We start from the raw sequence: 576,716 nt of genomic DNA, 5'->3' as shown, positions 1-576,716 counted from the left end.
TGCATCCCTTGCAGTGAACTTCTGCCAGCTGCAAGCCCTCGGGGAACAGAGCACACTGTGCTTTTGGCTTGGGAGATACCTCATCGCCTGAGACAGACGTAATGAATGAAGACCCTAACAACGCCAGCAGAGATGAGCCTGAGGTAAAGCGTGTAATTCCAGCCATGTGAAAAGGTGCAAATTCTGAAATAGGAAAGCTGGTTGAAGAGGCTGAAAATAATGCCGGTGAGCACAGACGAGGACACGTACCCGCTCTGCCGTCCCGCGCACACTCGTCCTCCAGCTGGTGGGTGCTTGCGGAGCGTGATGGAGCTCAGCCAGGGACTGGATCTGCTGCTGTGCCGTGGTCCTGGGCATGCCGCCCCGGCCGGCGGGGGCACAGCCTCCAGCCCTCCTCCTCCTCTGTGCCCCTGTTCCGGTTCTGCTGTGACTCTGTGAGTTAATGTTTTTGAACTTGTCCGTGGAAATCTGTAATTTGTGGTGGGGTAGCCACAAATCTAAGTTGTGATTAATTTAAATCAAATGAAGTGCTCGGCGTACGGGAGGCCGGGAGAACTGGTTGTCCTTCAGTGTCTCTGCTTACAGCCATAGCACGCTGGAGGGCAGCAGGATGGAAACCGCAGTCCGGAGAATCCCCCTGTGTTATTAACCACCGAGGAGATGTCAGATGCGGTGTGAGACGAAATGTCTGAGACGAGATATGAGCCACAGCTGTCCTGTGGAAGGCATAGGGCAGAAGAAGAAGTACAGAAGCTAAGGACAACTGGAGGGACGGAGCAGGCGGGGTGTAACAAAGGCTCCTAAGGACCCCAGGTCCACAGTGATTAATGGGACCAGGAGTTAAAACAAAGCCTGGCTGGGAGGAAAAAACAGTTAAAGATCCAACAGAGCTGGAAAACATACAAGGCTTGGGATCAGAGCTGAGAAAGAACAAGGCAGAGATTGGCACACACCATGACAACCAGGATGAGTCAGGAGAGCGTGCCACCAGAGGAAAGATGCAGGGAGTGCTTTGTAAAGGTCTATGAGCATCTTGCAATAGAAAAAATGATGTTATGGCAGTTGTAGCATCATTAGCCAGGAGGATTTGCTGCTGTACACAGCTGCAGCTGCAGACAAACTGGAGCGTCCCTCTGGAAGGGAAGGGATCATGCATTTATTTCAACTGGAATACAGACGTGCAAGCCTGCGTGTTGGTAGGAGCAGCAATGTTGTCAGGAAAGGAAAAGCCATAGGTAGTCGAGGGTAAAGAGGGTAAAAGTCGAGGGTAGTCTCACCTCGTGGTGGTGATTCCAGCTAAAGGAGAACTTGAACTAATTCAAGGAGGAAAATAAGAAACTTTCTGTTTCGCAATAAAAATTAGCATGAGAACCAAGGGAAAAGCACCTGCTGCAAAGAAAGTCAAAACCTCGGCCAGAGGGACTCTCTTTGGGGGAGAATAATCACGGAGGAACACAGGATCAGTGGGGAAACCCTCTGCAGGGCACGGAGCTGAGCCGAGGTCCCGATGGCCCCACGCTCCTGCCTGGGGGAAACTCCTGCCCCGAGTCGGAGGCTGCAGGAGGGCTGGTGCCCGGGGCGTCAGAAGGAACACAGCCGGCTGGGCTGGGCTGTCGGTACACACCACCGCTGCCAGCAGAAAGAGCAGACCCTTCCCTCAGCCGCGTCCCGAGGAGAGCGCAGGAGCCGTGTCAGGAGGAGGCGTTCCCCGAGGCTCGCAGGCAGAGTCAAATATTGTCTATGCTGGTGCTCCGGAGCTGTATCGTGAACTGCCGGTGCCACCGCTGCGACCCAGGACGGCTATAATATCGTCATGTCTGACCTTGCTCAATGCACTCCCCTGATGCCCACGGGGGGGGCCAGGTCCACCCCCCAGGCTGAGCTGCCTTTATTCATTTTTTAAAGTGGTGCATGAGGTAGAATCAAGATTTACTTATTTTTACCCCCCACACAGGAAGGGTAGGTGGTGTGGAGCATCCCCCAGGCTCGGCTACTGCATAGTGAAGGTACCAAAAAAAAAAAAAAAAAAAAAAAAAGAGAGAGTTTTAACCTAAATACCATACTTTTGGCACAGTTCTATTAACTAGCACATGTTACTGCCTGCTTACTCTTTTAGGTGGGAGAGGGACTCCAAATTCTGGGCAGGAGCAGTCAAAATTTGGCAGATAATCAGTGATTAAGAATTATTTGTTCGGCTTTGCTAATCATGGTGGTGCAGCCTGGGATGATGCTCCACGCAGAGGTTCAGGGATGAGAACCAGAAAGGCAAAGGAGTCAGGAGCCCTTTTCGGATCTGACCTGCTCTAACTAAGGAAAACACAGAAGTTTCTAGCACAATCCGCAATTTAAAAATAAAGCAAATTAAAAAAAATGTAGATCTCGAATTGTAAATTAGCGAAATAGGGCATGCATGAATTTCAATGCCTCTGCCCTACAGCTATATTTCGGGTGTTAGATGTAGGGCAGCTCACGGTGCACGTCGCTTGCTTATGCTTTTCCTATCAGGAGGAATATCAAGCTTCGCGGGAATTGGGGATTTCCACGTGCGCGGCACATGGGGCCTGGCCCCGTGGGACCATTAGGAGAGGGCAGCCGGCGTGCCCACAGCCTCAGCCTTTCCCAGGAGAAGGCTGCACCCCGCTTGCTGGTCCTGCCGCGGGGACCACCTCCCAGAGGCCGGGGCACCTCCGCTGTCGCCCAGGGCGAGGGGGACAGCCGTCTCATCAGTTTTCGGCCAGCAGACAGCAGGGTCACCCCCCGGATGGCGGGGGGGGCGTTGCCGGGTCTCGGTCAGCCCTGCTTTGAGCAGGCAGTTGGGCTGGAGCTCTCCAGAAATCGCTGCCAACCTTAATTATTTATGAATCCGTGATTTCAGCCGTGCAGCAAGACGCTGCCTCTCAGCAGTTTTGCTTTGGCCGTGGCAGAGGGCTGGGGACGGCCAGCTCCTCTGCTCAGCAGTTTTTCCAGGTGGGCATCTCGTGCTCCGTGGGCTAGGAGATGGTCCCTGGCGCGGGCGCCGGCGGAGCTGCAGCCCGCACCCAGCGCGCAGCGGCAGCGGAGGTTTAGTGTGCCCACGTGGGCGCAAATGTGAGCTCGCAGGTGCAAAACGTCCTCGCCCCCGCAGCGGGCGTCTGTGCCGCGCAGTCCTTGTGCGCGAAACGGTTTCTCCTCCGGTGTTTGCGCCCCAGGTTGGCGCCCAGGACACGCACGGCGACCCGGGGGAACGGCTGGAGGCACGGACCCTCCTCCAGCCAGGCTGCTCGGGCCCAACAATTATAAAAGAAAGTTTAGATGCTCACAGAGATGTTAGATTAAACATTACACCTTCTGAGGCGCTCCTGTAAACTTTACAGAGAGGTCTGCCGGAGCGGGCCACGGCTAGCAGAAGGCACTGGCAATAGGCGGCTGTGCCGGGGAGCAATGGAGTGCTGGGGACGGAGCAATGCAGCTCTGCAGACCAGGGAGCGCAGAGGGTATAAAAATATCCCACTGGCATTGCTGGCGCTGAAGGATAAACTGCTCGGTGTGGTGACACCCGTGTTACAATGTCAATTGGCGGAGGGGTTTGGTGGTGAATTGTATGATGAAGAAAGTGCCATGATTCAAAAGCTGTCACCAAGAGAACCTCTGCTCTGTATGAATAGCGCACAAGTCATCCACTTTAATAGGATGCAAACAACGTTGTCATGTACCAGATGAGACAGGTCACAAGTCAAGCTGTCATATTCTAGGACAATTGAATTGATTTGTGTTTGCTATCTTGTTTTGTTTCTAAATGGTTTGCATGGAAAAATATGAGGACACGGAAGCTCCCGCACGCTGCAGCAGCGTTGGCTCTCACAGCCGCCAGCCGCAGCAGGGCTCGTCGCTCCCACTGAAACTGAGGCAGAGGCGTTGGGCCTCTTTATTGCATTTAAATTTAGCATTTAGCCAGTGCTAAAACATGATAGGAGAGAGGGGAAAAAACTGGTGCGCAAAATTAATCCACAGAAACCTGTCCCACTCTTCATTCTCTAAGAATAAATGTAATTCCTGGCTTTATTTCATGGACTGCAACATCTGGGAAGAGGAGAAGACGTGCTGCAGGTGAAGGCAGGCATTCAGTGAGCACCGAGGAGACCCCCGGTGCAAGTAAAAACATGGGTTAGGGGCTCTCGGGGACATTTCGCTGGCACGTTTCATTTTTTTCCCACGTTTTTGAGAGAAATCCCTGAAGTCCTCAGCATGAGGTCCCTGTGTGAGAATACCAGGGAGAAGTCTGAAAGCCAGAAGTGTTTTCCAAAAGCAGCTGTGCAGTTTAATGCAGCAGCAAACACCACCGCAGCCTGTAGCGCATCAGCTGCGGTTTATGTGACCCCTCGTTACTCGGTCATTGGGAAGCTGCAGCCACCAACCTTGACCGCTGAGTCACTTCTGCAGGCTTGTACTGCAAAGTCCAGGCTTCCAGCTAACTTCTGAATTTCACAGAGTCATAGAAGGGTTTGGGTTGGAAGGGACCTTAAAGATCATCTAGTTCCAACCCCCCTACCATAGGCAGGGACATCTTCCACTAGAATTTCCTGGCTTTCAAATGTTAGAAAAACTACTTTTTGCCTGATAAATGTGTAAATATCCATGGGTGATGCTATGTCTTTACAACTTTAGCCTTGTTTTAACTGCACTTTAACTATGCACCAAACTATGCAGGTATCTGCAGCCTTACCTTACACTATAGTTTCTATTTATAATCTATGTTCTGCCCTAGGTAAAGGTGTTCTGCGAAAACCTGGCAGCAGGTGATCCCACCTGAGCACCCTCTCCTCCTGCTGGAGGTGTGATGGTCGGACTGGGGCCACGGGGTCCTGGGCCCCCTCGCTCCGGGGGATGAGCCTGGGAAGGGCTCCGAGGCTGCTCTGGGAGAGAAGTAGCTGATCACTGCGCTCGTTTGCGATAGAGAGAAATCTATACACGCATGGTGACATTTTTAGGGCACGCTATTTTTGCCTTATGAGTGGGCTGGAAAAATCAGAGTGGCTTTCAAGAAATGAAAGCACCTTATTTATTCTGAGAAAATAGCTCTTACTGATTAACCTCAAGCTTTTCCACAATGTCTCTCATGACTTAAGACTTAATCCCATGAGATCTAAGGTTAAAAGGACAGGTTTAGGGGGTAAGTGTGAAGATGCTGTGGTGGAGGGCCAAAATGGGTTTTACAGCTGAAAACCTCTTGCAGCTGCTGAATGTGGCGGTGTATTATAATGCTACAAAATGGTTACCCTGAAGAATAACCACCCCAAAGCTGGAGTTCAGTAGCTGTTCATCTGCAAAGAGCAACATGACACGATAGCACGAGAAGTTATAAAAATATATTCTCCATTGGAAACTAACTGGGGATTTAGATGGACAACTGAAAATGGACAAAGGGGCAAAAAGCAGAAAATAAATTACCCCAAACTTCTTCTTATACTTCATTTGCTCCAGAGTTTGCAAAATTTCTCATGTGCATTGATTTTTTTATGCATGAAATTCCATGAAATTTATGACAATTCTGGGAAGTGAAAAATGGCACGGATCACCCATCTCTGGGGGCATATATACGGTGAGGGGAATTTAGCTCTTCCAGCCTTCTTGTGACACAGAGACATACAAACTGCCGTGTGGAGAGGCTCCCAGACTTTCTTTTTCTTTTTTCTTTTCTTTTTTTTTTTTCAGCAGGGATAATAATAACAGTGTCAAGGACACCATTCAAGTTGATGCCTGGAGAGCTATTCAGTATAGACCTATTTACGGCCATTATAAAATGCCTGTGGATAGTTCAACGACCGATTTTCAAGAGTCTTTTTCTACCTTTTGAAGGATCAGGAAAATCTATCAAACTGGAGAAATTAAGCTATTTTTCTTCAGGGGAAGAGAAACAGAGTAGGGAGCTTCTCACATTAAAATGCTGCCGTAGATTCCCAATGAATGAAAAATTGGTCTGCATAATAATGAGCTGGGAGATGGATTTTTAAACGGCTTAAACCCACTCTTCACAGCTGCCGCAGCGGCGTGGGGGATTTGGGGCGACCTGCTTGGGTTTTGCTTTATGAAGTTGAAAGATCGCCCTTCTCCGGGCGGCTGGCAGCGGATTTTTCTGCTCCCGCCGTCCGCGCGAGCAGGCAGGGAGCAGGCAGGGAGCAGGCAGGGGAGCAGGCAGCGCTGGGGGGACGCAGGCAGGCGCAGGCTGGGCTTCAAACGAGCGTCGAACATCGAGTGCGGCGCGACCGTCCTTCACATCACGCGGGGTGAAGGGCAGCTTCTGCCGCGGAGGATCCCTCTCGGCTTCGGTGGGGGTTGAGCAGTCGTCCCTGCCGGCCAGCTACCGGCGGGGTCCCTGCCTGCGGACCCGTGGCCGTGGGGAGAAGGAAATCGCCCCTCGCACGCCTGCGCACACACGTGCCTCCGTGTCACGAGGGGCAAGCTCCCTAAAGGACGGAAAGCCGCCCAGGATGGAGCACACCTTGGCATGTCCTTGCCACCACCCTGCCTTCCTTGGAGCTCTTCTCCTCGCCGCGGTTATTTCCCTCCGGCTCTTTGCTCGTGCTGCCAACCGCTAACATGCGTCGCTTGAAAATATCATATGAAGTAGTTTGCTTTAGAAAAATGTGGAGTTTGAGTAATGCGTGTTAATTACTTGCAGGATAAAAGTCGATCGATATGCTAAACAAACAACTCTCTCTCCTCTCAAATGGGCTCCCGTCACGATTTTGTTATCAAATGCTTGCCCTCCTGCCATCCCGAAGCCATAAATGGAAGTCCATTTCCTTTCCCAATGCCTTAAGTTACATTTAATTGAGTGGGAAAGACATTTATTTTTTCCCCTTAAAAGATGCCAACTCCCTCCTGCACGTAACCACAAAGAGCATCATCTCCCCGTCCTCCGCTCTCCCCAGCGCTGGCTGAGCCGCGGACCCAGCCCCAGCCTGCGTCCCCCCGGGGCTGGGGCATCTGCCCGGGAGGAGGGAGCAGCACGGGGCTTTGCTTAAACGGTCTAAGGACGCGTCCTTGCTGCCTTTATTAGACGCAGCCGCCTTGTTAGTGCTCAGCGATTCTCCGCTTTCTGTTCTGCTGCTCGTGCCCTCCTGAGCTGAGCGGGGACGGCGGGTCACCCCGGGGAGGTGGCACGTCCCTGCCGGGGGTCTGCGCAGGGGATGCTGTGACGCCGCTCCCGTGGCACCTACTGCCGCTATGGTGCTGTGGGACCCGAGTCACGGTTCCTCTTTTGCAGAAAACCTGAAATTTCACTTTGTTTTCAGGACCTGGTTTGCAAGAGCCCATTGCCATTTCTCTTTTACTTTCCAGCCTAACCCTGCATAGCAGGTTTCCTTTTTTTGTGCTTTATGAGAGGTAGCAATCGATTGTGTCTCTCTTACAAAACAACACAATGTGAATATTAATAAATAATGACATTTGGATGAAGGGGATTTGGATCTGCCACATGCTCTTTGGGTAAAATTCTTTACTTTAAACATTAGCCTTCACATGTGCCACTTCTGCATTTTATTTTCTGCTGCGGAGGATATTGCTTCCCGTTAGACTGTGTCTAGGAAACATTTTCAAGGCATTCCTGTGGGACGATAACTTGGACGGTGAATTTCCACAACTGACATTATGCTAGAAGTGCTCCAGGACCTGCAGCCTGATCTTCGTTCTCTTGCTGTGCTGCAGCGACGGCCCCGGCCGGCCGCTCGCGAACGCTGAGCCCCGGGCCCTCGGCCGGTGAGGTGCTTGGCGAGTCCTGCACCTAACGCGAAGGCAGAGAAGAGCAGCCGTGCCCAGGGCTGCGCTGCGGGGTGACGCTTCGCTGTAGGGGCTTGGGTTTACATCACCGCAAGCATCCATTTGCACCAGCGTGGGTAACGGGAACGCCGAGCCGCTCTGCCGGGGTGTATCTGGCTGTCCAAATGCCGGCAGGGCAGCGGCTGGGGTAACCGTCACCCGCTGGGGGGGTTCCCCGGGGCAGAGCACCTCCAGGGCCCGTGGGAAGAGGTGCCGGCAGGAAGGTGCTGCCCGTGTCCTGCCCCACGCTGCTGCCCAGACCGGGTGCCGGAGGGATGGGGAGCATCTCGCAGGTGGGCAGGACCGTGGGCTTCACCAGGTTTATCCAGGGCTGCGCCTACAAAGGGTGGATGGGGAAGGGGTTGAACAGGGCTGGGTCGCCCGGTGCCCTGCAGAAAGGGTTTGGGGACGAGAGCGTTCCCGCTCCCACCAGAGTGGTTTGCTGCATCCCGCACAGCGGGGTCCTCCTGCAGCACGGGGCTCCCAGGGACTGCCGTCCTCAGCCCGAGAGCTCTCGCCAAGGTCACGGAAAGGCTTTTAGCTCCTGGCGAGGTAAGGTTGTCTTTACTGTGATTTCTGTCACTGCTTGCATAGCCTCCGGATGCATTTACTCCAGGAGACGCTCAAAGCGAGGTGGCCGGGGGAAGGCTCGGCCGGGCACCCTCAGGAAGGACAAGGCATTGCAGCCGAGGAGCTGGCGGCGTTTGCTGATGCCAGGCTGGCGCTGAGCCGAAGCCGAGGTCCCAAGCCGGGTCAGAAGCCACGCTCGTGGCTGGGCACAGCTCTCAGAGTGGTACAGGGCCGCTGGGGGTTACGCAGAGGAGTAGGACAGCGTCTGCCGGGGAAGCTCTGGAGCAGAGGGGGTGTCCGGGCAAGGCACGGGCAAGGCTTTGCATTGCGGGGCACAGGTATGGCTGAGTGAAGCTGGCCCCATCCCACCGGGGCTCGGGGCGGTCAGAGCTGCCTCCCCATGTCTCACACAGCCCAGCCCCTCGGGACAGGGACGGACCTGGGGCACTGGGACATACCACCGCTGCTCTGAGGTTTCCTCCAGTTTTTCACCCTCTCCCAGCTCGTGAGCAGCTTGCCCAGGACCTCCAGCAGCGATGCAGACCTTTCTAGCTCATCTTGACCTGTAAAGAAAGGGAAAACCCTTTGCTCCTTGGAATCAGGCAATAAAATTTCACTGTCACCGGCAGTCTGCCGGGTACAACGCAGCAGCCAGGGCAGACCTCGCTCCTCCTTCACATGCAGCAATAGATACACCTGGTCCCACCCAGCCCATCTCAGGAGCAGGTTTCAAAGCCCTTTAGGGAGTTATCTCTGTCCAACAGCTGGAGAAACTGAGGCTCGGGGCAGGGCTCTGGCTTTCCTGGGGGCAAGGGGGGCTGAAAAATCCCCAGCGCCTCGCAGCCAGCCCCTCTGCAGCGAGCTCTGCCCCGCAGGAGCCACGGCTGCCCCGCGGTTCCCGGCGGGATGCTCCGGTGGGTGAGGGCTGCTGCAGGGCAGGGGCTGCACTGGGGGGGGGAGCGGTTTGGGGGGGCCCCCCAAGGCAGCGCTGCTCCGAGGAGCCTTCATCCCCCCATCCCGGTGATGGTCCCCGCGGGGCAGCAGCTGGCCGCTCCCGTGGGAAAGGCGCGCTGGCGTGCGGCTGCCCTGGGCTGCCGTCCCCTTTTCTGCCTCCCTCCCGTCGCATGACTTTGTTCTTTGTTAAAAGACACACAGTTGAGGAGATGCAGCCGCTCTTTGTGCCAGCAATTTGAATTTGACCCTTTCCAACACCAAAAATCAATACTCCCGTGGAGAAGCAGTGGGTGCTATTTTTCTAAACCCTGTTTACAGCAGTACAGTCCTTTAAGGCAGATGTTATCTGCTCCAGAGTCCGCTGCATACTTTACCAAATTTTACAAAGCATTTTCTGAGCACATAATGACAGTATTATCTTTGTCCACCTGCTGAGAATAGCAGTGGGCTTAAAATAAATATCTGCTTCCAAGACGTGCAAGTCAGAGTCCATCTTATCTGTCCAGATGGGGAAAAAAAAGCCCCTAATTTACATCCCAGAAAGCATTGGGGTGTGACAAAGGTCATCGGCTGACACTGTACCCTCAACTGGGATGAAAAATATATGAGCCAGCACCGCGTTATTTGAAGGGGAGATAACCAACGCCAACTGCTCCTGCCATCTCTGCTGCTTTTCCACCTGGCGATGCCGCCCCCGGCCCCGCACCCATGTGCCACCCGACCCAGCCTCCCACGGCATCCCCTGGCCGGCAAGGCGTAGGGGTGCGTCCCCGCAGGAGCGTCAGCTTCACTCGGGACGTGTCCCCAGGGCTGCCCCAGCCAGGGGCGACCTCGAGGCAGGGACAGCCGAAGGCAGTCCCGTGCGGCGCTGCCTGCGCCCCTCCTGCATCTGCGGGTGTTGCACGGCTGGGAGCATCCTTGGTCCTCGTTCTGAAAGCTGCTTGGTGCTTTAGCAGCGTTGCTCCGCTGAAATCCCAGACGGCTTTGGTTTCAGGGTGGCAATGCCAACAAGAGGGAGGGAGCTTCAGGAGTGCCGGTCCTGCACTTGGTTTAGCAGAAAACCACGAGTGTAAAGGGCTTGACCAAACCAGCGTTCCCCCAGCACGCAGCTCGGCTATAAGCACTCTTTTATTCTTCCACTAGATTTCTTACCACATGTCATGTTTGCACAGGTCCTTTCCCATGAGGCTCCCAGGATACCCCTACCCATCAGCGAGAGCGGAGCATTTCTGGGTACCAGGTGAGCTGTTGGCATCTGCGCCATGCTTAGTTGGCCAAAGCGTGGACAGCCCAGGGACGCATCCCTCCTCAGAGCAGTGATAACAAGGTACGTTTCAGACGGCGCATTTCCCTTTTTGGGGGGATAAGACCTCTTCAGATCTTCCCGGCACATGTGCCACCTCCCATGGAGCATGTGGGACCTTGCTCCTCCTAGCTGGGGTGCTCCCTCCATTTCCTACATTTCCAGGAAATTTTCTGGGCTTTACCAAATACCCCGTGATTAGCTAGTTAATGAGCTAATGAGGCAACTCTGGCCGGCTTCCCCCGCGTCTGAAAGCCCGGCAGCATCCTCCCTCCTCCGGAGGCAGACCCCCCTGTTCTGCTTCTCTGCGCCAGACTGAGCAAAACCGCCCCTGGTGAGTCCCCAGAGGCAGCAGCCCATTACGGCACAGCCAGGTTCCTGGAATTAGTCGTTAGATTAAGAAATGCGGCCCCGGAATTAGCAAAGGCGCGTGCGATGCTGAGGTGGGGCCACACGGCAGCGCGACGGCTCCCGCGGGACCCGGAGGAGCTGAGCGAGCCGCCGTGTGCCGGCCGGTAGAACCGGGGTCGCCAGGGCGGGTGGTGGGTGCTCGGCCCCGAGGGGCCACGGGGGGGTCCCGCTGGGGTGTCACTGCGGGAACATGTCCTGCCACCCCATTGAAAATGAAAAAAGGACAAAGAAAAATGAATAGGGAGTCAGGGGGGAATATAAAATCATTAACAAAACTCCTAATACAGTGGGAGAAATGTCAATACGAACGCTGAACTAATGGGCCAGTCTCCTCAAAAATTTTATTATCTCTGAAGTTTTAAATAATGCATTGCATTCAGATCGCTGATGTCCCTCCTGACATTAATCTTTGATCTTCCAATTCAGCACAAGGGAAGTGGTAAATCAGAGATACTGACCCTTGTCTACACACTTTGCAGGTAGTAATTGATCAAAGATTTATTTATTAGCCAAGCCATGATTGATTTATAGGAGTTTTGCTTGATCAAGTTAATTACAAACAATAAGTTACTGTCCTGGCTGCCTGGGAAGCCCAGCAGCCCCATCCTGCTGCTGCTGTTTGAGGGGCGATAACGCCGCCAAGGTGATAAGATACTGGTTTGTGTCTGGTTCACCCTGTGGTTTGGGATCAGTTACCTGTGGCAGATAAAGTAGTTATAACCATCAATATTCAACTTGATGAAGAGCCAGAGGATTTAGCAAAGTCAGAGTTAAAGTGTTACTTCCTTGGGATGGGCTAGGTCAGGACTTCATTTTCAAACAACAGAAGGAGATGGTTAAATGGTGACTTATTCAGGACACTACAAAAGGAAAAAACACCTCACTGAGGTTATTCTACTCTACAAGAAAAATTAGTCCACAGTAGCCCTCGGCTGTTGTTTTCAACATAGGAAGCTGGTTGCGAAACTTTGCTGAGCGGCAGCTGCGGGACGGCTCATGGCGATGCCGGCACGACGGGCAGCCCCGGAGGGGACAGCCGCACACGGCGGCCGCGGGCACGCACGTCCAGCCCTTCGGGGGAGAGGCAGCAGCTCTGTACACCCCACAGAACGTGGCCAGAAAGGGTCGTTAAAAGGCAGAGACAGGGCTGGCAGGGATCCCCAGGCTGCCGCGTCCAGTCCTCGTCGGCAGCAGCTTAGCATGTCCCGTATCTCCCTCCAAAAACCCTTCTAGCCTGTTGCCAGCAAGGGCAGGGTCCTGCCCCTGAGCAGCGTTAAGGTCTCCCCTCCCATCTCAGGGCCACCCAGGCTTCCCAGAAGATGTTCTGGGTCTCTTCCAAACCAGCCGTTGCTGCGTGAGCTCCGTCCTCTCCGTGCCGAGGCCAGGCACACACAGCCCAGGGCTGGCTCCCCATTCCCCCCCCACGCACAGCCGCTGGCACGGCACCGAACCACCGACGCGAACGCAGGGTCACGAGCCGTGGTGCCGCAGCCAGGGCGGTCGGCGTTGCAAAAACCGGACCTGGGGCCAGTCCTGCCCAGCCCCGACACTGTGGGGACATGGGCAAGCACCCCCCCATCCATCCTTCTCCCAGCGTTCCTTCCCAGTTTGTGTCTCTTTCTAAAAACAACACAAAAAACCCACTTTCACATCACCTTCTTGCTCTCGCCCGAGCTTCTCAGTGCAATAAATTTCCAGGAAAGTCACCACATCGGCGAAGCACCCACCCCCATCTCTAGCATTTCATCCCATAGCACAGCTGACACCCCTTACAGCAGTAACTACCAGTCCACTAAACTGGGAAAAAATCTGTGCGCGTTTGATTTTCTCCACCCTTGGGGACCCTGGCTTGCTGGGGGGGCAAGAAAGCCCCACCGGGACCGGGGCACCGTGCCGAGACCCCCCAGCAGCGGCGAGGAGGATGCGCCCACGGCCAAGGTCCTGGGCAGGCTCCCTTCCCTGGGAAAGGGAGGCAGAAAGTGAAAGCAAAGGAACCGCCTTGTTTCTGAGCCAATGCACATCTAAAAAATTAATTTGGGGCTGGGATTTTCATGATCTTGCGGGAGCTAGGCACTTAACCCAAGTGAAATGCTGGCGGCTTTGACATCTAAAAGCTCTTTTAAAGATCCTAGTCTTAATTGTTTGGATTTTTTTTCCTACCTCCCAGCTGTAGTTCAGGCTTCCAGCCTTTTCCAAACAAGTTTATGCATCCTTAATTACCGCTAAGAAAGTGACCCTGCGCGAGCCCCACCGCCGCTCTCCTCTTGGCTGACAGACAACTGCCAGCCAGGCAAGAGCTACTAATTAGTAATTGATAAATATAAGTGTGCTGTCTTCCCCGAGCAGAGTCCCGCTTGATGACAGTAATTAATTGTTCATTGATCCCCCCAGGTTGACGGCAGGTCTGCCGAGGTGCTTCTCAGCCGCCGCGGCTCGAGGGGAGTGCTGCCGCCGGGGTGGCCGGGGCAGCCAGCGGTGCCCAGCCGCGCCGTGGGAGCAGGGACACCGGCCCTGCCTGCCCTGCCTGCCCTGCCTGCCCTGCCTGCTGGGCTTGCCTGGCAGATGGCTTCAACCAGAAGAGCGTGGGCCAAGTGAGAACACCAAGGAGCAGCCGGCAGCCCGGGAGGAGGCTGGTGGAGACCCCCAACCCAGGGGCCAGCACTGCATCCCCCTGCGACAGTGATGCCCGAGGAGACTCCCACAGCTTGGCTACCCAGTTTATCGCAAAATCCAGGTGTCGTGTTAAAGCTTAAACTGAGCACTTTTTGTTTAATTCTTCGCTTTTCTTCTAGTTCTTCATTGCTGCACATTTTAAACGAATGAAAAATTAAAACCACACAAAAAATGAACAGATACATTAGAAGGGAAAAAAAAGGCGCCGGGCTTGCAGACTTTTACGCCCAGACTTTGCTTTGTACGTGTGAGCAGTCCCAGCGTATCCTTACACGTTCACAGGCTCAGGACCTGCGATGCTGTTACGTGAGCAGGAGGGAGAAAGGCGCGTATGTGAAGAGGAGCTATTCTTGTGCCTGCTGCAGTCAAGGAGCGTCTGCCTTCAGCAAGAACAAAAATGAGGCCTAAAATGCTGACCCAAAAATAGATTTGCATTTTGGCATGACCCAAACACAATTTTTCCAAGAGGAAAAACAATCAAACCACTTTAAAAAAAAACAACAAAAAAACAAACAGCTTAACTAGATCTTTAAATTACATCTCCCGAGGCAAATACTTGAATGCCAAGTGTCAATCCCAAGGTTTTTTTGATGCTCATTATCACCCTATAAACTCCCTGCAAGAGGGGATATTTCCTGCCCAGGCGGTCGGGTTTGTCATGGAAAAGCTGACCCAGCCGAGCAGGAGCAGGGCGGACAGGCCGTGCGACGTGCCCACTCCCGTTGGGAAACTGTCCCGGCGTGTGGCTTCTGGGGACATTGCCGTGCTGGGTGACGGCACGGGACGATGCCTGGTCCTTTCCAGGAGGACTTTCGCCTTCCATCCTCACCCCAGCCGCAGCACCGAGGTGCCTCAGCTCCGCTCGGGACCACCCGAAACGTACCCCGGGCCGCCCTCGAGAGCCACACGTGCACGGCTGCCACGCCTGGGTCCATCCCCTCCTGCGGCTCTCGGGGGATGTCAGTCTCTCCGGTTTTAATTAATTGTCTTTCTATTTTTTTTGCTGTTTGGGTCAGGCTCCCAAGCGCCGATCTGTTTCATAACACCCTGGGGAGCCTTTTGTTCTGAATAGGTGAAAAATTGTACCCACAAAAAGAGTTCCCCCTCCGATCAATTCCTTCTAACAACTTTATTGATTAGCTGCAGTAACATTTTTCATTTATTAATTATGAAGAAGATGTTCCAGTGATTTCTTAAAGTTAACTGTTGTGCTTTTCCCCTCCCCTCAGCCCTCCCAGCCCAGCCGGGGCAGCTGCAGAGCTGCCGGGGGCTCTGCCTGCACGGACCCCCGCACTGCAGGGACGGACACCTCTCCTGCACGCCAGTCTGCTCGGGAGGACCGCAGCTTGCTCATCTCCTCAAGGCAGCAGTGGCTTCGGGTGCTTTTCTCCACCTGGCGTAAGTTACCCAATTCCTCTTCTTTCCGAAAGCAGCCGGCAGCGGCTGTGAGCCCTGAGCGGGGCACTACTCTCTTCTTGGGTTTTTTTACTGGTTTGGAAATCCTAGCCTAGGTCAGGACGTAACAAAAAGTAGCATCAATAGACGAGCTCCATCCCAGAGTATGTGCCATTACTCGGGCATGGCGGAGAGAATGGCTGGCACCATATTATAGGTAAATTAGGACTACAAAAAGATGACATGCTTTGGCCAGTGTCACCCAGTAGGTCTGAGGCAGAGCTACAGATTGAAGCCGCTGCCCCACGTCTGGCAGCCTAATGATTTAATTACCACACTATCGCTGGTCAACCTTGGAAAACCAATTTTGCGTCCATGCTTTGAGAGTTTCCACTGGATGAACAGAGACGGAACAAAACTCTTCTTGATAAAACCAAGCAACCCGGTCGGCATGGGGGGAAAGCCAACACTCGATCCATCTGCAGCCAGCACGGATCTCCCCACGTTCACTGCAACCGCCGAGGCCGAAGCAGCTCACCATGAAGAAAGCAGGATGAGCGTGCAGTCCGCTGATTTCCAGAAGCTGCCCGCTCTTTCCCAAACAATCCCCCGTTTCCCCCCAGGACACACATCTCCATCACAGCAGGACGCTGTCAAACCACTTATTGCAGCCGGTCAGAAAAGGGCCATAGTGTTGTTTCCCCCCCACACCCCGCTGCTGTTATCACTAACCAAAAGTTTTTAGAACGCATCAAGTGTGTCCTCCTTGATGGAGGATCCCAGAGCTGACATGCAGAACGCGGCCGTGGGCTCGGCGATGTCCCCGCAGCGCTGGGACCAGGCGGTCGCTGTGGCCCAGGTCCTCTGCACACCAGACAAGCAGGATGTCTCCATCGCTCTTGTCGCTGGGAATTACCGACATCAGAGGTGACAGATCCCGGCGCCGAGGTCAGGAGTCACGTACACACAGGGAAGGGATGCTGTGGTGGTTTCAACACCCCAAATGGGTGATTCTCCACGTCCTTCGCTGCAGGTCTGTGTCAAGCAACGTGCCTGGCTCCAGCCCAGCAAGGAGCTGCTCCCACCTCCGCTCCAGCCTCGGGAACACGCCGACCCCCCCAAAACCTCAGCGTCACCGGGGCTCGAGGGTGTTCATAAACTGTGCTCACGCCGTAAATTGAGAGAAGGAGTCAATGGAGGGCAAGGAAGCCCAAGAGCAAGCTGGAAAAAGGAGTAAGGAAGGAAAAGGGAGGTCAGAAAGAGGGTAATTAAGGAAATGCAGCAAAGAGAAACTATACAAGAGAGGATTAGAAATGTACAATTGGTGTCGGTACCTGGCAACATAAATCACACGGAGTGGGAAGGAGATCGCAGAGTGCTGAAGGAAACCTAAGGGTGATAGTGGACTGATTATGAGTTTGAAATATGGCATGTTGGCAAAAAATCTGCGATGATTTATCTTCTGACACAGGCTATCCCGGGAAGGTGGCGGGCCTTTCCCATATAGCTCTTCTGAGACTGAAACTCCAGAGCTGAATTGATTTCTGAGTCTACCAGTCTGTGCTCAGCTGAAGATGGTAACAAATAACACAGAGAAGAGAAGGAAAAATTAGGAAATTTAAAAGGAGATTACGGTCACAGGAAAACAAATGCATCAAGCACATCCTCAGCACAAAGGATAGAGGACAAACAGAGATTTGGGTACCAGTTTGCCATTTACACCCCTATAAATAAACATAACCTGGGTGATTACCCAAAATTATCCTTTAACATGGTATCATGGGTATCAAAAGGTTTAATAACTCGATTTTGCTGTCCTACTCAAACCCACTAGTGATTACCCGTCCATGTGAAAATGCAAGGTAAAAATCTATACTTTTTGCAAATATCTATATCTAAAAATAAAATGGGAATACAAATCTAAGTAATAGCGATACGGAGGGGTTAGTTAGAAGATGAATTAGTTATCTGGATTAAAATATGAAAGGCTATTTGAATATGTACTATGCAGTAATTACAAATCTGAGGCACCAACATCATAAATCCACACTGTTAGCAGCTCATCGGCACGGTCTGGGAACCAAACCCGAGCGGATGGGGCCAGGGCTGCGTGGGGAGCCAGCAAGGAGGACCTGGAAAGGGCTATTAGATGCTGCAGTGACGGTGGGAGGCAAATCAGGAGCCTGAGAAAAGCTTCAGAAGGAGCTGCTGGCAAGAAGCATAAGCCAAAAATACACAGTGGCAGGAATAAAGCCGAGAGTGGGGAAAATGGAGGAGATGATCAATACCTGAAGACCAGAAACAAAAAGAGAACTGTGAACAGTTTTTATTCCTGACCTATGCAACTAAGGGCCTGAACTGAAGACCTGTTTTCTCTTAGAGAAAGTGTAAGCATAGTCAAAAAATGAAACAGATTTAAATGAGGGCGTCGACTGCAACGTCTCTCCAGTGCATCTAGCGCTCCTGAACCACTCACACTGACAGCCGGAGGGAGGTCCTGACGCAGGGGGAAGGGCGGCCCTGGGGCATCTCCGCAGGCTGGTCCAACCATGCGGACACAGTCCAGTCCAGGGAACGCGCCTCCGTCCCAAAACTGTGACCGGCTGATGGCTGCCATGGCTGCTGCTGCTGCTGCTGCTGCTGCCGCCCTGGAAGCGGGGAAGACGGCACGACCTCGCCAAGCACAGGCAAGGCCAGGGCTCCCACAGCCAGCCGTGACCATCGTGTTTGCCCAACCCTGCCCACGAGCCGCAGCACGACTCTGCCTACCGCACCGCAGAGCGTCGGGAAACGCAGCGCTGAACCCATCACATCGGATAGGTACAGGGCAACAACATACTTACTTTCATAAAATGACATTTATAGCTCAAGTTAAAGAAGCAGTGCCTAGAGATGGTAGTTGTGGCTTGCTGCTTGCTCACCACCATTAGCCTGGGGGTCCATGAGGTCCTGAGCATCACCAAAGAGAGAGAACAGGGAACAACCATTCTCCACCTCTTCTACAGTAAGAACTGGGGGCCTTAAACAAAACCAGTGGGGAGAGCTCAAACCAGGAGGAGATGCATCGTCACGCAGTATGTAATTACAGTGCAGGACTTGTTATCAGATGGTAGGGACCTCGATCAGACCCCATGCTGATGGCAAGCTCCAGATCTCCAGCCATGGGATCCCACAGCCTCTCCAGGAGACCTGCCTCGGTGCTTAACCATCCTTGCCATTAGGAAAATTCCCCACATTTCCCAAAAAATTAACCTAAATCTTCCCCGTGCTTCATTAGCAGCAATGCAGCACCTCAGTTTTCACGCTGTCCTACTGCCACGCTGACTCCATCTGGGTGACAAGGAGGTCAAGGGACCGGCTCTTTTGGCATCGCTGAGTGCCTCGTTGGCACAGTCAGGATTACAGATGGGGAGTCCCAGGGTTCACGGTCCTTTGCCTGAACCAGCCTAAGCACAGGACTCCTGCTGTAAAACAGATGGTAAGGAAAAATGGAGGAGATGATTAATAATAACACTGATAGAAAACTAGATCGAAGGGATCAGGACATAACAGAGGGGCTGAACAATAATTTGATGCCTCTGTGGTAAATGAAGAGGACAGATGCTTGTTTAAATTTGCGGATTAGATTTTGTAGACTAAAGAAGATAATAAATGAAATGATTATAGTATTAAAATGTTGGTCCTTCAGTGGACAAGCAGTTTAGAAAGACCCTTGTCATTAAGAGCCAGGGATGAAGGGATGGGTCCTTGGGAAAGGCAGGGTTGAGTTTTAGGGCACTGCCGGCCAGGCGTGATGGCAGTGCCGACATCCCCAGCCCAGCCATGCCACCCTCGTCCCCCCCTCACCGCCTGGCAGGGAGCAGTGACAAACACTAAACCCCATCACTGACAACGAGCCATGTCTGGCAGCGACAGCTCTGCTCCCTGCTGCCCACAACTGCCCGGGGGCAGCACCCAGGCACCCGCTCGCTGCCCTCCCGCCTGGGGTTTTGTACAGGGGTTTGCAGAAAAGCTGTGGCTGGCGGAGCCATGCCTGGCTTCTCTCTTCTGCCTCCTCCTGGCTCCCAAAATGCACCAGAGGACCTGCACTGCGCCCTCCATCCGAAACGGGGGGATGTGGGCCCGAGATAGACGGAGCATCTCAGCACGTGGAGGATGCTCGTGCCCTGGGCTGCTGTCAGGCAAGGCAAACAGCCATCAAATGCTGCCGCCTTTGCAGCAAGACAGATTGTGGGAATGGTTTGAGCTGAACGTGTAAGACTCTTGAGACATGGGCTGGGTTCTGCAGCTGGTTATTTAGCAACTTAGTTGAATGCTTATGCAAATAATAACATAATAAATGAGAGATGTGAGAGAGGTACTTCAGCCCAGTGAAAATTCATTCTTCAAGGGTTCCCTGGGGCATGGGAAGAGGATTCTTTTGCAGGAAAGTTTAGCACAAGGTGCATATTTTTCTTCTTTTTATCTGGCTCGTGCACTATTTGGGCTTTGGACTTTGGTAAAAGTCACGTCATTTTAGTGGGACGGTCTAGGTACATGGTTGTAAGGCAGATACAGGAGCACCTTACCGGAGTAACTGGAAGGGGGGGGAACGTGTGGAGACCCCAAGCCCAGGCTGCCCAGGCAGGATTGGGCAATGCCACACACCCGGACCCCCTACTCCCTGCAAAGCGAGCCTTCCGGGAACGGGCAGGGCACCATCGGCTCGGCTGGCTGTCCCCGGTCTTTACACTCAGAGAAATGCCCTAAAGAAGTAGGTGCTTTTGGGTTTTGGTTTTTTCCTTGCTTCTGTCACAAGCCTTGGGTGAGGAAATGGCCTGAGTGGCACCACTTGCCATCAGACTAGACCAAGGTGGGAACGCAGCCCCAGACCTTTGCAGCTCACTTTCAGGGGTCCTGGATGGTGGTGGAGGTCTGGCGAGGCTTCCGTGCCTGAGAAGGTTGGCGCTGCCCCCGAGATCCGGAGGACAACTGCTTAATCCCTCTCTTGTTCTCCTTTTTGGCTCTCTGCTCATTGTTAGTCTAATTGGTACATCGAGGTTTATGATAAAGATCAAGCCCACCGGGTAATGGCAAGCACTGTAGCTGCCTGGGGTTCATTTGCTGCAGTTCCTGTGTTTATTATTGCTAGAATTAAATAGTTTCCCATGGAGAAATGGCTAATGATGTCACTAAAATATGAGGAGGGAGGAGGCAATTACAGCTGCTCCTGACCTAGCTGTTCTCGCTCAGGCAAACAAAACAGCCTCCTTTGCTGTGTGCGATATAAATGCTGCGGCGGCGGGCTGCGCCTGGTGAGCCCGAGGAGGCAGGAGGCGGGGAGCGAAGTGCTTTACGAGGGGAGAGTCTCCTCTTTGCGCACAAATATCTAAAAACTATTAATTTCGGGCAGCAGCTAGGAAGAAATACATGAAAGGGAAATTGATTTCTATTTAAATGGTATGTTTTCATCACCTTTTTTCAGAGCATGAACATTCATCTTTGAGTACCTGTGCTAATTGATTTCAAATGCAATTCAACACAATCACTGTAGAATAATAAATCTAGGGGCAAAGAAGTAAAAGGAGGGATATCAGCGCGGCGCGGCTGGAGGACGCGGCTGGGGAGGGGGGCGAGCTGCCGTGCGGGGGGCAGCCCACGGCCCCCGCAGCCCGCGCAGAGCCGGGTCCCCATGCCGACAGCCCCCCGGGCGCAGGCAGCAGGTACGTCAGCCCGCCCTAAAGACAAAAGGTAGGCAGCCAGCCTGCAAAAGGTGGGTGCAATCCCATTAGAGGAGTAATTCAGGGATCAAGGAGGCTTACGGCTAATACGAAGGGTCCTGCTAATCCACATAAGCTCTCGGAGAGAGAGGAGATTACGAGGGAGATGATGGGGCACGGGACTAGAATCAGGAACCGGAGCACGGGCTGCGGGCTGGCGAGAGCCGAGCATCCCTGGGTACCACAGCCAACCCCGGCCACGGGGCCAGGGCCGCGGGGCGCAGGAAAAAGGAATTGCCAGGGCTGGGAAAGGGCCTGGCTTTGAGGGGAGGCGGAGGGGACTGGCAGATGACCGAGAGGGCTGAACGGCTGCCAACTCCTGGAAGCGGTCTCTCTTTTATTAAGGGTTTTGTGTGCTCCCGTATGCTCCTCGGCCGCATCGCTCCGCGTCACGCTGGGTTCCAGCATGCTGGGATGTAAAAATGCCACGATGCAAGGCGCTGCCAAATGGAGAAAGTTAAAAGAAGCCCTTTGAGCGCTCACAGCGTGAGCCGCTCCTCTCATGAGCACTGTTAGTCCTCGCAAGCACCTGAATTAAATTTATTGCCGGGGATATTGGCTACAGTGTCTCCCCGCGCAGGAGAAAAAGTAAATAAAATTTCCTTCAGGCACATTGATCTTCACCGTCAGCCATCTGATGGTTACAGAGAACATAAGAAATGAAAGAGGCGACCAGCCCGCGAGCGAGACGGTGACCGTCGGGGCAGGGGCAGCGGGCTCTGCCCCCCCGGCAGCACCCATCCCGCCCGGCCCAGCAAGAAGAAAAGCATGGAGAGAGTCGAGGAGCTGGAAAGGAAACAGTAAGCCCTGAAGATGAAAATAAGCATTACGTGCCATTAAACATTTGCGATGTGCCCCAGCGAGGGCTTCTGGCAGGTGCGCGGGGTGCCAGGCACAGCCCTGGGGAGCAGCAGCCGCCGCCGTGTAAAAGCACAGATCTCCTGCTACGGGCAGGGTCACTCACACCAACGCGTTTCAACATCGTCTAGTGCAAAGGACGCAAAGAGGAGGGTACCACAGAGGAGACTACTCTGGCGAGCAACGGCTCTGAAAAACATCTAGCTTTTAGGTGTTTATCCTCAAATAAATAATGGAACATGATACCCAAAAAGCTGCTGTGGAAAAAATGGGCTAATGGAAGCCCTGGCTAAATGTGAACACGGTGGGTGAGAAGGAGGCGAGCTGCTCCTATCTCAGCATGTGGCACTTGTAGGCAGATATTGCAGTGCTATAGCCTGTTGTGGTACTTACACCTCAAAAGGATGTTGAGAAATTGGGGAGGGAACAGAAAATAGCCATAAAAATTACTTGCAAGCCAAAAATACACTGCACAGAAACCAGCTAAAAGAGCCTGATATGTTGAGCTTGTCAAGAAAAGACTGAAAAATGCCATGATTACAGAATATGGGAACTTGCGCAGGAAAAAACGATGGAATAACAAGACATCTTTAACCTGAGGCCAGCTCCACGAGGAAAGAGGGCCCCAAATCAAAGCCATGGGGACAAACTACCCGAGGTGGTGGTAGCTTTGGTGTCTCCTGCCCTTCCCCAGCAGACCTTCTACACAGGAACAAACTATTGGGCACGACGCAGGATTAATGAGTGAAATTCAAAGACCTTTCAAGAATGAGCAATCTATGAACTTCAATACGGCATTGTAGTATAAAAGCTCAATAGCAATATTCATATTGAGTTATCTCCCGATTTATGGTGCATAAGATTGACTGGTTTGACTCTCATTTAATCTGAGTAATTTTATACATCTTTGGGAAGCAGGCGTATGTAGGAACTGCCCAAAATCAAGATTATGCTGCAAATTATCTGTTCCTTTGCCCTCTCCACCACTAGGATGGAGATGTACATTTTTGCCCACATAATAGCTGGGCCATTATGAAGCAGTATTGTATGGGCATCATCTTTTCCAAATACACTTGGCTCGTTTGTTCCCATGCATCCTTGACTGCAGTGAGGAACCACGCCAGGCAAGGCCAGTGGGCGCCCGGGGCTGTGCGGAGCCGCGGTGGCAGGAGGAGGCTGGTGCTTCCAGAAACAAGGAACTGCTGCGAGTCAGGACAAAGCTCAGGGAGCACATTTCTCCCTCTCTGTCTTCCGCTGCCTCCTTCTCTCTAGATGATGGACCTGTAACCTTGCCAGGGAGAGGGTTAGAGCTTTAAAAAAAACCCAAACCACTCTGATCACTGCTACCACAATTAAATCCAGAAACAGTTGGAACACTTATATTAATGCAGCTGCGACTGTAAGCAAAATAAAACCAGTAAAATAATGGCCAGTGAACAGTCAGAGACCATGGAAAGCCTATTGATTGCAACAGGGCCTCTTTTTTGTACAGCAGAGTGATCTCAGAAGGGCTGAGCTTCAGGTAATTTCTAACAAACAATGTATAGTGCACCGTTATTTGTGGATCCTGGAAATCAAACCAGAGCATCCGGGTCTCGCTAGTACACGCATATTTAAGAGCAGGCTCTGGTAACAAGGAGCTGGTCGCTGTCAGAGCACGTTGGTTTGGTGCACAAATTCTTTGGTTTATTTACCGTAAAAGGCAGATCGGGCGGGTGGAGGCCATGCAGAGGTAAGTAGGGACCCCCATCGGAGCTGCCGCCGTGCCAAGGGGCTGCGGGGCAGCGGGCACAGCAGGGCAGGAGCAGCGGTGTTCGTTGCACGCCAATCACCGGCACCGGCTCACCGTTCCGCCGGGGCCAATTCCACCAGCCGGCGGCTAGCGGAGACCTGACAGAGGACTTGGGAGAAGAGGAGGGGTATAAAACAGAGGGGTGTTTGATCTCAAATGCTGGAGTTTGGGGTAAAGAGGGGCCCCGGCTGTGGGTCGGTGCACAGCACAGACCTGGGAATTACCTGGGAAACAGGGGAGAGAGGAAGGGTTCATCCTGCTCCCAGCAAACCACAGCCCCACAGCAGGGCTGGCTGGGGGGCACAGCCCCACACCCGTCGGCAAAGCCCCATGCCAGCCGGCTCGGCTCCGCGCCAGCCAAATGACATGGTTCGAAACATGTTTATGGCTTCACACCGCAAGTCAGCACTGAGGAGGCCAGCACGAATTTATGGCAACAAAAAGGAGAGGCCCTAAAACACAGGGTGAAAACGCAGGTGTAACAGTGTCAGCAAAAAGAAAAAGCCCAGATCAGGAATTCACAGCATTACACGTTCCCTGTGCCAACAGAGGGGAAAGTCTCCAAAGTTTCACACAAAGATTCATAATTTGTATAGCTTACTGTGGATGCTGTGGAAAGTATACAAGAACCAAAGATGACCTCAGGATAAGTGTGTAAAACGCTTATGAACTGCCAAGCAAAAACTCCAGCATGATCTGTACACCATGAACCAGGCTCTGTGTTTTCTGCAAAATTAGTGATCAATTCCAGCAATTAGCTCCTTATTTTTTAGGACTGCATGACAGCAAGACCTAAGCTTAGGCTCCCACCATCCCTGCAGGGCTGCTGCAGGGCAGGCAGCACCGTCCCCAGGCAGGGGCGTCCCGGCGGGGCGGCTCATGGGGTCCGGCGAGCGCGGCACAACAAGAGCCGTCGCTTACGGTGCGGCCGGCGGCCGTTCCCCTACACGTGCTGTGCCGGGGAGGAGATTGCCCTGCGGCTGCGCTGGGTTGGTTCAGAGGGATGATATATCAGCGAGGATGTATTTGGGACTGTTATATACGAGCGGTTGTCTAACGGGTCTCTGTAGTTACAGCCAGTAGCAGGTGCCTTGAGAAAGGAATAAAAGCAACAAATCAACCTTGAAACAAAATTAAAACCAGCGTGCTTCGCTGCCCAGCGAGTGCGGGTGCTCGGCTGTGCTCACCCGTGGCAGTGGCGATGGGACATCGGGGTCCCGCCACCGCTGCCGCAGCCCCGGGGGACAGCAGCACCCTCCCCTAGGTCTGTATGCCAGGCTCTGCCCCATAAAACCCTCGTCAAACAGTAAATGAAATAAAGTTTTTCAGCCACAGAGGTGCGAGGCAGGGCTGTTGGGAAGGGGCAGGCTGGGCACACTGCCACTGCCATGGGACAGCCAGGAACAGCAGTTCCTAATTGCAAACCTTCCTGGGATCCGTATATCAGCATGATGAAAATAGACGTATTTATTTATACCTACTCAAGCTGCCGACGCTTCCTGCCAAAGGATTTTGTAGGCAGAATACATCTGTTTGTATCAGAAAGGCTGTCAGAAGCATCACTAATCCCCGGGCTGGAGCACAAGCACCACCAGCCAGCCCCAGCAGCCCCCGGGCATCCCGGCCGGCTGGGCAGCCCCCCGGCACTGCAAGGCAGGCTTCACACCGGCTACCTTCAGCCTCATGGGTAACAAAGAGATTTCACTGCGAGTTCAGAGGTTGTGAATTTGATAAACTGTCTCATATTTTTAAATGAAAAAATGATACTTCATCTTTCTAATGACAGAAAACTTGGAGATGGTTTACAGTAATATATGCCTTTTTTAATACATGGCTTGCAATCTCGGGCCAGCGGCTGTATGAAGAATGGAGTAGCAGGCAAAAGGTTAATAGAGCATTGGTCCTTTTTTAATTGAAAAAATGACTGAGGGACCATGTAGCAGACCGAGCAGTAATATTATTACAGGCTGTAAGTACTGTTCCAGAGACTTACTGTTCATCTGGGAGCAGAGTAATGAGCACCGGGCTGTGTCTCCTGCCTCGGCAGGAATGCGGGCTGGCTCTCAAACAGGTTCATAACCAGCTCGCCTTTGAAAATGGAGATGATTTCATAAATGTTTGTCTTCTTCTGCAAACTTTGCGTGTGGCACAGTCCTGCAGAAAGAAGTATGCTGCATCACTGGCAAAATTGATTCCTCCGAATCACGCCTTGGTAGCATCGCACCCAATCTGCATTGGCGTGAGAAGTGGCTCAGGGCCAGGCTGGGCTTTGTGTTTGTGGGGTAAGAGGATGCTACGTGGTGCCTTCCGATCTAGCATATTTGGCAACACTCTCCCGGGTGTAAACCAATATTGCTGTATTCATCTCAGGTAAACTACAGCCATTTACACCGCCTGTGGACCAGGCCCCCGTGCCCTTCCCTGGCGCTGCCCATCGTCGCTGTCGCGGGTCCACCGCAGAGCCCCAGCACCGGCAGCATCCCCACGCCACGGGTCTGCTCCCCAGCCACGCTCCGGGGGTTACGGCACACACAGACCCTCCCGCAGCTCTGCCGGGGCTCCCCGAGCAGCTCTTGACCACTCTTAAGCGTGGCCCCACCATTTTACATGCAAATTCACCCGGCGGGGTAAATAAATGTGTGCTGTATTGAGCGATGCATGGGGAGAGACCCCCGCAGTGCCCCCCCAGCCCTGCACCTCGTGGGGTTTGGCTCCGCTCCTCCGCGGCCCTGGCCAAGGGAAAGGGCTTGATTTGCACAGACAAAGTGGAATCGCTTTGCTTTTCTGCTATAAAACAATTACGAAGCTTTTATACACAGGTCTTATCAGGCTTGATGTGTCTTGTAGAGCAGGAAAAAAAATCACGGCAATTTGGCTGGCAAAGCAGCCAGCGCGCTGCAGGCCCCCACCCCGAGCCCGGTCCCGCAGGAGTGCCGGCGCGGGGCAGGAGAGGTTGTCCGCCTGTGGATGAAGCGTGGTCCTTCCCCGCAGCTCCCGGGGCAGGCGCCCAGCTCGGAGCACGGACCCATCGCCGTGCCCCGCATGCGAGGCTGCATATACAACTATAGGTGATGTGTGTGCGTATAGGTCACGCAACGCAGAACGTACCGGCGCTGAAGGAGGCGACCTTGGTGCTTAAACTGGAGGTTTCTCCTCCAGCGGTTGGGTTAGAAACCCCGGGGAAAAGCTGCACGCACCAATAGAAGAACTGAAGATAATAAATGAAGCCAATAACATGGGGAAAGCTCTCCGAAAGCCTGCAAAAATGGGCCTTGAGACTAAAACTACCCTGAAATCCTCTGGGGGAAAGATGCTCAAACAATAAATAAAAGATGAAACTTGTATAAAATATGGCAGTAAATTATAATGTAAAGAAATACTGAGCTTAATGTCCTGCTTAGGCTGCGAAGGAGAGGAGCAGGGCTGATGGTCATTAGTTCCTGAGCCCCCTGAAGCTGGGGGTGTTGCTGAAGGCATTAAAAATAGAGGAGCCAGGGATGGACAGAGGAGCGGAGGAGGTGGTAGGGGACAGGGATTACTTTCAAAATAGATGGATGCAGCAGGAAGACAGAGGGTTGGGGTCTGCAGGGGCAGCCGGGCTGGTCAGGGACCTGGGGCTGGGGTATCCCCATCCCCACAGCCCCATGGCAGGGGAGCGCAGTGGAGGAAGAGGCTGGAGAAACTAAATAGCAGTGGCGGAGGGTCTTGGTGCTGCGCAGGAGGTCGCTAATTGGGGTAGATGGCCCTCAGGACCAAGTGCAGCGGGGAGGCTTCGGAGGCTCTTGCACGGTGCTGGTGGCAGGGCGTGCGGCCGGCCGCTCAACCCCGGCGTCCCGGGGAGCATCCTGACCCCGCAGGACCATTTTCTCCAGAGGTCAGCAACAGGGATAAATGGCACGTCTGAGAGCCTGCGAGGGGAGAGAGGAAGAGGTGGACGAAGCTCTCCCAGAGAACCTGACAGACAAGGGAAAACCGCATTTCAGCCCGCAGGGATGAAGGGAAGCCCATCCCTCCCGGTCGGTTAGCTCCGGACCGGCCAGAGGAGGAGAGGGGTAACCCTTGGCGGGGGGTTTGTTCGGGAGCTGGGGTTAGTTCCCGGCTCAAACGAGAGCAGTTCCCGAAGCAGAGGCTGCGGCGGGGAGGCCCAGCGGTGCGGACAGGGCTAATTGATGAGGAATTGCCATCAGAGCGCTGTGTCATCTGGAGGAGTTGAACTCTGGGCTGGCTGGGAAGCAAGGCTGTTAAACAGGTTGTGGCGGTACTTTGGGCTGGTGAGGATTTATGCTCCGGAGGAGCAGCTCTATCCGTCATCTGTGAAAAGCCTCATTTACAGAGAGACACCGTGAGGAAAGGCAATCAGCTTGAAACCTGCTAAGCTGGGAATTTATAACTGCTCTGCAAGGGAGAGCTCGTCCCTCCGTTCAGCAGGAGCCGCAGAAGCAGCAACGGGAGGCAGCCCTGGGAGCCGCGGGGACCCTCTGGGGGTACGATCCCACCGGGGGCTGCCCTGTCCCCCAGCAGCCCACCCTCAAAGAAGCTCTAAGTCTGGAGAGAAAAATGGTGATGGACTTCCTAACCAGCCTCTGCTGGGAGACAGCCACCTGTGGAAATAGCTGGGAGCACCTCCGTTAGGAACACACCTTCCTGTCTCCAGTGGGCAAAAGGGAATTCTCACAGAAAAAAGAGGGCAAAAGTGCTTTTGGGAGGTGCCGCGTAACCCCCGGACCCGGTGATGCCACCCAGGCTGTTGCCTCTTGTGCTGGAGAAGGATTTACAGGCGTGGGTGTTTGTGGTTGGAGAAGTCTCGCTGCAGCCCAGCATGGACGCCTCCTCCTTCCCGCGGGCACGTGGACCCTCAGACCCCCCCCAGCAGGGCACGGTGCCTGCAAGGACCTCCCACGCTACTGCGAGCACCGAAGCCGGGCTTACCGCTCTCCTGGGGCGGCCACCCATGGTCTGTGCCCGCTGCCCACATCAGGGGGGACATCTGCACCCGCCGGTGGAGACCCTCTGGTTCCTGCAGTGCCGGCGCAGAGCGAGGTGTCCCACCGTGTCCCCAGCGCTCCCCAGGGAAAGCCTGTGTCCAGCAGCCACGTCTCCCGCCCGGCTCTGCTGGCCTCTGGGAGAGCAAAAATGATGGTTGGGGTTGACTGGTTATATTTAGTGGAACTGCTCCTGGCAAAGCGGTCAGGCTGGCCGGGCACGCTGCAGGGATGGCGAGTGCCCTCCTTCGCTTTCTGTAGCCCTTTTCCTTCCCGTCCCCAGCCCAGGGGCTAAACGGAGGAGAGTGATTTGGCACGGGGTTGCAATGGTCCCCCGGTCTGCTCGGTGGCACTGCCTCCCTGAACAAGTCCTTACAAAGCCCTGTCCCTGTCGCCTTGCTGCTGGGGTGACAGCCTGGCCACAGACACCGGCGCTTCGGGGGACAGCCAGGGGATTTGGAACAGTCGGCCCACCTCGCCGGACAGCCCCGTGGGGATTTCAAACTTTTTACCATTTGTGAATATTTGCTGGCAATGGATTATTAAGGTTGCACAGGCACCTGCATTACAGAGCCCACACTCATCCCGCGCTCGGGTCCTTCCGTGATGGACCTCCATATAAAACCCCTGACTGAAGGATGGATAGCTAACATCATCATTTGTGCTGCATTTTTCTCCCCCGTGGAGGATGAGCTCCAGTTACTCCCATCCATCTCATTCTTTCAAGTCATCTTCATTCTGCAATTTCCCCTCACCCCGAAAAGAGTAAAAAATCGATCCATTTCTTTCCAATTTCAGACCGGGAGAGGGAAGGAGCCCAGCGAGAGGCAGAGGATGCCTCTCCCCTCTCTTAGCACATGCCTCTCCGCGTTCCTCCCCACGCCCCCCGCGCGCTCCCCGCTCAGAGCGCGCCTGGTCGGAGTATTGATCCTTCCCCGGAAAGTGCAGCAGGCTGCGCTCGCACCCTGACCTCCAGCTCACCCTGCCAGCACCAAAAATACACAGCTTCAGATCTCTGCAAGACAAAAAAAAAAAAAGATAAATGCAGTTTCTTCACTGGAGAAGGTGAAGGCTGTCCCAGCCAGGACGGCAGCTTGCGAGCTTGCGGCTCCGTGTGCCCCGGGGCTGCACGGGATCACCCCAATGCCAGCATCCCAGGTGATGGCCAGAGCTGCTCCACCTTTTCCACCTTTCTATTATTTCTGCATTTCAGTGACATTCCTGCACCATATTTACAGGCACCTACAGGAAAAATGATTGATCCTGTGAAAACCATCTTTTCCTTTAAAAAAAAATGAAATAAATAATTTTGTTTTAAGCACATTTCTCAAGCAGTCACTCCTGTCTGCACCAGGGGGACAAAACCTGGCGGGCACTAGCACTTGAAGAGCTTCACCCCATCCCAGCCCCGCCACGTGGCACTGGCATGGCCTGGCACAGGGAAGGGGGCCAGAGCAGCAAGGCTTCCCGCTGCAGGGCTGGCGAGCAGAGCCGTCCCACGGGAGAATAGGGAAAGGGGACGGTGGAAGGCAGAGCCAAGCCCCTGGGCTGTCCCCAGCCCCTCCTGGCACAGCGGCGGTAGCCACCATGGTGGCCGTCCCAGACCTGCCCATGCTGCGACACCACAGAAAGGATTTAGCAGATGTATTAAAGCCCTTACAGGAGAAGGACAGGCCCCGGCCCCGTCTTCGATGAGTTTGTGTTAGATTTCAGGTGCTCTGCACAGTTTCACTGCAAGGTGGGACCTCTGATAATGCCGGCAGTGTGTGCTCTGGCATACCACGTGACATACGGTTTTTAGAGGGTTAACAAAATAAAAGTCAAATACGCACCAGCATAACATTCTAGAGGCAAATATCTTTGCCATAGTGTGGTTACTCTTACACTAAATTTATGCTGTAATATATCACCATTGTACCCTGTGCCATATCTGACAACGAATATGATTTTAGGTGTCATGCAGCAGGCGTTTAATTATTGGAGACATGGGCTTAATGGTATTTGTGTCACAGGAGTGAACGGTACAGATGTATCTTGACTCAAGGAGACTGAAATGCTTGCTTCAAAACTACCTCTCCTGATAATAGGTAATTTTAGAAAAATGGTTAAATGAATCAGATTCAAACAAGGTCTGTTTTTTTCATCTGATCAATAGATCCGAAAGAAACAATGCCAAATATCATGAGTTATTGTGCAGCACTGATGACTGTCAGGACAATGGGAATAGCAAAGACAAATACACACCTTTTCCTAGGTTATTACTTTAAGCCTTTTATTGTCATTATTATGGGTGATTAAAAATCCCATTAATCAGATGCTAAACAGATTAAACTCTATGAATTAATTTTCTGGAAATAACTAAGACAAACATTCTGTGCAGAGCTCATTTAATGAAATAGAAGCTGTTTATCTGCAAAATTAGGGCTTGCGCATATCTGAGCTTCAGCTGGAAAAATCCACTACCGTGTGGGCATGGCAAGCGCAGACTGGAGACGCCACCTATTTTTTACCCATTCTAAGTAAAAGAAAGATCTTGCTCTAAGTAATTTATGATTCATTACACAAAGAGCTCATTAGCTAGGGCTAGAAAATAAAATTACAGTCATTTAAGAAATAATTCCTTGATTTAGTGTTTAAGAAAAGGAGGCTGCAGGACAGAGGAAGCGTGTGCCGCCCAAGGGGGACCGCAGAGCTCTGCCCGGGGAGGGGGCTGCCGGGAGGGGGCTCGGCGCAAGGCCGGGGTGCTCGGCACAGCCGAGCCTCTTCCAGTCGTGCAGCCCTGACGAAGCTGAGCCACCTCCGTCCAGCTCTGCCCTGCGGTCACCGCATCCTCGTCCGGTGCCACGTTGCACGCCCCGTGATCGGCGGGATGGCACCGGGTCCCCTCCGCGGAGGAGCTGCGGGTCCCGCCAGCATCCCGGGGAGCATCCGCTCCGCTCGCCAGCAGCTGAGCTGGTGCCAGTCGCCGTGTGCTGGGTGAGGGATGGCACCCTCCGGGTACCCCCCTGCATTTTGGACGTGACAGCTCACGTATAAAAGCCAGCGCCGGGCATTGCCTCGGGAGGAACGGCGGCTGAGAGAGCGCCAGCCTCAGCTCCGAAGTCCTCCTAACTGTGAACCTTGCAATGACTCACCAACGCTAAAACCCTAAGTGTCTACTTTATTTTACCTTTGCACTTACCTGTGCTATAAAACTACCATAAATAATTTGTTAAGATTTGTGGATAATAGGTAATGTTTTAATTGTACAGACACATCTGTGCCGGTTGAAGTTTGGCCTGTTGTTCATGAATGTAAACAAAAATGTGGGGAACAATCACAGCAGCCGCTCAGGGGCCCAGAGAAATGCCCGTTGGCTCATCAAAGACCGGCACGGCGCCTTCGGTGCTGGCAAGTTCAAAATCCCCTCGCTCTACACCGCCCTGATGGACTCAGCGCGTTGGCCGGTTGGGGCATCACGGCTTCCTCAAAGCTGCTGCCCAACGGGACTGTCAGCAGCAGGAGGACTTGGCAGGGGAAATCTCCAAGACAAGTTATGTTTTCTTGGGAGCAATTTCATGACCATATTAGTTCATTATCATGAACCATTGCTGACACCTTTTTAACATGACTGTATATTGCATAGGTCCTCCTCATGCATGTGCTGCTGGATCCAAGCAACCTTGTACCAGGTGCTGCAGCGAGGACCAAGAAGGATGACCTTGAAGGAGCACCCTAAAATAAGATGTCTTCTTCTGGTACACCAGCAAACACAAAACTGGGGAACTCCAGGCTGGGGAAGGCCTCAGAGGTTGAGATTTACATAAAAGGCAACATGTTTTTCTCTAGGCTGAAGTCCATAAGGCAGCGGAGGAGTACAGAGTTTCATCAGATTAAATTGCTCAACGGTCTCAATCCAGTCCCTGACGCCCACCGACTGAACAGTGGTGAGATTTTAAGTCAATCTGAGGATTTTCTTGTTGGTTTATCTACATCTGCGCTCCTGTGCTAGTCACATCCTCAACCTTTTCTCTGTAAGCAGGAAGTAAATGGGAGCCAAGATTCCTGTGGAACCATTTTTACCTACTAACAATTAAACGAGAAGATGGCTCTTATCAGTTTTGCCATTAATGACAACGATACAGGAAATGAGCATTAATTGATTTTTCACCAGTATCTTTCCCTCCCACAATTATGGAGCTGCCTTTGAGTGTAAAATATTGGAGCCAATGTGATAAAAAAGTTTCGTCTATGGTTAAAAAACGCCCAGGCCAAGTGATTAAGCAGCATGACAGTGACACAGTTTGCCTTTATAGCTTAGGTATGCACATGACCCATGAAGCCCCTGCGCGATCCCACATGAAAAGATCGGCAGAGCAAGCAGCGGGCTCTGCGGTTCCCACGCCGCCCCGCAGCCCCGTGGTGCCCCATGCCCCCCGTGCTGCCCCACAGCCCGCCCGCTGCCGCAATGTCCTTCTCTGTGGGTACCAGCGTTGGTCGCTGGAGCCGGCAGGATGCGGGCGCTGCACCCGTGGCCGTGGGAGAGGGGACAGGAGCCCTCCCTGCCCCACTGCTGCAGCCCTGCGTTTGCCTCAGCCCCCCCAGGGCACCCAGCCACCCCCCCGGTGCTCGTTTGCCGCTGGTCTATGTGATGCACAAGCGTGTTTACGCTCCTGGTCCTGCCTGCCATGCAGCTGTAGTAATGTCCTCCTCCTGAAATTATCCAGCTACTCACTGCTGTTATCTCCATCCCTGGTGTGACGAACAATCCCAATCTCTAAGGCATTTCTCTGGTTCCTAAGTAATGCTTTTGTGTTAAAAAGAAAGCACTGGAGGAGCTTTTAAATGCAGTATCCAACCCTTAAAGCATCATCAGGACAAGTGGACTTTCTGTTGCATTCATTTATAGCCTTCTCTAGAAATTGCCTATTGAATCACTATTTCTTGTGCCTGTTTAAATAAATAGGCGTATTTGTTATTGCTGTTGAAAGTTCCATGTTTGGCCTTTTTAAGTCATTTGATTAGGAAGTAGAGAGAATATTTTAGCAGCAAAGAAGGCACTGACAATCAGCACTAGTAGGAATAATCTAATTTTCTTTGCAAAGAAGGGCAAGGGTCCTCCTAGGAGGTCAAAGCTCCCTTAGCACAATTAGAACTTCAATTAATGAAATGGGTTGAGCCTCCACCGGTGGAGGCGGCATATTTGTCCCTGCCCAGCAGAGATCTAGGAGGGGACACACAAGCTCCCCGTGCTGCAGGGCGGTGGGTTGTCCTGGCTGGCTCCTCCAGTAACCCCCCAAAAGCAGCTGGACCCCCCACCCTGCCGTGGCGGCCATTTACTCTAGGGATGTGTCTTTTGGGCTCTTCGTTTAATGCCAAGAGCAAAATTGGCCTCCTTCAGCGGCTTTGTGACGAGCGGCACGACTCTCGGTATGTCGTGCTGTTCAGACATGCTGTCTGCAATTAATATTGCATAACGGCCTCCTGATTCCTAAATTATGTATTCCTCCTTCTCAGCATCATGTGTTTTTTATAGGGTTAATTATTTTCCATCATTCCGCCTTTAGCAACAGTCGTCTTAATTAAGGGGGCCAAGTTCCGCTCTCATTTCTGCCTGGTGGATCCTAATGAAATCAATGGAGCCGCATGGTGTAAATGGGAGCGGGACGGTGGCCATCTATGTAAAAATAAAACGTTCCCTCTCTTGTTGATTAATGTGTAAAATTAAACCAAGGCATAATCTCCAACTTCTGCCCAAATGTCACTGAGTAAATTACTGCAAAAACCCCACTCGGAGTGCCTTTTCCACATGCAGTTCAAATCTTGCTCGTTCCCCTCCACCTGCCCGGAGCACCCAGGCGGGACCGAACCAAAGCGAGATGCTCAGACGAAACCCTGCCTCTCTGGAAACCAGCAGCAGCTCTGCCACCGTGCCGGCAGGTGCTGGATTTCGTGGCTTTGCTTTTGGGGATTAAAAACAATTGCAGAAGTTTGCAGTGAGACTCGGAGGTCACCGTCACCTCTCCTTCCTCCTCCTTGCCCCTCCAAGCTGTTGGACCCTCAACCCCTGGAGCTGGACACCCACCGGCTCCCCACTGCCGGGGCTGGGTACTGCGGTGGGGGCCACGCTGGCACCCTCCATCCCTCCTCGCCCCAACCCAGGCTGTGCTGTGGCTCCACAGGACCCAGAACCATGCTGGTGGTCCCCAGCCCAGGGCTCTGGCAGCCCTCCCAAACCCGTCTGCGGTTTGCTTTAAGGGTAGGAATCCAACAGCTGGGGGGAAACAGGTTTTAAAACAGCCGAGAGCACCCGTGCCCCCGGGCTCAGCACAACGGGTAACCTGCCGGCCTCTCCTTCCCCTGCCCTGCCGCTCACTGCCTCTTAACAGCCCTCCGCTGCTGGCAGCAAAAGGGCTTATCTCGAACTATTCCTCCCTTGCTTGCATTTCCTGACAGCCACCTATTAAACCAGACCCAGGCATCCATGCAGCGGAGGCTCCAATAAGTGGATCCACATGCAATATTCATGGATCACTTCAGAATAGTTACAGATCCATCACACTTGGCAGCAGGACGGCGCGCGCTCCTAATGCTGGGCTTAAGCACCTTTTTGAACCGGAGCCCTGAGGATGACCACACCGCTCAGCCTGGAGAGCGGCCGAGCGGGCACCGATGCCCGCCGTGGCCGGGTGGTGCCTGGGGGACACGGGCAGCCCGGAGTCTCCTCTGATGGTGCCGACGAGGCCAGAGTCCCTTCTGAGTTTGTTCCTGCAAGAGAAGGCAAAGGTCCCTGGGAGGGGACAAGGGCGACCAGGCAGTGTCATCAGCCTGGCTCACCTGTGTCCCCGTCAACACTGCATTCAGCACAAGAGCACTGGGGTGCCCCGCGCTGTCCCCGCTGGCAGCATGGCTCTTTCCCATCAAAGCCCCCTGCCCGCTCTGCAGCCCCCCACCCGCCTCCATCCCAGCCTCCGGGGAAACCCTGGAAAGCCCTTCGGAGACCTGGGGCTGTCAGGCATCTCCAGCCCGCTCCGTGAAACTGCGGCTCGTGCACCTGGCTGAAGCGACCAGACAAGTCCCCGCAGCACAGCGAAACCAAGGGAGCCCGACCGGAGCTTAATTCCCTCGCTCTGGGAAAGCTTTGTTTACCGCCTTCGGGTACGTCTGGCCAGCACCACGCTGCAGCTCCAAAACCGATCTCATCCCCCAGGATTAATTTTTACACAATCGTTCCGGAGTCTATGATAATCACTCCATAAAAAAATGAAGAGATTTGGGATTTTTTTCAATGCAAAGGATTAGGTCTAAATACAAGTAATCTGCAGGAAGCTCAGCTGCATGCACACCACTAATCGCTCCCTTACTCTTCCCAGCTTTAGCCCTTTCATTAGTATTTTCCAGAGTAGGGCTGTTTGTCCTTGGTGAGGTCAGGCCAACGCAGACAGTCAGACATGTCCCGAGGGCCACGGCCATGTGCCAGCCCACAGGGGTTTGCACGGGGGCAGAGGACGACACTGCAGCAGCAGCTCGGGCGAGCGGCAGTGCTGTGCATTGTTCAGTGCTGTGCACCGCTGTAGTGCTACGCATTGCTGCGGTGCTGCGCATCGCCGCGGTGCCATGCATCGCCGCGGTGCCGTGCATCGCTGCAGTGCAAAGCATTACTGCAGTGCTACGCATTGCTGTGGTGCCATGCATCGCCACGGTGCCGTGTATCGCTGCAGTGCAAAGCATTACTGCAGTGCTATGCATTGCTGCAGTGCCAGGCATCGCTGGGGTGCCATGCATTGCTGCGGTGCCATGCGTCGCTGCAGTAAGCGGCAGAGTGGGCCTGGGGGCACAGCTGGGCTCACTGCCTCTTGCTCTGCTCCAGAGAGGAGCCTGCGGCGTGGGACCACTCATGCTCTTCACTCTGGGATCTTTCTGGTTTGCTTTGGGAGGGAGGTGCAGTTGTCCTGGTTTCAGCCGGGATGGAGTTAACTGTCTTCCTAGTAGCTGGTACAGTGCTGTGTTTTGAGTTCAGTACGTGAAGAATGCTGATAACACTGATGTTTTCAGTTGTTGCTCAGTAGTGTTTAGACTATGGTCGGGGATTTTTCAGCTTCTCATGCCCAGCCAGGGCACCTGACCCAAACTGGCCAACGGTGTATTCCACACCATGTGACGTCCCATCTAGTTCAGGAACTGGGAAGGGGGGGGGGGGGCAGGGATTCGCCGCTCGGGGACTGGCTGGGTGTCGGTCGGCGGGTGGTGAGCAATTGCCCTGTGCATCATTTGTACAGTCCAATCCTTTTATTACTTACTGTTGTCATTTTATTAGTGTTATCATTATCATTATTAGTTTCTTCTGTTCTGTTCTATTAAACCGTTCTTATCTCAACCCAGGAGTTTTACTTCTTTTCCTGATTTTCTCCCCCATCCCACTGGATGGGGGGGGGTGAGTGAGCGGCTGCGTGGTGCTTAGTTGCTGGCTGGGGTTAAACCACGACAGCAGTAATGAGCATGGGAAACTTCTAATGCAGTGCCACAAACCAGCTGGTGGGATCTTTTTAAGACATAGTAAACTATTAAAAGAGATGACTAGCTTAAATCCTGAAGCCTTTAGTAAATTCCTGGTGTTTTAACTAGATGAAGCATGAATAATAATCTGGGAGCTGGCCATCTCCCCAGACCCGGGGCAGTTGTCTCCGTGTTCCCCTGAGTCGCCAGGAACCTCCTTCGGCTGCCACAGGCAGCCACCGGCTGGTCAAAGGCAGCCTGCCTGCCCGCACTGCCGAGCAGCTCTCCGGTGGTGTGCCCTGTTTTAAAGCCAGAGGTGGGGATGAAGAGATGGAACCCACCACTCTGGTGCAAACACCTGCACCTTTCTGTTCCCATCCCCTGCGTGTGCATGAGCATCTCCCCGTTGCAGGGCTGTCAATTCTGCCTAGCTTTCACCTGCCAGGCTTGCAAAGCGCCGCTTAACTCACCCTTGTCTTGCATTTATAGCAGCAGTGAGCGGAGGAGGTAACTACGTGCACTCCACTCCCTCCCCGTTGGAACTCCAGGATCATTCCTGGGTTTTGACATTGTTTCCCGCTGAGGCTTGGGGCTGAATCCCCACATGTTCCTGGTGGGACAGAAGCAACGTGTGGGCCAGCCCGTGCCTGGGGCTTGTGGGGATGGGCAGCGGGCTCCTGGGGCTGCCAGAAAAGTGAGGGCTCAAAGGCTGAAAGAAAATACTGTATGTAGTAATGTCAGAACAAGAGGCATGCCCTTTATGTCCAGCAAGCGTTTTTGCAAATATAATTAAAATAAATACATATCTGGGACTGATCTGACCGCAGGTATAAGGATGCAGTGCCAGATTTTTAAAACAAAATAACTTAAGCACTTAGAAAAGGACTCGAGTAGACTTTGGGTACTTATGTTCAAAATAATTGTCCCAGGAAACCCAATTCAGCAGCCACCCAGGCTGAAAGCACTTAGGCACACTCGGGCAGGCGTTCAACAAAGCATTTAGCTACCCCGGCACTGCATCAGCAGAAACCTCGGGGCCTTCGTTCAGGGGAGTGACTCAGGGAAACTGCAGGGGCTCGGTGCTGAGGCGGCCGGGGTCCCACCGGGGTATGGCCGGGGTCCCACCTGGGTCCCGCCTGGGTACCCACACACCCACGGCAGTGCTGTTCCCTGTGCGGCTCTGTTTGCAGGCTGGCTCCTGCCCCTCTTGGCTGCTGCAACTGCTTTAAGAGTTGGGGAGAGGGTGGTTTGTTAGCACGGCAGCGTGACGGGAGCCGCAGGTGGCTCGGTCCTCACCGCCTTCCCCAGGGAACGCATTTTCAGTACAAGTGGAGATGCTGCAAACCAGCAGCCTTGGCTGCTAAACGCAGCTGAGGGGGGAGAATGCTCCTGGTAATAAATTCATAGATCTTCACACCCTAGCAGGCTGAGAAGCACCTGGTTTTAAAGAGACTTTAAAACTATTTTGGGTGCAGTCAGTCAGACCAAGACCCCCTTATGCTTGGAGGCCCTAAGCGCCAGCTTCAAAGAAGGGAGGGAAACCACAAAGATAGCCCAGAAAAGGTTGATTTCAGTGGGGGCAAATCTTCAAAGCACAACTTTCCTGTAGAGTTAAAAAGACCATGTCCCTTTTCCATGAATAAGTCACAAAGTGGGAACCTTTCCTAAGTGCACAGACAACCCAACGGGTGTTTCCTCCGTCAGGCTTGGAAACGAATCGATGCTCCTGGTTTCTTTTATGTGGTGCAGCTGTGCTTCTCTTCCGCTGAAACGCCGTCTCTCCTCTGCTCCGTCTGGTTGAATCCTTGTCTCTGTTTCAAACACATTTCTTCTCTTCTTCAGTCTTTTCTAGCATCAGTAAAAATCCCATCAGATGCGTCTGATTGATGTTGGGTATTTTTTATTGGCAACAGGCTGATGGCCGGCGAGGGCCTCGGGGCTGGTCCTCCTGCCCTGCCCAGCTGCCTGGCGGTCGCAGCCAGACCCTCTCCCTCTCCCATCCCCTGCCCTCTGCACCCACCGAAGGCTCCGTGTCTCATTACAACAAGCAGCCCCGGCAGCCTCCGGGCTGTGCCGGCGGTGCCAGCCCTGCCTGCCCTGCCCGCGCCAGCCCCCGGACCCCTCTCCTCCTTTGGGCGCAGGGAGGGAAGTCGTGGCCGGGCTGTGTTTTGCTGCAGCAGATCTGATATTTTCATGACTTGAAAGAGGTCTGGAGGAATACTCCACCCAGCGCTTTCCAGGCACGCAACGGCTGCAGGGAAATCCAGCACCTCTTTGTCAGGGCCAAGCACATGGAGGGTGTCAGAGACGCTGGAAAGAGCGCTCACCCCTTACTGCGAGTCGCTCTGGGCCGGTGGTGACATCTCCTTTCAGAAATGCCCTGCCGGGTGCCGGCCAGTGGGGCAGGGTGTCCATCGAGCTCCCGGGTTTCGGGGTCTGTCCCACCGCCTACGCTGGGGCACTGCAGCAGCTGCAGGCGGAGAGGTCTTATACCGACGGCACATTCCTCCTTTGAGAGCCTCAAATCTAATCTAAACAGTAATTCCTACAGATTTCCTACTGCGTGCCGCTGTTGCATTTTCTAGCAAACACGCTCATTAGGGACGGGTATTTGTCACCAGCCAAGGACGCAGTGTAACCTGCACGCCAGGGCTTTCAGCACTATTGCAGGGGCGGTGGGAAGCCCCTAGCAGCGTGTAGGCATGGGACACGTCCTTCTCTGCTCCTTGTCTTCACCGCAGCTTGCAAAACACCCTGTGAATAGTGAAAATACTGGCTCACCAACCCACCGCCTCCTTCAAAGCTTCAGACAAAAAATAAGCCACCTAATTGAGGAGAAATGTTCCCAGGATCCGGGGCAGGGAGCTCTGTACCTGGGTCTCCCCACTCCTCTCGCCCGCAGCCTCCGGCGAGCCGAGCTTCTGTGTCAATTACAGGAAAATCAATGAAGATACTGTTCAGGACTCCTTTTCACCATTCAGCGCGGATGATATCCTTCACTTTCTAGCACTGATTCATTTACTTTCAGCCTCTCCAGGGGCTCCTGACATATTGCTATCTCTGAAGAATCTGAAGCAAGAACTGCCTTTGTTTCCACTGCAACTTGTTGGCGTGCGCAGGCTCCGGGGACGGTGCTGCCGGGGCTGGGGCTCACAACAGGGTCAAAAGGAGAGCGGCTGCGGTACACGGCAGGGATTTTTAAACACTTCTTGCCAAAGCACCTTTCCAATGTCCTCTCAGATCTCATTTGCACAGAGATTGGGCAGGATCAGGGGGCAAAATGGATCCAAAACCCAGGACTGGCGTGCCATCGACCTCCTTCCTCCAGCTCCACGCTGTTCTCGCTGAGCTGTCCCCAACAGCCGTGACACAGGAGCCCTGCTGCTCCTCCCACTGTCCTGCCATTGCCAACACATCCCTCTCCGAGCATCAAAGCCCAGCCTAGGCAGGGTTTCCCGACAGGATTCATCTGCCTCTGCTGCCAGGGGCTTTGCCTGGGCCACCAGGACGGTGCGTAGCCTTCCCGTGCTGCTCACCCACTCGTGATAAAAACCCTCTGATCCACTCACAGCTTGTGCCCGACTGCTGGGTGACACATTTAGTGTGCTCCAGGACATCGCAGGGCCAGCTGCAGAAGGGGGAAAGCCCCACTTGTCCAGCAGCCTGTTGGCAATAAATACTCTGCTCTCGCTCATTAACTTTCATGTAGGCAGTTGGGAGTTTTGTACAAAACCCGAGGGCTGGGAGTCCTTCTTCTGCCTGAGGAGTGCTAGAAAAGTGGAAAGGTATATGACACCAGGGCTGTACTGCCTTACTCTGGGGTTTATACCCAGCCCCAGGACGCGTAGTCAGAAACTACGCAAGACGATGTTAAGTATTATAGAATTGATTTCCAAAATATCTAAAGATGAAAAGTTGTGGATGGTGTATCCTGGGACGCCCGGGTGGACATGTTGAAACTGAGAACACCATGCACTGGGTAGACGACAACAGAAGCCACGTGAAGTCACGTAAAAAACCTATCTCCTATATTAAAACACTGTTATTTCCTACATTTCCTACATTCCCATCCTTTTCTCTCTCCACCAAAGCCACAGGCATCCCACAGGACTGAGATATAGACCTCCGGGCCATACTCAGCCTGAACTCCCACTGAAGGCTGAAGAACCACGCTGTGACGTAAAACCCAAGCCTGCAAGCTCCTCATGTTCCTCCTCTTCAAAGAGAGCTTCGTGCATGGAGAGCTTGTAGGATATAGCCCAGAGCAAGGATGGTGCTACAAAGACAGTATTTATTATTTATAAGGCACTTCTGTGAACTCAGGGCTCAGAGGCAGAGCTGTCTATGGGGGCGAGTTTTATAAGGAAAAAAAACATACCTTGAAGAAACACTGAAAGTACTGCAGTATGCAGAAGTCATGGTTGTAAGAGACATTCCTCAGGTTACAGAAGTCAGGCTCTCTTGGAGTTCACGTGAAATTTGCCGTGTGATTTACGGGGCAGTTTAATTACCGGTAGGGTTCTTTGAGGTGGTAGCGTGCTCTAAACACCAGGCTTTTAAAGAACAAGGGGTCTTCTGAGCCAGCAACGGGTTTTGCATTGCCCAGGTGCAGGCTGCGGCGTAGGCTCCCGCAGCGCTGCAGGTGCCATACGGTGATCTATAGTGTCACAGGGAAACGCCGTGGCCCCGCGGCCCGGTGCTGGGGAGCAGGGGGACGATGTGCACCCACCCGGACACTGGTCCCCCAGCGAAGGCAGAGGGTCCCGAGCAGCCAGGGCTCCCGGTGGCTTGCAGCCGTGCTCAGCCCCCACATGCACCCAAGGGGCTCGGGGGGTCACTGCGGCCCTGGGGCTGTCGGGGGGAGGCTGTGGCTGCCAGGCTGGGCGACCCCCGGTCTTTTGGGAGGTGACCGCAGGGCTCGCCAAGGCGGTGGGCAGGGTGCTCTGGGCACCCCAGGGTTGTCGGGGGCACTCCGGGGATGTCGGGGTGGGCACGCTTGGATGCACTGCTGGGGAGGACACGCCGGGGCGGTGGCGGAGGGCACCTGGGGCTGCCGGGGGGGGCACACTGGGGCTGTCGGGGGGGTACTGGGGCTGCTGGGGTGGCACAGGGGCTGCCCGGGGTGCACGGGGGCTGACGGGGGGCACCGGGGCTGCCGGTGCGTGCGCCGTGGCTGCCGGGGAGTGGGGGGGGACACACGCGGGGGGGGGGGGGGGGGGGGCACGGCGGCGCTGCCGGGGTTGCCGGGGCCGGGACGGCGGGGCGGCCGCTCCCGGCTGCCATTTCATCGCGCCGCCGCTCCGTCCCTCCATTTTCTCTCCGGCTGCCGGCGCTGCCGGCCCCGTCCCCGCCGCCCCCGCGCCCGCCGTCCCCCGTCCCCCCCCCTCCATGTAGCCCCGCGGCAGCCCCCCCCCCCCCGCCGCCGCCCCGCACACGCCCAGCCGCGGGGCCGCCTCCCGGCATGAGGAGCTGCAAGATGGTGCGGGTGGCCAGCGTGCTGGGGCTGGTGATGCTGAGCATCGCGCTGCTCATCCTCTCCCTCATCAGCTACGTCTCGCTCAAGAAGGACAACATCTTCGGCGCGCCCCGCGCCGCCGGCCCGGGGGGGCCACGCATGTACATGTTCCACGCGGGATTCAGGTGAGGGCGCGGCGCGGACCGGAATGGCCGGCCCGGGGGGAGGGGGGATTGGGGGGGGGGGCACGGCGCGGGTCGGGGTTGGGGGGGTGGCCGCCTTTCCCATCCCTTCCCATCCCTCCCGACCCCCCCGCTGCCTCCCGCGCTGTTCCCGGGGAGACCCCCGGCTCGGCCCCGCCGCCACGGCCCGAGCGCTCGGCGCGGCCCCTCGCCGGCAGCGGGGATGCGGCTCCCCCCCGCAACCCGCAGCCTGCCCCCCCACCCCCCGGAGGTGCCGCGGGGCCGTGCGGGGAGCGGGAGGGGGCCCCCGGGGACGGCGGTAGCGGGGCGGGCGTGGGAACCGCAATGCCCCGGGGGTGCCGAAAGGTGGGGAGCAGCCCGACTCCGCCGGGCCCGGCACGGCCCGGTGCGGGAGGCCGGCGCGGTGCGGGAGGCCGGCGCGGTGCGGGATCCCGGCCCGGTGCGGGATCCCGGCGCGGTGCGGGATCCCGGCGCGGTGCGGGAGGCCGGCGCGGTGCGGGATCCCGGCCCGGTGCGGGATCCCGGCGCGGTGCGGGAGGCCGGCGCGGTGCGGGATCCCGGCGCGGTGCGGGAGGCCGGCGCGGTGCGGGAGGCCGGCCCGGTGCGGGATCCCGGCCCGGTGCGGGATCCCGGCGCGGTGCGGGAGGCCGGCGCGGTGCGGGATCCCGGCCCGGTGCGGGATCCCGGCGCGGTGCGGGAGGCCGGCGCGGTGCGGGATCCCGGCCCGGTGCGGGATCCCGGCGCGGTGCGGGATCCCGGCGCGGCGGGGAGCGGCGCGGCGCGGCCGGCGCTGTCCGCGGTGCTGATGCCGGCCGAGGCGGGCGGCGGGTCGGGCAGGGCCGGTAACGGTCTGCGGGTCTGTGTGTGCCTGCGTGGGGTCCCTGCGGGTCTGTGTGTGCCTGCGTGGGGTCCCTGCGCTCGTTTCCAGGTCCCAGTTCGCGCTGAAGTTCCTGGACCCTTCCTTCGTCCCCATCACGAACTCCCTGACCCAGGAGCTGCAGGAGAAGCCCTCCAAGTGGGCCTTCAACCGGACCGCGTTCGCTCATCAGAGGTGAGCCTGCGGCCCCGCGGACCCTTCCCACCGGCCCTGAGGTTGTTCCCTTCCCCCCAGGATTTAAGGAAACACAATCAGGGACGGCTAAATACTCCGAGCGCTGAGTAATTTGCCGGCGGTGAGGGACAAAGGCTGTATCGGAGCATTTCCCTGGATGGTCACAGCTATCTTGGAAGAATTGATTATTTCAGAGCAGGACACGAGGCTGCAACACACATTATTTCACCAAACAGAACGTGACCCAGTTTCCCGGGGTGCAAGTGAAATTGTCATTGCTTCGAGATAAATGGCTGGGGGTTTAAAACTTGAAACAAATCGGGCTGTAACAGCCATGAAATGCCGTGTTCATGGAGGCCAAAACATGCCCAGCGAAACTTCCCAGCTAACGGCAGCTCTGAGCAAGTGCAGTGCTGCTCTGCCTTCCAGCACTGCTCCGGCCAAGGGGGCGGGCAGAGCGAGGGGTTCCGATGGGGGCCTTCCAGCCCGGATCCACCAGAGACACCCTCAGAGACACCCACCTTGCGCACCGCCTCCTGCCCACAGGTTGCACTGACTTTCCTGCTGTATGGCAATGGAAAGGGTTTCTCGGTTCCTTCAGCTTCCCCAGAGCTGCTCTGTACTTAATGGGAAGTTAAATGTGCTTTCAATTTCCTCACCGTGATGTGAACTTGGTGGTGTCTCGCCAGCCTCTTTTATTTATTGGCTTTACTGATATATATATATATACACACACCACTAAATATATACTTTATACACTTTATATGTATATTTACTTATATATATATAAAAAAAAAAATCCATAAAAGAAAATAAAAACATTTAGCCATTTAAGATAGCTACTACCATCTTGGACTGTAATTTTGTCCTGACAAATGCCTGCTGTTTTAGAGACCACCTTGTGACTCAGCTCACATATCGCACCTGAGGAGCAGGAACCCAGGCCCCTTGGCCCTGCGGCCGGCAGAGTCAGGATGGGGCTGCTGCACCCCTCGGGGCTAGCGGGCAGGGCTTGGGCTTCTCTCCTCCCTCGTGGTCACTCAGCACAGCAGGACAAGTAATCCCCTTCTAGTGCCGACAAGCGCTGCCCACTGCCCCTAAGGAGCTGTGGATCACAGAGAGGAGACAGCACGTTGCCTACCCCATCCTTTCCCTGGGACCTCCCAGGCTGGCGTGACAGTGGCCACCCCTCGGTTTTGCCTCATTCCTGGCACCACCAGCTCATCCTTCATAAGTCTATCTCTGTGCCACCCCTCTGATGATTTTAGCTGATGCCACAGGATCTGCCTTTGCACTTGACCGTTAGCCATAACCCATAATTAGGGCACCCAGTGGGACTCCATTAATGCTTAGACATTCAAGGATGCAAGCTGGAAGAAAGATTGTTTTCCATAAACATAAGCAAATAAAGTGGTATTGGTTTTCTAATTTTATGCCCTGCTAGGGAAATTCCTGAGCAGGGTTGGGTTGTTTGTTTTTTAAGTATCCCTAATAACCCTTGTAAAAATGCCAGTGTGCTTGCCCAAATAAGACATTAAGGAATTATATTTACATAAATGGAGACAGCGATTGTCACTTGTTTTTGTGATTCAATGCTTCTTAATGAGAACACAAAAAAGTACATGTATTTAAAAATTAGCTCCTGTTAATTCAATTGAATATCCTGGACCGCTTGGTTTTGCTTCACGTACCTCGTGGCAAACATGGTACCCATCGTTACCAAAGATCTGCAGCCCAGTTCCAAGAGCGAAATGCATGCGGAGAGCGCCAGCAGAAAACCCACCCACCAGGCCTGTATCGCAGCACAAGCAGAACCGTGTTGTGCAGCACCCCGCAGCGAGGTGGCGGGGGGGTGGGGGTGCTGTTAGTGGCATGCCTCAGACTTAACACAGTGAATCCAGTGTTTTAGTCCTGACACCATTCCAAGAGACACGGAGACGTCCTTAGCTGGCGTCAGTCAGGACCGCCCAGTAAAGCCAAGAGGAGCTCTAGGTGAGGAGCCAGCTCCATAATTCCTATCTGCTTATGTTAATTGAAAAGTCATTGCACCACATTGCTCAGAAAACTACTATAATAAAAAAAGAAAAATTTAAGTCTAGCTGGAAAGAAAATCTCTTCACTGCAGAAAGAGGGGAAATACAATTCCATGTTTTCTTTTCTTTTTCTGTTTTATTTCAGGCAAGAAATCCTTCAGCATGTCGACGTAATAAAAAATTTTTCTTTGACCAAGAATAGCGTTCGGATTGGACAGCTGATGCATTATGATTATTCCAGCCATAAGTATGTTTTCTCTATCAGCAATAACTTCAGATCACTGCTTCCCGACGTGTCACCGATCCTGAACAAGCATTACAACATTTGCGCCGTGGTTGGAAATAGTGGGATCCTGACTGGGAGTCAGTGTGGGCAAGAAATAGATAAATCTGATTTTGTTTTTCGTTGCAATTTTGCTCCAACTGAGGCTTTCCAAAAAGATGTCGGAAGGAAAACCAATCTTACAACCTTCAACCCCAGCATCCTGGAAAAGTATTACAACAATCTTTTGACCATTCAGGATCGCAACAACTTCTTTTTAAGTTTGAAAAAGCTTGATGGGGCCATTCTTTGGATCCCCGCTTTTTTCTTCCACACGTCAGCAACGGTCACGAGAACACTGGTTGACTTCTTTGTTGAGCATAGAGGGCAACTAAAGGTCCAGTTGGCTTGGCCAGGAAATATAATGCAGCATGTTAACAGGTGTGTATTTTTGCCTTGCATTTAACGTGTCAAAATACATGTCTCTCTCTGTACAAATACAACTCTCTGTATTTTCCTATTCGTGCCTGATCTGGTAGGCACTGTCTAGCAAGCCAGGACCCGATACCACTTGTTGTAAGAGCAAATGCAGTTTTGTTATTGCATTAGGGAGTACTGCAGTTATTTCTGTACAGATGTATACCCGGCACAGCAGAGGTGGGTTGGTTGTTTGTACCGGGGCACGGTCCATCAGTGGGCTCTGCTCCCGCCGCTGCTCCCACAGAGCCAGGAGGAGCACGGGGAGCCGAGTGAGATCCTGCATAAGCAAAGCACCGCTTATGGAAGGGCTTGCTCTTCTCAGCTAGCAAAGAGGGATGCTGACAGACAGCTGCAGGGTGGTCCAAGGAAAACTGTAGTAAATCAGAGGATAGTGTTGCTACCTCTTTAACAAATGCACGTGTGAGCAGGAGCCAGGGAATTGTACTTTTCTGGATAAGGCACTACCTCTCCTGGTTAAAAACCAAAAACATTCAGAAGGAGACCACAAGAGACTATCGGTCAGGGTGCTGCTGAGGTTGTTCTGCACTCCCGGTCATTACAGACTGACTTGAAGAGCGGTCTTTGCTTTCTCCAGGCTATCAACTGGCAGCACGGACAGTCTCCAGGTGGTAACTTTTTTTTCTTACAGCAAGCCTGTGACATTACTTGCACCCCAGACTAACACGCCTTTATTTTTTTCACAGATACTGGAAGAACAAACACTTGTCACCCAAGAGGCTGAGCACAGGTATTCTCATGTATACCCTTGCTTCTGCCATATGTGAAGAGATCCACTTGTATGGATTCTGGCCCTTTGGGTTCGACCCCAACACGAGGGAGGACCTCCCGTACCACTACTATGATAAGAAGGGAACAAAGTTCACGACCAAGTGGCAGGAGTCCCACCAGCTGCCTGCAGAGTTCCAGCTGCTCTACAGGATGCACGGTGAAGGACTGGCCAAACTCACCTTGTCGCATTGTGCCTAAGAACCTAAATCTTGAAGTGCCAAATGATTGTCTAAAAAGTGCCCAAAACCGAATTAAACATTCTTCAGATATAATTCTAAAAAAAAAAAAAAAAAACCACCCTAAAATATTTTCCATAATATGAAGATGCTTTTTAGTCACCCTCATCAAACGGTTTAAGCATATTTAGCAGTGCAGAAGCATTTATCAAATTCTGTGGATGCTGTTCATGCAGCAGCAAATTTGAAATATTTTGCATTTATAGATATGCTGCTAAGTATGTTTTAAGATATTTTCGTATTTTAGCATTCCACTAAATGCCCTAAATCTCTTAATTTTATTGTTCCTTCCCGATTAGAACTAGAAATGCTAATTTTAAAAGGTTTTGCTTCTTTTGTATATGTTGCTATCAATAGCTCAGCGTACATATATTGCCGTGGCCGATCGAGAAAGCCACTCTGAATTCCAGTTCATCATCACTTGCAAGTTCTTCAGCGTGGATCCTGATTTCCACCACTTGCATATTTTCATATTTACTGAATTTTACATTTTTTAAAGAATAATGTGAAGAAGGTCACAATATGGCTCGTACATTAGCTAGGCGTTTATATCGCTCTCAGAATACTTCAGCATTTTAATTCAATTCGGGCCAAATCCTGGTCCAAATTAGACAGGCTGAAACATGGTCATTCCCATCCGTGTGATACTATTTGATTTTAAAGTGAAACCTCCACAATAAAGAGCATTAGGCTTCTCTGGAGATGTCTTGGGTGAGAAGAGCCCCAAACCCTGGCGCAGGCACCCTTCCCCCTGCGCCCACTCTCCGCACCCTCCGACGACGGGGGGGTCCTTTGGGAGGACGATCCCCCCGAGTGGGGAGCACGGGGGCTCCCACCCGTCCCTTCGCACCCACCGAGACTGCCGGCGCTCCCCGTTTTCCCCTCTCCCTGTGTGCACGGTCCCGCCGCGGTCTGCACCCCACGGCGCTGTGGGGCACGGAGCCGGCCGGCCGCCCCGGTGAGCTCTGCCGGCTGGGAGCCCGTGTTTCCCCTCGCAGAGCTGCAAGAGCAGGCTCTCTCTGTATTTCAGTACGTCCTACCCAAAACGCTGTCCATCCCGTGGCGGCGATGGGGCGTATTGCCCAGCGATGCCGGGTCTGCGGGGAGCGGTCATAGCCCTCTTCATTAGCCCAATTGATGGCGACGGGGCAGACGGGCAAGTGGGGCTGGCTGGGCAGGGACCGACTGGCCGGGCGGTAACAGCAGCCTGGGCTCCAGGATTTTTAGAAATGGTTTTTAAAGGGAAGTGAGCACGGCAGGAGCGCAGGGAAGAGCAAATACAGTTACCAGATTTCCCCATTTACATCTCTAAATCCATGGTCAGACAGGTGAATTAGTGGCCCCATTTTCCGCTCACCAACAGCCACCCAAGGCAGCCAGAGGAAGACATAGCTTCCTCAGTACCGCTGAAAATCAGGCTGTTTGTGGAGAGGACAAACCTTAGGGTCACTTAGGGTTTGAAAATGTTGGCCATTATGTCTCAGGATAAAGGAGCCTGTAAAATAAGTGGGTTCTTAGTACAACAAGTATACTTACAAGTATTTTAACATTTTTCTACTGTTCTGTATGACACTGAAAACTGACTATACACTGAAAGAAGATGCAAAATCCAATTTAAAACCATACTTTAAAATGGCATATTTTAATTTTTCTCAGCCTCTTTACCTACAAGCAGACGTAGGAGGTGAGGAAGGAGATGTCGAGTACAGCACCAAACCTGAGCGGCCCGGAGCATCTCCCGGTGCCCGCCGCTGCCCAGCTGTGGCACCGCAGCTCCCCTGGCCCCCAAAGCTGTGTCGCCCCTCTCCCCCACGCCCCGGGTGGAGAAGGAGCTGGCGGCTTTCTTCACCATTTTCATTATCCCACATTTTCTGGCTTTTGCTTTTTCAAAGGCTGTTCAGGGCTGGGGCGCGCTGCGGGGGGGCTTGGGTCTCCCCCGTGCCACAGCATGCACAGACCCGCTCCCGCAGGGAACCGCGGCGCTTCCCTCCCCAGCTGCCAAACCTGGCTCAGCGTTCCCGGCGGCTCCGGCTCCCTGTGCTGTCGTGTCGGTCCTGCGCTCATCACCGTTCCTACAGCAGAGTACGACCTCTAGCAACTGTTATTATGAAGACATAGTTGTGCAGTGGTGGTGGTGTCTTATGCCGTATGGTGCCATACGAGTTGTTCTTGATATTATCACGTATTATTTGTGTCGTAGTCGCGCGCGAGGGTCCCGGCCGGGGAGCGGGGTTTGGCTGTGCTGGGTGCAGACCCCTGCAGAAGGGGGAAGGACCGAGTGCCCCCGACCCCCGCGGGCCCTGTCGGTGAGGGTTGCTGGATCGCATCCTCTGGACGCCTGGACCGCGTGTCCGAGCAGGTAGCGGGGACCTGTGGGGCCGGGAGCGGCCGGGCAGCACCAGTCCCGACAGAGTCCTGCGGGAACCCTTCTCTAAGTACTGGAGCACACGGATTGGTTTTGCCCAAAAACAGAAAAAGAGAAGTTGCGCAGGAAAGGAAGAGTTCTGAACCAGTTGTTAATGAAGTACAGTAACGAATCATTTCCGATATTTCCTACTGAGCTGTACAGCAGACTCACGTTCGCTAAGGCAGGCGGGTCGCTTTGCAGGTCACCGAGGTGCATGGTAAAGGTGTGCTCAGCGGCCAGGAGCCAGCTGGGCAAAGAGCCCACTGGGGGACAAGGGCCACCCCGAACCCTGAGTGACGCCTGTTGGCTTGTGGTTGGTGCCAGATATTTTAATTAAGAGGCATTTTATCAATTTCATGTAGGGAGCGATCATTTTTAATTAGCAAATTAAAGAAATGTGAACTATTATTATTCTGTTGGCATGAAAGCGGAGGCCAATGTGCCCTATACAGTTTTCAGCTGCTGGCTCCCAACGGGAAATTGCACTGGCAGATCCTGCTTGGCTGCTGCACGGCGTTTACATGACATAAATACTTTAAATTAGAGGTAGTCGCAAGTAAACATTCATTAGCCTGAACATAACGTATTTCCATCAGTGCATCTCCAGGAGGCCCTTTTTGCAATGGGGATGCTCAGCCTGGGGCGAGATGGTTCATGCACATCTCCCCCGGCGGCTCCGTGCACCTCCTCCCCTGGCGGCAGCGGGACCGCTGGCAGGGCACGGATGCTGGCGAGAGCGTGGGACGTTAGCACGTCCAGTGCAGAAACAGATGCACGTGCCATGTAACTGCATAGTGAAACCGGGATGGGAAGGTCTCCAGAGTCAAACTGGCTGCAGGTGCACTGTGAGATGCTGGGAAGCCGTATGGGATGGGCTACTTGCTCAGACCCAACCCTGTCCCCAGTGTTCCCAGAGAGGGCTGGTGGCAGAATTGGGTTTCCCTGTGCTGAAGGCGCTGCAAGGGCTTGCGTGGCTGCTGCACCTGAGCGGCAAAGCATATGTGGAGCTGGTTCAGACAGAGCTGCAGTGTCCTCCCTCTCCCCGAGAGCCCGTGCGGGAGGAGAAGGTGTCGGTTCTGGCATGCCCAAGGGCCTCGGTTGGTTGTTCCTGAGCAGTGCACATCATCTCTCCTGCTTTAGAGCACCCAGGAGAGAAGACAGAATGTAAAAATTAGATGTTGAAACCAAAAACCTAAATTGCACCGAGGTAGTTTTTTCATTTTTCATAATTTATATTTTTAAATTTGATTTCCCTTCCTAATCACGGTGAACTTGGGAAAACCGCCCACAGCTGGAATTTCTGTTCTCCCCACAACTCGCACCCCCAGCCTGTTTCCCCCAGCTGTGCTCGGGAGGTCTGCGACGCCCCGCTCACCCCCAGCCCGCAGAGCACCAGGGATGCAGCGCCGCACGTGCCCCCAGGTTGTGGAGAGGATGGTGATGGAAAGGTGTTTTAATGCACAGTACCTTAATTTGATCTTGCTTTATTTAAGCAAACAGAGTCTCAGGTTCATCCCGCTTGCAGTGAGGTCCCGTTATGACTGAAGGCAGCAGATCCCACTGGGGGGGTCTCTGGAGGGACCCCCGGCACTCTGCAGCCCCCTCTCGCCCCCACAGAGGGACGGGACCCCCCGTCGGTCCTGGGGGACATCCCTGGCAGCACAGCTGGAACTTTCCAGAGGCACAAAGAGGCACCAACTGCAGAGAAGGAAGCATGAAAACAACTGCAAATATTCGGAAATGGGAATACAGAAAAATTATTGACAGAGCGCCATATTATATCATTGATTTTTAAGCAAAACTCCCCATCGATTTTTCAGAACCACATTGAACATTTCAGAATCATTGATTTTAATGGGGAGTTCTGCCCCAAAATCAATGGCGCAATACAGCCCAAAGTAAATTGCTTCTTAGTATCAATATTTTTTGTCCAAGCTCTTGCAATATGGAAAACCGTCTCAAAATGTGCATCTTTTGTTTTCGCCTGTTTTCTTAGATGCTCTTTGAATTCTGCTTTTATAGCGAGACCAGAGGGGAAGGGCAGCTTGTGCCCACTGGTGAGACCAGCAGCGGCCCAGGGTGGGCTCTGCTTCCCCAGGCAGGGAAAGACCCTGGTGATACCTTGCAGTCAGACTGGGCTCTTTCCCAAACCCCGATTTTCAGGGGCACTGCACATCCCAGAGCGGCAAAGTGGGGTGACCCCCCCCCAGCGTTTGCACTGACAGGTCTGGGCTTGGCGTCCTTTTCTCACTGCGCTGGGCTTATGGCTCACGTAATTCTGGTTTTGTAGAAAATGAGGTCTCCCTTTGAGCTGGTGGAAGTCAGTGCTGGGTGGTGGGGAGGAGCCCTCGGCGCTGGCTGGCGTCCCTCAGCTCCGAGGTGCCCTCGGAGAAGGTCCAGGCTTGGCCGCTCGTGGTGGGCTGCTGGACTGCGGGAGGAAGGCGATAACTGGGGGGGTCTGACGGAGAGGTGAGGACTGGAGGGTGCTGAGAAGACAGCAGCTGAGGAGGAGAGGCTCTCTGGATCTGCCTCTTTCCGGCAGAAAACGCTTTTCCATTAAATAAGCAAGCGGCTCCCGACGGCGAATGCGGCTCCCTGGGGCAGGGAGATGCTGGCTGCCGCCCTCCTGCTCAGGACAGTAAATGGCACCTGCATTCCGTGTCACCTTCGCTAGATTCTTCCTTCCCTTCTGTTCGGCCCAAAATCTTCCTGCCTCTGTCTACCTAAATGAATTCCTGATGGTTCAGGGAAAATACTCACTATCGTTACTGAATGTCTAGACAAGCAAATATAGCTAACTGCAAGTATGCGTAATGCAATGTGATCAATATTTGTAAGTACAAAACATTTTCATTTACAAAATCAAGAGAAGTCCTTCTGACTAGCTCCAAGGGAAGGGTCTGGCGGGACGCAGACCCCACTCGGCCCTGGGCTGCCAGGACAGCGACCCAGGCGCTGCGGGCAGCCGGAGGCGAGCGGTGGCCGCATCCTGCTCCAGCCCCTCTGACGATGGGGTGGGTGCTGAGGACCCGCACCCACAGCAGGGACTGTCATTGGGAGCTCGGGGCAGGCGCTGTGTGGGGCTGGGTGCTGCGGTCGGGGGGGGATCGGGCCGCCGGGCAGGGGATGTGAAAAGGGGGTGTACATAGGAGTGGAAATACGTGTGTTACCTTCTCTTCTTTTATACATCTTGGGTTTGTATTTTCATTGCTTGCATCTTTTCAGTGAATGGTAGCAAGATACATTAAAACAAAGTCATTTTGGCTACCGGTTTTAATTGTGGAGTATACCAAAAAGCAAGCGTTTGTGAAATAAAACTAACTGTGAATGGAGGTTGCAAAAAACAGATCGTTTAGAAAAAAGCAGGTTTTCTGTAAATGAATGTGTCTTTATTCTAATGGCTATACAGTTCAATGCCTGATGGAGTTGTTTTCAATAAAAAAAGATAAATATTTTAAAAAAAAGAAAAAAAATGCCATAATTGTAATAAAGGATTCATTATTTAACGCCCATACTAAAAGCGTTATTTATTTTTAAATGGCTAATGTTCATAAAGGGCCAGGGCACAGTCTCAGGTGAACGGCAAAGCCGCACATGGTGTGAAATACGTTGCAAGCAAAGCTGGGGTTCAGCCTGGCTGCCTCTGTGGTGTCAGCGGGGCCGGGATCGGGCCCGCAGGCTGATGTGTTTCGTGCCAGATGTGGTGCCAGCGTGGCTTGCACAGCGCATCGTGCCTGTGAACACGTGGGCACGCTGGTGAGCAAGGCCCTGGCGCTTCTCGTGACGGAGTACCGCATCCTCGTCGTGAGCATCGTTTGTGGAGAACAACGCGATGATTCATTTGGGATCTCTCAGCAATGTGATTCTTTGGTGTGAATGTGCCTGCAACATTGACTCATGTGCCAAAACACAATATTGAATGCATTGTTTTTAAATAAAATGTTTTATTGTGCATTGAAAGCCTGTAAAACTCAGCTGTGTCTGCTTCTTCCTTCTTACTATTTCCTGAACTGCTTACTGTCAGTAATAACGACGGGGCTGCACCGGGAGGGCTTCTGCACTGTAGGCACACTCTGCCGAGCACCAGATCTTCATTTTAATCAAAAAGCTTCCCGTATTTTAAAGGATACGCTGTGGGGTTGGAAACATGCTCAAATTGCATGAAAGCATGCCACGCATACTCCACCCTAGCAAAACGCGAGCACGGCTTCACGCAGCCCGAGTTTTATTTTAGGTGCCGGACTAAGAGGAGCGGGTGGTGAGGGGCAGGTTTTGGGCCAGGCCCCCGCCGTTGGTTCCTCCCAGGACACCGGTGACAGATGCCCCGCGGTCGACACGGCATCTGCTTTGCTCAGCCCCGTGCCTGGCGTACGGATCTCCACGGAGGGCCCCGGTGCCGCCCAAGGCGCAGCCCACCGCCCGCCCGGCCGGGCTCGCTGTCTCGCTCCCCGTGCCCCCGGCCTCAGCACCGCGTCTCCGCAGCCACGACGGGGCAGGCGGAGCGGCTGCCATTATCCCCCGCCGTGCCCGGCCAACAGGCAGGGTTCCCCCCCGCCTCCTTCGGCACCATGCTGATGAGCGAAAATTACCCTTCCTGCGAACGAGCCCAAACAGCTAATGGTCTCTCCCACTGTAACTGATTTTTTTTTCCTCCTGAGTGTGTAAACACAGAGACTACTCGCAGATTCAAGCACACTTACCAGCTCGACAATGATCCAGCTGAAATAACTATCCTCAATCCTGCACATGTCCAAAGGGAGCAACGTCCCGTTTTCAGAAAAGTTCCCACATTCCGGGGCTCTGTGGGTGGGATTTCCCATAGGGAACGGAGATCCCCATCGCAGAGAGACTTCCCGCACCCCAGATTAGAAGGAAACCTGGCTCACGCCGTGCAATTAAATCTCGCTGGCTCTGAGGGGTCCCCGGGCAGCTGCCTGCAGCCGAACCCCTCCCCTGGGGTCTGCTGGTGCAGTGGGGTGGTACAGGCACCCGGGTCCCCTTCGTGCGCCCCGCTCCCGACACCCGCTTTGGGGTGAGCTGCCCAGGGAGCCCAGCCCCGTGCGCCTCCAGCCGGGTACTAGTATTAATAGAGAGTAAAGTTTGATTTATGTATTTTTCACTTCAAGCTGGTATATGGAGTCCTAGCTACCCTGTTTCCATGGCTCTTGTGCAAGCCCGAGGCGTATTTTATGCCAGTGAAAACAGATGTTAAATAACACCAAAAACACCCCATCAAAAATCTGCATGCAGGAATAATTGGCCCACAGAAACACTTGCATGGGTTAGCACTGGGTGAGCGACAGCGATCAGCACCAACAAACAGCAGTGGTGTGATTGTCTGCAAAGGACCGTGGCCCATGGTAACGTGCAGTGAGTTCCCACGCTGCAAACACACTGGCTTCATTCGCAAAGAGTGAAAAACACCGTCCCAGCCAAGCAAGCAGGCAAAAACCTGCCAGGAAGGAGCCAGTCCAGGGAACAGCAGTGCTGCCTCTGGGCATCTCCCGCTCCCTGCCTGCTCCTGACCCCCTCGCCCGGCCAACCCGCGCCAGGCTTGCGGCCGGCCGCCCTCTCTTCTGCAGACCCAGGCGGTGATCCCCGTTCCTGGCTGTGATGTTAATTATCCCCAACCACGCACCTTCATGTTCATCCATATCACATCACAGGATCGTTCCTAACTCTCATCCCGAGCTCCAGCGTGCTCGCAGCTCCTCCCAGCTGAGTGCTGCCCACTAGTTTAATAAGCACGCTCTCTACCCCACCATGCCAGCTGCTAATGAAAATATCAGAGAGTAGCTGGCAGGGACAGGCCCCCGCAGAACCCTTCCCAACACCTCCTCCCATCGTGACGGTGCAGCACAGATAACAGCCTCCGCTCCCCACTGACAGCTTTCCCTCCCCGCAGAGCAGCAGAACAACTCTCCTTGGTCACCTTCTCGCCATTACAACTCACAGAAAGTTTTACTGGTGCTTTTTAACTCCCTTGCTAGCTGGCTTTCACTTGTGCCTCAGGCTTTGTTATAGGGTTTCCACTTTTATACTCGTCCTTAGCCATCGACTACACACCGCTTGCTTGTGCTGAGGTCTTTTGGAGAGTTTTGTGACTAAGTGGCTCTCCCAACACTCGTCCTGTCGTCTCCCTGCACCCGGTCAGGGTGGGCTTGTGCCCTCGACCCCCTGTCCGGAGGTAGCTGCCAGACAAGCTGAGCAACTTCTCCTCTTCTGCTTTTCGTGGGCCCCCACCCTGCCGGTGTCTGCGTGTGGGCACGTGTGGGTGCTGTGAGCAGCGGTGAGCGTGGGTGGGGGGCACCCTGGGCAGCACCCAGCAGACAGGCAGGGATTTTGAGGGCTAAACTGTGGACTCCAGGGCCTGTGTTCTGCACATCAGCGTGTCAGCTTTTCTGTGGATCTGGCCTTAAACAAAAGGTTTTACTGGAAAACTTCATCACAAGAGTTGCCAAAGGTCTTGTTTATTGCTCCCTATATTTCATTATGCAGTGCAATAAGCTTAGTGTGATGGATCAAAATCTGCGCTTCTGTGAAATATGTGGTGTTACAAAGCATGTAAATCAGTACACAGCTTGGCTCGGGGTATTTGTTCGTTAAAGTGAATTACATTCCCAAGAACATCTTATAACCCACTTCCATTGCCTACAGTACACTAGTAAGAAGGACAGATTGCCCCACTTTAGCCTCTGAGTTTTACCTCCAGCTCCAGTGGATGCTATAGCACATCAGCCTTTGACCTTGAGGACAACACATCTCTCCTGATGCCTTCTCACCAAACCCTGCAGCAGGCGGCAGCCCCCGGTGAGCTCTCGGGCCGGGGGATGTCAGTGGAAGGGATCAGCCAGCCGGCTGGCCGGCGTGCACCGTGGCAAAGAGCAGCCAACTGCGCCGGCAGCGGGCCATGCCGAGGGTCCCTGCCAGGGACGGCTCCTGCACCCCGCCGAGGGTGCAGCCGGCTCTCCGGGTGGGCTGGAGACTGCCCCGGGCCCCGGGGGTCAGCAGCCACTCTTCTCCTGGTTTCGCCCGTGTCAGTGGGTATTATTTCTGCGGACTCTCGCCCGTTTGAGTGCAGCCTGAGCCGTGATCCTCTTGGCCTCTGTGCAGGTGGGTCTGGAGCCCGGGAGCTGCCATCCTGCTGGGTCAGAGCCGATCGATCCTTCCTGCTCTATTTCTGCCTCGTGGCCGGTTCCCGGGCCAAGAGGTGACTTGCTGCTTGCTTCAACACTGCTTGGTGTCCTTACCGGCTCCTGTGAGGAACTCTGCCATGGGTTTTGGGAAGTTCAGGTGAACTCACAGCAACAGACTCTCTCAGGCTGGCAGAGGCCGTAGCAGACCCTTGGCCAGAGGTGTGCTGCACAGCCCCGAGCACCTTGCACAGAAGCTCGGCTGCCATGCCCGTGTGCTGCAGCTGAAAGGCAGTGCTGACTGATTTAAGGACTTTTAGGTTTTAAACTGACTGATGGAAGGACTTGCACTGCTGCAGAAACTGCTGCCTTATTTTTAAGTTCTCATAGTGGTTATTTCACCACCATTAAAATGTGCTTTGCATCTCTAGTCTTTTATTACAGGCAGCTTGTGGGTATTGGATCTTTTTATACCTTTACAGAATTAAGAGGATGTCCAGTAACAGGAACATTCTCTCTGTACCTACAAATTCCTCTTTACTGCCTATTGCAGTGCCTGTGAGAGCAGTGCAGGAGTGTCCTGGCTCCCTCCTGTCCCTCTTTAAGACTTACCAAAGCCCCAGCAGCAGGGCTCTTCGGGAAACACCAGTCAGGAGGGAGCTGTGTGGGTTCTCCTTCTAACCGCTACTGAAACTTAAATAATTGCCAGTCACTATGGGATATTTTGGGGATACCAAACCCCCAAATTATGTAAAAAGTGATAAGTTAGGTGCTAACCAAAATATCTAAAAACTCTAAGTGGTTTCTGGCAACTCTTTGTAAAATCATATATACAAAAACAAGAAATCAGCTGTCACATAATCTGGTTCCCTCCCAATTAATGCAGTGTCAGCATTCCACAATACATGCTATACTACTTCATTCAATCCGATTTTAAATATAACGGCTGACCGCCAAGGTAGGAGTAATGTCGACGTAAAACTCGAGTGGACAGGGCTGACTGAGACCTCCCACCCACGCTGGCCAAAGCCCTGTTTCTCGGAGCATTTCAGCTCTCTGAGTGTGGCTGGTATTCAAACCCACCTCAGGACGTCTCCGTCTGGGACAGCTTGTTCTTGATTTGTTCTGATGCGCAAATTGCTCTGGAGAAGTTTGGCCTGCAGAGCACAAATGCAAGGCAGCTCCCAAATAACCTCTGTCACTCGTGTGCACATCAGGCACTCTTGCCACCAAAATGTCTTTAAACCCCAGACTTTCTCATGAGCTCACTGTCCCAGTGCCTCTGGGTGCATGCTTCTAGAGTAGGGCTAATAGCTTGGGCAACCAGTTATTAATCTTTGAAAAATGTTTTAGTAGCTAATGTTTAGTGCAATATAAATGAAAAAGCATTATCTGTCTACACTACTTGCATGCTTCCCATCACTAATGTCTAATATATCTAATACATTTATCCTTGAAACAACCATGGGAGAGAGGCAGGTGCCACCGTCTCCATTTGAGAGGCAGGACACTGTGCAAAGCGTGGGAGGGGAGCAGCCACGTCCTAACTGTGGGGTGCACCCGTTGATGTGAGCCCCTCCCTTGGGTTTTGTCCCCATCCCACCCACGTTGCCAGTGCCACCGCATCCCCCGCTCGCTGTGCGGGGACCGCCGGGACCCCACGCCCCCGCAAGGGCCAGCCCTGCCGGGTCTCTCCACACCAGCGTCACCATTTCCCAACGCTTCCCACAAACCAAACAAGCTGGGGCCCTCCTGCTCCCAAGATAAATATTGCAAACTGGATCCAGTTTTAATCTTTAACCACGGCCCTCTCCAGCCAACTGTGCCATCAGCCACCCTGGGACGGCCCCGCTGCCCCTCTCACAGTGGGGGCCAGGGTGTGCCGAAGCTGGGGCTGTCCATGAGAGATGTGGAGCAGAAACCCCAGAGCAAGAAACCAGCCACCCGCTGTCCCAGCCCCGGTTCCACCCAGCACCTCCTGATTTCCCATACTGTGCCACAGGGACTGTGCTCCCCGTCCCCGAAAGAGCTGCTGTTTCTGCCTGGCAAGGACGCCCGGGGACCGGGGGCACCGGGGCTGGTGGATGCTTGGGGAACCCCTAGCAAGGGCAGCCCCCCAGGTACCACTCAGGCTGGGATTTATTGCCCCATAAACCCAATTTCTGGTGTAGTGATGGAAGATGAAAAATCCCTTCCTTCATCTTCCCACTGATAAATCCAAGGAAGGCTCCCCAGAGCCTCTGCCCCTCAGTGCCAGAGCCGGAGGGTGCTGGCGGTGTCTTGCTTCCTCCAGGTAGCCTCAGAGCCATTTTTCCTGTTACCAGTTTGCAATGATAAAGCTGGATTCAGCTTTCTCAGGCCTGTTTTACCCTCTAAACTGCCCCCCGAAAAACTCTGGGAAAAAAATACCACATTGTCCAACTTGTCTTTTACTTCTAAATAACTGAAAACCTGCCTGGGAGGAGAAAAATCACAAGGAAGGTTGGTTCTGCTTCTCATGAGCAAAACTTAGTCCCTGAGCAGCAGATACACCGGGGGCCAATAGAGGTTTAAGCCCCCCTGGACCCGTGTCCAGGTGCGCTGCCGTCACTGGGAAGTTGTCACAGGGGGCTGGAGCTGGACCCTCTGCCCTCTGCAGAGAAGAATGGACTTGCGACAGCAATTTCAAAACACCAAAAGAAAACACTTGCAATATTTGTTTAAAGCAGGTGAAAATTATCTGTGCCGGCCCTGGCCAGCTTGTGCTAGCTATTTTAAGAGAAAGTTCACCCGTGCCTGTGCCACAACCAGCACCAACATGAGTGGGGCGTGCAGGGCTGTGGGCGCAGGTGAATCCCTGGACTCAGCCTTTTATGGATGGTTTGGGTCAGCCAGACAGTTCTGCAGTGCTGAAGGGCCAGGCCCTTTTCTTCACCCATCTCTGCGAGTGTGGTGCTGGAGGTGTGGGTGCTGGAGGAAACTACAGTCGAACCCCTGGTGAACAAAGCAGGAGAGGAATTAAAATTCAAATACCCAGGGAGGGCAAGAGCCAAAAAAAAGAAGGATGTCAAGCAAGGAAGCCTGGGGCGAATGCAGCCAGGCCAGGTCAACCTCCGGGTCCATCCCGTCCCACCGGCCCCTGGGCACCGCACCGCTGCCTGTTTCGGGGGAAGCCAGGGCGCTCGGCAGTGGCACGGGGAGTCCTGGCTGCAGGCAGGGAGAAGGAGGAGAGCTAACAAAGAAACCTCCCTCCTCCCTCCCCCAAGAGCGGAGGGGAAGCCTCTGGCAAAGGCAGCCATGCAGGCAGGGAACGCCGCTTCCCGCTGGGCAGCCAAAGCTCGTTAGGCTGGAAGCAGCGACTGGCCGCCCCGGCTCTCCGGCACTGCTCCTGCCAGCCATGCCCGCGCCTGCTGCCCGCAACACGGCTGACGGCAGGGGTTTGTTTCGCGTGGGTGCCAAAGGACGCCCGAGCACCCTCCATCGCGCAGGGAGAAAGGTTTAGCGGCCGCGGGGGCCGCGGGCAGCCCCATGGAGGATGCCGAAGCAGGCGGCACCCACGGAGCAGAAGGGCAGAGCTCTCCCTCGCGCTGTCCCCAGCGGGGCCTTTGCAGCCCCCACCGTGTCGCGGCCCCCTGGCCCACCGGCTGGGCAGAGCACGGGCAACCCGGCAGACGAGCAGCGCCGCGCCACGACGCACCCACCATGTTGGTTACAGCTGTGCCGTGCGCTGATGTTTATACGTTTGTGGGTTGATTACCGGGAAGACTTTGACATCAATTTGGCAAGGCACCAGAATTAGACCCTACCGTGTGTCGTACAACAAAATCATGGAACACAATAATCAGGCACAGGTTTAAAAAAGAAGGGTCAAAGTCAGGCCTTATCTCCTAAATTTTGAAAATATCATTTTGTCAGGAAAAAAATAATCAATTTCTCATCTTTCCTCTGTCAACTTAAAAAGAGCATAATGGATCGAAATGATGGGTGCAGCCCAGCCCTCCGAAGGCGCTGGCAAATGCCCCGTCCACCCGCACACCCCCTGCGCCAGCCCGCAGCCCCGCTGCGGCCAGCACACAGCAGCTCTGCTCCCTGCTGCTGGGACACTGTGCTTCTGTCACTCTGCCACAGCCGGGAACTTTGTCTCGTGCCCACCGGCACAGACCCCACTAAAGCCAAGTACCACCTCAGCTAACAAAAAGGGGGGCTAGGTGCCTGCTGAGAGAGCTGAATGCAGCTGGCTTTTCTGAAAGAAAAGGGGATCAATACACAATCAAGTAAAACAGTGCAGTTCATTTTTTGTTCAACAAAAAGTTGTATTTCATTTAAGTTATGAAACGTGTTAGAAGATCTCTGCAAACCTATGGAGCTAAGATTCAAAGTATGATTAATCTTAATTTTTAGGTAACGTTTCCCATTCTGTAAGAGGGTACTGGCAGCTCCTAGGAACGGCAGGAGAGGATGGAGTTGAGTATCTAAAAAAGCATGTCCTGCCACCAGCTCAGACTTGTGTGACACAGTTTGAGCAGGGGCTGGAGTGCCTGGTCTCCAGAGATACCTTCCTACCTCAGCTCTTCTGGGAAAGGGGAAGGGAAAAGAAAAGAAAAAGGAGGAAAGGGACCCCAGCACATCTGCAGCACCTGGCTCCCATCCAGGTCTGCCCACCCACACCCCTCTCCGCTTGCCCACCGTGGCAAGCCTCCAGAGGGCTGCACTTACCTCTTTTTTCCCCAAATCAACTGCAACTTTTGCCTTCCTTTAGGAAGGACAAAAAGATTTCACGCATAACTTGCCCTGAACAAAGGCACCTCACGCCAGGGCTTGCTTTTTCTTCTTCCTTCCTTTCTTCTTTTCCACCCCAAGCTGACAATGGCAGGGGTAGCTGGGGTGGGGGGAGCTTCATTTTATACCCACTTAGTGCTGAAAAGCAGCTTGGAAAATACCGTGAGCTCCAGAGATGCGTGGCGACGGCAGTGTGGAGAGAAATGGACCGTTAGCCTTTGGGATCCATGGTGGAAATCTGTAGGGAAACTGGGTGCTATCATATGTGATCTGTTTGTAAGGAGACTCTGAGTGCCCTGGAGAGGGGCCTGGTAATGCATCATGTCTTACCTCGGAAAAATATAAAATACAGCCATTTTTGGACTGGACTCAGTCATTTTCACTCACCAGCTGCATTTCTTTACAAGCCCCGCAGTATTTCTGCATGTCCCAAAGCAGAGGGATGCCCAGCACCTGTCCCTGCCTGTACCTGGGCTCAGGCGGGTTGGCTCGGCATGCTGCCCACACCACGCTGCCCACACCACCCTGCCCACACCGCACTGCCCACCGCACTGCCCACACCACCCTGCCCACCCTGCCCACGGCTGCCCACAGCCCCCCGCCACGCCATTCCTGTGCACCTCTGCCCCTTGGCAGAGAATTTTTCTCCCTAGTGTCCAACACTTGCTGAACTCTTGCTATCAAAAAGGTGACATTTCTCCCCATTTTCCCCCATTTGGTTACCAGAAAGACACAGTGGGGGTGGGACCTTTACAAACGCAGAGATGGTTATCGGGGCGCGAGATAAGGATGACATAAAATGCAAGGACGCGGCTGCTTGGAGCTGCCGTCGCTGCGTTACTGATTAAATGGGGGGGGCAGCGGAGGGAACCGCACGGCTGGGAGCAGCCGCATGGCCTGGCACGGCAGAGTACAGCCCAACAGTCAGGCACAGCCTGGCTCAGCATGGCACGGCATGGCAGAGGCTGGCACAGCCTGGAATGGTGCGGCACAGTCCGGCATGGCCCAGCCTGGGATGGCGAGGCACGGCCCAACACCTCTTGACGAGGGTCCCCTGCAGTGGGGCGCGCGGAGGGCACAGGGCCTGGTCGGAGCGAGGGGTCCCCGCTTGCCAGCTCCGTGCCAGGGGCTCCTGTCCCCACGGGCCCTGCTCCCACTGGGTGACCCCCACCCACCTCCTCGCCTGCCTGCACGGCTGCCTGCCCACCTCCTTGGCTGCTCACCTGCCTCTTTGTGCCTCGCCTGCCTGCCTGCTTCCATCCCTCCCCGCCTCTCCCTACGGACCCCACAGTGCCGACGCCGCGCCATGTGCCGAGGCTCCGGCCGCGCTCGAGGCCCCTCTGGGAACCCGTGGGCTGTTCCCCCACCACTGCCTCCCCTCCCAGCGCAGCACCCGTTCCCCACCTTTTCCCGGGGCTCCGCCGGGCAGGACGGCGATGGGGTCCCCCCGCGCAGCAGCATATTTCGGGGGTCTTTGGAGCCGAGAGACGGGCACAGCTCAGAGCAAAGCTGGCTGCCGGTAAGGCACGGTGGCTCTCGCGGCTCACAGCTCCGAATCGATGGCCTTGCAGTTGCACAGCAGATGGTTTTGGCAAGGGCAAACATGAAATAGTTCAAACCCTCTCGCTGCGATGACGCCGGTTTGTGCCGCTGGGCTCAGCCTCCTCGGAGCAGAGGTGTGCTGCTGCCCCTTCGAGCTGCAGAGGCGCAGGGCCGGCCTGGGGAACCGACGCTCCCTCAGAAAGAGGGAAGGCACGTACGCCTGTGTGTATGGTGGGGCGTGTGGGCATTAGTGAAAGGAATCACGCACTTGGGTGAAAGCGGACTGCCGTGGGGGCACGGACTTCTCTTGTGACCCTACCAGTTCATTTACTGCTCTACGTTCGTGATACATTCTTACCGACCCGTACTTTCTGCCATATTCAACGCAACTAATAACGCAGATCGACAGGGCGCCTTGGTGTACAACAGCAAAGGGGCAGGCAGAAGAGCGTGGCTGCCGTCAGCCCGGTCCGGCCGTGCCGAGCGGGATCCCCGGGGATCCCCGGCAGGCTGCGGGGGCTGGGTTGCCCGCGCCGCCCGGGCTGCTCCGCCGGGGGAGTGAGGAGCCAGCCAGAGCGCCGGGGGACCCGGGACCCGCTGCCGAGGGGAGGGAGCCGGGACCCGCTGCCGCCCGTGGGCCAAGCCCCGAGCTCCGCCGCGCTGCGGGGCAGCCCCCGACCCCCCCCCCCCCGCCCCGCTTCGGGACGGTCTCCCCTCGGGCGCGGCGGCCGGAGGGTCCGTCTGGCCGGGGCCCCCCGCTCGTCCTCCGGCAGCCGAGCGGGAGAAATGGGTCACGGCTCCCCGGCCCCCATCGCCGCCGCCGCCGCACAAAGGGGACATCTGCGCGGCCGGCCCGCCGCCCCGCACCGCGGGCAGGCGGGAGCGCGGGGTTGGCGAGGCGGCGGCACCGACACCGGCCCCGGCAGGATTGCCGCCTGCCGGGACTCGGTGCGGCCGCTGCCGTTCGGAGGAGCCGCTTAACGGGGCGGGCGGGACCGAGGGGACCGAGGAGGCTGAAGGCACCTGAGGGGACCGAGGAGCCTGAGGGGCGTCGCGGGGGGCTGAGGCACTGAGAGGACGCGAGGCGCCTGAGGGGGCTCGCGGGGGGCTGAGGCGCCTGAGGGCGCCTGAGGGGACCGAGGCGCCTGAGGGGGCTCGCGGGGGGCTGAGGCACTGAGAGGACGCGAGGAGCCTGGGGGTGCTGAGGCGCCTGAGGGGACCGAGGAGGCTGAGGGGCTTCGCGGGGGGCTGAGGCGCCTGCGGGCGCCTGAGAGGACCGAGGAGCTTGACGGGCGTCGCGGGGGGCTGAGGCGCCTGAGGGGACGCGAGGAGCCTGAGGCGCGGCGGGACCGGCGCTCGGGCCGGGCCGGGTCCCGGCGGGAGCCGCGGATCCCCGCCGCGGCGGTGCCCGAGGACGGCCTCGGCCGCCCTCGGCGGCCAGACACCGCCCCCCACCACCACCCCCCCGCGCGCGCGCGCGCGGTTACAAAGGGCCGCGGCATCTTTAAGGGCCCGTCCGTCCCCGGCCCGCCGCCCCGCCCCGCCCGGCGCCGCGCCGCGCCGCCATTGGCGGGCCCGCCCGGCCCCGCCCCGCGCCGGGGCCCGCGCGGCCGCGCCGCCTGTCAGTGGCGCAGGCCCGGCCCAGCGGGCGCGGCCAGGGCTGTGCGCGCAGCGCGCCCTGGACAGCTCCCGCCGCCCGCAGACGGCGGCGGCGGCGGCGAGGCGAGGACATGGCGCGGGGCCGGCGCGGGCCCGGCTGAGCGGCCGCTGCCCGCTGCCCGCGGGGCCGGCGGAGCGGGCGGCCCGGGGCCGCGGCGCGCTGCCCTGCCCCGGCGCGGCTCGCCGCCCCCATGAGTGAATGAGGAGCGGCCGCAGCGCCCGTCGATGCCTCGGCAGGGAGCCGGCTGCCTGCGCCATGAACCCCGAGATGGCGATGGAGCCGCTGGGCAGCCTGCACGGGGCGGCCGGCCATGAGCCGGAGCTGATGGGCAGCCCCAGCCCCCACCACGGCGGCCGCGGCGCCGGGCCGCTCCGGGTGCCCCCCCCGCCGCCGCCGCCGCCGCCGCCCCCGCCGCCGCCGCCGCCGCCGCCGCCGCCGCACCAGGAGCTGGCCCCCGCCGCCGCCCGGCCGGCCATGGTGTCCAGCATGGCCTCGCTGCTGGACGGCGCCGCCGAGTACCGCCCCGAGCTCTCCATCCCGCTGCACCACGCCATGAGCATGCCCTGCGAGTCCTCGCCGCCCGGCATGGGCATGAGCAGCACCTACACCACCCTGACGCCACTCCAGCCCCTGCCGCCCATCTCCACCGTCTCCGACAAGTTCCACCACCCGCACGCCCACCCGCACGCCCACCACCACCACCACCACCACCAGCGCCTCTCGGGCAACGTCAGCGGCAGCTTCGCCCTCATGCGGGACGAGCGCGGGCTGCCCGCCGTCAACAACCTCTACGGGCCCTACAAGGAGATGCCCGGCATGGGGCAGAGCCTCTCGCCGCTGGGCAACGGGCTGGGCCCCCTCCACAACGCCCAGCAGGGCCTCCACGGCTACGGGCCGCCCGGCCACGAGAAGATGCTCAGCCCCAACTTCGACGCCCACGCGGCCATGCTGGCGCGGGGGGACCAGCACCTCTCCCGGGGGCTGGGGACGCCCCCCGCCATGATGCCCCACCTGAACGGCATGCACCACCCCGCGCACCCGGGCCACCCGCCGCCCCACGGGCCCGCGCTGCCCGCCGGCCGGGAGCGGCCGCCCTCCTCCTCCTCCGGCTCGCAGGTGAGCAGCTCGGGGCAGCTGGAGGAGATCAACACCAAAGAAGTGGCACAAAGGATCACGGCGGAGCTGAAGCGCTACAGCATCCCGCAGGCCATCTTCGCCCAGCGGGTGCTGTGCCGCTCTCAGGGGACCCTCTCGGACTTGCTGCGGAACCCTAAGCCTTGGAGTAAACTCAAGTCCGGCCGGGAGACCTTCCGGAGGATGTGGAAGTGGCTGCAGGAGCCCGAGTTCCAGAGGATGTCGGCCCTGCGGCTGGCAGGTAGGTGCGGGCCGGCGCCCCGCGGGAGGCCGGCGGGGAGCGGGGGAGCCGAGCGCGACCCTCCGGGAGCCGAGCGCCGCCCCGGCCGGCTCCGCAGGGCGCTTCCCGCCGGTACCGGCCCGCCTCGGCGGCCTCCCCTTGCCGCCCTCCGCCTCGCCCGCCCTCAGCGGCCGGCCGCGGGGACAAGGGGCTCGGGGGCCGGCCTGGCCCCCGCCTCCCCCAGCGCCGCCACCTGCGCAGCCCGGCCGGGGGCCGGCGGGGCGCGGCGGGGCTCGGGGCTGGCGGAGAGACGCTCCCCGCTGCCGGCGGTCGGGGCCGGCCTGGAGGCCCCGTCCCCGTCCCCCCCGTCCCCCGCCTCTCTCCGCGGCCGCTGCCGGGCGGCGGGGCCGCTCTCCCGGGCCGGGTGCTGAAGGGCGCTCCGCGCCGCTCCGCGCTCTCGGCGAGCATCCCCTCCTGCCGCTCCGGGGCGCGGCGGGAGGGAGAGGCCGAGCGCTGGCGGGCCGGGGGCGGGGGGGGCCGGGGACCGCGGACCGCGGGGCCGGGCGGAGCGGCTGCGGGGGAGGGGGGGGGGGGTGGGCGGCAGACCCCGCGCAGCCCCCGCGGCCCGCCCGCATTGTCCCGCGGAGGGCGCGCGGGCGCCCCCTGGCGCGGGCGCGGGGCGCCGCAGCCCCCATTGTTCTGCGGGGGCCGGCCGCGGCGGCGCGGGGGGGGACACGGACACACGCACGGACACACATACACACACATACACCCCCCCCCAACCCGGTAAGGCAGGACTTCGGGCAGGGCCCTGTCACGCCTCTGTGTTCTCCCCCCCCCCCCGTGGAAATTGCGCGTCTGGTGGATATGGCCATAGGGTAAACGGGCGGGCTGTGACACGGCCAGACACGCGTGGACGGACGCGCAGACCGCAGGCGCAGCGGTGTGTGCCTGCGCCCGGCTCGGCTCCCCGCTGGGACAGCGCAGGGTCCACGGGCGCAGTTTAGACACCCGGGGACGTTTGCTCCGACGAGTCCGTCCTTCTTCCATCTCCGTTGCTTCCAGCCCGGCCGGACGAATCCTCGAGCGTTACCGGTTAGCGGAGGGCAGGTACGAAGCGGGCTTTCCCGAAGGCTGCCTCTCGCCCCGGAGCCCACTCGGAGGGGTGGCTGAGGGGAGAGTGGGGGGTCTCTGCCCGAGCCGGACCCTCCCGGCGGCTCTTCCCTGCTCTCTGCGGTGGTACCGTCTCTTTCCTGCCGCGCTGGTGCCGCGGTAGCTCCGCACATCCCACAGCCCGCAAAGTAACGGGGGCGAGAGCTCTGCGTGGCTTTGCGGGGAGTGGGGGGGCTCTCGGCCCTCCTTTTGTCTCCCGCGGAAGACAGGGGGAACAATGCCGTTTGGAGAGAGGGGGGCGAGCCCTGCGGCACCGGGCCGGCCGGGGGGGGCTGCCGGCAGACCCGCACCCCAACGGCGCCGAGATCTCTCCTTCTGCCACGGGATTCCCTCCGCCACAGCGAGCGTGTGCGGGGCTCCGGGCCGCTCCTTCTCCCTCTCCTGTTTGGAGGCGGTGGGCTGCTCTCCCCCCCCGGGCAGGGAGGTGGGCGCAGAGGGTCCCTGCGTGCGGGGCAGCTGCCGAGCTGGGGTGGGATGCGTCAGAGCGAGGGGACGAGGAGCCACGGGTGACAAACACCCCCTGGGCATCCAGTTCTTCTGTATTTTCAGCCAAATGAAGGTCCCGAGGTTTGTCTGCAACAGGAGCATCAGAGGAACAGAAAGGGTTTGGGTTTTGTTTTTTTTTTTTTTTCCGGAGCACGCGGTGATGTCGCCTTCTCAAACAAACGCGTATCTAGAGGGAAATCGATGCAGATAATGTTTAGAAGATTAAAAGAGCATTAATGCTGGCAACAGGAGCATAAACGCGTGGACCCAGTTTTCATTGATCTGGAACCTGAGCCGGCTCATTTCCAGTAATGCTGCTGGTGCTTTTCCTTCCCAGCACCGGTCCCGGGTGGGGGGTTCCCCACGGAGCTGAACATACAGGGCAGGAAATCAGAAATCGCATCTATGCACCTGCAGGGCGACATCCATGCTGTCGCCCGGCAGGTGCGTAGATGTGATTTCTGATTTCCTGCTGCACCCACGGAGTTATGCATATATAATTCTGGATCTCCACCTTCCCAGTTCCCCCTGAATGCCTTTGCATCTAGGAGTAAAGTTTGGAGAGAGCTCAGTCGCCGAGTGGGCACGGGTTCCCCATGGAGTGGGAGCCAGAGCGGGAAAGACCTTTGCAAATTACTGTTCCCTTCGGGAAATCGATTTTTTTTTTTTTTATTACCACGTGTGAATATGCAGCTTCATTGCCTCAGTGCTTCCTTCTTCCCCTTTATTCACCTGCTTAAATCCCTCTGAGCAAGGGGAATAAGCTGAAAGTATTTCAGATTTCTGAAAAACACCAGCCGTTTGCCCCGTGCTCCTGTAAATTTTTCCCAAATGGGATGAAAATCTGCTGTCCTTTGAGGGAAATCCCCCCTGTCCCCGTGGGAGCTGTAGCAGTGGGATGCGTGTATTAGTTCTTCTTATTACAGAAGATATATAATAATTTTCTATTTGCTTCTTTCTTATTCTTTCTGTGCTTATTATCTCTTCTTGAGAGAATCTGAAAGGCCCCTAAGCCGGCGGATGGTGCTCAGGCGTTTCTGCGCTGGAAGCACCGCCGGTGCTGCGCTGCTCAGAGGAGTACGGGCAGAAAGGGCTGGCTGTGGGCAGAACTGGCAGTCCGGGCAGAGGTGTGGGCAGCTCACGACGTGGAGAGGCATTTTTGGTGCGTGCTTTGGAAATCCGAGGGCAAAACATGGCTTTGGCCTCACCGTGCGAGCGTCTTGCCGCAGGGGCAGCGGCGAGCGCCCTCCCGGGGGGCACCGGGCTCCTCCCGGGGGCAGCTGGAGCAGGGACGGGGCTTTTGGGGAGCTGCCCTGCGCTTCAGACAAGCGCTTCTCCCCCAAAAGCAAAACGAAACGCGCGAAACCCCGCCGCCCCACCCCCGGGGGGCTCCGTCCGCCTCGACGGCGGCGTCACCCCCGGACCTCGTCCCCAAAACGGGCTGCCGTCCCCTCTCCTGCCCCTCTCTGCGGGGGGAGCGGGGCAGCCCCAGAGCAGCGGGGGCTCCGGGCAAGAGCCTGCCCGTCCCCCGTCCCCCGCCGGCGGGAACACCTCGGTGAAACCTTGACGGGCTGCGTCCCCGTCGGGCAGTCCCTAAATTTCTGCCGGGGTGAAAAATACTGCTGATCTGTAGGTGAGTCAGTGTACTTCTCCGGGGGGGGGGGGGTGTGAGTTCAGGGGGCAGAGTTCAGCTGCGGATCAGGTTCATCGAACGCGAAGCCGCGTCCGCCCGCGTTGCCGTCGTGTGGCCCCGCTGAAGCCGGTGACCGCCGGCGGCGGCAGCTCGGCCCGGTGCTGGTGAGCAAGACCGGCCGGCGCCTTCGCTGTTTTTCCGGGCCGATCCGCAAAACGCTGGCCCTGCTGGTTTGCATTTCCCGATCGCTGAATCCCGTTATTGATGATTATTTTGTACAGAAACGCCGTCGGAGATTCCTTCGCGCAGAAGAGGGGCGCGGGCCCCGCCGGATTCCCACCCCTTCGATGGCGGCGCGTTTCGAGGGGGGGCGGCTCTGCCAGCCCTGCTTCCCTTTGCCTGCCCTCGCCCGAGGGGCAGCGGCAGCTCCCGGGGCTCATTCTCCCCCCGCGCCTCTCCGCGGGTGTCTCTCCGCGGACCCCCGTGGGGCAGCCCCGAGGGGGCTCGGAGCACTCGGTTTCGCGGGAGCGGCGATCGAGGCTCCATCGCGGGTCCCCTCCCGTGAAAGCCCCGGCCGTGCCCGACTCTTCCTCGCCACGGCATCACCCCGCTCCCCCCCCCCGCGGCCGCCGGTCCCCGTGGGGCGGCCAGAGCGCGGTGCCCACGCAGGGACAAGCTCCGCTCCCCCCCCATCCCCGCCGCGGTTCTGCCCGCTGTGGGTGCAGCGCAGCGCGGCTGGGGGAGCGTCCGTGCGCCCGGGAGCGGGGCCGGCGCTGGCCTCCCCCCCCCCGGGGCGGGGGGGGGCTCAAAGCCCCCCTTGCCGGAGCCGCGGGAGCGGCGGCGGCACCGTCAGCACCACGGACAGCGGCGGCGGGAGCGGGGGGGGCGAGGCGCCCGGGGCTGCGGCCTCTCCCCGGTGAACCGGGGGGGCGGAGATCCGCGCCCCCCCCCGGGGCTGCGCTGGTGCGGCTGACCCCGCCGCACTCTGACACCCCCAGCGCCGGGGTGGGGCGGGGGGGGGGGTCCTCATGCGGCAGCTGCTGGCGGGGGGGGGCTGTGTGCAGGCGGACTGTTGTTGTCCGGCCGTCCTCCGCCGCTTTGTGCCGTACCTAGTGCTTCTCCCTCCGGGTTTTGAAAGTGTTTTGTTGTCGGTAGCCACAGCTAAAAATTAAGGCGTAACAACGTCTTGACCCGGTGCGTTATCTATATAGAAAAGTACTTCTTAGCGTTGAACTAAATATACAGGTACCTAAAGATTCTTTGAAAGGTGCTTAGTGGCTTGAAATATTAGTGCTCTCTGCAGATATGGATTAGTGGTTATGTTTGAACAGTCCACGCGGTAAATTGTGGTGCTGGGTGATAAATTATATTTCTCATGTACCAACTTTCTGAAATAATAACCCGCCCTATCTTTTTGTTCCACGTTATTTCTGGAGACGTTTCTGCCCTGCAAAAATTTGCATACCACTTTTGTTCGGCAGCCAGTTTTTATCAGTTTCTTGACTGGCTGATAAAGATAAATCTGACCATTTTTGCCACTGAATGCATTTCTCTCTCTTTTACCCTCTACTTTATTTAAGAAACAATTAGTCGATCAACATGTGTTACTCATTCTGAGCTTTTTCAATCTGTTCTTCACTATTTCCTCTTTAGATTTTTTTCCCCAGCATCTCATTTTTTTCCTAGTATCTCTTGGCCATCACCATTTAAACTGAAATATCCCAAACTCAAACATTCCTCTGCATCCAAAAACTGCCAGAATTTATTTGTGGTGAGGAACACATAAAGGAGAGGACAGTTTTGCCAAAAGGATTATTTTCCAGTACCGGATGCTGTTTCTTCCCTCACTCTTTACAGGGACATTTTGACTCAAACTTTGCGCTTTTTTCTGCACCGTGGCCCCGGTTGCTCATCCTTAGCACTCCTCCCTTGCAGTATTTGCAGAGTCTTGTCCTAGATGTTTCTGCCATCCACCAGTTCCAAGTGGCTTTTTCATCCCTTCCGATTACTCAGAGATGACAAGCTTCTTGCCAGTAACCCAACACATCTATTCTGCGTCTCCAAGCACTAAAAGTAGCAGACTCCTTGCATCAGAGGAGCTCCCCTGTGGCTGCCTTCAGAGTGGAAACAGGGCTCTGCAGGTGTACGGAGAATTAATCTAACAGGGAAAGCAGGGCTGAAAAGGACTAGAGACATCACTCGTCCTGACAGTCTGCCCCGTTCTTCAAGAATCTCCAGTGATGGGGATTTCTCAGGCTACCTAGGCAATCTCTTCCAGGGCTTACAGGTACAAAAAAATCCTTAATGACTAGCCTTAATCTCCCTTTTTGTCTTTTAAATCCTTTGCTTCTCATCTTATCCCCGCCAGACACAGGGAAAAAATGACTCCCTTTCTTCTGATAGCAATCTGTTTGTATTTAAGACTCCTATCTTGTCTCCTGTCTTCTCTAGAAAAAGCCCCATCGTACTTTGGAGATGCATATGCAGAGAAAGCATTATGTCCAGTGGGACAGATAATACATCTCTTTTTCCCAGGTAAAAGATTTTGTATCCAGCTCTATCAATCTTGCAGACTTTTGCATAAAAGGCTCTCTGATTTATAGAGGACTTTTGTACGCAGAAATCATACAAAATAGACTAATCTCAAATGGGTTCAGTGATAAGATCAACAAGACAACTCACTGATGGCAGATAGAAATGCAATCAAAAAAGAAATTGGAGTGTTTTGGGGTTGTTTGGGTTTTTTGAGCTATAAAATCAAACTACTCCATTGTGAAAAAAGGGGACTCAAACCACTGGTAAATGCTGCACAAAGGAATTATTAGACAAGCGATAGAGGCTGGCAGTTTCCCAAAACACAAATTGTCTCTGGGACCAAAATATCTCTAAGTAAGCAGGGAACATATTTATGAGTAGTGGTGATTTTCCAGCAGATCTCATCTTGTCATAATGGGCATTTAAGAACGGGGGCCTGCGCTGAGGCATTAAGCTTTGGCAAAGCGGCACGTAGCTGAAGAAGGTAAAGGAAGAGCATGAGGAAGTCTTCCTCGGAGAGCTTCCCACACACCTTCCTCTCCGTTTTCCTTCTCCTCTGTGCTTATCATGCCCCCTCGTTCCCATATCAGGTGAGGACACCGCTGCTTTCCTCGGCAGCCAGTGTCACAGCACGAACATCTTTCCACCAGCTATTGCTGGTAAGGACCAGTGGCACCACAGCACCATGTCAGCCCTGACCACAGCCTCCTGATGTGCAGAGGCTCACGTGGATTAGGTATAAGCTTTTTCCCCGTCCCAAAGCTTTTTCCCTCTCCTTCTGGCATCTTCAGTGCCAACTTTCTCCTCCATCATGCCCAGATCCTGCCAGGGTGCAGCGTCTTGGTGTCCTCTCGCATCCAGCCCTGACGAGGCACGGCAGAAGAGGTGTCCTGTGGGGCACGGCTGCACAGACCCGACGCCGGAGCCACGCTGGGTGTCAGCCGGCTCGTACCACGGGGGTGACAGGAGCACTACTTGACGCAACTGCTATCAGCCACATAGCCTGCTGAAGTGCCATCCCCTCTCCCATCCACCAGCTGCGTGGTAGCACGTCCGCTGCGGAGGAGGGAGACCCATGGCCCCTCTGCCTGGAAGGAGCTCACTCCCTTCCTCACCTCCGCACGCTACCTCGTTCGCACTGGGCAGGGGAAGGACACTTACCTCTCCTGCTGAAGCCACGCTTTCGTAAGCCCCTGGGAAGAAGAACATGGGAACCTGACTGCACAGCAAAGAACACCGCTCCTGCCAGGCCTGCTCTTGCTTTGTGTATTCAGCAGTCGTCATCTGAAGTGCAAGCAGAGCTCGGGGAGCCAGGAGGGCAGCGCAGGTCTGTCTTTCCCAGATAAGTCGGCAGAGCTTTGCTCCTGTCCTCTCCTGTTCTTCATAATTGCACCCTATCGGTAACAGCCATTAAAAGGAAACAATCATTTCCTGCTTTCTCCCATGAGTCAGAATTTCTGAAAACAAGCTGGTTCTGGAGGCACACGGCAAGAACTCAGTAGGTCCATACTTTCCCTTGCAGTAGGGCCCACGGGACTCAGCTTGCAACTCTGACTTGCAAGTGTAAGGTGCCAGGAGGGAGCTGCAGCATGGGAGGGTGTCAAAGCAGCATAGCTATGGGAAAGCTGCGAGGTGTAGTCAGCAGAAAAGAAGAAGGCAAGGTATTTCAAATTCTAACCCACGCTAAGATTTCAGACTCCTATTCAGTGCTTGCTCACCTACGTCAACTTTAAATTCCCAGTCCTTTCCTGGAAAAGATGCCTGAAGCCCTTCCCTTTCTCCACGGGGAGAAGGTCGCAGCTGTATCCTGGTACTTGAGGGGATGTGCTGGCGCATCACTTGTAGATGCTGCTACAACAGGCAGCGCACTCGGTGTGGGGAAGGTCTGGTTTCAGCTCTGTGCTCTGACGAGGGGAATATAAATCCTTGTTACAGAAAAGTGTTGTAATTCAGCTGGAAACTATTTTGGGATTCAAACGGGAGAATCTCCAGAACAAGAGGAGACATAAATCTCCCAGGCATTAGAAGTGAAGGACTCGCAGAGCGCAGTTTGAAGGAGCCAACATTGTGCCATGACTGGGCAGAGTACCCGAGCGGCCGCGCGGCTGCGAGAGCTGGTGGTGCCTGGAGTGGGACATCAGTGGGGTGACACTGCTCATCGCAGTCGGGCGATGGCTTTTAGATGCCGCCTCTTCTACAGTTTCTGTCAGCTCGTGCTTCTGAAAGCAGCTGGGACTCTGAACCAGCACCAGTGTATTTTGGCACCCCAGTGAGGTTGATGCAGTTATGCAGTGTGTCCATCTGTCTGTCCCTGCAGCCCCACCGCTCCCCTCCTCGCAATGTCACTGGTTCCCCGTGGGGTACCCCGGGGGTGTCATTGCACCCAGGACCAGAGGTCTCACAGGTAACTGGGCAGTTGCACCCCTTCTTGTGAAAACAGGAGACCTCTGGGGAGAAGGAAGGTGCCCCAAGTGCCTGCTCTGCAACAAGGCTACGGCATGAGCTTGCACCAGCTGGAAGGTGATCCCAGCAGCAGGGAGAGCTTACACATACCCCAGCTGTCGGAAAGGAGACCTCCCGATCAACTCCGAAACAGAAATCTGTCAGAAATCACGTCTGTTCCTTTTGCAGCTCGCAGAAAAGCTTGTTTGTAGAGAGAGAGATGGATACTGAGTGTCAGGGGACGCTCCCTGCCTCGGCCACAGAAGAGAAACTGGGGGGGCTGCCTTGCAGAAACGGCTTCAGTGCACAGTTAGAGCTTGCAGCCGCTCGGTGACAAGGAGTACATTGAAACGGTACTGCACGCTCACCGAGCCTCCACTCATTCTCGCCCTAGAGTGCAATAAATCGGCCCTATCCCATCTATTATTTATTATTCTGTATTAATGATGGAAGTATATTACAATAGTACTTAGAGGCCCTTGTCACGGATCCCACACTGAGATGGGTGTTGCAGCACTGCACTGGAGGAAGCAGCCCCTGCCCTGCAGAATTTACAGCCCAATTTCAGCCACCCAGCAGATTTACAAGAGATTTGACACAAATAGCCTGAGACCTGCTACGTGCCAGAAAGAAATATAAAAGAACCGAGTCCCCAAACCCATTCATCTTTTCTTCTGGAATAGCTGAAGGATGCAAGACCTAGAGAGAGGAAGGCGTTCCTTCCGTGACAGAATTAAGAGAGAGAAAAATCAGGTTGAGTATCGAGAAAACCCATTCCTGGCAGGAAGCAGCGAGGTTGTGCACTTCTTTCTCAGAGCGTTGTAGCAGTCCCTGTATCTCCAAACAGAAATCGCGGTGTAGGGAACATCTTGCTGTTACAGGAGGGTCGGTTTGGGCAAGCAAAAAGATCTTCTCCCGTAATGGTGGACCTTCTCTGGAAGAACAGAATTAACGCTTTGTGCTACGCTTCTCATTTGTGGGCATACTCTGTTCTTCTAGATAAATGCCATCAGAGGGCATTCGTAGGGATTACAGAGATCAGGAGGGTTTCGTGCATGTGTGCAGCAGATGGAAATGAGCAGGTGAAGGCGCACTGGCTGCACACCCTGACAATGTGATTATTTGCATCTTCATTCAAATTGTTTCTTGTTACATAATGATTTTGTACACAGTGGAGTACTTAACCTAATTTGTATTGATCTCAATTGCTTTCATTTGTGCATACTTAATTCAGAGAGGTAATCAAATTGATTTTTGAGGCCTAGTTTTTAACAGATTGTAGTAACACAGATATACAAGAGGTTGCTTTAAGTGAATCATAGCGAAAGAAAAACATTTTAAACCTTTGGAAAACGTTTTGATGGTCATTTCATTGTGTTCAGTATTACTAGCATAATTAAATTTCCTTCACATTGAGTTCTCTCCGAAATCAAATTGAGGAACATTTTTTAGTTCCATCAGACAGATAACTGGGTTTAGTTGACTTCGTACTACACCCGTATGAAACCACATACGGGAGATCAATATTCATGGCTTATCCTTACGAACGATAGAGAGAAATTACTTACTGCTGGATTAAGGAAATACTGTTCTCTACTTGGCTCCTTCTTAGCATCTGCTGTTTGTTTCATGGGTCCAAAGTCACTTTTGCCATTAGAGTAAAAACATTAGAAAACTAGTGATTATCTGAGGGTGTTAGTTAACTTGAGAAACTGCAGGGAACCAGATTTAGAGGAGACAAACACAAAGGGAGGCTTTTTTCAGGAAAAGTAGACCATGAAGTATGGCCCTGAGAAATTTCGGACTGCTAAATAGTCCTCCAGGGTTTCTGGTTAAAAGCCCCTCGCCTAATTGGTTTAAAAGTAGAGATACCTGAGGGGGGAAGTGAATTGACGTCAGATTCACGTTGGGGTTTTGTTTGTACAAGAAGCCGGGCTTGCACTGTGCTTGTGCTTCACAGGACAGAACATCACGGCAGCTGTTTCATTAATGTTTCCAGTATCCAAAGGAAACTGGTGTCGGGCTCTCGGAAGAGAAGTGGGATGGGTCTGTGGTCTCCACGGGTCCCTCTGTGCCTGTCGCTACAGTCTGTGGTCTCAAAACTTGGTTGGCAAAGCCCCTCTGCCCGTAAGCATCACTGCCCGGTGCCCCCCTACAGACCAGCCCCCTGCACCTCGGGGACGTCGCTTCCCACACTCCCCGCAGCTCCGGCCGTGGTGGCATTAGCCAGTGAAAGATCTCACATCAACGTTTTTTCCTTTGCTTGAGCAATCGTTATTTCTACGCTGGCACGCTTGCCGCAAGCATAGCACCAAGCAGACGAGCAGAGTTTGCCCCATCCGCTGCCAGCGGCACGGTCCCGATCCCTCTTCCTCAGCCGTGGGACACGGGCTCTCTCAGCCGTGGCGTGAACACGCGCCCACCCAAGCTCTGCAGAGCCTGCTTTCTGAAATACGTGCTGAGATGATTCACAGGCACGAGGCAGCCCGACCACCCGGCTCTGCAAGCAGCTCCTCTTCACCAGGGACTGCGCAGGCACCGCTCCAGCCCCCGGGACCCCCCCGTCCTGCCCATCCTCCTCCTCCTGATGCTGGTGACCCTCTGGAGCACCAGTGCAGGGAGAAGCAGAGGAGCCAAGGGAGGCCCCGGCTCACCCGGGGAGCATCCCTGCCCCGTGCCTTTGGAGGGTGGGATTTGGCAGAATACTAGCGCAGCACTGTCAGTCGCAGCGGTGAGCTCCGTATCAATCAATTTTGGCCTACATGTGGCAAAAGCAGTTTCTATAAAAAGGACTGGTCTTTCTGTGCGTGCATAAACAGCTGACAGAAACTATTGCTGCCTATAGGGGTACGCAATGCTGCTTCTGGGTTTCGTAAGGCCAGCGTTACACGCTGCAGATTGATTGCTCCGAGCTGGACACTGTTTCAGCCATTAACAATGGAGCCTGGTGGATATCCTTCAGCGAAAAAAACCCGTCCCGAGAAAATGCCAGATCGTCTGATCTGGACCGTTGCGTTTCATTGAGCTTTTCACCAGCTCTGTGGAGGACTTGCCCCAGACGGTGGGTCCCACTCCGCAGGGATCTGCCAGCTGCGGTAGCTCTCCCACCTGGGCTTGGGAGCTCCAGGGCTGGAGCACGCTGGGATCCACAGCCTGGCAGCGAGGTGCTTGGCCCCCGGGCTGGGCAGGGATGCTCTGGGCGCTGGGGACCACCACAGCTCCTGGGGGATGAGCCCTCTCCCTGCAGAAGGGCAGAGGGGACACCCCCACGGTGATGTTAGGGAATCCACTGCCTTTTGCTGGTAGTTGGCACGCATTCATCTGTAATGACAGAGTAAATTTTCCAGTGCTTCAGCCTTTATAAACAGAAGTTTTAAAGGCAATGCTTATCAACTGAAATGCTTCTAGATATTTTTCAGGATTTATAGCTACTTGTAATGCATGGGCTGGCTAGGTTCCTCTCTTCTGAGGAAGAAAATGGAAAGTAAGAGTTATTGTTGCAGAAAATAAGACAAATGAACTACTAGTAGAAATATTCAATTTAATGATACTCAGTGACAAAAATAATTGAGCTTAAATTAGAAGCGCGTGAAGTTCACAAGGAAACAAAAACGCAGACGAGCTTGCAGAAATAAAATCCAAAACCTCACCACTTTCCTGCAGAACCCTTTCAAGCCGATGGGGTTGCAGATGCTGGAACTGATGTAGTACACATCAGTCACTACAGCTCCTGGTTACACTGGGGTCGTGATTCTTCCAGAGCGGTGTGATATGATTCTTTTTTTACATGAATTGTATTGAAAGCTATTAAATGTGGGCAGTTTAGAGCAAATTTTCTTCTAGCAAGAGAGGTGTGTCCCAAGACGCGATGGAGTCCATGGCAGACGTGAGCGGAGGCCGTGTCCTTCCGTGCTGTCACCCCCTCGCAGCGAGGCGTCTGCCTGCAGGAGGGGTCGCATCCCAGCTGCATCCGACACTTGTGCCCTGGCTGCAGGGGAAGCCGGGACATGGGATGCCCTGGCTAACATTAGGTGAAATGAGCTCCAGCCTTACTGACCAGGGGAGCTGGCTTACGAGTGGAGGGGATTCGGGGAGACAGCCCCTTAGCAAGGCTCAGCGGAGGCAGAGGCGGACGATCTGGGAGCGGTGGGGTATTACCCAGTTCCCGGGGCTGCAGCTGCGCAGGGCAGCCTGGACCGATGGCTGGATTTTGGTGATGAACAGGGCACGGTACTTGGCTGGCATGTTTCCCAGCTGCCAAACCCTCGCACAGAAAGGTGGGGTTGGGGGAAACTTTCTGAGAGCTGCTGTATCTGCTAGCCAGGAGGGACGACTGCCTGTCTGCCTGCCTGCCTTTGCTCTCACTGTCTGTGGGATCTAGCAAAATATTTCAGCACATGCTTAACCTCAGGCTTGCAAACATGCTAATAAAAAATCAATGGAGTGTCTTGCATATTTAAAGTTGAACATCTGAATAGTTGTCTTCATAGAGAGGAACCTCATTAGCGCCGAGAACTGCAGAGATTCTGGGGCTCATTCCTGTCACCTCCTGGTGCCTCATCTGACTCGCCTCCCGCCTCTCCACACTTACTCTGGGTGCTTTTTTTAATTTTATTTTTTTATTTCTAAGCAATACCTAATTCTGTTTTAAAGCAACATTTTTTAAACGTTCTCTTAGTTTTAGCTGCAGGATAAACCTACGCTCACTGAAGACAGACTGTCCCTCCTTGAAGGACACAGCCCTGCAGTGCAGTGTCAGGTCTCTGCACCGCTCTTAATGCCCTTTAAATTCAGGGGGCTCCACTTCAGTCAACATTAAGTGAGGCGGTACTGAATCTGAGCTCTTTGTATATTGTTTCTATGTAAAGCGTCTTTAGTCCAGTGTAGAAGAAAAGGGAAGATTTATTTTTTTTCCACAGTTATGGCTTTCACTTCTTGCTAGTTGTCCATTTTCCTACATAGAATATGTTCAGTATTAACTGCAGTTAATAAATCAAATTGTTCTTAGAATCAAAATGGCCGCTTCCCTTCCCTCTACTATTAAAACGTTTCTCTTTCTGTAGGCCGGTTTCCTGAAAAATAACCTTATTTTATTAGAGTGCTCACTCCATTTTTGTCTTCTGATAAATGCATGTCAAGGAACAACATTTGCCTTTATGGTGCCTTTTCAAGAGCAAACTTAACAGTTCAAGGAAAGTATTTACTGAATGCATTGAAAAGCACATACCTTTGCATTATTTATTATAAGATACCAATAACTGTAAAACGCAGAGTATCTCTGGACATAAATTAGTGATGTTAGGAAACACTAGACCCTTCCTGGTGTCCCGGAACCTATTAGAAACTGCAGCAAAGATGCAGGCGCTCGTCACATCCCCAGTGTCGGGAGTACCGCCGCATGGATTGCAGACAGAAGGCAAAGCATTGAATGCAGGAATCCAGCCTAATATCTGCTTTTTCATCTCAGACAGGCAGTAAAACATTATCTGTGGAGTGTGTTAGAGGTGCAGTTCAGAGAACCCGAATTCTTCCCGCATGATGCCTTTGGGCTCACCTGGGGGTATTTCGAATGGTCCGACCCCTGCCTTCCTCCCAGAGGCAGCTCTGTGGCAGCCACTGGCATTTGGCAGCTGAGAACAGACACAAGAGAGGGATCAGAGTCAATAAAATATTCCAGTTTCCTGCAGAAATACTGTCCCATGCACAAAACTAAGCTGATCAGTGTAGTCTGTTACGCACCCAGCTGAGCCAGGCTCCCGGTGGTGCCATGCTCAGGCACAGGTAAGACAGTACGGTCCTGACCTCGGGTTAATTACAGGCATTTCCACAGCCTGAGTTTTACTTTTTGGGCCAGGTTCTCATTTCACATTCTAGACCTGCAGAATTATTTAATAGGGCTGCTTAAAAACCCATCCACTTATCAATTCACTCTACTTATTTTGTCCCAGCACATTACCTAACCATGTCAACATATGGATTTTTTTTTATCTTACTGCCCTGTGTAGACAGCCTTATCAGGCTATTTTTAAATCTGGGTATGCTACGGCAGTGGTATTGGTTTCAGCACTTGATGTTCTCTCTGTGCTAATAAATACAGACCAGCTATTAATACTGATTTTTTTTTAGGATCCATTAGCATCGCTTGGCGCAGTGATGGTCCGGCGCTGCTGCCCTGCCTGACCTGAGCTCTGGCGGGCATTTCTGGCTGGCTTCGCCCTTGGCTTTGGGGGACGCCCCGGGCAGAGGGATGGCGCTGGCCCCCGCAGGGCACCGCCGGCTCGCCCCAGGGCTCTGCGGCCGCCCTGTGCCTTGCAGCCCTTCCCACCCAGCCGCCCCGCGCTGGGGAGCGGGGAGGCTGCCCGCGCCGAGCCTCCAGCCCAGGGAAGGAGAGGGTCAGGCTTTAAGGCAACAAAGACCATCCGAGGAGGAAGGGGAGATTTATTCTCAGATGAAAGACTTTTGCTTGCAATCCCAGGTGGTTTAGACTACTTTGTCACCCTGGAAGGAGCTTCATGCTGTAAACCAAAATGCAGATAAACTCAAACATATACAGCCCGGGTTTCTAGGCAGCTCAGCTGTTCTAGTCAGCTCAGCTGGCAAATGTTGGGAAAAAAAATCAGCCCGTGTCTTTCAGCAGAGCTGCACGTTCATAGATGATTTCCGCTGGGAAGTGTTACCTCATTTCTGGACCAACTTGTGAAGAGTGTCGTGCGGGGGGAGCGCATCGTGCTGTGTCATGCCATCCCTGGTTTCAGCGATGCTTCTGAGCTTGCTTATGGAAAATGCAGTTGTTGCAATTTAAGACTCGGCTGTGAAGCAGCGACGAAGAGGATGGAGCTGCCGGCAAGTGGGGCTGCGCTGCAGCCCGTGGCCGTGCAGGGGGGGTGTGAGGTGCCCCAGGGGGGGTTGCCTGCCTGGAGCCCTCCAGCAGGCAGCTGCAGGCAGCGAGGAGAAGCCTTGGCTGGCCTTAAACCACGTGCATTGGGTGGCAGCTGCCGGGTGGCTTTGGAGCAAAGGGGCTGCCTGGATGTCCACATGGTCTGGGGATGCAGGGAGAGGTAATTGCTGATGAGGGACACTGCCTAAACAGCAGGCACTGCTACTGTTTCATCTCAGAAAGTTGCAATTTCATGTCTGTCTGTTTTTTCCATAGCTTTTCTACATTGTAGTCTGTGAGAGACCACATGGAAGTGCAACCTTATAGAGAGCTGTAGAATTTGAGACGCACTAGGTGGTCTGGTTACTTCTGCGCAAGGCTGTAAACAAATGGCCTCACAGCAGAAGTTAAGAGTTTATCTCACAACAGATGTCTGAAGTTTTGGCAGCTTTTTTCAGACAGCAGCTGTTGCAGCAGTGGATAGAAACCACAAAAAAATGGGTAAATGGTTAAAAAGTGTCCACAGAGGTCTCTTTCTGGAGAAAACAAGCACACAGAAGGTTCAGCTGGAGGGTGGCAGTTTGTGCTCTTGAACATGACTTTTCCCCAGTGGTAGTCACAGGGAGCTGCTGCCACGGGAGCTTTGAGCGGGGTTTGCTTTGGGGTGTTTAAAGTAATAAAACTCCTGTGCCAATGTTAGACCTGGCTGTTGGGGAGGTGGCACCAGGCCTCATTTTGGGGATGGAGAAGATGAATGTGGGGAGCAGAGCAGCCTGTCCTGGGTCAGAGAGAGCAAAGCTGGGAGCAGAGTTTGACCACGCGTCCTCCCCTGCCTCGGGGTTTTACCCGTCCCTCGGTGTCTGTGGGCATATCTCCAGCACCTCTCCGTCCTGCGGACATCTTCTGGGAGAGGACCCGTTGGCGCGGGTGCTGCGAGCATCCCTGCTGCACGCCCGGCTGCTGGGTGGGAGTGAGTGAGGGAAATGGGTGCAGAAGGACGTGGGGGCACCAGTTCCCAGGGAATGCCTGGCAGGAGTGGGGTGCTTTCGCTGGCAGACAGGAGGGCAGCCCAGCGTGCTGTGGATTTCAGCTGGTGCCCGGAAAAGACACCACAGCCCCACATGGACGGTGTTTTTGTGCAAATTGTGTAGGGAGTGCGGGGAGGGGACAGCGGGGCAGTTTCTGCTGTTCTGTCCCCTGTACTAACCAAGCGGGTTTGGGGGGGTCCTGCCTTCACCATTGTGCCCATGGTAGTTGTTTTAAGTATGTGTTTGGAATGGCAGATCAAAGAAAAGGCTATCTGTCCCAAAATATGAATAGATTTCTTCTAAATGCATGAAGAGCGATTTCCAGTTGTGTTTCCTCTGTCCTGTACGTTACCCAAGGGGTGGGGTTTACATTACGGAATAGTGGCCTGCACAGTTTTGTTGAAAAATAGTAATCTGCGGTTGTTATATGCTACAGCACAAGATCAGTTTCTACAAAGAATTAATCTTTGTCTTAGCTATTGAAGGGAAAAAAAGGATCTGCTTTGCATTTTCTTTCCTAGACTGACATCAGATAAGCTAAATTGTTAATTCGAATGCTGCTGTAACAGAAGAGCAACGCATTTCTCAGACGGTGGCTTTATAAAAAGCGCGGAGAATCTCAAAAGTTGGCCACTGTCCAGAAATGGCAAGTGAACTCGAGGGCCATGTCTGGGGATGGTCGGGGGGAGCGCTGCGATTGCCTCGGAGTTCAGTGCCCGAGCGCTCACCGGTCAGGTGCCCGTCCGACCTCATTTCTGAAAAGGCAAAGGTCTTTGGCGTGCGAGCGCGAACACCAGCGTAGCCCCCCGGGGATTCCTCCGTGAGCCCTCGGGTCCCGCGTGCCGGCACCGGTGCCGGCTCGGCCGGCGGCCCCGTGCCCCGGTCCGGCGGGTCCTGCAGGGGGGTGACCGCTCGCGCCCGCCGCTGCGCGTGGCCGGCGGGGTCTGCGGGCAGCCGTGCGCGTCCTGACCTTGGTTTCTCTCTGTCGCTGCCCACCCCTTCCCCAGCCTGCAAACGCAAAGAGCAAGAGCCGAACAAAGAGCGGAACAACTCCCAGAAGAAATCTCGCCTGGTTTTCACGGACCTCCAGCGCAGAACGCTTTTCGCCATCTTCAAGGAGAACAAGCGCCCTTCCAAAGAAATGCAAATCACCATCTCCCAGCAGCTGGGCCTGGAGCTCACCACCGTCAGCAACTTCTTCATGAACGCCCGGCGGCGCAGCCTGGAGAAGTGGCAGGACGACCTGAGCTCCGGGGGCTCCTCCTCGGCCCCCAGCACCTGTACCAAAGCGTGACGGGGAGCGGCCGGCACAGCGCGGCGTGCCACGGCACGGCGCGGCGGAGAGAGCGGCTTCGCGGCGGGGCCCTTCACTGGTGACTTAAAGCACAATCCTCCTGGAAACGAACCCCAGCCCAGCTGTAACAGAGGACACTTCTTACGGCTTTTAGTCAGTCTTAGCAGGCGCACGTTGAAAAATTAACCTCTTTCTCTACAATACTATGCTCAGGACAGGCGAAGCAGGTCTGAAACGTAGGGGAGTCGTTCGTGAGGCAAGTTTCTCCTGAGCCCCAAAGAGCCCCGGCCGGCGGGGGGGCCGCTGCGAGCCCGGGCAACCTGTGCGTGCCTGGCGTTTGCCGGCAGAGTGCCGGTGCTGGCCACACCGCCCTGCACCAAAGCTCGCCGCAGTGGCGCGGCCACGCGAGAACGGAGCACAAAGTCTGACACGTAGACGCTAAAGAATCCGAGAACCTGTTTTTAAAACTCAGGCATGGTTTTGTTAAGTGTTTTGGGAAAAAAGAAAAGAGATCAAATTTTAAGGTTTTGTTTGGGTTTTTTTATTTTATTTTTAGTTTGTTTAATTTAATCAGTGAGTATAGCTTGATCTTGGATCAGAAAAATTCAGTTCACTTGAGCTCAAAGTATCAAGCACAAAGCCGGTAGCTATAGAGATAGGTACGATCCTGGACTCACTACAGCGATTGTTTCAAGATGCAGCCTAACTTCCAAGGTTGGTAGGGAACACCTCTGTGACCACACGAGCCTCAAGCACAGTTTGCAGTTTGTCACAAGTTCTGTGTTTGTACCTAATGCAGATGCACACTCAGGAGGTCAGTTTAACTGCTACAGTACATGGAGCAAACACAACGTTTTGAAAGATCTAGATTTTTTTAGGTCATTAATACGTCCTTTTTAGTTACCAGGATTCTAGTTTCTCCTCGACAACGTTCTTGTTACTGAAACGTGTTTAGCGTTCAGTGTACTTTTGTTCATTTTTTCGGTATTTTATGGTACTTTCAAGCAGGAAAAAAACCAGAAACAAGCCCTCAGATGCCACTGACCGTTTTAGATGTGCCGCATATGACTTCAATATGCCATCTAGACCTATTGCATCCCCTAAGTTCCTTTTATCCGCCGGTTACCCAAGCTGGCGGGAACACAGCACACCAAAGAGACAGGATTACTGCAAGCCAAAGATGTTTATAACTTGCCATTTTCTCTTTGTCACCGCTGGTGCGGGTGGTTGTTTGGCGATGGGGAAGCCTCACAAACTCCAAGCCCTCTCTCCACCTCCGGCGGCTGCCCTGCGGCAGAGCGGGCAGGCAGCGCTGGCAGCCGACGTGAGCGGAGCCCCGTCTGCCGCCGCCGCACCGACGCCACGGCCCCGTCCACGCCTCGCAGCCCCGACCCGTGCCGCCGAAATGGCCGCGGCCGCTCGATGTGCGCGCTTACCAGTGAACGGCCCCTCCTGGAGCACCGGCCGAGTCCGCGGCAGCAAGCCAAGTGCGGTCGTGGTTCTTTAGAGACACTTGAGACTTTTTTTATGTACTACTTAATCGAAACCAAAGAAACGTTTTCTGCACCTACTTCTTCTGCAACAAACTGTTCCATTTAAAAATAAAATAAAAATAAAAAAAAACAAGGAAGCACGTCAGGAAGCAAATGAGTAACACACTGTGTTTTGACAGACATCTTGGACGTTTTAGGAAGCAGATCTCAAAGAAAGGGTTGACAAGAACGAGAACAAAGCAAAGCCAGTACGATTGCTGCTTCATTTGACAACTCAGTCATCTTAAAGTTGAAGATTGTCTTTAATTTGTGCCTATGCAGTTTTTTCAAAAGAACAAGGAACAGAGCAACCAAAACCTCAACAGCTACAATACCAAAGATGAGGATTCTCACTACTTGTGTTTCAGTTCATTATCTCCTCTTGCACGACTAAATGCGTATAGCACCATTGATCTCTGTACAGGTAATCACTTCTGTTTCTTTGCGCAACCAAAAGAGTGGGTTTATTTATGTTTTTCCTGTTTCTGCCCCACATGGGATCTCTCCAAGAGCTGCATGGACTCCAAGTGCAAGACGTTGGGATACTACGCTGGTATGTCTCCTCTCTCCAGAGCCACGTAGGAAAAACTTGTCGGTTGGGTATGACTTGTTTTGTCGGGTAGAGTTGGTCTCCTGTATGTCTAGAGCTTTGAACAGCCATCCTTCTGTATGTGAAATCGGTTGAGTAACCTACACCATTCTTTCCCTTCCCTGGGGATAAAACTTGCAATATATATATGTACCGATTTATGTCATTGTAAGTGCTGAGCACTGCCACAGCCTGGCTCACTGAGATCAAATCCCGATCTGAACCAAAATTGAGGTTTCAGCGGTTCATGTGGCAGTTCAGTAGTTCGTTTTGACATATTAGACATGTTATGTTGGTTGATCAAAGTCATGATGATCCAAATCATGACACGCAGACCTAGGTCCAAATTTATCTTCACAGCTGGAGCGCAGTGCTACCATTTTTCTCCATCTCTACCTTTAAATGAGGGCTTCTTTTTAACTACTTTGCAAAAGTTCTGCAGTTATTTTCCAATGCTTACACTTAAAATAAGAAAGAAAATCAAAAAGCCTTGTCCACTCAGGACAGGAAATGTTTCTGAAAAGTAAATTCAGGATCCTTACAGCTAAACTGACAAGCTCTGGGAATCAAAACATCCCTCAGCTTAGATTTCCAGACAGATCATGCGTGATTTGAAAATGATCCAAAGAAGCCTTGTAGTCAGACATGGAATAAAGCTGCCAAAAAATGGTTCAGGTCTGGGCTGATGTGTACAGATGCCTCCGGGTATTTGAGTGAGAAGTTCTGAGTCAGCACGCTGTAGAGCAGGGCCAGCTGAGGTGGTCTGGTCACGTTGACGTTTCACCTTCATTCCCATCCAAGGGGGTCCACGCAAATCAGCCTCTCCACGTGCGCTTTGAATGTGGCATTGCCCTCCGGGGAAACGTCTCATCCTGAAAGCATCCTCTCGCAGTCTGCAGCAGGCAGAGGCTGGCTTTTGATCACTTTTCTCACGCTCCATTCCATAGTGCCCCTGTGAGCACGGCAGGAGATGACCCACCACCCGTGAAAACCCAACTGTCGTTCCTTACCTCCCCTCCCCTTCCCGCAGTCCCAGGGCAGAGCAGCATGTCATCTCGGACACGGACCGAGCCCCAGGCATCCCCTAAGGCGTGCGCCTGGCAGCCGGTGTCCACCGCGGAGATGGGCACCTGGGACGCTTCGCGTTAGGGACGTCCACCGACCGAAGGGTTTGCCTCCCGCGTACCACCGTCCTTAGAGGCAGAGGGGAGCCTGCCCTGGGCTTCTCATGAAGTCTGTGAGCAAAGACCTGGGCTTTTTATTTCTCTTCAGAGTTCATCCCAATAGCCGTAACCAAGTAAGTCTAGATCAATTCCTGAATTATAAGAAAATGTATCTTCCATGAAGTCATTCATTTTCTCCAAATTCTGGAAGGTTTTGTTATGCAATATTATGGCTTGATTTTTTTTCTTGATCTTTCAAATGTTGATCCGCCATCTCACACCAGGAACGACATGATTTCACTGAGTAGTGCCAAGGCTGGCCTTACTGCCCGCACTGCAGCATTTGTTTAGCAAAACGCATGAGGCTTCTCTGTGCTGGGGATTGCAAATATATCAATGCCCATGTTTCCTCCATATTTGTCAAAAATCATTTTCATCTGAACATCTGGAAATACTGCTGCATTTTTTATCCCTGCATCTTTCATGGCCCTATGTTATGTCTTCCATTTCATTGTCAACTCTTGTAGGCTTTTATGTAGCAGCTATCTCAGAAGAGGAGTGTCGATAGCATATACTGTGGGTAGATATATTTGTATGTACAAGTACGAGCAGAATATATGCTATATTCTGCCCGTACTAAAAAAAAAACTCAGATATGTTACATTTATATACCATATATTTATGAATCTATAGAGCCGTGTAATGTAACTTGTTCCTTTTATTTATTCTGATACAAAAGACTAGTATGTACAGATAGTATCCCAGCATCTTCTGTACCGTGTACTTGGAGTTACTACCACAGGCACATCCAAGATGAATTCAACTTTCAAGAAACCTTGGATATTGCTTAATCATCCGTGAAGGAACAAAGAATGTGCTTGATGACTTCGGTTGAATAGCTTTATTCTGGCTCTCTCTTACCTAAAGCTGAATCCAAAGACCTGCGAAGGACTAAACCAGCAAACTACGCTCAAACCTGCATAAGGGAATAGGGATCTCCTCTTCCAAAGCAAGACACGGTAACGACATGGTATTGCAAAGAGTGTGCTAGCTTCGGACAAAACCCGATGTTTTTCTTGCTTGTCACAATACCTAAGTATTTTTAAGACATGGGGAAACTTTATACTTGGCCTCCTTTATATTTATTAAGGGGAATTTTTATTGTTTAAATTTTTTAAAAAGGCAGAGCTTAAAATGGTTTTATTTTTTTTTCCAGACACTTGTGGGTTTTAAGCCAATATATTGTCTATCAATAATGTAATTTATTTAATTTAGTCTTAGAGTAGGTCCTGAAATCTCTGTTCAGTCTAAATCCCATTGAGTTTCATTTTAGCTTTAAAATTCAATGGGAGTTTTGCCTGAATACAGGCTGCGGGATCAGGCTCCAATGTTAGTTATTTGTAACTATTTATTCATAAATTCAATCATTTATGAATTAATTTGGGATTAATCTTGCTTATTTATCCATTTTACTGTTGTAGCGCATCAGAGATGCGAAGCCTATGTTAGTAAATACACTTAAAAGTTAGTATTGCTTCATAGAGCAGCCAGGTTCTGTTACAGACAGCAGAAAAATTACGAGTTACGTAAAACAGGAGTCTAGTTTTGATTTCTTCTTTTAATTAATTTTAATTGTTTAAATATCAAAGTTTAAATTATTTAAGTTAATCCCTTCCCATCTGATTAGAAAGTGCGACGTACCTTTATTATGGCACATAAAGCCATCATAATATAACTTATTTATTTAACTTATTCATCATCATCTGAGGATGCCCTTGTATAGTTTTTATTTTTTATTTAGAATTACCTTTAAAGCACTACAGCCGATTTTCTGTAAGAACAACAGAGCGAATTTTGAGGACAAGCAATGAATATTCAACCTAAAACTGTGCATTCAGAAACGATAGGAAAAAAAAGACACTGGGATACTTTGCCTGAACTTTGTGGCTTCTTAAAACTTAAGCTGGGGGAAAAATAATACATGCCAAGCAAAAAGAGAGAAACCCTTAAACTAGCTGCTTCCAAGAATGAACTTCTGTGTGTGTAAAAAAAAAAAAGAAAAAAGAAAAAAAAAAGGAAAAAAGAAAAAAAGAAAAAAACCTTTCTATTTCTAGTGAGAACCAAAGAGGCTACCTCACTGACTTTTTCCATTTGTAATTTTAATCGTGTTGATGATACCAAAGATACCAAAGATTTCTTTCTCTGTGCGGTCTGCATTTTGCTTGTGCTCTTTTATAGTTTCAACTGTTCTCTCCTACACACTGTAATGTACAGCTGCAACCCAGACACCCAAAGAAATACTTCTTCTGGAAGCTGCCAATTCTGGTGACAACATTTTCTGTGTTTCCCTTATGCCTTCCTGCCAGCCAAAAACGTTTGGAGACGTGAAACCATTTCACGTCCATCCCCACGCCGAATTCCAGTGGATGGAGCGGTTGTGTTGACCTGGAGATGAATCCAGGCTTTGTCCATCAGCCGATTCCCTGGGGAAAGGGATCTGCATGCGGCCACCTGCAGAAGTCCTGCTTAAGTATGTATGGGTGGGCGTTTGCAGCAGCAGCAGCAATTAGCACTAGAAATTATTATTTACAAGCAGTGCCATGCTTGAACAGAATTTAACGGGCTGGTCCGCGGGCCCCCACGCTGGCGGAGCCCACTGCTGACAGCTAGGCTGAGGGGAGGGGGATTCTTCTTAATTTTGGCCACCGAGACACCGAGCAGCAAGCCCTTTGCTCGGACGAACCCCGTTCTGCCTGGCCCCCACACACGCACGGTGTCTGCTGAACCCGGCGAGCACGGCAGATACGGAGGCGGCTCCCTCCTGCTCACATTTTTCTGTTGTTGTTTGCAGTTACAGTTTTCATATGAAATTCAATTAATTATTTTTCTCAAGTTAGCAATGAAACAAAGCTACATTAAGCTCCATTAGTATCATGTTCCTAAGCGATTACTTAAAAGTTGGTTGTTTGTCTTTGGGGAATTAGTGGTGCCCTTTAGCATTTGTTTCTTTGAGCCTGTTTTATCCTGTTTATACGACTGAACCAAGTGCTCTGATGAGCCAAATCCACTCCTGGGCACTGCTTGCTGCTCCCACCACCCTGTACCTCCGCAGCTTCCCACAGGCACGTTCAGACACAAGTTCAGCTTTTCTTTCGGAGCCCCCCCTAATCCTGCCTATAGCAGAGCCTGTTCCACAGTAAAAACAAGACGACGGTGAGCACAGGCTGGTAGGTAAATTTAAAAGAGAAAAAACCCAAAAATTCAGATTGCAGGTATGCACTTTTGGCTGAGCTTAAAAGCTGGTTTATAAATCTCTGGACCTGACCCGCACGGGTACAAACGCCTCGATTTAATGACAATTAAGGCAGGCGACACTCACCCCAGCGCAGCGTCTCCTGCGTCGGTGAGGCACCGCGTCGGTGCAGAGCCCGGAGGAGCCACATCCCGGGGTGGGACGGGGCCGTCTGCTGCAGGGGCTTGAGCCTTTCCCTAGGAAATCTGCCTGAGCAATGCCTCGGGCTTCACATAGACAAATTACCAACAGCTCAACGCAAAAGCTCCGCTTTGGTTAAGTGTTGCCTTTTAATTTGTGTTTCTTTTTTGTTCTAAGTCTGTATTGGAAAAGATAGGGACTTGACAAGTGTGCTTTTTATATCTATATATATGTATTCCTTCAACAAAAAGCTATAATAATTCTCAGGATGCCTTCCGGGCGTGGAGGAGACGATCTGTCCTTGTGCTCGGCGAAACCTTCCCGCCGTGCCCCTCGCCACCCCCTGCCCGCACGGGCAGGTGGCAGGCTGGACACAGAAAATCCCCAGAGCTGGCAGGGTCCTCTGCAGCAATCGCGTTCCTTACCGGACTCATGCTTCACTTGCAAAGTGTGACATTACCACGGGACGAGTGCCTTGCTTGAACCAAAGCAACGATTTTGCCAGTCTAGACCTCTCTGTGCTTTTTTTATTCTTCCTGTGAATACCTCAGCTTCAACTGGGCCGCCGAATCGTACCTGGTGGGCTTTTTGTACTGTGGTGCTTTGCAATGCAGCCCTGCAAAGAACAAAACTCCTAATAATACCAAAGGCTCTCCCCTTCCTCCCCCTCCTCCTCCTCCTCCTGTTCTTCCTTCTCTTCTTCCTCCTCAGTCCTCCTCCTCCTCCTCCTCCTCCTCCTCCTTCTCTTTCTCCTTCTCCTTCTCCTTCTCCTTCTTCTCTCCCTCTCCCTCTCCTCCTCCTCTATTTCTTCATGGTTCCAAAGCTTTAATATAAAACTGGGCATGTTGGCAACGCAGACCGTGCAATCCCTTACCGAATTTTCTCAGATATACCTCATAGAGAATAGTTGTTTAGAGTAATGTTATTATAGCGTATGTAATAAATTATTCACTGTTTCTTTTTGGTAACTGTGATTTAAAAAAGAAAAAAGCTTTATACGTTTTAGGTTGTGCTTTTGTAATAGACGGAAAAGGTGCGCTTAAAAATGTACGTCAGTCTTTCTTCCCGTTGGGTTTTTTTTTCTTTATTACAGATTGGGGAAAAGTTGCAGAATGAGCCCAAAGTTTACAGTTTCATATTTTGCTGAAGAAACAATCTGTGTTAATTTGCTCTGTTGAAAAAAAAAAGAAAAAAAAAGATTATTTTCTACATTTGTGCTACTTGGTCTGAACAGCTAAGTGTTCTGTGTGACAGTGTAGTATTATAATTAGCAACTGCCAATCAGCGCTACCATTTTTATGCATGAGGCAAAACCTTAGCAGTGTGATGCATCGTGGTTCTTAATGGCAACTTCTTTTTTTGAATTTGAAAATAGGTCTTTTGGTTTGATGGTATTTATTTATGCATGGAGCCTGTTATCTGTTAGCAGCTGTGGCGCAGTTGTGTATACCTTTAAGCTGTGAAAACATGCACAGTTTTGCCTCATACGGTTAAGTACTGATCAGAACTGATACTCGCATCGGTTCTGATCCGTCCGTGTTCTAAACACAGGCTCAAATTGAATTCCAGTTAAATTGTTTTTTGAGGAAGAGTTTGGCCAGCTGGCGGCTTTTTCCCGGCCAATTCGACCCGTAAGCCAGTCGCGTGAAAATACACGTCTTGCTCAAAAGGGAGCCAACTGTGCGTTTTTTCCCAGGAATGGGAGTTACTTTGGCTTTATGGCAGGCCCGGGGGACCCGACCGGCCGCGGTGGCCGCGCTCGGGGGGCACCGGCTGCCTCCCTCGCCTCGCCCGCGGCTCCTGCCCGGGCCGACCGTCGCGTCGCGTGTCACGACGGGGCGGGCGCTCGGCAGGACGCAGGCGAGTCGGGGGTCGGCGGCGCTCCCCCAGCCGCCTCGCCCGTCGCGACGGAGGAGCCCGTCGCGGGGCATCGGTCCAGGCGGCGCGGCCGGTGACCCCGCTGCCGCGGTCCCACCGGGAGGGAGCAGGAGCACCGGCCCCGGCCCCGGCCGCCCCGCCACGAACCACCCTCCGCTCTGGGTTCGGGTGTCGTAAAACGTTTTATACCCGCTTTGATTTCGCCCTTGTGTCACAAACCGGTTTCACGCCCAAGACCCCCCCAGTTTTGCAGTGCCGCTCGCGGACCGGCAAATTGATTGTCTTTTATATCCGGGTCCGGCTTCAGACTCCTAACGTGACCCTGACTCGCTGATCGTGCTGGACATAAAGCCAAATCAACTACTAAATACACTTTACTCTGCGTAGAAGAGTGCCACTTGGGGAATAGGAGTACGAAAGTCGCAGTCTTCTAACGAGGCATCTGAAGTAACGTCGGTAGAGTGTTTATATTGTCTGTCATTAAGGATATATTAGAGATGTGCTTTCATTAGTGCAAAGAAACATATTTTTATTTGGCCTTATACAGTAGATTGTGATAATGAAAGCTTTGTAATATAGTCTGTTTATTTTTTTTTCTTATTTATCTGCCAAAGACAGTAATGGATACGAGAATTTTAAATAGGTTTTTTTGTAAGACAGTTAATGATTGTAATAGTGTTTAATCTTCCAGGAAGCTTTATATGTTCTTCCGCAATAAGCAGACTCGATATTCGTTTCGGCAGACTCAACTCATGCTAGCAGATCCCAACGCTACTCAGACGACACGCAGTTGTTGTAATACCTACACGCTGAGTTCACCTGCATTTTTCAGTCCAAAGGCAAGGAGGGGTATGTGAGACAATGGCAATGTTCACTACTGTGGCCAGCAGTAGATGGTCCAGCTTGCTAAAATTTGCCAAGGTACTTGTATTATGAAATTTAAGGTATATTTTATTATGTCATTTTATGTCATTTTTTAACTTTGTGGAAGGTGATATGTTGAACTGAGTGTAAGCTGAGTTTTTCAGACAAATAAAGTAGCTAAAGAGTGAATGTTATTTTATCATTAAAGGGTTTTTACTCAATGATTTGTGCCAATAGATGTCCTTTATCTTAATGACAAGTATTACATTGCTTTCAAATTTTTATTTATAGCTATTGATGTAAAACCCACACACACATATTATTTGCCAAAGTTCAATAAAGGAGGAAAACAACACTTTTGCTTCCTTGTGCGATGAAAAATTCCTGTTTTTTTCCAGGTGCCTTCCTAGTGTCTGGCTGCTCCCCGCAGCCCGGTCCCGCACCACGGGGCGGCGCGGAGCTTCGCTGCCCAGGGCCCCAGCACCGGCTCGGGCTGTTACCGCTGCCGGGGGTACAGCAGGGTAAAGCAGAGCCCAGCACAGTCAGACCGATGTAGGACCACATCCCGACAACGCTACGTTGCATGTAGGGCCCGGCCAAGTATGAGCGAAAAGTACTTGAAAAAAGACCTGGCACATTCTTCTATGAACACAGCTCGTGTAACTAGCGCCAGATGCGGATTTATAATGGAATAGGGACAAATCAGGGCAGGGAGAGAGGCAGCTTCATTATCCCGCAGATGATCTCTCAAGTGGAGCGTTTTGCAAACCTCCTGTCCCAGGGTTCCTCTCGCACAGACTTTCCAGTGCATTAACCTTTACTCCTCCTGCTTATCATGCGCGGTACGATGCATACACATTGACTTCACTGACACTGCTCAGCGGTCTTTGCAAGACCGGGACCTGGGGCTCTGGCGTGTGAGTATTTAAGGTCTTTTGTAAAGAAAAATCCTTTAATTATGCAGCCTGACTGAAAATGAAACAGAGCACTGCATTCGCATCTAGTATCGCCATAGCTTCTGGGCAGAGGGCGATGATATGGCTTTGCTCTAGAGGCTGAGAGCACGAGAAGAAAATGGGATGAGCGCTGCTGCCTGCTGAGCATCCTTCTTCCCCCCGAAAGGGTCGTGGCCCCCCAGGGGCAGAGGGTGACAGCACCAGCAGCACTTCAGAGGTGAGGTGACGGGAACGTGGCCCATCGTTCCTCTGCTCTGCCGGTACCTGGGTGCGGGACCCACACGTTCCCACCGTTCTCCCCAGGCGTTTTAATCTCAGCACTGGTTTGGGGGGTGGGGGGGCACCGGGTTTGGGTCTCACAGGTGGGACAAGCAGGTATAACTGCGTTTATAAGCAGAGCTTTGTTATTTGTGTGCAAAATCCGGCCTCAGCCTGGCCAGGACACGTCAGGTCCTGTTCGAAGAGGGTGACTCCTCCAAGGAACCACCCGTCCTTCAGCAGCTGTCACTGACATCGCTCCCAAGGGGCTCGGGCCCCTACCCAGGGCAAACCAGCCGAGGGAGGGACCGGCAAAGACACAGGTCATCAGCCTCAGCTTCTTTGTCCTTTTCAACCGGCCTCTGGTTTTCCCAAGAAAATTCCAAAAATCGGTTCAGTTGGTGGTAACTCGCTGCCTGCATTACAGTAGTGAAGATGTTTGTTAAAGGAGAAATCACTTTATATTTATGTAAATCACGGAATTACATGATGCAATGTAATTACCATAAAATTAAGTAAATTACCACACTTTCATTCCCTGAAGCAGCGCTACTGGTGGAGGCAGGAGGTTCCTCGAGCCGAAATTTCATGGCAAGGAGAACGTAGCAGGTTTGCACTCATTCATTCATTTTACTCCAGCTATGGGCAAGGTTTTCTGTTTTCTCTCCTTGAGTAATCTCATCATAAGTAGATAAAACACGAAACTAAATGAACAAGGAAAAGCACTTTCCTACGTTTACCTCCTGAAAAAAAAAAATCCCATAAAAACGTCCCTTTCCTTCCTTAACCTTTTGGCAGCAGTGGAAGACTCACTCCAGGTGCCATTCCTCTCTCTGCCCACCCCGATGCCAGCGGCAGGGTCGGCCGCCTCAGCGCAGCCCTGGGGAGGGCACGGGCGGGTGGGAGGGACGCTGCAGCCCCCCCGGGAACCACCGTGTCCCATCTCCGAGTGAGCACCGCGGGCTGTGCACGGGGGGGCTGCAGCACTGTCACCGGTAAAAAGGGCACTGTGGGGTTTATTATCTTGAATCTAACCTTAGCACCGATTTTTAACCTTGGGGTTAATAAAATCACAGAAGAATTTGTTTTCATGCTCATTCTCTTCATACCCCTCTCTCGACACTAAGCCAGATTCTGCCATTAATTAAATTTACGCTGCCTCATTTAACTTTGCTGAGCGGCTACCAGCACAAATAAAAGCAGACCTGCCTCTTCAGCATTTTGTGTCAAAGCGCCCAGAACGCTGCCGTTCAAGTCTCCTTTCCACCTTCACCCTCTGGCTGGGGTGCGCTGGGGACCCCCGAGGAGGGGGAGGGAACCGAGCCCCCCCGAGCCCCGTGCTCCCAGCAGCTCACGCGCTCCCTCCGGCCAGGCACGGGGCTGAGCATCTCTCCGAGCGCCCCGCTCCTGCCCCACGCTCCCCTCGCACAGCTACGACTGACCAGCTGCTCCGCGTTCGGGGGCAATGGAAGCGACAAGGCAGCCTCACCCCAAAACCCACTGCCCCCACGCACCGGGGAAAAGAGCCCACCCGCGCAGACTGGGCTTTGACCCAGAACAGATCCCGGTGCTCGGACTCTGCGGGGAGAGCAAGAAGGCACAAGCTGGGTCAGGCGTGTTTTCCCGAGCCCTCTCTCCATGCAGAGCTCCGGGTTCCTGCCGTGGGCAGCAAACCCCCCCGGCAGAGGGGTCTGCTCCGGGAGAAGGCAGCGGTGAAGACCACGGGAGCGAGTGCCTCCGGGATGGCTGCTGCTCCCAGGGAAGGGCCGGGAGGGTAGCTGACCACTGGAAGGGTAAAAACACTTTTAACAGAAAAAAAATAGAAGCGATGACACTGACACTAATGCAGCCCAGGGTAGGTCATTTCCATTTCACTTGCGGGATCATTCCCCTGGGAATGCATTTTCTAAGCACTTAGCAATGGGCACATCTGGAAGAAGGAAACGGGACCATTTCATTAAGCTGACGAAAAGCTGAAGGATGACCTGAGCACGTGGCAGGATTTTAGCCAGGCTGTATCTGTTCGGCTCCAGCTACAAATGCTTTAACTGCTGAAAATTCCTCAGGCAAAGGGATGCCTTCGGCTCTGCCAGTGCCCAGCTGCGCTGATGCTGAAGCCGCTGGCCTCGGTGGGCGCCGGGCTGTGCCGCGGCAGCGAGCAGTGCTGTGAACGCTGGGCATTACCCACCGACCCGTCAAACGGGGGCAGCCGATCCAACCCGGCGCCCGGCGGACTTGCCGGAGCATCCTCGGCACAGCCCGCGCAGCCGTGGCCAGGCCCCCCGCGCACACGGCCACGCGCGCTTCCAGGGGACGGAGAAGCGGCCGCGCTCAGCCGAGGAACCCCACGAGGATTCAGTGCTCCAGGTCCTCCCGTTATCCCGGTGGAAGCTCCTGGCTGCGCACAGCAGCCGCAGCAGGGCACCCGTGGCACCGGCTGCGTCCTGCGTGGCACCGGGCGACCCACGCCACCTACGTGAGGCTCTTCTTCGCCCACCTCGGTGTATTGGCTTCTGTCTGAGTCAAACGTGGGCCTGCAAAACACATCGGTATGAGCCCAAAAGGGCCTTCAACAGCCACGGCATTTCTTCGCACACCCTCTGCTGACTCTTCCCTACAACCCGAGGGCAGGCGGCCGGAGCGGTGTCCCCAGAGCAGAGCTGCTTCCATCTCCCCGCTGCAGCCTCCCATTCCCCTGCGCCGGCTGGCAGCAGCTGGCAGCCTTCCGAGACAAGAATTGCTGCTCCCTCCTTTTGCGGCTTTTCCCAGCGCCAGGCCGTGACATCCGCGCTCAGGTCCAGGGCAGACTTGGGACCCCATGGCGAGGGGATCGGCTTCCCTCTCCCTGTTGGAGCAGCTCACCCCTCTGAATTCCCCCCGACTCGCTGTTTCTTAACCCTGCCGGGGCTTGCACAGTTATTCCAGGTTAAAATGCTTTAAAAAAAAACCTCAGTTTTGTTACTGATGTTAAAAAACCACCCCACCAAAACCCAGCACTTACATAGGGGGGATGCAAGGGCACGCTGGGGCGGCCAGGCTGGCCGGTGTCCCTGCTCCCCGGCTGGGCTCCCCGGCGCGTGGTGGGGAGTCTGGGCTGCTCCCCTGAACACTCACTCCCGCTTGCAGGTAGGGCAGATCAGCCCAGCCTGAAGGAGTGGGCATCACGCTCCCCTCCTCCTCCTCCTCCTCCTCCTCTTCGGGCAAGCCGGCACGCAGCAGCACCGGGGACGGCAGTGCATCCGTCAGGCTGAACTTGACAGTAACGATCTGCCGTGTCGGACCCCGCGGTGGTCATGGCACGGGTCCCTCTTGACTGCAGATGAAGTGCTGGCAACGGGGTTTTTAACTTACCGTATTGCCATCAGTTTTGATCCAAATGCTCAGCCCCGGTTTGAAGCCTTGTAGGGAACCCCGGGGGAAAAGCCTGGAAGCCAGCAGGCAGGGAAAGGCACACCATGTTACAGAATGCCGTTGTAAGGCAACTGCCTTTCTTTTGGGGGAAGACAGCAGAAGCCTTTGCAATGCCGCTGATATGTATTTTTAGCACATGTGGCACAGAAGTGCTTAAGCAAAACAGCCAGGAGGAAAAAACACTTGTGATACATAGCATGGCAGGGCACCGCAGCGGGATTGTCAATGTTCAGGTGGAAACAACCAGCATCAATGTGCACACAGAGGAGAAAAACCTAAGATTAGTTCTGCCTACCATAAGATGTACCCATTGGAAAAATGCCTTTCAGCGTCTGCACATATAAAACGTCTGCGAGTGACTCCAGGGTCCATCTCAGAAAGGCATAATGGCAGGAAGCCATAATATATTAAAACAGTAGATTAAAACAAACAAGAACACTTTGGATCGTATTACACATCACTTTCCTCACGCCTGACAACAGAAGAAATCAAAGGCAGTAAAAGACAATCGTAGACCATAATGGCCTAATAACTCTGTGATAAAAGCGCTTGTGGGAGTTGGCTGCGAGGAGCCCAGCGCAGCCGCAGGATGCAGAGCCAGCCCTGGAACCCGCAGCGCTGCACTCAGGAGCATTACAGCTTAAGTGCTCGTTTAAGACTTCCTTGAAAATGCAACGTGCTCACTTGAGAAACGTAATTAGGCCTCGATTGCGGGTGATGTTCACACATTATGGATCATCCTTAAAAATGACAGGAAAAGAATGACCGAGGGCTCTGGGTTCTGCACGACAGCTCCCTCTCCATCATCCCGGGAGAAAACCTTGGGCCGCACGGAGGGTCCATCCCGTCCAGGGCTCCTGGGCGGCCGCGCTGGAGGGGCTGGGGCCGGTTCACGCAGCACGGGTCGCTCCGAAGGGCTTTGCTCCCTGGCGCTTTCAGGAGCGCGGACTGTGGGCGCACGGTCTCTGACTCGCCGTGCACGCAGGCAGCCAGGCGAAGCTGAAGTTTGTCCCCAGGCACCTTTGCACGTTCACAGACCTTTGAAAAAGATTTAAAGTGCCAGTGGCTGCTAAGGTACTTCTTGCACCTTCCAGTACCTCATGCACACACAATGACTTACACCAAAGCCAGAGGCCAAACCTCTAAGTCATCCCATGGCAGCTGGCTGTTTTCTCGGTCCAAAATTGAAGGAGAAAGTCCTTTCTCCAGGGTCCTTCCTGCTGTTTCTCACTCTCTAGCACTGGGACGTTTGGGCTCTGTGCTGGGGCGCTGGGCAGAAGCCGCAGCTCTCCCACAGCGCTGCCAGGTGCCGTCTGAAGGAGCACAGATGTTTTGCACTGACTTGGCTGAGAAGCTGCAATCCCCCTTTGAAGCCATTTTGGGCTGCTGGGTCCCCGATGAGCAGTAAATTATCCCCAGACTGTTCCGCTAACCAAAGGACCAACCGTCCTCGCTGTGAGAGCAGACGGTCATAGCAACTTAACTATGAAATCACAAATCCTGCAATGCTGACTTGGCTGTTCGGTTGGATTTGGGGTGGTTTGCGATGGCTGCTAACACCATTCTGGTGCCCAGCGCTACTGTACAAGCTCCCAAATCCTCCCCAGGGACCCTCTCATTCAGCTGTGCATACAGCAGTCTTCAACCCTCAGACCCAAATCTGCTTTGTCTTCTCAGCTCCACAGCACACGGTACATCCCGGAGCTGAACTGGGCTGACTGCAGCGTTGCTCTCGTGTCAGGTGGCATCATGGATTTCTGTTAGGCACTGAAGGTCTTTCCAGAGGGTACAATTCACATCACCTTCCTGCCGTCTGCTCCTGGTTCCCACCGTTGGTGCCCATTTGTCTCTGGGCAGGGGCGATGCTCGCACCACGCCGTCAGCAAAGCATCTCCCAGGCGAGACGCGGTGGATTAATGCCAACTTCATCCATCAGAGAAGATCTCCGTACCGCTAAGGAGGCTCACATCAAGATCCCCCTCAGTTTCCAATAATCTGCTGACAGACCTTTATGTTCTGCAGACAAGCAGCTTCCACCAGTTACCAGGCAGGGAGGCACCTGTGCTGGGCACACTGGGAGGGAACTACCCTGGAGCAGGGCATTTGCACAACACACTGCCTCTGTGCCAAATGTGGGGCATTTTCCTGAAGAAACATGGAATATGGAAAGCGTTCCTGTGCACAGCCGCCATGGGCATCTTTTGAAGGGACCTGAACAGAACATGGATCCTGATGAAGTCAACAGAGCTGGCCAGAGAAGATAGATAAAAGCCTGGGGACGTGCTGTCAGGCAGCACCGTCCTCCTTTTTTTCCTTTTTGTGAAAGCAGCATTTGTCTTCCATGTGAGCACCCATGTCAGAGAATGGATATACAAATACACTGACTCTAAACAATGACTGCTTGAAACTACAGAGCTTGTGGTTTATTAACTGCGATCCTGACTCCACTCTGACCATAAAGCCAAGGGAAGGAAAGAGCTCAACACCTGCAGCACCCTTTGCCATCATCCGAAACTGTGTTCCTCGTCACCCCAGGGTCTGGCTGAAGCCCACCGGCTTGGGAAGACCCCACTGGTTCAGCACACATTAACCCGGGTCTTAATTAAATTCCTGGTAGCTGCAATTAGCAAACACATTTGCAGGGGACATCAGGACATTATTTACTGCCCATTTAAGTCCCATCTGTCCCCACTGCATATGCTGAGCCCACCTTATGTAGCATGGGAGCATTTCCAGTGATTTTACAGAAACACGCTTTTTGCCATATTTTCCCGAGTTTGAGTGCTTTATGCCCATCGTAGCAGTTGCAGGTCAGACCAATGCAACGAGGCAGTGCTGCACTGCTGGGAAACAGTATGTTGTTCGGCAGGATAATGCGATATCATTAGTCTAAATCATAGGCATAGGCTCAATAATCCCAAATCTCACTTAATATCTTCAGTTTAGCTTTGTTATGGAAGCAGAGTGCTGCAGTTTAATTTAACAGGCTGTCTTCTGATCGAAGTTATGCTGGCATAATTATTCAAGTAGGTATATTGACTTCAAGTTATGTACCCCAGCCAAAATTAACAGCAGCAAACTATCTCAAACCCCAACGTAAATTCTGAACACCTTGAGCAGAATCCCGCGCTCACGTGAAGCTCTGACATTACACCGACTCAGGCAGGCTCCCCTTTGCCAGAGGTGTGTTTGCACGCTCGTGGTGCAAGTCCGGCGACGCCTGCGGTCCCCAGCCGGCTGCGGCAGCCCCGGCTGCAGCAGCCCCAGCCCCTCCTGCTCGGAGAACGATGTTTCAACCACCCCTCTGTCTCTCAGCTGCATCCATCAGCTCTGCAGTTTGAGATCTTTCAAAGCCTTTCAGGCACCGCATTAGGTGCCCCAGCACCTCGGCCTGGGAGCACTGTTTGGGGAGAGGTTGCTATTTATAATGGCTTTTTCCAGGCGCTGCAGCGTAGGTGCAGCAGTTATGCTTTCAGCTCTGCCAGAGTATTTCTGCTCTCCGCCGCTGTGTCAGGTTTTCCTCGCCACCAGGGAGTGTAAATGTGTCTTCACATGCATTTCTGAGAGACCCTGGAAACCTCGCCATAAATCAGCAGGAGGTAATGTCGCTCTTTAGTACTTTGTGGATAACGTATTTTGACATCAAGGTAATGAGACAGAGGTTTGACTTCAAACTCCGCATCCTTCGCGCTGGGTCTGCTCCTGGGAGGGATGAGCCCTCGCAGCCGTCGCCGCCAGGCATCAGCTCCGCCGTGCATTACAGAATGCAGCGGGGCGTCCCCGTCCCCATCCCCCTGACATTTGGCCCTTTCTCCTGCCCCGTGAGTGATGTGATCGCGGGCACGGTCCCCTCCTCCGAGGACAACGGCAGCGACACCTTTAGCGCTTTCTCCCCACGCTATGGCCTCGTGATCTCTTGGCCTTTGGAGTTCAGATGTCAGCGGGCAGCCGCTCCCGACGCAACCTCTGAGCCCAGGGGGATAAAAGGCCACGCATCTCAGAGGTGATCCATCTCCGGCGGTCACGTAAAGGATGCCATTCAGCCAGGCCAACGGATGCAAATTAAATAACCTTTTCCTGGCACTTACTGATGAACACAAATTTGGCAGGAAAACAAAAGGCAGATTTTAGACCCTCTGTGCTCCGTTGCAAGAGCAGAACTTGCCTGTGAGGGCTTCAGAGTTATGAATTATAAATAAATCACTTGCCCAGCGCACCACGGGTGGTATCAAAAGAAGAGTGCGTTTCACAGAGGATGAAAGACACAGCGCAGCCTATACGTGCTCTGATGACAGCCTGACCCAGCCGGGAGGTACGAATCGGTCTGAGCCTTTGACCAGCCTGTGCTGAGCAGAAAGGTGCGAGGAGCCGCTTGGCGGCCACGGTTTCAGGGTCTGCCCCCCACAAGGAAAGTGGCGAAGCAGGAAAGCAGTTGGACACATTACCTCTGCAGTTACTGACAAATATATGGGCCGTTTCCTCGGTCTCTGAAAACGCACTTGCAGCGGGCATGCTGGTTTTGTTTCTAAGGGGTTGCTGTAGGGCAGCAGGGAGTTCAGCTTACCTGCTGTTAACAGGACATGAATATTCATCCTCCAGCAACCTAAAGCCCCATCTATCCAATACGAAGTCACCTTGTTGCCAAGACAATTCCGTAACTTCCCAGGATTAGTTTAGGGAAGTGCAGCCACTGCGGGCCTGAGCTGCCTCCGCCTGCAGCATCACCCGTCGCTCGGTGACGTCCCACGGACGCCCACGCCGCCGGTCCCAGCGGGGCACCGAGGGTGTGCACGGCTGCAGAGGGACGAGCGCCTTCCCCCCGAGTCACGATTCCCCCCACAAACCTCAGCAGAAACCAGCAACAAGCTGATTTACCACAGGGCGAGAAGTTGCCGTAATCAGCTCCTCTGCTATGACAGCAGCAGAGGGACTGTCGCTCCTGCTGAATTTGGAGGAGCTTCTCTTCGCTACCGCATTTGGGAAATGAGAAGATAAAAGCCAGCAGGGAGGCGATCGCCACTAACTGACGCTTGGCACTTTTTTAGCCTACTACAACTTTCTAAAGGGAGAGTGAGCCAATGCTTCCACAACGTTAAAGAGATTCTTCTGGATTCAAATAAATGTGACATTGCTTAAGTTCTGCCATGTTTACTCAGCCAAACCAAATCTCCATTCAAATGCAAAACAGCAAAGCTACTGACTGAAATACCAGAGGAAAAAAAAAAGGAAGTAAAATCACCACTCTCCTTCACTCTTCCCATCTTTCATCCATTCAGCTCTCTCCCTTCACAATCTAGTAATGAGAGCTCACTAATGGATCAGCTTAAGTATACAACAACTCTCATCACTGTTCTAGAAAATAATCAATCAAGCACTTAATTTTTAACATAAGAAATAAGCTGCCTAGAGACTGTTAATAGATAACTGAATAAATTAACAATCACAGGTGGAATTCAAAACTACTGCAAATCTTTTATTCACCATCTTCTTGAGCCTGTTCTCACAGAAAGCAGACTGACGCTCAATTCCACACCTCCTCCAAGCATGTAGCTGGACCTCAGCATGAGGAAACCACACTGAGCACATCCGTGTGTTTTATATCCCCCTCCACATCCTGAAGCATCACTCGGCAGCGTCCCACTTAGCGAGACCGTGGCAAACAGAGCCGAAGAGACAGGGCGAGGTGTAACTCACCCCAGCCTGAACATGCTCATCTACGCGGGAACAGACTGCACCTTCAAAACAAAGGCTCAGGCTGAATTTGACCCCTTTTAGAGGAAACTACAAACAAAGGCACTGCTGTCTGAGCCAGAGGTAGGCAGGTTCCTGTGCGAAAGCCTCGCTGTGCAATTGTCACCTCCACCAAGGGACCAGTTTAACTGATACTGGGGTTTGTTAGCCCAGCTGGGAAGTCACGGAGGTGAGGGCTGCATGAAATTATCACATCCAACATTGTACTAACTGCTGAAAGGTTATCTATACAGACACTTCTGCGTGAGCAGAATAAGCAGCTTTGACTAGTGGGGCCATCCATTTTCAAAACCACACATAAATACCCAGATAAAGGCTGCTGTTCACAGAACTTCATTAGCGAGCTCTGCCCTTGCGTGCGCCCGACTTGACCCTGAAGGACTGCGAGCTGGGAGGGCTCAAGTGCCGTTATTTCCCCTGAAAACCTAAGGGATGGACCCACCATGGCTTGGCTGCTTCAGCAAGTAATTCGGCACATCGGGACCAGACCTGTGTATCTCAGTGGGTGCTGAGGCCCTGCTCCAGGTAACATTAGTCTGGTTCCTTGCACTGAGCATTTAGACAGGATTTGGCCGAGACCCCCGCGCAGTGGGAGTGTTTGGTGCACATCTGGAGTGCTTCCTTCCAGAGGCACCCAGAGTTTGAACCCCTCGTGCACAAAGTGAATCAACTCTCTGTCAGGGGGAATCATGGCTTCGCAGTTCACTACGGATCCGAATCGAAATGCTGCCCAGGACACGCCCAAATGCTTTTGCTTTCTGGTGCAGAGAAAAGGGAAGGGACAGAGTGGACATCAAATACCATCATAAAGGGCTCTTACTAAAGACACACAGCTCAGTTATTTCTTCCAAAAAATTTAATTGAAATTCCATCTTTATGGCAAATGATACACAGTAAGATTATACAATTTTTTTATGTTACATTAAATGGAAGTCCTTGTTCAATCTGAAATACATATGTTGGACTAAAAGCAAGTATTTGTACACATCTGGCATTAAAAAAAAAATGAAATTAACTTCTCTCTCTCTTGCATCTTACACTTCATACTGATTTCCAACTCCCTCGGTGTGGTAGAAAGGGAAAATAAAGCGAGCTTTTAGATATTCCTAGGAAAATCCCAGCCCCACTGAACTCAACTGTAACATCCTCTTCTCCAGGGGGAGCAGGAGTTTAGCTCACAGACACTATCCACACACCTTTCAATATTACAGCACCACTTTTGGAAGCTATCACATTTTCTAAAATGCAGCCAGTAATAAGGGAGATTTTATAAACTCCAAAAGAGAAAAACTTCACCTAAACAAAAAAAGAAAAAAGCAAAGTTGCAGGGAGTTAATTCAGGAGCACAGCCTAATCATGAGCAAATTCTTCAAAACATTCCATTTGCAAACACCTTTACTTCCCACTTCTTTCCTTAGGACACCAAGGGCTCTGTTTCTGAACTCCTCTATTTTTCCATCAATATCCCCGAGCCAGAGCTCCACAGTGCTGTGGGAGCACAGCTGTGAAGATTCCACTCCCCAGCTCTCATTCCTACTTTCAGGTGCAGTCTCAGTTGTGCAGCTGTTTGTCAGCCTGCGCTGCAAACAGCACCACCAGCATTAGCAGGAGTATGACCGAGCAGCTTGGGCATGGGGACAGCAACACCGTGCTGTCCCTGAAGCCTCGCCACTGCTCAAGTCCAGCCTGAGGACTTGGCTCTTACTGACAAAATCTTGGGATACAACGCTGCCTCAACACATCACTTAAGCTCACTTCCAACTGGTCGCTTTTTGTCAGGGCATATGTAAATGATAAACACTTGCAAATGAAATAATGTACTGAAAAAGAAGTGTAACTGATAACGAAAAAAATCAAACTGGATTATTGTCTGAGGACTAGAGTCTCCCAGATGCTGACACTTCCATATGCTCAAACCAATCCAACCAGAGCAGAAAGTGCTCAGGATCTGACGAGGCTGCGTCCTGAGTTAGTAGCACCAAATGTTTAAAATCTGCCAGAGGGGGAAACTGAATGCATAATTGTAGGATTAAGACTGCAATCTCCCAAGTGCAGCAGCTACACACCACTGGCATAGTGCTGAAGAAGAAGGCACATAAATGGATGGGATTTATCTCTCCTCACATTAGACATGTGCAACGTAGCTAACTACCTCTGAGTGAGCGCACCACGCTCCCTTCGTGGTCAGAGGCAGCAATGGAGTGAAACTCATCCAACCTGCTGTGGACATCTGCTTTAAGAGATGAATAATTTCTCAGAAATGCATATTAAAACAATCTTTTGACCATAAATAGTACCTAGGACACCAGCTCAGATGTCAACATGTAGACATGTTGATGCGGAAGCATCTAAAGTAAGGTCAAATTAATTCCATTGTTAAGAGTTAGCATAGTTAGAAATGCTCCCAAACAGAAAGCCCAGGATTAGATTTCAATGGCAGCAGAATTCCCACTTTAGTAGTCTCACTGTTATCTAGATTTCTATTAAAAATATTAAGCAGAGCTGCTAGCTAACTTGCTCAGGTAGTTTTTCAACAGGCTTTTGACACTGCTCTAAGACAAAATAATGTGTGTTAAATAGCAGAACGGAGTAATATTACATGATCTGTTCAGCAACATGAAGAACCCCACCAATACTATGAGACGAGATCCATCTGCTAAAAGCTAGAAAAATTAAGTGATTTCTACATTATGGTCTAATAGAAGCAATGGGCTTAGTAATTATCTCACTTGTGGTTAGCATACTAAAAAGTGAATTTTAAATACCTTTTATTACTGGGTACAAACATAATGCCTCATAATTAGTGCCAGCTAATATTTTCAGTACTCTCTCCAGTATGGAAATAAAAAGCCAATGTATATTTATAGTATCGCAATGTTCATAAGAAGTCAACCTTCACTTTCCAGCTTCAGTCACACTTCTAAATGCACTGGTCACAACCTGGATTTGAAGGTCAATATACCCTTCAGCTGGTAGGAAAGAGGTGTAAGTAGGAAGATTTTACAAAACAGATTGTTTTCCATTGACCCGTAAGTGTCAAGCAGAGAAATGGGAACAGAGAAAGTTCTTTGTCCAACAACAGACATAAGGCTAGTGTTCCCTTCCCAGACATATTGCAGACATTTTTATTCTTTTGACGTTGATTCAAAGCTTTTCCATGAAAATTTCATCCTTCCACACACATGTGATAGTCCTACCTACTCCACCTGACCAAGGGCAGGAATCAGCTTTGCACTCCTGTTTCCTGCCAAGGCAGCGAGCAGAGACCAAGAACAGAGCAAGAAAGGGAGAACAGAAGCCCTGGCTTCTAGTTCCCTGTCACTGAAACAGGCACAGGTATGAAGGGTCAAGGAAGACTTCTTTCTGCTAAAGCAACGAGGGACAGCAGTAACGTAGGAGGTTCTGGCACTGAAGGAATTCAAGTCTGTCTCACCATAATCACACACAGAAGCTGCAGTATGGCAGTGGAGACATCAATCAATTCTCAAGACATATTAGGCCACAGGCCCTAGTGAGGCTGTACAGTAGGATTTACATTGCTCCGTGGCAGTACTTGGCCCACTGGCTGATCCGACACAGCATCCATTCATTTCTTTAGTATCCCGTGTTTAATTCTTTCAACACAAAATAGATCAAGAGAAACCTCTGTTATACCAACAGAGGCCTATTTTCTTTTTAAACTACCCTATCTTTGAAAGATCAGAGGTTCAAACTGTTCATGCCTCATAATTACATACACAAATAAAACTGTCTGAGCAGCACGGCATCTGCTTCTCAAACATCATGATTAGCTGAATCATCCACTTACAGAAAACAACCTGTGTTGCCAAAGTACTGGCATTTCAGTGCTAATTACGTAAAGTAAACATTTATACCCATGAAGCTGACAGCTAGACTAATACACATATGGCTCAGTCCCACCAAACACAGTCACAGCTTTGCTCCTCCTTTGTCCCTCCCAGGAGGAGAGGTCCCTGTGCGAGAGGACCACTGACTGAGGTGCTGCGGTACTTCTGCCCTGAACTACTTCAAGTGTCGAGCTCAGGCATGCTTTGGGGTGACCAGCCTTTCAGAAAAGCTCCCTCTCAAGACTAACCTGGACACCGGTCCCAGTGCTGACAGTGAGGGAATACTGCCCTAAAAAGGTTTTTCACTCTACAAAACCACCGCTGCTTAGGAGTGGATTCAGCAGTCCTGATGCACCCCAAGGCCTGCCAAGACAAGCAAGAAGTTTAGCTGGGTTATGAGTGCATACTCGTGGCCCACCATCAGTGCCAGAAATCTAACAGACAAAATTCAGCTTTTGTCAAAAAGCATGCATAAGCACCCAGCTGTTAACCTGCAGGGCTGCCTGCTCTCGGGCATCTGCAATGTAAATTACTCCTGACTTATCATCTCAGTTTTAAATAACAACATCAATTAAGCTAGATCAATTGTACCCGTGGAACTCCATAGGTACCCCACAAAAACCACAGCACTGTGGCACAGTAGATAGCACAGAGCAGATCTATAAACCTTCTGGAGAGCAAGCCTGACTTCCTAAATTTATGTAGCCAAACAGGGAAAGCCCTTTTTAATAGTGATTTTAAAAAGCCATTTTGCTTAAAAGATAAACGAACATGTTTCCATACATGCTGCTGATAGCTGCTGGATTTGAAACATACAATTTGTTTCAATTGAGCATATTCTTCCACATCACCCAAGCAGGCTTATTCCTTTCATTTTATGCTCTTTAACTGCTGAGGCTTTCCTGCAGATAACGAGAGTGTTTTTTCTAGAAAATGTAAACAAATCTTGTGCGTTCTACTATCCCAGCTAAGCTTCACCAGAAGTTTCTGGCAGGAGAAAAAAAACAAACCAAAACAAAGCCTTATCTTTATGCTCTAAAAAAAAAATATACATGTTATTTAAAAAGCATTAGAAGTCACTTGATCTTCAAACCCATCTGAAAAAAATCACTCTCAGAAGAGACAATTGTTGACTATGCTGGTTATACTGTACCTTAAGCATAATCAAAACAAATAATTGTATGCTTGACTTGGAAAGCTGAAATTAATGCACTCATGACAAAACTGCATACAAATAAATCCCTGCATAGGAAATAGAAACTAATTTGTAGAAAAGTTTTTTAAGTTTTTCAGTGCATACTTATGGGCTCATGCTAAGTCCAATCAGAATCAGATGAAACGAGATCTTTTCACATCTCACAGGATAAACGCCCTTATTTCCCTGCTTTCTACAAACTCTTCTCAAACAAAGAAAACGTAAGAAAAAATAAAACAACAACAAAAAAAAAGTCAAGTTCTCCTCACTGTTACATGAGGTTAACACCACTGAGACTACCAGCCTGCAAGTATGTAACGGAGGAGAGTTTGGTCAAGCGGTTTCTTTCCTTTGCTCTGCTTCACCAGGGCAATTTTCCTGCATAATCCAGTGGTGCTCTCCTAGACACCCATCACAGCTGTTGATTAGTGAAGAAGGCTTTTGTCTCCCTGCAGACAGGATTTACACAGAGCGGACAGCAGAGAGTTAACTGCCTAGAGCAGACTTCATTCGACTGGATATGTGAACAGACCAAGTCTGCCAGAGCCTGAAAGACAGTTAATTAAAAATCAGAAGTGAGCAAACCTAGCTGCATAAAATAAAAAAATGCTTTAACATGTCACACTGACTAGTGAGATTGCCAAATTGTGTATCCATCAGACTACACTTTTTAAGCACCAGCCCCCTTTACTTCAGCAGAAAATCCTGCTTTAAAACTGCATTGGCATAATATCTTAAGAAAAATATTTCATTAAAAGACTACTACAAATGAATACAAAACTGTTTTTCTTTTTTGTCAAACCAAACTTCTGAACTTCTTTTTTTAAAAAAAAAAAAAAAACAAACAAAAAAAACCCAGAGAGAACCCACAAACTGTGGTAAAAGAAAACACTTCGTGGTATACAGATTAAGTACGGGGCTTTCCATTTTCACTCTTAAACTCAGAATACTTTAAAACTACAAGAAGACATCCATAATCTAGTGGGAAACACACAACTGCAAACTTTTACAACCATTGCAACAAAGAAGATACCTTGGAGAACAGTGGATTTCCATTAAGAGACTCTGCTCTTCTGATATTTTCAACTCCACACTGAATCAAAAATAAGGAGAGAAGTCGTTAAGTCTGCTAGATCCTTCACTAGTTAAGCCTTCAAAATCTTCTTTTCTACTTCTTTCAGAAGTTGCCCCAAAATGACAGAATTAAGTGTAATACCATATTTTTCAATACAACAAAAATAACTACGATGCAACATTTCGCTTTGCTGCCATAAATCAATGATCCTTTTTTAGTAAGGATAGTAGCGGCTTCAAAAGTTAAATCTAGAAAGATAAATTCCCACCTGTTTTGTGTTGCTAAAAATTCATTTGAGTTATGCCAGTTCAGATTAATTTTCAATTTACAGAAAAATTAAATTTGCCCCAGATCATATTGCAAAAAGCAACTACAAAGCAAATTTCAAAACAGGAAATGTAATTTTGGGGTACCACTATCCAAACAGTTATAAGAACTATAAAACATTTACCTCATTCGCTAAAACTTGGGCATACTCAATATCCAGTTCATAAAGTGTTTCAATGTGGTCACTTGTAAATGCTATTGGGACCAACAACATGTTCTTCTTTCCTCTTTGGCACAGTCCTTTAATGGTCTCATCTGTCTGTGGACCAAGCCAAGGCATTGGTCCAACCTGTAAGAAAAGGGGGAGGGAAATAAAAAAAAAAAAAAGAAAAAGAAAAAAATCCCTCATTAAATCATGCTTAGAAAGAACACCCACGTTTTCTTAAGCAGGACAACACAGACAAGATTATGTTTAAGATGGAGCCAGTTATTTGTATTTCCCTGCTTTTGATAGTACCTCTCACTTTCTCCTTTAAATTTTTTTATGAAGACATACTGTCCAGCCATTTAAATCACAAAGAAACAGAACCTGGGCTGGCCTAAATGAGACTCTCATTAAAATAAATGAAAATTTAAATAAAGATCTACTGTTTTCAGTTCACTAAAACCCTAACCACTACTGCACAGGGTTTATCTGCCTCTTAAAGTTAGCGCTCTGTGGCAAACTGTCCTTACCTCTCTACTATCCATGAAGTATTTGGTGCTGATGTACCATAATATGCAACTTTAAGAACAAGACAACAATGGCAATAGGTATAATGACCCTGAGACATAAGGTTACTTGTACTACATAATTCTGACAAAACTGATGTTCCTTGCTATTTGCAGTAGTAATAATAAGTACAAAGTAATGCAAGCAGTCTTCGTCAAGAATAATGAAGCCTGTTTGGATTAGGCTCGTATCATTATTAAGAATGCCTGTATCACAGTGATGACTTTGGAAAAATTGCTCAGAGATCCTCAAAAGGCAACACCTTAAAAATCCAGAGAGTGCTCAATTCTTCCTTCTGACAGGGAATGATAAATGCCAAACTCGATGTTCTGAGATCATAGGTTTTCTAACAGACACATCAAAAATCTATGTTAAAAAGATGCAATATACAAAAAAAGGCAAGAAACTGTGGATAAAGAGTATCTGGAAAGACTGAATTTGAGTAATAGATGGGAATTCTGTTCAAGCAGAAATACTTGCTGAAAACAGGAAAAAGGCACTGAGGTTATGATCTTCTTAAGCTGGAAGATCATAAACTCCATCACCTGAAAAGCTTTACAGTGGCAGGTGGCTTTACAGCTTCCCTGAGCACATACCTTGGACTGCCACACAAGCCTGTAAGGGTTGGAGTAGTTCAGCTTCTCCATGACTCTCTGGACAGTAGCTCCCACTTCTTGAGGATATGGATCACCACGGTTCACCACCTTCAACACAGAAACACCAGACCTTTTTCTTCCAGTGAACGTGTCTGGGCAAAGACCACCTAAATACTGGGGAAGGTGAGCATGCTGCCTGTGATGTGGCTGTGCCCAGGACGGTCTGTATCAAGTGCCTGGCTCATCCAAAACAGGAAAGAAAAACTGCATTCTTGCCCAGCAAAACCCATGATGAAGCTGCTTTACCTGAACATCTACTCCTCCTCCTTCCCATGATAAAAGATAAATTCTTCTATCATCACATGTAGATAAAGTTACATTTCAGTAACAGCACTGCATTTTTGAAAAATTATTTGAGAGCCATTTCACTGCAGTTGCTGGTTGCTGACAGAGGATCAAGTAATTTATTGCAACGCTGCAAAGATTTTACTTTCACTCCTTCAAGGGAAGTACTATTACTGCTTTCTAGAGGTGAGAAAATAACCAAATTTTCCCCCTCATTACTATCCAGGTTTGAGCTGGCACATTTGTGAGGCCGTGAAAGCAGCCATACTGAGTCTGACCTAACCCAGCGCCCCATCTTCAAGGGTGGCCAACTGCACAGATCTGAGTAAGCATGCAGGAGAGTAACCACAGCTCATGTGCCTCGCCTTCAGCCCCGCTTCAGGCTTCCACCTGCAACTCACTAACTCACCTTCCTATTTCTCTTTTATATTTGCCTGGCACTTCCACAACTGCGGCCCTACTGCATGGGTGTGAGAGCCACATACCCTTCCATTCAGCCCAACCAGTGTGACTCTGGTCTAACAATGACAGAAACGATCTGACATAACTCACAGACATGGGCAGCGAGTGAGCCGAGAAGAGGATGACAACATCTTTCCTTTTGTCGGGTGGAAACAGGTTCAATTCCTTCTGTATGTGATCGGTGAAGCACTGTTCGGAAAAAAAAAAAAAAAGCCAAGACCTGAATCAGAAACACTAAGAGGCATTATGTGATCTCACATGACCCAAGACAGGCAGCTTCGGTGTTCCAGGCTGCCTTAACTTCAAAATTCCCCTTTTGGTATGCGTCAGGCAATAATGAGAGGCAGCACATATTACATACTGTCAGGTAAACAGCATCACACAGTGCCTGGTCCCAACAAACCAATGGCCCCCGTGAACTTTTGATCATCCCAATAGTTTTAAGATACTGGTAACAATTCTCCTCTACCACCTCTGAAGAGGGGTTCCTGGGCTGCAGAGGGCACACGTGTGCAGCTGCTTGTGCAGGGGGAGAGAGAAACGGTGAATGGGCAGAGCACAACCATCCTCTCTTTAGCAGCCCCATTACACTTAGACTGACTCAGAGTAGATACGCATGGCATCACAGAAGAGCCTGCTCTGAGAAAGGTGTCCCCTAATGGGCTGTTGAAGAAAGTTTGAGATAACTGTATTCAACTGTATTCAGAGACCTCCACCTTGAGTGCAGCTGACAGGAGAGAACATGGGAGAAACGGACACCTCTGTCCGTCAACACCCAAAATGTTCTTAGTACTACACAAAAAATCAGGGAAACACCTCCGACCCTTCATTCCCACCATCGGCATTTGAACTGAGAGCCGTAACACTGCATACACACAGCTAGGCTGAGGGAGCGTACAGAGAGAAAAGCAGCTGCGATCACTGCTGGCATATGGTGCTGCAGGAGCATGAAACAATTCTGTCTGCCTGGTCTTCTCTCTTTGCTGTTTTTCACTGTAAAATACCTCAGAAATGTTAAAAAAATTCAGTCTCCATTTCAACTTTATAATCAGGGGCTGAGCCAGACCTTTCAATTACAGCCTCCCTGGACTTAAAAGAAATGCACATTGGTGAGCTTATTTAAAAACAAACAAACAAACAAACCCCACGTTGTATGTACTCTGTCTAATGGAAACCATTTTGCAGGTTCCCTGAAGATATAAAAGGTTCCTAAATTCTGCTGAGGTGTTTCATTGAAGGCAAGGAGAATACACACTGAAGGCATGGAGAGTGCATAACGTCACATCCCAGGACAGCACCACACTCAGGCAGCTTGTCAGGGGAACATCACACAGTGCAGGCAGTTCCACCTTGCCTTCCTTCAGTCATTTTTATCATCTGTTCAGCACACCACAAAAACTGCAAAACCCAAACTAGAAGAGAAGCTCCCCAACAAAGACAAAAATGCCATTTTCTCTGAAAAGGAAGGAGCAAGAAGGTTTCCCTTTATTGCTCCCGCCACAGCCAGTGCTGTACCAAGAATTACCTCTTTGCTGCCACATAAGAATCTGATGAACTGACATGATATGTACATGTGTCAACCATAGACCTGCTCCGAGCAGGAATTTGGACTAATGACCTCTAGAGGTTCCTTCCAGCCAACACTATTACAATAATATGACTATGCTTTTAAAACAAGACATGCATGATGGTCACTTTCACACATTATCATGCCAAAACATCTGGCATGAAATAACCATCCTTCTCCTGTAATTTCATACATAGTAGACATGACACATTTCATTACAGTAACTAAAATGTACCCTCAAATTGAAGCATTTCTGTTACTCTTCTCAAATATTTTTCTTTTTTTAACAAAAATATATAAACACAGCCTAAATCAGCAAATAGGTTCATCTTCTTTCAGTAGTACATTCTATAGCTAAAAATCTTGTAAGTTTTGTTAGAAGCTAAGACTTGATCAAAGTGAAGTGTTTCCTCAGAATGTTTCTGTTGTTTAATATTATACTTTGTTTTTACTGGTAGTAAATATTTCTGAAAAGGAAACTCAATAGTATTTACTTAGTTCCTTGTTGTTTTAAGGTCAGCTGGCAATGCAAAGATACCAAGTTTCTCCTACATTGACCAATCTAAGAAAACCCCAGGGAATGCCAATTTGATAACATATCAGACCTGCTCAGTTCACATCTCATTCTGACTGCTAACTTCAAAGGCTCTCATACAAATCCATACCTGAATAAGAAGGGGATGTGTGGGCCATCGGTCAATTATACTCCACTTCATCTTTGGCTTCTCCCCCTTTTTATTGTAGTAGCGATAAATAGCATTTAAACTGCTTCCTGAAATACAGAGAATTAAGAACATAAGTTCAGCCAAGGCATTAGCAACCTGTCAGATTAAAACAGTTTTGTAGCAAGGTATTATAACATTTAAAAATGCTACATATTTAAAATGCAACAGTCAGTCAGAACTGAGAGCCTCAAATGGGAACAATGGTATCAAAGTTCATACAATGTACAAGCCAGTAACAATTTGCTAAACCATTCTTTAACTAAAGAACAATTATTGTTCTATTTTCCATGAAGAAAGCTTACTCAGTCATGCTCCTGAGCCTTCAGTTTATGTTATCTCACAGTAACAATGGTAACATAAAGCTGCCCCGAGTTAAGAAGTTTCTACCCAAAACTCGGAATTCTAGTAAATACAGATGATCTTGAGCTGGCAATGAAGCTAACAGGAAGGGGCACTTTGAGGAAGACAGGACAGCTTGCACTGACACTCTGCAGGCTCCCTCAGGCTCGCAGACACGCGCCTCCATTCGCCTCTGTCCACGCTCTGCTCCTGCACAGACGCTCACCTGTGGTAGAGCAACTGTACTGGGGGTACTGGGTGAAAGCGATAGCCCTTTCAATGCCATCTTTCTCCATCTCTTCAATTGCTTCTTCTGTCAGAGGATGGACATACCGGAAGCCAATGTAGTATTTGTGAGGTGCTGCCAGCCAGAGCACAGGAAAAGGAATTGCAGGAAAAAAAAAAAAAAACAAGAACTCTGAATAACACATCATTAATAAGCACAAAGTACAGAACCAGACAGACTGGAACTGTTGAAATAAACTTGTTGATAATTTTCTGGCTACTTTTCTAAACCACTGTCATATAAACACATCTTTCTTTGGCCAAGTATTTTTTCTGGTAACTGACTTTGCTGTTATTAGAATTTAAAAGTGATTTATACTATTGTTTGCTTCTGCAGGAAGCATCACTCTTCTGCTTTTACTTAGTTAAGCAGGTTAAGAGGTGTGGTTTCCAGACTGTACAGAGCTCTGACATTTTACTGGGCAAGTTCTGATTTAAAGGATGCATTGGTAAAAAAGTGTCACTCTGAGATGCTAAATGAACACTACTATGCCCTAACCCAGATCACAATTACAGATGTGCTACAGGCTTCCTAACAGCACAGCTCAACTCGCATACTGAAATCAGAAGCCGGATGTTTTAAATACACCAATGTAATTAAAATGCCAAAACCTTAGGAAAGACAAGGCTTTCTTCATTCTGCCATACAAAAGGAAACTCATTGCTTAAGCAGTTTGCACATTTCAAGAAATTTGATTTACCTAAACTTTCGAACATAATTGGGCTGCAATTTTGTGTTGCCAGCACTGAGATATTCTGCTCTACAGGGATCAGTTTCAAACAGGAAAAGACCCTGCACCTTATAGATATTAGCTGCTTATAAGGTGTTTCAAGAAAACCAGGTAATTTTATCCCTTTCATGCTCCAGGTGCCAACAGAGAAGTCCTCAAAACAGGATGCCTTCAGTGCACGAAGGATTGATGTGCCTTTGCCAGATCAGGCCCTCAGTCGCAGCACTGCAGGGGCATTCAGGCAGAATTCCCAGGTACCAACCGTTTGCTCCACATGCCCTCCCTTCCTTGCCCTCTAACTCCTTTTTCAGCTTCAGCAAACACCTGGCTCTCCTGCCTTTCCCCCACCTACTCTCTTTTCCTTCATCATATTATGCAGATGTAACTCTATTTCACTTCTTTCCACTTCCTTGCCTCTAGTTAACCACATTAAAAAACAAAGCTAAAAACAAGACAAGGTGGAATCATTGTTTGATGCAACTTCTCTGGTCACCATCCTTGCAAGAGAAGATGCCTTCCCTCACCCTGGAAAGTCCGCTCCATTTGCACATAAACCCCCAAGGACCGGGACTGTTGTCTGGGGCAAAAGATCAGTGATACTGAATAAGGGATGCATATTCTTTCATTCTGGTTTCTGGGTGTTTTTCACAGAAATCTTCATGACTTTAAACACTTTATTTTGGAGGCAATATCATTCTCTCCAAGGACAACATTTTAGGTTTTTCCATTTTCTGCTTCTCATCTTTTGGGTGTCCGCTTCGAGGTTAGGGGAGTATGGTTTGGTTAGGGGGAGGGAGGAAAGGGAGGTTTGCTGTTTTATTTTGGTTTTTTTTAAGTAGAGGACAGAGGTTCTTAGAACAAAAGCAAAGTTTCTTCTTCAGGGTTTCCGGGTCGCTAGCTCTGAAACAACATTTAAAAGGTTTCTGAAGGAAGCAGATGTCCCATGCTTGGTCTCCACTCCATACATTTATGCAGGATTCAGAAAACAGGTTTAGTCAGCCCCAGTTCTCTGCAGGAAGCAAGACAGCTCCCAGCTGGGAGCAGCAGCAAATAATGACCCAATGTCAGGAGCCCCGAGAGCCAGTAACCTCATTAACATTTTTAAATGGCATTAAAAACAAAAGTCTGACTAACCAGAGCAAAGACAGTAGGAGTTTAAACTGGGAAAGGACATACTGGGAAAAAACATGGCCAACCTGGAAACTTCTCGCAATACTCTCACAGTATTACATTTTGTCCTGGGTCACAGGCAAAGGAGAGATTTTCATGTTCATTTTGTTGTTACAGTTATTCACAACTACTGGGAACAGAGTGACATCTCCTTCCATGAAGAGCTGCCAATTTAAAGAAACAACATGGCGCCCTCATACTGTGAGCTTGCATTCTGCTGACAAGGGAATCTCAGCTAAAATACAACTTTTAAGAAATAATAAGAACCGTTTTAATTAAAAACAGTAAAAAAGATGTGCCTTCTTAAAATATAATTACCATTGCAAGACATTAGCCTATTTGATGCCAGCACTTAAAAAAACAAACCCCAACAACAGAAATGGATTTTCCTATCACCATGTTTGTGTGATTTATTCTTACAGACTACCAAGCCTACCCAAGCCCACTCATTCAGAAAGGAAGAGCTCTTGTTCATTTTCAGACAGCTGCCTGTAACAATAAAGCTTCATTTTAAAATTATATTGTACCCAGATGACATGGGTGAGGCTGTTCATGTACTACTTTACATTAGTCCCATTGCCAAAGTGTAACATGCCAAATGTACAGTCCAAGTCAGTAAATCAGTAGATTGATTAATTTACACAGGATGGAATTTTACAGGTGGTTATTGATACTGCCTAATATGAGCTCTTCACCAACTGCAAATACACGCAACTATAAACTCCATGCCCCAAAAGTCCAGATCAAGGTAAAACAAGTATGCAAAGTATTTCTTCTTTGCCATGTGTTTCAAGTCTTATCACCACAACTTGTGAGTTACTCATTAACAGGGCTCAGCGCTCCCAAAGGGCTACCTGTGAGCACACAATATTCTGAAATGCGTAGCTCAGTCTGGAAGCACATCCAACTGTTTCAAGCTATTCTGAAGCAACACAGTACTTGGTAACGCTGCAAGTTACTTGAAATGCTTAAGGAAATGGTTAGCACTTAATTCAATTGTTAGCAATGGTTAGCATGCTCAATTTTTAAAACTGCAGCTACTGTTAGGTAAAAAATGAGGTCTCTAAATGACTTATCAGCTGTAAGAACTGCACAGAGGTGGGTGTGACTTCACAGAAAGTGGTCACCAAACAAAAGCAAGCAGGAGTGGTACACTGAGAAAAGCAGATAAACTTTTCTAAGCTTTATCTGCAGAACCTGTTGCAAGCCTGACCCTTCAGGGGCTACTGCTGCTAAAAACACTACTGCCTTGGATGCCACAGCAGGGTGCAGTTTTCACTTCAGGCTTTGACTATACTTGCAGGGACCACAGCTGGAATTAAGCTAGAGTAGCACCTGTGGAAAAAAGGATCAAACATCACCCAAATGAAGGTATCAGTGATGCGTTACATGCTGAACAAATGAAATAAATTTGGTCCTAGCCTTCCAAGAACATTACTTTTCACCTTCCAGACCCTTTTACCACTCTTCTACCTCTAGCCCTTTTCTACTGAAGCCTGAAGCAGGCACCACAAAAAACTACAAAATACCTAGGAATCAAATAATATGTATTGTCAAAAATGAAGGGGGATTCCCTGACACACCAGCACATCAGCAAAGGTCACACAAACTGAAGGGAGAAGGCGGCTTGCAACACCATGCATTGTAAAGCTGCTGAGCTGAAGAGAACTTTGAGTGCTCCTCTTTGGCGGCTTCTACTCTAGCAGTTCTTCTGTTAAAAATGTTTAGTGTTCCTATTGGAGTGGCAGTATGAGAAGTATTGTCTGTAGCCAACACATCAGTGAAGAATTCAGAGGGGAGCTTAGTGATGTTGTTAATTCCTTCTACTCACAAAGGTAGTCTGCTGCTTCAAGAACAAAAAGCATAATGCAGAGAAATATCTTATTGGAACAGAGGTGACCCCAGACAGGTCATTTCAGACAGACCAACCATCACGTTACTGTTTCTCCTGGCTTTTGTCAAAACAGTGGTGATTGACTGTCTTTTTCTGCCTGTCCCATGAGAGGCAAGACACAGAAGATGGCCATCACCCTTGAGCTGCTACTGTGGAAGTTTAATTTCTAGTGTTGCCACTCACATTTATTAACGCCATGATTTTAATGTCACATAGCAAGAAACTGTAGCATAAAAGGTACCCTAAGCAAATGACCTATCACCTTCAGTGACCAGCAGAAGAGGAACAGGCTTCTAGTTCATCATAGCTGCTAACTGAGCAACAATACAAGCTGAAGTCAAATTCAGCTAATAACCAATTTGAAAGCAGTAGCTAAACTGGTGCAAATTCCACCACGAATGCACTTAACCTGGGTGAAAAATGACTCATGTATCAATTTGGTTGGAGGTTTTAGGAGAGAGATCGAACATGGCTGAATCACAGCAAATTAACATTATGCACACAACCGCAGTTGTCTTGTGTTTGCATACCTAGCCCACTGCAACTGCACAGTAAAACTTGTTAGCTGAAGCCCTTAGTAAAAGGACATTCACAGAAGCATCTGTATCCATTTCCCATTACATTAGTGCTACCGGGTAGCTTGGCACAAGGTAATCCACACAATCCTTGCTGTGAAGAAGCAATGTTCAGAGAGATTCTGTGATCTGAGAGAGGGGAGGGAGGCTGTGTTCACCTTTCATGTTCTCTTGCCACCAGAGAAGAAATGGCAAGGACAGCGTCTACTTCCACTCAAGCCAAACCGTTAGGCCTTATCTCCTGCTCATCTCCTCGGGTGGGGCTCACTGCTGTCACTCAACCAAGCCCTGCCATGTTCATCTACAAAACCTTGTATTTTCTTCCAACCAATCTCCTCTTCAGTCCTGAAATCAGGCCTAATTAGTGTGTGTTTTCATCCATTATTAATAGTTAGATTCAGACAAAGCCTCAAAAGCTCTGGATACATCCAAGCAATAATTGCAGAGGGGCATTTCAGAGGAACGAAAGACACCTGCGACTTTGGAGAACAGTCAGACTCCTGACACCCTCCCATGCAGTCACCTATTCTTTAGGCTCAGGCTGGCAAAATAAAGGCAAATACAAAACACTTTATAGCGTTAAGTTCTGGCCTCAAAGCTGTTCTGCATCAGACAGTCCCTGCACAGCATCGTGGCCGAGCTCACGCTGAACAGGGAAGGGCACTTGCAGGAAGCAGCAGGAGCAGGGAACGCTGCACTGTCCTCTCTCTGAGCCCTAACTGCTGGCTGCTGTGAGTGTGCAGCAGCCATGAGAAGCTGGCCGTGCATTTTACAGCAGGAGACCTCACCCTCCTGTGAGACTCAATAGCACCAGCGTGCAGAACATGAACGACCAGGAAACCCTAGGTCGACAGGCGTTTCTTACTCTGTGTGTGCATGCACATGCACAGCCTAAGAGGATCATCATTCTCCCACTCTACCTCTTCATAAGAGAATTACATGAGATTATACCACCACTGCCAATGGTCACAAATCTCCACCTCATTTATGCTAGCAAGAATGCCGCTCGAACACCCTTCTCCCATGCCTGCCTTATTTTTTTCACATGAAATACATTGTTCTTTCTTATCATCTAAGGCTCAACCACTTGTCTTCAGTGTAGACTTCTTCAAGCTCAAGCAGGGCTTACGGGGCAAGGTATGACACCTTGCAGTCATACACACCAGCAGAGACTCCCATCAGCCATCTGATAATAAGATAGCTTCAGCCATCTGAAAATAAGATATTTGTCTCATAGTCATCTAGATTTCTTCCCATAATCAGGAGAGAGATAAGTGTATCTTTAGAGGGTAAGCCCGCCCTTTGATAGTGACTTTAAGATGAACTGAATCACTTCCTCTCCAAGCCCTACTCTCTCGATGAAAGATGGAGCAGAAACCACCAGCTTAGGCCAGATGCCCAACTTCCTGATGGCCGAAGTGATGTAAGATGAAACACGCCAAAAGCATCCAAGGGTGGACTTACCCTGGGCAGCTTTTCAGCTAGTTACCTTGGGCACAGATGCAGCAGCTGGACCACAGCACATACTGGATCCAGCCTGAGAAGGTGGGTAAATGTTTGGTTGTTGGCTTTTGGTGCTACACTGTGTTACTGCAGGTTGAATGCGTACTGACAGTACTCTCCAAAATCAAAGCCATTTTGCAATGCAGACCACGGCACAAAAATGTATTTGCATGTGTGGGAACCCCATGCTTTTGCATATGCTGAGGTTTTAATGAATAAGAACTTCTGCAATATCTTTGTCGTAACTTCCTAGCAGGACTGAAAACATTGTTTACACTCGCAATAGAAATCAAGAACCAAAAGCTGCTTTACAAGCATATACTTTCAACACATGAAGCAAAAGAAACTTCTAACAAGCACAGTAGAGTAAAGAAGTACCCGTGCGAGGAGACATGCTGTCCAGCAGTTTCACCATGCCTTCTCCCTGCACCGCCGTCCACTTCTTGATTGGTGATCCGCCTCCAATCCTGCTGTACTGCTCCTGGATTTTTGGTGTGCGGCGTTTGGCAATTAATGGTGCTAATTTACTAAAGCATTCAAAAGGTACACATATTAATACCATAACCCAAATCACCACCCCTTTCCCCAAATCTCTCCACTGCAGTGGGTTTTCTGTGGCAATCTCCCCAAATTATAGCAAGCCAGCACTGCACGGTTTAATGTTATATTCCATCACCCTTCCCAAACTTACTAGGTGACAGGAAACCACAACTTGCAATAAGAAGAGAATGATTTTGGCGTGCTTATTTCCAGAGAATTATAACATCGTTTCTTGCACTGACTGGTCCCAAGATGAGACAGTCTTAAGAAATGCTGATATACACAGAAGTTACATGTTCAAGCCTACAGCTAAGACAGCAACACCCAACACTGACTGTAACACAGGAGTTCAGTGTTTCTCACTTTTGAGCTGGAAGCGTCATTAGATCTCTGTCCAGGAAAAGACGAAGTAAGAAATCATGCACATCATCCAGACGTTCTGGACCTCCCATGTTTAACATCAAGATTCCTGTTTTAGGTTTCCTATGGAAGCAAGAGATATTTCAAATCCTAGTGACCTACTGCTTTTTTTTATTATTGTTACAAAACAATCAGCTTCCCCTTCTGCATTTGTTTTTTGCAAAAGCAGCATCCTATTTAGAAGCATGAGCTGCTTATGTAAAAATATGAGCTACAAGCATGAATAAGCCAGAGAACAAGTATTTACATGATCTTTACTTTTTTAAAAAAAGTAATCACTTTACAACACAGAGTTTAACTGGAAATATACTGAGAAAATTATCTTGCAGCTGAAGGCTGTAAAGAAGGTTACAAAACAGGGACCAAGGACTATCTCAGCTGAATGCCAGATGTAGATTCCAACTGAACGAAGGAGCAGCTTCCACAGAAAACAGAAGAGCTACCCACACAGGTCTTTGTCTTCAATGCTTTGGAGACACATCTCATCTCCCAAAGCAGTGAAAGCAGCAAAGAGCCATCCTACACAGAAAATAAGTGCAGGGTAGGTTTTGTTTGGGTGGTTTGGCTCCCCCCCCCCCAATGGGTTTTCTATCCAGGTGCAGGCCCAGCACACTGTTCTACGGATAAGGTCCCTCCCAGCACAGCAGAGCGGAGCAGATGGTGGTATCAGCTTTTACAGAAACGGCTGCTGATCACAGCTCCCACCCAAGGGGTGGATTTCCCCATCGAATCATTTCCCCTGCCTGAGGGAGCCCAGTGGCCAGGATCTCTTTCCTCCTGAGTGGACGGAGCTGAGGCTGCACAGGGAGCTTTGCCCTCCTCTTGTTCAAGCCAAAGTCTTACAAAGGGGCACTGAGAGGAGCCTAGGCCTGCCCTGATGCATCAGGACCTCAGTTTCCATTCCCTTCCTCCTGGAGCGCCTATCAGGAGGTTGCTAAATAAAACCCAGGAAACAGGAACCAGAACCTCAAATAATAATATCCTACTGTTTGTTCTTCTATTGCTTCTGCACTGCCTCAGGCCTTACTGTGGGCCACTGCCTCACTGCACTCTGCAGAGAACAAGGCAGGCCATCCTTGCCCCACAGAACTGTGAAAACAAGAGGCTCGGTGAATGCAGCCTGCCAGATAAAAGCAATCACACACACACAAAAAAAAACTAGATCAAGCCCCGTGACTGCCAAGTTTTACCACACAACCAGCTTTGCTATGCAAGTAAAGCAGCATACCATATCTGAGAGGGACAGAGGGCAACAAGAGCGCAACACACCCACCCAGACCTCACTGCAAACTTACCGCACTTCTGGCTGAATTTGAGGTTTTGTGCTTTCTGTCACTGCGGCTGCGGTTGCCTGACCTCTCCATCGTACCGGGACCCTCAGCTGACTGCTGCTTTTTACAACTGGAAGAAAGATAACAGCACATTGATAACCTTGCACCAGGCTGAGGGGCCTCTTCACCGGATAGGCAGTAATCCCTCAACAGCTACATAAACACACTTGGCAGTATTGTGCTGCTTGGCATTTTCTCCCTTAAGCTCCCGGTCCTGGAATCAAAGAAAGTCAGGAAATTGCAAGCTTCTGCCTTTCTTTAAACACTTTGTATACCAACACCTCTTCAGATACCAGGCAGTAACCTAAAACCAAACAAAAGCCTCACTGATCTTTAAGCTCCAGTCGTAAATCCAAAATAACTGGTGACAACACAAGAGAAACCACGCAGGGCTGACACACTAAGGAAGTAAGTATGTCAAGCTAGGTAACTCCTCATGGTAAGGTCACACCTGGGCTAACTCTAGACAAGCAAAGTATTTCTATACCACCTCTACCATGTAGGTTAGACATTTGCCAATTTAGGGTCCCCAGCAAACTTCAGCAATGTAGGTCAGTACCTGTTAGCCATGAGCACACAGTTCCTTAGTTTGACCATGTGTCATGTACACTGAGCAGCAATTTCAGAATCCATTTACCTGAGGACACGGGCAGCCTTCTTTCTCACTACCCAGCTAGGCGACTTCTATTATTCCTGGATTTCAGCATCAGCCAAAACCCAGTATATTTTACTTCCCACATGCTGGTTACAGTCTGCTTTTTCAAAAGCACGCTTTGTTTTCCCTAGGAGTTCATAGTCATTACATGATATTTTTTAGTGCAACAATAGTGTGAATTGCCCAAGATGAAAAAAATTGTTAAATTCTGCATCCCCAGCTCTCCAGCAATCGTTTGGTGTGACACTTCCCTTGTCAGACTGCAGGAGTTCAGCAGCAATTGAGCCCCAACAGCACAGACCTCCTCAACAGCCGATCCACCCGCTGAGAAGAGCATCTTATACTTCACAGGTCCCTAATAACATCCTGAACAGATGCTGAACGCCCTCAAAACCTGCTGAAATCAATGACAGTGAAAAGCATCTTGCAAATCCAGCTTCTTACTTGGGATTAAGAGCGTGTAGCTGTGGATGCCTGTGTCTGCAGTGATATAAAAGGCTGCAAACTGAAGAACTTCAATTCAAGCATTGATGATGCCTGACAGACTCTTGTCAAATATTTATATTCTTCTTCCAGTTCTTCGGTTATTACTTTTTGAAGCACTGACACTATATGTTAATTACATAGGACAATAAAAAGAGAAGTTTCAATGGCTGTATTGATCCTTCTGCGCTGTAAATAAATACTGGAAAGCATTTGTTTTACTTAAGGCAAGGTCTGGGCATATTAATATCTGCACCATAAAGCACATGACACAGAACGTGTGACGACGATGGTTCCAGCCTGATGGAACGTTGATAAAAGTGTTCTTTTATAAGTTTTAGAAATGGCATTATCATATTAGCCTCTGGAGCCAAGGCCCACACAAAACTGGTCCCTGGTGCGTGCCCGCACCTCCACTCATCTCAGGGTCAGCACACCGGTGCCTCTCGGTAGGTACGTGAGGTTACTCCGCCATTACGGTGGTAACTGGGGAATGCGTTGTATCGACAAAGGTTAAGGAGAAGAGCTCCTGCTGAAGGAGCACGCAAACCCAACTGCATGTTGTAAAACCTGCAATACACGCGTATATGTAGACGGTATCTGTAACGCACATTTGTAGCATTAGGATAGCTGTGAAACTGACTTGCCGCTGTATTTCTTATTCAAGCCTCCTCACCGCACCTGGCCTTATTTTGAAAAGGCAACCTGTGAATGGTTAAACAAGGACGATTTTTTACACAAACGCTTTCTAAAAAGGAAAGGGCCTCGTCTAAAATTAAACTCTTGGGAGGGAGAAAAAACCTAACCAAAACAAAACACCCAAACAACGAAAAACCGAGCCCGACAGCAGCAAACGACAGATTTTTCCGAGACGAAAAAATCCCAAACCTCACAGCCCTCCGCTCATTCACAGGAAAATAAATAAAAAAACCCATCATTAGCCTGTCCAGCACTTCCCACACTTGAGCCAGACTCACGGCAAGGTCTCCGCACCCCACTTACCACAGCGCGGCGACGCGACGCGACCCCCCCGCCCCCGGCCCCGGCCAGGGGCAGCCCCCCAGCGCCGCCGGAGCCCCCCGCCCCCGCTGCCCGGCCCCGCTGCCCGCCGATTCCAGCCCCGGGTCACGGCGCGGGGATGGGAGGCCGCTGCTCCGCCGGCAGCGTTACGCAAAGGCACCTCACGGGCGTTGTGTAACGCGGTCCCGCTGCCCTCACGGCCCCCGCGGCGCGGCGGGCATCCCTGGGCAGAGCCCCCTCCCCGCCCTCAGACACCCCCTCACACCCCCCCCCACACGCCCTCCCCGTTCCCGCCGGCTGCGCACGGCGCCCACAGACTCACGATAACGCGCCGCCCGTCCGGTGGCGGCGGCGGCCATTTTGGCGGCGGCCGCCTGCATTCCCTCAGACGGCCCCGTCGCCTCCGCCGCCGTCCCCCCGGCACCGCCCCCGCTTGCAGCGGGGGCGGTGCCGGGGGGACGGCGGCGGAGGCGACGGGGCCGAAGCGGGAGTCTCACGGGTTGCTCTGCCCCGGCCGTCCGCCACAGCCCCTGCGCGACCGTTACCACAGGACGGAGGGCTCAGAAATGGGAGATGGAGCACCCCACGGTGGAAACAAACAAAAGACCCCGATATCCCGTTTCTTGAGGCTAAACTCGTAACGGCATTGCTGGCCGGAGTTGTGCCCGGGTTACGTTTTGAAGGTTTTCTTTGCAAGCGTGCACGTGACATAAAATACATACTTGGGCGTCTCTTAGGTTTGCACAGTTAGGCTCTAAAGAAGCCGCAGATCCTTTAAATAAAAAATTTAAAATTGTTTTTTAAATCCAGGGGGCTGTATCGGCAGAGAACCTCATCCACTGCCTCAGATCTTGGTCAGCTCTTGCAGACAACCTAGGATCCTCGCCTACAGCCATCCTTGTCCCTCCTTCCCTGCTTCATAAAGACCCAGGTGCGATCCCAGCCTGCCTCTTCCAGGGGACATTAATCAATGGCCTCTTCCACCATCCGACTGTGGTGGTACATTTCTTTCCGCCTCTCCGGGCTGATGTACGGACTCGGGAAGGCTCGCCAGCCCTCGGCGTAAGCGTGAGGAGCCGGGCAGCGAAGCGACCCTTGGCTGTGCCAGGAACTCTTCCCCAGCTGAGACAGGGAGATCTGCTGTGCGTCTCAAGGACTCCTGCTGCCCGGCGGAGGGAGGCGGGGGACGGGAGGAGAGAGAGCCACTTCTCAGAACAACCTGCAGCCAGTTCTCTCTCCTAACGACCTGCAGACCTTGTTAGTACAGTCCTCCCCCGACAGGCTGGGAGCAGCCCCTCTCTGTGTTTGGAGTTCTTCTCCAACAGCCTGGGGATTTTCCAGCACAGCTGGCATCCCCGCAGTGTGTCGATGGCAAAAGTCCATCACCTCCCGAACCTACAAGCAGCAGTGCTACGGGAGGCCCTTGGAGCTCTCCCGGACCGCAGCGGGATGGGACCAGCATCTCCCCCTGAGCGGGACGCCTCTCGGAGCTCCCAAACTCTCCTGTTTGTTTGGGAAAATCGGAGGTCTGTCGCCGAAAGCCGACACGGCCGGGGCTGGTTCTCTCCGCTCGTTGAGGCTCAACCCTTCATCCGTTGAGAGAAATGCTGAAGCATTCAACATGAATATTTTCACTGACCTCGAGGGGAATTTTTAACAGGCATACCTCTTCTTCCTCTCTCTTTTACTCTCTTATATGTCTTCTCTTAGTGTCTTTATGCATGTGTGTGTACTAACCTGAATAGTCTATAGTAAGTTATAGCAAGTATATTGTAAGATACTTGTTAATACTTTCAAATTTATACTTAAATTACTGTCGTGATTTTTATTCAACCATGAATGGATTTTAGGCTGCTACTATACTCATAATCCCTTTAGATATAAACCGTTGCCCAAGTCTGGGACTAGGAGTCAATCCAGCCGCACCCAGGCTCCAACAAGAGTTTAGAAAGCAAGGGGGTCTTCTCTGAACCTTGTGACTCAACGGGGGGGTCTTCCTTACCTTTTCCCACTGTCCTGGTTTCAGCTAGGATAGAGCTAATTGTCTTCCTAGTAACTGGCACAGTGCTATGTTTTGGGTTCAGTATGAGAAGAATGTTGATAACACACTGATGTTTTCAGTTGTTGCTAAGTCATGTTTAGACTAAGTCAAGGATTTTTCAGCTTCTCATAACCAGCCAGCAAGAAGGCTGGAGGGGCACAACAAGTTGGGAGGGGACACAGCCAGGACAGCTGACCCAAACTGGCCACAGGGGTATTCCGTGCCATATGGCATCATGCCCAGTATATAAACTGGGGGGAGTTGGCCTGGGGGGATCGGTGCTTGGGAAATAACTGGGCGATGGTAGGCGGGTAGCGAGCAATTGCATTGTGCAGCACTTGTATATTCCAATCCTTTTATTATTATTGTCATTTTATTATTGTTATTATTATGATTATTAATTTCTTCCTTTCTATTAAACTGTTCTTATCTCAACCCATGAGTTTTAGGTTTTTTCCCCCTCTGATTCTCTTCCCCCATCCCACTGGGTGGAAAGGAGTGAGTGGCTGCGTGGTGCTTAGTTGCTGGCTGGGGTTAAACCACGACACCCACATTCCCTTTTACCCTATTGCATTTCGGTCCTTATATACATAAGTTTAGTTTGATTCTGATTTAATTTTCTTGTGTGCATTTCATCCATGTACTAAGTAATAGAGTGAACCTTGCCATCGAATTCTGTGAAGTCACGCTTTTATATAAATGTCTATTAAATAATTTTTCTATTGCTAATACAATTGGAGGGGATTCTCTAAGTGATCCGTACCTCCCTCCCTCTCATTCCGCCCCTGTGCTGTGACACCGACCCCTTATTTTGCCTCTAGTAGTTTGCTCCTCCAACGCCTGTCCCCACGGCCCGTCACCCGTGTTAGTCCCCCTCTGTGGACAGTCCTGAAGCTTTAGGGCTGGAGCTTACCCCGTCTGGAAAGGGAAGGACATGGCCCTTGTTGGTAGCGCAGGACATGGATGTGCAGTTCGAACGCAGCAATCCCACTCTGTGAGTCTGCATCAACACACAGATGCTGCGCACAGCGGTATGACAACGGCCCGAAGTTCATCCGTGCGTGTGACTGGGGGGTGTTTTCACTTGGGGTTTCATGGGAAGACATGTATGAGGGCGGTCAGCGTGTCTGGCTAAAGCCAGGGCAGCACATCCCGTGGGGCCACACCAGCTCCGAACCTGTCCTGAGCGCTTGAACCGGTCCTGAGCGCTTGGTGGAGCAGCCGGTGCCGGCAGTGGGCAGCGCTGGCTGTGCCAGCACCCGGCATCGCCTCCTGCTGCGCTGGCACACCCTCAAAACAACCACAGGAAAATTGTTACCCAGAAGATGGTACTTGCTTTAAAAAAGCTGATAAAATTACAGCGACAAAACCGGCGCAGGGGAAGCGCAGCCCCTCGCCCTCGGCGGCTGCGGTGACTCCTGCGCGGTGAGCAGGGCTCATGGTCTGAGCCGGCAGCCGGGCTGGCAGAGCTGGGGTTGCGCGCCGGTGCTTTGCCTGTGCTCCCAAGTGAAATGCGTGTTGGTCCGGCCCAGCGCACCAGGAAAAAAAAAAAAAAGCCTAAATCATTATTTACTGCAATGGGCATGTTTTTGCTCTGTAGACTGAAATCTTCTCTAAGAGATAGAACAAGGCTTTTCAAAGCTTAAATTCTGCCTCTGCCAGGGCACAGTGGGAAAGCTTTGCAACAGGGCTGCACCTCGCACGCAGGGACACGCACCGTGTTTACGGCGTGCATTATTTATGAGATTTCCTTCGCATGCTGGGAGGAACAGCGTTTCTTGGCTGGAGGCAGATATCCGCAGACCTGGATTTACGACCAGCAGCACCTCTGCATATCGTTACAGCGCAAGCTGTGATTCTCCGTCCTGGTTTGCAGATGCTAGGAATCAAAGGCGGCGGTTTGGTGGGCAGGAGGGGTCTGACAGGGAGGTACTGCTGGCTCTGCTGCTGACTTGCTCCACGCACTCTGGGGGTCTCACTGCTGGCCCTAACATCATGGTCCTTACCCCTCTTTTCCACGTTATAAATCTAGAGAGCAGCACTGCAGGACCTGCGCCTGAGGAGCAGGACAGCCGTGAAGAGCTCCAGCTCAGGTGGAACAAGGACTAAGGGCAGCACACAGAACGGACTGCTGTGGCACAGCCCCACACCGGGGCAGGGCCTGATTTCTGTGTCAGGGCTCCTGGCGTGAGTACAGACCTTGCCTGGTGTCACAGGGGGGATTTAAAAAATGAGAGAGAGATTCAGATTGCTTCAAGAATCACCTCCAATTGTATTAGTAATAAAAAATTATTTCATAGAAATTTGTATAAAAGTGTGACTTCATTGGCAAGGTTCACTCTATTACTTAGTACATGGATAAAATGCACACAGGAAAATTAAATCAGAATCAAACTAAACTGATGTATATAGGGACCGAAAACATAATAGGGTAAAAAGGAATGTGGGAAAGGGTAAGGGAGACCCTCCCATCAAGTCACAAGGTTCAGAGAAGACCCCCTTGCTTTCTAAACTCCTGTCGGAGTCTAAGTGCGGCTAGATCGACTCCTAGTCCCAGACTTGGGCAACAGTTTAAATCTAAAGGGATTATGAGCATAGTAGCAGCCTAAAATCCATTCACAGTTGAATAAAAATCACGACAGTAATTTAAGTATAAATTTGAAAGTAATCACTTATAATGTACTTGCTATAACTTAATATCTTATAATATGCTTGCTATAACTTACTAATAACTTATAATGTACTTACTATAACTTACTTATTATAGACTATTCAGGTTAGTACACACACATGCATAAAGACACTAAGAGAAGACATATAAAAGAGTAAAAGAGAGAGAAAAAGGGGTATGCCTGTTAAAAATTCCCCTCGAGGTCAGTGAAAATATTCATGTTGAATGCTTCGGCATTTCTCTCAACGGGCAAAGGGTTGAGCCTCAACGAGCGGAGAGAATCAGTCCTGGCCATGTTGGCTTTCGGCGACAGACCTCCGATTTTCCCAAACAGGAGAGTTTGGGAGCTCCGAGAGGCGTCCCGCTCAGGGGGAGATGCTGGTCCCATCCCGCTGCGGTCCGGGAGAGCTCCAAGGGCCTCCCGTAGCACCGCTGCTTGTAGGTTCGGGAGGTGATGGACTTTTGCCATCGACAAACTGCTGGGATGCCAGCTGTGCTGGAAAATCCCCAGGCTGTTGGAGAAGAACTCCAAACACAGAGAGGGGCTGCTCCCAGCCTGTCGGGGGAGGACTGTACTAACAAGGTCTGCAGGTCGTTAGGAGAGAGAACTGGCTGCAGGTTATTCTGAGAAGTGGCTCTCTCTCCTCCCGTCCCCCGCCTCCCTCCGCCGGGCAGCAGGAGTCCTTGAGACGCACAGCAGATCTCCCTGTCTCAGCTGGGGAAGAGTTCCTGGCACAGCCAAGGGTCGCTTCGCTGCCCGGCTCCTCACGCTTACGCCGAGGGCTGGCAAGCGTTCCCGAGTCTGTACATCAGCCTGGAGAGAGGCAAAGAAATGCACCAGCACAGCTGGTAACCTCCATTCCCAGTAGAAACACAGCGAAACAAAAACCAGAACAGTTATCCTGCACACGAACATTTGATTTGCATCCCATGTCTTCTCAGCAGCAGTTTCAGTCGCTCCATGGACAGCTTATGGAACCCAGGAAGGGCCAAAGGCAGACCCCGCTCTCATCGCCCAAGGCCTGGCAGCACCCTGCTCTGCTTCTCGCCCATCCAGCAAGCGGTGGCTGTTTCGGTCCCGGCTGCCCGGTGGGAAAGTGAGCAAAGAGGAGAAACCCCACGTTTATGAGGGATGCTGGGCTCTCTGGGATAGTTAGTGCCACACCACTGGCAAGGAACTTTAAAAGGTCCTTGCAAAGGGTGATGAGTTTCAACATAGATAAATATAAAATAATGCATGTAAGGAGAGGTAATCTAAACAAAGCCACACAATAGTGATCTCAAAGCTGCCAGTTACAGCGCTGAAAGGGTCTTGGAGCCAGTGCTAGCAATATGGTTTAGCAAGTACCAATCCAATTACCAATCCAACTGTGTGGAGATACTTTGAGGGAAAGTGAAGGTGAGGATGAGGAGAAATCCAAGTTCTGATTGCACATTTTCTCCTCTTTTGCAGATTTGTCTACCCTCTCTAATAAAAATAACAGCAAGTATTCTTGTATTCCAAGCAGCTGCAGTGCCTTTCTGAGAGCTATTATTAATGATCACAATTTGCAAGGGATGTAAGCTGCACAGGAATTTGTGATGGAGCCTGGAGGAAACTGCTGCTCCCTCTAGTCCCTGAGTCCTAACTGCCAGTGAGACCAACGAGCTGCTGTGCTTCCCCAGTATCTGACCAGTGTCACCCACGTGTACAAAGTACTTGCATTAGTAAGGAGGACTTAAACATCGAACTCGGATGGGAGACCTAGGAACACTGCTAGCCCAAAGAACATGAATAGCAGCAAATGTGATTAAATCAGTCCTGAATAAGAATGTACAATCACAAAGCTTTACTGCTGGAGAGCTTGGAAACTAGCTTTCTGGAGAGCTGCCAGAAACACCCAGGATCCTCATCAGTTTTAAATCACTGGAGACATAATCAAACTCAGCAAATTTTGTAAGAACACAATAAAAAAAGAAATAGGACACCATGCAAAATTGCAACTGATAGGGCATAGAAATAAAGCCAAGATACATTTATCATTTTTCAATCTCTAAAAAGTAATTTTTTTTCTTAATGATCAAAAACCTGAATTGAGCCTCGATGATAAATCAGGAACTACACCAATTCTATTTAACATAGCCAAGGTTTGTTTTGAAGCAGCATTTCAACATTACCACATTCCTGTCAGCTAGGTTTCAGTGGCTGCCTAAGAATTACTCCTTATTACTCCACTGGTAGATTTGCACAGGCTTTTGCTTAATTCAGGGATCTTTCCCACACAGGTAGTTTGCCCTGCACCACCTCTCTGCTCCACGAGCGGATTATGGAACTGCACAGCAGTCTCTGTTCGACTCGTCAGCATCTTTCATCCCAGTCACCTTTTAAGCTCCTTATCTGATCTGCCTCTTCCATGAGCTCCTCAAGTCCTCAGACCTTCCTCGAGTAGCTCCCCTGATACGGAGGCTTTTAACCTTTACAAAGCAGCTCAGCCCTGCTGGTTTTAAGGACAGAAAACCAATTGCCAACAAGTGAGGTTTTTCTAGTAGTATCTTTTCCCAACCCTTGTCCTCCCTTCCCATCACTTCAGGCACTCGAAGAAATGTTTTTTTATAAAAAGTCTTTATATGCTCATAAATTCCCAAATATTCTGAATTACAGAAGCCTCTTGAGCTCCCCTCCCTGCACCTGCGGCCCCCCCCCCCCAAACACCACTAACAACAAAAATCCTACAAAAACAAAATCCCAAGGGGCACGATTACTGTTTGGTAGCAGGTTCCAACTTTTGGACTGGGGTGACTTCCCATAGCTCGCTGCAAGTTGTCACACAAGAATAAAGTAATTGCTAGCATTTTGTTGCAGTCTAACTTGTTAATTTTTCTCCTCTTCCTCTAGCTTATGTACTTAACACATATGCAACAATCCCCCAAACCACAGAAATTTATGATTGACTATACTTTTGCAGGTATTTAAAAGAATTTTTTAATTTCTATGTTCAGACAAAGAACAACCCATCAAGAACAGAGTAGGGCAAGTGTGAGAGAGAGCCAAGGCACATTACTGTACAAGATTTTCTTCTGTTGTGGCTACAAAAAGACTGGGAAAACAGGTGAAAAGGGTGAATTCAAAGACAGGCACTAAGAAAGAAAACCATCCTTGCAATGCTAATTTCTTAACACTTTCCATTCATCCTCATGCAGCCTCTGCTTACCTCCCCCCTGCACCCTGCAGGTCACACAGCAATGCCACAGTGGTCCCCAACAAACCCCAGGACATTAAATCCAGATGTTTAAGAGCTCTGGAAATAACCTTGCTTCTTCTAACTTACCAGTTGGTGAGGCAGATGTTAACTCTGCTTATAAACCTGGCCTCACTTTGGGTAGCCACAGCTCCAAGCAGCCAGAAGTCACAGGCCTGCTCCCCCTGGAGCTGCTGCCTTGGCAACCAATTATTCGGCACCACATTTATTCTCATTTCTTCTCTCTAGGATGTTTCAAGTGGGTAGCTGAGGTGGTCTATCCAAATTATAAAAATTCATGCCTTTAAGTTAATTAATGGGGATTTAGTTTAAAAAGAAAAAAGCTAGCTCCATTTTTTTGAGTATGTGTTTACTGCACTTGAAAATTTACTTTTTCTGTGCTTTTGCCCACATAAATACTGCCTATGCCAGGACAGGCTACACTAAGCAAGTAAGCTATAAAGGTTAAGGGAAAGGAAAGGAACAGACATTACAGGTCAAGAACTGTCTTGCACACCAACTCATGTTGCCATAATTTATTGGTTGCTGATTTAGACCAGTTTATATATGTAACATGCAAGATGAAAAAAACCAGTCATTTATTACAAAAATATGGGTATCGCACAGCTCAACAATTCTATGAATGGCAAATCCAGATCAAGTCTCAGTGGAGGTAGCAAATGATGCACCTACCAATTTTTTTCTTCTCTCTAGTAAAAGGAATTACTTTATTTATGACTAAAAAGCATACAGATGACTCAACACATTAAATATTTAATTAATCCTATTTGATAACTTGATTACAGCCAGAGAATCTGCTCACAGTAGCATAAGAAAACATGGAGCCAGCTAGGCAACATGGAACTGCTCTACTATGAAAACATACTTTAGCATGACATGGGAGAGCACTGCTTGAACTACAACTCACCTTAGAGAGCACAGCAATTCAGTCAGCACACAATGCTGAAATCCAATTGTATTTCAAAGGTACCAGTTGCTTTGGGTCTTCAATGAGTCATTTCTGGTTTGAAACAGATTGCAGAATCTTAATTTGGAAGACACCACAAACATCCCAGCGTCCACGAGCTAACAGACACTGCTCTGACAACATGTCCCTTCCTACTGTAATTCTGCATAGGCTGGGTGTGCATGGACCCACTATAGCGCTTCATCCACCGGTATTGGTAAAAAGTAGCAAAGCCACCCTGAGCCTCATCATTTCTAACCAATTAATAATCTGGGGGGGGGGGAACAAACCCAAAACAACCCACGTCTTTTGCAGTGGAATTCTGTGCTCAGTACTACATACCTTGCGACTCGAACAAACAGAACTTCCATTAAAACCAGTAGGAGCTAAAAAAGTGCAGCGCTTAACATAATTATTCCCATTTTTATACTTTGTTGAGCTCTTTAGATGATGTCTCTTCATACCATACTCAGAGGACAGTATTTAGGAATTTAAAGAGCTTGAACTCTTGATTTTTCCAACAAGAAACCACAAGAGAAAACAGATTAAAATTAAAGCGAATTAAAAAAAAAACAACCCACAACATCAATGCCCAGCATATTTTCTTTTAAGTCACAAAAATTAAAAGCAGAAGTGTGTCTTGTTTTTTAAATGACAGCTTATCAGGATCTTTATTTTACGTTGACTTGAGAGCATAAATACACCTCACAATTTTTCCTCAGGCTTCTTCCAGTTAATTAGTAGTATTTTCCTTTAAAAAGGGGTTTTTTTTATTTTCCTTTTCATGCCCTAAATTAGTATTTGTATTAGCAACAGGTTGCAGTAAGTCTTGTTCTCAGAGGGGCTGTAGCACAGCAGAGTGTATTGGTTTTTTCCAAGCATCAGTTGCTCAGTTTTCTAAGGGTTTATCACAAGGATGGCTAAGGTTTGCAGCGCTGGACAAAGCGTGGATAGAGGCAGACATCTCGGATATGGTGTCTATTCAGAATCCAGGTTAGGAACCGTTCTAATCCCAAACCATATCCACCATGAGGGCACGTACCATATTTTCTCTGTGAAATTAAAATCAGAGTAGATATTAAACATTTTCTTCTTATTTATATTATAGTTGCAGTACTACCACCAGAAAAAAAACCCACCAAACCCTTCCAAGATTACTTTCTGATGAGGAAAATGGACTATACTCTTTTCAGGCAAGGTATGTGTGCTGTCCCTGAGTTTCCTGGGGCAGTGTAAGGACTAGAAGAGGAAAAATGAAGGTGAAAAAGAAAGTCTTAATGATTGGTTTTCAACCACCTCCTCTTCTCCTCCCCTTATGCTAGTTAGAGCTTTGCCATTCAAGTCTGTGAAGGCCAACCTCTCTTTATCTAACAATAAACACTGCAGAAGACTTGACAAAAAATAATCAAAATATCATGTATGACAAGCAGTGCATCTAATCTGTTTTACAAACCTGATCAGTATACCAGTAGTACGGTGTGGGATCAATGCCCTCTCTCTTATAGCCTTCAAGTAGCTCCTCACTGTCCCATATACGCATAGAGCCTCCAACAATTTCACCAACATTAGGCATCAACACATCAACCTACAACACACAGCATAAGACCAAATTATTACAATTAAGCTGCCTGCACGAGGGGAAGGAAAAACAGCCCAAACTTAAAAGCATATTTCCAGAACACATTCTGCCATGTAATTTTAATGCTCCATAACAGACCCAATTTATAGATGGAATAAACTAACTGACTAGGTTCTCTCACTTAATCTCTAATACTCTTGGTTGCACTGAACTGTAAAAAAAAAAAAACCAAACCAAACCAAACCCAACAAAACCAAAACAAAAACACAAACCCACAAACCAAACCAAAACAACCACCACCACACCACAAACCCAGCAGCATTCCTAACAACCACCACTCTTCCCAGCTGCCAGACAGGTAGTGTTTAGAGAATACAGTCTCCAAGAAGCAACAGAAGTATTGTCATTAGACTAGCACTTACCTGAGGTCAGTGAAGAGCATGCTCACTATGACCTACTGACATTTTATTAGCACTTCAGAGTTGCTTTGTTTATTTCTATAGGATCAACAAGCCATGCCAAGAGACACCCAAAACAAAACCTGGTAAGAATTCTCCAAGATTTTCCTGTGGTACTTATTCATTTTACGCTCACTCACAAGGACATTCCCCACTCTATTTAGAAGCCTGCAACACTATGTAAAATACCAACTTACAGATTCAGTAAGGCGGGAATCATCATGACAGCGTTGCATATAGAAAGACTTTATCTCTGCAGGAAATCGGCACAACAAGATTGGTTCATTAATGGTGTCTGTCATCAGTCTCTCAGGAGCTTCAGGAATATCCTAACGTTAAAGAAGGCTTTATTAATATTTAAAACCAAAACCACTCAAGTTATTGGAGTCCCACATGTATCAGGCATGAAACAAAGACAGTTTCAGACCACATGTATCCACACATTCATCCTAATATACCTGAATTTTTAAACCCAGCTTCTCTTAGAAGAAACTATATTTATATATAAAAGCATATATATCAGGGTGGAATCTGTTCAATTACAATTCAAGTCTTCCCAATGTTTCAGACAGAAAACTGAGGAAAACCTAAGCTATAATGTAGACTTTCCAAAGAACCAGTTAACACTGAAGAGCCCAATCTCATTCCTCCCCAATACCATTTTCCACAAACCTTAAGACCAAGAAGTTTAAGGGTTTCCTTGTTATGTATATGGACTATTTCTTAAAAAACGTCAACTGATCAGTTACATAGATTAGGTTATTTGTTTTTTATTCAAGTTTTCTGACTGAAATTTGATAAACTGTGAAACACCTAGCAGAAGTTTCATTTTGATCAATTCACCAGTTTTACTGTTTAAAACTGAGAAGTGAAGGATGACACCAGTTACAGCACTGTTACACTGACCAACAGGGAACATCAGTGATGATGTGATCATAACTTGTTAAAGGAACAGACTTTGTTTAGTCAAAACACTCTAGTCTATCCCTAAAAGGTTTAATTTGAACTTTTATGCAGCCAATGGTATCACACTTCCCTTAGATTCTCAGTTAAAGTCAGAAGATTAGATTTTTATTTAATAGGAGAAAACAACCACACCTGTTACTTCTTTCAATCCAAGTGTACACTGCATTCCAGCACTGACTGCTGTGGAAGCAGGGCAGAAGGAGCCAACTATAGCATGTGCAGCAAGGAAAGCACAAAGAACATAAGCCTTGCACAAGGGCAGCTCACACAGCAAATGTCAGCCTGCAACGGGGGAGAGGAGGCAAGAATCCTTATTTCCCTCTGGAACCTTAAGTTCAGTGCAACTTGAAGGCCTTTCTTTCCCTTCATCATCTCTATCATCTTTGATACAGATAGGAAAAACAGTAACAGCAAAAAACCCAACACGTCTGATTTTGAGCTGCCAAGGTTCCCTTGGAATATGCTGTGTAGACTTTGAAGTTAAACAATTATATGATCACCTCCTAAAAATCTCACTTCTCTTAAATCCTTTGATGACTATGGCTACACTGTCAAGTCCTCTTGAGCTCCTTCAAATAATTTTTTCTTACATGTTGGAGGACAGCGAGACAGGGAACAGATGGATAGATGACAACACAGATTTTGATTCCAATGTTCAAAGACATTATGTGAAAACCAAACCCACACTTGCATTCCCCATTATTACATCTCCCAGCACAGTCCAGACAAAAAACAAGACCTCACTGAAGTTTATAGCAGAACTCCCTTTCACTTAAATGCGACTAGAATTTCACTTCTTATCAATATAATTTGAAACAAAACATGACAGATTCACACAGCAATGGTAAGCCCAATAGCATCATGGTCCAAACACACTGTTTTTCAAGAGACTTAAACACCCTGAGTGCAGAGCAGTGGGATTTTGTTTGGTTTTAATTCCTGAAGAGCCTCAAAAAGACTTACTTCTCCAAACTCATAATAAGTGCCATCTTCCTTCTTCACATCATGTTCCTTTAACCACTCAATGGCTTCAGTATAGTTCATTCGTCGGAAAGGACGTTTAGGGGGCTTGAAGCCCTGCAAGTAAGGGTAGACAAAGACAGTTGGAAGAGTACCATTTGTAAAGAATACTTTTCTAGCTGATCAGCCAGTCCACCTCCAGACTTGAAGCATACACACTACTCTTTCCAGGTCATACATCAACAAATTATTACTTAATAAATAAACAAACAAAATCAAGCCCAGTACTGAAAAGCTATAACCAAACACAACCATCTTCCAAGCCCAGTGAAGCTCACAGAACAGATGCTGAAAAGTTGGCAGGAGAGAGAAGAGAGGAAGTATTTTCAAAGCTGTTTCCTTTTCTATAGGAATTAATCTCACATGTAGGCGTTTTAAACTGAGCCATTAGCAGAGGTTCCATGGGCAAGGCCACAAAAGAACATTTTTGCTTCCCTATGCACAGAACAGCTTCAGAACCCGCCTCTGTGAGGTGGGTTGTGCTTCTGCTATTTCCTGACCCCTGTCTCAGCCCAAATTTAAAACTGAACCTCCCAGTGTTTATCAGGAAAACAGGTCAAAATACCAGGGATGACTGAGTTTGTATGTGGTCTGAGAGAAAAGCTAGTGATGGAGATAAAGTTCGCAGTCTCTTAAAGCCATCTTCTTTGCAAAGGCAACAGAAGACAAAGAGTCTCTAACAAATGAAAATAGCTTTAGAGCTCCATGTTCCAGTGTGGAAAGTAAAACACCAGTTGTTTCATTGCTCCCTTGTGCTCAATCTGCAAGTACCAGCCGATCAATATTACGAGCTCTGGGATAGAGGGTTTTATTCCACTGGTACAGTACACATTGCAATAAATCCCAGCACATTGCTGGCTCCTGGAACTTGCTAGCAGGGAACTTCTTCCCCCACAGTCCCCTGCTTCTGGAAAAGTCATTACCAGCCTTGCAGCATTTTCACCCTTGCAATGTTACTTAATATTCTTCTTATTATTAATATTAGTAAGCAAGCAGAGCTCACTGCCATGCCCTGCCTTCCTCAAATGAACATGCTGATCAGGAAAGGCTAAAGATCATATTTTCTTGGCTATTCATGACTGTTCCACATAGCTGCCTACCGGGTTTAGGTCATAGAGTAAGCTTGATGCAGGTGACTTCAAGACTCTGTCTACTACATCACAAACCAAGCTCTCCAAACGGTCCAACAAATCCTCGAAACTTATAAAAGGACATTCAGCTTCAATGTGAGTATATCTGAAACACAAAGTCACACCATTACAAAACCACACACAAGCAAAAAATCTTTAGCTATGAAAAAAAATCAACCCCACAACCCAAACCCACACACTTTTGTCCCCTTTTTCCTTTCTCCCACTTCTACACTGTAAAGGAAATAAAGCCACAAAAAAAGGTGTGTGTGGGGGGAAGACAACATTATGAACTGCATTTTCGAAAAAGACAAAGCTTCCTTAAAATGTATCAGCTCTGTTTTGCCTCAATCTTCCTTCACTAAATGTCAACATATTATGACCAGCTGGACATTCACCAAGACAAGGCATTACCCTCGAATACACTTTTGCTCAGTCCTTCTGCATTATCATTATACTGTCTGCTCACTGTACATTATGTCATCCAACTGTCTGCTACTCCCCTGCTTTATAAATTCACTTATAAATAAACAGCAAAGAAGTATACTCTCTCCATACTCTGCCAGGTGTCTGCGGGTCCTGGATTGCTCAGCTCTGTACGACTGAGCAATACAGAAAACATCTCCTAACGCTGGAATACATGTCTCCAGATAGAGCTGGGATGATTGTGTTAAGTATGCCTCTTCACCAAAATAATCCAGTTTGAATAGGGTTGAGCCTCCTTCCACCTGTGTCTGGACTAAAGTTGGTGGTGTGACCTGTTAAAGAACAAGATTGTCATTACTTGAGTGAGGAATTCAGGACAAAGATGACAACACATAAGAGCAGTGATGCAAGGCACACTTTTCCAGAACACCACCTACAAAGCTTTTGATTGCACACATACAAGTACTTCAGTCTGGTATCTTTCAGCACATTAAAAACAGGTATGCAGGCTGTTTGTCAAACACGTTGTAACACCTACATGCCTCAGGAGTGTCTACACACCTTTGAGATCTATGTCTATGAAAGTGATCAAATAATAGTTTCCTAAGAAACAGCTTTTCTTTTGCCCCTTTCAGGTCAATTAGAAAGTCTACACAGTTTTTCCAGGAAAAAGATAGTCTTGAAGTCAGGACATTACAGTAGTCACTTGCTGACAAGGGAAAAACGTACTTACTTCATAATATCCATTGGCAAAGAAATGATCCCTGAAGGCCTGTACTACCATGGAGCGCACCTTGAAGATTTTGGACATATTCTCGCCTCGAATCATCATATGCCTGTTGTTAAGTTGCACATCAACCTCTGAATCCTCATTGAGTAGATTGTCAGCCCCTCCTGCTGGGGCCAGACCAATAAGCTCCCAGTAGTCACAGTTCAGCTCGTGGCCTCCTGGAGCCTGCCAATTTGAAGAGAAACAAAAATTTCAGAAGTCCATGTTTTGCCCCTTAGATGTCACCATCCGGCACCATGGCAGAGACGTTAATCCAGTTTGAACAAAAGATGCTAAAATCCCAATTGCGGTATTTTCAAACTGACTGCTTTGTAACTCAGTTATACCACACTTGGAAGTGCCATTTGTAACCCACCTTGAGTCTCTCAGACTTAATGCTAATGGGATTGAGTACTCCAGTCAGATAAGTAGAAGCATCCAGATGCATTCAGTTTAAGTATATCACAGACAGCTGGGTTTATTCAGCTGGAAGAACAGAAAGCTAAGAAGGGGGAAACTACTTACTACCTTCAAATATTTAATGGGTGGTTATAGAGAAGATGGAACCAGACTCTTTTTGGATGTGTTCAGCAAAAGGACAAATGTCTCAAGTTGCAGCAAGGGAGATTTCAATTGGCTATAAAGAAAAGAATTCTTCACAGGGTGGTGAAATGGTAGACCATAGACCAAGCCAGACTGTAGTCTCCATTCTTGGAGATGTTCAGAAACACATTTGGACAAGACCCTTGGCAACCTGACCTCACATTAGATCTTCTTCAAGAAGAGGGTGGACCAGATGACCTTCAGAGGTTCCTCCCAACCAAACCAAACCATTCTGTGGTAACTTACACTGTGTACTACTTTTGGCTGGGATGGAGTTAATTTTCTTCATAGTAATTTGTATGGTGCTACAACACAACACACTGGCAAAAAGACCCTTCTTGTATGCCTTAAGAACACTACATGCACACACAGAGCGAAAAGTCCTCTCATCTATTAGAAGAAAATGCAGACCCAAGATTGCAGTATGACATTCAAGGTATTTTGTTCTTTATACTATTTGAGCCACATTCTCCTACTGGCAGACTTCAAAAAAGTTGAAAAAACTTGCTTAGATCACAACAGAGGAAGAACTAGCTCACTATGGGTACTTTTGAGTCCGTCTGTCAGAGACATCTGAGCAATCTTTCTGCACTAGGTAGCATCTCACCACAATGTGAAAATAGCAAGTTTCATGCTGGCTAATCTCCCCTGTCCTATTTGCTGCCATACGGCAAGCAGAGGACCCCGCACCAGGGCTCAGCCCTGTCCAGCTGCCCAGGCTACAGAACGGACCTCTTCATTTCTGGTCTCACCAGCTCCCCCGTGTGGGTCACAGAAAGCTTCTGTCCCCTAAAAAGGTATTTTCATTCACAGTATTTTCAGGGTATAAATGCAGATTTTCAAAGTCTAATCAAGAGATTTTACAAATCTGGTGGTTTTGTCCGCTAAAAGCATTGCATCGTTGTGATGAGACATGAAAACATGAAGTGTTTTCAATGTCCAAAACATTATGAGCAGTAACATGCTATGAGTTACTTATGATTACCAAATTGCATAAAGTTGTTTAAAAAAAAGTGAACCCTGTTTAGCTGCATTTATTTTTAGAAGTCCCAGTAGTGTAAGCTACGAAGAAAAGGAAATCTTGCTAACTTCTGATTGGCAAACACCACAGGGAGTGGACTCACATTTAACTGAGCTTGGCTCTGTAACCTTAGGTCAATCTCTTGGGGATAGGACCTGAGTGGCAGGACAACCAGAACAATTAAGTCTATCCAAATTTCATTTGAAAAACGTGCCAGTAATGGCCAACAGCATGGCTTACAAGAAAACTGAATTATGTACAAAGTACCAAAAAAGGTTAACACTTTGACCTTATTTTACACACTACAGGCAGCCACAGCAAGGGACTACTTAGCTCAAATACTGTCTACTACATCTTGGAAACAGTTTGAACCAATGTAACACTCCAAAATATGATATTCCGCCCCCCCCCCCGCCGATATATTTCTTCTCTCTGTTATCTTACTAGAGTTAGTACACTTAACTCAAGAGACCAGACAGGAGGATATAGATTGCCAATCCACACAAAAGAACAACTTTCATTGCAAGAGTTGATGACAATTTTGAATATAAATCTAAGGGAAGAGGTAAGCTTACAGACTAGCAAGATTAAACATACTTCTGTCCTCTCAATCTCGACATTACTGCTTTGCTTTCTCCTTCAGAAAAAAAAAGTACATTACTATAAGCAGCTATCAGGAGCTCATGTCTTAAAAAGGACTACTTACAATTCAAATAGAACAAATGGTGGCCTGAGCTTGCTTGCTGTTTCTGCATCACAAGTTTTGCAACACACCTCCTAATAACTAAGACTGAAGTCTTACAATAATTTTCAGTAAATATCCTGATATAGGCCTGCATATTCTGATGAGTGCATTGAGCTGCTGTCACAGATAAAGGTTCCTAAAAGCTTCTCTCCTGCCTTCAGTCTGAATCCTTTTCATGGGCCATCATTCATGCATACCTGCTTCACACAGCTTTAGCCCTAACTCCAGATTCAAATAATTTTCCAAACAGTAACAGTGTGTAGATCTAGAATGGAATGAGAGAGGCACAAGGCATAAGCATCATCATATTCTGAGACCTAAAATCACACCTGCCCAGTCATTAATCTGAGACCACCAATATAAATAAAATTTTACAAAACAAGTTATAGTAAACTGCCTAGTTCATACATCTGCCAAGTGCTGGAGGACAAATAGAACACAGTGAAGAGCCTACAAACCCATCTCAGTAAAAGAAGACAGCAAATCCCAAATTCTTAATCTCACAAAATAAAAACTGAATAAACCTCTTGTTAGGGAAAATAAAGCTACGTCATTTATTTAGCATAATTTTCCACTGTTATATTCTAGGTAATATCTATGGGACATATCAGGAGAGTATTGGTTCAGGCAAAAGCAGAACAGTCATGTAGTTCACCTGTCACACACTGAACTGTGGCTGACAGCAGCAGCTTTGGCAAATTTATTGTTCTCTTTAAACCAAAATCCCACCAAAATCGTCTAATAATTATTTCCACCTCTGCTTCTCCTTCCATCTGGAAAACAACAAGCTGTTGAAGAGGAGAACCCAAACACACTAACTCCCATACCTGCTTGCCTTCAGGAACAAGGTTCAGCGTACCATACACTGCAACACTGCTCTCTGTAGAGAGAATTAGCCCATTGTAACACTGACACTACAAAGAGAAAAAGAGACAAAGGCACAGTTAAGGTTATTTTCTTATTTTTAGTTTTCCTACAACATCTATTGGAGTTACAGACAAGATTAACTCACAGTCACCTCTAAACACTTCTTACATTGACAAAAAAAACTGTAGTGGTAGGAGACACAATTTAACAGTAATACAACTTAATCAGTAGGTTTAGGAGAACTTCCAATCGTCTATATAAAAGAAAAAACACATGAGGTATGAACACTTATTTAATGACAGAACAGAATGAAATCACCACAGCTTACCAGTTCATCTGAAAGGACACACTGAAGAAAACCTGTGCCATCTCTCAAAACAACGAACATCAAATTTTTTCCTAGTTAGAAGAAAAAAAATCAGAGCACCTCAGCTTTATTCACCAATCCATTTGAACAGACCCACTCCCAAGACATATTAATCACTGATGTGGAGATTATTACAGAAGGACTGTGATCCCATTCTTCCATTTTAACAAAGATGCTCCAGCTAAGCACTGAAGTATTAGAGGTTATAGAAGCCTGTCATAGAGCTGTATTTTGTATAACAAGTTAAAATAAGTTTCAGTAGACATCAAGAGCAAAGCCTGCTCCAACCCCAACATGGGATTGCACCACCATGCCATGACCTCAGATGTCTCTCTGGTCCTGAGGGACTACAAGTCTGTTTGCAGAAATGCTGTATGCACAGGCCCAAGGCACACCTAACATGGATAAAGTGATGTCACCCTGGTCACCCACCTCTCCACAAAAGCATATAATTACAAAAATAATATGCTAGAAACAGTTCACGATATCCAGATCCACAACTGCTTCATCAAGTCCTTCAGTGATAACTTGAACAAATACCCGTGGAGTCAGAACAACCTCTGCCATCCACTTCCATGCCCCAACCAAAGCCACCTTGCTAATGAGAATACCAATCATTTTGATAGCAAGTACTACTCACTAAACTTATCTTAAAAGACTTTATGCTACTACGTATAACTTTAAAATTCTAATTTGCTGATTTCACTATAAGCAGATGCTAGTTAGCTCCTCAATTTGCAGGATTAGTTTAAAACACAAAACAAGTCTTTTGAAGAAATTCTGCAGGACTGACCTCCAAACTGAAAATCCCGTAAGATTTCAACTAAGAAATGTCTATATACTCATTCATCGCGCAGAATTTTCAGTGTTGTAGTGACCACTGTGATAAACCAAAGAGGACATCTAACTGATGGTTGAAAAATTTAAGAATAGATGCTGTCTGATTCATTGTAAGTGTCCGAATTTTGAAGGCTACTGCATTTGTTCCATCTCTCTGCACAGGTTCAATAACTTCTAAATGCTTGTGGTTTACCTTGCCTCCGTAATCTGTGAATCCAGCCAAAAATCTTCACTCTCTGGCCTCTGTAAGCCTCCAGAGCATCAATCTTTACCTGTAAAGCAGGGAATAAAAGCAATCAAATAGAGAAATGATTCACCATTCAGATGGTGTTTTCCACATAATTACTTAGAATACAAATGTATATGATGCCTCCCTCCCCAAAATGGCTCCTCCTAGCAGCACTTTGAAGTGAAGTTCCATCCAGGGCACAAGCACAGCTGTCAATATGAAACAGCTGTTTAGTAAAGAAGGAGTATTTTAGCCAGGACAGGCAGTACATTGGGACGGCGTTTCCAAACTTCATATTGAGTCCTTTCTATTCAGCAGGCTTACTTTGCCATGCAGAAACTAAGGACTGTAATAGTTTTTAAGGAAGCTGACTTTGCATTTGACCAAAAGGAGAAGTGAAAACACGTAATAGCTCACACTTTAAGACTAGAGGACTTGGGTACTACTGGAAATACAAGGCACATTAAATCACCAAAAGACTTGGAAAGGATGCCGCAGACACATATTCTGGTGCTCTGAATGCACTCTGGATTAATTTCTAAAGACATTCAGTGGATGAGTTCAGTTAGCAGTCAAAGAAGCAGAGGGAGACTAAAATACCTCGATCTGACATAGGCACACCTAGACACGTAGCTGAGGTACTGACACTGCTATAGTCAGAACAATTAACCCAGCAGTCACCTTCAAAATGGATCACGCCTCAGGCAATTAAGGACTGCTACAGTGTACCAGTCTAGAAGAGACTGTGATTTCAGCACAGCTGTGCCCAGCTGACCCTTTCTCAAAGAGCAGCCAGGGGAGTGCAGGGCTCCAATCAAAACCATCTTCTACACATGTATGTAGAAACCTCTTCTACACAGGGTCTATCCAAAAACCCATCACAGAGCAGCACACATAATACCTGCTTATGAAGCTAAGGACTGCACCAAATCACCAAATCCAGCAGGACTCTACAAACAGCTAAATAAGAACTGCATTCCAAGTCTCAATAACTTAAATTACATCCTCTAACCAGCACTATTTCTTCACTCTCCACCACTACAATAAACAAAGCAAATCAAAGCAAAACTAATGATTTTTTTCCAACAGAAATATGCTCTCGATCAGTAGAGAAACAGACAGAAAGAAGCCTGATATGTGAGCTAAGAAGGATCAGGCACCCACCAAGTGTATGAGAAAGACCAAAGTCTATATACTAGGGGACACAGATAATCAGAAAAACAAAGTTACATTTATGGACAGTAACGAGACAGTGGCCTTCAACAGCTGCCAGAGCCACAAAGCAGAGACAGACTCAATCTTTGTGCAGACAAGACACTGTAATACAGGCCATGTATCAAGCACACTGGATCTTACTCACACATTTTGGCTCTGGAAGACTAGGATCATTCTTGATAACAACCTTCTTAGCTTCCTCCAGGTTCTTCTCTCTTCTCAAGAGATCTTCTGCCTGGTTTAAAAAAAAAAAAAATATTAAACAGCTATAACCAGGCTTTGTAAGATTCCCACTCTTTACAATCACTGAGGACTATAATGTACACTTACAAACACAGATGTCATAAAAAGCCTTGATGTTACCCTGCTGGGGCCTAAACTTGCCCTAATTCAACACCAGGATGAGAAACAATGCACATATGCATTTCACATTTTTTCTGGAAAGTCTAAAGGCAATAGATTGCAATTATTCAAAACTCACCCAACTTCAACCATTTGCTTGTCCTAATCTAAGCAAAGGCAAGTTGTGAACAACATTGTGTAAAACAATGACAGACATGAAGAACAAACGGAAGCTTTTTCGGAGGGGCGCGAACGACAACAATGCTGTTCAATGTTTTTGGAAAAGAAAGGTGGCATGCTTCCTCCAACTTGCCATCATCTGCAACCTACCTCCTTCTTCTCCTTAGCTTCATTCTTCATTTGTTCCCTGTGCCACAGTTTTTTGACATTTTTCATCTGTGACTTTGAAATAATGGCCCACCTCTGAATCAATCCAAGGAGAGAGCAGAAGACATAAGATTACATTTGTGTCCCTTCACACAAAGGGGCATTAAAATAATTTCTACTAGGAAGCTCTAATGCTACAGCACCTCATTTTCTTTTTGCGAATCCACATAAATAGTAGGAAACGGTTCCTTTCCTGCTGTCATCAAAGCCTAAAAAGGGGGAGAAAATAACAGAATCAATGGCACTGCAAGCGAACTAAAGTCATCCTTAAAGAGACCGAGCAGACATCCTACTTCTGATCCTTCTAGTCAGAGTTGCAAAAACCGGTACAGAATTTGCATTCAGAAATACAAAGCCAATCCCTTGACCTAACACGCAGCTCACGCTCTTCAAAACGAACAGCAGGTGTTTACCACAGTTACCTTTAAAACAGTCTTGAACGGTTTCTTTTGTGTCCCATCACCAGTGGAATCATTGCCTTCTCGTTCAGAAACATACAGCTCTTCTGCAATACGTGACAAAAACGGGCAATTAGTCAAAAGAAAAAAATTATCAGCTATGGAAACGGTCAGAAGAAACTGGACATGTGTAAGGATATAAAACCTTCATGGTTATCAGCAGCGATAAACCTTCAAAAACAACAGTTGGTCAGACAGGCTAAGAATAATTTCATATTTTTCCATTCTAAAAATCAGCCCATGCAGTAAACATGTTTTGTTAAAGCCTTAAGGACTCCCGAAGTAGTGAACTCTTGAATGTCACTGGCCACACATCAGGAGCCAAGAAGGAAGCAGCCTTTTACAGAAACAACTTTTTCTAGGCAAGCAGGGAGGCAGTAAGCTGAGAAAAATCAGAAAGTTGAGGTCTCACAGCCAAGGAACGACTAATTAAAAGCACAGCAAACACCTCCTCCTTCCGCCAGCGCCTGGAGCGAAGCCAGTGGCCCAGGGCAGGACCCCCGTGCCCCGCAGCCCCCCCCCCAGCACCGCCGCCGCTCCCTGCCCCGGGGCTCCCGCTCCGCTGACCGGCTGCTCAAACGCGATCCTCCCCGCTCGGCTCCAGCTGCCAGGCGCGGAGCGTGTGCGGCCTGCGGCCGACCGCAAGGCCACCGCCAACCCCCCCTACCCTCCCTCACCGGCGCTCCCTCACAGCCGCCTGCACCGAGCCGTCCCCCGAGTCTCGCTACGGCTCCCGCGCCTCCAGCCCTCCCCTCCTTCCCAGGGCTTCTTTCCTTCCCGGCCCCGGGACGAGCACCCTCCCCGCCGGCCAGAGCAGCCGGCACCGGCAGCCGCCCGCCGCTGCCGCCATCTTCTCCCTCTGGCTGAGGGGCGCGGGCCGGGGCCGGCGCAACCGCACTGCACCGCACCGCGCCCCGCCGGGTCCACGGCCGGGCCCACGGCACCGCAGCGGCCGCCCGCCAGGCCTCACCCAGGACGAGGGCCGCCGTCCTCCCCAGAACGTCCGCCGCCATGACCGCCGCCCCGCACTACTGCCGCCGCCGCAGCCGCCCGCCGGAAGCGCCCTCACCGCGCTTCCGCCGCCCTGCGCCAACCCGCCGCCGCCTTGCATCAGCCGCCCCGAGCCAACCCGCCGCCGCCTTGCATCAGCCGCCCCGCCCCTGCCCGCGTGCGCGGGGAGCCCCGGGCCGCGGCCCGCCCCCTACCGGGCCCGCGGGGAGCGAGCGGCGGGAGCAGGGCGGGACGGGCCGGAGCGGCGGCCGAAGGGCTTCTGCGGTAGGGAGGGGGCGAGGGCGGCCGCTGTGAGGAAGAGCGGTTGTACCTGGGAACCTGCAGCCTTCGACGCCGCCTGGGGAAGCTTCAGCACGAAGGCGGCGGTCCCGGCGGGGATGGGCCGCCGGCTTCTCCCAGCAGCCAGGCGACGCCGGTGAAACCACCGCGGGCACCACGGAGCCAGCTCCGCCGTTGCCTGCCCTGGCAGGACCAGCGGGAACATCTTCTCGTGAGGGGAGGGACGCTTTCAACTCCCTTCTCAGCTGCTGCTTAACGCCTTGGTCACCCTTCCGACAATCAGACCCTAGCTAAAGCAGCCTCGCTTTTCGAGGCCGGCCGAAGCCAAACAAAGGGTTGTCTTTAGTAAGTCTCGTCAGAAATAAGAGGACTATACCCACCTCAATTTACATATTTAATATTACACCCCATCTTGGAGTCCAACACGTGGTGGGGTTTGGGTTTTTTCTTTTTTTAAAGACCAACCTCCATCTGTCTCAATGAGAGATTAGTTATCTCTGCTTCCTACTTATACTCCTCTCCCACTTCTATTCTTACCCATATACTTACTAGATGAGAAGCTGTAAACTTTAGGATATTTATTTGCATTAAATTTTTTGAAATGTACATTCCATTATACAAGAGCTGCGTATCATAATTTTTACTATAAAACCATTTCAGTAATCAACATTAGTCTGCAACTCAGTAGATAGAAGTGAAACATTCATATATCTCAACTTGAAGAGTAGAAGTATCTGCAAATGTAAAGAGACTCATAAAAACCCTTTTTACGCTCTTAAGAATTAACTCACTAGCAAGTGAAATATGTTCCATCTAAAAGCAACTGTTTTCTAGTTATCCATTATCGAGTGCTGTATCTAAAACTGAAATGAACAAACTTTCGCCAGCTCAAAGGGCAGCTTTCCAGAGATTAGATATATCTGTTCATAAATACACTGTATAAATAGATACAAAGATATTCTAGAGTTGGAAAGAGAGACAGGCAGAGAAACAAAAAGCAAGTGAGGAATAAACCCCCTCTCTTAATTATTGACTCAGATCTCTTTATTCCAGGGGAAATCGAGGAATTGGCTATGAAAGTAATACTGACATATCACTCGTACTAACAAGATGCAAAGAACTATCTATCTCTGTTTGGTGCAGCAAGCTGTAGTCAATGTTGAGGAAAGAGAAAGGAACAGAAACCACACCTATAAGTGTCAGATTTCCTAATAAGGACTGAAGTTTATCACCAGATATATCAATCTCAGCTGTACAAGCTCAGCTGAGAATACCTAAGGCCCTCTCAAAAGACTGATCATCTGATTTGCCATTATGACTGTGCAATTTAATGAAATGGTGCACACAGGGTAACTGTTTGCTTTCAAAGACAAAATATGAAATGTAGGTGCAGTTTTATACCAATGTATTATTAAAATGTGAAAAAAGTTTGCAAATCCAGGCATCACTAAAAAAAAAAAAAAAAAAAATTACAATGCTGGGTTTTCATACCCTAGCACACATATCCTTCACTTTCACATTAAACAGGTATCAGTTGCACAAGGATTAGATAGCTCCGTAGAGAACTCTTGGCCTTTCTATGTTTCCAGTAGTCCAAAACCAGGGAGTTCTGTGATAAAACATAAAAATCTTCATATCCTTATGCCATTTGGTTAAAAAAAAATATCCTGAGTTTGCTTAAAAAAAAATATTTTTTTGTGCAATCCTTGGGATAAGAAGCTTCTCCCCAAAATGCAGTAAATCAGCTTGTTTCACAAGCATCTCTGACTTCTGTCACACCGTTGCCTAGGACTGCATCTAAAGGAGCCCGTTTTTTCCGTATGCTGCGCCCAGAAGCAATAAGATCAGCATATCCCCGCTGATGGGAGAAAGCATAAGCAGAACGACGGCCAGATATCCCTCGGCGAAAAGCACTCTGCCTTCGCTTCCACTGTTGTTCTTCTGCCATGTATTTCTTACGGTTCTTCTGAATCTTCACGCATGCAAAGACAGATTAGTTTATGGATTACAAGGGAAAACAGCTTGTTTGCATTTACTGTCATTTACCCGATACTTTTTTACATCCTTAAACTGCTTAACAGGAGGGTTCTCTTGTTTATATTTGATTTTGTTAGAAACACGAATATATGCAGTAACACACTGCCATTTCAGGAAGACTTAATGTATTATTTTGAACTTCATTATTTTCATTTATCTTTAAATGTCTTTCACTGAAGTGGATTGAATATATGTAACGGAAAGCTATTACTCCATTCTCATACTGACACTTCTTTAATATCTTTTTAAACACTACCACCACAATTTTAACTTCTCATACCCATATGCTATTTCCCAGCTCAAGGCAGAACAGAAGCAAACAAAAACTGTCCACTATGCTCTGATGCGTAACAACGGGCACTCCAGCACAGCCCAAATAAAAACAAGTCAGGCCATCAGTAGCTTCAAAGTGGGTTTCTGTGGTTTTACAAAGTCAAGTGCTCAGCCAAGACAAATGATGAATGAGCCCACGCTGAACTGTGTGCTGAGCTTGTACATGTACCTCTGCATCCCACAGAAGCACACAAGGAAGATACTGGGAAAGAACACATCAAAGTGACAACGCTGCTTTGGATGGCAAAACATCACAGCACCAGTTGTCGTCACCCAGCTGGAAGGCAGGCTTGGTCTGGCCTTTGGAAAGCCCTGCTGCCACCCTCCCTGGCCGCGGGACCTGAGCTCCAGTCTCATGTAGTTCTCCCTAGGGCACAGTCACTTATTTGTCTCTAATGCTAGCACCCATACTGACTCTTGTAAGTAAATACAAGCCAAATTAACCAAAATAACCTAAGACTTTACTCACTCTATCACTTTCGGAAGGCCAAATTGTCATTGATAAGAAACGCTGTGCCACTACAGGAAGTAAGCAAATAGCAATTGATAAAATCATGGTCAGCCAGAGGTACGGCTGTCTTAGAGCATTTGGAGCAGTTCCTAGGAATAAAAAGAGCAAAAAATTAGTTTATGACATGATCAAGTAAGCTAGTTATAAAATACAAATAAGATACTAAAAGCCACAGCTTTTTTCCTTAGGACCTAACATTCAGGTATTCTGCTGTGTAACACAACATCATGCATTTATTCAGAGACTCTACTATAAAAAGAGCATAATAGGAAAGAATTTTATAGAGCCTTTCTACTATAACATATCCATATTAATGTCAAAGCCCTTTTAAGAGTTACAGAACGCTGCAAGACAAACACTTGGCTGAGATGCATGGCTTTTGTCCTGCTTTAAAACAGGCAAAGCAAGAAAAAGTCCTCCTGGTATTGGTATGTACATGGTCTAGAAAGCAAGTGATATTTAGTAGCCAAGCACCCAACCTCATGGAACTTTCTATCAAACTAAGTAGCAGCCATATCTTTATAAACTTCTGAAATGCATAAAGTATTCAGGTAGAAGGCAGTTACGGAAGTATAAAACATTGGTTAAGGTCAAAGAAAAAACATTATATTACAGGCAACTACCTTTTTTCAGTTGGGCTCAGCTTAAAAATGAGAACATAAAAATGAGGGGGGTTGTTATTTGTGTGGGGTGGGGGGGTTAGATCCAACACGACATATGAAAGATTTGTCACTAGAAAATTAGGAAGCAAAGTTTTCCCCAGAAAAAAATTTCCAACTGGCTGCTACTTACACCTCCCTGGACTTCCAGCAAAATCCCAAGTAGCTGCTAACAGCATTTGGCTCTGTCTTACTTTGGGGTTTTACCTTCCACTGATCAGTTAGAGCAACTTGGCAAACGCATACCCTGCCAGATCATCACATTCCCTTTACTTTAAGCTGCTCCACCAACTTTAACTTAGTTTTCATCTGCAGACCCCTACTGCTGGGCAATGTCAAGTTCCAGCTGATTTTCATTGAAAGGAAAGAAATACTCCAATAAAGAAACCTGTCCCCAAACACAAACAAACCCCTTCCTTGGAAGTGAATTAGTATTTAACATAATTTCCTTTCACAGGCATCAGGTTCATGCCATGACATTTTGGCCATAGTTCTGCTCAAGTTAAAGCTGTGTGAGACAGGAACAAGAAACATAAAACACAAGGACTGACCTGTGAACTGAAAGGCAGAAGGAAAGAGGACGTGGATTCCAGCACTGTGGAAGTCAAATGTGATACCGAAGTAAAGTGCAATACTCCCAAATACTGAAAAGGCATTAACAAAAGTCCAGTAAGATGTATCCAAGCCAATCTGAAAGCAAACAAAAGCTCTAAATGAGTTTATTAACTCAAAATAATGTCAACTACTCTGAAGACTTACAGCATTTTGGTTGAGTCATCTCTCATCCAGTTACACATCAGTCAGAGAGAAAGCATCAACAGAGAAGACAGAAGGCAAAAAAGGGAAGTTTTTTGTGTATTGTTACATTTTTAGTACACAAATTTAGCAACATGACCAGAAAGTGTCTCAAAGCAACAGATATCAGGAAGCTAAGCTTACTTACCTGAAAATTGACGACAAATATAAGAGAAGATGCTGCTGTGACAGCAAATGACTGATAATCTGAAGGTGCTTCTCCATCTTGTCCCATAGTTTTAAGGTAAGCTCCATATGGTATGAAGAAGATTATCAATGAAGTTACAGCTCCATGAAGCAAACTTAAAAAGAATTTCTTGTAGTTAAAAAGTAAATCTTTCTGTCCCAAAATGTACAGTCTAGGGAACCGAAGACTCAATTTGTCACTCACATCCTTAATAAAGGGGGAAAAGAAGAAAAAAACAAAAAGTTGCTGCAATTTCCTGTTCTCTGTGTGAGCTTTGAAGAGTAAGAAGCTGTCCTGGTTTCAACTGAGATAGTTAATTCTCTTCCTAGTAGCTGGCACAGTGCTATGTTTTGGGTTCAGTATGAGAAGAATGTTGATAACACACTGATGTTTTCAGTTGTTGCTAAGTCATGTTTAGACGAAGTCAAGGATTTTTCAGCTTCTCATAACCAGCCAGCAAGAAAGCTGGAGGGGCATAACAAGTTGGGAGGGGACACAGCCAGGGCAGCTGACCCAAACTGACCAAAGGGGTATTGCATACCATATGGCATCATGCCCAGTATATAAGCTGGGAGGAGTGGGGTTGGGGGGATCGCTGCTTGGGAACTAAATGGGCATCGGTTGGCAGGTAGTGAGCAATTTCATTGTGCAGCACTTGTATATTCCAATCCTTTTATTATTATTATTATTATTGTCATTTTATTATTGTTACTATTATCATTATTCTTTTCTTCCTTTCTGTTGTCTTAAACTGTTCTTATCTCAACCCATGAGTTTTACTTTTTTTTTTCCCCTCCAATTCTCTCCCCCATCCCACTGGGTGGGGGGGAAGGAATGAGTGGCTGCATGGTGCTTAGTTGCTGGCTGGGGTTAAACCACAACAGAAGCTCAAGTATACAATGTCCCAAAGGAAATGGCAGATTTCTTTTCCTTTTCATATAGCAGTGTGGGCAGCAGCACTTTGCACAGAGTAATGCACGCAACTAGGAAGAACCAAGTATGGAGGACATCTTTCACAAAGCTATCACATTCTGTTTCCAGGCTTCTACATTTTTAGCCCATTATTTGCCAAGACAAGAATGTCCACAGTTGCACAGCTCTTTACAGCTGTATATTGTGTTGGAGTCCTTTCCCAACATGGTGAATAAGCAGAAGATGGGGTGCTATCATTACATGTCCTGACTTTAAGCCTCTAACAAATACTCAAGTGAGATCTTAATTTGGTACTGAATTTATTTCTTAGCTTTTATCATAAAAGAAAGCAGAAACATTGATTTGCCTAATCAACAAGTAAGCCTTGTATGGAAAAACAAGTGGAGAAGGCCAAAAGCACTTGTCCCACTGAATTGAAACAAATGCTACACACCAAGACTTCCTGTCAAGTACAGTAATTCAAAATTGTTCAGTCCCTACATCTTCAGCTCAGAAAGGTAAGCAAGGAATACCTTTTCCATTAACAAAGCTGCCCGTTGCTGTGCTGTGTGAATGAGTAGCAGGCACTTAGAAATATTTTAACAAATATCATTAGAGCTGAAGACCTCTGACCTGATTAATTTTGGCTATTTCAGTAACCCTCTGCTTATTGTCCCTTGTTACCTCACACACTGGGAAGAGGAATATATTTTTAAAATCAAAAAAACCAAACATAACCCCCAAAATTCCTTGTACATAAAACAAAGCAGTTTCAGTATAATTAAAGGCTTGATGTTAGAAGCTTTTAGATTAATCTGTTGTTAACAACATGGAGAATACCTGGTCAAGCAAGCCAACTAGCAGAACTGGGAGACTAGAATACAATACGTTGTACAGCGTGATGAACCAGTCTTCATATGCTGTCTGCAACAAGAGGAGAAATTTAAGTAGTTAATGATTTCTTTTTGATTACACCTTTCCCTTCCAATTCCTGAGAAAATTCACATGTGCTCTACTACAGCATTAAATCACCTGTCTCAGCATTTACCCAAAAGGCAAGCAAAAGGCAAGCAGCACCTTAGCTCAAAGCTCTGCTGAAACTGATTTTAGCCTGTATTAAGCTGCCCCACTCCTTACAAACCATTGTTGTTACGTGACCTGGAAACCCATCAAAACCGAACACCTCAAACTAAGTCTCAGTCTGGTTTATAGCTGCACTTGTGACTGTGATGAGCACTTGGCATCTCACATACAAGTCTGGGAACCTTGGTTTCTTTTTATGTTCTTTTTTTGCTCTGTCCTCAGCATCCACAGTTTCCATCACAGCAAACAGCATCAACCTCAGGCAGGGCTGCTTGTCTGTGACTATGGCCCTGACCCTCCATGCTGGTCCATGCAATGACATCTGCCTGTCTTTTGGTTATGCTCATGGAGATGCATCTCAACTCTTAAAAGTCCTTTCAACACAACCTTTCAACACTATGAACTTCAAACACTGCCAGTTACAAGAAGCACGTTTCAAGCCATTCTAGCCAGCAGGTCAAGACAAAAAAGTTCAGGTTTGGTTTCCTACTGATATATACATGCACCATCTCACTTCACTTAGGAATATCTTAAGTAGCAGGGTTGAGAAAGGTTTCCCAAACTGCTATATAACAATCTCTTCCTCTCTTCCTCCCTGTACAATCATGATACTGACTTTAGTGTTCTGAAATCATAACCAACTGCTTAGCTTGTAATTAACTAGCTTACTAGTTATCACCTATTCTCCTGCAGAAATTACTGATGATAACTTCAGGTTCCCACCACTTCCCACGTTAAGCCTTTGCTATTCTGCACTGACAAAAAAGTAAGATCTGTTTGTTAATATTACACACAAGCATGCCTTCTTACCTGGGCAGAAAAGCCATTAAAGAATGAATACCAGATGTGGACTAGTGTAAAAGCAAAGTTTTTGTAGAAAAAATATCTTAAAAACTTGCACATCCTAATGTAAGACCATCGTCCGTGGACCAGCAGCAGTCTTTGGAGGTAGCGGAATTGCCCAAAAGAGTAGTCACTTGACATGACGGCTTGCATCCCTTCTTGGCCACTGATTCCAACTCCAATGTGGGCAGCTAAGTTAATGAAACAAACACCACACACTATGTTGAATAAAGGTAGAGGAACAACATGACCGAGGGCAAACCTTCTACTGGTTCCTATTCTCTGCTTCAGGTTCTTCTGCCCCATTTTATTTCTGCATACAGCACAAAGACTGCATTAAAGACTAACACAACAGTGCATAAGCCCTTCCTTGCCCTGTTATTTACTGCTCACATCTCCATCATCACTTGGATTCTCTCTCAGTCCTTGTTCCATCAGAATGGATGCTGGGAAATTTGACCAAGCAATGAGACAGAGCAAGCAAACCCCTGAATGAACTGGCCAGTCAGTTTACAAACACATTTGTAACATAAACCATATCCCAGAAGTTTCTTTCTCAGTGGGATTTCTCAGGAAGCAGGTCAAAGAGCACCAGTTGCAATTCAGGACAGCTAATGCCTCCAAGGGGCAGCTAAGCTATTGCTTTGTTCTTTATATTACACATTTGTAACCCACTGTGGCGGTGCATTTCTTTGCCCTTCTCCAGGCTGATTTACAAACTCGGGAAGGCTCGCTAGCCCTTCACATAAGCGTGAGGAGCCGGGCAGCGAAGCGACCCTTGGCTGTGCCAGGAACTCTTCCCCAGCTGAGACAGGGAGATCTGCTGTGCGTCTCAAGGACTCCTGCTGCCCGGCGGAGGGAGGCGGGGGACGGGAGGAGAGAGAGCCACTTCTCAGAACAACCTGCACCCAGTTCTCTCTCCTAACGACCTGCAGACCTTGTTAGTACAGTCCTCCCCTGACAGTCTGGGAGCAGCCCCTATCTATGTTTTGAGTTCTTCTCAGTCTCGGAGTTTCCCTTATCTGCATGTGAAATGGTACCAGCACAGCTGGCATCCCAGCAATTTGTTGATGGCAAAAGTCCATCACCTCCCGAACCTACAAGCAGCGGTGCTACGGGAGGCCCTTGGAGCTCTCCCGGACCGCAGCGGGATGGGATCAGCATCTCCCCCTGAGTGGGACGCCTCTCGGAGCTCCCAAACTCTCCTGTTTGGGAAAATCGGAGGTCTGTCACCGAAAGCCAACATGGCCAGGACTGATTCTCTCCGCTCGTTGAGGCTCAACCCTTTGCCCGTTGAGAGAAATGCTGAAGCATTCAACATGAATATTTTCACTGACTTCGAGGGGAATTTTTAACAGGCATACCTCTTTTTCCTCTCTCTTTTACTCTCTTTTACCCTCTTATATGTATTATCTCTTAGTGTCTTTACACACATGCATGTACTAAGCATATTATAGCAAGTATATTATAAGTTATTTTCAAATTTATACTTAAATTACTGTTGTGAATTTCATTCAACTGTGAATGAATTTTAGGCTGCTACTATACTCATAATCTCTTTAGATATAAACTGTTGACCAAGTCTGGGACTAGGAGTCGATCCAGCCGCACCTAGACTCTGACAGGAGTTTAGAAAGCAAGGGGGTCTTCTCTGAACCTCATGACTCAACGGGAGGGTCTCCCTTACCCTTTCCCACATTCCTGATCTTTGCAGAAATCACAAGAAATTAATTCTTTGTAACATTCCCTTTTACCCTATTACATTTTCAGTCCCTATATACACAAGCTCAGTTTGATCCTGATTTAGTTTTCCTGTATGCGTTTCATCCATGTACTAAGTAATACAGTGAAACTTGCCATTGAATTCTGTGAAGTGGCACTTTTATACATATTTCTATTAAATCGTTTTTCTATTGCCAATACAATGGGAGGTGATTCTTTAAGTGATCCGAACCCCCCTCTCTTCAAATCCCCCCCGCGACACCCACAACATGGTAACAGATGCAATTCAAGTCCCTTCTCAGGGAATGTCTACAGAAAAAGCTAAAATATATCAGCAAAAACCACTAACCATTTCAGAAAGGGCTTCCTTAAAAAGGGAAAGCACAGGCATAGAAGCTAACAAAACCCAAGTGATGTTAACGTGGGTAATGAAATAGATGGTAGAGTCTTCTGAACAAAGAGTAATAGTGAAGAAACTGCAGAACACCCAGAAGAGATCTTTCCTACCAATCGAAGTTTTACAGCTGCCTTACTTTTAATCATGTTTACATCATTGGCACCATCCCCAATAGCCAGAGTAATAGCTTTCTTGTATTTCTTCACAAGCTCGACCACCATGGCTTTCTGTTTTGGAGTCACTCGACAGCAGATCACAGCCCTGCATTCGCAGGCCAAATCCACAAAGTTCTTCTGCTGCTGTTCTTTGTAAGCTTCAGCCCTTCTTCTCTTCTCAGTTTGCTTTTTCTTCTCTTCTGCTGTTCTAGGGAATTTCAATTTAAGCTTCTTTTTCTTCTTTTTCTTCTCTAGCAAGATTTCATTCTGTGTAACAAAAATACATTATGTTCCCTTCTACACTATGTCAAATCGCGCTCCAAGTACTGCCTATACAACACTTAACTTCATTATGCTCCCATCACCCATTTATAGCATTTTAATAAAATGCTCATGCAGAGGAGCGAACAAAGAGCTATGGAAACAATGAAAAGAATGTACTTGGTGGGATCAACAAAAGTAAAATGCTTGTATTTAGTGTCACAGCACTTCTTGCAGAGTTCAAAGGAATATTTCTTCTGTTTTGAAAACATTCTGGTATGTAAACTTCCCTCTCTCCTACTTCCTCATCTCCTAAAGGAGGCATGACCATGCCCAACACACATAGAAGTCTCCTGTAAATACCCAAGTTAGCTCCGGGGCAGTTTGGCTGGTGTAGGGGGTAACAGAGACCTGCAATTTTATGTGACGCTCCTGCTATTACCTTTAGACATCCCCAGCCTGCTTCCTATGCCTTATATGCAGATGTACATTTCTTTATAAAAAATAAAGGTTTAGGGCTGGAATGCTGAAACACGGCAGACAATCCTTAGCTGTTCACTGGACTTTCTGCTTTACAGGTGTCTGTAAGAGCAGCCTGCCAACAGGGCGGGTAATAGTCACTAAACTACTGCTAGTTACTTCTCTGTTAAAAGCTCTTTTCTGCTTTCTAAGCTCCTGTGAGAGCACTATATTGCAGGACTGAGCAGGAAACTAATCTTTTATTTCTACCCTTTCACTCCCATCTCTCATTTCAAGCACGATTTCTGTGCCTATACTAAAGCCATGGATCCTGTAATGCTGGCAGTCATGTCTCTTTTTTTTTTTTTTTTTTTTTTCCATTAGACCAGAGTCCCCATGAAGAATAAATACTCTGAAAATCAGGCTGTGCTTTTGCAAGGGCTTGGCTTTACTTTGATGGCAGCTACCAGGGTGATTTGAAAGGCCCAAGACATTCCTTATTTTATTAAGCGCTATTTTCAACCTTCAAAACTAAAAGTATTTCTGAACATAAATATCAAACAGATGTGTTCAACCATAGGCACAATGGCCAAAGAATTTTCATTGACTGATTTAGCAAGGCAGACAAACGAACAGAGTCCTCAGTGAAGGACATTGTGACTTGGTGGTACCCCCAAAATCTCAAATACACAGAACAACTTCTTTTGTACGTACCAACCAGGAGCCAGTGATTATTAAAGCACGATCTTTACTACCCTGGAAGAAGGGCTCGTTCATTCTTAGAGAGGAATGTGTACTTGATCCAGCTCTGTTCCTCTGGTTTTCCAGCCTAGTTTGAAGAAGAGCACTGGAAAGAGAGGTGGATACTATTACAGAAAAATCAAGAATAAACTTTAAGCTAGATCAGTCCCAGGCTGAAGATCTACAAGAAAGAAATGCAATATATGCTGCTAGGACTTTTTTTGCCATATATTAGGTGATGTTCTAAGCAGTGCCAGAGCAACAGTGAAAAGAGGATCACACTGGTTTGCAAATAAGCAAAAAATTGGAAAAATTAGTCTGGAAAAGCTGTAACACTCTTACAAGGCCCTAGTTCTCCTAGCCCCATGTTGTCTTCCCTTGGGTATAACCACTTTGACAAATTCTTTATGACTAAGCACTGAATACCTTGCAATCCATTGTGGTTTTGTAGCATAGGGCTGTACTGTGTACAGGAGCATGGGATAGGGTGAAAGACCAGCTGGCGTAATACTAGAGTTCAGGGACAGGTAGCGAGAGCATAAACCTGGTAACTACTCAAGATTTGTACTAGGAGGAGACTGGCTTAGCCCACTCCAGGTGGGCTCCAGACTTCTCTGAACTACAGGACAAATTTGATGTCAACAGTTGTTGACCTAGAACGTATAGCTTCCTGCAAACAGGATATCACCACCTTTACCCACAATTAAGAGGTCACCTTGTAAAATTACAATTCTGTAAAAAGCAAAGAAACAGACAATGTACAGCTGAACAACTGCCAGGAAATACTGTTCGGTCATTGAAGAGTTACTGTGGGATAAGCAAATGTTACTGCTGGGTTAATTTTAAAAATGGAACATTTTTAATTCCCACAAAAGAAATGCTTTGTGCTTTTCACTTGCCTGGTATCTTCTCCATAGCAGATTGTTGTTTCATCTGTTAAGAGTTCACAAGAAAATCCAATATTTTCAGCAGTTTCTACAATTTAAAAAAAAAAAAAAAAGAGAGAGAGAGATAGAAAAGTATTTACTTAAAGTTCTGTCATGAGTAACTGTTGGGAACAGGCAGAAGTACCTGAAGTCCTCTTAAGTAATTTTTGAAGTTATGTTTCAGCATGAGAAGTTCCCTTTCATTACCACAGTGTGAATGAACAGGAAAAAAAAATATACATAACTCAAAGAAGCTGGGGGAATGCTTGTTCATTATTTGTCATACAACAACTGTGTGGCAATAAAGGCACAGTGGGAGATGGATTTTAAGTCAACAACAGGGAATTATATTTCCTACGCAACATTTCCTATGAAATGTACGTTACTGTGGTGGAATGCATTGTTACAAGACATTTTGAATGCAAAAACTGTTAGTGATCTGGAAAAGTCTTATCAGCCAATTTGCAGAAGAAAGATCTACCAGGGCCTATTTAACTTGATGCTGGAGATGCTGTCTCCATGTCAGAGAGCCATTACACCAAAGGCATTGCAAGAATCAACCACAGTATATGCCACACAATTTTGACCTGTCCTTACTCTGGATTCCTTGAACCAAGGCTTTTGCCAGAGTCAGAGATGCTGGTCTGGCTGCACCTCCATCCAGGCTGTAGTACAGCCATTCTTACTTACAAATTTAATGCTGTTTTTTGAACTGACTTAAAATATGTTGCCAGACTGCAGACTAGCAAATACAAAAGGAAAAGCAGATCAGTCAGCAGCACTTGTGATTATTTGAAAACTAAGTTTTCACTGTAAAAAGACAAGTTTTGGTACCTGCCCTCAGAGCCAAGCAAGCCTGGTGTTAAAAGCAAGTTGTCCTGCATTTGCTTTGCATTGGGAAAAGCAGTAGCTGGATATTTCGCTATAGAAGACAGTCACAAAATCAGTCGTCTAGGCTAATCTGTTGGAGGAACAGAAGTTACACAGAAGCCCATCCAGCAACTCTGGACTGGGAACAGCTGGGATGAAATTCTGCACATTGTAGAAATGCCTCCAGTTTTGATTTAAATGGACTTTCACACTAAGGTTTTCTAGAAACATATGCTTTATTTCTAGTCTACATTTGTTCCAGTTTATCTTCTATCCCTCATCCTGTTTTTACTAGCTCTTCAGCTGTAAGTAAACCCACCTTTTTTGTCACCAGTAAGCACCCAGATTTTAATGTCTGCTTTTGAAAGTCTGGAAATAGTTTCTGGAACTCCATCCTGTAGTTTGTCTTCAATAGCTGTTGCACCAAGCAGCTGGAAGATATTGGAAATACAGGTATTTAGTAGGATGAACATGTATAGAAAACTGATTCATTTTCAGTAGAGAATGAAACTGTTATGGATATGTCTTCAAGCCAAGGTACAGCTCAAGCTAAGAATTCAGTAAAGACAAACTCTTGCATATAGAGGTGACCACACCGAAATACATGCACTAAAATACATTTCCCATCATTCTATTAAAGTCTAAAATTTGGCATGGCTCTAGAGCCAATAAAACACTGAAAAGACCCAAATCAAAATGTCCTAGTAAACAAGAATAATTTATTTTCAAAAAGATCTGTTTCTTCTTATATAAGAATAAAAGTACACTAAAAATTTAAAGCTTGACTTACAATCAAGTTTTTTTCTATGTCCTCATACACTTTGTCCAGAGCTTCATCACGATTAGTTGTAGCTACACTGGCCTCCACAAACTTTTTATTCCATGCTTCAAATTCATCATGACTAATGTCTCTATAGCACAGGCAGAGTGTCCTAAGAGTTTCATTTGCAAAAATCTGAAAAATAATTAAAAACATGTCCACAAAACAAAACTCTTCATTCGCAGTTCAAACATAAGAGTTAAGATCATAAGTGTTTGGTAAGTCTGATAAAACAAATCTGACTGCAACTAGTCCGTCCTGGGTATTTCAGAAATGCCAAAAATTAAATTATAGCTGACAAGGCAGTCTGAACTGAAAGACTGAAGAGGTGACAAATAGAACAGAGTGTAGTGATCTGGAATACTGATAATTATGAAAAGAAAAAAAAAAGCAGGTACACAAAATTTAAGTTCACTTCTCATGAATGTATTTTTAAGAACATGCATGAAAACTTGTATCACTTTGATGATTTCTCAGGTTTGGGATGACTTGTAGAACCAGTTATAGGTCTGCATTTGGTTTAATAGCTTAGGAAAAGGAAATTAATAAAATCAGATTATAGTCAGAAATAAACAATTTTTAATGTAAAATTGGCATATAAAATACAAACGTACATCTAGTGCTTCTTCTGTAGCTTCTCTCTTTAGATTCCTTGGGTGCAACCGTTCATAAATTACTGTATCAGCCCCTTTACAATATAGCCTGATATTTCCACCCGATTCTCTTACTGTGGAGTAAAATATGAGAAGTGAGACAAAATGTTAAGAGTACATTTAAATAAAGAAATAGTTTCACATTAGATTTTTCAGTCTACTGCTGTTAAGTACCAAAACTACAAAATCATGTTTCTTCTTCATCATCTCTACTATTGTTCAGTTATGTAACTTGGTTGACAAGTGCATTTCTCTCTCATGATAGGAGAGGATATTTAAACTCCCAAGAATTATGGTTTTGATAATGGTTCATATAGTATTAACATCTCCCTTGCCCACAGCAGCTGGGCAGAGACATATGCTAGAGATATGATGCACCATAATTATAGCCTTAAAAACAACAGATCTCTAACTGATCCAAGACTGACTTATTTAAAGATAGTTAAAACCAAAACTAGAGAGCTATTTATACCTCACACTGCATAGCTAGTATTCCAATAGCTAAAGGAACATACAACTTGTTTGTTCTCTGGGGAAAAAGGGGAATAAATCATCTCTGCAGCATTTCTTCAAGCTTCTACTAAAGGGACCTAACATGGTCTTCAGCAGAGGCCACATCTGAACACCAGGACTGTCTAACGGACACATTTGAACCTCATTAGAAAGACTCTCTTTTGCTATCCAAAGCTATGTGGATTAAAATCTATCACAGGACCGGGTGTTACACAGCTATAATTCTTGACTTCAACTTCCTTTGCATGTACTTTTTCACCTATGAAATACAAGTGACCTCTTCTTTAAAGGTTAGTTGTAATCAGCTTACCAATAACAGACATCCGTTTTCTATCACTGTTGAAATCCAAGATAGCAAGGACATCATAAGTTCTTTCAATCCCCATTTCACTTATAGTGATAGTATTTTGTGTGCGTGAAAGGAAAACATAGCCAAAGTTTCTGGCTGCTGTAACAAGAGCCCCTTCATCTGGGGAAGCTGCTTGGTAATTGAGCTGACCTGTATCATTGAAACAGTGAAAAGAAGAGAACGCCAGGATATACCTGAGCATTACAGGGGCACTTGGGACACCACAGCTGAAAAATTCACATCCATTCTTTAGAGTGATTGAGAACTGGATGTGCAAAGTCCTTTCTTTTTCTGAAGTGGTCTCTAATACACTGCTGCAGCACCTGATAGCAGTGCACACAGAGGGGAGGGACTAGGGACACACCCCGCCCCCCGCTTTTTATTACATGTACTTTCCAAACAGGGTAGGTCATGGAACCCTCTTCCCTCCAGGTATAAAAGCAAAAACTGTAACTTCTCTGTCTCAAAACAAATATAACTTAAATATCTTAATTTCTCAATACATTCATTTAAGCATTTTGAAAGGAAGCTCCAAAAGACAAATCCTTGGCCACACACCCCAACACAATGTAGCAGAAACAACCCCAAAAACATGAGTAGGAAGAGCAAGAAAAGACAGGAGACTGCCTGTTTCATGGATATCTCACAAAGATGGGAGTAAAGCAATACTATTCTTCAATGTTTTAATTGAATCTTTCAACCTTATTTTTCACATTCATGAATTCTTCAATAGCTGTTCACCTCTGAATTTAGTTTCTGTCACATTTTTGTTATTCATTTTGCTTATTTGCTGCCAATACTCTTAGGACAGACATACATGATTTGTATACATCTATGGGGCTGTGGGTCACGGAGTAAGAGCATAAAACCCTCATGCTGAAAACACTTGTTCTTCCACACTGAAAAGAAGTTTCCAAATGTGTTTGTACTTTCACATATGTATGTGGAACCAGAGACTATGCTAGTGTCATTATCATTTTGAGGTTTATGCTTTTCAGATTTTAAACATGTATTTGAACAGATAGACGACCCATAACGTGAAAACACAAGACCTCTGTATAAGCTGTTGCCCTACCTTTCTAAATCGGCTGTTGAGATGCGCATTTGCCACAACTGTAACTATCATAAAGACAGTCCTCCTTCCATAAAGGGTCAGATAAATTCAGCACAGGGAATAGCATCGGCTCTTGCTTTTAATTTAAAGGGCAGCCTAACACTCCTTTTCACTTGTTTCCACTTACACAAGGAAAAAAAAAAAAAAAACAAACAAAAAATATACTCACCATCAGAAGTGTCAACCATGACTGTGTGACAAATGGCAAGCAGAAAAAAGAACTTCTGAATTTCTGGCTCCTTTCCAGATTTTATTTGCTCTATCAGATAGTGATCATAGAATGAGAACTTTCCATCTGCATACATGTTCCAGCTGAAATCCACTTGCTGCTTAGAAAACAGATGAAGAGAGAGTTTGAGTCATCTCATGTGCAATTGCTTTGTGCCTATCTGCATCTCTTCAGACTTTGGCAAGGCAATGTTCCCTGTTCTACAGACCATAGGGACTTCAGCACCAGATCGGACCGACCTACCTCTGGGTGACTCTGAAGCTGCCCTGCTCCATCCCGGCAGTCTCCTGCAATGCAAGCACCATCAATCAGAAGGCACAGGACAGAACAACAAAGTTTTTACAACTCATTCACAGAGTAAAAAAAAAAAAAAAAATAGAATATCTACCACACTAGAATAGCTCAGATTTAAAAAAAAAAATCAAACTCATTTGCAGCCACAGTACCTTTATATACTAGTGACACCAAAGCAAATATAAGAAAAAAAGGCACGCAGTGGAATTGTCATAGAACATCCGTGTTGGCTTAACACAGCTTTCACTGTCAGAAATTCCTCATCTCTCTTCAGAGGTAGGATGTTTAAAAAAATCACATGGTGTTAGCATACTGCATTCTTTGTTATTTGAACCAACCAAACAATAGTTCTGGAGCACATATGCTGCATATTCTGAATATTGAAATCCAGACAAGATTGGAAAAGGAAGTAATTAACACTAAAGTGAAAAACTGCTGCTCTTACTAAATTTTTTAATTTGTTCCTAGATTAATTTTGTCCCTGAAGCATTTCTACCAGAAGTAAAGTATTCTGTAAATTACTCATTTCTGACTTTTCTGCTGGGAAGTTTCCACAGAAGTCTATCAGTTTCCACTTTTTAGAGGGGAAAACAGTGAGGAAACCCAAACAATTCAATTTTACTGCAGCTTTACTAAATGCTGGGGCTAAATTGTGGAAGTTCAGTTGAAACTAAAAAGACTTATAAGCACCTGACTTCAAACAAGCATTCAAATTCCTACTCATTTGTATAGACTGGTCAGAGGCTGCCAGCTGTGCTACACAGGGACTTGCATGGTCTTCCCCCATGCTCCTGTCACAAATCAGAGTTCCTGTGCTAGCCAGTTTTCGCTACAGGGCACCGCAGCGTGGCACAGACTTACCATATCTTTGGCCGTTTATGCAACATTTTTTAAATGTCATGATGTTCTGTGTAAGTGTTCCTGTCTTGTCAGAGAAGATGTAGTGGATCTGCCCCAGCTGCTCATTCAGCGTGGTGGTTCTGGCCTTCGCAGCCGTGTCCTTCTCAGGGTAATACATTTGCAGGTCCCAGTTTATAAAATAGCTTTGGCCCAAACGAATCACTTCAACACTAAATGAAATAAAATTAATGTTCTCACTCCCAGCTGCATCTCCTATTTCAAAATAATGACATATTATCAGATTCAGGGGACTCTGACTATTTTCCGGGACTCAAATTGCTCAGCCCAGGAGCTTAAGACAAAACAATTACGCTTACCAGCACATTACAAAGCACCATCACCCCTACACAGGCCACTCAAACTTATGTTGGACCACACAGCTCAGCTTCAACAACACCGCAGTAACTGGGGAAAAGCGTCTATGGCCGTATCAAGCCAGAAGTATCTATAGTGCTGCTCCCATAACAAACAGAAATCCCACTTGGGAATAGCATTTTAAATACAACTTGCAGAAGAACTGGTAGGAGGCTGGATGAATTCAAATATATTACGGACAGGTTTGTCAAAGGCAAAATTATTCATACTTCATGGACTTGTAAGACCTCTCTTTTGAGAATAAATCTAGAAAATATGATTTTTCCATGTTAATTTTTTTTTCCAAGTAGTTTTCTTCATGCACTGTGACTGCAGAATTAGACTGAGAAGTTAAATACTAGCAGGATCAAGTCTGCAATTTTGTCAGAGATCATTGCTTGGGAGAATTTTCTCCTTAGTCAAAGTATAGAGCAGATATACTTAATACTGTAAGAAAAGCTTGATATCTTTAAATTGAGTCAAAGGTCCTTGAGTGATGATTTTATAGGAAAGCAATACAGATCACTTTCTTGTCAAATCTCAGTGAAGAGGGCAAGACTTTCAATGCCTTTTCAGTAAGAGGGAGAATTAATATGCTTTTCCATGCAATGTGAAGCTGTATTTGTTACCACCAACGGGAAATTAAGTCCATTCACCATTAGTCTCTAAGTTAAGTAATTCAATCTTATCACCAATTCAACTGTTAAAAGCCTAGGTACTTACTTACCTCACATAAAGGGAAATGGGAACCATGGTGTTCAGAACAATGATATATCCCCAAAAGTTAAGGAAGCCGCGATATGGAGGACTGAAGTCTTGTGCATCGTAGAGGTACCAAGACAAGTTACCTATCTGCTGCTCCCAGTAAGTGTGTCCAATGGCAAGGCCAGCCGACAGCAGGATGAGGACGACAAAAATCTACAGTGTACAGAGAAAGGCCTGTGACACTTCAGAAACATTTGCTTGACTTAAATCCCAAATCTCCATGTTCAAAATAGAACATTACACATATTTGTAAGTAAGAAGAGGAGCAAAACTTTCCCACAAAATGGTCTCTTCAAATAATCTGGGTTCTAATTTTAGTCTATTCCCCAAGCATCAGTTTCATGTTTTTATGTTCATTTAAGCAGGCAGCAAATAGAGTAAATGAACATGCTTGGAGCAGGGGCAGAACCGCAGTCGTGCTGAGATAAGTGCCTCTGCCTGCCAACAGGCCGGCTTCTCTCTCCTCTTTCCCCATCCCAGGGAATCACACTCAGTAGAGTGCAGGTTGTAGGACAGCAGGTATTCCTCATACACACATGCCACAGGTGCTGACCAAGGACAAAAACCACGGGTGTTGAACTTTTCAGGCTGAATGGACATCTGGACCAGGACCTGGGTCCTCAGGTCTCTGTCCAACAGTTCAGTGCAGACAAGCAGAAGCACCTACAACACTGGTTTTGAACCACTTTTCTGCATCATGTAGGCTGCCCAACACCTGCAGTTTAGGGTCACAGATTCTGCCAACAGCAAGGCACCTTTTTAGATTTCCTCCTACTTCATCTCAACTCACCAGGCCAAACAAAGTGGAAACATACTTATTACATCAAAAGAAAAAAAAATTTCCTGAATTTGCATTCACTCTATTCACTTAAAAATGAACTCAAAACGCCTGAATTTTAGACAAAAAGGCTTACAGTATAAACCATGTAATTCATAAGGGAGTCAATTTTTGTCCTTTTAAATCTTGTCTTTCCACTATTTTTCATTATTTTTGTATCAGCACCTAAAAATAAAGAAAAAAAAAGAAAGATACAATATGCAAACAAGTGCTATTATTACTATTTTACGAAACTGGGACATAAAAATACAGTCAATGTTTATAAGGTAAAGATGTTATTTCACTCTATAGGGCATGTATTACACATGTTCAATTCATAAATACCTGCAAATATGACCACTCCATGGCAGAAGTCTGTATTCCTGATTTTACATCCACGTAATAAAATCTTATCAGCATCCAGTGAATAACTCATGTTTCTCCAGAATAACGTTCCTGCAAACTTATCCAGTCGGTTATTAGGTTCTTCGCATTCAATCAGACCTAAAAAATTTGGTGGACAATGTTTAATATACAACAGTTAAATAAAAATGCATTGATTTGTACCCACCATAGAAGTAGTTTTACTTCATGAGGTTGTTTTCTTTGAGAAAACCAGGTGTTCTGAATAAACTATTTATTTGAAATTCAGGGTGTACAAATATTCAGTGCTGTGTTGCTGATATTTTAAATATGGTATCTTCGGGTGGTATTTTACTTTCCAGATTGCAATAGCAGAAAGAATTAATTTCTGCACCAAGATCACTAGGCATAGCATTTACTGCCAAATAGGGCACTTTTTGTTCACCTTCTCTTTTAATATTTCTCAAGTTTTAACAAACGCCTGCCTACAAGAGCCTATGTCTCTCTGGATCTTACACTCTAGCATGAATGTAGTATTCAGTTCATTTTGCCATTGAAGACTTACTAGCAATGATCCCACAAGGGGAAGACAACCTTCACGCGATATATTGCTACAGATAAACATTGCCACTGTGCATTGCTACACCGCACAGACACCTAAATATTACGGCTGAAAAAGTGACATTTTACTTTGACTCTTGGGACTTGCCCTATTCCCACTGCCTACTTTATGATTGACACTTGATGCCATTTATTTGCACTTCCATCCCCAAAACTGAGCTCATCCTAAAATTTTGGTTCATGCTGCAGTTACCATTATCAAAACTGTGTTTCAGAAATAAACAAACTCTGATTGCTACAGAGGAGCACAGAGTGGCAATTTCAGGCCAAAACACTGCTGCCTCTAGCCCTGAACCCTGCCTCTCATCAAGACAGGTGGATGTGCAAGGAAGAGTCAAATTACAGGCACAGGCCACTGAAATGCTTTCACAGTCCTGCAGCAAGTTGCAGCCAACAGATCTTCTGAACCAGAGCTGACGCCTTTGTGGGCAGGCTCTCCTTCCACATAAATTTGCTCAAGAGATGTTCTTTGAAAACACAAACCTTTTACATCCACAACATCCTTTGGCAAACTGTGAATTTTAGCTTAACTACGTATTGTGTGAAAAAGCATCTCCCTTCTGTTTATTTTTAATTTGTTAGATGCTCATTTCACTTTGTGTTCCTCAGTTCTCATACTGAAGGAAACCAGGAACAGTCCCTAGTTGCTTGCTTCTCCATGTCACTCTATTGTAAGCCTTTTTTTTTTTTTTAAGCATTTGCAATTTTAGGATTGCTAAATATTCAGCTTGAGATAAAACTCTGTCAGATCTCAGTAAGAGAGGGGATTTCTGCCCTTCAAGCTTCCACATGCACAGAAAGCAGCTAGATCATAATGATAAATAAGAAAAGGACAATAGAAGGTATTTTCCAGATCCATTCCCAACAGCAAACATATTTTTTTCCACAGAAAACAAGCAGGCAAACACTAATAAAGGGTTCCACCATCTCTACTTAGTGTGCCGTAGCTCACTCATGGCAAAGGTCTCATCTTCAGACAGACTACATTTTGCTCGGCAGCAGTTTCCTTTGTGCAACTTGCTTATGCGGCCTCATGACAAAAGCCAAGATGCCACTAACTCCAGAATCACAGCATCATTGGCAATGCTTAGATCCCCAGCCACATTTTATTTACTTGTACTGTAAAGTGCTTGAGCAACATTTGAATAGTTGTAAGAATATAACTGTACAAACCATTAAAGTCTGCCATCGCGCTTTCTTCTTGAAGATATCTGTGTGTTACCTCAAGTGCCATTTTGAATTTTAAGTTAGTCTCACTAAGAAAAAAAGGATTAAAAGGTCATTTTATTAAAAACATGGATACAAGAAAGAAGTTTGAATAAAATTAAGCAAATCAATATGCCATAGGTACCAACCTCCTACTTCGAAGCAATGGCAAAGCCATGCATTTGCATGGATATGAAGCATTCATGAACCACGTGACTAGTTCTTACACTGGTTAGTTTCTTCACAAGTGAAATCTTAACCCTTTACCTCTGCTTGATGTACATAAGCGAAGCTTCTCACAATCATTGTTTTACTAATGCAGTAATTAAGTTTGAAGTAATGGTTATTTGAAAACAGTGTTTAATAACTGATACTGTTAAATGCTTCAATAGAGAACTAACCTTTCCCAACACAAACAGATTCTTGTTTTGCATGATGTTGCAAGTTATCGTTTTTAATATTACTATAGGTTGAGTAAGGAATACACCGCTCACTTGGAAAAACTAACATTTCATCTCATTAGGAGAAGTCCGTATCATTACAGACTTCTCTAAAAGAATTCAGGACTAGCTTTTCTGACAACATGAACTAAAACATTTACAAAGCAATGTGAGAGAGACAGTAAGATTTATGCTATCTAAGCAATTTCTATCAAAAACTTCCACAGAAAAAATTGTTTTCCCACTGACACAGCATAAGAAAAGTTTAAAATCATAAAAAAAGTCCAGGTTGGAAGAAACCTCTGGTAATCAACAGTCCAACCTCCTGTTGGAAGCAGGATGTTGGATGAGGTTACCCAGGGCCCTGTCAAGCCAAGCCTTGACTGCTTCCAGTGAGAGAAATTCCAGTACTTCTCTGGGCAACCTATTCCAACAGTAAAAATTATCTACCATGAGAATAATTATTCTTGAATGCAGACAGAATTTCCTCTGGAGCTACTTGTAACCATTGCTTCTTGTCCTGTCAATGTGAAGAGAATAGCTTCTCTGTAACTATCTTTGAGATACTGGACGGCTGATTAAATCACCCGTCTCTTCTCCGGGCTGAATAAATCCAAGTCCTTCACCCTTTCTTCATATATCATGTACTCCAACACTTCAGACATCTTTGTGGCACTCCAGTGGACCCTCACCAATTTTTAATGATCCTTGAATCGTGGGAATCAAAAACTGGACACAGTTTCCAGGTATGGCTTAACAAGTGACAAGTAGAGTCTGAAATACACACTACTTGCTCTTTTACCAGCAAGCCAAAATTAAATCCAAGAAATCCTTAGATAGAGCCTTACCCATCTAGTTCAGCTGTCTCTACGTAGCAGAGACTATTTGGTTCTGAGCTGGATAGCAGCAAAATATCAGCCTAGAAAAACAAATAAATAAGCACCAAATAAATCCAAGTCAAGATTTGTACAGAACTCTCTAGAAACAAAACAAATATATCTAAAGCACTTACAGGAACGAAAGTATTTTTCTTCAGACGAATGATATCACCAACTTTAATATCTTTCCATTTTGTGTTTTTGAACCTAATATCAAGATAGTTCAATAATTATTACTATTTAATCTAGAACACTATGCACTCTATAAATCTTGAAATATTGAACTTTCCTTAGTAGAAAAACATTACACTTTGGTAATGTGTGTTTTTTCTTTTTGGAAACTGCAATTTAGTTGGGCATCTATAACTTAGAAGTCAACCTACCTCTTCTCTTCCCTCTTCAGCTATATATGAATTTCTGCCCTTCTCTCCAAAGAAGCTGCTCTTAGCACAGATTTAGTGCCACAAAATTAAGTTAAATTACTCCTTTGGGCAATTCTCTTCCATTTTCAATTGGGTTTTCCACACAGACATGTGGAACAGTAGAGAACAAAAAGCTGAACTTTCCCTATCATCTATGGTTTAAGATCTGTGATGAAACTTAGTAACAAGACAACAAACATCACTTACAAAGTTAAGGTAACAGTACAAACCTTCCATCCCTGATGACTTCACATGTCCTATTATTAACCTCGTTGTCCATCCTGTGACGAGCCTGAAAACCAGGAGTAGAGAATGTACTCCCTACCACATATCACAATTAAAGAAATTAACAACACTGAGGTGTTTTGCTTTTAATATTAACAAAACATGTTTCTTACAATGTCATCCACTAGGTCTTTGACTGCAGTTATTCCCAGCACCAAGAGTAAGGGCACCAGTGTTGTATACCATGACAGGGTAGTTATTTGGGGAATTGACTATAAAAGACAAATAAAATCAGTTCAGTAGAGGAATACCAATCAAGCTCTATTCAGAGACATTTCATAGTGATCTGACTGTAACATAAGAAGGAAAACCAACACATCAGAGAGAGAATTTTAAGTCAGGTTGTGAAGATGAAAAAACTCTAGGGGGAGAATTTGACTGTGCTGCCCTACCTCAGCATTGGCTTCTCTTTAACAATTGTAGTTGCTTGTATTTTGTGTTGGAGCTTCTGATTCATGAGTGGAACTTAAGGCCATCATGTTTTACAGAGTAAAAGAAACATCTTTTCCCCATGAAATTCATGAACTCTGCAACTAGCTCATCCTAGCTAATACAACGCTAGGGTAGGTTGTTCCAGATTTCTGTTGAGATGAGCTTAGTTTCTGTAGTAGTTCAGATACATTCCCTTACAGGATAGCACTGAATTGTGTCATAAGTATTATTCAGCTCAGTAGATTAGCACCTCAAATTCACTTTACAGTTAGTGTTCTCTCTGCCTTTCTTACCTGCAAAATGAGAAGAACGAGGAAATAGAAGTTGGCTGCTCTTTTAAACTGTTCAAACAGATTAAGTGGTAAAAAAGTGATAGGATTGTACTTGTATGTCTTAATTGCATTTGCCTGTTGAAGAAAACCAAACGTCATTCACAACAACAGATTCTTCTTACATTACAAATGTACAATGCCTATTCTTAAGTAAAGCATTTTACTAGTGAAATCTTTCCTACGAACTTTGTTAGAATTGTAACTCAACAGTTTAACATCTTAATGTCACCATCTTAATGAAATAAGGCAAAAAAGGTCTGTTTCACTAACATTAACATACCCCAAAAAGCATCTCAGACTGAAGCTTTAGCTACACTGAGGACTACAGGGCATTGCACAGTCACAGTGTAGAAAGGTTACAGCCTCTCCCCCAGTAAATGACACAGTGCACATGGCACTGCCAGATGAGGACAGAGAAGGTAAGGAAACTTCCGTGCTCTTCTCCTCCTAGGCAATCTTCTCTGTAATGCCTTTTGAATTATTTGCTCAATATACGACATCACTATTAGGGATATAATTAGACTCAGGCATGAAGCTACAAATAATGAATCCAGACAAAAAGGACTGATAATTAGACTTATTCAGGAGGGACAACATCAGATCCAGCAAAGGTTAACTTTCACAAGTGCCAGTCCCTACCTAGTCCAAACATGAAGGATTTCCATTTGAATAGCTCCAGTTGTAGCAGTTTTACTATTAAAAGTTCATAATCATGCTTGAGATAATCCAAACTGCCTCAAGTCTGCAAGGCAGGTATCTCAGCAGGTACAAGGGAACCAATGAGCCAATGCATCACAGATAAAGCCAGGCACTCCACATGTAGTAACCCCACAGTCCAAGCCTCTGTCACTCGCAACCAGCACCACATACAAGCACCACAGCTTTATTACTTTGAAAGGTTAAAAAATTAGGAACAGGAAAAAAATTCAACCTTTTGTCTTGATAAACGAGATAAAAATGTCTCCTTTATCATAATTAGGTCTATCTAAAATTATGCTGTTTAAATGACTAGACATTCCCAAATGTCTATTTTTAAGACTGTCCCAGTCTAGCTTAGTCAGGATATTGCTTAATACTATACTGAGACTTCTTATACGAAAGATGACACCTATGTGGACGTTTGCAACAGCCAATAAAACTCAGAATTTTGACTGAGGACACCTGGCTTCTAATTCTCTATCTCATTTTAAACAAGTCTCTTGATACCTTGATTTTCCATTCACAAACCCAAAACCAGTTATACTTCCTCGCAGTTGTTGGAAATCCTAAGAAGTGTTAATTGTGGGTTTTACACTAATCACCAGTGGTTCCAAAGATCTTACTGAGATTAAGAAAGTATTCACCCTGACAAGAGCTGTTAGCACATAACTGAGATAAAGAAAACTTACTGCATATTTGCTTTTTTTGAAGCACAGAAATACTGTTCTCTTAAACTGGGGCTGTTCATAGAAGCGTTGATCATTTGCTTTAACTTGCCAGCTGCAATCTGGAAGAGACAAGGCAAAATGGGTCAACATCTGATTGTTATAAACATGAAGGAACAAATCAGCCAGTTTCAGGTTTTCTCTGAAATGCCATCTTTTAAAGGTATTTTCAGTTGAAACTAGACTGTTACCTGCTTTTTAGTACATAGTCTAAAAAAAAGGTTTTCAGGAAGTCTCCAGGCTATTTGTCTTTACTAACAATTAAAATATAATTTGAGGTAGGAGGAAGTGGTGATTAACAATTTGGAAGTTCTATGAGAAACTGAAAACCTATTGGAACATCTATTCATGCTAAATTCCCTTCTTTCCCCTCTTTTGGTTTCCTTTTCTTATACCTGTGAAGCACTACGCACCCAAAACAGGGTTTCTCAGTCTTTCTAGAAATGAAAAGGTCCACTCAACTTTTGAAAACAATTATTTCATATAACCATACTGTGCAATGGTTTTCATTTACAACCAAGAAAAAGGTAAAAATCTGAAGTGCTCATTTTATTTTTTCAGCAATCAATTTTGTTTGACTGCTTGAAAACTCAGGAACATAAATTGCATTTTGCAGTAAAATTTAACAAAACTAAACAAGCGATGTCTGCGAACACCTTCTGAAGTTTTGGACCATAAACTGATAAATTTGCTTACAAAGCAGCTAAGCAATATTGCCTCCTTCTGTCACCTTCAGTACTTAGCATTTAAAACCTGACTTGACATTACAGTCTCCCTAAGAAAAAAGCCTCTAGAGGACTTGCTAACAAACCATCCATCTCCACCTTAAGGTCCCTATTGTTAATCTAAGTCCTGTGAAGTTCACCTTTAAATGGGGTTCATCTAAGACATAAGTAGCTTTTGGTCGACCACTATTTACTACCAGAACAACTCCTGCTGTCAAGTTATTTTCCATGCCCCCCTCTTTCACAGGCTACCTCCTTCCCTTCAAGATCCTTCAGATCCCTTTCCTGCCCTCAAGCCTGCATCACCAATAAACTATTAATCCTGCTACCCACACCCACAAATTCAGGCCCTGCCCACATCAAAGAAACTCCCCACTGAACTCATTCAGCAAGTTTTTGAGCTGACTCACAGGAGAACTTTGCCTGCCTGGGAAGGATGAGGCAGACAGTATTTTGAAATTCAGCTTTCCTGGCTCATCAGCCAAATATCTACCCCTTTTCTCCAACCCACAGTAATTGTTCTTAATGGGTGTTCTTTTTGGTTTCATGGGATTCTCCTGACCTAAGCCCATCCAGTACTGGAGAGCATGGATGGGGTGAAACTCCCGGAGGCAGAGGTGTGGGATGGGGACTGGCACCCACTGCCAGGGACCTGCAGGGAAGCACGTGTGAAGGCGCTCCTGGGCTGCTGTAAGGACCGCTGTAAGGTAGTCAGGTCTGATAAGGCTGACTCAAACTTAAAATCGCAAATCCAGACACAAAGCCTTCCCTCCCCCCCTATCCAACACATAAAGCAAGGTCTCGTTTGATGTATCCAGGATCTGTGACTATACAACTTTCTTTTCTGAAAGATTGGTTGCAGGCTGAGAAGATAGTAGAGAAATATTTATCTTGCTGTAGCACTTCTATTTAAGAATGCATAAATGAAAACATACACCAGATGGTGAAGATACACTGTGCATCCTGGTCAGGGCTTACACAGAAGTGCTGAGAGTCACAGGGTCTTAACCGCCTTACATAAAATTTACAAAAAAAAAAAAAAAAGTTACTGGAGGATCAGGTTTTGGTTTAAAAGAAGATAAGCATTACTGAAGTGCATGAATTGAGAAAGTTATTAATGACAGGACTGAAGCAAATTGTAACCATGTCTACAAGAACATTTCTTCACCACATTCACAGAAACATTGCAGTGCTGATAAAACCTTAGCAGCCCAGATGGAAGAGTGGCAAATTAGGTCTTAAATAAAACCTGCAGGAAGGAAGCTCCCTGAAATTACTTTAAACTGCTTAGAAGTGATATCAGTACCTAATACTTGGGAAGCTGCACCAGTAGTTTATCACCTTTAAAGGAACATAACAGGAAAACCGTCTTGTTGAGGGGAAAAAAAATAAGCAGCAAAAAGGATGATGTTTCTGTAGCACTATTTGAATATAATTAGCTATTGAACCAGTCAGCAGATTCTACAAATTCTGCAACTTATGCCAGAAAATTATCTATTAACCAGAAAATGTACACAAAGATGATTTAAACAAACAAAACCCAAAGGATCTAAAGAGGATGAAAAAATTAAAATCTGACAAAAGTTTGTCAACTGCTTAGAAGCTGTATGATTAGAGTACTGGCCTACCAAGCCTGCATGGTAACATCTCTTACCTCCTTAAGGCTTTTGCCCTAGCTCATAGTTCAAAGGAACTCTGCCATATCCATAGCTCTAGTCCATATTTTGGATAATAATTTGGGTAACATTAACCGTATAGACAGCAGAGACTTGTGGTTACACTAACTAGCGGGTGCTACGAGCCCCTTGGAGGGCAGAATCAAAACTCATCTCCCTGATTTCAGATTCTGTCCAGTTCATCAGGATAAAGGAAAAGGCACAGTACACTTGAGAAAAGAAATTTAAAGTGTAGGAGGTCCTGTTTTAGTTTTGTTTCTCTTTTTTTTTTTGCTTTTTCTTGTGCTTATACTAGGCCACAAAGCAAACTTGTGGTTGCTGGTGTACTGTGTCTATGAAATAAAGTATCTGAATAAAGTAAGACGGGAGGATCTGGGGAGAGAGCAACAGTCATGATAAGAACTCAAGAAAATATGAAGGATGATGAGAGGGTAAGAAAACTCTGTTTATTCTATAAGACTGCGTTACCTCAGTCGTTATTAAAAAAAACCCAAACCTAAACATGTAATAGGTGGTTATAAAATGAAAACATGTAATAGGTGGTTATAAAATGAGAGTTGATCAACTGTTCCCTATTGCCACACAAACAGGAAGAAATCTCTATATATTTTAAACAGGCAGTGGTTAAATAAAAAGTACCTACATTGCAACACTGGGAAAAAAAAAAAGGTACTTAGGGGAGTTACACACTTCCCTTGGACAGCGGTTAAGAACAGGTATGTCTAAAACATGCCAGAGAGGCTCCTTCCATTTATGCTTCTATGCTGGTGGCAGCACACAGACTGCACTTGATGGGTTTTGTTGAACTCCTACTCACCATACCTTTCTGTGATTCTGAAACTACTGCAAAGAAGATCATGAGGCTACAAAATTAGCATTGAAGCTGAAATCTCATGTGCACAAGACTTAGAAAGCAGAAATACACGCAAACCAACTGACTAAACACAGCAAATTGGTTTATGTTGGCTCAAGTTTCCAAATGATGGGGAAGACACATATATGAAGTTCTGTTTGAGCAGTTCTCAGACCACAGGCTATGTACATCTAAGGCCTGCCTTAACTAAGACAAGGTCACCGTGCAGATCATTAGCTTTATGCAAGAAGCAGTGGCACAGAACTCTGGCTGCAGATTGAAATGAAGCTGATTTTCACTCTGAGATTCGTTAAACTGAACTGCCATCAATTACTCCTCCACAGATTCAGATACACCATTCCAAACCTACCTAATGAATACGCACAAAAATCAAATTGATCCATACATAGCTCAGCCTCTGTATTCAGGATCATTTGCTACACAATCAAGTTTCTGTCATAATATTACCTTTTTTCAATGGTTCTTGGCTCTCCTCAGCATCTCTGTTGATTTGGTTTTGTCCTGGTTCGACTGCAGGTTGCCGACTGTCCAACTCATCCTCCGTTTCATCGTCACTATATGGCATCACCTCATCATTAGGCTGGGAATCCTCATCGAAGGTGGTCTCTGAATCCCTTTCCGAGATCATGCTGCTAGCGCCCTGCAAGCATTTTATAAAAGTTGGGGAAAGGAGTTAACATAGTGAGTGCTGGAAACCACGTCTCTGTAATTTTACTTTGTTGATGCTGGTCACCAAAAACATTTGAAACCAGTTTCCCTGGAACAGCATAAAGCATAGGCTTGGTTTTCAAGCACAGACCAAAGTTATGAGGCAGTTATTTTCACAGCAAGTCCTTCATTACCATTCTGCTATATGTAATTACACATGCTCACACAACAGTCTAAGGAACGCCCTGCACTCATGACGCAGTACACCTTGAGTGGGACACAGGAATTAGGGAGCCCACAAACACCTGACTCCCAGCAGCCATTACATCATCCCCTGTGGAGCCACAGGAGCCAGAGCCCCACTTGGCCACAGGGGGGCCAGGCACCATGTGCTGGGTCAGCACGAGTCGTGCCATTGAGGGTTTGGGTCACGCAACTGTTCCTCCATCCCAGTCTGCCCAGTCTCACTCAAACCAGTCCTCGCTTCCTCTCCCCACAGGCTGAACATCAGCATTTCTCATTGCAAGATCCCACATCTTGGTGTTCAAATACCTGGGGAAGTTTATAACTAATTTGTAGTTCAACACACAAGACCAGTCAGTTGAAACTGTGATATGTGTGTGCGTACCTCTGCCCGAAGCTTTTCAGAAAGCACACGTGCTCCCTAACCCTCAAGCGCTAGCACATTATCTCCCAAATTGGGATCTCCACTTTCCAGAAAGTTTATTTAAATTACAGCTCTTGAAAAAATCCCAACGTTGTTGTGACTTGGGCTGCTGCAGTTGGCTGTGATCTCAGACAGGAGCAAAACACGCAATAGGGGATTTCAGCCTCCTCCAGCATTTTTACATCACTGAGACAGTTTCTACAGCTTACCCTATCTGCTGCAAGAGATAGCGTTGGATTAACTGTTTGTAAACAAAATCCAGAAAGCATCTATTCATGGGTAACTCCCCTCCAACCAACACCTACAAATAACTACCTACGTGATTCCTAGGTGGTCTTCATCTACATTTGACCAGTTAGTTGCCTTGCTGAGTGTCCTGGCATTTTAATAACTGATCTGGTGCAAGGGTTCAGACCATTCTGATGAGTGCATCCTGTTCATTTCTAACCATGCAATACCCAAATTTGTTGTGCTGAAGCTTAAATTGCACTTGTTTCTGCAGATCAACGCTTCCAAACAGGTTCTGTCCTGTCTGTGCTAGGCACCACAACAACTGTTAAGAAAACTAAAAACCGTGAGGAGGGGAGGGGGCTCCATCACCTCAGCTATTTCTGCCAGGGCCCCGAGGGCACCAATAAGCCTCTCTGGCCCTGACTAGCCTCGCCCCAGCCCCCCCCCACCCATGGGACCAGGAGCCACATTTTGGCTCAGCCCATAGAACCTGTCTGAGCTGCATGGGAGAAGGGCCGGTCTCCAGCTGAGCTGTGGCCATGTCCATGCCCCCTTCAGCTCTGCCTTGACACTGCAGACCTCTCAGGCCATCACTGGGCCTGATCCTAACCCTGAACTACGCATCAACTTCCTGGCTTGACCTTGGACCTGCCTCATCACTGTGGCATTGCCTCATGGCCTGGACTCTGGTTGGACCTGGCCACTGTCTCAGGGTCTGTCCTGCTTGCCTTGTGAGCACTGGGACCCCTGTCCGCTTGCTTTCCCATGGAGAGCAGCCCTGCTCTTGCTGCTCCCTGGCAACTTCAAAATAAAACCAAGTTAAAGGATCGCTGAAGGCAAGCAAGATAATGTGCACAGCAGCTAGCTACCAAGTACCTGTTTGTTGACCGATCTTGCACAGAGAGCCTGGTGTTGTGAAGGAAGGCCAGTGCCACCCTATATCCCGTATGCTGTTGCTAACAAAACCAGCAATCATTGGGGCTGACACCAAACCCTATCAACATCCACCTTAGTTTCTATTTTTGCAAAGCTGAATTGTCTCCCCTCCTTAATATCTCTTATAAGAGATATATAAATATTACATGAGCACTTAATATGCTACTCAAATGACACGACTGTTGGCTGGGAGCCCAAAGCATGCAACACTCATGAGCCGCAGCACTGCGGCACTCGCCCAGCATACAGGCTAATGTTTCGAGACTGCCAGTTTACAAAATGAACCAAACCCAACAGCATTATATGAACGGACAGTTTGATTTAATATGAATTAATACAACTTCTCCCAAGACCCACTCAAGATGTTAGAGACTGCTCACCGACGCTATTAGCCAGGAGTATGACAGCAGTCACTAACACTGTTGTGGAACCTGAAACTTTTGTGAAAAGATCATTTGTTTTCCTAAATAGCCTTGGAGTTAGGGAATTCACCTCAAGATGCAGGTGGTTCAAGCTCAAACTCAGGCACCTGAATACCTCACTGTCATATTTTGGTTTATTTCTCACCTTTTTACCCCTTTTGTTCTTCCTCGCCTACAACCCCATCTCCATAAAATCTCTATTTCACCAGATACAGAAAGGAATAAAACTATTAACCAGAAACCTGAACGAAAAATTTATCTCCAGAGCAACCTATTCATTAACAACTTAATACATAGGGCCAGGACAACTTGCACAGACAACATTACATGAACCGGTCCGTGATGCAATCCACAGTTTCTTGTGCGCGCTGGTCAATAAGCAGCTGGTGCAGCGCAGACGTGCTGTGGCAGCTGCAGGCAGGTGGTTGCCTGAACCATGTGAGGGCTCAGAGACGGCCAGGTTACACTGAGGTTTCATTCCCAGCCAAGGAAGACGCTGCTGAATTGGGTATTAATCTTGCCTCTTAACAATCCTACAAACTCTGACTTGCCAAGCAATACTTACAGCCAAACAACACTGATTTTTTTTTTTTTTTCTATCTGAACAGGGATATGGACAATCCTGCCCTTAGCCATCAAAGCTTTTGCTTTGCAAGCAAGCCTGGGTCAGACTCTTCACCCACACATCTACTTTGGGGTTTACAGACACCTGGATTTTCTTTGCACTGAATGTTTGTTCAGGCAGAAAAAAATTCCTTACGTTTCCAATCCCAAATTGTTTGAGTGTTAGACAAAGTCCTTTTAGAGCAGGACGTAATGCTCAATTCCTCTTTGAAATATATATAAAATATACATGACTGCAAGAAGCCTGCAATAGTCAAGGATTCTGCCCTGCTGATACCTCACATGGGGACTGCTGGAGGGGAAGAGCTGAAGATCCTTAAAACAAAAATTACCACCAGGTCTTTGAATTGCTTTCACTCCAAGACAAACAAAACAAGCTCATACCCCAGCAAACAGAGATTCAGCCTTTAGTCTATTAAACTTTACTCATTAACTGATTAATGAACTGATTAATCATGCAAAGGGTTAGATGAGATGTCAAAAAACCACTGCATTTGTTTTCTATTACAGATGCATAGCTAAACGGAAATACCTAAAATACAAACAGAAGTAGCCTATGATGCTAGCTGGGAATGCCAGTGCAATGGTTTGTTGGGGGGAAGTTCAAATTAATTGTATTCACTTCAGCTCCTCAAAGAGCTAAACTGTCAGCTGGAAAATGCCGCTAACAGAGGAGATCTCATTAACTGTTACCTTGCAGGCAGCACAACTCTGTCCGCTGAGCTGCTCTGTGCTGCAGGCAGTGCCATTATCATCTCTGCAGAAGGCAACGAAATTGCACACACGTCAGTGATTTCAGGCAGCATTTACTAACCCTGATACCACGAAGCGCAGAGGGCACCGTCTCTGTGCCCAAAGACCTCATTGCTAACATCCCCTGCGGCCAGCAGAGTCTCCTGGGAAGCATCGCTGCCTGCCTGCTCGGTACGTACCCTGACCTCGGGGATCAAGAGCAGCTGAGGGGTCGGCAGTCTGACGGACGGGGAGCACAAGCAGGGCTGTCGGTGAGCGTGTGGCAGCGGAGGAGCCTGGGGCTGGCTAGGAGACTGCAGCAAGGCACCCGCAGTGGGAAGAGAGCAGAGAGGTGTTGTGGGGCCGAGGGTGAAGGAGTCTTCCAGTGACAGGGTGACAAATTGGTTTAGAGTTAAGTTTCTTGACACCTAGACTGCACGAAAAGGGCTAGATGGGACATCAAAGTGATGTCAGAAGTTCAGAGGAAGGTGGAGAGTGATCACAAGGTGAAAGAGGAGACAAGACGAGAGGAACTGACAGCACAGAACAGCAGAGATGCCAACTAATACTGAGCCAGGAGGGGACAGAAAGAGAGGAGAGCACGCATCTACCAGCACCTGGATGTGGGATGGACACAATGGAAACCAAAGGTGAATTAAACAAGGCAGGAAGAGAGATGGCTGCTACTGATTTTTGCAGCAGTCAATATTCTGAGGAGAAAAAAGGCACCACAATCAAAAAAAAAAAAAAATCTAGAAAGGCTTATACCATGTAGGAGAAACAAACTATAAACAATGTTGAAATAATATAGAAGCAATGGTCCACTCTTAAAAGGCTCTACTCTGAGAAGACAGACAGACAATTTCTTACGTTTGTGTGCACTGCTTACGTTCAGACTTGAGCTGAAATAACCATCACTTACAAAATGGTCTTTCAAGTAAGGCAAAAAAAGGATTTGGTTTGCTGGAGCTGGGGGTAAAAAGGTTTCAAGCAAGATCCCACCTGCTTTTCCCATTTCACAATAACATAACTACAAATGAACACTGCTTTTACAGATCTTGCATTGAATGGACTAATAAAAAAGCTACAAATAAATAGGCTTTAGGAATTTCTCTGAAGGCATCATCTCTCACATCAAGCTTAGATTCAACCAATAATTAGTAATGTTTGAACATATGCAGTGGGAAAGAAATATAATTAGCAAAATAAAATTCCAACACAAGAAAAGCTGCACAGTTCCTCTCAGAGACAGGATGAGTCTTTCATAAAATGAGATCTACTTGACTACATGTAATGCAAGCTATACATTTAAGCCCCAAAGGATCCTGCTTCCCCGGGGATTGAGCTATGCAATTTTCAAGGGCAGCAAACTCCATCCCACCAGAAGCACTACACACAAGTACCTCTCCTAAATTCTGAATTAACTTCTAATGCTGCCAAAACTTACAAAGAGAGCTTTTGGTGTCTATGGAAACAGTTCTTGGAGGGCCCGAGATGGAACAACACAGTTGTTACATGCTGCTTGATAAAATACTCAACACTTAAAGTTGGTTCTTGGTTGTATGGTCCTAATTTTCTAGTTCCTGACTTGAAGACAGACAGGGGCTTTCACTCCATTTCAGACAAGTCACAAAAGCAGAAACCCTTACATTAAACAAAACTTCAGTCTAGAGAAAGCATTAGAAGAAATCAAGAGGTTTCCCCAGCAGCTCAGTAGCCACTAACTCTGCAACCATCCATCAGTATCAGCCAGCCTCTAGAGAGCAGCCATGCAGAGCACCAACAACTTGAACTGCAGCTGCTTTAACCTTGCTTGCAGTGAGATGGCCAGTGCAGCAACAAAGACCGTCTCCCTCAGCGAGGCTGGGATCAGCTCTGAGCCCAGGCGGGCACCGACTGGGGTGGCCATACTTCCCCGGGCCGGTGGGAAGCAATTGTCAGCTCCCAGTTCTGGCATAGCAGGCATAAACCAGGCTAACAGTCTCCTTATCTTAGAAAATTAAGCTGATCCAACAGCAGCGTTGATGTATGGGGAGGTAAAGGAGAGGAAAATAGTATTAAACACAAGTTTAATTATACCTGCCTGACTTTATTTACTAAAAGGGCAGAAAACTCAGGTGCAAATTCCACAGTGCTTTGGTCACTCAGGTTTTGTGTCTGCTCATGCCTCGCAGCAAGTACCAGCTAACTGGGAATAACAGAAACCTTGTAAAAAAAAAAAAAAAAACACCAAAAAATAACCTAACAAAAACCCCACATTTACTGCATTTATTGAAGGCAGTAAATGACAACAACAACAAAAATCTTATTCTAAATTCTCCTCTGGAAAGTCACTGCGTATGACACCGTTGCAAGAACTTGGGGTCACAGAGAACATAACTTTAATGTCGCAAATCAGATAGTCACTTAAAGTGGCCCTAAAACAAAGTTACAGATCCATCTAGAACAAGGCATATGTATAGTAAAAGAATTAAAATGCTACTAAATTTGTTATTTTTATTTATTGTGGATATAACAACCTACGATGTGAAGCAGAACAAGCCTAACAATTACATACCTGTCAGTCATTGGTCCCTTCACAACCTCTGTACAGCCTACAGACTGCCATGGTCTCCTTAGCACATTGCTCTGCGCAACAGTCTCACACATTCATGCGGTACCTAGTACAACAATTTCCCAAACCTTGCCACAGAGTGTTGGTTTAGAACATAACATCATCAATATTTTAAGCAAGAATCATAAAACAAACTCAAATAGTACAAAATGCAAGCTCAGAGAGACCTTTCTGAACTACTTCAGGTCTCTGGAATTAAAATAGGACAAAAAAGCTACATCAAGATGTTTCACTGATATTTAACTATGTATTAAAAAAAGTAAATAAATTAAAAGCCTGATCCTCAGATATTTCAGTTTTGTCCCATATATCTTGACTCTAGAAAGATTACAAGAGCCTTCACTACATATTAAAAAACCCAAACAAACAAAAAACCAAACCAAACCCAAGCCTTCACTACATATTAAAAAACCCAAACAAACAAAAAACCCAAACCAAACCAAAGCAAAAACCAGGTAAATGTGAACAAGCTTCCTGCCTCAGTATGCCCCTGAACAAAGTATTTCCTGGGCATTTGTCAAGAGGATCCCAAGAGGAAATCTAAACAGCAGCTGACTAATCACTGCCTTGGCAGGCAGAAGGCAAATACTGAAACTTCCATAGCTGCACAAACTCGGTATTTATTGAATCTGCCGAGCCCTTAACAACGTAATCCAAATATAAAGCTGTCAGGCTTCATACTGTTGTGAAACAAGGAAACGCATTTTGCCAAACCAATAGGGAAATAAGTCTTCTCCAATAAACAGCAAAACCATAGTTATAAAACACGGTAACACCAATGTCCTGTTCAATAAAATGAGAACATACTTCAATCTCACTTGGGAAACTCCATCAAATGTTTTAAAGCCAGTACTCTACTTGGAGCTCCAACAATGAGCTAGTCAAATGATACTTGTTTTGCTTGTCAGCAGAAATAGTGCTGCAATAGAGTAACAGTAAAAAAAAAAAAATAAATTTTTGAAATTTCTCCACCCAGATACCATTTCCATGTTCACCAACTTGCATGTTTTTAAAAACTTTCCTATACTTACTAGATTTATTTCTTCACTATGTGTTACTGGAGAAAGAAACATTGAAAACCACAACCTACTCACAGGAGGACTGAATATGCACTTCCAAAACTGCAGCTAGAATACTACACCTAACATTAATCTCTGGGGTAGGGGTTTCCCCCACAATGACTTTCTAGCAGATGCACGATTAGTCCAGTTACATTTTCCCCCAAGAGACAGAAGTTATTATTCTGTCATCTTCAGCTGTAACACATTGCTCATCTTGCCAGTAACTGAGATTTTAAGCTAAAAAGGGAGCATGAAACCAAGACAGCCTGTTAGGTAAATAGAGCAACTGAACAGACATTTGCAGGACTGCAATCCAAACAACCAAAAAAGAAATCAGAGCCCACAGAGTACTTTGATGGCTCTATCAAAGCAGACACCTGTATTTAAGAGACTCAAGTCTATACCCCAGCTTATACACCGATAGGTTTAAGAACGATTTTTCATCCATGGGCACATGTTTAAAGAACAGCTCTAACAATGTCTGAGAACTTAAGTTTGTAATTGAAAAGACAGCTCACGAGCTACTCTTGGGCAAGGTTGCAGTTTTGTTTCTTTTAAAATAACCTGGTCATCAATATCAAGTCCTGGGCGAGCAAAACAAAACAACCACTTCCTAAGGATCAATTATCCATTCTTTCTGACAATGCAGATATAAAGCAAAGTATTGAATCCAGATGACCATTTTGTAAACCTGACTGTTAGAAACTGAAACTGAGCTCTGAAACAGCTAGGTAGGGCACACCGAGACATGACTAGGGTAATCCCCACCTCTTCACACTACTAGCAAAACCAGCAAATTCAGCAGAACTTGGAGGAACAGAGTCCTTCAGAAAAAAGAGGCTCTGCTTTACACAGCAAAGCAGGAAGTATCCAGAGGTGCATGCTTTTTGTCTTAGCACTAGCATTCTTGATCTAAAAAGACTGCAGTGGGCTTCAAACAGAAAAAAAATTGGCTTAAAACAGAACAGAGGCATTGAGCACCACAATTCAAAGCATGTGGATGGTTCATCCAGTCAACATGGAAAGATTTTTTTTCAGCTGGTGGCAGCAATTGACATGGCTATTATTAGCTATTGCTATTTTTAGGGCATAAGATTAATACACCCAATGCAGTTGCTTAAACGCAAGATGTTTTTATACCATGAAAGACAGAGGAAGGGGTAGTAAACCACACCAGGAGCCCAGCTTCTCACCACACAAATTCTCGGAGGGATCTGTAATATCAGGGAGAATACAAAATACCATTTGTTTTATGTGTAAGGTGAAATTCCTACAGTTGCCACCTAATTTTCCACCAGCTGGTACAAACAACAAATGACATAATAGCTGTAGGTGAGCATTACAGCATCTCCAAAAGAACTGTTACCTTGGGACACTGCATGGCAGTCCATCTCCCAGCCTGATAATCATCAAATTGGTAACATGGGTTCAGTTAATGCTTCTACAGTTCTTGCTCGCTATTTAATCCTCACAAAGCAGCAGTCAGAACTGAAGTCCTTCGATGGCAGGATATTGCATTTCTATTCTCACTTCAGTGATCCCAGCCAAATGCTTTAATAGAGTATCGTCCTTCATTAAAAATGTATTAATCAACTAATCTACCTGTAACAAGAGCTTCTACAAGGGAATGGGCAAATAATAAAACTAGGTTTGCTTCCAAAGTATAAGACACAGATCACATATTACTCAAAACAGGTATGAAATTTTACTGGTAACAAGTGCTTGGACAGGCGGATAGAGGTATCTTCTAAACAACTCAAACCTTCTAGCTAATCTTTATGATGTTTTAAGAAAAATGAAGTAGTTACTCAAAATAGCATGAATCAGCACAAACAGGCCAAGGAAATAACCTTTGTTCCAAACACTACTAAGCTTCGATTAGATTGCCATGCAAATTACATGCTTTAAGGTCATCAATTTATACAGCTACTTCATATATAAGTTACATTTACTTCATTGAATGACTACTTTAAAATAATTGAATACACCCAAAACTACATCTTCAAGGGGATCGATTTCTGTCAGTCATTTTTTCTGAAACACACTGACTTTTGTATGCATCCTTACAGTATGCCATGACTGTGGTAAAGTCCAGCTCTTGAAATGCCTCGGAGAAAGGCAACCACAAGAGTTTAGATACCTATTTTAAGTTACCTGTAACTGGAGGCTTGCTCTTGCTCATCTGTGGCAGTCTCCATCAAGTACCGTCAACGTAGTACATTAGAAGTGGGGCAAACTGAATCCCAAAGCTGAAGCCTCAACTCCTCTAGGCCAACCAAGTACACTTTGCATTACACAAAAAAACATAGCTTGGTATTCAGAACATATCATATGCCATGTGTGCCCTTTAGTATCATCCTAAGTGCTCCCAATGACTATCAGAAATGGCATGGCTTGGTGCTTGGTACAACTGACAGGCAGACTCTGCCCAGACATTGCAGACAATTAGGTTCCTGGCAGCTGATGTAGAGGCACACCCCAGTTCCCAGTGTTGCTTCAGGAAAACAGAACTGCTGAACACTTATACCACGCATTGCAAATGGGTCAGCTTACAGACAAATTGCTCCAGTGGAAATACATCAGAGCTGAGGAAATAAGCAGAGGCTTGCTCGTCTGTCAGAGCTCCCACAGCTCAACTATTCCATGTACAGTAACAACATTCTGGGTCAGGCATGCTTTTCTAAAATAAGTATGCTCAAACCACACTTGAGAGCATAAGCTAATCAAAACTGAGACAGTACAAGCAGCAAACTCCTAACCCTACACGCGTTCTTCATTGCGCTGTGACCTTGGAGAAAGTTCGCACCTTGAAACTGCCAACACATGCCTAACATGAGGTGACTCAGAACTCCCAGCAAAAAAAGGTTAAAGTTCAAGCGATTAAAATATGGCTACAGATAAAATGCTCACGGTGAAGTAGTGCACCTACGAATCCCAGGACACCAGAACACACGTCATACCTGATGAGTCCGAGATCTTGACCACACAACAGAACCACAAGATTCAAACAGCGCTTTTGGAGACTCAGGCTATTACTGCAACATGAGAAATCCTTGGGGAACCTGTTTTGTAAGCAACAGGTCTCACATGAGTCAGCTTGGTTGTATTGTTGTCTTGGCTATAGACAGCATCTGTTGCTGTTGTTCACCCAGCCCCAAGTTTATACACATATGCACATATAAATACACACACACAATTTTTAAATATGAAGTATATATATTTTGATTCACAATAGTACCTCATCTTGCAGAAAACATTTATAAAAAAGGTCACCTCAAGCAATTTGTGACCACAAATTGTGCAGAGGTTACTTAGAATTAGTCTGAATAGCAGAGGTTCATTTCACTTTCCACAAGCGTTAGCGTCATAAAGTTAACATCTTGTTGTATCTATTGATTAGAAATAACGCATCTTACACAATATGTACACTAACAGAGAATAAGCAATAACATCAGCATTAATATCCACCAGAGGAAGATGACCTGAAGATGGTTAAATTCTAGTGAATAAATGATTTCTCCTTATCACCCCTTACCACCAATTTTGAAATTTTAGTGCCAGGATAAAAATGTGGGAATACCACAGTGCAGACTACTGATGGAGAGTTGCATGTTAGCAGATATATGCTAAGGCACCATAAGCCCACAGTGACTCACTCAAAACTTTATGTTTATCAACTTACCCATGTTTGAAGCAGGCAAAGAGAAGTGCCACAATTGTACAGATTAAGGATGCTGGAGAAATAAAGACCTAAGCAAACCTCCACTGTTATTTCCCACTATATAAACAAACTGCTTTGGCAAAACATGGGTACTAGAACGAGGCTATTCTGCCACAAAGAAATGCCTTAGCACAGTACTGGGAGACAGCTATGGCGTCTCTTTCAGTTTGTACTGCAATAGGAAACACGCACACCCAGCTTCATATAATGTACCGAGGGCAACCACTCATTAAAAAAGGTGTTTCCAAAAAGGTGTTTCAGCTATAGCTTTTCAACTGCAAGGATCAAGGACTTACCAAACGGGACTACTTCCAGCCCAAAGAGATTTTTTTATTGGCATCATACACAGCCAACCTTGTAATATCCACAGATCTTTCTTTTCAAGGAATCAACTCCAGTCCCTCCTTGGATGCCATAATGACCCTAATTACCTGCACCATCAAGAGGTAAACACCAGTGTAAAATCATAACACTTTGGTCCACCAAGCTCTGTGAAATTTTACTTTCTCCAAGAGCTATTCTTTCCAAACTTGAAGGCAAGTGACAGTTTCTCCAATGAACATACTGAAGACCCAAACAAGCTGAGATACCAAAACGCTAAAACCCTCTGGAGAGGGGTGACCAGAAAGAGGAGTACAGTTTTGTACGGTTGACGGATGTCCAAAACCAATCTTTGGGCGGGGGGGGGGGAGCACAGTATCAGCAGAAAAAAATGAAAACATGGGGGACACCAGCTTCCAAATGCCTTCACTCCTAATGCTTCCCAAATGCCTTCACTCCTAATGCTTCCCATCTCAGTTCTGCATGATCACATCAACTGGAGAAAAGCACCTCATTTAAAAACCAAAACAACACATCTTCCTCATAGAGGAAGCACTAGAATTAAACTAGTGGCCATTGTGTACTCACCAATATAGCTACCTATTAAAATTTTAAGACTGCTATGTATGAAAATGAACATGAAGGACATTACAATGTAAGTGAATTGATCACTATGAGCCAACAGGACTCTACACAAGGAAGAGATTAACTAGTCACCAACAATTTAACAGAAAATAGTAACAGCAAAGAGAGACCCACAGCCTACAGTCCAAGTTGCCTGAGGCTAAGCAAGGGTGGTTGAACATGGGCCACTTGCAGAAACAAAATAATAATTTTACCCATTATCTGCACTAGGATTTCTCATTAACAGATATGCAGACTTTCCATCATTTAAAGTCCAAGTCAAGACAAGTTATCTTTGCAGAAGATAATAAAGTTGGTAACCTTTGTTCAAGCTGTAGGTTCGAGTGTACTCTAAAGGGGTTTCAACCTGCCTTTTAGAGAGATCATTATGTTGCCTCTCAAGGTTCATGTTATAAAACAGCATATATTTGTTTTAATAAAGGAAAAAATAATTATTTTTGTGCACACAAACTGCATTGTTTGGTGTGGAAAATTTTTGGAACTTCAGAGTTATTTTCCTAGATATTACCCTCCCCCATCAAAACCAGCAGGTATTTTAAACTGTAAAAAATAAAGGTTACTTCCTGCTAACACGGTTGGAGATTACACAGCAATACACTTTTTCTCTCAGCATCTAAAACTGACACTAAATATATTTTCCTAAACTGACCTTTATCCAACGCAGTTTGTGACTGAATCAAGAGACTGCATTACAGACGTAGCTTGAAATGCTCGTACTGTCAGCACACAGAGACCACCGGCTGCTCAGGAAGAATCCCCTGTTTTGGACTTGAAATTAGGCTCCATCTGTAACGAAACAATGTTAGAAAATGGTTTCTTGGCTGCCTTCCACCTCATGAGACTATGTGCATGCAATAGCAAAAGAAAATTTCTTTTAGGCAAACAGTGAAATTAACTTGTCTTGCAAAACTTTCTTAACAAAAAGAGATTTCTGTTTAGTTCTCCAAACCCTTTCATGCTACCTCCTCTTCCTCCTCTCAGGCAGAAAGTCACTTTGGCAAATGACCCGGTTCTTTCCTTGATTTGTTTCCTGTTTTCTCTACACTGCTTATTCTCCCCCCCCCCCTTGTTTTTTCCTTTAGATGTTGCTTTTGTTTTACATCTCCCTGTGCATAACTGTACACCATTCTGCAAACAAAAGCATCCAGGAACATGCTGGAATTGTCTGTCTCTACTATCAAATTAAAAATATATTTCTAATTTATATAAGAACACAGCACTAAACACAGCTCTACACGTTACAGAATAATTTTGTAAGCTTGCCGAAAAGCAAAGGTGCAGCAGCAGTGCTCTGTCACAGAGCACATCGTCTTCAAAGCAGGGTTGAGAGCACATGCACCATCACTCTCCTACAGATATAACGAGAATCATGTTCTTCACCCCTGACAAGTACAGAAACACAGAGAGGTTAAGTGATTTGCCCAAGGCCATACGGTAAGTCACAGACAAAGCCCGGGTTAGGTTTCAGAAGCTCCTGGCTAATATCTTGCATTCAATTACATCTACACAAAGTATCTCATTTAACAGAGGCCAGATAAAGGAAACAGCCAAGGGAGAACAAACCTCCTCATAATTTAAAAAAAAAAAAAAAAAAAAAAAAATCAATCAAACCCCTTCCCATATTTAAAAGCAGGTAGCACGTTACACTCAGGCCCAATATGATTACCTATGCCATCAAAATAAAAGCCACAGCAAGAGCACAGAAAATAAGTTCTAGCTGATTTAAATAGAGGGGTTTAATTCCAAGTGAGTTCACCATCACAAACTGCAAAGCAAGGGACTAGAACATTCACAGGCTGTCTCACAAGGGAGAATTAAATGAACAAAACAGTTTAGAAGTTACTGAAAATAATCTTTATGATACCTACAAGTCAACAGAGATACAAATACAGGTCTGAGACAGATACAAAAGCAACCCCACTCTAATGTGAATGTCAGTAACAGCAATGCAGAAGCTGACAAGGAAGAACACAAAATGACCAAATACCACTGGACACCTGAACCAGACTTTGAAGAGAAAGACAAATAAAAAACCAGAACCAAACAGAAAATTGTGAGCAAATCTGGGCCAGTAGAGACATTTACTTAGGCAGGAAGTTAAGCCCAAGGACTCTAGCAGCAGTTACAGAGGTAGGGACTGTACAAGGACCAGGTTAGCTCTATGTCCCACTGACTGGCCCAGGGCACTCTTCAGCCATTTACATACAGACACCCCCCCCACCCCACACCCCCCCCCAAGATAAAAAGACACCGCACTGTTACTCATTACCAGAAACTATTTACTGCCAGAAGCGCCCTGTACAGTATGCCTTCTTCAGTTTCAAAACATTTCTGCTGACATTCAAGCCAGTGGTGAAACGCTTCATTAGCTGCTCCATTTAACACAGTTCCATTCAGACTCTTAAGAGAAGGGATGCTATTTAAGCTATAGACACAAAGCAGTAAGAAACATGACCAAGATACTGATTTTTTGGGGGGGTCAAAAAAATGCTTTTCATCTCCCAAGTGAGTGACCGACCTCCCAAGTAACCTTTCCAGCGTTTTCTGTTGCAGAATTGTGACAGTACCTTAATATGGACACCTATTACTGTTCTAAAGGCTGTATAAACATCCACTATTGAGTAATCACCCCACAACCATGAAAACTATTTTCCTCATTTATATAAGGGGGGGCAGGGGGGAGCCAGAAGCAGAGCAACTAGCCCAAGGCCACAAAAGCCAGTCAGTAAAACACCGGTATCCGCCAGAGCTCAGGGAGAAAGCTAAGCTGCATTTGTTCCCCTGTGCCTTACCTCCCAGCAAACACTTGTTCTTTCCTTAAACCAAAGTTTCAGACCGGGGAGACTCTGGGGTCAGGCTGATGATCAATTGACGCGCATCTCTTTGGGTGGAAGCAAGAGAAAGACTCAAATCACCAAGAGGGTTTTTTGGATCGACGCCGCCGAAACGTGCTGTCCCTCAGAGTGAGAAGGTGAGAGGAGCCCCTCACGACGGCAGACCAGTCGGTACCGGCCCCGCCGGCCAGGCAGGGCGCGAGCAAAGGCCTCACCTGGCGGAAGGGCCCTTGCGGTCCCCTGACGAAGCCGCTCCTCTCCAAATGAGTATTTAATTGTGTAAATATTCATTGCGTGACTGGACCTCCCCAGTCCAATGGAAAACGAGCTCCCTCAGGGTCCGGCCCCGCCTGGGCAAACAGCGTCCGCCCCGTGAGGCAGAGCCATCGCCGCCTTCACACCCTCAGCTCCAGCCAGCAGATCGAGGCCTTTCATCTTCCAAACCTCCCAACAAAACCCCACCAGGCTCCAGATTAAGGAGGTGACAGCCCGAGAACCGTTTCGGGGTCGCTCTGGCGCCAGCTCTGACCTCTCCCGTGGCACGGGTGCGGGAGGAGGAGGCGGCGGGGGCGGTTTGTGACAGAGCTCTGCCCCGCCAGACCCCGGCCCCGACCCGCCACCGAGCGCTTCTCGGGGGCGGCCGGGCTGCCTCGACGGAGCCGACGTACCTACCGGACGACGCCCCGCTGTGCGCCCCAGCCGGCGCGGCCGCTCCAGGGCTTCGCTCCCCCGGCCCCGCCGCGCCCGCGCTCCCCCGCACGGCGGCCCGGCCTCGCCGGACGTCGCTGCCGGCGCGGCCGCAAACCCGCGCGGCGGCGGCAGGAGATGCCCGGGGCTTGCCCCGCGGGGGCAGCCGGGGACCGGCCCCGCTCCCCTGGCACCCAAGCGCCCCAGTTCCGCCAGGAGCCGCCGCTCCTGGGCGGGCGCAGCCGGCGGAGGAAGCGACCGGTTCCCGGCAGCGGCGCGGCCCCAGCCCGTCCGCCGGCAGCACCTGTGGGCGCGGGTCCCGGCGCCGCTCGCTCTCTCGCTCGCTCAGGGCTCTCTCATGCCTCCGACGGCCCCGCTCCCGCCCGGCCTCCCCGCGGGAAGCGCCGTCAGACCGGACAAACGGGTTCCCCCAGTTCGCCGGGCCGGCCCCGCCGCGCAGGAGGAGGGGAGGGGCCGCGCCGGCCCCGGCCCTGTCCCTATACCTGTCCACGGCACGGCCGCCGCCCCCGGCCCACGAGAGGGGTAGGCGGCGGTGGCGGGACCCTCCGACCCCCGGGGCCGCGGCTCCGGTTACACGGCGGCGCCGCCCCCGCCCGGCCGCGCAGCACGGCTGGTGCCGCCCCCGCCCCGGCAGGTGAGGGGTGGGAGTGCGCCGTCCGCGGGTAGCGGGGCCGGGCGGTCCGTGAGCAGGCCCGGGGCACACGCAGCGGTCCTGCCCCGGCCGAGGTCCTGCAAAAGCCCCTTCTCCTTTGCGGAGAGTTCGTTCCCCCGCCACACCCCGCCTTTCCGGCGTCCGGCGAAGGCGGGAACGGGCGCCGGTTCACACACAGGGGCTCGGAAAGGAGCAGGGTGGGCTCCCGGGCCTGAAGGGCAGAAAGCCGAATCGCGAGGGGAAAAATGTTGTCAGCGGTAATAAAAAGCAAACAGAAATCATTACCCCGGGGCAGAGAGACTTCGTCTCTCCCCTTTCTCGTGGCACGACCTGTCGCAAGGCCGCCCGCGGCTCTGCCTGCGTCCGCGCTGCCGTTACGAGGTGTCGGCGGTGGTTCTGGTGGTTGTTCGTCACCCGGGGGAGATGCCGCGAGTGCTTCAACAGCAGCGCGTTTCTCGTGGGCGACGCGGCACTTGTGGTGCGGGCTGGCTCGCGCGGTGTTCTGGGCCACGTCGCCCTGAAGGACGTTGGGGAGCGGTGGCTGCCGAACCGTTGTGGGAGGACGAGGACACGGCCTCAGGCCTCGTCCCTGTCGGTCGACAAAGGCCAGGCGTGTGGAGCACAGTTGTGCGTCGCTTCGGGCCTGCCCCGAGGCAGCCTGGCCCCAGCTCCATCATTCACCGCTCCGGTGACGGTGACGACTGTCAGAAACTAACACCGTACCAATGCGGGCCGGGGTGACGGCAACGGCCGTCTGCTCGTCAGCCCGCCGCATGCGGGAGAAGTGGTCTGTCTGGTGCAAGAGCTCAGCGTTCAGCGTGTGCCGGGGTGCTCGGGAGGTCCTTGCTCCCAGCCCAGGCTGTGGCCTGGGTGAACGGATGCCGGCACTGAGGAGGCACAGCTCTTTCGATAGGTGGGACCTCCCTCCTGGTGTTACTTTAAGTGACAGCATTACTTTAACCTGCCTTAATTAGTAGGGCTGTACAGTGTTACAGAGAAAGCTTTGTAAGAGGTGCAGGTTTTTAACCTTTTGGCCTTTGTAAAAGGTCAGAAAAGACTCCTGGTTCCCAAGTCCTTTTAAGGAAGGATTGGAGAGTTGGAGGATGCTCAATCATTGTATTGTTAACACTTGAGACCGATAGTTTTGCTTATTAATTAACAAATAAAGCGGTTACGTTTAGGGTTGATAGTAGTGCAGTTCTGCTATATGCTGTATCTATTTGCAATCCTTTTCACTGTATTTTTCTTCTTTCAGGCTGCAGCAAAATACATGTAAACATCTCGGGAGCCTACTGGGAACTTGTCAAATGAATGTGACAAGCTCTGACTGTAAGTTTTAACTTGAGTTTTATGAGCTTTATGAGTTTTCATAAGCCTTAGTATGTGATCATGGATGCTGCTGTACTGGGTTACTAATTCCCCTGACTTGAAATCTGGAGATTGAGAGGTTTTGCTAGTTTGTTTGTATCCTGGGTTTGTTGACTGGGTCACCCTGTCTCGAAGGCCTTCACGCTATTGTTTTGCTTTCACACCCCCCCCCCACACACGCAGACACGCACCCGCCCCGTATCTGCATTCATGTGGCAGGCCTGGCAGCCATCCTGGCTGCAGGAGGTATCTGGGAGCAAACAGCAACAACGGCCTCATCCTGCTGGCGCTTTGACATCCATGTAAACCGGTGCACACAGAATAGGGAGTCCCTCACCCAGGAAAGTATTTCGAAATGGAGTTTAATGAGAATTCAGGACAGACTGTGCCCGTCAGGCAGTTCTTCCCTAGACTACCTGGATCCCTCCCTTCTCCACCTGTGGTTCCTCCCTGGACCATCCCACCCCGAGCTATCCCCAAAGGCTCTTCCCTGCAACCTGTAATGTGTCTCATGCTCCCAACGCAGTAGCCCCCATCAGTCTGTACAGTTATGGTGACTCGCTGTGATGGTTGTCACCCCCAGACCTCAGGGCTGGTGGCTCTGCAGTGACAGCAGCAACAGGGGCTGTGGCAGAGGCTCTGTTGCTCTGGATGGGCCATTTGGGTACTCTTCTCCCCGACCCCCCGTGCTCCTTTTTGTGTGGGGAGACGAGGTTTTTAGGGTATAACCTAAGATGAGGAATTAACCCCAACCCTACAAATGTCCTGGGCATACCAGGGCCCAAGGACAATTTTGAAGCAGTGCAGATACAAGCCAAAAAATTAACATTTGGATGAGGTATCAGGAATGGTGGTGTTAGGAAGGGCAGTTTGTGAAGCTGCTGATGGTAGCCTGCACCAGTCTGTGTAGCAGGAAGAATTGCCTAGACTCTTTTTATTGTTTTCCAGAAATCTGTTTCCTGCAGTGCCATTATAAAGATTTTAAAAGTTTATTATATAGCCCAGCTTAGAGCAAAATAGTCACTAAATGTTCCTAAAGAATAAAGCCATGGTTTTTAAATTATTATGACATTTTTGCATGCACTTTTATTCACAAATAATGCAGTTTATGGCAAGTGAAATGCAGATATGTTTACTGATCTCATTAAATAGAAAAAATTGAAAATATTAGCTATCTCTTAAAGTGATGATGGAAACTGTAACATAAGCCAAATGCTCTAGTATTTAATATGCTTTCTGCAATAATGCTTTCCGTTTTTTGCTCAGTGGCTGGCCGCTGTAAGTTAAACATGTGCTTCTGTCATGTTTTCTTTCTAAACCAGCCCAGCTTCTTTATTTTCTTTTAAATGAAACTTTATTTATTTTTTATTTGACCTTATTTGTACAAGTGAAGCCTTCAAAACTACTGAAAATCGTTTCACTGCATTCTGTTCCTGGTTTTGTTCTGCTACACGTATCCTGGCAGCTCCATTGTTGAAGCTGTGTATGCTAATGCAAATTGAGACTACCAGCATTCATAGTGCTGTATCTCATTAAAGACAGGGTAAAAGCTGCTTGTTATGGTATCATAATACCTGTTGGTGATGTTTGGATCCATTCTTGTTGTGGGTGTTATCTCTCTTTTATGCTTTGTGTTACCACTGTTGGTGAGTTCTGCAGTACCTACAGTCACTGTGAGAGCCCCTAGGCAGAGAACCGAGTCATATCCCCAGGCGCCGTGACCAGATTGTGGTTTTGTCCTCCTGATGTGATGACTGGGGAGGTTCGGGTGTGTACACAGGCAGAGACTGCTGCAGCACAAAGTACTTGTCTCTGCTCTTGCATCCTAGCTACACACTAGTATCTCCTTACAGCACTTTGCTCGGCAGCAGCAAAAGTCTTCTGCTGTCACAGTGAACTGCATCAAAGGGATTAATGAGGCTGAAAAAGTCACTTCTGTTTTTTTGCTGTGTAAAATATCACCAGGGCTGATTCCCTCATCCAGGTTGTTCAGCTCATCTGTGAACTCAAATGTTTGCATTGCATGGAGCAGGGAGTGGTACAGTGGTAGAGGAAAACACTTGGGGAAGGTGTTCAAAATTGGAAAGAAGTGACATTTGGGTGGCAATACTGGTTTAAATGCACACCAAGTATGGCTTTGGGGTCTTTGCTATGTTGTCAGTTTGCTTGATTTGGGTTAATTTCTCCTCAAGAACCAGCTGCTCTTTCCCAACTCCACTTCTTACCCATACAAGGTAGCGTCAAAGTGGTGACTAGTGTTAGCAGGAATTTCCAAGATTGTCATCCATTTTAAAACCAGCATCCACCTGCCTCTTGGGCTGAAACTTGACATGTTGATGAAACCTAAGTGGAATGAAAAGCTTCTTCATACATCAGAATATTTTAGTAAATGCAAAATCCCCTTGTCTTTCAGCTGGTGAGGAGGAAGCCTAATTCCGTGGAAGACATCTGGTTTGCTCCCCTTTATGCAGACCCCCTCCTGAAGAGGACATTATCCATGTTTAAACATGGTGGTGTTCAGGTGTCTGTGTCCAGGAAATGGTTTCCATGTGGCTATAGCTAGACTGGCATCTGATCTGTTGCACCTTTGCTACTCAAGTCATATTACAAAAATGAGTAGGAAAGACTACAGTAGAATTTCTTCTATTCTTGAAATGAGAAATGTAGTTTCTACCTTAAATACATACTTAGTTTGGCATAACACAAGTCTTATTATTGAACAGGTATACAAGTGGGTGGGGGGGCAGTGGGAGAAAAAGCTTGGTATCTTGCAGTTTTTAATCAATACACCATCAAACCATCATATCTTTTGATCCCTTGCTGCAGGCTGGTAAAAGTGTGTTTGATCATTGTATATATGGGAGAACCTGGCTGAGGTTAACACTATTTAGCTATTCATTTATGAGTAGGTGTTGCAGAAATAGAATCTGCCTACTTGTGGATGCTGCTCTATAATAAAAGTGATCTTTGTTTTGGACTGACAGATATGTAAGAGATTGCTTGGTTTATTTTCCAGTAGCAACAATACTCAATTTTCCTGTGCCAGAAAAAGCCTTGTTCAAATAGACTTTTTTTCCCTAGACCTAAAATGTGATGCTGGATTCTAAAGTAGTATCTTTCAGCACCTTTCTCTTTTACTGCCTGCCTCAAATTCCTCACACAGGAATAGAAACAAAGTTAATTAAAAATCAGTAACATTTTGGCTTTACAAAGCAGCAGAGGTTTACTTATGCATTTGACAATTCCATTTCTGTCCAGGAAGTTAATTCATGTCCAGGGCTGAATGTTTGGTTTCTATACCAGTTTTCATTAGGTAGCTGTATGCACAGCTAGGTTTGCATGACACCCTTTCAGGAAGAAGATTATTAGAGATAAAAAGGCCCATTAACAGTGGTTAATTGCTATAGCAGTGATTAATGGCCCTGTCCAAATATTACTTTTTACATGTAACAAAGTACTGGTCTGTGCTTGAAGGAAATACAGCAGCCATTCTGTACATCATGGGCACGATGAAGGAACTTCCACTGCTGCCGCTCACAGACCCTGATATTGGTTGGTCCCAGCAAGTAACTCCAATTGTTTCTGGATTTTTCTTCTACATACTTTCTTCCTCTCCCTTATTACTGGGTCTCATCTTTTCACTCAGGCCCCTTTGCCCCGAAATAGCAACATGCTCTAGTCAAAAATACACGCGTTTCTGCACTGTTGCTCCTTTTCTCTTTCCTTCCTTCTACTCCTGTTTGTCCCGTTTTGTCAGTGTTTAGGACTTAGCACGTCAGATCTGAGATTTTTCTGGGAAGATAGGAGGACTTGAGCAGAAATGGCTCTTGCTTAGCCTCTCCTTTCTGCCAGTCCAGTGGAAACACAAGCCTCGGTACTGTGTCCACAAGTTGATGCGTATTTCAGCACATGGCGTGTCTCCAGCCCTGCTGTACTTCTGCTTCCTGATGAGTCTCCTGCTCTGCTCTCCGCTGGAAATTTTAGGAAAGGGAACATAGGGGACGAGGGGGCATCCTACAAAAGGATGTAACCCTCCATAACGAACTGGCGTGTCCTTTGTCCTGCTGCACAAAGCCTTGCAAAAGGAGCTACTGTTGTCTCAAGAAGTTAACCCTGACATCTGTTAATTCCTGGTGGATGGAAAGTAAGTTTGTTTTTAATAAACATAATCACTTAGAGATAAGCAAACTGAAAACAAGCACAGCTACTGTAATGTTTTAAATCTACCAGTCAGGCTATTATTTAATTCCCATCAGTCTCCTACAGATTTCTGTACAACCCCCGAGGTGAAGATAAAGCTGCATGACCTGAGTTTGTTTGGGTTCATTGTATTCCTCATCACCAGTGTGTTTTAGAACTTCAGACGTTATTTCTTTTTGAGAAGTGGGAATTGTAGCCACGTTTAGCGGGGGGGGAGACACAAACACTGAATTTCTTTTTCTTCAGATCATACGAGCAGTTAGTGGCTAAACTTGAAATTGCACCCAAAACTTTCTGAGTATTGGTCTCTCAAAACCAAAAGCTATCTTTTATTTTGATCATCAATACAGTCCTTTTCAAAATGAGCTGTATAAAATAAGTATATAGTATTACAATAGCAACCCTTGGTTGTCAATTTTAACGTTGGGGATTTTTTTCTTGCAATGAGCAGATCTTGATTTAAATGACTGAGCACAGTGTCAAGGCAGGCTTTATTCTTGCTGATAACTAGTTGTTCAAAAATATTGATGGGCACTTGATTTAAACCTAACACTAACAGTTGTTCCTGTGTCGCAAGGGTTATACATACCAGTAATTATATATTTAAGCAGTTCTCTAACATATTTATTCACATTTGTATTTGAATAATTTCCTAACATGCAGAAAACAGGCAATGGTGTGGCTTTTCTTTCTATTCATATGTAACTCCATTTTTGAAACCTGCTATTCAACTAGAAAAGCTCTTTTGCGGGGCTGAGAATGGCATTACCATCAGGGTATTAAACACATAGCGAAGTTATGTCATCCCAGCATGTTCTCAGTTTACATTCACTGGGTTTATTAAACAAAGCCCAACTGTAAGTTTGTGAAATGACCAGTTATTTCTGTGCCAGACCTTATCTTTGGAGACAGATTTCTTGCCATCAGCTGGTAGGGCTCTTTCTTGCAGTGTTCCGGGAAGGACGAGGTCCCCAAGCCTTGTAGATGTCCTGTGGGGCCCCAAGCAGGACGGTATCCACACACGGCTGTAGGTGCCTCTGACAGTGTGGCTCAAAGCCTTTTGAATTTGCAGTTTGAAGCCTCTCTGATTCACAGGTTGTGCTATAAAAACAGTCTTCTTCCTGCTCATCTTTCCACTGGTTTATCTACCAATTAACTCAAATGGGGAAAAAAGTTCTCTATATCTTTTAGCTAATCTGAAAGCAAAAGTAACTTAGATGGTAATTTTCAACATTACCAATTTGAGGAAAGGGTGGATACTAGATCTTGTAGGGTTTGTTGAGACAGAAAATAAATTGTGATAACACTGTGTGCTAAAATAATTTTGTGTTTCTATGTTGATTAAAATGTGTGAAAGGTGCACTCACTGGTCTGCCTGTTTTGAAAATGTATAATTACAGGATTTCTAGATTTGGGGTTAACTTTATGTTGTAATTTCACGGGCAGCTTTGGACAGGTTGGATTTTTTTTTCAGTGTTCATAAAGGTTAATCTAAATTGATTTAAAATATCCTGATTTAAAGTATTCCTGATGTAGATGAAGAGTTGGCTGTAGTATTTTTTCAGAGATGTGAATTTTTATTCACTGTGACCCATTCTTCATAAAATCTTCATGGAAAGACAATTTTTTACGTACACAACAAATACATGTGAAATGCATGGGTTTGGGTCTGTTTTTTGGGTTTTTTTGGTTTTTTTGGTTTTTCACTCAGGCCTGCTCTGATAACTTGACTAAGAAATTTCTACTCTTGGATTCTATTTTCCAAATGGCTTCTATCCAGCATGTCAGAGATTCAAGCTGAATCACAAGGCACACTTTGTAATGCCACGAGTGAGAACCAGACCCTCCTAAGTGATGCAATCATAAACATAAAAAATAAATTTTATCCATTCTGTAATAATGATAACTTTATGGCTGTAATAGTTAAGGCTATAAGGAAAAAGAAGGCTTGTACAGAGAGGCAATATCTTCTTTTAATAGCAACGTTTGTATCTGAAGAACAGTCAACTTTTGGGGTACACAAGCCGTTCCTCAGTTCTGAAACAGAAACAGAAGACTGCAGGCTAAGTGCAGCTTGGGGACAATTTACAGGGCTTAACTGAACTACGTAAATCACATAAATTAGAGTGAGTGTTCCTAACCTCTACTTAGTTTGGTGTTTGCTGGTTCTCTGTCAGATCTGAAGACAGGTTTGAGACCTCCAAAGTAGTCTGTCTCCTTATAGTATAAGTTTTTTACATACAACTGTTTTTGTCCTCCTCCTCACTGCAGGTTGCATTAGTTAATAGCTTGGTGGATTGAAGCAGCAGATAGGCAGTGTTTATCCATTTGTTACTTAGAGCTGAAGTTGGAAGTGAGGCATTTGTGATATTTATGATTTTTTTTTCCTCGTTTTGCTTTTTTTCACCATTTAAATCAAAAGCTTTCAGACCAAATTGATAGATCGGAGGTCTTCCTAGGTTAAAGTCCTGTTTCAGTGTCAAAGAGGCTGAGCCCAGATCTTTTACTGCTTCAGCTTTGGAAGTTTCACTATCCTAAAGTCAATATGTAAAAGTGAAGGAACCAACAAATCAATAGTAGACAGAACTCTAGAGATAATTCTTGGGGCATAAGAATACCCATGCCTTCATGTGTCTTCACATAGTAATGTGATTTCAGATGGAATATTAGTCATTAAAATCAAGAAAAGGGGTGGTTTCATTTTGTGCCAGAACCTTAAAAATTCTTCTAATAACAGAATAGTCTTAAGTTTTGCAAGGTTGTTTTTGTTTTTGTTTTATTTTTTTCCCCAAAGCTTGATACTGTAAAAATGAAAGTGTCATTAACAGGATGAGCGAAGAGACTTTTCTACAGTAACTTGCATTGCAGGGACTCGGTAATCTAGCAAAATACAGAAGCAGGTATTCCTAACCTTTGCTTTCTCACAGGTGGCTACTGTGTTTGTAATACAGGTTTCTTCACAAAGGTCATCTCTGCATAGATACATTTTCCTGCGTGATGTTTTGCACTTGCTAGAGATAGCTCTGCTTTAAATGAGGTATTCTTTCCAATTTGGTTGTTAATTAGCGGTGTTGGGGTTAGGGCAGCTCAGCAGGGAATTCCACAAAGATGGAGTGGCTGCTAAACTGCACTTAGAGCATGCCTCATTATTCCCTGTTTTAAGGGATGTTCTCTTATACCATGCTTATACACACAAAGAAATCCTAATGCAATTTTCATGGCATAGTCAGAGATGTAGAAGAAGTTTGGCCCCTGCGTTCTACAGAAATAGAAGGATCATGCTTCATTAGTAGACTGGTGGCTGTTGCTTATTTGTTAACTGAAATTAATTTTATTATCAATTCATTAATTGATTTATTTATTGATTGAATATATTCAGTGTATTCGTTAATTGAAATACTCAGGGGATACTTGATAATGATATCAGAATGCATTTTCCCACGCTACCTGCAGGAACTGGACACCTAAAGGTTTCAATTAGATGGTGTAGAGATCTCCGTTTCCTTTGTGCAGATGTTGTAGTGCAGCTGTGAAATGATTTGCAGCTGGAATCCTGCGCAGGGTGGAGTCCTCCGTGGTGTGGAGTTCACATTTTACTCATCTGTGTTACGTGCTGGAATAGGTTAGGAGATACCCTAAATCAAGGTCTTTTTCCTGGTAAGCTGTGTGAGACCCCACTGCCTCCTCGGTTTTGCCTTACCTGTACCTGCGAGTGCCTTAATTTCTTACTCGAGCATTTGTGTAGTTCTGCTGGTGGTGCCTGTAGAAGGTCACCCGTCCTGATTCCAGCTTGTACTAGTAACATATGTGGAGACTCAGTGGTAAGAGACTGTAGTATAAACTATAGTATAGCAGCTTTGCAAGAGAGCTTAAAATAACAGTGGGATCAATTTGTAACTGTATCCATTTCAGAGAATAAAATTAATTTCCAATTCCAACTATTCAAAAAATGTTGTTTCCTATACATTCTCTTTTCTGACTGTGATCCATCAAATATATACACCTGGATTTTATAGAAGTCCCTGTTTCTGTAAAGAAATCCTCTTCACAGTCAAGCAAGCTAGTAATGTTTCACATGAGGAGAGCAGCTTTTTTCCCAAAGTGATCTACTTATAAGATCAGGGCTTAATGCTTCTAGCAGGTAGAGAAGGAACCCTTGACTCCATCTGTTTTCTAAATCTATGATACTGTTGGCTTTTAAAGCAAATAATGTTTAATCATACCTCCAAAAGCTATGGAAAATATTTGAGATTAATTTTCGTAGACCACAAATACAAAGAATAAATCAGTAGGTGATTTTTACACAGAGAAAGAAATATATAAAAGTATCATTCAAAAACACTTGTTTCTGTGCATTTCATGTACTAATGGTTTTCCTAAATTGAAGGGGGTTTTTAGCAAAAAGAAAAAAGAAAAGACTCAGCATATTATAACTACATATTCAGCTGTCCAAGTAAAGCATTTTACAACAAAATGGTGAGATGTCAGCCCTGGAAGGCATAGCCTGTCATCTTACATTTTCGTGAGCATCAGCCCCCTCCCGTGTCAGGGCCGGTGTTATGCCTGCCCCTGGCCAATAGATGGAGAACCACACCACTGAAATACTTGCCATTATCTCTGTGCAGCAACGTTCAGCATTGCCATATTTGTTGATTCTAAGGTTCCTGCAGTTTGTTACGGAGCACATTTTGCTCTAAAGGCAAGGTTACACAATCAGTTCAACGGCCCGTAAATCTGCAGCTTCTTCATATAGGAGGTCATGCTGTCCCCCAGCAGTGTCTGCTAGTTCTTGCCATTTCCTTTGTAACGCCGGTAGCGTTTGTGCATCTGTGCGATGAGCTGGAGCTGCAAAAATGACCAGGCTGAAAATGAATTTGAGCTCTCCACCCCAAGAAAAAAGCTTCAGTTTCAGCTGGATCAGTTGCCTAATATGGCTTATCACAGGGCTGCCTGAAGGGCGGCCCCATCGTAAAGAAGTGGTAGGAACGAGCAGAGACAAAAAGAGGGAAGGTGGAACCACCCATTTTAGCTGCAGCTTGGATTTATGCAGAATAAAATTGTTTTTTCTTGAATGAGTGGGATGACCGAGAGATGATGTGTCAAAATTTGGTCCTCTGGAACTGGATCTGCAATATGATCCTATTGTTGTGTTAGGTAGCTTTGGAAAATAATTGTTATTGGCCTTGAAGGTTTTTATGAACTCAATTTTAAAGATGCTGAGAAGAAGCCAAACTTTTCAGGGGACAGGTACTGAACTGCCTGGAGATGCAGTCTCACTAAGTACAGCCTCAAGCAAAATATCTAAAACTTAAGACAGCTACCTTTGTTGCACACTTTTGAGAATCTTGAATGTGAAGTTTTAAAATAATGCTTTTAAAGCATTAGATATATTTACTGTCACTTAAGATTAGTTCAAGAAGCAGAAGAGAATGGAAATCCTGCATGGTTTAGATAAATTTCAGACATACGTTCAGCTGTTGCAGTGCTTTGTGAGTTACTGAAGTCTGTGAAATTACAGAGGATGTTGGTTTAAATGTTAAATTCAGACTAGTAGAATATACTCATGCTCTCACAGAAATATTTGGAAATTAAGGACTCTTGGATAAGACAAAGGAACTGAAAAGCAAGTGACTCCATTTCTGTGCCTGTTTTAATCTTATTTCCTTTCTGAACTGGGGAATTTGCCAGTGACCGCTGTTAGGATTTGACTCTGTGACAGCATGCCAGGTAGGAGGATTGTGCAAAGAGAAAGAGAAGCAAAGTAGGGGCTTCCCCATATGCCAGCCAGCATTCAACTGCTCCGGAGATAGGCAGGCATTTGTTACTCCTGCACCTTGATGGCACCCAGTTTGGACCTTTGTGGTTTTTGTCATGCAGGTTCATAATTCAGTACCTAATATAGTTTTCATGGAAGGTGATTTCTTTTTCTTTTTTTCTTTTTTTCCCCCAGAAGAGCTGAAAAGATTTAGTCCTGGAGCCATGTTTAGCCATGTCCTACTCGGGTTCCCATTTGGTATTTCAGTGGGAAACAGAGTTTTGTTTGCAGATTCACCAGTATTTGCCACCTGTGTAAAGCAGTGTAAGGACCATTCCACACACGTGGTCTGCATGGCCCCAGCCTTGTGCTAGTGCCGCTGTTTGTTTAGCTGGGTTAAAAAAGGAAAAGATGTGAATATGGTAGTCTTGTGTTACAGACTTCAGGTTTTACCTTAGGCCTTAGATTTTCTTACAGAACTGGTCTCTGCACCCTTTTGAAAACTGAAATTTTACCATCAGAGTACACTTAGGAAGCCTACCTTCTATTTTTTTCTCCCTGTGAGTCTGTGTTTCCACAAATCAAAATTCAGTATTTTCTGACTGTCACTCTTCTTTTCTGCAATCTGTATAGCAAGCTGTCTTTTGTGATTTTGATGTGTCTTTCCTGAAGGGAGCATTGTTCTTGTTTAGCTTATGCGTAATGTATTTCATTGTTCATCTCTGAGCAACTGTTTTTCTATATTATTGACCTGTATTGTCGGATGCACAAAACTGTGCACATTTTGGGTAATTTACTGCTTTCATACTTTCTGAGAGAAAGTAATGTATGTTGGCTTGACTGAAGCATCAACAAAACCCCGCTATTATTTTCTGTAGCTTACAAAGGGAATCCGTCTTGTGCTTCCCTGCAGCTACTGTTGGAGGCACTTCTATGATCAGCAATTACTGTAACGTTATTCATAGAGTCCTTTGTGCAGGGTTTACTTAGGACTGTTATCCCAGATAGTATACATTGGTTATTAGTGTATTCCTGACTTGCTGGCCTGCTAGAAAGATGGGAGAAACTAGTCTGCCAGGCAATTCTAGCAATAATTCTATGAAAATTCACTGTAACAATGGAATCCCCCAGGAGAAAGAAAGGTAATAAAGCAATAATATTACTTACAAATTCAAAGTATTGTACAAGCATTAAGTAATCCTTAAAGCAATTCCAAGAGATATGTTCTAGTAAAGTAATTTCAGTGACTTAAATGCTGCTGCACACTCTGGCAGGCATTGAATACAATTACAAAGAAGAAAGTAGAAGAATACCAAGGAAAATCATTGTGGCTGCAGGCTATGCATCCAGATGCTCTTAATGCATTATTATGTCATGGACTTGTATCCTACAATTGCTCTCTTGCTACGCAGTCTGGCGTGTCTGGACAGGCTACCACAATTTTAAGACATAAAAATAATAATAGATTATGTGGATTTTTTTTTTTTTTCCTATTTCAAAAATAGTTTGTAAGGAGGACATCCAGCACTGTGTGATAAATCATTTCTTCACAGAGATTCCTAGCAAGGGCACCCTGGACACATAGGCCCTGGGCAACAGGTAAGGAACCACTGCTGTACTCGTGACCAGCCAGTGTTGGTGCTGCCACAGGGCAGCATCAGGTGCTGCCATTGTACCTGCACAGTTCAGCTCTGGGACTAGGTCTGCAGTTGTGTCTAGGATTTGCAGTATTTATCCATCACATAGCAGCATCTCTCTGTTTTACCAGAGATATGCCATGTGAAAGTGAGTCAGTTTGTTTGTTTTTAAGGGAAGTTACTGCTTTTAGCAACCTCTCAAGAGTCACTTTATGTAACATTTTCATGAGTGGGTTTATATCAACTGCCATGGCTATATATATTTTAGAGGCGTTACAATCAAGTGGCCACATATAGTCTTTCTAAAAAACTTGTCACGGCATCCTCCTTTTCCTTAGAGCTTCTGGGGTTCTTTTGCATGTTGCATATAATTTTTTGTGGGTACTGCACTTTGTGCCTAACTTTAACACATGTACATACAAGGAGACTCAGCAGGGCAGCAGGCACTTTCCAACTGGGTGTTTTGTGCTGTTTAGCAATTAGCCAACGGAGCACATGTGCTCAGCTGAAGAAGGATTTCAAGTAGTAATGGCAAGTTTGCATCCATTTAGCTGTAGTCAAAAAATCTGTTCAGCCTTTGCTAAAATATAACAAGACAGGAAGTACTGATGTGATTGACTAAACTTCATACACAGTGCAAATAAATAAATTGTTTTGGTCTTTTTCCTCTTTCTGTGTACTGCATCTCTACAGAAAGGTGCTTTATGGAAGTTAAAATGCTGTTCCCTATAGGCATGGCTTGAAACCTGAAACTAAGGGGAAAGTATTCCACAAAAGAAATCACACAGCAGAGCTCACGTTAAGTTCCCTGAGCTGTGGGAAAGATTGGTTTAAAACATAACGAGGAGAGGGAGAGGTTGTACTGGCCAACCAGCTGCACTAATAATAGTTGGGACCTTGGGGTGCTCTACTCACTGTTGTAACTCTTAGCCCATCCTTTTAGAACTAGAAGAACTTGGACTATAACGTCTGGGCTCGTCACCATTTTCATATGGGTTAAAGGTGTTGTTGGAGCCTTTGTACACAGTGCTGCATCGTGGCATCTTCTACAGCTGGCTCATTTTTATGTTATCTCTGAACACTGCAATTTTTCAGGGTACTCTTGAACTGCAAAGCAGAGAGAATCATATTTAGTGCTGTAATAAATGAGAATGCATTATTATCAGACATCTATACAGTAAAAGTGTCTCCCCCTTTGATTTGGTTTTTTTTTTTTGATAGACATTTGGAGTAAGTTCAAGACTTAAAATTAATATGCAGAGAAGCATGAGCTAACTAGAAATTCATTTGCTCATACTACTTTAAGCCCCCATTACTTCTTAAAATGGCTGATTTATGATGTTAGAGGTTGATAGCATTCATTTGATTAAACTCCCAAAGTAAGCAAAGTAGAAATGCCTAAGCACTGGATTGCTGGTAAATGTGATTTATGCTTTATGTGAGATGTTCTATAAAAATGTCAGCAATTTTAATATAGACACATCTGCATTAAATTTTTTCAGCTTCTCCAAAAGTGCTGCTATTTGGACCAAAAAATATTCAATAATATGTTTATATTGTATGTGCACACCCAAGTAAACATTCATTCTCTTTTTCTCTTTGTGGATTTGCTTAAACACAGTGTCTTGTAAATAAGACCCTTTTATTCCAAGTTTCACAGGAGGAAGCATGTAATTATTAGATTTGGTGAGTTAGCATCTATTGACTTAGCTTGCTTCAAAGGCAGATTTATTTTAATTATTTCAGCTATTGCTGCTGCTTAGCTAAAACAGACTGTCTCTAGTATCAGAGACATCATCCAGGCTGCTTGCTGGGGGATGGTATTTAGAAGTAACATGTTTAGGTCTATCTTGAGTATACTGTGGCTTTCAATCTATAAAGATGTGTCCATCAAAGCATAAAAATATGATTGAGGAAAATAACTTTGGGAGATAGGGAGCCTACGAGAGAGAGAGAAGTGGAAGAAGAACTAGGGAGATCTGGTGGGGAGGAGAAATGAGGAGCTGACTCAAGTGGAAAGGAAAAAATGAGAGAAGCGGAGAAGGCAGTTAGTTCTTACTCTGGGACCAGTGGTCTGGGGACAAAGGGGGTCTGTGTGTTTGGGGAACGCTGACAAAGATCAGAGGTAGGACGAGGGCCAAGTAAGGATGTTGGGAGGGCGGGGGGAATACAGAGATGATGGAGGGAATACGAGCTGCAGGCGTTTTCACTCCGCGCCGATCTGCAGGCAGGTGGGTGGAACGGAGCCTGTCCCACCATCGCCCGCTGCGGCACCTGCGCCCTCGCGGCTGCTCGGCCATCTGCCACAGCCCCGCTCGCCTGGCTGAGTGCAAGACCTTTTGTCCTGTTTTGCACAGATTGGCTGTGAAAAGTGGGAAGCACGCGGCGTAGCTAGGGCCAGCTGGCATGTCTGGGTTTTCCTAGCAGGTCTGAGATGGATGGTATCTATGCACAGGTGAAATGTGTGGTGTTCCTGGAGGGAGAAACCTACCTTACCATTGCCATGGCGGAAGATGATGTCAAGAAAACTTGATTTTATTTAAGAGGTTTTATTCATTTACAATTTTAAAGAAGGATGAGGGTTTCTGGAAAATGGCGGGGGGGGCAGTTTGTGTGCTTTGAAGCTGAAGAGCTTTTGCTGAGGTGCTTGTAATGGGTGGGTAAAACCACAGGGGTTTTTAAATCTTTAAATTAAAAAAAACCCCAGGATTTTTATTTAAGATAATTAAAAAAACAGTTCATATGGCTGATCAGCTTTGTGAGACAGAAAATCATAGGTATACAATAAAGCTATGGCTGATTAAAAATCAGGCAGAACCACAGGGAAATCTGTGTTGGCTATGTAAAGATGTATAGCCATCTACAGAGTTACACATACTTAAGTTTTTGACAACACAGAAGAGTCAATACCTTACCTAATGCCTTTTTTCTCTCTCTACTAATCCTTCTCCCACTCAGCAAGAAAATTAACTGCAAAGGCTTATACAAATGTCACATTACGAGACTTATTCTAGAATAATTTAACAGATCTCTGGAGAATTATTCCTGACTCTTGCTTGGGTAGGTTGGGAATCGGGCTCCCTGTAGTGTTCAACCTGTATCCTCAGATAAACAAAAAGTTTAGGTTCTGGTTGACACTGGATGATTCACATTGCCTGCAGATAGTGTTTTGCCTGACAGAGTCCTCCCAGGTTGTGTGTTTCTTTCCCAGAAACTGGAATTCTCGGTTAAGGCTCCACTTTTGTAGCTATGCTGGCCAGCTGGCAACCCTGTCATGCCACTGGAAAGCCTCGAAGCTGCAAGTGACTGGAAATAAACAGTAAGGAAATAATGGCATAAACATTTCACATATATCTTACTATTTTCTGTTCTTTTGGCAGCATGCAAATGGCAACCATCTTGCTCTCAGAATTACTGCAGATTATTGTCTCGGCAGAGAAACTCTGAAGAGCCTGACTTAAGTGGATTGAGATGTCCTGTCCCCAGCTTCCCTCTGCCAGATGTTACCATCCCCGTAAGTGTCAGCAGAAAAGACTGTGTTCAGACTTTAAAAAACAGACAAGCAAAAAATGTTTCTCTGGTACAGAAATGCCAACCGGCTGAACCTTAGGTAGCTTAAGACTTAGTGTTTCTAATGGATTTGTAGGTCTTCCTTGCTGATGAAGATTTATCTACAGATCTTTCAGTGTCAGAGAAGGAGTTTGCTCTTTTGAGGGCTGTTCGAGTCAACAAGATATGTGATCCCCTCCCTGAAGAGCATGTCCTGCCATTGGCATTATCTGCTACTTGGAGGGTCTTCTGGCAAGAAGAGGTATCACTCACTGCATTCTTCTGGCTCTTCTTCCAAGCACACCAGATGGAGATGAATATGGAAACACCAGGAGAACAGTCTCCATATGATGTTTAGCCAGTCAGGACCGAATTTCATCCAGAAAGATCAACATGCCGAGTCATGAACTCCTTTTCAAACAGAGCTGACACCCTGTCTCTCCTGCAGCACACAATGTTTCATCTTTGAAAATACCAGAGGAGTTTACCCTTAGTTCTCCTGGGTTTATGGTTCTAGTGCATTAACATTTGTACCACAGGGAGTGCTAAGAGGACTCAAGAATAGGAACTGAATAGCTAAGGATATGGTGCTTCTAATACTTTGTCTTATTTCACAAGAACAGCTAAGTCTGTTGTCCCAGCTGTGCTCAGCTTTTGCTTTTTCCTGTGCCCTTGGTGGTGAAAGGAAATAAAGGCTTTATCTCTGATGTTACCTGTGGTGGGGTTCAGAACACACACCGATACTCTGAACGCAGGCACTGAATTGGTTCATACGTATTTTGCGTTACATCTTACCAGTGCCCTGTCTGGGACATCTGTGGATCCCAAGTGGTTGTGCAAGTAAGCTAACGTTTGGCTCCTCCTAGCAAAGCAATAAAAGCTGGGCTAAGCTTGTTTGTCATTCTCCACAGCTTACAATTTCATAATTGAGCTTCCCACTTATATCACTAAACTCAAGTAGGTGATAATTGCATGTACTTATCAAGACTTTGTTCATTGGTGGATCCTCAGTTAGTGTTCCACTGTCCTGCACAGATGTTTTGGTGTGCTGAATGTAATATCTTTACACATCCACTCACCTCTCTGCACACTTACCTTCCCTCATGTGCGCATCAGAATGATCTCTGTATGTGTGGACATTTCCTAGGCAGACCAGCTTGGGCTGTGTGGAGGTAAAGCTGTGGTCTGAAAAGCAGACCTTACGTTTCTGGTGAAATACACTGACTCTGCAAATTCTAAAGAATTAGGGGGGAGCACTTCCTTTTATAATCCTTTACTATACTTCACTATCCTGTACTTATTAATTGATTCTGTGGAGGAGAAAAGGCCATTCAAATCCAGTCTGAAAACATTTACGTAAAATCCTGCAAGGCTTGCAAGGTAGTTCTGACCTGCAGAAACATCTCCCCCAGTTTTGCACTGGAAACATTATGTCCCAAGCTAGCAGCATAAACACCTAAAGCAGCATGAATATGTAAAAATGACTGGAGGTGTTTTATCCGTCAAAAGATACCTTGTAGTTTTGTTTTGTTTTGTTTCTGACCTAGTAGAAAACACTCATAGAGGGAGCCCCAGTTACAGTTCTGTGTTTGGAAGCAGAGACCTGGGCGGTGCAGTCCTTGAACGAAATACCTCGCTGCTCTGCCAAGAACTGATCAGGCAGAAAGTCCTGACTTGTCTCAAATCCATTCCCAAATGTTTTCAAATAGAAGGACGAAGACAAGGATTAGTCTGTGCAACAGCTTCTCGGCAAGGTGTGATGGAAGTGATTTAGTTTAGCCAAGCAGCCTGTTTGAAATCACCCCTTGTGAGCTGTGCTTCTGCCACCTCTGCTCTCTTTCCTGGGAGCCACATCAAAGGTGTTTAGCTTTGCAGCCCATTCTTATACTTGCTTAGGCACAGACCTGTCCTTCAGCTCTGCTCCTACCTTCCCCAACCCTTGCCCCAGTCCTTACTGGTGTTGGGCCTGCAGCATCGCCCTGCCTCTCATTCCAGCTGCAGCTTTTGGATGCTGCATTTCCCCAGTGCTGCTGCAGACAGCACAGGTTGTGCTACCGCAGGTTTTGTGCCAAACACCCGGCTTTCTCACGACACCCTTGCAGCTACTGTATTTCTTTAAACTTACATAGCTTATTATTTTAGTAGGCTTGATTCTGGATAAAATGTTTCCCCTGCTGCATACATGCAGTCCAGAGTCAGCAGGGACACCACCTCCAGTGAATGAGGACGGAGCAGAAGTGAGCTGAGAGGTACAGTGTGAATTGACATGGTTAATGCTGCTGCAACAGATGATGCTGCTTCTGCTGCCAGCAAAAAGCTACTGCTTTGATGTTGCACATTGTGAGGTCAAGGATCGAGTGGCCAACACAAGAGGCTTACAGGTTAGGAAAATTAATTCCAGTTTCAAAAGTCTTTCAGTCAGAGAAAGTGCTTAGTTATTAATGAGTCCTCCATGGCTGTGCTGCTATGAAGAAGGATATTGGGAAAATACATGTATGGAGTGAAATCCTGAATTACTTTGATTTCTGTGGAGGCAATATTCTGAAACAAGAAGTGAAATACCCACTAAAGCGCCTAACAAAGGAAGTCAAATTTCTTTCTTCCAAAATCTGTATTTGTCTAAAAATTCAATGATTTTCTTAGCAGCATAGAGGGTGAGCAGCTTGGGAATGCTGGACTAGTCCCACACTTTATTTAATACAGGATTGCATTTTGAAATGCTCTGGTTTGCAGAGCAGTGGTGGTCTGTGAGACCATGGTTAATTATAGGCAAATAGCCCACATAAACATGAAACATAAAAAGGGTAATTACAGATATGAGTATTTGGTGGTCTAGGAAGAAATTTGAGTTGACTACTGTCTGTGAGACCAAGAAGTTTAGGAGATGCTATAAAGAAGTGTAAACTTACAGAAATAAATAGTAAGTGTAGATAAGGTTTTAAGTCAAGAGAAAACATAACAGGTTTCACATAATCTGTTTTTGGTGATTTTTTGTTTGCCAGGTTAAGTGTCTTAACTCCCTGTATGGTTGATTAAGAAAGAAATGTCCATGAGTGTAATTCAGAGCTTGGGTGCATTGAACTGATTCCTCTTCAGTGCCTAAATTTGCTCCATTTGTTGTGAAGAGCTTGTTTTTCAGTGGGCTGACATCCTAGCCTGGTCTTGGCCCACCCCATCCCCATGGCCCTGCCTGGCCATCCTGGGCTGTCTCTACATGTTGCTTTCATTTTAAAAGAAAGATTATTTCTATTATTCACTATTTTGCAGGCATGTTTAGGAGAAACACATCCCTGCTCCAGGGTACACAAATACCAGATTACTGAGGAGGCAAAAACAGGTTTGGAGGAGAGTAACTCTATATTCTGGAGAGCTGATTTCAGTGAAGTTTTAGACCTGTGGGACAGTGGCAAGATCCTGAAAAACTGGAACTATCTGGCATGTAAGTATGACCCATGCAAATTCCTCCTTCTTCAAGGTGAGACTTGTAAAAATAATTTCAGTTTGTATGTTTTGCACAATATTTAATCCCACTCTTTTTCTCTACTGTGATTTGTGCACATTTTGAACCTATGTCACCACTCAGACTCGCATACATGCATCAGCTATGTGACTCACTTTTTAAACATTACTTAACCCACAAAGATGAATATTGATTTTGCATAACATATCTCTGGCAGAGAGTGTTATTTGCAGAAGTTTTTGTGTGAATTAGAAGAATCTGGGATACCCTTTGTAGACTTGTTTCATGCTTCAGTGTTTGACTCACGACTCTGTAATCTGGTATCATCTTCATGGCTTTATGTACCTCTCACCCGCCTACATCTCAGATTTATTTTCCTCCTACTCACCCTTTTGCTCACTACACTCCTCCCAGTTCTCCTCTAACTAATCCCTTCATCTCATTTTCCTCTTCTCTGTTTTGTTCATTCCCCCTTCTTCTTCCCTTGTCTCTGGTGCTTGGAGTGTTTAGCTGGTAGGATGCTTGGCCAAGGGTCCAGTGTGGACTTTACAACCAAGGGTGAAGTGCCTTTCTGAGCTCCTTGAAAGACTTACACTGAGTACTTCCATGAGTATTTTGGTATATGGATTTTCTTAACCGTTGCTCCTTATGCCATGACAGAACTCTCTTGTAATGTTAATCCTAAGTAGCAAGATATCTAGATGGCTTTTGTCAGCCTTATGGATATACTTACAGAATTGTGTAGGTAATAGTGGTTGTTATGACAGCTATCACCAGATATCCCTGTGATACGTACTCCTAACGTGCTTATTTCTCATGTGCACAAAATGCTCGGGGTTGAGAAAACCTGCTGTTACGTGAGGTTGTTTAGAGGCTCCTAAAGTACAGTTGCTCTCTTGGAACAAGGAATTGGTGCAATTGCCTTCTGCTTGTGGCATATAAAAAGTCTGTATAGAGTATACCCCATGTCTGTATCTCAAGTTTCTTCTTTATTCTAGCCTACAAACCCTGGAATTCAACTACTGAGCAAAAGTGTCAGAATACTGGTGTCAGAATATGATCCTTGTGAAATATGAAGATAAAGTAAAACAATTTTCAGGCAGATACATCCAAATAAAGCAATGTATCAAAATTGGTTGTACCATGTAGTCAAAATGCGGAAAAGCTGAATAAAATAACAAATAATTTGGATTTTTAAAATCCATTCTGTAATTCAATTCCAAATGTAATCTAATATCAAAAAGGGTGTGTAATCTTGTAGCAACACGCATACTATTTTTTAAAATATGGAATCAAATGTCTTCGCAGCAGGTCTTTATAAAGGATACTAAAAAAAAAAAAGGTATTTTTAATTAATTAGTAGAAGATTCTGAATCTGTGTTTTAAAGAGAGACCCTGCTTCTCACAAATCTCTCCCCAGTCTCTGGGGAAAGATATTTTTTCATAGTAGATTTGTGACCAGAGCAGTGTTGGTCACACAGGGATGTGTTAGCTGTTGCTGAGGGAGTGGTGCTTGCGCAGCGTCAAGGTCTTCTCTCTTCCTCCCCCTGCCCCGCCAGCGAGCAGGCTGGGGGGGCACGAGGGGCTGGGAGGGGGCACAGCCAGACCCCACTGACCAAGGGATACCCCAGATCATATGGCACCACGCTCAGCAATAAAAGCCGGGGCAGAAGGAGGACGGGGACGTTCGGAGCGACGGCATTTGTCTTCCCCAGTCACCGTGAGGCGTGATGGAGCCCTGCTGTCCTGGGGGTGGCGGAACGCCTGCCTGCGGTGGGAAGCATGGGAAGGACAGAAGGAATTCCTCCTTTTGCTTTGCTTGCACGCACAGCTTGTGCTTTACCTGTTAAACTCTCCTTACCTCAACCCACCAGTTTTTGCACTTTTACCCATCTGATTCTCCCCCATCCCACTGGGCAGCTGGGGGCAGGGGGGGGCTGTGCTGCCCGCCAGGGTTAACCCACAACACATACCTCCCACTGCAGCACATACATAGTACTGTATGCTGGCCCAGCTCCACATTCGTTCATATATATATTTTTGCTGTAATCTCATTAACAGGCAGACATACAGACTGCATTTATGGCTAGTATTATAGATAATACACAAATGCATTTGCAGCCTGAGTTTAAGCTAGACAAACATTGTGAGAAAGCAGACAGAAAATATTTCAGATCTGTTTTACACATCATTGATTTCATGGTATGCATCCCAGTTACCTCAGCCTACAAATGAACTGTTTATAAAGATAATTCAACTAACATACAGATGACTGATTTATTTTCATACTGCAATCACACTAATGAAAATTCTATCAAAATACTTGCAAGCTTCTTTTATATTCTAAAATACTATTGCTGCAGTATTCAATGCTACAGTATTCCTGTGTTTTAAGATTCCTTGAGAAGTTCATTTAATAAATTGTGCTGTGACAACTTTCTTTGGTTGAACACACAGAAATTCTTAAAAGGAATACGAAACTAAATGGAACCAAACAGCTCATTAAACACTAATATCTAAATGCTTCTGCTTGAGCTGATGGGATTTATGCCATATCCTGACAATCACTTTGTGGGGCTGGAGCCTAATCTGCCATCCTTTTCAGAGTGATGCTATTACTTTCTGTCCCCAAGGATCTCCCAGGGTCTCCAGGCTAGCTTTCTGCAGCCGGACAATAGAGAAGGCAGGTGACTTGCTCCTTGCAAAACTGCTTTGCTCTATCTAGGAGACAACTAAACCCTTTGGTTTCACAACCCGCCCCCCCCCCCCCCCCCAAACAACCAAAAAACCAACATAAGAATAATTGTGCTTCTTTTAATGTAGAATGTTTTATTCAAGAACAGATATCTTCTGAAAGATTTTATTTGGGGACGTTACCTGGAGGAAACCACAAAAGGTCACTTTTTTCCAAATCTTCACAGCCCTGTATTAATATACTTGAAACCTTGTTTAGGAACAAGGTGTTTCCAGCAGAGCACACCTGGCCAATGTGAGTTTGTCAGTGTTGTTGCCATTTGTGCTGGAAGTGAGGTGAAGGATGTTGGTTCCATGAGATTTCCTGGGCTGCTCCGAGCCTTAGCACCACTGGGAGGCAGGGCAGATAACGACTTCGAGGGAAGAAACAACTATATACCTTTTCCTGGCTTCTTGGACTTCAGTAAAATTAGTTCCTGTTTACATCAGTGTGAAATCTGAATGAACTCCTCAGGCTTTGTCAGATCATTGACTTCTCTACCGGCAGCAGCTAAACGTACAAATCCAAGAACTACTGTAAGAGGTGTGTCACTTGGTCTTAGATGGCTGAGATAGAAGACAGAGAAAAGGCTGGTTTCTCCATGATATAGAAAACCAAACATTAGAAACTGTAGGGAACACTAATAAAGACTGGCATTTCTGTCTCAGGCTTTTCATCTGAAGACCTCTGTGTGCCTTGGAAATGCTCCAGAGCTTCTGTAAGTATTGTTTTAATTTACATGCACAAAATGAAGGCACAGAAATGGTAAAGGTCATTGCTACTATTGAGAGGGAGATCAAGCCTCTCTCTTTATGACAGGAAAAAAGCTGGTGGGGCTGAAATTTCTTGACATACCCCCTTGAAGTAGTTTGCCTGTTATTAATTGTATGTTTGTCACATTTTGAAGGTCATGTTTTGGGGATCACTGCTGCTCCTCCTGAAACTTCAGGCATGATCAGGTGGGGCTGTGACTGCTGTGAGAATACAAAAGATGGTGGAAAAGATCCATTTTGACTGACCTGCCTTGAGTTCTACTAGAAGCAAATGCCTGACGTCATCTGAATTTGAGGCAAGCAATCAAATTCTCCTTTATAAAGATGACATTAAAAAAGTAGGGGTAGCCCTAATGATGTATCTCATTATTAATAGAAACTGACATACACTAGGAGGAGGGTTGGATTATCTAATTAGCCTTTCCTAGCTTCAACTTTAATGATTTTCCCCATCAATCTCTACAATTCTCACAGAAGTACCAGTATATTCCTTAGTAGACTGCCTGTGCTAACAAAGTGGGAAACAGTATTTATAATGGGTTAATGTAATGGTCTTAAAATGGAGCATGTGTGTGTATGTGTGTGTGTGTGTATGCAAAATTTCAGTTTGGTCAGAGGCAGTCATAAACAGTTCATCAAAAGAGTGGATGGAAATGGCTGTAATATTTCTAATTACTGGATCCATAACAGCTAAAACATAAGATGAAAAATCAGCTAAGGATACACAAGACTTGTAGAAAATCCCATCAGATACATCAAGACACACATGACTCCCTGAATATTTATGTTGACCTAACCTGGACTTTTCATAGAACTAGTAGAGCTCAGTGTGAGTGAGAACAAAACCTAGTACCACATGAGTGAACAGTACAGTCACTGGTATTTGTAAATGATAGTTGCTTTGCCCTTCAGGCAGTGATTAGATACAAATCCTTTTGGCAAGTCCCTGTTTCACCACGAGGCTGTTTGCCTCATGGCTGTTGACCAGGACTTTCCTTCTGTTGTCGTTCGCAGCAGTTTGATTGCAGCTCCTCTCTGGCTTCATCATCGCAATGCAGATCATGTCACTTTCTTGGCAGAGCATATGTAGTTGGCCTTTATTAACATGTGGAGCATTGAATATGCATGCACGTGCTCTGTAATTACCGAACACTGCTTTGTACTGCTTTGTATAAATGAGCTGGCATGCTGCTACAGGCCACTTCTATCGTAAGCATCCTTATTCTTTGAGTGTCTGTATGCACAGATCCCTTACAACATCTCTTCATTTGGTGTTAGCAATAAACCTAACTACCTGGTAGTAAGGGGAAGTTCAGCTTTAAAAACCGCTTAAAATCAAGAATTTCAGTGATTGTAAATAGGTTGTAAAAGCCAGTTGATTTGACTTTGGTTAAGAAAAAAAATCAGATGCTAATATATATATACATCTCCTGAGTTATGTCAATAGGGTCTCATGTAACAGTACATGAGTGATTGTATTTAACTTTCATGTTGGTGCAGTTATAAAGTAGAATTTTTAAGAGTCCCTCTTCTTCGTGATTTGCTCTTAATCCTAGTTTATTTTAACAAAATGAAAGAAGTAATAAAGACAAACCAGATACATATGTATGTAATGCCTGGGAGAGTGTAGGAGCCTTGGCTCAGGGCTGTAGGTCTGGTCTCCTTTAAGAAAAATATAGGCTGGGAGGCTGGGTGCTATGGTGAGGAGCAGGTGTGTGCTAGGTGTCTTCCACTACAGCATGGCATCTTTTCACCTCGAGATGTAATGGGCCTTTTTGAAATGCAATAGTCATTACTGATGGAGACAAGATAAAGGACTTCAGGAATAAGGCAAAAGAGCAAAGGGTGTAGGATTAGCATAAATACCATTGCCTGTCAGCTTAGTTTTGCATTTATCACACAAGTGATTTAGAGTAGTAAAAATAAGATGCCAGAAGATCTGTGTGGGATGGAGACAAATATGCTCTAAACCAAAAGCAGGCCCTCCTGATACAGAGCAGTTGAGAGGTATGATCTGTGAGCCAACGGCGCGACAGTGAATCACCACCCTCTCTCTGCTGCTGTAGCCAAGGCCAATCCAACATACCCCAGGGAGTTCAAAGCAAGTGCAGTTTGCACACAAAAACATAGCTGGAAGCCATATCAGGGAAAGGGTTACTAAAGGCAATGTATTTCTTAATAATTCAAAGGTAAGAAAGAAAAGTTACTGACTCTTAGGATAATCTGTTCACATTCTCTCACTTGCATTCAACTTAACCTTTTACTTAATTAACAAGCAACGCCATGTGCATAGGTGTACACTAAACTCATTCTTCTTCACTCCCTTTTTTGCTGTTTGTAATTCCTGTAATCATCTCCATTCTGAATTTTTAGTGGGACTGTTATTACACGCCTCTGCTGTTTTGAAGAGTCCCTGTCCATGCTGACCAGTTAATACCATAACTATAGTGGGAGACTGAAAAGTAGTGAAAGTAAAGTGGAAGATATTAGCATATATGATATGCTGAGGATAATGATTCATCCTAGAACAGCTTCTGTGACTTCAAAAAGTAATGCAGAACAGTGCACACAAAAAATAATTGTAACAGGTATGTGGCCCTCTGATACTCATATGGACACTTACTGTTCTATGGCAAACTCACTGTGAGCATACATATGCAAAGCAGTGACACCACAGGCCAAATTAGCAACTGGTACAAACTACCACTGCTCTGTTGACTTTGGTGGAACTGTTATTCTTCTGCTCTAGTTGTGTGTTTGTCCTAGGCCTGATGTATTGCAGGAAACCCCCTCTAGCACAGGCACCCTTACTGGTTAGACAAGCCTGAGGGACCAGGGTGTGCACCACAGCCTGTCTCCCAGCTCCATGTCAAGACAAGACCCAAGCCCACACTGTTATTTGTGCTCAGGACCTGCATTAGGAAGGATACCCAAGCCTGTGGAAGGAAAAGTCACTGCAGCACACGTTGGCCTCGTCCCTTGATCTGGGTGGTGGTGGTAGCAGAAAACATGAGTACACTTGCTGTGCAATCTGGTTACTGAAGCCTAGAAGCCAAAGAATGAATTAGCCTAGAGAAGAAGCTGTCCTTCTGCTTCTAAAACCTCCCAGGAGTAGGAGAAGGACTTGTCATAACTTGGATAAACCTCTCCAAAGCTACTGTGCTGCCACTTTGCATTTAGAATGGGAGAAGCCATTCAGTACCCTATAGACACAGGAGGAGAAATAATTGTCATCTGCAACACAAACAACTGATGTTACAAAACCCAAAACACAGGGAGAGATCTCCACCCTAAAACAAGTGATACGCATGCCTGGAATGAGAGATTTGGAATACAAATGGGACAGGTGGGGTGGTTTTGCTGATTACTGTTTGGGGCAGGAATGATAGAGGAGAGGTGATTTAGATAGGTTGTGCTCCTTCCCAGAGTGTCCCAGCTTGAACATAGTAATGTCTCCATCAAGAAATGTCTAGAGAAAGGGATTTTAGATGGTGCTTGCTGAAGGAGACCTGTGAACAGCGAAGCTGTATCTGGTGCCCAACGGTAAAAGACTATGCATTTCTGAAAATAAGTGAATTAGCCTATCTTGACTTCTTCTAATAAATGAAATAACCTACAGTGCAACCTTTTACCATTGCTCAAGTTCAAATAGTGCAAATTTCCTCAGTGATGATAATTCTGCAGAGAATGAGCAATATGGGCAACAATCTGGAAACTTCCATGAGACCTAAATTCATGTGTCCCTCTTCCCATGGGCAGGGCTCCAGAACTCGAGCTGACCCCTCTCTTCCTTCCTCCTTCCTTCTAGTTGGCCAGAGCCCAGAGCTGGTTGCGTTTGGCTGTATAAACATTGTTTATTGTTGAATTCTCATCAGTGAAAGGCAACTTTCACTGCAGATAGCTTGTTTATATTGTCCCAAGTGTTGCAGACCAGCTCCAGCATAGCGGGGGTAAAGGAAGCTACTGCTCAGCTTTTCTGCATCAGCAGAAAGATTGCTCAGGGGCGTTGAGGTAAGCTGGAATTGCTGAAGTCTTGCTGTCTCTGTGAATTGGACATGAGATGCCTAAAATTGAGTCCTGGAGGTTAGTGAACACTGAAAACATTGGCTCGGGATTTTCACTGTGGGTATGCCAGCCAAAAATATCATTGCAGTATCCTGGGCTTGGAATCCTACCCTCGGCAAACATATTTCGAGCTTATACAGAGTGTACCACCATGCCCATGTGTTAGAGTGGCATTATGCCAGTTCTCAAGGTGGTACACCAGCTTTAATACATGCTAAGAAAAGACATATTTAGTAGGGCAGCATTCCTAATGCTGTAAGTACCAAATCTGCAGCCAGAAGTCCCTTTTATAGAAAGCTGCAGGCCTGTTGACACAGGATTGTGTTTGTCAGTGCTCTTATTGCCAAATAGCCAACCTGTAATGCACTAGGAGGGGATAAAAGAGGTTGTGCTATAGCAAAAAAAAAAGAAAAAAAGACAAGGGGACTAAAAAGGCAGGTGGCCTACAAAATCTATTAATAACACAAGGGACAACAGAACATGGTTGGGCAAAATCATAGGCTTGAGGCACAGCCTGTTAAGGCATGACAATGGCAAATAATGACTTTTGGGCAAGATTTATCAGAGCAGCTGAATTGCTATCTCTCAATATACAAGTTACGCATTTGCCATAAAATGCAGGAGATCAGCAGAGTTTTTAAATAAATACTGGCTTGAGCATGGTGTATTTTCAGTCTTTAACTGTGTGCTTGTCCCCAGGACTTTATCTATACCCATGCTGAACACAATATTTGCCATCACTTGTGACTTGAGTATTTAAATTGGCAAAAGCAGGCTTGCCATTTCTCAGTGGTTGATCATAGTGAATGGGTCACCTGCCTCGGTGCTGCATTCTGATGAAAACAAAAGGAAATTGATAAGAAAAAAGCCTGCTGTTACTATGAAACTTGAAGCTGGATTGTTAGCAGGTGTATGGCAGTCATTCACAGAAACCCTTCATATTCTCTTTTAAAGGTTTTGGCCAGTGCTGTGCACCTGACAGTGTAGTTGGGCAGAAGTGATGGATATGGATGGTCACTAGCATGTCCTGTGTTCTCAAGTCCTTTCCTGCATGGGGCATCTTCCTGCCTGCAGCAGATAACCGGAAGAGTGGGGGACCTATTTGGTGAGTTGCTTCTTTCACCTATTTTCTAAATCAGGCTATGTTTCCTCTGCAGCTAAAAATGTAGAAACTAGCTGTCTGTTTTAGGAGTAGAAAAGCCTTTCATGTGGGAATTCAAAAAGGGAGATAACTGAGCTTCAGGCTGACTACTAGAAGGGCAGTAGCATTGAACAACATCTTCTGATCTTTTTTCAGTCTTATAACGCATTCAGCATGGTAATTGAGTACACAATTGATTACATTGTGCATATCTTAACCTAAAAATCATACATGATACTTTACAGAGAAATAGAACTGTTCCAGGATCTAAAACATAAATCCTTCCATCGGCTATGTATGGACAGACTGGAGAAGAGGAGACTCTTCTTGTTTTTAAGTCAAGACCCAAGCTAGCACTGCTTAGAACCAAAAATGCTGAAATGAATTTTTTTAAAGGTCACTCTAAAGGTCAGACAGTGACCCAACATACTCAGACTGAATACCTTTATATGCAGATGCAGAAAGAGATCCATTGTAGGACTTTCCAATTGAAGAACTACACAAAACTAAGAAAGCTGGTAGAAAAGGTAATTAAGAAGAGTCAGAAGGGCAGACTGTGCAGGCAGGGTGGATACTATTTTAAAAAGCCATATTAGTACTTAAGGATATATTTCTGATTTGAAAGAACCTTTGAAAAGAGCAAAGAAACCTGGGTAAACAACAGACTTCTTTAAGTAAAGGGTTGTATCTCCCAAATTTTAGATTGTGCCCAATTGAGGAAAGGAGAGAAAAACATAGATTTGTTAAGTTAAATATAAAATCATAATAAGACAATCAAGACAAGACTGTGAGGTACAAAAGCTCATACTTGTTTCTTAAACACATCAGACAGCAAGAAACCTTGCAGCATCACTTGATGACCGACATGTAAAAGGAGTACTCCACAATAAGGTCCTGGCAGCAAAGCTGACTGAAATCTTCGCCTCAGTGCTCACTAGCAGAGAGCTCAAAGCAGTACTTATGCTGGCAGCCTCCTCCACAGGGAGAGCTCTGCAGGAAAGGTCTCAAAGTGGCAGATATCTGCAGAAGAGTCTCTGGAGCAAAGCCATTAAAGCAGACAGCAGCAAACTTCTAGCAGCTCAGTGGCTGTAGAGACCAAAGTAAGGATTTGCTGAAGTGCTGAGTGCGGTAACAAATCGCTGTTCGCAGAGAAGAGTGGCAGGTGACAACCGTTTCACCAGGTTTGAAAGGGCTCTGGGCCGAGCCTGGGAACCACCCTCCAATAGGTCCAACTTTGTCGACAAATTGGCAGAAATGGTAACATCAGTAAACATATGGGCAAATATAAAATAGCAGGAAGGAGTCAACAGCGTTTAGAGTGGGAAGTCACCTTCATGTGTCTGCTACATCCTTCTGAAAAAGTTACTGACCATGTGGACAGGAGCAACCTGCCTGACAGGGTTGGGTTTTCTGAAAACTTTCAAGATGGTCGTAGGTGTAAAAGGAAGCTACTTTCACAGACCAATAATTGATTATAGAATAAGAGACATGATGATCATTTTTCACAGTGCAGAAAGTTAACAAGTAGAGTTTCTTAGGGATCTGTGCTGCAACCTAATATTACGTATACTCATAAATAATTTGTTAAAGATCGTGAAGTGAAAAGTTTTACTGGTGATTATTAAATTATTAGAGATACTAAAAAAAGAGCCAGCTGAGAAGAGTTGCACAATAATTTCATGCTACTGAATGAGTGGGCAGTAGTACAGCAAGATGACATTTAATATGGATAAATGCAAAGTAACACAAAGAGCCAACCCTAATACAAAAATTCAGTGATATGTTCTGCCCTACTTATTGTGGTTCTTAACTAATTATTCCCTATTAACCATGATATAAGAAACAGGAGAAATAAAATCAAATAGTTGAAATTGTAGAGAAGCAAACAGAAGAAGGTAATTTTTCACACAGTATGTTGGAATTTGTTATTCCAGGATAATGCCAAAAATGCACATAGGTTCAAAAAGGATTTTGACCAGAGAGAGGAAAAACATATTAAAGTCTACAAAATACAAAGACACAGACTGTGGTTCAGGAAGCCTTTTTTCTGCAAGCTACTGGAAACTGGGAGGTTATGCAGTAGAAGTGTCACTGTATGCTTGCCTCATTGTTTGCTGCTGGCCACTGGCAGAGACAAGATACCAAACTAGATGAGCCTGAACATTAATTACACCAGTCTTATGGGTTTGGTTTTTTTCTTTTCCCACACGGGGTGAACAGTACATAGACCATTAGTAAGGACAGCTCATAGTGAGGGTCATGAGGCTGGGGGTAGGATGCTAAATGGGCAGTATCCCTGACTGGTGGCATTTGGTGTGGCACATGCCCTGGGTGGTGTAACAGGAGAGACAGCATTGCTCTGTAGATGCCACAGAGATTAGAGGCTGTAGTCCTGAATCAGGCAGTGCTACAGTGAGTGTCATGTATGAGTCATTTGAAACAACTGTATTTCTCAGTGAATCTGTTAGAAGTTTCTGTGTCTAAGACTATTATCAGATCTCATCTCTTGGTCTGTTGGATGCTCTCCCTCACCTACCACCTACCTACAGTGGTGAGTGTCACATGGAGATTAGACTTATACGGTACTGAGTGAGCCTGACAGGACATGTAAATTTGAGAAACTTTACTTTTCATCACTTTTCCATAAAGGTTTTGGGTTTCTCTCCCCCACACACTTTTTTTTTTTCTTCTCCCCAGGGATGTCTGCCTGGGATTATCAGTACCACAGTCATCTGAACAAAACCAAGATTTACTAAACACAGACAGAATGTGAAATCCAAGTGAAAGAAGCAGTTTGCATAACAAATCTCATTATCTTTGCATTTCTCATAAACTAAGCAAGGTAAGACATTCTCAGCTTAATTACCGAGAAAGAAGAAAAGCCTCTGCACTGTGACAGCAATACTCTGTCTCTCATCAGCTTGGGGCCTTCTGCCAGCATGACACTGCTCTCTGGGGATGCATATCCTCCATTCACCCAACCTATCAAGTTACCCCACTGACTGAAAAACTGACATACCATGAAAGACAGTAAACTGTAGGAATTTCCTGTATTGTTCAAAAAACAGGCCACTGACTACATCAAAGACCTTTAAGAATAATTAGCAGCCACTTTTCAAAGCCTTTGTGATACCACACCTCAAAGATCAGGTCATACAATTCTATTAAGACTCTTTCTCAAATATCCAAAAAATGTTTTGGGGGTTTTTTTTTCCTTCCTGTAAACTATGAATTACTGATAGAAATACAGACCTTCTCTCAACTTCTTTAATGTTATTTTTGCTTATTGGCTCAAATTTACAAAGAAACAGAGAATTTTGAAATTTGTCATGAAGGTGAAAAACCTGCTACTTCTGAGAAATACAGTTTCAGGAAATACTAGACATGCATTTTCAACCCACTCCTTTAGAAATAAATGCAAATAACTGTTAGCACTGTAACCAAAATTACATTATATATTATATTCCTTGCTGTAAGAGGAAAGGACTATACATGGTAGAGTGACCCTAAATACAAAATTGGCTTCATGGACTTCAGTGTTTGTAAGTTCAGGTCCTAACTAGGAGCATTTAGATGTACGTAAAAATAATTTTTAAAAACAAAAGAAAAAAGCTGCCTTTTATTGATGAAAATCAAGCAGATCAACTCACTTGTCCTGAATAATCCCACATTCCCTGTAAGCAAAGTAGAGTGACGTGAATTTTACAAAGTTTCTCTGGCCATTGGAGAAAGTAGTTTAGTAACAAGAGAAGAGACAACTTGAAAACTGAATGCTTTGTTGAAATGAGCTAAAAGTGAAGGAAAAAAGAAAAAATGTTTGATCTAAGATGACTTATGGTAGATTTTATTTAATATTTATTTTAAAATTATATAATTTTCATAGCAGTCTCAATATGCCACAGTAGCGTAAATATTCATTCAGAAGCAGAACAATTTTGTAAAGAAATGCCTGACAAAAATCATTGTCAATGTTTATACTGATTTTCTCCTGGCAATTTCTCAAGAAAACACATTTTCCCAGTAAATCTGAATGTTCTCTGCTTTGTTTTCCTTAAATCTGTGTTTAATCCATCTTCTTGTCACCCCTGAATAAGCTACTGATTACGTGAGCTCTCTTCACCTATTAAGAGAAAAAACATAGGCCTGAGATGGAGGGATCCTCAAGTGCATTAGTCCAACACCAGGTCTATGCATGATTTAGCAGTGCAGTTTCAGTTGTACACTGCAGCTAAGGTGATCTGATGGCTTGCTGCTGCTGCAAATGTTGGTCCTTTTTTCTTTCCTTACAGTCATCCCTAGCTACATGCTTCTGCTGCATCTCCTTTGTTGACACTGGCAGTCATCGACATTGTGCTGGATCTTGCATCAAGAAAGAGAATGATTTGTCTTACTTTTGAAATTGTTTTGATTATTTTGCATTACCGCCGACATCAGGTAGGAAGTTATGAAAGCAGATCTTTATGTATAATGTATCAGCACTTTCTGCCTGTGCCTGTTTGACATACATCCAAAGTGTTCAAAACCACAGGGAAGTTACAACACAGTAAAATCCTGTTAAAGGAGGGGCAAGCATCTTGCTCATGCCTGAAGTATTATATTGTTATGGGAAATTGAAAAACAATTAACCTAGCCAAAAGTCAGGTCAGACTTTTCTACTATTGGAAACAGTTAGAAAAATTCCAGTGACTTCAGAGATGGTAAAGCCTAGCACCAAGGTAAGATTAATCCACCCTTTGCATTTAGTGGATAATACTAATTAAATGGATTGACTTACAAAGTGGCCACTCTGACGCCTCAGCTTGTATTGTCTAAAGCTATTTCATATTTTAACATTATCTGCTGATGACATACAGCTAAAGGAAATTTTAGCGTGGGATTTTTAACTGGTTGACACACAACGTTACTGTAATTAGAGGACACTCCATCCAATCCCAACAACAGGAAAGTTTCTACCTTTTGAGGTGTTTACCTGGGTGTTTTTCCTACAGTGTACCACAAACCTTTTAAAAAGGATGTCTTGTTACAGGCTAGGGGATTACTGTTTCATCCTAATAAAGTAATGAAACCGGAAAAGAACAGAATTGAGAAAGTAACTTAGTAATAAAATATTTAAAGCTATTTATGTCTTGTGGGAGTTTGATTCAACTTGGTTTATAGCTTTGATGAGTTTTCTATGACATTTTCAATAATATATTAGAAAATACTAACATGTTTTTAAATAGTTAATCTTTTACATTCAGAACCACTTTTCTGTGTTCAGAATCATATTCAGCCCCTAGACTGAATTTAATAATGCTTTAAGAAAGACACGTACTGAAAATACAGATGCAATGTTGTCACTCAAACATAAACCTGATAAAATATTAAAATTCCTTATGAAACCTTTCCAGAAAAAAGAGAAAAATTATCACCGTTGACAAGCTTTGCAGTGAGAAGAGCCTTTTTTTGAGCAAAAGATTGTTCAGTAACAACATTAAATATTGATCTATGTTGAAGTGTGTCTGTAAACAGCCTTCTTTTGGCTCGGTATGGCGTGGACTTATTTTCCCCTGTGCGGAAATAATGAAAATCTATTTTAAACTAAGGACTGAAAAGACAGTAGGATAAAATCTGTAACTTTATTACTTTTACTATTTGTTAAGCTCAGTGGAACTAGCGATAAATTGTGAATAGAACAGTTTAAAAATCCTCTTCGAAATCACTAAAGTGCAATAATCATTTAAAAGACAAAGGAATTACAAAAATCAACATGCAGCGAGTACCCCATGAAATGAAACGTAGCCTTGTCTGCATGATTTTTAACTACTGTTGTCATCGTATGCAACATCTAAAGACATGAAAGCCGCAGGAGAGAGAGAACGCAGTATGCCCTATTTTCACGCCAGACTGTTTGCGTTTCGCACCTAATGAGGCTGGGTAGTCAATCAGTTCCGCAGCTGCCACTCAATACCTCAATCGTAACGACGCTCGTTTAAAAATAGCCTGATCGGTCGTGTAATTAACGAGGCGCCTCTCATATTGGCGCCGTGGCCGTCGCCTCGGCCCTCGGCGCTTTCGGTGACTGGAGCGCGCGGTGGGGCCGTGGGCCGGGCAGAGGCGCGTCCCCTCGGCCCCCTTGGTCCCCTGCTGCCTCTGGGCCCGCCATGGCCTACGTGGGCTGGGGGCCAGCATGGCGCGGCGCAGCTGGGACAGGCAGGGCGGGAAGAGTCCTCCACGGCCGGCGGCCAGCTTCGGCTTCGGCTCTGCTGCCAACCCGGAGCCTCGGCCAGCCCCGAGCCGCGGCCGGCCCTGCCTGGCCGCTGCTCCCGTCTGCCGTTGCTGGGAGCCGTCGTCCGTCCCGGCTGCGCAGTAAGAAGTGTTAACAAACAGCTGACAGTTTTGGTCAGCTTTGGTGCCCTGTGCCGGTTCCTGACGTCCGCAGTCCCGCGATGGCCTGATGAGAAAGTAAAGACTTTTGTTGGAGAAGAGCAGTAGCTGTTTCCTGCAGGAGAAGCAATCAGAGAGTTCTAAACGCCGGCACGCTGACTCTCTTGCTGGGGATTTCTGCGCTATCATTTCTTATTTCACTGCAGTTGTTTAGAAACTGTTGCTGTGAATTTACAGCTCCCAGTAAATAGAATAGCGTGTCATTTTGGATGGACTCTTGGCAGCAGTTTATTATCATAATGCTGTTTGGTAAGCCGGTGAAGCATCCATCTGATTTCCTAAAGAGCATTTTCTGCTTAGGTTGTGGCTCTATTAATCTGTTCAAGCCAATTCAATAAAGCCCAAACCATCTGTATTTGTGAAGATCATGGTTTATTTAGATTTTCTTTGTGTCTACTGTCAGTGGATGATTAAAAGTACTAGGGATTTACAATGTAAAGTCTATATATTGGCAAGTTACAGTGACCTTCTAAGTAGCATCTCCCAATATTTGAGTAACAGCTGGTACAGTTAAGTCCAGCAGGAAAACAAGTAACGGCTACAAATAATGGAAATAGCTTTTGCAGTGTATAATGGCTGCAGATAGTGGAAATAGCAAAGTTTTGCAGTGTTTCAGCCTATTCACTAGGCTCTTGTTTTGTTTGTAATTACTGAAGCTTTCTTGTTAAATACACAGCAATGTTTAGTTAACATTTTTGTATCAAGTATGCGTGGTATTTCTGGGAAAACGATGAAGCAGTCACTAAAGATCTGTCCCAACAAGCTTGTTGAGGGCCCCAAAGAGGACTCCTGTAGGACTTGTATTAACATATTAAATTAGCTCCCTTGGCGAATGTTTCTCCCCTTCGCCCCCCAATTTTCTCCTGCCTCTCTCCTGAAAGTAACACTTAGACTCTGTAGCATGACTTGGCAAGAAGGCATTACTAAATGTTTTTTATTATATCTACATGCACAGGTACCATACAACTCCAGGGAGCTCCTCTGTGACAGACTCAGAATTGCGCAGGTGGGACAGGAGACTCTGCAGACCACTAGTGCCACACTTGTGTCAGGTTGCCTGGGGCCTCATCCAGTCAAATTTGGAATATCTCTAAGGATGGACCCCAGCCTGTTTGGGCAACCTCTTCCAGGTTACCCGCCTGCATGGTGAAAACTTTTTTCCATACGCAACCAGAATTCCCCATTCCCAGAATTTCCACCTTGCCCCTGTATTATCTCAGCCCCCCCACCATGTGCCCCAGCCCCTTATTGTCTCAGCCCCCTGCCATATGCCCCAGCCCCATATCATCTCAGCACCCCCGTGTGCCCCAGCCCTGTATCGTCTCAGCCCCCTGCTATATGCCCCAGCCCTGTACGTCTCAGCAGCTTCGGCTGAGTCGCTTCAGTATGTCAGCTGGAGAGCCCAGCATAGGCTGTACACAAACACACATTGCCTGCAAATCCAAGCCATGATGTTTGGTTTTCCTTCCACGTGTTCTTATGAAAATGCTAAAAAGTGAAGGATGGGCTGAGGCAGGGGAAGATGGTATCACGGGTGAGGTCATGGCTGGGCTGAGTGTAGTGGCTTCATCTGGAGAGGAGCTGCTGTGTGACAGCCAGCACAAGGAGCAGGGCAGCCAAGAAATGCACAGAGATAAACTTTTCTGTTGTTACTGTTCGTTCCCTACTCTAACTAGTGTGCTGCAGTGTTTGTAACTTGCCAACACAGTGTCACGCATACTCTGGAAGCGCGAGCCAGAGGAAATGAGCTCTGCACTCACGCTTGGGTTAGTAGCCTCCTGAAATTTGGAAATTTAAGGAGTTATTTTCCATATGACACTGATAGTGACATTAAGGATTTGCTCAGGTGCTAACATGTTTTCTAGGTATACTGGCAGCACAAGACAACTGGCAGAGCTTGCAACTTCTTTTTAGTTCTTTTTATGTTGTTCATTATAGTGAACCTGATCGGATTACTAATAGGAGATGTGTTGTTTTAACTTCTTTTAACATGCAATTGATACAGAAGTTTGTGAAATATTCCAAATGAATGTAAAAAAATATAGGAGTTAATCTAAGGGGCCCTGACATAGCAAAGAAATACAGCAAGTGCTTCATCTTAAGCTCACACTTAAATCCATTTCAGTTTAGCAAAGCACGTAAGTGTTTGGCTGAACTGTGGCCAAGCAGTTTTGGCAACCGCTTTGCTCTGAGGGAGAGGTTTTCTGTCAAGTGCATTTCCTTGGTGCCTGCTAATGTGACACAATCTAAATGACAAGAAATGAACGTTGTCCGGCAGGCACTGACTAGTAAAGTGGTTTACACTCCGCCTCTGTTTTTCCCTGCATGAACTGTCGTTCAGGCACTAGATGGGTTGCTGTTTTACTTCTTAAGAAGTTGAGTTAAAATACTCCCTACTCCCTACTCAAATTTCAACATGTTGAAGGGAAATGCGTTCTTAAACTATGGCATTTAGTTTTTAAAAAATTATGAAAATTGGGTCAGGTGAATCTAGGCTGCCTGTGAATGACGATTCTGTTCCCACCTGCAGTGGACGCCTGTGACGTGGATGCCTTTATTGGAGCTCTTTGCCTTGGGCTTTCTTACAGTCAATAGAGAGCGGGAGGCACTTTCATGGTGACATTCATTCGACTTTTTTCAGATGTCTGCTTCAGGATGATGAGATGAATTGCGCTTCAAAAGCTCCCGATTCTCTCTGTTGGGGATAAAAGGATCCCAGAGTGACTAGGTCAGATGAATTTCATTGCTGTGTCCATAAAAATGGAACTTTAGAAACAAGCAGCAGTAAAATGCAGAGCTGAAGTGATTGAAAAGTAAAATCTGCTTACTTCATTAAATCTCATACAACTATTTGAAAATAGCAGAATATGTCATGAACCTCCCATAAATAATTCACTTAAGCGCAAATGGGGCTGTAAGCTTTGTCACACTGGAGGAGTTCATAGCTCATAGATTGTGATATCAGGTATCATCAATTCATTGTGGGAAAAATAGAAAAATTACCTAGGAAGGGATAAGACCAGTATTATTACAAAAGTTAAGAGTACAGTATTATATTTCAATCTGAGCTAAAAATGAAACAAAAATATATACCTGATATAAATGAATGTTGATGGTGCAATGCAGAAAAAAAGAAAAGTATATTACAAAACTTATGTTCAGAGTATACAGAAAAAAGTAATTGGAAGAGAGAGGGAGCAAGTGTGTTCCTTGGTAAATGAGCACTTCATTTCTGTTCTCATTCCTTATAATCTTTCACTCTCATTCTGAGAAAGAGAATTAAATTACCTGCTTGAGATTTGGAAGAGGTCTAGTACATTGTAGGGTTTTAAGATTATACTGAACCCAAAGTGGGAAGTTTTCCTGTTTACTAGCTTATTGTTACCTTACTTTTCCCGTGATGTACATTGGTACCTGATAAAAATATAAACACTACTTATGTTTTTTGTCTGCTCAGCAGACCCTGTCTATCATCCAACAGTGGACTGCTGGATTGCAAGAAGGCACCCTGCTAATTCAAGCTAGTCCAGACACTGATAGTTCTGATCCTTCCCACTAAGAGACATTTTTTTTGTGAAACACAGTCTATTACTTAGCATTGAGAAGCAGAAAAAAAAAAATCCCTGTTGTACTTGCAGGATGCGTGAGCATTTACACTGTAATACCAAGGGGAAAAAAGACAAGTTAACAGTAACAATTTCTGGGCAAATCTCCTCCAAAGAGAACTGACTGGAGGCTAGAAATGGGCACGTGCTCAGGTATTTTTATGACTTTTATTTGCCATATGAGAGCATTAAATCCAATGGACTGTGGGTCCATGCAGGAAAGCAGATAAAGTGTTTTCCTTTTTTCTGCAGAGAAAATGCATTGGCATTATTTATTTGGCTATTTAGCGTGAGCAGAAGAATGGGCAGCAAGCGCATGCATACATTAAAGGGATGAATTTTTTTTATTAATCAGTATAGTCAGCCCAGAGTATGTTGCTGCTGGAGGGTATTGCTGAGGAAGTGGTTAGAGAGATTTAGAAAAGGATTAGGCATTTATATGAATAGGAGTAGCATCTGCTGTTACGCTGATGAGGTTAAAGGAATTAGGAGGGATAGCACTCTTCAGCCCCAGGCCGTAAGCTAATCACCAGCTGGACTCAGGAAGGATCTCCCTCTCCTGCCTTTTTGGCACAGCCCTGCAGATTTGGTTGGGGCCACTGCTGAAGGTTCAAAAGAATCGTCCATCTCATGTTGCTATCGGAGGCAAGATGTCTGTTCTGGTACAGGAACTCCTCCTATTACACCTTTCAGTATGTACCTACCACAGAGTGCTGCATCCTCATCACTCCCCACTGCATCCCATCTTATGCAGTTGGATGAAGCTTAATCTTTAATTGAGAATTGCCATCCATAATGTATATTTCATCTATTTTTTCTCTGAAAATTTTAAATAATTAATGGACCTTTGTTATATAAAGAGGCCAGTTATAAATCATCTGAGCTGCACCTAGAGATTTTTGATGTCAGCATTCTCAAATGAATTACATCTCTCTGGGCCCATCTATTATTCTAAATACAATTCTGAAGAAGAATTATGCATGTCATATTCACGACCAAATAAACAAGTAATCTCCATGACGGATTTGCTACCAAAGCTTTACAATGCAATAGGGTTGATGTGTTAGTGGTAGAGTACTAATTTTCTGCTCTGTCATCAGAGGTCCTTTCAATGCACCTTATGGACATACATTTTTTTCCCTTGAGGAGAACCTGTTGACGGAAGTGCTATCTGATTTTACAGAAACAACAGTGTAGATGCTGTAACGTGGAAGTAGAAAAACACTGCTGTGGTTTCAGAGGCCCAGAGGTGGCCTGGCGATGCACACGTCTAGAGCTCACCCTTTGTGATCATGTATTGCTTTAGAAAGGATCCGGATTCAGAGATTTCTGTGTATCACCAGCTTTACAGTGTTTGGATTACAGTCTAGTTACAATCATTGAATTACAGTCACCTATTTCCTTTTCATTCTATACTTCAGAAATATAAATGTTCATGACAGTCCATGCCAGGTTCCTTATAGTTCCCAGCTAATGGTCTCAGCTGCTGATACCTGAAGATACAGGCGTGCAAAGAACTGAGATGAGTTTATGAAACTGACTACAGAAAAAAATATTTTAAGGACTCCTGAGATCACACAGTTTGAGATAGCCAGGTATCACCTGAAATTCCCAGAGCTAGCCCTTCAGATGATTTGGACTCAGTTTACCTCTGCCTTGTGGGCAGATCCCCGGTGACAAAGCAGGGCTTGTATCATGGCAAACTGGCACAGAAGACTATTGAAGAAGTGGCCTTCCGAGAAAAAGCCCAAAGTGACTTGTGCTTCTGCTCAGAGCTCTGAAGCTGTAATACAAATAGTTAAAGCAAGACAGAGGTAACTGAAGAGAAAGACCCTAGGGGAGGGAACGATGGGAGAATCCTGACTTGCCCTGGCATCCCTGGGGATGAGAGGCAGTGGAGCTGCTTCTGTTAAGGCATCAAAGTAGGCAATTGAAAAGCAGGGAAAAAAAGCTAGTTCCAGATTTGAGAATGATCTGCTGAGCTCGGGAGAAAGAGTAATCAGACTGAATTTGTCTTGACATAAGAACTGCTGAATGAGGCTGGTGCTGCAGTCCTCCTCTGGACCTGACCATTCGAGGGGACGCCTTGACAGGTCCTCCGAGGCAGGGGAAACAGAAGCAGTTTCAGAGTGTGGCGCTGGGGAAGACCCTGCCTAGACGTGCCAGTTATTAACTACATCATATGTAGTTTATAACCAGGAGACATTCATGTGAGTACAAAGGCTAATGCCTTCATAAGCAGTACTTTAACAGCTTGCCATTTTAGCTCTTGTGCACTGTTGTCTGGGCAGAGGTCAAATCTTTCCTTCCCCAGGAAGAGCTTTTGTAAAGGCTGGAATAAACTTTCTGGCTTACGGACTGGTTGTGGAATCTCTCCAGAAAAAAGGGATCTCCTATTTCACTTTCCCCACGGCTCTGTGGAGCAGACACAGGTGTAAGGTGATATCTGAACATACAGAGGTTGGTATGTCTGTCAAGCAGTTAGTTGAAAGCTCCTCTAGTGATGTTTTTTTGTTAGTGGCGAATTTAGCCTTTGCTGTAAAACCAGTAAGGGGAAAATAGTTACTGGGCCATCATGATGGTTTTCTGTTTGTGATCGGCTACTTTCAGGGGCTACTGTCCCCTGGTTATTTGCCATATTCCTCCTACTGGACATCCCCAGAGTTTGCTGAGCAGGAGACACAGGTGACAGGAGGCGAGCCGAGTTTCTGTGCTGCCACAGTCCAGGGCCTGATGTACTCCAGTAAACCGCCGTGGGTTTCCATGGACGTTACTGAACCAGAGTGTGCTCCGAGCGCCGCCGAGTTCAGCCGTGCTCCAGGCTGGTGAAGCTAAAGCCAGGGAGGGCCGCTGCGTGCCCCCTTCTGAAGTGTGAGCGACAGCCTTGTTTTGGGGTGTGGTGCCAGAAGATTTTTCCTGCGTCGTTGGCTCTGCGTGGCTTTATTAATGCACCACGTACTTAAAAGTAAACATAGTAGAAATCAGTTGTTGCCCTGTAAAAGCATAAATGGGTCTGAGAACAGCTTCCATGTGAACTATAGCTCATTTGCCTCTACTTAAGTACTATCATGCTGCCAAAAGATAACAGATAATAAATGACAGATTAGCGTAGGGTGGGGCATGGCTGGGGAGGGGAGGAGAGCCAATTAAGGAAGGCGCAGAAATCAAGTGAGGAAGTAATTTGGAACTGAAGCGTGACCCGATTTTGCCCAGAAGTAACCTCGCTCCGAATGCCCACGATATTTTCTTCGCTTCAAAAACACGACGCTAAGGGATGAAAAGGCTACGGTGACTAATCCTCACCGCTTGAGAGGTCCGCGGGCAGCTTTTGCTTTGCTCTTGCCGGTCCCGGGGTGGCTGGTATTTCTCGTAACCCCCCCGGGGGTCGCGGCTGCCAGCCCCGCCTGGCACCAGCCCCTGCCACAGCCCCCGCCCCCCCCGCGTCCCCCCTCCCCGGCTCGGTCCTGCCGGCAGGGCCCCCCCCGCCACGAACGGCCGCGTCTCCCCGCAGGACGATGGCGAACGCCGCCGGCACGCTCCTCGCCACCGACCCCCTCCCGCCCCGGGGACCTTCGCGTCGCGGCAGTGGCGGGGGTGGGGGGAGCGGGAGAACGGTCCCTTCCCAAGGCGGCTTTCGCCTGGGTTATTCGCCGTGCCGTTACACAGCTTCTGCTCCCCCTTCCCAAGCAGGGACACGAGTGGACGGGAGATCCAGGGGCGCTGCCACAGACGCAGCCCGGCCCCTCCCGGGACTCCCGCTGCGCCCGGCGGCGGCGGAGCGGGACGCCGAGCGGGGAAAGGCACCCGAACTCCGGCGGGGCCGAGCAACGGCCCGCCGCGGAGGCCCAGGTGCGGATCTCCCTCGGGGAACGGGCTCCGCGGCCGCGGGAGGGGCGCGGTCCCGCCCCACAGGCCCGGCGTTGCCGCTGCCGCTCCCGCTCGCTGGGGGGAGCCCGCTCCGCGCTCCCGCCGCGCCGCCCCCCGCGCTTTGTGCCGCTCCTCCTCCTCCTCCTCCTGCTGCTGCTGCTGCTCCCGCCCGGCCGCCGGCGGGGGGAGGGCGGCAGCAAATCAGCCCGACCCGGCGGGGCTTCCCGCCCCCGGCAGCCGCCTCCGCCATTGGGCCTGCCCGGCCCTCTCCCCGCCCCGCTGGGCCGCCGCCGGGACTCCCCGCCGCGGGGAGGGCGCGTTCCTGCGGCCGCGGTGAGCCTCAGCCGGCGGCGGCAGCGGCGGCGGCGGCAGCGCGGGCGGGCCCCAGCGCCGCCCCCGAGCGGCGGCCCCGGGCAGCACCGCCCCCGGCCCCTTCCCGCCGGCGGTCGGCTCCCGGCCGCCGCCTTCCGCCGCCCGCGGGCGAGGAGCAGCAGCAGCGGCGGCGGCGGCAGGAGGAGGAGGAGGAAGCGGGGGCGGCGGCTCACCTGGGCCGGGCCGGGCCGGCGGCGCCCCCGCGAAACCCCCGGGCGTGGCCGGGCGGGAGCCGCGGCGACGAGCGGGACGCCCCGCGCAGCGGCTCCATGGCGACCGCGGCGGTGGAGCCGGTCTACGGGCTCTCCGAGGACGAGGTGGGTCGCGGCTGGGGAGCCCGGGCGGGTGGTCTCGGTCGCGGCCACCCCGCGGTCGGGACGGGGCGGCAAGCGTGTGCGCCGGGCTGCGGGGGAGCCCCGCCCGCCGCGGGGTGGCAGGCGCCCTTCGCTCGGCCGCCGCATCGCCATTAAGCCGCGGCTGCGGAGGGGCAGGCTGCGGGGAGCCGGCCCCGGCGGGCAGCCCCCGGCGGGCCGGGCGAAGGTCGAGGGTCGGTCCGAGCAGGGCGCCCGGCGAGCCCGCCCCGCCCCGCGGGGCTCCGCGCCCCCGCCCGCCAGCGCTGCCGGCGGCGGGTCCGCGGGGCGTCCCGTCCCGTCCCGGTGAGCGCCGGCAGGTGCGTCCGGCCGCGCCGGCCCGGAGCCCCGCGGCCGCCGGGTGGAAGGGGCCGGGGGCGGGCGGCGCCTCCGCTGCGGAGGAGGGGGGATGGAGGGAGGGAGGGGAGCGGCGGCGGCTGGACCCCCCCCCCCACCGCCGTGGGCCGCCCCCGTGTCCGCGGCCTGGCCGCCCGGGCGGGCCTGGGCGCTTTGCCGCGGGGCCGGGGAGCGGGCTCCGGCGGGGCGGTGTGTGCGGCCCCCCCCCCGCCCGCGGAGCGTTTGCCGGGCTGTGCCCGGTTCCCGCGGCCGGCTCCCCACCGCCACCGCTCGCCCCTGCGTGGGCGGGGGCTGGTGGCGAACAAAGGGCCGGGGCTGGCGAGGGAGGGCGCCGCCGCCTCGGTGAGCGGGCTCTGCCTCCCCGCCGCTGCCGGTGTCCCCGGGAGGCGGTCGGGGAGAGGCCGCTCTGCCGGCAGAGACGGAGCCGCGCGGGCGGCCCGGCCGTGTCCCCGGCCCGCCTTGTGTCGAACGCAGCCCGGTGCCTCGGGCAGGTGGGGCTTGATAAAGGCGGCAGGGCTTGGTGATAACCGATCGCCCCGTTCCGGCTTTGTCAACTGATGTCTGCTGCGGAACCGTCTGCGGTGCTGGCCGGTTAAATGGGCGCGAGCGGAGCAGTCCGCTTCGTCCGAAAATTGCGGTTAATGCCCCTGTTATTTCACTGCCTTGGTGAGGTGCTCCTTTTCCCAGTAGGCAGGGCAATAAAGCGTCAGAAAAGGGACAAGCCAGGTGACCGTTCTGTGATTCGGTACGTCAGCCGTTAGTAGCAGGCCTATTGCTCGGCTGGGTTGCATTTTTTACAGGAGTGAATAATAATAATAATAACAATATTACCTCCGGTTTTGCAGGACTAACTGTGCAGGGCTATCTGTCAGTCTGTTTGTGGTATAGAAGAAACTGGCGTAAAAAAAAAAAATCTCCTGATTGTAGAAGCTGCCAGGCAATTTTATTACCTATTATATTTGAATGGCACCAAATCTAGATGACTGTACCGTTTATTTCTAATTGGGAAGGAGGTTCTTTGGCTGGAGTGGGTGTTTTTATAAAGGGGCGGTGGTTAGTTCTGCTTTTGTTGATTTATAAAGCTGCGAGCGCAGTCTGATTTAAAATGCTCTGTGTGTGTGTGAAGGTAGGGCAGAAGAGAGCGTGTTGCAAGAGCCTCGGGCGCTCGAGACAGCAAGCGCAAAATCGGAGGAGAACCTTTTCCTCCCTGGGTTGTTCCCATAAGCCTTCATGCGAGGACAAGGCTAGCTGACGGCGGCTGCAGGAGTCCCCCGAGCAGCTCGCTCCGGCTGGCTCCCCTCTGCGGGAACGCTCCCGTGTCGCCCGACCCTTCAGGTAACGTGGTCCCGCTGCTGGGCGATCTGGGGTGATCCTGCCTGCTCCCGGGGTGCTGGAGGGCCCGTACCGGCTGAAGGAACAGCTGGGCCGGCAGGGCTTGCTGTCCCAACACAGGCACCCCAAAACACTTGATGGGTGGCGGTCGCACGCTTTCACGGATTTGGGTGTCTTAGCAAGTGTGATCTGTGAGGAAAAGGGAAACCTGTGTGAGCATCCTGCCGTGTCGTGAATAGGTGGCTGAGAACATAATACTGCAGTCTGGCTGCTGCCTTTTTTTGTTGTGTGTGTACTCGCCGATATCTTTTGTCTCTGCCTCCTTCCTCGACGTACACTGGTACTTGCACAGAATGTTAAAGAGAAACGAATGCACAGAGAAACCCAGCGGACGGAGAAGCGCAGCTGCAGGCTGTGCTGCTCAGCGCCCCGCTCTCCACCTCGGCTCTGAGGTGGAAGGGGTCTCACGAGAACAAGGGCGGTTGCTGTAATGGTGCTCGCATCCCCTGCTGATACTAGGGACCTGGCCTGCTAAAGGGTCCGGGTAAGGAGAGGCGTCTGTCGCTCACCTCCTGAGCTAAAACCAAGCTGTTTGGAAAAGAACCACTTGGAAAAGCAAACCTTTGGTCTCTCCGCGATGACCCACGGTGGTCCCACGTCACGGATGCAGTGATGACTGCAGCCAGCCTACCTGTGAGGAACAATGGACAGGTTCTTTGTTTTCTGTCTTGCTGTAGATTGTGGTGGTGCTGGACGCTTCGCAGAACAGAGCAGTGACCATCTAAAAGCGTGAGAGGAGACCACGAATGGGAATAGGGTGGAAGAAAGAGGAAAAAGGGACAGGGTGAGGAGGGGCACGGGGAAGAACGCAGGCGGTATTACGTGGCCCGATGGGCTGTAGTTTCAATATGCCAACAGCCAAAACCGTTGTCGAGTCTGTGGTAAGCATATGGGCAAAGGAAAGCACTGAAGGAGGAGAATCTTCCTCAGGAAGGGCAGCTATAAGTAAGCTTCATTAAAGGTGAATCTGAAGAGTGGTTGAGAAAGGCAGGCGTGTTTACAGTTTTCATTGCAGGCTGGCTTTTGTGGATAATGACTTCTCATTAGCATTGGCTTGGGCTTGACTTGTCTTTGTCTTTTGAAAAGCGAAATCTCTTTGCTAGTCTTGAGAGGCCGAATCATGTATGCAGACATATTTAGGCTATTAATTTTTCTTTGTTCCTACCTCCGTTTCAAATATGGTTTGCAGTTGCACTGTATACTGTTTTGTGTGGGGTTTTAAATAGGCCTTATGTAGAACTACTGTCCTAGCACATTTGCTGATTGGAAAAAGTAGCTATTTAAGTGTAAGCTAGACTTGCTTAATGGCTTCCATAAAAATAGCAATATTTCTTACAAATAACTAGGCATAGGCTTAACTTCTACTTGCACAGTAGATGTACGTGTCGGTAGGTCTGCTTCGTGTCTTAAGCATATGCTTAAGTCTTTGCAGAGTTTGTGCCTACATTGATCTCTGTAAATAGCTGTAATTCTTGGTGGATACCTTCAATGTGGACATCTGTTCTTATTTTGTTCAAATACTCTGATAGGTGTTAAGACACTCGGGTAGTTTAGGGACTTACTGAGTCACAGATGACAAGCCAACCATTGCGTTTAGCCACTGTCAGGCTACGTTTTTCTTCAAACGCTGTTTTCATAAATCTGCCTCTTTGTAAAGAAGAGAACTCTGAACTATAAAAAAATTCTAGATGAATCTATTAGTTAAAATTAGCTGTAAATCAGATTCACTTCCTACAAATTTTTCACTGCGAGGGTGACGTTAGCACTGGCACAGGTTGCCCAGAGGGGTGGTGGAGTATCCTATTCAGAAGCCATCTGGACCTGGTCCTGGTCCTGGGCAACGGGCTCTAGCTCAAGCAGGGGCGTTGGGCCAGATGACCTCCAGAGCTCCCTGCCAAAATCAACCAGTCTGTGATTCTGTGAAATAATATTTACATGGACTACTGGAAGCTTAGGTGCTCTCATGCAATCTTTAAATACCAGTATATTTGAAAACTTATACCCCTTAGTATACCCCCTGTTTTTATTCCTACATAGAGCACTCCTCCTTCTAACCGAAGCTGCGTATCCATTGCGCACGCTTGGGTTGTGAGACTGCGGTTTGTTAAACGCTCCTGCTGTTAACGGTGATGGGTCTTCAGTGCTGGCCTCGGGAGCGGAGAGAAAGGGAGCGAAACCAGAAGCACCAACCCAAGTGATGTTAAGTAATTTCCCCCGGCTTCTAGCATTTGTTTGTTTAGTGAGTTCCTGAACCATTGTATACATCAGGACCGTTGATTTTTACAAATTACCTGATTAATCTCATAAACTTAATTTACTTTTTAGTCGTCTTTTTTTCCCTCCCCCGCCACCATAAGAAGAAAAGAAATAGTATGTCCCTTAGAGAAGTACACTTCTCATTCATGTCAGTTTGGGTTTCTTGAGAGTCATTGAATTGAATGTGGCCCATTGGGAAACATTGAATGTGGGGGAAACAAAATGGAAGTCTCCACAAGTGTTCCCTTCCCCTTTCTCAGTGTGCTTGGGTGGAAGAACAACTTGCAGCTTCTTGTATCTCACTTGGTTGAATAAATAACGTGTCTTCAGAAAAAACATACTCTTCCTTCACAGGTCTTTTATATTTTAAAATATAGGCAAAAAAGAGGTTCGTATGTGAAACTGCTGCCTCCAATTCCAGCATTCTCTTTTCAAGTTCTGTTCAGCTTCCACGACTTGTGATTGAATAAACTGAAATTACAAGCTTCCTACTGAGATGACATTTTGTCATGCATTAGAAATAGTCAAAAGGGAGCTTATGTTCATGAAAATATCTTGATGCATGAGAGATGTAATTGCGTATGCCTTAAAATAAATAGGTCTGGATATAGTCACTGCAGCTTAACTTCTTTTTCTCACCTTAGTTCTTGTGTGCTGTACTGGGCAAAGCATTGTGTGTGAGAAATGAGTCCTGAAGGATTTCAAGACCTCAGGAGCCTCTGTGGCACTCTGCTTTTAATGAGACACACTTTCGGTAAATATAAGCAAAAACAGTTTTCAGGTGTGATGGAAATGGTACCTGTAAATGGGATGAGTTTCTGTAAAGCATATGCTTATCTATACTTTATCCAACATCAGGGTAAAGAATAAAAATAAGATTGGCCACAACGATGTCATGGTGAAGTACAGCTTGGGCCATGAGGTGACAAGGAACTGTCTCTTTCTGTGCAAACTGTCTCAAAATGAGGCATGTGGGAAGTTGGCTTTTGTGTCCTGCGTTGACGTGTTCCTGATGGATTTGTTCCTCTGGAATCGCCTCCCTTGAGGGTGTCTCTTCCCCTCCACTTGAATGTCATGTTAATGAAGTTCATCTGTGCACGTTTTGGTGCCGTCCATGAGATGGGGCTGCGAAGGCTTCAAAAGGAATACATTATCGCACTGCTTACTGATTAACTGGATTTATTACTGAGGAAAAAGGCTTCAATTTTTCCTCCCCCGCTTGACTCAACGACAAAGCGGTGACATAGTGGAGTTCAGTGTTGGATTTCTCTAGTGTGCCTTTTGCGCAAACCATAAATTTTTGAAATAAGCCTGATGGTGAGTTGTTCGGGGAAGTGTCTGTGTTCTAGATGGTTGGAATTAGATTTAAGGTGATGTTTCCTGATACGCTGCCTCGATGGTAAAACTGTCTGCTGCTCACCCTGCTTCTGCACCGCAGTTGTACGGCTGGAGGTTTTCTGAGCCCAGGCTGTCCTCACAGGGCCCCTGCCAGGACCGGTGTCTGGGAAGGGGCTCTTACGCTGTGTCCCCTCATTGCACTGGTTCCCAGTTCGGCTGCTGGAGCAGCGCTGGAGGACCGGAGCGGCGAGGACTGGGCGTTGGTGGCACTGGAAGAGCGTTGGATGAATGAGCAGGGCGCGGGGCATCGCTGGGAGTGGTGGTGTGCCGGAGAAGCAGCTCGAAGACAGTCGCGGTTCTTGTCGAGCGCTGCCGAAATCGCAGCTGTGAGGTGGGAAACGGGCGGAGCGGTGAGAGGGGGCCGGCCTGCCTCCGCGTGCATCATCCGTCTCTGCTAGCTCCAGCTCGGCCCGCTGCTTACGTGAAGCCAGATGCTTTTATGGAGAAGAAAGCCCTCGAGTTCCCGAGAAGATACACCCTTCGTGAAACAGTGCTGCGAAGACAGACTCTTTAAAAAGAGAGGTCTGTTGTTTCTGCTCTGAATGCTCTGGTTATATAAAAGCATAACTCTTTCATTGGAGGGTGAGCAGGGGCCTCCCGTGGTCACAGCGGTGACCCAGTGTCTTAGTAATAAGCAATTCAGAATAGTAACTTTTTTATTGACTTTTTAAATGGAGGGGGGGAAAGAAAATCTCAATTGGTTTTATAGATTCTAAGTGCATTGGCTTCCCAGGGATAGCACGTAAAACTTTAAATGATGATTAAAAAGTCCAGATAAGGAAGCATTTCATAAATGAAAGGGCTTGCATATCTACTTGTTGTGGCCTAATAGCAAAATTAATAGGCTGTGGTTCTCAGTAGGTCAATAGATTTTTATAAAAGCTTGCATTTTCAACCTGCTTTTAACGAGTTGTCAGCGTATTTTGGCCACTGTTACTGACACTAAGTAAATTCTAGTTTTAATGTAAAACTAACGTAGAGACTTTTAAGGTGGTTTGTATTAAAATGTGGGTCTGAGGGAGTGAAGACATTTTAGTTTTATATATACGCCCGTTCAGAGGTAGCTCTGTCTCTCCTCCACCCCTGCTCTCTTGTGAAGCGAGCAGGTTATTTTACAGCCTTGGGAGCGCAGGTGAGGGGTGGTGCGGCCGCTAGTTCGGCCGTGGCTTTCACTGCTGCCCGAACACTGGTGTTGGGGAAGGGATGATAAGCATCTCGGTGGGTTTAGTATTTTCAGGATCCATGTTATGGGCTGGCCATTGGAGGGCACTGTGTAATGGTAAATGTAAACTCAAGGTTATCATCTGTTTCTGCACAGATACCATTTTTCTGGGAAGTAAATGTGGACCGTGAGCCCCACACCTGCTGAGCAAAGCCTTTCTGCTGCCACAGCAGTCTTCTCAATCTCAGGGGCCCAGCTTTCCCTGGGAGTTATGTTTAATGAACCTCTAATAGTTTTTTTTTGTGTTTTGTTTTGAAAATATAACCAGGCATGGTATGAATGCCAAATGAGCTTACCTTTCGGAAGGGAATAAAATGAGTATCTTGGGATGTTACGGGAAGAAAGAGTGCACCACTGCAGCTTCTAGGTTGGAGTTGCGTCTTCAGACAATGAGCGGTTCAACGGGTTATGGTATTTATCCTTTCTAAACCAAATACAGCTCATTATGCAAGACGGAGTATCTCTACAGGTGCTACAGCAGATCCAGAGGCCACATCAGAGGTTGTGGGACTCGGTGCTATTATCTGTATTCATGTCATACTTGTGGGTAATGCTGTATGAAGCTGAAACAAGGCATCTGCCGTGGGGGCTACGTGAGGCAGCTGTGTGCTTGTGTCGCAAGACCCGGTGTAGATGCAGCCTGTTCGGCAGCCAGCTGACTTCGGCTGAATCAGGCTAAATTGACAACCTCTTAGTCCCGGAGGACTATATGGGACCAAGACCTCTTGCTTAATTAAACTCTGTGGCATATAAACTGGGACTTTTCTGAGTGAGCTGGAAACCTCTAGGCATTTTAGTAGCAGTGAGGAATGATTATCTAACAGCTTCAGTCAATCAAAAGTCATAGATGCAATATCAATGTGCAGAAGTAGCTTGATTTGGTTATAGTTTTGTAAATTTTCGTGTCGATGAACAGAGGAAATGTCATTAACTTTCATGAATTCCTTCATCTTTTGCTTTCACTGCAACTTCCTCTTAAATGTTTGTTTTAATTGTGTTAAATAAGAGAATTTTACTGTAGCAGTAAAAGAAATGCTACTAGGCAGCTCTGTCCCCTTTTAGAAAGAAATGAAGTGTAATCTTGTAAACACTCTTGTTATTTTCGGGAAGCTGGGTAAGAATGTGGTGGCAGGTTGGGTGACTTCTCCGGCTTGTGCACCGGGAGAAAGGAATGTGGTTCTACTGCTGGTGTGCTCAGCTCCGCTCGGGACCCAAGCTGCTGCCATTTCATTATTAAAACCTGCCGGGGGTTTTACCTTCAACTGGGACTAGAACTGTAGCTTTCAGAAGTACTTAACTGCTGTCACGCCAACTTTTTCCAGCATGGGGTGCTTAAACTGCCGAGTTCCTAATGTTGGAGTGTTCCCTTCCCCTGCTGCCTCCCTCTGTCTTTTCCTCTCCCCTCCCACAAAGAAGGAAGAAAACCAAAACCTTAGGAAAGGGGTTGTTTTCTGCAAAGAAGCAGCAATTAACTAGTAATTAATTTTAAAAGAAGAGATGTGGTTAAATGGCACAGGCCTGGAAGCTAACTGCAGTTAAAATAGTTTTTAAAAAAACCAAACAACAAAACCCCCACCAAAACAACACAAAGCCCGAGTAAAACAAATCCAAAAACTTGACTCTTGAAATGTATTATGAAATGTCTGGCTTCCAAATGATGTCTTGACTGGGCAACAAACTCAATGTGTACATTTGTAATTGTTCATTTTTTCCTCCTCCATTCTTTTAACCTTAATTCCTGTACACTGGCAGGATGTAGATACTTGTCAGAATCCTGTTTTCTAGGAATTGGGTACCTTGCCTGTAATCGAAAGAAATAACTACAATATTGAGAACACTGGCAGGATATGAGGAATAACTCTGTGAATGAGTTGTCCTTTGCAGCTAAGCTATCATACCTTATTTTGGTGCCTAACTGCATGGATTAGTGTTGTTTTATTGGTGTCATGCCAACTCAAGACAGGTTTTCTTTTTTTAATGTAGTTTATCTGCTGGAGAAGAGCAGAATTGTTTGGAACAGTGCACAATCATGCCGTCCTCTTTCCTTTGGCAGTTCCTGGGTTTGAATAATCCTGCCTTGAGGATGGAGATGTGTTCATATAATCTATGCTTTTCTCTGTTTGTTTTTAATTGAAAGTAGTTCAAAGTCTTACTCTTTTTAAGCATCTTTATGTAGATGTGTTCATGGCAGGATTTTGGAGAGATGGGAGTGATGAGTAACTCTCAGTAGAAGGTGTCCTGGGATGACTTCCTCATCAACTGCCTGTCTGGTAACTGGTGCGGTGGGGAAAAACTCTGCTTCTGGCCTCTTCCCAGTGAGACTGGACACGAGGACCTGAGCACGCTGCTCCGTAAGCCTTGGCTGGTGTCTGCGTGCATGTGGTAGTCATTGCAGCTCAAAGGGTGCTTTGCTCTTCTGTTCCCCTGCGCCTACGGGGCGGATTGTGGTTGTGTTTAAGGTCTTCAGAAGATGAAGGAGCATTTTATCTTCCAACAATGAAGTGATCTGGAAGATAAACTAACAGCAAGAAAGAAGTTTTTTGGGGGTACGTTGAAGGGAGGAGAGCCAAAAGGAATTTTTTTGGTTTTGTGCTCTGCTTGCAGTCCTTCTCCTCTAGCTATTTATCCAGTTCCTCTGATGAGAGGTCTCCTTCATGCTATGGAGTAACTTAGGTAAACTGTCATCAACTTTTGAAATAAGTCAACAAAAGTATTTAAGTTTTTAATCATTGGGAAGTTAGAGACATTACTTCACGTTCTCAGTATTTTTTTTTTTTTTTTTTTTTTTTTTTTTGCCTAACGCCAGCCAGGCTTCTTTTCTTCCTAGCTTTTGGTTTGTCTGTATCAAATCTAGCTTCATTTCTTCTGCTAAATGAAAGCAGAGACATTTCACTCAAACTTTTTTGTCTGTTTGTTTGAACAAACTTAATAAATTACCATCTATTTAAAAAAAAAACAACTCTTGGCTGATTTTATAAGTTTTTGCCACCCTTCCTTATGGCCAGCTAGCAATAAGGTATTCTGACCAGCATGTAATGGAAAACATAGTCTTGCAGTCATCAGATCCTGAGTCTACTGTGTCCAAAAAGAAGTAAGAGTAATAAAAAAAAAACTGGATGAAAATGAATGACTGACTATCTGTTATAAACAGATTGCCTCACTTTCTTGGTTTTGAATTGAGATACAGATTTGGTCTCTGAAAGGTCCTTGAGCCTTAAGTCCCTGGAAGCTAGGAGGTAATACCATTTTGATGTTGCCAGGTGTTTGCCTATATCTTCTTCTCTTTAGTGTTTGCTTTTGGTCAGTATAGGAAGTCATTTGCTGGCCCAGTTGTACTTTTGGCTGGTATATCTACACCTATGTGTTGAAGGATGTCTTTTTTGTCCTTCCAGTTTTTCATATTTGCATGCATACTTATGCAGTGTAGATCTCTAGAATTTAAATCGGAAAGGGCCAGCAGATCTTCTGGCTCGGTGATAGCCAAGCTCTGCCCCAAAGGCCGCAGAAGCTGCAGGCTGCTCTGGACTGCCTCCCAGACCGGACCAGCGTTGCAGTGGGACCTGCTGGGTGAGCTGTGGGGTCCGCTCTGGAGCGAGGGGAGCGGACGGGTTCCCCGGGTGCTGCCACCCCGTTGTCCACGAAGCGGAGCTGGATCCGTTTGGCAGTTTTACATGGGGATGGCTGGAAAGCCGCTGCTGTTGCCCAGCTGTTGGGAAAGCCTCGGAGCTTTGAGGTGTGTGATGCGCCCCGTGCAAAGGTTTCGATGTGTGGCCTTGTAGGGTCACAGAGATCGTCGTCTTGGATCTCGCTGACGCTGCGTGTCTAGCAAATCGCAGAGCGTCACTTGGATATGCTAGTACATAAAAAATTACTTTTAAAGCTTTTCAGTCCTCACACAACTGTCAAAGGGTGTTAGAAAAGCTAATTCCCTGCCGTGGTGAGGAAATGGTGGAGGGGAGGTGACCAGGTGGAGGATGATGAGGTCTCCACAGGTGTGGAAGAGAAGCGTCAGGTTTGTGGTGGGAAGGGGGAGGCCAGGCTGAGGCCATTGGTGATGGAGACAGCCCAGGCACCTGGAAATGAAGCTGAATTGGCTGCTCCTGTGAGAGGAGAGGTCCTTTAGCCCACCTGCAAGTCGTTACCTGTGACGGGGCTGGGGCAGCGCGTGCCCACCCCCTTCCGTTAGCAGAGGGCGTTGAGGCTGCCGGTGTGAGGTGATGGCTGCTTGAGCACCAGCCTAGTGGGTTTGCACCACCGAAAGGGAGGCCCTGCTTTCTCTTGTGCATCTCGGGGCCTTCCGTGAACCGGGACAAACGGGTAATTTGCAGACAGTTGCTGGGCTGTTGAATCGCAGCAGCTGCCAGAGAGGTGGTGCGAGTCGGAGGTATGTGGCAGGGGGTGCGCGAAGAAGGGGGGGGTATGGCTGTTTGGTGGCCCTGAGCTATCAAGTTGGCTGCTTGGATCTCAGCAATCCAAAGCTTTGGCTAGAATCCCGACCCCGACGAAATCTGTGGTAAGTTTGTGTAAAAACAGCTCATCTGTAGCCTTCTGGAAATGTTAAATGGACGAACTCCCTGGCAAACAAATGGAGACAATGCAGGTTTCTTGAGTTTGCCTATGGTGAGGGGAGCACGTGGTGTGTGGACAAAATCATGCACCTGTGCTTTCTGCTTGTGCCGATTTAGCCTTATTAACAAAGCGACAGAATTGCTGCTTTTGAAAGACCAAGGAGCAATGTACTTGCTTAACCTCTGTTCTTAGTGAGATGATGTTGTATGTGTTATAAAATATTGGCTTAGCCATTGGTTGTAACTACTGAGCCAAAAGGACTTGAAAATACTCTGTTTCAGACAAGTTTTGCTTTAGTGAACTAAATGATAGCTGCAGATTGTATGGAATGCATAAATGACATATATGCGGTTTCACTCTTTAGCTGTGGTAATGCTGTAATTGTTTAAAGTCTCGGTAGTACTGGGCTCTCCTCCCTGGCTGCATTTGTATGTGCTTTTTTTTTTCCTCTCTTTTTTTAGAAATACAGTTTTAGTGCTAAGGTTAAAACACAGATGGATCAGTAGATAGACACTTGAGGAGATGGTAAACTTCCCTGGGCTTGCTGAGAAAGCTCATTCAGGAGGATGGGGAGTCACCAGTTGAGAAGCTGAGCACCCAAGAGGATGTGTGCCATAGTGGGGAGCTGCTTCACTGCTTAAGTTACATATCCTCAGGCATGACTCTTTATTGGTGCCTGTAGTGGCATTTGGTAAGCTCTGAAACACTCTTTGTATCTAGAGCTTTTGGGATGGATTTCCAATTATTTTTAATTTTTCTTATTGGAATGCTAGAAGTTGTGGTGTTTGTATTAAGAAATACATCAGTACTATGTGGTGTACTGAGTAGGGGATTTTACCATTTTTAATGGCTACAAATGTATTTAAACCAGGCACAAACAGTCTGGGCATTGTGGAGGTACAGTTACTTATCTAAACTTGTGGAAATGTTTTGAATCTCATCATGTTACTGACTGAATAGTAGCCTTTTCCTTATGGTTAGGAGACATTCACCAACTATGACAAAAATGGTTGCTCTTAACATGCGATTTATTTTTTGTATGTCAAAGGAGCTAAATTAGCATCTCATTGCAGCTGAGATGGGGGGATGGATGGCTTTGATTTCCCCTTAGCTCCAGCTGTGATCCTTCCCTGCCCTTTGTGCTGGCACTCTTCTGATATCAAGGTAAATTGATACAGTTTAGCCAAAAAGGATTAAAAATAAATCACAGTTTAGGACAGGTTAGCTTTCTGCTGTTCCAGTGAGTTAAATTTGCCTGCTGTGCAGTCATAGAGTCCTGCGGTTGTCTCACATAAGCGGTGGAGGCGTGTGGTTGGATGGGTGGGAGAAGAACCTTTATTTTCATCCTTGCTGTCTATTTGTTTTGTTTTGATTCCATCTGGTCAAGTCTTGTCCCTTAATATTTTATTCCTCGTTTCCAGTGTCTATAGAAAAGAGTTAGCTCCTGGAGATAGGGTAGGAAATAACGATCACAATGCTAAAAATTCATGTGCAAGTTCAGCCAGGATTGTGGCTCCCGCAGCCTTGGCCTGAGCAGGCACTTCTCGTTTCTGTTTCTTGTGCAAAAGAGCTTTGCGGTTTTGTTTTCCCTTGCAGGGTAGGCTGGTCACAACAGTACCGTGACACACCTGTGTCCCGACAGTGTCCTTCATGGTGACTCGCTGCTACTCGCTGTTTGAGCAGAGGCTTATTAGATAGCACAGTAAGCAGGATGAGTCTGTTCCCTGTGTTCTCCCTTGGTAGTACCTCCATGCCTCTGAACCTCATGGTCTTACCCAGCAGGAGGGCTTTCTTCTACTGTATTGTCATCTCCTTGGTTAGATCTTGTGCTAGTTCTCGCCCACAGTTCTGGTACTAATCCTTTTCTAACAGTAATGATTGATAAGAGCTTGTAGGAGACAAGTCCAAGAGCATTCTCATTAAAAACTAGATATTCCTAGGGTATTAGCAGCCTGAGAGTACCACAGGTGTTTCTGCTTCCTCTCAAGCTTTTTCCTGGTTGTGACCATAACTGGGTGTTCAACTAATAGTAGTCTTTGCTGTGCTGTGTCATTGTCACTTCACTGAAGTCTTGATGAGTAAGAATTAGAACATACGCTTCGTGCAGCACTTTTTTTTTTCAACTCATCAAAGAAATATGGTCTGTTAACTTCATGCGGTGCTACCTTTAGTAAGCCCAGAATGTTCTACCTGCCGTGTATCTCTTTGTGCATCTGTTCCTCATTTTGTAGTAGTTTTCAGCACTGGGGCAGAGAGGTTGAGGAGTTGCTTTTGAAGACCCAACTGGACAGAGCCCCGAGCCAGCTGGTCTGAAGTCAGCGTTGACCCTGTGGGAGCAGGAGCTTTGACTAGACGTGTCCCTTCCAATCCAAAGTATTCGATGACGCTAAGTCTCCAGGGCTGCTGAAATACTGTAACAGATGTATAGTTTCTCAGAGCATGGTTTTTCCACTTTTCAGAGTTTATTGTATTCTGTATGCCTCGGTTTATCCTACTGATGAGGAGGTGGCTTTGGGCTGACTAACCAATTGGTTATTTTTTTGAGTGCTTTTCTGACAGTAATAGCCATCAAAGCCAAGTTTAAAAAGGCATCTCCTTTGCCCAGTGACCGTTTGCTCAAGGAATCGGTGGAGGCTTTTGTTTGATTTGTTGGGATTCCTCATCTGGCTTGCTGTGTACCTGCGCAAGCGAGCTGGTGGAGCACCGGTGTGTCAGGACGCCAGGCAGTGCTGCGTGGATGCTCACTAGTGCCACAGCAACTTGAGAGCTGGGCAGAAAAAGAAATGGGCCAGGTGGACTAAAGGTTTGAAAACCAGACATGAACGTGGGGGCCAGTAGCATTTTAAAACAATCTTTAATAGAAGTAATGGGCAGTTAACTGGAATGGATCTTTCTCTTTTTTTAAGGCAACACACTACATATTTTTTTTTTCCTTCTCCCCTGCCAAGTGGATTACCCTGATGGTGCTGTCCTGTTGCCTCTCTTATCCAGTAGGTGCCTTCTCATCTGTGGTCTAATTAGCATGATAAAGAAGCTCTTGTGTTTTTCTCTCCTGATTTGAGAATGTGATTTCATTTGTACCTAATTCAGTTTAAGGCCTGGCTGCACCCACAAGGGTGGTGGCTGTGCTTTTCTGGAACCCTGGGAAGAGGGAGAGATGGGTGCAGCGAGGACCGTCCAGCAGACCACCTTGTCCTGCAGGTGCTGGGCTTGCCAGGTCCAGACAGGGCTGGGGGATAAGGTTAGAGCTGTTTTCCAGGGACATCTGCAGTTGTACCAGAGGTTGTGTGAAGCGAAGCTGCAGAGTCAGGTTTTGGTTTTGTCTTACTAGTTTCTATTGCAGTTTAAAAGTCAAATGTAAAACAGACTACTGCTAAGTGGTTACAAACTGTGTGTGGATTACCTACGAGGTCATTTGTCACCATATGCCTGCGTGCTCTTAATGCAAGATCCTGGGAAAACCCCTTTTGGAAGCTGTCAAAGGCATGGGTCCTTCATAACTGTTAACGAGCAGCTCAAAGTCCTCAGAGTTAAGATGGTAAAGTTTGTAGCTAATGTGTTTTCAAGTCTTGTGGAGATCTTCTGATACCGTGTGCCTACCTGTGTCACTTTTTTCCTCAGAATATTGTCCAAAATTTGAGTTGGAACTGGTGCGTATTTTAAAGCATTTCAGTGATTACTTCAGTCACTGTGTTTTGATTGACATTGTTACTAAGTGCCTCTGACACTTGCTTGAATTGATATAGCAAAAATTTGTGTTGTTCTCTCATCCTGCTAACACTGCAAAAATTTACCTTTAATCCATTGTGCTACTGTCATGCAGCCTGATTTTATTTTAAATCCAGTCAGTTTGGTTCCGAGCTACTTGTAACTGCATTTGTTTTTGTTCATTTCACTCCAGTGAGAGATGATTAGATGTAATTTCAGTGCAGGTAACCGTACCCCGTGCGAGCGTGTTCTGCACTGTACAGCTACCAGCGAGCTGGCTCGGCTTCCATGCACTGCTTGCCCTCACTTGTCTGTGCCCTACAAGGGACGGAGTTTTTGTTTCAAATTCCTAAAACTTGCACAAGAAGCATAAGCCGTTAGCCTGTGCAGCAAACCCTGCATGAGAGGGAGTGTGAAGGTGGGTGGTGAAATGACTGTTGCAGCCTGTAACTGGTAAGGGACATCATTAAGCACTGTGACCACCTTTGGTTTTTTGGCAGCTTAGGCTCTATACTTCAAATGCCAGGACTGCAGCGTTTGGAAAATGAAATTAGAGTCCTCAAACCGGTGTAACTCCGAGAACTGGAATACACATGCCGATAGTGCTTGATAACGCAGGAATGTGCTACAGAAGCACTGTGTGTCATTGCTAGTGTTGCTGTGGAAACCTGAATTTTAGCACTGGCTGGTTTCGGTGCGTTTAACGCCCGGCATCCTGATGTTAATCGGGGAGGCGAGGCAGCGTTGCAGCTGACGTCCACCAGCCTGGAGTTGCGCGCCGGGGCCGTCACGCTGGTGCCCGGCGCCATGCCGGCACTGCTGGATGTCTGACCCGAGGTAGCTCCCGTCGGGAGGTCAGGCGGTCTTCAGAGGTGTCCTGGGGCTGGCTTTGCTTTCCGAGGCGCCTTCTGCTAGCTTATCTCCTGGGGTTGTTAGGGCTGGAACTGCTGTGGGGACGGGCTGTCCCCCGAGGGCTGGGACCCCCTCCCTCGCCCTGTCCCTGTGGGCAGGCCGGGGCTGCCGGTGGTAAGGACAGATTGCGTGGGGAAGAGCTGATTACGAGGAACACGTGTGGTGTGTTTTTTGTTATGTTCCCTGTAAGCGTGATACCTCTGAAAATCCAGGGCCTCTGTGTGGAAAAAGCTGTCCGCAGCTCTTATCTCGACTTCTTGAATTTTTCTCGCTCTGGCTCGTGTGTTTGCCTAGCAACAGCTTCTTTCATTTTGAGCCCTTTTCTGTTTTCTTCCTGCCGGATATCATGATAGTGTTTCTGCTACCTGTGAAACCAGGCGGTTGCGCTCTTCTGCTCCTTGTCACTGGGGATCGGTGTTAAATACAGAGTTATGAACAAAGGCTTGAAGAGTAAGCGTATCTGGTCTTTGCTGTTAAGGGCTGGTGCATGAGGATGGGTGCAGTTCTTGACCTTTGGATTTCATGTCTCATCTCTGGTTGCAATCTGTGCTTTTTATGTCGTCTTAGATAAAGGTGGTATTCACTGCACTTTTCAGAAGAGCTTTAAGCCCTTCTCCGCTGTTAAACCGGCCATTAATGTTGTGTAAGTCCTTAGTCTTATGTAGGGTAGACTGAAACATGCTTGCCATTTTACTGGCACTAAAGAGATTTTTCTTTTTGAACAATCAAGAGTCGTCCAGTCAAATGGAAAGACATGGTTGTTGGTAAATGGAAGCAGAGAATGACCTACACTATGCGATCACCTTAGAAAAACTTTTTCATGGAGAGATTTACCCCCCCCACCCCCCCAATATTCCATAAATGCTTTCAATACCCGAAAGGTGTGTTAAAGGCAGGTATATGAGAGCACGGGACAGGGGGTATATTGATTTACTATTATCTTTTACAATTTTCTGACCTCACTTGTAGGTTTTAGGGAAGGCTGGATGAGGAAAGAATAGGATGGCTGTATCACTATTTGAGAGCTAAAAATGTTGTGAGGAGATAGCACTTTACTGCTGATGGATGCAGAAATATTGAGATGGTCCCATCAGAAGATAGTGGCAAATCAAGTAGTAGACTTTTGCATGCCAGTGAAACAGTCTGCTGGGTTGGCCAGCACTCTTGAAGAACATTGAATAAAAATTACCCTTGCATTCAATCAATGACTTGGGAAAGACTACTTGTGAGATTCTTCCATTTATTTCAGCTGACTTACAATTTAGTGGTAGTTGTTCTGGCTGTGCTGGTGCTGGGATTGAGTATGGTCTAGTTGGAAAATTACTGAGCTAAAAAGCTGCCATGCATCTTCCTCTGAGATGATCAAAAACAGACAAAAGAAACAAGACAAAGTTGTTGCGAAAGGTTGGAGGCTTAGTGATTAATGTTAATTTCTCACTCATTACTGCTGTGCATCTTTGGCAACCTACCTATTGTGCTGTGACTCTTTTCGGTTTTAGTCATCTTCCCATCCCTTGGCAGTTACTTGTTACATGGGAGGAACTTGTACTTTTCCTCTAGCGCTGTTTTCTCCAGCCTGCTCATTCTGTTGTTCCCTACAGCATCACTCTGAGTTCACCAGTTTGACTAGGTAACAAAGTTTTGTGTGTGTGGTGTTTGGGTTTTTTTTCTTTTTTTCTTGCTATGAAAATGCTTAGGAACAGAGAATAAATACCTCTGAATGATACCTGCTCCATAGAGCTGTTATTTGGCAGTCTATTTCTCTAGGCCAGTGATTTTCAGATTTCCCCTAGTAGCAAAGCCTTCCTTTATGAAACGGGCTATAATTTGTGCCACACATGCTACTGTCTTTTCCCTGCCCAGGCTAAGACTAGTCCTATTATCTCCGCAGCCTCTGTTGGAAAGCAAGCCCCAATTCAGCAGATACTAGGTAGTCCTGGATGCTACACTCATTCCTTGGGTTAGGAATTACTGCTGTGGACCTGCAAACCACTGCTGGAGAAGATGTCTCTGCTGTAGCTGCAACCTCTTCCTTCCCCCTCGGTCCCTTATGCAACACTGGATTGGGGGTTGCAGATTTTTGAACAAGTGATGCTCACCTATTCACAAAACACTTGTTTATTTTGTATCCAGCAAAACTTTCAAACCATTGTCTCCCCCTTCTGTGTACAGTAAGAATATGTATACTACAGCGTCCTACCAAGAAGCAGAAGAATAAAGTTACGGCAGCATAGGATCATATTGAATTGATTAATCTAAGAGCAGCAAACCTAGTCAGGTCAGTGAATTGAACTGGCAGAAAATGAGTCTCTTCTGTTGGGTTATTTTTCTGTCAAATTGACCTGCTGACCAGACTTACTCTATGTCTGTATGAGCGAGTGGTGGGTCAGATGGAAGGAAGGTATTGAGAGTGCATGGTGGTGGAAGGGACGGGCGCTCTTTGAGGGTAATTGCAGTTAGGTTTAATCCAATATACACAGTTTGGTCACTCAGAGTCCACTGTGTCTTTTTTCCTGTTTTTGATGTGTTAAAGCTTCCTTTTTGCTTGTAAATTGTTGATATATGTGTAGGTTAGCTTAGGGTTCTGAAAGTCTGTTTGATCTCTTGGGAAAAGAATATTGTGCTTAAGTCGCTTTCATTTTAGAAGATGTTTCTTCACCAGTCCCTCTATATTGCTTTAGCAAATTAATCTCTGGGACTCTTTCGTGAGTGAACACACAGGGTAAAATGCTGCATCATTTCTTGTTCTCAGCGTTCAAAGTTAATTTGTCTTTAGAAATGCTGCCTGCAAAACACAACTTCCAACTAAATTTCTTCGTGGTGCTTTGTGGGGGATTGATGAAAAAGCCAAAAGTTTGACAAAATGTTCAGGTACTTTCCTTAACTGAACTTTCTTGGCGGTTACTTGTTGTTTATTGGAGATCTTGCATGCAGAGAGAACGTGTTTTTAAGTGAGTACTCGGCACTCGCTCACTAATATTCCCTGCGGAACTTGGGAGGAGAGGAGAGCCCAGAAGACTTTGTAAACAGATTTGACTTAATAGTGCAGTTTGTGTATGCTGGACTGGTTCTCCCCTCAATCCTCTGTTTGAACCTGTGAGAATGCTATTGCTTTGGAGACAGTTTTCGTTGTCTGGGTGGCATTCAGCTGGGAATGGGAAGTTACCTGGATTGTTTAGTAATTCTGGGAAAGCTGGGTTTCTCTCCTCTTTGCACCAAACTTTCTTCTTGCCAAATAAATCTCAGCACGGCCACCCTCATTCTTAGTTTGTGTTTGATAATTTAACACAGGCTGTCTGAATTCTTAACAAACAAAACAGCTTACCCTGGTATTGAGAACTAGCACTGCCTGAGTTTTGGGGTTCCTTTGGGCAACAACTTAAAACTGCTTTTAGTTAGCTTTGAACAAGTGTGGTGGGAGGGAGAGAAGAAGTAAAGGAGGGATGGTTTTATTTTGTTTGCCTCACAGCATTGCTAGTCCCTGTCAACTTCACTTGACTTTTTTTGCTGACTGATTTAGCACTTCTCTTAGTGTCATAAGTTCCTTACCAGCAGTTACATTTTCTGGAGCTGTTCCTGATCTTCTGGCAGATTTTGCGATGTTCAGTATAAGCGACTGCAGTATGAAATTGTGTATAGGCCAAGTAACGTCACGTAAAATGTCTACGGCTATATACAGTTTTGAAACTCCAACATATACAAAAGTGGTAGCCTGTTAAAGGAGGCAGTCCTGTGTGCAGTTGGATTTTGGTATCTCTGCAGCAGCTCCTAGCTGTTTTTCTCCCTTCGCTTTGTGCAGCCATGGTAATAATTTAGAAGCAAAATTGGACTTTCTGTAGATTGCCTTGTTATTTCTGAAAGGGTACATAACTTCATTTAAACCAGCCTGGAGGAGACTGAGTTTGTTCTTCAGACTTCTTCTGTTAATTCATATTATCCCGAGAGCTTTTCACCACTGTACTTCATTCACTGTAATATTCATTTGTTGTCTTGGGGGAAAAAAAAATCCCATCCTTGGTTCTTGATGTTCGTGACTGAGCTCTCTAAAAGTAAAAAACTTCATGGTGTTAGGAGCACATCCTTCGCCAACAGCTCTGTGTGTTAGATCCCTACGCTGCTTCACTGGTGGGCTTCTGCTTTTCTAGGGAGAGATGTTGTCTCACACTTCAGGACTAAGCTCAAAATTGATCTAACGCTCTTATGTCTAAAATGATGAGCTAAGATGTTAATAGTTATGAAAATGGCTTATATTTGTAATCACAGACTGCTGAGTTAAGTATGGCTAAGGAAACTAATATGAAACTCTGAATCTTGAAAACTTTATACTGGTTGTGTAATTTTGGGACTGCAACTGGTTGTGAAGAAATTACTGCTCCTACCTGCTTGTTACTGACCCTGTATCGCACTGTGAACACCACAGAAGATGAGGTAGAAGCTGTTAAATTGCTGTGTAACTTGGCTAAGGAATTTTGCATTGCTGTGCCCTCTGCTCCCTTCTTTTTCTGCTTCCAAGAATGCACATCTGTGCTTCTCTGGGATCAGGTCCTGCTCTGAGATGATGAATGACTGACCTTATTGCAGATCTTCTGCAATACATTGATTCTGAATGTGGCTTTTGTTCAGTGCCTTGAGCCGCATTTTGCATCTAGAATGCCTGGCAGAACACAAAGTCCATCCTTTGTTTTGGATAATGAGTGCTGAATATTTTAATGAGTGTTTCTTAGTCTAGTCAGTGTCAAGTACCATTCTGGGAACAAGTGACTGAGCTAACCTCTGAGCTTTGTCCAGCAACAATCCCATTTATTTATGGGATTTCACAAATTCTTAAGGAGTTCCCTATAAGCAATTAATACAAATAAAAAAACTCAAAACACCACAAACCCCCCAAAACCAAACAACACACCAGACTCCCCAAAACAAAAAAACCCCAATACACACCCCAAGCCTTCCACCCTCAATATTTGTGCAGAAATTACTTATATAAAACAAAAAAGTTCTTGGTATCGCTCTTTTTTCCCCCTTTTCTTTATATGAGTTTCTTTTACAATATGAAAAAGATGAGCATGTTTCATTAAAGGAAAAAAAAAAAGCCTTGGATATTAACAGCATTTCCATGATACAAATACAGCTACCAGTGTGTTCTGGCTGCCTCTGAACTGAGTGCATGGCTCACTGGTCTGCACACTGAAAGTAAGACATGGATCTAAATGCTGCTAACCCAAACTAAAGATTATATGGACAATCAGTGTAAGCCTGAATTAGAACCTGAACAGTTTTCTCATTCTTTTATGAGACGCCATAGTTTTCAACTGTAAGAGCGTGCTAGCCCTAGAGTATACATTTAAATGACAAATACTCTTCACAAACAAAAAAAAGTCAAATCTTTGTCAAAAGGCTGCTGTGTTTTTAAAGCGAGTAGGAAAGAAAGGGGCGAGAAAGAGGTGGAACACAGTGCAAGTATGTTGGGAACTGGCAAGAATACAACCAGGATACAAAAGCCTGAGCGTGAGCCGTTTATGGTGAGAGTGGATCCCTTCCCCATCAGCTTGGCTCAGGCACTGGTTTGAGTGGCTGGTTTGTCCTCCCCTAATCTCAGCAGAGACCTTAATGGGAGTAATTCATCCCCCAAACTAGAAATCTTTGGGGAGCAGAGCTTATGGTTGGGTTTACCTTGAGGGAAAAGAGGTACTGCTGGAGGATATGACTTGATATTTTCTTAAAAAAAGAAACTTGATCAAGATGGAGAAGAGAGGCCAAAAGAGCGAACTGCTAGATTGACTGACAGCAGCACTCATTGAAATGTTAATGTGTTTGAAAGAGTTTCTTCACCAGGGAAGACTGGAAGCTCCTTCAATAACATTGAATAACTGCAGTTGAGAGCTGGAAGATCTAATTTAATTTCTGGTTGGATAATAAGATGATTCATACAACAAAACAATTTGTGTCAGAAAATTGAGTCTTTCTGTGAAAACTGACATTCGTGACCTGCTCTGAGCTGAAGTCTACTGCAGTACAATAGTTAAAAAAGTAACAACTAATGAACGGATGAAAAGTACAGGCTGAATTCCTTCCAGACATCGGGCTTTCAGTGTCTCTGAAGGTCTGGGGTCTGTCTTTGGCCTCTGGCTCTGTATCTCCGTGTCTCACACTGTCTGCTGGCTTTCCCCCCAGCCCCGGCAGACCGATGAGCTGTCCTCCTCTCCTGCATCTCGCTGCATCACCAGGGACACTGAGGTGTGAAGTGGGAAAGTAACCTGCCAGCATCACCTGGCTGTGCAGGCGACAGAGCTGGGGTTGTAACGCTGCTGTCCGGAATCTGTCGGGCACTTTTCTCTCGGGGGGGACAGATAGATGCTGATCAGTGATCAAGCTGATCTGCAGCTTGCTGTGCAGCAGCTCCTGGTTCTCCAACAGGCCTTGCAGAGACTGGAAACATCTGTCCTGGTCCACCTTCTGCTCTGCGTGCATGTATTTAGTAGGAGTTAGGAGTTAGATTGCTTCAAAGTTGTATGCAGCAGCATTGTTATAGTATCTCCTGGTCTCGGATGCCGCAGGCAGTGCCACAGACCCTCTGCAGGAGCTGCTGCCGCGTTCGGTCTGTGGAGGGGACTGAGCCCTACCCCAGTGCTGGAGGGGATGCCTGGAGACCCCGTGGTCCAGCCCCGGCTCAAAGCCGGGCAGCATCAGAGCAGGTGGCATGGGGCCGTCGCCAGCCTCCACTGGTGAGGGCCCCGCAGCCTCTGGGCCCTGTCCCAGTCCTTAACCACCCGGTGATGTGGACAACATGTCCTTTTATTTAGCTGGCATTTCCCTTGTTTCCACTTGTGACGGTTACTTCTTGGTCTTTTTCCACGGACCTGCGGAGGGGGGCTGGGTTGTCCCTGTGGAGGGCTGTCCGGTGGGCAGCAGCCACGGCCCCTTCGCCTTCTCTTCTCCAGGCTGAACAAACCCGTCTCCTTCAGCCTCTCCTGCTGCTTTTACCTCCAGCACCCTTTGCCCATCAGGGCAGCCTTCGACAGGAGTACATACATTTTTTTTTTTTCCCCACGGTCTTTCTAAAACAGTAAGGAAAGCACTGGCTCAAACATTCAGGGGGCCATTACAGTAGGCGATGTGGTTTCTGATATCCCAAAGTAATTGTAGTGTAACCAGCTCTTCACTCTGGCAAGCGCTTGTCTCTGCTGTGTGTCATCACGCCGTGCAGCATGTCACAGACCTGTGTTTGAAGGACTGGGACCAGCGGTCGCTGGCTGAGCATGGAGAAGGGCTGTGCTGGTGGAGGGCTGCGTCCTTCACCAAAGTAGGGTACCCTAGACCCAGGTATGCCATGCTTTATGCAGACATTGAGCGTTTTCAATACTGGTCTTGACTGGTATTGCCCATGCAAGACATTTCTAGAATATTTTCTAGAAGATGTTCTGGTTGCTCTGACTTCTGCCACAGCTGATGTTCTGGATTTCATGCAGTGTGTGCAATTCCTGTTTGTGGTGTAGATGGTCTGTGATCACTGGGTGCCTTCCTAATCTCCTGTATTGCAAAACTGACCTCTTTTTTTTTTTTTTTTTTTTTTTGCAAATTTCTTATTCTTGTTACAGTTCCTGTAGCATTTTATTTTATGAATGTTTTGTTTGATTATGTTAATCCTGGGGCTCCTGCAGACTTTCTCTCCACCCTAGAAAACTAATTACTTTCATATTTTGGTAAAATATACAGTAATTAAAATAATTTTCTTTCAGGCAACACACACTCATATGTGTGTGTATGTATATGAAAATACAGATGTTTTGCATTCACCTGATTTAGTATAATGTTTTCATTTAGCCAGGTAAATCTGGAGAACATCTGATATACTACAGTCATAGAACACCAAAGAAATTGGTGAAGCTCTCCAAAATGCATGAATCCAGCTCCTGATCGAATTCTGGGATTACAGCCTATATTTCATCCTTTTTACTTTTACAGTTTATTAGGCTTACTATGAACCAAGTTTCAAACAAGGTCTTTTTGTAGTAAATTAATACACTGGGCACTGAAATTGTAGAATAAGGTTTAGTGCCAGCAATGTTCACTAATCTTTCTAAAATTGCTTTCCGATACGTATTTTGGATTTGTTAGCACTGCATATTGCTTTTTAACATCTTTGCTTATTTTTCCCCCACTGCTCAAAGCAGGATGAATAGGAATACATCATGTTATACCTAACAATTTACCATATTGTTAGTTAAGCAATCATCCTCTATGGTACTGTTCTCTTAGTATGCTTAAAGTTACCACTGCTGAATGCATTGGGATGAATTACAGTAAATGTAATAACCCAGCATTAATACTTCATGATTGGAAGGCATGATTATTGACATTACAAGCATACTTGATGTCTGCTTTGAACAGAAGAGAAAAATCAAACTATTTTAAAAAAAAACTTGGAAATTTAATTATGTTTTGCTCTTTCCCAAATTTTGTTCAGTTTTCAAGAGCTTTTTGCCTCTTGATGCGGTGTGTGTGGAATCAGTCAAGCTCATGTATTATGTCTGTGATATTTTGCTTGTGTATCTCTACAAAATCTTTTGAAAACAAGAGTTTTAATTTACGCATTCCAGTGAACCAAGATAAAGTGTGTCTTGCCCTCTGCTAAGGCAGTGTTAGATCTTCGGAGCAACAGATCCTAAAACTGACTAATATCTATTAACATTCTGAAAATATGCCTGATAACAGTATTTTCTGAGATTGAAGTGCTGCAGTAAGAAGCTTTCCTTTTAGAGGTATTTAAAGTTTTACAAGTCTCACCGGCATTTTCTTGTCAGTTAGTGTAGTTTTCCTGCTATCAAGGTTTTTCCAGCAAAGCCTATTTAAGAAATTCCTTGTCCTGTTCCTCACCTGCCCTCCAGGTCATTCTCCAGGTGAAACAGCCAGCGGTGCAACTTTGGTCTGTGGGTGTGTGCTGTGGAATAGATCATTGAAGTTATCTGGGTTAGAATAAGCCTCCAATCACAGTTTATTGTTGGATTATGTTTTTATTGAATGTGTCTTCTGTCATTAAAACAGTGCAGCAGTGATAAAGCTGACTGTTTATGGTCTAAAGTAATTAAATATCTAACAAGAATATAGATTGTGGTTACGTAAACATTCTTGTGTGATCAGTTGGCAACTAATTGGGCTACTGGAATGAATACAACTAAACCTCTCCTATTTGATACGGGATCTTCTTTTGTATGTTTTGTATGCATAATCAGTCTTTCAAAAATGGTGAAAAGTTTAGTAGGTATTTGTGATTTACATGTCTTCAAAAAAAATAAAAAAAATCCAAGCTGATGACCAGCAATATACTTGTGAATGTGCATTCTCTATGCATAAAGCTGTAAGATACCAGTTTTTTTAGGTATCTACAGCCACTTCCTAGGCTTTTCACTGAGGAATTGTGAGCATTAATCTGTGGCATAATAATCAACACTGACTTTTTAAATCAGAGCTGTCAATGTCCTCAGAGTTTAAAGAAAGAAGATAACAGAATTTTCATAAAACTTGCTTTAAACAAATGATGTCTAGAGTACCCTATGTGCACAGGAAGCAGTTGCTTCTCTGAAACATAAATATCTTAGCGTTTGGGCTATCAGAACAGGCGTATGAAAATAGCATCTTTTATGGAATGGAAGTATGTCCTCCTTGGAGACTGGTAAGCGGGGAGGGAATCTTGATGATTTACCTTTTGACTGGTTTGCAGCAAACCAGCTGGCTCCTCACTCACAGTGTGGGGTAAACAGCCTGTCACTCATGTAATGTTGGGAAAGTTGTTGTCTAAGTCTTACTTTCAAGCTATCATATGAAATGATAGAAGCTTTAAAGTTGCATTTCAAAACGTGTGAAATGGCAGGGATAAAATACAAGTTGATAATGAGTGTAATGTGAGTTAAAAGGGCATTGTTTCTTATGATGTTTGATGGCTTTTTCTGCTTGGCTGTTAAATAGTCCGTTCTTAAGACCTTTTAAAATTAACTGTTGATGATTGTAGAGGCCCTTAAGGAAGATATTTGAAATACATTAATCTGAGCTTCATACCCACTTTTCATGAAACGTCTGGATCTCCAGCACTGGTTATTACTCACAAATGAGTTTCTGAAGAAATGCTCTCATACCGTGGTCTAAAGGGAGGCATTTAATCTCTTTCTGCCAGGAAACGCACACTTCTCACCAGCTGATGTGCCACAACACATCTGCCTGCCTTTTTTTAATTCTGCTGTGTCCAAAGGTTGCTTGGCATAAGCCTGTGTGTGATGCAAGTGCCCGAGCCTGCACGATGTCACACGTGCAGCTGAGGACAGGGCTTCTCCATTAGGTTAGTGGTGTTACTCGCTGGTCAGGATGAGCAGCTGAAATGAGGAAGCCGGTGCCATTCTGCTCAGCACTGAGCGGATGGCGGTACCTGCTTCCCTCCTCTGTGTTCCTCGCCTCACTTGTGTGTGCTTAGTTACCACCGGCGAACTCACAGGCTGCTCTCTTTGGCAGTGCTGAGGGGAAAGCGAGCACCTTGTCCCAACGAGGAGGTCTCTCTTCACTGAGTGCCGCAGAAGTACAGCAGTGCTGCTCGGTGTCCTTCCAGTAACGTTTTGGTCCACTTCAGTAGGCATGGGCTGGGTCTTGAGCTGTAGGTAGAGCTCAAGTTCTGTGTCAAAGCTCTCCTGCAAGTATTTCAGAATATCATCAATTGAACTTAATATTGCCACTGAATTTGGCAGGTGGAGTGTGTGCACATTGGTTGTATCAGGGTTATATTGCCTTTACAGAAATGTAGGCAAGTGCAAGTTTTATTCTACTGAACATCTTCCTCCTTTTCCAGAAAAGGAACAAGTGATCATCAGAAAGTGGGTTTATTTCCTCTGTGAGGAAAGAACATCCTCTAGAGATACTCTTCTTATCCTCCCATTCCACTGTGAAAAACTACATATAAGCCTTTCCTTATGAGCTGTTGAAATACAGGATCATGATCTTTAGACCCAGTGATTTTAAAAAACCCAAACCCACAAACGCTACAAACCAAGCCAGAACTCACCTGAAGTGTCTAACAAAATTGTAACACATTTCATAAGCACATCAATGTTCTTCTTTTGACTGGTAAAATAACATTCCAATTTCTGAACTGTTATTTTGTTGTTGTCATGTTTACCTCGCAAACAAATTGCACAAGTCTTAAGTCTGGTCAAATGCCAAAAATAATTAAAATTTTGGTCATGGAAAACAAGATACCCATGTGTAAATGTAGAAGTGCATGTAATTCCTTGGATTTTTGTATATATAATGATTTATTCCTACATGCATAGGAAACTCCCACCTCTTAAAACTGATTATTGTTGTGTACATACATGATTGCAAGTAGCAGTCATTGTCCGTGTGTACGCTAGTGTATTCAAGACCGTGCCATTACACTGGGGCCTGTTGGCACAGAAGAGTCTGTGTGCGTGCTGTTCAAGTCCCTGCCGTCCGAGGAGCTGGCCGCACGCAGACCGTGTTGGGCACGGTCCCTGTCCCGTGCTGCCTCCTGAACCGCGCTCAGACGTTGTTTGGGAGTGTGGTTGTTGCTGGAGCCAAGGCTGTGGCAGGGACCGCTCCCGCAGGGTAGCGGGGCGGATGGCGATGCCCCGCTGCCTGGGTGCTGCTCAGTCTGCAGGGACAGACACAGGCGTTGTGACTTAAAGACCTATCGCCTGCCGTCGGACGTTTAGCGAGTGAACGTGTGCCTGCCCTAACCTGGAAATAGGAATTGAAACAACAGTGTTGAAATCACACTTGTTCTGGTTAATCTTAGGATTATTATCATGCAGTGCTACTCGGGGCATCCCCCTGGCTCTGCGAGCCGAGTGTTACGAACCCTTCTCTCTAGCTGTCCTTATTTTAAATAGTCCTAAGATGCAGCAGGAGTTTCTATTGTTGTCCCCAGACAGTCATTCCAATGTATAGTAGCTAATTACAAAAGAATCATGCTAAGAGGTTGTTTTGTTGTTGTGTGTGGGTTTTTTGTTTTTTTTTTTTTTTTTCCCTGCACATAAATGTAGTGATACTTGTGAAGGGTTTAACAGGCCTTACTCTTACTGCATGGCTTCCTCTCAATGGTTTGCAATAAATAAATCTTGCCGTGTTCACCAACCTGGTGAACTTCAGTGTGGTTTTGATTCTCCGAACAGTAGCAGTAGTAGTGATGCGATGATATTGTGAATATTCAAATTCAGTTTGAACAATCAACAACAGAGTTACTAGGAAGTACTTTGGACCTGGTGCCATTCTGGGTGATGCTGAAAGCTTTGCAAACCACGAGGCATAACAAAGCACAACCACAGCTAACTAACATTCCTAGCAGTAGCAAGAGTTGTCCTTTTTCAGAACAGCTTTCGACCGCATGCAAATATAAGTTGCCCTTTGTCCAGCAAGCCAACATATATCTCCTTGGAGCCTTGCACGTGTCATTGCCTACAAATAAAACCCGAGCTTAATGTTTTCCTACCTGCCTGATTCTTAACCACAGTTGTTTTAAACCTGTTCTCCTTCCTGTCTTGATTCTTAACCACAACTGTTTTGAAACTGGTTTTCTGGGAATTCTGTTTTTATCTGTTTCCAAGTAATCTCTAACTTAAATGTGAAAACACTGCCTTCCCCTTTGTGCCCCAGTCTAATTTGCTGTTTGTCAGCAAACTTTGAGATGGAGGTGATATCAACCTCTCCCCCCAGTTCGTATGCCGGAGGGTTGTGCTGCTCTTCAGAGGGACCTGGACAAGCTGGAGAAACGAGCTAGCAGGAATCTCATGAAGTTCAGCAAATTGAAATGCATGTCTTGCACCTGGCCAGGAATAACCCTGTGCTCCAGGAGAAGATGGGGCCTGACCAGCTGGAAGGCAGCTCTGTGGAGAAGGTCCTTTGGGTCCTGGTTGGACAACACATTGAGTACAAGCCAGCAATGTGCCCTTGCAGCAAAGGCAGCCGATGGCCTCCTGGGCTGGGTGAGGCAGAGCGTTGCCAGCAGAGATTCTGGAGTCTCTATCCTTGGAGATGTGCAGAACTGACTGGGCATGGTCCTGGACAACCTGCTCTAGCTGCCCTGGCTTTGACCAGTGGGGTTGGATGAGATCATCTCCAGAGGGCGATCCAACCTCATCTCTTCTGTGATTCTCTTTGAGGTTGTATGTACTGCTTACTCATGGTGGCTTTCTGTTAAATCAGTGGATTTTTACAAAAACTGGTAGTCTAAAATACAGAGTTACACCTGGATTCGTGTGGCATTTTGCTTAGGAAAAGTTAAGATTGTATTAAGTGTAATTCATAATTTTTCACTTTAAAAAGGGTTGAATTTTAAGGGCCTGGTGGATTTCATCATATGAAAAAACAGCATGTCAAGATGTTAAGTGTTTTAAAAAAAATAATAAAAATTTAGGTTGACTTAGAGCAAGGTAAAAACCTAATTGTCATGCTGGAAAAGATGCTTTGAAAACAAGTCCATTGTGTCCTTCTGTGTCTTCTTACTGCAGGCTCTTAACAGGGAATTTAGACCATTCTTTAGTATTGGGCAAAATTGTTAGACATTCACTGGGGAATTGGATTTTTGTGTTTCTCTTTTGACTAATAAGTTTTGAATTACTACTCTCTTCTGTGTGCTGGAAAGTAATAGATCTGTCCGGACGTTGACCCGAGGATAATGAATATCTGAAATTAAACCAGCTGGCCTTGTTTCACTCTGGTTGGCAAAGCTTTTACGAGTGTCAGGGCCAGTGTAATGTAATCATCCTACATGTAAAAACATCATTCCTTTATTTTATGGTAGTTCATACTTGAAGGGCTATTTTTGCATACCAGAAAGTTAGATTTTTACTCTTTTTTTTTTTTTTTTTTTTTTTTAAATAAAAGCTTGAGGTTTTAATGAATCAACTGAGTTTCTGTATCCCCTAAGGGAAGGAAAAGAAGTTACTGTCAGAGTTTCCTGTATGAATTTTCTGTTTAAACTTGCAGTAATTTTCAGTTTGGATGCAGATGATCTTGGTGTTGATCTTTGGTGCAAGATTAGGGTTGGATGTTTTGGTTTGTTTTTTTTTTCCTTTTAAAACTTAAGTCCATATAGAAGAGTCACTTTCAGGTCACAGACTTCTGCATATGCACCAGTAATTCCTAGTCAAAGCTTTGTTCATATTTTTAATAGCAACACGTAACAAATGCTTTTTCTGTTTCTTTGCTACTACCAAAGATTAAATACTTCTCTTGGCTTTTCCAGAGAAAAGCAGTTTGAGGTTTCCTTCAGAAAGATAATTTCCTGTACCATAAATGTACGATGTATGCAGATGATTCAGGAAACGTACCCTCCTTTCTCCTACTATGCTGTTTTTTCTTTCCTTTGAGATATGTGCCACAAAATGGTGCTAAAATAAGCAGATACAAGTGATCAATTGTGCTTTTTGTGGCAAACTTGTTGCTATTGCAAGCTTCTCCAGGGCAGTCCTTCATGTAGTATGAATGACAAGAGTAGGTATTTAGACCAGTGTCTGCCTATCTGGGTGGAAGAGCCAAGAAGATGGAAATCCAAGTAGCCACCAAGTCTGAGCCCAGAACAGGAGCCAGCGAAGGGAAACTGAGTCGTCGCAGCCCGTTTAGTAGAGGTCGTGTCTTCTCCCCAGCCACCGCTCTGAGTGCTCGTGAGCTTGAAGCTGTCCAAGGGAGTGAGTTTAATGAAACTAACCTGACTTTATTTTGGTTGTCATGGTCTCTGCTGTCAGCTGGAGGGGGGAGATGGTTGCCTCTGGCAGTGTTAATAACCAGGAAGAAAGCTGTTGGATAATAATTTTTTTCTTTGCTGGCACAGCTGGATCTAGAAGACATCTGTGCACAGTGCTGGAGAGTTTAATGAATTAAGTTGTGCAGAAAGCAATGTGTTGGTTAGATGAATTCCTTTAGTGAGTGATATATAATAGGTCTAAATGTTAAATAAGGAGAATGAAGTCTTGTGCAGTACAGCAAGTCCATTAATTTAAAGTTCTCTTGCATACTATTAGGTATTTCTAAAGACCACACGTGACCTGGTTCAACATGCCTGCTAAAATTGCTCAGGTATATCTAGCTGCATGGAGTTCAACTGATTTTTGTAAAAGTAGATTGCGATTCACCTGGAACACTTTTTTATTTTTTAAACGTGCAGTAAAAAAATCTTTTAAGCAGATTTTCATCAGGTCAGTGCTGTGATTTGAGCCTGTTTCTTAGTAGTGTGCTTTCAATGTTGGACTGGGAGTTTTGAGTCCTGGTTCCTAACCCTGTCACTCATATGTGCATACCTTTGATCTCCGTATGCTACTCCTGATGTGCATGTTTTTAACTTGCTCACTTCAGTTTTATGTGCTGTTTTGTCCATGTGCAAGAGCAGCATTGTAGTACTGTCCTTCTAAGACAAACTTGTGCCTGCCTGAAATTTTGCCTGGTGGTTTTTCTCCCCAGAAGTGTCAGTCAAGCCAAGGGAAACATGAATATGGTGCCTCTTCCTAGAGATCTGAAGTCCTGGAAGTAGGACTTTAATCATTATTCTAAAACACTTAATATTTTTCTGTTGTATGTTAAGATTCCCACAGTTCTCCAAACTCTGCAGTTCTTTTAATGCTTACTGGTGTTTGCTTAATCTGCTGATGTGATGGTTCTGGTATGCATTGGTAAAATATTCAGTAAAACATAATTCAGTAAATTTTCTAGCATTGTGGGATAATCAGAGCCTTTTAAACGGAGCCTGACATGGCCTGTGGCTACACTTGAGGAACTTGGCTTCACACGACCATCCTGTGAACTTAAACCTCTCATCTTTTCTGCCAGCCCTTCAGACTCACCCACAGAAAAAGAGCGTGCTCCCAAAGCTGCTGCCACCTTCTCCAGCTCCAGCACAGGGAGCTGACGAATACACGCTTGTTCTAGCGTTAAAAAGAGCTGGTCCCCCTCAACTTGGGGCATCGTCGCGTGAAGATGAGAAGTCAAGTTTTGCTCAGCAGCAGAGTTCTGGTTTCCTTAGAACTTGGGTTTCTCTGGGGTTTTGCCGCCGTGCTGTGCGGGAAGTCCTCACCTCAGCCTGGAGACGTGCTCTGGAGGACCAGGAGTGCTAGTGCTCTGTGAGCTGGCCGACTTGTGTAGCCAGGAGGGTCTTTGTGATCCAAATTTCATGGCGTTCTTTCCTCCAAAAGCTCCTACGTTTAGTTGCTCTGATTTTGAGATCTGCTTTAGACAAAATAATGTTGGGTTTGTTTTTTTTTTTTAAATACGTTGCATCATGCAGTGAGGGTTGAGAATTCTGCAGGGAATAAAAGGCACAGTTTGGTTTAGTCTTGGACTTCATGAGGGGGAATGTGATCAAGACTTGAAGGGAGGAAGATCTGAGCTGGGTTCCAAGGTTGGTTGTGGTGAAGCTACCTGAAAAGAAGTTTTAATTTCCCTGCTTGAGCCAGATAAGTAGGTGGTTGTAACCTAGTGACCTTTATTCTAAGTTTCTTTTCCTGTGCTGACCTTCGCAGAGGATGGAGATGTGGTTCTTACCCTTAGTGCATGTTCTTGTTTTCATTGCAGAACCGAGATTTTATCAAAGACTGTTTGCAAAATTGCCACTGACAAATTTCAAGATTATTAAGATATTGCAAGAATTATACTGAGACTTATCCCACACTGTTGCTATGGCCTTCAGAAAATCACTATGATGTCCCCAGAGGTTGAGCTGTTCACTTCGGATGCCTCTCCCCGTGTCTCCAGAAAGAAGACCAGCTTCTGCCTGCTCCAACTGCCAGTGCTGTTGGGAGATGATGATGGTAGCGGTATTACATATGTTGACGGACTGGCTTGCTTGGCTCATGGCCTGTCTGCCAAACCGTGGTTGCTTTTGTGTTGTTTTGTTGTTTGTCCTTTAAATGTCTGCAGAGGTTTTGATTTGAAAGCAGAGCGTTTCTGGGCCGTGGTGTTCGGTGGCTGGGGTTTGCTGGGCAGGAGCCTGTGGCTGCCGGCTGGCAGGGCCAGGGGCGTTCCTGAGCGGAGGTCGGAGGGGTTGGGCAGCGGCAGGAGAGGGGTGAGCGCTTCATCTTGCCTCACCTGAGCGCTGCCGAGGCAGGAGTGGCTCGGGCCAGGCGGCCTCTCTTGCTTCCGGAGCCTTGGCAGCACGGGAGCGTGAGTTTTCCTCAGCTTGCTCGGTGCGCGGGCAGCTGGCTTCGCCCCAGGGGTGATGGTGGCAGGCCGCCGGATAGGGCATTCTGCTCCGGTTCTCCCTCTTGGGTTGCCCTCGCGTTGTTTGATGCTAGGTAGGTGGCTGTATGTCAGAACAGAGGATAATCTGACTTGGTAATATTCTGCCTAAGTTGTAGATGTGGAATAGCTTCCTGGGGTACGTTTTTTTTTACTCAGCCATAGCGTGGGTTGGTTTAATCCACCAACAAATCAAAGTAAGAATCAGCATGACTCTTCCGCAGCCTAACTTGTCTTCTGTGTTTTCAGTTGCTAAAAGACGTAGGAATAGCTGAACGTTGTTAGGCTTGCTATAGAAAACACTTTTGCCCTTTTTTTAAGTAGATGACAAATAATCTGTTTTGTTTTGAAACTGCAAATCCTAGCTGATTTCTCGCAATAATGGGGAGAATTAAAGAGCAGTTTGTTTGGGTGACTGTATGTTTTTATTACGTCCAACACAGCAGGGGCTCCATGTGTGTCTTTTCATTCAGGGAAACAAAAGTGCCAGCAGTGAAAACATTGGGTTAAAGATTTGTTGTCTTTTCTGTTCTGATGCGTTTTGCGACCAAAACATTGAGTTAAAGATTTGTTGTCTTTTCTATTTTGTTACATTTTGCAAACTTTCAGGTATAATAGAAGTAGAGATGAGGTGCTCAGTGATACAATCGGATTCACAGTCGCTGCGTGCAGGTAACTTTCCAGTGTGATCTGGTTTCTCTCCTTCCCCTCAGTGGAAATTTACCTCACTGACGCCTATCTTGGTTTGAAATCAAAAATGTCTCTACACAGAGAGAAGAAAAAAAAAAACCCAAAACAAAACCAAACCAACACTCCCCCGCCGCGGTTCAGCTTTCTTCAGGTGGAATCCTAGATTGCTGTCCTTTCACCTTGTCGCCTTGGTGATGGACATTTATTGCCTCCGTCAGCAAAACTTCCGCGTTGGCTGGCTGAGGCCGCCCGGGCCCCTCTGAGCAGCAGCGGTGCCTCGCGGCGCGCTGCCGGAGACACGGCCCGCTGTGGACGTGGGGGTCTCGTGCCAAAGCGGCCGGGCACTGCTTGGGAAGTTTGGCTTTTGGTGCCGGTGTGAAAACCGTGGCGTGACGTCTGGGCGTGCACTCCAGCCGCTCGGGCGACAGCCTGTTTCTGGTGTCCCCGACGCAGGTGCGATGAAGGCTGGCTGGGGTTTTGTGCGACTCGGAAAGTGCGAAAGGAAATTTGTCCATCTTTGAGGGATTTGACTTACAGGTGGGCTTATATACCTTTTATGAGGTAGTTGTGGAAGAACTTGTTAAATGTTTAATCTTCTCTGGTCTGCGTGGCATCTGTCCAAATATTGGTTTGCATTGATCCAAATGTCGTGCCTTTTGTACTTGTCAGTTCATTTAAAAAAGCCAAGCTTCTAATTTTATGCCCGTATTGATTGTTATTTCAGTGCTGTTCTCTTAATGCATACTCTAAATGTATCATGGGATTTTCTGTCCTATAGGAAGTTGACGTCTACATCTTTCCTTCTTCCACTGGACTGTGGATTGCTGTGGCTTTCTTTTTATGTGTATTTAGAACATACAGGCGCGTATTCCAAAGCGTGTTCAGGTTGGTTTTTACAGCACATCTGTTTTGGTTTAGCTGGTGTGGACTAAGCTACCTCTCCTGGGTTATTCTTTGGAGGGGCAAAGCTGAGGGGTGGTGTTACATCCTCACCAGTGGGGAAGAAGCACACCGCTCGGGGTGCTGTTTTGCCCACGTTCTTTCCCTGTTGTTGCCATAACGCTTCCCTAAACTTCCCAGCTCCAGGGTATTTTATTAATCCAAGGGCAGGAGGACTTTTTAATAAGTTTTCTTTATGTGAATGGTTTAATAGGTGTTAGAAATGACTTTGCTTTTCAGAGCACCTGGAGAAAGTGAATGTGTTGTTCATTTAAAAATGAACTAAAAAGTGTGAATCGTACACATAAATATATGTACAGAAGTCTCCTAAATCTGTAAATGCATCTGTATTCCCTTATCTGTTTTCTGAGGTGAAACAGGCTTTGTTCATTGTTGGTGAAATCTGTTTTTTGCTGCATGATTTGCTTTCGGTTTCGTAGCTTGGTTCCACCTAAATCAGCTAAGTCTTCTAAAATGGCAATGTGAATTACAGATGAGAAAACAGAATCTGTATAAAGGTTATCCTTCAGCAAAGAAGAAAACTATGTAACCTCTGACATTTTTCAGGGAGGCAAGAATACATAAACTTCATGTTAATCATTGGACAAAGCAGAAGTAAGTATGAATGTGATTAGCGGTGGAACTCGACATTAATGGCTAACCAAGTGCTTTATGGCACCCCTGCTGCAGTGGGTGAGGTAGGCTAAGGTTAGAGGGGTGAGATCAGAAAGAATATAGATATAAATAACTTTGACAAGTGAGGCTTCATAAATGTAAGCATTTTATTGCTTAACTGCTAACAGCCAGCCAACAATGGCCATCCCGATGTGCATGTACAGATTTGGATTTCTAGCAGCAGCATTGCAAAAGTTTTTAATCAAAGTACTCTCAACAACACAGTTTTAAATTCAGAGACATGTTCTGCATTGTAGTTGAAAAAACTCATCGAGGAAGGAATGTGTTTTCGGCATCTGATCTCAGGCTGTGCTGGAGCTGGTGTCAGTGCTGTGGAGGAGCACGCCCCGTCCTCTGGAAGCAGGAGCCGCTATGTTGCTCAACTGCAGATCTCGAAAGGACTAGGGAGTGGCAGCACCTGGCATTTTAAGGAGACCCTTCCAGGCTTACTGTGCTACAGGCAAGGTTTTAAAATGTTAGAAAAATTCCTCTGTGGGGTGAGCTTAACTTCTTTTTCAAACAGTGCATTTCAAAAAGAAGCTTAGAATATATGCTTTTCAAAATGAATGGTGTTCAGTGGAGTACAGAAATTGCGGAGGTAGATGTCCATCTAGTCTGGTTTGCCATTTGTCAGTGGCTAATACTAGTTGTTTCAGACATGCAGGAATTGCAGAGAAGGCGGATACAGTTTAATCTTACCACCAGATGAGTATTTCTCTTTGATAGATATTTTCAGCTCTGAGTAGAACCAGAAGAGTGTCTGTTATATATCCACTTGACAACATTATGAAAAGTGATTTAAAGATGTATGCAGCAGATAAGTTGCTGCTCTTAACCGCTGTCAGTGTCATAGCATTTAAATCATCTAAGCACCAGTTCTCTGTGATTACTAAATATAAAATGAAGAGGAAGGAATCCAGGTCAAAAGCTCCCATCCATGGTACAGGGAAAGTGGGGAGAGGAAAACAGATCTTGTTGATTTCAAGTATTCTCGTATTCCCTTTTGCATTTTAGTGCAGATGCTGTTGGAAATGCTATGACCATGCAACCAGTGGAGTGGTTGCTTCCTGTTGACATGAAGCGAAGCTGTGAAAACATGCAGCGTTGAGTAGTGACCTTGGAACACCAAGTATTAACTCATTTTGGGTAGGTTAGGGTGGGCCAGTGGGGACTGCAGACCATGAAATGTTTCTAGAGCGCTCTTGTGGACTGCTGCCTTTTCCTTAGAGTGTGCTGGGAATGGCAACTCGAGAAGCAACTGGCGGCTTAATAACTGAAGTCCTCTGGTAAGAACAGTGTTTCTGTCAGATGGTCTCAACTTTCCTAACCTTGTCTTCCCTTTATCGTATCCTACTTGCATGTTCCTGCCTCTTGATCCCTGTGATGTTGCAAGAAGGAAAATTTGGCTGTTAGTGGAAAGATGGGGTGGGGTGTTGAGCAAGTGAGGGTAGGTGCCAGCTTCTTGGGTGCACAGGCAGGGAGGGAGTATCCCAAGATTGTGTCCCTGAGCCTGACCACCTTGGTGGGTGCTAAGCAAGTGCCTCTTTTCACTTTTTACTGACTTAAAGGGATGTTAGATACAGTTGCCAGAAAATTCAAGTTTATTTGTATTGGGAAAACTGCTCTGTGAGAATCAGTTAGATGTTTGATTACTCATGAAAGTCTTTCAGTCAGGATATTCAACTGCCAATAAATTGTACTCTACTGGATTTATGTGTATCAGGTTGTTGTCTAGACAGTTTAAGGTTGTCTTTCTGCTCAGCAGCATGTCGGTTCATGTGGTACCTAAAGCTGTTTATCTGTAAAGAACTCATCATTGCAGTTGTCTTGTGGCATCTGTTTAATTTTTAAGACATGCACAGGCTAATTAAGCGAGTGCCTTTAAGTCCAACAAAAAAAATCATCTTGTTCTGGTCAGGGACCTATCCAGCATCCCTTTCCACTTTGTATCTGACGCTTGAGGAAGAGTATGTACGGTGGTTCAGCTGTGGTGGTATTGAAGGAGGCCCTCCTTTCCCACTTCTGACGGCGGGTTTGGTCAGGCTCCAGTGAGCACACTGAGTGAGTGTAAAAGTGTGTGTGTGTATCCCTCCCTAGGGAGCTTTGCTCCTGTGGTTTGTATGTCTAGTGCCCTGATCCAAGTCCCCACAGAGCTGTGCTTCTCAAAGTCTCTTCTCTGATCAGCCTTATTAACCTGCTCTACGTGGTCTTGTTCGTTTAGTCATTTTACAAATCAGGACTCCAACTGTATGTCCCTCCATGTATCCTTCAGCCTCGCTGCAGACCCTGTCTCCCATGCATGGGATCCCAACAAGAACCATAGCTCTGCAATATATCACTTGTCCTTAATCCTCCAGATTTGTTTCCTTATCCCACTCTCTGCTTGTGTCTGGGGTTTTCCTGCCTACTAAATACAGTCAGCTCAGTCTTTGCAGGATATATCAGACTGGGTGCTGGTGAGTGTACACGTAGCTACTTATAGGTGGCACTGGACTTGGCTGTGCTGGATGACTGACTTGGGTTTTACACTTTGCAGAGGCATCAATCACCCAGTGCAGAGCATGAGCAATGAGCCCAAGGCTTACAAGAGGTGTTAGCTTTACTGGCAAGTAGTCTTGGTTTATAGTTAGCTAATCCTGGAGTGATAGTTAAGTCTTTGGCTTTTTTTTTTAATATTATTTAATCTGGAGGGTGTGTCCAGGTGACACAAAAACTCAGTGAAGATGTTCTCCATGCTTGTACATAAGGATTTCCCCATCCTGGAAATGTAGGTATTTGGAGTAAAAATAAAAAGCAAGTCGGCGTTTTCTAAGCTCAGCTGAATATTAATGAGTGTTGTAGACTGAAGCCTCGAATTTCTCGTTTTGGTGCCACATATATCTTTGTATAGCAGTGCTGGCTTTTAAGCAGATGCCTCCATCTACCCTTCATCTCTGGCTGTCTGTTTCTTCCCCCCCCTTCAGTTTTGTTGGCATATCGTTTGTGGGCTCCACTGGCTTAAGGTGTTGACCTAAGTTCAGAAAAACCTTGGTGGGAATGGAATAAAATGGAGGGGAGAGCTGTTAAAGTTGGCACTTTCCACTGAGAGAAATGTATGTGTAAACATGTCCTTAATCTCAATAAGCGCAAGTGCTGCTTACTAAAGATTAGCTCAGGCTCAAAGCTGTGAAGGGATCACTTTATTTGGGGTTTGGATCCTGGGTCTTCTCGTTCAGAATTTTTCCATGTTTAGTGTTCTTGTCTTGGCTACTCTCCATTGTTGTGCCCTGGGTTTACAAGAAAAAACAACCAAAATCCTAATTTTCTTTACTTGTACAGTCTTTTCAGAGAAGGGTGGGTGGAAACCTGTCTCAGGTAATTGATGCTCTGTTTCAAGTCTCTCCTGTGCCTAGCCAAGCAATCCTTTATCTGTTTTTTTTGGTGGACAATGAGGTGAGATTACCTCTCTATTGCTGTGAAAATTTAACTCTTTTCTTTACCTAGACACAGCATACTTGGAGATAACTGAAGAAATTGGGACACAAGGAGCAAGCATAAGAATATGAAATGCTTATTTTTTTTATTTTTTTTTTTTCCTGCCCTTCAGTCTTGCTGTTTCCCCCCGGCAGCATTCCCAGCTAAGGAAGGGGAGGTCAAATCTGAGGTGTCAGCCAGTGCACAGCCTGGGAAGCTGGGAGCTGCTGCTGGTTCCCACTACTGCCCACGGTGATGCTTGAGCAAGCTTAATTTGGGAACCCTGCATCTATATCATTTGAGGTTTTGTGTAGTCACATGAACTGGAATATTTTTTTATTATGTTTTTTATGCATATGTGTGTACATGAATGCACCTGTGTTGTTATGCTGCTTTTGTGAATGCGTTCAGACAAAATGATACAGATAAGAAAAGTTTGGTGCATTACAAGGGAATTATTTTAAATACAAGCTGTCTGAACAGCTACCTCTATGGTTCAGAGTACTATACATAAAGTGTCATGTTCTGCAGAAGGATTTTCCATCATCCAAAATTCACCTTGCTCCTTGTATACAATAGATGTTATCAAAGTAAGTATCTTACTGACTGAAGGAAAAAAGTTGAGGTTGTTACTAATTGAGGTGGTTTTAAATTATTTTTTCAAATAATACATATATCTTATGCATACGAAAATTTGAACAAACATTTGCAAAAGCACTGTTTCTGCTTGGTAAAATGGAATATTTAGCAGAGGCTGAGGGCCTGCATGCAGGGATGGAACAGGGTCATATCTTCTGGTCTACTTGAACTGGTCATACTTTATGGTTTTGAGTATCTATTTAGATAGTCGGGAGCATCATCTTCTGTGTTTTGCCGAACCTGAACTAGGAATCCTCCAGTAGTTGGACTTCCTCCTGCTCTGTGATTTTTTTAAGTATGTTGTTTTAATTCAGTTAATAAGCAGAGATGATTTTAGTGCAGAAATAAGATGCCACTCTAGCAAAGTTGATGTTGGACTTTGTGGGAAGAAATCTGAGTAGCATTGATAATATAGTAACTGTCAGAAATCCCTCTTTCCGTCCCCCTCTACTTAGTATTACAACTTCTTATCCTTCAGTAAAATCAGAATAGTCCACATTTCTGACTTCTTTTTTTCTATGCCATCTTCTCTTAATGAAGGAATTTTCTTGGATCACAATTTGCAAGTTCATTGCCTTTTGTCTATTAAAACTGCTCTAGAAGACCAGGCATGTTGTATTGACATGAACAGATTGAAAAATGTTAACATATGAAAAAAAAAAAGTTCAGTGTCCACTAACATAAGTCCATTGAATTGTTCTGTTTCGCATACTATTTTGTTCACTTCTCTGGTGAGCTTTAGGCTCTTTTGGGAAGGAATCCTATTTTCTTAATCAGAAACTTCTTTGGACAGTGTTAAGTGCTGCTGGAAAGAATACCAAGAAACAAATTTTCAGAAAGGATTTGAATCCTCGACCTTTTGTTTTAATGCAGCACAGTTACTACAGCAGGACGTGTGTCAGGATGGAACTCACCCTGCAGACAGGTTCAATGAGACTTTTGTTTTTCTTTCTCTGCAGTAATCTGTTTCTGACTCCTTCCAGAGGAATGGTATTAGACTGGACAGGTACGGCTTTGCTTCTGGGGTGTTTCCAACCTTCCCGATAATCTCAAAAATCTCAGACAGCTAACAAATCTGCGTCTTGCTTTTAGCTATCTAAAACAAATAGACTAGGTGTAGTATGGTTGTGCCAGGATAAACCTGTAGGAAAATGTTACTGTTTGCTGAACAAGCTTCAAGGAATGGAGTCTCAAATTACTGTAATTGAATCTTGTATCTTGCAGTTCTGGAAGGCTTATCAGAGGAGAAAAAGGTATAACTGATAGGGGTGACTGCAGAACCTGTTTCTGTAGGATCCCTTCCAGATTTAATTTCAGTGGCCTCTTTGTGTAGCAAAAATAAACTGATCAAACAGGGTGAAAAAAAAAATACAGTAAAAAATACCATTTATACTGATGTTCCTAGGTAGCTTAACGTAAAAATGAGCATCAGGTTGATGTCCTCCTAGTAATGTGTATCTTCAGGAATTGCCATGTGTCACTGAAAGTTGTTTTTGAGCTCTATATATACCAAGGTGGTGAGACAGGTTTAAAAAAATGTAATTTTAAGGATTTATTTTTAATTTTCACTTTTTTTTCTTAAACCGTAGACATCTCTGACCAAGAGGTATTAGCATTATTGGACACAAATGTTACAAATATTTTCCCTTGTGTTTGAAGAGACAGCTTTAGACTCAAAGCAGAATGAATTTCTGTGGAGTATGGATAATTTAGGATTTGAAATGGCCCTGTTCAGCAAATTGTCTTCTACTTTTATTATTATTATTGTTATATTATTATTACTATGATATTATTAGCGTTATCCACTCTTACTCTGCTTTTATTACAGCTCTGACTGGCATTGGATGCTCTTCATATTTGGAAGTGTATATCTCCTTCCCAGAGGTTTTTCTTCTCAAAATCCTACCTAGCAGGAAAGACTCCTGCTATCTAAAGGCTGAGAGTTCATTCACAGCTTAACCTCTTGCAGACTGTTGATCTTCAAAATGAATTACAGAATAAACATTAAACCTGTTTTCTTTTTTATTAACAGGAGGAGTCTCGTATCCTCAGGGTAAAGGTGGTTTCTGGCATTGATCTGGCAAAAAAAGACATCTTTGGAGCCAGGTAGGTGTTCTGCGTTGACTATTTTATGCGTTTAAACAGAATAAACTTAGCAGAGCAAGGATGCTTTATAGTTGTTTGTTCATAAACGTGATGAGAGATCCTATTACTTGATTACAACCGATGCAAATTATGGACTGTGTGTTGGCAAGAAAGCCATTAATCACAGTAGTGGCTGTTCGTGCCCTCTCCTGCCGCAGGAAGCCATTCCCGAGTTCACCGTCTGCCTTATCTCTGCGAGCTTGTGAGGAGCAGCTCAGACTTTGACAGTATTTGGCAATACTTAAAATGACTCCCAGCTATCTCCCCACATGCCCCACATAATACAAGAAAGACCAAAAGCCAGCAGTACCCTCTGTCTTTACTTTCCCTGCTGGCTTTCAGTACCAGTCTCTCAGGTGCCAGGCGTTGAAGTCTGACTTGGTAGCCAGACTGTGAATTGTCTTGGTCTTGGACGTATCCAGGTACCACTGTTGCAGTTCCTAAGGATGGTGCCTTTTAGAGAGAGGCAATAAAATGATTTTCTCCTGTTCAGCCAATGCCACGAGAAGGCTAGCAGTAAGTACTAATGTTGAAAAGAATTCAGAGTGAACTGTGCTGACCTAGTGGTTTTCTGTTAGGCTATGGCAGGTCCAGGTTTTTACTCCAGTTGAGCCTTGAACCACCTTGAGTTTTAAACTGGGGACCTGAGAGGAAAAAGAGAGGTTTCTGGAGTGCATAAGGCAGTCTTCATATGATTGCTTCCCTGTTCATCTGTGTATCAAAAAATGAGGCAAACAGACCATAGTTTGCACTAGTCTCTGGCCAAAAATAATAATTGTCAAACAAGAAAACTGGTTTTAAACGGTTTAATGGAAAGAAACAGATACAGTCACTTTGTATGTTCTCAAGTCTTTTGTTTTGAAAGAATTAGTCACAGGTGTAGGAATAGCTTTTTTCCAAGCCTAGGCTTGCTGTGCAATGATTTAAAGAATCGAATCAGGTAGCAATTGGGGGAGAAGCTGATTCTGAAGCCAAAATGAACTGGAAAGCATTGATTCCCCCCCGCCCCCGGTTAATTCAGGTTTCATGATCTCAAGCCTAAGTGTGGGGAAATTCTTTACTGCAAATGTTCCAATCTACTTAAAAGGTTTTTATCAGTTTGAAATGAGGGGGTATCCAGTTTAGCTTTTATTGAAATTACTGATTTTTAATGTATAAATGAGCCTCCCTTGTGCATTTTCCTGTATTTCTTTAATGATGCTTACAAATTGTTCATTAGCTTGCATATCTAGCTTGAAACTACATGAAAGCAGCAATTAAAAGTTTAATAAACTTTAATTTTTTTTGTGAAATTTGCAACAAACGTTCCTTTGGTAGCTGTGTGCAGAATATGGTAAGACAAAGCTTTTTTTATTTTCTTTCCCCAAACTTGCTATTTTGAAGAACAGCTTTTGATGCTGACCATAAGCAACAAAAGAAGCAGCTCATATGTAGATGTAGTTGGACACATAGTGCTTGCTGATGAGATCCGAGGTAGTACTGTTAATAGTGTCACTGGGTCGCACTATAGGAGTACTACTGCTTGCTCACAACATTAGCATCTACCTCATAGACTCCTGCAGTTGGCATTGAGATGCTGCAGTACCAAAATAAAAGAGAGGAGGAGCAAATTCTAGAGAAGAGATGGGACTAAGGCACAGGGAATACAAGATTTCTATTGCAAATGCTAACCCTAGAATTGCCATATTTATGTGCTAACTTTGCTTTTTCTAGATCTTGTTTAATTTGGCCTTTTCATAAAATTACAGATTTTGGGGTTACTTGATATATTTAATTGGCTGGATTTTGTTTCTGCATTATTTCTAGAGCATTAAATTTTACCACTTCTTTTGAACAAAACAAAACTAGTGGTTGGAATATTGAATCTGCTCATTAAGAGGAACTTTATATAAATATTGAAGTGCTGTGGCAAATTCACAGAAGTAATCTGAAAGAAGTGGGAACCTTTTTAGTGTTCATTTGATTTGTTAAAGGATACATTGGAAACTTTACAGCTGAATCCCCGGCATTGTAGTATCTCCTTTGGCCATACTTCTCATAGAACTTTTGTAAATATTTAAGATGTCGTGTTCAAAAGAACTCCTAAAACTTGCTTAGAAATTGATAAATTGTAAAAATACCTTTTATCTTTCAAAATGCATAATATCAAAACTTAAGTGAAATTTGAACTGAGTTCTATTGATGTGGCCCTTAAATATTTAAGTAAATTGGTCTCAGGTCAGTAGGATTTCCATAAAACCGGAGAGTTAAAAACATATTCCCAACTTATGTTTTTAACTTTGTTTTAAACAGTTCTTCAGTAAAAGTTGAGACTAATGGCATCATACGTTATGAACTCAGTGAAATGCTTGTATTGCTGTGTTGGCAAGCTTTCAGAAAGTTTTCTTTTTTTTGGCTAAGGTGCCAATTTAATCTTTCTGTTTGTTTTAGGGGCCTTGCATACCTTGCTGAGATATTAACATTTCATGCTGCTTGAATCTTAAGTATGATTTAAGTTGCTACAGATAGTGTCATTCTAACATAGCTGTTGAGCGTGCATTGTGTAATAACTATCCCATTAACAGTTCTGTTAGGTTCAGTATGGAGTAGATGATTAAATTCTCATTTGGGGGGGTGGAGGAGAAACATGTAATGTTTGACCTAAGCAAGAGGATAAGGAAAATTTGCAGGCATTGGAACTGTATGCATAGTTTTTAATATGTAGCATATATTCAGGATCCCTAAATAATAGGGATAACTAACCCTGTCTGTGTGTGTTTTCTTCTCTTGGTGTGGATGTGGACCCTGACACTCCGTTGTTTCCCTCTCCCATAAATAATTTCCATGAGATCACAAGTCTCTTCCAAGTTGATTTTTGTTATGGTGTCACTTTTAGCACACAGCCACAGGCTAATAATATCTGATGTGAAAATAGATCATTTGAATCTGTAAAGGCAGCGGGTGCTGGCTGCTGGGCGGTGCGTGGCAACCGAGAACGTGGTCGGCAGATGCGGCAAAGGATGAAATAACCAAGTGGGCCGTGCGGAGGATCTTCTTGGTGGGTGCAGAACACCCCTTGCAAGGTGCACCCAGCAGCGCGGCTGGGGGACGAAGGAACAGCCGAGTTCTGCGCTTCCACTCCTGAATGTTCTCTCCGTACTTGGGATGGAAGGTGTCTCTCACAGCAGCTGGTCTCCTCTTAAATCTTCCTGCTTCCCTCATTCCCGTTCTTACCTGCGATAGCTGGAGACCGCCTGCCCCAAAACTCCCGTTCCCGCCCTTGGGAGGTGACTACCCGAGTGACCTCCCGGAGCCTCCCAGCCCTGCGGAAAGATGGGCAGGAGACGGCGGCCAGGAGATGGCAGCCACCCCGGGCAGGCGGCGGGGTCAGGGCTGGATTTCCCTGGGTGCCAGCGCTGTCTGCCAGGCTGCACGGGAGGTGGTCCCTCACCCCCTGCCCAGGGGACGCGCCGCTGGAGCCGCAGCCCAGCCCAGCCCTGCGCTGCGGCATCTCTCGGGGCAGCTGTCCCTCCTGCACGGAACGTGCCGGGACGGCCGGGAAATGCCGCTGGGGCTGCGGGCATGTGTCAGCAAGGGCGGCAGGAGGGGGGCACAGGGGCGAAGCTCTGAGGCGGCTCCTCACAGTGAGTGGCCCCATCTTTGGAAGCGTGCATATTCATAGGCCTTGCTGTGAAAAATGAACATTCGAGACCGGAGGAAAATGCCTCGTGATTCATCCTGGTGTAGATTTGGACAGGGCTGACTTATGGGGTTGCGTTGTGTGTTTGCTGCTGTCACAGAAAAGAAGTCGTCAGCACCCAAAGATGCAACAGCATGGTCTGAGGATTTTAACACACTCGTGGCATCCCGTATGCTATGAAACGTTAGGATTGCCGCATGTTGTTCCTAGCTGGCGCTTCTGGATTATGGACAAATACATGTTTTCTTGTCTCTTTTCAGAAATTAAATCAAGTTGTTGAGGACAAATTCCTGATCTTTGTAATATCCTTTTTGGGAGAAAGGTCAAGTGGCTGCTAAATATTTTAGATAGTTACTTTAGAATGAGTTAAAGTCATTTGAAAACATGTTGGAGTTGCAAAGTCAAGGGCCCCAGGAGCTGATGTGCCTCTTCATGGTAGGGTCATGCAGGGCTTAAAGGCTGGGGCAGAATAGTAAGTTACCATGTAACTAACTATGAAAAATTTAACTACAAGGCATACATTGTGTTTGCACCTCTGAGGGTTTTCCTTACCGTTTTTAATCAACTTTACCATTATAAAACACTGCCTGTAGGCTTGCAGAGTCTGAAAGCCATTTCTTGCCTGATTAAATCCAAGGAAAGTCTCTTACCAGTGCAGAGCACTGGAGAAACTAGTGTTTTTCTTCTGAAGACTGAAACAATAAAGAAAACTCAGTGCTTTTGATTTTGCTTTTTTGAAGTTCTTGTTGGCTTATGAAATCATTTTGATAGTAAATAATGATATATAAGAGTTCAGAAATTTATAGAATTATGATTACAGTGACACAAAGCATACTGGAATGTGGAGTGAAATAGTAGCTATGAGCAACCCGAGGTGATGGTTAAGCGTGATGAATTTCATTACAATCTTGTAGCTGTCTAGTGTATTGGCATGTATATTTACCACCTGACATATACTATATTATAATATATACATTATTATTTTACATTATTTCCTTTTAATTCCCCCTCAACTTCTTAGATGTAATGTCTTAATGAATTCAGCTAGTATTTGTGTCCTTCTATGTAATTAATAATGCAAATGATAATGTAATTAATCAGCAACATACTGAACAATTATTATTATTTATTACTATTTTGTTTTTATTTGCATATTAGGAATGATGCTGTGAGTATCATCATGGCTGCGGCTGCACTGTGCAAGTCACTGCATGTAAATGCATTCACTGCCTAGAGAACCTTGGAATATAAAATGAAATTTCCTCTCCTGAATATCTTTATATATTACTGAAATCTAAGTAGAGTTACTTCTCTAGTGACTTGTTCTATTTGCTGAGCATGGTCTGCCTCAGTGGACAAGTTTGTATCTTTCCCTGAAGGTATGTCCAGTGTGGGCCTGAGTTTTTGATTGGTTTTTTTCCCCTTAAAAAAAATCTAAGTAAGTAAAATACAACACTTCTGAAGATAGCACTGGGCTGGCTATTGAGTTTTTTTGGCACAGTGGTGACACTCCTTATAAATACAGTTCCTACGTATACACACAAATGCAATCACAAGTAATAAAGGTGAATGCTTATGTATAAATGAGAAGAAAATGTCTTTTGGTTATTATTGATTGCGTGAAATAAGATGCTATGGTGTGGATGTTCTTATTCAACTACCAGTTTTGGAATGAAAGAAAGGATTTTGTGTATACTGTACAGGGGTATATCTGATGGAATTTCTTAGTTGCTACTTTTGCCTTCTAAGTCATGCAGTGAGTGGAAATTGTGGTGTCTGGAAGTTGAAAAAGGTGAAGTGCTTTTCAGTTAAAATTATGGATGTTTTTCATTAATGGGAAGTTACACCTCTAATGATGTGATAGTTTATCATGGTTTGCCTCTGGTTTATTGCTTTTACCTGCTCTTTTCTGAAAAGCCTGCAGCCTGAAAGGTGCAGCCAAGATGCAGGCCTTTTTTCTGTCCTCGTTTCCTGTGTCTAAGATCAGTGATTTAGCAGTAGTGGTGTTAGTGCTATGTCATGCAGGCTCCAGGCTTCTGGTGGTATTTTAAATTATATGTGTACCCCTGTTGAGAACAAGGCTACTTGAAATGTGGCTGAATTCTTTAATTCATATGTATTCTGTTACTGTGGATTGGCAATGGAAGGAGAGCATGTGTGACTGTGAATAGGCCTTGCAGATGACAAAGATAGAAGATGTTTACCTTTTAGCTATTCTTTTAAGTCCACTATTACTGTTTCTAGTCCAATATGAGTTATGGTATATGTTGTTTTAACTAATGGAAGTATTCTGGTGACAGCTATACCCCTGGAACTATTCCCCTTAGCGAGTGTGCTACCTTGGAACTGGGTTTTAAAAACAGCCTGTTCTCTTTCTCATACTGATATCTCCTTTGTCAAGTGGAGGCAGACTAATTGAAGTGAGTTGCTCTCAAAAATTAATGAAACAATTTTTAAAAAGCAACTGATTCATAATGAACTGCCTCTTCAGTGCTTCACCAGTGCTATCTGAGCAAGCAGGAATGCTCACTCTGCTGGCTGTTTAATGCACAGCTCAACAAAGAAGGGGTTTTATCCATAACTTCTGTTTTCTTTAAAATTATTTACGTATGTAAAAATAGACAAAACTCCAATTCTTAAATTATTTTTTGTCGTGGCCTAACAAAATGGATTTTGATATCAGCCATTAGTCAAAAACCTTACCCAGTAAAGTGTTACATTAGCTAGATTCATAGAAGTAATTTTTGGAGAAATGTTTCAGTAGTGCAAAATGACATCTATTGCAGAGTGAAAATACTGCATATAGCCTGTCTCAGGGAGTTCCTGGAGGTGGAGCAAAACTAGAGAGTTCTGCATTGCAAACCTCTCAAAGGACCAAATTCAACAAAGCCACTTGACTAGATGGCAGTTGCTCAAGTAGGATAGAGTTCATACTGTGTTTCTTTTTCCTTTTTCTAGTTGGGGGGTGTGTGTGGGGAAGTATAGAAAACCACTTTTCTGCTGGTTTAAGGCTTTGAGAAATGAGGTATTCAAAGCAATACAAACCTTCCACTTCTTGAGTGCAATGCTGTTGACCAATGAAAGTGTTTTAGTCTTACCCAGAGAGCAGTAATGCTCACTGTCTACCTCTGCTTTGTGCATGCCATAGCTATTTAATTTTCTCATTTGCCATGCACTTGCTATGTTTTGAGAGAGCACTGGGCAATCCAAGTTGAATTTCACTAGAAAATCTTGATGTGTTATGGTACTTCAGGAGAAATAAGACTCAAATAAGACCTTTTATTCTTGCGAACTTGGATTGAGTGCTCTAGTAGGTGTTGGGATGAAACCATGATGAGTTCCTATCACCACTGTCTTTTTTTTTTTTTTTTTTTAAATGATGAATGATTGAACACGTGGCTGTTACAGTATTGCATTGGAGGGGGTGAGTTTGCTAGCAATACATTCTAAATGACAGCTCAATTTGCAATGGAAAAAATGGAAAGTTTTTCTAGTATAGTAGAAGTTAACAAGTTATTTACAGAGCAGGGGGAAGGGAAAGAAACCAATCGAGAGCTTCATTAAATCTAAATCAAGCTGTACTTTGGAAGGCAAAGGAGTAAAAAAAAAATAATTAAAAAAATTAGAGGTTGACATTAAAATATAAAATATTAGATGATGAGGATGTCCTGAAGAAAGCAATATCTTTGACAAGATAGCACATGCACTACTTCAGCTACCACATGCAGCTTGTGCTTTACCTATTAAATTGGTGTGCTTGAATAAAAACTACAAGGCAATTAGAGCAGCCTTGAGCCAATGTTGAAATGAACTCATTCAGTGTTGCGTCTAAAGCTGGTGCACATGCCTGCCTGGAGAGGAGAAGAAATGGAACAAATGTAGTCAGAGGTGGTTGTTTTCTGAAGGTAGAAGTTTTCAGTGGTAGTACATCCTCAGTACTTGCAATATATAATATAACCTCAGTAACTGTGAGAGCCAGAGCTGTCTGCTTCCTTCTCACTCCTACTGTTCGGTAAGTCCCCTTGTACTTTCTTGTCTTGAGCTTTTCCCGAGAGATTTGCAAGATGTACGCTCAAATAATTGTGATAACAGGTAGTCCTGAGGGAAGATCCTTCACTGTTTAGCTGTTTTCCTCAAGACATCATCAATGGTGGTGTTGAAGAAAGGTAAAGACACTGCAGTCTGTGTATATTTGCAAGCAATAAAAAGCCAGAGTTCCTGTCTGTCTGCTCCAGCGGCTCATTTCATCCCTGCGCTGTAGTTTGACCTTACTCTTGTCACTTTACCTGTTTACACCCTGGTCTCACTGGTGTGACAGAAGGGGACAGCGACCCACGATCTGGTCAGAGGGGCAGCGGGTGATGGCAGAGCGAGCCAGGAGCTCTAGGCATGTAATCTCAGACTACGGTCACAGAAAATGTTTCAGGCTCTACTTCAAGAAAGCACTTGAAGGGACAGCAAAACAAAGACTTGTCCGAAATGTATGACTAGTGGTTAGTAGAGGGGGATGTTACCCGAAGAGGTTAAAGCCCGCTCACAAGAAATACACTGGATAATAGGTATTTCTGTTTATGAAACCTTAATGTTGTTTTTGCCTCAAACTGGTGAGTGAAATGAAGCAGTATTAAGCTGCCAAGAGTGGGCATAAAGTGTATCAGTATATTCATTAAATTGGTGCAGTGTCTTCAGTTTTATGCAGGGAGGCTTCCGACAGGGTGGATCTGCAGTGACTCCCCAAGCAGGCTGCATGTGAGGAACCAGCTAGGTCAGGTCTAGTTCATTTTTCGTAGCTGGCAGCAGAGGGCACCAGAGAATTTCCTCAGATTTTACCACACACTGGTACTTAGATGGCTTTCGAGGGAATTAGGCTTTCCTGTTTTTCAAAAATCAGCAGGGTTTTCTCCATTTATACGTATCATGTTCTTCAGGATGCACAGGGTATGTGTTTCAGTAGCTATAAATGGAGAAATACTGCTTATTCAAGTATGCGGTCTTGCTAATGAGTAAGGGGACTTAGTAATAATTCCTGAAGTTTATAATGTCATAGTGAAAAATAATTTTCATCAGATAATTGCTCAGTAGAAAAGTTTGTGTACAGATAGAAAAATTTAAAATGTTTCTTATTGTTTGAAAAAGGAAGTGACTGTATTCAGCCACTCAGATTTTCTCCACTTGGCCTGCTATCTCCTATGATCTGCTAGTTCACCTGCATCTGATATCCTTAAAAGAAAAAGGGGCATGTGGACAAAATCTTCTAAGGAAAACCTTTTGTTCTTAAATATTTGAGGCAGACTTCTGTCTTTTCTTCCTCTTCTACTGATCACATTAAATCACTAAGCAGAATGGATTGAAATGATCATCAGCTTCTACTTTTTATATATATTAATTTTTCTATCTAAACTGAGGAAGGTCTCATATCTTATAGTTGAAAGATGGTCCATATCTGACAATTTCCCAGGATGCATTGTGTTTTTATTTCTACTTCATTTGAACTAATCAACAGTCCCAGTGTAATTGAATTCTTTCTTCTCATTGCTACTCTGCCCAACAGTGTGAGCCTATAACTATGTTGTCATCTTGTAGTTATGGAAAGCATACAACAGCCATAGGTGGGTATTTCATTACAAAAGTCCAGCTGGCTTACCCCTTGTTTGCAAGTACCATGCTAAAACAGCTGTCTGACAGACTTGGAGAAGCTTTCCTTTGTGGAGTTTCTCTTTTGTGTGAAGTATTTCAAGTATTTCTTTCTGTCCTAAATTTTCAGAGCTGGGATTGTGCATATACATTTAAGGATGTCTGGCACTTTAGATTTCAAATGGCTCTTCTCTTAGTCTGTTTTCAGTCTTTGTTGAATGAGAATTAGTGCTTGTGTTATGTTAGTGTCTTTTTCTCTTAAAACTTCTGCAGATCTCCCAAATAAGTTGAACAAGTTTTACTGCTCTGTCAGCTTTTCACTGAACTGCCAGTGAAACTTCACTCCTGTAGATTCAGAATAACCTATTGGAATTCAGTACTTCTTTTTCCTTTCAAAAAGGAAAAATTTCCTGGGTTTTGAAGAAGGAGTAAACCCAATTTTTATTAAAGAAATGATATGAGGGTAGGCATTTCATTTTTTAAAAAACCCACTTGTCTCATAATCATATGCTACTCTGTGGGGCTGAGTGAAAGGAAGGCAGAAATTACTGCTTTAAAAGAAGAAAATACTAGAGCATCTTGTGAGGGAAAGCCTTGCATCTTATGTTGCAAAATAAAGTTGCTGCTCAATCATTAACTTTCAAGCTTTGCTTAAGCCTTTCCATTAAACACTGCAGCTTACTGAAGTCAACTGTTGTTGATAACAGCACATGTATCCTTAAGGTGCTTGGTACCTCTCCCTGCATGATTCAGAACATAACGAACAGAGCTAGTAAGGTGAAATGCTGTGTGAATGTGAAGTATCTACAGCTCTTGACACCAAATGGGATGGTAACACTGCTCATACGGAGGTATGATTAGACCTTTCTGGCAGCGGGATGGTTGGGGATTCCCTCCTTCCATGCTGCTCTCCTTGATCCTGCTAACTGACCTTTCTGGGCATTTTGCTCTGAAGCATGAATGACCAGCTGAGGGCTCTCTGACTTTTTATTTCCCATCCCGCCCTTTATTTGCCATCCCATCCTTTTCCAAGGTAGTCTTCTGTCCACTTCCTTGAGGTATGAAGGAGGCTCTAAGAAACAGAGAGCTGGATGAAGTTTCGCAGGAAGGCAGCGAGCAGGCCACAAGACTGGGGTTATGGCTAGGAAGTGGTATTGCTGCTGAATAGCATATTTTTTGCATACAGAGCTATGAATTCAGTATATTCCTACCAGCTGGTGAAACAGAAGAATCTGTTTCTGGGCATGTCAGTTTCCTGGACTTTTCCCATACTCATTTTCCCATCTGCAGCTACAAATCTGGCCATGTCTGTGCTGATAACATGTGAGTCTAAGTGTTGGTGTGGGTCATGCCTCTCTTATCCAACATAGATGCCATGATTTTGGTTTGGATCTCTCATGGATGTCTAGGCTTCAACTCAAACTATCTAAAAGTTTTGATCTCTCCCTTGGACTTGAGCCCTGTACTGCTTCGCATTTCTCTGTTCACAGCAGCATCACTGCCTATGTTGCATGCCTGCATCAGTTGTGACTGCATGTCCGGTCTGTGAAGTTTGCAAATTTCTTCAGCATAAATTAATAAGTTGGAGCCCTCCTTTGCCTCTCACCATCACACATCTCAATTACTTCCACATCCTGTTTTTCTTGCTTGGGTTGGTATACATTGATTCATTTGTTGCAGAATGACCAATTTCCCTAACTTGCTGCTTTGACCATGTCGCCCTACTTTCTTTGAGACTATTGCTCTCAATTGTCTGAGGTTGTTAGCTACTGTCAGTGATTGCTTTGTGAGCTCTGGCACTCTCAATAATCCATTAAATTTTTAAACAAGTTTTGCTTACTGTCCTTCAACTGTGTTGGTCATGATAAAACTCTGTTTTGGTGGTGAAGCTTGCAAATGCCCAGCTAACAGCCAAAGGGACCAGTGCCAATATATATCCCATCATGCTGTCTGGTGCTGTTTGTTGGTTCCTTGTATTCACCCATCTGTTTCTGTTGTATCTCATCTTATGCTTGGGTCATTACCTCTTAAGGTCATGGACCATCGTTCTGTTCTGTATTTGTCCAGTACATGGAGTTTTTGCACATTTAAAGACACCACAGCGATTTTTTTTGCTTTTGCAGAAATTACAATTGAAACAATAATTTATGTAAGTGAAAAACAAAACCAATTTTGAGGTTTGAGTGTCTCCTTGAGTGACAATGTGTGGTAACTTGTCATGAATTCTCAGAGACTAATCGGGGTGCTCGGAGCCATGGGCAGACTGTGGCAGGTGTGAGGGAGCCCAGGGCAGTTGTTCTGAGCCATGCTGGTGCCTGCTGGCACAGGTAGTCCTGGCCTGGATGTGCCCAGGAGGGGACAGCTAGGGCAGCAGCAAACTTAAATGGGGAGGAAGGTGGTGTGAGGGCCCTTGTGCTGCCCCAGGCGGTATTCTTTTCCTGGAGCTTTACCTTTCGTCCCAGCTGCTTACTTGCCCCTCTTGCAGTTGTCCAAATCTTCACCTAGTTGGTAAAAATAAATACATAAATAAAATAAGAATTTAAGGTTAAGAATATGCCCCAGGTTTTATGGAAGGTAAGACCAATGAAATAGGGAATATGAGGGCTGCTAACAGTACGTTTTGCCCCTGAGAAAACTTGGAAGAACATTTTGCACATCCTGGTAGCACAACAGTTATTTTTGTATTGATAGTAAGATGTGAGGAGATTCTGACACTACATAACCATGTCAAAACTAATGTAGTTGCTAGAAGCATTTCTTGTAGAACGTAGCCCTTACTGCAGCAGTTCAGTGTTGCCACTGAATTGGAGCAGCCCGGGGGGGGGTGAGGGGAGTCGTCACTGCTAGTGATAAGGAATTCAAAACACTTGCTGATGGGCAGCACATGTTGATGCAATTGAAAGTGACAAAAATCACTGTTTAAGAGGGCTGGCTCTTGCACCATTAGGTGCAAACTCGTGACAGTTTAAGCTGTCTTAAGTAGCGGCTGCTGTGGTCCTGTTTCCTGCTTGCCATGCCCTGTTGGCATGGATCTGCTTTCTTGCAGAAGGATGAGCAGGACTGCGTGTCGGTTCAGGGAGATAGTTTGGCTGAAAATGAGCATATGCTTAAACCTGCTTGGTAGCTCATGGATGTGGTGCATCACCTGGCTGCAGCAGGAAGGACAGGAGGACCACAGGTACCTGATGTCGTGGACCCCCTCCATCAGCTGTGTGCGGTGACTGGTGTAGCTATAGCTGTGGGTGGAAAGGTGAGCTGTTCCCGGTTAATGGGAGCCAGGGTCTATTGAGGTGTTTTCCTCAAATGTTCAATTCAGGACAGTCTGCGGTGACACGCTGACTTGTCCGCATGTCCCCGTGTGTGCGGGTGCCCCTCGGTGAGGCAGCCGTTCCTGTCCCGTGCCCGCTCCGCAGCGGGCTCAAAGGACCCTGCCTGTGGTGAGGGGGCAAATGCCTTCTCCCCAGCTCTGGATTCAGGAGAGCAGGACTAGGGGGGCGGCCAGCCCCCCTGGCGTAATGGTTTGGCTGGAGGCTGTGGCTGCAGTAAAAGAATGGGAGCTGCTGAGGTGGAGATCTGTAGAAAGCTATGGGCAGCATGAGCCATTGCAGTGTAGGCAAACGTGGAGAGAAGAAAGTAGAGAGGAATGCAGACGCTTCCAAAAATAACTGCTTTAGCACTGGTGTTTCTCCCCCCCTCCTCCAAGTTCTCTGTGAGTAACTGGAGCAGGTATAACTTGGTGGTTAGTTTTTGTTCAAAATTTGTTTTGTTTTGTTTTCCAGTGTTGCTGCTGGCCAGTGTAGTTTCTATTGCTGTAAGTGCTTCTGATGTGCATTAGAAGACAACAGATTCTACGTGCATTTGTCATCATCAGTGAACTGAAGAACTGAGTTGTTTCGTTTCTTGCTTCCCCTGATGGAAATCCTGATACAGGTTTAATATTTGCAGAGGATAGACTTCAGTCAAAATGAGTTTATCCAGAAAGTTTCATGTATTCCAGTTACTCTTTGTGGGCATAAAAAGGGTATAAATGCATCTCAGCCTGTCCTAATTTGTGAGCTCCATTTTTAAAATAATTTAAAAAATAATATCTCGAGGAGCTTGAATATAGTGGTATGCAATTTATTGTTTCATGCCTGCTGATGCTACCTGAGGGAAGGAAAAGCATCCACCCAGCTACCTCTGTCCATGTTTTAGGAGGTAATAAATTGTGGATTGGCCCTCTAAATTGAATATTTTGATGCAAATTTAACCAGGATACTGTAACTACTCATTTCTCTGTTTCTGTCTTGGAAGACTCCTGGGCTGGCACCTGTGGTGTTGGGGTGCACAAGCCAGCCCTTAGCTTGCCCTCTTGGCAAGGAGGGGTATCGGAGGGTGTTGAGGGTAGAGCTTGCCAGTATGCAGATTGGCAGGCATACTGGAGGTGAACGTAGCTGGCCTCTTCTGCAAAGATAAGCCCTGCTGATGAACAAGTTCACTGCTCCAGGGGCCTGATAGGACCACACTTCTTGCTGGGTCCACAAAGTGTTGTTCTGAATGAGTTTATGGACCCAGACTTCCATTAGCCCAAGTAACGATGCTCTGTTCCATAATGTCAGTGAGCCTGCATGTTTGTTGCCTGTGTGACTGTTCAGCTGCCACTCCATCTTGCTTTAAAGCCTGGTTTGTTCCCCTGCCCCAGGCAATCATGTATTATTACTCCATAAATACTGTTCCACTACTGGGGGGAGGAAAGTGATGTGCACTCTCAGCCTGAAGCTTTATTTTGGACACACTGCCAAGAAACAGTCATTCTTTCTGTATTCTTAGGGCTTTGCTATGAAATCATTGTCGGGTGAGTTAAGGACAGGGTGGCAGACGTAACTTTCGCTTCCCTTTTTTAGTAGACTTATTAGAACCGCAAAGAGTGTGCAAGTGTGTGCCTGCGTATAGCCCTTGTGACTGGGTATAACAGTCATACCTAAGGAGGAGGTGAGGCAAGATTATGAGAAAAATCCACTCTGTTTCCTTTTTTCTTTTCCCTACCATAGCTAATATAAAGCTATCCTGGGTTTGATGTTGATTACATTTCTACGAAGCAGCAGTTCTATTGGATTACTGTTTTCTGGGCTATAGAAAACCAAGATGCTGGTGGTGGTGTTCTGAGAAGTAAATAAAATAATGTTCTTGAACTGTTTTATGAATAGAAGGTAAATTAGAAAGTATTTCAATAATACGTGTCAGGAAATGTAGTGCTAAATTTTCAGCTGTGTAGCAAAAGTAAAAGGCACTGGGTGGGTGACCGAGGTTTGGCTCTCCTTTTCTGTTCCGTACTCTTCCAAACAGTATGAAGAGGATTGCAATTTTAGGCTCCTTTATAAAGAACTTTGAAGTAGATATATGGAAGTGGTGCTCTAGAACTATTATTTTGTAAATAAATACATCATAGTCTATTTTAATTGAAAATGAATGTGAATAAATTGATGCAGACATAGATCAATAAATAATATAATTAAATTAAGCATAACTTTTAAGCCTGTGATGGCATTAAAGTGCTGCACTATTGTTTACAGATTGTCAGAAGATAAAAAAATGTTATTCTGGTAACATTTAATATCTTTTATCTGTACTTGTATACTTTACCATAGACATGAGCACAGGAGCAGCCTCCCTTATTTGAAAGCAGCTGCCTTCTCTTCTACAGATGTAGCTGCAGAGTTTTGACAGGCAACCATTAACCCCTGTACACACAAGCTTTTCTTAAATCTATCTTAACAAACATATCTTTATGACAAATAACCATCTTTGTAACTAAGAACTTAATATTAGGTGATGACTCATGGCAAATTTCCTATCATCTCTAAAATAAGGAAGAATTTTCTTGGCATAATTTGTTTTTTCCTCCTGTTCTGGCATACAAAATGTTGCTGTTAAGTGTGTTTCTGTTACTAAAGGTGGTATTTCTGTTACTAAAGGTGCCTTGTACATTCAGGATTTCACTTAATTCATCTGATAACTGCCTGTCGCAGGGAGAATTAAAAATGAGAGGGGGGGGTTGAATTGCTTAAAGAATCACCTCCAATTGTATTAGCAATAGAAAAATGATTTAATAGAAATTTGTATATAAGTGCCACTTCACAGAATTCAATGGCGAGGTTCACTCTATTACTTAGTACATGGATAAAATGCACACAGGAAAATTAAATCAGAATCAAACTAAACTGATGTATATAGGGACCAAAAATGTAATAGGGTAAAAGGGAATGTGGGAAAGGGTAAGGAAGACCCTCCCGTTGAGTCACGAGGTTCAGAGAAGACCCCCTTGCTTTCTAAACTCCTGTCAGAGTCTAGGTGCGGCTGGATCGACTCCTAGTCCCAGACTTGGGCAACGGTTTATAGCTTAAAGGGATTATGAGTATAGTAGCAGCCTAAAATCCATTCACAGTTGAATAAAAATCACAACAGTGATTTAAGTATATATTTGAAAGTATTAACTTGTATCTTACAATATACTGGCTATAACATACTTACTATACACTACTGAGGTTAGTACATATGCGTGCATAAAGGTGCTAACAAATACATACAATAGAAGAGAGAAAAAGAGGTATGCCTGTTAAAAATTCCCCTTGAGTTCAGTGAAAATATTTGATTCGAATGCTTTGGCATTTGTTTCAACGGATGAAGGGTCGAGCCTCAAGGAGCAGAGAGAACCAGCCCTGGCCGTGTCGGCTTTCGGCGACAGACCTCCGATTTTCCCAAACAAACAGGAGAGTTTGGGAGCTCCGAGAGGCGTCCCGCTCAGAGGGAGATGCTGGTCCCATCCCGCTGCGGTCCGGGAGAGCTCCAAGGGCCTCCCGTAGCACCGCTGCTTGTAGGTTCGGGAGGTGATGGACTTTTGCCATCAACAAACTGCGGGGATGCCAGCTGTGCTGGTACCATTTCACATGCAGATAAGGGAAATTCTGAGACTGAGAAGAACTCCAAACACAGAGAGGGGCTGCTCCCAGCCTGTCGGGGGAGGACTGTACTAACAAGGTCTGCAGGTCGTTAGGAGAGAGAACTGGCTGCAGGTTGTTCTGAGAAGTGGCTCTCTCTCCTCCCGTCCGCCGCCTCCCTCCGCCGGGCAGCAGGAGTCCTTGAGACGCACAGCAGATCTCCCTGTCTCAGCTGGGGAAGAGTTCCTGGCACAGCCAAGGGTCGCTTCGCTGCCCGGCTCCTCACGCTTACGCCGAGGGCTGGCGAGCCTTCCCGAGTCCATACGTCAGCCTGGAGAGGGGCAAAGAAATGCACCGCCACACTGCCTTCCTAATGCAGCTGTGGAGAATGGGTATTTTGTGTGCCCTTAGTGTGATACCAACTGAAGAGGTTTACCTTTCCTGGCATTACTTCTTTTCCCCCTGGTGAAGGTTACTACCCCTGTGGACCTGCAAGCCAAACCTTTTCTTAACGTCCTAGAGCATGGCACTGTTGGCTCCTCTAATGGCACGAGTTCACTTAACCCTGTAAATTTTATACATGTTTTTGGATGCGATTGCAGGAAGGGTGAATGCTTAGTACCTAAAATCCTGGTATGGACTGGAGAGAAAATGGATTTTTATGTCTACAGCCTTGTGTCTGTAAGTGCTGTCTTCAGGAGGTGAACCTGAAGGGCCTGCTCCGGCCTCCTGTAATCTGCTGGTTCTGAGCAAGATGGTGGTGAGAAGTAAAAACGTGCCTCCACCTTGCAGCTTTCCATCTCGGAAACAAGTGAAGACTCTGCCCGCTCCCCCTCCGCTCACCGCGGGTCCCCTCACCGCCAGCCCGTGCCAGCTCCTGCACCGAGTTCTTGTGCCCTGTGCTGAGATAGTTCACTAACCCAGCAGAAAGCGGTCCACCTTCTTTTTGGGTGGCAAATGGCGGAGAAGACTGATTTTTATTGAGTTTAGTTGATGAGTTGGCTCATGATGTTGTCTGAAAAGTGTCAGAGCTGATGAAAGCTATAGTTCACATCTGTATGGCTTGGAGTACAGAAACAGCTTATATCTGCCTGCAAAAGTGACGTTAGTATAGTCTTAAAATGCTGTGGAATATTACGTGCTCTTCAAAAACTGGATTTTAAGTGTGTGGGCACATTGGGTGTCCATGTCCGGGTGCTGGCAGCGGCGCTGTGGGGACCTCTGTGAGGGGAGCCTGGGGCTGCCCCATGCTGGACGGGGCTGGTTCCGGCCGGTTCCGGCCGGTTCTGCAGCCGCCTCAGTGCCGGGCACAGCTGAGCCTGTCAGCGATGCCCAAGGCACCTCTGGAAAAGCGTGTTTAAGAAAGGGCAAAAACACTGGACAGGCAGAGGAGTGAGGGAAAAAATGAGAGAAACAGCCCTGCGAACATCAAGGTCAGAGAAGCAGCACAGAAAAGCGCTGTATGGGGTTTTTGTTTTCTTTTCAGTGTCTTGGATAGCTAGTTGTAAAATGTGAAAGAACGCCAGCCCTCGGTTTCCATGGGTGTTGGGGGGACAGGATTAATGCTTGTGAAATAGGCCAATACCCTGCAAATTGGAGCCTGAGAAAAGTCTATGGGGAAATTAATCATTCAGTCTTCAGAACAAGGCTAAACATTGAATAAAATAAAGGGGGATGAAATAAAAAACGTGGGCATGTTGCATGCAAAGGTGCAGAAGTTGCAGCTGCAGGAGGCAAAAGTGTGTGTGACCGTACATTTGGAGATTCACAGTGCCTGCGCACGAAGGTTGCTCGGGCAGTTTGGCCCTTTTTTAAACTGCTTTGTGAACATAACAACATGTTTAATATAGTTTTTGGTGCATTTTTGTAATAAAAGGCAAAGAGTTGTGGTTAAAACTGAAGGTCTCAGGAGCTCTGGTTTGCCAGAAGCAGTTGCATTTGGATGTGCCAGGAGCGGCAGCGGCCTGGGGCATCCTGCCTGGCAGAGCTCCTGGCCACGACGCCTTGCAGTGTGGCTGTCAGGCGCAACGCAAGAGCAGCTGGAGACTCAATCAGTCTCTCATTTGCATAAGGAATTTCTTGTTTATATTGATGGCATCAGTAACTGGGTGCTAGATGCCATCGGAGCCTCTACTGTGTTCAGTTTAGGCCTTGCACTGTGCTGGAAATGTGCGGCTTCATGTAGAGAATTGGAGTCAGCTGCTGTCTGCCGAGGCTGCAGGGAGACTGTGGAAAGTGAGGCGGGTCTGAGAAAAGGACAATCCTAATCGAGATGTTACTGGGCTGGGTTATATTTAGGTTATATTTATTTTCACTGACGTGGTATTTAGTGTTGTACTCTCAGTTCTTATAGTAGTAATTCCTTTTTACTTAAGTAGACTTCCTGTGGCACCCACAAATGCTGGTTTCTGGGAACTTCTGGCAACTTACGGTTCCTGTCTGCTCTAGGTGTAGAGGGAAAATCTAATTAAACTGCAGTCCCGGAAACTATCTTGTAGATAGCAAATGCATGCTGTCTTGAAGCTGTAGCCATGTCTGCACCAGGAGATTTAAAAAAAAAAAAAAAAAAAAAAGGTGTGGGGGCGGTCAGGGATAACATCTGTTCAAAAGCATACGTCCCCTCTGTTTCTCTGAGAAAGCCCTTAGGAAGGGGCTGCTCAGACAGATAGAAGTTCAGACTTATTTCATACAGTTGGGTGAAGAGTAACGTGGCATTTCTTAGGAACAATAAATGAAATTTTGTTTCTGGGCAATAAGTGCATGATACACATCTCCTTTTCTGGTGGGTGGAGACTTTTACATAGGTGTGTTGCCACATCCTTCAGTAGCATTAAAGACTGGCTTGCCAAGGGTAGTGGCTACGAGAGCACACTGACCCTGGAGATCACAACCTTTTCAATTTTCATGTAAGAAAGAAAATATTGAAGTCAGATATTTCAAGGAGAAACAATGGAGTTAGACATTTACCTGTCGGCCCGGGGGGTGGGGGGGAAGGCTGATTGAATAATGTTCGTGTTGCGTAACAGTTTTGGCCTTCTACCTCCTAATGACTTTAAAGGTTTGTGGCCTTTAATAGTGCACGTGCCATTTAGATGTTTATGTGGCTGATGTGAATGGGGTTGGCCAGCACCCGCAAAGGATGTGGCTGCATGTCATTGCCTAACTTCTAGGATGTCAGTGACTGCTACTCATTGGAAACAATAGAGGCCAGTTGCCTTCTATGAGGTGTTTGCATAACTTGTATTTTTCATTCAACTGTTGACACGGTAATCTCTGGGGAATTTAATTCATTAAACCTAACTCTTGTTGCCAAGTTCCCCTCCTGTTGTAGAAGTCAGTGGTTCAAGTCTCTTAATGGTAGTGCTTTTGTGCAGAACTTGCTATCTTCTATACTTGGGATAAATAGCAAGAAACTTTTCCTTCTGCTGCTTTCCTTAAAATTTAAATATAATAGAAATGTCATTTATTTTGTGAATTTTTAGTTTATTTTTCCATCTATGTCCTCTGTGGCTGTTGAAAGTCAAGATTTAAAAGATGTTATTGTGTTGTACAATGTTGTCATGGTTTAACCCCAGCCAGCAGCTAAGCACCACGCAGCTGCTCGCTCACCCCCCCTGCTCCCCTCCATCTAGTGGGATGGGGGAGAGAATCGGAACAAAAAAGGTGAAACTTGTGGGTTGAGATAAGAGCAGTTTAATAGAGCAGAAAGGAAGAAACTAATAACAATAATAACAACAATAATAAAATGACAATAATAATAAAGGAACTGGAATATACAAAACAAGTGATGCACAATGCAGTTGCTCACCACTCACCGACCGATGCCCAGTTAGTTCCCAAGCAGCGATCCTTCCCCAGGCCAACTCCCCCCAGTTTATATATACTGGGCATGATGCCACATGGTATGGAATACCCCTTTGGCCAATTTGGGTCAGTTGTCCGGGCTGTGTCCCCTCCAAACTTGTGCCCCTCCAGCCTTCTTGCTAGCTGGGCATGAGAAGCTGAAAAATCCTTGACTTAGTCTAAGCATTATTAGGGACAACTGAAAATATCAGTGTGTTATCAACATTCTTCTCATACTGAACCCAAAACAGCACTGTACCAGCTACTAGAAAGAAAATTAACTCTATCCCAGCCAAAACCAGGACAAATGTAAATAAGTAATTCTTTATTCTTTGCTGTACTCTTCTGTCATTTGTCCTAGTATTCAGCATGCTACACTTGATCATCCTGAATTTACTAGTATTTTGTCTCCATTGATTGTCTTAAATGTTTTATCTTTTTTCACATGCTAATGATTCAGCTTACACCATGCTCCTGTAGAATAACACTGTGTTTTGTTTAACACTTGAGGAATAGTGTGTCCAGTCTGATTAACAGTTTCAGCACTGTTTATCTTTTCATTGAGACTGTCCTATACAGAGGACCATGCTGTGGAAGGAAAATAATTGCTTTTTTTTGTTTTCTTAACCGAAAATATATTTGGTGTGTTAGCTGGGAGTGGGTTGAAGAGGAGAGTAATGAATCAGTCTAAGGACAGAGGATCTGAGAGAGCACTCTTTGTTGTGTAAATTCACTGGTGTTAAGGCCTGCTGATCAGTGCTGGAAGTGTCCTCATAAATGAGACAGCAGGAGGACTCACCATAGTGATGGCATGATGTGGATGACAAAGAACAGGTATGAGTAGCTTTTCTGATACACCTGACACAGCCCCAAAGAGCTGAAGATACTGAGGTAAGGGTGGAAGTTACTGAATGGTGTTTTAGTTCCTTTATTTTGCCTACCTTTTGCCTTTGTCTCAATTCTATGCAAACTTTCTGTGGCTGGTTATGGGAAGACATCACTTTCAATTTGGTACTGCTAAAATATATGTTTCTAGTTAGAAATTTACATTGAATTCTGAGACAATCAGTATGTGGGGGTTTTTCTCAAATAGCTGAGATCCAGTCTTTAGTTATTGGAAATAGAGATAACATCACTGGCTTTAGGGATATGTTTGCTTTCATCAACTGACACTTCTTCAGTTTATTTTGTTAACACTGTGGATAACACAATGTGAAATAGAGTTGCTTCTTTTGCAGGATATTTGCTGTTGCAGTTGGCATGGTGTATGTGGTTTCAGAGAGATAAAGACTTCAGTGTTCTAAGCTGTCCCAGTGGAAGTTAGAGTTATTTGGGATCTGCCATGTAAATTTCTATGACAAATTATATTAGGGGAGGAAGTCTTAATTTACCTGTTTCATGTGACTTTATAATCCATGAGATTTATACTTTTGCAAAGGCAGATGCAGATATTTATGTAAGAGAGACTATCAGACCTTGCTCTTTTTGGATGTCAGTAGAACTTAACAGTTTCTGTTGCTTTTAAGGTAGATGTTCATAGTGAGCTCGGCTGTCCTGGAAAGCACTAGTCAGGACATGAGCTCAAGCACAGCATGTTGCTTGTCCCTTAGGTCTGTTCTAACAACGTGGATTATGGTAGCTGAGCTGCCTGTAAATCTCTGGGCCTTGTGATTACAGATGCTTTTAGGAAGGAAGCTAGCAAATGTGCCTGTGCAGGAGTAACCACATGACAACACTTTGCACTTTGAGATTTTATAGGATATGTGGCAATCCATACCGCTTTTACTTTTCTGGTCTGGTTACTGTCTCCCATTCCCACTAGCATGTGGTGTGCTTTGGGGCCTTTGCAAAATGGCTTTCTTCAGTAGCAAGCTTCACGTTGGTTCCATCTGCACGGAACAAAAGATATTCTCTCTGCAGGACATAAATGAGGCTTGCCAACATAAGCTGTGTGCTGCACTGAAATCGGACTGGTAGAAGTAGCATCCCAGGAATAAGTGATTTTCAGTGTTATGTTTTCTTCTTTCTTGGTGCTCTTTGACCTATGATACTGTTTCCCAGACTGTGGGGTGGGTTTGAATGGTGCTGAAAAAGAGGAGGAATGACTGTGAACCTGTTTGCTCTTGGTAAAGACTTCATATGGGAAGGGGATGAAATAGCTAGAAAAATAACTTTTCTCCGTGCCTCTGAGGGTATTATTTTCTTTCCTAGTGGCATATTGCAGAATAAGGATCAATGAATATAGATAAAAGATAGCCAGCTCCTTATTTTGCACTGAAAACCTCATACTTGGCACTGTCCTGAGTTAACTTGTCTTTTAAGTTTGAATTCAGGATTTTTTAATCTGAGGTTGTTGGAAGTCTGGACTTCACAGTGATCTCTACCAGCTAATTCAACCTATATTAGCAAGAAAATAATGGGCTTCTCTAAGTTTCAGTTTTACTTCAGTAATTAAAGATTAACATCAGACTTCAGGCAAGAGGATTCCAAAGTTTTTGATGTAATTAGCTGATTACTCTTATTATGCACATGACCAACCTGGTCCCTTTTGAACCTGGCTAATTCCCTAACCACAGTCAATTCCACAGACTAATTACACGTTTCCTTTGCTTTCTGCCTTTTACTTTCGTTGGATATAATTCTGCTTCCGTCTCAGGATTCATGTGTCTGCCTGCAGCAGCTGAGGACACAGGGGGCTTCTGTGGCCTATGGCTGGTGGATGGGCTAGCAGCATCGGTGGTGAGCCAAAGGTCTCTGAGGATGAGATGACAATTCATACTTGCTAAATCATTACTGCCAGAGTCTTGCTCATACCACTCTTGCTGAGCAGGAAACCTGGCAAAAATAGCTAACAGTTGTCTTCAGTTTGGTCCTGTGAAATGGCTCACCTTGTCCCATCTGACACAAAAGGGGGTAATAGCAGTGGGACTCTTTGGGACAATAGGGCAAGACCAAAGCAGTGCTGTCTGAAAGCCTCAGCAGGCCTGCCCATAGTGTGGCAAGGACAAGTCCTATCATCCTCTGAGCCTTAGCTGCTCATTCCACCTTCCACCAACTCTTCCACCAACCTGCACAAGTATTTGTGAGGCCTTACGGTGAACTGGATGAAGGACCTAGTCTGGGTTTATGAGAGCCTGGACTGAAGGAAGGAAGGCTTCACCCAAGTTTAACCCAACTTCATTTCCCCGTCTGTTTCATCTCTGTTGTGTGAGGTGAGTGTTTGTTGACAGAAAAGGGGATAGCACAGGGACAGGAGCAAGTAGTGGGGTGAGCCAGCTTCTAGCAGCAGTGCTCAATTAGGTCGTTTAAAGTGTTTCTAAAATTGTGGCCTCTCTTGTTCATTTGTGTCAAGCTGGATAAACCTGTTCCTGAACGAAACCAGTGTGTGTAGTATTCATTGGTAGGGATGCTGCATGCGTTGAACTTTTCTGGTCCAGAGGTCAGGTGTCATTGAATTTTTTTTCCTGCTGGATTTTAGAACTTGTTATATTTTAGGAGTGTGAAACAGCATAAGAAGAATTCAGATCTAGGGGCTGATGTATGCAGATTGTCTGTTCTGTTAGAGCATTCATTTACCTCTGCCTTACAATCACAAAAAATGGCCTAAAGGAAAATGAAAAAAAAAAAACCATGTGTTTACACTTCCATCCTTTTCAGAAGATCAAAAGGTACTTTTTTTGAGACACGTTTAGAAAACTGAGCTTTTCTTTATGCTCTGGGAGTTTTTCAGTACAGGAAAAGTGCAAAAGGTATCTGGTCTTGTTACTCTTTATTAGAATATAGAATTTTAAAAGAACAACCTAGGAAGGTGGAGATGCTGTAGGTGGAGTTTGATATATAATTTATTACTCCCTTTTTCACCCACAGGCACTTCTTTGCAGATGTCTGTGATGTGAGTCATTATCTCTAGCAGCTCTTTGAATAAAGCCTTGCTAAATTTCTTGTAGTGCCAGATGAGGTGTGAGCCTTTCTTTGGAAAATAAAAAACTAGAAGGAAAATGTGAGGCCTGTAAAATGGCTCTGGGATTTAGTATGGAGAGGTGAAGTTTTAGGATGCTTAGACACAATGGGTTGCAAGTTTGGCTTTTCAGTGAAGGATAAGGTAAGGTTTTCTTTTCTACTTGAAAGCAGATGTTCCTTTATTCTAGTGCGGTTAGTCACTCTATGCTTTGCTTTGGTCACAGTACATGAGACTTGTATGACAGTGAGAGCAAAATCTTATTTCTCTTTTAGAAAAACTCATGGATTTTATATGGTACAGATGAGAAGATGAACCCCAGAAGGCTCATGCTAAAATAAAAAACCATGAGTTTTTCTAAAAGAGAAATAAGATTTTGCTCTCACTGTATATTTTCATTGTACTTCTCCCTTCTTACAGTAGCAGGACTGGGGAAATTCACTGGGGAAAATGGTTATTGGGATAAAAATGATAGTGATTCTAAGAGATATTCTGCCTTACAACATTGTTTTTACTACTCTTCATAAAACTTTGTTAGAAGTATCTCATTATTATTCTAACCTTATTTAATGAGGCATATTTTGGGCTTTGTTTCCATCATCTCTTTGAATCTAAAAATCGCCAAGCAAAACATTGAGTTTTTTTTAAATTATTGATTGCTTTTTAAGCTTTACTAAGTGCATGTGCACACAGAGTTGTCTCTAAGTGTGTTTAAATGATTCTGTAAAACATTTTCAGGTTCAAGGACCTTCCTCTTGCCAGGTATAATCTGCTTCATCCCTGATGTTAATTGCTGTTAATGGGGCTCCCATAATTATATGGAGACTCACTGAGATGAATATTTTTGAAGATGGTGAATTTTACTGATCTGAATTTGTAAGTTATGTTTTTGAAGGCATACTGACTGTAAAAGTGCGTCTGTAATAGTACATATAAACCACAGCTGCAAATTTACCTGAATGTCTGGTCAGAGTAAATTAGTTCATATGAAGTGCTGACCTGCTGTGGGTAGAGCGAATTCAGACACCTTTACACATCTACTTATGTAACAGTAGCATAGGTGTATCTCTAAGTGCTTGTACCAAATGATGTGCATGGTTGTTCACACTGAAAAGTTTTATATGGCAAAGGTTTTGAAATATTGAGCCCTTTCTTGAGAAAGCTGTTTCGGATAATATCTCCATGCCAGTTTAAAAGAGCAGGTCTGGAGAAACATGCAGCAGCCTTCAGCCACGTCCTAGCTTGGCTCTTTGCTTCCCTGGCAGGTGTGTCTTACAGTTTGGGAGGTGCTGCTTGTAAGGCACAAATCTCAGCATGAAATAAAGCCTAGAGTTTGCTTTGTCTTGAGTAACTGGGAGGATTTTTTTGTGCATGTTAATAAATTCTGCTAGTGCTGGCATTTTCTAATCTTTACAATATCCTGGTGAGAATAAATATTACCTGTTTTAAGACTGGGGTAACATAAATACATTATTCAAAAAAAAAAGTAAATCTGACAAGTGAGTTCTGGCAGGTTTAATTGCACTGCTGTTCCTTTCCCTCTACCTGTACATTTTACTTCTCTTGTATTTAATCTGTCATGCCTGGAAAGTGGTAGGCTGGTGTGCTTTTGTTGTTCCAGTTAAGGAGTGGATAAGCACTGGCAAACTGTGCAGAGCTTCCTCAAATTTCAGTGCAATAGTGTAAGACAGTAGAAATTTTGAATGCATTCTGCTTATTCTCCTTCCTTCAAACTTCACAGAGGTTAAGTTCAAATACTGGAATTCTGTCTGTCCTGTCTGCCTCAGTTACAGTTAAATGTGACGTGGTGAAAGCCAGGGATTGCAGTGGTTGCGGTCACTGCTCTCTGCAACAGCTGAGAGAGGCTGGCTTCGGGCTGCAGATAGGTAGGATGATGCTTCCTTCCTTCTTTCCAAAAAGTGATGTGAACAAATCTTTTGACAAGCCTCAGAGTTCAAAACTATGCAGCAGAAACAGATCAGTCATTTGCATATATAGATTGTTAGAACTGGACATGAAGGAGTCAGCTGTGGAATAGAATAGTCCCACTTGGAAGGGACTTACATTGATCACCTAGTCCAACTGCCTGACTCCTTCAGGGCTGACCAAAAGTTAAAACATACTATTAAGGGCATTGTCCAAATGCTTTATATACACTGACAGGCTTGGGGCATCAACCACCTCTCTGGGAAGCCTGTTCCAGGGTTTGACCACCCTCTTGGTAAAGAAACGCTTCCTAATGCCCAGTCTGAACCTCCCTTGATGCAGCTTCAAGCCATTGCCAGGCGTCCTGTCCCTGGATCCCAGGGAGAAGAGCTCAGCACCTCCCTCTCCACATCCCCTCCTCGGGAAGCTGCAGAGAGCAATGAGGTTGCTCCTCAGCCTCCCTTCTCTCCAAACTAGACAAACCCAGAGTGCTCAGCCTTCCCAGTTCCATGGGAAGAAGATGACCTGAGGTCTACAAATGTACTTGACTTAAATCTGAAGTTCGTAATTTTGGGGAATGTTAAAACATTCAACTTTATATTACTCGGGAATAGAGAGAGGCATGTGCCTTAAGAGGCCAGAGAAGGATTTTTTTTTTTTAATATCCACCACCACCACTGGGCGCTAAAGAGTGCAGGTAGGTTTGATGGGGTGAGTGGGTGGGAAAAGGTATTGGATGAAAATTGACCAATAGCCAAATAGACGTCCCCTCAAGACCATGGAAAGAATTTAATTTGGATGTCGCTTCAAGAAAAAGCCTTTGCTGCCTTCATGTTTGAGGGTGTTAGAATTTTTCTAGACAGAATTACATGAGCTCTTGATGAGTTCCTTTCATGTATGTGGAACAGAGGAGGGAAAGGGATAACACAAAGGGAATGCACCTGTATTTCTTACAGAAGCAAATTTATCATCTTGTGCAAGACTTGTTTCCTTTGAAACAATAAGCCTATTTTGAAATATGAAGTTTGTCTTCATGTGACAAGCTTGGCATACACGTACTTGCAGAAGAAGTGATACTAAATTTTATACTTGGAGAGGCAGTTTCAGCTTTTAAAATATAAAGCAGAGTAGAGCTTAGTAATTTCATTGTTCTTTCACATATGCTTGTGCTCTCCACCCCCTTCTTTTGTAGCTTAAAATAAATAAATAATATATTGGGTCACTGGCAAAGGATGTTTTGAGACTTGCTTTCAAAGCTGTTTCAAGAATATATAGCAAATGCAATTGCAGACTCAAGTGAACAAATAGGAAGCTATTCATGGGCCACAGTTTCAAAGTACTCTGAAATAACATGGTTTTTAAAAGATGCTGATCTGCTTTTGGGTTTGGGGATTTTTTTGGTGTTGTTTTGGTTTGTTTGTTTGTTTTTAAGATTTTCAGAGGTTTTAGGTCATCAGTGCTTTCTGTTGTTCTCCACAAGAAGAAGAGCTGGAAGCTTGCCTTTTCAAGCTGAGGTTCAAATGAAAGCTGATAATTCTGTATCTACAGTTGCTTGAGCATTAAGAAAATATCAAATACTGAGAGTTCGAAAAACCATGGCAAATGGATAATTCTGAATGTCTGAGGGACTTCAGAAGCTCAGGAAAAGTATTTCTTAAGACCTCAGACATTTTTATGGCTGTTGCTCTGCCAAACTCTCTTTGCACTAACTTGTGATCATGATTAATGTAACTTTTCTTATGAATGTCATTTTCTTAGGATTCTAGTTCTTCAGAGAACTGTTATCAGCTTCAAAGTTCTGAGCAGGCATTGACATTTTCTTTGGGTTTAGGCTGATCATGTTGGGATAGATGGGAATATTGGTTTTAATCACTTTGGAATTTTGTAAAGAGGAATATTATAGAAAGGTGTTCAAGAAATCAACTCCCATTCATCTTCAGTCACTAGGATGATAGTGATTGGCCTCATTTCTCGTTATAAAAACCTGACTTTATAATCCTGCTTAGTTCTTTGAATGCCTAATAATACATAGTGAATATATCTGCTGGCTTCTGATATTAGTGGGTGATGACATTGTCAAGTATAAGAAATTTAAAGCATTAAAAACTATAACCTTTCACACTGAGTAGCCCTGCCTGTCTCCTTCACTGCACTTGGAGTTGTTCTTTTCCTGCTCCTTTTATTTTGTTGCATTTTATTATGAATGCACCTGAGGTTGGCTTTTTTTGGTGTAATTTCTGCAGCACTATCTGGAAAGAAGGAGCCCTATAGCAGGTAAAAGAAACTTCTATGTACCTCACCGCCCTCCCTGCTAAATCTTCATTATAAAAATAGCTTCTCTTTCATCAAGAAACACCTTCACAGATAAAGAGAGTATTATGACGTTACTCTTTGTTCCTCTAAATGTATGTTTATTATGTCCTGCCATTACAGTTGGGTTGTCTCTTTAGTGCACAGCCTCTTGGTCACAGTGACCTTGCTTGTATTGTGTAGCTTTCTCCGTCAGTCTATCATATTGCTTTGTTGGTGTCCCTGGTGTTGTAATCCTTCTATTTGAAAGCTGGCCAGTGTAAAATAGGGTGCTGGACTGGCTATAAAGAACTGCCATCTGTACTGTCCCCAGGCTCCAAACTTAGGTTTTATTTTCTATATCCATTTTCTGTTATTACAGTAATTCTACTAGAACAGCTGTGTAAGTTTTCACTTGGATATTAACTACATTAACAGCTTTCTCGAAGTCCATGATTTGTCAGTTTCCCATGTTGCAAGTTTCATTAAGATTGCATTTTAACACTGGTAGTGGTGTAAAAAATCATACAGATCAAGTTTTCTACCTGTAGGTTTCTACTTTATTATTTTGCTACATTTCTTAATTTAATCTTTTACCCTCTTCCCAAGATAGTACTTTTTCTCAAAGCTACCTCTACAGTGAGTTTTCCAAGCAAATTGCAACACTGTTAAACGTGTCAGATATATGATGTCATCTGCATGAACTAAAGGGCTCAATTCTGCTCATCCAGTGTCATGCTCTTAAACTTATCTAGCATTCAGTTTTAAAACCTGATGCAAATCAGCAGTGATTCAAGTCAGAGACTGACGCTCACAGGGAACTATGGAATGAGTTGCTCTGTTTTCACCTTATTTTTAGAACACAATGGAAGTATTCACACATCACTTGTAGTTGTGGTTACCAGGAGTGCCATATGTTTTGTGGTTTTTTTTATAATGCTTTCTTCAAGAATGAATCTGTCTGCCTTATAAAAGTCAAGAAAACAATACTTCATTTTAATCCCCTGCTTCCCTTCCTTTTAATCCATAAATTTCAGGGTGAAAATATCTGGCAAGTACAACTTCAAACTGCTTTGAGTCTGCTTTCTGTGCTCAAAAGTTCCCTCTAACCTAGTTGGTTTGTTGTTTTTTTTCTGAGTACTTTCAGCAGGTGTCTCATTTATTATTGTGTCTTCTGTGATCTGGATCATCAGGATTTCCTTTCTTTAACACTTCTACAAATACTGTTGTTAGACAGGAATCTGGTATTTCCTCTTGTCTTCGTGTATATTTCATTCCAATTTGCTGATAACTTTTCCAGTGATTTTTTTTTTTTAAACAGATCAGATGCTATATTTCTTCTTCTGCAAATTTTCCTCAATTTTACTGATCTTCATGTTGTTGTCTAATAAATCTGCCATGCCAGTACCAGTTTTACATTGCAAAGATGCCATGTTCATCTAGAATACTTGCTTTTAGATGGGACTGCAGGGTGCAATTAGCCATTGTAAAGCTCCTTCAGTGCTTCTACTATTATTTTGACGTTTAGTGTCTGTTCTCTGGGATACCTTTTATATTTTTTGTTTTGCTACTATTGTTATATTCTTAATTGTGGATCTCCTTCTTTCATTCTGCATCTCTGTCCAGAGAAGTCTGAATTTCCTGAAGAAGTTTTGCAGGTAATGCTAGAATTCAAGAGGATGAGCCTTCATTTGTGATCAACAGTAAAAGTTTAAAGATGGCATGGCACCATGGTATAAGAGGAATATCACAAAGAAACTGTAAAACCCAAAACAAACAAACGAACAAAATGCAACATTAATTATTGTAAACTTAACCTTTTCTTTAACAATACTTCTCATGATAAGGTCTTCAGGCTTATGAAGCTTTAAGTTTAAAGTGTCAGACTGTGTTCCTAGCATAAAAAAGTGATTATTTATCGTACAGTACTGCCTTTACAGTGGCAGTTCTTTAATGGCTCCTTCTCGTCAGAAAGAATATGCTCTTTAACACTGACGCATTCTGGCTATGAGGTGTTTTGTTGTTCAAGCACAATTTTGTAGGTTTTGCAAGTTTTGTTTAGCAATCCTCTTGTACGAATCAGTCAGGTGTTTTGTAGGAGGGAAGTGAAATCTTTGTGGAAAAGTAACATGTAATTTTAGCAGTATTTTGAAAAGAGACATAGTTAGAGAAAAATTGCAGTAAATATTTACTTTGCCTTGATGCCATTTACCAAGTTTGTCCGGGATAAGAATTAGAAATAATCCAGAGACTTACTCTGTACAGATTGCTTCTATTATCTGGAGCTGTGGGAAAGGAAGTCTGGTAATGACTGAGTTTTCCCATTGTCGGAGTAGCACAGGTGCTTGTGATGCTGTGGAGGTTGGAGGGTGTAGGCACCTGGCTGAAGTGCCAGCTCTGGATCCAGTGAATTTGGCACCGGCCCTGCTGGGCAGAGCTGGTTTTTGCAGAGCCACCTTGGAGCACCTGCTTACTACTTCTCAGCATTTTCTCTTTTGGTGGGTTTATTAGCTGAGTCACAACCCTATTCAAATGTTTGGAAATACCTCAGTTCAGCATTGTGGAAATTAGTAAGTCCTCCTGAACTCTGGAGGGCTAGATACTCAGTAGAAAGACATCTGAATCATCCCATTCTTTTTTTTTTTTTTTTTTTTTAAGATCTGCTGATTTAGAAACAATTTCTTTTACTGTATTTCAATTTAATTTAGACATTAACTTCACTGAAATTAGATGTGATGGAATCCTGATCCCAGTGGAATTGGCTGAAACTTGTAAGCTGTAACAGTCTTGTGTTCACTAAGACCTTCCTTTGAATTGACTAATGTAAAACCACAGTTTTCTCCAAACAAAGATGGAGTTCAAGAGGATTGATTGAAATGCTTCCTTAAGCATTTGGCTCCTGTAATAATCTCTTAAATTAAGAACTAGTGTGTAAGGTGCTTGAAAATAAATTTCAGTCTGTGCTTTATCTGGGTGCAGAAGATACCCAGATTCATGATTTTGGACGTATGTCTGGTTTTAGCCCTTACCATGACTCAGTGTGATTACCACGATACTGCATCCTAATGAAGAAAAATTAGATTATTTCCAGTAGATTTTTGCTGGTTAGTTAGAACTATGCAGTGAGAGAAGCAACCTAATAGACTTCAATTGTATTTCTTATTTACAGTTAATTCCAAGTGGAGAAGAAAACTGTTACAAATTCAGTGTTTTGTTCTGTGGTATCTGATACTCGATACTCATGTCCTCTTATTTTCTGATGGTGTGAACAAAAGTTGTGTGTGTGGTGATTATTCTTCAGATGACTAAATTCTTTTAGGAAACTTTAGCCTGGAAGCTACAATCTGTGAATGAGATGCTGTCTCTGCCACGGTTGCTAAATGAATTTGGTGCTCTGATCCTCAGCTCCTAGAGCTTTCACGTGAAGTTTCACAGCTCTTTAGGACAGATCATGAGTTCAAAGCACAGAAGAAAATTACCAACTGTCAGATTTGTTTAGGCAGCTGCAGCTTCCAGAGTTATGAATGAAATGCTGAATTTAGCAGTATGTAAAGCAGATAACGCAACTTAAACAACTTTTTCTATAAGCTGTCATTAAATCACATCAGTCACAGCTTCTGGATAAGAAACTGTAGTGGTAAATCTCAGGTCTTTTTTCTTTTCCTCTTTGCTTGCTTCCTTATGTTCTATTTAACAGTTTTCTTTTTTCTTTTTAAGTGCTCATTGCTATTCAAAAAGCTAAAAACAAAAAACCAAGCTAGCAGTGCATTTCATGTAGCTTAAAGATGTCCTTAAGTGCTGTTTTCTATTTATTTGCGATGTTTAATTTGTTGACAGAGTATGTCAGGTGGTAGACTTTAGAAAATGTTACGATGACATTGTGACTTAAATAAATAAAAAATACTGCCTTTTACCTTGACGCTCCTTCCCGCCTCTGCTATGTATCCTCTCTTTCCCACAACAGAAAATGTTAGCATGTTTGCACAGTGAAACGAGCCAGGGTACTGATTGGGCTGGAAGGTGACCCCTTCTTTCCCTGCTGCCTGTTGCCTTGAATCCTTCCTCTGCTCTGTTTCTGTGTGTGGCTCCGTGCAGAGGTGTTTTGCCACTGAAGAAGGGGCAACACAAAGGCCAGAACAAGGGTCCAGGGTAGAGGGACGTGTGAGACAGCTTTACTTGGAGCAGTGTCGACTTATGTTGGTTTATAGTATCTGTCCAGCTACGTGTTCATTTTAAGTAAATGAATGCATGTAAGTAAACAGTCTTGAATATCTAATCATTCAGATAAATTCCCGCCTCACATTCAGGAGTGAGAACTTTGCTGGTACAGTTTAGTCTGGCTCAGTCTGTCCCACATTTAGAGTGGGCAGAGATGTCAATGGTCTGTTCAGTAAAGGCAAAAACTTCTTACTGAAAGCAGCTGGAGTTAGGGTGAAAGCAGTGACCTCCTTTAGTGGCACGTTTTATATCTGACAGGTGTCTGACATACAGAGCTGTATGGTCTCTGGAATACATCTACTTCCTTCTCCTTCTGAAAAGAGGAAGCGGGGTCAACGGGGGCGAGGGGGAGTTGAGGCCAGATTTGTCTATGCTACCTGGTTCTGGTATGCTGGGCAAGACTTTCCCTAAGTGCAGATAAGCTCTAATGGAAAATAGCTCTAGTGGTGGTTCTACTTAATACTCTGCAGAGTTCAAGGTAGCAGTTATAATACCCCATAGCTACAAAGTTAATATTCACTCTGCTTCATTGACCTTGTAAATGAGGTTTGAATGGAGGCTGAAGCATTTGTGCAAACCTTTATGATAGTGTTTGATCCTCAGCAACCTGGTAATGAGAAGGGCGTGAAAAGCTGGAGCAGGGTCAGTGTGGTATTCAGCATGGAAGGGTATGCAAAAGATGAGAGCATCTTCTTCATTAAGATTATCCAAGATGCAGGTGAGGAGCTCAGTGCCAGTGGCTAGACTGTTGGTCACAGTCTGGGTGCCAGCTGTTGGGTGGCAGAGTGAGTGTCTGTACCTCCCCCAGACCTGGTGTGTGTCAGAGAGGACATGTGGCATTCACTAGCATACCTCAAACTGGACCAGCCAGTGAGTAGGAGGCCCTTGGTCCAGGCAAGGGTACCAGATGGGGAGAGGGTCCATGACAGCATTCAGGGGGGACCCACAAGTGTGAGTTGCCTGTGAGATGAGTGTGCAAGCATCTCTTTGCAGCGAGCACCACAGTGTACTAGCTGGGGAGGTGGAGACCCATGGTGTGGGTAGGAGACCTCAGGATCTAGGCAGGGGTGTCAGATGGACAGAAGGACCATCCTGGTATCACTGCTGATACCATGCAGCTTGGTTTTATGTTTCAGTAAAAATAGAACTAGTTCTTCAAGATGATTCCTGTTCCCTTTCCTGTCAACCTCAAGTGGTTACAGTGAGTCTCTTCTAAAACCCATGACTCAAATTTTTTCTTGACTTGTTTTGATGGCCTGCCGCGTGCATGCTCGTGAGCAGAAGTTGTATCCAAGCAAGTTGTTCTTGCCCATAGCAGTGGGACAGAGCTGCAAGTTAAATTATCTTTAATTCTATGCTCAGTATTTAACTGAGTGTATTCAAACACATATTTTAAATGTTTCAGTAGCTTACTACAGTTACTAGGTTTCAGTAAAAATGCTTTCACTGGACGTATTTAGAGCTGCTATTGTTGTCCAATTAAATGACAAATTTATACTGAGATTATATTTGGCTGTAAAATTATATTCCCATTAAATATGGCATCTTCTTTTGCAGTGACCCGTATGTGAAACTTTCCTTGTATGTAGCGGATGAGAACAGAGAACTTGCTCTTGTGCAGACTAAAACTATTAAGAAGGTACGTATATACTCTTTCTTGTTCCATTGTTTTGGAAATATTAAGAATACTGGAACACAATTCCATAATATAATACAATACTTACTTAAATTGTTGCATACCTGTATAGCAAGTGAATAATTTATCTATTTTTTTTCAGACCAAAATAAGAAAACAAGTGCATGCATCTTCAGTGTGCTTGATTTGTTGACAGGATCTAATATGTTACATATTATTCTCTAAAGCTTGGCTTATCAAATCTCATATCATTCACTGTTTCTTTTATCAAAGTTATATTTCAATGAAAGATGTAGCTGAAATAAAGAACTGAGAAACTCTGCTTTAATTATAATTTATTTGACTTATAGCACAAATGATCATTCTTTAATGTTCCCTTTCAAAATTTCCATTTTCAAAATATTTTCCTAATATGGGAATTTAAAATAGCCAAATGACGGAAGATAGGCTGTAAGAAAAGCCTGGAAATGTACTGAAATTGTTTTGATTTTTAATTAGAACCAAAATTGAATTTTACTTGGTTTCTTAATTTCATTCTACACAAACAAAAATTCCACCAGGGGATATTTGTCATTATCAGGGCCCTAAGATTTTAGAAGGAAATTTGGGGGTTTTTGTGGTTTGGTTTTTTTTGGTTTTTTTTTTTTTTTTATTTGCTGGTAGTGATAGCAGAGAGGAAGGAAGTCGTAACTGGTATGAAAAGTAAGGTAGAAGTAATGAGTTGTCATTTTTATGAAGATATTTAGAATTAACTGATTCAATAGGCATCATTATTGCAAAACAGAATAGTGAGGAAAAATCTATTTTTGAAAATACAAAATAGAATGATGCTGTTCTAAAATCAGAACATTAGGTGTTGTGAGAAAACCGATGTGAAATCCTGGAAGCATGGAAGATTCAAGCAGAACTTTTCATAAGAATCAGGGCATGTTTGATGTTGGAAAGTAAAAGTAATTTTTAAAAGATTTCCTGGTTAACTATTGGTACTTGTTTCATAATAGCATTTTAGCATTCATTATATCCTTTTAAATATGTTCTTTGTAGGCCATCTAGCTTAGTTTTATGTAAAGTTTTTAGATGTTAAAATCTGTGAGAAAAATGTTAACTTTTCCAAAGAGGAGTACCTAGTTTGTTGCTACAGTAACAACATGGACTGTGGCATTTTTTTGTTTCCTTAAATAGGTTCAAGATTTATCGCCAATTCCATAGAAGTATGTGGGAGGTTTTCTTATGATATGCATATCTTGCTTTTGTAGAGAGTGTGCTTGTTGTCATGCCATTTCCTGGGACGTAGCTGCATGGAATCAACTCCTGATCTTGAAATCATATGAACAGAAAATGCTTAGGCTTGATAGGTTGTTTTCAGGCTATTATAAAATACCTGGCTATTATAATTCTGGTAAAATTTTAACTAACATGTTCTTGCTGAAGCATGAGATTGACTTTGTCTCACTCTGGAACGGCAATACTAATGAGAAACTATTAAATCAGTACACCTGTGTCAGTGTACTGATAAATCTTTCTTACATTGTAAAGGGTAGATGAAAAGAATAAAATGAGTGTAGGTGAAGGTTTATTTTCTTATTTAAAAAATAATTTGGACCACTGTAGTAATTTTGGATCAACAGCGATATGGGCTCAGACTTTACCAGCTACTATATGGGCAACTCATTTCATCTGGGGAGAACTCAGTGGAAGTTGGAGACATTTGAACAGTTGCACCCTATGAATAGTCTATGCATTTGCTTTCATCAGCTTGTTTGCAAAATGTATGCTTCAGGATTCCTGAAAAATAATGGCTTACTGAAAAAAACAACTGCCTAGACAAGTCCAGTTCTTGTACTGCTTGTTTATTGTCTTAAAATAACATGGTAGCTTTTGTTAACTGGCAAATGCCTGAGGATGGGAGGGAGATTTTCATCTTTCACTTCAATGAAATGGAAGAATTTCAATGTGAGGTAGTATGAGTCTAGATCATCTAGGTGTTGGAAGAGACCTCTGGAGGTCCTCAGCTGTTCTATAACTTTGTGACTAAAACTCAGGACTATGATAGCAGAGAGGTCATGAGGCAGGTCATGAAGGTGCAAGGATCCTTTGGCTTTTGAGAGAAATCCTTTGTAGCAAGTCTGTGAAATTGGGGGAGAGGAGATAGGAAGTGTGGCATGAATATAGGACTTGATTTTTTTTTTTCCTCTTTCTTCTTAGTAAATAATGGTGATCACATGCAGAGTTTTATTCAATTTGATTCTTTTTTTAATTAATTCCTTAATTAATTTTTTAATTCTTACTAGAATAACATTGTCCTTATTTGAAAAGGTGTTGCTGGTATAAAAGCATGCTTACTAAAGACATAGCATATTCATCTCCCACACATTTGAAATGTAAAGGCCATAGTGCAAAAAGTTAGGAGAGGCTGAAAAGAGAGCATTAGATTGGAAATAAGGTTGTAACATTACTACTGATCTGAAGCAATACTTACTAGCTTTGGATCCATGTGAAAGGAGAATAAGAAAACTTCTGAGAAGACCACCATAAATAGAAAAAAAAAATGTAGTAAAGATGTGAAAGTATTGTATTGATGGTATCAAGGAAGAAACTCATGGATTGTAGTGCTGCCCTAGCAAGGAAGAGAAAAAGGGCAATGTTTGCACAACAGCTCAACTGTAAACAGAGGGCTGAGGATGAGATGATGATGATGTATGCCCTAGGATTGCATCTGCCTTTTTTTCACTGTTTCTTGTAACTGTCACTTGAAGCCTGGACTTTCTCAGTCATTTCCATAATAATAATAGGTCATCTATTGGAAAGTTCTAGTTAGTAATTTCTGTTCTGAGTTGTTAAATTTCATCTCAAGACTTCTGCCCTCAAAGCAGTATTCTTCCTATGCAAATTGCAATCTCTGTTTATTTCATAAATAATCAAACGTGATTAGTATATCTTGATTTTGAGTTAAAATCATTAATGGAAAAAATATTGAACAAAATCAATCTCAGGAGTGAAAGACACCACCAATTATCTACTTTACCTCTGTAACTTTTCTTTTAATATGACAGCATCTAACCCTTCACTAGTTTCTTATTTTTCTACTCATTTTTGTCTTCCTCAGTTTAATGGGTAGCTTCCTGTTTGTCATTGTCTCACGGGAGTGCCTTCAAGAAGGCAGAAAGGACTGCAGTTTCCCCTTTCTTATTCTCCTTTTACAATACCTGTGCAGTTGTCTGATATGTATCCTACTGTACAGCTGGACCTAGCCTTATGAAGTGCTTAGTTACAGCCAAAGGGATTAAATGCACATTGTTTCCTTAGTCTGAAAAAATAAAGTTATCAGAAAAATTTCAGATGCATCTGTCATGATCTAGCTGTGTTGAATTTCTGAGGCTTTTTGTTTTGATTTACCTCCCTCTACACTTTTAGTTGTTCCAACTGTAAAATTTGATTAATGCCTTGTGTTTCCTTTTGGAGCTGTGTTTTGAATGGCCTGCTAGAAATGCTCTCTTCTTTCTGCAGTAGAAAAACTGTATTTGCTGTTTGCTGTCTTTATGATCTTGTAAGATGGTTAGTATATTCTTTAAATTCCTGCTACTAGGCTTGTGATTTAATGTGTCAATTCTTTTAAAAGTCTGGATGAAGATTATCCAGTTTCCTCAATTTGACTGCACTGAGCTATGAAGACTTCACTTCTACATCAGTTGTGACAACTTCTATCTTCATATTGATCCCTTAGTTATTCTGCCTTTCCCATATGTAATGTTAAACATAATTTCCTGTATCTAAATATGCTTAGTCTCCCCATTGAGCTTCATTGCTTAGTAGCATCATTTCTTTCCATGTTCTTGTTTTATTTAGATGGTTGAAAAAACCTTCTTTGTGTTTGTTCTAATATCCTGTGGAAGATCTAACTCAGCTTGACTCTTGGCAGTTCTTTATCTGTACAACACTTGCCCTTTTTAGGATGCAGCTCTCTTTGCTGATGAGTCTTTTTGTTGTTGTTTCCCTGCTAATATCCTTTATGAAGTTATTCATGCATTTATTTCTGGAGCCTTTCTTTAGAAGTGGTTTTCTCTTTTGCTAGGATTCTGGTGTTTGTACTTTGACTTGACCTACTAATTGACTTGTAAAGGTGGAAGAAATTTCTGCCAGTTACCAGGGCATTTACCAAAAATTGTGCTACCTAATACATCAAATATTTCCTGAAATTTGTATTTGCGCTTAAGCAGCATTCAAAATTAATGCATTATTGATGGACAGTAGTGCCCTCAAGTTTAGCATGAGACCATGCTTCATTTGTTAAATTACATGGAACCTCTCTTGCCAATAACAGCCGCATTTGATGAATACAAGTATTTAAAAAGTAACAGGGTTTTTTTTTCCTTCTCTGCTATAACAAAATTTTGGTGGGTGTAGAGCCAATTTTTACTGTCAGCTCTTCTGGTAAATCTCTGCTATGTGAGAGAATGAGGGAATGATTTGGCATAAAAACAAAACCATTGGATGTATCATACTTGTTTTTAAGCTTACCCAAATTTGAATTGCCCAAATTACTAATGTTTGTAGTTCTCTTTTTTTATCAATTTATTATTTCATGCTTGAGCTTCCTTCAGATTGTAATCTGTATGCATATTTTATTCTGTACATTTTTTTGAGGCTATTAAAACAAAATTAAAATCCTCCATAGGCTTGGGGGAGGTTAGGAAGAGAATCATACCTATTCAGAGGAAATAACCTTTCCTTTTGTTCTTTTTTTCTTTTTCTGTTTAGTTTACAGTATAAAACTGTCCTTATTTTTGTAGTTCTAAAGTTGTCCTTGTGTTTAAAAAATACTTTTTTTTTTTTTTTTTAAACCTGGTTTTAAATGGCTCTTGAGAATGAAATGTCTTCAGGTTTTACTTCTATAGGGTCTCAGTGATTTGCCTTTTACTCACAGAATCCTATTTATACTTAACATCTATTTTAGGATCATCTGACTCAAATATCCTCCCATGTTTAGTTTATTCAGTACGGAATTTTGAAATAATTTGATGGCAATATTTTTATTTCAATTTTTTTATGACATGCTTTTTTCTCCTTTTTTTTTTCCCTAGAAAATTGTCACTTGCATGCACATTTTGATGATTGCAAAATGGCAAACGTAAAGAAATTTTAGTATGTAAATATGTTTATTTCTTTTACAGACACTGAATCCAAAATGGAATGAAGAATTTTATTTTAGAGTAAGTTTCCCTTTACTTGCAATCATGACTAACATGTACAGTTAATCACATTGCGTTTTATAAGGTTGGGAAGAAGCTTATTTTTTATTTGTTGTTTATATGTTTACATTAAAAAATGCTTATCTTGATGTAATTGCTCATTGTTGGAATGATCAGCGGAAATTGGCATAAGGTTAATTAGAAATGGACTGTTTCACAATTTGAGATTTTATTTAGAGTAAGTTTTGAGTTAATTAATCTGACTAAAAAATTCTTTTTACTTGAAAATGTGTTTTTAGCAGAGTATGTTTGCTGTGGTTTTAAAATGTTTATACAGTGGCAAATCAGTTATTTCAAAGAGCTCTATGAAATTTAAGTTATCATGGCAAAAAAAAAAAAAGAAATACAAATGTAGAGAAGGAAGACAGAAAAAGTAATTTCTCTTGGCCTTGATGTTCCTTGCCAAAAAGGTCAGAATATGCTTTTTTATTTTTTTGTAGTTTCATTTTAATCTTTCTAAATCTTGCTTAAAATGAAAACCAAGTTACAGCTAAAACTGAGTGATTTTTGTCAGAAAAAATAATTTTAAATATTTGAAAGTGGTAAAGGAGGGGTTAAAATAGTGATTATCAAAAGCGACATAATATAAATGAGAAGGGTGGTAACAACTTTGTTATTCAGTTGTTGAAAGTATTTTTCCAAAGAAGAATGACTTAATTTTAGTGCAGCTGTAGCTTTCACAAAAGAAGATTAGGTACAATTTCAGTGGTTTTTAAAATTTAATCTTAAACAGCTGCTTGAGAAAAGATGTCATTGTAGATTCTTAAAAACGGGTATCATATTGAATGTTGTTTTATAGGGTCTTAGCAATTGACTGTCTTGCTAATAGGATCTTCTAGATAGATAGTTCCCACCAATGTAACTTAATACACAGGTTTTTGAGGTTTAAGTGGAACTTTTATTTTTAAACATGTACCAAATAGCTTTTCTAGGTTTTGCAGCTGGTAATACATATGTAAGATCATCTTTATCTAATGAAATATTTTGATTTTTATAACATACCCAGAGGGCAAAATATGGACTTAGATGTTATGCAGAGTCCATAGTAACTGTCTTCACACTAAATTACGACTGGACCTAAGGTTTTCTATTTTCATCACAGTGGTTGTTGATGTTTGCACACCTCTTGTTACAGAGGTGGCTCTACCATGGAATAACTTAAGCTACCTGCCTGTAAAAATGCCGAGGAATTTTAATACTGTAATTTTCCTAGAAAGTCATTAGCCTTGTAAGAGAGCATTTTATGGTGAAGTGTTCAAATGCTTTTGCCTTCAGCATAGAGGACAAATTAATATAGAGAGATTACTATCATGACCATTGCACAGGAAAGGGAAGTGAAAGAAAGTTTTAAACTGTTTACCTATTTGAAGCCATTTCAAGCTCTCCCAGATATGATCCTGATTGCATATGGGATTCAGAAATGGATGACCTCACCTCCATAAGCCCATCTTTATGAATACTGGTCTCGTAAACATGCTGAGTTGTAAGATAGACTGTAAGGAACAAATTCACGTGTTTTAAAGTGAAATATATTTACTCAGGATTAAGCAAGCTTGTTATGTTTATTTGTGCTTATAATTTTAACGGATATTATCCAAGGTAGCCTTTTTAATAATTTGTTTTTCCCAGGTAAAGAGAATACACAAAACTGCCACAATTTGTGTTGCTTACACTACAGATACAGTTCATAGAAGCTCTTTTAAAACATCTTGAAAATCCTAAATAATAATGTGGATATATAAAGTTACGCATACCCTTTTTTCTGTGTCACAGTTCTCTGATTTTCTTAAAACTGGGGAAGTCCATTGCCACCCCCACAGAATTATCAGTCTATTGTGGAATATTATTTCTCAATTTTCTCAATTAAACAAGTTGGACATAGTAACCTGGCTTACAAAGTTTTTCTGAAAAAATATATCAAGTCGATCAAATACTATAGAACTTTTTTCTTGTTTAATAGTGATGTTTTGTCTTCCTGCCAGAGTTCTTTTGTTTGTTTGTTTTTTCCTTTCAAATGTTGGCAGTCTTTCTGCTTAAATTTACTTCAATGTAAATAATTTTATGGAGATATATTTGCTGTTTTCAAGTGTTGGAGAGACTTCTGTTGGGTTTTCCACAGGCTTGTCATAAATGGGCTAGAAATGGTGAGCAATGGACAGTCCAAAATACAGATGATTGTGAAATTCTGAAAGAAATAGAGTAAAACTCTTGCTCCATGCAGTTTCATTGAGCTTTGCAGCTGTAGAACAAAAAAAGTCTGGGAGCCCTGATACTCTGTCCAGCCTGGGACTTGTTCCCAAAACACAGAGCTTGTCTTGGAGGCCAGGCCACCTTTCCTGAGACCAAGTTAGCTTTGCTGCTGTGCTCAAGGCAGCCAAAGCCACCTAGCTCTTCCTGGCTGCAGCACATACTGGGAGTGACATGAGACAGAGGCAGTCTGGTTTGCCCAGGGATGTCCTCTCCAGATTCCTCTCATCCCTATGGCTGCATGCAGCTTGGCAATATGCAGCAGCTTTGCTTTTCCTCTATGGAGTTTTCTGTAGAAAGAGGAATGCAGTAACTGTCTTGCATTGAACACAGTAAATGAGAGCTTTTAGTGTTAACTGCTGGGCTATTTCTAGTTGCAGTAGGGTTTAGAAACGAGGTGTCCTAGTGCTCCAGTTTAAGTAAAACTAAAGATTTACATAAAACCTGTTAGTCCTGTTCTGTTTGCCTTTGGTTTAATCACTGTATGAACTAGTACCCCTATATTGTTATCGTCAAGCTAATGAACCTAAAGTGACATTATTTGAATTTTCTCATAGGTAAACCCAACCAATCATCGTCTCCTGTTTGAAGTGTTTGATGAAAACAGATTGGTGAGTGCTTGTCTTCATTGTGTTTTACTAATCACAAGGCTCTGTGTATCACAGCTGATGAAAATATAGCACATCTTAAAGATGTATTTTTGTCTGTTGTTCAAGTAAGTGTGCTAAGAAATGCAGTTAGAAGCATAAAAAGCATCTGGTTTGGGGACTAATATTCAGAGCACTAAATTCAATAGTAGTACCCTGCTGGGTCAGACCAAAATGGTCCTCCTTAACCCAGTATTTTGACAGTGAAAAACTCATTGTATTCTTCCTTAGGCTTCTCTACTGCAAACCGATAAAGTCCCAACCTTTTTAGTCACTTAGTAATTGCTTCACCCCCTGATCATTTTAGTGTCTCTTTCTTTACCTTTCAATACTTCTGCATCCTTTTTTGGGATGTGGTTACCAGAGTTGTACCTTGTACTCAACATGTGGGTGTATGAATGTTTAAGGTAATGGCAAAATAATGCTCTCTGTTATGTTTTCAGTTCTCTGCCTCATAAAGCCCAGCATATTGTTAGTGCCTTTAGTCTTGAACTTAATTTGTCTGATGCAGTAACTTTTCTAGAGAAGTCTTCCAACATCTTACTGCTGCTTGTTTTTGTTAGGATTAAGTAGATAAGGTTTTCAGAGACATACGTACGGTAACTGACACTTATTCTGAACATATTAGGTTACATATGTGTTGCAGGGGGAATTTAAAAATGAGAGAGAAGTTTGGATCGATTAAAGAATCACCTCCAATTGTATTAGCGATAGAAAAATGATTTAATAGAAATTTGTATAAAAGTGCCACTTCACAGAATTCAATGGCAAGGTTCACTCTATTACTTAGTACATAGATAAAATGCACACAGGAAAATTAAATCAGAATCAAACTAAACTGATGTGTATAGAGACCAAAAACATAATAGGGTAAAAGGGAATGTGGGAGAGGGTAAGGAAGACCCTCCCGTTGAGTCACGAGGTTCAGAGAAGACCCCCTTGCTTTCTAAACTCCTGTCAGAGTCTAGGTGCGGCTGGATCGACTCCTAGTCCCAGACTTGGGCAACGGTTTATAGCTTAAAGGGATTATGAGTATAGTAGCAGCCTAAAATCCATTCACAGTTGAATAAAAATCACAACAGTGATTTAAGTATAAATTTGAAAGTAATCACTTATATCTTAAAATGTACTGGCTATAACTTACTATAGACTATTCAAGTTAGTACACATCCATGCATAAAGACACTAAGAGAAACACATAAGAGAGGAAAAGGGAATAAAAGGGAGTAAAAGAGAGAAAAAGAGGTATGCCTGTTAAAAATTCCCCTTGAGTTCAGTGAAAATATTTGATTCGAATGCTTTGGCATTTGTTTCAACGGATGAAGGGTCGAGCCTCAAGGAGCAGAGAGAACCAGCCCTGGCCGTGTCGGCTTTCGGCGACAGACCTCCGATTTTCCCAAACAAACAGGAGAGTTTGGGAGCTCCGAGAGGCGTCCCGCTCAGAGGGAGATGCTGGTCCCATCCCGCTGCGGTCCGGGAGAGCTCCAAGGGCCTCCTGTAGCACCGCTGCTTGTAGGTTTGGGAGGTGATGGACTTTTGCCATCGACAAACTGCGGGGATGCCAGCTGTGCTGGTACCATTTCACATGCAGATAAGGGAAATTCTGAGACTGAGAAGAACTCCAAACACAGAGAGGGGCTGCTCCCAGCCTGTCGGGGGAGGACTGTACTAACAAGGTCTGCAGGTCGTTAGGAGAGAGAACTGGCTGCAGGTTGTTCTGAGAAGTGGCTCTCTCTCCTCCCGTCCGCCGCCTCCCTCCGCCGGGCAGCAGGAGTCCTTGAGACGCACAGCAGATCTCCCTGTCTCAGCTGGGGAAGAGTTCCTGGCACAGCCAAGGGTCGCTTCGCTGCCCGGCTCCTCACGCTTACGCCGAGGGCTGGCGAGCCTTCCCGAGTCCATACGTCAGCCTGGAGAGAGGCAAAGAAATGCACCACCAACAATATGCCAGTGCAATGGCATACTGGGTGAATAAGTCTTTTGGGGTTTTGTCTTTTGAAAATTTTAACACCATCTCTTTGTTTATGAGTTCAGGTATTAACATTTTCTTGGTTGGGTGCAGTACAACCTCTACTGAACCTAAACTTGTTTGCTTTGCAAAGGTTAGGATCAGTGTTGTGAAGATCCTTTTATTAAAAAAAAACAAACACCACACTATGGAAAATGTCTTCCTCTGCCTTCCTATTAAATATAGAGAAAAGGAAAATATACAAGCTGTAATCTTCTGGGGAAAAAAAGGACTTATAGTCAAATGATTGTATCTTCCTTTAGGAGGAAGTAAATTGGTAAATCTGTGACAGTGTCTATTTAGAGTGGGCTGACTGTGAGCATATTTATTGACATATAATGATCATAATGACCACTTGCACTATTAAAACTGTCCTATAACTTTTGAACTTAAGGGAGATTGTCGGTCAGTTCTTCCCAGCTTTAAGGCCCTCTTCCATTGCCAGCTGATGCAAACAATGCTGAAGCAGAAATCCTGTAACTGTGAGGCAGAGTATGTAAGCCAGGGCTCAGGACTGTGCAGACATTTCTGCGTGGCTTGCGTGTGTCTTGGCGGATCGTTGGAGTACGTTTGTGCTGGCATGGAGGACAAAGCACAAGTGGTGGGAGAGGTGTCATGCTGGCCTGCAGAGGGCAGTGTCATGCGCGGGGATGTCCCTGTGTGATGGTCAAAATTCTATACATGGTGACAGCTGAGAAATGACAGTTCTGGTATACTCATGTCAGATGTACGGCTTAAGATTTTCCCGTTTCTGTATGCAGTACTGGCCTTTTACTTCTAGTAAGCTTCAGTACTTCTTTCTGTTTGTTCTTCCTGTGGTCCCACTTCTGTAGACAGTCTGCCCTTGGGCTCATAACCTCCTTCCAAAGGCAGCAACCTGTTGTTTAGAAACCATTGCATTCCTTTTGGAAGGTCTTCTGAGCTATTGACAAAACAAGTACATGGAGGGTTTTAGAGTAGCAGATTTCCATGAGGTTATGCTTATAGAATGAGGAGAAATTGAACTGGTTATTTTGGTTTTACTCGGAAATACATATAGTCAATACTTGCATGGTTTTTATTGCAAGAACTTTGTTTCTTCTTCATGTTCCCAAATTATCAAAGAACTTTGTCTTTGCAGTACGTCCTTTCCTTTCTATACCCCAATCAAAATAGAGAATATATGATGCAAGCTTCATCTTTGGTGCAAAGAGACACTGTGACCTTGGATAATATGTTTTATCTGAAAAATAAGATAAAATAATATCAACACCTGTGCCTTCCACAAGGCAATCTACAGTACTGTTGCTGTGTAGAAGCTATTCATGTTTTTCTTCTTGTTGGCTCATAGTCTACTTAAAACAATAGGGGATTGTGCTGTCTGGCAGTTGTATCGTTTTAAGCTTCCATTTCTCTCATGATTGGTCATTCTCTGTCTTTTGAAAACAAGCTGCTTGCAGAGGTTTAAATGTCTATCTAGAGTATTGACCCTCCACCTACAAATTTTCAGAGCTGTTGACAAAACTTGGGCTTTGAAGTTCTCCTAGGGAGCAAATGTCTGTGTATTGAAATGAAACTACACTTCTTGCTAAACAGAGTTTCTTTTCTAGTATGTGCTAACAAGTGCTATTGTGAGTGCACTTCAAATGTGAGTATCCTCAGACCACTGAGTTTCGGTGTTGTAATAGAGCGGATTTAGGGTGTTTGTTTTACATTTTGGTATATCCTGTCTGTCTGTTCTTCTTCTGAGGTCTTTTGGCTCTCGGAGAGCATAACTGTATTCCGTGCTGGCAATCACACTCGTAATATTGCTAACTTTCTCGCTGGAGACTGGCCAGCAATGGGCAGGCAGAGTTTCTGTCCGGTGTTTAAGACAAATCGGTACAAAAGGACATGCAACACTCGTCTCTGGTTTTCCCTGGTCTTTACTGCCTGGTAAAACTGAAAAAGAAACTTTGTCTCCTGTCATCTTGCACATTTCTGCTGATTTTACTGTGTGAGAAATCTTTGCCATATGTTTGATTGCTTTGTTTGTTGTAATTTTTAATTATTAAAAGGGACTGTGCAGGGTAGTGTAGGTTATATTGCGATCGTAGGGACAATGTAAAAGTTGTGGCTTTTCAAAGGCGAGAAGTTTGTTGCTTAATCATGTTATTAGCACAGTTAAAACTGAAAGCATAACCGTGCTATATTTATTCATGTTCTGCCATGATAGCCTAATGCTGTAACACACACCAAAATGTTAAGCTTGAAATAATTTTTCTCATTTGCATGTGGAGTTGACTTAAACTTTTATCACTAAATTGAAGTATTTTTGTTGTAGTTAAATTTTTGTGTGCGCGCTTTACACAAATGTGCCATGTGAATATGATGTGGTTTAGATTTATAGCAGTGCCGAGTGTGTTCGCTGCCTTAGTCAGCTGTGAGAGCTCTCCCGCTGGGGCCGCTCCTCTCTGATGGAAAAGGAGCAGCTGTGAAGGTGCTGTTTCAGGCTCTTGCTGGCATTAAAAAAAAAAAAGAAAAAACAAAACCCCCACTAGCTTACATTGGAGAGGGGGAACCAGGCCACGTGACTCCCACCATCCTACCCTATGTCACAGTGTGTAGGAGCGCTGATTGCTCTTACCCAATCATGCCTGGAATGCTGCTTGCCACTTGGGCTATTTCTGCTATCTGTCGCTATCAGGGCTGCAGTGCTAACAGTTTGGCAGATGGGACACTTTTTCTTGGAGTTTATGTCTTTGGTTTTTAACTTCTGGCAGTGCCTGAATTGTTGCTGTTCTCCCTCTCCTTTTCTTCTCTCTGTAAAACCATGGCCCATCGGCTGCGGTTTCATTTTGGCTCTGGGCGAAGCAACACAGCCCCTGAATCAGAGATCCTCGACCAGGAGAGAGAAGATGACTTTTTCATGGCATTCCACACTTTGCCAAGAAGAAACAGTCCTCATGCTTTCTCTCGACATGGAGCAGATTATGGTGGTGGCGGCGATTTGCAAGAAGTGGGCTCCTTAAAAAGGAGTACATCCATGTTTATTCCCCAGCTGCTGAACAGTATTGATGCGCGTCCAACGAGAAGCTCGTCAATGCAGATCTCTCTTCAGCGCAAAGCTGCAAACGGCTGCACGGACGAGTGCGCAACCTTGGAATCTCCTGAGGAGACGCTTCCTTGTAAATTCTCAGACTTCAGGGAGCACTATGCATCCCCTGTTGAAAACCATTCTTCTCCAAGCAGTCCAGAGGTGACTCCTGAAAATTCTCCACCCAGGCTGACGGGAGAGTTAGGGCAACAGATTAATGGAACTATTTGCTGTAATCATAGAATATTTTGTACTATTCCTTCTAATAATCAGAGTGAGGATGCTTCATCAACTACCCAAGAAGGTGAGGCAAATGAAGCAGCTCCAGGTTTAAACATAAGCGGTGTGAGGATTCAGCATCGGGCTTCAAGTGCAGATGTGCCTCAGGTTACTCTACTACCCTTTGGTACTGAGGCTCAAAATAATGCTCCCACCCCTGAACCCCGGCGTTGGTCTTTGCAACATGTGCCAGATATGTCAGCGAATTCAGGGAAAAAGTTCTTTGTTCTCCAGTTACAGCAACCGCAGACAAGTGGTACAGGTGCAGGAGGCGAGTATAACTTTGGTTTTACTGGAACAAAAGGGGACAGATTGGTCAGGTATCCCCGGATACGGCTAGAAAGGAGTACTTCCTACCCTGTCCAGCCGCCAACAGAAGAAATTAGCCCTACAGATAATGGATTGAATTCAGAACTGCATGGAAATGGCAGGAACGGGTCAGAAATATCTAGAAGCAATTCGGTAGAGCGGATTCCTCAAGGGCAGGGATGTTTGTTTAAAATCAGACCAGATCAAAACACGAGGCAGCAGCACTTCAGAATTCTTGTCACCCGTGGTCCTGAAGAACAAAATCAGGTTGTTTGTAAAGAGCGTCGTGGCACCCCTGGTCCTACAACAGCCAGCACCACAGTAAGTATGATGCTGAGTATGCTATGCTAGTAAAATACAGAATTGCTATACAAAGGTTTCTAGACTTGGGGCAACTGAAGCATTTCCATTGTTAGTGCTAGAATGTTCTGCATTTCTCTGGAGCAAGCCACGAATCATCTCTATTTCTAATCTAATCTAACTTTGCTCTCAGTTATGATTACATCCAGTGTAATATTTTGAGATCCTAATGTCACACGTTTCTTAATTCAGTGTTACATCAGCTGGAAAGATTTTTAAAAATCAGAACATTCAAATGTCAAATTAAATGTTCACATTATTTTAGTTGGTTGAGACCTTGCTGCTTGAAGAATTTTTCATGCACTCTGTTTTTAAAAATAAGTACTTTTGACACCTTCTAAGTATAATGTACACGTGTGTGTACCTCTACACAATTTTAAAATGTGTATTGTAATGCAATAGTAGCTAAGACTGTAGAAATCTTATGATAATTCCAGTCAAGACACTGACTTAGGGTACCAAGAAGCTAGGGAAAAAAATAAAAATCTTTCTTATAGTAATTTTTTTTTTTTCTGGAAGTTAAAAACATGTCCTGGTTTTTGTGTGCTACAAGTCCTGATCGAACAATAGTACAAGTGGCTCGACAGTTCTGGTTTTTCTTTGTTGTAATGGGAGAGGATTGATGTTTTATGTTTTAAACCACTTTTAAAAAAGAGCAAAGTAGGAATGAAACTTAAGGTTTAGATTAGTCATTTGCTTAAATTGCTTTACTGTGCAATTTAACACTGCCCACTTGAGTTCCTAAGCTCAGTGATGCTGTATATAGAATAGTAAGCACTCTGTCTCCAGCTGTGAAAACAGATTCTCTATAAGAGATTTTGGTCTTCATTGCTTGTGTGTTCTTGTTTTCCTGCATTTTCGTTCAGTGAAATGTAGCACAGAAAGACAGCTGCTCACTGCAGCAAGGCTGTATGATGACTCTGCAGCTTTCTTATGAAAAAGCTAATAGTCTCCATGCCATTCCAGTATAACCTTCTTTTTAGCTCTTCAGTAGACATTGTGAGTAGAAAATGACGAAGTATCCCTAAGCTTTTATTTTAAAAAAAGTAAAATAAAAAAAAAAAATCCTTTGCCAGTACAGGTTTCTTTTCAGTCTCCATAAGGTAGCAATTTTCTTAATTAGTGTATAGTATCTTTCCTGCCAGCCTGAGACCATTTCAGCAGGTAAATTTGGAATGCAGAAACTTCACTGTTTTTCTTCTTCTTTTGATTTTCATGTATGCAGTACAGTATGTTTCCCTTTCCTATTTATTATCCCTTGTTCTTTTCAAATAAAAGCTGTTCATGGGGAACCACCATAACCATTTATATAAGTAGCTATAGTATGTCAGACCTAGTACAAAAGCATCAGAGGTTTACAGATCTGTGCAACTTGCAGAGATGTGCCCCAGTGTCTCTGCAGTAGTTCTCATTTTCCTGAAGGATCTACCCCCTAAAGTCACTTCTTTGATCTTCACTGTAGTGATGATTCATATACCAAAGACATACTTCAGTGTTTCCAGAGGAGAATTATGAAATTTGTTCCTATGTGCTCTTAGTTTTAGTTACCATGTGAAATCAATTTAGTAAGCCATGAAGCATGGCAGTCACAGAGGCACTCAGTCCAAATGGTACTTGCATTCTTTAGTGCAAAAAGTTTCAAAAATAAAGAATTGACACTTCAAACTTTTTTGTGGTGTTTTCTCATATTTGTAGTAAGCCCAGAAATATTGTGGTAGAAGTGATTGGCTAGGCAAGATGCCTTAGGAATTGTGGGGAATGAAAGCATTTTAGTGAAAGTTTTGCTTTATTTTGTTGAAATAAATATAAAACATTCTTTAGTAAGGTGTCATTTTTAATCTATCCCACAGAAGTTTGTTTGGAGGACCTATGATGCGAAGTAAGGGTGTGCCTGAAATATTTGTTCTATTAAGCTGACGAGAAAAGTTGCCATGTTTTATAGTTGTTAGTGTAAAAAAAAAAAAAAATTTAAAAAAAGTAATTCTAGACTCTTCCAGTTAAACAAGTTTGTGTGTATTTGATTGATATAGGCCATGGGCCTGGGGCTGTAAGCAGCAGCTGCTACAGCCTTATTTATCTTGAGTGAAAACATTCAAGCGGGCGTCTGCAGTCCTACTGCTACCAAGTGTTTATGACCTTTCAAATATCTTCTGTTTTAGACAGAAGCAGTTTTGGGCAAGCAGGATGTATTTCATTACAAGTCATTATAAAATATTAAGTAAAGTATGAACTTATGTCCAATTGTGAAAAATTTTATTTGGAAGCCTTGTTAAAAATTCTTTTGACTACTATGATATTTTATATGTAATGCAATAGGCTCCTGCTAAGTGTGTATATATACTGTGGCATATAACAAATACTCACATTGTTTGTAATTTGGGGTCTGTGAGTGCATAGCTGTATTTGTGGGAAACGCTTCAAAAATCTCATGTATTGGACAACTGTTTTAGAGACCTGACAAAGGCATCTTTGTCATTATAAAAATACAAAGGGCCCTAACAAAATGTTGTTGTAGTAGTAGTATTGAATTATATTTAGTTAACAAACAGAAATGGCAACTCTCAACCCTGCAAGTCTGCGTTTCTCACAACTCAGCTTTTATTTTCCTTTCTTAGAAATAATTTTAGAATAAATATTGTTGTGAAAGTACAGAGAATCTACCTATGCTCCTAAGATGTCAGCTGGGATTGGGGCATGTAAACCAAAAAGACCAAGCTAGGATAAACGCAGTTCGGCAGTCATGAAGGGCCAAAATTCCATGGTGCACAGTGCTCGGAAGACTTGAATGTGGGCACCTAAGACATGTGCCTCATTCAGGCTGGTGCCGTGTGGCAAACCAGCGACTGATTGCCTAAACTCTAGCTGAGACACTGTCTTTGGCAAAATTGCGTTTATGTGAAAGCGGAAGCAGGGTTGGAGTGAACACATGCAATGCACGTGATAGCTTTTGTATGGAGTCTATGGGAAGTGGTTAAAAAATTCATCTGAAGAATGTGGAAATCAATGGAATTGAGGGACTAGAACTGCTGCTCCTCTGCTGCTGCCTCTCCCGGAGGCTGTAACATCCACTTCCCTGCCTTACTCTGCCCTTTGTCATAGTTCATTCAAAACTTCATGCTTCAGTTGATACCCTGAATTTTGGGGGGAAAGGGATACCAGTTCCATTGTTTTAATGGAAATGCTTTCATGGGAGACCTCTGCCTGTCACTGAGGCAGTGGACTTCAGATGCGTCAGTGGTGAGCTTTGTGTTTGATCAGGAATAATTTTTATCACCTAGAGCAGAGCTAACTACTCTTAATAAAACTGTGTAGGGGAAAGGCAGAGTTGTCTGCTGGAATCCTTCTCCAAAATTAGTAATTAGCAACTGACAATTACGACTGCAGTACAAATGGAGAAAAATCTTCATTCTTGTTCAGAATCATAATAATGTGTTTTAATGCATTATTGTATTATGATATATAGCACAATGGATTTTGACTTTTTTCTAGAAGGGATGAATGCTCCTCTTAGTTCTTTCATTCTGCTTGCCATTTTTCTTAGTTTCAGTGATACCTCTTCACTGTAAAAAGGTTGCTAGTAACCCCTTCTTACCTTAGTGACTTCCTGTGATTTGGAATAGATTTCTGTGAGGGCAAAACTTTGCAAAGAATAGATAGTAATCCACTCAGAAAACTGCTACTACTAGACAAGTTTAAAACCTTGAACCATCCTCTTTTATATCCTACTAGAAGAGCTATGAGTCGAATCTGTTTAATGATATCGGGGATTATTTATTTGTGGGTTTGACCTAAGAGAAAGCAGGTCAATGAGATTGCTGATTGATTTAGAGGAACTGCTGGTGAAAATTTTCTAGTTCAACAGTGTTACTAAAATAGTATCTAATGTTATGTCGTGTATATAAAAGATGCACATTTCTGCTCTATCTAGGATTAGAAATGTGTATCTAAAGAATTCAACATTTCTATAGACCTTCCGTACACAGTGAAACCCTACTACAATATTTCTACCTTAGTTGGACTGTGAATTAATATCAGATATATAGGAACTTCTGTTCAGAAATGCATACAAATTCTGCATGCAGAAAAGTATATATAGCTGAGCCATCAGCTGTATATATTGACAGCAATTTGTCAGAGAAGGGATGTGATCATGACATTCTATATTATATATTATCAAAGGGAAAAATCCCAATTAACTTGCCTTATAGATTGGTGTTTACTGTTATCCTATTGTTGGTCAAAAGCTCTTGACACACCATTCTCCAAGATATTCATAGTCAATGATATGGAAGTCCTGGGATAGTTGTGCTCTGGTTTTTTGGCGTGTTGTTTTTTGTTTGTTAGTTTGGTTTTGGGTTTTTTTTAAGGCTGGGGGCAGAAATCAAATGAGGGAAATAGTTTTATTTAATTTTACACATTGGAAAAATGTAATACGTTTAAATAAAAAATAAAGACTAGGTAAGGGATGGCCAATGTGCTTTCTTTTTTTTTTTTAGCTTGAATATTTATTCCGTAGACAATCTCACAAATTACATAGTTTTCAATAGCAAGTATGCTTTAGTGCTACTATGCTATCTTTATATTTCTATATATCATTGCCTTGTGAGTTACTACTCTCAGCCTTGTGGAATACTCTTAACTGGTGAGAGTTCTCTGTGCACAGTGATATTCAAGGAAGAAACATCTGAATCACTGTTATGTAGCTAAGCCTTCACTGCAAGAAGCAAAACGAAGTGAAATAAATTTCATTGTTTGCAATCCTTTGAAGAGATGATGAATTTGTAAAGGGGCTCCTGTTGGCCACATCTTTAGGCTGTATTTCTGCCATAGTATTTACTTTCCTTATCCATTTGTTTCAAATTTCTAGTCTGTCTTGGATCCAGTGGGTTGGAAAATAAGAATTTCTTAACTAGCAATTCCATCCTGTGACCTGACCTAGCACTAATGAACAAGTAGCAATTGTCTGTACTTGCCCTGTGCTAAGCCTTAATTTATAAAGCACGTACCACTGTGTATGACAAATAAAAAGGGCAGTGGAGGAATAACATTGTTCTGTATTTTTACCAGTGTGATTTGCAAAATAAGAGACATAATTTTGTTAGTATGAAGTTCAATTCTGGACTGAATTTTCTGGGGTTTTTTTGCTTTTGTACATAAACTGATCCATTTGATTAAAAAAAAAATTAAAAAAAATATCCTCCAATGTTTCAGTGTAAACTATGGCAAAGTCTGAAAGTCTCTTTCCTTAGATGGTGTTGAGACACTGAATGGTTTATGTATTGCTGATCAGGACAAGAAAAACTGATGGAAATCTTAAAAGATGAAATAAAATAAAAAGGGATTCACCACCACCCCCCCGTTCAAGTAACCATTGCCAGAGTTTGTTTCAGATTAGTTAATGCAGTCCACAGAGGGAGATCTTTATTTTCTCTTTCAGTGTTACTCTTCTTGCCTGCTCCTGTGGTCATTCACCAGCCTGTCATTGACACAGTGTTCAACACTTAATTTAACATCATTCATCATCTTTAACTAGCCCCCATGCAGATGCTTTCTTAGGACTTGAGTTGGTAAGGGAAATGGTGGTGCTTTTGAATTGGAAAAGAGGTTTAATTGCTTCTCTTACAATTTCTGAACCAAGTCTAAGTGTCCGAGAAAAATAGACAAAAATGGGACAAATCCTGCTCCTAAGGAACTTATATATAATTGTTTATCTGCCTATTCTGTTTTCATGTGGATGATGAAGTATATTAGAACCAGCAGTCACTCCATTAAGATCTAGCATGCAGAGTGAAAACATACTTGGCATTAGAGACTTTCCTTCTGTCTGTCTATTCATCCCTCCGTGCAGGCATAGCGGCCGTTACCTGTGCAGAAAGTTAAAATTGGCTGCATTCACACTTCTGGTGTTCAGTGTGTGATGCTTATGGCTGAACCGTGCTGAACTGTTTATGCATCTTCCATTTCAGAAGCAATTGCTGAGTGCAGTACAGTATTCTAAATGGTACAAAACAAGAAAAGTCAAATTGTTAATGGTTTTATTTGCTAGGCCTGATTATAGCAGGAGCATATTCTTGAAAACTTAGAGGTCTTCTAAAACAGGCAAAAGCTATGTCAGAAGCAAGTATTTCTTCCTAGGTCTCTTTAAGGACAGCTGAATCGGTACAGCTCACCTGCACACAGGCATTGGTAGGCAAATGGTGTGGAAAGTGCACCTTTAAAAGGCTGCTTTCCCCTCCAGTGCTACTTCAGGGATTGCTGCCTGGACTCTTAATAAGCATTTCTAGAACATAATTCATATTGCCTTTAGCTAGATGTTTAAAATAGCTCAAAAGAATGGTGCCATGGCTTTCCTGTCTCTCCACTTGCTATACAAGGAGTGGAGATGACCATCTGGAAAGCCTCTGTTCTGTGCAGATTAGGACTTTGTTGACATCTGCAGGTAGAGGTGATGAATTCCATCCCTCAAGTCTTTTCAGGGTTTCCGTCAAGGACAAAATAAGTTCTTCTTCCCTCCTCTCTCCTCAACAAACCTACCTGTAGATTGTACTGAAAGAAAGGTATCTGCCTGACCACAATAGACTCTGCCTAGAGATTACCATTTTTCTCACCCTTTTCTGTTCAGGGATCCTTCAAGTGTAATCTGCTCCCCACTCCCACCAGAAATCACCTGGTCCCCTTCTTAATTAGCCTTTCCATCAGCTTGCACATCTGTTCTTAAAATATCTTCCTGTCCTGGAAGGGTCAGACTATCGTGTTCAAACATGTGCAGAACAGAACCAAGTTTTACAAGAAGGAAAGTACCAAGGAGCAGACTGATTTTTGGTGGTGGTTTTTTTTTTTTTTTTTTTTTTTGTGTGAAGGACAAATAGCACATTGCCAGTAGTGTAAATTAGCTTGCAGAATCAAGAAATCCATATATAATTTTTTGTCAAGTTTTCAGAGAGTCAAGAATTGGCAGTACTGTCTTTACCCTATGCCTACACATTCTCAAAGTTCCCTGGGAAAATATTCTGAATTTTATTAGACTTCATTGTTAGGCATTTTTCTCCCTGAAAGCTGTATCTTTTGGTATTTCTCTGTAAAGAAACCAGAATAAACCTTCAGGCAGAAGAGCTGGAAATAACATCACTTTTTTTTAATAGCAGTAATAAACTATTTGCTCCTGGAAAAATTGTATGCTGAGTTTCAGTACACAGTGATCTCTTTAAAGCTGTTTATAAGGCCCTCAATTTATAATGGAAATGCTGACACAGTCTTAACACTGAAGGTGCCAGCCAGAGCAGCTTTGGTATAGATCTAGCCATAGAAAATTACAGATAATAAACCAGATACAGAGTCTTGATTGCTCTTTGTACTATTCAGCTATTTTCCTATTTGAAAAAAGCTGTCAAGTAATGAAGAATTTAGGAATGTGCATATTTTATGACTGTGCTAGTTCAAAAAAGCTATTCTAAATCCAAATCTATCCTGTTTGCTTTGTTACCAGATTAAATCTCATTGTACAATGTATTACTGCATACATTCATCTAAAATCTGGTGCTTTTATCTGTTTTTTTCATTTAATAGGGTGGCATTGGTAGCTTCCAAAAGTTAGCAATTATGTGCAGAAAAATAGATTAATAAAATCGGCAGTATGACCATGCGGGTTTCTGTCTCCAAAAAGAATGAATAAATAGGAAAAAAATCACCTTCACTCTATTTTAAGTCCTCTGATATCATAAGCCTAGCAAAATGCTGGTCTGTGTCATATATATGGGAAAAGTTAATTCTACATTTAAAGGCCCAGGCATTATCATTACCAAAATACCCTTCCAGTTTCTAGGTCTGATATATGCTGACTCCTCAAGCATTGGGGGCAAGGGGAGTACAGTCTGTTGCAAGTGAAAGTCAAAAGAAAAAATTGCTTCTGATTAGATAAGTTGTGCAAATAAAATACATACTGCACTGTATACTGTGGTGTAAATTCAGAGTTTTTTAGTGGCTTTGGTAGAAAGCTTCATCTTCCCTTTCAGCCTAGTTTGAAAAGAATAAACTCCCAGGTGACTAGCATTTCCAGGCTGTATTTTATGTATTCTAGAAAAGAATAAGAGAATATAAACTGCATTATAAGGTAGGATTTTTATCTTCTTCATCTTCAGTAGAAGAGAGATTCAGCTATAAATTTCTATGACCTGACTGGCCTTCTTTTCAGTTACTTGTTGAAATCTTATGTTCTTAATCCTACTAAGTAAAGAGTGGGATTTTTTTAATTGAAAAGAATAATATATAATCACTGTTTATAATAAATAAGGCAACAAGAGCCTACTTATTCAGCATTAACTTTAGTATTCAACAGATTGCTGGACACACACAAGCATAAAACTCTGGAGTATGGTTTTTTAAATGTTTTTATTATTGAAAGCAAGCTATTTTAAAATTAAAAAGGAAGATATTCATCAAACAGTGAAAATCCTTTCAAACAAGACATTAGAGGCTGATAATTCTCCTGCAGAAAGTTACAGCCTACATTTTACCTCAAGTGACTATTTAAAACAGTTTACTTAATTTACAAAAAAAAAAAGTTTTTCTGCTTTTGCTTTTAAAATTATTTCTAGTCCACATCCTGTAAATAAAAACCACATCATATCAAGATGTGGGAATAACAATGTTATTTAAGGGATTATGTTAAATCACAATTATTTAAAATATTTATGTTTCTAAATAAAACTTAAAGCATTATCATCAAAGCTAAGAATTATATCCATTACATTTTGCACATATCTTGGATAGTGAAAGACTCCTCTAAGTTTTGTGCAGGAATACATTTATCTTTTAGTACTTAGTGTTGTAAAGACTTTAAATTATAAATATGCTAACCATGTAGTTATTTGAAATCTGCTTCCAGCATGGTTTTATGTTCACAGAATCGTATTACCACAAGACATCTATTTGCTTCAAATTCTGTGAAAGTGGAACTAAACTTTATTGTTGAAAAGTTGAGCAGAATCTCCTTCAACATAACGCACAGAGTCTTGTGCTTTCTCTCCAAAGGTTTGAAAGTGGAGGCTGCTGTAGTTGCTGTATTACTAACACTTCATTATTTTTAGAAACTCTATCAGAGAGTGCTTGCCAGCACACTGAATTATTATAAACACAAGTGAACTATACTTGGTGGGAAATGATTGCAGTATATTTGGTGATGCAGCTTGCAGTTATGTAGCAGTGTGTTTACTCACATTCAGCTTTTTGGAATTCAGTAATCCTTAATATGGGTTTTTAGCCCTAGACATAACATGAAGGGGTTTTTTTAATTTGACATTTTAAGGTATAGGATTGCAAGAGATACTCTACAAGGCACACTAATCAAGCTACAAAGTAACTCTGAAAGATTTTATTTATTTATATAGTTTACAGTACTTGTGACATTATCAGCTTTCCCGATTCACTTCCAGACTTACGAAACAGCCTTTCTGATGTCAGGAGCGCTTTGCGCTGCTGTGTGCCTCATTCTCGGCCACACTGTGCAGTGAGTCAGAGGAACGGGCTTCTGTTCCCTGCAGGCTGAGATAAAACCTACCAAATATAAATGAGAAACTAGCTGGGTGAAACACAGGGGTAGGAATTGCTTCCTGTAAAGAACTGATCATAACCACTGTAAACTAAAATGTTTAGTGAAGATAGCAAAGGTGTCTGTGCCTCTAGGAGGTCCAACTCACTTGTGTTTCACACACGTCTTGAAGATTCAGACAGCAATATAAGATTTTGGCTGGCTTATATGATTTGAAGGTGTGTAGCTAAATCTTGACCAATTTGAAGTTGTTAGGAATTCTGCCATTGACTTCAGTATGATAGAAGCTGCACTTATGGCCTTCCTTTTACTGCTCTTTTCTTATATTTAGCCATAGTAATTCCAAAGGCTTCAGCTTAATAGCTCTTCTAAGGTAAATGGAAGCTGCTCAGGCTGGCTACTCAGAGGTCATTTTCACCCATAGCTATGGTCCACACTTAAATGTTACTCTAAGTGTAAAAACATATCTGCTACAGTGTGGGACAAAATCCCAAACTACAATCACAGTGCAGCAATTCCAGCCAAAGTCCTGTTCCAGGCATAGCAGCAAACAGTCCTTTCAGATAGGGTAAAGAGAGGCAGAGAGGGGAAATGGACAATTTGGGACAGGTACAAGCTTTGCTGAAACAGTGTGCCTTCAAAGCACAGTATTATCTGCTTGCCGCTGGGAAAGCTTGCCAGCCAGCAAAGCTACGCTGCAAATTTCTCAGTGACAAGTCTGTAGGTCTCAATTTACTGTATATTGCAGTCTGTTCTCTATTGACAGATGAGCATGCAGAAATTTCTGTCTTCTTCAAAAGTGGTAGCAGGTCCTCCAGTCCTCAGGATTATGCCTGTCAACTTCTGTGATTATCAATCTAAGTCATGGGAATAATTTTCAATTCTCATATATTTCAAAGTAAAAAATTACTTTAGTTTGTTCATATATTGGCAATGTACTGCAGATTGTCTGCTTTGTCTCCTACTCTAGATAAAGTGTTATCATTAAGCTCTTGGGGAAGAAAGGAAAGAAACAAAACCACTCTGAACTGGAAATTGAGCTTTCTCTGAACATACTCTGTGGGGAAGATTCAGTAAATGAATGGTACTGAATGAAGGAAATGTGCTGAAGACGGTTGTTCATCTGAAAGGACAATCTGTACTCTCAGTAAAAGGTTGCTTCTATTTGCATAGCAACCATCAGGGAAGAAAAACTTTTGAAGGAGCAGTGCGAATCTGCCTGCATTTTCCTGATGTTACTTGGGTTAATACACCTTTGAAAAGGCAGACTGCTGTTTCTTTGACAGTGAGATATTAATGTACTTAATATTTGCTTGTTTTATTGATTTACATTCAGAAATATGTTGAAGATTTTCTCCTAATTCCAGGATGAACTGTATTACGGTGTTATGGTTCAATAAGAACCTCAAAGATAGACATTTTATTTTAAGATTAATCTTCTGATTCTGAATTTTAGAAAACAAATCTCATGCCAAGTCTGTGATTGCTTTCATCTCTTAACATATGTCCATTGAATAGTCAGTTTTTTTGTTTCTGATATTGCTGCTGGTTTTGCTCTCCAGTCAGTTGTGTGCAGTCACATGTACAGCACTAAAAAAGAAAAAGTAAATGAGAAATATTAGGAATTACAATGGAAGTAGTGTAAAAAATAATTAATTATCAGTTTGGATGCAATCCAGGGCCTAAATATGCTTTTGTGAGTCAATTCTGGGCATAAAAAATTAATAATGAAATAAATTATATTTTCATTTTTAAACAATTACCATTTCTTTGAAGTGAGGCTGTATACTAGCAATTTCTGAAAGTTTTTAGTAATACATGAAGTATGAAATGTAAAAAAGCAGCTACAATTTGGTGCTTAAAGCCAAAACCAAAGGGGTTTTCCAAAATCAATTAATTTACTGTATTAAAATACCTGATCTTAACTGAGCAAGTGGAATATAATGTTTTGTTCTTTGTAGATGTGGGCTTTGTGGGTAATGGTACACCAGCCAAATATGGGAAAACCTTACAGTAACCATTTAGATGTGGGAAACTGGTTTAATAGATTTGTTTCTGTCTGATGTCACCTTTTTTTAATAGCTTTTTGACCTTGCAACATCTGCCCTAATGCAAACATCTTAAGTGAAAGCAAACCTTACCTGCTTTACATTTAATGAGAGAACTGAAAATAAAACTGTCTTACTGTTGCCATTCCCACAGTATACTTTGTGGTGGTTTTATCTTAGGGAATTAGCATTGCATTGTGCTAGCTGTTTGATACTTAGTTTTCTGTTAACTTAGGAGAAATTTAAAAAGGGTGTAGAGAAGGATTTCTGTAGAGGATTTGGTTGCTCTCCCTATATAGACTTGTAAATCCTGTGAATTTGGAACAATTAACTAGCTGCCCAACTTTGCAGAGTGTATCTGTAGGTACCAAAAAAAAATAATTAATTTTCCATTAAATAGGTGCATCTTTATCTCACACTAGGACTTGGTATCTTTGAAATTTATCAATCCTACCTAATTTTTTCCTAATACTAAAAACTGGGTGTTACTGCAATACACATCTAATTTATTACTTACTTGGAGGTATGGAGTATAATCTTACTTTAAATAGTTCCTCTATCATAAAGCTAAGAGCACATGGAAACAGAGAAGGCCGTTAAACTTTCTAACTGGGGGGTATGCAACAAAGGTATGTCTCTGAATGTGTTACGCAGGAGAACCTTGCCTGTCTTTACTATAGGAAATCCCAAGTCTGTGAGTACTGTTTGCAAAACACGCGTTGTCTCTGGGAGCTTGCATGTGACCCGTTCCCTGTACATGACTTCAAAATACTTGATTGTTTTTACATCTGTTATGATCAGCATTTGTTACTGATTTATTTGTTCTATGACCCACCACACGCTGCCCTGGTAACTGTTCACTAAAGAGCAGGAGCTGGGAATCTAGGAGGTGACAGAGCAGCAATTATGGATGGAGAGAACATTCACTGGCAAGTTTATTATGCTGTGCTGTTTCATGCAGCAATTCCGCATGAACTGTATCTCCTGTCCCCAAATTGCTGAGCTGTCTGCCTGCTTTTTGGGTTTGTTTTTGTCTTGAGCAGTGAGTTACAGCAATGCTGCATCAGGCAGGTGACATCAGTTGGATTTCTTATGTCGTATGCCAGCCAAAACAGATGCGGAAAGAAGGGAGGGAGAAAAGAATTTGGAGTCGTCAGTTTGCAGTGCCAGCTCCATTCTCCATGGAGCTGATGTGTGTGTTTTCCTTGTGTTGTGTTCCCTTCCACAGCAAATGCAGTCTCCTTCAAATGAGTTTCTGTGAGCTTGGAGTTGGAGAGAACTCCTTCTTCCCTTTTGTTATGTTCCTGACTTTTATGGGGATTAGCATTTCTGACTGAACATTTGCAGCAAATATTTCTGGAGTTCTAGCCTTCCTGCTTTTTGTTATAATCAAATTTTAAATATATAAACATCAAGTAATTGTGCAGAATTTCAGGATACAAACAAAATAGATTAGTAGCTGATTTAAAAAAAAAAAAAGTGCACACATGAAACAAACTTTTCAAGGCTTTTTTCCCATGTTCCTTATTTTTCACCCTGAAGGATTATATTACCAGCTATGCTATTGTTTGGTGGTTTTTTTACTGACTGAAATTTAGACCTTGCAGTAAATATTATAGAATCATAGAATCATTTAGGTTGGAAAAGACCCTTAAGATCATCAAGTCCAACTGTTAACCTAGCACTGCCAAGTCCACCACTAAACCATGTTCCTAAGCACCACATCTACATGTTTTTTAAACACCTCCAGGGATGGGGACTCAACCACTTCCCTGGGCAGCCTGTTCCAATGCTTGACAACCCTTTTGGTGAAGAAATTTTTACTAATATCCAAACTAAAACTCCCCTGGCACAGTTTGAGGCTGCTTCCTGTCGTCCTATCACTTGTTACTTGATAGAAGAGACCAGTACACACATTGCTAGAACCTTCTTTCAGGTAGTTGTAGAGAGCGAGAAGGTCTCCCCTCAGCCTTCTTTTCTCCAGACTAAACAACCCCTGTTCCCTCAGCCGCTCCTCATAAGCTTTGTGCTCCAGACCCTTCACCAGCTTCGTTGCCCTTTTCTGGACGCACTCCAGCACCTCAATGTCTCTGTTGTAGTGAGGGGCCCAAAACTGAACACCGTACTCAAGGTGCGGCCTCACCAGCGTGGAGTACAGGGGGATGATCGCTGCCCTAGTCCTGCTGGCCACACAATTTCTGACGCAAGCCAGGATGCTTGACTTGATCTGCATGAACTAGTAACTATCCTTTTCTTGAAGAATTAATTAAACAAAAAATCACATTGTTCTAAGTTGAATTTTCATAACTTCCTAAATTCTGTCAGAAACAAGTTATAGGAGAGGAAAAAGTCATTGACCAAATGAAATAGTTAAAATCAGTATGTTTTTGGTTTCCTATCATAAAGTATGAGCTAGGATAAGAATACAGATTGTTGGGAGCATTTTTTTTTTGTATCAGCTTGTGAACTCTCCAAAAGGTCACTTCTGAGGAACAGTCTAGTAATAGCATAATTCATCAAACAATCCAAAGCATAAACGAAGATACTGCATTCTTCCTGTGCGCAAAATATAATCCCAGTTGAAAAGGGGCTCCTGAACAAGTTCTTGTGGGGAAGCATGGTCATGTCTGTTTTAGAACTGGAAATGGGGAAGACTGGTGAGTCAACATAAGCTTGGCTATCCTTTCTGTTAGGAACAAATGTGTTATTTCTAACTTTTAAAATTTAGCAGGTCTCAACGTTCTTTGTCTTGGCAAGAAAACGTGGTTGAACATGTATTGGTGTAAATGATCATTCATTTAAAGAAATTAAGATGACTAGTTAACTGTCCGCTAATCAGCATTTCAATGGCTTCAACATAAATTAGTTTTCTGTTTCTCTCTGGTCAATGCATAGCCATGTTTCCCCTCAGTGTCCTAATAAATAACAGGTATAATGCATTCTTGTGTCAGATAAACTTGGTATTTAGAATTCTTACAATGTATGTTGGTTTTTTTTCCTTAACACTAGAAAAATCTTTAAAGCAAAAATATGTCAAATACTGCTAAGTCTAATGCCTCTTGAACATAAGTACTACTCAGATCAGATGGTTGAAAGAATGTACTTAGTACCTTTGGAAAATTTCATCTGAATAAATGTCAGCATGCTTTCTCTGAGGCTGTTACTGCTATCTCATTTCTCTGCCTCTTGATACTTTCATGACTTTTTTTTTTCTTTGTCAGTGTTCTCTTTTGTTTAACCTCAGTCTACGATTCTTCCATCAGCCACATACCTAAAGTACTGCATCATGGTCCAAGATAAACATGTTGATGGGTCCTAATGTAATATAACTGAATACTTGGAGAAGGTGCTTAATGTGACTTGTTCTCCCTTTCATCCCTGGCAATTTATAGGACACTCACACATCATTTAGGAGGAACAGAATTTTCAAAATACTGCTGGAGCTCTAGCATGTAATTTTTCAACAAAAGCCTGATGCTACATTTTTACTGAGGCTGACTTAAATTGCAGTTTTCTAGAATGTTGCTAATAAAGATGCACCTTCAGCTTCTTCAGACTAAGAGAGAATTCAGCTTTGAGGTGAAGGAGCTGTCGTTCTGGTAGCTGGATATAACCGATATGCTTTCAGTGGGAATTGTAGCTTGTATAAATGTTAGTTGTTGTTTGTCTGCCCATACAGCCAAGTATTTTATTAAGAGTTCACAAGGGGTCAGATAAACATTAAGGGGCTTTCAAAAACCATCTCTGGTCATTTGAGTACTTTGTGTTATGTGGTCAAGTTACACTGAATTTCAAAGCACTGTGGGGATTACTGGTCTTTCAGACTGCCTTGAACTGTTTATAGTGGCTTATACCAAAGTGTATAGAAGGAGAGTATGAAATAGCAGAAATTAGCATGTCTACTGAATGGAAACATTGGGGACTTTTATTTCGCCTTGAGTCATGTTTTGTTATATTTTACTGCTACTTTGAAATTAGTATGGTAGTGTACATATTGAGGAAAACAAATTCAGGAATAGTATTCAGTAAGAAAGGAATATTACATCAGTGTAATGACATGTGTGATAGATGACTAAAAATATGATTGTTCTTCAAGAAGCTTTTTGCACTGTTGAAACAGTTCTTTGCTGCAGAGTTCTTTGCTTGAAAATTATTCTAATTTATATGGAGAAAGCCAGTAAATTTGACCAGAAATTGTGTAAGACAAGCTGCAGAGAGAAGAATCAGTAGTTAGAAAATTTACAAAGTACACCATTTTGCTTGCTCACACATGTGTATGCGGAATATATATACATTATGCCTTATGGAAGTGATGCACCACTAACTCCTCTATTTTCTGAGCTCTTTATTAAAATAGCAATTCCATGTTTGACCAATTTTAAGAGAAAGAAATTATGACTTCTGGATTTTTTCGGCTTTGTCTGTGTTCAATTCCTGTAGAAGTCATAGTCTTAACATTTTTCAGAGGCAGCTGCATTCCAACAGGCTCTAAACCTATCAGTGATTTCCTTTTGTCAGATCTTTTCTGTATGGTCAAGACAACATAGGAAAAGATTGCTGTCATACTTTTCAGCTGCCTGCAAGAAGGAGGCAAAAGTTAACGTTTTAAGAGAAGGTGATATCCATTTTTAACTTTTTTTGTTATCCTGTTGCTAATCTTTTTGCATGGTTGCAAGAGCTGCATACATTCTGCATCTTGAGCTCTTGCATCTTTCGAATCTCAGTTGCCACAGTTCTCCAGGATATATTATAAGCATTGGAATAGCTTTAGAGGAAATAAAAATCCCCCTAGCACACTAGAGCATTTATGCTCTTACAGCACTTGGCTTTTCTGAGGGTTATATTTCTTAATCGCTTTCTGCCAAGAAAGCACATACATAGAAGAATTGGTCATGACAGATGTATAGTGAAATGCAAAAGTGAATAACAGGCTGAAGTGCTGTTCAGGAGGAAAAGAAACAGAAAAAGTAGGACATTGCTTTGAGCAACAAAAGAAAAAAGTAGGATAAGCAGATTAGTGAAGAGGAGAAAAGAAGAAATGGTAATAGAGATAATAAAAGGTCTGTGTCATTTGAGTGGTTCATAGTGTCTGCAATACAAGGCAATATTAATGAACAATTTGCCAGCTAATTGTACTCTTTTTAATCTGCTTAATATTGTACACCATAACAGAGTTTCCTAAGCCTACCTCACTTGCTTACCAGTATTAGCAAAAATAGTTCCCAGCTACAGTTATACTTCACTTTAGAAATCCATTTGCTATAGTTTTGTGAATGACTGGTTTTTGAAGGTGAGCTATGTGAGCAGTCGTACTTCATAGTCAATAATTCTGAACGGAAGTAAAATATATGTTTGATAGTACACAAGGTGTGAGTTTAAATAAAATACACACTTCTGTGTTGTGAGCACAAGGTCCTGCATTTATGGCAGCTAACTTTTAAGTACCTACTTGACTGAGAAATGCAGTTACTGGAGGCTTTGGTCCATCATTGTTAGAGCTCTGAGCAGATCTAAAAATCTGTTAATCCGACTGAACTGCATCTCTTCACTCACAGAGGGAGCTGAAGGCAGCTGCTCCACAGTGTTGGAGGTCCCAAGTCAGCTAGAATGAAACTTAACCTTGGTTCTCAGTCTTTTAGATCTTTCCCAGTCTTTACATCTGAAAGAAAAAAAATAATTTCTCTGACCCTTAATTGGACTGCATTGGATCTCACAATGATGGGATCTGATACTTTCTATTTAACTGTATTTCACAAGTTTTTGTGAAATGTCATAACTGTTCAGTCATTTTCTTCACACGCTCACAAAAAAGGTTGTTGGTGTTTTGTATGTCCCACACTGTTGATTTATCATCATTATTCTACAGCATAAACTTGGAATTTCAAAGTCGTACCCCCCCCTATATTACTAGTTACATGATACAAGTAGCTGTGGGTAGGGTGTGTGTCAGTTCACAAATACTGTGTGCTGTAGTATGCTTCTGTGCATCCTCCCAAGGGTCCACCCTCTCCCAGATAAGTGTTGTGGTTTAACCCCAGCCAGCAACTAAGCACCACACAGCTGCTCACTCACTCCCCCCATCCAGTGGGATGGGGGAGAAAATCAGGAATAGAAGTAAAACTCGTGGGTTGAGATAAGAACGGTTTAATAGAACAGAAAAGAAGAAACTAATAATGATAATGATAACACTAATAAAATGACAACAGTAGTAATAAAAGGACTGGAATGTACAAATGATGCTCAGTGCAATTGCTCACCACCTGCCAACCAACACCCAGCTAGTCCCCAAGCGGCGATTCCCCGCCCCCACTTCCCAGTTCCTATACTAAATGGGACGTCCCATGGTATGGAATACCCTGTTGGCCAGTTTGGGTCAGGTGCCCTGGCTGTGTCCTGTGCCAACTAATTGTGCCCCTCCAGCTCTCTCGCTGGCTGGGCATGAGAAGCTAAAAAATCCTTGACTTTAGTCTAAACACTACTGAGCAACAACTGAAAACATCAGTGTTATCAACATTTTTCGCATACTGAACTCAAAACATTGCACCGTACCAGCTACTAGGAAGACAGTTAACTCTATCCCAGCTGAAACCAGGACAACAAGAAGCAATGCTAAATACAAATCTGGGCAAATGAAGAATTTTGGGGCCTCTGTGAAAGTTCCAAGTAGTAAAGTGCAGCTGTTTGTACTTTGGAGAGCCACCAGCGCCTCTCTTCCTTGGAATAATCTTCCTGTTGTAAACCTGGCTTCATTTTGCACTCTGACTTTACCAAGTTAGCCTGTTATCTAAAATTTTTCAGCTTTGAATATCATTGTTTTCTAAATTCTGTACCATTATACACAAAAATACAGAATTTGTGTAAAGTTTACTCTGTTAGATATGAGGGATAGTGATTCCTTAGTGAATCCTTCTGTGCAGTCTCAAACATATTCACAGTATGAAAATGCTTTTGCCTCTATTCCTCATACCAGTGGCAATACATATTTACTTTCATAAAGACAGCAGATGTACAACTTTGAGGGCAAAAAGTGCTGAGGCACTCTGTAAAAATTTTTAGAGCTGTTGGACTGTTAATGGAAAGAATAATGGTAGGATGATGGGAGATTGCTAAGATACCCTCTGCAATGTTTGATTCCTCATATCTTGAAACACCCAAGAATTTCAAGCACAGTTCAGTAAACTGTTCTTGGGGAGGCCTCTAAGTCCAAGTAGTATGCTTTTGGAAATTTAGTAATTCCTCAGCTATTAAAGAGATGGGCACATGTTTGTATTATACACCATTTGCTGGAGCACTGCATGAACTCTATGTACTTCTGCTTCGTAAAAGAAACATTTCTTTGCTGTTTTGAAGGCCAACATTTTCCCAACCTGATGTCAAGTGACAATGTCACTTTCTTCCATTATTTTCTGACGCTGTAATTCAGGTAAGGAAGGCTTGAAGACTTTGAGCAGAGGGAAGGAAAGGTTCACCTCCCTCAGCCTGCTGGCAATGCTCTGCCTAATGCAGCCCAGGAGGCTATTGGCCACCTTTGCCATGAGGGCATATTGCTGGCCCATGTTCAGCCTGGTGTTCACCATGACCCTCAGGTCCTTCAGGGCAGCTTTCCGGCCACTCAGCCCCAGCCTTTCCTGGGGAATGAGGTTATTCCTCCCCAGGTCAGGATTTGGCATTTCCTTTTGAACTTCATGAGATTCCCCTCTGCATGTTTCTCCAGCCTGTCCAGGTTCCTCTGAATGGCAGGACAACTGCCTGGTCTGTCAGCCACTCCTCATGGTTTTGCATCATCTGCAAACTTGCTGAGGGTGCATTCGCTCCTGGCATCCAGGTAGCTAATTAAGATGTTAAACACTAATAGGACGCAGTATTGATGCCTAGGGCGTACCGCTGTTGACTGGCCTCCAGCTGGTGGATGGCTCAGAAATTTTGGTGGCTTGCAATGCTTTCATGTCCCAGTGAAATTAAAAAGATGTGACTTACACGAAGTGGGTTATAGCATCATGTCCTAATGCTGCTAAAATATATAGATACCTTGATTTAAAATACATTCATCAATTAAGTTAGGTATATGTGCAAGATTGTACTTTGTGTAACTCGAAGTTATTTCATGTAACTCAGTCAAGAAAAAAGGGTTTCGGCAACAGTTCTTTGGAAAATTGCTCTTACGGCGCTGCCCTTTTCATAAATGTGACAAAACCAGTGTGAAGTAAACGGGTTAAGATTGACTATTACACAGTTTTGCAACTTAACTATCAGAATGTGATACCTTTACATGCAGTCTGGTGATTTTGAATAAATGAACTAGTCTGGACAAGTTAGAGATTTCCTTAGTTCTGTGCTACTCCCCTTACTGTGGCTAACTATTATGGGAATGCTTTTTTAGCATCATGTGCTGAAATCACTGATACAGATTGGAGAGGTCAGGTTTTTCCATTATGTCATAGAGCAGATTATTGTGCAAAATTGCCTCATCAGGTTACAGTTCTTACTGTTCCTTCTACATTAGTGGCTGCTTCTAATGCTGAAAGATGGAGAGACATTTTTCCCATCTTTTTTCAACCATGTAAACTTACGTTAAAAGAAAAATTACCGCTTAATGGGTTAAGTGTATTCCATAATACAGCTGTGGTTGTCCAACTGAACTCTTGTTGGTGAACACTTTGCCTTTTGCCATGAGAAACTTACACAGGTATTTCCTTCAGGAATAGAGAAGGGTATAAACAAAACAAAAGCTGGTAGGAGTGACTTCAAATCAGTACATAAATAAGGCTGTAGGAACTTACTCATAGGGATTCCATTTTTTGTCATATTTTTGTCTTCCATTTTGCAATTACAGATGAGTTTCTGTCATCAAGAATATACAACTCTCTCAGTGTTATGACTCCAGTAATGGCTCCTTCTGTGTGGTGATTCCCTATCCTAATTTTAATGAGAAGCAATAAACTTATGGCTTCACTTGTTCATTTTAATTTGTCACTAGTGTGATTTCAACTCTTGGGATGCAAATGAAATCAGCTCATGCACAGTATTTTGGAGCTTAGTGGCACTTAGTCGATTATCACATTGTGAATCTTAGTCCATTCCATTATCTCCTCACTGTGCCTCGTTCTTTCTTGAAGAGTTATAATGAAACTTCATAAGAAGATTATTTCATTTTTGTTTTGAGATTTTTTTCAGTAATTCCTTCATTTCTTATATAACAAAGGACAGAAACTGTCCTAACATGTTTAATTTGTTCTAGACTTTCTACCTGTTCTTTCATGTATGCACATTGATTCTGTTCCTATTTTCCAAATCCTCTCACAATTCAGGCCTGTTTTAAGGATCTCTCAGGCATCAACTCCCACCTCCTGCCCAGGGTACTCCTTTACTTATTCCCCATTTGGTCTGTTTGATATCTAAAGGAAAACAGATTCTTATCTTTTCAGAGGGTGTTTGTAATGCAGTAATACTAATAATAGCAGCTATTCACTCTTGTCATACGTCACCAGTACAGCCTTTTATAACTCTTACTTGTGTCCAAGCAGGGAAACAGAAGTCTGTTTCCAGCACTCCTGTGTGTCATACATTTAATTATAATAGGGATCTAAATAGGAAGCCATTTTATTGTAATGAATGGAATAAATCTTTAATTTGCTGTCTTTTCCCTGGCATTGTCCAGAGATTTTTTGGATGTTACTCGTGTTTCAGGAATGCATCAGATCTTGGCATAGGTGCCCAATGTTTTTTAGTATGTTTAAATAAGTAGTGGCAATGCAAGAGAAATATTTTAGAATTTAAATAATTTATGCTTATGTACCGCAGCTTGCTTAATCTGTTTAAGTAAGGATCTAGTTGTGGTTGTCCATGCTTGCTAGGAAGTAGACCTTTTTTCACTCAGCTGTGACAATTTTGGAGCACTACTGCCTGGTCTCTGAAATTGCAACTTAAACACGATGTCTTTTATTTCTAGTTCGATTAATGAAGGGCCTCTGTCTGCATGTTACACCTTTTTATCTTGTCAAAGATGATTCGTCTTGAGCAAGCATGCACAAGTGTATGTAATACCCTGGGAACCAATTGTGCAGTGTCTCATCGTTAACTATCCTTAATGGATGGAATTGTACCAGAGGGTTTACAGTAATTAAGTCTTAAAGTAAAAGTCTTAATATGATAGATCTGGTTGAATGAGAATAAACTCATTCTGATGTGCAGCAGTATTCTAGGGGTTATCATTAATACATACAGAATAATACATACAATTCTATTGCAGTCTATTAATATACCTGATGTACCTGTTTTTTCTTTCCTGTTTCCAAGTTGTTCCAAAGCATTGTAAATTGACATATTTAAAAAAAAGCTAACTCATAGCTGGAAGGCATTGTTCACATTAATGTGTCCCCTCAACAGACTTGACTTTGCGTTGAGAAAGAATTATGAAAACTAAAATATAGCTGACACTGTTCTTGTATTAAGTTTCTGTGAACACTATTAGAGGAACAGTAAGTATTTACTTATTTTTGTACAAGTGAATAACAGAAGATAATTATTTAGGAAATAAACTAGTCTTTGTATTTTGCTCTACCTTCACTTAGAGATTTGGAACAGGAAAAACCACTGCCACCAGAATTTATTCTGTTTTATTCCATGGTTAAATTTTATGCTTTACTATTGAACACAAACACTGAATAACTTTAGATTACTGTTAGGTAGTAAATTCTGTCCCCAAATCAAAACTTCACGTAGAGCCTCTATCAGTAGAGCTATTTGTAAAAATGAATTAAAAATAGGAAATGCAAAGTCCAAAAAAAGGTATACATTCAACAACAAAACTTAAGTTTGCAATGTAAAATATTTTTTCTAAAATATTTTGCTTTCTAGAAAGAATAGCTGAAACATTTTTATTTTTTTATAAAAATCTTGAATGTTTCATGTCACAAAAAGAAATAGTAAAAAAAACAGATTAAAAAGTTAAAATCCAGCATTTAGATATATTGGTTGAAAAATGGAAGATAGTATTTACATATTTAAAGAATCTTAACAGATGTAACTCATTAAATCATCTATGCTGTCAAGTTACCCATTATTAGTTAGGAAATAGACTTATTAAAAGTAGTGTTGTCCTGAACGTCGTGAACAACACACTGGATCGGGCATTAAAAAAAGAAGTCATAAATTTAGGATGAAAGTAATTTTACCAAACTTCAACTACCTAGAGATTAGGCATTTTGTGATCAAGGATCTGGTTTTGTTTAGTAGGAACAGACACCCCCTATTTGTTTTGGTCACTTGCCTTTATTATAGGGTTGTGATCCCAAGCCTTTGGGTTCATAAGCTTGTTCTGTAGAAACACAAAGTTTGCAGTATTTATTTAGGACTTAAATTTTCTAGTTGCATCCTTACTATACTAGGGAAGTTAGTAACTCTTTTTTTTGTTGGACATAGCCAATTTGCAACCTGCATATGAATAATTAGTTATCTCTTAGTTGTGATCACCACACGTGATGGAACTAGGAGTAAAAGCCCAAATGATTTGTGCATTTTATGTATCAACTTCTGTACTATCGTTTTTACTCACTCACTGCAGTTCCTGCTGCCATGCCCTGCACTGCACAGTTGAGAGGTTGCCTCTTGTTTCTGCTTTATTCTGTCCAAGAAGAGTGTGTTTAATAGTAATTAGAAAGAAGAGCAAGTGTGTTAAGCACCAGGAATGTCAGGGAATATGATGGGTTAGCTGGCGTTGCCAGAAGTTGGTTTTGGTATGTTTTGTGCCATAGTGCAAAGCAATGCTTAGCATTTCCTTCAAAGTGCAGCAAGGGGGAAGGAAAATTTTTTTTATGTGTTCAAGAATGATGAAGTCAAATTGTACGCACTGAAGGCAGTACCTGAAAAAGTTTTTAGTCAAACATTTGAGTTGTTGCTGCCCATGTTACACTTCTGCCTTCTCTCAGTCTGGCATGAAGTCAAATGATTGTGGGTTTGAAGCTTACAGAAAAGAGTGCAGTACGGACTTCTTTAGGATACAAGGTGCTAATAGTACCTTTTTTGTGAATTCATATCTAATAGAGATAAGGTAGTCAGATTTGTGAAATCTGGAGAGGATATTAATAAGGAATCTCAGTATTTGTAGAGGCTGGAAACAGATGGAATATCTCTGATGTGCTATTGAAATAGCTCCCTGTGAAGGCAGCATTGGTAATGAGAAAAACATTTTACAGTGCAATGCCTTTCCAAATACAAAAGCAGTTAGTAAGGACTGATGTAACTACTGCTCCATGTTGGTTGTGCTTTTAAGAATGCTAAGTTTAGATTTGTGAATATTTTTCTGTTTTGTCAGTAGTTGGAATACAATTAAAAATGCCACCTTTTATTTAAAAGTTCTAATCATTAATTCCAGTAGTAATAAACTATAATTAGTTCTAATCTAATGATTTCTAATCTGATAATTTTAGTGTTAACTATTCCTCCTCTTTCTTTTGGTTCCTACTTTGTCATGTCTTAAGTGCAGAAATAAAGCATGAGTTCTGTATGCGAAGAGCTTAGCCATACTTTTGTAATAATGCAATTTTAATAAAAGCTTGGTACAGGAATAATTTTATAAGGAAGAAAGTGTTTCATTTGGTCTGAAACACAGAATCAGTGACAGTTTTTCTGTTTTTATTTTAAGCCATTTTTATCATGATTGTGGAGGGAAGAAGAGATTGCAAGTTACAGTTAGACAAATTAGCTAATTAGACTGGTATATGAAGTTTCCTCCTTAACTGAAACCAGAGTTTAAGGTTCTGTTGTACAAATCTAGGTGACTATGTTTGAAATACACTGGAATAATAATGATTTCAGGTATTGCCACAGAAGTAATCTTTGAATTCATGTCCTCTTAAATGAGACTGTTCAGTGAAACTTTTGTAAATTCTGGGAAGAGTGAATTTTGTTTTCTTATATATTACTCTAAAGTGCTAAGCATGTTAAATTTCAGCTCAGATTTTAAGATATGACAGTTCAAACCTTAATTGGTTAGAACATTTTTGATTAAGAACATATTAGTAAAAATCTTTGTGGCCAGGTTGCATAGATTAACTGCAGAAGTATAAGAAGTTGCCATTATTATCAAATGAAAAAATGGAATTTTAGTTATGCTTGGGAACTAGGAAGAACTGCTGAAAATATTTTACTTAAGAAAGGAGAGGTTACACTGGCAACTGACAGAATTCCTTTAAGTTTATATAAATGAAAAGAGTTTTGTTGCAGTTCAGTTAGTAAGAAGAGAGAAAAACTCCTGAAACTTACCAATAATAATTTTGGTATTCCTTTCATCAAATGATAAATGAATATAATAAAATTATTATTGTAGCTTTATTCATGCGACTGAGATCAGGGAGTTGATATGCCTTAGGTATAGAAAGACATCTGTGATGGCTAATTAATATTTTAAGATTATAGTCAAAAGCAGATAAAGATGAATGTGCTTTGTTTCATTTAATAAAATCATGTTTTGCTGCTAGTTTAAAAAAAAAATAATTCAAACATCCTTAGGAACACAAATCATCTCTTGTTTTTTGGGGTCCCTTTCGTTTTTAAAGCCTTCAGTAAAAGCAAAGTTAAGTGTTTTCCCCATTCAGCTTCCTTATCATAAATCTAAGGGCTTTAGGAGTTGAGACAAATTAAGGAAACTGGAAATCTAATCGTATTTGTGGGGCAAAGGGAATGTATGTGTCATAGTTTGACATTTCTTCTGTTGTTTTCTTTAAACACATTCCCCTGTTGAGGAGGACAAAATGATTGGTTTTTATTGTGTTATCTGTAAAAATATTTTTAATGCAACAATGGCTTCCTATATTAGAATAATTGCTCTCATAAAATTAATGCTGGTTTTGTTCATAAAGTAATAAAACCAGGATTTTGCTACATTGTTACATCACTGTAATGTGTTTCTGTGTTTTCTAATTAAGGGGAGAAAATTTGTCTCTATCAAGGTAAAATGTGTGATTTCGTGTAGTTTTATGTAAAGGCAGCAGGTATTTTCTGCTGTTGGGTTGGTATTTTACTTTTTGGTATGTGCAACTCTATTGTATTTATGTTGTGAAAATTCAGTGCTACATGAGACAGTCTTTAAAACTCTCGGAACAGTTTCCCTGGCACTTGGCAGTGATGGTACATCATATCTCAAGTGCAGGGCTTAAGTAATACATGGGTAAAATTTACTTAATTCTTGCTTAACTTTATACTTTGTATTCTAACAGTTTGGCTGCTGAATTTGCTCAGTGGTGGTAATCTCCTCTTTACAGTCTTGTGTTTTCTTTGCCAGGTTGGCTTATTTTGCCAGTTTCTCCCAGCTTAAACTGTGTCATTAGCTTTTGGCTTTTAGAAAACATCAGCTTAAAGCTTGGTTATATGTTCCCAAAGCCTGGTGTACTTCTGCACCTTGAGGGGATGATTTACACTGACATACTGATCGTTCTTTTCAACTAAGGCTGCCAGTGTTAAAATTGTCCCATAATGATAATAGCCCCTCAGCCTTGTTTGGTTATGTGACAGGGCACATCGCTGCAGTGGATTGCACTATGTGACTTTCTCTCTCCCCCAGTGCCAGGAGCTCCTGGTGTTAGGCATGAAAGAAAGATGAGGAGCTAAACAACAGAAAATAAAGATTTGACTCTTAGGCACCCACAGGACATGAGATCTGAGTTTATAATACAAAACATATTGTATTTTTTATTATGTAGCGCTGTTTGCAGCTTGAGGGTATTGCATTCACATGCCTCCAGTACAGCCCAATTACAGTTGATAAGTACAATGCAGAAGTGTGCACACACGCAGTTCTGCAGCCTTTTCCATGCATTTACCTCTTCATCCCATATGTTCACGATGGAGCACTGCTGGGAGAGGATGATCTCAGAACAGTTTAATGTCACACACCCTTTCTTATCACCTGACCCTGAAAGTGCATCCATCAGATCACTGCCTGCACAGGTACCTATGTTGTGATCCAGAGCCACCAAATTATGTTTGTGTGAGTGACCTTCACACAACCATTCTTGTCACATTAGTTATTACCCGCTAGTATTCCAGTGATTTGAAAAGTTTATAAATAACATAACTTTAATTTATTTAGAATAAATTTAAATATAAGGTGGGCTCTGACCCTCATCAGACTGTTTCTGCCATCAGCCCTGGATAGTCCAGGCCCTAATAATTTAGGCACATAGTTGTGCACTGAATCGTGGTGCAGGGCATTTGCAGTCTGAGAAGAGTGTAGACTCTTACTTTAATCAGAAGCTGCAGGGATAAAAAAAAAAAAAAAAACCAGTAAAAGTTACTATAGGGATTGTGTCAGCCAGCTCTGAAATCAAGCAATATCTGGGTTGGAATGTGGCATCTGTTGAAACAGTGCACAGAAATAGTACACAACAATTTTTAGGTCAGGAAGCTGGGAACATCATGATCAACTGAAAATGCCAAGGGAATCGTAGGTGGGTAGAATGTTATTACCCAATCTGGTATTTGGCCAGAAACCAAAACATCTCTGAAAACCTCTGTGGGCTTGTTGATAACCACAGCTGATCAGGACTCACCTCCACATCACAGGGGAGTGTCACCATACAGCAATACAGATTCTATTGTATCTTTTAATTTTTTTTTTCTTTTTGCATCTTCCCTGTCTCTCTGTCCAGTACTTCAATTTCACCTACAAATGTTGATGAGACATCACTCCAGTGGTTTGCAGATGTTGCTGGTTCCCAGGCCAAGGTGACCAACAGCACGTTTTCACACAAGAGCATTCGGTTGGAATCTGTGATTGTTCCCAACACACGTCTGTCCTACCCCTCCTGCTCTGGCTTCTGCCTCTGTGCTCTACCATCCATCCTCCTCAGTTATGCCAGTGAAATTATTAACAGACTCACTTAGCAAATTAAATCAGGCAATTAATGTTCTGTTTTAAAAGCCAGCTTAATTTCTTGATCTAGTTCATGCAAGCACAATGGGAGGTGCACGATACTACATTGCCAGGGACGAAACAAGCAGAAAGCATGGGATCAGGAATGACTTGATCTGCTTTTGTCGCTAAATGCTAATTATAATGATTGTAAGTGGGAATTTCATTGCATGGATTGGAACTCTTACATCAGGCAATCCTTTATCTAAATTATTTTCTTATGTTTACTTAGTAAATGACTGGATGCACCTGTTGATATGCTACTTAGAGTATCTTGTGAATACCCAAGTCACACAGTTTCACAATCGTGTCTGCGTTGATACCATAACAACATGTAGGTGGTTTAGGTACTACATCTGAGTTGATAGCTTGTAAACTACTCAAGCATCCTGTCTGTTGACTTTTTAGTTTCATGTCTTTAACATGAATTCATTGACATGGAAATAAAGTCTTAAGGTATGCAAGAGTGAGTTGTGCATTTGGCATAATTAAGTACATATTTATCAAGTTCTGCTGCATAGCCGAAATGGTGGGGTTTTACTGCTATTTGGACATTGTAAAATTTTCAGGCACTTTCAGAAGTTTGTGCTGTGTTACTTGTGACCAGTTTTAACATGGTATATTGTTCTGGTTTTAGAAACAGGAAGGTTTTCAAAAGCACAAGACCCAGGGCTATTAAGACAGTTGTTGATGATGGAAGTGCATCTTAGGGGTCAGAAGGTGCAACACAGGATTTCACCAATTTGACCTATTACTAAATTGCAGGATTAAAGCCTTTGCTTGGGAGGAGAATTGTCTGTATTAGGAGTGTTGAGTTTTTTTAATAGTGCTTTTCTGTTGATTGGGATTTTTTTGCTTTTCAAGTTCCTCTAAGCCATATAGAATCATTTAGGTTGGAAAAGACCTTTAAATCGTCAAGTCCAACCGTTAACCTAGCACTGCCAAGTCCACCACTAAACCATGTCCCTAAGTGCCACATCTACACATCTTTTAAACACCTCCAGGGCTGGCTGAATGATAGTGTGTTAACTTACCATTTGGCTGCTCCTAGGCCTTACGTGGAAATATGTATGAATAATCATTATGAAGATGCAAGATGAAAATAAAAACATAAACCAGAAAGGTATATGTGAAAATTCAGCAGGAAGGTGTATTTAAAAAAAAAACAAAAGCCAAACCACTAACAGGGAAATTATCTACTAGAGGTTGCCTGACATACATTCAGTTTCACGGTTAAGTTTGAAGTAGATCTTGAGTGTCTGGAGCCAGAAGCCTCTGCATGAACACAGCTCCTAGGAGAGAACTGCAGTTGCATGCTGGGCCTTCTTTCAATGTAATACGCCTGCAGCTGGTCAGACATGACCATATCATCTTATCCAAACTTAAGTAATTAAAAAAGAGGATTTTTTTCTACTTAGTAGTCGCAGAATCATTGAATGGGTGAGGCTGGAAGGGACTTCTGGAGATTGCCTGGTCCACCCCCTGCTCAAATCCGAGTCAAACAGAACAGGTTGCTCAGGGCCTTGTCTGATTGGATTTTGAGTATCTCCAGTGATGGAAAATCCACAGTGTCTTTAGGCAGCCTGTTGCAGCGTTTGACGAGTCTCACAGTAAAGAAGTTTTGTCTTATGTTTAAATGGAATTGCCTGTGTTTCAGCTTCTGCCTATTGCTGCTTGTCCTGTTGCTGGGCACTGCCGAGTCTACCTTAATCTTCTTTAGTCCCCCCAGTCAGATATTTCTACACATAGCTAAAAAGCTTAATCCCTACTGTCAATACCAGCTATGGCAACCAGTTGTTGACCTGCAAGATCTGCCCACTCCTCCTGCAGATCCTTCACATCATTCATGCAACCTTCTGATGAAAGTCTTGACTGACCTGTTTTGTACCTCTGTTATTTTCTGAACTTCTATTTAGGCTGGAATAAAGCTAAGTGGGCTTAAGCTACCTCTAGTAGTTACTCGTCTGTGCTGAACTATCAACTCAGATCTTGTCTTACTTTGCAATGGTCAGTGTTCTGTCCTGTTTTATCTTATAGTGAATACTATATTTAGGCATGCTTAAAGAATTCAGATTAAATAATAGGTGTACACCTGAGGTAATATCTATCTTTTATTCCAGAATTGAAAAAAGCAGGTACTCCTGCAAGAACATGTCTTATAAGAAAATATAAGAGAGGAGGACTTTCATTGATAAGTGCTTATCTGAATCTCACACATAATGAGTAGTGTTCCAATTTAACTTGCCATTTCCTTCTCCTAAAGAGCTGCTTTATCTATGTGACCCTTTTCCAGACAAATTAGTATGTCTTTTATTCTTGGAAGCTTATTAGAACCCTTCTTGAAGTGTTGTCTTTCTGAATTTTAGATTATTCTGTAATTTGGTTAAGAAAATTAGCTGTCAATTATTAAGGGTCTACAACAGCTTAGTTGTTAACTATAGACACTTCCCCTTCTGGAAAACAAGAAACTAAATGTTTGAAATTAAGATCAGTGCGATGCTTTATTTAAACTTTTTCTTTTTAAATATGACTGTTATTTTGTGTCAGTTCCAAGTAAAATTGAAGTGCATGTATAACATCCTAAGTTTCAACTGAATTTTCATGTTTTGTACCTACATGTTGATGGATGCTTTCCTTTCTATACTTTTTACTAGATTAAGGGCTTTTAGGGTGGTGTAACTTTATCCTAGGCTTTTCTTACTGGCTTTGCAGCTTGGATATATATCAAGTTGCAGACTAATTTTTACATGCATTTTGGCTTGTGAGCGTCACCTTGTCGTCTAAATCTCACATGATGAACGGTTGTTTCACATTGTAAGTTGTTTGACACAAGTTAGAATTTTAAAGTAGTTCTGTTGTTTTTTAAAGCTTTTTAAGTCACTGACTACTAATAACTTAATAGTAATGAAGTGTTTTCTCATGCCGTTGCCTTTAATGATAGCTATCTTCTAATCTTGATCTTTAATGATACCATAGGTAAATACAGATAAACTCTACTACACAGTAAAATTACACATACAATTACTCTGTTCTAAATCTGTTTTAAACCAGTATTTTTTTTCTTCCAGCAGTTATTACTTACGCTACTTGTCCTTATCCTCCTCAACTGCACTTACCTCCTTTTCTGTATTACCTTTCTAAATCAAAGGGAAAATCAGGTGCCTGAACCTTGCCACTCCTACTGCTTCCAACAACAGTGCCTAACTCTGAGACTTACTTCCTTTTGAAAGTGAAAAGTAATTATGAGTATGCAAGTGTAAAGTCCAGTGTAATGTTGCCTTAATGCAGAATATGTGTGTGCTGTGCCTAAGAGGAAGCGATTTGTTGACCTTGAAATTTTGTGATGGTTTTGGGGAGGTGAGATGGGAGGGAATAGAAGACATCAAGGAAGACGTGAATCATTCTTTAATTGTTGGTTTGTCTAAGCTGCTACTACTGTCTGTACAGGCTGGCTGAGATACACACAAGGGTTGAGTGGTTGACAGCAAAATACCCCCCCTGTTAGCTCTCACCATGCAACTTTAGTCTTTCTTGCAATGGGGCGGCATACCTGTGTACAATCCTTTTGCGTTTGCAGTTGGATTTTTGTGAGTTTCATGCTAGAATGGGTGGTTAATTTTTTTCTGCTTGGGACTTCTGGGAACTTTGAGGGCCTGTGTTGAGTGGTTCTTGTACTGCATTTTATTAAATTTGCTCCTGACCATTTCAGCAGCTGCTTGAGTTACTCAATTTTTGGTATTGTTTTTTGAGGTGAATGATATTCAGTGATAGGTTTAACTCACAGATTGAGCTGAAACATTTAACACTAGATTATATTTTAATGTAGAATTTATTCATTTGACTATTGAAGCAATATGTTCTGTATGTTGGACATTGCTTGAAACAGGTGTATTGTGCTGGATGGGTTCCATGAACCTCAACAGGTTAAGCATCCTTTTTCCCATTGTAATTTGCTGGATATCTGAGATTTTGTCTACACTTGGGATTTGGTGATTGTGACCAAGTTTCATTGTGATGTGTGTGTTGATATGATGGGTAACTCTCACACACTCAAGAAAACTCAGTGTACAGAATACCTAACATGCCTGAGGTGTTTGAGCACATAGAAGAGAAATGAAAGGATTCTTGCATTAGTACTGCTTTTCTACAAGATCAATGTGTAAATAAACTAGATGGTTGGACAGATTTGGGTTTCCTAAATAGACAGGATGTATTCATGTCTCTGCCAAAAAATAGTGATTACCTTTCATTTTGAGAGAGCTAGCAGGAAAATAGGGCAGTATCTGAAGTAATGAGATTTTACATCCTTTATAAAACTGAATAAATACCAGATTGTAAAAATAATGCTCATTTACTAACTCAGAATAGTCATGAGCTTTTTTGTTACTTTGAAATACCATTATTCTGGAGTGGCCTTTTGTCCTCCTCTAATTCAAAATTAAAATGGATGGTGAGGAGTACTTGTCAGTTTGTGATGTGGCATGAAAACTAAAAATAAAACTTTCTGGGAGTCTCTTCTTTACCAAGCAGATTGGTTCATCTTTTCACAGACTTTCTTCTCTTCAGAAGTAAATGTACTAAACCAAACAAACAAAACCCTTCTGGCACGTGGTCGTTTGGAACAGAGGTTGGCATAACTTTTAAAAATTGCTCTGGAGGGTTAAAGACTAAATAGGAAATTTTGGGATAGCTTTTGTTATAGTTTGTCTTAGGATTTGCAGCAAGGCTGTTACAAAGCATCTAAGACATGCCTCTGCCCCTCCCTGCTGTGTGCTTTTCCTATCTTATCTGGCCCACACAGAAACCACGTTAAAGATAGCACAGAATAAATACTGAAAGAACAATGACATTTAAGCAGGGGTTGGCCCCTCCAAAAGGCAATGCATGCTGGCGGTTTTATTGTCCCTTTGTGGTCCTTCCCAGCCGTGTAACTTGTGCAGGGCCTTAGTTCGATGTTTCACACAAACAAACGTGGCAGTCCCTCCAACACGCAGTCACGGTCCTGCAGGGATCCAGCTGCTAGCAGTCATGGGTGAGGGCAGAGCGGCTCCAGGCGTTACACAGCCGTGGGTGCTGCTGGGGCATTCTAAAGAAGAAGTCATCTGTTGAGAGTGATTATTGCTGACAACTCCAGCTGGTTAAGATTTTCTCATAAATCTGAAACAATAAAACTGGGAGTAAAGATTTTGCTGGCAGCTGCAGGCTCTCCCCAGTGAACTAACTTTTCATTCTGTTTACTGCTTTAAAAAAATTAAATAACTGTTTACCTTTATACAATGTAATATGATGACCTATATAAAATAAAGGTTAGAATGGTACATATAAGCATCATTGCCTAGCCAACAGCTCTGAAAAATAGTAATTCTGATTGGTAAAATCTGTTCCAAGTTGTAGGCTGATAAGCATCTGCATCCTGTGTCTTTCATGTTAAGAGTGGATTACTCACTATCTTGCGTGGCGGGGGGATCAGACTTGAGCAGGAATTAGCAGTGTAGTATGCAACTAAATAGGCAAGCTTGTGGATCAGATAGCCTTTTTTATTTTAGTGAGAAAGAGGTTCTTCAAACAGACTTTGTTATAATAACAAGTGTGACAAGGAGCTGGAAATTCAATACATGATAGAGCAGGAAAAAGGTTCATGTGGCTTGTGAGGTGCCTTTTCTGGAAGCAGGAAACCCCAAGATAAGAATGCTTAAGTACTAGAGATGTGGAGGCCTGTAAGACAAAGTTCTTTTCACAGAACAAAAATGCCCTAAAATGCTAACTATGAGTATACTAACACACACACATGCACACCCCCGATGATTTTTCTTATAAATGTGTGTGTATAGTCAAGTGTTGCGTAAAGATTCAGTTTTACAAGAGCCTTAGTACTGGTAAAGATGACCATATTCATGCTAGGAGTAGCTGAGGAAGTAATTTTTTTAAACTGTCACTGCAGCTCACTGGCAGAACCAGGCTAGAACTAAGGATTTTCCAGTTCCACTCTAAACTACAGACAAACAGATTTTGTTGGTTCAGCTGCTCTTAAGGCTGGGTTTACTTTTTACTCCTGAAAATTTGGTCTGGGTAGAAGTGAAGGCTTTTAATGTCAGTCTGGAATTTGCACAATTCTTACAGCCCAGTTTACCATTGTGGCTATAGCCACAGCCGGGCTGCAGAGCATCTGGAAATAACAGATAAAAGCAGTTAATGTAGATGCAGCAGTTAGCATGATTTCTAGATATGTTAAAATTAGATAAATAAGTGGTATACTTACAGCATGTCTACTTCCAGAATAGACTATATCAGATATCTCAGGCTTGGTGTTTGCATATAAGTCACCTCTGTGTGTGTGTCTGTTGAGAAATAGCCCAAGGGAACTCCATAGGCTCATCTCTTTATGTTCCCACCATCTGCACCAATCCATGGTGGGGTTTCCTCCCCATCTCCGGCACAGAGGAAGGACCGTTTTCCCCATGTACATAGTGAAACTTCATCCATGTCTGGTCACAGTTCTGTTTCTAACCAGCCTGAAAATTTTCCATGTCCATGAGTTGTGTTTTTCTTGAACTAAAAGCTGCATGAACAGATCTAGACAAAGGTATATATTTTCTTCTGAGTAGTTGATATTTGAGTAACTGCCTTGAAGCAGGAGTTGGAAGGTACTCGGTATTTGCCAGTATTAAGGAGAAATATGTTAATTCTCTAAAAGCAGTGCATGCTACCATGTTTTTCCAGTAGTTGCTAGGAAGAAGATTAATAGTCAAAATTCTGTAATGGAAAATCTTTTAGCTATTTTTACTTAAATTTGGAAAAAACACAGGGTCCTTGGTGCAGATATTCTTTTTGTGTTGTTCCATGGGCATATAGCACAGCAGTATATGTCCATGCTTTGGAGATCATGAGACTTTATGCTGTCTTTGTAGTAGAAACAGAATTCTTACAATGTTATCATACAAAATATGAATTTTAATATTAAACTTAATGCTCTGCTATGATAAAAATGTAAACTTGGCTTTGGAGCAGCAGTATGCACTTCCTGGAATTCTGTGCATAGCATGGTTATAAATAAGCAGCAGGTTATTTGGGAATCACTAGGGCTGATATCTGGTATCATAAACAGTATCTGGGAGAAATTGTTTTCTGTGACAGACAGTTGATTTTTGAAGAATGCAATATGCTTTATTTTGAAAATTCGTATCTTATTAATGAATACCAAGTACACATCGAGCACAGTGACCAGCTCACAAAGCAAACACATAGATGCTATTTAATTACTTTATACCTCATCTGTTGCCAAAATTTCATTCATTTGACTGTTGACTATAACATTTCCAATGTAGATCAAAATGCTAGAATTCATCATGTTCAGGTAAGATACTGAAATGATTGCTATGTGTAGGAATGTCAGTGTATGGTTTAAGTCTGGCTTTAAAATAGATTAATTTCAAAGGGAGTTTTCTTGTGTTTGTACATGTGTATAGTATATAGCATTGGAAACATTATGTATTTGTATTCAATTAAATAGGCTTTTAAAAATCTTTAGAAAGTATTCCCTTTGTTATTCAAGGTCTTAATAAGCTACAAAAATCAGTGTTTTCTGCTTCATTGTTATGTTTTATTGATGTATTGTTACCTGATGTATAACATCATGGTTATAGGAGAATTTGGGATGGAGTAGCTGCAAGAACAGAACCACCCCATTCAGTGGCATAAATTCTAGATTTCATGTATTAATAAAACCTGGGTGTCGTGAGCGGGTGGTGTTTCCTCACCACGGGTTTCTATTTGACCCCCCGTGCGTGGGCACTCTGCAGAACGGGCTGGGGCAGCCCCGGCCCAGCAGGGCCTGGCCCCGTGGTGGCCTGGCAGGGCCCGGTGCAGCAGGCTCAGGGACATGGCCTGTGTCCTGCCCAGCAGCCTGCCTTTGCCATGGCGGTTCCACTCAGGCTCAGCAGCCTGCACTGCTTGGGACCCGCGTACGCATGCCGCGGCCTGTTTCCACTCTTCGCTTCTTCCCAGCTCCCACGGCATGCCACCAGTGGTCTCCAGTAGAGGGGCTCCAGCTGATCTCTGTGGCTTTCTCCCCATAACACAGATTATTGGCAGTGTCCTGGGTTACTGTCCCCTCCAGCCTTTCTCCCTGAGCTCGTGGCAGGGCCATGGAGCTGCTTGTGGTGCATCCGTGTTCCCCTGTTCCTCCTCTGCCTGTGCCACAGCCTGGGAGCCGGGCAGACGCTGCCCAGGCTTCTTTGGCAGAGCTTTCTGCTTGGCCTCCCTGTGGCTGGGATCTCTGGTCTTGCTGCTCTGGCCCATACCAGCATCATCTGGTCAGTGGGAGGTGAGCAGATGCAGCCCAGGCCTCATTTTGTCTGCATGGTGCTTTTAGCTAGGTCTCCTTGTGACGGCTGTCCATATGGCTATGTCACTGGGTTACCCTGTGTTTAGAACAGCCTGTGTATTTCTGATGTATGAAAAAGTATCTGCATTTCAGATGATTTGTTTCAGGTTGGCTGTGTTTCAGGCCAAAATTATTGTAAGATGAAAGGTTTCCTCAGCTGTGGGTGGATTGTGAAAGAAATAATAAGTGCTGGTGGGAATTAAGAGTGTAGAGACAGCAGCGTGACATTGCTGCCATCCCTCTTTTGATCCCTTCTGTGAGGACTCTGTGTTCACCTCAGGAGAGCTTTTACAGCCCTGAGGGTAGGTGTTTCATTAACCTCTGAGGGACACAGAGCAGGAGAAGGCTCCTTCTGGCGAGGGTTCAGCAGAACGACCCCCCCGCTGCCCTGTGATGCAGCTGTAACTTCCATGGGGGCTCAGAAGCTGCGCAATTCCTCTGGGGATCTGGTTGCATGAAGGCAGGCTTGGGACTGTCTTCCCGCAGCCTCTCTTTTCAACAAGAATTCGGTCAGGGGTCCGCAGTGGTTTTGTGGAGTTTCTGGGTTGTTGGGGGTTTTGCCATGTTTTTAATGGCTTTCATCACAGGAAGAACGGAAGGAATCTTAATCCGAGTTGCTAGAACAGTGAACTGCTCTTATAAATGAGCAAATGACAATCATAATCAATGAGTAGATTAGATTAGCTGCAGAGCTGATTTCCAGCACGTCCACATCACAACTGTGTGGGAAACCTCATATAGCTCTGAAGATACTCTTGCTAGATATTGCCCAAAGTCATACCATGTGCATCCAATTAGGTTATGTGCAAACACGTTGATGAAAATCTTACCAGAAAGGTAAACTGTTTATAAAGGAGAAATTGGAATATTTATCTGGTGTCTGCACAGCTTCTTCTGAATATTGTTGGTCTAGTCACTACTTCTCTTCACAGAACTTGAGAGCGCCTGGACCTGGTATCGCAGGCCAATACGCTGCTGCTTGTGGTCTTATTATGCACTATATTTTGATGGGAGTGTGTGACTTGATTCATTTTCCTTGTGTGAGTACTCTGTCACATTCCACAGTACTTTATGGTACCAGTCAGCTACTCAGACACATGGCATTATAAGGTAACGCGGTGCCAAGAGACCAAAAGGAATCTCTCCATGCAGTGCCTGACTATACTGCCTGTGGTTTTTATTGGTTTTATTTCTGGGTTGCCCTCTATTACTTACCAGCAGGGAAGATCAACTCATCCATGTGCATGTGATTCAAACAGGGAGATGGCCCGCATTTTTGGTTTGCTCAGGGATGTGTTGGAGTTGGATGGATAATAACAACCACATTTTAAGGAAAAATCACCCCTGAGATTTAGGTTGATTGACAATAAAAGGTACTAGTGCAACTCTTCAGGTGCCACTGTTAATCATAAAAAATGTTAAATGTTAAGTTAGTTTTTAGGTGTCTCTAAGTGAGCAGTGCTTTAAAGTTATAATTTATTTAAAGAAATCACAGTCCATTCAGTATGCAAATATTTTCAGCTAGAAATGTTATATCTAGTGTAACTGAATATACAGATTGAACAGACATTATTGTTTGGTGAGAAGATTGATGAGAGTTATTTCTTTCTAGGCTTTATTGAGCTGCAGAGTGAGTGGTAACAGTACACATTTTCCTTCTCAAAGTCTATCCTTGGTTTGTCCACCTCTGCTAATATTTCATGTTCCTTTTCTTCTGTCTGTCCTTGTAAGTGGATTGCTAGATTGAGATACCCTATGTGAATTTTTATGTTCTGTAAAGTGGTAGGTATGAATGGGTGATTAGGCCTCTGCATGCAGTCCAGTCTGAGCATCTTCAGGAATCATTGAGTATTGCAAAGATCAAATAGATCTTTGAACTTCTAGACCTTGAAGGGCTCTCTTTATCCTGTCATCTTCATAGTTGTAAAATGGGTATGGAATATAGTTTGCAGAGTTATGAATAATGGTTCAAATACCCAGTAATAAAGGTATAGTTAGATGAAGACTGGGTCCTGCTGTCAGCTTGTCAGTGGTTACCTCTGTGGGAGATGGTGCCTTGGTTTGTTCGCTCTGAGAGAAGGTGGTGATCAAACAGATAGTGAAGAACATGCACAAAAGTAGTGTTTATCACTTATATATGGGCATAAGTGTGCACAAGTGAATTTTTGATGGCACTGTGCGGCCCAAATGTTGGCATAACCACATCCACGTGCTTAACTTGAAGCAGGGCATGAACGGTCAAATCTTCAAGTGGGAAATACAGGATTACTTAAGAGGCTGTTTATAAGGGTGTGTAATTGTTCCTCACAAAGTAAGCATTCTGAATTAATGGAACAGCATTCTTTAAAACAACAACAACAAAAAGTTCCAATACTTTAGTTTCTGTTTGGTAAAGTGAGAAAACAAGTTTTTATTTCGGGGAAAAACATTTACAATTCATGCAGTTCTACCTTTGCTGTTTGGATGTTGGGTTCCCCTCCCTTCCCTGTCAGGTGTGCATATGAGGTTTTCCTTAAAAAAAAAAGAAGAAAAAAAAGAAAAAGTCACCAAGGTTTGACGTGAACATTTCAACGACATGGTGAATAGTAATTTCACTCTATTTTTTAATGCGTGTGGAGACTAATTCACGGAAAGAGTAGACTATTACTTTGTGCTTTGAATTATGCATGGGCTGTCAGAGGAAATAAAATTTTATCAGTACTTAACATACACACTGTGGACTAAGAAGCTGGTTTGGACTGTCACAGAAAATGCTCTGCTGAAATAGATAAATTATAACAACAGATAATGTGCAACAATAAAGGGATAGAAACCAGTAATTGCTAAAATAATGGTACTCAACCATCTTTATTTTTGCTTCATTGACTGGATTGATGTTTATCAATGTTTGCATTTCTGATGTAAAATTACTCCTTTTTTTGCCTTTTCTTTCTATTTGACAGACTAGAGACGACTTCCTGGGTCAGGTGGATGTGCCACTTAGTCACCTTCCGGTAAGCAGTGCTTTTGTTTCAGTGTGCTCTTTTTTGTCATCACCAGTTGTGAAAAACCATGATGTGATGTAGAATTTATTTCCATAAGTAGTACAGTTAAATTTTCTTAAAGCAAGCATTCCCAGCATAGTATTAGAGGCTTAAACAAAAATGTTGTGGACAACAAAGCCCCGCTGGGCACAGGAATTGGGAGAAATGGTTCCCTTTGCAGGGACAAGGAAGACAGTTGTTCTCTGGTATCTGTTAATTTTCTCAACATCCAGGATCCGCTTCTCATCCTGATTATTTCTTAAAATCCTTGTCTGGTCTGAGACAATTCATGAATGACATGTGACCAATAGACTGGTTGTTTCTTACTTTACTGTTGGTGATTATTGTCCTATTAATCTTCTGGCTTTTTCCTTTTCATGAATTTTCCTTGCGGTTGAAACAGTTGTGTTCTCCCTTAGCAAACTCCATTTACTCCAGAACTTTTGTTAAAACAATGAAAAAACCCCACATTTTGGGAGTCCGATTTATCTGTCTGATTTTCTGTCTAAATGATATGCTGTTAAGGTTATGGGATAGTAGTTCTGTCTGGAAAAGGGAATAGCACATATTGATACTACTTCAAACCTTGTAAAGCCAATAGCCACAGACTGAAAACAGAGAAACTGCTGAACCAGCATGATGGGGTCTTAAGAAGTTACAAAAATTCAGTTGTTCTGAAAATGTTATAAAATTACTGATCTTTGTAGCAAATTTAAGTAAAATTATTGGTTTTATTACTGATTGAAAGTAGGACACCTAAGTAATAATGGAACTAGTGAGAAATTCATCAGTGCTACAGTACATACAACAACATTCATTAAACATTGACATTAGATGTTACTGATACTAATAATTATACAAGCTGTGATATTGCCCAAGCATACATTATAGCTTTGAATGTGCATAGAGATAACTTTTAATGTCTATACATGTATAAATAGATTTTTTTTCTTTAAGAGGTGTGAGGTGCCTATTGCCCTTCTTGTGTGATAGGAAAGTATGTGTTTTGGATGTTTCCCAATTTTAAACAGCTTAAATACATTACATGCAAAGAAATAGGAATGAAGTAACTTAGAAAAACTGATACTTGGAGGGTTTTCTTACATTTTTTTAAAAGTTAGAGTTTAAATATTTGGGTTAATGCCTGTTTTCAGTGTCATTTATTTACAGAAGTTCTCTGAAACACCAAACATACCATTGTATGGGTACCTCGGTTTGTTTTATACAGATAGGTAAAGTGATAGTTACTGAGATATGACAACTTCATGTCTGGCGTCTCTGTTACGTGTAAGAGGTGAGCCCTGAGATGACTAGAGCGCACCAGCTGAGAGCTGCCACACCACTGTGTTGTGCCAGCATGTGCCTGGCTGGTTGCTTTTCCTCGTGTGTTATGAACTCTGACTAGGAGAGGTTACGTTCTCAGTAGACGTACTGCGGATGCAAATCCAGGTTTTCTAGGTACTGATGTTGCTGTCTTCTGGGTATGTAGTTCAGTGCGCGTTTCTGTAAACAGTGGTGTTTGCTTGGGCAGACCCCTGCCATTTATTCACACCCTCTTGTTGCCTGCTTAATTATCCTGGGTCTAATGCTCACATGATACAAGAGGTGAACTAGATCTGCGTTATTCATAACTAGTTAGTTTTGGGTGGTTTATTTTTTAACTCGGACTGTTTCCTTTGTCCAGTTTATGAAATGGCCATGCAAACAGCTGTACTGGCCTTGGTGCAGGAATAATCACCAGAGGGGAGACTCTTAAAGTCGGCACCGCTTCTGAAAGATGTACCCATGACTTCAATTAGTGACTTTCATTATTGTTGGTAGTGGTGACATAGAGGTAACACACTGCTAGTTTGCATCAGATATGCATGGAAAGGGATGCACATCTGTAGTCAGAGAAACCTTTTGTGCAAAGAAAAAGGTGGTATAGATAAGCCCAATTAAGCTTCATTTTAGCAGATTTGCTTCAGCAAATGCCTGGAAAACCAAAAGGCTGCAAGTACAATGTGGTGTATTCATTATTTTAGCTAAAATTGAATTCTTTGCCAGCAGTAAGAGTTCTAATAGCAAATAAATAAAAGTAATTGACACAGAGTTTGAATCATTTTATTGTCAACAATCAAATGTTTGAGGTGTTTGATTTGAGGGTGGTAATGTTTTCTCTATTTGTTTTTGTTTCTTAATAAATGGAGGGATTCTAAGAGTAGAGCTTGTTCCAGAAGTCTATAAAGCTCCAGTTGTCTGTTTTCTTCCTAGCAGCCAAGATTCTACATTGTCTTCACACAGCAAGCAAAATTACAGACTAAATTAAGTGGAATTTCTGTTTACTATATAATCAAGGGTGGGGTTCTCCTCCTTTAATTCTATGAGCATAGAATTGACATAGCGCTGGCTGGCTGTAAATTATGATGTGAAACTCCATCTTCAGATTTTTGTAGACACTGCATTTAATATGTCCACAGAAGGATGCTCAACATTCAGAGACTAGTGAATACTATCCTAAATGTAATCATAATCCAATAAAGACAGTGGCAGAATTGTTACTGACTCCAGTGCATTCAAGCTTTCACTGTCAGACTTTTTCACTGAAAAAGTCTAAGGGAAATGTCTGTGCCTCTGCTTTCGGTTGATGGGTCCACATCAAATCTGTTTCTATTGGAAACTGCTGAAAAGGCTGAAAACACTGTGCTGGGTTGGAGATTCTGTAGGGATGCTGTAGGGAAAAAGACAAATAACTAAAAATCAAGATTTTTTTGAAATTACATGTGTGATGTTGGGTATTTCATGAGGAATTATTTTACACAGAGCCTGCCATCAAGAAAGGCAAAGTGGTAGAACAAAGAGGGTCCATGTGACGCTCAAATTATATGAAGCTTGAAGTTAACCTCAGTTTATACCCACAGCAGATAAAGTCTATACGTTGCTTAGAAAACTTACTTCACACAATGCTAGGTATATGCCTATAGTACTACCACCCCATGCTGTAAAAGCCTCATTTAAAATTATTTTCAAAGATAAGTGAAAATGAATTCTTTATCTCATGGGTCGATTTGTGTGAGTTTCAGTTTTTCAATATTGCTGTATGGTCTTTCTTTTTTTTTTTTTTTTTCCTTTTTTTTTTTCCCCACTTAGTAGACAAAAATCCAAAGTGAACTTTGGAGAAAATTTTTACACCAAAAAAGCATTTCTTTTGTCTTCTTGTATTCATATTGTACTTTACCCTATGCTTCAAAGCTGAATTTAATCACTAACAAAAGAACTGAAGTTAGAATGTCACAGGGCACAAAAAGTATGAAACACTGCAGCTGTTTTTCATCTTCTTTGTAAATAGTAAAAAATAAACTTTATACTTCATTAAGTTTTCTAGTAAATTCTACATATACACATACATATGTATATATGTATACAGTGATTGTTTTATGCTCAGTGTGTTTTCTGATATTATATAATGTTTTGGATGACTAACATTGTATGGATGTAGATAATATTTTTAAAATGTTGTACATGTTAATATTACTCACTTCCATGAACTTGGAGGAGTTTTTTTGTATTTGAACGAGGGAACATGGGAATGGTGGAAGTTATTGAAAATGTTTACATCAAAATAAGGTGTCAATTTTAGTGTGACTGTTGCCATTTGTGCCTGAATTTGACTTCTTGCTATTGATGAATATTATTGTAGGAGGAAAATGGCCTTGTAGACATTGACAGTGATGCTTATTTAGATGTGTCTGTTGTGGTTGATCTTAAGTCATAACACTGTTGGTGGCTTATAAACTATAGTAGCTGAAAAATATGATGGAATGATCAGAAATGTATTCTGATGAAAAATGGATCATTCCATTCTCATATGAGCTGTATTGTGTAGTATTACTTTATCTGTACTTGTGTGTATATTTCCATTTACGTGTATCCATATGCACAGACATTATCTACATAGCCTGTACATAACTGTAGAAAAAGTCCTTCAGTGTTAAGCTACATGTGTCCTGCAAACAATGTACTATGAAATATAAAATGATGAGGGACATGTTAATGCATGCCTATTTTGCAGTCAGGTAGTATTTTGAAGTTCCTTTTTAGTAAACATTATTTTTAATAACTAAAAATCATCGGCAAGATTTGAGGTAGAGCTGTAGACACGGCACACACTTCCTGTGAGCAGTTTTGAGGAATTAGCAGCTTTTTGTTTTCCTTCCATATTCTGTAGGAAGAGAATAACTCTCCTGTCCTCTCACTGGGGACTTACGTAGAATATGAATGTGCATATCTCTTTCTAGCTCATATTTGAGTGGAATGCTAAACTTTTTCAAGTTGTTTTAAAGTCTTCTACTGTCTTTACATAGAAAATCCAAGATTGTAAAATTTCCTGCATCAGCTACTTAACTGCCGTTGATGAATAAAATCCGTTATGCTAAAATGATGAAATTCTGCAGTCCAGAACTTCCCATTGCCTTTTAGGCTCACTAGAAAGTGAATGTGATGCCTGTAGAAAATCATTCCTCACTCCCCATCGTCACAGAAAATGTCTTCAGTTCCAGAGGCCACTTTTTTCCCCAAAAATTTCCTCTGGGAACATTCACAATATGTATCTCAGAACAGTCCTTCTTTCAATAGCTGTAATGTAGCAGTGTCTCCGCAGGGTGCTTACCTACCTGCCTGTGGGTGTGTTCTCATACTCTGTTATAATTAGTTAGTTGCTTATTAGTTACATGCTTATTAAGGTGTGTGTACTGATTTGATGCTCAGGGAAACATACTGTATATCTTTATGTTCTAATCAATATTTTCCTCATTCATCCTTCCAGTACCTTAGTAAGAGACATCGTGGTATACTTATTAACAAATGTTTGCTTTCTCATTCTAGCTCTGCTGCTGATTTGTTTGTCAAAATCCTGTTTTCTCTAGTACTATCTAATTACTATCTACAAAATTTGGTTAAAATATACAGCTTCTTATTTTATGTATGTTACTTACAGTTGAGTACTAGAAAGCAGTACTTCTTAATCATGCATGCTTTGATGTCCTGTTGATTTGGTTAAAATCTACTGTCTCTGAAAAAAATGGGAAGTCTGTCTCTCACAGATTAAGTGGACACTCAAGGCAGGAAATGCCTTGCAGAATAAGAGTTCAGGCAGTGGAAAGAAAGTCTGTATGGTATTTGATATAATATCTGAGATAATGAGTTAGGATTGATTTTTAAATTCTTATTTATTGACTTTGAAATAGAACAGACAACAAAGCATTTCATGAAGAATAGTCTGGGAGTTAGATTATTCTGTGTTTAGAAAGGTTTAGTTAAAGAATTGGACTCGAGAAGTATTCCTATTTGTAGGGCTAAGGCTGGGAAGGGATTTACAGATATACTATAATTTTTTTTTGGTGGATGGCAGATAGGCTAAACATTCTGAGGAGTACCCACTAACTTTGTGCTCATTTTGAGAAAGTTTGGTGTTAATCTGAGGTACTAGATCTGTAGTCTTGCCGGAGTGTGTATAATGTGCTTACTCTTTCAGTGTAACACAGTTCATGCTTCCAATTTTGTAAGCCCAAATCGTACAATCGGTTAGAATAAAGTACCCCAAACAATCAACAGATGAAGTATGTATACGAATTTCTGGTTCTCTCATTTACCTTGTCATTTTTAAATTCCTAGTTTTCTACCTATAGCATCTATGTTCTCGCAGACATGAAGGATGTAACTTATTTTATAAGAAAGCTGAAACTCTCATGTTGAAAGTTTGCAAGATTTAAGGCTTTATACTTACAATTAAATGGAAATCGGAAGATGTAATCTGTCAGCTTGATACTATTACTTATGTATGTCATGAATGATTTCAAAGTCTTAATTATTTTTGAAAGCCTCAACTGCTTTGAAATAAAAAATGAAAGCCAACTCAGGAGGAGTTTTATTTCATCGCTTTCTAATGTGCAGAAAAAAATACTGCTTAGAAATAGATGCAGCCTTTTCTGACACTGCTGTTGGATGACTGGAAGAAGTTGGAAGGGGTCTGTTTAGTTGGTCTTTTCCACCTTTTTCCAAGTTGTGAAGGTTGGGATCGCTTACAGATGATGGTTCAGCCCATCACTGGTATTTCTGGTGACATCTAGTGGAGTGCTGCTGCAGCTGGGTATTAACAGCGAGCCGTAACACACTGGTCTAGAGGTCTGCCTGCTCCAACTTTGTCATGTAAACATCTTCTCTAGCGTTTCTACTGCATCTGTGATGTGAACGTTCTTTATATGTCTCTGTACTTGTGGGAAAGCCCTTTAATTTGCCATTTTCTTAAATGCTTATAGACTGAAGACCCAACCATGGAAAGGCCATACACATTTAAGGATTTCCTTCTCAGACCAAGAAGGTGAGGGGGAGGACCTTTGTATTTTAAAACATTTCTTACTTTAAGGTTTGTTATTTGCAACTATTTAAGGGTTGTTGAATGAAATGTACCTCCTTGTCTTCTAGCCACAAATCTCGTGTAAAGGGTTTCTTGAGACTGAAGATGGCTTATTTGCCTAAAAATGGTGGCCAAGAAGAAGAAAACAATGATCAAAGGGATGAATCTGAGGTAAGGCTTAATGCTTGTGAAAGTATTCAAGTTATTAGAGATTGAAGTACAATTGTGGAAAAAGTTGCACCTTGAAAAATAAAACCCTGGTAGCAGTGTTAGTAGCAGCTTACTCTTTCCCTCTGCTCCAGCTTTTTTTTTTTTTTTTTTTTTAAACCATGACTGTTTTCTCAACCATTTCAAGTATTTCAAAGGATTTCAGCTGCCATAGTGAATTCTAAAGTTTGTCTGTCTCAGTTTGTGAGCAACTAGAAGTGGAAGTTGTGCCAAGTAGAAGAATTCAGAGAGTCTATGTAATTAATTTATAGGCATAATGGTCTATATTAGGTACCTCTTCTTCAGAGGCCATTTCGAAATAGGTGTTATAACATTTTTCTTTATTTCCTCAGCAGCGTTGACTTTGCAGAGAATAAAGCTCATGCAAGCACAGCAGGTTTAAAGACTTCGCAGCACTCTTATCAGCCATCATCTATTTTAAGAATTAGCTGCAATTATGGCTGACAAAGTGAATGTCAGCCCAAGTTTGCCTTACTTACTAATAGCGTGTAACAGTCATCTGTAACTTGAGAATGAGGGCTCTCATCCCAAGGCATACATCTCTGAGCTCAAAAGTTAGCAGCTGGATCTCTTTGACTTCTTCACTGGGAATCTGCACCTAGCCACCAGTAGAACAAGCAACCACCCAAATACATTTGGGAATCCCTGTTGTAATACACTGATGGGATTTTAGGTTTTTTGTCATTGAAATGACGTGCACGCTGTAACCACGGATTTTATTCGATTTCTATATGGTTTACATTCAAGTAATTTTGAACTTCTCTTTGGAAAACTTTCAGAATCTGCACCTATAGGCTAATGTAAGAAACAATTAAATAACTTCCCTTTAACTTGAACTTTAAAATTTTAACATTTTTTTTTTCTTCATTCTGAAGCACGGATGGGATGTGGTTGATTCCAATGACTCCGCATCTCAACGTCAGGAGGAGTTACCACCTCCTCCGCTGCCTCCTGGATGGGAAGAAAAGGTGGACAACCTGGGGCGGACTTACTACGTCAACCATAACAACAGGACTACTCAGTGGCATCGACCAAGTTTAATGTAAGTGGCAATGCAGTGCAATGTTTTGTGGATGTGTGCAAAATTATCAATAGGGGTAGTGATTTTTTCCAACATAATCATTTTAAATTTACAAATTTAAGGCTGGAAAAAGTCTTTAAGCAAGACTTTTACTAAGGAGTTTATAAAGGCACACTATTCTTTTCAGTAACAGATTAATCATGATTTTGGTTCTGTGCTACGTACCTGAAACTATATTAATGGAAAAATTTTCACAGATGTGCTAGTAAATTGAGAACGAAAGTCTGGATATCTTCAGTTAAAAAGGAAACTTTTTTTTTTTTTTTTTTTTTTTTTGAGAATGAAAGAGACTTCCCTACCCCCAGCAAATCACATATACACATAGGTATTCTGGGAAATTCTAGGAAATCTGAAGGAGTGGGAGGGAAGTCAGTGCATTAAGAACGTACCTTAGAATGTTGGGAGACAGATGTGGAAATTTTCAGTAAGTAATTTAACAGGAATAAATTACTTGCTTCTATAGAGAATCAGGTAAGGAAAAAAAAATGTCAACTCTTGAGTTTTAATTAAGTTAAACAGATTAACTTGAGGAGATCCTGATTGTTATTCAGTGTATAGACTGCATTACCTATGTACACTGGTTGTACCAATGTGGAATTCCTGTTCAAGCCTTCATTATATATTTCTTACAATTAGATTTACAAAGCTGTGGCAAGATTACATTTTGAAAAGTATGTATAATTTACAATATTAAGAGTTATACTGAAATCATGTATTAGTTAAACATCTTGCATTATTTTTATGTAGCAACTATTCTTCCACTATTGCTTATTACAACAGTAATGGTTATTCTTTCTTGAATATTCATAATCATAGCTAAATTATGCAAATGTTTGTTGTTGTTATTTAAGGCACTCTTTGTTCTTGTATGATGCATTTACCGTAGATAGAATTGAATTAAATTTTGTTCTGTATGTTTTGAACTATTTACTATTGAACTATTTGAGTTATTTACTAAGCAATGTGTATTTTGTCAATTAAATCTCATCAACTGCTATAATTTATGATTGGCAATGGTCAATAAGTGTCTATAAAAAAGCAGGTTTTATAAATTATTTTATTTAGAACCTCCTTGTAATCTGATTATCCTAAATGAAGTAAAGAGTACATGGATACAGAAATGTTTGACTGGCAGGTACCAAAAAGTAATCAACACTAGAAAGCATCATCATCAGATGGGTGTATAAAATGAAGGCCTCAGGGGTTTGCTTTTAGCTAGGTATCATCACAGGTAGTTTGGAAACAAATGCATAATTACTACTGATAAACTTTATGCATGACACCAGTCTTGGTGAAGAGTGAAGACTTTAAATTGATTCTGTTTACCCTTTAAATTCTATGAATTTATGAAACCACTGGGAGCGGAAGGTCTCATGAGGTTGAAAGTAGGATACATAACCTCTCACTTTCAGGCCAGTAACTCAGACACTAAGTTGGTCATCAAGGAAAATCATTGACTGCTGCACAGTCCATGTCTGCAGTTGGAACATGACAGTAGCTCATTTCTCATAGTTCTTTAAAATGTGCAATGATAAAATGATTGCATAAAGAAGTTTTTCGTGAACATAACCATCTTTCAAGGTTACAGTCCCTCATCCTGAAGGAGAGGTTCAAATACAATACTGCCTTCTAACGTGCCCATTCAGTACTGAAATAGAGATTTATACCTAGTTGTGCACATTGAGAAGTCCCACAAGCCAGGCAGGTCTCCATCAAGGGAACTGGGGTATTTTCCATTTCCATCACTGCTGGTGTGAGCCAAGCTAGTGGGTGCAGCCAGTTCAAAAAGTTATCCATACCGCAACAGCTTGCATTTGCTTTGGCTATCACAAAAAGGAAAACAGTAATTGACATAAAGACAGGGGCAAAGGTAAAATCCCTGTGTCAGGAATAATTCTGGTCTTCACAGGAAAGAATGAGTAATGATGGGTTAGTATATTTGAGTGTGGACTTCCATTTTTGCTCAGCCAACTGTGATGTATAAAGAACGTTAATTTCCACTGTTACATGACAAGTACAAGTTAATTCTGGGGACACTCTGACTGGACACAAGGAGAACTTTTCACAGTGAGAACAATCAGCCATTGGAATAATCTCCCCAGGGAAGTCGTGGATTCCCCAGCATTGGATGCTTTTAAGTTTGGGCTGGACAGGGTGCTGGGCCATCTTGTCTAGGCTGTGCTTTTGCCGAAAAATGTTGGACCAGATGATCCTTGAGGTCCCTTCCAACCTGGTATTCTATGATTCTATGACAGTTGTGAAGTGCAGTTTTATTTACTTTGGACTGAGGGATTAAGCCATCTTCTGTTTATGAAGTCTGACATGCAAGAATAATGATTTTTATAAACAAAAGCACTAATGAGGTTTTGGAAGCAATGGACGAAAGAAGTGTTTTAGTTTAACATTCATTATTTTCTTGTTATTTTCTCCTTCACATGCTTTTATTTCCCTACTATCCAGTGATGTGGGATCTGATTCAGATAACAATATCAGACAAATAAACCAAGAAGCAGCCCATAGGCGGTTCCGCTCTCGGAGACACATTAGTGAGGATTTGGAACCAGAACCTATGGAGAGTGGAGACATTCCTGAGGTATGTAAAGGTCTTGGGTTTAAGAAGTTGACTAAACTTCAAGCTGATGTGTTTCTCATTTGTAAGCTAATTACTGTACAACATAAATAGTCGTGTTTTTACATGGTGTTTGTGGAAATTGCCTTAGTAAAACACCCGTGACACAATAAGAATCCTAAACAGAGCTATACTTTCAAGGTCCCATGCATTTGTGGGTGCCTGATAATGTAGGCACAATATTAAATACTATGCAAATGCTGGGAGAAACATTTATAATTCCAAGCACTGCTTGTTATATATATGTTAATAGAAACACTTTCAATACTGTGCTTTGAATAACACTGGAATAAGTTGTGAAAAGAAGGGAAAAATACTGGCCAGAACTGCCATGTAGTTCAATTTTCTTTAGTTTCTTGATTTAGAGGAAAGAGCAGCTATTGGTTTTTTTCCCCAAAATACTTTGTTTTCATTAGAATTCTTATTAATCTTGTTAATCAGGGTGAGTGTTTGTTTACTTTATAGCTAGACTAAATAAATTAAATTTGGTAGATATTTGTAGGCCTAAGTGAGAGTTTGTGCAAATCTAATCCCATTCAACTTTAAGGAGTATTTTATTATGTGAATCACAGACAAAATTCTTTGTGAAAGCTAGTTGTGGGTCACTAAATGTTATCAGAGCAACAAATAAATGCTTAAACTATTGTTGCAGTCATTGCCTGTTAGTATTTGATTTGCAGATTCTAATGAGTACTTTCTATTATGCATTTTATTCTAAATTAAAATTAACAGTTGTTTCTTAAAACTTTTTAGTAAGAGTGCAAAATTAGTTACATTTTGAACAAAATTTCAAATGGAATTTATTAAATGGGAGTTCTTCTTCATGCATCTTTTCATCTACATCATTTTCTGTGTTGAATCATAAAGCACTGTGTCATCATCAACATGAAGACCGTTCTGAAGCCAGTGTGAAAATCATTTTCCCCTGTGTGACTGCTTTACACAGAGTAGAACGTGTGTTCTAGGGACTGGTTTATTTTGTTAAAGATTAAGGCTGATTATCACAACTGTGTTTGTCACAATGAGGTGGTCACATAGAAGGCAAAGGGAAAGAAAACTCGGTCTGTCTTTATAAATCCTTAACATAGTTTTTTCTCTTCTGTTAGCCTTGGGAAACCATTTCAGAGGAGGCAAGTGCAAGTGGAGATTCCTTAAGCTTGTCCTTGCCACCCCCTCCTGCATCTCCAGTATCCCGTACCAGTCCTCAGGAGCTATCTGAGGAACTGAGCAGAAGACTTCAGGTCACTCCTGATTCCAATGGGGAACAACTCAGTTCTTTGATTGTACGTGACATGCTGCTCTTTCCATATAAAACTATTACTGTAATCGTCTGTTAATTTAACATAATCTGAATCATACATAATCATAGTCATAATCTGAGCATAAAGTAAAAATTACCTTCTAAAAATTATCTTCCAAAAAATGCATCATAATTTCACCATAAAGCAAACTGCCTTGAACAACAGAATTCCTCAGTTTACACATAATGTTTTCTTTTGTGTGAGTTTAACTTCTGACTCTGCTACTATTATACATTTAGTGAAACAAAATAGGTAATACTAGAGAGTATCAAGCTATCGTCATCCATTTTACAACATGGTAATTTTTCTTAAGTTCAATATTTTAACTATACATGTTAAAATTAAAGCATGTGCTTTCTTATATTAGGATTTTATAAAGCCCTCATAGTTTACTGGATCAACTATTGTAAGACAAACAAAGGATTAGAATTGGAAGTAGGTAGTTCTGGTGAAATCCTCCACAAGTTTGTAAATGGCTAGTCTGGAAAAAATTTGTCTCTCACCATAAGAGCTTACTTGAGGTAAAACCAAAAAATGTTCTCTATATTTGTGTTACCAATTACCTTGTCAGACTGATGGTACCATAAAAATTAAGGATAATACATTTGGAAGTGGGGAATGTCTTATGTGTCTTTGATTAAGAAAACAATTGTAAGTATTAAACAGAACATCGTGCTGTGATATATTCTTTTTTTTTTTTATTATTGGTATATGCCATCAAGGTACCTTTGCAATTCAAGAGATAAGAAATTGTATTTACTCTTGTTCTGATTAAATAGAATCTTGATTAGGTGCAAGTTTTTCACAAAGAGCCTATGCAATAGGTGTCTTACAATGATTTGAATGTTATCTAGGGGTTAGTTAGCAAATCATAGTTTTGATGGCTAACCATCTGCATAAAGAGTCACTTGTGCTTTTGTAGATAACTGCAGATTTTAGCAGACCTTCACTTGGAGGGCAGGAGGTTAATCAGATTGTTTCAGTGGCAAGATCGGGGCCTATATTTTTTTTTACACTAACAATAATAAATAAATTGTATACTGCAAGGTTATCTTAATCAAAATAATTCAATAATTATATTCCTCTACAAACTAGCTCTTTTATGAGCTATTAAGTAATAGCATCTTTCTTATCAGTGCAATAAAAATTATCCTCAGGCCACACTTGCAAAGTAAGAAATTGTCAAAGCATTTAAAATCTCTGTTGCTGTGCATTATCCAGTGTAAGAGTGTCGGGATGCTTAAAGTAACAGGAAAAACCAGACAGTGAAATTACTCTTAAGATGCCTTGCTGAGGCACCCAGAAGTCTGCATACAGAGTGAGTGGGTCAGCAGTGTTTAGTGTGTAGCCCCAGCATATTTGTCAAGGCAGCTCATGTCTCTAAACTGTGCTTCCAACAGCTCTGGCCTCTGTGAGAGCTTACTGGCCTGATCCAGCACTTGAGTCTGAGCTGCTGCCATGTGAATGAACAGTGCTTACCCTGGGGTAATGAATCCTCCCAATTTGGAGGCTGACAAGCACAGTACAGAGACATCCAAGAGCTTCATTTGGATTGAGCCAGGTAGGCAGGAAATGTTTGGCACTTCCAGCTGAACACAAGCTATAATCCACGTGCTCAGGTATGTCCACGTGGCATTTCCTCTTGATCCAGATTCCCGAAGGCTTGTGAGATCAGCTTCGTGACTTTACATGGAGTTGTAGCTTGGTTCCAGGGTTTATTTTGTTAAAGATTAAGGCTGATTGGTTGGTTCCAGGGTTTGTCCCAAACCCACCAGCTCTAAACTGGCTTTACATAAAGCTGGCTCAGATCTCCAGGTTGTAGGCTGAAACTAGAAGCCCTTACAGTTGCATTTCCCCAACAGCATGCCTAGTATATCCAGCCTGACCTTTGTTTTACACAGAGACAGCTCCAATGTCTCTACATCCATACATAGTTCATCTGCAACATGGCTGAATTGCCAACAGATAGTTGAGGAGTGATTGTTTGTGTGTTGAAGTATTTTGTCACTCTCCTCATCTATCTATGTAATGCTAGAAAACACTTCAGACTTGCTGGTCAACACATTTGTCAGACAAATCCTCTCACATTAGTGTAACACAGAAGCACGAATTACATCTTTTTTCTTTTTTTCTTTTGTAAACACTGATCTTTTAACAGAATGTGCTCTTAGGACTGACGTTTTCAAGTAAGAGTTGGAGTTTCTGATATGTCTTTCAAATAGTTTGCTTCATGGTTTTGCTTCGTTATCTTTCAGTGGTACATAAGGGTGCCCATGTGAGTAGTTATAAATAGGCTAGGTCATTTTCTTGTTTATTAGTGCATTCATACTCGTACCATTAATATCCAAAAAAGGGTTATGCTAGTTACTCTTTGATTAAAGATGAGGTACCAATTATGCAAAATAATAAGTTTAAGAATTACCCAGGGCTTGTTTCTCTACATGGAACTTAAAACCTCAGTCAAACCACACAGAAAAACTGTGAGAAAATGCATTTGAAGTGAAATGCTATTTGATTGATTTTATTGAATATGTAGGAATACTGTATTTTACTGAATACTGGTTGGCCCTGAAGTGGTCAGGCAGTTGGACTAGATGATCTTTGTAGGTCACTTCCAACTGAAATATTCTATACATAGCTTGCTTTGTTGCCAGCTCTCATGACTACAGTATTTGTTGGTTTGGGTTTTTTTTCGTTATATGGGATTCCTAATGAGAGTAACAAGAAAAGGTTGCTGATGTGATGCCTAGTGCCTTCTAGATGTCTTGGTACCAGCTATGGGGATATTTCAAAATTACTGTAATACTGACGTATGTCTTATGTTGGGCTACACCTTGTAGAATGGGTATTAATTCTACAGGGCAGTGGTTGCTCACTGACGTAGGCAGAACATTAGTTCCTTCTTAAATATAAAGAATATTGTGTGGCACATTAGTGCCTTCTGAAACATTTTTTTAATTGGATAGCAAACATCTTGTTGTCAAGAAGAAAAAGCTGAAATTATCTTTAGCGGTCTTCATTGTAATTTTGGGAAGTGAAAAAGCCTCTGTGGCTGTGAGTCTCAAAAACAATGCTGTAGCAAGTGGAAAATGTAATTATTGATCCTTGTCATTTCTTGGGTGTTGTCCCTTTATAATCTGAGCATGTCCCATATGGAATGGAATTCAGTCACTTGACACCACTGTGCTTTATCACCTTAATTTTGATAAATCTCAGAGGTTTGTGAGGAATTACATTTTAGTATCAAGGAGACATGCTAGCATATCTGCTTTTTTTTTTAGGGCTTTTTTGTTTCTAATTCATGATCATGAAGGATGTTCTTGAGAAGTTTAAAAACTAGAAGGCAAAGAGGAAAATTAAGACTTCATTTTTTTTAAAAGGAATACTGTAAATTTTTAAGTAAATAATTTTTTAAGACTTTGAGGTCTTACCCATAGTATTTGATTTTGGATTTATTTATTAATGCCTAATTTTTGTCAATAATGCATGCTATCTGTGGATTTCACCATGAAGTATATGAAAACCAAGGTGGAGCATTCACTCCCTGAAGAGCTGTATTACAACTACAGTTTTCATTGCAATGTCTGTTTTTAAGAGAAGTGTCATCTGCTTAATTTTTGTCTAAGAAACAATGTTCTTAGCTTAATTGCTAAGATTTTTTTTTCCATCCATCTTAAAATTTTTTCTTGCCAGACAAATTGGCCTGCTTTTATGCTAAGGTTTCCCATCACTTACACTTAAAAAATCATGTGGGATAGAGGATTTTTAATGTAAGTGTTGCCCTTTCTATTTGACCTTTCCAAAGAAATTCATAGCAATTCACCTGATCCTCACCAATTTCAAACCAGAATTCCTGGAGTTAGTATTTTGACATGGTGTAATACTGCTGCATTCTGCCTCTGTTTTTATGATAGTAGGGGAAAAAAAAAAATCAAATCTTTTTTCTGTCATAATTTGCCCTTTTTTACAATATATATGAAGGGTCTCCATCAACAGAGAAATGGTATATGCCACCACCTGGTAAAATAGAAGTAAATACTAATTGTTTACAGGAGATTTATATTTATAGGTGCCCTAATGATCATTAGAATATAGAGTTCTATCTCTAGCAATTAGTTTGGTTTTGTATGAAATTTCTGGAATAACTCCAGCCAGTAAACTTCTGAGCACTTCTCTGCCATTTGTTAAACAGTAAACTTTAAAGCTGTCTTAATGTTATTATTGAAGAATAAGCTAAGCATCATGTACTAAAATGCAAATTTGGTAATTTCTTAATATGCCAACAGATGAGCTCAGCAAGGCTCCCACTGTGGCTGTAATCCTAGTGAAAGTTCTGCAGAACTTGCTGCTTTCCCAGCCAGAGACTCAGGGTGTCGTAGACACGAGAACTACATAATAATCCCCTGTGTAGGATTGGCATCCTCTCATGCCCCTGTGCAAGTAATGAATATAGGGGTTAACTGGTGCAGTAAGCCATATGTAGAAATTTGTTAACTTTAGCCTATTGATATTTCAAGGACTACATTGCCAATATTCAGCCAGAAGTTGTACAGTTTCCTTAAGCTGCTTATGTTCCCTCCAGGTTCTCCAAAATGTCTTCCAAAGATATTTGAAAATAGTTTTTCAAAAGGTCCATGGCATTCTCATGTCCCATTATGTCTTTAGTTAATCTTCCCCTTTACTGCTGTTTCCACAACTGTTAGTTTTCCTGTATGTTTTCCCAGATGGGTTGGCCTATCCTATTCTCTTAGATTAGGTCAATAAAACATTGTAACTTGGATGCTGAAGATGAGTACAAGATGTGTATCCATGTAATTTCCTTTTCTCAGTTAATTTGAAACAGTCCAGGATGGAATGCTGAGAATTCAGATATTTCATTGCTTGCCATGTTTCTGTAGAGGTATTAAAACTAAAGGCATGGCAACATAAATATTATTTTTTAGGGGTTTGGATTAAATGGGAGAAAAGTAAAACTACTGAATAAAACCCCATGTTTTAAGACATCTTAACTTAAAGACATCTATCTTTCTTTTTTTTTTTTTCCAGCAAAGAGATCCCTCTTCAAGATTAAGATCTTGCAGTGTAACAGACACCGTTGTTGAACAGTCTCAATTGTCCTTGGTAAACCAAAGCTAACTTCTATTTCTTTCTTTTTGTTTGAATACTCTCTGATTCTGAATAATATCTTTTCTTAGGTCAGTTCTAGTCAGATACAGATCAGTAACCAGTATGGGCCTATGACTATCCCAAATAGTAATGGATACCAAATTAATATCATCATGGTCAGCAACTAAAAGGAGGACATTCATGAGAGAGAAAAATGTTTTGAGACTGAGAGCATAGTCATACTAACTTCAGTTATCTAACATTGAAATTTAGGTTACTACACTTCAGATATATAGTCAGTGGAGAGAGAAAATCCTCAAAGGGCTGTTTTCAGCTGGGGTGGGAGAGAGCAGGAGCACCATCTATACTTGAAACTGTAGAGATGCAGGACTCTCTTATCAGGTATATTTTTGTGTCCCATAAATTGATTTTACTTGGAATATATAAATCTGTATAATGTTAAAAAGGATTGGTGTTTTACCTAGTTGTAGCTGAAAGGAGCCTTTTTGTGATAGTCCCCACATGATAGAACTGAATAGAATTGCCTCTGTTGTGTTTTTTTTATCTAAGTGATTTAGGTAAGCAACTTCTGCAATTTTATCTAAGTAGATTCTTCAAGCAGGAAAAGGTACGAAGATGTTTTTTTAAAAAAAAGCTTCTCTTTCACGTGATAACCCTGCACAGCTTTGATCTGATTGATAGAAAGTTCTACATATTTTGTCCTACAACCCTAGCATGAGGATTGCAAAGGTGGTAGGCTGTAGAGAGACTACTTAAAATAGGATTGTGCAAGATATGCTTTTGAATAACACTGTTCAGATTTTCAAAATAATTTAATACTTAAAAAAGATACTTTTCTTCCAGGATTTTTTCCCCAGTTTTTTATTAGAAATATATTACATATGAATCTACAAATAGTAAATTTGTATATCTTTTTATGGAAATGTTGATAAACAGAGTATATCAGTAAGTTTGTTATTGAAGCTGATGTCTCTGCTCATTCTTTCTCTTGCTATTGGACAGATGTTTACAATAACCATAGTGTTTTTCTCTCAGTTTAATTTTTTCACAAGTTCTAGAAGTTTTTTAGTGTATCTACATTTGCTGCTTACAGATGCATGTAATAGCTGTTGTTGAAAGAACTGCTTCTGAAGTATTATCTGTCTTTTTACTTTCTCTTCTGGGTAAACAATGGTGTGGTAAGACAGCCTTAACTGTCTTCTCTCTCTACTAGATAAAGTTGACTCCGAATGCAGTCTGTTCCAGAGGTGTTCTGCTGCTTTATTTAATATCACTTTATAGAGTCTGGATTTCTTTAACTGGTGTAGTCAGATTGGGATTGTGATGTGTCTTTTACTTTATTATTGTAGAACACTTGTTTCATTAGCAGATGTTCAAAACAGCGGAATTGAAAGCATTGCTCTAAAAGAAGGATATTACCTGATCTTAACCATATTTAATCCTTACTGAGCTAATGATAATTTATCTTCTAGCAACTAAATACATACTTTCTTTCTAAATACAGTGCGCTCCTTGACTGTATTAACCCTTACTGAAAATTCATACTATAAGTTCCATCTTTTTCATCTGACTTTTGTGCACTCATTGATGACCAGAATGTATCAATTCTGTTTTTAAATACCATGTTTATGGGCAGAACATGCAAAATTTGTTGGGGGGTTGGGGATCATGTTACATTTAGAATAAATGTTCTTATTATTATCATTGGCAGTGCTGAACATATAGAATTGGATACAAGAACTCTTGAAATTAGTTCCCTTGGTGGTTATTGTATGAGATTCTGACTTGGTTATCAGTGATTGATGACTCAATTTTTTTGCTATTATCTTAAACACTATTTCCATCTAATTGCGCTCATTTAATAAATTTGAGTGTCTGTGATTACTTACTCCTAAAGATGTGACAGTAATCTGTGACCTTCATCACTAAATATACTTATCTGTAACATTAATTATCATTTAACAGCAGAGTGGTCCATCTAGGAGAGCTCGTTCTTCAACTGTCACAGGTGGTGAGGAACCAACGGTAATAATACTCTTTATCAAGCACTATCTCTAAATAAAATGTGGGTAGATATAGGTCTTGTACAGTAAGGAACTTCTTTTCACAAAGCAGCAGCGTGTTGAATGAAATACAGCTACTGAATCAATAGGTGTATTTTTTTGTTGTTTCAAATTTTCTCAAAATTTCTCAAAACACTGTGATTTCACTCAAATACTAGCATGTTTTAATGATGTGGATATGCCACTAAGTTTTAAGCTATGCACTAAGGAAATACCATAGGCTTCTAAAAAATGAGAGATAAAATACCTAATTCATTAAAAACTGATACTGAAAGAATCAGCGGTTAGAGACATCAAATCAGTATACATGTAGCTGGTTTTTAGCTTGCATCTGTCTTCCCTTACTCTACATCAGACTAATTAATTCTTAAAGTTTATCTTAATTTGAGAACTGTGGAGATACAGTGATATATCATATAGTTCTGAGTGGTTTTATTTAATGCCAGTTTTCATGTTCTAGTAGTTGTTCAGCAGTCCAAGGCTGAATTTTTAATTTGATCATACCTACAAAAATTCTGCAAGTGCTTTTCGGAAAGTGTAATACAAGGAGGGTGGTTTTAATTTATATTGGACTTTGTCAGAAACATCCCATTCTTATTTAACCTGATTAAATGTCAGTCTGAAGCAAGTTATTTTATGGAAATCATTTTACAGTGACTGTCATAAATAGCTTTTATGAATATATGCGCTCCTAGATAATATGTTTCAGGGAAAGAAATATAATTTAAACTTGTTGTGTTTCCAATTTATATGTGGTAATGTCAGATCTTAATTTGGCTGTTGATGCATCATTCTGTAATACTGTCTATATTTACTGTTTTTGAATTTTAGAATCAGAGGATTTTGTATTTGTTCCTGTAAATAGCAAATGCAAAACCTGCTTGACTTGTTAATCATTAGTTAAAATGTGTGCTATATTGAACTGTAGTGTACAGGTCTTTTGTTGGCAAAGCATCTTGTCTTGATTATACTTTTTAGGACAAAATATTAATATTTTTCTGCAAGTGAGTTCAGACTTCACTGACTCATAATTAATACAGCTATATCATAGATGTTTTATCCAATTATATTGCAGCTTGCTAATGGGACCTTACCCCCCCACTTTGTCTTTGTTCAGCATGCATTTATACTCTGAAACACAAATCGGTAGAGGACTTAAGTCTTAAATTAGGTTTCATGCATTTAAATCCAAAAGCAATATCTTCAAAGGTTGCCATTCTCTTTGTCCTTTAGGAACCTAAAGTTTGTAGACGTACAATCTGTCAATAGTAAAAGTTTCTGGGTCACTTTAGTTTTGCTTTCAGAATCCGTACAAAACCCCTCATTGGACTGGGACCCACAAATTAGATGTTCTTCAGCCTCAGTCCCCAAAGAAGCATGATTCTGCCAGCTTGCTGGGAGCATGCCTAACACAGAGGCACAGGGGCGGACTGCACAAAAATGGGATGCCGTGGCATCTTAAGAAGTGATGATGCTCCTTTTTATAACTGGCTTAGTTAAGTTACTTACAAGCAACAAGCACTGCGTTCTGTGCCCTCCTACGTATGAGATGATTTAAATCCACGTGGCTTTTTCAGGAATAGTCCCAGTGCAGGACTGTCTTTCCTCTTGAATCTGTTCTGCAGTGAGAATGAAAGACGCGTTGCACTGGCAAGGCAGCAGTAACCATGCTTGGCTCTTTAGCCTGATGACCAACGCAATCAGCGAGCTGAGCCTCTTCAGGAACAGCAGTTACACCCGAGAGTGGCATATCCTGACTGATTGCTCTAATTACTGTTGTTTTGTGTGAGAGTTGATATTACCGCCATGGCCCTGCAGTGTCTGGTTTAGAGTGTGACTGAAGTAGGAAGGAGTCTGTGTTGATTTGTCATTTGTCTTAGCAAGCTTTGGGGCCTGAGGAGGCTATTAAAGGCATATTCATACATATTAACGTTACCTGATTTTTTTCTCCCTGTGGGTCCAAGTCTAAGCATTTAGATAGCTCATAAGAAATCGATACACTAAATATTATGTATAACTGTAAAAATGCTACATCTGCCCTAGATACAGTGTGGGTGACTTTTTATGTTGGTCGGTTACAGAAGATGAGCAAATTTGTTACTTGAGTGTGTGTAACGAAGTAGGTGATGACTGCAGATAAAGTGCATGTTTGGATAAATGTATCTGGGGTTATTAACCACTTTGCTTTTCAGGATTTTTTTTTTATTTTTTTTTTATTTTAAGTTCCCAAGGACCTTTACCATTCCTCTGTGAAGGGTACATTGTAAAACTAGTCCAAGCAAAACATAAATTAATGCATCATGTGTCCCAGCATCTCCATCCTCATGACATTTTGTCTTTAAACCATAGTACTTCCTCCCCCCACACACTGTTTACTGAAGACAGTTGTTAAAAAGCATTCAGGTTTGGGGTAAAAGGCTCTTGATAGATCTCCCAAGTTTCTACTCTGTGTGGTAGAATATCTTTTACACTGGTATCTAACATACAGAAAGGAGATTGAAGGACAAACTGTTTTGCAGATTGCATTGTGGGTTGCATTAACCCACAATGAATAGTAAGGAAAAACACTGCTGATAGCTGAATTTATTTTGGTAGAGTGTTAAAGAGAAAGGAAGGATCAGGTGGCATAACTAGAGCATCTTTCTTGTGTTTCTGTATCCTTACAGTTGAAGTTGATAATTTGCAGCATGCCATTATATAGCGAATAGATTTTTGTATTATTACAACTAAATGATTCAAATTTTTAGTTTAAAATCTCTGAATTTTATGTTAAATATACTTAGCTTTTTTCCATCACAAGAATGGTCATTGGTGCAGTTGTGACTTTTCCAGGAAGACTCCTTTCTAAATCTAGAAAGCTTAACAATTGGTTTCTAACCTATGTGAAAGTATTTGATAATTTTCAAGGCTGATTCTGCCCTTGGTTTTATTTTAAGATCATACTAAAAATTTTTAAAAGGTATTCCTTAAACATCTTTAATCTCTTATTCATGTGCACTGCTTTGTATTCCAACATCCATATCAGGTCTTCATGGAATTCAATTTGCATTCACCTAGTGAGAATTAAAGAGCTCAGAGCCATGTATGGCTCTTTAACTAGTTAGAGAGTTCCTACTTTGCAGGACTGAGTCTTCAATCATTGATCTTTACCAAAATCATTTGCCTGTAGAGCTGATCCCCTTCTGCCTGCACTTAGGCTGCTTGTATATGAATCAATGCCAGTATTTTTATTAAAGGTGTAAAATAATTGCTGGGAATTGTTGATCACTAGCACAAACTCCAAAAAGAGTAGTATGTCTCAGCCTCACATCAAGAGAATGAGTAAATCAATGAGCTAGGGGTAGATACGGGTTTTTCTTTCCTCCATTCTGTGGGAGCCTGAGTTAAACCACTGTGGGCAGAGACATGTATCATGGCAATGATACCAACAATTTAAAGCAAGGAAAGGTGCCTCTGCTGCGAGCTTTTTTGAGAATTTTGCCCACATCTGAGATGACCGTCTGCAACGCAGCCATGATAAAAGCAGACTGCTAGATGAAGGCATTTCGGTTCATTTTCTTAGAATTGCAAAGCTGCCTATTTCTAAAGGAATTAATATTATTGACGATTAATTAAAGCACTGCACAAAGTGGTAAGACAGTGCAGTTCAAGCACTGTTCTTTACTGTCATGCGATGAAGACCTTTAGGTTTCATCATCCTTCTGCTATGAAGGCAGATATTTTGAAAGAGTGAAGCAATCTCTAGCATTATAGTCTCCTGATAATTAATGTATAAATATATTTTTAATGTATAAGTGTATATTTTAATGTGATTAATAATTAAACCAAGTGCATATTGAACCAAAGATCCAGACATGGATACTGAAAAGCACCTTGCACAAGCCGAGTCTTTGATGCAATTATTAATGCATGGACTTCATTAGAGAGCAAAAATACTGTCCTGCAGAGTTTCGCAGTTTGCTTCTATCTGCTGTGAATGACAGAAATTCCTGTATCTCTCTAGCTCTTAGTATTTATAACAATTACTTGAGAAAAACACCTGTGTAATCTGATTTTCTTGTTTGCTTCATGGACAGCCAGGATACCTGTTCTTAATCCATTATACAAGCAAGTGATGTCTTAAGAGAAGAGGAGTCCCAAACTAGAAAGTGACTAAGCTTAATGTAGATTTATGTAGAGTGTATGGTCTAAAAATGGTAACTCCCTGGGCATCCTCCCTTTCTAAAGTACATACTCAGATGCCGACAGGGTCAGTGTTAAAAATTCTCTCTAGGCTATTTTTCTTCAAGAAGTTTTGCCATTTGTGTTACAATGTTTTGGGTGGTTTGTTTTTTTTTTTTTTGGGGGGGGGGACCCTCTCCTCTGTGCGTCCCAGAAAAAAATGTCCAATTGGTTTAAGCATTGAATATTTTCCTCACTGGAAGTGCACAAGACAATATCAGCAACACACAGTGACATAATTATTGTGTTGAATGGTGACATAACGTGTTTAATGACAATTAGTGCCTTTGGCACCATTATCATTATCCATGTATTTTCATTAGAACAATGTCTCTCTTCTGGAACTTTTAGTAAAAAAAATCTTTTCATACTAAAGTTGGGGCTCCAATTTGGGCTGTATCTTGTGTCTTCAGGACACCTAACCCTGAATGTGCAACATTTTAACTAGTAACAAAATGGTTAAACTTCAGTTTTTAAACCCACAGTGGTTTCTTGCAACTGATTCAAGACACCCTGTGGTAAAGAAAAGAACAGAACCTGGGAGATCTTGACTCAGCTGCACGGTTACTTCAATTCTTACTTATCCATACTAATAAAAGGAAAAAACATCCACCTTTTTAAGGAAAAATCATTAAAACACAAAGGTCCTTTTTGTCATTATGTGTAATCTACAAATTAAAAAGTATGAGGGCATACAAGCTTAACATGTTACTGAACAAGATGCCTGAATCTGCAAAAGGGAATCAAAAGATCTATTGTGAGAAAAAATTATTTGACTCAAAGGTACGTGAAGAAGAGCTTATATTAAATGAAATCGGAAACCATTTTTTTCTGTATGTTTGTTGTGTTTAAGGATGTTGTAAGTTAAGTTCCTCTTTTTTAAACAACAGACTTATGAAATATTTTTTTTTAAGCTATTATAAAATAACAATACAGTAATTTCTTGCTTGAACAGCCTTCAGTGGCCTATGTGCATACTACACCAGGCTTACCTTCAGGCTGGGAAGAAAGAAAGGATGCAAAGGGCCGTACTTACTATGTCAATCATAACAATCGAACCACAACATGGACACGGCCCATTATGCAGGTATGAAGATCTGTTATAATGCTTAATTTAGGTGGCAAACACTTAGCATGTACTGAGTATAATTTCAGTTGAAGCAGCTCTTCAGAACTCTGACATTTAAAAAAAAAAAAGTCCTAAGCATTGTCATGACAACTCAGGATAATCATAAAAAATTGCAATGACTGGGATTTTTTTGTTACTTCTTATAACTATGTTAAGGTACAGGTTAAGATGATTGCTACAATGGAGGGAATTTACAGAGAGGTACTTATGAACTAATAGAAGGAGGCAAATGCATTCTTAGGATTGAATTTGAAAGTTGTGTTGATCTGTTAATAGTGCCATATAAATATTTGCCCTTCCAATGGAATTAAATACTTCAAGAAAATATATGTAATATTTCATAATAATAATAAATAATGGCATCATTTTTTAAGTGTGGTAACTCTGGATGAACTGTGTTTCTGACAATTTGCTAAGTTGGTTTTGCTTCTGAAATAGCTTGCAGAAGATGGCATGGTCGGGTCAACAGCAAATAGCAGCAACCATTTAAGTGAACCCCAGATAAGACGGCCTCGAAGCCTCAGTTCACCAACAGTAACTTTATCTGCTCCACTAGAGGTGAGAAACACTGTTGCCAGGAAAGGTTACTTAGCCCTGACTTCTCATTCTTCCTTGTCCTTACAACTTTTTATTTCCTTTTTAGTTATGCAACACAGCCACTTTTCCCTATTATTGATTCTGCCCTAATATATTGCTGTTTTCTTTAGCAGTTTTCCATCTGGATCTTGATATTGTACAGTAGTATTACTTCACTTTTATGGTCATTGAATGATGTATTTATGATTGTTTGGTTTGGTCAGCTAAAATGTGATCTGTATGCATGTCAGAAATGCGTTGTTGTGACTCCCTTCAAGTGCTATGAGTGTAATAAAGCAGAAATATTTTCTTAAGTTGAAACATTTATTTTGATGCTGATAACTTTGAAAATAATACATGCAATTGAGTTTGGAAAATCTTTGAATTAAGACAGTGATTGCATTTTATATTCCTTGTCTTTCAAAAGGGTATTTAATTTCTTTTAAGTATCTTTAAAAGTAATTCAGACTACTGTTGAATGATGTTTACTGAAGCATGTCTGAAGAATAACTTAAGTGGCTTCTTACTCAAAGGCAATGTGTGTTTTACTTCTGAAAGTGTGATTAAAACTCTTGAATCAGTTAAACGTGGCTGTGTTGAGGAGAGTAAGTTCTTAAAAATTTCTTCTTCAGACTTAAAGTATGGCACCTTATTTGTCCTTCTCTCTTATTTTTCCTACTTGTGTCCCCTTTGCCCCTGCAAAAGTTTGCCAACAATCAAGTGAAGATTGTAACATTTAATTCATTTTATGCATCATTCTTTGTTCCTTATACTGAAATGTATTCAAACTACTGAGCAAGTTGTTAAACAAAAGTAGGATTATTGGACAGATTGCAGTGAGGTGATTATAGTTCATATTTAAAATAAATTATCTCTATGTATATGTAATTCAGATAAACCCTTGAACAATTAACTGCTTAAAACTACCCTTGCCACTGTTAATTTTGAAGACCAAATTTACTGTAATTTAAGTAAATTAAAAGATTCTGAATATCTTAAACTAAAACATTAAGGGCGTTCCTCTCCCTGTTTTAAACAGTTGAGCTGGTGGAAGTCACTGACTAAGCATCTGAAACTTGAGCTAACTTTTTAGGGCAATAACCTATTCCATAGCTACAAAATCATTATTCTTTTCACTATTCAACTAATACAGCATATTAGAATATTCAACTAATCAGTTTGGCGGTTAGTTTGTTCAATGGTCACAAGGGTGCTGAAGAGCACAAACTTGTCTTGTTATACCCAACTCTGAATTAAATTTTTTAAAAAAGGTAAGGTGTAGACTTACTAATATTAAAATCGGAAAATGGTACAATCACGAGAAAAAAAAAGAGTTTAACTTTTTAGAAGTTACTACTTTTGTTTAAATGGTTATTTTGCTGTAAAATATTCAACTTTGTGTACAAGACATATGGAAAGCTTTTATTTAAGGCAAGATATTTTAAATGCTACTTTTGAACACTGTAATCTAATTGCATTTTCTATCCAAACGCAGCTCAAAACAGGCCATAAATAAGGCTAGAATAATTTTGTAAATATCAACGTTGGTGCCTCATTTTCTAATAAAATACTTAAAAAAAAAAAAAAAAGTAATTAAATGTAGGCCAAGTTAGAGAATTGCCAAAATAAGCATGCGTAGATCTACTGAATCTTAATAATTAGCAAAACAAGAAGAAAACAAACTGTTATCATGTATCAGCTAATGAGAGCATGTTTTTGGAAAATAACTGAACAGTACAAATGCAAAGATTTAAACATAGTATATAGGTCTTGTTATCTGATTGTGGTGGTCTGTATTTTCAAAGGTGAGTAAATCTGGATCAAATTTGTCAAGCTGTTTAGGCATCTAAACATGCAGTTTCCCAGTGAAATTTTAAAAAAACAAACACACACACGATGTAACTTCCATTTTTAACCAGTAGGCATTGATCAGTGAAGCAGTTTTGCAGCTGTGATCATTTACTTTTTAAAAAAAAAAAAAGTCCAAGGTCTGTAATTGCAAATCTCCATTTATTTTAGGAACTTGTTTTAAGTTCATATTTAACTGTTTTGTCTGAAGTTATAGTTGAGAAATATATTGAAAAGTGGATAACATCGCCTCACGTTTAGGATACTCTCTTGTTGTAAAGTAAGATATATTACACCACAAAGCGCGAAGCAATCCTTTTATTTTTTACTTTGTAAAATGAAATACTGACAAGTACAGGGCAGCTGCAGTAAAATATATAATCAAATGTGAATACTGTGGACATTCTCATTGCAGAGGGAAGTGCTAAAATACTGTCCTTCACAGCAAAAAGCTCGGTATGTTATAAGGAGCAGAATTCAGCTAAGTAAGTTCTAGAAAATCAGTACCAGCACTTAATTCTAGTATTAATTACATCTGGAATGAACAACTATTTGCTGTGAAACCAAGTTTTATTCATTTTCCAGTATCAAGTGACATTTGACAAATCTTAGTATCTTTCATTTTCTTCAGGGTATCAAGGACTCCCCTGTGCGCAGAGCGGTGAAGGACACCCTTTCCAATCCGCAGTCTCCACAGCCCTCACCTTACAACTCTCCTAAACCACAACACAAAATTGCACAAAGCTTCCTTCCTCCTGGCTGGGAGATGCGAATAGCACCCAATGGCAGGCCCTTCTTCATTGATCATAATACTAAAACTACTACGTGGGTAAGAGAAGTTCTAGATAATGAATTTTAAATCAGTTGCCATCTTTTAAATGTTTCTGTCTTTGTTTTCCTGCCTATATACCCCCCATTTTATTGTGGCATTTGTCTTGTCTTTAAAGGGGGGGATTTGTCAGCCTAACTTTTCATAAAAGTGATGTAGGAATCTCACTGAATCCTACGCAGTCGCATACAGTAGCAATAGAATTGAGTAGCTAATTTAATGAAATGCCTGTAGTGCTGCCATTGCTGCACTCAGAGAAAGGAAACTTATTTGATCATGTCCTCTTAGATTTTGGTGCATTTATCCATCATGTACCATGCAATAGTGTTTTGCATTTTGTATTTGACCTTTTTATACTTCACAAATCTTTGCATGCAAGTATTGTCCTTTAAATTCCCCATGTTTGGGTTTTAGAGGCATATAGTGCAATGGAGATTTGGATTGTTGTTTAGTTTGAGAGTGTCTGTAACTGTATTGTATTTCACTGTGACTAGCACTGCTTTTTTATTAATATAATGTATGTTCATCTTCAGTTAATGGAATCCATTTTATTACTTGTTTTATGTCACGAGGATCCATTTTTCAATAATTCTGCAATTTTGGTCAATAAATTGAAGGAATAAATTTACACTAGGAAAAAAAATGTCAGAGACAACCCAGCATTTCACGTTACCCTTGAAATACAAGTTGCACTTTAATTTGTTAGGCATCATTCAGATTCCCAGTGACCACTAGTTACATGATGTATTTTTAATCGTTGTTCTTAATGGCGTTCCCAGGTGCATTTGGGTAGATTATGTGTATGGAAATCTCAAGCATTTTTTGTCTAGATTTGTCTTCTGTGACCTATTTTACTTGCCCCTTTTTGCTTCATTTAGACATTGATGTAATAACACCTGTGCATTAATAAAAATGTAAGGAGCTCATTTTCATCCTTTTTGAGCCTTTTTGTGATAGGATGGTTTATTTCTCTGATGTTTTTAAGAGCCAAAAATGTGCATATATATCTAAAAGCCACTTACAGGAGTGCATGCATTCCGAAGAACAGGGCTGTATTTTTTGAAGCATATCTCTGGATATAGCACACTTAATGGAGTCAAAGTCTCACATCACCCTAACTTGTAACATTTAAAAATTAATTTCAGTATATGAATCCTAACAAAGTTTATGACACATCCCAGTAGTAAATGTTCTGTTGCTTTTGTATGTTTTGTTTTATTCTCAAAATATAAGAATAAAAGAATAACTGTAATGCAGAAAGATTTCTTTTAATTCTGTTTGACTTAGTATGTACATCTAACTTGATCTGTTGGGTTTACAGTTCCATATTTCTGTTACAGGAGGATCCACGACTGAAATTTCCAGTGCATTTGAGATCAAAAGCATCTTTGAACCCTAATGATTTGGGCCCTCTTCCTGTAAGTGATAATGTGCATGTATTTTAATATATACCTGCTATCTTATGTGATCTGATTGATTAGTGCAGTCATATTTTGTATGTGGACACATATGTTGCTGTCATCACTTCTCTGAAGATACTAATGCTATGTTTATATATAGCACTAAAAAGCTTTATTGTGATCTGTGAATCAGTCAGGCTCTTTGAAGCCAGCCTGTAGTATTTCTGAAATGATTGCATGTTTCTTTGCTTATCTGAAGCTTTGAGCTTTGAAGAAGCTTACCTTGGTTTTATCTTTGACTATGTTCTTTTAGATAATTATCTGTTGCTTTAGGGAAAAATGGAGCAGGTTGTTCAAAGTGAGCTCTGTCAATGTACCAGCATATATTGGCATTCAGAAATCCAAATAAATTTTGATTTTTCAAAGAAACTTCCTTATTCTGCAGAGAAAATTATCATTTTAACATCAGAAATTTTGTCACACTTGTAACCAATGTATAATACTTTTTCACAGCCATGTCAAATACAGAGCTTTGCTTTGTTTATAAAGAACTTCATCCTTAATGGCAGAGACTAGTCTATGAAAGCTAACACTTTTTCTAAGGTGCTGATTTTTATGGTGTAGTGTTAATTCAGCTCATTGCCTCATATATACTAAGCATACTTTTGAGAAATTGCCATTGAAATTGTACTTGTAACACTAGAAACCTTGGTGACAGCAAGCCACTAATTGTCACCAGCATTCTTAGTGCTTCAGCACGTATTACAGGCTGTCTGCAAACAGCTGTGCCAGCAGAAGATGCTACTGTCCCACTCTACATGATGTGGCAGATTAAATTATTTTAGTTTTAAATAGTTTGAATAACAACTCTTTAATCCTACTCATTTTCACTGAGTTGGGTTACAGTTTACTTAGATGAACAGCTCTGCCAGCAGACCAAAATGAGTGCTGCTTTTGGGCAAGAGTGGTGACAAATGCTACCTTTGGTGAGGGGTGATAATCTCTGTTACCACCTGTGATCAGACATCCTCCTCTAAAACATCCTAAAATCTCACTGCCCTTGTCTTGATTAGCAAAAAGTTTGCCTTGTATTTAAATCAAGCTAGGCTACTTTCAGGCCCAGCATCTTGAACCACTGATGAGATCAAAAACCACGTGCAGCTGAACATATTTATTCTGATGCATTTCCTGGTTACAACACAGCAGTAGTGCAGTTTGTCTTTAAGAAAACAGCTGTGGAAGTGGCTGTTCTTTTGCAGTTCTTCAGATATGTGGGGAGCGTGCATTAATCTTCAAGGACACATTGCTTAGATAGGAGGCACTGCATGGGAGTAACTGAAGGGCCAACTTAGAGTTTATTCTGTTAATTGCAAGAGATAAAACATGCAGTGAAATCATGTATCACTGGAAATATATAATTAGTAACAGATTTAAACTCAGTTAAACAAACCATTTTTGAGTGAGGCAAGAATGACTACAGAATTTAGCAAGAGTTTCTCAAAAAAGATTGAAATGAAATTACTTCTCATCTATATTTTATAGAAGTCAAGCTCATGTAGAGCACACAGGTGGAATGAGTGCTAGACTGGACAGCATTGCATACACTAACAGTGTGCCATTTATTCTCCTTTCTATACTATAATCATTTGGAAGATGAGAAAAGGAAAGGGAAGAATTAACGACTAGGTCAGACATTCTTGTCCCACTGTAATGGGATCTTGGCTTACATATTTACAAGTAAATAACCCACATGTATTTCAGCAGTAGAAGCAGAAACTTTCAAACCTAACCAATGATGGACAATCTATTCTTTGTGATCGTTTCCTCATATTAGGAAATGAGTATAAACCTTGATGCAAGAAGTCTCCACTTCCAAGCTTTAAAAAAATATTTACTGTATTGGATAGTTACCTGTATAAATAGCCAGTTCTTTGAATCTTCCTAGATTGTTGGCCTTGACATAATGCGTCTGTGATCATTTTGTGTTTTCTAGCTCACAAGCATCTATCAGGCAGTTTACGTAGATGTGGATAATGTATTCCTTCAAGCTGTGTGAGAGTGGTGGTATTTCACTTATTTTCTCTCTTTTTTTTTTTTTTTTTTTAATTTTATTTCCCAATTCCAGCCTGGTTGGGAGGAAAGAATACATTTGGATGGAAGAACGTTTTATATAGACCATAGTAAGTAAGCACTCCGGTACTACAGCAAATAGACAAAGGGAGGTAATAAATATAGAAGTGAAAGCTTTATAATTTTACTCTTCATTTAGGAAGCCAGGTGTTGATATGTGGAGACATTGATACCAGAGACTTAGTGCCCTCATACGGTACTGTATATTCACTGAAAGCTTGCTTTTAATTGGCTCATCAAGCTTTGTCCCTCTCTGACTTGTGAAGCATTAACATTTCTTCTTTGTGGTTTCTTTTGTTCTTGTTGATATTTTGGATTCGTTGTTGTTGTTGTTGATGATCCCATGGCTTATTTGCTCTTAATAAATTAAAATATACACTAGGAATAGAAAATAAGATGAGAAAAGATCATATAGCCACAACTCCACATATAGGCAGTGGAGAAATTAGCACTGATAAGTATTCTTTCCTCTCCTTTAAGAAAGTCTTGTGGCAGTGCTGCTTCTGATCTTATTTCCTATTTATAGCATGTTAAACTGCACCCAGCCCATTAATATTATTCAGTTCTGTTAGTGAAGTTCTAGTGTAAGTGATGTTTCATTGTAGACTTGTCTTATTACAGCATCTCAGAACTACTGTGTGAGTTTTTGTTGTTGTTTGAAAATAAAGTAGCCCAGAAAGGTTGGGTTGGTTCTTCTTCTTTTTAAGACTTCAGCTGGACTTTATAATGAGATATTTCTATTGATGGCATAATCTTCACAGAAATAGATAACACACAAAACCATTAGAAGAGGGTACATATGCTACTCAAAGAATTAAAATCTTAAACTATTACACATATTTGACAGTATTATATTTTTCGTTCAGTATCAGTAACACTGACTCCTATGCTTATCCATAGTTCTATATATGGCACTATTAAATCATTATTAAAAGACTGTCTCTAAAGTAATACAAATTTTGAAATTGTATAAAAAATTTTAAATAAAAATTAGAAATAATACACTCGTCAAGCACCACATTAACCTCTTTCAAACATCAGTACAGAATTATTATTCTTTATACCTTTTGTAATTGTTTTTCCCAGCAGATATTTGGAAACTTAAATATGACAAATTGTTCTAAACTGTTGCCACTGAAGAATCACAGAGTAAAACTGTCTTATTTAAAATATCAGTATAATTGTTGAGCCTCTCAACCACCTTTAAAGAGTTTTAATTTTTCAGTCTCCTAAATCTACTTAAGCATGTGTTAGTCTCTAAAAGTAAATGGAATGTTAAAGTTGTACATTAATTAGAATTCCCCAAAGAGTTTATAATTGTTATAAAACTAAATTTATTTGCATCTGAAATCTCTCTCTAGCCCCTCTTTTGATCTGTTTTTAGCTTTTTATATAACAGCTTTTACAAGAGTTTAGAGAAGGTTTGTTTTTTTTTTTTTTTTATAATGCTGCTTGTTTCCAGCAAATATCCTTTTGGTCTCAATCTGGTGCCACACCACTACAATTACAGGTGGACTCCAGGAGCAGAGGTGGTGCCAGTGGTATTACAGTGGACACGTTGCAGCTCCATTGTGCTCAGTATTTAGGGAATGACTGCAGACAGCATTCAGTGCTCAGTGATTTGGCTTGAGCAATCTCAATAGTAGCATTTGTTTTCACAGTATTGATAAGGAAGTGCAATGACATTTGACCATATTGATAGGTTTATGACAGAGCCTGCTGACTCACTCTTACTTGTTTCATGGCTAACTTGAGTGCTTAGGCTGAAATCAGTCATGGGTGCAATCAGCTGTGCTCGCCCTAAATATGCAAGTCTCAGTAGTCCATTACCATGATAAACTGGCCATCATTTCAGTCATTCTCTGCTAAAGTGATTAGTTAAGATGCAACAAATGAGTCAGTTTCATTATTAGAATACAATATAAATGTTGGAAGTCTTGACAAATTCAGCTACTATTAATGTCCTGGTTCCCCAGATACATTTTGTAATTCTTCTGCATAATTATCCAATACTGTTGTCCTATTTCTGAAATGTTTTTCTCATCCCTGAGAGAAACTGTAAAGAAGTCTAATGCAACCGGCACAGAAACCTCCTGTTGTGGAGCAATACTAACTGCTATTAAGCATGTCATATAAACTAGTAAAGCAAAGTACTGTTAAAATAATTTAGGTATTACTTGTAACATAGGAGCCTGAAAATGTAATATTTTTAGATTTTAACGGTAAACAGTTCTGATTTCAGCAGCGGTCAATCTTTTAACAAAAAATAGAGTCTCTAGTTCTCCATGATTGGTCCTTAGCTAGCTAAGTTAACATTATTTACCATCCATGAATAAAACAGTATTCTCTGTTCATTGTAGCATGCATCTGCGTTTCGTAGGAGCCTTATAGGGAAATACGATCTATCTGTTGGAAGGTATCATGAAGGAAAACACAGATGTTTTCCAACCATATTTAGAACAGTTACCCGTGGTTCACTGCCAGGGATGGATATATTAAATGGGTTCCCCTCAAAGTCTGTCTTGGATCCCCCATTCATCAATATATTCATTAGTGATTTGAACAATGAATCGGGGGACTGTACTCAGTGCAGCAGGAAACAACAGGGTAGGAGAGGTGGGAGGTGCTCGCTGGAACAGGATGAGAAATCAGAATGAGTCTGGCAAATTGCCACTGTAGTGTGAAGGAAGATGCTGTTCAATAAGAATTGCAAAGTGTTACTCAGAATGGTAATAATTAGAGAATTTTGGTTGAAAAAGGCATGAAAAATAGCATCAACTGGACACAAGTTAACTTATCCTGTGATGTATCAACAGGAGTGTCTTAAATAAGACCTGAAGAAATCCTTCTAATCTCATCAGCACTGGTAATGTCTTGCCCATGATAATACTGTATCTAGCATGGAGCCCTAAACTTCAAGAAAACAGTGGACCATTTAGAAAGGGACCAAAGGAAACAGAGGAGAAGAGGGAATCCTCAAAGGCCCTAGAGCCCAATTTATGAGGAAAGACAGTATTGTATTTGTGTGAAGGCTCAAAAGAGGTGGTAGATTTTAAAAAATGTGCTGCAAAAGGAATTAATTTGTTATCTACATTCACTTTGGATAAGACAGAGGATCTTGAGCTACAATTCCAGGCAGAGTGGTTCATGTTAGGCCCTTCTAATTGTTGGGGCATTTAAGCCCTGGAATAGCATTTATAATATGAAGTCCCTGTCACTGTAATACTGGGGGGGCGGGGCGGGGAAGAAAAAGAAAAAGATTTGTCAGTAACTTCATACGCTCTTAAGTATGTAGGGCTATGAGAAAGAATTTACAAACTTGCAGTCATTTCCCATTCAATCATCTCTGATTTCGTAGAAGATTACTAGTATGATTTGGGGCTGTCAGTGTCAGGTAGGTGTAAGAAATTAATTGGTGTAAAACCAGTAAACTTTGTAGAAGGAAATTTGACTGAACAGGTTGAAGCAAGATGAAAAGGACCAGATTAGGCATCACGCCTTTATGGCAGGGTCTGGTCTGTGGATCTCATGTGGTTTCTGGACCTGCCAGTCTAACAGCCTTCCTCCATAATTTCGATAAGCACTAAATAGACTTAATGGGTAAAGGGAAATAAAATAGTATTTTGATATTAAATTAACTCATAGATCAAATTTCTTGAAATGTGCTTGTGAGCTTTTTGAATTTTCTTCAGTTAACATTAATGAATGTCACCTTTCAAATCCCAGTCCATTTTAAAACTAGCTTGGGATGCTCAAAACTTACAGGTCTTTTCCAACTGTAGAAACGTGGAAAATACTTGTGTTTTAATATAAGTGGGTTTGGTTCTTTGCTTTTACCAATGGTAGCCATAAAAACAATTTTCTTGAAGCTTAGTATGTTTATTCCCAAACCTAACAATTACAAAACTTCATAAATCAAAGCAGTGTATGTAACAAACAGATTTATTACTATTATTACCCTTTCAGTGCAGGAAATGGATGGCTTAAGTCTTGCCATTGCAGGTGGCATCTAGTTTGGTTTTTGGAGCATTGTCTTATTGTTGCAACGTCATCATTTTGTTGTGATTCTGTTGTGTTCAGAATCTTGTGAGGAGCAGTTGTCTGGAGGCAGGGATAGTTTCACCATGGTCCTGTATAATCTTACCATATCACCCTCCTGGTGCTCTTAAAAACTGTAGATGAAAAGAACTGGTTTCTGTGGCGCTACTGCCAAAATCTCCTTTGGTCAAAACTGAATGATCTTTTATACTTTAACTGTATAATTTTGCCTCGCTTTTAATGGTCCTATAACCTTCTCATTCAATCAGTGTCTAGGACTTTTTTTTTAAAAGAAAAGAGATGATATTCCCTCCAAATTTAAATACAAACTATCTTTTAAAAGTATTACATTTTGGCTATCTTTATGCAAAATTTCAAAAAAGTAAACTCAGTCTGTCATTTGACAAAGTTTTTGGGTTCCTTTACCTTTGAGGCATGAAGCCTGTGTATTTCTAATATGAGTTGAATCCAAGACCATGTTCAAATAGAACATGTTTACTGCTACAGACGCTGAAATAAAAGCAGTGTAAATACACTGGATTCTGTTGTAGTTTTACATTTTGAATGGGTGTTTTCAACTAAACAGTGTGATGGGGTTTTGGTGTAGATGGGCGAATGCAGCATTTTCTAACCCTGAAATACTAAGCTGTGGAAATGTTAGGGAAAACAGTTGTAGGGAGAAAAAAACAACATAAATTCACAGTGTGGTAACAGAGAAGTAATGATATAATTTCTTTTGTTATTTACAGATAATAAAATTACCCAGTGGGAAGACCCCAGACTGCAGAATCCAGCAATTACTGGTCCAGTAAGTACTGCTATGGGGTTTTTTTCCATTAAATGCTGTGACTCATGTACATTTGGTATAGGCAGGAGGCATTATCGAGCAGCAGGTCATGCCTGTTCTTCAGACCAGGTCACGCTGCCTGATGAACAGACCAGGAAGCAGGACCTCTGCCTTGCGTTGCCTTTTCCTGATGGACATGGGAGGCTCAGGTTCTAGCTTTTGTGAGTCTGCAAGGGCAGGGGCAGCTGCCGTCATGTGACAGCCTGCCAAGGTGCCCCAAAACTAGTGCCTCGTCCCCAGCATTCAAATGGTTGTACCACTCTGGGGACCCTGTATTGTTACGCACAGGCTGGAGTGCACTGGGGACCTTCCAGCCTGCTGCCAGTGGTCCAAAGCAGTAGTGGGCTAATTAGGAATTACTGCAACATTTGGAACTACAGTGCTGTGCACACTATTCCCCCAGGTCAGACAATAGGTTTGGATTTGATGGGTTTGGAGGTTTTCCTAGCAGTAGCTGTCTAGCTAGGGAATTTTTCCAGTGGTACAGTTATGATTCCTGTCTTGTAGCCATTAGCATGTGAAGTTGGCTTCTGCCGTGGAGTGTCTAGGAAACATTTTTTATCAGTAGATATGACAGTAAATCACAGGATACCTCTGTTTCAGTGGGGAGGAAGAGAATGCTCTTCAGGACAGAAACTCGTGTTTAGCTGGTTTTAATTTTTTATATTGTTGTGTTATTTCTGAGTGAAGCTCCATCCATTCAGAAGCTGCATAGCTAAATAGTCTGAATGGTGTTTCATGCTCTGAAACACACACAAACCCATCATTTCTCATTTGTTCCATTCTCCTCCTCCTGCAACCTAAAGCTTTCTGCACTAAGTGATGATGATCAATGTGGTTTCTGAAAGAGATCCATTACTGATGTGATCCCTGGCTGAAAAATAAAAAATTCAAGATTTCCATATGGGTTTTGTTGTATTTGCTGCTTATGGTGATGATGGAATTCCAGGACAGAAGTAGTAGAGTGATATCTTTAGCTTACTTTTGACATCCAGACAGATGAATTGAGGGAAAAAATGTGATTTTTAAATAAATTACATCTAAAATAATGTAAGTGTAAAATATCTTCAGATTTTTCTTTCTCCACACTTGCTGATATTATGAATTACTTAGTATGGAACAAACAATATTAAATCTTTGCATCTTACCTTTTATTCCTCCATTGCGTTCAAGTGGTATGTTTCTATGTTAACCTATGTGAAGGGCACGTGTCAGCTCTGAATCGTAAGTCTGAAGATCTTGGGAATTTCAGGCCAAGTTCTCTGTGCTGAATCCTAGATTGTAAGGTTTTAGGGATGTGTATAGGAGAAATGTTCATATTTACCGATTACCAACAACAGAATTGTACTGAGCTGAGACACTGTGCTATTCAGTTTTGGATTTCTGGATAACAGAAAGCTATTTCCACTTGATATGGGAGACTTGTGACTGTGGATTCAGAGTGTAAAAAAGATAAAAATTGGGTCTATCACTTTGAAGAGACATAAAACTAACTGCAGATAAACTAAGAGATTTCAGAATATCAGCCTTAGAAAAAGTAAATACATGCTTTAATATCAAATTTTCAAAACATCAAATATATGGAGTGATTCTTTGACCTTTTTATGCTTGTTTATGCCATTTTATGGTATTCTGAGTGATCAGACTTCCAACCCTAGATGTTTATTTTGGTAAATCCTCAGGATTTTTAAGGGTCTCAGGACACAGCAGATTAACTACTGCATGGTGTAATTCCAGTTGTTCTTGTTTATTGATAAGATCAATAATAATCACTTGTTTGAACGTAATTGCTTTTGGAGTGATTTGCCCTTTTATCATTAACTTAATGCTTGAGATACTAATACACAGTATGCTATAGAAATCCTTAATGTTCATTTTCCCAGAAATGTTAAGCATAAACGAGAAGGACTATCTGGGAAATTTTGTTTCAAGATTATAAAGGTCAATCATGATCCCATTAAGTAAATAACAGTTATTTGTGTGTGTGTTCTTTTTTTTAAAGAGAAAGCTAGATCAAATCCATTTTACAGCCATATAAACATTAAGGATTCATCTTAATGCTTTTAATAGTATTTTTGGTGCCATGACAAAAACAAAGAACTACTTAAATTGCATTTCACATTGCATTTAAACAATGGAAACATGTTGAAAGATTATTTAATGGCTGTAGTAAAGTCATATTATCATCAGAGTAAAATTATTTAGCTTTATTGGTTTTTGCTGGTTTTGGGGGTTTTTTGGTGTTGTTTTTGGTTTTGTTTTTTTTTTTTATTTTTCATGTCTCATCATCCACAAGGGAAAACTCATATAGAGATCTTTCTACCTCCCGCTTTCACCTACATCCAGTCATGAATCTACTTCAGGACCAGCCCATACCTTCCCTCCCCCAAAATCACAGTCCTCACACAGAAACTGAACTTGAACCAGAGCTTTGCAATTTGTGATTTAGCCGTCAAGGAACAGAGAACGTAACTTTTGCAGTCCTATGGAATTCAAAATAATTCTTTTGCTCCCAAGAAGTTACACTTCATTTGTTCAGCTAGTTGTTTTACTAGGTCTACTCTTTCATCTTGAAGGAACAGTAGAGCAAAGGAAAGTAAGGATGTAGTTGGAAAATGATCAAGACCAGGAAGTCTTTTTTTTTTTTTTCCTTCTTTTTTTTTTTCAAGGCACTTTCCAAACCCTGATTAAATTGATGTTGTGTATGGTGTCAGAAACCAGAGAATTAAGGACTCAACTTTAAAAAAATTAATTGTCAAAAAACCCACAGAGAATTAAGGAATCTTACTTAAATACATAGCAGTTATTTGTTAGAGCCAGACCTGTACCTGTCATAGTATCACTTTTCTAGCCTATTCCTGTTCATTAGTTTAATTCACAACTTTGTTTTACGGCCATTTCATCTGAAGGCTGAATAATGTAGGTTGCAGTCATAGGACTGGCAATCAGGAGTATGGATGGCTCTTATCTGTACTCCTGCTTGATGGCTGAAGCAATTGACTGACTGCCTTTGTGTCCGGTACTACTTGGTGCTTTAAAAGGCCTAGCCTTTTTGGATGTTTGTAAGCATTTCTTAGCAGGTGCAGAAGCAAAGGAGTCTGATGAAGACAGGTAGCAGAAATGAACACTGTCATCTTACTGACCACTGTAGTCGTCAATGAGTGGCGTACAGATTAACATCAAACGTGGCAATTGTCTATCTTAGTGTCAAATCCTTGCTTACCCATACAGGATGTTAGCAGGAAAGAGAAGCACAGTGTTAAAACAGAAATGTCTTTCAAAACTCTGAATGACAGGGCTTGTGAGAACCTTTGTTGAACCTTGATTTGTGTGTGCCTAGAATCATCCTGAGATGCCTTTCAGGTATCTGGAAATCCCCATAAATATTTCAGAGACCTGTGGCATTTGCTAAGGAGTGTTTACATATGCCAGAAACCAATTTCCAGCTCTGCTGGTTAATGTAATTCTACCAACCTTCACTGTGCTTTTTTTAAAAAAAAAACTTCTAAAATTGTTCTGTTATGCTGCTGTTACTTAAAAATAACTCACAGGCAGCTGCATTGAGTGAGTATTCAGATAAATATTACACAATTGTACTTGGTTCAAAATAATGTTAATTTGTTTATGAAATGCTTTCAGATTCTGGATTAAAGACATTATGAAGGTGTGTATTTTATTATAAGTAACTTACAAAATAGTTTTGATATAGTTTGATGATAGTTTGGTAACTATTAAGAATTATATTCATTCACATTGGGCTGAAAAGATAATTTCTAGCTATGGATGTTCCCCTGCCTTTGAATTCTTTGAAAATTTCTTTGAAAATTCTTTCAATTTTGTGTATTTTGAGTAGCACCTAATAATGCTTAGCACTTTCAGCTGTGCAAATCCATATTCTGTGGTAACACTAGTCATTTTTAAAATTCAGTATCATATGGAATGCTCATTATTTCCTAATGAGACACATGGATGGCAGCAATACATTCCAATTTTTTTTGTCTGTGTTAAAAATTGTTTTTGCTCTTTTTCTGTTCCAAAAAGAAGAAAATGAGGGTAAGTAGTTGATAAACAGAACAACTGGGTCAAAAGTTTTCATACCTTTTAACTCAGATTACACACTGAGATTACACACTTTTTTAACTCAAATTACACACTGAGAAATGGGAAAATTTTGGCTGCTGTACTTCATGCATGGTGGATTTTATTAGATGAACCTATGACATACATACGTAGATAGCACGTCTTTAAATTTCTTTTTTGTTTAAATAATGTTGGAATATCAAACTGCTAAATAGGTGGAATAATCTGTATTTATGATTCTCTCTCTGATAGGCAGTTCCATATTCCAGGGAGTTCAAACAGAAATATGACTATTTTCGGAAGAAGTTGAAGAAACCAGTGAGTAGAAACGTGCTGCTTTGTGTTGGAATCAATTATGCTACGTCTGGGAGAAACGACAGACTGTCCCAAGCATAGATACAGAACGGTGGTGTACCTTGCTATAACACACTTGCCAATTTTTCTTGATTGTGCTACACCTAGAGGGGTTAAGTAGGAACCAAAAAAATTAAAAGAAGTTTGAATTTGATTTCTCAACAAAAACATTCACAAATCTTTAAGACTCACTTTTTTTAAATGAATGCAAAAATCAAAGTGATGAGGCAGCAAGAAGTAGCAGTGATTCACTATTTCCCATTGCAACTGAGACTAATTGGGATGTTACTTTACAACTTTTTAGGTTGAAAATAGGCTTGAGGGTTGATACTTCTCCATCACCTTCAACAGTGGACTTTGAAGGGCAGAGCTGGAACAAGTTGGCAAAGCAGAGCCCACAGTTGTGCCGGGTCTGGCACAAGCTTCTAGTGTTCTTGTTACTGAAAATACTTTTTTTCACTCAACATCTTAAACATAAGAGAGCGCTCAGTATTAGCTTGCATGTGATATTGACTCATAATCAACAATAAACAGCCTTGGCAACACCAGCTTTAATTTGCCAATGTCTTTACCTGTTTATTGATAGCTCCATGAATTTTCACCTTGAGTTTGACCAGTGATTGCACACAATAAGCACTTCAGTTGTCAGGAAAAACCAAACCTTCAGAAATATTTGTTTTAAGTCAGTTTTATCAGGAAAATTATATATGGCTGTAACAGTCATGTTAATCTGTTCATCCAGTCTTCTTTCTACAAATTATTAACTCAGTTCTCATTTGTCTTTTCTGAATTTAGCTCCCTGGGCTAAATCATAACAGGCGTTAACTCCCTCCTATTTAGGCAGAACTTCTAAAACATTGTGGCAGCTCGATTCTCTTTTGTTTACATCTTTGCAATTCAGTTCTGTTGTGTGTATGGTACTGTAGGTGTTCTTGTTGTGAAACCGTTCTGGCCTTTACAGATATGTGAGTAAAACGGTTGCATAAATCTTACGCGTTTGTTACCATTTTAAGCTAAAATGCCCTTAAAATAAAGCATAGTAATATCAATAATTTTCTCACTTTTTTTTTGTTTGTTACTTTTCTTGTTGTTTTCATTGTTTTGTCAAATATCATAGAAGTCTCTGAACCACTATACTGAAACTTACCGAGTTCACCATATGCTATCAACCTGTAGACTTAGAGAGTACTGGAAAACCAAATTAAGGGGAAACTTTATACATCAGATGTTTAATCTGTCATTTAGTTGTTACCACTGATCAGTAATTTGCCTGAAGACTTATTTACTGAGACTAACAAATATAATATAATCTTCTTTCACATAGGCTGATATACCAAACAGATTTGAGATGAAGCTACACAGAAATAATATTTTTGAGGAGTCCTACAGAAGAATCATGTCTGTGAAGAGACCTGATGTACTAAAAGCCAGGCTCTGGATTGAATTTGAGTCAGAAAAAGGACTTGACTATGGAGGTGTGGCCAGAGAATGGTTTTTTCTCTTGTCCAAGGAAATGTTTAACCCTTATTATGGTCTCTTTGAATATTCAGCAACGTAAGTGTCCATTAAAATATTTTCATTCATAAGGGATATACATTAGATTTTGCATATGAGGCACAGTTACACTGGAAAGTAGTTAGATCATTAGATCATCCTTCATGGTGCATCAGTATGCACTCTTATCATAAGTCAAATCTCTCTGTTCTGTACTATCATTTCTTACTTGCTTTTCAGAGAACCTTTCAAATTGTCATTGAAGTCTCAAAAAACATTTTTATTATTAGGACATTATTCAGTGCTGCCTTACTTGAGGCAAAACTGCAATTTTTGAGGCTAGTAATAGTGAAAGGAGCAATGTCAGACAAAAGACTCTTTTTATGCCCTCCCATTACATTGTAAAACACCTGCCATCCAGAGTTACAGTGCTCCTTTATAATTAGCTTATAAAACAGCTTCTCGTTTACATTGCAGTAGTTACACAGCAGTGGCCTTACATAAGTTTAAATTTATTTTTGTCCAATTTTAAAATCTTCAAGCAATCCATTAGTGTAAATGAGAAAGCAAGTCTCTTGCTTAAAGTACATTTGTTTTAATGTGCCATATGTAATTCCACATTGTGTACTTAGCTACAGTGAGAATGGATTTCTTAATTGCAGGCAGTAGTTTTGATGTTTTTATGTCAATATCAAGCACGCTCCTTTAATAAGTGTTGAATAGATTGTAAAGTAGATGAACAAAGACTGCATAATGAGAGTTTTCTCACATTTGTGTGTCAGAAAGGACATGTTCTGCTGTTGAAGGGAAACACAACTTAAACAACACTGACTAGCACAGAGTGCCCGTGTGTTAATACAGTTCACTGGATAAACATTTGTTTTGACATATTTCCACTTATGGGATATAGGTCACTGTAGGCATTTTAAATATAATGTTATTTCATTTTACATTCAGAGATCTAACTAGTTATTTTAAGAAATAAGAAAAAAAAATCTACTTAAAAACACTGTATCTTTCTTCACAGATTAAGCATATATACTGCAAACTAAAAATACTGGTTTTACACTAATGTCTTACTGTGACACACGCTTTCACATGAGTCTTAATGCTTTGTTACCCTGTTAAAAGATGTTAGTCCTTTGATGGTTTTCTCCAATATCCTGGGAGTTAAGCGTGTTTCAGAGATGTTCTCTAATATGTGCAGTTTAAGATACTAGCAAGAAAACATTCTTTATCCCAGGACGGGGACCATGGGCCTATACTTAATTCCTCTTTAGTACCTACGGATATTTCAAGAACTAAAAGCAACTACTGCAAAAGAGAATTCTAAAATTTTAAGCCCTGAAACTTGGCTGGAAAGAGTGAATAATCAAGCCCAGCAGAATGCAGAAGAGATAGCTTAGCTGAAATTCTCATTCCACTGAAGCTGATGGCAAAATGTTAGTGTTTTCATTGATGCCAGGCTTTTATCCTTTAAAGAGGTTAGCACAGCCCTCTTACACTTGCCACAAGTGGAATCCTGTTACCCCACAAGCAGGAGTTTGTTACCTTTGTCAAGTAATCATTATGGTCATAGCAAGACAGTTTTGATTAGGTCAGCCTACCCACAAACTGTCAGATACTTCTGTTGAGGAACACATGGATTAATTACATTATTACACTCTTGCAAAAAAGAACAGGAAATGGCCCTAGGCTCAAGTTATTTATTAACATATCTGAATATCTGGTTATTAAAAGACTTGGTTATTTAGATGTTTTTTTTCTTTCCCCAAAAAAGGGACAACTATACACTTCAGATTAATCCTAATTCAGGTCTTTGTAACGAAGATCACCTGTCGTATTTCACATTTATTGGGCGGGTTGCCGGTCTAGCAGTATATCACGGGAAACTATTGGATGGTGAGTTATTACACTTTATGGCTATGCTACGGTTACTGGATTTTTATTAAATAAATCACTTCAATAATTCATATGCTTTAGAGTGTAGTATTTATGGAGACAAAGTCTGAGAGAAAGTAATGGAACTGGAACTGCTGAAAACTGCATTCCCGATGCGAATGGCAATTAAAAAATCATAGTGTCTTACTAAACAAATACATTTCATATAAAGTTTTGCTCCTTTCTCCATTTGTGTTGGAACTGCAGAATCAGCATTGCTAAATAATCACTATCCCTAAAGGAAAATCACTAAATTTATATCAGCCATTTCCATGCAAACCTGCAGCCAAAGCAGTTGTATGGATGTCAATTGCAGCATATTTTGACCTGTAAAATTATTACTGAATGATTTAATGAGAAAATATGATTTCTGCCAAACTCTGAAATCCCACAGTAAGCAAGCAAGGAAACGTTATAAACTGACCAAATTTTATTTAGCAGTAGCGCAGCACATTAGAAGAGGAAGCTCGCTGTCCTGTTTTTCTAGCATATCCTTTGAGAGAAGAATGACGGTTTTAAATGGATTAGAGTAACTTGAGCTCAATTCCCCGTCTTTTGTGTCTCTCTACCATTAATGGTAGAGAGGTGTTTGGTAGGTTATAGTGTTTAATGGCATAATTTTTGTAATTGAAAAATTGGCATTTCTGTGCCTAAACAAAAATGAGCCTGCTGTATTAACTTAAGCAGTTACAGCACTGTTAGTTCCAAGAGGTTTCTTTCTTGCTGGCACACTAGGAAATATCATGGTGTGTTATTCTTGAGTAGTTGTAGCTTTATGTAAGGTGAAAATGCAGAACAGTGGAGATAACACTCTTCCCTTTCTTTTAGGCTTCTTCATCAGACCTTTTTACAAGATGATGCTGGGGAAACCAATAACTCTGAAGGACATGGAGTCAGTGGTAAGATAACATGTAAACTGTATCAGCGTTAGTAATTATGTATTTTTTTCTTCTGGGGAAATTTATGAGAGCTATTAATTCCAGTAAACAGCACGGTGGAAAACACAAGGTCATAGTTGCAGCAACTTTAGAAAGATATGTATGTACTTGTTTTTTAATAAAACACATTTTCCCTGCTAGGACAACAGTTTCAGTACCAGTGCACTAACAGTGGTGAAAGAGACAAGGGAGAAGAGACATGAATAGGCCAGTAACGAATGCAACATAAGATGTCTAATTAATTGTCCTTTCAGATTTGCCACTGGATCAGCTTTCTCCATGTTACAAGGAGCACCACCAACAAGCCCTACAGCTTTCCTGTCATGCTGTGGAGCAGCAGGAGGGGGATACAAGGGCTTAGTGCTGACCTGGCAACACAGGAAGTTGCCCACAGTGTTGGAAGGAGGAAGGGTTGCCAAATTATACACAGTTTTCTCTGAAATATACTTAATGACTGCAGCACAACTTATGCCCTTATATCCATTTTGGTTTTGTTCCCTGCACTTCCTCTACTTTCACACCTTCAGCATTAATTGCAATCAAGTAGTTCTGTGCTTGGCACTCCCTGGGAGAAAACCAAATTGTTTTACAAGTTGGTAACTTTGTATTGTAAAATGAAGGACAACAGTAAATAGGATCCCGCACATGCCCAATCTAGACATGTAGTGTACCAGTATTGAAACACAGTACATTTCAGATACGTACAATAGCTAAATACAAATGGTTTCCATTAAGTTAGCAGGATGATACTTGTTTTTGTCTTTTTAGCCTTTTGAGGTCTGTCCAGTTTTTCCACTGCTATGGGCTTTGGAGAACCTTGGAGCTGTTACTTTTCCCCTTTCTAATGTCTTCCTCTGTTACCCATTATACAGAATAGTTTATCTGGATAAGACTGCTCCAGGTTGCCTCTGTAGGGGCAGGACTTGCTTGTGAGCCTGGCCATTCACATCCTGCACTTTCCTAAGACTGTCTTCAGCAGCAAGGTCAGTTGACTCAAGCCCAGCACAGAGGCAGAATTACAGAAGAGGAGATGACTTGAGCTCAAGTACAAGCTTAAAATGAAGCTCATGAGATACATATCCAGAAGGATCTTAAAAGGAAGTTCAGGGTCTTGTATTCTTACAAGTAGTTGGGAAACCTTTTCCTCTTATTCTTAGGTCTGCAATAGCTGTCCTTGGCATTGTCAAAAGTATACTTGGTATAAGAATAAAACACAGTTTATTGTTGTTAATGTTTTAGAGTTTTACACATTCTCAGTTACTGACATAAAAGCTGGTTCAACTGCTTAATCTCTCCTCCAGCTCCCACTATATCATAGTCACCAAACTTTGGCAGGTCATTCTTCTCTTGAAGCATACATGAATAAATAATGTTTTAACTTCATTTTGAAATTAATTTTTAGGGCTCTCTTGCTTGGAAGTATTTAATGATAGCTACACATACTTTTTTTTTCTTTTCTTTCTCTTTTTCTTTAATTATGAACTTAATAGATGATGAAGATACAGCTCTTTTAGGAAATTAGAGGGGTCTTTTATTCAGTAAATGCTAAGGCTTTTAATAATAACAATGCAATCAGTTACTGTATAATATATTATTGATGTAATGAAGTGGTATATAAATTGTGTTGAAAAGAATGTACAGTTTTATCAAGACGACATTTTCTAATCAGTTATTTCACACCACTATATACATATTTACCTAACAGATATGTAGACTCAATTTATTGTGTTGTATAATAATGCAATTAAAAGTCAATTAAGAAAAGTTACATAAATCTAAAAATATAACATCTAAGAAAAATGCATATGAATAAAATAATCCATCTCACCCTGCTTTACAGTAGCTGTGCAAATAAATGAGTTCTCATCTTTCTAGTCCCTTTGGAGTTCTAGTTTTAGATGGTTTTATTTGCTCATTTTAAAGTTAAACTGTACATTTAATGTTCACATTTTCAAACTTTTACTTTTTTTTATTTTATATATTTAATTATTGTTTAATTACAATCTGCTGTAGGATAGCGAATACTACAACTCTTTGAAGTGGATCCTGGAAAATGACCCTACAGAGTTGGATCTCATGTTTTGCATAGATGAGGAAAACTTTGGACAGGTATGTAAAGGTTATCCCCGAAGCCCATATTTCCATTTATTGGTTATTGCCACAAAGTAATTAAATACTGAGCACTATCTCATGGTTGTGAACTTGGTCAGGACTGTTGAATGTTAGTGATCAGTATAGGCAGACTATGAATATTAACGTCTCTTTCTTCCTGAACTAAGACTGGGGATGCCAAAGAAGGAAATTATGTTCTTGTCAGTGAGCAATTTGACATCTTTATGAAAAGCAGTACTTGAAGCTGAGTAAAATGCTTGCAATGAGGAGTAATAAAGGTGTTACACTGTCCATCTTAGAAAACAGTCTCAGCCAGAGAGTCTTCAGGGTTTTATAAGTGGAAGATGTTCTCAAAGAATAAAGTGGTAGAGTTATAATCAGTGAAGTGCTTTGTTTATGGTGTCTTTTATATAATGCAGGCAGGTAATACAACAAAAGGAAGCATGCCTATTTTAAAAAGGTTCACAATCTGTGGATTCTGTAACAGACTTTCTCCATTACAAATGAAAAATATTAGATACTTTTTTAACAATTGAGAAGTAAGTAGGTGAGAATATAATTCATCAGCTGAAGTCGTAACTCATTTTATCAGCAGAAGCTTTAACAACAGCTTGTGGTACAGTTTGTCTTGGATTTACAGTCAGTCTTTACAGAGAATCCTATTAAAACAAACTTCAGAGATCTGTATCAGCTTCTGGATGGAAATAACCTGGGTGCAGATAAATGTCTTGTACATAAGTATATGTGTTAAATTTAATTTGAGGACTTAAATCATGTGTTTATTTACATGATCTTGGAACTTACTTGCCTACCGTGATTGGTGAGGTTTTTTTATTTATCTAAAAGCTATGGAGCTGAACCATTTCGTAATGCATGCACACATGTAGTGACTAAAACATACTGGTTTTGTACAATATTGGGACTTAGTAATACCTACCTGTGTCTCTTAAATTAATTTGCTTATAGTCTTTTATGACCTCTTCTAGTGTCTTCGTTTAACTCTTAGACCTTGATATCTTGGCTCCAGGTACCACTGGTATTGTGGACCACCGAGCCTTTTTTGAAAGCTGACTTCAAAATTTCAAAACATGCACACAATGTACTGTCAAGAACATTCTGATCCACTTCTCAGTGCTTGTTACTTTTTTCCTGAAGCAACATACGGTTATTGGTTACATTGAAAATTAGGGAGAACATTAAAGCCACAGGATGAAAAGTTTTTGTAATACACTGGGTTGTTGGTTGGTAATTTTCATTATCTTCTGTTCTGTAAAGGTTTAGCTTCAACTTATTCATAGCCTTTCACTGCCAGCTTTCACTTCTGCTGGTAGAAGTTTGTTCTCTGACTCAAAGCATAAATCAACTTACTTGGAGGTACTTTCTGCTCTTCTCTGAACTCTTTAATACCTCAAATAGCTAATTCTGGCATTGTCAGCAAGATTGATTTTTGTTTAATTTACAGTAGATGCATCTGATTCCAGAAGAAAATAATACTGCTTCCATCGTACTGCTGGTGAGATGCAAAATTGGCATGGCAAATTTTATCAAAGAAAAGGCTGGATAAGCTCAGTAGTACAAGGATAGGGTATGCTGTAGTGAGGAGGACTTTATCTACCTAGAGATGGAAACATCAGTCCAAATGCATATAGGATGCTTTCCAGCAATTCAGAAGTTATGGCAAATATTGACTACATTGGCTTTTTCTGCATGTACCGCTGGCTGTTGCCAGCACTCTAGGGACTACTAGAAGTGAAGGGACCCTGACTCACTATTGTCACTTGTTTTGCCTCATCTGCTGCTAAACTACTGAAACTTTATAAAAGTGCCCTTGGGAACCTGAGTAGGAGATGATACTGCTTCCACCAGGACATTGTGTATGTGAGAGGGAGGTGTTTGCATTGCTGTAAGGTTCTGTGTTTATTTATACTTCATTTATCACCAAAAACTTTTCTGGAGTTAGAAAAAAAACAAGAAACCTCTAATAAATCTTATCTTCTTATTACCTTTCTTTAATTAATAACCAAAATACGGTTTCGGTAGTTCTCACAGGTCAGTAAGAATTACACAGTAGATATTTTCAACGTGTAAAAGATGGAGAGCTGTCTTCAAAATGCAGAGAAAGAAAAGGTCTGTATTTCTCCTAAGTTCTTAATGGCTCTGGAATACTATTTCTCATTTCTGAAAAACAATGTATCATCTGGTGGGCAGGAAGAAACAAGGACCAAGAAGCCTTCTGTTTGTGCCATCATGTCTGGGATCTTCATAACATTATCCTATTTAAATTTGACAGTATGGCAAAGCTTTTCCTTACTATTTCTGGACTGTCTTCTCTGGTCTTTATGGAACGAATAAACAAGTGTTTCAGAGGGGTGTAGGTTCCCTATTAATTACTTTTCTTTAATAGTATAGTTATCTTTTTTTTTCCTATACAGTAGTACGTATATTTATTCAAATAGACCTATTGTACTGGTTTTCTCCTTGTCAAAGTATTCAGTGTTAATCCAGTCCTGAAAGGAGCTTTCCAGCCTCCTCCTTTCACAGCTCCATTTATTAGCTAATGAATTTGCTGTCTTACTGTTACTCAGCCACAACATCCGATTTAATAATTAAGATTAGTAACAGCTTTAAAAAAAGGCTTGGTTGAATGTGGATGCAGAGAGTTGCGTCTTGGTTGCTTCCACTGGAACCATGCTTTTGAAGTGATGGAACAAGTTGACTGGAACAGAGTAACGACTTACAAGCAACAAAATACTTGACTTGCCTTCTCTCCTAGGGGAATGAAAAGCACTCCCAAGCACACATGCTTTACAAGTAATTAACACAAAGTAATCCAGTCTTGTGCCTATGCTGTGTGTAAACAGCAGGATCTGCAGTCAGAAAAATGCTTCTTCATAGCTGCAGCTATGGAGCATACAGCTTGGTAGCAATTTTGTGTGGCACTAACTGATAAAAGCTACCGACTTTTAGCTTTCATGGTACCTACCCATCATTAATTCTGTGAGTTCCTACTGATAAATCACCTTCTTCAGAAACAAATACATTATTTGGACTTGATGTAGTTTCTTGTGAACTGTAATGAATTTTTTTCAATCTTATACTCCACAGTGACACCATCCTTAGCAAATTTGTGCTTAACCATTTCTGCAATCTGTTTTTCTACTTTGCTTTTTTGGCCTTTTTATGAAACAGTTTCTCTGTGGATTTTAAGTAATCATTTTTTTTCAAGCATATTGAAAAATTATAAGGTATTTTTCTACCCTTATTAAAATGGAATATATGTTTTCTTTACCCAAATGAACCTGCTGTTCAGGACTAAAAGTTTGCTTTGGAATGGTTTGGTCACTTGCTAATGAATATGGTCAAGAATTCAGTCTTATAAGTGATCATAGACTAATTTGTTCCTAATGATGCCATCTTTAAATGTGGAATGTTTCGATGTCTCATTAGCTATTACAGCATAGTAATTTTCTGATACTACTTGTCAAATGCTGCTCAAGGAGACTGGATTTTGTAAGAAATGTGTCCGGAAATAATGTCATGTTGTGTTGTGTTTTGTTTTTCTTTTGAAATACAGACATATCAAGTCGACCTGAAGCCAAATGGCTCAGAAATCATGGTAACAAATGAAAACAAAAGGGAATACATTGAGTACGTATACATTTATGGAATTTATCCTAAGTGTAAGAAAGCACAGTTGTACTTGTCTTAGAACTTACCCTACTGCGATTACTGTATTTGTACTGCACTAGAACATCAGAGATCCTTTTAAAAGAAAATCTTATTGTTAACGTTGTTTATACCCTAATCCTTAGAAAGTTTGAATTTTAGCCTTTAGTGTTCTATGAGTTACACTAATCAGGGGAGTCTGTGATGTAATAGGAGACTATTTTCTTGATGGGTAGGCACGAGGAACATTCAAGAAGGGATAGGATTGCTCTGAATGACAGACATCTGCATCTAAATTACTCGGTGAAAGGAAATGGCACGTCTTGGATGCAGTACTTACTTACTATGTTAAAGTCAACATACCAATTTTGCCCAGTTTCATGCCTGCTTATGTCTGTTGCCCAAGTGCCTAGAGTAACTAGCTCTGCTTTGTAGATCTCTAAAGCAGTGATGAATTTCCACCCCAGTGAACTGCTAGGTCACAGAATAGAGATGAGTGCAGATCTGAACACTAAACTGATCTAGAAAAAAAGAATGAAAGTTCATATTTGCTTGCCATTGTGGTCTTCGTTCAAGGAAGAACTCAGGAACTCTGTAAATGTTTAAGTATTCCTCTAAGAGGAGAACTTTGTACTTGTTTATCTTATTTGACGTGTCTTATGGTGATTTGGCCGTAATGGTGGAACAATATGAAATTTCTGCCTTTTTTTTCCTTCCAGTTTTTAGATGAAAAATATTAGACATCATAAACATTCTTTTATCTCCATCATAGTGCAGAAATTAAAAGCTCTTTGAAAATGTGTGGGCCAAAATTCAGAACCGCATTAGGTTTACATCTAGATACTCTTTCATAGCTAGTCACAGTATTTTTATAACTTCAGAGTCGATACTTGTATGCTTCCATTTGGAAATGATTAATGCAACTTAAAATTTTTCAAACATTTTTCCCCAGAATTCAATTATGATAGAAGTATTCTAGTTGTTATACTTTAAACAAAACAAACAAAAAAAAAAACCAAAAAAAAACCCCACAAAACTGCAGGCATAGTCACAAATGTAATTTTATTTTTGCCTCTGTGTCTTAACATCCAAATGGTGCATTCTCAAGCATATGTAGTGCTTATGGGATATCATGTAGATAATGAAGAATCATTGTCTAATAGAAAATCTGGTGGTTTGCATCATTTTATTATGTAATGCTTATTGCAGAAAAGAAGGAAAATAACAGGTAAACTGACTAAATAGGCGCTACTTAAAAATCAATATTATTTCTCTATGAGAAAATCACACTGGGAATTTTCTAGTGACTGTCAAATGAACAATATCCAGTGCTGTAACACCTTCTTTGAAAATTCAGTTTACGTAACATTGGCCAATACAAAGAAAATTAAATTGACTGCTTGGTTTTCCTGAAATCCCCACATAGGAAATATGCTTCTCCAACATCTGGCTCAAAGCACCCAAGTTAAAGTGAGCCAGAAGGTGCTCTCCAGTGTGGCCATCAGCCCGTTATCCTCCCCTGCTAGTAACACAGACCAGGTCCATGATTTCAGTACCAGTGTTGCTATCAAAAATTGGCCAAATCTTAAAATATGTTTTTTAAGTTTTCTCAGTTTTTCTGCCTACCAGAATGTATAATAAGTTCAACTATACTTGCTGGTATTTTTAATTAGTGCCTCTTCAAAGGTGAGAAAACATTATAATTGCTATATTCATGCAAATGAGGAATGAAACATGCTTCAGTAGGAAAGGAACTGGATTTCTAAAGCATTATTCTAGAATCTGTGAGGTATTTATGCTGTAGGTGGTTAGCATTGAAATACAAGCCTTTTTTTTTCATATTGCAGGTTTTATTCCTCTATTTATAGGCAGGCTGTTATATGTAATTACATCTATCCTCAAATTCTGTGGACTTTGTGGGGAATTGTTAATTACTCAGAGTTCTGGAAGAATAAAATGTCTGGTCATTTAGGTACCTAATACTAACAGTAAATACCTCATCCGGAGTCTGGATTACAGCTTCATTTAGAAAGAAATAAAGCATAGTACAGAATTTGCAGGCTGTTTCAGTCCACAGGCAAGCCTTTTTGCCGTGTCATCCTTGAGATAATCTCCATAGGGGTAGAAAGGTTAATATCAGATGACATGACAGTGTTACATTAAAAAATTCTTAGTGTTGTAGAAAAGTCATAGCTGTAAAAAGATGGAAATGTATGTGTAGAGTTCATGTTGCATGCTAAAGTGAAAATACTTGCATTATAGCTTGTTCATAGTCACTGGTTTTTTTCAACAATTCAGTCAGTCACACAAGATAAATTTGAACAATTAATAAAAAGCTGCTCAGTTTCCTTAACATCAGAGTGTGGTTGGGAGGTCGCTGAAACTATTATGTTGCTAAAATCTCTGAACACTTAATTTGCAGTCTTCTAATGCGTGTGCTTACCTGTTTTTGTTTATCCACTATAGCCTGGTCATCCAGTGGAGGTTTGTGAACAGAGTTCAAAAACAAATGAATGCTTTTTTGGAGGTAAGGTTCTTTAGCTGCTTTTTTTTCCCCAAAATATTTTTTTTTTAATGCAGACAACTTATACATCAGTGTCTGTATTAAGGGAGCGGGGAGCTTTGCATAACCGCACCAGTTGTGGAATGCTTATGTTTTATAATTTTACAGTTTTACCTTGTATACAAATATATAATCTTTCCCTTATGAGAATAAGGTCATTCTCTTTGAAGCTTGAAATAATTTTGTGATTAATTTTCTAAATTAGAGTCTCGTACTTCAGCAACCATGTATTTCATTTTCAAAACACTTCTTCATCCTCTGTCATTTATTTAGGTTCCCAGAAGCCAAAGTTCCTGCTAGATAAAAATTTAATTTTACATGGTATGAGAATTTCAACTTTACTTTGCTTTCTTTTAGGGATTCACAGAACTTCTTCCCATTGATCTGATTAAAATTTTTGATGAAAATGAACTAGAGGTGAGTTTGTTTAATTGACATCCAGAGACAACAGATCAGCAATGCTCATCACAAAATGATGCATTATGTCCTAGGCTCATCAGTCATCACTTACTCATCGTAAGTGAATTTGCAGACAAAGATGCTTTGCTTATAGTGGGAAATGAGATTTTTCTCCCTAATTAATAAACCTATTGATCACATAAAAGCACAAAAAATTGTAATTATCCAGTGAGGTGGTTGAGTATGTGCATATAAAAGCCTGTAAGTAGCTTACTGAATTAATGCCATTATGCCTATACCGGTCATATTTTGAGCAAAATGCCATAAAAGACGCTGTCCCACGAAGCACACATATGTCAGTGTACAGTGCTTCTGAAGTAAAATGAAATATTCTTTGAGAATTCTCCTGAAGCTCCAACTCTCCTTTATATTTGCACTGTTTTGCTGTTTAAAAGGTCAGACAACAGAGGGAAGGCGTAACCTTGTTTTTCTGATAAAGTGTACAGGATAACAAAATGCCATCTTCGATTAACACTGTAACAATTTATTTCCATATGCAGTTACTGATGTGTGGCCTTGGCGATGTTGATGTTAATGACTGGAGGCAACATACAATCTACAAAAATGGTTACTGCCCAAATCATCCCGTTATCCAGTGGTTCTGGAAGGTACTACTGGTTTACCACATTTGGCTTCTCTGGCTGTTTTTTAAAAGTGAAAGTTCCTGTATTGTTTTGTGGAGTCTGTTATGGAATCTTTTTTCTTCATGAAAACTGCTGAAGAACATCTCTGTATGTTGGAAATGACAGCTGAGACTACACTAGAAATAGACCCAAGATAGGAAGTCAGATCTTTGAAGTGTCTTGCTGTATTTGTGAAGTAAAATACTTTTATGAAAAGTTTATGTCCCCAGAAAAACTACTTTTCCCCATAATAACCTTAGATTTTTCAAAGGGGTGTCTGTTTTTTCTTAAAAATACAGGAACCTTACAGCTTCGTGCATGCACTTCGAAGTTTGTTGCTGGGTTTCTTACATCATTTTCATGACCAGGGGTGGTATGCATGAAGACTATGTACTTGTATCAGTCCAAAAGGCTTGGCTCTGAGGTCCTGCTGCAGTGCAATGCTGATGGGATTTTCTGTGAACCCTTGCAGTCTCTTTCTCTGGTCTTCAAGGCTTTTCTGTCATCTCTGTCCCTCTCGGGCACATGTAAAAGTGCAGTGTGCCTGTGGGGCCCTGACCCTGCCGAAGGGCGATCCACCTCACATCATGCAGGGGAACAGTATGTGCTGCTGCCAGAGCAGTGTCTCCTCACTGTGGCCTGGTGGCAGCGGGAAGAGGATGCTCCTTATTTAACCAGAGAAAACCTGCTATGTGACCTTACCACATCCCTGACAGTTACATGTCTATTATAGTCTAACAAACATAAATAGATCATTTTACTCAGGTTTTTTTTTGTTTTTTAACAATGACATCTGCAGCTGTGAAAGTGAAAAGAGAGTGACCGTGTATGTTTGTCAATAGGCTGTTTTACTGATGGATGCTGAAAAACGGATTCGATTACTGCAGTTTGTTACTGGGACGTCACGCGTGCCTATGAATGGATTTGCTGAACTTTATGGTGAGCTTCCTTTCAACTGCCCACCGACTATGCTCACCAATAGAATGGCTGCACAGACCCCTTCCGAACATGAACAAGAAAACCTGGGCATGACTGAAATTTAATCATAAGCCAACCTTTGACCCCCACGTAAGAATTCTCTCCTGGATGCCAAGGGCACTGGAGAATTTGGGGGGCACACTGAGGAGGAGTAAAGTTTTGTATGCCATGGTTGTTACATAGATGCTCTTCTAGCTCCCACAGAAAAAAATTTTGCTTGTCAGCCGGAATAATTTTCATGTCATATGAAGAGGAGGAGAATGCATGTTTAACCAAGCACTTTAATTCTTAAATGTTAATGTCTGAGCTTACTTCTTTTGCATTACATATACTCTACACCAAGGTAGTTAGATAAACTTAACAAGCTAAGTGGGCTTGGAAATTAATAACCATATTCTTATTTGCTTTAATGCAGTTTTAATTAAGAGAGTTTGTACCAGGTATTTTGTAGCAGTTGAAAATTCTAGCCTACAATTTATGCAAACATTTAAGTTAAAAATAATATTTAGCTACTCTCTGTAGTGTCCAGCAATTTATATTTCATATGATTTTCATTTCCAACTAGGTTCAAATGGTCCTCAGCTGTTTACAATAGAGCAATGGGGAAGTCCTGATAAACTGCCCAGAGCTCACACATGGTAAGTCATAAAAGCATAATATTATATAGCTTTTTCTGTATTGTATTGTTATACTGCCAAGAAAGGGGGGAACTGATGACCCTGCTTCTCTCTAACATATTTTAGCTCTTGATCATACAGCTTTTTATAAAATGGGATACTCTGAAACCTACACATATGTGTGTGTAGGTGTGCATTTACAAGGGGAAGAACAGTTGGTGATTATCTGCTGACACACAGCTGCAGAAGGTAACATGCAGAATTCCAGGAGGTAGCAGGGCTCAACACCAGCACTGTGCCATTGCTTCTTACAGTTCCTAAACAATGCTTGTTTTGCCTTCTCATGGACATGTGAAAGGCTGCGTTAATACACTAAGTAGGTGTAGGTGTTCTGCAATAAATGCAGGTGAATGAATACAAAATAAACTCTGACCATCATAGCCTGATAAAGATTTTTTAATGCTATTTTACTGTATTCCAAGTAACCCTTTCAACTTAGGCCTCCTCTTCTAGTAACTGCTTGCCTGTTAAAACATGTGTTAGAGAGAAGAGATAGCTTTTCCCCACTTTATTTTATACTACATTTGAAGGAATTGCTACCCATACATACAAAATGTTAACTATCATAGCTGAAGCTGTATAGTAGCCTGCAAATTGCTTTAAGCACTGGCCAGTTAAACTGATGTTCTGACAAAATGGAATAAATTAGAATCCCTTCTGCTAGACTTTTCCCCGTATCAAATACATAAGAATCTGTTTATGTGAGGTGCTTGCAACACAATCCAGATCAGAGCACATGAAGCACAGCACAGAAAGTGTACTTACTGTATGTTTAATGTTGTGCTGAATTTGGGAGTAGGATCCTCAGTGCCTGCAAAGATCCCCAGGATCTTACAAATTGTCATCACATCTGTCTCACTGGCTGAGCATCCTGTTCAGGCTGCAGTCCCTTCCACCTCAAATGCCTAATGGTTTCCCAGTGCCTTTCACATTGGGAAGACTTTCTAATCCCCCCCCAGTTTCCTAGGAAACAGACAAACAGACATGACAGGTAAGGATACACAGTCACAGAGCCATCCAGTGACTCACAGATAGTACTGCAGAGTAGTGGCAAAGGCAGGCTGGGAGCAGCTATCTGTTTTGTGGTTCCTGTCAAAACTGGGATTGGGAAAAACAGCAAGAGGAATTGCATCTTATGCTTTAGTTATTTTTCTATGAATGTTAAAACATAGGCTCTGTTCTGTCAGTCTGAAGGCCTTAAAAAATACCAGATAGGCAATAAACTGAGAGAGACTGTTAAAAAGGGTAACAGGAATTTTAACAGGGCATACTAGGAAGAAAAATAGTGCCTCACCTTGTAAGGCTAATACTATTCATTGCCTTCTTTTATGTGTCTTAGGCATTTATCACCTCGTCCTCCTTCCTTCTGGAAAACTAAGGAATTGAAGGATATCCATGCATTTTAAAATCAAGACTATCATTTGTACAAATAGGGGTTGATGCTTTTTTTTTTTTTCTTTCCTTGGTGCTGTGATTTTATTTCAGCTATCACCTCACTAAGCTGTACCACACTGCCAGCAGCTTTTACTCTTACCATCAATTTCCCTTTCTCATTCTCCATTTTATTTTTCTTTGTCCTAGTAAGTGGGTATAATGGAACTACAGAAAGTCTGATGTAACAAAACATAGCCATAGAAAGCCATGCTACTTAAAGGCCATAAATTGTTGGACAGTTCACTAAAAATGTGAGATCATAAGCTGACTTGATTTAGTCCTAATTTATAGAATTTGCAAATGTTGAAAGCATTCAATACAAATCCTTGTCTTGCTCTGTTGCATATCAAGAATATGGCTTTAAGGTAACTAACTTAAATTGTGCTGTATAGGAAAACTAATTTTTAGAACATTAGTAGAGAATGGTGATCTTTCCATAAAAATAATCATTCTATAGAATGAAAAGTTTTCTTTAAAAAGGAAAAAAACAACAACAGAATCCCAAACGCATTCCAAAGTCAACCCAGCCTCTTTACGTTTCAATTATCTGTTAGATTTTACAGGACCTTTTCAAGACCTTCTTTTGGATGTTTTTTATTCTTCTTTGTTTCCCCCAGAGGGTACAGAGTCTGTCCTATAAATTCAGAACATCTTTGCTGAATCTTAGGAAACCAGCCTTTCAACAAAGATGCAATATTTTCAATCAACTAAATATGGGGGTGGGGGCTGTTGGCTTTTTTCATTTCTTAAGTGGTTTTTAACAACTTCCCAATTTTATTTCTGAAAACTCACTTTGGTCCAGGCAGGGTTGGTTTCAGATGCTACCTGCAGGGAACACAAGCATTAATTAGGTTTGCAAAGGACACTGCAGAGATCACCCCCATTTGGACAGTAAGATATATTCTCTGTTAATGCCCCCCCAAATTATTTAACGTTTTCTGTTTCTTTAAAGTTATCTGTATTTTTCAATGGATTATTAAATGATTCTTTTCCTTCTAAATTTCAGCTTTAATCGCCTAGATTTACCTCTTTATGAATCTTTTGAAGATTTGCGAGAGAAGCTCCTTATGGCAGTTGAAAATGCTCAAGGATTTGAAGGAGTGGATTAAAATGTCAACTTCTCCCCCCCACCCCCTTCAAGCAAGTTCTGCTTGCACTTTTGCATTTGCCTAATGGACTCTGAGGGACTATGGCAGAACAGTTGCACAGCGTTGGTTCATGGAGCAAACCCTTCGACAGTGCAGTTGCCTGAATCCACAAGTTTGAACTGTAATCTGTGGGTGGCTTTTCTGATGTTTCCACAGCAGATTACCAACTGCTTAACATGAACTCTGATCACATTTCAGCAGGACTTACTCTATTTATGTTGTGCCTCTGTAGGCAAAGCCCTTAATAAATATTTTACATAATTTCTAATGACAATGAATGGAATTAATCATTTTACAGGTATAGTATTACAACTCATGTTTACTTTTTAATTGATTTAGACATTTTCAGATTTTATTTCATTACAATTAAATATCATATACTTGGAAAAATGAGCATTTTTCTTAATTTCATACCAGACTTGATGCCAGTGTCATTTTTTCAAAGCACATTTTGAGGCTTGTGTTCCCAAACCATTAAGGAAGTAGGAGAAAGCTATGTTGGAAATTTTCTCTATAGGGGCTATATATATTGAGAGCAACTCTTTTCATTGAGCACATAAATATTTTTCTGTATCCAGAAGTACAGACTGGATGTTGGATTTTTGTATAAATATTAGAATAGTTACAAGTCAAGGGAGAATCATAACATAGCATGCCAAATCTCATGTTCAGTTAAGAAATTGCCTCATTATTGGTAATACTTACATGTACTATAAAGTATTTTGGGGTAGGGTTGGCATTAATCATTTTAGGAAAGTATGCTTAACCCTGTCATTATCTTTGTATAGTGATTCTTTTATTATCCTTTCCTCTCTACTGTTTGTGATGGAGGCATTTTGAATGAAACCTGGCACTATGTGATTTGGCACTATGGAAAACAGATCTGGTTTGTCTCCTATTTGTATGCATTTGCTAATGATATCTAAATAACAATGGGTTTTTTGTTTGTTTCTAACTGCACCAACTCTAAAGGCACTTTATGTAACACATGGAAGTCATATCTGTTTTTTTATCATAAACATTAATGTGATTATATTCCTTCTCACTGCACATGTCTTTCTGGTGCAATATCTATCAATTGTGAATTTGGCTGCTGCTAATGTATAAAAGAAAAAAAACCACAGATGTAGAGCTGAGCCTGCAGACACGTTCCTCAGCAATTGTTTTTGTGATTTATTTTTTACTTAATCACAAAGATTTATTTAATATACACTGCTATCTAACCAATTTTGTTACCTATGACATGTTGCATGCTTAAACTATAATGTCTGAGTTGCATCTCTTTTGTGACGGATTAAAAGTGAAAGATTTGTATGTGATCCACTGAAGTTAAATGGTTGCAATATACCAGAGTAGGTTTGAGGGTATGGCTTCAGCAATTTAACATTCAGTGATGTAAGTTCTGCCCACGTACTTATGTAGAGGTAGGCTTTTTCCCCAAGAACCCATTTAATGCTTATGAAGGAAGATGATCACACCACATGCCAAAACAAAAAAGTTTCAACTCCTTGCCAACAGCTTTTTTAGCCCTGCCTGTACCCCCTCCCCAGCACCCATGGGCAAGTACAATCTGTGTCTGAGAATGTGCAGCTATACTGCAGACCCTTCAATACAGTGACAGTTCAGCTGAAAAGGCTACTGGAAAGAAGCCTTAATGCTAGTAACATGCAGCAAATGGTTGCACACCAGCAAAAGTTTGAAAAGCTAACAGATGCATGAGGAAGGTTATTTTTATTATTTGAATGCAGGTTAAGATTCATTTGCTATTAAATATGTTTCCTGACATTCCTTTCTGACCTTTTACGTTGATGAGCGAGCTTGAACATGCAAAAGCAGACTGCATCGGAGTGGCTAGAGAAACACTATACTGCCCGTTTAGCTGCGGTAAGGAGCATGGGGAAGGTGGAGAGAATGAGGTAAATGCAGGTATTTCCACTGGCCTTCTGTATGTTCAGCACAGTTGGTTATAACATGGATGCCTTTGAGGGAAGGAGTCATATGCCAAAATTTGTTTTATTTCTGTCTTAACCTGGAGGATTTTTGGTGTGGTTGGAGGCTCCGTTCATGTCCAATACCATGTATCAGAACCTTAAGAATTCCCAAGACATTTTTTGGTTGTGAAACTGAAATGTAATCTCATGTACAGATGAAGGCTGTAACCTAGCAGTAGTGCAGCTGAGGTAGCACCAGAAGTCAGGCTGTGTTTAAGAATCTGCCATTTTTCTTGTGATATTGTTCTGGTCCCTCCCCTCACCCTCAGCTTCTACAACAGGTTTACTAATACTTACCTACAAAGCCCTTTCAGCTATATAGAATTACATAGTGACATCTGACTAGAAGGGAAATTTTTGTTGTTTGGATGATTATATTTTTTAAAAGAAAATTTAGAATTGCTTAGCTTAACATCTTTTCAGATCCACTTACCTCACAAACTGACAGACACTCCAAAAGCATTCACTAGGTATTAAAATAGTGAGGCAAATTCCACTGTATGAATTGTAATTAATGTGCATTTGGACTGTTGTGGTTTATTTGGGAGAAGGGGTTTTCGTTTTTAGGAAATAGTTCAATATGAAAAGCAAGCCTTTGACTGCCTCAAGGTTTGCCATTAGAGTGGCAGCTTTGAGTACAGCTCACCAAGAGACCTGTCCTAACTCAGGCAGCAGTGACAATAAGGCCCAACATGCATTTTCCCGATAGACTTGTACACCTTATGCTGAAATTTGTGCTATTCTGGCTTTCTTGCAATTAATGCAAATAGCTAAATAAATGCTCTTTTGTGCTTCTTGTGCCCTAGACACTGCAACCACAGCTCTCTCCTGCATTGCACACCTACCATCACTGTAGAGCCAATGCACAGCTGAGTTAGCTTTTGTCTGTCCAACACCCCATGAAGTTATTATTCCTAATAGCCAAGGTGAACATAACAATAAGCCAGCTCATTACTTTTTGTTTCCCAAAGTTAGCTATGCTATTGCAACCCAGCACTGTCTTGCCTTTACAGATGCACAACAGCTCCCTTCACTACAGAAGTGAAACTGTCAGGGTCCATAAGTAATCCAGAGTCAGTGCTCACAAATAAGCAAGACTCCTTGTAAGATGAGCTGAGGGGAATTGCTCAGCCCAGTCCCATTTCTGCACAAAGCTTTTATTTTGGGTATCAGAAGCCTTACTGTGAGCTAGAACTATCAGGCTGTTACTGACAGGCTTGGCATCATGGTCATTACAGGGACATAAGCTGTAAAACCCTGCTAAAATGCACTATACCCATGCAACTCAGATTTTATTATTGGCAGCTACATTGATGGCTAAACCTTGGGCAGATACACCCTCCTCATCAGCCAAAAAGTTAAGATCTTCTATGCTGTGACAAAACCCAGGAAGTTACCTTCAGTTTTGCAATGAACTATATGAGACCAAGTAAATGGCATTGTTAGCCGTAGAGGAAGTGGATTTTCTTCTGCAGGGCTCTTTTAACATAAAGCTGTAGTGCTGTTACCAAGACCCTAAGCTGGATTCCAGACTTTCCATCTAGGAGTCCGTCTGGAGCTCCTGAAGCTACATTTGAAGGAATCTTTCTAGGAAAAGAGGTAGCTAAATGTCATTTACTTAAAACATCTAAAACAAAGCAACTAACACTCCAATGGGACTTGTACCATAGTATTGTGCCTTTCTTAACACAGTACGCTCTTGTATATTGGCAGTTTGGCCCATTCACCACAAAATGGCCCAACAGTATTTTAAAAGGTTCTATCCAGCTACTTTTCTTGGTTAATAAATAGTAATCATAAAGGTGGTACGTAAACCATCACTTGTTCACTCTTAAGAAGCCTTAAGGCAAATAATTCATAAAAACTTCAGTCACAATACAGAATACGGAGTCTGCAGCTATCACCTCCTCTTCACATTAAGGCTTATAGATATGTGCCTTGTAAGGTTGTAGTTAATGTACACCATACTGATCACATCAACTCCCACTTGCTGCCCAGCTGCTGAAAACTGCTTTTTGTCTTTCAGTCCAAAAGTACAAAAAACCACAAACAACCACCACCAAAAACCCCAAACAACCACAAAACCCAAACCCAATTCTGTTACTACAAGATTTACCTTATTTCTGTCTCTCATGCTGACCTCTCTGAATTCTCTGTGAGTGCCACGCTAGCATGAGGATGCTGCTGTAAGTACTAACCAGGCAGCTAGAGCCTATCCTGCACCCAAAGGGACGCACTGCCATTGTTGTGTGCTCAGCCCGGTCAAGCTGGTAATCGTGACTGCAGCATGCAGCCGTAAGCTGTTCCTGATGCTTTGGGTGAAGCATTTTACGTGACACTAAAGGGCCAGGAATTGTGAAAACTAGGGAGCCAGGGAGGGGAAGCTGGATAGTTAGACTGCATTTTTAGGAGTTAAAAGTAAGTGATCATACCCATCTGATTGCAAGGGCTAATTATCAGTATGTATAGTAGGAAAAAAGGTAGATGTCCAGATAGGACATCTTAAAATGTACATTAATTTTCTTACCTTTTTAATAAAATCTTTTCCTTTTGTATGTAAAATTAAAACGACAAAGAAAAAACCCTACAGTCTTCACCCATCTGTTATGATGTTGCACTAAGAAGTAATACATATTTGAAATGCATGGGAAACATAAAACTGGAATCTAACCATATTAATGTTACATACTCATCAGGTCTGTCGTAGTGCACCTAGCACCCTGTTAGATACCATCACCACCAGTGCAAACCATATTTGGTGATGTGTCTGTCAATGCACACTTCTAACAATCTGTTTGTCCACATTTATCCTTCACTTACATGTTGGGTTTTTTTCCTTTTCTATACAATTTTCACATAGATCTTGCTTTTTTTTCTTCATTTTTTTTAATATGTAGCTGTAAAAACATACACAGTATGCATCCACATACAATAGTACATGTGTTGCATTTTTATACTGTAATCTGTTCTATTGGATTTAAAGAGGCTGGTGAGCCATCCATCTCCACTGCAGATTTATCACAACCATGCAATAGTGAATAGGTTATGATTCTCAAAACCCCAATGGAAAACTCCACAAGACTATGTTGCTATGTTCTGTGTTTGTGAACATAAATTTTAAATCAAATTTAAAACTGAGATTATTAATATTTCCAAACAGGCAAAAGTGTCAAACATTCCAGATTAAATTCACACTGTTTAATAATTATTTTTTTGTAAAATCAGTTCATACTAGAAGGCTATTCAAAATTATGCTAAACTACCTTAAAATTGATTTTAAAAGTACTACTTATAAATAATGCTCATTTTCACAATTAATACAGCTTTAAACTGTGGTTGGATTTGATACACTGTGGGGAAAGGATTTGTTTATGGACAAAAGTCATTTTTTTTCCAATTATTTTCTGAGGAGCAGTGAAAGAAATTGTAGTTTGTTTTCCTGACAGCAAAAACTCAATGTGAAAAAATGAAGTTGTTGTAATGAAATGATGCAACTTACTTAAATATTTAATAAAGAATTATGGAAGCTACAGCATTTTATACTTCAAATATATTTTTTGTCTAACTGAAGCTTTGTTTTGTTTTGTTAAAAAAAAATTGCCTTAAGGTCACAATTTGCAGGAAGGCTTTCACAACCTGGGATGTGGTAGGGGGAGCCTTAATGCAAGCACATCTGTATGTGATTTTTAAGTGATTGAACACACCATCCACATATTTCAGCTTCTGCAAAAGTGGTACCCATTCTTTTCCCCCATGATCCTCACTGCATTTATGAAACAGTAATGGGTATAATGTTTTCAGCTAAATAAGAATGTATCCCTGAGAGTTTACAGTGGATACTGGTCACTGGTGCACAACCACCTTCAGAAGGCATGATTCAAGGTAACTTTTCTCTATAAGGATTTGAGCAGTTAAGATACGGTTAGTGATTATGTGATGTTCTCTAAAGAAGTGTCATTAGATAAAATACAAAAATTGCACCCCTCCCAACTTCTTACTGGTATCTACTGTTCCATCATATTTCTAATAGAAGAAATTTAATACTCCATCAGACTTCCATGAGAAGTGCTGTTCTTGAATTGTCCAATTCTGCAGTGACCGTACAAAGCAGCACACTTACAAGCTTTTTCTGTTTAAGCCATACCTGAAATAAGTCTGAATGTTCTATCATTTTTATTACATATTTTCTATGTTTACAGCAGAATTTTCTGCAGCCCACAATAATGTATATACTACAAACAAAATACCTTACCTGCAACAAACTCAACAAAGTTCAGTTTAACAATGCAAGTCTATGCATTGGTAAATTTGTTTTGATTTCCAGTGTTACAGTTCCAACATTGTAGTAAGAACAACTTCTTATTAACAGCAGTGGAACTAATGTTGTCTTTTCTCTTCATCAGTGTGAATGCCTAACTTAAAAAACACAAAACAAAAACCAACAGCAACAAAAAACCCCAAACCTAAACAAAAACAAACAAAAAAACAACCCACAAGTTGTATTTCTAACTTAAGAGCTCACTTTAGGAATACAGTATATTCCTCCTCAGCTAATATCAGTACTTAAGAGAGTTGCATATGGACTAAATTATGTTAGTCTTAAATACAGAATTGGTATGTACCAAATTGTCTCCTGGCTTTTGAGCTTCACATGAAGTACAGCCTACATGCAACATTGATCTGACTTGCACTAATACACATCAAGGGTTGCGTAGCATACTCTTGCAGCTACCTTCAGCTGCAGTTTGCTGAAGAAAAAGAAAAAAAGGAAGAAAAACCCACACGCACCAACACACACCCCCCCCCCATTTGCTTAAGCAAGTATCCAGGCATGCAGGAACTGGAAGAGGAACAAGGGCAGCCAAGGTGACTCGGCAAAAAAGAAATCTCTTAGTAAGACCCAGAAACACCACCTGCCATCAGAAATACTGTTCAGCATATCAATAGGTGGGAATTCCTGTTACAAATCACATTACTAGGAGCTCACTAATGCTGCCATATGACTTCTTAAAGACACCAAACCACTAGATGACTCAGCCTATTAAGCTTTGCAACCAAGTTATTTTTGTGCATGTGCTTGATGTTGCGGTACATCATCTCAACTTGCAGCACGACTTATTCTGCTTTATTAGTTAATGCACCAGTCTCTTTACTGTTCATCTGTATGGACACCACAGAGCAGCAACTAATTTACTTTGTATAAACTTTGTGCCTATCTGTATTTTCCTCCCTTGGGCACTGGTTTCTGAAGGGCTGCCCATCTCCTCCCCTTTCTTCAAGTGTCCACCTCTTCCTAAGCTAGAGCAGCCAGGCAACACCTTTCAAAGTTAATTCTGTCAACTAATATTGCAGCCTCCCTTGTGCTGGAACTAACTCAGCTGTATCATTAATGTACACCTTTACATAAGCAAACATCTTTGCACTGTAAAGTGACAAACTCCGTGTAATGGTGAAACAGGAGCACTCTTCACAACAAAATATTAAAAAACAAACAAAACACACCTCGACATACATGTCTTCCAGTGATACCTACATGTATATTAATGTTTGGTATAGTTACATCCAGTAGGTTTCAAAAAACAAAAAACCCACACCACCCAAAATGCAACACACAGCAATTCCATGTGTGCTCCCAATTGGAAATGAAAAATAAATTGTGGCAAGGTAATGTTCAAAGTGGTTAAAGAACGTCTGTGCAAATCCTTACTATATGCCATTTATATATGGCTAGTAAGGTTTTGTTGCCCTTGAGAAACAAGCAAACAAAAAAACCCCATGTCAGTACATTCAAATCCCAAATCAATACCTATATATCAACAATACTTTGTAGTCACCCATAGGAGACACTGCAGTAACTATATTAGCCATGAATACATTCATATTTCCAGCCCTGAAACTTGGTTGCTTCCTACCCTGACATTTCATACCCCTGACAAGGGAAAAATTCTACACTATCCAAATTAATTCCTTTTCTGTTTTTAAGCTTGCTGTCATTAATAAAAGAACCATACCACATCAACTTAAAGGTCCAGCTGGACGAGTATCTGATTTACAGATTCTGCCAAAACAGCTTAGGAGTAGGGCAAATAGTAGTGCTTACAGCAAATGCACTTTCAAACATGAGTGATGTACAGCTCAAGGACCTACTACAGTGGTGATGGCTTCTTTTTCTTTGCACATAAATAGCCATATAATTTATATTTTTTTTAAATAAATAGTTTCCAGTGTAATGGGAAGTTGTACTATTTACAGCTGCTTGAGCAGTGTCCGTGATCACTTTCAGTGTGAAGGATTATCTCCCTTTGTTTTGAACCTTACACCTCTTATCGTTTACCTAACACACATTTATCCTTGTGTTCCTTAGACACCTCTACTCTGCTTGCTATCTCTATGTATATAGTCCAGAGGCCTCTGGTTTCCTTTGCTTGCCACAGCTTCCAATCCTGAAGGCTGTCAGAGCCACACTTCCTACAAACTCATGCAGATGTCAACACAGGCTTTTACTCACCTGTGCCTCACACAATGTCTCTCAAATAAGGGTTGACTATAGGCCCATGGCAAGAAAGCCTGACAGAAATTGCCTCTGGAGCTGGTTCCCTCATGTGCAAACTAATCCTAGCAGTGACTCAGGACCCAGCCGAGGGGAGACAAAGCCCACAAGAAGTACAGTCATATTTATGTCACTGGCAACAACATGAACAGCAAGTCCATCAACTCTGCGGGTTGGCAAAGAACTTCTGGTAACGTTTGGAATTGCCTACTGCAATTCTAGTGCAAAACAACTTCCAGGGTGTAGCTAGAGACAAAAAGGACACAGGAGTGCCAAAGACAGCATCAGGTACCCACTGCCAATATAGCATGAACTCTTTGTACCTTCTGCTTGGCTATACTTCATCTGCTCTGCAGAACGGCAAGGCAGGTAGACCTTGCAACCAGTATATGCTAATGCCCAGAAATTCATTACATATATTAGGACATTAATTAGGTAGGGATAACACAGTAGAGCAATTGTGCACGTGAGAATTACACTTATTGTTGATGACTTAGTTATAACTGTATTTAATGAGTATTTGGGCATTGAAAACCTACTGGCAGTTACAAAAGGCTGAAATGCCTTTAAACAAAAATCCGGCCCATACCCTCTTCTCACAGCCAACCTCTTCTCCGCTTCAGCAGTTTTCAGTATTTTAAATCCAACAGAATGACAAGCTGAATTTCATGCTTTTCTTTAATTCCAAGGTTGACTCTACATAAAACCCACTATCATTTACATTCCTACATAATACCATCACGAGAAAGGCACCCAGGGTTTGCTATGGCAACCCAACAGGAAACACTCCCATTTCAAACATCTCCAATACAAGGATCACAAAGATCCCTTGATGATTACCATCGATTATTTTCCCCAGCTTTTGATCAAGAGCCATGTTCAAATTCAATTTATTCTTGCTCAAATGCATCTGCTATTTTCACCCGACTTATTTTCTGCCATTTGCTGTGGGTGTTTCATTAGCTTGACAGATTAGACTCTTAAGTTTAAAGTGCAATACAATACAACCCTAAGATATATTCATTACAAATACACACTGTGCTAAATCTATTACCTTTTACACTGTCATATCTCAACCTTAGCAATACAAGTTTTTTACTTCAAATTTCAGTGTCTTCCTCTCTGATAATTCTCTATCAGCAGTGTATAAAAATGCAACCACTTTAAAATCTTATGCTGGTAGCTTATTTTTTCATTATCAGCAAGTTATACTATGACACCAAAGAAGCCACCTTACTAGCAGCTGGATTTTCCACAGACTAAGTCCAGATCCACTGGGGTATGCAGGTATCTAGTTCTTACTGAGATCTGATAGTTATCAACACTTGAACAGAAGGCAGACATGGTGGGTTTGCAGGTCTAAACATTCAGGAAGCTGAATACTTTCCAAAAAAAAATTACTGGATGATGTGTGGTGGCTGTTCAGTCAATTGCCATTGACTTAGAAACCAGGCTTCTTTGGCTTCAACTGAGTTAGGTCCCAGAAGTAGGACTCCGGGTATATAAAATAGGGAATGATAGATATTCACAGGGAGAGCAATTGGGTTAATCATTCAAGTTTAAGTTTAGTCTTTGCCCAGCTTTTAAACGCTCAGACCTGATAAAACTCAAATTATCCTTTGGTCCATCCTTTGATCAGAGGAGGTGATTCTCCCCCTCTACTCTCATGAGACCCCACCTGGAGCACTGCGTCCAGCTCTGGGGTCCCCAGTACAGGAAAGACATGGGCCTGTTAGAGCAGGTCCAGAGGAGGCCACAGAAATGATCCTGAGGTCTGGAACACCTCTCCTATGAGGAAAGGATGAGAGAGTTGGCGTTGTTCAGCCTGGAGAAGAGACAGCTCCAGGGAGACCTTCTTGCAGCCTTTCAATATATAAAGGGGGGTTCCAGAAAAGATGGAGAGGGACTTTTTACCAGGGCCTGTAGTGACAGGGACAAGGGGCAATGGTTTTAAACGGAAAGAGGGCAGGTTTGGATTGGACATAAGGAAGAAACGTTTTATGATGAGGGTGGTGAGGCACAGAACAACTTGCCCAGAGAGGTGGTAGATGCCCCAACCCTGGCAGTGCTCAAGGCCAGGTTGGATGGGATTTTAAGCAACCTGATCTAGTGGAAGGTGTCCCTGCCCATGGCAGGGGGGGTGGAACTAGATGATCTTTAAGGTCCCTTCCAACCCAAACCATTCTGTGAGTCTATGACTTGAATACAGTGAACTTGATCTTGTTGAATGCTGAATGTACTCACTCTCAGCTAACAAAAAATTTCGCTGTAATGCACATTTACACAGCAAAGCAAGCAATAATCACTGCCTCAAACTAGTGAAAGTAACTCAGGTAGCAAAGTCACAGTAACATATGCAAAGATATGAACATAACATTTGTATTCTGGTTTCCAGTATTTTACTATCCAGTCTGGCCAGCTTAAGCTAGCACAGATGTAATCACACAAGTTATAACCACAACTTCATTTTTGGTGCAGAAACAGGTGGGACAAACTGAGGCTTCTGCTTGTTCTGCTGATTTGGACTAATTACTTGCTCCATTTTGTCACTTTTTCAGGCTCACTATGTACTGCTGTGCTCGTGGACATGCACATATCTCTATGCCATAGAGGTTTTCTGTATGGGCTTCAGAGCTTTCCTCCAAGTTGTGGTAAACTCAATTTTAATTTTACAGACCTCTATCACTACTGGATTAGCATAGAGGACATGACCTCCCTGTGAAATCACTTTTTAAACAAAAGGTAAACTTTGAACCTTTAACTAAAGTTAAAGGATAACAGAGATGGGCGCTAGAGCAATACTTGGCAAATATTAGTCGCATGCAGTGGACAGATGCTTCTCTGCTGTACCTCTAAATATTTTGGTATGCTGATGCAGAACATATCTTTAGTTTTAAGGGTTTATTTACACAGAACAAAACCAAAAAAAACTTTGAAGCAGCTAGAGGTTAATATTTTGTGCAAGTCTAGGAATTTACTTCCTCTGCAGTCCATCTAGAGTTTGGGAATTGAGGGCTACTTGTTCCCACAACTGACATTTTCCCTACCATCCCAGTAATTTCCTTTGCTCTAGTGCTTTACTGCCATGAACAACAGCTTAAGTAAATTATCAAGTTTTAAACCGCTCTACTTCCTAATCAAGCATGAAGATGGTTCACTGTCTCCGATTATTTAATAATAATTTAAATTGTGATTACACATCATCTCAATAGCTTGTTACAACATGCACATCTTGGACTCAATATTTCCCAATTGTGCCTCTAGGTTTTAAAAAGAAGAAAAAAACCAAAAAACAGGAGCATGCAGTCCAACTTATGAATTCTTTTTTCTCCTTTTTATAAAGGACTTCATTAGTTGATAGCAAGGCAGGAAACATCTCCCTGTCACTCCTTTCTGCCTTTTATTTGTAACAACAGTACCGACACTAATACAAGAGCTTGCAGATCATCAATATTCGAGAATTATTCCCAAAGGCAGAAAGGCAGGCAGTGTTACGTGACAAGGAAGCAGCCCAAGACAAATCAAAGTGTTCCTCAGAAACAACCTAGACTTGACAAACGCTCTCTTGGTCTACACATTGGCAGTGGCACTGTACCAAAAGAATATGAACCAGAACAGTTTAAGCACAGGTGCAAAGGCTCTGTTTATCTGTTCTCAACAACTACAGTTTGGCAGCATACTGGCATAGAGAAGAACGGTAAGAATTCTAGTAAGATAAAAAAATGCAACTATCTTTAGATTTTTTGGACTCTGAATTCTCAGAATAACAGCGATGCTGATGTACTGTTTGCTAAGAAAACCTTTTATGATGAACTGTCATCAGTACTGTAGTTCCTTCAGTGGCTTTTAGAACAGAGAAATTAATCATGACTTAAGTGTAGAGACAAACACTAAAGAGAGTCAGTATCAGTTCTTCTAAACCAGAAGTTTGGACCAGAATTTGAATCTCCCCCAATGTGGATTCCTGGAAGTAAGATTTTGCTTCATCTCTTAGATGAAAAACAAATAAAAAAATACCTCTGCTTCCCAAGGAGACTCCTTCTCCTTAGAACTTTCAACAGTTGCTTTTGTGTCTAGTGTGTCTCAGGTCTTGAATGCCAGAACCAGATAACTCAGATCAGATCCAGTTCCCAAATCTCTCACCATCAATGCATTCAGAGCACATCAAATCCCTGAAATATGGATTGGTGATACGTATCCAATATGTATTGATAATTTTGCCACAAACAATTCTAGATTTGTGAAGTATACCATCATCTCGATTTCTGCTTATTCTTCCTACAAAGTTATTATTTATTGCATGGCAAACAGTCTTCTAACAGCATCAGTACAAGTAGCTCAGTTTTTTGGTTGGGTTTTGGCATTTGTTTTTTCCCCTCCTTTCTGGTGATAACAGCTCTGAGCAACACTGATGGGAACATTCCTTCCAACTTTATTCCAAGGATCCATTTGCTTAACATTACCTTACACAGCTTTCACTTGCCTCTACAAGAAAAGAAAGTGATGAAGAAACTGTGCTACATCCACTCCTAAACTTTTTAGCTCTTGTTCACAAAGTCTGAACATATTGCATCCCTTACTCTTGCTCCTTTGTTCACAGGACAACTAACTATCAAAACCAAGCCTATCACTAATATCTAAACTCACAGAAAAAAAAAAAGAATAGATGGAAGCAATTCAAAGCACTTCAGAGGGGAGTTATAACATTCACCACAGTTTAGGAAGTGACAGTTTCTTACATTTTGTATTCAATGACAGTTTGATCTACAGCAACTTCTGTGGAAATATTTCTGGTATGGACCCATGCATTTTTTGCCCAGAAAAAGAAACCAGGCACTATAAGACAGTACTGGAGTGTAGGGAATGAAGGAAGAACTAGTCAGACTGCTAGTATAAGTAGCACTCCACATCAAGCTGCTAGGGAAACAAACTACTAGGGAAACATGAGGAAAACAAACACAATCTTTAGGGGAGTCAGAAGTCTTTCTACACCAACTGTATGCACAAATAATTGTTACCTGAGAAAATCCAGAACATTCTAAAACTTAACATCTAACAACAGAATACCAGCATGAGTGGCATTTAACAGAGACAACGGAGACTCATTTGACTGTCACAGCAACTTTAAGTTAATCTGCAGAAAGAACTGTCATCAGGTTTTCCTGTTGGACAGTTACCAATAGAAAAATGCCTTTTTTTCTTTCCTTTTTTGTTTTTTTTTGGTTTGGTTTTTTTTTTGCTTCTACAGCTGATGTATATATACTTATATATATCCATACCACCTTTTATCTGCGCCACTGGCATCTGTTTAAATAGCTTTGTTTGAACACATCTATCCATATCCTGAAGGACAGGAGTCCAATGACCAAACAGTCAGTTCATCTGGTCATCTACTGAGTAGCTTGTTTGTTCTTGGCTATCAGTTTCTATTGGCAGGCCAAAAGGGAGTGCGGGAAAGTAACACCACCCAAAAAACTCAAGCCAGGGATTCAACAAAACCTTTCACATTGTAAAATGTGAATTATATCCTAAAGTACATTGAAAAGCCCACTATATAGCCTTGAGAAACTCCTAGAGACAAAACTGACAACTACTGCTCCATTTTGTTTTCTCTCCTATAGCTTGATATTTGGTTACATGAAGACTTCCCCTTTCACCCCGTCAGATTTCTTGCAAATGCAAAAAGCCCCATATCAAGCAGATTTCCCATCTCTGAATGCCACGGCATCCTTCAGATTTGGGATGTGTGATTTTTTTCCATACAAAAGCCATCCAACTCTTTCCCAGTATAATACTTTTTTTTTTTCTGGGTTTTTTTGCACTACCTTCTACACTTTATTATAGTCTGTCAGACATGACATAAGCTAGGTACATACATTCATTATAATGAGGTATAGCTACCAAGATGAAAAAAATCTTTCAGTCTAAACTGTCACGCCACCAGTTTCAATAAGCCAATCAAATGAACTTGTTAAAACAGTCATGCATGGAACAAAAGGCCCTCTGGATTGCAAACTTTGTCCTTAAAAATAGCTGAATTAAAGAAACAGAGAGAGAACATTGATTTTTATTAAAAATTAAGGACTTAATCCAATACCCATCACTTCAATAGGTGCTGGATCAGAGAACTCAAATAAGCAATACATAGTACCCTTCGCTGGTCTGTGCTCAGTTTCTTACTGTTCTCATGCTCCCAACCATAGTATCTGGAAGCTGGATTAAAAATACCACAAAAACAAAACAAAACACCCCCCCCCCCCAAACTTCACACAAATGAAATGTATAATAATTTTAAATAAAACTTAAAAAACCCAACATTTTTAAATTTAAACTGCAATATTCATGCCAGCTTTCAAGAATTAAATAAAAATGCAGTTACAAATTAAATAGAAGCTTTTTGAGGTTTGAAATTTCCAGTTGAGTTTAAATATTTCTTGTCAAACAATGCATTTCAGGAAAGTTTTATTTGAAAACTTCACTCTTTGGGGCGAAGGTGATTCAGCCAGTTCTCAAAAACTTGTGGTTGACACTGCCTGACTTAGAGATAACCGTATCCCGTGCTCCTTCTAACAAAAGTCAATCATCTTTACGCTTTTCAGCAAAATCTTTTAATTCATACAATAACTATTGCTATAGTACATACTGGATGAAATCCAGGTTGTATGGAAATCATCAGGAATTCTTCTGCCAGTAGTGCTGCCACGGGGTTTTCCCCAGAATATTCACCAATTTATCACAACCAAGGTCACAACAATTGGTGACAATTCTCTTCACATTCCACATGCTCTATGGTAGCGCAGCCAGATTCTGACCCAGACACATCAGGACGAGGAGCCTCTGGGTGATCCCTCAGAGTCTCTGGCAATTTCTGTTATATTTCCTGAGCCCTTCTGCAGTACCTCATACTCTGGGAAACCCGTTACTCCCAAAGAATCACTATAAACTACAGCAGTGCAGACAGGTTTGAGAAAGAGGTTTGGACAGCCCAAGACATCCCACACACACACCTTGGAATTTTACAAATAACAAATCATGCAAGTTTGAAAGTCCTTGCAGTCTGCCCTGGAAAGGAGACAAGAAGTCCTCTGGACTATTTTGCTATTATGGGCATGTAACATAGTCCAAAATAGATCTGAGAAAAGTTGTAAGAGTAGAATTTTCCCCCCCTCAGTGTCTTTTAAGACATTAACTGTTAAAACACAAATAACTTGCTTCTCAGGCAATATTCTTCAGATTTTGAAATAGGCCTCAAAGTAACTTCAGAAAATTGAGTGTTTGATATCTTAATTACTACTTCTGATCTTCCTTTTAATCAGTGTTTACTAACAGTTATGCCATTTGATATTTCCTCTTCTATGGCCCCTAGAAAGCAGTGTCACTACCCATATAGTGGTGGTGTCAAGGAACCTCTTAAACAGCAGGCTTAAGAAGTAAAATCAAGGAAAAACCAGTGCTGAACATTGTTTCAGCTATTTCTCACCTGCTTCTGCTTTGATGACATCATCTTGCTCTTTGTAAACCATCTCAAGCCCAAGTATAAGGCCTAGCCTCACACTAGCTATCCACTTTCATTCAACCCTGAAATGTCAGCTCTGCCTACCATTTGGAAAGGGAACCATCACCTGCTAGTTCAATTTTTAATGAAGTGCTTTCATTCTTTCACACCTGATAGAACAGATACTTGGTTTTTGAGAGTACTAATATATCAGCAGCCTTCAAAATCCTCTGTATTGTCTCTTTCTTCATGAAGCTACAAAAATAAACAACCCAGCCAGAATTTAAAAACAAGCAACCCTCCCTCCAAAAATAAAAAACACCAAGCCAAAACCCACAACACACCATGGCAAATAGGCTGCTGGTGTATTTAAACTAATGCAAATTCTCACTGTTAGTTATGCTTCTTCGTCAAGTTCTCAATCATCTTTTACCAAGACTATAAAAATCTTATGGAAAAAACAAATATTTTCACTGCATGCACTTCAGACATTCTAGTTTTGTTCAAACAGCAAACAGAAGAACACACTGGCCAGTGCTACCCACCCACAAAACTGAATCTTGTGGAACAAAGCATGCAACTCCTGGTCACCCAGGCCTTTTAGCCACTGTCCATTACTTCTTGCAGACTGCCAGAACAGAGGTCTCTGCACCTGCTACATTCTGTAGCAAGCATCCCTTGATTTGAGCAGGTTGCTCTTTGACAAACACAGCTCACCTGAAATGGTTTGACATGTGAAAGTTGAAAGAAAGAACTGATATTCTGTGTGTAGGTCCAAAAATAGGCAACCGCATTACCAATTTCCTAGGGGATATTTCAGGTCAAAGAGCAGCTGTATTATCTGATATTATTTTGTTAGGCATCTGGTAGTTACACAGCTGATCTACAGGATCACATCTGTTCAAGCTAGGAACACATTGCTCAGAGTTTGCGCAGTCTCTATCTGGAGTAGATTTCAAGATCCAACTGGCTAAAGCCCTGACCAGGTTACTCTCACCCTGCAGCTAACTGTTTTGAGCAGGAGGTTGGACTAGAGACTTCCTGACAGCCCTTCCAACCTGAATTATTGTAAGATCATATGATCTTACTGGACAGCTAATGCTCAGTAGTCCTACCAGCTGATAGGGTGGTGCTATTTTCTCCTTGTTTCAATAGGAAGGGCTCAGACATGGTTAGAAGAGAGATAACTAACCCTGCTTGGATTTTTTCAGTGCCCTTCTGGGCATAGTTTATTTTCTCAAGATCTCATTATCACACAAATTCAACACAGACCATCCCATTTTTTCTTACTTTCACTTAATGCATATTACAATACAGAACCACGGTAGCTTGTGCACACACCTTACAGAGAAGAACAGTTCCAGTTGGAAGGGACTTACATTGATCACCTAGTCCAACTGCCTGACCCCTTCAGGGCTGACCAAAAGTTAAAGCATGTTGCTAAGGGCATTGTCCAAATGCCTTGTACACACTGACAGGCTTGGGGCATCAACCACCTCTCTAGGAAGCCTGTTCTGGGGTTTGACCACCCTCTCAGTAAAGAAACATTTCCTAATGCCCAGTCTGAACCTCCCCTGACACAGATTTGAGCCATTGCCAGGCGTCCTGTCCCTGGATCCCAGGGAGAAGAGCTCAGCACCTCCCTCTCCACATCCCCTCCTCGGGAAGCTGCAGAGAGCAATGAGGTCGCTCCTCAGCCTCCCTTCTCTCCAAACTAGACAAACCCAGAGTGGTCAGCCCCTCTTCACAGGACATGCCTTCCAGTCTTGTCACCAGCTTTGTTGCCCTTCTCTTCTCTGGACACGTTCAAGGTCCTTCACATCCTTTTTAAAATTGTAGGGCCCAGCACTGCACACGGTATTCAAGGTGAGGCCACACCAACGCTGAATACAGTGGGACAATCCCCTCTCTTGACCGGCTGGTCACGCTGCGCTTGATGTACCCCAGGATGGAGTTTGCCCTCTTGGCTGCCAGGGCACACTGCTGGCTCCTACTGAGCTGCTGCTGACCAGCACCCCCAGACCCCTTTTCTGCAGGGCTGCTCTCCAGCCACACCTCTCCCGGTTTATACTTGTGCCCAGCATTACTCCGTCCCAGGTGCTGAATCCAGCACTTGGACTTTTTCCATTTCACATTGTTGATGATTGCCCAATCCCAAATCTATCTAGATCCCTCTGCAAGGCCTCCTGTCCCTCAGGAGAGTCAACAGCACCTCCCAGTTTAGTATCATCAGCAAACTTGCTAATGGTGCATTCAACTCCTGCATCCAGATCATTAAAAAAAAATGTTGCACAGTACTGGCTCTAGAGTTGAGCCCTGAGGAACACTGCTGGCAAACCACTGGCAAACCACAGCTCTGTAATCTTCCTGCAAAGCCTGACCTAGCTTCCAGAGATCATCCAAGCTGGTCATCTGCCCCACTTGCTTGGCTTTCAACACAACAGGATTGCCTGCTCCTGTGCAAGTTTCTAAAAAAAAAAAAAAAAGTGACTCTTAAAAAAGGTGGTTCTTAAAAACTCAAAAACAGTTTCTCAGGGGACTCCCTAAGCCCTCAAAAGCAGTTTCTCAGGGGACACTGCTAACTAGCTCCCTGGGTAGCTTAAAGTTTGGTCTCTTGAAATCCAGAGTAGCAACTCTGCTGATCTTTTTTCTCATTACACCAAAAATTTTACACTCTACCATTTCATGATCACTGTGGCTAAGACAGCCACCTACCATCACACCTCCCATGAGTCCTCCTCAATTCACAGACAAGTCTAGGAGGGCATCTTTCCTAGTTGGCTCGCTGGGTACTTGTGATGAGAAATTATCTTCAACAAACTCCAGGAATTTCCCAGACTTGCTTGTCACAGCAGTATGGTAGTTGTGTCTGGTTGAGTTACTCACCAATCCGAAATTAAAATGGGGCTTTATGTTCCACTAGCATTTAAGAATTGTGAAACAAACTGAATCTTGCTACACAAACCACTTAGTTTGATGAATTGCCCCAGAGCGTTTGTTCATTTACCTGAAGTTAAAACAGAGCACTGGCTTAGTACTTACAGAGGGCTGATAAGAATGATTAATAATTAACATTCTCAAGTTCACATATGTGAAAGAGCTCCAACAAGCTATCCATAAGAATATCGTACCTTAATTCACCAGTCATACTGGAAACGCATGTGCATTTTCCCCACCAGAAGGCATATTTCACAACATTAAAATATATGTTCCTCTCTGCATCAGCGACCACACAGTGTTAGAGCAGACCTCAGCTTAGCACATTGTCAGTCTGCTGAGAGCGCCTGAGTGAGTATCACAGTTACAACCTCTTTCATCCCAGAGGCACCAAAGAACATCACTGTGCTTGTAAAACCTAACAGCCTCTAACAGCTGTAACAGGAGAACAGGCTCCTAGCGACCCAACCTGTTGACAGGTGTTCAAACTGCAATGAATTTTTCTAGAGAACAGACCTTGCCAAATGCCACCCTGAGAAATGAAGCCCTATCACAAGGGCAAACAGTCCAGACTGACAAGTCCTAGAGAAATAACACCCACAGTAATAATCAAATCTAAGAGAAGGCTTGCGCTTGATGCGTTTCAGACTGAGTAATCTTTAACAAAGCCAGACTCCATGCAAAGGGTCCCTTCTGACCCCAGAGCAGCACAGGCAATCTGTGGCTTTGGCACAGCAGATACAAATGCCACCTTTGTACAGTGCCATTCCTACCACACAATGTTAAAGGCAGCTGCATAACACAGACAGTAGGATAACATTCTAGTGTAAGTTGGACAAACATCAGCTAATATCTGGAGGAAATAACCCACTTTCCACTGGGGATAAAGACTAAGATTTGTATATGTGGTGTTTTGGTTTTTCCAGTCATAATAAACTTCCTCAGAAGAAAAACAAGTTTTCAGGAGTATTCTAGGAACAGCAGGTGAGTTCTAAATTTCATTTCATACAGACTTTATCCTGCAAGCATAAAATTAAATTATTTTTTTTTCTTTTACTTGGTAAGCAGAGAGAATAATCTCCAAATCCCTGAATAAGCCTTGAAAGTAACTAATGTTGAAATGACTGCAAATTGCATAGTTGAAGACTGTACACTTGGACATGAAAATATCTAATTTTACTTGATCTTTATATGAACTCAAGCCTATCTTCTATTTAATAAAAATAAAAATTAATTCACGGAGATTACTAAAACAAGAGTTGCATGTGTTGAATTGATTTCCAATACAACAGAAAAATAACAAGAGGTTATAAAGTTGTTTTATTTTAGTGCCAGTAGAAAATTTTAGCTTTTAAAATAAAACAAACAGAAAATTCAGGCTTCTCCAGATGAAGACAACTACTCTTGAGACTAAACATGTATTTTAAAAAGTTCATGTGACAAAAGAAAATTGTAGCTAAGATATATGCTTTGTGTTCTGAGAAACAACAGCAAGATTATATCAATGATTCAGCAAAAGAGATGTGTCATATTGCTTTATGGGGGCTATACGGTGGCTATGAAATATAATTCCTATAGGGACTATTATAGACTAATACAGCAGATACCTTGGTCCAAAAAAAAAAAAAAAAAAAAGGAAACATCTCAGCAGTATCTCCAAATAAAAATGTTTTCAAGACATAGATATTTAAAGTAGGCATTTGTTGCAAACCAAACAAAATTTTCCTCCCTCCTCCTCCACTTTTGTTTTTTTCTTTAGAAAAAAAGCTCACCTCTTTCACAAGTGGATCTTCAGTTCTCCATTTAAAAAAAAAAAGAAAATTATTTGACCAGCAAACTAGTTCCTCTTTCAAACACTAATACAAATGCAATGAGATATTAAAAGTGAAGCACATTAAAAAGGAAGTCTCAAATTAATTTTTCTTTTAAATGTATTCAAGCACAACATTGTATAACCTGGAAAACTAGTGAGGTCATGGCAATAGATTTAAAGCTCTGGTGATCTGAATTAGTATGTGATTACATAGGCAGATAATTACTATTATTTGCAGCTGATTCCTAACAGCTTAATAAAAGCTAGGTGTTTTTCTTAGAGGTCATGCATGCAATCACTTATCTCCCCACCCCACTCAATGAGAAACTCTTCCCTTTTACACTGAGCTCAAGCTTCTTCTTTTGAAGACAAGCCCACATTTGCAGAGAGTCGCATATCAACGGTTCACTATAAGAATATGCACAAGGAACAACCATATTATTGAATGTTTTTGCCTTCATGGCAGATACTTCAAGGTGAGTAGAGGATAGGATATTCTTTATTCACAAACACCAGCAAAAGCATACCCTGAAGCATTTACACATGCTACCTTCCGTTGCCTGCCGGACAGGGTAACAAGCCCATGAGGTTAACCACTACACTATTAACACCAACCTGCTAGACAAGTCTCATGATTCACAGGGTAGCACAACATACCTCAGGAGTCCCAAGTGGGCCCTGCTGCTCATAATGAATCTGCTCTGTCTCAGCAAGAGTGATGCTCAGCCACCTGATGCACCCCTAAGCACCAGTCTTCAAAACACTCCTCAACAAAACACATCTAAATCTAGCCTCTTCCTCAGCTTCACAACAAGCCCTTGACACCTGCATGAGATCTGGCATTCTGTAGCTATCCTCCAACCTTTCAATGAAAGGTCTCTGGTCAAGGACAATTCACAAACAAGGGAGAAGATGACCTCTTGTCTCAGATGCTGGGACTCCAGTGTCATTACTCCTGTTTCACATACAGTTAAGTTCTTCTACCAATGCATATGCTGCAGATGCTAACATAAACATCAAATGGGTATTTACTAAGTCCTAAACCTTCTAAATTGCTGGGACACGAATGTCTTAGCCTAGTTCATCAACACTGTCTTTGGGATTACACCTCAGCAAAATATTTTTGGGAGCTCTGTGCCAACTGCTTAGTTAGTACACTGCAAAACCCACCAGTTTCCAAGAGCTGTTTTTGAAAAGGCCCTGTTATTCTGACCTGAATTACCTTACCCAGAAAGTTTCACTCCCCTTCAGAACACAAAACCCACAGAGGTGGCAAGGACCCAGACACTATCACACTTGCCTAGGCCATCCAGAGGCCGAAGCACAAGGCCACCTCTGATTCCACTAAGCACACCTTTTTTTTTTTTTTTCATTCCACCCTCAGAGATAGCATGAAGATGGGGGACCAGGGGGGACAAGTTTTCTGGTGATTTACTTCTGATCCAGCTCATTTCCCATAGATGTCCATTCTATAAAGGGCATCAAATCTAATACAGGTTAAGGGAACACCACCTCATATTTCAATTGCCAAATACTGGAACCTCAGAGTCATCCCATTAACAACCAAAGATTAGAAGTCTACTTACTTGTCAGTTGTAAGCTTACTCACTCCAGCTGAGTCAGTCCAGAAGAGCAGTCTCAAGAACTCCAGAGCCGTTACTGTCCAGTAAATTTAATACCCAGTGCAACAAGTAAGGTCCTCCAATTTAACAGAGACTATTCTGAAGACCTAGCCACACTGAGAATCACTTCACAGACTCACAGTCTCTAGAAAGCTCCCTGAGCCACCCTCACACCTGATCTTAATGAAGACTTACTAATTTCCTGTTTGTCTAAACACCTGTATAGCTCTCAACCCTGTTTCTACAGCCTGTAAAGTAGATTAAAAATTCCTCTTTCAATATTTTTGTTAAATAATGTTGCAGTTCTCAGTGCTAGGCCAGGAATTGCTACTGCTTCATTTTATCTTGAGCTCAAGATCCATATTTCAGTCACCGGTTGTTTCTATGTGCAAGTTATCTGCAACATGTAAACTGCTCATAGTTATCACTGGCCAGTTAACAAATGCTATAGCTATTCAGGCTTCCAACTGAAAACCAGCTTCTGCTTACTGAAAGAAAATCCTTTCCATAGCATTCTCCAGTTACCAATTTAACGAATAAACTTTTCTTGTTGAGAGAGAGAGAAAGCTCTGCAACTCTTTTACAGGACCAGCTGCTTTCCTTTTCTCCCTGCTTTAGTCCTCTTCACCGTAGAAATCTCTTTTAACACATGAAGAGAACTTACAATGCCTGATGCTCAGCACTGCATTAATCTAAGCAAATAAAGACCAGCTGCACCTGAGAAGCCTATACCCTGCCCTACAGACACATTCTGTTGACAAGGAAGAGTGGTTACCCATAGAGACAGACTAGAAAAAGAAATAGCAGATTCATTTTCTTTGAGGTCTTGAAATCAGGATTTTGTGAAAAATACTTCAGTTCAGCAGAGCTGTGGCATCCAGGACTGGAATAACCATTTGAAATTCAACTTCATGCTGCATAGGATAGTAAATGAGTTAGTAAACTATCTGATTAGACTAAATACGATATCTGTGTAACATTTATGTTTAGCAAGGAAAGTGTCTGCAATGTCACATAAAACACGTGATGACTAATTTTGTTTTATTTTGTCACCACTCTTTGTCTCCAAAACACTCATATTATAGCTACATTATTCTTCTGTTTAATTGGGGTAATAGGTGCAGAGGAATATAGAAAAAGAAAAAAGAAAACAGAACACAAGCAAACCCTACCAAACTGTATTTAAGTATCCTTATCCTGGCAACTTCTTGGCTTTACTTTATGCACTTTCAGTATATAGGCCAGCTATAGGGAGTTCTTCTTCCAGTCACCATTTGGCCAGAGCCAGGTCAAACTGGCAGAGGAAGAATAAGTTACAAGTGTCAACATGGAGTTATAAAAACATTGTCTTCATGATTTTTCAAGAGGCCAAACCAATTTTTACATCTGCAGCTTTTATCAAAAGAGCGAAAATAATTAAAAGTGTGTGAAAGTCTAAGGAGAATCCTTTTTAATTGTGTAAGCCGAAAGGTTTCACCTGAAGCACGAGGCAGGGGAAAAGCACATTGTGACTACTCACCTCGAATGAACTTCACCAATGACTGAGAAGTTAAAATAAATAATGATTCATTATAGCTGGTTACAGCAAGCAAAAGGTACCGAGCACCCCTTCCGCCCTACTTCTAACAATCTCTACCACAGTCTTTTCACTAACTGCTTTGGTGCTGGCTGCTGGAGTCGAATGCACCTGTGCAACGCTTCGTCCCCACAGGCGGTCTGACCTTTCCTTCAGAAAGGGACATTTTGGATTCAGGCGCTTGGGCCAGGCTGCCAAGGACGGCTCCGCAGGCACAGCCCCCCTCCCCATGCTGCTGGCTCTGCCTCCAGCAGCGCCCGCCACCTCCTCCCGGCACACACAGCAAGCGGGCGCCGACAGGGCCAAGCCGCTTGTGGCAAGATAGCGCCCGAGGGAACAGTCAACGCGCGACTAACGGGCATCCCCTCAGCCCTGCCCCTTCCAGAAGGTTCTGCTGCCCCGCCCCTTCCAGAAGGTTCTGCTGCCCCGCCCCCTCCCGGCTGGCCCCGCCCCCGGGGCGGTGCCGCTGTCCCTCAGAAGGCGGAGGTGGGGGAGGGCCCTCCACCGGCTGGCGACGGTGCCCTTCGTGGGGCGAGGTGGGGGCCCCTCTGCTCCACGAGCGTGTGGCGCTCTGTGTCTTTTCTGAGGTGATTAGACTGGTGGTTAACAGTTTTCTAGGCTACCGAAGTCTCTTCAAGCTCCGAGAAGAGGATTTAAACAGGTTTTTTACTTGCAAATATAAAACATGAATAAAGTTGCTTATCTTCATCTGCATCGAAGACCTTCCTGTTGTTAAATAGGTTAAACACCTTTGCTCCTGTTGCGCTTTGCCTACTCTGTTTTATGTGCAGCTCACACGGCATTAAAGAAAAGGTGGATGCTCACCTCAAATACACTTCAGTGTATATGATTGCATCATGGCTGCTGTGTGTGGTAAATCCTGCAGGTAAACCTCTGGATACCTTCTGTGCTGAGTGTAGAGCTGTCTTGCAGATACATGACACTTGAATACATATGAGCAGAAGTTAGTAAGATATTAAAGTAAATTAATCCATAGACCGGAGGAGGTAGCAAATGCTGAGTGGTTTTTTTGCCTTTTCTGAGGTAGATGGCACAAGCCACTGCTGAGCAACATTTGATTTACTATCGTGATTCCTGAAGATAATAATCCTACTGGGATTTGGACTCCAAAATGATATAGAGCAGTAGTCTTGAAATGACTAGCCCTTATTTACTCTTCTAAGATTAAACTTTCTGTATCCCATGTGTGTAGCATGTCAGTACCTATTGTGGTACGGAGAGATTGAAGTTATGGACAAGAAAGAGGCTGTGATACATATTTCTCTGATCAGAGAACCATTTACGGCATATTGACTAAATTCCATGCATTTAATGGCTGCCAGACAAAAAGAAATCACTATACAGCAGCATAGTGAACTGATATTCACTGACCCAAATTCAGAAAAATACTGTGTATCATGTGGGACAGGGCAGGTTTATGGCCATGCCACTTGGTGCTTGCAGCCAGCTCTAGGTGGAGAGGGAGACCTATTGACCTCCTTGTAAAACGTAGGAAGGAAGGGAAGTGTTACAAAAATCTTAATTCTTTGTATATGTCCATTACTGAGTAGTTTATTTTGCTGTGCTTTCTGATTTATAGGATTAATGCTTTGCCTGAAATGTGTAGGCTGCAGCAGTGCTTGACAGGAAAAAGGAAATTCTGTGCCTTTGATAACTGCTGATGGACAGTTAAATTCTCAGGCTAATGGAAGCAATATAGCTGAGCTGGGCAAAAGACTTATTGCTAAGGAGCCAAGTAACAGTGTTTGCAGAGGGAGTAGTCTTCTTGGGAGGTGGGGAGATCCCCCCTAGGGACAGGTAAATAAATGTAAGCTTTATCTGCTAGCCACCTGCTTACATCAAAATTGCTTAAATTCTATCCACAGCTATTTTGCTAGGGAAACAGAAATTTCACGGACAGTACATTGTTAGTCAGACTTTACACCCTTAAACTGAAGATAATCCTCAACCTGAATTCTTTGTGTCAGATGTGTCAGATGGTGAATCATTATGGGGAATGCCAGGATCATCTAGAACTGATGTCATGAGTTTGATGATTGGGAAACTCAAATCAATTCCGTTTACTGAGCCCCAGTAGAAATCAGAAGAGATCATGGTTTCCAGGTTAAATACCTTTGCTCTACTTTATACTGCTCTAAGTTAATCTTTCTCTATCTAGTAGTCAGAATGACCGGAACAGGTAATCTTTAACCACTAGCCATTGACTTACAAGGGTCACAACATTTTCCTTTCGGTGATCTAAGTTGTCCTAGCACTACATATGCCTCACCTTTGTCTATTATATTGTGGTATTAGTGCTGGTAAATGTTCTTCCTTGAATGTTTGTGAAGGTTGATGCCCCCTGAATACTGTAGTAATCTGGGATAAAGAGATAAATACCAGCTTTGCCCACTTTGAGCCCAAGAATTCCTGTAGCAATTTCCTCTCAAAAATTATATGGTCATATCCTAAACTGATGCAAGTCAGCATAAGTTCACTGAAATTAATAAGTCATAGGAAAGGGATAAATTCAGTTATGTTGTTGCATATGTGTCAGTTTTCTCCATAAAAGGATCCAGCCTAAATCTTCGACCCAGATTTGTCTGAAAGTTTTAAACCAAGTAAGCCATGCCCACAGCTGGTGGATTGTAACAGGATCTTTCTGTAGATGAAATAGCCAACCCCAAATCAGTTTAAGCGTATTGATTATATGCTCATTAAAGATAGAGCTGGAGTAAAGCCATAAAGATACAACTCAAATTGTCACATGTGAATGGCCATTAGTGCAACAGTTCTGAGGCTGGAATCTAGGGAAGGAAAATCGTTAAATATCAGGGTTCTAGAGGACTGCAGAACTGAGGTCTCCCTGGACTGACGCCTCAGTAGTTCCTTTTTAAAACTCTGTACCTTATAGCATCATTTTTCAGATCAGAATCTTTTGCTCTAACTCCCTCCTCAACTGAGGGTCTAGTTTCCCATCTCCCTCAAAACTGCAACTGACTTTAATTTAAGGTTTGTGGTAAATTAGCTATCCAAATGAGGAAGAGAAAGCTCTTCCCAATCCACTCACTTCTTCCCACTTGCTCTATGTGCACACCATGATCCTTCTCTGTGTTATTCTTCTTTTCATATAAACTTCAGACTATTCTGATTTTAAGTGTAGAGAAAAAAAAGAGAATGAGAACCGATTCAGGTGAGCCCCTTTCAGGTCATGTAAATGAACCCTGATTTGAAAGTCTTCAGTTTGAACTGAATGGTGAAACTGGCTTTTGAAATCCACCCTAAATAAACAAAGTAACTGTAGTTTTTAAGCCCTTTAAAACAGGCTTTCTAAATGAGCTTTTTTTAAACATGTAACATATTTATGATCAAAATTAATTAGCTGCAAAGAAGGTTTATTCTTCCAAAGGGACTTATACTGCTCACAAACTCTTGTCTGCCCATATAATTTTGAAACAGAGTAAAACAATTCTCCTAATACACTAGTGAGATCTTCATGCACAGAATATTTAACCCCTTTTTTGCCAAAATTGTTGTTCTTAATTGAAGAATTTCATAATTAAGGTTTTGCAGACCCAAACCATAGCTTCTTAATGTGTATTAAATCTTCCCAGTTTGAAAAATTTCCAAACATAGCCCGATTTTTGCCCCTGTGGTAAGTTATCGTTCCTTCAGTCTTGGAGCTGTTCTTTCACTCTTTCCACATAGAAAAGACTTCATTCCTCAGATTTCTATTTGACTCTTCGTATCCTCCACATTTTATATAAGAAAAATGATAGGACGGAACTCTTGTATGCATCAAATTTTGTCCTTTGTATAGTCACACCTTAGTCAATAAGACCTGTGAACATAAAATGGAATAACAGAATTGCAGAATAATTTAGGTTGGAAGGGACCTTTAGAGGTCACAGGACTCAGTCTTCTGCTCTGAGCAGTGCCAAATTCAAAGTTAGATTGAACTTCAAAGTTAGATAATTTTGCTTGGGATCATATCTACATATTTTCAAGGGAAGAATTTGGCCCTCAGATGAATGTGCAATGTGTATTGCATTATTTGTCCTTGTGTCACCTTTAGTACCATTTAAACAAACCAGTTCCTTTTTTTTTTTTTTTTCAGGAATTTCCAAATAATTTGGCATTTAATTTCACAGAATTGGACCCAAACCAGTCTGCAACAGTAATGAATGTTGCAATGCTGTTTCAGACTCTTGCCAGTGGCTCTATGTGTAGTGGGCAGTACTTGACTTACAATTGCAGATCGCCATTTTGAGGAAAAGAGCTTTTTTTGCCAGAAACACAGCCCCAGAAATACCAAGTAAGTGGTGTTTCCTCTGTGATTAAAAGTAGCACATTTTAGTCTTTCTCTGCTGTTCTTGGACAACATCTGACATATGGGTTTTTTTTTAATTTGAGGTCTTTTGCTCTCTTTTTGTGATAAGCAAATGGTCAGATACCTCCTGTAGACTTGAAATGCACATCCATATTTTCAGAATGGCATATAGAGTTTGCACATGGGATTCTGGTATAATTGTACAGGTAATTTTTAAATAAATATTTTCCCCAAACCTTGTTCTACTATTATGGGCAGACTATGAACTAGTAGTACTACTAGTAGTAATTCTGTCACCTTTATACTGTGTGTATATAAAAGTCCCAAATGATACACTTTTCACCAAAAAAAAGCAGTATCAACACCAATTGAAAAGCAGTCCCTGATTCATAAAGGTTTTCTAAATAGATCAAGGGCAGAAGGTAACACAAAAGTTAAGAGCACCACCCAAAAGCCCTAACCCCCAGGACTCTAAACAAAGAAAATAGCTGTAACTGGGAGTATATTTTTCCTAATATTACAGGAAGTCTATTAGTAGTAACAATCATGGCACAGTCAGGCCCCACTATGCAAGATGTCTGCATACACAAAGAATATACAGACATATAATGCTGTAGATGCTATCCTCATCTTTCAGAAATTAGTGGAAATGTTTCTTTTGACTTCAATAGATGCTGGTTTTGCCTGATATTTTGTTATCAGCTAGATAGTGATTCAGTCCAGAATTTCCCCAGCCATCTTCCTGTTAAGCTCTTTATAAGGATAAAAAATGAGAGTATATTAGTGCTTCTAAGTGGCTGCACAGCCCCCTGAGATTGACACATAGCCATGGTCTCCCTTCTTGTACAGCACATGAAGTTAGGTAGCACATATTACTGGCACTTTTAATCTAAAAGCAAGTGACTAGGATTGTGTTGTTACAAAACGCATAATTTCACTCTGTTTCTCCAATACCCTATCATACAGCACAGAATATGAAAGCTAAAACCCAGGTGTGTGCTCTTTTTCTTTTCCGTCTCATTTCATTCTCTGCTTCCCTACTAAATGTCACCTGTTAGCATTATTAATTTGTGCTTTGTGCTAATTAAAGTCTTTTTCTTTAACAAAACTGGAAGAGGGTACAGCGAAGCAGTCGGACCATCTACATTAGGCAACTAACATTGCTTTTACAACTAAGGTTATAAAAATGTGTCATTAAATCCCTGAGAGTTATACATTCTGGAGTTTTTCATAAGGGGAAAAAACTATTCTTGAACTGTACATGCAGTGATAAGACTGCTAAGAACCTATAAACACAGCTTCATTATTGCATACAAAGCACAGTTCAGTGCCTTCCTTTATTCATGACTGCTGACATTATTATTTGTATTACTGGTGTATCTGAGACTGGAGCTACACTGTGATTAGAAAACAGCATTTTAGGAAACAGTAGGAGATAGTTCTTGCCATGATAAATTTGCAGTCCAAATACATGACAACCTAAAGGAGAAAACACATGCCATAAACTGGTAAAGATGAGGGTGTTCTAGTGGTTTTGTAGTTCAGGGTTTTTTTCCATTACACAGCATTGTATCAGAGCTCTCCTTCTCACAAAAGGAAAGCTCTGATTCTTAGAGCTCATATATACCGGCCTGTTTCATCTCACCCTGGCAGTGGTGAGGGAAGGTATGTTAACCAAGACAGAAGCTGCATTTGTGTTTTATTGAAAGTCTAGTTATACTAGAGCTGGAAAGCAAGGAGAGTACAAGACATAGAATTGTTTCCAGATTTGATTTTGCAGTGGTTTGCTGCTGCTGGATGGACACATCCAGCCAAAACCAGTAAAGTGACCTGGTTCCTCACTTTTGTGAAGTATTGTATTGAAAATTGCTTTCTTAAAAAAAAATTACTTTTACTTAAGACTGCTACAAAATACTTATGTTCTAATGGAATAGAAGCAAGGTAATGGAAGTAAGCAATGAAATATTAATTAGTTAACAATCAGGAAGATTATTGTACTGAAGGTGTGACGTTATGTTTAGAGAAATCTCAGGTCCCAATCACATACTAGCCTTCACAAAAAATGTGAAATTTATCATGCCCTAAATTTGGGGGTTTATGCAATGGTCTAGTTGTTGATAATCTAGATGAGGTCCTGAAACGTGTGTTTAATTCCTGGTTTTGCCATTGGTGTTCGGACAGGCTCAGCTGAAGTCACACTTTTTCTCCCATCTCATAGGTGTGCTGGAAAGTAAAATCCATTAAAAATGTGACAGGCTTTTTGAGAGTTCTGAAAACTCCTGTGCAGAAAAGACAGTAAATCAAAACTAAGAAATTTTTAAAAAATTGGTAAGACCCAGCACTGATCAGTAAGATTAGCACTGTGATCTGAGGAATTGATGAAATCAGTCTCACTGGAAGAAGTAAGCAATTAATATGAAGACAGAGTAAACACTCTTCAACTCAGGGTTACGCAAAACAGGCAGCTGAAAAAAACCTGTATTTTGCATTTTTCCCTACCCAAATATGCTCTCTCTGAGGGACAGAGAAAATTGAGATTTCAGAGCTTTTTTTCCATTCCTTAGTCTGTTTGACTAAAGGTGACTCTGGCTCTGTGCAGTGAGGGCCATATCCCTCCCCCAGATCAATATTTTAATATGACTTATCAGAAAGAGAATGAATTGTTTACTTTAAAACCTCAGGATCCCATAAAGGGCGAGGGAAAGGTGTCCACTGGAAACAGAGGCTTTCAACAGCTGATCACTGCTGGGAACCATAAAAGAAAACCAAGACCTCCAAAGATCCGAATACAGTGATATTCAGCAAAATGTCATGCAAGAGAATCTCAGTTCTGACAAGCCCTAATGACACACCAGAGGATCGTTTGGCAGTTGTGTCAGATGGTAAGTGTCTTCCTGTGCTTGATTCACGTGAGGAAAAGGAAATGCTAAAATGTATTAACAAAAATAAATAGTGCAGGTGAATTTTGAATACTAAGCACTTCAGCATACCAAAATATCCGCAAATGCCTGTGGCCTGTCTATGTAATTTAACTGGATTTAATGTCTTGCAGGTAGTGATCTCTGCCTACACTTCTAAAGAGATTAGGCTTTTATTAGTGTCAGTGGGCAAGCCACCCTAAATGTTTATTGTTTAAAAAAAAGGGGGGAGGGGGTGGCAGGGAAGCTGACAGTAAGTGTGGTTAGACTCCACCAGGGTTACAGGAATGCTTCCAAGTCCGGATGTCCAGATATACAAAAAGGACAAGTTCTGTCATCCATCAGGATACTTCTTGAAAAACCCTCTTGTTCTTCACAATGTTCTTCTCAACTGGAACATTCCAATAATATTCTTTATACAAATACCTAGCAGAAGAGAAGCTCTGATGTTTATACTCTGTTTTCTCCCTGTACTGATCTGTAAATTTCCCATTGTTTCGTGGGGTTTTCTCCATTGCAGTACTAAAAACTAGTGGCCATTTCTCTTTCTTTCATTACCTTTTGTCTTGGAAATATTCCTGTTGGATTGCTGGAAGCTTCCATGTAGCTGTGGAACTATAAAACTGCCTGCTTGCAGCTGTATCATTTGCCTGGCTATCTACTGTCATGTACATTTCACAGTAAAGTCTAGAGGCACTACTGCCAGGGCTCTACTGCTCTTTGCACTTTATCTGCCAGTGATTGTCAGACTTTTCCTCAGAGAGCTTAATTAGAGTGGGATCTTCCCTGACCTTTCTTCTGTGCTGCAGAGAGAAAGATGAGTAAAATATGTATGAGGAAAGGTAAGGGGAAAAAACACTAATACTGTGATGAATTAGAAAGCAATGTACAGTACTTAAGTTCCTCTGGCATTTGTTTCTCATTATCACCAGTTACAGCATGCGCACATTTATTAAAAATAGCCTTGTGCACCTCATGTCTACAACTGCAAGCTGCATCCTGACTAGACAAATCTGCCTGACAGTTCCGTGTATGCATTCAAATGCACAACTCTTTCCCACTACAGCATGTACAGACTTAAAACACAGACAAAATCAGTGAAAGATGAAAAGCACTTTGAAACATTTCAGCCCTGTCCAAGCATTTATAGGCTTGCGTCCTTGACGAGGATGGGAATGACAGAGCAGTTGTAATAATTACGTTTGAAAAACAAAACAAGTCTGATCTGGTAAGCAGCCAGTGAAGGTTCATTTCTCTCTATTTACCAGCCATGGGCCACTCAGAACTCAGGTCATACTTCTAGTTCATGCTTTCACTGAGGTTTGATTAGATGTACTTGCAAATCAGTTAAACTGGTCCAGAGCCCTAATGAGGCTGCATTGACTGATCAACACTGGTTGAACTAGATTACATTTAAGAAAAAGATCCAGAAAATACACAAAGTTCAAAAGGTAAAGACATCAAAAGGTAAAGATTGGAGAGGAAATACTTGTTACACTGCGCAGAGTATGCTGGTGGTTCAGGCGTATTCAGTATATGTAGGCAGCCAGCTTGTTTGTGTGCATTAGTGTCTCCTCTCTGCTGGCACTTCAACCTTTGATGCTGTAGAATAGAGTAAGCTAAATTTCCCTACCTGATGATCTGCATATAAACATCAGTATTTGGGAGCCCTATGCCCTTATCCTTAATAATTTCCTGTTACAGCTCCTTCCACTGCCTGAAACCAAAGCTGCTGTTTCTGCAGTAGCCCTCAACCTGCATCTCATCTGGAGAGGAGATTCTTTTCTGCATCATCTCCATAGCTGTACCACGTTCAGCATACATACCTCAAATGTTTAAATTTTACAAACAGCTGATGATAGAGATTTGTGCCTCCTTCTCTCGTTTCTCAGTTGGAATGCCTGATGGGAGTGCTGACAGCAGACAGAATAAAGCAGAGGTGTTAAGGCTATTAATGTGTGGGAGTGACACATCACCAGGGCAGCAAATTAGGGAAGATAAAAAATAAGACTGTCAGGAAGGCTAAGCCCATGGGAAGAGTTCTCAGAGGATCTGAGATCCTGCCTTTTGAATCCTTTAACTTGCTTAACAGTCTTTTGCTAAAATGCAATCAGATCCAGAAGACTACCGGAGAGTCTAGTTTTATTATATATGGATAGCAAATGCTCCCGAATATGTAAAAATGGGAATGCCTTTACTGAGCTTAAAAAAACCGAGACTGATAGTTTAAAAGCATTACAGCAAGATGTTCCGTCCTCATCTCTTGGCACAAAAAGACGACTCCATTCCCTCCCATGGTTCTTCTAACCAGTCCATACAGAACTCTTTTTTGAGTCAGAAAGTTCAAGTTTTCAGTAGCTACAAAAACCATTCTGGCACTCAGCACATACAGAATCTACCCAAATTCATGCAAAATCTAACATTAATGTTTAATGTACTCTCCTATCCTTGAAAGATCTTTACCAATTCCAGGAGAATAAAGGAATTACGCTCTGGTGGTCTGTCTCTTTTTTTTTTTTTTTCCTTTCTATACGCTAGAAGACTCATTAGTTATCAGTTAGTTACTAATATGATTTTTTTTATTCCTATTAATGCACATTCACTAGCTGGCTTGCACTTTCACAAAGCTACATTCTATCTGCACAGGTCAGTGTTTCTTCCAGTTAATATCCAATATGATCTTGCATAGATGATCACACTAGTTGACAGACTTTATATAGACAGAGGAAAAAGGAGATACATGGAAGAATGAGATTCAAAGGCTACTACTATTCACCCAAGCTCTGGTTTCTAATCTCCTCCCTTCTTGTGCTCCTCTTTCTCTGTTTTCTCTGCTTCTCTGTAGTATTCAGATGTGATGATGACACATAACTGAATTTCCATGGCTTTACAAATCACTGTTCATCATGTGACCCTCAGTTACTGTTTGTGTGCTCTTAGTCCACTCCTGATGAAGAGGATCTTTTACAGGATTTTTTTATACTCCCTAAGGATGTGCAGAAATGTTATTAGACTTGCAGGCTAAACAAACACAGAAATACACTCTGCCCTATTAAACCAAAAAAACAGTCCTGGGAAGAAATGAAACACCACAGTTGTGTGTATGTTAGTTACACTGCTTAATTCACTATTGCATAGGTGTTGACCTGTCACAGAAGAACTTGCATTGAATAAAACAGGTGAAGTGGCACTCGGAGTACAGACCAACTTGCTGTCTTGTAAGTGGGCTAGTTCTCAAATACTGGTTAAAAACAAGTATGTGGAAAACAAGCATCATCTTAAGCATGGTGATTCCGCAGATCTAACATAGCTCTATAAAAGTCAGGCGCTTATTCTGAGCTGTCTCCATCAATAAAAGAAAGACACGTGTCCTTGCAGAGAATGATTAATCCCTCCCTTCATAAATTTGTCTCTTAGGACAGGACTCATTACTTTCTCAAGGTGCCTGTCCATCTCCTTTGCCTGTAAAAGCACGCTTAAAGCTACTTATCTTTAGATTACCACAGCTAGCTGAGACAAAATATTCACCTCAAAGAAATTCAGAATCCTGTCTCCCACTTCCTTGGTGAGAATCCTGATACACCACATATAAATATGCATAAACATGGTCTTTTCTCTGTGTTTTGCAGATCTTTGAAGCCCCCATGCTGAAATCTGCAATGTATGTATATTACTTCTTCCATGGACTAATGATCTACTACTACCAGAGCTGTGGAGTGTGACAATGGTGTTTGTGTCCAGTCTATCAAACGCCATTATCACACTAAATAGCTACTGGTAGACAAGACTTCAATTCAGAAAAGTATGTGAACTGTAGCAATACATTTTCCCACCGTACTGAGTAATAAATAACCTTTTAACATGTATGTCAGGATGATTCTGCTCTTTCTTTTACAAGCAAAAGCACCATAATATGTGGGAAATACATACTCTGCTACATGCACTGCCAGATTCCCATTGTAAAGCACACAAGTCATCTTAAGGAATCATCATTATAATGTCATCATTAGGAATGTGGATTTCATTGGAATCAATGGGGTTGTGATTACCTCTGAAAAACAAGGCCAGCTTGGATTTTTCTTTTTCCTGTTGAATTGACCAGGACAATAGAATACTGAAGCCAATTAGCTGATGTAGTGAAACTCTGGCTCTTATTTTGGCACCAAATTAAAACATAGGTTTGGAACATTAATTGACTGAGATGCTCATGACATTTTTCAAACAGAACACTTTCCAAAAATCTGATAAAAAGCTATTACCTCTAACTTGAAACGCCATTTATTCAGGTTTCAAATGCTTTCAGCTTTGTTCCCTTCCATGCCACAACTGTATGTATGATTTGAGCACCATGCTCAAGTCCACTGTCTTGTATTCTAAACCTACTGTTTTGGGAATGGTCACAATTTCCTCATAGAAATTCTTCTGAAAACTATTGTAAAGAATAGGAATCATCTGTAGGAACTTTCACAGGTCTTAATGAAAGCCAGGCACCAACACTGCACTAAGAAGCCTAAATCCCATTGAATAATCCAAGATTTAGGCTCACAGAATGTTGCACTCTGATTTGCAATGAGAGTGCTAACCTTAATATTCATCAGCATGTTCCAAACTCCACCTTTCTTCTGACTTCTAGCGCTAAGTAACCAGGCAAGCATAACGAATAGGAAGCTTCCTATGGCTGTGATGTGTACAGTGCTGCTGGAAGAAAGCATAGATGAATATGTGAAATTTATCATTTATAGATTATACTGTGTTTCCATTTGCAACCAATTTTATTACACAGTGTTTCCCAACAGAAGATCTTCAATGAGTTACTTAATTTTATTCCCTAAACCTTGTTTTCTACCATGAGTTATTGCCATGGAACAGTCATTAGCAATGTGTACTGCTGAAAAGTAATGGAAGAACTACAATGTTGTATATTAAAATTGAGTTCCAGTCTAGATATTTTTAAAAGAATTCTCAGCACTTCAAATTATAATAACACAACAGGTCTTCACAGAGGAACCCAGAATAGGTTTCCTAAACCTTATACATATCCTAATCACTCTTTGCATTCACAATTTTCTTAAGTGACCATCTGTTCTGAAAACCTGCACTGTCCCACTCTGTGCAAGTATCTGATACAGCAATAAAAGGCGACTGAATGGAGAGTAATCCAGTAGCCTCCTGATAAATTAGTGCAGAACAGCTCTTGCAAAAGGAAGAAGATAAAGCTTACTACCTACAGGAAGAAGAAAGACTTTTTGTTGCTTTTTTTCCTCTTCCAACCCTGCTGTCCCAAATAAACATCAGGCACAGTGGCAGGGAAGGGGAAGGAGCAGGGGCAATGGTAGAGGAGGTTGAGGAGAGGTGGGAGTGCAACAGTGGACATGCAAGCGCAGGGACAAAGCAAGTGGTATGGGAAGCTGAGACCTTAAGCAAGGCACCAGCTACGCAGCCACTCATTCACCTGTTCAATTTGTCTCCTTTTTCTTGAACCCCCTTCTCCAGCTGGGAGGATAGAGGAGAACACCACCTGCGCTCCTGATCCCTTTAACATAGTTCCAAGGAACATAGAGTTTATTTTGAGAGACTTGTGCCAGATGCTTATCCACTGCTGTCCCACTTCCCTGACATCATCCTTCCAGTATATATTGTGCCCCACTGGCCTCCTCTTCCCTGGTCCAGTTTTGCTTTCAGGAACAATAAATCTTAATCTTGGCTACCAGATAAGCATGAATGGATGGATATAAATATTCCTCCCTTCTGATGTTTCCTACATTACACAGGAAGCTCATTCAAACACATTTCTGTAGCAGCAGTACCAGCCTTTTGGTGTGTGGCACGAAGGCTTTCTGCTGGGTGCTGATGCCAAGTCCATCCCTGTTATGTCCCTTGATACGGACCTGTCACATCACCAAACTGCAGCTGTGATACACTGTCCTGCCATGTACATGGCACAAATCTAGCCACAGCAAACAAGCAGCTCTCGTCATCTGACCCCGTGTGCACTCCTATCACAAGACCAAATGCATATCTACTGTGTTTGGGGAAACATGAACATGGTTCATGTGGTGAGCTTTTAGCTCTATAGAAAGAGAAAGGCTGCAGGTTCTTTGTGAAAAGGGTGGAAAGGGAAAGGTGCAGGCTGGGCTGCTCCATAGCATAAGCCTGGGCCCCAACCTTTGTCTGAAAGGAGCAGATAAATGAATTGGAATGACTGATGTAGGGGCCCAGATCCAAAACATCTGGCACAGATTGGGCATCTATAAGACCACTAAGCATTAACACTAACAAGGGACATTGTTCTGCCACCATTGCAAAACAAGCAACCTCAGTCATCCATAAACACAGCCAGAATCCAGCAGCAACAGAATGGCTCCCAAAGCCAATATTCTCCTGCTGTCCAAGACTCAGTAAATCACAGTAATTTCACACCCACAATATTTTATGGCAGACTCACAGTGAAATCAGCAGAGCTGCAGATAATTATGGCTTATTTTTCAAAAGGTCTTTGCTGAGAACTAGCTTCTAGCTGAGGGAATATTGGTGCAGGCGAGTTGGAGGGTAGGGGTGGGCAAGAGAGCTGGAACTCCTTTCTCTTTTCTCTGGCTTTGCAGTAGGAAAGCAAAAGTGACCTTGTCTGCAAGGCCCTCTGTGTAATGTTTTCACAGCAGCTACTTTTCTTCTCAACCTTTGATTGAAGAGAAATGAAGTCCCTTCCCTCTCTCACGACACCTGCAGTGCTTTCTAGGAAACCTGTACAGTCTTGCTTGCCCTTCTCCTGATAACTGGCACTGCGATTTTTCTTATTTGAAGAACATCTTATACTGTTTCTCTCCTCCCACTCAGTAAGCCTCATGTGCTGCTTGCCTGAGCACAATATCCATATCATATCAACACAAAGAGCTGGAGATTAGGTCTGTCATTTTGGACTAGCTCTGTGATTTGCAATGTCATCACAGCTTACTCCACATCATTCATTCTTTTAGAGATGCAAAACATGAATCATCACTGCTGGTACTCCAGTGGTGGAATGGCAATACAGGCTCCCCAGCTTCTACCTGAAATGTTATTAGAGGAAATATTCAATCAAACATCTATGTGGGCAAACAGTTCTTAGCCTTTCCCTGGTGCTGTGTGGCAGGATAGCAGCATAGATTAACTCCCTCTCCCTATTACTTTCTTTCTACTGTGCTCTTAAAACTCAAAAATGAAAAGTTATTTACTGAGACTTTTATTGTAGAGCAACATGACCTTTATAACACCCACACAATTATTAGATACACTGAAGTTTCTTGAAGAGAAAAAAAAATAAAAATTAAGGCATAATGGAGCTGCATCCCTGCAGTTCACTATTAGGTTATGTGAGGTTAAGCTGTGGGAGTTATACTGAAAAGTTCCTCCAATAAGAATTGCATACAATTTTCTCTTGCTATGTGGTATAACGAATGGGTTGGGAAACATACTGCCTGTTTTCTAATGGGGTCCTCCATCTTACATCTCCTGGAAGTGGATAAATATTCCAGGCACAGCATTCGAAATACATCAGCTGCCTTCTGAAGCTGCATCCTCTGGAGACCTGGGGCCAAGCAATTTGTAAAGCAGGTGCATGCATAGGCACTGGGAATATGTATCACAGTGCTGCAGTGATCTATTCATCCAAGACTAGTCACTCATAGATTCAAATCCTGAAACTTAGCAGCCTGGATTTTTTCATTTGGAAGCTTGTAATGAAGAATCATCTAACTTCTGTGGCAAGGATCTATCTTCCCACACAGGTTAAAAAATGCTGCAGACATTTTGGTTACGTTTCCTAACTTTCCAGTTTTAGAGAAAATTCTTCTGCACTCCAGACTTATCTCCCCATACTTCAGGACCAGGCTGACTGTCTTCTATACCCACTGACTTTCTCCTCGTGGGTGAGATTGTTATTTAAGCTTTAAAGCTGGAATCAGAGTCTACAGCTGATTCCCAGCAACTGCGCATTGGTTTTCAAAAGTGCAAGCTGTCTTCTTGAATCCATGGAGGACTGATGTACTCTGATTCATTCACTGCTACCACTGAACGCTTCTGAACATTCAGGTGACATTTTTCAAATGTACTCAAGGTTCTACTGCAAAAGGGACTGAGGAGGCCAATTTCCACTGAGCAAGAAACTTCTAATGATTACAGACACTTTTTGGAAACAAGATCAACCTAAGAGTTATGTGTCTAATGTTTTGTGGATATGGACTTATACATTGAAACTCCTTAGGTGTTTTTGAAAAACATTACCACTGGAGCTCAGATGTTTTTTAAAGCACTTAAAAACTGTGAAAGAATAGGTAAAATTATCAGTTTATCTATAGGGACACATAAATCTAAAAACCCAATACCTATAGGCCATTCGTGTGATTAATTACTTTTGAACAAGAAGAAACATCCTGTAGAAGCTTTCTTGACTCCATTCTTGAGTGTTTTATGATTGTTAGTCCATGTAATAGAATTTAAATCAAAAAGCATTAGTGCTTCAGCCTAAACTGCAGTGGTGCCCTATGAAAAGCATAACATTTTAAAATTGCTATCAGGACACAGTGCAATTAATTCATTCTGTGTGTGCTTAAGAATATTATATAATATAATAATGCAACTGCTAGCAGCAAGAATTAACCTCTAAGTGCTCCTTTAAAAACTGGGTTCCAGTTTCTGCTTTGCTGATGTCTCTGTTGAGATTAGAATACATATTTATTTGACTTGCTCACAAAAACCATGCTTTGGTTCCCTTATGTAAAAGGCAAAAAGCACACTTTGGCTCAGATTAAAACACTGTCTGTGAAACAGGTAGCTGTTTCTCCCATTCATCTCAATGCACCAATAAGAGCCCAATGAGAATACTGTTTATCCTACTGATATTTATTCTTTCACTGCTTATGATTTTGCAGACATCCAGCTGATGCATATTGGTAACACAGGTACACCAAGGTAAAACCATAGTTCTACTAGGTGAATCTTTCTTCTGCCACTGAACATAAATAGGACTAAACTTTCTTCTACCAGTCTAACTTCTTGGTCCAGACCTTTGTATAAAGTTGAGTTTAGATGCACTCAGCTTTCATTCTTTTTCAGATAGCAAGGAAATACTTCCTGATACAGGGTATATATGTATTTTCCGTAACAGCAAGAATAAGGTGGGTAGAATGGCTAGTTATCAGTCTACAAAGAACAGCAATTATTAGCAAAGTATTTTTTAAACAATCTAACATGGAAATTTAGACATGGGCAGACAAACAGTCTGTTAATAATCATCGCTCTCTACAACTGCCTGAAAGGAGGCTGTAGTGAGATGAGTGTCAGTCTCTTCTCCTAAGTAACAAGTGATAGGACAAGAGGAAATGGCCTCAAGTTGCATCAGGGGACGTCTAGATTGGATATTAGGAAAGATTTCTTCACCAAAAGGGTTGTCAAGCATTGGAACAGGCTGCCCAGGGAAGTGGTTGAGTCCCCATCCCTGGAGGTGTTTAACAGACATGTAGATGTGGTGCTTAGGGACCTGGTTTAGTGGTGGACTTGGCATTGCTAGGTTAACAGTTGGACTCGATGATCTTAAAGGTTTTCCAACCTAAATGATTCTATGATTCTATTTCCCATCAGTTTTTGTCATGCACACTGGAGCTCTCTCTGTGTCACTGCCAGCATCTAAATTTTAAACTCTTTATATCATGACCCAGAAATGTCAGCAAGGAATTGAGGATGTTTTTGAGAGGGGCCTGCATAGGCAAGGTATTCCTGCCACAGGGTTCCTACCTGTCAAACAAGACAGACAGGAGGGCAGAACAGACAGCTCAGCAAGTGTGAAAGAGGTTGGTGCAACAAGGCAACAAAATAAAAGGGCAAAGACTCAATTCTCTCCGTCCCTTAGATACACCAAAGAGCAACCATCTGAGTACCATGACAGGGTTTTAAAACTTGTCAAGACAGTTTTAACCTGAGGTAATCAGTCAAGCATTTTCTACTTTTGGTAGCTATTAATGTATAAATATTTCAATTTAATTGCACATGTAGCTGAACTCAAGGGCAATGACTGAATTTTAAGAGGATCATGTGACATTATTATAATTGAAACTTTTGTTCTATTACAGAAAAATGACTGCTTTAAACCAGTGTATTGCCAGGTTTTCCTCTTCCCCACCAAAGCTAGCCAGAACTGCATCAACAGACTACAGAATTCCAGGCTCAAATAAACGATGAACTGATGATTGCCAGGTGGCAGTGGAAAGTGGATTGCTGCCATCCCCATTGCCAGGTGTGTTGCCTGGCCATGCACGGTGGCTCATTCTCTCATACACACCAACCTCCTTCTGGCTGAGAGAGAGATGTGGGTAAACTCAGACTGGTTCCTGGTTTGAACAACTGTGACACCAGAACAGTGGGACTTCCCTGGGAAAACCTATTCCCTACAGCACAGCCATCTGCCTCATCTGTGCCGCATCTCCCTCTGCCTGCTGTGTTTGATAGCTCCTTCAAAACTTCTCCTCTGTATACTTTTCTACCTCCATTCTCTTGTGATACTTCAGATTCTCTGCAGTAGCACAGCATTGTCATGCACCTTTATTTTGATATGAATGTCTTCCCATCCTCGATACATTGTAATTGTCTTGTCAAGGTTTCACTCTCAATGTCTTGACCCAGATTTCAGTCACAATCAAACTTTTCACCTTTCCTTGGCATTTTCTATTTAAAAACTCATCTTTCAAATAGTCTTTCATACATTTAATTTTACATGGACTACAAATCCTAACTTCTGCAATACCATTTTGTACTTGGTCTCCTCCTCATAAGTTAGCAGAAAACTATTAAAAACTCAAATGCTTAAGAACAACTCTGGAGAAGTTCATCCCATGTAACAATAGGAATTCAAAATGCAGATGTTTGTCTGACACTGCTTCCTTTTCCCTCAATAGAGACACATAGGCACTTTTTTGGCACAGTTAATCTAACCTATTTCAAATGTTTGTTTTTCAGATGACCTGCACTTTGCTCTAAATTCCCTTGGGAAGACCTCCATTAACCATAAAGGGAGCCCAGGATGACAAGTCTAGATGTTATACCTACATTGCAGCCAGGTGAGTTTCTGTCCCTAGCATCAGCTAGTCCCCAACTGTTTATCTCATATTTGGCAACCACTACTTATCAACACAAAGCAGAACCTAGTCTGAAATCGCTTTTTTTTTCCTCAGCTCTGATGGGACTCTTACACACAGGTATTGGTTTCTGGCACCACCTGTTATTTAGTAATCACACAGGGATAAGAAGTGTGACAATGTTCAGTGTTTGTATTGCATGTTAGGCACTGCAGGTTGGCTTCTCAACTGCCACCTCCAGTAAACTTCTTGCAGTCCTCTGACATGCATAGTTCCCTCCTCTGGCTGCAAATCTCCACATAAGCTACACTTAATTTTAATGGAGCACAGTATCTTTTTTCAGTTTTGGCCCTGCCTAGGCATTTTGGACAAATCATGACTCTTTATCAGACAGGTACTGGCCCAGGGCACCGGTCATGTTCCTTCAAAAAACAATTCTATACTACACAGAAAAGTCGTTGTACTTATTCAAGTTGAAAATGCTGCAAGGTACTAAAATACCCTCTATATGTAATGGTTTATTTCAGATGGTAGCCGTTTGGCAACATGCAGACTCCAAACCTTCATCCTACAAGAGCATCAGTGCAAGCACAACAGTACTGTGCCATGGGGTTAACTGTAGATTCAAGGAAGCTTGCATGGAAAGCCAGGAATTCTATGGAGAATCACACAGGTTGCCCATATTTAAGCTGATGATATCACTTTGTGAGGCCCTTAAAGATGCTAGCTAATTTTGTGGGGGGCAGAAGACAGACATGTCCTATCATGAATGGCTTTGTCTTGTATTAAAAGACATGTAAGTGGGAGAAAAAAATTACAAGAATAGTATTACAGTAGGATTACAATATGCAAAAATCTGGGAAAGAAAACAATTTTTCTATAGCAGCCTGAGCAACAACACTGTGCAAAACTTTTACTGTGTGGCATCTTAAATATATTGATGTTTATGCAGCAGCTGAACCCACAGGGTCACAGGCACAGACACATAGAAGGGAAGATGTCCTCCAGTGACCTGTGGTGCACTCAATGTCCAAGACTCAAAATATGCAGATACCAATACATAGAAGGGTTGTAAGATAATCCAGGCAGACAGCTTAGTTTGTCTTCAAAACCATGTCCCAGTGTTAAATCTCAGGTACCAAGACCATAGAATCAGTTCTTTTCTTTGTTGCTGGCATCAGCATCAGGATGACTTCAAAATAATGTCATAAGGCAAAAGACTAAAGTTAACCCCCCACGAGGTCATTGGTGCCTATCACTACTACATATCCTCAAGAGGAGTTTTCACAGGATGGGACAGTGCAACTCAGTGCTCTGAAGAAATGAAGTCTCTAGGTTCTCTTGCTTTCTTGGGCACTGTTTTCTTTATAGTTGATGAGTTTGGTAGATTTTTGCTTTTCATGGATGTTGCTTTCCTCTGTTTTTGATGAGTGGTTCGGAGAGATTTCAGCCCCAGCATCTCACAGTACTTATTGCACTGGTGGAGGGCTCTGAACTGCTCAATGAAGGAAACTGAGCAGTTGCCTTTAAAACCTTTGTATCTGTAGCAACAAAGAAAAAAAAAAAAAAGCCACATGGGATTTCAAGATTCATTTTCAGCACAGGGAGGCAGAGTATGACTGTTGACTCATAAGCCATTGAGAGGTGAAGGAAACCAGGTAATAAGTAGTGACAGAAGAGGGAAAAGGGTTAAGGAGACATAGTTCTGTGGCCTGGGTCCTGGCTACTATTTTTCATTTCATTTAGTTGGGAATATAATTGTCTGCTGGCTAACTTTCTCTCAGTAATATATAAATGAAATCCATTCTACATCATTCTCTATAAACAGTTCTTTTGACTACGATGAAGAGACAAGGTTGCTGCACAAGGTGTTGTCAGAACCAGAAGCTGTTTTCATCCAAACATGTAAATAACTTCTGTGCTACGTTCCTCCCTCCCCCAGGCTTGACTACAAGATCTCAAGGAGCCAAGCCTCTTGGGGAAGAAGGATGCAAGGAGCGTTCCTGAGGAAGGCAGTCTCATCCAGCCTTCACAATTCCCAAGCCACCACCATATCTCCCACTGCTACCTCTCACTTCTTCAGTAGGCTAGCAAAGCCAGGGAGTAGGCAAAGCATGTACACCGCTCTTCTCCTCACCCTGCCACTGGTTGATGACATTCCTTCTAGTGCCTGCATTTCAAGCTGCTTTTTTAAATAGCTGCACCTACTTTTTAAAGGAGTAATTTTTGGTCAAATTACCAGGATGGAGAAAGGAGAAGAAAGGCCAGGGTGCTCCTCTCCTTTTTTGGTAACCTTAGTAAGTGTATGTTCTACCCTATTCTCTTGGTTCACTGGACATACAGTGTTCTCAGATGTGAACTGTGAGTTATCACTGCACAAAAAACAAACGCAATTTAGCACTGAAATTAACACAACATGCTCATTGCACAGCATTCCAGAGAACTTCTTTCATCCTGCAGACTGCACAGTGCTGAAGAAAACACTGTTGCTCTGAGAAGGTCAAACTCTTTCTGACAGATAAGCATCTTTATTGCAACGTAGTTTGCCAAATTTTCTTCTACAAATAAATGGTACCAGTTGTGAAAATAAAATAAAATACCTTGCAACAATAGGGGATGATATCTGCCTCCATTTATATCTAACTGTCCTATTTTGCATGTCTAGTGTTCCTCTACAGAGAAGAAATAGAAAAGTTGAAACCTCAGGCTGACTGCTTTCCTAGCATCAGAAATTCCACCCTAGGAGGAAAGAAATCTCTTTGGTGGATAATGCAAATCTGAAAGTTTCTCTAGTATTTCTAGAAGGTAATATCTATTGCTTATTCAGGCACATACCAAAATGGTAATGTATATTGGCAATCCCCCTTACAGCAAAAAAAAGTCATCTATACATTTTGCTGCTGCTTTTAAACAGTCACAATTGCCTACCCATGGAGGACGGATCCCAAATTATTTCACACAAACTATTGCAGCCATGATGATGAAGACACTGCAGATAATTGTAAGGTGAACAGCAGACTTTAATCTTCTAAGTAATTAAATTATTGCTGGTGGTTAACTTCAATAAGAAAAACTACTTTGGAGTTCAAGTTTCTCATCATAAGTATTTAGGAGTCTTTGTCTTCTCATACCACCAATATTTTATTTTCAGATTCTTCTTTGAAGTCAGAGTTTTTGAATGTTAAATATGTATTTCAGTGAAATAAAGCTCCAAATGTATTTTACTATAATTTGTCATTTGAAGCTGTTCATACCAGACAAGGTTACCCTCAAAGTTAAACAGGTAATAAGCCTGTCCTACTCAAGAGAAACCACTCAGCTAGCTTGCTATGAACAGCCAGATGAACCTCAATGGGTTAAGAATTTTTTTTTCCTCTCCTCCCCAAGTTAGTTATGTGCTTGTTTAGCCAAAAGAAGTTTAAGAGGAGTGCTATTGTTACTTCAGGACTATACCCTGGAGCTCTGCAAGCTAATGAACTGTTCTCTCACTCCTTTGGAGAAATAATACACTTGAGACTTTATACTTGAGCTTTGTTACTAGAGCCAACAGGTGTATGCTCCAGACACATCAGCAGAACTTAAGTTCCACAGGCAAACATGCCTGTGCTCAGCAAGAAAATCTCTTTATATCAGGCATTGATCCTGACTCCAGAAACTAGTTAAACCACAGCAATGCACTGCAAGCAAAAAGCGATAACTTAAACCAAAATATTTTTATTAATTTATCATGAATATTCAATTAACCATTGGGTCTTTCCAGTCAGTGCCAGTGGCAACAACAGCTGTTGTTACAGCACCTTCCACCGCCATGGTGCGTCACTGCTGGATACTGCAGCAGTGTGTAACACAGATGCAGCCGCCAATGTCTGAGGAGATACTGAGGCTCTGTGCAGACAGCCTTTGGGTAGCATCTGCTTACTCTGGTATCTGAAATTCTCCATTTCTGCTGCAAGGCTGATTGAGAGGCTTCATTTCTCCTGCACTTTGTGTAGGTGTGTTTTGGCAGAAATATTAATGATAAGTAACCTCCAGGGCTATCAATTAGGTGAGAAGTTTCACTGCACTGAATGCTGACTATTTTAATTTGTGGCTGCAAAGTGACCGTGAACTCTTTCTCTTGCTCTCACTCTCTTTTTTTTCCTAGGTGGCCATTTTGTTGCATTTAAAGAAAATTTCTTCATGTGTTTTTCTCATGCTGTAAAATTCTGGTAATACTCATTTCTTTGTGCAAATAATCTCGTAATGAAAAAGTTGAGCTAAAAAAAAATCCACTTTTCTCATGAAGTAAGTAATAGTCTGTCTAAATGGCTTTCCTATCTGTATTTGGTATTTACCATTTCCTGTATGTCTTTTGAAGGAATGTCTAAACAATGAGCAGAAACAGTAGCGTTTGCTCAGATGATACTATGAGTAAGAGACACTTCAAAGGTACAATTGAATGCTCTGCTAATTAACTTTAGCTTTAGAATTCAACAAATGCCAGTAAAAGTAAGAGCATAAATATCTTGTGAACAAGAGACAGAACATTTATATTAAAAACACGTGATTATCTTTATTTTACTAGCTTTGCTCCTAAATCAAGATATCCTCATTTCCCTTCTCTTACAATAATAGGTTTGCATTTATCTTGTGACTACAGATGTGGCCTAGGTAACACTCCTTGTCCACTTCGGAATTTGAGAGGCACGAATGAGCCTAGTTTGGCTCTGCAGTGTGCAGACAGCCCCAAGACTTATAGCAGGCCACAGAAAAACTAATCTACAGATGTGAGACCAAAGTTTTGTATCAGAGTTCTCCCAGTTGTTTGCTGTTTGTTAGTCACTGCTTCCACACAGACCCCCTTGTGTGCTTCCAGACTGCATCATCTGTTCCGGACAGACCTAATGACCATGGGTCTGTTGTAATTTGGCAGCACTTGTGAGCTCAACGCAAACCATTCTGTGCTGTTATAGCTTGTAGTAAGTGTAATTGTGGGAAGGTGTCCATTAGCGAATGGCTTCTAAATTGTACAGTCTGTATCACTCTCATATGTTTTGTGTTCAGTAACACCAAACTATTGACCATTCCAAGCCTTGACAAACATGAGTCTGTTTTTTGCACAGCAGGCACTATTAATTCACTGACTAGATGACTGATAAATAAAACCCAGACAGAATTCCATCTCCTAAACTTGACAGCTGGGAGTTGGCCCAAACCAAATCTTCCTTAAATCTGAAGGGGGAATGTTGGATTTGTCCCCAGGTTTATACTCCCCAATGCCTCTTGTTGCCATGTTGAGTAAAACTAAATTTGTCAGTGCTCTGAAACCAGACAGACATTCAGATCCGCATTTGGCAAACAGCACCCCTGTTAATCATCATGACCGTGGGTCACTGTGTTCCTGATTCCTTCATCTTTGTGTTTACCATCCTTGGGTAAATACCTGGGCACTTGTGCACAGCTTCTAAACTGGCTCACTGTTTGCACTTAGAAACCAGTCACTGTGTTGTATTATTTTTGTTTACGTTTGCCAAAGAATCTACTAGATACCTTATCTAAAGGATTGATTGCCCGACTCTGGTGCGCCCCAGTGGCTACTTTAGAAGTATTTCCCAGCCTTTTCGGTTTCTAGTTAGGCTTCGCCCTCTACTGACCGAAACTGTATTGCAGCTACTTCAGCGTATTGAATAAATGACCCTTGTTTGGGTTCATTTGGTTTCCAATTCACTGGTAAAATAGATAGAGAAAGGATAAAAGATCAGAATTACTTTGAAGAGTGTTAATTGTTGAAAACATCAGTCCTTCCACAGCCTCTACAGGAATGAGGGGAAAGATGAGGACAAAGGATACATAAATGCTCATCCAGAAATGTTTGTTCAGGCTTGGAATATGAGTCTAGACCCCTCAAAAAATCATTAAAAGCAATGAGCAATGCTGAATAGAGGTACAAAATTTTAATATATGCTGTTTATTGTACTTCATTTACAAGAAACACTGGGGGATAAATAATGTCCATGAATAATTCATGACACTTGCTATATCGGCTTTCACAAATTCATAAGTAACAGTTTGTACTATGACACTAGATTATTTGAAAGCTTGATTATACTATGAGCATGGTGGAGGTGGGGGGGGGGTGGGGGAGATGGATATTTTTTTCCAGGTTTTTTTTTCCCCTGGAACACAAGTTCAATCTTAGAGTAAAATTAGAATTGTTTTTAATTTACATTCCACCCAGAAACAATATGAATGTTCTTCTACTCATCAAGGACAACAGAAGCATTTCCCAAGGATATTTTTGGTTTGCCTTGATGTGATTGGCCCAGGCTTAGAAGAACTGGAGGCAGAGGACCTGTCTGTGATCAGTGAGGTCATTAGCTCTGCCAAGAGTGGTTGAGGAAACCCTCGGAATTTCTATAGGCTATTACACCAAAAAATCAGCTTTGTATCTTCTCTAACAATACAGTTAAAATCATAACACTATCATACTATATTTTTTAGTTAAGTAGGACTATGTATGTTCTCCCCAACATGTGAGATAGACAACCTCTCATCAGCATGGCTGCACACTACCAAAAGCAGCAATAGCCAGTAACACAGATGAATTCTGTGTACTTTTCCCCATCCAGGCTCACGGAATGAAAAAATCAAACTGCAGAGTTGTCCTTTCTGGGAAAGAAGCATAAAAGAAAAATACAGGACCAGGAAAAATCTGTTGTCTTGTAGTAGTATCATTAGTTAAATGACAAATAAAATGATACTCGTCATTTTTAAGAGGTTGTTCATGACAGGAAATCATATTCCCTCACACATGACTGAGGTGATCCTTACTACAGCTTGCATTGTATATTCATTTTCTCACTTCACCTTCCTCTTCCCTAGTCCAATATCTGTTTTTATAGGAGTAATTCCCCATAGTGAGCTGGACAGCAGCATCCATTAAAGCATTTCTATGGAACTTCTGATTCAAGAGAACAGTGTTGCCTAAATAAAATTTTTATTACTTTGTTTTATAACAGGATGATGCAACTTCATTTCAACTGATTTCACCTTGGATCCACAGCTAAAAGAGTAAATCAATGTAAGTTTTGAATGGATGCCAGCCTGCAAATATTAAGGATTTTCCCAGAATATTCTGGGGTCAAATTTTAATAATTTAAAACATATTGTAAGGTTTTTTTCCTGTACCATGGGTATATACACACGCTCCAATTTAGTATAAAGACTGAATACATGTGATCAGATTTGCTTTTCCTGTCATTTTATCAATGGAGAATATGAATTTAAAGCATTAGTCACAGGCATTTACCCCCATCCCCTTTCCTTTTCGAACAGCCAGCTGATTTGAATCACTGCCTGCACTGCCTATTCCTATCAATGGCTCTTTTGGTCTGTCCTAACACTAAAAGCTTTAATTAACAAAAACTTAAGAGAAGTGGAAGAAAGTTAGAACATTAAAGGCCATTAAAGTTAGAACATTATTACATATATCTTTACACACATGCTTAAGTCTCCCAAAAAGATCTGAAGCCATTGCAAAACCACTAGGAAAACAGGCCTCTTTAAATATTATGAATAGATCTTTTGTTATAGCTCAGAATTACTGCTTTTGAGAGAGAGGGGAAAGAGATACCATCAAATCCCTTAACACATTTCCTTTTTTATCAGGTAAGTGGCCTACACAAAGCTAAACAGACATCTTCCCTCCACCCGTGCAGCTGACAAGAACACAGGCTCAAGAAAAGCTTGTGGTCACTGCCTGCAATAGGAAGAAGAACTAGCTCAGAGTTCTAAACTGAGAAAAGACTCTTTATAGAAGCTTGTGTCATAAAAACATATTCTAAAGCTTTGGCACTTTTGCTGGCTGCAAGAGGGATTTCAGCTGTGTTCTCTCATGCAGTCTTTGCACCATCCCTTTAAATTTCTTGCAAAAAGGGCAACACAAACTTTGGGCCCTTTCAGGGCATCTCCTTCCCTAGTTCCCACAGTACTGTGGTAGATATCCTCTCTTCTTCCAGAGGAAGAGTAGGAGGGGAGAAGGGTCACCTTGGCTACTGGTAGCAAGATCTAGTAGGGCTAGACAGGTCTAAATGCTTGTATTTGCATTTGCTGGGACAGGTGCTAGTGAGTGCAAGCCCAGCTGGAGCTCTGGCTCTAACAGCACGCTGGGTTTGAGATATTTCCTCCATGGTCAGAAGCTCTGGACAGCACAAACACCAGGTCTTTCATTGTACCCCAGGCTGGAGCCAGTGTTGGCCGTGCATTTTCAGCGCTACCTTCCTCCAGCTAATGCACCACCAAGTAAAGTGCCTTACTTGCTTGTAAGTCACTACAGACCTTGATTTCACTCATGAAATGCCCTTTGAATAAGCCTATTTTAAGGGAGGCATGAAGGAAAAGCAAGACCAATCTACAGTGTAGCCCCATCCTTTTAGAACAAAATAAATGTGTTTCCCTTATAGGTGGGTTCCCATAAACATGAACAAAAAGAAGTTAGAAGAGTCAGATGAGGATTGTTTTCTTCCAAAGTTAAAGCAAGAATAACTTGCCAGTGCACCCTCCCCAAACATATTTACACTGTGAAGAGACTGATGTGTAAAGCAAAACCATGCCGTTGAGAAATAATTTTTCACTCACCCTTTGGCCAGTGTTGCTATGCCAACGTCAGTTAACTTCATTCCTACACCTACAAGGCATGACGGAAACAGAGAGCTTATGTTACACTAGAATTTCTAGGAGTATCTTCAGATTCAAGAGCACCACATATAGAGACATTAAATATTATTTATTGATTAACTTTTTAAATTTTAATTATTTGTCACCATTTTTTCAAAACATTTTAAAGTACCCCAATTAAAAATAGGATGTTTGTCATCTGTATCACTAGCAATTTCTAGAAGTCAGTCTCATACCAGTAGTTTACAGATAGCAAGTTGATAAATAGAGCATAACTTGTTTCCTGTGCTAGACAGTCAGTGGGGGGGAAGGAGGGGTTACACTTTGATGGCTGCATTTTAAGGAACATACAACATCTTTGCTTATGCACCTGCCCCAAAATGTGTATATTTATTTATGTGTTTTGTGGTTTTGATGCTTTGCAAACTTGGACTACAACTTTTATCAGTAGGAATTGCATATTTGCTTTGCTAATGAAGTATCAATAGGTCAGTCAACCTTATTTTTACTTTTTGGGTGAGAGATCCAAAACCCCTTTCTCATTCAGTATTTCAAAAAACTTGGGGTTTTTAACTTGTCCCTTTGTTGACTTGTTTATAGGCAAAATCCAGTCCTGCAGTGTGCAATTTTTTCTGTACAGGAAAATGATGGTCTCCAGACCATTTTCTTTGGAGAATACCCTCAGAAATCTCAACTGGTATGCCTGAAAAATGCAGCCTAAATAGTCAAATGAGAAGACGATTAGAGAGGAAGAATGTTTCTCTTGAACAGCAGCAGGTATATTGTCCTTTCTGGCAGCAGTCATTATACCGGCTCAGATACTATTTCTGCTGTTGTGCTTTCCTCAGGCTAGGATTTTGTTCCTTCTCCCTTTAAATTACTTCAAGGGTCTTGTTTAAATGTCTTGTTGCTAATTTTCCTGCCTTCTCTTGTTAAAGAATATGGGATATTTTCTAAGATTCCACCTTTTTTGGTTTTCTTTAAAAAGGGTCTGTGTTTCTCTGTTTCAAACACATCTATGCATACTGTGCTGCGTACAGGCCCAGCATTTCAGCAGTTAGGAGGAGTCACACCCATAGGATCATAAGGGCAGCATTTAGTAAATGTGAGTAGGGCATTTCTTCACCATTCTTCTTTTTTTGAAGGAACATGTTTCTTCAAACCTAGCCAGTACCTGAATGTGGAGCATTCCACTGTGGAGAGATTGTTGTTAAGTATTTAAATACAAGAAAAAGCAAAGGACTAGGATGTTATTAACAACTGAAGTCTTCAATTCACAAGACATTTCATTAACTTCTGGGAGGTGAGACAATAAGCCAGACTTGACTCATATTGAGTGTCCTGATTTACTAAGGGGACATGTGGAAGAACAACTCTCCTGTTAAGAGTGTGAGATTTGTTTTTTCTTTTCCAAACTGCCTTCTTACAAGAACATAAACTAGGTAAAAATTCCCTTTCTCTGCTGATTAGATAAACATTGTAATACTGCATAGGTTAACATGTTAGCCTCTGCTGCCGCAGTAGGCAATTAATTAATGTCTTTCTGTTCCCTAGGGTAACACACACACAAATAAGCACAGTGCACTTAAAGCAGGCTAGAAAATAAAATACCCTAACTCTCTCTCCTATCTTTTATTCTGATCTGCATGAGATGCTGTATAAAACAGGCACAGGGCCAGGGTACTGTCTGCATCTGGAGAAGACTGTCCATTACAAGGTCATGGAAGGAGCACATTCAGCATTGCCAACAGGACATAGAAAGCCAAGAATAACATTGCTCAGAAATAAATGTCTGGAAGTTCTGCAGTTATAGGAATTGACTGTGAGTGATCACCAGCCTGTATCATAGGAAAGCCATTTTATTGCCGCCACTCAGACAACTCACCTTGCAGGTCAGTGACAAGCAAGTTCCCATTGGTCTTCTCATATACCCAGTGCTGGAAGGTGCAACACTTCTGGCCAGCCTCTGAGTCTCTTCTCAGGAAATTTACTTCCTTGCCATCCCTGACAGAGTATTTCACAAATTCCCCAACTAGCTCCTCCTCCACTGTTGCATAGGGGATGTTATTAGCAGGGCGATGAACAAGAAAAATAGGAATGATCCTGAAATCAAGGGATAAAAAATAATAAAATCCAGAGAGTTCTGTCAATGAAAGAGTAAAAAACAGACAAAGTGGCTAGTGATCTCAGAGAGTGAATAAACAGCTACCAAGTTTAAACCAAGCCAGGAGACATCTGGATAAGATTCAGATCTTCTAGGTAGCTCTAGAACATAATCGCATTATCCTCCATGTGCGTATTTCTTCGTATTATTTACTCAGATGTAAACTTTTTCAAAGCATGCCTTCTAATGTTGTCCTACTACATCCCAAAACCTAAACTCTGCACAATAAAGGGTGCTTGCTTATTTTGGAGTATCACTGCTTTAGCTGCTCAGGCTGACTAATAGATGATTCAGACTTTGTGAGGTGTTAAGCACCTGCAAATTTGATCCACTCCAGAAAGAGCTTTGCCCAAGACCAGTGTAAGTGAAGGATTTCTCAGACTAGACTTCTAAAACCTAACACATCCAAAATTAGCAAACACTTTTGGTAATGAAAGTACAAAGCAACTACTTTACCAAAAAGTAAGAGGAAACAAGAAAGTCTCTGGGAAGATCATCAGATTCTCAAGACAAGTTGGCTCAAGTGAAAATCTAGAATCCCAAGATTCTTGGACTTTGGCAAAGTTCGGATCCAGGTCAGAAAACTTCAGCTAGTTCTGTATGAAGTTTTCAGGAAACTGCAAACTTGAAAATTGTCTTATTTTAGTCATTTAGAAATTGAGCTAGTTTAGCCAGAAAGACTTACAAAGTTTTGCAGGAATCCAGGCTAGGTCCATTTATGTCTAAAGATGCACCATGCCAAAAACTCATGTCCAATGTCAAATAAAATTTTGCTTGGGGTTTCATGGTCTTCCCAGAGAGAAAGACTAAATGTGAAGTGATAATGACAATAGTCTGGAAGGAAGTATCTGTCTCACTAGGAACATGAACTTTGTGGTTACCAAAGTTCCTGCTGCCTGGAAAGCAGTGTTCTACCTCACAGATAGTCATCTTCTATTTGTACTTACACCACAAAAACTCTTGTTACTTGTTAGGCAGCACTCTGATACTACAGTATAAGTCTCCAAAATTAAAACCTTAGAGTAAGCAAAAAAGTGACATCAGTGTATATTAGAATGGAATTTAATACTGCTCTGAGATTTAATATTGCTTATTTTAGAAAGCCATTCAGCTGGAGCTGGTAACAGAACACAACTGTATTTTATCAGCTAGCTCACAAAAGCTCCTAGCAGTATCTCAGAACAAATGGTAAAAATGACTGTCACCACGAAATGGGTTTCTAGTTACTTGCTTTCTTACAAAGAGTCCTATCTCTTAGAGCAACACAGCCAAAGGGGTGGCATAGCTGCTTCCAGACATACCTGTGCTGGATTCTGGAAATGGCAGAATCATTAATGTATGTAGGTGCTCTATATATACTGAAATGAGGTCTAGAAAAATTAGTCATGAGACAGAGAACTACATATAACCAAGTCTTCCAGTCCTAGTCCACAATCAAGCTTTACTGACACCATTAATTTATTTGCTGTTGTGATATTTTACCCTTATTATTATAGCACATGCAGTTAAACTGGTACGAATGGCCTTTATACCAGTAGTTATTCTTTTTCCAAGGAACAATCACTGCAACTGTAGGCACTAGTCTAATTTTAACCTACTCACTCAAGGTATGGTATCAGCTTAACTCTACCAGTATCATTAAAGTGAACAGCTTTTCTTAGTGTATAAGGCTCCATATAGTTTCGTATTACTGCACACTGAAAGGAAAATAAATGGGTCACTGGTTAATAGAAATGTTAGTACTGCTCCATGGTGGAATTATCATAAGTAACCTCAAGACTACAGAATATCTCTCTCTCTCCCCCTCCTGCGGTTTTATAAATGTCTAGCTGCCAGTCCACTGACTATTATAGGGTACTGCTTTCTCTGTTGTCTCCTCAGCTTTCTCTTACAGTCAAACGTGCACAGATAGGCTAAGGCTGTAGCTTTAAAGCTAACTCTGGAGAACGCAGACAACTTTTCTCTTGCTCTATTTATCTTATAAAATGTTCCAAGGAATATACCTTCTTTTAAATACAAGTTTGGTCTGACAAGTGCTGGCTAGAAGAAAAGAATCTAGCCTTAAAATTTTGAAATTGAAAAGCAAACCAAAAGCATACGCACATAATCTCTTTTTGCTCCTATCTGCCATCTTCCAGCCAATTGTTTAGAATAAAGCACCAGATCTGAACCTTCCATGTGCCTGTTATTTGCACCAGACTTCTAGTTTTTGTAGGATACTGTACTGGGTTTGTGTGGCAAAGTTTTGGTAGCAGGGGGACTACAGGGGTGGCTTCTGTGAGAAGCTGCTAGAATCTTCCCATATATCCCATGAAGCCAATGCCAGCCAGCCCCAAGATGGACCCACTGCTGGCCAAGGCTGAGCCAATCAGCAATAGTGGTAGCGCCTCTGTGATAGTATATTGAAGAAGGGAAAAAAAGTTGCAGTGGGCACAGAAACTGCAGCCAGAGAGAGGAGCAAGAACATGTAAGAGAAACAACCCTGCAGACACCAAGGTCAGTGAAGAAGGATGGGGAGGAGGTGTTCCAGCGCCCGGAGCAGAGATTCCCCTGCAGCCCATGGGGAAGACCATGGTGAGGCAGGCTGTCCCCCTGCAGCCCAGGGAGGACCCCATGCTGGAGCAGGTGGATGCCTGAAGGAGGCTGTGACCCCGTGGGAAGCCTACGCTGGAGCAGGTTTCTGGCAGGACCTGTGGATCCATGGAGAGAGAAGCCCACAGAGCAGGTTTTCTGGCAGGACTTGTGACCCTGTGGGGGACCCATGCTTGAGCAGTGTGCTCCTGAAGGACTGCATGCCATGGAAGTGACCCATGCTGGAGCAGTTGATGAAGAACTGCAGCCCGTGGTGTAAGAGTCGGTCAGAAAATCAGCATTGTGTCAACATTGTCATCAAGAACATGAACAGTACGCTACCTGACAACGGCCTGTTTAGAGCGCAGCGGCCGGTCCCAAGGATGGAATGTGCGGTACAAGGTTCCTGGAAGGTACCTGGCTGGAACCATTAGAGATAACCGCATAGCTACTGTCAAAAGGATGGACTGCAACTGTTGCCATAACATCGATGAAGAAATCATGAACTTTAGACGAACTTTGCTTCATTATAATACCAAAACACACCTCCTGGTCGAAGGCTACCTGCCTCCAAGACTTACCACGCCTCAGACACTGACCCCACGCCTGCATGATAGCCTCGCTTGAGAAGGGCGGAGATATGATAATTGTATTCTGAGAAGGGTGGAGACTCCTGAGGCAGAGGTGGAGCAAGGTGTGTTACTAAGCATAAAAGATGACTTCTGAACAATGGAAGTTTGTAGCTTCCCCACCAAGCACGACGACGATCGACGACGCAGCATCAGCTGGACCCGGGACCGTTAGGACGTCGTGAGATCAGCAGTGGTAGCTATAACCTCTCTTTCTCCTCTCTCTAAACTTAACTTTACTTTTCTCTTTTCTTTCACCCATCTCTAACTATCACGTGCCTCCTCACAGGCAATACAATAAAGTTTTACTGTGTGATTACTGCTATCCCCTTCGGTGTTGGTCACCTTAATTTTGCACTTTCGAGATCATAGCAAACGAACCATCACGAGTCCACCGAGTGGACCGTGACACGTGGGAAGGACCCACGCTGAAGAAGTTTGTGAAGGACTGTCTCCCATGGGAGGGACCCCACGCTGGAGCAGGTGAAGAGTGTGATGAGTCCTGTCCCTGAAGAGGATGAAGCAGCAGAGATTATGTGTGATGAATTGACTGTAACCCCCATTCCTCATCCCCCTGTGCTGCTGGGGGGGGTAGGTAGAGAATCTGGGAGTAAAGCTGTGCCCGGGAAGAAGGGAGGGGTGGGGGTAAAGTGTTTTAAGATTTGGTTTTATTTCTCATTACCCTGCTCTGGTTGATTGGCAATAAATTAAGTTAATTTTCCCTAAGTCGAGTCTGTTTTGTCCGTGACAGTAATTGGTTGAGTGATCTCTCCCTGTCCTTATCTATCTGTTATATTTTCTCTCCCCTGTCCAGCTGAGGAGGGGGGGTGGTGATAGAGTGGCTTTGGTGGGCACCTGGCCCCCAGCCAGCATCAACCCACCACAGGTACATGCTCTCTGTCTTTCATATCAAAACTAGAGGTTATATCCTGTGCCTAGAGAAATCTTTCAAACACAAATTTTACCAAGAGCAATATATTTCCAGAAAAGAAGCTGACTTGCACAGATATTTTCCATAAAAGATTTCACTGCTATCTCCATCGCTATTTCTAATCCTGAAAAGGTGGCTTTAAGGAATCATTCCAGAGGCTGTGTTTCAAGCGTTCCTTTTTTTCAGGGAACCAGTGCAGCTGAGCAGATCTTGTGTCATCTAAACGGAGATAGACATTTAGCCTGCTGTCAAGCATGTAGGTCTTATCCTTGAAGCAAGGCAGATGGAATTTCAACCATCCATTGCAAATTCAACTCTACACAGTAGCCTGACACTGGAACAGCAAATCCTTTGAGAAAGATCTATTACCAAATCTTCAAGGTGCCACTTCCCAGCGTCAGAGGCAGAGGTGAACCTGCATTGAGCTATTGGTCTGATGTACATGTATTTGGGAAATGGGAAAACTTCTGAAATGAAATAAACCAGTCTTTGGGAAAACCTAGAATCACAGTTGAGCTTTCTAGCTTCAGACTCTCTATACACAGAAAAATTCCTAAGGAGTGACTTCATACCAGCTTCAGAATTATCATGATTCTTCTTAAGATTTCATTTTTAATGGCAAGTTGGAAGGCCTGACTTATCCCCTACTGCTGTTACTAGATGATACTAGCAGTATCTCCTACTGGTGTTACTTCACTAGCATGAATAATTTCCTCTAAATTTATATGAAAATCATGCCTTTTCCCTGCTGTTTACTGTCTTTACTCCTTATTATCCTTCTCTAATGGCAATGGAACCTCTCTCACCACCTTGATACTCAGTATTATTTAGGTCACTACTCCAGCTGTAACACTGTTCTCAGGATTCCTCTTTCTTCTTCTTCAGTAATTACTCCTAGCAGTCAGTCAGCAGCTGTGGCACAGGACAATATATATCTGCATACATGTATATTTATATAAAAATATATATATATACTCACTCTGGTACTTCCCCAAAGCCTTCCAAGGGTTCAGCTTCAGCTGCATATATCTTCGCATACTCTCTTGCAGTATTTTGGACATAGCACTCCTGTATTACAAACAGATATGCCTATGGAATATTACTCAAAACATTTAACAGATCATCTGTTTGAATATTCACTAAATAGCTTTTCCCTACAATTCTTTCTTACAAAGGACAGGAGAAGCTTACCTGCAGTGCTAGTTTGTAGTTCTTTTGAACTAGATCATCCTTACTCTTGGTCCCATATGTGATAGCGTTGTGCACTTTGAGAACACAGGGGTGGCCAGGACTGAACACTGGAACGAGGCCTTGCATCACTCTACTTCGGAAGGCTTTCCGGTGCATGCCTTCGCCAAAGTGAAGCTCTTCTGTAGCTATTATTCCATGCAGGTTCCCCCCAAAATAGCTGTCACTGATGAAATCTTCTCTGAACATGAGCTGCATGAATTCAATTTCTTCCACACCTAAAACACAATGCCACTTTTTTCTGCACAGCATCCTTCTGCAGTCACAGGGAAAAGGGTGGACGTGGGAGAACAAATGCATTTCTCCATAAAGAAAATGCTCCATGGAAACTGAATACGTGGCCTAACTTGTGTTAGTATGGGGTTGGGACACTGCTCCTCTGAATGTAGCTTGTTGCCTCTACCATCTAAAGCCAGCATGGAGAAAGGTGGCAGATCAAGTTCACAAGGAGAGAATACAGAGTGTAGCAAATAAAAAATAGGGCTAAAGATAACAAAAGCTGTTTTTAAAACTATTAGGGCAGTTGTAAACAGGAGCTTCAAATGTATGTGAAGTAAGTCAAGCTGACTGAGAACTAAAGAGGCATTGAGGGAATACAGAGATCCTGCCAACTCTGCTTTTTTGGCAAGGCAGAAAGTAATAAAGCTAATGTGCAGCAGTGTATGTAGATATGAATTTAAAAGTAGAACACAGTTCTGTTCCCAGTGTGCTCAGAGCACATTCTTCTGAAGCTAGCCTGTCTTTTCAGAAAAGCCAGAAGTTGCTAGTACAACCAGAGCTTGTTTTAGCTTTCAACTTGGAATGTTTTCAGGGAAAGATTCTGCCAATGTGTTTGTAGAACTCAGCTGAAAGAGGTCTCAGTCCTTATCTGATATGACCGTGATGGAAACATGCCTTTCCTCGTACCAACCACAATCACTACATCAGCTCCACTGCTGCAGACCAGCATGTTAAAGTGTTTCTTTTCAATCTGGTAAGCACCAGCTTAAAAACAGGTTCATTAGCAAAGGTAGAAAAAAACCCCAAGATTTTTATTTCATAAGTGATTTTGAATAAGAACCACATTCCTATAAATGAACATGTCAGTTTCAATCAAAAAGTAAAACCATCAATTTTAGTGATCTTTATATTCAGGAGAAATTGGTACAATAATATTTCTCTTATCCCTCCACCTGTGGATTTTGAAGGTACCAGTAGCATAAGAATGTGTGCCTACGTTTGTTACAGCTGAAATCAAGCAGGATTATGGATTTCACCCTTTTAAATGATCACTGGAATACAAATGGAAAAAAAAAAATCAAAGGGGAAAAAAGAAGTGGTTACGGTTAAGCACTGAAAGAAACTAAAAAATTCTAACTGCACTTCAAGTCACTCTAACCATAACATTTCAAGGAACATCAGTGAAAAGATAAATAGGAGAACAAAAGGTGTATACTACGCAGCAATGAAGTCCTTCCAGCTCCCCTTTGTAGTTATCTCTGGTTTAGATTCTGTACACTATTGCACCTCTTTGAAGCACAGAGGAAACAGTGCACATCTAAAGCTAGAATTAAAAGGCTCCTTAACTCCACCTAAAATTATTGATCAAAAGTTATACAGTGCTGTTACATGAAAAGGCCTGGTTTTATTTTAACAAGGAACTAAATGTTTAATTTTATTCTTCTAGAAAAAGAAAGAAAAATCAATTGGCTGAATGAAGTACGCGATTAGTACAGTGTGTTCAGAAATGATAAACCAATTTGCAATGCACTATCTATCTTTAGCTACAGCACAGCAAGACATATGCCGAGTGCGATTAAACACAAGTTAACATACGGGGAAAGCATTCCAAATCTTCATGCCCGTCTTTCTCTTGGGAGTAAAGTTACATAGCAGGTGACTTGCAAAGACCATGTGTTCAAACATCACTGGCAAGTTTTTTTGCCAAAAGAGCTTTCAGTACTCTCTGTGTGTCTGTGTCTCTGTATGATGTGATGCAATACTATTTCACCGTTTACTGTATGTGAAGTGCTAGTGAATCAAGCTAACAAGAAGTTACACAGTCAAGTTCAAATTAATAGTTTGTCACGGCAGGTACTCCATCACCCTGCACAAACCATTCCATCCTACACGAGGGTATTTCACCTACAAAACTCCCATGAATTAAAGTGAATTCTATCCTTGATGGCACAGAAAAGGTGAGTGCAAAATGGGGAAAGACAGCTAGCAAAAACACAATATTAATTCAATGGCTTCAAGGGATTCCCATAGTTTCCCATGGGAAAACCACCAATATGTCTCAGTCTGGTTGTATTTGTCCATCCTTTGTTCTATCTGGAAATCAGAAGAAACAATGATTTGAGCACACATTCAAGCAGATGTGTGTACTTACCTTCACAATTCTGAAAACTTGAGAGATGTTTCAACACTACAAGGAAATAAAGAAACCAGATTTTGTAGTAAAAAAAAAAAAGAATGGAAACTGCCATTGTCATTATTATTAATCAAAATTATAAACTGGAATTTACCTTCAGAAGTCAGATTAAACTCAGCAGTCACCTTTCCATATATATTATTCAAGCAGCAATAATACATTCCCTGGTCTTTGTTACTGGCTTTAGCTATTGCCAAAGAGACGGGAGAGTCATCCTGGGCACTGGAACAGAATAAGTTAATTTTCCACATTAATACTTTGAAAAGATCTTTCATGATTATTCCACATATCTTTCCTCCTGTTCCTGGAATTTCTGTCCCTCACTTAAAAGACTGATGCAAATACGATGCAGGTAGACAAAATATTTTATTTCGCCCTACTTAGAAGCATTCAGCTTATTACGTGTTTCACAACAGATGATCCTACTAAATTCTGAGAGAAAAGTACCTCAATCAAATCCAAAAATAATTAAATCACACCAAAAGGCATTCTAATATTCCTATCAATATCATGGTCAAATATATAAAGTATGAACATATAAAAGCCAAAAAAGTGGTATGCTGTTCCTCAATATTGACTCCTGTCCTGGTTTGAGCTGGGATAGAGTTAATTGTCTTCCTAGTAGCTGGTACAGTGCTATGTTTTGAGTTCAGTATGAGAAGAACATTGATAACACTGATATTTTCAGTTGTTGCTCAGCAGTGTTCAGTCTAAAGTCAAGGATTTTTCAGCTTCTCATGCCCAGCCAGCAAGAAAGCTGAGGGGGGGCACAAGAAGTTGGCACCGGACACAGCCAGGGAAGCTGACCCAAACTGGCCAACAGGGTATTCCATACCATGTGACATCACATCTAGTATAGGAACTGGGGGGAGTGGGGGCGGGGGGATCGCCACTTGTGGATTAACTGGGCGTCAATTGGTGGGTGGTGAGCAATTGCACTGTGCATCATTTGTATATTCCAACCCTTTTATCATTACTGCTGTCACTTTTATTAGTGTTATCATTATCATTATTTGTTTCTTCTTTTCTGTTCTATTAAACCATTCTTATCTCAACCCACGAGTTTAACTTCTTTTCCCGATTTTCCCCCCTATCCCTCTGGGTGGGAGGGGAAGTGAGTGAGTGGCTGCGTGGTACTTAATTGCTGGCTGGGGTTGAACCACAACAACTACTCACAGCTTTCTCTGTTCCTTTGCTTTTTTCAAGATAGGTATTTGCTCTCTGATGTCTGTGTATGCAACTTTACAAATGGATCAAAGGTAGATGTTATTAACAGGGCTGTAATGATATGTGAATGCAGTTACAGTACTTGCAGACCCAAGCTGGCTCTGGAAGCAATAAAACCACACCGAAACAGCGCTATGCCTGAGTGAAAAATCCTCTTAGACTATGAAGGTTTTCACCTGTACCACAGTGGATGTCCATGGAAGTATTTATCAGCAAACCAGATAATCTATGCAGGGATTATGGAGACCTGGCTATTGCATTTTGAAGAGGTTCACATTTTTGAAGTGAATTAGTGAAGGTGTGCACAGTTTCATTGGCGACATGAAGTTTCATGATATTTTGGCACACTGGAGAACTAATTTTTTCCAACAATCATTTTTAAATTAAATTACTTATCATATATTCATATTACCAGCGATGTGGGTTTTTTTCAAAACACGTTTCCATGTGTTGACAGGTAATAAAAATTCAAAGATCTGTTGCCTAATTTCCTGTAATCGCCCCCTATTGAAAGTAAAAGCTAAAATGCACCAAACAGTCCAGATTATGTATTTCTGTAGATTGATGTATATTTCCAAAAGAAGAAACAGTACTTGGGTACACACAAAACAACCAGTTAGATTTTGATTGTGATGGAAGGGAGATTTCCACTGAACTCTGTTGAACATTTTTGAAGTAAAAATTGTAACTAGGAATCTCTCTTACTCTAAATCTCTCATATATTTTACTTTATTTCCAACACTTTGAAATATATTTAACCTATGAAGTTAAAACTCAAATATTTTATGTTATCACAAATTTTATTTGCTAACACTGCAAAAACTGATAAATTTGATGTCTCTGCACTGTTTATTTCTAAAACACTGCAAAATTATTTAGCAGATAATGATACATATTACTATTACAATGGATATTGTAATACAATAGTCAAAATCAGTATAGTTAAAACAACAAGAATCAGAATGACATGGGAAGTTTAACCAATTCATGCAACTTTTTCTCTCCACTTAAAAGAACATATGAGAAGATGCCTTCCTATAAAACTTTTTCATTTTCACAGAATTGTGCATTCTGATGGAAACATCTTTTCTTTTTTTGCCTTGGGTAATGTTAATTTTGTATTTTTGAAACACTATAAACAGATTGTAACAGCTATGTGATAGGAATGTCATTACTGCTACAGAAGAAAAGAATTCATTTCATAAAAATGGAGTTTTAAGAAAAGCTGGAAAACATCCTGATAAAGGCCTTAAGAAGCTTTCATTTCCACCCTTCTCATTGCACTGCCTCTAGTCACTCAGAGTCAGGTTAATTGGTTGGGTTGAGGGGAGAGATCATGCTTCCTTAAATACAACTCCCACTGTTTAATCCGATCAGCTTCAAGTTCCATTCAATACCAAATAAGAATTTCAAAGTAGAACCATAGACTCACAGAATGGTTTGGGTTGGAAGGGACCTTAAAGATCATCTAGTTCCACCCCCCCCCGCCATGGGCAGGGACACCTTCCACTAGATCAGGTTGCTCAAAGACCCATCCAACCTGGCCTTGAGCACTTCCAGGGATGGGGCATCTACCGCCTCTCTGGGCAACCTGTTCTGTGCCTCACCACCCTCATCATAAAACATTTCTTCCTTATGTCCAATCCAAACCTGCCCTCTTTCCGTTTAAAACCATTGCCCCTTGTCCCTGTCACTACAGGCCCTGGTAAAAAGTCCCTCTCCATCTTTTCTGGAACCCCCCTTTATATACTGAAAGGCCGCAAGAAGGTCTCCCTGGAGCTGTCTCTTCTCCAGGCTGAACAACGCCAACTCTCTCATCCTTTCCTCATAGGAGAGGTGTTCCAGACCTCGGGATCATTTCTGTGGCCTCCTCTGGACCCGCTCTAACAGGCCCATGTCTTTCCTGTACTGGGGACCCCACAGCTGGACGCAGTGCTCCAGGTGGGGTCTCATGAGAGCAGAGGAGAGGAGGAGAATCACTTCCCTTGACTTGCTTGCCACACTTCTGACACAGCCCAGGATATGATTGGCTTTCTGGGCTGCAAGTGCACATTGCTGGCTCATGTCCAATTTTTTGTCCACCAGTATCCCAAGTCCTTCTCTTCATGGCTGCTCTCAATCCATTTATCCCCTAGTCTATATTGATACTGTGGAATAATCAGGTCAAGCTCTACATTGCATGTTAGTTGTTCCAGCCATTCACCTCCACCACATAAGGACAGACAGCCTCCCACATACTAACCAAGCGTGTTTATGTTGCTTGGCTGGGTGCTGAGGTTCAAACTTCATTTGATCCTTTACTGTACTTGAAAGTTGGATAAGACTGGTTATGAACAGGCTGAGAGGAATTACTGGTGATGGAATGCAAACTGTGACCAATATTAATGCACCGTGTGAAGATATGCTTCCTAATTACCCTGTTTAAACTTATTTTTTGCACCTATCATACTAATCCTCTTAACAGGTACAAGAGTGAATCACTGGCATATTTTTCCAAAAGCTATTCAGAAACTACCAGTCTTTCAGAAACATTCACCCACCTTCTCTGCAGTCGAGCTAGTAACTTGGAATCTTTAGTCCATGTAATAGTGGAGTCACCATGAATGTCACCAAATTGACAGCATAGCTTAATATTTCCAGAGCAGTCAGGGAACAACTCTGCTTGGATTTTCTTCAGCAGCTTGGGAGCTTGAAACAGAAGAGCCACAGTTTAGGACTAGAAGATAATGATATTGTTTTGGCATTTCAAAGGAATCCCAGAATGATTTGCAGATGTTAAGAATACGAATCTGACAACACTGGTAAACAATTATGATTTCTTCTGATGCAGAAACCAAGGCTACATAATATGGAGGTTTTAAAAGACTGATCCAGTCAGTGCCCCACAGAGTCAATGGAAATATTTTCAATGCAAAGACATCTTGTATGTATGGAATAGGACCCAAGGGAAGTTCTAGCCTGAAAAGGCATCAACATAAAATAATTTCTTAATGAAAACACATTCTCTCTGACTAAAGGACGAGCTGGGTTTATCAGTAAAAAAAGACACCACAAAGGTAGAGCATACCATATGGTTACATAATAAGAATTCTTATTAACTGAATACTTGTAACTAGTAGATTTTTTTAACTGATCACAGCCTTTAAGAGAAAAGACTTTTAAGTCCCAGGAGATGCTCAGTATCCAAGGTGTTCTTGGAACATACCTAACAGGAACTGCCAGGATGAGATTCTCTGCAAGATGCAGTGATGGCACCATTTCCTTTAAAACACAGCTGGAGGGGGGCACCCACATTTAGTTAGATATTTGCATTTGGTAATGTTAGTGGCCTTTGCTTCCCTCTTCAGTTTCAAAGGATTAATTTCCACCTCTAAAGAAAGTCCCTACCTTTCCAGCCATAGGGCACAGTTCTTTTGCTAAACATTGACCATGACGCAGAACAAATCCAAGAATCACTCAGGTTACAGAAAGAGAGCACTCTGCCCAGTGTGGGGAAGGTCCTGATAACCTGGTTCTCTGCTAAGACTTGTTTACTGGCTCACAGAATGCTCCAACATCTTTGCACATGGGCATGGCGTGAGCAGGAGGATGGAGGGTACTTGGAAAGAAAGGGAATCAGCATATACTTAGGGAAAGGTTTTGGGATCATGGCACATCCCTGTGCTAAGTGAGACATCCCTGCTAGATGTAAGGGATGTAAAATGCAAGTTTATGTTTCCTACTGTGTTAATTCTGAGCTGCTGCACTCTGAATGAGCTGGCATGACACACCTCCCTTGGGGATCCCATTCCTGCAATCTAACTTTCCCCATCTAATGCTGAAGGAATCCTGGATCCAACTGGAAGGGTCAAGCACCTGGAATTCACTGCTATGTTTAACTTGTAGTCACTTAAGTCCTTAGGCCTAAGAATCTTGCTGAATCAGGGCTAAAATGACACTGACAGTATGTGACAGAACTGTAAATAGAACTAACAGCTCCAGATGCCCTGCCCTAACCACAAAGTCATCCCTTCTGCAGCTGAAAATAATACAAAAAAGAACACTGAGTATATACCAGACTAACCATACCAACCTTCCCATAATGCTGGACAAAGGTCCACACAATTCTCTAAAGTACAAATATACATTCATTTCAGTCTAGACTGAAGCAGATCAGAAGCAGGTTAAGAAAATTCAGTCTTATCTGATGCAAGCCTGAATGTTTAAAACATTTTTCAAGCATAGCCTCAGGTACATGGAAAAAGATCAGGCATTTCTCAGTAATTGCAGTTTGCTTGCTCTGCTTTGAAGGAATGTGACTCTCCTCCCACACATTTGGTTCTCTGGCAAAGGACACATCTTCAAACAGAGAAAAGTTTGAGGCTTTTTTAAATGTGATTGGAACAGTAGAACTCTCACCAGGCTGCACTGTAATTAGAATGTCTAAAGAGCTTCATAGTTGTGTAGCTTACCTTTAGTCACTGTTCAGTCTTGCTCTGATCTATTAAATTATTTTATGATGTGAACATGAAATGTAATGTCAAAAGGTAAAAATAAGACCTAGGTCCTTGCAAAGTATCCACAGAAACCACAAATACCTCATCTGTCTAGCTGTTAGACTATTGCTACTCCTGTCTGCATTTTGTTTTACCTGCTAGCAACTTCCTAGAGACTCTGACAAGCAACCTGTATCTCATTTTAATTATATGTTTTCTATGTCAGTTTAATATTGCTAATTTCATCAGTGTCATTTATGACCAATGGTGGTGAAAAGGAATGCAGAACTAGCCATCAGTCATCAGATAGGAGTGCAAAACATTATATTTGTCAGTGGCGCCCTACTAATAACAGTAACACTTTGCTAGTAATAAAACCATTTGGTAACGAAGAGAAGGTAACTGCATTTCAGAGCCACAGTGTAGAAGCATAACTGGGAACACAGCCTGTAGGAACATAAAAAAATGCAAGTATTGGGCTTGCAGTTGCTATATAGTGTGTAGTTACATGGTACCATTATGCTATACATCCCTGAAAAGTTACTCAAAGAGACAAATGAAGAACTAACTATTTCAAACAGGTTTAAAAGTTCATAAATTTAATGTATTTGCCAGTTAGGAAAAGGATGTTAGGGAGGGTTCCGCTCTGTAGCATGGGAACAGCACTAGTTACTAAGTTCACAGAACTGGAAATTAAAATCAGTGGGGGCAGGACACCTATAGCTGACATGATTTAGACTAAAGGAGGCTTGCAGTGTGTTTAACAAATCTGAATTTTGTACTGTAGCCAGAATGATGGGAAAGGACAGAAATGAAACTCGGTTTTCTCTTACCTTTGCTATCCTTTTTCAAAATTAGTTTCCTCTGCTCTTTTCTATCTTCTTTATGAATCATGCCTGCCTCACTCTTCACAGACTTTTTAACACAGCTAGCATCCTTGCTGACATTTCCTCTCTCCTCCAGTCGGGGTTTTTTTGACAGTGTTGCTGGTGGCAATTTCTTCTTGGCTCCAGCAGCTAAATGCCCACTCTTTGCTGTATCTTGTTTACATTTGATGGGCTCAGGCTCAGCAACAGTTGATGATCTCTGGTAGGATTTTGACCCTTCTTGATTTCTTAGCCTTTCCACATTGACTGGGAATGAATCATATGTGCCCAATGCTAAGGAGAACGGCTGAGTTCTGCTGCAGGGTGGTTGCTCTCGAAAATACTGGTTGTTCCCTGAATCAAGTGATGGCAAATTAACTAAACCACTTACTACACTCTCTGCTGTCATGACTTCTTCATCTTTATCATACTCAGTAGACTTAATTGAATTATCAACCTCAGTTAGCTTGCTGGAAGAGATCAAGTCCAAACAGGACTGCTTAGTGCTAATGTTCATAAACCGTCTCTGAGACTTGGAGCTAATTAAAGTGTGCAAAGGAGACTTCGTTTCAGCTTCATCTGGGTTATATTCATTAGCCATTTGAATCTCTCGTTTATTTTCACACAAGGCTGCTTTCTTCTTGTTTTCTTCAGGTACCCTATGGAACTGATCCTGCAACGTTTTGCAGAAAGTTTCCAGCGTGCTCAGATTTTCATGTACTTTGACTGCAGTTTGTGTGGATTCAGTTTTTACTTGAATTCCTGTGCCAGGACACCCCGTTGCTGATATACTGGTAAGAAGGCCCTCTGACTGGCTCACAGGTGTGAAGAATGGTAATGTTTCTTTCACAGTCAGTTGTTGGGTACCTGACTGATTACTGATATCTCTAAAATCCTCATTTGCTATGCTGTGGTACTCATTTTGACCCTTTCTAGGTAGTGCGGTACTAACTGATGTTACACTTGCAGAAGTATATGTGTGATTTTTTGAAGAATCTGTTTTTAACTCTTCATCAGACTTGAAGGTGCTGTCAACAAAAAATACCTGTTGTTCTGATGTATTATGAGAGGAAACTGCAGTCTGACTCTCTGAAACATGACTAACTCCTGAGTCACAGGAAGTTTCAGCCCTTTGTTCATCACCTGTGCAAATCTCTCTCTGTTCTTCTCCTGGTTTACATGGTTCATATCTGGGCACTTCTACATAAAAATCTCTTAAAAGTGGATCCCCAGAAGAGGGAGTGAATGCCACTTCTCGTTTTCCTATTTCTCTCTGTTGGTCTATATTTTGGGGTAGATTCCTGCGTGTTATGGTTTCAGGAGTCTTAATTAAATTAGGCAATTGCATTACATAGCTGTATTGCTGTGCATTAGCAACAACCTGAAAATCTTGACAGTCATTATTTTTTGAAAGATGATAACTGTCAGAATTAGTGTCATTTTGTGCATTCAAGTCTGAGTGATTTCCTTTTTCTTGCAAATTCTCTTCATAACTTTTATGTATGGTGTCAACAGAAGAGTGTTCTTCATGTGTAAACCGACTGGTATTTTCACAGGGGAAAATGTCTTTCTCTTTGGGGAAATAAGCTAATTCTTTTTTTGTTGGATAACAGCCTCTAAAATGACACCTTTTACCAGTTACAGACTCATTTATCAAGGATATGTTGTGCTCAGTATGAAATAATTGTCCAATTGTCCCATGAGACTTATCTGACATGTAAGCTGGGTTTTCTTTGTCACATGCTAAGTTACCACTGTGAGCATTTTTTAATCTTTGAGGAGAATCTGCATCACATGTTTGAGAAGCATTATTAATGGTAAGCTTTCCTTCCTGAGCAACAGTCATTTGAATGGATCCATTACTGTCAGTTAACGTTTCATTTGGCTTCTGCTCCAAGCACTCCTCTGTATTTAAGATGATACTATTTGCTGAAACACAAATGGATGGTGTTTCCGTTTTATTTCCAGTGCTAGAATCTAGACATATACCATCTGTTTCTACCACTTGTGCAAGACAAATGTTTCCTATGGATGCACTGTTACATACTTCATCTGTTTTAAGTAGGGTATTAGAAACATTGCAGTCATCTTTCTCTGTTCTTTGTCTACTAGCTCTTTGTGTAACAGGTTCCTGCTCTTCTATCACATTTATTGGCAAAGGATGATCAGAACAGGTCTTCTGTACAAAGTTCAGTTCTGTGATTTTGGTATCTGTTGGCCTAATTTCTAAGCTTGTGATCCCCTGGTTTTCAAAAGCGATTTGATAGCCTGAGTCATCTTCATGAAGAAGTTTCCAGAGCTTGTCATGCACTGCAGATATATCAGCATCTCCTTTGCACCCAGGTTCTCCAGATTCCAGGACTGACTTGGGATTAGCTTCAAACACAGATTCAGCACATGATAGACTGCAGAGAATATCTGTGTCGTTGCTATCGTGCGAGTCAAAACTATATCTTTGCTCTCCCTCCCTTGGCTCATCACATAGCTTTGCAGAAGACAGAACAGCACATAAACATTCTTGTTTATCAGGAACAGAGTCTGTATCCCATAAAGGAAAAGGCGAAACATCATTCTTTGATTTGTTGCCGTTACTAATAATATTAATTCCTTGTTCACAGAAGACTTGTTGGTGACAACTTTCTCTCTTATCACAAGGGGCATGATGTTGAGAATAGGTCTGTAAATTTGCATTTTTTGCTTGTAATGTGTTTTCAGTACAGAGCATTTCTGAAGCTGGATGGATGGTTCTTGCATTCTCACAAGTCATGAAGATGCCTTCCTTTTCTATTTTGGGCTCCATACATAGTCTCTCACAATTCTGGGTGAAGATTTTAAGATTAGCACCTTGATTCTACAAAGAAGAAAAAAAGAGAAATTCAATTAAAAATTAGAATTGCTGCTTGACAGAGGCGAACTAGAGTCCTGGCTTGAAATGTACCTAATTTTTAAATTTTTTTTTTTAAATATTCATCAACAGTCAAGTTTCTGACTTGTAGCTATCAGCCTAATGGATTGAAATCAAACTTCTGGGTATTAATAACTTTGAATCCTGGTGAGTTTCAGATCTGGATCCAAATGCTGAGAAAGATAAAATTTAATCAAGATGAAGATCAATGACTGATATAGTCCAGCTAGATAAGAACAGTTAAAATAAAATAAAATAAACCAAACCAAATATAAAATAAAACAGTCATATCTATGCCTTTTGCTAACAGTCGGAGTGTCCCACCATACTTATGTAATTATTACATAATCCAAACTGATGAGTTTCTGGAACTACCCAGACTAGTTTTGGGGAGCTTGCCTTCCTCTTTGCTTCCATCATGGGCATTGTTACCTTAAGTTTCACAAAGATGCTTTCTTAATATGTATCAGTCTTGAAAAGTTTCAGAGAATGCACCCCACATCTGCCACGCTACGTACTTCAGAACAAGACTCCTACCAAGAAATGAACATCTCTAGGTCAGTTTTAAGCTGTCTTTGGTCACCTCTGACCCCTTGAAGTGACAAGTCCTGCTTCAAAAGGGAGTGCCAGAGATCATTCCAGATCTTGCCTCTGTCCAAGTGGTAATGAATTGCTCAATATAAGGCATGTTCAGCCGTCCTCTAGCAAAGAGACATGCATTGCAACCTTAGTGGTACTGCTGGGAAAACTGGGGCAGGAAATAACAATCCATATTCCTCCTGCATCTCCTTTATTCTTCTATATCAAAATACTCCAAATTGTCACTTTACGTAGAAACAATCTATTCCTCAATTCAACTAAGCCAAACTGAACTTAATTTATGCAAGGAGTGCAGACCTTATTAAAGAGAACAACTGGCTGATATTTGGGCTTACAAGGGATGAAGAAAGTGCTGCCATCTGCCTGGCATACAAAATCTGTCAAAACTGTTCACCATTCCCCTCAGAACTGAGCTTTCATTCTTCAATTCTTGTTCTGGAGTCCCTGCCAAGCTTTTGCTCTCCAGCATGTTTCACCCAGAGCAAATCATAGATGGAGAAGCCTAGGATTTTTTACTAGACAAAAATACATTGTCTCCTAAATGAATTATACTTTATGCTTTTGGTTACCATTAATTTGCCAGAACAATCTGTAAAAATAGAGAGCAATTTAGCAGTCAACCTTTGAAAAAATATATTTACTTTCAAATAGCCATTAACAGGATGTGACAACATGGACTTCATTAAGTAGTTTGCACATTTGACCACGTATCTTTCTAGTGGCTGTCTGAAGCTTTGCACCTACTCCCAGCAGAAATGAAGAAATATTTAAAAACATCAGACTGAGTTTAAAAAACACCAATATTTGTAGACATTTTTCATTTTTTAGCTTTTATCCAGCCACAAACTCAACTTCGTAACAATTTTGGGTTGTTTTTTTTCCTCCTGAGTCCCAGTTCCATCCATAGTTATTTGTTAACTTGATGCACTGGATGGCTGAAATGAACAACTAGGATACATAATGGGTGAGTCCTCTGGGTTAAAGCAGAGATGTAAATGTGTAATGAGTGCTGGCAGACACATAATTCAGAGAAGCAATTCTGAAAAGAAGCAAGTGTTGTTACTTAGTGAAGGATATGTAATGAAGGATTTCCCATAAGTTGCTGTGTGCTCAGGTAGAGGCAGGGGCTGCTCAAACACTAGGTTCTTAGTTTCCGTAAGTTCATGGTAAAAGGATTACCAGCTGTAGTAAATATTGCTTTCCTTTGCTGCAAAAGCCACCCACTTCAGCTGCAACTCCTTTCATCCTTTCTGTTTCTCCATTCAGCTTGAGTAGGATGTGGAGCTGACTACATGCTGTGGACAATGGGGAAGGAAGGATACAGAAAATTTTTGTCAATGCCTTTAACTGCTGTTCCCGCTCCAAGCACCATGCAGTTGCCACCACACTGTCTTCGAAACTTCTTGGCCAGTGCATACTTACCTAGAAACCTGAGCCTAGAAACCTCAGCTACACAACTGCAGTACCCTGTAATTCCAAATGCCTTGGTCTCCCGCTCAAGTCTGCTCTGCAGGAGAAGATGCCAGACTCTAGGTCTTTGAGTTTAGACACACAGCTTCTCTCAAGTCAAGGGGGATGTGAGCCTGGATGTGTCTCAACAGTCAGTTCCAGTTTGCTTCTCAGTCGGTTCTGAGCATTTCGTCTGAGCCTAGTGCTCTTTCTGCCACTTCCACCACCCCCTCAAACCTCTGGAAAGCAGAGTTTATTTGTTCATTCCTGTCCACTACAGCCTCAACCACAGCTTTTACTAAAACCTGTGGAATTTTTGCTAGGCATGTTAGACATATGATCAGTCAGTCCTTACCTGCTGTTGGTATGAAACTGAAAATAGATAGCTCTCTCATGCCCACTGGAAAGTGAGCTGATTATTTCAAGAACCCTTTTATCTATGTAATCTGTGTGTCTGTCCATGTTGGCATCTGTCTCAAGCATTTATAGACATGCAGCACTGTAGAGTCTAGACACAGATTCTGATGGCTGGAAAATAAATACAATGACAAAAGAGGGCTTGTAATGGAGTGCCTTGCCTTGCATTTGACAAAAGTAGGTCTGAAAGCAGAATGCAATTTGAAGCCTCATAGTGACATGTTTATTAATTTTTAATTTATATTTACCAGGGATATGTGCTCCTAGAGTGTGTGGTAATCAGCTCCATGTTATTTTTGTTTGAAAGTACTTACATCCAAATCCTTTAAACATGGTTTAGGACACCTTGCTGGCTTGAACTTTGGTATTTTCTTAGATTAGATTTATTTCAGTGTGCTGGTTTTGGCTGGGATAGAGTTAACTTTTTTCATAGTAGCTAGTATGAGGCTATGTTTTGGATTTGTGCTGAAAACAGTGTTGATAACACAGGGATGTTTTAGTTACTGCTGAGCAGTGCTTACACAGAGTCAAGGCCTTTTTTTTTCTCACACCACCCTGCCAGCAAGTAGGCTGGGGGTGCACACAAAGTTGGGAGGGAACAGGAACACAGTTGGGACAGCTGACCCCAACTGACCAAAGGGATATTCCAGACCATATGACATCATGCTCAGCATATAAAGCTTTGGGAAGAAGAAGAAAGGTGGGGGATGTGTGGAGTTATGGCATTTGTCTTCCCAAGTAACCATTACGCGTGATGGAGCCCTGCTTTCCTGGACATGGCTGAACACCTGCCTGACGATGGGAAGTGGTGAATTAATTCCTTGTTTTGCTTTGCTTGTGTGCATAGCTTTTGCTCTACCTATTAAACTGTGTTTATCTCAACCCACGAGTTTTCTCACTTCTACTCTTCCGATTCTCTCCCCCATCCCACTGGGAGGGAGTGGGCAAGTGGCTGCGTGGTGCTTAGTTGCCAGCTGGGGTTAAACCACGACAGTCAGCTAACACAGTCCTAGAACTATTCATCTTGATTTGGTTTTTTGTTCCCTGTTCTCACAGAAGATTTCTAGGGTTTAATGCCATACAGTTTAACAATTGCTTCACTTACTGGACAGTCTGCTTGACTCCAGGGGTGATGAATGGTAACAAACTAGGGAATTTAATTACATGAATGCAGTGGAACAAACAATTTTAATTTGTGCATGTGTTACAAACTGCCTAGTGCGTGATGACAGAAAGATGAAATCACAGTTTTGTATTTAAACTCATACATAAAATATATAGTCCATGTACTTTCATTATAAAGCCATGGTTACTGTGAGTAAAGGAGGGATAAGCAGGTAAGTCAGTTACATAATAGCTATGTAAAAGGAAAATGGAAGCATCCACTTCAAAACCAGAGCTTTTTTTTTTTTTATCTATTGTAAAATGTATCACAATGTAAGGAGGACCCTTGGTTTTTTTGCTCTGCTGACAAGACCCACGGTGTTCCAAAGCCTGACAGGAACAATTAAATGAAAAGCAAAGAAGGACCATAGGGAGTTAAGTGAGCACTTTTGTCACCCCTGAGTTATGGAAGTAAATAGAGTAGAGCATGGAGAAAAGAAGAAGAAATTTAAAAGCATTCTACTTCTTCATGGCAATCTGGTATCACGAACATTTTCATCTGACAGTCCCTGTGGAGGTCTAGAAGACACAGATGACCAAACTGATGACCTACAGACCTGCAAAATGTTTTACAGGTGAAGTGAGCTTCCCCCAAAATGTTTCAAGTCACCTCTTGAAACACGTCTTGAATGTTTCAAGTCACCTCTTCAAGTCACCAGGAACCAAGTAACAGCACCTGATCTGTGGCCTCAAATGTTATGGTGAAACTGATCTGCCCTTTCAGACCAAGCTGGGCTGGTTCATTTTCAGGTCTGGAGATCTTCTATTCAATCCACTACACCATCCAACTTAGTGGTCAACAAGTTAAATTTTTTACAGTTTCTTTTAATGGTTTTACTGCCATGCTACACTTGTAGAGTGCTGAGTAACTATGCAAGCTATGCATAAGTTTAAATCAGGACTAGATAAAAATTTCTGAAAACAAAGCTCTGGCTCTGAAAGCCATTGACTCTCTTGTGGCAATAAAGAGAGATCCCTTTGTATTGACTAGTTGCCTTGCACCCTACCTCTTGTTTTGGTATTTGCACTCAGTATCCCATATCACTCTTGTTTTGGTATTTGCACTCAGTATCCCATATCACTCTTGTTTTTAGGAGTTGCAGTGGATCCCATATCACTCTTGTTTTTAGGAGTTGCAGTGGATCCCATTTTCGTGGGAATGACAGCTTCTCTGAAGTTAAAAGAGATCCTTTCTGGATCTGACTGGCTCTTAAGCTTGGCAGGCTGTGTGCTGTTCAGTGATTGGCTTTAACACTGAATTAACAAGCAATAGCAAATACTTGGGGTGCATTCTAAGAAATGGTGTATAGATTGGCTGTGCTTCAACATATATAACTGCATCAATAGAATGCAATCCTACAGGTGCTCTGGTTCCAGACTTGTGCCTCGGTTCAAACTGATCCCAAGTCAAGGACAGCAGTTACTTGTTATATAAAAGTAAACTTCAATCTGGTGCAGCGTGTAGTGTGGTCGTTTTTAATTTTTAGCTTGTTTTATGATTTTTAAGAGAAAATAATTCAGCCTGTGCAACATGGTGAATTGATACTCTGAGATCCATATTTACAAAACAGGAAAAACAGCACAGGACGCCTGACTGGGAAGGACTGTTGTTGATGTTCAGAGGGAAGTTTAGGTAATTACCTCCATCAGTCATTGTTCAGGCCATCTAGTAAAACTATCTGCAGAGACGCCAAACGATATCAGATACTAAGGAGACTTGGGCAGTTCAAGAACCTGAACAAAATACAATTAGTATTACATCTGGGAGGGTTTCATTAAATAAATACTTGATTCTTAAGGAGAGTTTTCAATGTATGAGGCATGGGAATATAGCACTTAAGCAAGCTGTGTTATTTAATTTCATTACTGATCCGGAAGAAGAAAGAGTCAGCACACATGTGAAAACAGCAAATGCTAGCTTCTGGAACAGCAAAAAGGAACTCGAATTCTACACAGACCTAGGCGGCCTGGGAGTGCTTCCAGTTCCTGGGACCCAGTACACTCTGCAGCCACATTCCAGTCCCATTTCAAGACAAGGTCTGGGCTCTTGCTGGTCCCTATTTCATCCTGGTTTCCATTCAAAGAAGGAGCCATTGCATCTCAACTGGTGATCCACACATACCTCATATACAGACAAACAAAAAACCCCTATGAATCTGAGCAGGAAATAAAACAAAATTAGATTTGGAAAAAAGCAAAGTAATGCACTTGGGAATACACTACATAACATGCCAAGGGGAAAGGTATCAGAGGTAAACTACACTGCTGACCAAGACATATAGGTAACAGAGGGAAAAAATTAAATATGGCAGGTAATAATAAGGTCAATGGAGGTTGTGGTATAATACAGGAGCGGAGCTACAATTTCCTCTCTTCATGTCTCAAATGTCACAACAAATAATGTTCAGAGACTTATTAAAAGAATAAATGATATAATTCCAGATAAAATATTTTGATAGAGTGAAGGTTAAACAGAAACACCAGTGCAAGTGCTTTGATTTGGAAGTAAGGCAAAATTAAAAAAATATACTTCTGCTCTGCAGAAACTCTATGTTGTTAGCTAGAGTCAATAGTGAAATTGGCACTATCTTTACTTATAAGTATTTCTTGATAACAAAACTGACAGGCACATCATAATTATCTCCTAAATAAATATATAAAGCTGGGATCTTCAGAATATGACAAAACATTAAAGAAAGCCAAATACATTAGGTTGTGATAAAGCAAAGAACAAAAATGCAGATAAATCACCTTACTGCTGTCTGATAAAAAGGTCTGAGTAAAGCTGGAGTTAATATGACCCTTTTGCACATGATTTTTATAAATGCACCTCAGAGCATCACAAGAATCTTCACAGTATAATCTGAGTTAGCTGCTGTACTCTGCTCCCTTCGCAGTACCTGAGAAATGGACCATCTTCACCCAATGTGACAAAGTTTGTTTCAGAACAGAGTGATAAGTTGTCACATTCACATGCAAACAAACTCAGTAGACAAGAGTTAAGGCTATTCTAGTTCTCTTTCCCTACAAAATGTAGGGATAAATTATACATGAGTCTCTTACTTCATCAGCTGAACCATTTCTGTTAATGAAAGCAAGAAGTTAATCTCTGAAATGAGATGGTTAATTTTATCTCACGGTTTCTCACTGCTTTTTTAGAGGAAATAGTTTAGCAAGGTAATTCTCCCTGTAAATAAAGTCTCCATGTTACTCTTATATCCCTCAGTTTGTACAAATGGAATGTAACAAACAATCCGTGGAATACAGACAGTAAGTATATCACTGCCTCTGGATCAGAACTCCCTCAAATCCACCATGTTTGGAACTGCTTTTAGTTTACACTGTTCTCCAGCAGTAGTTGAGTGGGTCTTTCTATTTCCCTGTTTCATGCAATGCCACTCAAATTCCTCTTCCCTCTGCTTTAACACTCTGCTTTAAATGGCACACCTGCCTTGGATTAGCTTAAATAACTCAATACCTGTAGTTATTTCAACTGCTTTAGATGAAACAAAAGACATGAACTATATTTTATCCTGCAGATGCTTACTGACAGGCACATCTTGCTAGCATCCTGCTATTCCTGCTGAAGAGGCAGAAAAAGAGGAAGTTAAGTAAGAACTATAGTATTTCAAAGGACAGAAAGCAAGTTCTCTGCCTTTGACAACACAGAGCAATAGGGTGACCATGCACAGCCGTCATGGGTCCACACTCTGAAGTGGTAAGGATTTTCCAACTGATGTTTTTTTTGTTTGTCTCCCAGGAAAGATTGCAGCCAACTATAACACAGGTGACAAAATGGGTCGTTACCTGCCAGCCCTAGGGTGGATCCCATTGAACAAGCAGGATTGGTATCATAGCCTGCGTGAGCTCTAGTTACTCAGACTAGGACTCCTCTGTTTGCTGTGATGCAGAGCTCCCGCCCCTTAACATGCTGCTCAGGTTCAGACCATTCCCTGGGAACGTTCAGCCCCCATCTCAGCCATGCTCAGAGCAAAAGTCTGAGACAAGACCACCTTTTCAAGTGAATGTACCAACCACTCTAGCCCATTAGAAAGGATGAGGTGTAGCCTCTCAAGCTCTCCTGTTGGATCTGTGGCACATTGTATGAATATAATATTCAGAAACAAAGCATGCTAACTACTTGATGGAGAGTTATTCTGCACCCAAGGACTATTGAAGTATTTTATACAGAGTGCAAAACTCACCAATGAAGTGAAAAACTTTGAGAAATAAGAGACCTAATTTATGCTAAGATTCAAAGTTGAAGGAGATTTGGATCCCAGCTTCCTCATAGGAACCCGATTTAGGCAGTTTTTTCAAAATTCCAGCAGAAGAAGTGCGAGTGGTGGCAAGTTGCACCAAGAGGGAGCAAGAATACATGCCTCATAAAAAATTATACCTGACCACGTTTTGAGCTCAGATAACCAGAAAAATCTTCCCTTTTTTTCAGCAACTGTTCACTCAAATGAGACAAGAGGCAGAGATGTACTTTAAAAACATTTGAATGAAAAATGAAACAACTGTAAGCTGATTGAAATTTATGTGTTGGGCATGCACAGTAATTCTTACTCATTACTCTCATTACTATTTTGGAACAGAAGTTCTCACCTATTTTGTATTCAAAGCCAGCCATTAAACCAGTTCCCATCCAACAGCTGTTTACTGGCCTAAGTGAAACCATTTGCTGGGTTTCAATCTAACTCCTGATGGGCAGAGTTAACCTGTCATAACTGTTCTGACACCGTTTCAAACAGTGTCCTTTGGCTCTTCCTTTGTTGTACAACCCAGCTCCTTCTTCCCCTCATACCTCTCCACCCTTTTCCCACATCTTTCTGCACGTTGCTCCGAACACACACATACCCCCTCCTTTATGACAGTGTTGGAGTGCAGTGCACATGACCAGCACCTGCATTTGTTTACTAACTGCAGAGCAGGAAACTCTAAACTTAAGGGTGCCCCAGCAACGAAACACCAAATCACACTTCTTCATTACACATGGCAGCTTCTAGGACATCACGCGCAACAGCAGTAGCCCAACAGATGAAAAGCTTCATTGGCCTATGCAGTCCTTGCAATTTTGGCTACCCTGGAATCTAACAAAGCAGAGGTATAAGGTGCTAGACAAAATACTTTCTGTGCACAACCAGATCACCCGATTACTTGGAAGTTCTGTGTCATTTCTGCTTCTCTCCTTCTTGTACAATAACATTTAAAATTATCTAGAAGTGATGTAAAATTATGTCAGGAAGGTCAAACCAAGTACCTCTCAAATTGTATGCGAACTGGCTGTTCTGACATGAGCAAAAACAAAATAATGGCAGGATGAACAGTAGATCTAATCAGCAGGAAGAAAAATGCTCTAGAAATATACAAACACAGCATGCCATTCTTCCTGGGGTATCAGTGTAAATGTTAAATATTTTGCTTATGCCCTGGAATTCCTCTGAACCTGCCAGTTCCAGCAGAACTTCACCAACATTGCTGGCATTTGGCAGGCCACAGACATGGGCTCTGTAATTCAGGAGTGACACCAGTACCTTGTGCTGAGGGTGCTGGCTGAACACTAAACAGGGACTGGCTCTTGAATGACATAATGCAAAATTGAAGCCTCCTGGCTCTCTGTACAGTACGTAGTATCATACAGCTGGCACAGTTGGCTTTTAGGACCTATTACTAATTAAGCTGCTTTGAAGTATTAGATAAATAAAGAATTTTATCTGGGGCTAAACCATGAGGTCATGAGAGGAGTTGGGAGCCTCCCACCTTGACCATCCAATGGAAGGAGAAGTCACCCAGAGCAGCAGCTGCTGCACAAGACAGACTGCAAAGGTTGTTCCAGTTAGAGGTAACTTAGCACTGAGGGGAAGTGTAAATCCTTGGGTAATTAATGCTGTGGTTCTGTGGCTGCTATGTACCTCTCAGCAGACCTGATTCACCACATGGAGAGGGAAAATACAACACTCGTCAAAAGCAGATGGCTGTGGTTTTTGCTACAAGTCCCTCACATTGCTCCCAGCAAAGCTGTCTCAAATGCTGGGCTCCAGCTAATACCACAGTGCACTTTTATGTAAACCTGTGTGCAGCAATAGGAGGTTGAATCTTTCTTGCCTTTCTTAGGTTACACAAGCAGATTGCTGAGGAGTTTCTGGCTTACTATATGGGAGCTGTGAGAAGCTGTCCACATTTTCCTTGTGCTATAAAGAGTAGTTTTCAAATGGGATGCTTTTGTTTGGGTCATTTTCAAGACCACATAATTTTGAACATACACCTAAATTTCATCTTCATTCATGTGTGTTTAAAACCAGGGGTTTGGTTTGTGCTCATCTCTAGCCCTTTTGTGTACACCGATACTTCCTTCCAACTTATTTTTATCTAATGTAAAGTTTTGGTCATGGACACACAAACAGAAGAAATACATACTGACTCCAGGTAGAAAGAGTCTACCTAGCCAATCTGAAATTTGACCATGGCACTTACAGTAACATAACAGCTGCTCTTTGCTAAGAAGCTTCTGCGATTTAAATTATTGTACTGCACTGGGAAAAAATGAAACAATCCCTCTTGCAAACCACAGTAATACCTACTGTCAAGAAATTCTCAGTAGGTTAATTTCAATAGGGGGGTGTTCCCCATCATAAGAACATTATGGGCTGCCAAAATGTGATTGGAATTTTATCTGCTATAAAAACAGAGAAACCTATGGATGTTTTTCAGGCAGAAGAATTCAGTGATTTCTGACTGCTTAAGACATCCCAGTGGCTAGATTAAAGTCAGTCTACTACCCAGAACTGGGAGACATTTTTGCCTAAATAATACAGATGAAGAAAAGCATGTGGAACTGGAAAAAACTTGTATTTATTTGTCATAAATGTTTTTTTTTTTCTGTGCAATTAGCTACACACCTTCAAATCAGTAGTCAGTGATCAGATTATTCATGATTTAATACTCATACATAGGTATTTCTATATCTTAAGTCTTTACTATGTGAAATAAAAAGTATGATCCAATTCTCTCACTTATGAAAACTGGTGGAACATCATATCAGTCTGTACAACTATACTGATTTCCCCAGATGATTTCCTACCAACAGCATAAAATATGCAAGTACAGGGAAAGTACCACTTTGGGTTTTTAATTTTTAACTGTTTTTTTACATTTCAGCTGAAATATCTGACTCTTTCATTGTTTTATTTTTAAAAAGCAAAGCTTCATTCATCTCTGTAACATGAACTCTCTGGATTAAATTCCCCTCCTTGTTATAAATTCAGTGCAAATCCCTGTTGATTTGTTTCAGATTTCCAACACCATAAGTGGATGACAATTTTGTTCATTGAGTATAAACTGAAAAGAAAGTAAGTCAAAACATTCTCTGCTCACAATAGGTATTTGAAAAACTTTCTGCATTGAAAGAAACATTACTTTGATAAGACCTGTGCAATAGCCTACATATCGGATTTCCCTATCCAGCTGTCCAGAGTCCCATTAGTGCCTCTTACTATTATCAATCTTACTCTATAATTAGAACAGCTTATGGTTTATTTGGGCCTTTTTCAAAACTAGATTTCCTTCCCAGCCGTAGCTGTCATTCAGAAGTACATGAATAGTATCTTTCAAAGTAATTTACATTTTACATTATTTTGTGACAAACAGGGGTAAAATGCATTTAAATCAGTAGAGCAGCTCTTTCTATTAAATGATAAACATTTTACTTACCCTGGGTGAGACGTTTTCATTTGGCATCTGATTTTGCTCAGGCAGGCCCCAAGTCCTTTTCCTTTCCCAGTGACAGTCTTTATCTGCCTCTTCTGTATGACACAAACCAGCCTGCATTTGCAAGCTTTCTGTCTCCTCAGGGATTTGTGTTGAAATGACACCTTCCTGACTGGAAGCACTGGATTCCCTAACCTCTGCTGTAGTCTGAAAAGACTGTCCTATATTACTTACATATCTGCAAAGCTCTTTAGGGTTTAACAACTTTAAAAGGTTTCTTCTTAGACTTTCTGTTAAGGTACAGACAGCATGCCTTGCATTTTCCTCTGGCAAATTTCTTCTCCCCTCCTCTAGCAGCAATGAGCTTTCCTCCAGCAAGTCCTTGTCCGTACTGTTTTCTGTCATTGTCTCTGAAGCCTGATTTGTCAAAGAAGCATCTATGCCACTAGTAGAGGAGTCCGCCTTGGCATGTGTATTATCCTTGTTCTTTGATTTGTCAGTTGAGAAACCTGCAGCTGAGTGGCCACTTCCATTATTTTCTTCTTCAGTTCCGGGATGGTCATTTTCAATGGCTGCAGATGCAACAGGCACTTTATACTTTTCTTTGTCTTTCAAACTGGTGCTTTTATCTCGGTGTCCAACAGTGAGAGTCATCTCTGTCTGCAAAGTTGACTGGCTGTATATAGAGGGGTCTCTCCTTACATTTACTCCTTTGAATTTTGAGTGATGACCACAGAAGCCAATGGTGGTATCCATAGGCATAGTGTTATCTGACACTTGGAACAGACAAGGCATTTCACTGAGGAAGTAAGCACACCCATCACAATCCTTACTCAGTTTTAAATCATCTTCTTCATCACTTTCTAATAAAAATTGTAATTTCTTTTTCCAGATTTCATTTTCACGCAATGTCAGCACATCAGAACATTCAAAATACTCTAGGTCATCATCAGAAAAGTCATCACTTACACTTGGAACTTTCTCTGCATAAATCTCCAGAATAGTGGCAGAATTTTCAGAATCATCTTTTAGAAAATAATTTTGATTTACTATGGGAGTATCTGCCTGCTCACTGAACAGGGTGTTCATGGTTAGAGGTCTACCGAGCCCAGTTTTTTTACATGCCTGGATATCTGCCAGAGACTGAGCAGATACAGAGTCTTCCGTGTTAAGGCAACAGTTGTCTGTGCGATAAGTGATTACATTTGTAGGGTGGGAATGCACCTGTCTGCTGCAGTATTTCTCTGCTTTTCCAGCAGTGACACTGCCCATACTGTTAAAATGAAGTAGGTCATCACCATTCTCCGACAAATCCCTTAGGCAGGAAATATTCTCCTGGGTTTTAAATACGTTTTTTACATCCAAGTTGTCTTCCATGTTAGGCAAGCGTCTGTGGGATTTGTCAAATGGGGACAATACTTCTGCTTTTCTGAGCTTCTCAAGCAGTAAACCACTGATTTTGGAAGAGTCAGAATCTGGTGAAATCAACATGGGGTCACCCTCACAGGTGTAACTCTTGTGTTGTGCAAAATATTTCTCTTTCCGCTCATTTTACCCTGAAGTCTCCCACACTGTCATTTAGGTCAACAACTAATTCTAGGGAAGTTTGGGGTTTTGTGTCTGATTCCAGTTCAACAAAAGTAGAACAGCAGGTCATTCTAGCTGTCAAACTGTTTCCAGGTACTGTTCAATAAAGTGCAGATCTTGCTCTGCGCACCTGCAAATAAAAGAAACCTGAAGTTTAAAATTACTTCTAAAACGGGTATACCTATTTTCTCAAAGGTGGTCCATTGACACATAGTTGCAAGCATTTTCAAAAAAAAAGAAATCATTATTTAAAAATCAAGATCAAACTTTAAAGCAGTAACTATAACCCAGCTATCCATGCAATGATACTTAATGGCAACACATTATAACTGTCCAGAGTAATTCGTGCTAGGAAAACAAATTCTTAAGGATGCCTGCACATACATGTAGCAGCACAAAATAGGCTTTAGCACACATTGTTTAGACATTTCTAAATGCAAATAGTAATCTGCAGATGATGTAAATTTTCACGTGTCCATGAATTCTACAGGTAACAAGTACCTGCTATTTTGGTAGTCACATTGGCACAACAGTAGGCTATTCCTTGAATTGGCATCATAGGGACATAAATTCCAAAATCTGCTTTTAGAAATACCTGGAACAATCAGTATGGTTACATTTTATAAGGCTATTTCTGTTTAAAGCAATTCTATTGTACTTTGGCTTGATGTTTGTAATTTCTGTGGTGACAGAACAATGAAATGAGGCTGGTTAGCTTCAACTTCCTATTCATACTGAGTCTTACTTTCAAACAGCTGTGCAGTAGCAAAATGGCGTGGCAATGCAGAATTTACATAAAAACAAAGTGAAATACACCAAAAGGCTTCCATTAGCTGAATCCAAAGAAATATGGAATCATCTCTCCCTTCTTGTAAAAAAGCCTTGTTTCCTAAGCATCCCCAAATCTTAGGATTTTAGATACTTGAGACATTTTTGTATACTACTAGAGGCACTCTGGGTCATTCTTCACCATAGGGTACCCACACTAATCCCAGCAGGACTCTTGCACCATCCAGAGATGCACTCATCAGGGAAAGCAGTGTAGCAGAACTGAGTTTCAAGTAAATTTGATCTCATGAAGGATGCCAGACTAAAAGATCTGAAAAATAACTACCTATTTTTATTCACAGAACTGGTATGACATGAAGGACAACAGCAGGAAAAACTTTCTTGCCATCCTGCTAATCTGATGAAGCAATTTAAAGACACCTCTATTCATTCTCCTTTTCCTTCTCTCTGCTTCTCCCATTGTGACCTTTTTAGCTTATGTCTCTCTCCTGGCTGCAAAATCACCAGCCACTAGCTCCCTAGGACAGCAACCTTTCCTGATGCCCTTTCAAGAACCCTATAGCACTCTATCTGCTCTCTGCAGGGTCACAAGCAGAGCCGCCATTGGACCTGTCAGCACCCAGCTTCATGTCACAGTCCACTGCAGACACTGATCAAAGTCAGTTAGTAAGAAAATATGTGGGAGCTAGATTAGAGCTTAATGGCTACATAGCAAGGGGCTTGCATGGCTTGCCTGGAATGTGCCTCTTAGGTAAAGAGCACAAAGCAGCTAGGTATATTTTCATTTCCTTCAGGCAAACCCTGCCACGGACACCTTTTCCACAGAGTTACCTGGGAGGTGAAAAGCAGGAGGAGAAGGTGGTTAACGGGAAGGATACTAGAAGGGACTATGCTAGGTTGTGTGACAAACAGTTTGACTCCATCCACACAAAGGAGTGCAGACGAACAACAGCAGATGAGGCAACCAGACCAGCACCCTCTCCCAGCATACAACATATATGTGTGCTGTATATAGGTGTGTATGTGCCTATGGAGTACACGTGCTCAGCCTCACTGGTTGGACTTGCAGGTATGGACTTGCAGCAGCCTTCCTGTAAGGCTGCTGGCTTCGGCACCTCGTAACAGGCAACCTGGCTCAGCACAAGACCTCTGGAGTGTATGAGGAGAGAAGGGAGAGGGGGGAGTGGAGTTCAGTATTTTTGATATGAGAAGTAAGAACGGGTAGGAGGAGGAGGTAGTGAAAAGGCAGTAGAGAGGCAGTATGTTTTGTCAATTTAGTCCTGGAATAAACTGGCAAAGGTCCAGCATACAAGGAAGTGCAGGCCAACAGGAAAGGATGGTTTGAAGAGCAAGCCTGATGTGCCACAAAGATATATTGTCAGCTTGGAGGTGTAGCCGGGAAGTTGCCAGAAGACACAGGAGATGACAAACCAGCTTTACAGTAGTGCAAGCCAGCCTGGTCACAGTGGCTTGGCTAGAGATGCTTTGCAGCATGAAACTAAGAGTGGGAAACATGCACTGCTGTATACAGTGTTGCTGACATACAGAAGGTTTCTGGTTACTTTTTAGTGGGGTCTGTTGTCATGGGACAAGGGGTAATGGTTTTAAACTAAAAGAAGGTAGATTCAGACTAGATATAAAGAAGAAATGTTTTACAATGAGGGTGGTGAGGCATGGGAATGTGTTGCCCAGAGAGGTGGTAGATGCCCCATCCCTGGAAACATTCAAGGCCAGGTTGGATTGGGCTCTGAGCAACCTGATCTAGTTGAAGATGTCCCTGCTCATGGCAGAGGGGCTGGACTACATGACCTTTAAAGATCCCCTCCAACCCAAACCATTTGGTGATTCAATGATTCTGTGACTATCCACACAGGAGGTACAGGGCAGGAAGCTGGTGTGCAGGCTTCCTCAGACTACCACCTTTAAGCCTGAGAAGCAGTCTAGTTCAAACTCCATTGTAATATGGGCTTCCCTGATGAAGAGGACAAGAAGAGGACAATTAGTACATATTGTAGTGGTTTTAAATAATGTGGACACCTGTTGACTGGCCTTGGGCCAATACTCTAAATTTGCTTCATGCAGTCTTTTGAACTACAATCTAAACCATGCGTGTAACAAGAGCCTGGAGAAAAAAGGCATTGGATCCCATTATCTTCAGCCTTTCATATCTCTGATCATGTTTTGCTTTCCATTTCAAATCTAAGAAATATAAATATTTAACAGAAAAAAAAAAAAAGGAGCAATAGAGAGTAATCTTTCCCTCATCCATTTTAGTACAGTGCCATGGAATTACCCCCCAGCATTCACCCATCTCCTCTTAAATATGTATTTGCCTAATATTCCCAGTTGCATTCAAATCTGCTTTCATCTTTGCTTTTCAGAAGACCAGATGCCTGTTTCCTCTTTTTTGGAGGGTAAAAGTTATTTTAAAAGAATGGCAATTTTCCCAGCTGAAAAGAGCCTTGGCAACATTTTTTTAATGCAGATTGACTCATGAATACTCTTTACTAAAGTAATTGTACTATACAGTTATTATTATCTTAGTTCAGCTGCATTTTGACATCAAGGGGAAAAGACCTGTCAGATTTTTCGATATGAAAATTAGATTAGATTGCTGTGCATTCTGTCAGATCTGACAATGAGAATTAGAGCAAAATAATGTTCCATGAGGAAAACGGCAATAAACACTGGTTTTCCACCCAAGATAAAGAGCCATTATTTTTTTTTAAAGCTGGGGAGAAAGCAGAAGATATTAGATAAAACCATAATTTCAATTATTGAATTTAGATAGAAATTGTAAAGAGAATTGTTAGCATAATACTCTCTCAGCTCCTCAAGAAAACTTGTGACAGAAGATGCATAATGAAATTCACTGAGGAAAGATGAACGGGAGGGAGATCGTGATAATTTACCATCAGCTATTGACTAGTAACCTGAAAATACGCTAATCTCCTAATAAACTGAGTTTTGAACATCTGGTGAAAAGAATACAAGAGAACACTTAAACGTATTAGAGTATTCTGGCTGCTTGTCTCAAGTCTTGCTCTGGAAACCAATGATGCTACTTGTTGAATCAGGTACTATCTAATGACAGGAGGACAGTGAAGCAAAGCCATGTAGCAGAAATTAACACCACCAGGTTTTAGCAGGTAATGGTAAGAAAGATGCCTATTTTGGTTCTCTAATGATCTGTAAACATATTTTCCATCTCTTACTGATCAGAACTGCGGCAATTGTTGGGGAATTTTTAGATACCCCTTGAGGCGAATTAAACACGCATTTGTGCTTAAATAAAAAGAAAAATTTCCTGAACAATGCATTAGGCAGAGTCCTACCGCCATAAGTGGTTCTACAAGCAATCTGCAAAGATCGTCACGAGCCCATTCCTGACATATGCTGGCACCAGCACCAATCCTGTGAGCGGCTGCATGGGCGCCTCAGCCCAGCTGTGGGTCCATCCCTCAGCCCAGCTCTGGTGCCCAAAGGTGGCCCCCAAGTGCTCACATTGCAGGACGGCTACAAGACAAAACTGTGGCTGTTTCTTATCTCACCACCAAGGGAAACTTCACTCCCTTACAGGGAGTAGTTGGTCTCTGGCATTCTGGCTTCCAGCCGGTTTAACCCCTCCTGCAGTTGGGCTTTCTAGCCCTCCATGACAGATCATTCCTTGGTCACAAATTACCACTGCTGAGCAGCTACAATTTGAATTTCCCCTTCACTATCCCTGGACATGATGGCTTCCCTTTTCCCTTTCCTCCACCCATCTCCTAGGTCTGCCTCCACTCCCACGAAGAAAACCGCACACGTATCACCAAGGTCAGATGTTGCCTAAGCTCAATGCCCTGGGAGCTAAGGACAAGGGAAAACAAAGCTGGCAGCAGCGTGAAAACAGTGACCTGAGATCTGTGGTTGCATATGATTTAGGAGAAATATAGAATCGATGAAAACCTGGAATAGTCAGATTAACAAGGCAGCAATAGGCAGTAAAGACATTTGTAGATGCGTCATCAAAATCCTTTTATGGCAGGAAATAATCAAAGTGTTCATGAAAAATGATCAGTTTCAAATAATATTATGCAAAAGAATGGCTGGAAAAAGGATCAAAATGGCTAAAACAATCACTCAATATTTCCCTAAGGAAAATATATAATAAAACAAATTTGAGTAAGTTTTCAGGAAAAAAAATGCTTTTCTATTTAAAATTCATACTTTGTCATAATTCCATACTGGTTTGAAAAACTTACTCATAGTGAAAACGTTGTCTGAAATTCCAATTCTAAAATAAAATTTTTATTGTTCAAACTTAAATTTTCATTAAAATGCCAACATTTTTCCCAATTTGAAACTTATTTTTAATATTAAAAATGTTCAATATTTGATCACTTATTCAATTTTTTGAATGGAAATATTTTTGAAAAATTACACTTTATCATGGAAAGAACAATGTTTAAATGAGTTTAATTTTTAGTAATAGCCATTTTGCAGGTGGTTTTGGACCAGAAACCACTTCTAATGATTTCAATAGGAGCTCTGGGCTTAATCCTAATGTCAGCAAAAAGTTTTTTAACTGACAAAAATATACAAGTTTGATTAAACTTAAAAAGTGGCCATTCATTTTCCTCTCTTGCATCACGTTTTTTTCCACTTTATTTGGTTATAAATAGAAATCTTCCTTTGTAAGCAATTTTAAATTCACAGAAGTTATTTCTACAGAAAGCTTATGCATTTTACAAGTCCAGAAGACAATTTGTGTCTTTCTGTGGGGTTCACGTCCTCTGGAGTCAGTGGAAAAAATTCCCTTTACTACCTCTCTGAAGTTTTTTTTCTCTTATTTACTATCTATTCATCATGTAATCTCTGTTCTCTGTACAGTCCTACTCAGCCCACACCCTTATTCAATAGGATTTATTCCTATCTTTCAGATGCACTTGCTCCTCCTCCCCTTTCACAGGACCTGTCAGTCTATACCCATGTATTGTCTCTCTTCTTATCACTCCACACAAGCCTGTTGGGACAGGGACCGTTCTGTGTATTCACATGCTGCCTGGCACAATGGGCACCTGATCTATGCCTAAACCTTGTATAATACTGCAGTACAATTAACATATGTAAACATGTTTTGACAACCAAAGCATTGTCTAGGTACGTTAAAAGCTCCACATCAGTGCATAAATACCCCCGTATGGCTGTACCTGTTCTGAAAATGACCCACTTTACACCCACATCAGTACAAAAGAGTGGGAAAGAAGAACCTGCATTAGCCCACACCAAGGGTTATCTTAGCTAAACACACAGGAGGAATGAAACTGATAATCCCCCTATATTTCATATTAAGAAATATCCTTCCATCAACTAATATTTTGGTCTCTTTATACCAAGTTGACACTGGGTCTGGGATACCTGAAAACACAAGAAAAATGATAGCTACATAAATAATGGGTGTTTGTAATAGCCTTACATCCCACAGACCATGTCTTCAGTAACTTATCTGCCATTCTCCACACTTGCAGGGCCACACAAAATCTGGCAGATCCCTTTTGCTTAACTGGTCAAGGATTAACTTTCATTGACATCTACATTTAAACCTATGTACAAAAAGCACAATCTTTCTCCTTTGCACATATGCATATATGAGGAGGATGTAGATGCATGCATAATACAGTCTGCTTACCTATTCTTCTAACACTTCTCCATCAGACTCATCTTGCTTAGACAGTCAGTGGAGCATTTGCTTATGTGCTTCATTGTTTATTCTGAGATACTTGGTCTGAGACAACAAACTCCCCAAATGCCAGCAGAGTTTCCTACTATCACCTCCACTCCATAGGCTAAACTTTGGGATCTGCATTTGCTCTTTGGAAAAACAATTATTATCCCCTTGTCGTGGTTTAACCCCAGCCAGCAACTAAGCACCACGCAGCCACTCACTCACTTCCCCCCCCACCCAGTAGGATGGGGGAGAAAATCGGGAAAAGAACTAAAACTCGTGGTTTGAGATAAGAACAGTTTAATAGAACAGAAAAGAAGAAACAAATAATGATAATGTTAACACTAATAAAATGACAACAGTAGTAATAAAAGGATTGGAATGTACAAATGATGCACAGTGCAACTGCTCACCACCCGCCAATCGACACCCAGCTAGTCCCTGAGCGGCGATTCCCCCCGCCCCCACTCCCCCCAGTTTATACACTAGATGTGACGTCACGTGGTATGGAATACCCAGTTTGGGTCAGCTGCCCTGGCTGTGTCCTGTGCCAACTTCTTGTGCCCCCCTCCAGCTTTCTTGCTGGCTGGGCTTGAGAAGCTGAAAAATCCTTGACTTTAGACTGAACACTGCTGAGCAACAACTGAAAAAATCAGTGTTATCAACATTCTTCGCATACTGAACTCAAAACATTGCACCGTACCAGCTACTAGGAAGACAATTAACTATCCCAGCTGAAACCAGGACACCCCTAGACTATCCTACTAAACTTCAGATTTATCAATAGCTCCTTTTCCACTTGACAGAGTATACTATATACCTTTTCATACATTCCTTTATAGAGATCTTGTATCAGTAGGTAGCATAACCACAAAGAAAGCTGGTGGATATAATTAGACTTCATTTAAGATAAACATGAAAAATCTCCAAACCAAAACACTAATAACCACAAAACCTTTCTTTATGATGAACAGAGATGGTCATATACAATGCAGATCCAACCAGAAAGCTAGCTGGTACGGACAGCAGGATGTTATTATATTGATTGAAGGGAGAGAAAGCAGCAAAAGCAGAACAGAAACAACAAAAAAAGCAGAAAGGAATCTCCACTAACCACACAGTCCCAAGAAAAATCTAAAAAGGGCAGTGTCTAGAAGGTAGGACTAGGCAGAACTTCCCGCACCTGGGTCTGTATCCATGCCCCTGCCTCACGCTGGCATCGTGGTGGAATGAGTGCTGCATACACACTATTCCTCCCTTACTCTGTATTTGGCACAGACAGAAAACACAACAGATGGGATATAGCAGAGTCCTGCTGCAGCGTGGCCCGGTTCTCGCTCTGCATGATCAAGTACTGAGGCAGTACTGAGGAACGCAAAGTTGCTTTACTCCAGACATAAAGTGAAGTGCTGGTCACAAGAAGGCTTGTATATGTGATTATTGATTTCTACGGTGCTCAGGGAAACAGGACTTTATATGCAATTCTGTCAATAAATATGACTGTACTGTTTACAATATGGCATGAAAAGCCACATACCACAGTCACAGTGATTCCTACCATATGTATATGAGAAGTGAAACAGTAACACTCACTGCAATAGATTTGCATAGCAAATAACTTGCAGTAGCCAATGTAGCTTAACATGAAATATTATTGCTAACAAAGCTTGTGTTTTTATGACCCTGACTCTTGGGTTGCTTGCATATTTATGACTCAGATTCTTGGTTTGCAGAGATACAAAGACATCACTGGCCTAATCACTCAAATAACCTTACAGATCCTTTCCAGAATGACCAACTATGGCACTGTATGTATAATACACATCCTGTCATCCTGTTGCCTGTGAAATCTTAGTGTCCCACTTAAATGCAGTTATGTTCCAAGGTTAATGCTAATTCCCTTTCCATTCTCCCTGGAAATATTTCTCAAATACATATTAACTTTCTTGCAAAGATTTTGCATGTGATTTGTACAGCTGCAACATTCCTCTAAGAAATCAATAGCCGTAATTTCATCCACTCCCTGTTCCCAGCCTCCCAACTGTTTTGTGTTTGGGAATACACACATTTTTTCACTTCCTCACCCAGGGCATCTCTCAACATAGATTTTCTATTTTGTAACAAATTCCGTAAGTTTAGCATTTTTCTTCTTCCAAGACAAAACAAAACATAGACTTTTCCTGTTATGCAATAAACACAGACATTACGTAGCAATGTAGACTTCTTAAAAGAGCTATTATATTCCCTGTATGGAAATACAAACAGAATATATTTATATTTACAATTGGAAACATACAACTGTTTTTTGCAAAAAGGTTGCCATCCATGTTTTGCCATATTTAAATGCTTATTTTCATGTTCTCTTTTCCTTTAACAGAAATCAAAGCTCTTACTAAAAATTTTCTTTTAAAAGTTTCATCAATATTGGCATGCTTCTGTGAATATTTTTTCTCCCATGCATCCATAAATACTGATGGAATCAAATTCCACATGAAACTTCCAATCCGCTTTCCTCCACTCCTAGCCTATACAAGCTTTCCAGAACAATTGTGCCAGACAGACATAAAAACATTTTCTAAAAGTGTTGTGACCATGCCTACATTCTTAAATGTTGTTATCTTGTAAAAGTTAAAAACTCCAAGACAACAGAAACTGGAATTCTAGAATTCAATTATAACTTTGTGAACTCTATTCATGATAGGGCTACAAGTATTTATACAGCAGTTTGATTACTATAGAGTCTAACGTTTGATGGGGTAAGAGTAGTGAGAACCCACGCACGCAAGGATTTATAAAGACTGCATTTGCTATTTTTTTCTGTATCTCTCAGTAATTCTGCCTGACTCCGCTCTGTCTGGAATCCCTAATGGTGGAACACAAACAATAACTATAACCATATTATTCTTCTGTAAATCCTTCAAGACACTGCAATCAAATCAAACATTTAGAGCAGTATTCCTGTCAAAGAGCATGTAATGTCAGAAATCAAACTAGCAACATACTGTGTTATCTAAACCAATTATCATATATCTATTGTATTAACAAGGTTTGGACAAGCACTACATCAGTGAAGTTTTGGCTGTTCAAAAAGCAGATGTGTGGAAAGCATGTCCTTGCCAAATATACTGTGATATATTGTGTTTCTTCAACTTCTGACATCTGAGGCTTTTTGACAACTTTTATTATGAGTGTACTACTCACTGTAAACAGCACCATGGTATAAAGAAAACACCATATAATTCATAGGCTAAATGTAAGAAGAATAAATGACTGGTTCTGTGTATCTCTAACAAAGACATGAATATAGAGTAATTAATAATAAACAATCACAGCGCAACTCTTAACACTGATCTGTCTTAATCTATTTTTAACATTTGTCAAGCATCTGACACTGCTGGCGTGAGCAATTCATGCAGCCTGATAATCATCTACATGCTACCAAGTGACCAGATTTTTTGTCAGGAATGGAGGAAATTTTTACCTAATGCGTATTAGGCCATGCAATATATATTTAGAAAGAATAAAATGCGTATTTCAGGATACCTAGTATCACTTACACATTCTTTAGAGAAGAAAGCTAGCTTTCATATGATTTTTGTAATTTTGTTTGTCTTGCTGAAACTCGGTGGAAAGAGTACCAGAGTGTAATTTCAGAAACATTTAGCAGAATTCTAAATGCAACATGTTTAAAAAAAAAATAATCAAGATGAGCAAAAATGACTATACTTCAGCAGAAGCAAATAACAAATCATATTTCCTGTTCAATAACAGTATAAATCACTCCATGTAGTGCCTTAAGAATAAAATAACTTGCTCTTCTTTGTTTATTTATCTTTTATGATACACATTCTATTTGCACACAGGAGAAAAAAGTACAGAAGTAGTTTAAAAAGTATAAACAATTTGACTCTTCAAATCATAAACATGCACTTACCCTTGAGTGCTCTTTCCTTAACTTCTAGAAGTGGGCCAGGCCTGTGGTTTGACTCTGTGTTACAAGACAAAAGACATTTAATTTATGCATGTTGTTTCAGAGCCGAGAAGCTAGCTGAAAGCTTCAGTGTTGTTTTGCTAGTGTGACCTTAGCATAGTAAGTCTCATCACAGAACAGTTTGACTTTTAAGAGAGGCTATTTCGTTACATGCAGCAGATGGCTCTTCCTGGGAACACCTCAGCCAGAGCAAGCGGGAGAGAGTGCGAGCGTTGGCAGTGATGACAGGGTACATCCTACTTCCATAGAAGTCCAAGGGAATTTCCTCATGGCCTTGAGAGAGGAAGTGTTGGCCTTAGCTTTTCATAATAAAGCACTGGGTTGTTTTTTAAAGCACATGCTTAAGCGTGCTTAACTGCTTTGCTAGGCACATTGGGAATTTCTTACTTGCTTGAAGTTAAGCACACAAAAGTTCTGCTGAACATGAGAAAATCTGCAATCCCTAAAAAGTAGGTTGAGGACACCAAAGATGGATAGTGAACTTTTAACAATCACTACATAAAAAATTCACCTAAGAATTCACATTCTTCAAAGGCAAATAAGTGAATCCTGAAGTAAGAAAGTATTCCCACTCCTGTTACTCAAGAAGCCAAGTTCACATAGGGGGAACTTGAATGAATCGCACAAACTGCTCTGAGCTCAAGGGATCTAGAAAAGGCTGAAAAGCAGGTTTTGTGCCAATTTTTTTCTTGAGCATTTTGCTGAAAGCACAGCTAAAAATGGTTATGAGATACTACCATACTAAATACTTCTTGCTCCCAGCATTATCTAGACTCAGATAAGGAAACTGGTGTGTCCAGCAAAAAATACACAACCACCCTCATTCAGGAATAGCAGCAGGGATGTCTATGTTTTATATAATAGCCTAATAGTCAAAATAATCCCCAAAGAAATGAGAGACCAGGATTTAAAACCATATTCAACCTGAGGTAATTTAACTGTTTGACATTGTAGGAAGACACCCAACAAGCACAGACCATAGGCTGAGGTGAGTAAAAGGCTCCTGCCTGATTCTCTACGTTAAATCATACACAGCTGTGGATAACTACATATCATCAGGAAGCCAAAGTCACTGTCTCACCTGTATCCATTTTGCCATGCAGATTGGTTTTGCACCTAAATTAGGAGAAATAACCTATTGGTTAATGATACAGGAAAAAGCCACTCAATGCAATATCTTCAAGTTAAGTCTAACTAAATGGCTTGTTTTTCAGAGATTCTGGACCCACAGATGTCCAGAGAGATACTGTACTGTCATCTGCTCTGCAAGCAGATGTGTAAAGCCTGTTTTGACTAGTGCAATACAACACATGAGACAACACTCTACTGAACAGCAATGCTTATAGTTTGGTCTCAATGCTGTGCTACTGCAGCCACCTGACTTCCAGCTTGCTTGCTGGGAAGGCGCAGCAAGCTTGCAGTCACACGAAAAAATACTTCAGAAATACAGGCTGCCACATTTGAATGATTGGATCAGTGATTAAAAATGTTAGTAAAATTACTTTCTAAGGCACTTTCAGTCCACTTTGAGCAAGCTGTAATTCCAGAAAGATGGGAATTCCCCTTAGATCATGGCCACACTCTTCTGTCCATTAACAGTGATGGAGAGCATTCAAGGAAACATCTCTCCTTGGGAGACTCTTCCTAAGCAGTACCTCCTCTGCCTTGCTAAGACACATAAGACGCCTGACCCCTTAAGCTGGGCACCTGCTTATCTGGGAACTGACAGGAGACTGTGGGGAAAGTACGTGTCACAGAGAAGAGTCCATGGCTGTGTCAGCTGCAGTTAGCTAAAGCTGCTTCTCCTCAAAGCGAGACCCCTGCCCCCAGCGTTGTACTATTTTTGCCCGGTTTACCCGCCTGCCAGACTACTCTCCCTCTCACAGGAGAGCTGCTCCCCGCTCTCCGGCCACGTCTGGCCTTCTCAGTGCCAGACGCCCGCGCTGGCAGCAGGTCTCTGCCTCAAAAAGTCAGACCCTCAAACTCTCCCATTTCAGAACCGGTAAGACAAAACCCCGACCGGTTCCCTCACGCTGTCAGCAGCGCCAGAGCGCGCACTCCCGAGCCGAGGGAAGACCTTCCCCTTCCGAAGGGCCACAGGCCTCCGAGGCACGGACATGGCCGAGAGTCCCCTCAGCGAAGGGCGCGAAGCCGCGCCGCGCGCCAGGGCAGCAGTCCCGCCGTGCCTGAGGCGAGGCCCGCCGCCCCGTTCCGCGCCGCCCTGTGCGGCTGCGCTCGGCGCGTCCTTCCGGGCCGGAGCGCCGCCCCGGGCGGGCCGTGGCTCCCAGTCGCTGGGGAGGCAGGAGGGCGGCGATGTCGGAGCCGGTGCGGAGCACGCCGGGGTCCCTGCCCCTCAGCCGCCTGGCGGAGCCGCTGCTCCGGAGGCTCAGCGAGCTGCTGGACCGGGCAGCGCCCGGCAAGGGCTGGCGGGACCTGGCGCAGCGAGCGGGGAGCCGCGGCAGGGTCCGGCTGAGGTGAGGGCGGCCTGCGGGAGCGGGCGGGGAGCGCGGCAGCCGGCACGGGAGGCTGAGGGGGCGGCTCGCGGCCCTGGGCTGCGCGGCGGGAGGGGGCTTCGGCGGGAGCCTCGGCCGGGGTGGGGGGGCTGGCGGGGGCCGGCTGCTGCGGCGGGGAAGCCGCGCGGCTCAGGTGGCGCAGCCCCGGGCGGAGCGGCCGGGCGTCTCGGCAGAGCGAAGGCTGAGGCCGTGGTGCCGCCGCGGGGTCGGGGGCTGAGGAGGCGCCGGCCCCAGGGTCCCTCCCGGAGCCTTCTTCCTTGAGGCCGCGCTCTAGCACGCCCGTTGCTGAGAGCACACGGGGTCGTGAGCGACGCGGCCGACGAGTGGTATCGGTCTCGAAGTCAGCGGAGGGGCAGCGAGGGTGAAGCGGGTGTGGGTTCGTCTTTGCTTGCCAGCTCCTCGGTAAGTTTGTACTTGAGCGAAGAACAGCAGCTGAATGCTGCAGTTGTTTCGTTGCTGCCTCTGCCTGAGTTGCCCAGCCTGTGGTGGCTGTACCGTCCCTCTCCGTGAACCCGTACCTCATTCATACAAAGGAAGGGAGCGTCCCCTAACCGAAGCTGGGGCAGGTAGGATTGAGGACGTGTAGCCCACCTCTAGGAGATGTTTGCTTAGTCTCACATGAGGGCTTCCAGTGTAGAAGTAACAGGGTGCAAGCAGTGTGGTTTTTTGCTTTGCCACCTTTGTGGTTGGAAAGCATCCCCTTGTACCTCACCTGACTCTCCTCAGCACGGATGCAGCCAACTGCTTGCCCTAGACAGGGAACATGAAAAATGTTGGTTGGCTGTTCCCTGTAGCTCGTCTTGCCTATATTAGGGTAAACGCATTCATTTTCTTCAACTCTTTCTTCCTAGGTCACATTCTCTAGATTGCTTCTTGATCATTTTACTTCCTGTGGCTTTTCAAGATTTTGTTTAGAGGGTAATATCTCAAAAAAATGAGGCATTTCAAGTGCAGCGCTGAATGTATGTTATGAAGATGTGTCCTTTCTCTATTACGACTATATTAATATAGGGAAACAGAACCTGAGGGCTACAGTGTGACCCCTCTGTAGGGCCTGTTGCTATGTTTGTCTCTCTGTATCTCCCAGTAAAATACTATGAAAGTCTATGTGATGAGCAAAAATATCTTGCCTCCAGGTTTGCATGGCACTGTGATTTAATGAAAGAAACACCGATGAATCTTTTTAGTGGGAATACATCAACTTGTGTTCCCTTTCCATAGCTGTATTCATTTCCTTATTATCTGTGTTATTTTAATCTGCTGTGATTGAAAGTGCATGAAGACGTAACACCAAAATTTAAAAACTATGCATGTTTATACCTTGAGATGAACTTACTGGAGCAGTTAACTGCACTGTAGCAGTAGATGCGTGTATCAGTTAAGCTGCAGCAGTCACTTGTTTTAACAACTACTCTGAAAATCAAAGTCTTCCTGGACTTTCAAGTTAGATTCTGACTCACTCTTTACTGCTTCTGAATTAGGCACATGAAAATGAAAGATGCTGTACTTGTTTTTCTGCTGAGACTTTAAATAGTAAAAATTAGAGTATTTCTTAATACATTTGGTCAGAATTGTTAGGTACAAGCATCTCTTGTTTTCTAGCATGCAAGTCACTATTACCACTTTCTATCTGTGGAGGTGTCACTGTATAACCTCAGAACTCCTGAAACTTGAAGAAAATACAGAAAATATGTCCAAATCAGCTAGGAATTTCCCATCTCTATTTTTTTGTTTTAATCTGTTTGCTGACAAGTGATTTTTAACTCTGCTTCTTTCTGAGGAAAGAGTACTAAGGTCTATGCCATGTCTTTCTCATATTATTTTGTAGCCCTCTGGATTTAGAACAGTGTTCCCTCAAAGTGCTGGAGCCAGAAGGAAGTCCCAGCTGGAGTCTCCTGAAACTACTGGGAGATCGCGGTTGCACTGTGGTGGAGCTTGTGGAGTTTTTGCAGGCCCTGGAGCATACAGAGGCTCTCCAGTGTCTCAGCCATTCAGGTCAGTTCTGGTTTGTGCTTTCACTGCACCTGTGTGTTTTACACTGGGAACACTGAAGTATTCATTTTCTTCAATAAGTAAAAACATCTTTAGTGTTTGAATTCTAGTAATTGGTATTCGTATGATGATTACCATAGTAATTGGCTCATATGATTTGGAGATTAAAAGTGAGGCAAGTAGATAAGCAGGCTTAATGCAGTATTGTTGTAGACTTGGACTTGGCTGCATGGATATGACAGGTGCTGTCATTCCCTCTGCTGATTTGGATTCTCTATCAAGCTGTGCCTTTGGGAGATGCTTATAGAACTGAAATGGTTGAGTTAGAAAGACAAGTAGTGTTGCCAGCCACCTGTTCAGGCTACAGGTTTCATTAACTGCATTTCATAGCTTACGCTAATTGAAGGGGAAGGATCCAATTAGTGCCAATTGTGGTCCATATTGGATGCAGTCCAACTTGCTAACTGGACAGAAAAACAGACTAACTTAGGATAGAACTAGATGATTTTCTACTAACACGTTCAGCTTGCTGCTTCACAAAAAGTTTAGGAAGTGGGGCAGTGCAGAGGGAATGCATGTGTAAGACCATGTAGACCAAGTGCTTCTTGCTATAGTACAAAACCAGGGCCCTTTTTTATGTCCTCCTTCTTCAGGATGTGAAATTCAGCCTACTAGGAAGTTACAAAAGCTTCTCTTCAGAGCGGGAAGTGGAAATTAGACTAGCAAGCTTCTTTCCATACTGATAGCTGTCCTATTTTTTTGGACAGTGTGAAATAGAAACCATGGGCTGAGAACCATTGTTAGGACAACCTTGGAATTTTTCAGGTAAACTACAGTAATGCTTTGCAGCCGTTTCATCTAGTTAAGGCTGCTGCTTCTTACTATACTAGGAGGACTACGTTGTGTTGAATGAGGTGCGATTGAGTTATGCAATAGCTGAAGTATAGCACTGTAGGCTTGGCGAGGAGAGGGGAATTGGTGTTATATCAGTGTGAGCGGATTGCGCTTATAGGGGCAAGAGTTGAGGTGGAGGCATAGGCAGTAGTATGCTGTCCTGCACTATGAATGCTTGTTCCTTTTTGTTGTTCTCCATGTGGTGGTTACTTGGGGAGTATTGAAAACAAGAATGGTCCTGGTTCACATTTGTGCTGCAGAGTGTCTGCACTGAGCCAAAGTGTTGTGCTTGCTTGATCTCCGATCATCTCAATTATCACCACTGTTGAACTGAGCGTTTGTGTGTGGCTGGCTGTCAGTCAGGTTACATTTTGAAATATGTAATGAAGACTAAATCCTGGGTAAAACAGGAACTTGCTACTAGCAGAATTGTGAGATAGTGGTATCGATTAGGGAACTGGATAGATAGCTTATATATCCTTGTATTGAGCAGAACAAGCCAATAAGTAGACTTTTGTCAAGACCCCTTGGAACTGCAGAGGTGGTCTTGTTATAAATGAGTCTCTTGCAGAACAGTATGATCTGTGATAGAAAGGTTTCACCGTCCTCTAAGGAGGACTGGGTAGCTTCATAGAGACTGAGAAACTGGAACCAAGAGAAACCAAAGTGAAGAGTATTTGAAGAAATTTTAAGTCAAAAAGAATTTTAAACTATTTAAAAAGAAGTGGTAGGCCTTGATATTTGCAGTGAGTTTATTTAAATGTTCAGGGGTGGTTGATACTTGAAGTCAAAGTACAAATTCCTAACTGCCCATTTGTTCTCATACACCAAAAAGAGCTTAAGTGTTGCTCAAGTTCCTTTAGGAATTGGATTGTTTAATGTAAGACCTCTATAGCTGTCATCCTGGTTTGTTAGACTGTTTTCTATCAGCTTAGTTGATGTAGTTAAAAAGACACAAACCTTTATGAGCCTATGAGTGTACTCGTTAATGGGTGTACAGTTCTGATGCTGCTTAGTGGTCTGTTTTGGCAGTGATACTACTTCAGGACCTTTATGGCAGAGATCTATTGTTACAAGTTGGGGCGTTACTTTGTTTGCAGCAATATAAAGGATCTCTCGGAGAATCATGGACTCTGAGAATCAAGTTCCAGACCTTGATTGTATCTCAGAGTTTAGAGACTTGCCTGTCACATTGGATTAACTCCATGAAAGATCTTCTTCCTATAAAGACACAAAATAGTAGTAATAATAGTAGTAATGACTTTAAAACTTCTTTTTGGTCATGAGAAAGCCTAGGCATCTTGTTCCTTGCGTCATCTCTCTATCTCTTTTCTTCCCTTTTTTTATTTTGTCATGTTGTGAACTTGCTGGAAATGAATGAAATGCAATGAGCTTTCTCCCAGGCTAAGTAGGAAAAAGGCTTATTAAGCGATTTGTGGTATTACAGTCTAGTCCTTGTGCAACCTCACTGACTTATGGCGATTGAAACAAGAGCAAAGAGGTGTTTTGCCTCTCCAGGCGGGTCTCTTACTGCAGCAGTTTAGGCACTTCAATCTGAATGTGAGTGATTGAGGCTGAGTTTCCAGAAATGACTGAAAATGTTTACCAGTGTGTAAGCTGAGAATGTAACAGTTGGATTATAGTTAAGATTATAAGTACTTCATTTGCACTGCATGTTTCAAAGTGTGGTAACCATAAATGTCAGTTTGCCATCCTCAATGGTAAAACTTTCCTTTTTCCAAGGAAAATTAAAGAAGTATTTGTGTATTTTTGTAATCATTCAGAAAATTGAGCCAGAAGGTTTTCTTTTTGAACCATTAAATTCTGTGATGCTTGCAGGAAGTAGTTGTGTAGTGTTGAATGAATCGCAGGAAAATAAATGGAACTGTGAAGAAATTATGAATCAGATTTCTTGGAACTTGTTTGTAATGCTTCTAAGGAGTGCAAAATACTAATCTTCAGAGAATTTGTTTTTCTCAACTACTTTCTTAAGAGATGTTAGCAAATCAGGAGAGATGTAAAAAAATAAGGTGGAAGTCTTTGGAAAGAGCAAGTCTTCTTAATTTTTCTGTCCTTTAAATTGAAATAGTATAATTCCTGTTTGTCTTGGTTAGTGTTAGGTGATTGTGATGCTCGAAAACTGTACTTAACACACTCCCCTTAACTATGAAAAACAGCAGAGGAAGTCTTAAATGAGGAACTGAGGTAGTGATATTCAGGGCTAGGGTATAAAGGGAAGTTATTTTAGAGAAAGAAAGGTAGGGAATTTTCAAGTCCTGTAGCTACTTTGGAGTAGCTGCCTGTGTGATCAACTATTTCAGAATAAGACTGTGTGTGGAGGAAGTTAATATAGCTCACTTCCCTGCTAGACAAAGATTATGTGATTTCCAAATGTCGTATGTCTCTGTTTCAGTCTGTTGGCCACATGGGTTTCTGCTCAGGTTTCAGCCCATTGATCAAATTGTTATGGTTTCTTTCCTCAAACATTCTCTGTTAGGAAAAAGTTCTGATGTGCAGCTAAACTGTTATTCATGAGGCGGGGAGGGGGGGGGGAGCAGACAAAAAGAAAACTCCTGGCAGAGTGTAATAAGAAGGCTTATAGCAAATGATAATCTTGAGTCTTGTACCAGGATATTTGTGATCTCTTTGCAGCTACTTTTTTTACACAGTGTCTGGTTTACTCTATACTGTTCTGTAAGATTATTCCCCCAGAAATCCGGACTACTGCTTCTGTACCAGACTACACTTTCAGCTTCTGCAATGTGTTTTCATTAAGCTGTAAAGAAGAAACTACGTTCTCCCAAAACAGGGAAATTAGACTGACTCTAAAAAAAAAAAAAAAAAAAGTTTTAGTATGTATAACTGTTCTGTATCTGATTGTTCATTTCTGAGTGTATTGAAAAGGTGATGAAGTGCCTCTGTACCATTCACTATTTCTGTGCTTTTTCTGTAACTAGTTGTACTGGCCGTAGCTAGGATAGAATTAATTTTCTTCATAGCAGCTCATATGGCGCTGTGTTTTAGATTTTTGACCAAATCAGTACTGATAACACACCGATGTTCTAGCTTTTGCTGAACAGTGTTTGCACAGCATCAAAGCCTTCTCTGTTTCTCACTCTGCCACCCCAGTGAATAGATTAGGAGGTGCAATAGGTTGGGAGGGGACACAATTGGACAGATGACCCAAACTAACCAAAGAGATATTCCCTACCATGTAACATCATGCTCAGCAATAAAAGGGAAAAGAGGGAGTTTTGGAGGGCCTAGTCATCATTTGCTTAGGAACTGGCTGGACATTGATCGGTCTACCGACAGGAAGTGGTGAGTGATTGCCTTTGCATCACTTGTTTTGTTTTCTTTCCTATTCTTCCACTTATCCTTCACTTATTAAACAATTATTATTGTTGTTTGTTGGTTAGTTTTATTTTGGCCTCCAAGTTTTCTTGTTTTTATTCTTACTTTCCCTCTTCCCCCATCCCACTGGGGGTAAGGGACTGTGTGGTGCTTATTTGCCCACTGGGGTTAACCCACAACACTAGTATTGTAACAACTAGTCATTAATGTGTAGTATTGCTTGTGGTCCCACAGGAGTTGTTAAATGCATTTTACCATCCATAGCAAATAATGCTTTAAACTAATGATTTTTTTTGATGGCTTATCAGCTCAGTGTTACTGAACACCTTGGTCATAGGTCCATGTATTTTTCTGACAGCAATGTGAGGTTAAACTTTCTGTTCTGCAGTTGACTTCTCCCCCTGCTTCTCTTCTGGTGACCTTGGTTATACCGGTGGATCTGTTTTTGGGGTCATGCTGTAACAAGATCTCTGGAATGGTCTAGGTTAAGAAAATAACTGGATCATATCAGACTGGTGTCAGAATTTCACACATGCTATTTCCTGGCAGTTAAAATTTGACATGGAAAGTTTTACCTTGCATATTGGGGAAAGAAAACCCCAGCCCTGCATTCTACAGGAGTTGAAGGCATAAAGCTGAAACCAATGTTTCAGCTAATAAGGTTGCATGAGGAATAATAGAAAAACGCGCTATGTTGTAGTTGACTCTTACTGTTTTGATCCATCCCTCAGGCTGTGTGTAATCTTAGGCTGAAGATTAACAGTTCAAAGAAATTGTTGGGAATGAGCAAACACTTAAAACTTGGGAATACCTTTCCTAGAAGCGTTCTGTGATGCCATTGGAAGTATTATTTGCTTTAGTGAGAAGAGAGCAAGAGGGATTGAAGTATCCAAAAATTAAAATATCTGAATGATCTACTTTGAATCTTCAATAAACTGTAGAGTACTGATCAATTTCAGCATGGATTTTGTGTAATGGAAGACAATTTTGAATGTCTTAAAGTCATATAACTACTTGGAACTGTGCGTATATACAGTACAAACAAATTATTTTCAAGTACGTTTAATGACAGAAACTTTCTTTGCTCAAAGGACAATTTAAATGCAAATTTAAATTGTGGAGTTGTATTTCTTAATAACTTTCCTTTGTGTAAATTCTTTTTTAAAGGAATAAAGATTGTCGTACAGCCAGATTCTCAAGCAGTGCTCTCTGGTCAGGTCGTCAAGCTATGTTGTTGGGCAACAGGACACCCATTTGTGCATTACCAGTGGTTCAAGCAGGAAAAAGAGGTAGTAGTTGATACAGAATAGAGGTGTTTTAAATGCTGAAAATAGTAGGTAATGATTTTGGATGATTTTTTTTTCTTAAGACTGTTACTCTTATTTACGGTGAGAGAAGCTTGCTATATGTACTAATAAAAATAGGGGTTTAAGAAATGCTGCATAATGACCCTATCAATGTGCTAAAACAATAAGGTGGTTCCTTATATTCAGACGACTTAATCTTTGGAGGCTAATCTTGGAATGTGACAGTAAGGAAACTGTAAGTTTAGTTGTCTCTCATCCTACCAAGAAGTTTAACACAGGCCACTGAGAAACTGCCACAGTGGAACAAATGCCAATCACTGTTGGGTTGGACATATGGAAACTGGTTTCCTGAGAATGGACAGTTGAAGGCCTGAATTCAGTAGTGCCACAGGCTTCTCCAGTAAAATACTGGAATGCATGTGAGCTGGTATCTCTGGAATTTGAATGGCAGCACTTAACGCCCATATTTCTGGTCCTGGTTATCTTTCTACAAGATGAATGCACTTTTTTCTTAATGTTATTTTATTGTAAGTACTATTTTTAAAAATGCAGTAAGTTTATGGTATTTTAATTGCTGTTAGGACTGAAATTTTTAACTCATTTCCTATATCTTTCTAAAAGTTTATCTAGATCATCCAAAACATGGCTTAAAAAATATGGTTACAGTAATTCCCTGTTCATTGCAGTTAAAATATAGATGTAGCAAAAAATTATTTTTCTGTGAAAGAATACTACAATTTCCTGGTCATAGTTGAATATATCTTAAGACTAGAGCTGAATGTAATACACATGCTGGTTGGAGTAGTGCTTAAGAAATTATTCCAAGTTATTTGTGGAAAAAGGTAAAAATTATTAATTTCAGGAAGAGCTTTTCAGCTGGCTTAAAAGCTCAGAATTGTCGTAAATAGAGGCATATGAATTATTCTTGGAAGAAAACCTGTCTCTGAGCTACTAAATACATAGAACAAGACTTTCTCATCTGAAAGTTTCAAGTAAATGAAGGAGTTAAGGCTGGTGTTATGAACACTGAAATAAATACTCTAATGTTTGATCCTGGTTTGGAATAAATCAATCTAAATTTAAATATTTCTTGGTTCACCTGTAATTCAGGTTCCCCATGGTAATTCTCCAGAGCTGGTTTTGAATCCGGTGAATGTAAACGATTCTGGCTTTTACATCTGTCGAGTGAACAGTGAATCTTCCTTTGTGTTCAGTCGGTGGGCACGACTTGAAGTTTGTGATCTCCAGGGTACATCTCATGGTGAGTGGCAAAAACATTGTCTTCTGAAAGTCTGTCTTCCCACTTGTTAGAGGAACTTGGGTCCCTGTTGCTGTCTTGGACAGATATGAAAGAGTGCTGATGAAAAATGTGGTATCCAGTCATTGGGCTCTTGTGCTGGTCACAAAAACAGAAGAGAAATGAAGTTCCACAGTGGTGGATAAGAACAGATAGATGGAAGACATACACAGTCTCAGATCCTTTTAATTCTTAGAGGGTTCTTGGACCAAAAAAGCAGTTCTTTAACTCTCTTGTGTTTACCTGTTTATCTCTTGTAACTTGCTAGTGACTGGACACACAAAGTCTATTCTGAATGTCTGCCCCATGGGCTCTGGCATAATAGTCAGGACTGTTTGTTTCCCCTTTATCTGTGTGCTGGCAGTCTGAGAAGATAGGTACTTGGGTAAAGAAGAATCTAATGAGGTTCTCTGCCTTCCTAGAAAGAAGTCCTACCTTACCTAGAAGGTCAAAACAGTAAACTTCAGAAAAGCACATGCATGCTGGAGGCCTGGACATGTTAGAAAACCTGTGGAATGGGAAGAGGGTTAACTGCAATCTGAGGAAACAGGACTGAGGTCTGGAATAAGGTTTGGCAGGGAGCGAAGTGATAGATCTCCCTTCCAGTCACTTTTTCAGATCATAATACGCTATAGACATGTACCAATCGGGAAAGATAAATTGGTCAAAGCCCAGCATGTTCATTCTTTGCCAGAACATATGGGGAAAAGAGAAGCTGGTGCTCCATGGCTATGTATGTTGCAGAATATGTTTGCTAATGCAATCTTTTCAACTTCATATAATCAACTCAGCAGTGAAGACGACATGCCAATAATTTACTGAAATAAACCTATGAGAGGAAGAAACACATGAGTTAAACTGAGTCTCTTTGGTGTGAATTGCATCTTCATGGATTTTATAAATGATCAGCTAACAGTCAAATGTGTGTTACCTGCATAAGAAAAGCCATAGTAATTCAACTGTACCAATGTAAGTCCATATGAATTTATGGCACTGGCTTGAAGATACCTCTGCTTCAGTGATGGGTTAATCTCCCATCTGCTGCATACATGATGAAAGTATGGAAGTGGCAGAAGTGTGAGAAGAACGGAATAATAGCAGAAAGCAAGTAAGATTAAATAGCTGTCTTCTCAACAGTATCCAGCTAGTACTGGAATTTGTTACTAGAACATAAAGAAAATCTTGGAAATTTATTTCTTGGATCTAGTATATTAATACTATGCATTTATTTCCAGTTTCCTGAGGTTGCTGGAGTGGTGTCTTTTTGTTTTCTGGTGTGTGTAGGTTTTTTCATTTTGTTTTGTTTTGGGGTTTTTTGGTGGGTTGTGTGGGTGTTTTTTTGGTTTTTTTTTTTTTTTTACAGAATAGTCAGTTGCATTAAATAGGCATTGACTCATGCACCAAGTCTACCATTTATAAACTTTCTAATTAAATAGCTTGGACTTGCTTGCTATTGGCCCAAAGATGAGTGAAATAGAAATCAACTGCACTGCCTTCAGACTGTGAAGAGTACCTATTTCGTCTTATGTCACAAGTCAAAGGTGTTTTCCACTTGCATCCCACATATAAAAATGATTCATGTCAGGAAAAGAGATAGAGAGAACCGACCTTCCAGTAAAAGATCAAAAGCTATTGCGATGTCATTTGAGATGACCTTTTTACGTCTTGATCTCAAACATACTCTTGGTCGCTTTTCTAAGCAATTATTTCTTCTGCTTTTCCTTTGCTCCTATTTCAGGTTCTATTCAGTTAGAAACCTGCAGTTTTAGATCTTGCTGATTGCACCAGGAAGCCAAGATTAATCACCTTGTAATGACTACTTTTAAGAAAAAAATTGAGAAAAACAGCAGTATATTGTTTCACACTTGTGGCAAAAGTTTTGGTGACTAAAGGGCAGCAGGTATCCACAGCCTAGTGCCTTGCTTTATGTTCCATGACTCTTGGCCAACCAGGAACCATAATGGAAGTGAATTTTAGAATGTTTAGATCTTGGTGATGGGTAGAAGGATGAGGGGCAGGATGGATTGCTCTTTCCTGTAACTTTCCCTCTTAGGGTCCTTACAAAGAAACCTGAAAGGGCTATGTAGTGCTTGCACTGAATAAATGCTTTCCATCTTCTGTAACATTTGGCCTGGGATTACTGGTGTTTCAGTTGAACTACAGGACACTGACAGTACCGTTTCTGCAAATGTTGACTAGGTATGAAATCTTCTATTTCAGCTGCTGGCTGTCTTTTTTTCCTTTTCCTTTTTCCCTTGGTTGCTTTCTTTTTTCAGATACTTTTTTTCCTCCTCTCTTTTCATTGCTTTCTGTTTGATGAGAGCTCGACCATTCTCCATTCTGTAAAAGCTGTCTTTCACAGCTGTCTTGTGATGAGTGAGGCAGCCAGACACAATTCTGAAAGATACTGGTACAGGCTAATTAGTGTGTTTTGTGAGTGGTACAACAGGCTATACCAACAAGGGCATGTAAATGAGATGGCAGGTAAGGGGTCCCACTGGAGACAGAAACCATGTTATCTTTCAATCTTATGTTCTCTTTCACTATCTGTAACTTCTGTGGTCCTTGTCTTAAAAGCTAATCCTAATTTGACTACAACAGCAGTTCATTTCCTTCTTATCTTGCTTCTGTCTTCCTGCCCTAAAGGGAATTCAGTTCTTTACATTTTGTTGAAAGATCCTGATATCAAACTGGGACATTGAGAGGGAGGGAGGGGGAGAGAAGGTTCTGTAAACAGCTGAGTGAAAGGGAGTAAAGTTTATTTTGACACACAAAAATCTTTTCTATGATAAAACTTATAGAAAACAAAGCTTTTTGTAAGAAAAAAAAACAAACCAACAAAGCAACAACATTATAGAAGTTGATAGAGAACACAGTAAGCCAGGGTCTCTGTATCTGAAATGGCATACAGCAGTGGTCATAGAACAGAATATTTGCTCAGGTATCTGTCAGTCTTTTTACCAGTATCAAGTCTGCATTAGGAAATACAGCTTTCTTTTAAAAATGCTAGTCAACATTGATCATAAATATGAAACACCTGTTTGTAAAGTCTCTGAAGTACAAATTTATAATGTGCCAAGAAGCTCAGGCACTAGTAGAACAGAGATATACATATCATTGTCTCCCTTTATTTTACTATGCAAAAGAAAATGTCATCACCCCCTAATTGTCAGTCATGAATAGCTCTGATGACAAAGCACGTGTCTACATACGTAGCCTAAAAGTAAAGATGAGTGACCTTGCAGCTGAGATAAAAGATCACTGGTGTGACCTTTACAAGTAGGTCTGGGCTTGCTGTAGTATGTGTCAGTTAATCGAACTGTTCAGTACACAGAGATCAGAAAGCTTTTCAGTAGAGGACTCTGGTATGTGTAGTGGATGCTTTAAAAATTAATTTCAACATTTTGTTTTAATAAATTTTATCATATATAGAAACTTACATCAGCTGGACAAGTATTTAATGCATTCAGGGTTTTCTGAAAAGGTCTTTGCCAAAGACATTTCTATGTGGGGACATGTCAGCAGCTGGTGTTTGTTAAGCGTTTTTAGCTTTGCGCTTTTTTGGTATATTTACCATAAGGTTTGATGCTCAGTTTAGAATGAGAAGAATAGGGATATGCTAAAACTAACTGATTTTAAGTTTTAAATTCTTATTCCTGTGTACACACTTGCACGCAACTTGGATCCTCAGTCTCTCCTTCAGTAGCCACTCTTCTTTGTACTTGCTCCTTTCTCTGCAGCCTTTATAATCCTACAGGCAGGAATAAATAATGCAAAGAGTTGTTTGGGTTTTTTTGCTTCTGAGGTATATTTAATGTGCATTCCTTTTTGCTTTTCAACTGGAAAGCCATTGTTACTCATTTTTAGCATACTCTTAAAGGACAGGTAACTTCATTGCTATTAAAAGTCTGTTATAGTTACACGAAGATGCAGCCATATGTCGTCAATTCTTATTATCTATATGCAGTTAGATTGTCTCATCCTTTCTTTTCTTTTTTTATTCATTTTTTTTTTAAGGGAGCTTAATTGGTTTGCCTGAAAACAAGTTGCGCATTTGTATTCAGCCTCAGCCACAAAATCTGACGGTGGGGGATGCTTTGGTACTAGAATGTGGAGCTGTTGGAAACCCAATTCCTCATTACCAGTGGTTCAGAAATGGATTTCCCTTGGCAAATGGGAGCAAAAATGTCTACATGGTAAGTTACTGCAAAGTGCCAGCCTTGGGGGACTCATGTGTTTCACTTACCACATAAAGCTTCGTTGAAGAAAATAACTTCTTCATAGCCTTGATAACCTCTTATGGAAGCGCTCACTAGAAGTTGTTCTCCTCTACTGTTACTCACTTGCCCGTACTGTTCTGAGGCTCTGGGGTACATAATTTTGATCCTGAACATGTTTCAGGTGGTGGGATGTAAGGCTATAGCATATTTTGGATTGGTGTGACGTATTGACGTAACAAAGATTAAATATCAGTAAAAGTGAAAGCTTCTCTTTCTATCTTGCACTGCAAAGTACTCTGATTTGTACGAGCTGTTGTATTCAGTGCTTAATGCATCTCAAGCCTGTGAGGTGGATTTGTATTCTTCAATTCTTGAAAGCATTTCTAGAACATTGTCGCATTAAAGAGTGAAGAGGTTTGGCAGAAAATAAACCCCCTTGCATTCCAGCTTATCCTCAGATACCAGAGGGGTTGGGGGCAGCTAGGCTTAGATTCTGAGTGATGCCCAATGCAGCACTGTAAGTCCCGTCACGTTCAGTATATTGAACTGCCACAATTACGGATGCACTAATAGCACACTGTACTTTCCATTTAGTTGCATTCAACAAACTAGAATGGCCAGACTTAAGGAGTTTGGTTGCGTTCAGTGAACTATCACGGATAGATTAATGAACAGTACAGTTTATTAAAGCAACAGGAGTACAGGTTCTTGTGGATTGCCAGTGATAAATACACTGTCTGCAAAGCATGTGCAAATAATAGTACAGTCGACTACAAGCACACTAAATTATGGAAAAACTCTACAGAGATTTCTAAGTTTCCCAGGGAAGCACTCGGTGTAACCAAGGGTTCGAATCTTACCCAGTAGGTGTCCCTATGGGGGGAAAGAGAGGTTCAGCCTGTTGACTGATCCCAGAAGTCAGCGATGTCCTCCTGACTTGTCTATGATGGTATCTTCCCAAGCATTCCTCCTCTCTTAAGCCCTTTTGTACTATTTTCTTATTTTAGGTGGAGCTTGAGTGACTCTAGTCATACATACCTTTATTATGATTGGTGTAAAATCTCCTCGCTTTACTTTTAAAGGTACACACTAGAGAAAATTCAGAGTGCATGCTCAGTGAGGGGTGGTCGCACCTTAGAGGCAGGTAGCTTTTGGGATGGAGGTGTGTTTTGGTATTATAATGAGATTATAATGAACAAAGTTCACCCAGAGGACATGATTTTTTGTGTCAGTACTCCAGAACAGGGCACTTATGATATAAATCAGAAGTAGGGCAGCAGGTTGACAGAACCCCCATTATTTCACCTCCTTGCTTCAGTGGATTCAATGCAGGGACCTACTGTTCTTGTTCCTATTGTTGCAGCTCCCTATCCCTGCGATGATATCACAGAGGCTGGCTGCGGTGTCTCCACTCCGCTCTGCCCTCCATGTTGCTTCTCTTAGGGTCAGCATACCAAGCTCCCTTGGTGTTGCTAACATCTAAGGTTGCAGGTTATGTTGCTTAGGGAATTATTATGGAACAGATTCCTTGCATATCCACTGCATTCCACCTTGGAGGTTTACCTCCCATTAAGGGGGATGGGGGGGGAAACATATCAATAAGTCACTTCAGCAATCATTCTACAAACATACGTGCTGTCCAGCTTACTGAAGAATGAGGGTATCAGCAGCTTCTGGATTTGGTTAGGCTCTGCTTTTTGTTTTTATTCTTTCTTGCATGTGGGCTTAAATGAAACTGATAGAGCTACTCTTCTGGGGTCTGGTGGAATGACTGCGATGATGCTTGCATAGGTAACTTACGTGGATGTGGAGCATCAAGGGACATATTGGTGTCGTGTATTCAATGACCGGGAAGATCAAGACAGCAAGAAGATAGAAGTTGTTATAGGTAAGGAGTTTTTCTGTTTGATATAGATCAACTGATTTATCAATTTCTTCCCTGTCATTAGAATTTATTTTTGAAGCTTTCAGTATAAAGCCAAGCACATGCCTTCTGTATTTTTAGTGTATCCATTTGTTAAAATAGCTGTGCTTGCTTGCAACAAATGGAATTTTAGAGCTTTATAAGCTAGAAGGTGCTTTGCGTTTTTATGGTAACCAGCATCGAAGTGCTACCACTCTTTGGCATTGCTAGCATGTACACGGCTTGTCAGCCGATTGCAAGCTCATTTCTGTATGTTTTTTGACAACTAAAAACCAGTTTAACCCTTGTTGGTGATAATGAACTGTGTTACGCTGAGCCCTTCAGCAATCAGGACAGGTGAGATTATTCATAGCAGGCAGAATAAATTAATGTAACATCGTTTAGTGTGTGTGCATGTGTTTGCAGTAAACTAAAGAGAAGATCTGTTTGTATAGCTTCCAGATCTATCTGGGAATACTATTGCATAATTCATATGGAAAGTTCTTTCCTATCCTAAGAAATATTCTAGTTTAGTATTTCTGAGTTCTAGTAATAATTACTATATAGTGTTGTGGTCAATGCTGATTTATACTGCTATAAAATGAGCCAGATTGCAGAGAAGATTGGAACTGACCTTTGTCTTCCACTTTGTGTGCTAACTCTCATCACTGAGAGCAATTGTCTTCCAATTTTCTCCCCTGCCTCCTTAAAACACAAGGAAGGAAAGCTATGGCAGTGGAGTGCGCAGAAGGTAAAGTAAATCTTTAGCTGTGAATCAATTTTTAAAAATTAATGGTGGGGATGACAGACTGTTGAGTGTGTTGCTGAAAAGCATGTGTGGGTTAACAGCTTCAGTCTATTTTAAAATGCTGATGTGTGATGCAATGTTCCTTTTGCATGTGCTTCTCTCTTCTTTGCCTTGATACTGTGATCTAGAGCACATGGGAGAAAAAGCAAGCTACTTTCTTCTTCTGTAGTATTCAAAGTTGTTTGTTTTTTGCACTATTTTTGTGTCTTGCGTTTGGAGTTTCTAGTGAAATGTAAAGATCTTGAGATTTCTTTGGCTGGGCTCGGGAGGCAACATACTTGCAAGAAAAGCTGAAGATGTTTAGGAACCTGGGTGACCTTACAGAGCTGGATAAAGCTAGTTCCACTGTCAGCTCTGTGTCTGCAAGCGGTGTTTCCAGCAGCCTTATTAGGATGATTTCTGTTCCCCTTTACATTGCTGCAATGGGGAGGAAGAAGTGTATTGTGACCTTTAATGTTGATGCCATCCCTTGATTACTGAGCATCTCAAAGTCTGTAATATATGCGACCCCCTATGATGTAAATAGATGTAAGGCAACTTACCTCCAAACAATGAAAAAAACAAATGCGTTTGCGAAGTACAATAAATGGGTCTCCACCCTGCTTTTTCACAGAATCGTAAAATTTCCCTGGAATTAAACCACTCTGCAGCATTTCTTGTTCAAAGTTTAACCAGAGCAGATGTTCCCCTTTAGCCCTTTTGTTAAAGGTTTAACGCTGTGAGGGGATTGTGTACTGTCACTCACTGGAACATACAAGTGACAGACATTTTGGCATCAGCCACTTCCATGGCATAGCTTCTGAGGCCAATCGTCAATTTGAGCCTTCACATCTTTTCTGGCTTGGGGGGTGTCTGTGTTACGTGACAGTGCTATGCAGAAGCCTCCTAGTTACCTGTAAGTCAACTATCCTTTGAAGCAGAAGGTAACCACTGTATTGTCTGGGGGGGTCTACACCCAAACTATAGTTTGCTTGGATGCAACATCATTCTGCTATGAAGCTACATTAACACATACAGTAGTATCACCTCAGGTCACTGCAGTCTCCCACGCAGATATATGAGCCTGCTTTTGTGGCTTAAGAGGTCTGCCTAGGGCTCCACTGCATGGAGCAGGCCTGCTCCAAGAGACCTCTTGTGCTTCAGATAAACTATTTTTCTTTTCCAGGGTTTCCAGTGTTCTCAGAATAAATAGGTGGAACCTGTGGTAGCTTAGAATGTTTGAAAATTGTATCTGAAGTCTTTCTGAATGCACATGGCTTTACAAAGTAATATTTCTTGCTCAGGATATTGCTTTTTCAGCAGTCCTTCAAACATGTATTTTTCAAATGGGTGATTCTAATACCTTGTTCCTTATTCATTTAAGCTGCTTGCATGCCTGTGGGATTGAGACATAGTATTTGTCTCTCCCTTTGTTTTGAGATCGACTATATTATAATGCTGTGTCTAGCATAGCTTAGTATATTGATGTAGGATTTTCTGTTCTCTGTGTGTGGAATAAACATATGAAAGATTAGCTTTACAGAAATGCAAAGCCAGAAGTATTTTAGAAAGGTAGTTTGTTTTCTAATATTCAGCTTCTATTAATAATGGCCTGACACTTAATTATATTTTTATTAATAAAAATGTATTTTTTGCTGCTTGTTTAAACTATGATTTATTGGTGTATTTCTTCACAGAAGATCTAAGTGATCTTCAAAAACCAGGTAAGTGATAAGTTTTGAAAAACTTTAATTTCGCATCTTCATTTTACATTACAAATCACTGAAGCCTAGCTGGGTTACAATATATAGTTTACATTATTTGGATGTGTTTATAACTGGGGATTTAATAGGGGCAGATATCGTGTTAAGAGCAGCACAGCTTTCTGGTTCCAATAAATTAACTTGAAGAATATAATGCATCATAGGGTTGTTATTATCTTTGTAAAATCACACAAAGCTGGTCTTTTATACTGCATGTATACTTATACAAATACAGAAGGAATTATCTTTTGCTTTCTTGTTTGTGGCTTCTTTGGATTCTAAGTTTTAGTATGTTGATGCTTTTCCAGATAATTAAGGTGAAAAAGACGTAAGGTGTCTGGCTGTCACCAATGATGTGGTGAAATGGTATATTTCTTACATTCATGTTCAAGTGAGCTAATGTGATTTGAAGCCAGTTTGATGTTTATTATAGAAATGTAGATCTGGAGTAGTGCTCCATAAGGGATTATCCCTGATACAGTGTTCCCAAAATCTCAAATCACAAAGGACATATAATTTCCTGGGTTAGACATCAAAGATACGTTTACTTTTGCCAACACTTAGTTTTAGTCACTGAAGTGGTACTGTTGTGATATGTAACATGTTATTCAAAGTGTACCACTTTGGCCTATCACTTACCTGTTCCTCTTGGCACAGCATTGGTTCTGCCATCCCTCTGTGAATTACAAAATAAAAGAATTTTCACGTACAGATGGTCATCCCTGCTAAGCATTCCCTATCTTTCATATGTGCATTTCATTTGGAGAGGATAAACTGATGTAACTGAAAATGCTGATGTGCAGTTTGTAAGATTCAAAATTATACTGTAAGTATCTATTAATTCTTAATTTATAGAACTAGCTATTCATATCCTATTAGGCTATGATTGCTGGAAGAGGGTGAAGGAAATCAGGTAAACAACAACAGCAAAACAACACCCCAAAACCCCATCAAAACAACAACAAAAAAGAGCACTTTTTTGTCTTAAACTAGTAATGTATTAGGCAAAGTAGTACCAATAGCCTATGGCTGTATGGAACATGCAGTTCATTTTCTGACATGGCCAGCTATGACTGTAATTACTGATGATCTGCTCTTTTAATCTATTTCAAGCAGACCTACAGGAACAATCAAATGACAGACCTGTTGGTAAGTAGGTTTGTAGCTATAACGAACATATATATTTCCTATCTAGGAAATAGATTTTGCTGGTTCTGAATATTGCTGCTTCTGCCACTGCTAGTGAAATAACTGTAGTGCATGTAAATAGCTGCAGGGAGGGAGACTTCTGTGTATTTTTATAGTCCTTTATAATGCTTGCATGCCCTTTCAGTAGTAAACTGTGGTGAGGGCACCAGTATTTTTAGTGACCCGGTGGAGCGTCTACAACTTCTCATCTGTTTCAGTTTACTGTTTCAAATTCCTCTGGCCATGACTTTAGTCAGTGTGTTACTCCATTACTTTGAATACTTTGACAGTTGGAGATAGTGCTATTAGGATGGTGTGATAAAAAGGGATGGTAGTCTGTCTGCTAAGGGTATGCTGTCCCTGCAAGCTCAGCTCTTCCTGTGCACAGTGGGTGGATGCTTTGATCCTGAGCTGAAGCTTATAAAGATAGATGGATAGCATATGTGTGTTATGAAGAACAGTTGCTGGGGTTTTTTAATCACATTCTTAAATTTGCATGGTAGACTTGACTGTGGTCATGCATGTTGTCTTGTTGATGCTAAACCAGGTGGAAAGCCTGCTGGCCTCTGTCAAAATTTCACCACTCTTTCAGGTTCATCAGTGTGAGAGGGAGTGTATCTGCTCCCAGTCTTGATTCATATTTTCTAAATTAATTACAAAGCTTGTACTTTTAAAAGTGTTTTTCAATGACAGTATGCCACTGTCACTCAGTTGGTGCTGTTTAAAATAGTTCACACTGTTCAAGACCCTGGAGGTTTTCCAGCTGCAAAAATGTTTAAAACATCTTGTTTGAAGAAGGTGAAATGTTAGACATTGAGGCTACAGACAGAGATTCTCTTCTGGATCTAGCTGTGTGGGGTTACTGACTCTGAAGTAGGTTTGGGGCATTCATGTGATCTCATTTGCCACCAGAGCTGTGGGACAATAGTTCCTGTTGGAGAGGAGAAGTAACAAACCAGGGAGGAAATGCCTTGATTTGAATAAGTGCCTTTCTATAACTTAACTGTGCAATTTTTTGATAAAAATTAGGCTAGTGGTCTCTAAAGCATTTCTGTTAATGTGACTTTTTTTTACCCTTTCATTGCTGCTTTGTTTACTTATGACAGAATTACTTCAGACTTTGTTAAAATCAAAACAAACATATCTCAAACAATGAGAATATCAGTAGACTTCCCTCTGCATTTTGTAAATTTATCATATCGCTGTATAATTGTTTTTAACCAGAGCAACAGTAAAAAGAAACCTTAACAAACAGAAAAAAAGACTTTTACTGCTGACCTGTCAAAGTTTCCACCTAAATGTACCGTGTTTTAGAGAGACGGGACATGGGAGATGGAGATTTGAAAGTGGTCTTTTGTGTGTGATGGTTTTTCGTTTGCTTTTTGATAAGCATAAAAAATTTTGATGTTTCAGGGAAAGTATACTGCCTGTAGCTTTGGCAACCTGCCGTAAGACTTTCATGTTTATTAAATTTCTTCTTGCATGGGGGAATTCAGTAATTGTCTATGCTTTCAGAGAAATGAAAGAAATGGGAGATAGCTAGAGTGACTCATTTCTTGACAGATTATCCAGTCTGAGATGCCTCACAGTTCAGATATGTTGACTGTCAAACCATGCTGAAATGTTTTTTTGGATGAGAAGAGGGTTGAGCTGTATTATTGATGTAGGATGACTTTTAAAATCACATAAAATATTATGCCTGAAGTGAGATTGTATACTATTTTCACTTTGGAAGAAATTAAATTTAAAGGTATTGAACCCATGGAATATATAAATGTGATGATGGTTTTTTTTTTTTTTTTTCCTTTTTCTTTGCAGCCACAGACAAGGTAGCTCTGTTAATAGGAAATATGAGCTACTGGAATCACCCCCAGCTCAAGGCTCCGATGGTCGATGTCTATGAATTGACCAATTTGCTAAGACAGCTGGATTTCAAAGTTGTTTCTTTGCTGGATCTTACTGAATCCGAGATGCGAAACGCAGTGGATGAATTTTTACTTCTCCTGGACAAAGGAGTATATGGTAAGAACATGTGATATCCCCTCTGAAGTAGGTCAATTTTGTGATGTATCAAGTACACAAATATCTGGTATTTACCTCTGCCAGCTCACTACATGTGATAGCAAAACAAACTTCATGGTAAATAGCATGTATGCAGAATGGGAAAAGTAAGTTAAGAACACCCACCAGCATATCCTTTGACTTTGGTTAAAATGTTACTGTTTGTTTATTTTTAGAACAGATAAAATATTTGAACTTTTTTCTTTTACCACACCTAAAACTGCAGTGCACTTTTCTGTTTGATAGTACTCATGTGTTTGCTAAAAGCTGCTGGATCTGTGTAGCATATTTCACAACATGCTGTGCAGAAGATGCACATTTGTACTAAGTCATTAGTACTAATTTGTAGTAGTCTTTTAAGGAAGAGCAAGAATAGCCTGTTGTGTCACCTGTATTAGTGTATCACGGAAACAAGCTAGTGCAGCGTAGTTGAAAACTGTGTATACAAGACTACGTGTAGTCTTGGACAGCAGTCCTTGCTGCCTTTAGGAGACCTCTTGCATACCCTCTTTGTAAACTTCTGTTCTGTTGTCCTCCTCCCTTCCCCATGCCTGCAATTTAATGATTTGCTTAGGGCTGGCCAATCCCTTGGCACCCTTAGACTGCTAGGTTGCATTTCTGTTGGGGAGGTGGGGAACAGCCCTAAGTACAGCATGGAATATGTTCTCAGCTTGCTGGTGGGACCCTTCTGTTCATTGTGTCTTTTCTACTGGATGTCTGCAGAATGCTCTTTCCTTCTGGATTTCTGTCCTTCTGGTGCTCTTTGGGAGGGGCTGCTCTGCTCTCTTAGTCCTCGCTCACCAGCTCTGTAAAGAACAGAGGAAGAAGTGTGCTTTTCTTTGCCTTGACAGTGAGCTGTGCTCTGATACCAGGTGTGTTGGGGTGGAGGCGGGGAGAGTGGGATATCTTTTTTACCCTCTTCTTTTTTGCCAAGTTTTCAGGTTAAGTAGAAATCCTTATTTTGAATTGCTGGTTCCTTTCAGTTATTGAGATACTGATCTGGGAAGCACAGAGTTTTTCATAATGTCCTTGACAGGGAGTGAGAGTTGTGCAAACCTGCATTTCTACTTCAAAAAGCGAATCGGAAGGAAGTTTGTTTATGTAAAATGAAAATGTAGTTCTCTTAAGTTGTGTATGCACTTTAAGGAAGTAAAATAAAACGGAGAAGAATTCACATTATCCTTTGCAGAACATACCTTGCATAAGGAAAGGCATTAACTGAGAAATTGGTGAGCTATGAACTTCAGGTTCTGACTTGCTGCAGGTGTCAGTGATAAAGGATTTTTCACTGAATTGAATACTAAGATTCCTGTTTGGTCAGAACTTAGGTACAACTATTGTTTCACAGCTCTGTGGAAGGTCTGAATATAGAGTATAAGATTTATTCTTTCTGTGTGTCTTTGCACATTAGATGGAAGGCTTAATAGTGGTTATGCTGCTTAAGCAGGCAGCAGCCCTTTTTTTTTTTTTCCTTAAACTCTTCAAACTTAAAAATAACACCCCACAAAAATGGAAGGCTCTCACCTCTAAATTGCAGCATTGCTCTAATGATTGTACTGCAGTATCATCAGTATTGGTTTAAGATATAGAAGGACAAATTAAGCCAGAGTATGCATACCAAAAGATGTGTGTTTAACACATTTCTCTTTTTTTTCCTCTGTTTTTGTTATTTGAGTCACACATCCATTTATAAGATACCTGTAATAGAATATTAGTAATAATTTTAAGCTCTCCTCCATATACTGCACAGGAGGTGCCTTCTGCTGGGATAATGACTAACCAGTGAGGTCTGGTATGCATTGCTGCTACTGATATGCATTGATTCTTAGATAATTACTCATATGTTGGGATTCCTTGTCTTGCATAAACTTGATTTTGAGGGAATAAACACAAGATAGAACTGGTGGCTGTGCTAGCTGGGGGAGGGCATGGTGGAATTGATGCACAGAGCAAAGACCTTCATATTCTGTGTGGAAAAGGCCTAGACTGACCTGGCTTGAAGCGTAAGAAAAGTTCTTCTGTGGGCTTTGAGGAGTTTGCTGCTGACTGCCACTATTTTTGTCATTTTTCTAAAAGCTAAGGTTGGATAAACAATTCCAGAAATTATTTAGAACAGAGAGCAAAAAGTTCTGCCAGTTGTCCTATTTAAATTGCAGAATTCCTCTAGTAATACCCACCTGAGAAAACATTATTTGATTCTTTTTTGGAACACAAGGTCAGATTATTTCTTAGTATGGCTTTTTTAATGGTGTGTTACCTGATGCTCTGTCTGTGCAGAACTAGCTGATCTGACATTTGGGCATTTATGTCAGAGCCAAAACTTGCATGACATGAAGACTAATTATGGCAGTAAAGTTTAGTACTCTTTCTGATAGCAGTTTTCTTTTTTTGTTCCCTGGGAAATAGATGTGCTTATACATTTGAGTGAGCTTTTAGATTCTTGCACCTTCTCAATTTTTTCCTATAATTGTTGGCATGAATTTAGAACATAAAATACTAAAATGGTTTAATGAGTTTCTCACCAGCACCGTATGAAAGCTCTTATAAGGCATGTTTTTGCAGTTGCATTTTCCCAGCAAGTTGATATTTCTGAAAGGTAAGTAGAGCATTCTTTCAGTAGTGTTTGGCAATAACTACTTCAATTTAAAAGGTCACTTTGTTCTTTCTGGATAGTTACTATTAATGGCTTAAAGCATATAAAAGATGCTGTCAGTGCACAAATAGATAATGATTTATTGCATTTTTAGTGGGCATAGCTCCAAATAGAAGAGGCATAGTGGCTACTTCTGTTTAGTCCTTGTTACACGTATTCATGATGCCTAATACAACCTTGTGTAATTCTTTCTTACTGCCAGGAAAGTGGCATATCAGATACTGTTCCTTAAGAGCAGGAGTAGTAAACAAAGTGATGATGATTTGTCTTCTCTGTCTTATGTTATATTGTTCTAAATGTAGAGTGCAACTAATATTGTATTCCACAAAGGGTAAAAGCATAAACACATATGTTTTAAGGCTAAATATAGTTAGGCTGCTTTCTTTTTTAAAAAGAAGAGAGAGAGAAGGCAAGAGAGAGGCAGATATCACTTCAATGCTGACGTCTATGAGGAACTTGAGCCTACTTAAAATTGTGTCAAAGTGTCTAATGAGGCCCTCCAAACATCTTTACTCTGCTTATTCTGGGTATGCAGAGATTTATTTCTGATCTTGAGCTCAACTTATTAACTGTTGCAGGTACTCATCAAATAAGCATAACACAGTCATCTGCCAAGGATATAAAAGAAATGTAGTTGTTATTTCTGATATATTTCTATTCATTGAGGAAATACTCTGGTAAATCACGCTTTACATTAGAGACTTGTTTCCTTCAGTCAGTCCAACTACTTATCTAACATACACTTGGATATACATAGTCTCAAATACAACATTGATTTAGGTCTGGATCCAAACTCTGTGGAAATCACATTTAAGAGTTTCCTTTTAACCTAGGATCTGACATCGAGTCATGCACATGGTGCTTAACCTCATTTTTAGCTCTCTTTACACTGCCCTGTCTCAGGTAACCATTGGACTCTTATAAATAGCCCAATAGTACCCTTATTTTTTTAAGTTTTTAATCATATACTTTAAATTCTGTGCCCTTTAGAAATCTAACTTTTAATTAAATAAAGCTGTTGCCATTTTCCAAGATTCTGGCAGATGAATAACCATTAGGCTCTTTGTTTAAGTGAAACATTGCATCCTGGAGTTTACCTTGTATGCACTTGCTGGCTGCTTATGTTGTCTATGCATGTTTCCCATAAAAAGAATTGAGCACTGTTGATTGAATGGCGCAGTTTGCAAGGTCTTGGCATAGTTGTTAATGACTTGAAAGCTTACAAGTAAAAGAGAACCGAAGGCTTAATTTGAAGGGCTATAGTTATATCTTGGTATTCCTTTACAAAAAGTGCAGGGCTGTGTGAGAGAAATATTTTCATTTGTTGTAGCTATCTATAATGAAAAGGTAAAAACATCTAGCATACCTGCCTACACAAGCTGATTTAAATGTAGATCATTTTAGTATGTCAGGGTAAAGCTTATTTTGTTTTTTCTGAATATTCAAGTTTTGTGACATAAATTTCACAGCTATTTTTAGTAAGAATAATGATGTAAGAAGACCGTATCTTCAGTTAGCATAAATTGTCCTGTCTCTGTTGACTTTTATTCGGTTGCAGCACTATATACTAATTGAAGATCTGACCCTTAGACTGCTTTGTATAGATAAATAAAAGTTCTGTTTAGAAGATGGAACTTGCCATAGATAATCAAAACCAGCACTGGGAACAGACAATAGGAAAATTCCATTTAATCATACAAGTTTCTGGTAACTTCATTGTAAGGCAGTAAAGGTTATTAATGCTAAGATCATCTAATCTTACTGCAAATTGATATGACTTTTTTATTCATATAAGTAAAGTCTAAGCCCTTTTTTGCAGTTCCCTTTTTCAGGGTTAAGAAGAGCTTTTTTTAATTGCATGATATGTTTTCTTTATACAAAACTATTGCATGTTTTATTGAAGATTTTAAATCTTAAAATATTGTAGACTGTTGTGTATTGACACATGAGGGAGGTGAATGTAGGATAATCTTTTGTGTCTAGGTAAGCATGCAGAGAATTTGTTTGTTTAGTAGACTCACAAGAGTCATGAGTCTGTACCTGTGAAGAGATGTAGGTGCAATCAGCTAAAAATGAGTTGTTGGTAGTTTGGTAATGGGAATGTGCTTTGGAGTCCTACCAAACATGATCATGGAATAATTTCTTTTTTTTTCCTAGATGTAAAAATATTTCTTATCCCTCCCTATAAAAAAGACAAAAACAAATGCAGAAACTGACTCTATGGAGAAAACAGCAAAATTAAAAATTTGCAAAATGCTGTCATAGTGCAAGCAAGGTTTTTCTCTGTTTTTTTTCTAGTTGAAGTACTTTTAAGAATTACTAATGATTAATGGCAAGTAAAAAAAAAAATTAAAGAATAATTTTAAAGATGACAGCATCTCTCATTTAAAAAAAAAAATCCATCCAAACCATTCAGCATTATTTTTTTCTATCTATAAAATCTGCACTGATCCACTGCAACTCAAAGCTTTTGCTTTGCCTAATTGCAGAGGTGAAGATGATGTTTTACAGTTGGCACATTTCCTTGTTCATATCTGTGACTTATATATCATATATAACTGATTATTTCTGTTAGAGGTCATACCTCTACTTAAAGCATTTTAAAGAGTATTTAGCTTTTTGTGTTTGATGCAAGTATCTAATTGATTCTATTGCATGAGTGAATTATTTTTTTTTAATTTGTTGTGTGTGTATTGTGAAGTTGATGTTAATGTGGTTCCCCACCCCCGCCTCCCCTTCCTTCCTGTATTAACAAAGGCATATTGATATTAAAAAAACCTGCTTGGAGTAGCTTGAATGGTCTTAATCTCTCACAGACATATAGTGTGGACATAGTGCATGAAGTTTTTGACTATGCTAAGATTTATAGAAATGTTCCAATGTACTCTTGAACTGTGTTTTCAGTCACACGTATTTTGAACTCTCAGGTTTGTTATACTATGCTGGCCACGGCTACGAGAACTACGGAAACAGTTTCATGGTTCCTGTTGATGCTCCAAATCCCTACAGATCTGCAAACTGTCTGTGTGTGCAGAACATCCTCAAACTAATGCAGGAAAAAGAGACAGGACTTAATGTATTCCTACTGGATATGTGTCGGAAAAGGTATAATTTCATAATTCATGAATAGTGAGAACCGACATTAGATGTTTGAGGGACGTTTTTGCTTCACGATAAGAGGGAGAGGGTATAATGACTGTAGTTTTGGGAACCAACTGTGAAGTTCAGTTTATTCACTGCAGCAACAGATTAAAACTGAGCCTGTTCTCAAAATGAACAAATAAAACTGAACAGCCATTTTGAGAGAGTAGCAAGGGATCTTGAGAGAAGGCTGGACTTCACACTGAGGAGAAATCTTTAGTCTAGGCTGAGAATTCACTCTACTTGAAAGTTCATGGTTCTGAGAATTGATAGCCTGCACCTGGATGCTTTTAGAGTCAATAGGATTCATTCATAGAATTAATTTGCCTTTGGCCTTGGATGGAAATGTGAAGCTGGTGATTAGACTTTCTGTTTCCATGGGTAGATACTTGCTTCTTGATTTGAATGACATTTATTTCTTCTTTTTTGTTGTTGTTTAAAAGTTATAAAGCATCAGTCTTACTAGGTAAAAGTGAAATTAAGCATCTTAAAGAAGAAAAATGACCCTTTCCCCTTGCATCATTAACCGTCTGCATCATTAGAGGGGGAAGGAGAATCCATATGATCAAAGGCATGTTATTTTGACAGAAGGGCTCAAGTGAAGTGCTTATTTTAGAACTCTTCAGAGGCCTGGATTTCATGGACTGCTTTTATGCTGGGGATGTTGTATCTTTATTTAGAGCTTAAGAATCAACTGGTTTATCATATTTTTCTAAACAAAGTACTATTTTCATTCCATGTTAAGAGACTACTGTGCTTGATGAAACTTGCACTTGAAATCAGCTCTTGAGTCAGCACTTCTGAAAACTGGTCTCTAAGGAATGTTTTGTAATAGAAAATTGCTAGTGCTTTAGTGTTTGTAGAGCCTCTAAACATCACTGCTAATGAAATGCCAATGATCCAATTCAGCTTCACAATCTGCTGTCCAAACAGAAAATACAGCTACATAAGCCTCATGTTAACTATGCAGACACTGTGTTTTGAAAATAAATTAATAAAATAAATTAATATAGTTTTTGTTATAACCTAAAATGGCTATTTATCAGAAATCATTTTTTAAGAGATTGTAACCAGACTTTATATTGGTTAATATAGTATGCCCTCATCTGGGTAATGCATGATGTCTGACTGTGTCTTTAGATTGTCTTCATGAAGAGTGTTGATGATGCTGATTTTTATCTTTTAGCAGTCAGGATTCATTACAGATTGTAGGAGAGAAAAAAATTACCCTTTCTAAACTATGCTGTTTCAGTATGTTGAACAACTGTAGAGTTTGTTACTATTATTAGTTCTCAAATTATTATTTTACTTTTTTGTGTTTCCATTTATTGCAGAAATGAATATGATGACACAATTCTTATCTTAGATGCTCTGAAGGTTACAGCCAACATTGTTTTTGGATATGCAACGTAAGGAAGTTTTTTCTCCTGCTATGCCACAGAGGTTTTGAAGCCATAAATGACCACTGAGATTGTATAGCTAATCTTTTACAGAAAAATACCAACTGTGATGTTAAAGGACCAGTAACTTATATCCATATCTGTGTCCTCATACTGTCTTTTTTTACTTTGTTCTTTGAATCATTCCACAGTCTAACTGGCTGTGGAAATGCATACATAATGATTCCCAGTATTTAACTTTCCCATTCAGATATAGGGTAACACCAGTGAGGGAACTGCATTCAGCAAACCAGAAACTGCTGGACAGTGTTCCTGATCTTTATCCCATGGTTACTTGTAGGAGTGCTCTACTCATCTAAGTATTATTTATTAGAGATGAAAAAAATGCAGAGAAGAAAAAAGCAAATTTTACCCTCAGACCCATAATGTTCTGTTTCTTTGTGCTGATGGGGAAAGAGGAGTTATGTTCTGCGTACTTAGTAATAGTACTTACTGCAGTGTGAGCTTGTACAGAAGGTCAAGTACTGCGGAGCAGTTGATGAACTATAACATACGTGCTGTACCCTCTTTGGTCACATGTCTCCTCTGTTAATGGAAGTTAAATTTCTAGAAAAAAAATGTGTTAAAAATATAAATCAATAAATTATTGAAGGAGTAGCATATAGGCTGGCCCCTGTGTTTCCTGTTCTAGGTGTAAAGAATAAAGTTACAACTGCAATTGAAACTATTTGAAGAGGTTGCTCAAGCAGAAAGCTAAATAACACCTCTCTTGTCAGTTTTCAAGTCAAGTGCAAAAGCTGTTGAATAGAAGTAGTCAAGAGCTTTAATGAAGTCTTCTATGAGAAATTTAAGCTCCTCATATAAACAGTTTGACATCAGCTCTGGTCTGTGGCCTGATCGAAAGTGAAATCTTCCCAGGATGAGTTGCTTGCAAATGAACATGAAGAGCAGGTTGGCCATAGACACAACCTGGTTTTCAAATTGTAGGGTTTCTTTCCCCCATTCCCAACATAACTTTACTCCTTTTGTCCTCATGTTGACCTTAATCATGCAGATGTTTTAGTGTTTTTTCCTTTTCTGATATTGGTGATCTATAGGTGCCAAGGAGCAGAAGCTTTTGAAATTCAGCAGTCAGGGTTGGCCAATGGAATCTTCATGAAGTTCTTGAAGGACCGTTTGTTGGAAGACAAGAAGATTACTGTACTGCTTGATGAGGTTGCAGAAGGTGAACTCCAGCTTGCTGCACTAACAGTCTTCTCAACCTGCATTACTAAAAACTTCTTTGCTTAAATGTCGTTCTTTTCATGGTGAATGTGTTACGCTACTTTAAGCTCTTTCTTGCTGCGTTTTGTTAAAATAGCAACTTTTATCAAGAAGCAGGTGCTACTGGGCAGCACATTAACAAGGATCATGATATTATAAAGGGATGTGAGCTTCTTTAATAGTGATCCTTACTTGTTCTGAGTGTCTTTCTGCATGGAGCTTTGAATTGTCCATCCACAAAAATTACTCTTCTGTCTTATGGTGTCAGCTGCTAGTGGTAGTCCAGTCATTTCCATGTTCATTTAAACAATTAACTGAGTCCTATCTACCTCAAAGAGTCCTATAGTGATTATAATTGATTTGCTCTCTATCAAAGGGTGTAAGTGCACTATAAAGGGCAATCCACTGTTTTAATATGCCTGGTTCAGTAATTATCTTTTATAATCGATGGGAGAATTGCTAAAGTGAAAACTGTTGAGGGAAAATGTGTTGCTTCTGTGCAAACATTTGCTCAAAACATAGAAGAATAGATACAGCCATTAGCTGTCTGTATAAGATTCTGTTATTTGTAGGTGATGTATGTAATCAGCCAAGTTCTGCTGTGGTTTCCAGTGTTCTTGGTGCAACTGCAGGTCTCAGAATTTTGGCCAGTCTGTCTTTTGACAGGGATCCAAAAAGCAGAAAAAAATCCAAGAGAATCCTAAATGCACAGTAAAGTTCTGCTGTCAAACCAACAGAGCTTCTGTCAGTGCTCTACTGAGGAAAGGGAAGAGATCATTGGTTGACTAGCTGAAATATAAGCATGGAATTTATGTCAAACTGATGGTACTAGGAATCCAGCATAGCCCCAAGGTGTAAATTGAAATGTGATGGTTCTTGGTTACTACTTGCTTGTTTGGTATATATTCTCGTATATATTCTCTGTCTTTTTGCTTATAGTTGGTGTGCTGCTTGACTAGATCCCATAAAACAAGCTTACCATTCTGTATTTTCAGTCTTATCTGTTAAACTTTCCACGAAGTTTCTGTGAAAAGTTAAATAAAATTTCAGAAGATCTCAGAATTATCCTGAAGAAATAGGATCTGCAGATGGTAAAACTAAAATTATTATTCTAAAACCTAGGGCAGAAGTAGATTCCCCCCTGCCCCGCACAGGGCGATGTTGTTCTTTTGCCAGGGGCAGTCAGACAAGAGTGCTCTTTGCATTAAGATTTGTACTTCTTATTTGCTTACAGTACTACTCAATTTTGCCATTACCTAAATACAAAGGAAGAATTTGATAACTTGCTGTCCTCTCATTTGCAGTGGTAGAAACCAGAACTAGCTATAGCTGTGTTTAGGCCCAAATTCCTGAAACTCTTTGTTTTGAAGCAGGCCCCAATATCTTCCCTTTCTGTCATCTCTCTTGCCTTCTGGGACATTCTGACTGTTACTGTTTTATGAAAAGACAACCCTGTAATTCACTCATCCTAGCATCAATACTATGTCTGTAGTATACATATATACTACGTCTTTAGTTTTTATCCCTCATTTTCCCATTGTCAGCCTGTTTAAAGCAGGAGTAGTAGTAGAACAGACACCCACTTGCATTCTGCAATGGTCATAGACCAATCAGTCTTTCAACTTGCGTAAGAAGTTTACAAATTTTATAATGAACAAATATCCAAAAATATTCTCACCCTCTCCCTCCCCTCATCCTTTTTGTCATTGCTTTTGGGTGTTCTTAAGTGGGTTAGTATTCTCTTAGATTTCTCTCTCCTCTTCCCCCCATCTTCATGGCTTCCCCATAGGAACATGTCACAATTCTGCCAGCACCCATTTTCCTTGCGCTTCCCCAAATGTCCGGTAAAATACGACTGACTCTTACTGCTTCGTCTGTACTGCCAGGTAATGTCATATGCTGTAGATGTTCTGACATGTGACCTATTACTTATCTCATTCTTGAACTTAGAGTGGAGAGAAAGATTGATTTGTCAGGTAACGTGACAACCATTGTTGTCAGTAGTACCAGACATTGGGTGCTAATGAGTACATTGGTACACTGATGACACTTGAAAATGTTCCAAAGGAGTGTTCATGTTAAAAGTATTCCATGTAAATAGCCTTCATTGTTTCTTTTTTTTTTTAATGAACTCATAAATGGAAATTTTCTAGGATTTTTTTAATTCCCTTTGCAGGCTATAGGGTTTGACCTTCTACATGCAGCAAAACTATCTGAAAATGTCACTTTTAAATGTAATTGAACAAATATAGGGAGACCCTAATAAATTGGAGTAAGTTTGAATCACAAACTGGTTAAAGTTGGAAAGGACCTGTGGAGATTGTCAAGTCCAACCCTGCTGCTCAAAGCAGAGTAAACTAGAACCGGTTGCTCAGGACCTTGTCCATGTGGGTTTTGAATGTCTTGAAGGATGGAGACTCCACAATATCCCTGCACAGCCTGTCCTGGTGTTTGATCACCCTTAGAGTAAGAAGTTGTTTCTTATGGTTAAGTGGAATTTTCTCTATATCAGTTTGCATCTCCTTCCGCTTGTACTGTCACTGGTCTTGACTGAGAAGAGTCTGGCACTATTTTACTTTCCCTCATCAAGTATTTATACATAGTGATAAGAAGTCCCCTGAGCCATGTTCTCTCCAGTCGAAACAGTCTCACCTCTCTCAGCACCTCATTATAAGAAAGATGCTCCAGGCCCCTCATCTCTTTGACCCTTCATTGCATTCTTTCTAGTGTGTACATGTCATTTTGTACTGTTGAGCCCAGCAGTGGACACAGACTCCAGATGTGGCCTCACCAGTGGTGGCCTCACCAGTGCTGACAAGAGAGGAAGGATCACCTCCCTTGTCCTGCTGGCAACACTATTCCTGTTGGATGCCTTTACTACAAGAATGCATAGCTGGCTCATGGTCAGCTGGGTGTCCACCAGGTCCCAAGGTCCTTCTCTGCAGAGCTGCTTTCCAGTGAGTCGGTCCCCTTTCTGTACTGCTGCATGGGGCTATTCCTGCCCAGCTGCAGGACTCAGTATTTCCCATTGTTGAACTTCATGAGATTCTTCTCTGCCCAGCCTGTCCAGGTCCCTCTGAATGGCATCACAATCCTCTGGTGTATCAGCTGCTCCTCTCAGTTTTTAATCATCTGCAGACTTGCTGAGGTTGCACTCTGTCCTGTCATCCAGGTCATTAGTGATGGTGTTAAATAAACAGTATTGGCCCCTTTATCGACCCCTAAAATATTCCACTTACCTCCAATTCTTTAGAAATCCCCTCCAATGGTATTATTCACATTCTTGAAATTAGTCACTTTAATTAGGACCTTACTGAATCAGAGCTGTGATATTGCTTGAACTGGTCTTGAGAAGAAATGTGAGAGCATGTTGACTAGGAGACGCAAAACCCTCAGGATTCTCTGCAGGCATCTGGCATGCTGTTTTAGCCTTAAGTGAATGAATAGCTGAGTAATGTATACTTATAAAACTGTAAGGTTTTATGGATGTGCTGACACTGGTATAACCATAGCAACCACACAACATTGCAGTGATGTATTTAATTTAGTTAGAATTTCAGCAGTATTGATTTTGAAAGAAAACTATATGCATCTTATTTTTTAGATATGGGCAAGTGTCACCTTACCAAAGGCAAGCAAGCTTTGGAAATCCGCAGCAGTTTGTCTGAGAAAAGGGCATTAACTGATCCCATTCAACAAACCATATCTTCTGCAGAGTCTCTGGCACGGAACCTGCAGTGGGCCAAAGCTCATGGTATCGTACAGTCTACTTTTAGATGATCCTACTGGCATGATGGGAAAAATAAGAAGATGTACTTTCTCAATAATCTCTAGTCTGTGGGTTGTGATATTGAATGGAAATGGAAGAAATTCAAGTTCATATCTGAATTTTCATTAGTATGTTCAGATCTTGGAAATTTTTGTGTTGGGGTTTACCTCTACATGAGATTGTAATGAACAGGTGGAATTCATCCTGAGTAAGTAAGTATATTTAAGACCACTCAAACACTGTAGGGGGGACTTACATGATGTCTACCTCCTGGGATAATCTCCCAATAGTCTGTTTGTGTCTAACAATGACACTTTTAAGATGTCATTAATCTCATGCTAAAGTCATCACCTAAAATAGCCAGGTGAACTGTATGGTAAAAGTGCATGATGAAAAGGAGTTTTCAATGTATACAACTAAGAAAACTAGAATAAGGGTGAGATCAGTTCAGGCTTTCTAGACTTCTTTTAAGAAGGGCAGTGGGGTTTAAGACTTTTTTACCTTTTCACCTAAATGTGTTGGAGTACATTTTAAAATTTTGACGGATTGGGCAGTAGGTCAAGGGTGGCATTTTTAAGACAACTAGTCATGTAGGCAGACTCTTTCACAGATGTAGATTTTAATTTGTGGAATCAAGCCCTTAATTCTTGTTTGTTAAATGATTGAAATGCAAAACAAATACTATAAAGACATAACATTATCTTAGTTTATTTGTTTTAAGCCATGCATTGAAGAGAATGTGTTTGGAATTTAGGAAGAGAATAACCTTTATATTTATATAAAGGTATGTCTATGATAATGTTAAATAATCCACTTTCAGTGGGAGTAGAAAAATCAATACAAAGCATACAGACACAGAATGATGTTATTGACCCTTGAGCACTTTCAGATACATTCCTATGGATTGAGAAAGAACCACAATATAAAGAAGAAAAACGCTGCGGGCTAGGCTTTGTGAATGTGTGCATAGGCTGCGAAAGGAAAAAAAATGTACCTGAAACTTGTTTTCTGTGAAATTCAAAGGTTCTTATAATGCTACAGCTGTGTCACATATATTGGATATAGACCATGTTAACCTTACCAGTTTGATTATAGATATGTAAACAATTTGTTGGGTCAGCAAGCTATATCCTATTTACAGTAAATGTTGCCTTGCTAGTTGCACAGAGATTGGAAAGAAACCTGCGAAGCAGAAGTGGAGTCAGCTCTCTCTCTGGCAGTGTCTGCCAGTTACTGTGTGATACTAGCAAATAATGTTGCTGCCTGGTTAGCTTCTAACCTGGTTTGCTTCAGTGTAAATATGTGATAGGTAGAGGGAGGGCAGAAGAAGAGGTCTATACCTTTTAAAACTTCTGAATTTAAAACAAAATTTAAAAAAGAAAATACATATGCTAAGTTTTATTTAGAATGTAATGATGTGTTATTTATTTGCAGAGCTTCCAGAAAGTAGGTATCTTGAATTCAAATGTGGTGTTCAGATTCAGTTGGGGTTCGCAGCCGAGTTTTCCAATGTCATGATAATCTACACACGAATAGTAAAGAAGCCACCTGAAATAGTAGTTTGCAGAGCCTACGTTACAGACTTCGCACTTGTAAGTGTTTCCTATTGTTGTCTTGGTGATCTCCCTCCACTGAAGCTGAAAATTGTCTGGTCTATCCACATGGAACTGCATCTTTTGTAATAAAAAGGGTCTAAACTGTTGACATGAGGTGCTTATGTGTGTGTCTGTACACACGTTTACTTTTTTTTTTAAATGCATATTTTTAATATATATAAAAATACATTAAAATTAACCTGGGGTTATCTTTTTCAAAGTTTCCTTTGTTTTTCATTGTCTAATATCAAGTATTTGTTATATTTAATTAAAGAAGTTAAATGTCAATAGCTCCTATGTGAGCTGAGGACACATCTACCTTGCAGGACAAGGTTGCTTAGGCTTTAGTTTTACGGTTCTTTTACACCTGGGTGATCCTGTCCAGTTCCATTGATGTTACTCAGCTGATCACAGTAAGGTGAAGGATAAGAGTAAAACAGAAGGCTCCTTGGGGCAAAAAGCTGTCTTTTTTGATGTCTATGAAAGAGGACATGGGGCAGAAAACCTTTTTAGATAGAACAAACAGGACATTACTGATGCTTTATGAATAAAATATTTCAGTTAATGTGCATAATAAATACATGTATTTTTAGCCCACAGCATTAGTGTTATAGTACTGTACTTCATAGTAGAAGTTAGGTAAAAAAAAAGCAACCCTGAAGCAAGCATAGCAAATTTGACAGGAACCATCAGCAAAAGAGGGTAACCTACTCAAATGTAACCCCATTTGCCTGTGACTAGCAGTGGTTTCAGCAGCTTTTGTAAGTAATCCAAGATTGGCATTTTCTTTTCTTTTAAGAAGAAGAAAATGCTGACTTTATAAAAAGAAATATTGCTAACTATTTTATGATCTACAAATTCTGTACCTTCAATTAAGTTCTCATTTCTTTCTTGCAACAGGACCTGGATGTGGATCCTAAAGAGGCCAATAAAGGAACTCCTGAGGAAACTGGAAGCTATTTAGTATCAAAGGACCTTCCCAAACACTGCCTCTACACCAGGCTAAGTTCACTGCAAAAACTAAGGGTTAATATATATTATTCCTCACAAGTTTGTTTAGATAATTTAGATTAATCATGTTGCTTTGCAGTTTTGTTGAGGTAGCTGTGTATTGTCTGCACAATGAGTAACATGTTCTTTGGAGGGAAAAAATGGCTGCTAGCACAATTTAGTGACTTCAGTTTCTTAGCTGAAAAATAAAAGCCAAGGAATCAGTGCAAATGCAATCCTGATACCGTAGTGTAAGTCACTTTATTTTCTAGGCCTGTACTGAACTTTGACAAGATGATTATTTTTGTGAGGATCATGTATTGCACACTGTGGGAATGTTCCAGCGCCCTGTAGTACAAGAAGAATGTGACCTGAAGCAGACCTGCATCTTACAAAGTCATTAGTTAGGAGATGAAAATGTTACATATCATCTCCTTCCATTCCAACCTGTACTCTTGGGCACAGTTTTTGTAAACGTTCTCACTTCAACATACTCTGGCACTGTTAAGTTTATCTCTGTATCTTTTGTGTCATGAACACCTGTGCTTGGTATCACGTGGTATCTCTTCTTCAGTGCTTTTGGTAGCTGGTGTAATACAAGTGCTTCCGGAAATAAAGACTATCAGGTGAGCAAGTATTAACCAAAAGAGGTCCTCAGTAAACAAGTCTTGCCTAATACATGTCTTTAGCTCCTGAAAAGGTTAGTCTCCTCTAGTAGGCTGTGCCTTTGTGTTTCCTATATTGTTTATTTGAGGAGGAAGGGTAACTTTTTTTTTCTACCCCCCTCCCTTCCTCTCTTGCAGGAACACTTGATCTTCACTGTTTGCTTGCACTATGAGTATCCAGGAATAGAAGATACAATGGATGAAAGAAAGGAGGTTAATGTTGGGAAGCCCCTTATTGCTAAATTAGGCCTTCATCATGTATTCAAAAATAATAACTGTCTCCAGACCTGTTGCATGGCTAATAATCCTTTTCATAATCAAATAGAATCAAGTCCAGTAGCAACTAAATACTACGTCCCTAGTCATTGCCAACCCAATTCCTGTCCAGGCATTTACCATCCAAACCATATTTGCTCAGACAGCATCAGACAACCAGAGGCATGTTCTTGCAATGGGACTTCAAGGATATTAGCTTCAAGACATGAAGTACAGAATTACTCACCCCCTGTGGAAAAGAGTAATGTACCAGTAGAGACCACTGATGATACTGTTGAACTGGAATTCCTTCTCTCTGACAACCTCAGATTCTCTAAACAGCAGTAGCTGTGATGTGTTCAGAACAGACCAGAGTATCATCCTTGAATAGGGGACCTTCCACACTGCTTATCCATATTCTGGAGTTTGGGGGCTTCAGGGCAAAGGGATTGGAGAGTCTAGAGGTGGTACTGATAATGAGGTTATTGTGGAAGTTTTTCAGATCCGTAGAAAAGACTGGACTGATAGATTTAGGAATGAAAAAGACTTGATTTTTTTTTTTTTTTCTCCTACCGTTTGATGTTTGATACAGGGAAAAACCTGAACTCCTCAGAGTTTCCTATTCCATTCTCTGGCAGTCAAGCAGCTAACAGAGGCAGTCATGCATTTCTGGGAGGAAGCTGCTTATCTCTGTTAGGGGATGAATGCATAAAAGCCTGGTTGTGGTGTCAAAGTTTCTCCTGAGTTAGTAAAGCGTTGGATCTTCCCAGCTGCTTCTGCGGTACCTACTGGAGTTATAATATTTACTGTAAATACATTTTTCATAAATTTTCTGTTTTCAGAGAGGAATTGCTCATCCTATACAAAAACAAGGTAAACATGTATAGCTGTCAGAAGAAAAAATGTTCACAGAATTAAGCAGAAAAATGAATTTCCATGTCCACTGTGTTTTAACATGATTTTTAAAAATCCATTAGCCCCAAAATGATAAATATACCTTTCTCTCCTCCATATTTCAGTTTCAATTGTTCAATATCCAGGGATTTCTTTTTACATAGTGCATTAAAATAAGGTTTTATGTGTTTATATATGTTGTAACAGCCTCGTATTAAGTATACAAGATGACACATAACATAAATGAACTAAGCAAAGAGGGAGCTTTTATAGAAGTGAAGATACTGTGGTTTAATATTCCAGTGTTAAGAATATGTCTCCTTCAAACCTCAGTTTCTTTCCTTATGTATTTATTAGGATCAGTCACTGATATGCCAGTCCCTTGGTTGTAGCTAATAATCGGCTTCGACTGCATTCTCCTCTCTCATGGTCACATGTCCAGTGTCTGGCAGCAACTGACAGATAGATGAAGAGCTGTGCAAGGAAAACAAAACCTGAACTGAGTAAACTAAACATTATCACTTTTTTTTTCTTTTTTGGGGGTTTTGGTTTTTTTGAGAGAGAACTACAAATTGTCAGATATTCATACTGTGGTAAATTGTTCTTTTAATGATAATCTTTCTGTTATGTAACACACTTCAGAAATCAGATCAGCAAAATCCTGAAGGGTGGTCTTTGCATATTCTGGAAGAACACTAAATGGAAAGGTGAGGAAAAAGTGCCTGTTCATAGCAAGCAAAGTATTGTATAATTAGTCACACATGCTGAAGGCTAAAAATGAACGGGCAAGATGAGTGAAAACTTTGAGGTTCTTCAGGCTGAAGTTACAGGGATTGGTGTTCCTTGACACCAGCTGTTGCTTTTCTGTGGTGATCTTAAAAAACAAACAAAAAAACCCTACTCAGTTGTTTTCCAGGCCAAATGAATTTGTATTCATTCAAATAAAAATGCTAAAAATCTACCCTAAACTGTGAAAATCCAAGATAAAGCTTCCAGTACACACAAACTTACAGAAGATAAAGCAACTTCAAATGCAGTCTGCTGAAGGTGAGGGACATGTCCTTCATGTCACAACCTGGCACTTTGTATATAGCCCTACATGTGTGCATTTGCTCCAGAGCTCAAAGGTGGAATTCATCTCTCCATAGACTAGGTGCCAGAAGTAAGCTAGTCTTCTAGATCCTTTAGCCTCTGAATGCCAGAATCTCACTATTAGAGGTAGAGGCATAGGCACCTTCAGAAGACAGTTGATCCTCTACTGAAAGGCAAATGAGCTTCTTTCATATGATGCTTTATTGCTTCATTGAACAAAGGGAACAGGTACACCTAGCTCAGGCTAGCTGCTGAGCTTTTTACATGATGCAAAATTTATTGATCTATGTTCCGGAAAAGGGCAGTTTTGCTCACCAAACTGTTTTGTATATTCAGGTTGAATAGTATGGTCAAAAAAGACACATTATTTTTTTTAATGTTTGGGTTTGTTTCAAAATACCAAAGAATCTGTGACTTGCTTATGTGTATTGTAGATGAGTGTGAGAACACAGATGTTTTATTAGGTCTTTAAAAGTCTTGATGCTTTTAAAGCATGAAAATATCAGGGTGTGAGGTAATTAAAATTCAAGGGAGCTTTCAGATATGGGTAGTAGCCTTTCCTGCCCTGGTAATATCGATAAGCAGTATTGCTTTAATTAAGATCCTCATCATGAAATAATTTTTTACTTTAGAAAAATTACCATAGCACTTTTCATTAAGTAGGTAGCAAAAAATAAAATAGCTGAATCTCATTGATGTGGTGGACAAAGCAGTTTAAATCTTTGGTTGGGAGTGCTGCCTTCTGGTGGGATCTGGCAGTTTTACAACATGTTGGCTGGACACTGAGGGAGGTGCTGTATGTGGTCATAACAAGTTTCAGATGGGAATGTTAACGCATCATTAACTAGATCTGTTGATCTTCAAATTCATCTGTGCTGAAAGGTGGATGTGGATATATGTTTATGGATATTAATGTAGTTATTTCCAGAATGACAGCCACGCTTGAAGTAACCTGCAAATGGCTTGAGTTTCTGATTTTCTCCTTTCTCTTGGAGGTTATTAAATAGTGAAGTATTTATTGATGAATGAGATGTACCTGTGCATTAACTATCCTGTGCAATTGACTTATAAATCAAAAATTATAGCTTAAGACATGGTCTAGTACTGTAATACTTAGCTAATACTTTGTCACAGTTTCCTAATTTGTATAAAAGCTTATTCTATTTGTTACTGTGTAATAAATTGTTGTCCACAAAATGATCTATCTGTGCATATGTAGTTGCTACATTCTTCTACTCCTCCGAGTTTAAAAAGCCCAAAACTTTATTAAAATAAAGCATATAATTTCCTTAACAAAAAAGAAGGGGAAATCAGAGTCATGAGCTTCGGCTCAAGTTAAACATTATCTGCACCCTGGGCCAGGTTTCTCAAACTATGCACTTCAAATGCTTGTCTGTTTGCAGGTGCACTCTGTCATGGCATGGGAAGGGCTTCCAGGAGCAGCAATGCTGATGTGTGAGTAGCTGTCTCCTGGCATGATTTAAAACTAACTGTGGGCAGTCAGCTGGTACATTACAGTGGAATAGCTGGTCAGCACTTGGTGAATTTTCTGCTACTGGGGAGCTCTGACATATGTTGACTAGTTCTCCAGTTTAGTACATGGTCCAATGGTATGCAGTCTTTGTCAGCCTAGTTAGGTTTGAGGATCAATACCCAAGATGCTTGAGATGTAACTACATATGAACATGGTAAAGGGAAGATCACAGAACTGTAGAGATTGGAGGGGGACCCGTGCAAATCATCTGACAAAACTCTACCTGTGGCAGTGGGGTCTGTGGAGGAAAACTTGATTGTTCTAAGCTCTCCTTAAAAAGAGAATAGTGGTGAAAAGGCATCTTCTTATTGCATCACTGCCTTTAGGGACTGTTTTAACTGTTTTAATCATTGGTATTAAGGGTGAAATATTCTGGTTCTTAAGGGCAAGCTGTAAGAGGCATCCCTTTCCTTTGGCCCATATCCAGTAAAGCACTTTAAAAGTTCAGCATGCATAAATTAAGTGAACATTTAAATCCCAGTGAAATCAGTGGGATTAAAATATGTGACTAAACCTAGGCATTTGTTAAAGCTCTCTTTGGCTTGTGATGCCCTTTCTGAACTGAAGCTTTGGGTGTTTTTTTTTCCTGAAGTGCAATTGTTTGGGGAAAATATTTATTTTTTCTTGAAGTATCTGCTAGGCTAAGTTACTTTGCTGTCTGCTTTATCCATAACTGTAGGTTTTTGTGTAACATAGGTGTTTGTTATTCGGTTTTGGGTGTTGAATAGGTTTGGAAGAAAGTTTTTAAGGTAATCCAAATAAGCTCAGGTTCTCTGGCAAAGGAAGAGTTCAGAAAGGCCAATACGCTTCTTCCATTTCCCTTCCCCACACCGCAGTAAGGTGGGGTAATTTAAATGCAAGAAGCTATTGTTAATGCAGTATTAAGCTTCTGAGAGTGATCCTATTTCTAGTGAGTGATAGGAATAGAGGAACGTGAGAGGCTTATCAAGAAAGAGGTCTTCAAAATTAATGGCTTAGGATTCATTTGGTCTTTTGGTTTGGCATTTTGAATTTCCTGTCCTTGGCATTTGCTGACTATGCTGGCCCTGCTCTTCTCCAATCTATAGAAGACAGTGCTGGGACTTGACATGGCACCAACTGCCACTGGCTTTGGGTAAGCATCCTCTTGTGTATTTCTGTGTTGTGGCAAACCACCAAAGGAGATCCGTACCATTACAAGCAGTAAGACATTTGTATTGTCCTATAGGAGCATCTTTCTCTGCTAGCCTGCTTCGTTTTCTGTCTTCTCCACTTTGTACGAGTTCTGTAGGGCAGAAGATTTCTCTCTTGAGGTGTTTCTTGAATAGCACTCTAAAATCATGGTGCTGCTGGTAGGTGTAGTAGGAAGGATTTTACAGTTCTGCCTAAGTCTGTTCTAGTGCACCGTCAACCATTTGTCACACACTGTGGGAATGTCAGAACAGTTGTTACATTGTGAAGGCATTAAGTAGCCAGAATATCATTTTGGAACTCAAGTTGACCCTGGTTAGAAGTATTCACTGACGTAATTCTCTGACCTGATTTTTGGTGCAGCTGAGATCTGAAACCTTCTTGTGGTAGAGATGATCAGCTGGTGTTCCTGGATTGCAGTATTTAATGCCAGAGGTCACAGAAACCAGTGAACTTCGTACCTAATGTTGCGATTGTGGGAAGACGATAGCCAAATCCCATGGGTAAAGCTTTATCCTCAGTCTAGGTCACGTAGTGCATTGATCTAATGGAGTTTTTCAAGTTTTCCTTGCCCAGGATGAGACTTTGTTATTTCTCTCAAAATGCAACTATTTGAACAGCAGGAGGTATTTGAATAGTTCCATCTTTTGACTTGCTCAAGCCATTTCCTCTTGCAGTCCAATCAAAGCATTGTTCATACTGGATTGGAGAAATACCTTCCACAGAAATGGTAGGAGTGAATTTACCTTCTATATTTACATAAAGATCTGCAAGCTACCTCCTCAGTAAAACAACCTTTTATCTTGAGAGTCCTTAAACTGTCTCTTTGGCTACAGAAGACCATCTGCACTGTGTAACTCTTCACTAAGAGATTTCAAGGCTGGTTTTGCTGTCTCTGTAGTTACTGCTTTTGTTCATGCATCAACTACTTTTCCTCATTCTGTCAGCTAATTAATAGCTTTGGCAGGTTTCGCATACATTAAGCTTCGGGGCTGTGTTCACCTTGACATATATTCCTGACTACTGTAAGTATAACACATTTAAGTATTACTCCTTCCTTGCACAGAATTTTAGTTCAGGCAGAGTAAGATCTTTATGGAGTGTGGCATTTTGAGATCTAAGGTGTTTGCTATGAATTGGAGATAGGTTTAGGGTATCAGGTGTGGGAGGACGGTTAGGAATTTGGGGGGAGGTGGTTTGGGGTTTTTTTGTTTTTTTTTTTAAGTTTGATCATCCTTTTAGTTTAGTAATTGCAATAGTCTAGGAGTAGAGTAAGAACACCTCCATGTTGTGGAAATTAAGCAGTTACTTAATTTCTAAGGTACAACTGCTACAACTTAGTCATACCAGGCTTATTTTGAGAGCTAATAAGAGAAAATGCTGTCTCCCATCCTTGTTGCCGCACACAGTGAGCATGAGACCAGGATCCGTGTGGGTGGGTGTTACCACAGCGACCAGCCTCCGCACCTGCATCTGCAACGGATGCAGAGGAAGTGACTAGGACTTCCCCATCCGTTCTTTAGACAGAATCAGTCATTTGCTAGCACCCTGGTTTCATTTTTCAAAGTCAATTGAAATTAGTATGAAAAGTCTTCAACCTGCTATGCAAATGACTTGTAAGATCAAACAGCTCTCAGATGTTTTCCTGGGCTCACTTATGACTCAACACGGCAGATAGGATTTGTTTCACCTCTTGAAAGGTGAGGCAGCTCTACTTTCTGACTTCCTATAAGAGCGTGTATGTCGGCCATGCATGGTAGGACAGCACAAGTTACCCCGTGAAGGCAGCCACCCCTCTCCTGTCGATTACCATCAGGCGGCCTAGAGACCTAGAGAAGCCTATCTGTCCAGCCTCCACAGAGCTGAAACTGCTGGCATTTAATTCCCCTCTGAATGTGCTGTTTTTCAGTGCTGTAGGTATTTAAAGTGGTCCCAGGATTCTTCTCTGTTCACAGCCTGTCTTTGTCACACCTGTCAGCCTTTCTCCTTTCTTTTCCCTTCTGTTGAATGCCAGTAGTACCCATGGTACCTGCCTCACAGGACCAACTGAGGATTAGTCCAGACATTTCTAAGAACTGTTTTGAGATTGTCAGAAAGTACCAAATTTGACATTTTTTTTGTCTGTAAGAAGCATTACAGTCTTTCAAGGAAGTACAGAGTAGCTATAAAATATTGATTTGCTGATTCTCAAAGTTTTGTAGGTTTTGCTTTATGCCTGTCTTAATGATATGCAGAAAACTGCTGCAGACTCTACTTCAATGTTGCAGCTGCAAAGAAAACATTTTATTTGAAACACCCATTAGGTTATCAGCTCTGCTTTTAGTAGAAATAATGAGTTCATTTTAATCAGCAAATAGCTGTGCGTCATGCCAAGCCGTCTACCTGTCCTGGCAGGTAGAGAACTGCAGCTGTCTGCACACTGCATTGTAATCACAGATGTTATTTTCTGGATAAGGGTGGAGTGGGTTTTGCAGCACATAAATCAGAGGTAGGACTTGTTACACATTACAGTGGGAGACTCCCTGCTCACTTCTGTCATACTGTCTTTGCTGGCATAATCCTGGTTGTAAGACAGCAGCCCCCTCGTGTCAAAACAGACTTTCCTCTGATGGGGTAGATGGGAGCAAACCATTTGCTAGCTGTGTGCAATATGTTTTCTTTGGCTCCTCTTTTTTGAGGGGTCAGGTGAGACAACTGTGAGCCCAACAGAAGTAGTTCATAAATGTCAGTGAAACCCGTGTTACATTTTGTACTGTATGAAGTACAGAAAAGAGAGAGAAAACTGTGTTTCTGCAGCCCGTCAGAAACAATGGCAACACCCAGCTGGCATAAAACCGGCGATGGACACAGACCTGTGCCGGCTGCCGCTCCGCGACCTCTCCGCTGCTGCCTCTCTGGAAGCTGCTCTAACCTTAGGCTGAGATCAGCAAGTCACAGCCAGCTCCCCGCACCCCTCCTGAGGCAGTTTAGAGTGGTGGAGAAACAGGTACTTAATACTTTACCACTGTAAATGCTGCCGTGTAATAAAGGACTTCGGGGGCACAAAAATTGCAAGTGCTAGAACTCGCTGGGAGCTAGCTTTTGTCAAACACAGCAGGAGAAAATGCCTGCAGAATTGCATTATTAACAGAGAAACATCACTGAAATAAATACTCATTCGAGTGCACCGAGCTCATTAAGTCATGAACTCTTTCACCTGAGGAGCCGAAGTGATAAATTAAATCTCCTGGTACCACCTAAAGCCATAAATTCTAAGGATGCTTTCTGAAGAACTCTATAGATTGTTAATAAGTTTAATTTTTAAATTACAGAAATTTTTTTGCATTATAAGTCCTAGTTATTGCATACTGTGTTTGTTTAAAAATAAGAAGTTTATGTGCACACACACACATATATATTATTTTCATTGTTTTAAATGGGCCTTAACACAGTGCAATATTTTCTCTTAATGAAAGCATGCAAGATGTAATATGAGTTGTAGAGTATAAGAAGTGTGTTGCAAACCACCACCAAACTCTCATCCTCCTTTCCCTCATGGTCTGTTTTTTAACTTATATCCTTTTACAGAATCCATACCTGTGCACCTAAGTCTGTTACTGCTGCCTCAGCATTCATTGATTTAGCAAGCACCAGCACCATTTCTTTTGAGAAGCCCCAGGACACCTTTAGGTGATCTGTTTATCCACTGAGTTTCCAAGTTCTTTTTAACGTTCTTTCTCCAGCCATAACTCTTTGAGTCCAGCACACTGGCCTCACGTTGCAGGGACTACATCCAAATAACTGTGTGAGAGTTTGTATGTCATCTTCTGTTTCTGGTGGATGCATGAACGTTTGGCAGTGCAACCCCTTGTTCCAAGGCTGACCTGGAGATAGAGTTTCATCTACGCTCCTCTGCAGTTAAGGAATAGTTACAAAACTTCCTAGTCTGTTTGGTGTTTTATGTTAATATTAAACTCTGCTATTTCATTTCACAATAAATGGCACTTAGAACACTCCTTTTTCCACAAGACTTGTCTGTATAAGCTTTGGCTGAAGAATTTTGTTGGCTTACAGTCTTCCTGTGTAAAGGAAGCACTTGACTGAAGTAGGTATATTCACGAAACTTTGGATCATGGACAGATGGATGAGGTCACAGCTCATCTGCACCTTATTCTTTGGCATCCTCTCTCAACTGTAGCACTGCTTTACGTAAAAATAACAGATAATCAGTTGTCTGTTGCTTTTGATTTGGGCACATTCGACTCAGATCTTTAGTACTAGATAATCTACAATAAATTAAACTCTGAAATTTGTGTGGAACTGTAAGTTTCCATTCACTGGTGGTCCTCCAAACTTGGCTTCTAGCTTTGGACCGACATTTCTAAGCTGAATTTCTTGGGGGTTTGGCTTCCATTCAATTTTACAACTGTTTGTGAGGTCATTCATTCCCTGGGATGCAAAAAGATATTTCTAGAGTGCAAATTCTACTTAGCATGCAGCAGTTTTTATTTCGGTTCTCATGTGAGAAAGATTACTACTAAAACACTCCCTGAAGCAATACCAATAAACTGGTCAGATTCAGACTGTATTACTGAGGTTGAGGCTTGTTACTTTGCTGGTTCTGAAGTTATTCATGATGAAGGCAAAAGCTAGTATAAAAAAATATTTACCAAGAAGCTTTTCTATCAAAAAGACATTTCTGCCTACATCTGTGTTCTGCCAAAAAAACATATTGCTTGTGATGAAAAATTGTCATTAATATCTTCAACCCAAAAGCAAATTTCTGGAAAAGCAGAGAATAGTTCAGGTTGAACAAAAAGTCCAATTCCAGTTCTCTGAGAAGACCTGCTGCCTGCAAGGAGGCTTATGCAGCTAGGGCTTAAGGAGCTGCCCACTGAGGTTGTATTCGCCAATGAGTTCATGTGCTGGATTTAGCTCAGTGCCCAGGATACCTGAGCTGTAGAAGGGACTTGAATGGGTGTTTGACTTACTGCTATGTTAAGTAATGATACTGTGTTCCGTAGCATCCTTCTCTACATCTCCAGACAGAGAGTAAAAAGCTGCTTTTGTTTCCATCTTAACAAAAATTTTGAAACTGCAGCACTTTACAAAAGAAAGCTCTTGGGCTCTGGTCTGTAGCGGTCTATAGCTCACTCTCTTCCACAGCTTGCATGGCAGAGGCCAGGAACTGGTGTCTTTTTGGAGAGCTGCTCACTTCTGCATTGCTGGTTCATGTTGCTCTTAGTCATTTGAAGTGACTAACTGTTAATCCTAATTGACCTCTTTCTACAACACAGAGTCCACAAGCAGCATTCCTGCAGGCAGGCTGAAATAAAGAACAGCATCATAAAGCATCTGCCCCTGCTCCCTCAATGCTGGGGGTCAGAGGCCAGAAACATTGAAAGTGGACAGCATGAGGCAATTAATGCCACTGCAACCAGTTTGCAGAGAAATTAACCTGAACATTTTTCCTTTTGCCTGATACACTTCTTTTAAATAGGCATTTGAAAAGGCTTGTTTTATGCTGTGTCTGTGAATGTATGATTTAATAGCCCATTATTCTTAAGAATATTTGGCATTTAAACATGTCTACAAAATAAATCCAAACAGATACCCTACATGGTATATAAAGTAAATGCTACTACATGTTAACTTAAAATACCACTCTCCATTTCACTGCATTGCAAAACTATGCTTGCAGATTTTGATCCCCAAAATTGAGTCGTGTAATAAAGTTTGTCTCATAGAGCCAATTGTGAAATTATTCTGGTAGCGTAGTTGTACATTGAAAGCAATTTTTTTTTTCCAAGTTTGCTGTTTCAAGTGTCATGGAGCAGAGGTCTGTGTGTTCTGCCACTGTCTCTAAGAATGTCCGCAAGGTCTGGGTGGAAAAGCCCAGGGCTGGGAGTCAGGGTACCTGCGTCCACTCCAGACAGGACCAGATGTCCCAGGTAATCGCGGACCCCTCTAAAACAAGAGATGCTTTTCGTGTGTGAGGTTGTAACAGTCCCTTTCTTTTCATCTAATACAAGGTGTTGTATGTCTCTGGAAAAATATGATCTTTTATTAGACAGAATTCGTTGCTGTGTTGGTTTTGTGCAGTCACACGCTCTCTAGTGGGTGAACAGAAGTGTACAGCTGCTGATGGAGGGTACAGTCCTGTAAGGGGCTTCCCTTCATCAGCTGTGATGCTAAATCCACATTTTTCAGCACCTATTGCCCTTAGCAGGCTGCGAGGGAACTCAGCCTCTCCCCAAACCTGCCTGTTCTCTATAGGGTACATTTAGGAGCGAGGCTGGACTTACTGATCCTGCTGCGGTTCAGGATGAGAACGTGTCGTGGGGATGGGGTGAAGGGCACAAAAGGGACAGGACGGGGTGGGATATGAACAGAAAAGGTGAAAATAGAAAAGAAGTGAAAAAGAAATGCTGGGCCTAATGCTGCTTGTAGGCATGCCACTTGAAATGCAGGAGATGCCATTAGTGAAGAGTGAGGGAAGGCAAGACAGCAGGTGCTCTTACCAGATGAAGCATACTTGAAAGAAACTGCAGAATTGAAAATGTCGAAGAGCAGAGGACTTGGCTGTCTCTTTTCGTACAGGCTGATACAGCTTGACAACAGAGACTGATCTGACAACTTCTGAGGGGTCTAAGGGCTGCATCTAATTCTCATATCTATGAAAATATTCATATTCTTTGGAAAAGCTTAAGGGTGCACAGGCATGTTGGTTTGAGTGTACCTGGTTCTTTGTGTATTGTAGACTAGTAACTCCCTGGGATGTAAATTTATCTTTGCATTTGGTTGTAAAGGAGCAACAGTCTGCTGGTACTTTGCTGGAGCAAGGGAACAAGGTCAAATCCAGCCAGTAAGATGGGAAGACCAGTGCATGTACTTGGTGTGCAGAGGTGCAATGCACTGGGCAATGGGAAGGAAAAGTGGTGGTTTAAAGCTGAATCGTTATCTGTCTGCCAGGTCAAAATCGGGGTTTGACTCATAGTTTAGTTACATGTATATTCACTACAGAATTCAAATCAGGCAAACCTTTCTGGTCTGTGGAGTCATTTTCACTCGTTTAGTACCTGTGAAGAATGAGGGGATTTTACCCTCTGCTCAGTTGTCATCTTTCCATCAGCTTCCTTTTCCCTTTTCTAATCCCAATGAGATGAGATGAGCAACGTGCTCAGCAGGCCCCTGGTGCCCCATGTGTGCTGGGACTCCTTTACACCTCAGGGTCTCCCATCATCTTATTTTATAAAACAAATAATTGTAACTCTTCATTTCTGCTGCTGGCAATCCAATAATAAATTCCTTTCTTTATAAACTCTGATAAACAAAACATTTTTTTCTTTTTTTTTTTTTGTATGTGTGTGTGAAGACTAAGTTTCCACAGCTGGCAAAGCTCTGTCTGATGTCAAGCAACAAACATTTCCCTTTCTTAACAGAATATTGTAAAAAAGAAGGATAAAAACCAGGTTTGTTATCTAAAGGTTCCCAAGAGAAATAACTGCTCTTTCTCAACTAATTCTATTTAAAGTTATTTTCCTTTTAGACTCATTAGGTACAGTATTTTCTTATTGCTATTGTCTTGATGCAAGTCAATAGTTATAATAAAGTTAATATATAATAATATCTGTCTTGAGAATGATATTAGTAATATTTTTGCACGTACCAGTGATACTGAGTCATCAGTGACAGCAACTTCCCAAATTAGCAGATGGTGGCTCCATAAGAAAACACGTTTTCTTGCCTTACCCCTCAATTTATTCCCAGACTGAGCAAAGATAACTAGGTAGTAGCATCTGTTGATGTAATATTTCCTTTTAAACTCCATCTGCCTGCCAGATCTGAAGATGTTCAAACTATGGTATATATAAGGTACAAAAGGTATTGTTAGAATTTTGATGTATCACAAACTGGAGTTGGTTTTAATTATGTAAGATGGACATTTTTGGACAGCTCTAAGAAGAAGTAATAAAAAAATGTAGTGAATAGAGAGATGGTGCTCAGCAGTTGACTTTGCTACCTAGATTATTATTTGCATGCATGCAGTGCAAAATGTAAATTTTTGCCTTATCTGAAACCAAGCCATTACCTGCGTGTTGGGCTTGTATAATTGTTTGTATTGTTCCTGCAGAATGGCAGTGGAGAAAGGCTTTCAGAATGGGTCAATCCAATTTCTCTGCCTTCAAAGATTATATCGTGGCATTTGAACCTGACTTGTAGGTATGACAGACTCAGCAGGGTTTAGATCAAGTTTTGCTGTTTGCCATTCTGTTGTTATCACAAGTCCATAACTACGTGAATAATTTTTACCCATCTTTAATGGACAAAATGCTAGAAATAAGGCTGTGAGGTTATTTTCTCTTCCAAATTTATAAGGGGCTCTGCAGTGGACCCTGCTGCCAGCAGGCTCTGTCTGCCGGGGTCAGATGTGGGACTGCGCCTGGGGGTGAGGGCACTGCCCATGCCCGGGTCCCCCCTGGCTCGCACCCCTGGTGTGGCCAGCCCCGACCCTGCTGCACCCTGACAGCTGCCTCTCAAACCTCCTGCTGAATTTTCTAAAACCTTGCTTTACTGTGAGTGTGAACACCAGATGCCTAACAAATAGTTGAACCTTTAGGGTGGGAATTCAATAGACTATCTAATACTGTGTGCTTTCATATCAAATTTAAAATTTTATTCAACTCTTTAATTTTCAGTATGATTTCAGCAGGGGGGGTGTTTGCCTTTGTACTTCCTTCAAAGTATTCGCCAGGCTCACAGTGATCGCGATGTGCCACCAGCTGCAAGAGCGGGACCCGAGGTGAGGGCTGTGCCAGAGGAAGCTCTGTCCTCTGCCACGGATTCCGCCGCGATGCTCTGGAGAGGTTGCTGTAGCCTGGTGCCACTTTACCCCTCTCCTTGACACCGGGGACATTGTGGTGAAACCTCCTCCTCCCTCAGACCCCACGGGTCGGATCCGGAAGGAGGCGAGGAAGGGTCTCTTGCTTGGTGCGGGCACTCTTGGGCGTGTGTGAACTGAACGCAGAGGTGCAGGGCTCACCCAAGTGATGGGACCCCAGGAAGCTCTTGCTCTGCTTCTCCTTCTGCCCTTGCCTATGGGGCTGCTTTTCACACCGGAGCTTCAGTTCTCCGGTTCCTGAGATCTTCAGTCTGGGTTTTTCAGCGTTGTTATAACTGTTGCTGTAACTCGGGCATCAGTTTTGTTGTCAGAAGTTTATTCTTTCCTTCCTCCCATCCATCATGCATTCGGAGCGGGGGGCAGTGAGCAACATACAAAACTGACTGATGTTTAGGGAATAGCTTTGACAGGAAAAAAAGGATATGAAACATTTCAATAAAATCAAGATATTTTGCTTTTAGACTGTTGTTGGCTTAAGGTCTGTGCTTTGAGATTGTCTTAGATGTATTTCTTCATTAGTGAAAAGATGGTTTGAAACAATCCAGAAAAAAACCAGGTTGTTCTTTTCATTTTGCCACCAAATTATACAGATTCTCCAAGCTCTGATAGTTATAATAGCAATGCCCTTCACCTTCTAATCCTGGCCGCACTGTGTTCTCCTTTGGAATCCATCAGCCTTTAGCCGGAGCATCTGCTGATAAAACAAGTCAAGTTCATCTTGGAGCCTTTGAGAGAGTGGGGTGCAGTACAAATAATAATAATAATAAAGTTCAAATCGCTTCTCATATAAGAGATTTTTTTCTACAAATGCACCCTGGAAGTTCCTGTTGTCCCCAGGTGAATGTGGATACAGATGGATACCTGGAAGCAAAGACCAAGGCATCGCATGACTAACTTTGCTTTGCTTTGAACATGCTACTAAGATCCTGTCTAACCGAGCATGGGTTTGCCCTCCCAGAGACCATCGCGGCCGCCCGCTTTGAAAGTGAAGCTGATTGAATTGCAAGAACTTGGCCAGCCTGTGCAGCTGGGCTCAGGACTAGCAGCTGGCCCTGGCCCTTTTTAGTTAACTAAGGCAGTTTGTGGCCCATGAGTCTGACTGTTGTTTCTGCTCCCGATGCAGAAACACCGCGGGTGAGACATTTGTGAGAAATGTCACACAGGCTCAGAAGGCATAAATGATAGTTTTTGTCATGCAGGAAGCCTACAGTAATATTTTTAGTGATTAGTTATTCAGTCCTAGAGGACCCTTTTTAGGACTGAGGCTCCAACGTGCACGCGCGTTTGTTGGACACATCGTGCCTGTTGAGGCCGGGGACAGCTCCAGCAAGACTCGTTAACAGAAACTCTGGTTCTGGTGTTCCTCCAGGTGCGCACAACCTCCACTGTTGTCCCGTGTCCCCCCCACCCCTGGCTAGCCCACGGCCGATGCCAGCGAAGCTGTAACTCTTCCTCTCACCATCCAGCTCTGCCGTTGGAGCCGTGGCGGCAGAAGGCCGGCTGGGAACCCTCGCCAGGGGCTTCCGTTGCCCACTGGAGCAGCCGGCTGAGCAGCCACCGAGGGTCAACCACCTCCTGCTGCTGCCGCTGTTCCGCCGGGCGGGGCACGGCTGCTGCGGCCGGGAGCCGGTTCGCTTGTCCTGGGTAACGATGTGAGCTGCCAGTCCTGGACTATTGAGGCTATGCTATGTCAGGAGTGTTTCTGAGAATTGCAGTTCTGCTAAAACACTGCAAGAAGGAGGTCTTTCCGCGCAGCCCAAACCTCTGTGGGTTTCCTCAGGGTTGCCGCCCCAAGGGTGCCGGCAGCCCCCCGCCTGCCCCTGGGTCGCATCTGCCACCCTGGGGCATGCCGGTGGGAGAAGGAGGCCGTGCGGAGGGTTGGCGACAGCACGGCCGCGTCCAGGGCGGGAGGAAGCCGCGGATGCCAAGCCCGTGGCGTGGGCAGGCACTGGTGAGGGAGCAGCGGCTGCGTGGGAGCGCGGTTTCGGAGGCAGAGGTTTCTGAGAGGTGAAGGGACAAAGAGGCAAGATACCCCAGGTCTGAAACGGCGGATTAGCCCCTGCAGACAATGTGTGCAGATGCTGGAGGAGCCGATGCCCACGATGTGCTCGTAATCTCCCCGAGCAGCCTGCCATTAAACGCAATCTAATCGGGGCCACGGCAGGTGCAGTCAGAGCCAAGTATTGTCACCAGTGACAGCGACGGATGTCTTACTGATGGATAATGGTCAGCCATCATGCTACATGAGAAAAACACGCTAATTTTATGGGGACGTAACCAGGTCAGAGCACCTGGGGGTGGGGGCATGCTGCCGCCCCACCTCACGTCCCATGGGGAATAATACTCTGTCACCGGGGGACCCCTTCCAGCAAGATAACCATCCTATATCTGTTTCTTTTATGTGAAACAAACCAAAAGAGCCTCGCCACCTGCCCTTTTGTACAAAAGAGGGGAAAGCCACCAGAGACCGCTAATCTGTCTCAAAGAAGGCTTATAAAACTACGAGCATGGGCTGCTGCTGACTGTTAAAACCCTCGGGGCTTGGTCCATGCTTGGGCTGGATGCTCCCCTGGTTCTTCCCCTCCCCCTTCTGTAGCCCTTGATCGTCCTGCATCTCCTGCCTCCCTTTGTCAAACAGGACAGGGGTGTTCCAGTGCTGGGCACATCAGATTAGCAGTGTGGCATGCCACAGGGTGATGCGTTATGCGAGCAGAAGTGTTTCCCTAAACCAGATGTGCTTTAAAACATTTTTGGTGGTTTAGGTTGGGTATTTTTAAGGCTTTTGTAGGGCAGTAGGGTGCTCACCGGGCAGGGAGCAGGTGTTTCCAGTGCAGAACAACTTCCTTGCATCTCACCATGCTAATACATACAACGTTATCTAGGATAGAGTGTGCCTATGTGAGTAATGCCAAAGCCCAGTAATGATTTAAGTTAACTGGTAAGGACAGGAGATGTAGCTTGAGCTAGAGGACTGTTTGCCATAGACCTTGGGTTCAAGTTGGTGGTGGAAGGAAGCAAGCCAACAAGCTATTAATGCTGTTGGTTCCTGTTGTTTAAGTCTGCAAACTGGCAACCTTCCTTAAAGTCCCTCTGGATGATGGCTGCAGACATTTCATTTTCCTCAGAAATTTTTACAAAAAGAAACTTGCCTTGTTTTATTCATAATTGTCCACTTAACTCTTACATAGACTTCTAAAACCTTCTGCAGGACTGCATGCAGGGACAGGGCTGATCCCTTGCCCGTCCTCCTGTTGCAGCAAACTCTTCAGGCAAAGGCTTGAGAGCGTGCGGTGGGTACATACTGTGTACAGGTAAGGGTTAGCAGACCTGAGGTTGTAGGTTTTTCTGTACTTCCTATGTGTGTGCGTATCTGTGTGTATATACAGATTATGCACATCTGTAGTTCCAAGTGTCCTTGAGCCAGGTCCTCCAGTGCTGCTGTCAGCCTGCGAGTAGGGCAGAGGCAATGGGTGAGACCTACTAAACCCCAGGTGGAGCAGACCTGGCTGCTTTGGTGGCTGCATCACGCTGGGGAACTGCCACGGAGGTACCGTGCTCTCTGACACTGGAATTCCTCTGCGCACACAGAAGGTGTCGGTTGTGTGAGCTCAGCAGCGCTTCTGAGCTGGCGGTTTTCGGCAGAGCTGGGCGCGGGTCTGTAGGGTTTAGGTTTTATTTCCGCGGGGCCCGGATGATAGACCACCAATATGATGATTAAAGTCACCAATTTATTGAGCTTAGCTGATCATTTTTATACAATTCTCTAAGTTGTTTAGAAACTCTGATTGGTTGCTGCATGCAAGCATTTGGTGTCCACGCGCACAAACATAAACGGTGATTGGTTACATCGGTACTGTCCATGCGCACAAACGTAAGATAAAGTTAGTTATACCCGCTCTGTACACGCGCATAAACACAGGACATAATTGGCCGTATTAATTAGAGCATGCAAGACTTGTCTTAGTCCAATTGGTCGAGATAAGCCCCTGAATTGAGGTTGTTTGTGCCAAGTTCCCTTTATCGTGGAATGTGCACCTGTGTTTTTCTAATTGGGATCTTTCTTTTTCTATCTTCTTGTTTATTCTGTTCAAGGCCTTCTAAAGGTGTCTGGAATGCTCTTGTGACCATGAGCTACTTTTAGGCCCAATAACTAAGTTCCCTATAACTGAACCCTACACGGGTCCTCCCTCCAGCCAGGTCTGGAGGCGAGGTGCGCAGCAGGGCAGGTCTCCAGTGCTGATGACCTCTGAGGATGCACCGATGACAAGGAAAGCCGACCTCGTCTGCCCCAGCCAGGGATCATCCAAGCAAGCGATTGTACAGTGCTGCTAAATGTGCACACCTCAGCTTTGCACGCTTTGCTCTTTAGTTGCACAAGCCAGGCATAGCATTGCTCCATGGCACTTCGTAACTGGGAAGTTGCACCCACCAACTCCCAACTTAGGCTGTGACAGAACCACTAAATGATGCGTAACACAGACACCTGTGAATTATTTTCAATGGTGAGTTCACCATTGACATAAGTGGCAACTGTGTAGAGAGACTGTCAGTTTGTCACTGTAATCTGCTGTCAATAATTCTCAGGACAAAGGCAGGTGTTGCTGAAACTCTCTGGCTTACACTTGTTCTTGACTTACATCCTGGGCAACTGTTGGCACAGGAGCTAGCTCAGTTGTTATTAAATACTGTTCAGTGGAAGAATCACCGTAGAG

At 42.9% G+C, this 576,716-nt stretch overlaps 8 protein-coding genes across 28 annotated transcripts; 4 read left to right on the top strand and 4 right to left on the bottom strand.

The window, feature by feature from the left end:
- Positions 1 to 42,430: 42,430 nt before the first annotated feature.
- On the top strand, positions 42,431 to 47,478 carry ST8SIA3 (ST8 alpha-N-acetyl-neuraminide alpha-2,8-sialyltransferase 3). The gene is made up of 4 exons (XM_075020472.1): positions 42,431 to 42,609; positions 43,556 to 43,678; positions 45,857 to 46,414; positions 47,158 to 47,478. Exons 1-4 carry the CDS (start codon positions 42,431 to 42,433, stop codon positions 47,438 to 47,440), a joined length of 1,143 nt encoding a protein of 380 aa, XP_074876573.1. The 3' UTR covers positions 47,441 to 47,478.
- Positions 47,479 to 65,176: 17,698 nt separating this feature from the next.
- Positions 65,177 to 83,800, top strand: ONECUT2 (one cut homeobox 2). 3 transcript variants are annotated; one of them, XM_075020283.1, is made up of 3 exons: positions 65,234 to 65,277; positions 65,404 to 66,353; positions 83,514 to 83,800. In XM_075020283.1, the coding sequence occupies exons 1-3, from the start codon at positions 65,234 to 65,236 to the stop codon at positions 83,798 to 83,800; spliced, it is 1,281 nt and encodes a 426-aa protein (XP_074876384.1). The 3 variants fall into 3 exon arrangements, with proteins under 3 accessions (XP_074876382.1, XP_074876384.1, XP_074876383.1); XM_075020282.1 differs by having other exon boundaries at positions 65,234 to 65,353; positions 65,423 to 66,353; XM_075020281.1 differs by having other exon boundaries at positions 65,177 to 66,353.
- A 20,673-nt stretch (positions 83,801 to 104,473) lies between these two features.
- On the bottom strand, positions 104,474 to 125,844 carry FECH (ferrochelatase). Of its 2 annotated transcripts, none has more exons than XM_075021797.1 (11): positions 125,756 to 125,844; positions 123,240 to 123,345; positions 121,888 to 122,007; positions 121,363 to 121,511; positions 115,053 to 115,187; positions 114,428 to 114,534; positions 112,286 to 112,384; positions 111,389 to 111,496; positions 110,205 to 110,369; positions 109,712 to 109,771; positions 104,474 to 109,225 (listed from the first exon to the last, which is right to left on the bottom strand). In XM_075021797.1, exons 1-11 carry the CDS (start codon positions 125,811 to 125,813, stop codon positions 109,091 to 109,093), a joined length of 1,242 nt encoding a protein of 413 aa, XP_074877898.1. In that variant the 5' UTR covers positions 125,814 to 125,844; the 3' UTR covers positions 104,474 to 109,090. The 2 variants fall into 2 exon arrangements, with proteins under 2 accessions (XP_074877898.1, XP_074877899.1); XM_075021798.1 differs by lacking the exon at positions 125,756 to 125,844 and adding an exon at positions 124,375 to 124,536.
- Positions 125,845 to 133,884: 8,040 nt separating this feature from the next.
- Positions 133,885 to 148,860, bottom strand: NARS1 (asparaginyl-tRNA synthetase 1). The gene is made up of 15 exons (XM_075019642.1): positions 148,723 to 148,860; positions 147,717 to 147,799; positions 147,438 to 147,503; positions 147,238 to 147,330; positions 146,711 to 146,800; positions 145,315 to 145,393; positions 144,243 to 144,313; positions 143,875 to 143,961; positions 140,643 to 140,864; positions 140,042 to 140,241; positions 139,454 to 139,589; positions 138,297 to 138,410; positions 136,565 to 136,696; positions 135,784 to 135,915; positions 133,885 to 135,382 (listed from the first exon to the last, which is right to left on the bottom strand). The coding sequence occupies exons 1-15, from the start codon at positions 148,763 to 148,765 to the stop codon at positions 135,251 to 135,253; spliced, it is 1,680 nt and encodes a 559-aa protein (XP_074875743.1). The 5' UTR covers positions 148,766 to 148,860; the 3' UTR covers positions 133,885 to 135,250.
- Positions 148,861 to 149,620: 760 nt separating this feature from the next.
- On the bottom strand, positions 149,621 to 193,920 carry ATP8B1 (ATPase phospholipid transporting 8B1). The gene is made up of 29 exons (XM_075021354.1): positions 193,834 to 193,920; positions 191,691 to 191,827; positions 178,867 to 179,059; positions 175,109 to 175,206; positions 173,682 to 173,795; positions 173,070 to 173,168; positions 172,902 to 172,963; positions 172,384 to 172,456; positions 172,220 to 172,290; positions 170,899 to 170,981; positions 169,087 to 169,245; positions 168,839 to 168,927; positions 167,887 to 168,077; positions 166,767 to 166,975; positions 165,855 to 165,898; positions 165,552 to 165,708; positions 164,230 to 164,418; positions 163,368 to 163,480; positions 162,724 to 162,888; positions 162,253 to 162,364; positions 161,037 to 161,112; positions 160,111 to 160,243; positions 158,658 to 158,943; positions 156,370 to 156,593; positions 155,317 to 155,400; positions 153,526 to 153,771; positions 153,134 to 153,272; positions 151,882 to 152,012; positions 149,621 to 151,014 (listed from the first exon to the last, which is right to left on the bottom strand). The coding sequence occupies exons 3-29, from the start codon at positions 179,045 to 179,047 to the stop codon at positions 150,784 to 150,786; spliced, it is 3,759 nt and encodes a 1,252-aa protein (XP_074877455.1). The 5' UTR covers positions 179,048 to 179,059; positions 191,691 to 191,827; positions 193,834 to 193,920; the 3' UTR covers positions 149,621 to 150,783.
- A 44,084-nt stretch (positions 193,921 to 238,004) lies between these two features.
- On the top strand, positions 238,005 to 431,111 carry NEDD4L (NEDD4 like E3 ubiquitin protein ligase). Of its 7 annotated transcripts, XM_075021351.1 has the most exons (32): positions 238,005 to 238,504; positions 280,006 to 280,079; positions 314,140 to 314,221; positions 319,390 to 319,428; positions 322,272 to 322,325; positions 367,200 to 367,250; positions 373,577 to 373,638; positions 373,743 to 373,845; positions 374,778 to 374,944; positions 377,444 to 377,576; positions 378,719 to 378,895; positions 383,960 to 384,034; positions 386,006 to 386,065; positions 391,280 to 391,411; positions 391,892 to 392,011; positions 394,509 to 394,706; positions 396,047 to 396,124; positions 398,232 to 398,286; positions 398,376 to 398,432; positions 403,024 to 403,082; positions 407,454 to 407,519; positions 408,880 to 409,109; positions 410,830 to 410,951; positions 411,819 to 411,889; positions 413,942 to 414,037; positions 417,615 to 417,688; positions 420,173 to 420,233; positions 420,627 to 420,686; positions 421,229 to 421,336; positions 422,194 to 422,290; positions 422,895 to 422,967; positions 425,447 to 431,111. In XM_075021351.1, the coding sequence occupies exons 1-32, from the start codon at positions 238,457 to 238,459 to the stop codon at positions 425,547 to 425,549; spliced, it is 2,985 nt and encodes a 994-aa protein (XP_074877452.1). In that variant the 5' UTR covers positions 238,005 to 238,456; the 3' UTR covers positions 425,550 to 431,111. The 7 variants fall into 7 exon arrangements, with proteins under 7 accessions (XP_074877452.1, XP_074877453.1, XP_074877454.1 ...); XM_075021352.1 differs by lacking the exon at positions 398,376 to 398,432 and having other exon boundaries at positions 238,007 to 238,504; XM_075021353.1 differs by lacking the exons at positions 386,006 to 386,065; positions 398,376 to 398,432 and having other exon boundaries at positions 238,008 to 238,504.
- Positions 421,330 to 519,523, bottom strand: ALPK2 (alpha kinase 2). Of its 6 annotated transcripts, XR_012649094.1 has the most exons (13): positions 519,367 to 519,522; positions 507,353 to 509,066; positions 493,072 to 495,955; positions 490,304 to 490,451; positions 486,631 to 486,758; positions 486,495 to 486,530; positions 484,067 to 484,341; positions 483,855 to 483,943; positions 478,466 to 478,683; positions 476,542 to 476,590; positions 425,233 to 425,265; positions 423,772 to 423,969; positions 421,330 to 421,488 (listed from the first exon to the last, which is right to left on the bottom strand). XR_012649094.1 is itself a non-coding variant. In XM_075021343.1 (12 exons), the coding sequence occupies exons 2-11, from the start codon at positions 508,838 to 508,840 to the stop codon at positions 425,262 to 425,264; spliced, it is 5,319 nt and encodes a 1,772-aa protein (XP_074877444.1). In that variant the 5' UTR covers positions 508,841 to 509,066; positions 519,367 to 519,522; the 3' UTR covers positions 423,452 to 423,969; positions 425,233 to 425,261. The 6 variants fall into 6 exon arrangements, 5 of the variants coding, with proteins under 5 accessions (XP_074877444.1, XP_074877445.1, XP_074877442.1 ...); XM_075021343.1 differs by lacking the exon at positions 421,330 to 421,488 and having other exon boundaries at positions 423,452 to 423,969; XM_075021341.1 differs by lacking the exons at positions 421,330 to 421,488; positions 423,772 to 423,969; positions 425,233 to 425,265 and adding an exon at positions 468,692 to 469,466.
- Positions 519,524 to 521,708: 2,185 nt separating this feature from the next.
- On the top strand, positions 521,709 to 561,619 carry MALT1 (MALT1 paracaspase). Of its 7 annotated transcripts, none has more exons than XM_075021660.1 (17): positions 521,709 to 521,897; positions 523,765 to 523,931; positions 529,344 to 529,465; positions 530,594 to 530,744; positions 534,798 to 534,976; positions 536,792 to 536,888; positions 537,622 to 537,654; positions 539,388 to 539,414; positions 540,570 to 540,602; positions 542,460 to 542,663; positions 548,283 to 548,460; positions 549,831 to 549,905; positions 550,994 to 551,121; positions 554,764 to 554,913; positions 556,363 to 556,520; positions 557,424 to 557,549; positions 558,317 to 561,619. In XM_075021660.1, exons 1-17 carry the CDS (start codon positions 521,737 to 521,739, stop codon positions 558,779 to 558,781), a joined length of 2,454 nt encoding a protein of 817 aa, XP_074877761.1. In that variant the 5' UTR covers positions 521,709 to 521,736; the 3' UTR covers positions 558,782 to 561,619. The 7 variants fall into 7 exon arrangements, with proteins under 7 accessions (XP_074877761.1, XP_074877760.1, XP_074877763.1 ...); XM_075021659.1 differs by having other exon boundaries at positions 540,567 to 540,602; XM_075021662.1 differs by lacking the exon at positions 537,622 to 537,654.
- Positions 561,620 to 576,716: the final 15,097 nt, after the last annotated feature.

This window comes from Buteo buteo, chromosome Z, assembly GCF_964188355.1.
Source record: "Buteo buteo chromosome Z, bButBut1.hap1.1, whole genome shotgun sequence".
Lineage (NCBI taxonomy): Eukaryota > Metazoa > Chordata > Aves > Accipitriformes > Accipitridae > Buteo > Buteo buteo.
The sequence above is the reverse complement of the archived record's forward strand: the minus strand, read 5'-3'. Positions and strand labels throughout refer to the sequence as shown.

What these genes read in the sequence shown, in the direction of transcription:
- ST8SIA3 (XM_075020472.1), top strand. Translation starts at nt 42,431, where the DNA reads ATGAGGAGCTGCAAGATGGTGCGGGTGGCCAGCGTGCTGGGGCTGGTG. An exon ending in ATGTTCCACGCGGGATTCAG is followed by an intron (nt 42,610 to 43,555) that starts GTGAGGGCGCGG and finishes GCTCGTTTCCAG; the next exon opens with GTCCCAGTTCGCGCTGAAGT. An exon ending in ATAATGCAGCATGTTAACAG is followed by an intron (nt 46,415 to 47,157) that starts GTGTGTATTTTT and finishes TTTTTTTCACAG; the next exon opens with ATACTGGAAGAACAAACACT.
- ONECUT2 (XM_075020281.1), top strand. Translation starts at nt 65,177, where the DNA reads ATGAGGAGCGGCCGCAGCGCCCGTCGATGCCTCGGCAGGGAGCCGGCT. An exon ending in GTCGGCCCTGCGGCTGGCAG is followed by an intron (nt 66,354 to 83,513) that starts GTAGGTGCGGGC and finishes CCCCTTCCCCAG; the next exon opens with CCTGCAAACGCAAAGAGCAA.
- FECH (XM_075021797.1), bottom strand. Translation starts at nt 125,813, where the DNA reads ATGCAGGCGGCCGCCGCCAAAATGGCCGCCGCCGCCACCGGACGGGCG. An exon ending in GTACAGTTGCTCTACCACAG is followed by an intron (nt 114,535 to 115,052) that starts GTGAGCGTCTGT and finishes TCTGTATTTCAG; the next exon opens with GAAGCAGTTTAAATGCTATT. An exon ending in GAAATCCACTGTTCTCCAAG is followed by an intron (nt 109,226 to 109,711) that starts GTATCTTCTTTG and finishes ACTGTCTTTCAG; the next exon opens with GCTCTGGCAGACTTGGTCTG.
- NARS1 (XM_075019642.1), bottom strand. Translation starts at nt 148,765, where the DNA reads ATGGCGGCGGACGTTCTGGGGAGGACGGCGGCCCTCGTCCTGG. An exon ending in ATTCGCAAAAAGAAAATGAG is followed by an intron (nt 147,331 to 147,437) that starts GTGCTGTAGCAT and finishes GGATTGATTCAG; the next exon opens with AGGTGGGCCATTATTTCAAA. An exon ending in ACCCGCAGACACCTGGCAGA is followed by an intron (nt 139,590 to 140,041) that starts GTATGGAGAGAG and finishes TTTGTGTTTCAG; the next exon opens with ATATACTCACATTGAAGCTG.
- ATP8B1 (XM_075021354.1), bottom strand. Translation starts at nt 179,047, where the DNA reads ATGATCTCGGAAAGGGATTCAGAGACCACCTTCGATGAGGATTCCCAG. An exon ending in CCCATTTCCCTTTATGTGAG is followed by an intron (nt 166,976 to 167,886) that starts GTAAGTAAGTAC and finishes TATTTCATTTAG; the next exon opens with TGTTGAAGTGATTCGTTTGG. An exon ending in AGCTTCAGAGTCACCCAGAG is followed by an intron (nt 165,709 to 165,854) that starts GTAGGTCGGTCC and finishes TTTTCTAAGCAG; the next exon opens with CAAGTGGATTTCAGCTGGAA.
- NEDD4L (XM_075021350.1), top strand. Translation starts at nt 327,158, where the DNA reads ATGGCCCATCGGCTGCGGTTTCATTTTGGCTCTGGGCGAAGCAACACA. An exon ending in TGCCACTTAGTCACCTTCCG is followed by an intron (nt 367,251 to 373,576) that starts GTAAGCAGTGCT and finishes AAATGCTTATAG; the next exon opens with ACTGAAGACCCAACCATGGA. An exon ending in AAATGAATGCTTTTTTGGAG is followed by an intron (nt 420,234 to 420,626) that starts GTAAGGTTCTTT and finishes GCTTTCTTTTAG; the next exon opens with GGATTCACAGAACTTCTTCC.
- ALPK2 (XM_075021341.1), bottom strand. Translation starts at nt 508,840, where the DNA reads ATGTTGATTTCACCAGATTCTGACTCTTCCAAAATCAGTGGTTTACTG. An exon ending in ATGAAAACGTCTCACCCAGG is followed by an intron (nt 495,956 to 507,352) that starts GTAAGTAAAATG and finishes TCTTCTTTGTAG; the next exon opens with AATCAAGGTGCTAATCTTAA. An exon ending in ACTACAAACTAGCACTGCAG is followed by an intron (nt 483,944 to 484,066) that starts GTAAGCTTCTCC and finishes TTTGTAATACAG; the next exon opens with GAGTGCTATGTCCAAAATAC.
- MALT1 (XM_075021659.1), top strand. Translation starts at nt 521,737, where the DNA reads ATGTCGGAGCCGGTGCGGAGCACGCCGGGGTCCCTGCCCCTCAGCCGC. An exon ending in GGTTCAAGCAGGAAAAAGAG is followed by an intron (nt 529,466 to 530,593) that starts GTAGTAGTTGAT and finishes CCTGTAATTCAG; the next exon opens with GTTCCCCATGGTAATTCTCC. An exon ending in CCTGGACAAAGGAGTATATG is followed by an intron (nt 542,664 to 548,282) that starts GTAAGAACATGT and finishes TTGAACTCTCAG; the next exon opens with GTTTGTTATACTATGCTGGC.